The sequence below is a fragment of the Aquarana catesbeiana genome, linkage group LG12 (genome assembly GCF_042186555.1).
Source record: "Aquarana catesbeiana isolate 2022-GZ linkage group LG12, ASM4218655v1, whole genome shotgun sequence".
In the NCBI taxonomy this organism is placed as follows: domain Eukaryota; kingdom Metazoa; phylum Chordata; class Amphibia; order Anura; family Ranidae; genus Aquarana; species Aquarana catesbeiana.
In genome coordinates, this window is record NC_133335.1 from 155,610,606 (window position 1) to 156,187,321 (window position 576,716).

At 44.1% G+C, this 576,716-nt stretch overlaps 1 protein-coding gene and 1 long non-coding RNA gene across 3 annotated transcripts; one reads left to right on the plus strand and one right to left on the minus strand.

Annotated features, from left to right (window-relative positions):
• Positions 1–22,708: 22,708 nt before the first annotated feature.
• LOC141113180 (inactive phospholipase C-like protein 2) lies at positions 22,709–378,214 on the minus strand. 2 transcript variants are annotated; one of them, XM_073606112.1, is made up of 6 exons: positions 377,576–378,214; positions 210,781–213,261; positions 181,274–181,477; positions 161,688–161,763; positions 58,065–58,174; positions 22,709–23,195 (listed from the first exon to the last, which is right to left on the minus strand). In XM_073606112.1, exons 1-6 carry the CDS (start codon positions 377,804–377,806, stop codon positions 23,007–23,009), a joined length of 3,291 nt encoding a protein of 1,096 aa, XP_073462213.1. In that variant the 5' UTR covers positions 377,807–378,214; the 3' UTR covers positions 22,709–23,006. The 2 variants fall into 2 exon arrangements, with proteins under 2 accessions (XP_073462213.1, XP_073462214.1); XM_073606113.1 differs by lacking the exon at positions 377,576–378,214 and adding an exon at positions 233,553–233,630.
• Positions 378,215–517,153: 138,939 nt separating this feature from the next.
• LOC141114103 (uncharacterized) lies at positions 517,154–518,687 on the plus strand. Its single transcript, XR_012236869.1, has 4 exons — positions 517,154–517,302; positions 517,417–517,610; positions 518,054–518,165; positions 518,548–518,687. It is a non-coding gene; the product is annotated as an uncharacterized lncRNA (long non-coding RNA).
• The last annotated feature ends 58,029 nt before the right edge of the window (positions 518,688–576,716 follow it).

Sequence of the window (576,716 nt, forward strand, 5' to 3'; positions counted from 1 at the left end):
GAACTACCACACAACAACCCTGTACCTCTTCCCTTCCTAAGTCCCCTCTATGACAGTAATACAGTGGGGATCGAATGTTTGGGCACCCCAGGTAAAAATGTGTATTAATGTGCATAACAAAGCCAAGGAAAGATGGAAAAATCTCCAAATGGCATCAAATTACAGATTAGACATTCTTATAATATGTCAAAAAAGTTAGATTTTATTTCCATCATTTACACTTTCAAAATTACAGAAAACAAAAAAATGGCGTCTGCAAAAGTTTGGGCACCCTGCAGAATTTATAGCATGCACTGCCCCCTTTGCAAAGCTGAGACCTACCAGTGTCATGGATTGTTCTCAATCATCGTCTGGGAAGACCAGGTGATGTCAATCTCAAAGGTTTTAAATGGCCAGACTCATCTGACCTTGCCCCAACAATCAGCACCATGGGTTCTTCTAAGCAGTTGTCTAGAAAACTGAAACTGAAAATAGTTGACTCTCACAAAGCTGGAGAAGGCTATAAGAAGATAGCAAAGCGTTTTCAGATGTCAATATCCTCTGTTCGGAATGTAATTAAGAAATAGCAGTCATCAGGAACAGTGGAAGTTAAAGCAAGATCTGGAAGACCAAGAAAAATATCAGACAGAACAGCTCGCAGGATTGGGAGAAAAGCTATTCAAAACCCACGTTTGACTGCACGATCCCTCCAGAAAGATCTGGCAGACACTGGAGTTGTGGTACACTATTCCACTATAAAGAGATACTTGTACAAATATGGTCTTCATTGAAGAGTCATCAGAAGAAAACCTCTTCTACGTCCTCACCACAAAAATCTGCGTTTGAACTTTGCAAATGAACATATAGACAAGCCTGAGGCATTTTGGAAACAAGTTCTGTGGACCGATGAGGTTAAAATAGAACTTTTTGGCCGGAATGAGCAAAGGTACGTTTGGAGAAGAAAGGGCACAGAATTTAAGGAAAAGATCCTCTATCCAACTGTTAGGCATGGGGGTGGATCAATCATGCTTTGGGGTTGTATTGCAGCCAGTGGCACAGGGAACATTTCACGAGTAGCAGGAAAAATGGATTCAATAAAATTTCAGCAAATTTTGGATGGTAACTTGATGCCATCTGTGAAAAAGCTGAAGTTAAAGAGAGGATGGCTTCTACAAATGGATAATGATCCTAAACACACCTCAAAATCCACGGGGGATTACATCAAGAGGCGTAAACTGAAGGTTTTGCCACAGCCTTTACAATCTCCTGACCTCAACATTATTGAAAATCTATGGATAGACTTTAAAAGAGCAGTACATGACAGACAGCCCAGGAATCTCAAAGAACTGGAAGACTTTTGTAAGGAAGAATGGGCAAAGATACCTCAAACAAGAATTGAAAGACTCTTGGCTGGCTAGAAAAAGCGTTTACAAGCTGTGATACTTGCCTAAGGGGGCAGTACAAGATATTAACTCTGCAGGGTGCCCAAACTTTTGCAGATGCCATTTTTTTGTTTTCTGTAATTTTGAAAGTGTAAATGATGAAAATAAAATCTAACTTTTTTTGACATATTATAAGAATGTCTAATCTGTAATTTGATGCCATTTGGAGATTTTTCCATCTTTCCTTGGCTTTGTTATGCACATTAATACACATTTTTACCTGGGGTGCCCAAACTTTCGATCCCCACTGTACCTATGACAATGACCAAAGGGACTTGGGAAGCACAGTGTTCAGGAGAACAAAGGAAGACAACCAGGTAGCAATGTCCATGGAGGATAGGCTCCTCTTAGAAGTTATGGAAAAGAGTTTGGAGAAAGACGGGACTAATAGCTGAGTTGCACCTCTTCCCTTTAGACCACAAAGACGACGTTTGCCTAACAACAGAGAACTATCATATAAACACCTCACTTCCCTAAGACACAATCTTCAAAGGAAACCAGAGATGAAAGAACATTTCTTTTCCTTCATGGAGAAAATATTCCAGAATGGTCATGCTGAGATAGCCCCAAACCTCAAAGACTCAGAGGAATGCTGGTACTTACCTATATTTGGGGTCTATCACCCTAAGAAGCCGGGACAGATTAGAGTGGTGTTCGATTCCAGCACCAAACATGAAGGTGTCTCTCTAAATGATGTCCTTCTCTCTGGCCCTGACCTTAACAACAGACTATTAGGAGTACTTCGCTTTCGCAAAGATTCAGTCGCATTCATGGCAGACATACAACAAATGGTTCTATTGCTTTCTTGTTAAAGAAGAACACCAAAACTTTCTGAGGTTTCTCTGGTTCAGGGACAACAACCCCTTTGGAGACATCACAGAATACCGCATGAGGGTACACTTATTTGGCAACAGTCCTTCCCCTGCAGTTGCTATATAGGGCCTCAGACACTCTGCTAGAGAGGGAGAGTCAGAGTATGGGTCAGATGTCACACAGTTTGTGGACAAGGATTCCTATGTAGACAATTGCTTGAAATCACTACCCACAAATGAAGCTGCAATCAGTCTCCTCAAAAGAACTCAGGCAATGCTTGCTTGTTCCAACTTAAGATTCCACAAGATTGCTTCCAACAGTAGAGAAGTTTTAGAAGCCTTTCCTGTCCAAGATCGTTCTAATGAGTTAAAGGACTTAGATCCGGGGGCGTGGCCGGACGTGATACAGGGAGGATGTGTGAATGCTGTGCTCCGTCCAGGCATATTACATCCATTGCCATCCCTGCCTTATTTTCCCTGGGATAAAGCTCATCCACCGCTGAGACCGACCCCAACCTTCCCCGCTACAGATCCGGCTGGATCTTGCCTGAAACCCGGCTCATCTGAGCCTCTTTAGGCCTCCTGACTGCCCTGGCCTACCAACTACCGTCGCCATATTGAGGCCTACGGTCTGCCCGGAGCCTGACGCTCACCTGTGCTGCGGAGCGGGGGACGATCGGGTCCTTCTCTTGGGACTTTCCGACCGGGACATCCGAACCACCACAGCGAGGAGACTGATACCGGCAACGTAAGAGAGAACCGAGCGGGACCCTCCCTCTCCATCCCGGGTCCTCCCGCAGTCTGACGCCACTCCTGGGCCTATCCACCGGCCATCCTGGACTCTGTGAGTACCTGGGCTGCTGCCCGAGCCTTCTCCTGTCCCTGCTCTGCAGTATCTGGCCCCAAAGTTCCCGTTTTTTGAGCTTTTAGAGCCCCGGTCCGGGCCTGAGGGGGGACCCCCCCCCCGGCCGGTCTCAGCCTTCAGGACAGGCCGCGGCTTCGGCCTAGTCCTGGAGGTCGGCGGCCATCTTGGTGCTCCTAGTACCCCCACAGCAAATTTCCTGCAATTGAATCACCTATTGACTGCCTGTAGACACGATATCCTGCCTCACACCTGCAAACCTTACAGCTGCCACCTCAACTCCCCCTGATTCTTAATGTGACCACCTCCAGACCGGCGTGCAGGGAAGCAGACATGTAAGAGGAGTCCTTTGATCCCCGTCTCTTTAAGAGATGCTCCTACAAAGCTAACAGTCCCCCATTAATCGCAGGAGCAATATCATATCATAACAAGACATCAAACCCTCCCAAACACTGCATGGGGAAGATTGGTTTCCAGAAGGCAATATACAGAGGTTTTATCCCACCGCCATCGTCGCAGACCCCTAATATCATGGAGCACTTCTTATATAAACAAAGATCCCCAACCTCCAGTGAACAACCGAGATCCTCGGACACTGCTGACCCACATTTTCTGCCGGAAGGCATGACCCAAGATGATAACAGATCTCAATCCTCCATGCATTCTCTTCCACCCGATCAACCCGTGGATGTGGTGACAGTAGCTGTTCTAGACACAAAGTTGAACTCATTACTACACGAATTAACCCGCAGCATCGCTAAAGAAGTGAGCAAAATAGTACATGAGTTACGGGGTGAAATCGACCAATTAGGTGAACGCACCAACACACTGGAGAACAAATTTGATGAACTGACCCAATATGTACATGTTCTCGAAGAGGACAATTCCAACCTGAAACATACAGTCTCCCTACTTCAACTCCAACAGGAAGACCTGGAAAATCGTGAAAGATGCCAGAATCTGAGGATAAGGGGAGTCCCTGAGACGGTGAGTGACAAGGAAATACGTCCCTACCTTCTAGGCCTATTTAGCCCCACATATACCGGACATAGACTGGCGTATGGACAGGGCGCATAGATCTCTGGCTCCAAAACCTCCTCCTACTGCCAACCCCAGAGATATTATTGTCCGCTTCCACTTCTACGAGAGCAAAGAGGCCCTCACACTTGCAACACGTAACAAGTCACGGATTGACTATAAACAACACAAAATCCAGATATTTAACGATCTGTCTCCAATCACTCTGGCCAAAAGACGCAGTTTCCGTCCTGTCACTACCCACCTACAAAACCATCAAGTTCCCTACCGCTGGGGATTCCCCTTCCGTCTATCCGTTTCCAAAGATGGTGTTCAACATTCCTTGAGAGATCTTTACGAAAGTGAAGCCTTTATCCGTAACCTAGGTCTTCCCCCACTGCCTGAAGAAGACTCTATACCCCAAGCTCCAAGCCTTAGACCACTTACCACACCAGCCAAAATTTGGACCCCAGTCCAACGAAGATCCCAGAAGAACTCTTCTACCCCACAACGAGCCAATCGTCACAGATATCCAACCTGATGTGACTTATTATTTTTCTGTTTCCTACTTTCTTTTTTCTCAATATTTTTGCTCTTTTTTCCATGGCCAGGAAATATTTACCATGGATATCCCAGTGACCTCATAGTGCTTAGGTCACCTTGTTTGAGAGGTCACACCTCTTATTGATATCTACCTCTATGTCACACACCAGTTTGTCTTAAGATTTATCTACATGTTTATAGTACCATGCCAAACACCCTTGCTTCTCCTGTCTGTTTGTTCTTTTTTGGTTTTATAAAAAACAGAGACGGGGATCTACACACCTCCCCTTCTCCTCTAATAATCCCTGCAGGCTAACATGCCCCCCCTCATGACCCAAGGCTTCTGCCTGGGCAGCCTGAAATTTTTCCTCCAGGCTTTTCAAAAATTATTTTTTCTTTTTTCCTTTTTTAACATTTTTTGTCTTCCAATGCAATTTAGTTCCTAATTTTTTTGTCTCCTTTGGAGTTTCCATATGCAGGTCTTTTTTCTTTTTTTTTCCTTCTGACCTATATATGTTTCTTCAAGGTTGCACTTACATTATTATATCAAATGTAAGAAATGTTTGTTTTCAAATGTTCCTTTTTAAGGATGCTCAGATACATGTTCCCAGTCTTTATACTGCATTAGCTCTCTTTTGTTTAACCGAATATGGCCCTTAAAACCTATTCTTGTAATGTTAAAGGATTAAATTCCATAGGCAAAAGGTGGCAGGCCTTAAAAGAATTTAAATCATCCAAAGCAGAGGTGATTATGGTTCAGGAAACCCATTTCAAGCCCAGTGGCTCCTTCAAGTTCGCCTCTAGACACTTTCCCATAGCATATACTGCCTCTGACCCCTCTGGAAAAGCGGGAGTGGCAATCCTTTTTAAACGCACAAGCCCAATAAAAATACTTTCCTCCTACCTAGACCCTCACGGTAGGTTCATATTCCTGAAGTGTAGTCACCTATCTACCTCTTTTTCCTTAATTAACATTTATGCACCAAATGTAGGACAGATCGGTTTCCTTGAAAAAGTTGTTGAGAAATTACAACCCTTCTCCCAGCCGTTCATGATTATGGGAGGCGACTTCAATGTGTGCATGTCCCCGACCAGGGACAGGAAAACTCTATTTCAAACCACCTCACAATCTTCCTCTAAGAAATTATCAACATCCTTTCGCAAACTAGTTAGATCCCATAATCTATTTGATTCTTGGAGGATAAAACACCCGACCCAAAAACACTATACATTTTACTCTCATCCCCACAAGTCTTATTCTAGACTAGATTACTTCCTTATTACTGGTCCCCTATTGCCCTATGTAGTATCTTCTGAAATAAATCCTATTACCTGGTCGGATCATGCACCTATTGAACTCGAAGTATTACTGGCGAAGCCTTTTACTAAGACCTGCCACTGGCGCCTTAATGAATCCCTACTTAAAAATCCTTTATCTCAAACTCAATTACAGCAGAAATTAACTGAGTTTTTCCAGCTTAATGATGGCTCTGTCCCGGAGATTTCCACCCTGTGGGAGGCCCATAAAGCCTTTTTTAGAGGTGAATGCATAGCTATAAGCTCACGCCTAAAGAAAGATTCTGTACAACTTAAAGAGGATCTTATTACCCAACTGCAAACAGCGGAAAAAAATCTGCTGGCCTCCCCCACGGTGGAAAAATTGAGAAATGTCATCTCAATCCGAGATCGAATCAAGTCTTTCGATATGAATCAAATTTCCAAATCCATGTTATGGGCTAAGCAAAAATTTTACGACTATGCAAACAAACCACATAGGATGCTAGTGAACAAATTAAAACCTCGGCCCCTTCTATCTATACCCGACCACTTGATGCAATCCGATGGCACCCCCACATACTGTCCGAAAACTATGTCAAAGGTCTTTGGTGATTTTTATAAGCAACTTTATAACTGTTTAGGCCCCGATTCACATCCTCAATTCTCGCAATCAGAGTTTGATAAATTTATAAATTCCTTCCCACTACCGAAGATATCTGCTGATCATCTATCCTCTCTTAACGCTCCGATTACTGGAGAGGAAATAGGAGAGGTGATTAAAAATCTTCCAGCCCACAAATCTCCGGGCCCTGACGGTCTCCCTTACATCTACTATAAAACCTTTACACATATTTTAACCCCCTATCTACAATCCCTATTCTCCTCCTTTTTTCAGGGATCCATCCCACATTCACAATTCTTACATGCCAATATAACGGTAATCCCTAAACCAGGTAAGGATCCTGCACTACCCGACAACTACCGCCCAATTGCTTTATTAAACTCAGACTACAAAATCTTCACCAAGATACTAGCCAATAGATTATCCCCACTATTAACGTCCCTGATCCACAGAGACCAAGTGGGATTTGTTCCCTCGAGACATGCTGGAGATAATACAAGAAGAACCATAGATCTGATAGACCTAGTAACTAGAACTAAACGCCCCACTATAGTCCTGAGCTTAGATGCTCAAAAAGCTTTCGATCGGTTAAGCTGGCCCTTCATGTTCGCAGTCTTAACCCGATTTGGATTCTCAGGCCCCTTTATACGAGCCCTACATACCCTATACTCCATCCCCACGTCTCAAGTCCAGCTGTCCTCTTATACCTCGCAACGATTTACTCTCAGTAATGGTACGAGACAAGGCTGCCCTTTGTCGCCCCTATTATTTATATTAAGCCTAGAACCTTTAGCAGCGGCAATCAGATCCCATCCTAATATCAGAGGAATCCCACTACGACATCAGGACTACAAACTTTCTCTTTTCGCAGACGACATTCTGCTAACCATCACACACCTCGAGATTTCATTACCCTTCTTACACGAAACCCTCTCCACATTTGGGTCCTTATCAGGATTTTGTATTAACCAGACCAAAACAGAAACCCTCCCCATCAATATACCCTCAGATATACTCAGCTCCTTACAAAACAAGTTTAAATACAGATGGTGCCAGACTTCACTAAAATATTTAGGAATTCATCTTACTCCTTCATACCACTCTCTTTATCAAGCCAATTTTCCCCCTATGTTCGCAGAAATTGCTAAACTCCTACAACATTGGTCTTCCATCCCAATTTCCCTTCTTGGTAGGATTAACGTTCTCAAAATGTCAGTCTTGCCCAAATTACTGTACCTTTTTGAAACACTTCCAGTACCGGTCCCTATGTCGCAGCTGAGAAGTCTCCAGAGAAAGTGCCTTAACTTTGTTTGGAACAATGCATCCCATAGAATTGCTCAATCGGTAGTCCTTTCTCCTAGAACAAGAGGAGGACTAGCCTCCCCCGATTTTATTAAATATTACTATGCCTCTCATCTTAGAGTACTGGCAACATGGACCTCAAGGAAGGCTGCAAATAGATGGGCCGAAATTGAAATGGGGATTACTGCCCCTGTACATTTATGCTATCTATTATGGCCTTCCTCTCAGAAATTCATACCCCAACTACGGTCTCTGTGTCTCTCCCCGATGCTTTTTACGCTTTCAATCTGGAAAAGGTGCAGGGACAAATTTAATCTATCCTCACCCTGTTCCCCTCTCCAGAATTTCCTTTTTAACCCAGAAATCCCGGACGGATTATCATACCTGCGAACAATTTCGTGGACACACGCGGAGATGTTTCAGCTGCGACATTTAGTTCACCCAGTAACACACAAACTGTTACCTTTCTCAATCCTTAAAGAAAAACACACCCTACCGAAATCTACAGAATACTTTTACCTACAAGTTAAACACTTTTTCCAATCTTGCTTCCCCTCCTTATCCTTAGAAAATCCTACTGCTTTTGAATTGCTATGTACAAATGGTCCTTACGAACCAAACCTAATCTCATCCATATATAAAATACTCCAGACAACACCCCCCTTAAATGACTCCATACACAGATACATGACTAAATGGTCCAAGATGCTAAACAGATCAATTTCACTATTAGATTGGGGTAAAATCTGGGAGTCGGCTTTTAAAGTCTCCAGATGCGTGGCACAAAAGGAGACCGCTATTAAGATAATATTTCTTTGGTACAAAACTCCTGAGTTGCTACATGCCCAAAATGCGTCTCTTTCTGATTTGTGCTGGAGATGTGGGCAGTCCGTAGGTACACATCTTCACATTTTCTGGGATTGTCACGTCCTAAGTGCATATTGGATTGAGATACAAAATATATTGCAATCACTTTTCGCCACGCCTATTCAATTGAATCCCATACATTTCTTACTAGGTCTACCCTTCCCGGATATCCCTAAATCACTACAGAGACTAGGGTCCTTTGTACTTTTGGCAGCAAAAAGAGCCATCCCTAGACTTTGGCTCTCTACCAACGTTCCCACTTTACACCACTCTCTTGCCATTGTTGCAGATATACGTAAAATGGAACATTTAACAGCAAAAATTGAAGGTAAAATTCCCCAATTCGAAAAAATTTGGAAACCTTGGGATGATTCAAAATATTGCTCAGTACCTTCCATTTCTGCTCCTTTTTGATTCCAAATTACATGTCCTCTTGAGCATCCTTGTGTTTTGAACATGTTACTGCGATAGCAATGAAGATACTGTATGGATGTACTTTTTTCTTATTATACATGCCCCAATTCGGGAAGAAGCTGACTTCCACCTATACAGATATCCTCACCATGTTTCTCCTTTTTTTTTTTTTTTTTACAATGTTTGCACTACTTATATTGTGATTGTTTCTATGCAAACTGTCATGACTTTTTGTTATGTTGATATATATTTGTTACAAAAACTTTTTGAAACTTTTTGAAAAATAAAAAATTATAAAAAAAAAAAAAAAAAGGACTTAGATCTAGGCACAGACTCACTTCCCATGCAACGCAGCCTTGGTTTGCTTTGGGACTTAAGATCTGACACGTTTACTTTCCAAGTAAACACAGAAGAAAAACCTTTTACCCGTAGAGGTGTCCTGTCTACCATAAACAGCCTGTATGATCCCTTAGGCTTTGCAGCACCTGTCACCCTCCAGGGCAAAGCACTACTGGGAGACTTAACCTGTGAGTCGCTAGATTGGGACCACCCTCTCCCCACCGACAAGAAGAACCTATGGCTAGAGTGGAAGGACTCACTATCAGCTCTATCCAACCTTAAAATTCCACGACCATATGCTCCTCTGTCATCTGCTGACGTTCAGATGCAAAAACTTTGTGTGTTTTTGGATGCTTCTGTTAAAGCAATTGCTGCTGTAGCTTACCTGAAAACCATAGACACTAAAGGACAATGCCACATAGGGTTTGTAATGGGGAAAGCAAAACTTGCACCACTTCCCGAACACACCATACCCAGGTTAGAACTTTGTGCTGCAGTATTGGCTACAGAGCTAGCCGAACTAATTACAACAGAGACAAACCTAGAAATTCAAAAGGCTGAGTTCTACACAGACAGTAAAGTAGTTCTGGGTTACATCCATAATGAAACAAGGTGTTTCTACGTCTATGTCAATAACAGAGTGTTGAGGATAAGGAGATCCACCCGCCCAGAGCAATGGCATTTTGTGCCTACAGACTGTAATCCTGCAGAGCTACCAGATCTGTAGCGGCTAGCCGTCTTGAAAGTATTCTGTGGTTCACAGGTCCCACCTTTCTACACAATCTAGACTGTAACGCTAAGGACCTCTGCACATTTGATCTGATAGATGCAGATAAGGTTCAGGAAATTCGCCCTCAGGTTTCTACCGCAGTCACAACAACTTCTCTTAACCAGTTTAAAACCCACCGTTTCAGCAGGTTCTCCACCTGGAAGTTACTAGTTAGAGCTATCACTTGCTTAATCCACATAGCTCAGTCCTACAAAAAACAACCATCAACTCATGACAATTGCAGAGGTTGGCACCACTGTAGGAAAGTCTACTCAGCAACTGACCTAGAACTATCTAAAAATTGGTTAATATCTGATGTACAGAGAGAAGTCTTTGCCAAAGAGATTGATTAAACCTGTTCCTAAAGACAGTGTTTTAAAGAAACTTGATCCAATTCTTGATGAAAATGGCATGTTGAGAGTAGGAGGTCGTTTAAAAGAAGGCAAGTTAGAGTTCTCAGAGAAACATCCTTTAGTGATCCCTGGTCACCATCATATTGCCTACTTACTCATTCAACACTACCATGACCAAACTAAACATCAGGGTCGACTGTTTACTGAAGGAGCCTTATGAGCTGCTGGACTGTGGATAGTCGGAGCCAACAGATGTGTGAGTAGGCTCCCCTTCAAGTGCATTATCTGCTGAAAACTTCGTGGAATGTCACAGACACAAAAGATGGCCAATTTATCATCTGACAGACTTGGCATGGATCCACCTTTCACTAATGTTGGACTTGATGTTTTTGGTCCCTGGTCTGTTGCCACCCGGTACACAAAAAGGGGACAGACAAACAGTAAATGCTGGGCAGTCATATTCGTCTGCTTGTCCATCCAAGCTGTCCACATCGAAGTGATTGAGTCGATTGACACGTCAAGTTTCATTAATGCTCTTAGACGTTTCATTGCAATCAGAGGCCCAGTGAAACACATTCGCTCTGACAGAGGGTCTAACTTTGTAGGAGCAGTAAAAGAACTTCAAATTCATTCTAATTTGGACATTCTCAGAGTAGAAAGATACTTGAGTGAACAAGACTGCACATGGATCTTCAATCCACCTCACTCTTCTCACATGGGAGGTGTTTGGGAGAGGATGATAGGCATAGCTCGCAGAATTCTTGATTCTATCTTCCTACAAGTAGGAACTGCATGGCTACGAATGTTTAGTGACATTTATGGCAGAGGTTACAGCTATCATTAACGCCAGACCTTTGACCTCCATTTCAAATGACTCTGAAGATCCAGTAGTCCTCACACCTGCCATGTTACTCACGCAAAAGACTAGTCTTGCCGGTGCTCCAGCTGGAGAGTTTTGTGAGAAGGACCTTTACAAACATCAATGGAGACAAGTATAAACCCTTGCCAATACCTTCTGGAACCGGTGGAGGGAACAATATATATCTACTCTACAAGTAAGGAGAAAGTGGCACACTGAAAAGCCTAATCTTAAACCTGGTGATGTTGTGCTCATGAAAGATTGCCAGACACTAAGGAATATGTGGCCTTTAGGTTTGATCACCAAAGTACTGCATAGCAAGGATAATCTTGTCCGTAAGGTCGAGGTCAAGATCTTTCAACAGAATGAGGCTAAAGTATTCTTGAGACCAGTGACTGAACTTATTCTGTTGCTTTCTACGGAGGACTCTGTTAGTGACATTACTTGATGTCAGGCGGGGAGTGTTCTGTCCACCAGATGTCTTGCTGATGTTTTATACTGGTTATTTGTACCTGTGTTGTTAAATTTACATGCAAAATGTGTAATTTACTTAAGACAATCATATGTGCTGTGCAGGCTCCATCTAGCGTTCGTTTTTGGTATTGCTGCAGTTCTGTTTATTTCTTTTAATGTATGCGTAATTAAGGAAGTTGTCAGCAAGCAGGGAATTCTGGGTAGAATCTTCACAGGAAGTGAAACAGCCATCATTTTGTCAGAAGACATTCAGGAAACAACACATGTATTTCTCTATCTATCGCCATCACCCCTTAGAGAACTTAAAAATTAAGTTTTTACTATACCATCTTGTACTGTATATCATTGTTTATGCAATGTATGCTGTATTGTATGCAATATTATACTTATTGAGGTCTATTTCTGTTATTTTGTAGTTTCACCTGGCTTGTTCTAATAAAACTGAGATCAAAGAAATATGGTATCTACAGTTATTGGGATAAGGAGGTTTAGCTATCTGCTCCTTGAGACAGAACACCCATAACACTCCCACAGATATTCTTTAAACAGATACGAAGGGCTTTTATGATCTTCGTGTGGGGAGATAAACATCCCAGGTTGGAACACGAGATTTTGAGGAGACCAAAATGGGAGGGTGGGGTGGGACTTCCGGATATAGCTTTTATTACAGAGCCATGGCCCTGATTCGTATAATGAACTGGTGCCATGACTCTGCTGGTAAAATTTGGGTGCCCTTGGAGAAAACATTAGCAGGTAGGAACTTGGCTGGAGCCCCCTGGATTCCAGTTTCTTATAGAGGGTTGTCGGAATATGCATCACCATTGACGAAGACAACAATATCCACTTAGGATAGAATGAACAGTAAGGGAAAGTTATCCTATAACACCATTGGAAGGATTTCACTGGTTTTCCCCAGGGGAAGAGAAAGGGAGTTTAGATAGCTGGGGAATGGACAGGAAGGGTAATTGCGCTAGCGTGGCCCCACAGGTTATATTGCTTTTATAGGTGGATTTGGTGTGAATACTGGAAGTTCCAATGGCTGTATGGAAATACCGTCAACTGACAGACTTGTTCAATAAGTGGAAGTACCAGATCAGGCCAGCGAACCCGCTTACTACTTTTGAGAAATGGTGTGTTAACTTATCAGAGTCGGATCATATGTTGTCTCAAATGTATAGACTGGTTCTGAGCGCCCAAAATATGACAACTTCCAATTTCATTTGAGAATGGGTGAGAGAACTGGACTATAATTTTACATCAGAGCAAATTAAAAGGCTAATGGGAGTGGCACACCATACTTAAATAAGTTCCCATATACAGGAAATGTCTTACAAATTCCTGACAAAATGGTATCATACAACGGCCCGATTGGCTCAGATATACCCATCGGCGGATGTTAACTGCTGGAGGGGATGTAACCAAAGGTGTTCATTTCTGCATTTATGGTGGCATTGCCCAAAGATTAAAGTTTTCTGGGAAGAGATAGCCCCTTGGATTAAGAAAATGACACTTAGACCAATAGAATTCTCTCCATTATATTTTCTTTTTCATGGGATGCCATCATCTTCTAGGCTTTATAAGAGAAGCGTTACTCCCCATTTGCTAAATTCAGCCAAAATATTGATACCTAGATTTTGGAAACAGTCTGGATGACCCACTATAATGGATTGGAAAAGGGAGGTAGAAAAAATAATGGAAGTGGAGAGATGGACACATATGATTAAAGACCAAGAGAATAAATTTAAAGGTTCATGGGCAGGATTGCTGTATTACTGCTCAGAAATAGGCGTGGATTAAACCCTTTTGGAGTAATGCTGTGTTATGGATCGGATAGTCTGTGGGATGCATCTGGTGGGGGGGAAGTTGGGGGGTTCCTTTTTTTGTGTTGTTTCTTTTTTCCTCCTCTGGGAGGCACAGTGGAGAGATGACTGATGTCATTAAAGGAAGAGGATAAGTTATAATAATAAATTAGACACGGGATGGGCAACACGTAATGGAATCACATAAAGAAATGATAGGAGGAGAGGTATAAAAAATTAAATAGTAGAGATTATATTGAATTAAAACACTAAATGGGACACAAAAATAGTAATTCAAAATTATACACTTTTTTATTTTTTATTGTATTGTTGGTTGTTTGACACACGTAATAGGGAGCTGTAAAGCCCCCTTCTTAATTAAACTTTGAATAATGTTTTGCACAAATCGAGTCTTGGTTATGGGTAGGTATGAGGGTTTTTTTTTTTACTCTTTCTTTTTCTCTTTTGAAGAGGACATGATCAAGGACCAGGTGTGGTTTCTTGGGGTGGGGGTGTTAGTGTGGTGTATATTAATGAAAATATTTATATTAGGGTTGTCCCGATACCACTTTTTTAGGACCGAGTACAAGTACCGATACTTTTTTTTCAAGTACTCGCCGATACCGATACTTTTTTTTTAATGTCACGTGACAGTGTTTTTTTTTTTTTAACAGTGCTTTCTTTTTTTTCGGGGGGGGGGGGGGAGGAGGGGGTGAACGGTGTATGTGTGTGTTTTTTTTTTTATTTACAATTTTTATTTTTTACAATAATATTTTTTTATTCTTTATTGCAATATGTGTTTTTTTTGTTTGTTTTTTTTTTTAATCAGCCCTGTTGGGGGGCTTTGGTGAGATATCAGGGGTCTTAACAGACCTCTGATATCTCCCCCTTGAGACAGAGAAAGAGACAGAGGATAGAGATTCCCCAGTCCCTTTCTCTGCAGCCTCAGCTGCACTGAAAATGAATGGAGAGAAGACAGCGGCTCCTCTCCATTCATAAACTGACACATCGTAATCACAGGAGATTACAATGTTTCAGTTATGTGAATGGACAGAGTCAGCTGACTGTCCATTCACAAAGGAAGGAGGAGGAGGACAGCAGAACGGAGGGGACAGCAGAGAGGCACAGCAGAACGGAGGGGACAGCAGAGAGGCACAGCAGAACGGAGGGGACAGCGGAGAGGCACAGCAGAACGGAGGGGACAGCGGAGGGGGACAGAGAAGGAGAGGGGAACGGCGGGGGACAGCGGAGGGGGACAGAGGAAAGGAGGGGGCATGGAGGAGGATGCAGTGACAGTCAGCGGTGACCGATCACCGCTGTATGTCGCTAAAGCCGCTGAAAGCCGTGGGGGGAGAATCTTGTAACTCCCCCATGCGCCGATCACAGCTGACTGTCCAGGTATCGGGGGAAGCATTGGGAGCATTTGCCCGAGTACAATACTAGTATCGGTATCGGGACAACCCTAATTTATATAGATGTATTGTGCAATGTGTATTTTTATGTTGTATGTTGGAATTTGTCTTAATAAAGAAAAAGTGATTATAAAAAAAAAACTATAAGTGAGGCTTACTTAGCTGTAACGATAGATAGATAGATAGATAGATAGATAGATAGATAGATAGATAGATAGATAGATAGATAGATAGATAGATAGATAGAAGGAATGTGTGTGGGTCCTTTATTTTATTTTTATTTTTTTCACTTTAATGCCAAAACAAGGGGGCTGACAAGCTCCTTATCTTATAGCACATATGGAGTGACAGGTTCTCCAAGATTCCGTATGTTTTCCTTTCACTCAATTCAAGTAGATCAAGGACTGAAAGTCATTGGTCAGCTATTTACCTGACCACAGCTGACCAAAATGTGATACCTCAGCAGAGCAGAGCATTTCTGGGTTCAGGCACTGCAGATGATATCCCTACCATCCTGGCAGCCTTTTTGGATGACGGAAGCTTACGGGTGTACCTGATATTAAGTTGTAGAAAGCCTGCTATTGCAGTTGTGAATTTATTTACAGCCCATTACGGATGTTTTGTAATATGGTGATGGCAGTAAAACTAATTTTGTCACATGTTTATTTTTGGATCAGATGCTTTCAGAATGGTGAGACATCATGAAATCCTTGTTCACAAGATGAGCACATTCATGCTCAGGTTAGTTCTCCATAACAAACAGACTTAACCTTGGAGCAACTATCCTCTTTCTTCTGCCTAAAGAAACAATATACAATATCTCACAAAAGTGAGTACACCCCTCACATTTTTGTAAATATTTTATTATATCTTTTCATGTAACAACAATGAAATTGCTACAATTGAAAGTAGTGAGTGTACAGCTTGTATAACAGTGTAAATTTGCTGTCCCCTCAACACAGCCATTATTGTCTAAACCGCTGGCAACAAAAGTGAGTACACCCCTAAGTGAAAATGTCCAAATTGGGCCCAAAATATTTTGTGTGGCCACCATTATTTTCCAGCACTGCCTTAACCCTCTTGGGCATGGAGTTCACAAGAGCTTCACAGATTGCCACTGGAGTTCTCTTCCATTCCTCCATGACGACATCACGGAGCTGGTGGATGTTAGAGACCTTGCACTCCCACCACCTTCTGTTTGAGGATGCCCCACAGATGCTCAATAGGGTTTAGGTCTTGAGACATGCTTGGCCAGTCCATCACCTTTACCCTTAGCTTCTTCAGCAAGGCAGAGGAATTTAAGAAAAAGTTGGACAGCCGCACTTCGTTGTAACAACTTTATTGAAGACGATAAAATCCATATGGTTACAGAGACATCAGAGGTATAGGGACAAAAGTGCTAACGCATTTCACACCACTGTAGGGTGCTTAATCATAGCTGCCAGAAGATGGGCTGACTGTCCATATATATGGAGTTAGAGAAAACCAATCAATTAGAAGTACCCCATGGGCATGTCAGTCCAAATTCCGAACCGTATGGGAAACACCTGAGGTAATGCAGGTGATGGGATATTCAATCTAAATTAGACACACAATCCTAATGCAAAACTATCAGGATTCCCATACAGCCCCAAAAAAATACACATAAAACAAAACAAAAGACATTTAAAAATACATAAACATACAGAGGCCAAAACAAAGTCCATATATATATATATAAATGTATATGTATCAATAAAAACATTACAATACAACAATCTTTTTCTTGTATTCGTTCATTGTAACACAGAGTTATCAGAGAAAAATTGCACAATTAACGCTAAAATAGTGTAATGGTATTATAACCATATACCTACAACTATATAACTCTGATACCCCTGTGAACAAAGGACCATGGATAAGACATCTCAATCTCAAGTAAGAGAAAATATTGAACTAAAATCTGCACATGGATAGATGTGTGTGAAAACTCCCTAAATAAGGCAGATGGGGCACGCGAAAATAAAGGAAACCGGGGTCACTACAAAGAACTGGCTGAGAGAGTGGAGTAATTAAAATTGAATAACTATGAAATATCTATACTCAAACTCGGATTTTTAACTAGGGATAAGTATGTATGAAATGGAGAATCTCTGAAAAATCCCTAGAAAAACCTGAAAAGGACTGCACGGGGACACAACATAGCAGGAAGCACATAAAACGGGCAAAGACTGGCAAAAATCAATCAGAAATTTAGAAAAAAATTAAACAAAAAATGAATTGAATAAATTATTCTATTTCACTTTCATTAATCAAAATTAATTCAATTCATTATCATAGTATGTTAATTAGTTTATAAAAAGTTCATAAAAATACAATTATATATTGGATGGTAATTGATATGAATCTAAACTATAATCATACCAAAATTATAACTATAGTACAGGACAAAAATTAAATGTAATTAAACCCACTGAAAGGTTCCCCATATATAATAAATGTCATGTCCAAAAAGGACAAAAAACGAATTGTGAATGGATGTGATTACTCTAGGCTGTTATTATAATATTAGGTAAAGAGATAAAAAAGGGCCAGATGGCCAAAGCTCCGCTAGAAGTATACTTAAAATAAATTGAATCAAAAAATATAATCAAAAAGTAAAAAGCAGCCAGCACCAACAGTCTACAATACAAAACCCAAAATCATAATATAAATGAGTGCAGCGCTAAGATCATTAAATGAGCTAAAAAAAAATTATCAAAAGTAAATGTTGACATAATGAAATGGTGAAAACAAGCTAAAAACAGAAAACTAAGGTGAAGGTATTAACTCCAAAAATATTATTCTGTGTTCTATTAAATAATATAGTGAATATTAAATCACCTGATATTAAACCAATCAAATTAAAATATAAAGTAAATACATCAAATATAGAATAAGTGTATACACATATACAAAGTGAAAATATTAATCCTCAGCCGTGGGTTAATATCCTCCAAATATACATAACTTAGGATAAATAAGTGATGTGAATCTGATAATCATAAGTGAAAACATAAAAAACATATTTGATAAAAATTAAATGAGTCCCATAGATCTTGCAAGAAGGAAAATTAGCCAGTGAAGGTTGCAACCAACAGATGGTGAAAAGAATGATCCTTCCAGTGGAAGGATCCAGTGAAACGGAACACCCAAAGTAAGTATTCTCCTTATCAGCTAAAAAGACCAATAAGTTGGTCTCACCAAGCCCAGGGAATTTGGTCTCCCAAAAACCTATAGGCAGTGACGGCCCGTCCATAGGGGGCCTGGGCGCGCCCCCCCCCCTCCCGTAGTAAAAAAAAAATAAAATAATTTTGAGCGGCCCCTCAGGAAAATTTGTCTCCCATGGAGGCCCTGCACTTTTGGAGATACAACCCCTGGCAAAAATGATGGAATCACCAGTCCCTGAGGATGTTCCTTCAGTTGTTTATTGTAAAAAAAAAGCAGATCACAGACATGGCCAAAAACTAAAGGCATTTCAAATGGCAACTTTCTGGCTTTAAGAAACACTAAAAGAAATCAAGAAAAATAATTGTGGTGGCCAGTAACAGTTAGATTTATAGAACAAGCACAGGGAATAAATTATGGAATCACTCAATTCTGAGGAAAAAATTATGGAATCACCCTGTAAATTTTCATTACAAACACTAATGCCCCGTACACACGGTCGGACTTTGTTCGGACATTCCGACAACAAAATCCTAGGATTTTTTCCGACGGATGTTGGCTCAAACTTGTCTTGCATACACACGGTCACACAAAGTTGTCGGAAAATCCGACCGTTCTAAATGCGGTGACGTTAAACACGTACGTTGGGACTATAAACGGGGCAGTGGCCAATAGCTTTCATCTCTTTATTTATTCTGAGCATGCGTGGCACTTTGTCCGTCGGATTTGTGTACACACGATCGGAATTTCCGACAACGGATTTTGTTGTCGGAAAATTTTATAGCAAGCTCTCAAACTTTGTGTGTCGGAAAATCCGATGGAAAATGTGTGATGGAGCCTACACACGGTCGGAATTTCCGACAACAAGGTCCTATCACACATTTTCCGTCGGAAAATCCGACCTTGTGTACAGGGCATAACACCTGCATCAGATTAAATCCGCTTGTTAGTATGTAGGTAAAGAGGGTAAATCATCACGCAGTGTTGCATAAGATGTTGGTTGTTCACAGTCGGCTGTGTCTAAAACATACAAACAACATGAGAAGGTGGTTAAAGGCAAGCATACTGGTAGACCAAGGAAGACATCAAAGCGTCAAGACAGAAAACTTAAAGCAATATGCCTTGAAAACAGAAAATGTACAACAAAACAAATGAGGAACAAATGGGAGGAAACTGGAGTCAACATCTGTGACCGAACTGTAAGAAACCGCCTAAAGGAAATTGGATTTACATACAGAAAAGCTAAAAGAAAGCCATCTCTAACACCTAAACACAAAAAAACAAGGTTACAATGGGCTAAGGAAAGGCAATCGTGGACTGTGGATGATTGGATGAAAGTCATATTCAGTGATGAATCTCGGATCTGCATTGGGCAAGGTGATGATGCTGGAACTTTTGTTTGGTGACGTTCCAATGAGATTTATGCAGACGACTGTCTGAAGAAAACATGCAAATTTCCACAGTCAAATATGATATGGGGCTGCATGGCAGGTAAAGGCACTGGGGAGATGGCTGTCATTAAATCTTCAATAAATGCACAGGTTTACATTGAAATTTTGGACACTTTTCTTATCCCATATATTGAAAGGATGTTTGGGGATGATGAAATAATTTATCAAGATGATAATGCATCTTGCCATAGAGCAAAAACTGTGAAAAAATTCCTCGATGAAAGACACATAAGGTCAATGTCATAGCCTGCAAACAGTCCGGATCTCAATCCAATTGAAAATCTGTGGTGGAAGTTAAAGAAAATGGTCCATGACAAGGCTCCAACCTGCAAACATGAACAGCAATCAGAGAAGGCTGGAGCCAGATTGATGAAGAGTACTGTTTATCACTCATTAAGTCAATGCCTCAGAGATTGCAAGCAGTTATAAAAGCCAGAGGTGGTGCAACAAAGTACTAGTGATGTGTTGGGGTGTTATTTTGTTTGTTTGTTTTTCATGATTCCATAATTTTTTCCTCAGAGTTGAGTGATTCCATAATTTATTCCCTGTGCTTGTTCTATAAATCTAACTATTACTGGCCACCACAATTATTTTTCTTGATTTCTTTTAGTGTTTCTTAAAGCCAGAAAGTTGCCATTTAAAATGCCTTTAGTTTTTGGCCATGTCTGTGATCTGCTTTTTTTCTACAACAATAAACAACTAAAGGAATATCCTCAGGAACTGGTGATTCCATCATTTTTGCCAGGGGTTGTAGTAGTCCCCACCAAACATGAAAAAGTTGTGGGCGAGTAAATATTCCAGACACATAAAATAAATTCTTGACGAGCAAGAGAGAACCGACCTGATTTGGCCAAAAAGAAAGAAACAGCTTGTAGACCTAAAGTGTGTGGGATAGAAGAATAAAGGCTACTGACATCACATGTAATCCATCTATATCCCTGCTTCCATTCAAAATGTTGTAGTTTATTCAGAAGTTGTTTGGTATTCCTGAGAAACCCAGGCAATTCAACCACTAACGGCTGTAATTGCTGGTCTACCCATTGACCCAAACGTTCATTCAGGGAATCGATACCAGTCACTATCGGTCTACCTGTTAAGGGACTTAACCCTTTATGCATTTTTGGGAGGTGATGGAATACAGGCATAACTGGGAATTTGACAATGAACCTGTCTCTCTCTTTGTGAGAAAAAATGCCTATTACTACTGCCCTATTCAATAGGTCCCCAAGTTCTTGTTTAAAGGATGTAGTGGGGTCACCCCTGAGTTTAAGATGGGTTACTGTGTCAGACAATTGGCGTATAGCTTCTCCTTTTTACATAACAGGATCGAGGACCACTACAGATCCCTCTTTATCTACATTCTTTAGCAAGGCAGTGGTCATCTTGTTTTTGGGTCGTTTTCATGTTGGAATACTGCCCTGCGTCCCAGTCTCCAAAGGGAGGGGGGGGAGATCATGCTCTACTTTAGCATGTCACAGTACATGTTGGCATTATGGTTCCCTCAAAAAACTGTAGCTCCCCAGTGGCGGCAGAACTCATGCAGCCCCAGACCATGACACTCCCATCACCGCACTTGACTGTAGGCAAGACACCCTTGTCTTTGTACTCCTCACCTGGATGCCGCTACACACGCTTGACAGCATCTGAACCTCTGCAGCAATGCTGGTAGCACTCATACGTCTATTTCCCAAAGACAACCTCTGGATATGACGCTGATCACGTGCACTCAACCTCTTTGGTTGACCATGGCAAGGCCTGTTCTGAGTGAAACCTGTCCTGTTAAACCGCTGTATGGTTTTGGCCACCGTGCTGCAGCTCAGTTTCAGGGTCATGGCAATTTTCCTTTAGCCTAGGCCATCTTTATGTAGAGCAACAATTCTTTTTTTTAGATCCTCAGAGAGTTTACCATGATGTGCCATGTTTAACTTCCAGTGACCAGTGTGAGAGAGTGAGAGTGAGAACACCAAATTTAACAGACCTGCTCCCCATTCACACCTGAGACCTTGTAACACTAACAAGTCATCGGTTTAGACATTAATGGCCGTGTGTTGAGGTATTTTGAGGGGACAGCAAATTTACACTGTTATACAAGCTGTACACTCACTACTTTACATTGTAGCAAAGTGCCATTTCTTCAGTGTTGCCACATGAAAAGATAGAATAAAATATTTACAAAAATGTGAGGGGTGTACTTACTTTTGTGAGATACTGTATAATATCTAAAAACATACAAAGCTGGTTTTTGTTTCTTCCCCTGCTGGTGCTGCAACATCAGTTTTTATGCCTTTTGTGTCAAAGATGTTTAATATCTATAATTCTATTTATCATTCAGTAAAGCCTCATGCACACTGGACGTTTTTACAGCTGCTGTTTTTGGCTGCAGACTTTTTTTCTACCGTCAATAAACTCTCCGGCATCTTATCCTATGTGTCCATACACACATAGGCTGTTATCAACCATTTTTGGCTAGGAAAAAAACCCCAAAACTAGTGTACAACTGTAAAAATGCTCTAACGTCAGAAAACACCTATGGATCCAGATAAACGCTAAAAAACGCAGCTCACCAGCGTTTAACATTTTTGATCCATTGATAAAAAAAATTTAAAAAAAATGCTAAAAAAAAAGCCAACGCTGAAAAACGCTAAAAAACGTTATTGCAAAAACTTTGAAAAACTTTGAAACACTCATTGCAAAGCTACTGTCATTTTTATAACATTAATACAACGTCCAGTGTGCATGAGGCAGTGTCACCATATGTTAGTAAAACAAAGACCGAGTTCTCAATGCAAAAACACTTCCACCACCATCATGAGATCAGAACAAGTGTCTTTATTCCAGGAGTGTTCTCATACACTACAGAGATAGGGGCATGGGGAAGGTGACCAGAGGTAGCAATACACTCGCCCCCCCCCCCCCCCCCAACCCACTACTTTTGGGAAGGTGCAGACTGAGGGGAAGTGAGGCTGGTTCTGTAATGCACAAAAATAAAGCTGTATGCCTTCATATAGACATCTGCCTGTGAATTCAATCAGTCATCCTTCAAAAGTCCACGGGTTGGCTTTATAGGAAATGTTCCATAGAGGTGTGTCAAGAGATGGAGATAATGGAGGTCCTAACATTTACCCTGTAGTTGTGCGAAAAAACTGGAACACACTGCATGGCATAGTTCTGAAGAGGGCTTTGCCATGCAAGGGGTTAAGTTCTATGATGGCATCAGAATGCATCTTCAAGAGCCAGTGCTCCCCCCACTTTCAGTCTCAGGGATGGGTTCCAGGGCCCCTCGTGGCCTAAATACATCCAGGGAGGGGGAGTGGGAGCTGTCCCGGCTTATCCCACAGGATTGCCCTGCATGGTGGATCTGCCTGACGTGGTCGACAGCTTCATTCTTGGCATGCTTGAGGAGGTCAGCCTGACCCTGTGGGATAACAAAGAATAACAGTGAGACAACTCTGTGTGAAGATTGTAGCAAAGTGATTAAAGAAACCCACAACAAAAAGAGAAAATTACATTTAGGATCATAGACACATCAACTATCTGACAAGCAGCCAGCTTTCTTAATTTTATGTATTTGCAGGAAAATGAATGTAAGCAGCTTAATTAATATACTATCCAGATATCACAAGTTGTTTTTATATTCATTGGCATTTCAACAACTACAGGTGCATCTCATAAAATTAGAATATCATCAAAAAAGTTAATTTATTTCAGTAATTCAAATCAAAAAGTGAAACTCATATTTTATATAGATGCATTACACACAGAGTGATATATTTCAAGCATTTCTTTCTTTTAATTTTGATGATTATGGCTTACAGTTAGTGAAAACCTAAAATTCAGTATCTCAGAAAATTTGAATATTACACAAGACCAATAAAAAAAAAAAAAAAAAAAAAAAAAAGGATTTTTAATACAGAAATGTAGACTTACTAAAAAGTATGTCCATGTACAGTATAGTATGCACTCAATACTTGGTCGGCCGGGGCTCCTTTTGCATGAATTACTGCATCATTACGGTGTAGCATGGAGGCGATCAACCTGTGGCACTGCTGGGATGTTATGGAAGCCCAGGTTGCTTTGATAGCGGCTTTCAGCTCATCTGCATTGTTGACTCTGGTGTTTCATCTTTTCTTGACAATACCCCACTGATTCTCTATGGGGTTTAGGTCAGGCGAGTTTGCTGGCCAGTCAAGCACAGTGATACCATGATCATTAAACCAGGTATTGGTACTTTTGGTAGTGTAAGCAGGTGCCAATACCTGCTGGAAAATGAAATCGGCATCTCCATAAAGCTGGTCAGCAGAAGGAAGCATGAAGCGCTCTAAAATTTCCTGCTAGAGGGCTGCGCTGACTTTGGACTTCATAAAACACAGTGGACCAACACCAGCAGATGACACAGCTCCCCAAATCACCATATACTGTGGAAGATTTTGAATTTCATTTGGAAATCAAGGTTCCAGAGTCTGGAGGAAGAGTGGAGAGGAACATACTCCAAGTTGCATGAGGTCCAGTGCGAAGTTGCCGCATTCTGAGATGACTTGGAGAGCCAAGACATCTGCTGGTGTTGGTCCACTGTGTTTTATCAAGTCCAAAGTCAGCGCAGCCCTCTTTTAGGAAATTCTAGAGAACTCCATGCTTCCCTCTGCTGACCAAAGATGAGATGCTGATTTCATTTTCCAGCAGGACTTGCCACTTGCCCACCCTGCCAAAAGTACCAATACCTGGTTTAATGATCATGATATCACTGTGTTTGATTGGCCAGCCATCTCGTCTGAACAAAACCCTATAGAGAATATGCACTGTACTAATGACACTGGGCAGGAAGGGGTTAACATCTAGGGTAATCAATGGGTTAAATGTGTGCCTAACAAGTGTTTATATGTGTACTGTGTGCTGCTTGCACTGGGGATCTAGTTGTTTTCATTCCCTGCTTAGCAGGAAATGAACAAACCATGAGATCCCCATCACTGAAAACAGCTCTGTGTTGTTTAAATTCACAGAGCTGTGTTCAGGGAAGCTCAGAGCCAATCACCGGGTGCTGGAGGTCAATCAATAGCTGGGACCCGTTGATCGGCATGTGCTGTGACGAATCGCAGCACAGGCACGCCCCCTACCCAGAAATGCAGAATCACGTATATACAGTATCTCACAAAAGACCCCTATCATTTTTGTAAATATTTTATTATATCATTTCCTGTGACAACACTGAAGAAATTACACTTTTCTACAATGTAAAATAGTGAGTGTACAGCTTGTATAACCATGTAAATTTGCTGTCCCCTCAAAATAACTCAACACACAGCCATTCATGTCTAAACCGCTGGAAACAAAAGTATACCCCTAAGTGAAAATGTCCAAATTGGGCCCAAAGTGTGAATATTTTGTGTGGCCACCATTATTTTCCAGCACTGCCTTAACCCTCTTGGTTATGGAGTTCACCAGAGCTTCACAGGTTGCCCCTGGAGTCCTCTTCCCCTCCTCCATGGCAACATCACGGAGCTGGTGGATGTTAGAGACCTTGCTCTCCTCCACCTTCCATTTGAGGATGCCCCACAGATGCTCAATAGGTTTTAGGTCTGGAGACATGCTTGGCCAGTCCATCATCTTTACCCTCAGCTTCTTTAACAAGGCAGTGGTCATCTTGGAGGTGTGTTTGGGGTCGTTATGTTGGAATACTGCCTTGCGGCCCAGTCTCCGAAGGGAGGGGATCATGCTCCGCTTCAGTATGTCACAGTACATGTTGGCATTCATGGTTCCCTCAATGAACTGTAGCTCTCCAGTGCCAGCAGCGCTCATGCAGCCCCAGACCATGACACTCCCACCACCATGCTTGACTGTAGGCAAGAGACACTTGTCTTTGTACTCCTCACCTGGCTGCCGCCACAGACCTTTACACCATCTGAACCAAATAAGTTTATCTTGGTCTCATGAGACCACAGGACATGGTTCCAGTAATTCATGTCCTTAATCTGATTGTCTTCAGCAAACTGTTTGCGGGCTTTCTTGTGCATCATCTTTAGAAGAGGCATCCTTCTGGGACGACAGCCATGCAGACTAATTTGATGCAGTGTACGGCGTATGGTCTAAGCAGTGACAGGCTGTCCCCCCCCACCCCATTCAACCTCTGCAGAAATGCTGGCAGCACTCATACATCTATTTCCCCAAAACAACCTCTGGATATGACGCTAAGCTATGATAAGCTAAGATATGTTAGTGAACACTTTGGAACTGCTGCCGCCCAACATGCAGTCACCATAAATGGGGACAGCTGAGTTGATTAATATAGTAGAAGGGTATGGCGCTGTTCCTTTATCTGATTAATGATTTCCTACCTGCATGTTATGTATTTCTAAGATTAAACAAGACGTACAGGTATCAAATGGTGATATCCTCAAAAGATATTTCACAATGTTGAACAGAATATAAAAATATAAAATAATAATAGTGTCAAACTCCATACATAGTGTTGCTGTGTAAATCTTATATTTCAAATGGCACTTAGTGAATGTGCATGAAGTGAATCAGGTTTAAGGGAAACCAAAAACAAAAACAAAACGGGGGGAAAGGGGGGGGGGGGAGGAGGGGGGGGTGAACGGAGGGGGAAAAAAAAGGGGGGTGTGGGAGGTCAAACGGTGGTGGAAAGAACTAATAAATATCCAAAAAACAATCTTGGTAAGGTGCAAGCGTGCTATCAAGTTCACAAAGAGTCCTTATTGTGCAGTAAACGTTCTGTCAGATTCATAAAAAGTCCATATTTGTGCAATAACTTTGTGCATATGGTGTTTGTGATTATAATCCTTCTGCTGTTCAAGAATCTGTACTCTAAATGTGCAGCCACTCACCAGCTCACTTCACCCCTGCAGGGGTATCAGGCAGTTACAGTTTTGAGCCACTGTACGGCAATCTCTGGCAGACTCAGGATCGTGATGTGTCATGTAAAAAGAGAGAAGGGGTGCCCATAGTGTAAAATCGTTTTTAAAATTTATTTAAACAAGTGGAGAGGTACTCACAATTTCACAGTATGAATCAAGTATAATAGACAAAAGTCGCGGTTAACCTTCAGCTGTTGCAAGCAAGTAATGTTGGGAAGCACAGATTAGGCCACGCCCTACGCGTTTCGTCGTCAGGACGTCTACGGGAGCGTGACCTGTGCTGTGTCTCCCCACCTTTATATAGCGTGCGGTGTCCCCTTGTTAATTCTTTAATTGGCATCCATTTTGCCTTTGATTCCGCGGACCGGAAGTCGTCCGCGGCCATTTTACCTATGATATGCAGACCGGAGCCTAACTTCCTGTATGAGAGAATGTGGATACAGCGGTGTCCAATTTACTTGTATTTCTAAGGGAAGGTTTGTTTTTAGCTATTGTGTGGCCATTTTGCCTGGGATCTTTGCAGACAGAAGACAATGTCATATGTCTCTGTGTCCATATCCTTCGAAATGTTGGCGGCCATTATACCTATGGTTTTATGGACAGAGGAGACCATAGAGTTATGTCTCTTGTAACTGATTTACCTTAGTTTCGTTTTTGAGCTAATATTAATCCAAATTTGCTATTTGTAATCCCGGTGTCCCGTCCAGGTATACTATATTGGGTGTTCCGCATGTTATAATTAGGTGAAAGGTTTTTTTCACCTAATTATAACATGCAGATTTATTTCAGATGATGTACGTATATTTTATTGCGCTGTAGTTGTTTTTATTGAAAGAGGCATATATATATGCCGGTGATTTTAAACATTCTGATTTTTTATTGTGATATATGCAAGCTGGAAGTTATGTTTTAAAAAAACCTTTCACCTAATTATAACATGCGGAACACCCAATATAGTATACCTGGACGGGACACCGGGATTACAAATAGCAAATTTGGATTAATATTAGCTCAAAAACGAAACTAAGGTAAATCAGTTACAAGAGACATAACTCTATGGTCTCCTCTGTCCATAAAACCATGCACACAGAGACATATGACATTGTCTTCTGTCTGCAAAGATCCCAGGCAAAATGGCCACACAATAGCTAAAAACAAACCTTCCCTTAGAAATACAAGTAAATTGGACACCGCTGTATCCACATTCTCTCATACAGGAAGTTAGGCTCCGGTCTGCATACCATAGGTAAAATGGCCGCGGACGACTTCCGGTCCGCGGAATCACAGGCAAAATGGATGCCAATTAAAGAATCAACAAGGGGACACCGCACGCTATATAAAGGTGGGGAGACAGCACAGGTCACGCTCCCGTAGACGTCCTGAAGACGAAACGCGTAGGGCGTGGCCTAATCTGTGCTTCCCAACATTACTTGCTTGCAACAGCTGAAGGTTAACCGCGACTTTTGTCTATTATACTTGATTCATACTGTGAAATTGTGAGTACCTCTCCACTTGTTTAAATAAATTTTAAAAATGATTTTACACTATGGGCACCCCTTCTCTCTTTTTACATGACACATCACGATCCTGAGTCTGCCAGAGATTGCCGTACAGTGGCTCAAAACTGTAACTGCCTGATACCCCTGCAGGGGTGAAGTGAGCTGGTGAGTGGCTGCACATTTAGAGTACAGATTCTTGAACAGCAGAAGGATTATAATCACAAACACCATATGCACAAAGTTATTGCACAAATAAGGACTTTTTATGAATCTGACGGAACGTTTACTGCACAATAAGGACTCTTTGTGAACTTGATAGCACGCTTGCACTTTACCAAGATTGTTTTTTGGATATTTATTAGTTCTTTCCACCACCGTTTGACCTCCCACACCCCCCTTTTTTTCCCCCTCCGCCCCCCTCCCCCCCCCCCCTTTCCCCCCGTTTTGTTTTTGTTTTTGGTTTCCCTTAAACCTGATTCACTTCATGCACGTTCACTAAGTGCCATTTGAAATATAAGATTTACACAGCAACACTATGTATGGAGTTTGACACTATTATTATTTTATATTTTTATATTCTGTTCAACATTGTGAAATATCTTTTGAGGATATCACCATTTGATACCTGTACGTCTTGTTTAATCTTAGAAATACATAACATGCAGGTAGGAAATCATTAATCAGATAAAGGAACAGCGCCATACCCTTCTACCATCTTTATGTAGAGCAACAATTCTTTTTTTTAGAAAGTTCTTTGCCATGAGGTGTCATGTTGAACTTCAAGTGACCAGTATGAGAGAGTGAGAGCGATAACACCAAAATTTAACACACCGCTTCCACATTCACACATGAGATCTTGTAACACTAACGAGTTACATGACACCAGGGAGGGAAAATGGCTATTGGGCCCAATTTGGACATTTTCACTTAGGGGTGTAATCACTTTTGTTGCCAGCGGTTTAGACATTAATGGCTGTGTGTTGAGTTATTTTGAGGGGACAGCAAATTTACACTGTTATACAAGCTGTACACTCACTACTTTACATTGTAGCAAAGTGTCATTTCTTCAGTGTTGTCACATAAAAAGATATAAAAAAAAATTTTAAAAAAGGGAGGGGTGTACTCACTTTTGTGAGATACTATATATGTGATTCTGCGCAACTGGCCCATACTGTAGCAGAAAAGCTACAGTGCGCGGACTGCAAGTGGTTAAACCATTTGACGACCGCCTAACATACTATTACGGTAGCAAAGCGGCCTCTCTGCACTGGATCACGTACCTACTATATGATCTGCCAGCCCAGCTTGTCTTTATGTGTTGAAGAAGATCAACTCACAAAATTAGAGGAACTATTCCAATTTTTGGCAGATTACAAATTTGGTCCACAGAGAGTCACATAATCCGAGCAAATGAGAATTCTTTAATTGCATGACAATGTGAAGCCAACTAGAAAATGCTCTATTTGCTGAAAAAAATGTGATTGGTTCAATCTTCACTGACAGGTCACATATATTTAATTAATGCAAATCATTGCTTTTTTCACCAGGACTTTTGTAAGGCCACTTTCAAGGACAAACATACATTTTTGTGCCATAAGCTACAATTTGTGTGTCTTGTGAAAGTTGAGTAATAAAGAGCTGGAATTATCAGTAGAAAACTCCTGGGGTCCTGGTGTATGTGCATGAATGGAGGTGGAAAAGTGTTCATATCAGCCTGAGCATGGACAGGGAAGTGCACACCACAATTTCAGAGCAAGCACCAAAAGGCCTAGCCATTATTTTTCTGTTGGGATTACCTGCTACTCATTACCTGCTGCAGCAAAATACAACAGGTAGGTAGTCTAGCTTCCTTTACTTGATTGATCAAAGAACTAATCTGACTAGTGCCATTTGACAACTGTGGCTTTTAACCACTTCAGCCCCAGAAGGATTTACCCCCTTAATAACCAGGCCATTTTTTGCGATACGGCACTGCGTCACTTTAGCTGACAAACAAAATTGATGTCCTTTTTTTCCCCACAAATAGAGCTTTCTTTTGATGGTATTTGATCACCGCTGCGTTTTTTATTTTTTGCGCTATGAACAAAAAAAGACCGACAATTTTGAAAAAAAAACCCAGTATTTTTTACTTTGTTACAGAAAATATCTAAAAAAACAAATGTATTCATCAGTTTAGGCCAATATGTATTCCGTTACATATTTTTGGTAAACAAAAATTGCAATAAGCAATATATCAGTTCACGCAGCCGGGCCACTCTGCCGCAGTATATGTGCGGTGGGCGGTCTGGAAGTAGTTAAAAGTAGTTAGTAGTTAAAACATGAAAGAAAAAATTTGTTTCATTTCATTTAGATTCATTATTTAGATAAATTTGTTTAGTTAAATTTGTTTAACCCATTTAATTTGTTTTCGGAATTAGTTTTGTTTATTCGTATTCGAATCGTTTGAATTTGAATAGTTTTCGAATTTCCAAAGAGAATAGAATAGAATAGAAAATAATGCAATAGAATAGAAAAAAAAATATATAATAGAGGAAAAAAATATCAGAAAATAAAATAATAGAATATAATATAGTAAAACAGAACAAAATAGAATAGAAAATAAAAGCACAGAATAGAATGGAATAGAATTAAAAAAATAGAATAAAATAGAAAGTATATAACCATCTTCTTAAATTCAAATAGAAGAGAATAGAATAGAAATGAATATAATTCAAAAAAACAATAGATTAGAATGGAAATTTGTATTTGAATTAAACATAGAAAAGAATAGGTTAGAATAGAATAGAAAACAGAAAAGAATAGAATAGCAAGAATATAACTATCTTCCTATTCTAATCTATTCTTTTCTATTCTGTTCAAATTTCAAAAAAGAGCATATATGCCAAAGCATGGGGGCAGGGGTGGAGGAGCGATTTTCTCCTAACATTAGGGGCGGATTGCCCCCACGCTTCGGCATATATTTTTTAAGCACAGCTGGCATTAAAAAATGTTTTATTTTTACTATGTTTTATTGTATTTGCTTTGCAGGTATGGTATGTCTTACTGTTATACTGTAATGTTACTTTGTTTTATTGTTAACCATCATTTGCTTAGCAGGTACGCCATTCAGCTGCAGCACTGATTTATCTATCCTGACAGCAACAGCGTTTGCTCCCACGATACGTAAATCAGTGACCCCAGCGCTGTAGGAGGTGATTTCACCACAGTTTATTATTCTAAATAGAAAACCTTCATTTTGTTTGCAAATGTTAAAGATTCTAACTACCAGCAACAATAAGTCCTTACATTTTTTTTTTTGTAATTCCTTTATTTGCCAAAGAAAGTTACACGTAACAATCAAGTGAAATAGTATTTACAGTATCTCAAATAGAAAACAAATAGGTAAATAATCGGGGGCCGGGTCCGAGAACAATGGGCCCGGCGTTGTACAGATTATGTGGTCATACCAGCGTATACTAATGCCGCGTACACACGGTAGGAATTTCCGACAACAAATGTTCGATGTGAGCTTGTTGTCGGAAATTCCGACCGTGTGTAGGCTCCATCGGACATTTGTTGTCGGAATTTCCGACAAAAAAATTTGAGAGCTGGTTCTCAAATTTTCCGACAAAATCCGTTGTCGGAAGTTCCAATCGTGTATACACAATTCTGACGCACAAAATTCCACGCATGCTCAGAATCAAGCAGAAGAGCCGCACTGGCTATTGAACTTCATTTTTCTCGGCTCGTTTTACGTTTTGTACGTCACCGCGTTTTTGACGTTCGGAATTTCCGACAACATTTGTGCAATCTTGTGTATGCAAGACAAGTTTGAGCCAACATCCGTCAGAAATAAATCCAGGATTTTGTTGTCGGAATGTCCGATACGTGTGTACGCGGCATTGCTGATAGTGCTCAGTGCGTCACACTAGGGTGTCTTAGATATATTTATGTAGATGGTCAAGACAGTAGATGTGCTGCAATGAATGAAACAGTGAGATAGACTCTAATACAACATATAATATTCGGTGGAATAAGGTAACTTAGCTTGGAATTTTCCAGGTAGCGTAGCGGGGGTTAGTACTTCCCCTGGGTCTAACAAGCCCAGGGATGGGGCAATATGAAAGCAGGATATGAACCAGGATATACATCATATCTGAAAGGTGTATCCCGTCACTGGGTTTTCAAAGGGTGACTAAAAAGAGGGAGGGGTAAGTCCTTACATTTAAAGAGCACCTGTCATTTCAGATCCATCATGGCATCACCAGCCGTCCCATTAAAGTGAATGGGACTGTCTAAGTCAACAGCGGGTCAGAGGAGGAGCCGCTGCGGGACAGAGATGACAGTTGCTCTTTAAAAATTATGATTTAAATCGAGCTGAGGAAAAAATATTTCATCTCCAAATATAGAAAGGTTTCTTCACAGTAAGAGCTGTGAAAATGTGGAAAAGAATCCCTCAAGAGGTGGTTCTGGCCAGCTCAAAAGATTGCATTGAAAAAGACCTGGATTCTTTCCTAAATGTACATAATATAACTGGATATTAAAATATATCTGTATGATCCAGGGAATATGCGATTGCCACTAGGGGGATCAGGCAGGGATTTTTCCCCCTGCTGGAGTAAATTGGAGCATGCTTTGCCGCTTTTTTTTTTTTGCCTTCCTCTTGATCAACTGTGGGTATAAGATTGTGTATATAGGATTGTAGAATTTTTTTTTTATTTGTTTTTTCCCTTTTATTAGTTGAACTAGAATTGACTTGTGTCTTTTTTCAAACAGACTATGTAATAAAAAATTTCCATGCTGCGCCTTCGCTTTTTTTATTCAAACTGTAAATATGGTTTTTGTTTAATATTTTCTCTCTCTGCAGTCCATGCCTCTCTTAACCGCTTGCCGACCAGCCGCCATCATTATACTGCAGCAGGTTGCCATGATCCCGCGAACCGTCATAACTATACGTCGGTCCCTTTAAGCGGGATAGCAGGCGCGTGCACGCCCGTTGCACAGCGTGGGTGCCAATGCTCGTGACCGGCGGTCACGATGACCGCCGGCCATGAGCGATCGCTGGCACAAGAGGCAGAACAGGGACGTGTTTATGTGTAAACACACACATCCCAGTTTTGTGAGAAGAGGAGAGAGTGATCGTGAGTTCCTACGAGCTGGGAACCACAATCTCTCAGCTCCTAGTCGCTCCCATCGTTCACAGTTAGAACACACACCTAGGGAACACAGTTAACCCCTTGATCGCCCCCTAGTGTTAACCCCTTCCCTACCAGTAACATTTACACAGTAATCAGTGCATTTTTTATAGCACTGATCGCTGTATAATTGTCAATCAACCCAAAAATGTGTCAAAAGTGTCCAATGTGTCTGCCATAATGTCGCAGTCTCGATAAAAATCAGATCACCCCCATTACTAGTAAAAAAATAAATAAATAAATAAAAATGCCATAAATTCAACCCCTATTTTGTAGACGCTGTAACGTTTGCGCAAATCAATCAATATACGCTTTTTGCGATTTTTATTACCAAAAATATGTAGAAGAATACATATGGGCCTAAACTGAGGAAAAAAATTAGCTTTTTTTAAAAAAAATGGGTTTATTCATTACAGCAAAAAGTACAATATATTGTGTTTTTTTCAAAATTGTTGCTCTTTTTTTGTTTATAGCAAAAAAAATAAAAACCGCAGAGATGATCAAATACCACCAAAAGAAAGCTCTATTTGTGGGAAAAAAAGGACAAATTTTGTTTGGGTACAGCATTGCACAACGCAAAATTGTCAGTTAAAACAACGCAGTGCCGAATCGCAAAAAATGGCCTGGTCATTGAGCAAGCAATTCTTCCGGGGCTGAAGTGGTTAACACAAGAAAGGATTTTTGCTCGCTTAGGAAACTGCAGCTTGGCATTGCATGCTATTATTAAGCTTATGATCAACCAGAACAACCAGATCCTTCTCCACCATTGATTCCCCCTAGTATGTATCACTCAAAGTACTTAGGAATGAACTTTGTCATGTCGCTGATGGCATTTAAAATGTAGGGATGAGATTTTTGTAGAAACATTTATATGCAAATCTACCAGTGTATGGCCAGCTTTAAGGGTAACTAAAGCTGCCCATAAATGGATCAAAATTCAGCCTGTTCAGCAAAGACTGACCGAGCCATGCATGGGCAAAGTGGTTGTACAGAAGTCAATCTGCTGATCTGCTTGTTCAGCACTGCAAGCTACAGCACTTATCAGTGTATTCTGAAGCCTCCACAGTGTCAGAATACAATGACACTCCTTAAGGCTTCACCCATCCACCTCAAATGAGATAATGGGGGAATTAAGTCCATTTTTTTGGTTTAGCTGGTTAAACCAAAAAAAACCCGACTCAACTATGGCCAGGTTAACGAGTCTAGGATCACTTTAACAAACACTTATAACATGGTTTTTAGCTATAGATCAAGCTGATCTCTTTTAACAACTTTAGCTCTAGAAGGTTTTACCCCCTTCATGACCAGGCCATTATTTGCTATGCTGTTCTAATTTTTTTTCACACAAATAGTTTCCTTTTGGTTGAGGGTACCGGGGATTCTATGTCCACCAGCACCAGCCAATTGTTCAATACAAGGGCAGAGTGGAAATCTGCCTATGCCTATGATAAGAGAGGCTCTGGAGAAGTCCTGGAGAGGAGCATGGGAGCTTGAGAACAGGAGGAGGAGACAAGTAAGCTTGAGAGTAGGAGGTCTTGAGAGGAGTGGAGAGGACGGTTTGGGTGATATTTGGAGACAAGATTGGTGATGTAGCTCGGGGCAGAGTTGTGAATGGCTTTGTGTGTTGTAGTTAGTACTTTGAATTGAATTCGCTGGGCGATGGGAAGCCAGTGTAAGGATTGGCAGACACTTAGCGGTTGGTAAGGTAGATGAGTCTGGCAGCAGCATTCATGATAGACTGAAGAGGGGATAGCCTATTGAGAGGCAGGCCTATGAGAAGGGAGTTGCAATAGTCAAGGCGAGAGATAACAAGGGAGTGAATGAGTAGCTTGGCTTCATTAGTTAAAAAGGGGTGAATTTTAGAGATGTTTGTTGTGATGTTGGATATCAGTTTTAAATGAATAACTTAAAATACAAAAAATAAATATGATACAGGCCCTTGTAGAAATAATCAGGGGCATGTTTTACTTTGGTGTAGTGCTAAATGTATGAATCTGGCTGTGTATTTATAGTACATTTGCCATCTAATTTGTCTCCTGCTCCAGTGTTGCAAGGCCTTGCACTGAGACAATGTTCATAAAAGTTTCCCAATGTTTCTATAGTGAGAGGAAGGGATGGGGTTCCACATGGGCATGCATGGAGATAGTTACACCCTTAGAAGCTTAACATCTTATACATCAACTAATTGCTGTACATTTCCCTTCTGAAATCGCAAATGCCAGACTAATGAATATAGAATATCATAATTTATGTACTGCTAACTGTTCCACAGCGAGACGCCAGCAGGCAAATCTCTTGATATTTAATCACGCAAGATTTTAAACACACTGTTTGTTCAAGCAGCTTAATGTCTAATTTAGATGACCCAGACAGGATTTCCATAAGCAGGGTCTAAATAAAGCCATTTTCCTGGATATGTACATTAGAACAACAATGTTTTTGAGGGAACGGATCTATGTATTATTGAGTTAATTGAAGGACTCCATTCCAAACAAGAACACTCCAAGTTCCTTAAAGCGGTGTTCCGCCCAAAAAATAAAAAAAATTAAAAGCCAGAAGCTACACATACTGCAGCTGCTGGCTTTTAACAATAGGACACTTACCTGTCCTGGAGTCCAGCGATGTCGGCACCGCAGCTGATGTTTCCATCAGCTGTCAGGTGTTGCCGCCACCATTGTGGGTAAGGGTACCCGGCAGTGTAGCCTTGCGGCTTCACGCCGGGAACCCTACTGCGCATGCGCGAGGCCAAAACAGGATACCTGTCTTTGACAGGATACCTGTCAAAGACTGGTATCCTGTCCCCGCCCCCCCCCCCCCAAAAGGTGTCAGTTGTGGTACTGGAGGGGGAGAGGAGACAAATGAGCGGTAGTTCCACTTTTGGGTGGAACTCCGCTTTAAGGCCTCATGTACACTGTTGCTGGTAAACGGACGTTTAGGAGCAGTTGGGCATTTTTTTCAACTGCTTCTGAACTCTCTTCTATGGTATCTTATCAGCACATGCACACAGGGTCTTTTACAGTCGTTTCTAGGCAGTTGAGTTTAGAGGCTATTTTCGGAATGCAAAAAAATGGGTTCAAAAGCTGAGTTTAGAGACATTTCAAGCGCCAAATGTTTCTAAATGCGGTAACTTTACAGGCGTTTTTCATTTTTGGCTATTTTGAAAGAAAAATTAAAAACGCAAACACGGCATGTAAACACGGCAAAACTGACGTTTTAAACGTGGGATACTATCTGTCAAGTTAAATCATTTAGGAGTGGTTGTAAGAATGTCCCGTGTACATGAAGCCTAATGCCCTGTACACACGACCGGTTTTGCCGCCGGAATAAACTCCGAAGGTTTCTCCGATGTGGTCTTGCCTACACACGGTCAAACCAAAGTCCGACCGTCCAGAACGCAGCGACATACAACACGTATGACGGGACTAGAAAAAGGAAGTTCAATAGTTCAATAGTAGCCAATAGCTTCCGTCTTGTACTTGCTTCAGAGCATGCATCGTTTTTGGTCCTTCGGAATAGCATACAGACGACCGGTTTTCCCGATAGGAATTGGTTCCGTCTGAAATATTTAGAACATGTTCCATCAGCTTCCGTCTGACTTTTTCTGTCGGACATTCCGCTTGTGTGTACGCGGCATAAGACAGCTGAAATCTTCTGACTACCAGTAGAGGCACTTTAGGGGGAAAACCAGTGACCTATACAGAGCAAAGGCTAGAGTTTGCTTATCAGTGGTTTCACCAGATTTCACTTTATGCATGTGTAGCGCTGGTAGATTTTCAATCTACCGCTGATAGGTGAAGTTAGATTTGCCTCTGTTCCAGCTTGGCTGAGTTGCGTGTAAGTTCCACACTGTGTCGGTGGGTGTCGTGGTCACCATGGGCTGGTGTTGGAAAGGCAATGTGTTGAAGCGTATGAGTGCTCCTCTGTCCCGGAGACAACTCGGTGGAGGTGGTCCTCCGAGTTGCATTCTGGGAGAGGGTATTTATGGGATAGACGCCATGTTTAGGGGTTCGTTTTCAGCCACCTGCTGGCCCTCCTGGCCGACAGGTATGCGTTAGGAGTACCACCTTGTGGAGGCCCACGCGGCTGCAGCGTGTGGGTGGGCCCAGAAGCCTGTCTGGGGCCTACCACAGAAGCCGAGGAATGGTCCTGAGCTGTCTATCCTGAGTGAAGAAGCTGGACAACCGAGGAGATCCCAGGGGAGGACCCGTCATGGAAGGATCATGCAGAGTGCTGGTCTAGAGAGGGGCCTGGTGACTCGCTTGGAGGACGTATCCTGAAGTAGTCTTACTGCATAGTACTGCCAGGTTGGCTTAAAGGTTCAAGTACTGTGTCTGACATTCATCGCAAACCAATACATCCTGTGGCAGAGGATCGTACGGGTTTTATTCCAAACAAGTCTGTGGCAGAGACTTTTGTTCGTGCTACGTACTGGCTGCTAGGCAAGTGAGAGAGGCCTATCCAGGCGGGCAAAGATTGAATTCCACAAGGGGAGTGCATTCAACTACAAGTGTTCAATTGCAAAGAATGTTCTAAAGAATACTAAAGAAAGGTATTTGAGCTTCCCTGCAACTTTCCTTCTGCGTCTTTCCTGCTACTTCCGTTGTTACTTGTTTATTAAAAGCATTGGAAAATATACTCAAGCGTTTGGTGTATACATCGTCCAGAGGTAAACTCAACGGGACCCCTAGACCCGGTGCCGGTGAAACAGAGGTATCGAGAGTGAAGGTAACAGCCCGCTTTAAACCAAGCAGCTCCACCGAGAGTTAGTGCTACACATGATCTGAAGATTTGGAAAATTGTCCCAGACCATTCTTACAGATTTGCAACATCTATTTGGAATACTTTGATTATTTTTGTCTCAGAAAAGAGCAGTTCTTTTGCACTTGGAAATCCCCAGAATCACAGCATTTCAGTCCCACGAAATGTCACCATTGCAGCTTTGTTATGTCATGTCACCTGTCAGTGCAATGCATTGTAGACACCAGCATCAGCAGACTCTTCATTCACTTTATCTCAAGACACTGCTTATGGCTGCACCACAGTCTCAAGATACACAATGCAGAACTGAAACCGCAGGATATTTCTTTGCAAGTGGGCAGTCTTTTTTTTTTTTTATATTACGATGTTGGACCCCCTCACCTTGCCTCCTTAATAGCTCAGTATTTTTCTAAATGGGACCTACACTCAAAGTTTAGATCCGCTATAAAAAAAAACTATGATTACAAAATATGTAGGCTGCCATTGTTGACCTCTCTTTTTGAATATTACCTGGCTTTCAATAATTCTTAGCCACCTACATGGAAAGCAGCACACCAATCAGAAGTTGTGGCCTTCCTCTGAATTTTTTTGTTACATGTTTGTGTAGCAAGTTAGTGACAAAACGTATGACAGCCATTGGAACAGAAAGCTAGGAAACAAACAATTGCATAAGGAGATCAGCAATGGCAGACTACATAAGTCTCTCAGTACATTTCCTTTAAAAACCACAATACTCTTTGAAAACACAAGGATTTGTAAGGTTTTCATATACTGGAGAGCATTAGCTTCTGTTACAGTGTTTACCACAGAAGCTACTGCTCTCCAGTATATGAGACCATTACAAATTTTGCAAGCATACAAAGGAGGAGCGGTGGCTCCTAAATATTCACATATACAAAGTCATATATTACAAAATAATGGGATTTTTGTACCCACCGTAAAATCCATTTCTCTGAGTTCATCGACGGACACAGCACCTCCTTGATCTTGACCATTGGGTTATATCGCCTGCGCAGGAGTAGGACTAGGCAGAACAAAAAACACCTGGCTGTGCCCATTGGCTGTCCTCAGTCAGTATATAACCCCCTCCCTGCTCTAGGTATTCAGTTTAGTAGTAAGCAGTAATAGAAGTTTCAAAAACTCCATAGAGGGGTGGGTGCTGTGTCCCTCGATGAACTCAGAGAAATGGATTTTATGGTGAGCACAAAAATCCCATTTTCTCTTTCGTTCATCGACGGACACAGCGCCTCCTTAATCTTGACCATTGGGAAGTTCAAAAGCAGTACCAAAGAAAAATGAGGGGTGGGCAAAATAACCCAAGGCTAACCACAAGAGCCCTAACCAGGACACAGGAGCCTTAACCGGGTCACAGGAGCCCCATCTGAAATAAAACATTTTAAAAGAAAAAACACTCCTCAAGAGGGAACCCCCCTCTTAAACAGCAGCCTGCAAAAACCTTGCGGCCAAAAGAAGCATCCGCAGATGCCAAAATATCTACTTTATAGAATTTAGTGAAGGTATGCACTGACGACCAAGTGGCCGCCTTGCAAACCTGTGATATTGACGCTTGATGACGGAAGGCCCAAGAAGTACTAAGCGCCCGAGTAGAATGCGCCATGACAGGGAAAGGAGAAACCCAACCCTTAATAGAATAGGCCTGAGTCACAGTCTGTCTGATCCATCTGGAAATGGTAGCCGAAGAAGTGGCCAGCCCTTTCCTTGGTCCCTGTGTAACCAAAAAAAAGTGAATCTGACCTCCGAAGGACTCAGTGGCTGCGAGATACAACCAATTAACACGAAGCACATCCAAGGTATGCAAAACAAATTCCTTTGGATGAGCCGGCTTGGGACACAAGGACGGCAACACAATGTCCTCATTCAAATGGAAGTCAGAGACAACCTTGGGCAGAAATGACAGACAGGGACAAAGAACCACTTTATCCCTATGGAGTACTAAATAGGAACTACGACAGGATAATGCCGCCAACTCCGAAACCCTGCGGGAGGGGTAAGCCCAGTTTAACCAAGGGACTTTAGGATGGGAGGAGGGATCCTGCAGGCAGGTCCAACCATCCCTGGAGGGTACCCGCGTCCACCCCAAACCGCACAAAGGGGAAAAGGGGGACTGTACTTACTGATCCATGGTGCGGGGGACCCTCAAGATAAAACTCCTCATCACCGAAATTGAGGGCTGTTGACCATGGGACCGCTGCGACTTGGACCAGAGCCCGTTCGTATGCGACCCTAGGAGACGTTTACCTTGCGGGCCAACCTCCATTGAGGCTATGTCGCGGCCGACCTGGCGTGTAGCTGCAGTCTGCACGCGCTTGCTGGCTGGACTGGGGAGACCACTGGATCTAGATTATACTGCCCGTAACCCAGCCCAGCAGTTGATTGCAGATCTTTCAGGAGAAAATGCATGGAAGAAAGAGAGAAAAAAGTAAAATTTGCTACAACCAAAAGATCCCAGTAAGGAGCTAGGTCCTTACTCCTGACTAGACAGAAATGAACTGAATACCTAGAGCAGGGAGGGGGTTATATACTGACTGAGGACAGCCCATGTAGTCAGGTGTTTTTTGTTCTGCCTAGTCCTACTCCTGCAGAGGCGATATAACCCAGTGATCAAGATTAAGGAGGCGTTGTGTCCGTCGATGAACAAAAGAAAAATTAACATTTAAAGTGACACTTGTTACAGGTAAATATTCTAACATAACAACTCATCAAAGTTGCCATAATCCTTTGTATTAAAAAATGGTCTCCTGACATCGAAATACCAGGTTTAATTTAATGAACCGTGTTTAATATAGGGTTTCTATAGATGCCATACCACTCGCTAAGGAAGCAAGACATTTGGCTACAGGCTTGTTAATTTTGCAAGAAGACAGATAGCAAGTGATTAATGCAGTCAGTGGAACAAGAATGAGACTACCAACCCAAGTCAGTTGCTAAGATGCAGAGAGCTGAATTTAGAGCAACTAACGCACTAATTTGGTACAAACTGCTCCCTGCAAAAGAAGACACAGTATATACACACCTCTTCAATGTCCAATGTCTCCTACCTCCCATCCCTTCTAGCACCACGACTCCAGTAAGCCTTTTTGCCACTCAAAACTTCCAGGAGTGTAGGATGCATGATTTCCCTGCTTAGGCCATGCCATGGTTCCTTCCTCCTTCTCCTGACCCATATATAGTCAGGTTGAAAAAAGTCCATCTAGTTCACCCATTAAAAAAAAATAAAAAAGCTGAAAATTTCCATATACACAACCCTATACACAGCGTTGATCCAGAAGGCGGCAAAATCCCCCATCATGCAATGGGATATTCCCTGGATTAACTATCCCTGGTGTTATTACCTATAAATGTTATTATCCAGTCATATTTTGTGCATTTAGGTATGTACTCCAGAGAGAGCAATATCATTATTCCCCTGTACAAATCATTAGTAAGACCTCATCAGGAATATGCAGTTCAGTTTTGGGCACCAGTTCTCAAAAAGGATATTGGGGAACTAGAGAAAGTGCAGAGAAGGGCAACCAAACTGATAAGAGGCATGGAGGAGATCCACTATGAGGAAAGATTAGAGGAACTGAATTTATTCACTAATGAGAAGAGGTGATTAAGGGAGGATATGAGGTAAGGACTCCAGAGAGAGAGATATAATTTTGCCCCTGTACAAATCATTAGTAAGACCTCATCTGGAATATGCAGTTCAGTTTTGGGCACCAGTTCTCAATTGGAGGAACTGAATTTATTCTCTCTTGAGAAGAGGGGATTAAAGGGGTTGTAAACCCTTGTGTTTTTTCACTTTAATGCATCCTATGTCTGCAATCCTCTCAGAAGCCCTAAGAGAGGCTGCAAGCAGTTATATAAATATACTTTTTAACTTAAAATCTCCATTTGTGTATTGTATAAATCATAGTCTGTATCATTTTTATGTATTTCTTCCATTTAAGGTACTAGGTTGATCCTGCAAGTGACCTTTCTTATTTGTTCTAAACTGACCACATGAAGGACAGAAGCTGATCTGTGTTAACATAGCCAGTTTTCGTCCTTGACTCAGGCTGAACAGCCTAATCACCCCATGTGCATTAGTATTATCCAGGAGCAGCACCAGGTGGGTAGTTGGGGGTGCCAGTGGCCAGTGTAAATGCCCCCATTATATTAAAGTCTAGGTTCAATAGGGTGTACTGTAATGTGCTCTCAATCAACTGTAATGTGTGTTTGAACTTTGGGGTGCACACCCTAATGCAATAGGCTGTGCACACCTATGCTGAACAGACTATGAAATACAGGCACACTGGAGTTTATTTACTAAAGCTGGAGAGTGCAAAATCAGGCTCACTTCTACATAGAAACCAATAAGCTTCTGAGTTTTGTTGCCAAATCTCATGAGCACAACTGTACATAAGCATATAGTGACAGTAAGAGCTGTGAAAATGTGGAATAGACTCCCTCCAGAGGTGGTTCTGGCCAACTCAGTAAATTGCTTTAAAGAAGGCCTGGATTCTTTCCTAAATGTACATAACATATACATTCATTGGGTAAAATTGATCCAGGGAAAATCCGATTGCCTCTCGGGGGATCAGGAAATAATTTTTTTTCCCCTGCTGTCGCAAATTGGAGAATGCTTTGCTGTGGTTTTTTGCCTTCCTCTGGAACTGTGGGTGAAGGATTGTATATATGGGATTGTATGATTTTTTAAAAAAATTTTTTATTGGTTGAACTAGATGTAATTGGGGGGGGCAGGAGGCGGAGCCTAGCGGAGCAGACATGCATTGTTAGAGCTCCACACCGCTGAGGAGAGAAGAGAAGGACAAAGCGGAGCCTGCAGGCTCAAAAGGTATCCATTTGAACCTTTTTGCCCCAGGGAACAAACTGTGAAAGTTTGGGCAGGAAATATGGTACTGGGAGGAAACCGTGGCAGAAATAAAAATCACCTCACAAAGAGCTCACAGGCACTCACTGCAGCTGAAGCAGCTCCAGTCACCTCACAAGATACAGCATCAGGGCGCTCTCACAGACAGAAAATGTCACAGCAAGACTCTCCATTTGAGTCAGATACAGAACAAATCCTCTCACAAACTTCTCCACAAGCCTCCTCAGCATCCCCAGTAATATTATTACAATTTGAAAAGATGCTTCATAAGGCTTTAAAACAAACCTCAGACCAAATAACAAAAAGCCTAACCAAAGAAATAAGAGAGCTGGGAAACCGCACCGCAGCCCTAGAAATAAAAATGGATGAAATTGAAATTACAACCCAAGAAAATATAACAGAATTGGAACAATTAAAAAAAGAGAATTTAATACTTCAAACTAAGCTAGAAGATTACGAAAATAGAGCCAGACGTTCAAACTTGCGCATAAAGGGAATACCTGAAACTGTGACAGACCTGCAATCTACTATTACTGCTCTATTACAAGAACTAAAGCCAGATATCCCTATTGAACGTTTAGAACTGGACAGAGTACACAGAGCCCTCACAGCCAAAAAGAAAGATGGACCCCCATGTGATATAATCACAAAATTTCATTATTACGGAACGAAAGAACAAATACTAATTGCTGCAAGAGAAAAAAAGGAACTTAATTTTCAAGGACACAATTATCAAATTTTTGCTGACCTATCCCAACTTACTATTACTAAAAGACGATCCATGAAACCCCAACTAATGGAACTGCAACGCCACAACATTATGTATCAATGGGGTTTCCCCTTTTCAGTCAGATTTAACTACCAAGGTACAATTTACAGAAGCAGATCAGCAGATGAACTACAACAAACCCTTTTAAAATTAAATCTGACAGAACCCACACGCAGAAGAATGGCATCATCTTCACCTTCAGGCAGCACCCAGAAAATTTCAGAACAAAATGGGAATCATCATTCTCACAAAAGAGGCCGTTATGCCACATAATCCATGGACCAAGAAGATTCAATGGACTGACATCCTAATTCCTGATATCTCTTCATTTATTATACTAAGAGATGGTTCTCTATAAAAAACCTGTATTTATAACTGAATGTAACTGCATTCTGATAGTCACACACTGTGTGGGATCATGTTACATTCCAGTTATATTTCTTATTACTTCTGATTCATATAGCCTTAGAATATATAAGTGAAATAAGGAAATTCTTGTTCAGTTATATATTATCAGGTAATAACAATAGATTTATTACTTTTTAGGACAAATATGTTCAATAATCCAGAAGTAATGGAAGCTTTTTCTTTCTTTTCTTAAAACAAATATATTATTACCTAACTAGTTCCTAGAATTATGTTTTTGTTTATTCTAATCTGAAGCAATATAACCTCAATTTTATGAGTTAACATATCTAAACAGTTGCATATGAATAAAATATGTAATTGTTTACTCTAAAAGGGTTAAAATCCCAAAATAATTCAAACTATCTTCATCAATACCAAAGTTATTAACAGTACCTTTCTAACTGAATTATTTAGCCTAGGGCAAGACTAACCATATACAACCACCCTGGAATAAATAATTTCAACAAAAACTATATTCTGCACTCCAATTAATGAAACATCATTTTGATGTCTTTTGACATAGCACTTCTCTCCTGTAAGCGGAAGATCCGTGTACCCCCATTAGCCCTCCTCATTCTCCCAACCATATTATGTGGGAGTGTGACGAAGGCACTTATTCCCCAGAGAGAGATATTTATTCTCTTTCACGGGTAAATTGTGATTACTTGCAAAAAATAATTTATACAATGTATCATCTAATCTCATATGTTTTTTGTTTACTCTTTACTCCAGAATTCACTGGTTTCTTTTCTATCTATTCATCTCTTCAGTCCACACAGGTTGATCTGCGCAGTCAGCTCTGCATAACAAAAAGTAAGTCAAAACTATTTGATCTATTGCCATGGCACCACTGAATATACTTTCCCTGAATGTTCAGGGAATAAATGTCCCTCAAAAAAGGACCAAAGCCTTCCGTACTTTTCATAACAAGAAGGCTCACATAGTATGCCTCCAAGAAAACACACTTCACCAAAGATTCTACTCCAAAATATATTTCTCCTTTTTATCAACAAATTTACACGGCTTCTGCCTGTACCAAGCAAAGGGGAACTCTAATTGCATTTCACCGATCCACACCATTCACCTTATCATCAGAAATTAAAGACCCAGAAGGTAGATACCTGATACTCATGGGTTATATAATGGATACAGCAATCACGGTGATTTCCTACTACGCTCCTAACAAACAACCTACACCATTCCTCTCACATATATTACAAGTGATTAATACACACAAAATAGGAACAGTGATAATGTGTGGGGATTCGAACCAGGTCCTCCTCCCATTTCTAGATAAATCACCTTTTACACCATCCAAAATAACCTCTAGATTACCTTTTTCTCAACTTCTTTCCAAATACAATCTGGTAGATTCGTGGAGAGAAAGTAACCCAATGAAAAAGAAATTCACTTATTTCTCGCACCCTCATCAAACCTTCACCAGAATAGATCATATTTTTCTAACAATAGGAATGATACCAGAAATTATTGCATCAGATATAATTCCGATTTCGTGGTCTGACCATAATGCAGTATACACTACTATAGCCTCAGCCATACCAAAAGCGCATGACCCAACGTGGTACTTACCGGACATAATGCTCAAACACCCACTACATCAGATGGCCATTGAACAAGCTTTAAAGGAATACATATCAATTAATAATACAACAGACATCTCCCCAATAACACTGTGGGAAGCTCATAAGCCTGTCTTGCGTGGTACAATACAAAGACAAATGGCACTATTTAAACGGGAACGCAAAAATCTAGCAAAAAAACTAGAACTCAATTTTAATGCAGCCTACATATCATTTCAAGATAATCCATCTCAGAGTACAAAATCTCATCTGGAAAAATCTAGATTGGAATACGATCTATTTCTCACTGAGTCAGTTGATAAATCCCTCAAACGCTCCAAACACAATTTCTACATGAATACAAACAAACCAGGTACATATTTGGCTCGGGCATTAAATTCAACTAACAAATCTTTCAAACCAATACGTTTGAAATTATCAAAAAATGTTTACACTTGTAATCCAGTTAAAACAGTCCATAAATTTCACTCACATCTCGCAACTTTATATAAGACAAACAATGAATTTAATCCTACAGAGGCTGAATCCTTCTTCTCAAAAATAACCTTACCTGAGTTATCTCAGAATCAAAAAAGCAGTTTGGATGAGCCTATAACTATAGATGAAGTTGCAAACGCCATAAAAGACCTAAAACTTAACAAAAGACCAGGCCCAGACGGCTACTCGGCTTTATACTATAAAACATTCTCAGAAATACTCTCTCCCATTCTCACTGAAACGTTTAACAAACTTCTAGATGGACATTCTTTTCGGCAAGAAACACTAATGGCAATTGTTTGTATGATCCCAAAACCCCTTTCTGATGATACTTCCTGTGTGAATTATCGGCCTATCTCTCTGTTAAACCTCGATATTAAATTATTAGCAAAAATAATAGCAAAACGCCTTAATAGCATTATAGGAAAATTAATACATAGAGATCAAGTAGGCTTCATGCCAAATAGACAGGCAGGCGATAATATACGCAGGGCAGTGTTATTGGCACATATTGCTAAAAAACGGAAAATCCCTTTATGTTTTCTATCTCTCGATATTAAGAGGGCATTTGACACAGTATCCTGGCAATATATGCAATATTCATTACAAAAATGGGGTTTTGGACCCCACTTTTTAACATGGATCAAAGCATTATATAATAAACCCAAAGCCTATATAAAATATGCTGGATACAAATCTGAAGCCTTTAATATCGAAAGAGGTACCCGACAGGGTTGCCCATTATCTCCCTTATTATTTGCCCTTATACTCGAACCCATGGCCCAATACATCAGAACAAACCAAACTATAATTGGCATTGAAGTAGGAGGTATTACACACAAATTATGTATATTTGCAGACGATATATTACTTTTTCTATCATCACCACAGGTCTCTGGTCCTAACTTAATACCAGCTCTTGATGGATTTGCAGCCCTATCCGGCCTTATGATTAATCCTAAGAAATGCCTAATGCTTAATATTTCACTCACAAACATGGAATTGATCCCGGCTAGGGCTGCACTCCCATTCACATGGGCAGAAAAATCAATCCCATATCTTGGAATTCATTTAACAGCATCTCATTCTGACTTATTCTCAACCAATTATCCTCCTGTATTAAGACAGATCACAAATCTAATAAAACAATGGTCGCAACTTCCTTTATCCTGGATAGGGAAGATTAATGCAATCAAAATGACTATTCTACCCAAATTGCTTTATCTATTCAGAGTCCTCCCTATTCCAATTCCTTCCTATTTTTTGAGAATAGTACAAAAAAGAGCAACTTCGTTTATATGGGGCTCTTCTAAACCACGTATACCTATACACACACTACATCTTCCCAAAAATAAAGGAGGCCTGGGATACCCTAATTTTACTAACTACTACAGAGCAGCACATTTGGCCAGTCTGTCCAAATACCATGCAAAACAGGAAATCCCATTATGGGTATTTATAGAGGCTTCAGAAAATGACCCACTATTAATATCAAATTTATTATGGCTTGATCCTAAAGACCGCTTTAAAATTCATAATCCCATAACCAAACACTTCTTATCTCTCTGGGATAAACTAAAAACCAAATATCAGTTACAATCTCCACACAATCCTCTCCTTTCTTTTATCAGAAATCCGGCCTTTTATCCGGCATGGATCTACCCAAATTCTTTTAAAGCTTGGACAACATCAGGCATTCAGACACTAAATGACTTCATAGCATCTAAATCATTCCTTTCATTCCCATCGCTTAGAGAAAAATATGATCTACCAAACTCTGAGATATTTAGATATCTCCAAATCAAAAATTTCTATACACCATTCCTAAAGGGGGATACACCATTATCCCAATTATCCATTTTTGAATCAATCTGTAGAAAAGATCCATTTGCTAAAGGTACAATTTCATCACTTTATAATCAATTATATGGAGTAGCAAATCTTAATAGACCCTCTTACGTTCAGAGGTGGGAGGAGGACCTGGGACGAACTTTAGAAGACACGGACTGGTCTAACATATGGCTCACATCTAAGTCATCTTCACCCAACATCTTAGCACTGGAGACAAATTATAAAGTCCTAACTCGCTGGTACCTTGTACCCGCTAGAGTGGCAAAATATTCACCTAATACCTCAGCTCTTTGTTTTCGAGGATGCCCAGAAATAGGCACATATTTACACATATGGTGGACGTGCCCAGTAATCCAAACCTTCTGGAAGAAAGTCTTCGTGATTGCATCTAAAATATTTAAAAAAATAATACAACCAGATCCATATTTAACTTTACTTAATCTAAAACCGGAATGGTTAACACTCTCTCAATTCAAACTTATGATCCAACTAATAACGGCTGCAAAACAAACAGTGGCCAAGGCATGGAAATCTCCTACATTGGTACTAGCAGAAACAATTCACAGAATGAATAATACAATGTCCCATGCTAAGATGGTAGCCATCGATCAAAATCAAATTCCAAAATTTGAAAAACTTTGGCATCCTTGGATAAAACAACAGTTCCTGTCAAACTTCATTGACTCTGTCCTGTTGCCATGGTAACAGATTAAATGACTTACAGAGACACCCATTCTAAGGCTTCAAAGAGAACTAAAAAGAATAATAAACTGACGAGCGGGACAACCTTGTGGACCATACCTCTACCTTTCAACCCTTTTTCTTTCCTTTTCTCCACCTTACGATTAAAGCTCATTATCAGAATTTATTTGACCTATATACACTCTACTTGTAAACAATATGTAAAGTAGGTATAAATCATTTAAATATCTACAAAAGTAACTAAGGAAATGATATATATCTTTAATTTAGGTTAACGTAAACCCAATGTTTAATATTTGAAATTTCATTATATTTACCTATAGAAACCCTACTGTAAAACAATGAGCTTACTTTATAGATCCTTGTAAACCTACTTTATGTATCTTTATAACATTGTATACTCAATAAACTTCTTTTGACAAGGAACTAGATGTAACTATGTATTCAGCTCTTTTTTTAAATTAGCTAGGAAAATAAAACTGCCTCTAATACGTACACAGATGGATCAGCTATACACTGCTCATACTAGATAGTAAAAAAGTGAGTCTTTACAAAAAAAATTAAAAATGTGATCTTTGGGAGTCTTTAACCACTTCAGCCCCGAAAGAATTTGCCCCCTTAATGACCAGACCATTTTTTGCGACATGGCACTGCGTCACTTTAACTGACAATTGCGCGGTCGTGCGATGATGTACCCAAACAAAATTTATGTTCTTTTTTCCCGACAAATAGAGCTTTCTTTTGGTGGTATTTGATTACCTCTGCGTTTTTTATTTTTTGCGCTATAAACAAAAAAGAGTGCAAATTTTGAAAAAAAACACAATATTTTATACTTTTTGCTATAATAAATTTTCAAAAAAAAGTGTAAAAAAAAACAAATTTCTTCATCAGTTTAGGCCAATATGTATTATTCCACATATTTTGGTAAAAAAAAAAAAAAATCGCAATAAGCGTATATTAATTGGTTTGCGCAAAAGTTATAGCGTCTATAAAATAGGTGATATACAGTTGCAGTAAAAAGTATGTGAACCCTTTTGGAATAATATGGATTTCTGCACAAATTGATCATAAAATGTGATCTGATCTTCATCTAAGTCACAACAATAGACAATCACAGTCTGCTTAAACTAATAACACACAAAGAATTAAATGTTACCATGTTTTTGTTGAACACACCATGTAAACATTCACAGTGCAGGTGGAAAAAGTATGTGAACCCCAAACCATGATGCCCCCACCACCACACTTCACAGTTGGGATGAGGTTTTGATGTTGGTGTGCTGTGCCTCTTTTTCTCCACACATAGTGTTGTGTTTCTTCCAAACAACTCAACTTTGGTTTTATCTGTCCACAGAATATTTTGCCAGTACTGCTGTGGAACATCCAGGTGCTCTTGTGCAAACTGTAAACGTGCAGCAATGTTTTTTTTGGACAGCAGTGGCTTCCTCTGTGGTATCCTCCCATGAAATCCATTCTTGTTTAGTGTTTTACGTATCGTAGATTCGCTAACAAGGATTTTAGCATATGCTCACTCCTAGGGACAGTAGCAGCAGTGCCGAACTTTCTCCATTTATAGACAATTTGTCTTACCGTGGACTGATGAACAGCAAGGCTTTTGGAGATACTTTTATAACCCTTTCCAGCTTTATGCAAGTCAACAATTCTTAATCGTAGGTCTTCTGAGAGCTCTTTTGTGCGAGGCATCATTCACATCAGGCAATGCTTCTTGTGAAAAGCAAACCCAGAACTGGTGTGTGTTTTTTATAGGGTAGGGCAGCTGTAACACCTCCAATCTCATCTCATTGATTGGACTCCAGTTGGCTGACACCTCATTCCAATTAGCTCTTGGAGATCTCATTAGTCTAGGGGTTCACATACTTTTTCTACCTGCACTGTGAATGTTTACATCGTGTGTTCAATAAAAATATGGTAACATTTCATTCTTTGTGTGTTATTAGTTTAAGCAGACTGTGATTGTCTATTGTTGTGACTTAGATTAAGATCAGATCACATTTTATGACCAATTTGTGCAGAAATCCATATCATTCCAAAAGGGTTCACATACTTTTTTTTATTGCAACTGTATTTATGGCATTTTTATTATTATTATTTTTACTAGTAATGGTGGCGATCTGCAGTTTTTATCTGGACTGCGACATTGCCGTGCACAGGTCGAACACTGACACGGACACTTTTTTGAGATCAGTGACATTTATACAGCGATCAGAGCTAAAAAAAAGCCACTGATTACTGTATAAATGTCACTGGCAGGGAAGGGGTTAAAGTGGTTGTAAACCCTATTGAAACATTAAAAAAAAAAAAAAAAAAAAACCTGCAAGACAAAGGCATAATGAGCCAGTATGCATAGCATACTAGCTCATTATGAATTACTTACCTTAGATTGAAGCCCCCGCAGCTGTCCTCGTCTCCCCCTCCGGCCAGCGACATCTCTCGCGGGGGTTACTTCTGGGTATCGCGGCTCTGGCCAATCACAGCGCCGGGAAAGGCACAGTACAACTGAAGCAATGGCATGTACGTGCCATTGCTTCAGTTGGCTTAAATGCGCATGTGCCGATGACATCGGCACATGCAAATAAAGGGATATCTTCTAAACCGTGCAGTTTTAGGAAATATCCAGTGCAGCTATAGGTATGCCTTAATTATATATACACTTTAACACTAGGGGGCGATCAAGGGGTTAAATGCGTTCCCTCACTGTGTGTTCTAACTGTGGGGGGATAAGACTGACTGGGGGAGGAGGCATATCGCTGTTCCTACTGAGCAGTGTTAATTTCGTCGACTAAAACAACGAAACATTTTTAGTCGACTAAAATACGACTAAAACTAAAACAACTGAGATGACTAAAATACGACTAAAACTAAAATGGCATTTAAGTTAAAAGACTAATGCCCCGTACACACGGTCGGACTTTGTTCGGACATTCCGACAACAAAATCCTAGGATTTTTTCCGACGGATGTTGGCTCAAACTTGTTTTGCCTACACACGGTCGCACAAAGTTGTCGGAATTTCCGATTGCCAACAACGCGGTGACGTACACCACGTACGACGAGACTAGAAAAGGCCGGTTCAGAACCAAGCGCGGCACCCTTTGGGCTCCTTTTGCTAATCTCGTGTTAGTAAAAGTTTGGTGAGAGACGATTCGCGCTTTTCAGACTCGTGGCTTTCAGATCGTTTTCTGTGGTTCAGTTTGTGCTTGTGGGTTTGTATCTGCTCTTCAGTGCGTGCAGTCAGTTCGTATCGGAGTTTTCTGTGCGATCTTGCCCGCTCGTTGCTGTTTTTCAGGTCGCTCTTCACAGGCCTTGCTGTTCTTCAGTGCGTTCTGTTACTTCGTTCTGAGCAGCCGACCGTTTTCTAGCCATGTTTCGTATGCGTACTCCTCGTAGAGTTCGTGCTGTGCGGGGGCTTGGTGTTGGGGTCCTGACCTTGACACAAGTCCAGTCCATGAACAGGGTGGGGAGGAGTTCATGGACCAAGAATTGGTTGCTTCAGCGTGACCAGTTCTCTCATATGCCTTTGCTCCGTGAGATCCGTGAGAATAATCCTGATGATTTCAGGAACTTTCTCGGGATGACGGACCCCGTGTTTCACCGTTTGTTGGCTTCGCTGACCCCTTATATCAGCAGGCAGGATACCTGCATGAGGCAAGCCATCACTCCAGAGCAGAGGTTGGTCGCTACCCTGCGGTATTTGGCCACAGGGAGAAGTCTGCAGGACCTCAAGTTCTCGACAGGCATCTCCCCCCAGGCTCTTCTTTGTGGACATTTACTGCTTGTGTTTGTTTGAGCTGACCCTGACAGAAATGTGTGGAGTCCAGAAAATGTTGTGATTGTGTAACCTTATACAAAGCACTGTTGGCTGTTATTTACTAAATGCAAAGACACTTTTCACTACAAGTGCACTTGCAACTGCACTGAAACTGCACTTGTAGTGCAAAGTGGATTTGCCCTTAGGAAATAACCCCCATTTTCTCATAAAACAACAATTACATCACCCCAAAAGTGTTGTAGCGTTGAGACAATAATCCACACATTCTTGATGAGCAATCTTTTTAATACCTGCACAATCACATGTGCATTTACCAAAGGTTTTTCTGACAAACCAACATGTTTGTTGTATAACAATTTTTGTGGTGGCATTATCCAAAATCAAAATGTGCATTTTATAGAAAACAGGCATGTGTAAAACCCACAAGAAAGACACAAATCTTGATCTTACAAAGTTCACATTTGGTAGAACCTGAAGGCAATATCAGACATGAGTATTTAGGAACTGTGTTTGATATTGCGTTCAGATGGGGGAAAATCACCCCTGGAAAATTTGGAAGATGCACACAAATTTCACAATGTCAACATGTGCGACCTGCCATCACGGGGGATCAAGGGACGTGTTTTGGGGGAGAAAGCCCTTCCTCAACGCAACTTTATTATTGAGGAAGGGGTTGCACCCCCAAAACGCGTCCATTGATCTCCCGTGATGGCAGATAGCACATGTTGACACACTGTGTGCATCCTCCAAATTTGGCTTGGGGAAAAATCACAAAAACATTTCGCACATTGTAGCAGACAAAAGAAGAAAGTGATTTGGAGGGGCTTTAAACTCGCCCCAAAACATCAATGATGTTTTTATATTTTGGAATAACATCATTGATGTTTTGCTTGATGTTTTCCAATTGTAAATTACACCCCATGATCTCCCCGATCAGGATCTGGGCACTTTCGGATGTGAAAGGATCTTCATCCACAACCTCACGATCACCTAAAAAGAGAGGAACCCCAAAATAAATTTGGTTTAAAAAAATGCCGCAATCCATCTCTTATATGAGCCTGTGGTTGCAGACACTCACCTGTTGTGGTGACTAGTTCCACCACGTCTTCATCCTCCTGCTCAGCTTGTGTTGGGGGGATTTCCCCTTCTTCCAGGGGGGGGGGGGGCTCTGGTCTCCTGGGATGAGGGGTGTCCTCCGAGTCTTTTCTCCCCTATGTAAAACAAAAATGGTATAATTAGCACACAGATATTTGATGGCAGAACTATAAAGATGAAACATTGCTTGGAAGTGGGGTACAATTGTCTATATTAGCAGAGTTCCAAGATGTATATTTTTTATTGGCCTTTGTCAAGCTGCAATACTTTACCTGTTTAGTACAAGCTTCACAGATGTAGCCCCCCTTATAGTATACACTGGAGCACCTGTGTGGCCCCCCTACTAAAAATGGTGTTCTGGGGTCCCACACTAGTGCTCCAGTGTCCAGATGTGAAAACAGCTGCTGAGTGTCCTCTCCTTACACACAATCTAGTTTGCATTTCATTCTAGTAACAAAGCCATCTACACAACCCAATTCTTTAAAGACAAGTATAGGGCCTCAAAATGGTGGCCAAATGCATATGGCCTAAACAATGGTATTTTATAGTCCGAAATAAAAATGTGTGATCCGAACGAATAATGTGCCCATGAACATGAAAGTTGCCATTTTAAACTGTACAACAGTTCCTAAAAGCACATGGAGCAGTACGAACGTAATAAACACAAGAACAATAGGAACACAGCACAACTACTTACTTTTTTGCAGCACTCTCCGGATCTTTATGTATTGCTCATGTTCTCGTAATTTCAGGTCCGACCACCGCTTCCTGAGCTGATCTTTCGATCGTCGTACCCCGAATTTCCGGTGCAGACTCCTGACCACTTTCGCCATGATCTTGGCCTTTCGGACATTGGGGTTGGGGTAAGGCCCATACTTTCCATCATAGTCGGCCTTCTTCGGGATGTCCACCATTTCCAACATCTCCCCAAAGGACATATTTGAGTCCTTTAATCTCCTTCTGGATTGGGACGTTTCAGGCTCCGGCCTTTCCTCCTCCTCCTCCTCCTCGTTGCTGTAATTAGCACGATCCTGCTGTCTATCCGCCATGTGCTCTTCCTCCACTGCGCCGAACGAAAAGGGGCGGGGAATAGAATAGAAAGAACGTCAGGGGCGGGCGGAGTTATACGCATGCGTAGTGTGTATAAATCATAACGCGCGCGTCTTACGTACGATCTGTGAGCGGAGGAAGGAGCATCGGAGACGCCGATCGTGCTAACGAAGGTAGGATCTAAACTTGGGCCTATACTGCTTCAAAATTGAAGCCTATATTGTAACAAGATTAGGGGAGTTTGGCCTGACATTAGGGTTTGTCTTGTGTTGTGTCTTGCAGAGAAAATGGATGGGTTCAACGACCACAATTTCCTGCCCCTGTTCATTGACAAGTACAGGGAGCTGCCCTGTCTGTGGCAGGTGAGACACCCCCACTATAATCACAAACAGAAGAGGCAGGCAGCGCTGGAGAAACTGCTGGAGTTGGTGAAGCCGGTGGTCCCCACAGCAACCATCCCTTATTTAAAAGCTAAAATTGGTGGCCTGAGGAGCACTTATCTTAGGGAGCGCAAGAAGGTCACGGATTCCCAGAGGTCCGGAGCTGCAGCAGATGACGTTTATGTCCCCAGACTGTGGTACTATGAGAGACTGCGATTTCTGTCAGACCACACTGAAGTCAGGGAATCCCTCTCCACTCTTCCTTCCACCCTTCCTTCCACCCCAGCTGAGGCTTCCGATGTCCAACCTGGGCCTTCCAGCCAGGAAGAAGTGGAGGAGCCCAGCTGGAGTCAGGTATAGCATTCTTCTACAGATTTCTGGGCAATAAAGAAATTATGTTTACTAGATGTTATTATTGATCACTAATTGCTGATTAAAAAAAGTGTTTTACATATCAATAGACAGTAGTAGGCACCCAAAATTGGGACAAGAATGCAAAATGCTGGGCTCAGAATGATAGTCTGTTATATTTGTTAACATTGAATTTGCAGCAGTCAGGAGGTGAAAATTGTGTGTGATTGATGAATAAAAAACTCAAACTATGTCCCTTTTTCATACACAGGAAGACCTCAGCCAGGAGGAGGCTGTGGAATGTGGCAGCCAGGAGGAGGCGGGGATTAGTGTCAGCCAGGAGGAGGCGGGGATTAGTGTCAGCCAGGAGGAGGCGGGGCTAAGTGTCAGCCAAGAGAAGCCTGGGACAAGTCGCAGCCTGACTGAGTCTCAGGTTCCTCCCCTCCACCTGCCATACAAAAGGGCCAGGAAGGCCACTCCCAGTCCTGTGCAGGATTCAGCATACAGGCTGATCCAGGAGGCTTCGACGTCCCTCAGAGCCTTCCCCAGTCCTGAAGAGGCCTTTGCCTGCATGGCTGCCACCAAATTGCAGGGCATGCAGGAGGGCCAACGCAAGATCTCTGAGGACCTGATTTATAAAGTCCTACGTAAGGGGGTTGAGTGGGGAACTGACACACAAGACGGATGTCATTGAGATCGACGATCCTCCACCTCCTCCTGGTGCCACAACTCCACCACCACAGCCAAAGGCTGGAAGGAAGCGTGGAAGGAAGACCAAAGAGTGATGGCCTGGGTTCAGTCTGGTCTGACAAAAGCTGCAGTCTCTCGTATGACCACAGCCTGGGGACACAGATGTCATCTGCTGCTTTCCGGATCTCTGGGACTTCTGGACCAGACTGCCCTCCCTTAGATATGGACTCCTCAGGCCACCAATTTTGCTTTTAAATAATTGATGTCTGCCCTGGGGGTCCAAGGCTTCACCCACTTCTGCAGTTTCTCCAGCATTGCCTCCCTCTTTGTTTATAGTTGTGACCCCTTAATAAAATATTTTTAGATAAATTCTACTCTCCTGTGTGTGTTTTCATCCAAAAAGGACAGTTTGTTGGTGACGATTCAGGTACATTTCTAACATAAAATGTGAAATTAACAAGGGACAACAACACCAAACAATCTCCTACAGATTAAATAGAACAACATATCAATGGTGTTGTGGGAACTTGTCACAAAAAACACACAAACATTTTCGGGAGTACAAATCAAAATCACCAAAAAAAAAAATTAAAAAAGAGAAACACAAAAAAAGATTCTACATTAAAGTAACAACAAAAAAAAAAAAATATGTTGTCAGATGTGAGAAAGCAAAATATATTGAGGGAATCCCGATAAATAGTAACGAAAGAAGTTTGTGAGAAGTGTGTGTGAATATGAGCATCAAAACGACTTAATTCTTGTCACATTATAAAGAAGAAGAGAGTGCGCTGTATTAAACCATTTTTAACATTGCAGCGTGACGAAAGTGCTGTATCCATTGCGAACGCTAAGTTTACCAGAACGAGCTGTCCCGTGTCGGAATTTCTTCTGAGCATGCGTGGCACTTTGTGTGTCGGAACAGGCCACACACGGTCGGAATTGACGCGATCGGATTTTGTTGTCGGAAAATTTTATCTCCTGCTGTCCAACTTTGTATGTCGGAAAATCCGATGGAAAATGTCCGATGGAGCCCACACACGGTCGGAATTTCCGACAACACGCTCCGATCGGACAATGTCCATCGGAAAATCCGACCGTGTGTACGGGGCATAAGACTAAAACTAAATTGAAATTTGACTTCAAAATGAACACTGGTCTGTAGTGCATGTTCATACCTCAATGTAATAATAAATAACATATATGATTTTTCACTCCAGCAGTATATAATGAGTTTGCAAATTGTAGAGAATTGTTAACTAAAGCATTACAATTGAATTACACCCATTAGATTTTAGATGACTAAAATATACTGGAGATTTTAGTCGACTAAAACGTAGGACATTTTAGTCGACTAAAATGTACTGGAGATTTAGTCGACTAAATACGACTAAAACTAAAACAATTGCAGAAGACTAAAATGGGACTAAAACTAAAATGCCATTTTAGACCTAAGACTAAAACTAAATCGAAATTTGCTACCAAAATTAACACTGCTACTGAGTAGGAAAACATGATCTGTCTCTACTCCCCTGACAGAAGCGTGATTTGTGTGTTTACACACACAGATCCCTGTTCTGGCTCGGTCAGGAGCGATCGCGGATGCCCGCCAGACATTGCCTGCCATATCAGTTTTAAAAGCCGACGCACAATGACGGCGATTCGCGCAGCCGTGCCAACCTGCTGCAGTAAGACTGCAGCAGCTGGTCGGCAAGTAGATAAAAAAGCTTGAAATGTTCTCTGGAAGAGTAAACCATTGTAAAATGTTGAAAGTTCCATTAAACATGACAAGGTAAATATTACAATCTTCACTTAAAATATGTACACACTGAAAATGCACTTTAGTGGATTGAAACAGACAAGTCAAAAGCTTGATTGCACTTTCATATTTAATCAGTAGATGGCAGAAGACATCCACACAGTGGAAGACAGGCGCGTCTGTACATACCTTTAGCACAGTAATGTTCCAGGCAAAGCTTTCCATGGCTTTCTGAAGCTTTCTACCCTTAAGACCTTCTTTGGCACCAATCCGATGGAGGTCTTCATGAAAACCCATCCCTAAAGAACAAGAATAGAAGTTTACAATATGTTCTCTATATGTATTTTATAAAAAGAAAATTAAAGAAACTCTCAGTTAATTTTTTATTTAAGACTTGAGACAGGATAAGCATCCTTCAAGAAATAAAACCTCCAAACTTGCCCCTTGATTCTTGGTGAAGACCTGGCAAATGACACTGCACTGTAGGAAAGCTCATGCCTGGCAACAACGATACAGAAGATCTACACCATTGTGTGACTGTTATTCAGGTCCTAGAAGTAAACCCTTGACCATCAGTTCTCTGATCCCCGTTTATTGAACCCTGCTGCCTGCTGGAAAGCCGGTGAGAACCCCTGTTCCATGAATGATGCAGCAGCAAAACTTCCAAAATTTTGCTGTGTGGTTTAATAGATTGCTTGGTTTGATCTATGACATGCCCCGTGCACCTTATAAAAGGAGCCACATTATTAGGTGTCAATCTAAACTTTGCAGCAGGTTAATCCTTTGGGTGCATTTTTGGCTGCTTACAGGCAGGACAAACAGTGGCTGGCTTGCAGGATCTTCAACAGATGATTTACTTTTGAAAAGTCACATCTTCTGAACAAGGAAAGCAACCCTTAAAGCGGTAGTAAACCCGCTGTCTTTTTTTTTTTCCCTACACCTGTAAAGGAAAAGGCATAATGAGCTAGTATGCACCGCATACTAGCTCATTATGAGATACTTACCTTAGAACGAGGCGCCGACATCTCACCCGGTCCACACCGCGGGAGCTGACATTACCCCTTGGCGTGCCTTCCGGGTATCGCGGCTCCGGCGCTGTGAGTGGCCGGAGCCGCAATGTCGTCACTCCCGTGCATGCACGCGGGAGACTTTTTTTCCGGCAAAGTCCGGCGGCTGCCGGGCTTTCAGCCGAGAATCCCCTGTGCGCATGCGCCGCTGCAGTCAGCGGCTCATTACGAGGGTAATATCTCCTAAACCGTACAGGTTTAGGAGATATTTTTTTTACCTACAGGTAAGCCTTATTATAGGCTTACCTGTAGGTAAAAGTTAAAAAAAAAGGTATACAATCGCTTTAAAGCAGGGGTGCCTGCTGTACGTACTATGTGATCTCAGTAAAGCGATCTCCCCTGCTGTGCTCTTGTGTTCTGACAAGGGGATGGCGCCCCCGCCAGAACACTTTAGTCATCGGAAGCCAATCGGCAGACCTTTTTCAGTCATGCCCCTTTGAAAGAAGCCGGCCTAACGGCGACTTCTGTAGGACCGGCTGCAGTATACATGGGCCGAATTATGGCCAGTTTCTATTTAACTGGCCGATGTTGCCCAACATTCGACCCATGTGTATTAGGCTTTAAAGTTGTTCGACAGCCTAAATATTTCATACCTTAACGCATTCTCTGCATTAAAGTGGTTCTAAAGGCTCAAGGTTTTTTACCTGCATAAAGGTACAAAACCTTCTGTGTGCAGCTCTCTGATACTTACCTGAGCCTCATCTCAATCCAACAATGTGCACAAGATCCTCGGCTCTGCAGGGACTCTCCCTCCTCATTGGCTGAAGGGGCAGTGGGAGCCAGTGAGCCAATCAGGAGAGGAAAGGGTGGGGCCGAGCCGTGGCTCTCTGTGTGAATGGACACGTAGAGCCGTGGCTCCAGAAAGAGCCTGCTTGGGTGCCCCCACAGCAAGCTGCTTGCTGTGGGGGCACTTGGCAGGAGGGAGGGGCCAGGAGAGCCAGCGGGGGACCCAAGAAGATGAGGATCCAGCTGCTCTGTGCAAAACCACTGCACAGAGCAGGTAAGTATAACATGTTTGTTATTTAAAAAAAAAAAAAAAAAAAAAAAAAAAAAACACTTTAAAAGAGACATATGGGATTTAATTTTTTTTCCCTAAATCATACTTACCTATTGGTCCAATGCTGCATCTGTCCCCACCGGCTCTAACACTGAGAACCGAGCGATCAAACACCGCAGATAACTCATTTCTCAGAGCTCCCTGAGTAGAGAGCTTGTGTCTGTCAGTCACCGGCTCCTTGCTCTGCCAACACCCCCCCCCCCCAAACACTCACCGGAGTGCTGAGCCGTGGTGGGTACGGGTGTGGCCAACTCAGGCCGAGTGACGGTCCAGCTTTGTGGGCAAATCCCGACCATATGGTCACAATCTTTCCCAAGCCTGGCTCAGTGACGTCAGCCCGCTGTCTGATAAAAATGGGTCACAAGAGTGCAAAACTATCTGCACCCCTGTAATCCATAGGGCTAGCTTTGGCTGTACTTTTCCTTTAATATAACTTTAAGGTAAAAAAAATATTGCGGTAAATGTATTGCCCCACCTCATAAATATTTTGGCAAAAATGTAGCGCTACATCCCTATATAAAGTCTATTGCATTCAAAAAATAAAAAGTGGCACAAATGGGACATTTGAGGCACATTTGTTCTATTCTAAAAGACATATATTTTGTTAATTCCTCCAAAATATTATAGTATTACATACATTTTTTTTCACGATACCATAACCATAAAAGTCAATAATGACAACATGATGCATCTTCTTCACACGTAATGGTCTTTAAGGCTTGACGTGTTTCCTGGACTTAGTCTACTTCCTCAGGATCCATTAATACAAAGTAGTATTTTTCCTAAACTTACCTCAGTCCTCACTCAATCCAGTGCTGAGCCCTTCTGCAGCAGCTCTCTCCTCTCACTTCCTGGTCCCACAGGCTTTTATGAGGCAGCAGGAGCCAGTGGCTCCCACTGCTGTCAGTTAAATCCTGAGACGAGGGATTGGGGGTGGGGACAAGCCTGTCTGTGCCTATGGATGCAGGCAGTGTGGCTCAGGATTGAGCCTGCAGGTGTGCCGCCATAGAAAGCAGCTTCCTATGGTGGCACATCAAGAACAGGAGGAACCAGGAGTTCTGGCAGGGAACCTGAGAAGAGGAGGATCAGGGCTGCCCCTCGCAATTCCACAGAGCAGGTAAAAAAACAAAGAAACTCTTGAGCTTTGAATCACTTTAAACTTATTTTTAATACAAGCTGTGCAAGTACCTGAATTTGACTTGGTATTGACCTCTTGCAATCTCATCTATAGAAAAGCTCAGACAGGAAGAGTGAGAAACAGCAGAATCAGTTATAAGCTGCAGTGCAACAAGCATGATTACAGAAGGAGAGAGCAGAGTAAGATGAACATATGAATGTGCTGCTTCAACCCCTGGCAGACAAAAATGACCCCTTGCAATGGAGCTACACCCACACTTCAAGGGTTAATCGTTCATATTGTCCAGGAGAGATAAAAAACAGTTTTACTTACCTGTTCCCGCTCCCCCGACTTGCAGTGCTCTACCACAATCTGGCAATGGACTGTTCCTCACATCCAGAGCAGGGCTATGGACCCCTCTCTGCTTTGATGAGGTCAGGATCCTAGACTGCTACAACATGGGGGTGCAGAAGCTGCAGGAAGGGGAGGAGGATTGGAGAAGTAGATTTCCTCTTCTTGTTCCCTAGACATAAATGAGCAATTAACTTTTGCAGTGCAAGCACAGCCCTACGGCAAGGGATCTTTTTTTTGCCCAGTGTTGGGTTTTAAATGCCCAATCACATTGATGCAATAAAGCCAGCTACCTGGTATCATCCATTGTAATGATTCTTTATTGAATACATGGCAGGGTACAGCAGTCACATGCTAACGCGATGAGCAAGGCTTAGGCCTAAATGCTTCGGTATGTTGTTGCTTTACCCTGCAATGTAGCCAATAAAGAATCATTACAATGGATGATACCAAGTATCTAGGTTTATTGCATCAATGGATTATTGCTACAACTTAAAGGCACTTGGGCCAGATCACCGGCTTCCAGTCCCCCAGGCACATACTGTCACTGAGCATATACTGTCTGAGTATTACTAAACTGCAGCAGAGAAAAAGCAAGTCCCCTCTTCTTCCAGACAGGGTTGTATGGTGAGGTAGAGCTGTGTACAAATAGATAATAGAGCTCTGTTATTTCCTCTGAGTAATTATCAGTTTATCTTGAGTTCAGATTTAATTACTAGCCAGGCTAATGGTATATAATAGCAACCACACCTTGCCCTGTCACACACTTTGGAAAGGAGATGGTAACTGTAATAATGCCTCATCAATGACATCCAGCAGTTGGCCAGGGATGGAGAGTTGTAGAAAGCTATGAGGTATGCATGCCAGTCCCGGCTCTGCAGGATTTTTGGTGTTTGTGTCGTTCACAGGTATTTTGTGATCTATAGACAATCTCATTGAGTGCAATTTTAAAACAAATCTAGTTTAATAAAATGCAGTTGCTCCATGCAAGCTGTCATATTCAATGTGTATAGCTAGTCAATTAATGCAGCCTTGCATAACTAGAGTGCCTAATATATTCCTTGAGTGTTCTAATACCTTTGGACACAACCTGGAGATTCATTGGCAGCATCTGTCAGAATGTTACTCCCCCAAGCCTTTTTGTACGAATTGTACTCCAGCATCTGGTCATGTGACCAAAAGCATCTCAGAAGAGCAGTTCTTACAGGTAAGGTAACTCCCAATTTTTATTACAACCTATCAGTATATGCAGCAAGACTGGTGATACAGGTTATGGTTTATTTTAGTAGATGGGTCAGCTATAAGCACATCTACTAGACCAGTGGTCCCCAACCACTTTAAATAGTTAAACTCACCATAATGCAGAATCAGTGGGAGCCCTGAGTGTGTCACGTGCCACTGTCACCTGCCACCAGATGCGGAATGTCACTTGCCACCTCACCTGCCACGTTGCCTGTCACCAGATGCAGATTGTGACACTTGACATGCTGCCTGCCACAAGATGTGGATTGTCACTTGCCACACCACTTGTCACGTGGCCTGTCACCAGATGCGGAATGTCACTTGCCACAAGATGTGGATTGTCACTTGCCACGTCACCTGCCACGCTGCCTGTCACCAGATGCGGAATGTTACTTGCCATGCTGCCTGCCACAAGATGTGGATTGTCACTTGCCACGTCACCTGCCACGCTGCCTGTCACCAGATGTGGAATATCACTTGCCACGTTGCCCGTCACCAGATGCGGAATGTTACTTGCCACGCTGCCTGCCACCACTGCATTGGTGGCAGCACTGGTCCATTTAGCACAGAGGCAGTGCAGTGGTGGGTTACGAATGAAAGCAGGAGAGCGGTGATGCAGGGCAGGCGGTGAGAGATGATGTCATCTCTCTGTGCCCCACCGCACCTCTGATATTGAGGCTTGGGGGTTGACGACCCCTGTACTAGAGAATGCTTGGGATTTGATGGAAACAGTAATTCCCTGACTCGCATGCTTCATACTAGTTCCACAATATGTACTCACTGGATAGACAGAGTTCCAGAACTAGTATAAGATAAATATGTTAAAGGTGACTTTACCTAGAAATAAAACATTTGCAAACAGGCAGACATTTTTATTTCAGAAGAGACATGCTAGGTTTCTTCTGTAATAATATAATCCTATCTGTCTGCTTGCAATGATCTTTACAATAGACAGTGAGCTCTACATGTAGTGTGTACCTCTCTCTGGCACAGCCAATCAAGATGGCTGAAGATTCACAGCCCAGAGGAGGACTGGGTGAAGACAAAGGTGCTGACGACTCTACATTGTTGGAGCGAAGGTGACTATAGTACCATTTTAAGGAAGTTTACATCCATCACAGCTTAAAGCAAACATGCTCTGTCATGCAAAATTGGATTATCCACTGTACTTTTTATTAAAGGCATGGGGGCCTAAAATGTTTAAAGGGGTTGTAAAGTTGTTTTTTTTTTTTTTTTAAAATAACAAACATGTTATACTTACCTTCACTGTGCAGCTCGTTCTGCACAGAGTGGCCCCGAACCTGGTCTTCTGGGGTCCCTCGGCGGCTGTTTCAGCTCCTCCCCGCAAGCATTTACCACCTTCATGCGAGCTCCCTCGCACGGTGGTGAGTGCTTGCGGGCGCGCTCCCGTGATACAGCCGGCGGCTATAGCCGCTCGCTGTATCACTCGGCCCCGCCCCCCGGCGCGCCGCGTCATCGGATGTGATTGACAGCAGTGCGAGCCAATGGCTGCGCTGCTTTCAATCCATCCACTGCAGCCAATCAGCGACCAGGCTGAGCTGCAATGAAGCTGACGAGGACGAGGAGCGAAGATTCGAGGCGTCAGGTAAGTAAAACGGGGGGGCTGGGGGCGGCGGTACTGTCAAAAGTTTTTTCACCTTAATGCATAGAATGCATTAAGGTGAAAAAATTTTTACCTTTACAACCCCTTTAAGGTTTAGTTTAATGTGAATTTTGTATCATTTCAGTATAGGATTGAATGGCAAACTGCCATCAGGCAGACCCTTGTCAAAAGGTGGAAGTTGTATAACCAGGAAAGATTAATTTCAGCAAGAAAACTATATGTTCTTTTAACATACCTTCCATGAGAAATGGCAATAAGCACCAGGAAGGAAACATTCAGAGGAGGGTAACCTCACAACGTGGCTAATAATGTCTGTCTCGGGAATAAGGAGGAAGTGTAGAAACGCCAAAAGACAGAATGGGCAAGCCTAGAAGACAATAGTGTCCAGACAAGAGCCACAGTGAATACTGGACAGCCTTGCTAGACTTATTATATGTAAACCTATAAGGTGAAAAGTGAGGAAATTAAAATGTATTTCAAAGAGCAAGGGATATTGCTTTCTAGCTTCATGGCTTGTACACATAGGTATTGTTTTTCTGTGTTTGACATGCGTTTGAAATACACATCAAATTCAGGTCAATATAATACCCTACACTTCAGTGGTGCAATGTGGGTGCAGTTTGTGTTGAAGACAAAGCAGACTAAACCTATCCTTTTGCTGCAATTTACATTCACTCAAGCATGGCTTCCTCAGGGGAATGTGGCAATTTATAAGAATCTCCAGCAGGAACAATATACAATCCATAGTGTTCGTTTTACCATGCTATCCTCGTCTGAGGAAGACACGTGACCCTGTGGCAAAACACATAGGGGAGGGGCTTGCTGATCTCATAACGCACTGAGAAACGAGGATAGCATGTAAAATGAACACTGTGCATTGTATATTGTTCCTGCTGGAGATTTTTATAAATGACATGCTGATATTGAGTGGGTGTTTTTAAACCAAAGTGTTATAAAAAAATATATATATATAAAGCACTATGTATAGTGTTATTTTTCTATAATGCTTTGGCTTAGTGGGGGAGTATTTAAGGAGGAAGTTGGTATAACCTTCATATTCAAGCTGTTTGGAAATTAAAGAGGATCCCCTTGTGTGAATCAGAGGTGCAGTTAGACCATACCAGTGGTCATATATTCCAGGTGAGGGCACATCTGGTGAAGGGAACCTCATGCTGTATGATATAAATAAGTACACATGGTGATGCAATACGAAGAGGATTATTATTACTGCTGTTATTTATTTTGGGACTACACAAGTGGATGTTTAAATTTTTTATATATTTATATCTGTATTTTTTTTTTTAATTTTAATGCTAAAAATCTTTTTTGCTCGTATATGTGATTGAATATCATTTATTGTATTTTGATATATATACGCCCATATTTTTTATTTTTTTTAAAGGTACTATAAGATTAGAGGATATATTTAGTGATAATATTGTTCATTTTTTTACATATTATTTAGCTTGTTCAATTAAGCTTAGCCAATAAAACCTAGAAGCTGATTGGTTACTATGCATAGCTGCACTCGATTTTGTTGCACCAGTTTTAGTAAATCTCCGACTATGTTTTAACTATATAACTGTTATGCCCCGTACACACGGTCGGATTTTCCGATGGAAAATGTCCGATCGGAGCGTGTTGTCGGAAATTCCGACCGTGTGTGGCCTCTATCGGACATTTTTCCATCGGATTTTCCGACACACAAAGTTGGAGAGCAGGAGATAAAATTTTCCGACAACAAAATCCGATCACGTCAATTCCGACCGTTTGTGGCCTGTTCCGACACACAAAGTGCCACGCATGCTCAGAAGAAATTCCGACACGGAACAGCTCGTTCTGGTAAACTTAGCGTTCGCAATGGATACTGCAATTTCGTCACGCTGCAATGTTAAAAATGGTTTAATACAGCGCAATCTCTTCTTCTTTATAATGTGACAAGAATATAGTAGTTTTGCTGCTCATATTCACACAGACTTCTCACAAACTTATTTCGTTACTATTTATCGGTATTCCCTCAATATATTTTGATTTCTCACATCTGACAACATATTTTTTTTGTATTTTATTTATTTTTTTTTTGGCTTTAATGTAGATTCTTGTTTTGTGTTTGTATTTTTTTGAATGGTGTTATTTTTTGGGGGGGATTTTGATTTGTACTCCCGAAAATGTTTGTGTGTGTTTTTTGTGACAAGTTCCCACAACACCATTGATATATTGTTCTATTTAATCTGTAGGAGATTGTTTGGTGTTGTTGTCCCTTGTTAATTTCACATTTTATGTTAGAAATGTACCTGAATCGTCACCAAACTGTCCTTTTTGGCTGAAAACACACATAGGAGAGTATAATTTCCCACAAAAAATTTTATTAAGGGCTTACAAGTAAATAAAGAGGGAGGAAACGCTGGAGAAACAGCAGAAGTGGGTGAAGCCTTGGACCCCCAGGGCACACATCAACTATTTCAAAGCAAAATTGGTGGCCTGAGGAGTCCTTATCTAAGGGAGGGCAGTCTGGTCCAGAAGTCCCAGAGATCCGGAAAGCAGCAGATGACATCTGTGTCCCCAGGCTGTGGTCATATGAGAGACTGCATCTTTTGTCAGACCAGACTGAACCCAGGGTCATCACTCTCAGGTCTTCCTTCCACGCTTCCTTCCACGCGGTGGCTCTGGTGGTGGAGTTGTGGCAGCAGGAGGAGGAGGAGGAGGAGCATGGTCCAACTCAAACACGTCGGTCTTGGGTGTTAGTTCCCCATTCACCCCCTTACGTAGGACTTTATACAGAAGGTCCTCACAGAGCCTGCGTTGACCCTCCTGCATGCCCTGCAGTTTGGTGGCAGCCATGCAGGCAAAGGCCTCTTCAGGAGTGGGTAAGGCTCATAGGGACGCCGAAGCCTCCTGAATCAGCCTGAACGCAGAATCCTGCACGGGACTCGGAGTCGTCTTCCTGGCTCTTTTGTATGGAAGGCGGAGGGGAGGAACCTGAGATTCAGTCAGGCTGCGACTGGTCCCAGGCTTGTCTTGGCTGACACTTAGCCCCGCCTCCTCCTTGCTGCCACTAATCCCCGCCTCCTCCTGACTGCCACATTCCACAGCCTCCTCCTGGCTGAGGTCTTCCTGTGTATGAAAAAGGGACATAGTTTTAGTTTTTTAGTCATCAATCACACACACTTTTCACCTCCTGACTGTTGCAAATTGAATGTTAACAAATATAACAGACTATCCTTCTGAGCCCAGCAGTTTTCATTCTTGTCCCAAATTTGGGTGCCCACTACTGTCTATTGATATGTAAAACACTTTTTTCAATCAGCAATTAGTGATTAATAATAACATCTATAGTAAACATAATTTCTTTATTGCCCAGAAATCTGTAGAAGAATGCTATACCTGACTCCAGCTGGGCTCCTCCACTTCTTCCTGGCTGGAAGGCCCAGGTTGGACATAGGAAGCCTCAGCTGGGGTGGAAGGAAGAGTGGAAGGAAGAGTAGAGAGGGATTCCCTGACTTCAGTGTGGTCTGACAGAAATCGCAGTCTCTCATAGTACCACAGCCTGGGGACATAAACGTCATCTGCTGCAGCTCCGGATCTCTGAGAATCTGTGACCTTCTTGCGCTCCCTCAGATAAGTGCTCCTCAGGCCACCAATTTTGGCTTTTAAATAGGGGATGGTTGCTGTGGGGACCACTGGCTTCACCAACTCCAGCAGTTTCTCCAGCGCTGCCTGCCTCTTTTGTTTATGGTTATAGTGGGGGTGTCTCACTTGCCACAGACAGGGCAGCTCCCTGTATTTGTCAATGAACAGGGGGAGGAAATTGTGGTCGTTGAAGCCATCCATATTCTCTGCAAGACACAACACAAGACAAACCCTAATGTCAGGCCAAACTCCCCTAATCTTGTTACAATATAGGCTTCCATTTCGAAGCAGTATAGGCCCAAGTTTAGATCCTACCTTCGTTATCACGATCGGCGCCACCGATGCTCCTTCCTCTGTTCACAGATCGTACGTAAGACGCACGCGTGTTACGCTTTATACACACTGCGCATGCGTGTAACTCCGCCCGCCCCTGACGTTCTTTCTAGTCTATTCCCCGCCCCTTTTCGTTCGGCGCAGTGGGGGAAGAGCACATGGCGGATACACAGCAGGATCGTGCTAATTGTAGCAACGACGAGGAGGAGGAGGAAAGGCCGGATCCGGACACGTCCTGATCCAGAAGGAGATTTAAGGACTCAAATATGTCCTTTGGGAGATGTTGGAGATGGTGGACATCCTGAAGAAGGCAGACTATGACGGGAAGTATGGACCTTACCCCAACCCCAATGTCAGAAAGGCCAAGATCATGGCGAAAGTGGTCAGGAGTCTGCACCGGAATTTCGGGGTACGACGATCGAAAGATCAGCTCAGGAACCGGTGGTCGGACCTCAAATTACGAGAACATGAGCAGTACAGAAAGATCCGGAGAGTGCTGCAAAAAAGTAAGTAGTTGTGCTGTGTTCCTATTCTTTATGTTTATTACGTTCGTGCTTCTCCATGTGCTTTTAGGAACTGTTGTACAGTTTAAAATGGCAACTTTCATGTTCATGGGCACATTATTCGTTCGTATCAAACATTTTTCTTTCCGACTCAAAAATACCATTGTTTAGGCCATATGCATTTGGCCACCATTTTTACGCCCTATACTTGTCTTAAAAAAATTGGGTTGTGTAGATGGCTTTGTTACTAGAATGAAATGCAAACTAGATTCTGTGTAAGGAGAGGACACTCAGCAGCTGTTTACACATCTGGACGCTGGAGCACTAGTGTGGGACCCCAGAACACCATTTTTATTAGGGGACCCACACAGGTGCTCCAGTGTATACTAAGGGGGGGGGGGGGGGGCTACATCTGTGAAGCTTGTACCAAACACGTAAAGTATTGAAGCTTGACAAAGGACACTGAAAATGCTACATTTTGGAACGCTGCTAAAATTGACAATTGTACCTCACTTCCAAGCAATGTTTCCTATTTCTAGTTCTGCCATCAAATATCTGTGTGCTAATTATACCATTTTGTTTGACATAGGGGATAAAAGACTCGGAGGACACCCCTCATCCGAGGAGACCAGAGCCCCCCCCCCCTCTGGAAGAAGGGGAAATCCCCCCAACCCAAGAAGAGCAGGAGGAGGAAGACATGGTGGAACTAGTCACCACAACAGGTGAGTGTCTGCGACCACAGGCTCAGGTAAGAGATGGATGCCGGCATATTTTTGATACCTGTTTTTGTTTGGTTTCTCTCTTTTTAGGTGATCGTGATGTTGTGGATCGAGATCCTTTCACATCCGAAAGTGCCCAGATCCTGATCGGGGAGATCATGGGGTGTAATTTACAATTGGAAAACATCAAGAAAAACATCAATGATGTTATTCCAAAAAATAAAAACATCATTGATGTTTTGGGGCGAGTTTAAAACCCCTCCAAATCACTTTCTTCTTTTGTGTGCTACAATGTGCAAACTGTTTTTGTGATTTTTCACAAAGCCAAATTTGGAGGATGCACACAGTGTGTCAACATGTGCTATCTGCCATCACGGGAGATCAATGGACGCGTTTTGGGGGTGCAACCCCTTCCTCAATAATAAAGTAGAGGTGAGGAAGGGCTTGCTCCCCCAAAACACGTCCCTTGATCCCCCGCGATGGCAGGTCGCACATGTTGAAATTGGTAAATTGCTGTGCATCTTCCAAATTTGGCTTTTCCTGGGGTGACTTCACCCCATCTGAACGCAATATCAAACACAGTTCCTAAATACTCATGTCTGATATTGCCTTCAAGTTCTACAAAATGTGACATTTGTAAGTTCAAGATTTGTGTCTTTCTTGTTGGTTTTACACATGCCTGTTTTATCTAAAATGGACATTTCTATTTTTGATAATGCTACCCCAAAAATTGTTATACAACAAACATGTTGGTTTGTTTGAAAAACCTTTGGTAAATGCACATGTGATTGTGCAGGTATAAAAAAAGTTTGTTAAGCAAGAATGTGTGGATTATTGTCTCAACGCTACAACACTTTTGGGGTGATGTCATTGGTGTTTTCAGAGAAAATGGGGGTTATTTACTAAGGGCAAATCCTCTTGGCACTACAAGTGCAGTTGCAGTGCAGTTGCAACTGCACTTGTAGTGAAATGTGTTTTTGCATTTAGTAAATAACAGCCAACAGTGCTTTGTATAATAAGGTTACACAATCACGACATTTTCTGGACTCAACACATTTCTGTCAGGGTCAGCTAAAACAAACACAAGCAGTAAATGTCCACAAAGATTTTCTTTTTTTTTTATTATAAAAAGGCTTCACAGATTTGCTGGCATATTGATAGCCCCCCTACCCGCAAAGAACTCCAGGTAGCGTAACCGGACATCACGGGCACTCAGGGAGGGCAAGCCAGGATGACCGCTTTCAAGCGCCGTCAGTGTGGTTTCATGTATCATTCCGGCCTCAGGCCCAACTGAACCAGCATAGTTGGCCGAATGTTTCCTTAAAAAGTTATGGAGAATACAGCATGCCAGTATAATATGGTTCAGTTTATACTCCGCCATATGGATGGGTGTCATAAATAGGCGGAACCGGCTGGCCAGGATTCCAAATGTGTTCTCCACCACTCTTCGGGCTCTGGCCAGCCGGTAATTAAAAACCCTCTGTTCCGGGGTGAGGGTCCTCATCGGGAATGGCCGCATCAGGTGGTCCCCCAGCGCAAACGCTTCATCAGCAACGAACACGAATGGGAGTCCTTCCACATTGTCCTCTGGAGCTGGCAAGTCCAAGCTGCCATTCTGGAGACGCCTGTAGAACTCCATCTGGGTGATGACTCCACCATCGGACATCCGGCCATTCTTCCCCACATCCACATACAAGAAGTCGTAATTAGCCGACACCACCGCCAACATCACTATACTATTGAACCCCTTATAGTTGAAATAGTACGACCCCGAGTTGGGTGGTGGGACGATGTGGACGTGTTTCCCATCAATTGCCCCTCCGCAGTTAGGAAAGTCCCACCGCTGGGCAAAGTGGGAGGCCACAGTCTGCCATTCCTGTGACGTGGAAGGAAACTGTTGAGGGAGAAAAATAAAACATTACTATTTTTGCTCAGAAACATGGCAAGCAGATTAGGCACAAACATTATGGGTCAACCTCCAGATAGCATTTATCAAGGGGAATTTAACAACGCCAAAGTATAAGGTACACCTATCATATTCCCCCTCCCCCCCTCTCATGGGCCATTTCTAACATTATGGGGTGTGTGGAAATCTTGGACAGGTAACCCTCTTCACTTCATTGAGAGATGAATGCCTAAATAATGGGTATTACTAGGAACAGCCCCTCCTTAGTTACACTATTGGCAGCCCACAAGACAGGTAAGAAGTGTCATAATACCAAGATATAAATACACATTGTACACATTTGAGGACATTTGGACATTCTGCTATTACCTATCAAGATAATAATAGAATACAAAAACTTTAAACAGTACCATTTGAAAGTATACAGGCAGGCCCTTGCACTAAATGCTTTGGGGAATTCATCCATAAATCTGACCACAAAAGAGATGGGTATAGTTTGTATGGGTTTTGCAAAGTCAGCAGATAGAGGATTGAGGATAGATAGAGAATTGGGATCAGCTGAGTTAGCAGTTGGGGGAGGGAGGGTTACTAAAAATTATTTGGGGACACCACAAAAAAAAAGCCTCTGGCACTCTGCCTGAATTTCAAGAAAAAATAACATTTCAAAACATTTTAGGGGGTGTTTGGGGTAAAGCACTACTATGGAGCTGATAAAATACATTGTTAAGTGACTACATGAGGTGAATATAGGGCCAAGAGACACCATGCTGGGGAGGTTATTGAAGGGCAAATATGTATGAAGGACCTAAAATGATAATTACATAAAAATCCTGCATGCATGAGGACAAAGGGGACATTCACAGCATATTACAATCATGGTAATTAGGGAATGAGGAAAGAAATACAATATATTAGCAAACATTCAATACAATAAAATGTGATATTAAAGGATAAATCTTACCTTCATATACTCCTTCTGTAGGACCTGGATGATGGCAGAACAGGTCTCTGGGATAATGATCCCCAGAGCCTGGGGGGAGATGCCTGTCGAGAACTTCAAGTCCTGCAGGCTTCTCTCTGTCGCCAAATACCGCAGGGTAGCGACCAACCTCTGCTCCAGAGTGATGGCTTACCTCATGCACGTATCCTGCCTGCTAATATAAGGGGTCAGCGAAGCCAACAGACGGTGAAACTCGGGGTCCGTCATCCTGAGAAAGTTCCTGAAATCCTCAGGATTATTCTCACGGATCTCACGGAGCAAAGGCATATGAGAGAACTGGTCACGCTGAAGCAACCAATTCTTGGTCCATGAACTCCTCCCCACCTTGTTCATGGACTGGACTTGTGTCAAGGTCAGGACCCCAACACCAAGCCCCCGCACAGCACGAACTCTACAAGGAGTACGCATACGCAACATGGCTAGAAAACGGTTGGCTGCTCAGAACGAAGTAACAGAACGCACTGAAGAACAGCAAGGCCTGTGAAGAGCGACCTGAAAAACAGTAACGAACGAACAAGAATACAATGACTAATTAAAGTCACACGGAACTTGCTGCACGCACTGAAGAGCAGATACAAACCCACAAGCACAAACTGAACGGCAGAAAACGAGCTGAAAGCCACGAGTCTGAAAAAGCGCGAATCGTCTCTCACCAAACTTTTACTAACACGAGATTATCAAAAGGAGCCCAAAGGGTGCCGCGCTTGGTTCTGAACCGACCTTTTCTAGTCTCGTCGTACGTGGTGTACGTGACCGCGTGGTTGGCGATCGGAAATTCCGACAACTTTGTGCGACCGTGTGTACGCAAAACAAGTTTGAGCCAACATCCGTCGGAAAAAATCCTAGGATTTTGTTGTCGGCATGTCCGAACAAAGTCCGACCGTGTGTACGGGGCATTAGACACAGCAGACTATTTAGGGTCATGCATAATGTAATATCACTTGGGTTGCCCATTATTGCTGCTATTATCCCTCCATCTACGACCATTATCAAACATAGTAAAGATCATTAATAAATAACAAAGCCCACACTGACCTGCCATTACCTTCTTCATTAAATAAGCTAAAACTTTCACAAAAGTTAAAAAAAATAAAACACTGTCCTTTTGTTTGCTATAACAAAGCTCCATAAAAGATAACATTTAAGTACGCTGTTCAAAAGAAAGTGTATTTCAAGATGGAAGCATCCCTTACAGGTATAAGCAATGACAGATTTCTTTATATTTTATGTATAACAGCAGGATTACAAAGGAAAGATGGATGTGGTCTGCTGAGTTATTGTAAACAGCCACGTAACAAAGGTCCATTTTACTTAGAAGGGTTTGAAGTCAAGACTTCAAACTAGGGTTCCGCTTAACCAATTAGTTCTGCTGCTGATTAGCTGAACTTTCTGAAGGTCCAGTTTCTTGACAATGAAACAGATATATTGTACTTTGGCACAGTATTGCAGCAGCAGTGGTATCGGAAAGGTAGAACTCGCCCCTGGGCCTAGTATAGTCAGTTGCCACACTAATTTAGAAAAGTTGGTTTCTTTCTGTATCACAGCAGTAGTGGAATGATCATAGTTAAGCCTGGTACACACTAACCATTCCGGTCGGAGCCGTTATGCTAACCATCTGACATACAGCAATCTCCCTCGCAGAGCTGTAGTGTTCTGACAGGGGGTCCAGAATACATTCGATCACCGCTCTTTGCCATTGGCCGAGAGTTCTGATCGGTAGTCGGTCAGCTGCTGGTTTTCCCAGCATGCCCGTCCGTCAGAAGCCAGCCAGACAGACATACACACGGGCCGAATGTCGGCTGTTTTTCTTTTTTTATTTGAACCTGAAAATGTCTCCAGACATTCGGGCTTTATTACTCACTAGAGGCTTCCACCCCCATAACGGTGTGCAATGGGTTTGTGTTTATAGTAAGTGATTTTATTGTAGATACTCATATTAAATATTGAAAACGTTTACTCACATCTCGAATGAAGGTTTATTTAATAATCGACTTATAAAGCTACATGTTTCCGAGACAAATCTGCGCTTAGCAAACATGATCCCAGAACAGTGGAATAGGGTAAAGAAAATAGATTTTTGCCTTGTATTTTGGCTGTATCAGTACAATGAGACTTGGCATGGAGGAAAAAAAAATGTTACAAGTCTGTGAGAACTGCAAGGATCTGCATTAAAAATAGATGGAGGTATGTGATTAACGGGTAGAGACAAGGGGGTGTTTGCAGATTCTTAACCCCTGACCAGTAGGGATGTTGCAGCAGAAGGTTCATAACACCCTACTTCTCTCTGGGTTAGTGAAGTGTCCATCACAGGGGAAGACTGACACACATCTTCCCATAGCTCCGTGTCTCCTCATGTACAGGCAGAGGAAACTTTTTCCCAGAGTAGCGAGATGTAGTAATATATGTTCTTGTCACATCAAAGGCTGAACATTGCAACAGCTGACAGAATTATCTGCATAGTCTTTTTCTGGAAATCTCATTATAGCTAGTGCACTGGGTCTACCACAGAAATAGTATTTACACAACTGCTTCAAAAAAAGTTCTCACACCAGTGTAGACCCCTCAGTATAGAGCCCCATCCCCAGCACAGACCCCTGTGGACTTTCAGCAACCCTCCCCAGTACAGACACCTCCCTCCCAGGACCGACCCTTCAGAACAGTCACCATACCCCCAGTACAAACCTCTGAGGACTGTCCCCTCCCCAGTATAGACCTCTGAGGACTGTCCCTCCCCAGGAAGGACAGACCCTCTTCTCCAGTGTAGACCCCTAAGCACAGTCACCCCCCAGTACAGACCCCCCCTCCCCAATACAGACCCCTCAAGTGCAGAGACACCACTACCCCCCCTTTGCAATACAAACCTCCAGGAAAGGACTCCCCTCTCCCTAAACTTACTAGGCCAGATGCATTGGCAGCTTAGAGCGAAGAAAATCCTCCTCCTGGCCCTGTATTATGACTGGAACAGGGAAAGAGGCATCCCCTCACTCTGAAGTGCCGCCATTGTCAGGGAAGCACCGGGTATCAATTAGCTGGGGGTGAAGTGTCCATCCAACATTTTTTTGCTTTTGTGTTGCATGGCAACACAAGAACAGAATGTCAGGCAGACATAGCACCCCCAGCAATTCGGGACCCAATGCAGACTGCACACTCCCACCCCCCCCCAGTATGCCACTGGTAGGAGAATTTCTTTGTAAAGGGACTGGGTTGATCTCTAGTAACATGCTCCCACAATCAGTCTGTCCTGCAGCATGTCTCCAATTTCCAAGCACACCTTTAGCATGCCCACAGTCCCATCAGACAGAGCTCCTTGATGATGTTATGTCCCTGTTATACCCCACAATTTAGGCTTCCTATACCTTGTAAATTATCCATCACTGCTGTCCACCTTTATCTGAGTATCACAGACCTCCTCTGAAGATAACTTCAGACACCAAATCCAACAAAATTATTGAACAGCTGCATGAATCCAAAATACTTGCATGGTGTGTCACATAGCCAAAAAGTGTCAGGGTTAACAAATGTATTTACTATAGAGGAATGTCTTCTCTGTAGTGGACTGCATGCTTAGTATAAGCTAACTGATGAGAATTCACGAGTATAATCTTTAAAAATTATAATGGTTTCTTCAGACTGGAGGCTAGATATAATATTATATCACCATCTACAAAAACCTATGACATTATATAGTTTAACTATAGGGTTTGCAAAGGAATGCAATAAAATGATCTTCTGACGAGGAGGACAGTCAAGTTTCATGCTGCTTCTCCCTTCTGTATTCGTCACACAGACATATTCATTTGCTGGCTATTATAAGTAATGTATCAAATATTCATCATAGGAAAGGAAAGTAATCTACCCCATAACGCATGCTTCCTGCCATTGCTGCGTGAGCCATTCTAAGACACGGAATCTACATTCAAGGCAAGCAGAGGAGGCCAAAAAATGGGTTTAAATTCATGCTGCCAATGCCAAGTAAAAAGCAAAGAAATAATGTCAGTTTTTCTACCTTTTATTAAAGTAAACCTCCACTTTAATTAAAAAAGCATATCAGGTATGAAATTTTTACACATGCCAATTTCTTATTAAAAATTACCGTTCTAGTTCAATAGGCAGCGTGCTGTGATTTTCTAAAGCTGCAAAAAAAATTTTTGTTTCCTAGTAAATGTGGCAGCCATGACAACACTGGAACATTGTGAGCTCAGTTTGTTTACCTGCTCGCTGTGTTTTTCACCATCTTATTCTCAACTGGGACTCATTATGTAAGTTAAGTAGACCTTTCCACTTAGCACTCAGAAAGTAGCATGGGATACATGAAATCCATGTGTCAATTTCAGCAAAACAGAAAAAACTCTACAATGAAGTCTGCTAAAATCCTTGCAATGTATTTCACTGTCCGGTAAAGGATTTTTGTGTCTTTTTAAATTTACAACACATTGGCTGGCAGTAAAGAGTCACTGAGCCTCTGTGCCTGAACAATGCGGAGAATGAGCACCTCTACTTCCTTATTAAATATGAATTATTTCGATACGGACTTCGGAAACAAACACAGTGCCTATAAAAAGAATTCCAGCATAAAGCGTATTGTCATAGGACATTTGTTTTTTCCTAATAAATGGGAACATTCTTTCTTTTGTCATAGAGGAAACAGAAATCTGGAAAAATACATAAATAATTACAATGAAAAAAAAACTAAAGAAATAACTGACAGCATCACTCCACATACCCCAAAAGTCAGTATTGAGTAGATGCACTTTCTACAGCAATTACAGACTTGGGTCTGCATGGGTAAGTCTCTATCAGCATTAGTATGCAGACATTAACATTTTCCTTATTACTCTCTGCAAAACTGCTCAAGCTCTTCCAGAATGTATGGGGATTGAGTGAAGAGCCTTTTTAAAGTCCAGAATTGGCTTCATCCTTGCCGGTCACGGTCTTGCTGGAAGACAATTACCCTAAGCTCAGCTGTTTTTTGAGACTGCATCTGGTTTTGCCCCAGGTTTTTCCCTATTTGGTTGCATTTATTCTACCATCATAAATCTCCTGTAGAGAAATATTCCCACAGCATGATGCAACCACCATGCTTCACAGTGGGGATGGTGCACTTATAATTACATTGCAAAGCTGGGGGCTACACTGCTACAAACCTTTATTAAGATAACATGTTATAAAGATAACATTGTATGGAATATATTGCAAAGGTAACATGTAAGAAATTTGAGGGCTGTACTGAACTACTGAAAGTTTCTTTTTGTTTAACCGCTTCAGTATAGGTCACTTTTATCCCCTTCCTGCCCAGGCCAATTTTCAACATCCAGCGCTGTTGCACTTTGAATGACAATTGTGCATGCAACACTACCCATAAGAAATTGTTATCATTTTTTTCAGACAAATAGAGCATTCTTTTGGTGGTATTTATTCAGCGCTGGGTTTTTTATTTTTTGCTAAATTTATGAAAAAAGACCAAAAATGTTGAAAAAAAAAATGTTCTTCTTGATTTCAGTTATAAAATTTTGCAAATAATCTTTCCTTCATGCATTTAGGTCAAAATGTATTCTGCTATATTTATTTGGTGAAAATAACCCAAATCAGTGATTATTTAGTCTGTAGGAAAGTTATAGAGTCCACAAACTATGGTATATACAGTGCCTTGAAAAAGTATTCATACCCCTTGAAATTGTTCACATTTTGTCATGTTACAACAAAAAATGTATTTTATTGGGATTTTATGTGATAGACCAACATAAAATGGCACATAATTGTGAAGTGGAAAGAAAATGATGAATGGTTTTCAAAATGTTTTACAAATAAATATGTGAAAAGTGTGGCGTGCGTTTGTATTCAGCCCCCCAGGGTTCTGTGCTGGGACCAATCCTATTTAATTTGTTCATAAACGATCTGGAGGATGGGATAAACAGTTCAATCTCTGTATTTGCAGATGATACTAAGCTAAGCAGGGCAATAACTTCTCCGCAGGACGTGGAAACCTTGCAAAAAGACCTGAACAAATTAATGGGGTGGGCGACTACATGGCAAATGAGGTTCAATGTAGAAAAATGTAAAATAATGCATTTGGGTGGCAAAAATATGAATGCATTCTATACGCTGGGGGGAGAACCTCTGGGGGAATCTAGGATGGAAAAGGACCTGGGGGTCCTAGTGGATGATAGGCTCAGCAATGGCAGGCAATGCCAAGCTGCTGCTAACAAAGCAAACAGAATATTGGCATGCATTAAAAGGGGGATCAACTCCAGAGATAAAACGATAATTCTCCCGCTCTACAAGACTCTGGTCCGGCCGCACCTAGAGTATGCGGTCCAGTTCTGGGCACCAGTCCTCAGGAAGGATGTACTGGAAATGGAGCGAGTTCAAAGAAGGGCAACAAAGCTAATAAAGGGTCTGGAGGATCTTAGTTATGAGGAAAGGTTGCGAGCACTGAACTTATTCTCTCTGGAGAGGAGACGCTTGAGAGGGGATATGATTTCAATTTACAAATACCGGACTGGTGACCCCTCAATAGGGATAAAACTTTTTCGCAGAAGAGAGTTTACCAAGACTCGTGGCCACTCATTAAAATTAGAAGAAAAGAGGTTTAATCTTAAACTACGTAGAGGGTTCTTTACTGTAAGAGCGGCAAGGATGTGGAATTCCCTTCCACAGGCGGTGGTCTCAGCGGGGAGCATTGATAGCTTCAAGAAACTATTAGATAAGCACCTGAATGACCACAACATACAGGGATATACAATGCAATACTGACACATAATCACACACATAGGTTGGACTTGATGGACTTGTGTCTTTTTTCAACCTCACCTACTATGTAACTATGTAACTATGTAATACTTTGTAGAACCATCTTTTACTGCAATTACAGCTGCAAGTCTTTTTGGGGATGTCTCTACCAGCTTTGCGCATCCAGAGAGTTACATTTTTGCCCATTCTTCTTTGCAACATAGCTCAAGCTCTGTCAGATTGGATGGAGAGCGTCTGTTAACAGCAATTTTCAAGTCTTGCAACATATTCTCAATTGGATTTAGGTCTGGATTTTGACTGGGTCATTCTAACACATGAATATGCTTTGATCTAAACCATTCCATTGTAGCTCTAGCTGTATGTTTATGGTCGTTGTCCTGCTGGAAGGTGAACCTCTGTCCCAGTCTCAAGTCTTTTGCAGACTCTAACAGGTTTTCTTCTAAGATTGCCCTGTATTTTGCTCCATCCATCTTTCCATCAACTCTGACCAGCTTTTCCCTGTCCCTGCTGAAGAAAAGCATCCCCACAACATGATGCTGCCACCACTATGTTTCACGGTGGGGATGGTGTGTTCAAGGTGATGTGCAGTGTTCGTTTTCCACCATACATAACATTTTGCTTTTAGGCCAAAAAGTTCAATTTTGGTCTCATATGACAAGGGCATCTTCTTCCACATGTTTGCTGTGTCCCCCACATGGCTTCTCTCAAACTGCAAACAGTACTTCTTATGGCTTTCTTTCAACAATGGCTTTCTTCTTACCACTCTTCTGTAAAGGCCAGATTTGTGCAGTGCGCAACTAATAGTTGTCCTATCGACAGTTTCTCCCACCTGAGCTATGTATCACTGCAGCGCCTCCAGAGTAACCATGGGCCTTTTGGCATCTTCTCTGATTAATGCTCTTCTTGCCTGGCCTGTCAATTTAGGTGGACGGCCATGTCTTGGTAGGTTTGCAGTAGTGCCATCTCTTTCCATTTTCGGATGATGGATTGAACAGTGCTCCGTGAGATGTTCAAAGCTTGGGATATATTTTTAGAACCTAACCCTGCTTTAAAGTTCTCCACAACTTTATCTCTGACCTGTCTGGTGAGTTCCTTGGCCTTCATGATGCTGTTTGTTCACTAAGGTTCTCTAACAAACCTCTGAGGGCTTCACAGGGCATGTTGTGATTAGCTGTGATTGGCCAAAGCTAATCACACGGCACAGATGGGCTGTGATTGGCCCTGTCTTTACCTTGTGATCACTATGGCAATCACAGCTAGCAACACAATTGTATACAGTGGATGGCATGAAAGGAAGCCATCCATTGTTTAAAACTGTCATGTGATCTGCTGTGGTTGGTCACAGCGATCACATGGTACTGGCAGCGGCTGGTACAGTGATCAGTCATCGGTTGTGTCCTGTGGACACAGCTGGTGACAGATTGCGCTGCTGCGTGGCCCTGCAGCTGAGTGAGAGGTGCATTCTGGGGTGACATCATATGACGTCTTCCCAGAACAACAGTGCTGCCATCATTTTACTATTTGCCAGGCAGGAAGCCGTTAACTTTTTTAACAGAAAAGTTTTTTATTAGTAAGGCGTTAACTTACATAGGACATTCAAATTACACATATTGATCGAGTAACTCTTCCTCTATAGTAAAATATTGTCTTCTTCATTGAGGGTAAATAATGGTTTCCAAGCAGTAGCAAACTGTCATCATTCAGTTTTTGAAGAAGAAGGGGTGCAGGCATTCCAACAGCCACAGAAGGCTACAGAATGCTTACAGAGAGAACACCTTTGGCAAGAGCAATGTCTTGTTACTGGTGACTCTTGAAATGGTGTCATCTCCCTAAACATTCTGTAGCCTTCTGTAGATGTATGACAGCTTGCACCCCCCCTCCTTTGTCAAGAACTCAATAACGGCATGTTGCTTCTGCTTAGAATCCATAATTTACCTGCAATGAAAAAGAAGAAGAATTATGCCATGTACACACGAGCGGACTTTCGACGGACTGAACTCCGAAGGACTTTTTGACGGACTTTCGACGGAGTTCTGACACAACGGACTTGCCTACACACGATCACACCAAAGTCCGACTGATTCGAACGTGATGACGTACAACCGGACTAGAATAAGGAAGTTCATAGCCAATAGCCAATAGCTGACCTTGCGTAGTTCGTCCATCGGACTAGCATACAGGCGAACGGATTTTTCGACCGGACTCGAGTCCGTCAGAAAGATTTGAAACATGTTCTATTTCTAAAGTCCCTCTGATTTTTCGACAGCAAAGGTCCGATGAAGCCCACACAAGATCGAATTGTCCAGTGGATTCATTCAGTCGGACCTTTGCTGTCGAAAAGTTCGGTCATGTGTACACGGCATTACTCTACTTACATTACACTTAATTTTAACAACATATGTAGGCCAATAAAAATGCCCACTTTTCTATTACAGCACTTGCATGTAGTAGCACAGCCTGTTAGGTGCCCCTGACAATTTTTCACAAGGATAACAGACCACATTATGTATATAAAATTAGGAAATTAATTGACAAGCGAACAAGGTTAAGCCCCAAACATGGAAAAGTGGAGAACCCAGTAGCAGGGAGTAACATGACTGCTCAGGCTTGAGTCAATCATTATAGCAGGGACTTAGGAGAAGTTGGTGGGTATGCAACCAACCAGGATTTATCAAAAAGAGATATATGCAAATTAATTAAAAACAGACAATGGCCAAAAGAATGTGAGGAACCAATATTTGTTGATGTGTAACCTCCAAAAGGTCAATGGACTGGTGTTCTCAGAACCCTGACCAAGATGTATCTAAATGCTGCTTGGAAATTCAGATAGTATGGATTTGAAGTCCTGACCCGAGGCTGTAAACCTCTGGCAATGACAAATGTCTACGGTACTCACTGGGGTAATCGCTAGGTCTTACATTCAAGGATGTATCATATACTTAGTAATAGACTTATAGATCATTGCTAACTCACTGGCAGTAGCTGGAGTTTATTTCTTGCCTCTCAAGTCTGCAAGAACATACGGAGTTCTTATGTTCACTTAATACATCCATTCTCTGCACACGCTCAGTAATTAGGATAATCAGCATAATCATTGGCTGGCGTGAGAAGAGCGCTTGCTGCAGTGTCAGCGGCAAAAAGAAGAAGAAAAGAAAGGAAGACAGGGAGAGAGTAATTGCCTAATGACAGGCGACCTATTAATGGGTAAATGTATATCGATAGGTTTCTATAAACATCTACATATTTCACACAGCTATGTATAAGTGTATATAATCATAATAAAGGGCGACACAGATGAAGGAACAGAGGGATAGAAGACACATTTTAAAGAAAAAAAATGGACAAAGGAGTTAAAATTAAAGGAGTATTATTTAGAGCAGCCTTTTTCAACCAGGGTGCCATGGCACCTTGAGGTGGGCTCTTTAGGGGTACCTTGGCAAAATGCCTAAAAATTGCCCCAGATTAATCAAAAATTGTCAATAAGCCAGTGGGTGAATCAAGCCTAGCGCTTCAACATGCTTTTTAATATGTTTTTGATGCTTCACTGGTGCTTGGGTGATGCTTTTTTGAAGCTTTAATGAAGCTTGGCAGATGCCCTGTGTGTGTGTGTGTTGATATATCATACCTGCACTACCTCCAAAACAAACTGAAGCTAAAGCTGAATAAAAGCCTCTCTAAAGCTGCAGGTGCTTTAAGGGAGCTTTGTCATACACTTCTATTGAGTCTTTGAAGATGCTTTGAAGCACCACTAAAGTGACATGGGGTAGAATTTTTGAAGCAAAGAAAAGCAAAAGCAATGTGTAAATATTTTTGTTACCCAAAGCCACAAGTTATTTTTGTGCAGCATTACAACCTTAAGAACCGTGTGGGCGAGCCTATACACCAGATATTCTCAACTAAAGTTCCCCCAGAGGTTGTTCAGGTTTCCTTGAGCTGTGGCTGTTCGTCCTACAATTTGATGGTGCTGAATAATTACAGGGCCAACGCTACTTGGCTAAACCAGTTGCATGCTACCAATGATCTTGCCTAGCCATCTGAAAGAGTGGCATAATGACAACCACTGTAATTGGGTAATCTTCCCACAGGCCACATTTTTTCCCACTGACATCCAACAAATTGGATTTAGCAGGAGTTCTCTGAGACCTGAAAAATCAATTTCCTCTGGGGTAAAAAGATTAAAGGCTAAGATCACCTTTTGTAGAAAAAAAAAATAATAAATGCACATCATTTTGCAGGTAAAAAAATGTGCATTTTTACACTGTAGCCTGTAAAGCATTGCACCACTGACCAGCTGCTCATGGGTGCAATGTCAGGCTTCTACAGACACTCAGTACAGTTACTGAAGTACAGGAAGTGTCAATGAACTTTGAGAGCACTCACCAGCATCCTTGCAGCATCTTGAGAATTACAAGCCTTCTGCGAGGGTAGAGAGAGGATCAGGGGGCATAGACAGGTGCTTTAACCACTTAAGCCCCGGACCATTTGGCTGGCCAAACACCAGAGCAGTTTTTGCGATTCGGCACTGCGTCGCTTTAACGGACAATTGCGCGGTCGTGCGACGTGGCTCCCAAACAAAACTGATGTCCTTTTTTCCCACAAATAGAGCTTTCTTTTGGTGGTATTTGATCACCTCTGCGGTTTTTATTTTTTGCGCTATAAACAAAAAAATTGCGTAAACTTTGAAAAAACGCATTATTTTTTACTTTTTGCTATAATAAATATCCCCCCAAAAAATATATAAAAAAACCTTTTTTTTTCCTCAGTTTAGGCCGATACGTATTCTTCTACATATTTTTGGTAAAAAAAAATCACAATAAGCATTTATGGATTGGTTTGTGCAAAAGTTAGAGCGTCTACAAAATAGGGGATAGTTTTATGGCATTTTTATTAATAATTTTTTTTTTACTAGTAATGGCAGCGATCAGCGATTTTTATCGTGACTGCGACATTATGGCGGACAGATCGGACACTTTTGGCGCTATTTTGGGACCATTCACATTTATACAGCGATCAGTGCAATTAAAAATGCATTGATTACTGTGTGAATGTGACTGGCAGTGAAGTGGTTAACCAGGAGGGGGCGATGTAGGGGTTAAGTGTGTCCTAGGGAGTGATTCTAACTGTGGGGGGAAGGGGCTGTGTGTGACATGACACTGATCACCGCTCCTGATTACAGGGAGCGGTGATCAGTCTCAGTGTCATTAGACAGAACGGGGAAATGCTTGTTTACATCAGCATTTCCCTGTTCTTCCTTAGTGTGAGACGATCGCGGGTATGTCCGCGGGACCCTCGATCATGCTTACGGAGCTCCCGGCGGCGCGCACGCGCCCACAAGCCGCCTCTTAAAGGGCAATGTACAGGTACATTAATCTGCCTGTACGTGCCCTTCTGCCACAGTATATCTGTGTGAGGCGGCCGGGAAGCGATAAATATGGGTGTAACATGTAACAGAAGCCGTCCCCACTGGGAGAACACAGTGATTATTGCTGGCGGCTATAACACCCGCTAGCAATAATTGCATGTAAAATACAACAGGCTGGTTGTATCCAAGTTGATCGTTCGATCAACTTGGATGTATTCAGAATGCCTATTCATGGTTCGGATCTTGGGCCGCTTCCTGCTAAACTGTCCGAGATCCGAACCGTCTATGGCTGGCTTAAAACATTAATAAATAAAAGAACTGAATGACAGTATGAGAGTGCAGAAATAGATGATGAAATGCCACGTACAATATGAATGTAACAAGGATAAAGGAGCTAAATAACATACTAATGAAAAAAAATAAATAAGGAAGATGCTTTTCAAGTATCTGTTTTATCAAACGTGAAATGGTATTTGGTATTCTTGCCCCAGGCAAATTATAGTCACAGACATCTACCGTTCTCTATGGATTTCTTGCAAAAATACAATAGACCGAGTTGTCTACTGTTCCCTCTTGGCATAAAAAATAAATACAAAATCTTATATTTCCCATGCTTCAAATGCCTCTACAAGAAAAAGCGAAGAAATACCATGTGCTGCCTACAGTATCCAATCTTTTGGAATGGTATAGACCAGGGGTCCTCAAACTACGGCCCGCGAGCTGAATACGGCCCGCCAAGGTCTTTTACCCGGCCCTCCCGGCCTTTCGGGCACTGGAGCCCCCACAACGTTCCACCCGGAGAGATGCTTTCCCTGCGGACCCCGCTTCATAGGGGGAAACGGTACCAATTTCGGGCACTGTCCAGAGTGGGGGCGGAGACACAGAGCCCGCTCCAGCGCAGGAAAGCTTCACAAGGATTCTCCTCACGGCTGCCTGTTCATAGCGGTAAGTCCCGCGGTGCTCCTCTCACTAATCCCCGTGCACTGGACAGGCTGGCTGCATTACTGGGCACAGATCAGGCTGCATTGCTGGGCACAGATCACGCTGCATTGCTGGGCACAGATCACGCTGCATAGCTGGGCGCAGGTCAGGCTGCATAACTGGGCGCAGGTCAGGCTGCATAACTGGGCGCAGGTCAGGCTGCATAACTGGGCGCAGGTCAGGCTGCATAACTGGGAGCAGGTCAGGCTGCATAACTGGGAGCAGGTCAGGCTGCATAACTGGGCGCAGGTCAGGCTGCATAACTGGGCGCAGGTCAGGCTGGCTGCATTACTGGGCGCAGGTCAGGCTGCATAACTGGGAGCAGGTCAGGCTGCATAACTGGGAGCAGGCCAGGCTGCATAACTGGGAGCAGGTCAGGCTGCATAACTGGGAGCAGGTCAGGCTGGCTGCATTACTGGGCGCAGGTCAGGCTGGCTGCATTACTGGGCGCAGGTCAGGCTGGCTGCATTACTGGGCGCAGGTCAGGCTGGCTTCATTACTGGGTGCAGGTCAGGCTGGCTGCATTACTGGGCGCAGGTCAGGCTGCATTACTGGGCGCAGGTCAGGCTGCATTACTGGACAATGGAGAGGCTGGCTGCATTACTGGGTACAGGACAGGATGCATTACCGGACATAGGTTAGGCTACATTGCTGGGCACAGATCAGGCTGCCTTGCTGGGCACAGATCAGGCTGCCTTGCTGGGCACAGGTAATGCTGCCTTGCTGGGCACTGGTAATGCTGCCTTGCTGGGCACTGGTAATGCTGCCTTGCTGGGCACTGGTCAGGCTGCATTACTGGGCACTGGTCAGGCTGCATTACTGGGCACAAGGCTGGCTGCCTTGCTGGGCACTGGAGAGGCTGGCTGCCTTCCTGGGCACTGGAGAGGCTGGCTGCCTTGCTGGGCACTGGAGAGGCTGGCTGCGCTGCTGGGCACTGGAGAGGCTGGCTGCGCTGCTGGGCACTGGTTAGGCTGGCTGCGCTGCTGGGCACTGGTTAGGCTGGCTGCGCTGCTGGGCACTGGTCAGGCTGGTTGCGCTGCTGGGCACTGGTCAGGCTGGCTGCGCTGCTGGGCACTGGGCAGGCTGCATTGTCGGGCACTGGTCAGGCTGCATTGTTGGGCACTGGTGAGGCTGCATTGTTGGGCACTGGAGAGGCTGCATTGATTCGGCCCCCCAACAATCTGAGGGACCGTGGACTGGCCCCCTATTTAAAAAGTTTGAGGACCCCTGGTATAGACCATCTATAATTTTTTACAACTTTAGTTTAAGAAGTAATAAACATGGCTTTTCATTTAGGTAAACAGATGGTGGGAATCTACAGAATGTGAAATGTAGAATAATACATTTTCTTCCTATAAATGAATTGCAGAAAATGTTTAAATTGTCAGGACATGGTGTAAATGGGGTTTATCCCTCTGTATAAATAAGCCCTTTGGGCAGGAGTGTGATTTTAATTCCACAGCCTGGTGGTAGCTTCAGACTTTGAGTCACTACTACATTTAAATAGGATGTTTCAAAGCCTTTGCTCTCAATCTGCGTTACAGTTTAATTGTTGAGTGCTGCTAAACACACGAAGGGCTTAAACCAAATCCACAGAAACTAAATGTGTAACTGTAGAAATACGGAATTGTTAAATCACGTTGACGCTCAAATCAATCTTCAAAAGTCTCTTTGCGGAGATGACAGCGGATTAGAATAGTGCACCAGTGAATATAATGCTTTTCCCTTTTCATGACAGGTTAGAGCTGACATAAATTCATGTGCCTATGCGATACTCCAGAGACAACTGCTTTAAAAAGGGAAAACATAATCTGAGGGAGGCCTTTTTATGCATACAGAATAAATGCCTGCCAAAAGTTTAGAGGACTGCCCTATAAATTGACGGTAGATATTACAGATTATGGTCTGTCATATGCAAAATCAGGCAGGTATATGTTTCTATGAGATTTACATCTCCAGTATATCCCATAGAAATACAGGATATAGTATTTAGGAAGGGGCGAGGAACGGGGCATCTGGCACAATATATACTATAGAAATAGATAAAATACAGGTTAGGGAAAAGACTGAAACATGACAAAGAAATATCTCAGCATTTTCTGTCTACTTTCCCCAAGCCCCCATTCATTTACTCAATCTAACACCAGTAACAGGGCCAGTTATACCACATTCTTCCACAACCTAAATGCCTAACAATATCACAATAGCAAGTTAACAGAGAGGAAGAATTTAGCATTGCTGAGGATCAAACAGAATATTATTTAAGCAAAACTACAGGAAAACAGGACTGATTGCAAGCGGGGAAGCTGATTTGCCCATGTTTAGGAAGTGTTTAGGGCGCAAGCGATGTCAGTGGCTCCTGTTTTTTTTTGGGCCAGGAACGGAGGACAACTGGGCGGTGCTTTTTCGGCACCGCTGCATCACTTCCAGTTTTCCGGCTGGCTCACTGTGTTGTGGAAAATGACTGACTGCGACCAGAACCTGGGACCAGGATGTGAGGCGGGGAGCGAATCACTTATGCGGCAGATGGGCACGGAGCTGGCAGTGCTGAGCCCGAGCGCAGTGTACCGGTCAATACATGGAATGGAGGTGATCTCTCTGCAACAGCTGAAGAGTGTACCTGCACTGTTCTTACTCTCTCATCAGGTTCAAGGAAAAAAATAAAACATTTCTTGCACATACACACAGTTACATGCAGAAGTCAAGAGTAATAAATGCACAGGGTGCCTCCCAAGCAAAGCCACCTCCAGCATAATACATTTCCTCAATTCTTGAATTGTACTCAACAGCCTCTGTCCAGACACTGTGCTGTGGTGCTGGAGCTGTATACTCTGTGCTGTGGTGCTGGGGCTGTATACTCTGTCCTGTGATGCTGAGCTGTATACTCTGTCCTGTGATTCTGGGGCTGTATACTCTGTGATGTGATTCTGGGGCTGTATACTCTGTCCTGTGATGCTGGGGCTGTATACTCTGTCCTGGGCTGTATACTCCTGTCCTGTGATCCTGGGGCTGTATACTTCTGTCCTGTGATCCTGGGGCTGTATACTCCTGTCCTGTGATCCTTGGGCTGTATACTCCTGTCCTGTGATTCCTGGGCTGTATACTCCTGTCCTGTGATTCCGGGGCTGTATACTCCTGTCCTGTGATTCCGGGGCTGTATACTCCTGTCCTGTGATTCCGGGGCTGTATACTCCTGTCCTGTGATTCTGGGGCTGTATACTCCTGTCCTGTGATTCCGGGGCTGTATACTCCTGTCCTGTGATTCTGGGGCTGTATACTCCTGTCCTGTGATTCTGGGGCTGTTTACTCCTGTCCTGCGATTCTGGGGCTGTTTACTCCTGTACTGCGATTCTGGGGCTGTAAAATCTCTGTCCTGTGATGCTGGGGCTGTATACTGTGTCCTGTAATGCTGGGCCTGCATACTCTGTCCTGTGATGCTGGGCCTGCATACTCTGTCCTGTGATGCTGGGCCTGCATATTCCAGTCCTGTGATGCTGGGGGATTCTGGGGCTACATACTCTGTCCTGTGATGCTAAGCTAAATACTCCTGACACTGACACTATGGGTGGAAGCTAGTGGAATACAGGGGTAGGAGTGGGTGTATTCTATAAGGGAGGGGACTTATGAGAAGTGGGAGGGTTCAAAAAGGAGGGGTGGGGTCTGGCACCCCGCCCCCAATCCTAAAAGAATAAAAGGATTAGAATAAGATTAAAAAAAACTAGAATAGAATAGAATAAAATAAAATTGAATTTCGACTCGATTTGAAAATAATGAATATTCTAACAAATCCGAACATACTAAATGAATTCCGAAAATAAATCATTCTAACATAACGAATATGACTAAACTACAGAAAATTATTAACTTAACAAATGAACCTGAAACTAAGTTAATTTTTCCGTTGTGCACATCTTTAGATTAGCAGTACTTTAGAGTTTGACAGAATAAGACCTCATGCACACGAGACGCTGTTAAACGAGCGTTCAGAGGCAGTTGGACATTTTTTTCAACTGCCCCTGAACTCAACAATTCAATGTTATCCTATGTGGATGTATACAAAATAATTCTGCGCTGCACAAAAAAGAGAAGGAGAGCAGCTAACACAACCAACAAGATGTTAAATGAAAGGATAATACAATAAATGTAGCACTATAAAATTAGAGAACTTCCCATATAAAGGCCGTTAGGCCAACAGTTCCAAAAATGTATAATAAGGGAGGATCATCCGTATATATAACAATAGGTAGTCTTCAGGAAAACATTTCAAAACGGGGACATATGACATTGAAAATGAAGACAGACACACTCCCACCGAGAGATGAGAAGGCTTACCAGATAGGATGGACCCAAAGGGGCATACGCCGAGTTGGGTCAGATAAGGCTTGGGTGGTGAGTGGCTGTAAGTGGCCAGGAGAGGCGATGTTTGTGAATGGTCCCACAAATTACTGTATCCCTCAAAGCGGTGCCCGAATCTCTGCCTAGTCTGATGGTCCTGTGCTGGATGTTCAGCTTGTCTTTAAGGGTCCAGGGGGGAGGGTAATGTCAGGATCACTTAGTGCTCCTGCTTCCTTACAAGGACCAGGTCTCCAGGTTTCAGAAAATGAGTACCAATGGCGCCAGTTGTCTGTGTGCCAGGAGACCGATGGATGTTGTTGCACAGCTGGATGTAAATCGATGCTCACTCCTGGCTCACAGGCTCGGACATATATTGTGCAAGAAGTTCATATCTGATGCCGAGTAGGTGTCTTAGGTTAACCTGGATCCGACCACTTAGGATGCTCACTGCCCACACTCTGTGTCCATCTGTTTAGTAAACAGATGGACACAGAGTGTGGGCAGTGAGCATATCCAAAGTTGGGGTTCCTAGCACCAAGTGGCCCCGAGATACGGGGGCCCAAAGTTGAGTCGCAAAATGTCATTCTCTGCTCTGCAGATGCTTCTAGACGCAAACGCGGTAAAACGCGGCATGCAAATGCGGCAAAACAGGCGTTTCCAAACGCCAGTTTCAGCTTTTAAAAACATGTGTTCAGCAGAGTTTGCACCGGCGTCTCATATGTATGAAGCCTTATGCCCTGTACACACGATCGGACATTGATCGGACATTCCGACAACAAAATCCATGAATTTTTTCCGACGAATCTTGGCTTAAACTTGTTTTGCGTACACACGGTCTCACAAAGTTGTCGGAATTTCCGATCGCCAAGAACGCGGTGACGTACACCACGTACAACGAGACTAGAAAAGGCCAGTTCAGAACCAAGCGCGGCACCCTTTGGGCTCCTTTTGCTAATCTCGTGTTAGTAAAAGTTTGGTTAGAGACGATTCGCGCTTTTTCAGACTCGTGGTTTTCAGATCGTTTTCTGCTGTTCAGTTTGTGCTTGTGGGTTTGTATCTGTTCTTCAGTGCCTGCAGCAAGTGACGCGTGACTCTTGTCATTCTGTTCTTGTTCGTTCGTTACTGTTTTTCAGGTCGCTCTTCACAGGCCTTGCTGTTCTTCAGTGCGTTCTGTTACTTCGTTCTGAGCAGCCGACCGTTTTCTAGCCATGTTGCGTATACGTACTCCTCGTAGAGTTCGTGCTGCGCGGGGGCTTGGTGTTGGGGTCCTGACCTTGACACAAGTCCAGTCCATGAACAGGGTTGCTTCAGCGTGACCAGTTCTGTCATATGCCTTTGCTCCGTGAGATCCGTGAGAATAATCCTGATGATTTCAGGAACTTTCTCCGGATGACGAACCCCGTATTTCACCGTTTGTTTGACCCCTTATATCAGCAGGCAGGATACCTGCATGAGGCAAGCCATCACTCCGGAGCAGAGGCTCGTCGCCACCCTGCGGTACTTGGCGATGGGGAGAAGCCTGCAGGACTTGAAGTTCTCGACAGGCATCTCCCCCCAGGCTCTGGGGATCATTATCCCAGAGACCTGTTCTGCCATCATCAAGGTCCTGCAGAAGGATTATATTAAGGTAAGATTTTTATCCTTTAATATCACATTTTATTGTGTTTAATGTTTGATAATATATTGTATTTCTTTCCTCATTCCCTAATTACCATGATTGTAATATGCTGTGAATGTCCCCTTTGTCCTCATTCATGCTGGATTTTTATCTAATTATTTTTGTTGTCCTTCATACATATTTGCCTTCACTTACCTCCCTAGCATGGTCTCCTGCCCTATATTCACTTCATGTAGTCACTTAACAATGTATTTTATCAGCTCCATAGTAGTGCTTTACCCCAAACACCCCTAAAATGTTTTGAAATGTGATTGGTGCTTCAAATTCAGGCAGACTGCCAGAGGCTTTTTTTGGGTCACCCCAAATCATTTTGAACCCTCCCTCCCCCCAACTGCTAAGTCAGCTGATAACAATTCTCCATCTATCCTCAATCATCTATCTGCTGAGTTTGCCAAACCCAAACACACTATACCCATCTCTTTAGTGGTCAGATTTATGGATGAATTCCCCAAAGCATGTAGTGCAAGGGCCTGCCTGTATACTTTCAAATGGTACTGTTTAAAGTTTTTGTATCCTATTATTATCTTGATAGGTAAAAGCAGAATGTCCAAATGTGCTCAAATGTGTACAATGTGTATTTATATCCTTGTATTATGACACTTCTTACCTGTCCAGTGGGCTGCCAATAGTGTAACTAAGGAGGGTCTGTTCAAAGTAATACCCATTACTTAGGCATTCATCTCTCAATGAAGTGGAGAGGGTTACCTGTCCAAGAGTCCCCCCCCCCCCTTTATAATGTTAGAAATGGCCCATGAGAGGGGGGGGGATCTGATAGGTGTACCTTATACTTTGGTCTTTAAAAATTCCCAAAAATAAATGGCATCTTGATGTTGGCCAAGAATGTTTGTGTCTAATCTGCTTTCCATGTTTATGTACAAAAAGACTAATTTCTTTTTTTTTTTTTTTACTCCACAGTTTCCTTCCAGGAATGGCAGACTGTGGCCTCCCACTTTGCCCAGCGGTGGGACTTTCCTAACTGCGGAGGGGCAATTGATGGGAAACACGTCCACATCATCCCACCACCCAACTCGGGGTCCTACTATTATAATTATAAGGGGTTCAATAGTATTGTGATGTTGGCGGTGATGTCGGCTACTTATGAATTTCTGTATGTGGACGTGGGGAAGAATGGCCGGATGTCCAATGGTGGAGTCATCGCCCAGACGGAGTTCTACAGGCGTCTCCAGAATGGCAGCTTGGACTTGCCACCTCCAGAAGACAATGTGGAAGGTCTCCCATTCGTCTTCGTTGCGGGTGAAGCTTTTGCGCTGGGGGACCATCTTATGCGGCCATTCCCGATGAGGACCCTCACCCCGGACCAGAGGGTTTTTAATTACTGGCTGGCCAGAGCCAGAAGAGTGGTGGAGAACATGTTTGGAATCATGGCCAGCCGGTTCCGCCTATTTCTTACACCCATACACATGGCGGAGTACAAACTGAATCACATTATCCTGGCGTGCTGTGTTCTACACAACTTTTTACAGCAACATTCTGCCAACTATGCTAGCTCAGTTGGGCCTGAGGCCGGAATTCAAAATGAACCAACCCTGACGGCGCTTGAAAATGGCCGTCCTGGCTTGCCCCCCCCTGAGTGCCCGTGATGTCCGGCTAAGATACCTTGAATACTTTGCGGGTAGGGGGGCTATCAATATGCCAGACAATGTGTAAAACCTTTTTCAAATAAAAAAAATTAAGCAAATCTTTGGTGACATTTACTGCTTGTGTTTGTTTTAGCTGACCCTGACAGAAATGTGTTGAGTCCTGAAAATGGCGTGATTGTGTAACCTTACAAAGCACTGTTGGGTGTTATTTACTAAAGGCAAAGACACTTTGCACTACAAGTGCAGTTGAAAACACCAATTAGAGCACCACAAAAGTGTTGGAGCGTTGAGCCAATAATCCACACATTCTTGATTATCAATCTTTTTAATACCTGCACAATCACATGTGCATTTAGAAAAGGTTTTTAAAACAAACCAACATGTTTGTTGTATAACAATTTTTGGGGTCACATTAGAAAAAGTAGAAATGTCCATTTAAGATAAAACAGGCATGTTTAAAACCAACAAGAAAAACACAAATCTTGAACTTACAAAGTTCACATTTGGTAGAACTTGAAGGCAATATCAGACATGAGTATTTAGAAACTGTGTTTGATATTGCATTCAGATGGGGTGAAGTCACCCCCGGAAAAGCCAAATTTTGAAGATGCACACAAATTTACGAATGTCAACATGTGCTACCTGCCATCACGGGGGATCAAGGGACATGTTTTGGGGGTGCAATCCCTTCCTCTCAGCTACTTTATTGAGGAAGGGGTTGCACCCCAAAACACGTCCATTGCTCTCCCGTGATGGCAGATAGCACATGTTGACACACTGTGTGCCTCTTCAAAATTTGGCTTTTCTACAATTTGACACAAAAAGTTTAAAAATTGTAGCACACCAAAAAACAAAGGGATTTGGAGGGGTTTTAAACTCTCCCCAAAACATCAATGATGTTCTTATTTTTTTGAATAACATCATTGATGTTTTTCTTGATGTTTTCCAAGTCCCTATTACACCCCATGATCTCCCCGATCAGGATCTGTGCACTTTCCGAGGCGAAAGGATCTGGATCTACAACATCACGATCACCTAAAAAGATAGAAACAAAAAAAAAACATGTATTATAAATATGCCGCGTCCATCTCTTACCTGAGCCTGTGGTCGCAGATACTCACCTGCTGTGGTGCCAATTTCCACCACGTCTTCCTCCTCCTGCTCTACATTGCTTGGGTGGATTTCCCCTTCTTCTAGAGGTGGGGGGTCTCTGGTCTCCTCGGATGAGGGGTGTCCTCCGAGTCTTTTCTCCCCTATGTTAAAAAATGGTATACTTAGCACACAGATATTTGATGGCAGAACTAGAAATATGAAACATTGCTTGGAAGTGGGGTACAATTGTCTGTTTTGGCAGAGTTCCAAGATGTTGCATTTTTATTGTCCTTTGTCAAGCTTCAATACTTTACCTGTTTTGTACAAGCTTCACAGATGGAGACACCCCTATAGTATCCACTGGAGCACCTGTGTGGGACCCCTAATAAAAAGGGTGTTCTTGTGTCCCACACTAGTGCTCCAGCATCCAGATGTGTAACCAGCTGCTGAGTGTCCTCTCCTTACACAGAATCTAGTTTGCATTTCATTCTAGTAACAAACACATCTACACAACCAAATTAGTTTCAGACAAGTAGGCCCTAAAAAATGTGGGCAAATGCATATGGCCAAAACAATGGTGTTTTCTAGGCCGCACGAAAAATGTTTGATACGAACGAATAATGTGCCCATGAACATGAAAGTTCACATTTAGAAATGGATAACAGTTAAGAAAAGCACATGGAGCAGCACAAACGTAATAAACATAAAAAGAATCGGAACACAGGACAACTACTTACTTTTTTGCAGCACTCTCCGGATCTTTCTGTACTGCTCGTGCTCTCTTAATTTGAGGTCCGACCACCGCTTCCTGAGCTGATCTTTCGATCGTCGTACCCCGAAATTCAGACTCTCAGTGCAGACTCTTGACCACTTTCGCCATGATCTTGGCCTTTCTGACATTGGGGTTGGGGTCCATACTTCCCGTCATAGTCGGCCTTCTTCAGGATGTCAACCATCTCCAACATCTCCCCAAAGGACATATTTGATGCCTTAAATAGTCTCCTTCTGGATCCAGACGTTTCAGGCTCCGGGCTTTCCTCCCCCTCCTCGTTGCTATAATTAGCACGCACCTGCTGTGTCTCCGCCATGTGCTCTTCCCCCACTGCGCCAAAGGAAAAGGGGCGGGGAATAGACTAGAAAGAACGTCAGGGGCGGGCGGAGTTACATGCATGCGCAGTGTGTATAAAGCGTAAAACGCCTGCGTAGTACATACGATCTGTGAGCGGAGGAAGGAGTTTCGGAGGTGCCGATCGTGAGAACGAAGGTAAAATCTAAACTTGGACCTATACTGCTTCTAGATTGAGGCCTATATTGTAACAAGATTAGGAGAGTTTTGCCTGACATTAGGGTTTGTCTCGTGTTGTGTTTTGCAGATAAAATGGATGGCTTCAATGACCACAACTTCCTCCCCCTGTTAATAGACAAATACAGGGAGCTGCCCTGTCTGTGGCAGGTGAAACACCCGCATTATAATCATAAACAAAAGAGGCAGGCAGCGCTGGAGAAACTGCTGGAGTTGGTGAAGCCGGTGGTCCCCACGGCAACCATCCCCTAATTAAAAACCAAAATTGGTGGCCTGAGGAGCACTTATCTTAGGGAGCGCAAGAAGGTCACGGATTCCCTAGAGATCCGGAGCTGCAGTAGATGACATTTATGTCCCCAGGCTGTGGTACTATGAGAGACTGCAATTTCTGTCAGACCAGACTGGAGTCAGGGAATCCATCTCAACCCTTCCTTCCACCCCAGCTGAGGCTTTCGATGTCCAACCTGGGACTTCCAGCCAGGAAGAAGTGGAGGAGCCCAGATGGAGTCAGGTATAGAATTCTTTTACAGATTTCTGGTCAATAAATAAATGATGTTTACTGGATGTTATTATTGATCACTAATTGCTGATTTAAGAAAGTGTTTTACATATCAATAGACAGTAGTGGCCAAAAATAATTGGGACAAGAATGAAAAATGCTGGGCTCAGAAGGATAGTCTGTTATATTTGTTAACATTCAATTTGCAACAGTCATGAGCTGAAAATTGTGTGTGATTGATGAAGTAAAAACTAAAACTATGTCCCTTTTTCATACACAGGAAGACCTCAGCCAGGACGAGGCTCTGGAATGTGGCACACAGGAGGAGGCTGTGGAATGTGGCAGCCAGGAGGAGGCGGCGGTTAGTGGCAGCCAGGAGGAGGCGGGGCTAAGTGGCAGCCAGGAGAAGCCTGGGACCAATCGCAGCCTGACCGAATCGCAGGTTCCTCCCCTCCACCTTCCATACAAAAGACCCAGGATGGGGAGTCACGTGCAGGATTCAGCGCTCAGGCTCACTCAGGAGGCTTCTGTGTCCCTCAGAGCCTTACCCACTCCTGAAGAGGCCTTTGCCTGCATGGCTGCCACCAAACTGAAGGGCATGCAGGAGGGTCAACGCCTCATGTGTGAGAAACTTATTTATACAGTCCTAACTAAGGGGGTGAGTGGCAAAATCACAGCCAATACCGACGTGATTGAGTTGGACCATCCTCCTCCTCCTCCTGCTGCCACAACTCCACCACCACAGCCACAGCGTGGAAGGAAGCGTGGAAGGAAGCCCAGAGAGTGATGACCTGGGTTCAGTCTGGTCTGACAAAAGATGCAGTCTCTTGTATGACCACAGCCTGGGGACATACATGTCATCTGCTGCTTTACGGATCTATGGGACTTCTGGACCAGACTGTACTCCCTTAGATATGGACTCCTCAGGCCACCAATTTTGCTTGAAAAGAATTGATGTGTGCCCAGGGGGTCAAAGGCTTCACCAATTTCTGCTGTTTCTCCAGCATTGCCTCCCTCTTTGTTTGGTTGTGAGCCCTTAATAAAGGAATTTTTGTTTCAATTATACTCGCCTATGTGTGTTTTCCTTAAAAAAAACAAACAGTTTGTTGGTGAGGAGGCAGGTACATTTCAAAATACAATGTGAAATTAACAAGGGACACCGACACCAAACAATCTCATTGAGATTAAATAATACAAGATATCAATGGTGTTGTGGTAACTTGACACACAAAACACACACAAAAATATTCTGGAGTAAAAAGCAAAAAAAAGAAAAAACAAAAAACAGCCTTGAAAAAAAATACAACCCCCCCCAAAAAATAAACAGCCTTGAAAAAATGTTTTAAAAAATTAAAAACAACCAAAAAAAAATTGGTCAGATGTGACAAATCAAAATATATTGAGGGAATCACAATAAATAATAAAGAAATAAGTTTGTGAGAAGTCTGTGTGAATATGAGCAGCAAAACTACTTCATTCTTCTCACATTATAAAGATGAACAGAGTGCGCTGTATTAAACTATTTCAAACATTGCAGCGTGACGAAAGTGCTGTATCCATTCTGAACGCTCATTTTACCAGACTGAGCTGTTCCGTCTCGGAATTTCTTCTGAGCATGCGTGGCACTTTGTGCGTCGGAACTGGCCACATACGGTCGGAATTGACGCGATCGGATTTTGTTGTCGGAAAATTTTATAGCCTGCTCTCAAACTTTGTGTGTCGGAAAATCCGATGAAAAATGTCCGATGGAGCCCACACACGGTCGGAATGTCCGACAACACGCTCCAATCGCACAATTTCCGTCGGAAAATCCGACCGTGTGTACGGGGCATTAGAGTTCCAACAAAAAATTGTGACTGGTATTGACTCACCCTAATTAGGTGGGTATTCCATCTACCAAAATAGTTACCAGAAAAAAAAACAAAGCAAAAAGGATTTAATGAGGACAAAGCATTGTGTCCTGGTAATGGGTGGGTTCAGCCGAGCTTGGTAGATCACTAGACAATAATATACTCATTGTGATAACATTATAAGATTATATATGGTAATCTGTTATTTTGAAACTTTTTTGGTACAATGAAGGGAGATTTCTTCACATTTAGTAAAGTCACTGGAATAATAAGGAAAAGCGTCCTGCCTACTGTCATAGATTTAATAGATGTATGTTTTTGCACATCTGGTGTTTTTGTAGGTGTTGGGACTGAGGCACTTTAACATTTATACAGTTGCATTCAGGGGATTTTAATTTTAAGACAAGACATTTATATGTTTGTAGATTCTGGTATGAGTAATGTGCTAATTTCCTACTATTATTATTATTACGCTATACAGCAGTGATATGCAATTAGTGGACCTCCAGCTGTTGCAGAACTACAAGTCCCATCATGCCTCTGCCTCTGGGTGTCATGCTTGTGGCTGTCAGTGTCTCGCTATGCCTCATGGGACTTGTAGTTCTGCAACACCTGGAGGTCCGCTAATTGCATATCCCTGCTATACAGGATTTATATAGCGCCAACAGTTTGTGCAGAGCTTCTTTTTGCTTTTTTTTTTATAGATTCTACTTGTTGCCTGACATTACTATTAGGGCTTGTATAGAAGTGCAAATGTAGCATACCTTCAGGTGTATTCATCTGCCATTGGAGAATAGTTTGACATGCTTCTCACTTTCTCTTAAGCAGCTTTAAACGGCTTTTGCTTTTTATTGACTTGTATGGGGAGAAAAGAAGTTTCAATCCCTTAATATTCCTATATACCAAATGTATAACACTGAAACAACTGGTTAAAGTGACGCTGTCCTGTACCTACGCCATGCAAAGGAAAAGGTAATTTAACTAAATAATAATACTGCATTAAATGCCACATGTGTATCCGATTTTGCAGAGGCTGGATCATATGACCAGCTTTTCCGCTGAGTGTCTGCAAAGAGGTTAAAAATACATTACACCCAAACTAAAACAGATTTTTTCTGTCTACTTCTGTCTAATTATGTCTACTACCAAACAAACCTTGCAATAATTCTGCAATCTGTTGACATAGTGTCCCAATGGAGACTCTTGTGATTTCCCTCTCTGGGAAGTGATTAGTGTCATTGCCTGAACACAACGGCCTATTTATGGTACTCCAATCTGTCCAGTAGCAAGTTTGCTTCTTTACATCTATTTCCAGTATAAGAATAATTATAACAACCCTTGAAGTTATAATTTATTACCAGAATTAATTTTCGGTTATAACATAAAAAATATAAGATTTCTAAGAGCTAAGTTACATAAGTGGCCCCCTCCTTTTCCTAACCAACCTCCTAAAATCTACAATTACAGCTGGCCTAGGCTGTACACATGCCAGGGCTACGATGCTATGCATTGCAGTTGTGGTGATTTTAAAGTGTTACTAAACCCACAACAGTAAAATCTGTCTGTATATGCAGCATAGCATGCTTGTTATACTCACTGTGGAACTTAAGGGGTTAATCCTCTGCATTTTGTAAAAAGGCTGTTTTATCCTGTATGCATAGATCCTCCCCTCCGTGCACTGTCTATCTGGGGAAAGCCAGCTAACACAGGCAGGGTCACCAACCTGCACATGCTCAGTTGTGTCTTTTATGCTTGAGAGAATAATTACTTGTTGATCAGAGATAGCCAGGTCACATGATATTGACATCACACATGTAGGAGTGTATACAGGCTGCAGTGGAAATCTCCACCTTCCTGAACTCTCAGCAATAGAGAAACTGTGCAGTTTATCACTGACTGTGGTATACAGATCAGCCAAAAAGGTATATAGTGGCAATATTTTAATGTAAAAATAAGATTTACAAGCTGTGGGCCTCATTGGGGGTGGGGGGGATCTATGGGGTGGTGCAGATGAACTATTTTCATATTACTGAGTTTAGTAACACATTAAGGGTTCATGTAAACACAGACTGGGTTGACTGCCAGTCATGGGAAAACGCAAAATGCGTTTTGTGGCCAGCGGTCAAAACGGTCCTATCCTGAAAGTGATTTTTCCGCATTCAGGAGAGGGAAGCAGCAGCTTCTAAACTCTTGTAAAGGCCTATGTGTACAAGGACACATAGGCTTTTATGGAGTTGAGTTTAGGTGCTGTAGTGTACGTGAGCCTTAACAACCTGGTACAGTTTGACAGCTGGATGTCAAACATGCTCATTAAACCTGCTGCGCTATCCAAATGTAATCATGTGGTCATCATACTAAATACTGACACTGTTGACTCCAAACTAAAAAATAAAAAAATTTGCTACAATCCTTTGCGATTAATAAATGTACATATAATGCAATCCTATGCTGTTAAAAGTTGCAATCTTATGCGATACTACCAGTGTCAACTAGGGATGCACCGATGCCACTTTTTTTACACCAAGTACGAGTACCGATACTTGACATCATATACTCACCGATACCAATTACCGGTACCTGATTTTGGTCATGTGACCATGTTTTAAAAAAAATTATGAAAAACTACACATTTTCACCATAATATGAGGAATTGAAGCGCAGTCAAAAGATTATGAAAGAAAACATGTTTATTTGCTGGTCACAAAGTTGTTAAAGCGCAAATTGCACAGAACATGTTATATAAAAAATAATGTCAATGTCATCAATGACATGTACATTCCAAGTTCACAATGTTTAGGCATGAGGAGAAACAAGAACAGTACAGTACCTCAGTCAACTCACAACACAAGACATTATTTATAAAATTTCAAAAACCAAAAAAAACACGTGTTTGTTTCCAGTTCAACTTACACATGTGTAAGAGAAACACATTTCACAGACAGAACATTCCAGGATGGCAAGGATTTGTGTTACGTTGGCATGTAGGCTGCAGTAAGGCCTCATGCACCGCTCAAAGCAGCTGCTTCTCCAAGTGTTTTAGCTCTTTTGAGCTTTTTTTTCTCTATCTGTTACCTCTTCCCCTCCATGTTAGCCTATGTGTTCATTCATGGCCATTGGCCAAGGAACACTATGCAGATTCAGAAGTTTAGTGGCAAGGCAGCTTACAGGCAGCAGGCAGAAAAAAAAATCCAAAGAAATTGGAAATGGAAATCTTGGGATTTTTTTTCTGTCTGTAAACTTTCCTTCCACTAAACTCCTGAAACTAGTGTGCAATGGGCTGACATGGAGGGGAGGTGTTAACAGGCAGGAAAAAAGCTCAAACTCCTTGAGGAGCAGATGCTTTTAGTTGCATTGTACAGGTATTATGCCTTGAAAATGAAAAGCTCAAATGTCACACAGAACATGAAATATCATCATTGTTGATGACACCACGTATAAAACAAACCTCACAAGTTCACATCAACCAACCCAAGTGCAATACAGTTAAATAATGTTAGGCCTGAGGAGGAGCAACTGAAGAGTACCTCAAAACTAACATTAATTTGTAAACATTTTTTAATTAATAAAAAAAAAAGTGCTAGCTTCTAGTTCAACTTCTTATGAAACTCGTGAAAAAACATTTTTCACAGACCAAAATTAGGTTCCTTCCAGGATGGCAAGGCCAAGGAGCCAAGGATTTAGCAGCAGTAAGGCCAAATGCACAATAAAGCTCAAAGTAGCTGCTCCTACAGGCATTTGAGCTCCCTGTTTTTGAGCCTTTCATTTGCCTGTAATGTTAACTCTATGCCACTCCATATTAGGCTATGTGTCCTCCATGCATTGCACGTTGAATCACCTATAGTGTGCAATGTGCACTCCCAAACCCTGCACCCTGTACATAGCACACTCCCGAACCCTGCACCCTGTACATAGCACACTACCGAACCCTGCACCCTGTACATAGCACACTACCGAACCCTGCACATAGCACACTCCTGAACCCTGCAGGTAACTGTATATAGTGCACTCCTGAACTCTGCCTTCTGTATGTAGTGTACTCCTGAACTCGGCACTCTGTAAGTAATGCACTCCTGAACACTGCATATGGATCCTCCCACTCAATCTGGCCACACCCACCGTTTGCTGCAGCATGCTCTCATGCCCCACACACATGTGTGTGTCGGATACACACCTATGGGACACAGGTTAGCATGGGCACCCTGACCAGTCTGCACACAACAAACTGTGATCCCCATTTATTTTTTACTTTTAACACATCAACTTGAGGAACAACATGTTTACTTGCTGCCCAATATATCCCACCGACTTTCAGATGCCACTGTAACAAGATAATCAATGTTATTCACTTACCCTGTCAATGTTTATAATGTTATGGCTGATCACTGTGTGTGTATATGTGTGTATATATATATATATATATATATATATATATATATATATACACACATATACACACACACACGCACACAGTATCTCACAAAAGTGAGTACACCCCTCACATTTTTGTAAATATTTTATTATATCTTTTCATGTGACAACACTGAAGAAATGACACTTTGCTACAAATGTAAAAACAAAGTAGTGAGTGTACAGCTTGTATAATAGTGTAAATTTTCTGTCCCCTCAAAATAACTCAACACACAGCCATTAATGTCTAAACCGCTGGCAACAAAAGTGAGTACACCCCTAAGCAAATTTACACTGTTATTCAAGCTGTACACTCACTACTTACTAAAATATTTACAAAAATGTAAGGGTGTACTCACTTCTGTGAGATACTGTATATTTTATATACACACATACATACATATACATACATATTTGTGGTCGGAGTCCTCCAACCGAGACAGACGTGAAACCACATAAAGATGCCACAAGACTCACAACATAACACAGACCTGAGGTGTGCCCTGGTTGGTATGCCAGAAAAGGGGGCATACCCAAGATAAGTAATGGATGATTGTAGAAGTGGGATGTGCAAGGAAGTGTCCTGAAAAGGGGACTGGGTGGGAGGGTATCGCGCACCCAGACTGGCAATGCATAAAGGTGAGTGAGCTGTTTAAATACCCCTCCCGGCTCCTCCCATAAATTCAGGCCACCATACTGGCCTTCTTATTTATGGTCGGAGCCCTCCAACCGAGACAGATATGAAACCACATAAAGACGCCATAAGACTCACAACATAACACAGACCTGAGGTGTGCCCTGGTCAGTTGGTCGGTATGCCAGAAAAGGGGGCAGAAATACCAGGATAGGGAATTTATGTTTTATTGGGCATGACTATTATAGAGCAAGTTTGGTGAAGACTTGTGACATTTCAACCTGCCTGACATTCTGATGACGTGGCCCGGTACCCTGTGCCGGGCCACGTCATCAGAAGACCACACCGATATGAGAGGAGTGCCGGAAAACTAGCAGGGTTGAGGCCTAGGTTAGCCAGGATGATACAAGCATGTCTAATGAACTGGCTAGCACTTTGGAGGTTAGTAGGGAAAGGCAACAACTGGCTGGAGCTAGACTGACTAGGTAGGCGTGATGACAACTGGTCGAGGTCCACACTGGGTACCAATCATTTTGGGTCTGGAAGAACTATGTGTCGACCCCGGTGCCAAACTGTTGGGTCTTGGATACTGTTAGGTGTAGAACGAAATGGTCTTGGAGGTGGGTAAGGTGGCAACTGTATAGAACCTGGCAACCGGGGTCACTGTAGGTAAACTCGCCTGGTCGCAGAAGACCGTAGAAGGCCAGGTAGATGGCCGCTTGGATGACCAGGCTCGGCAGTAACCCAATGGGGGATCGTGACAGGATGGCCTACATGTCCAGGAACGTGGCACTTGATATGGGCAAGCGCTAGCTACCAGCTATTGCCTGATGTTTCTGGATGCGACGTAGGATAGCCTTGCCCGCGTGGGCCGCGAATAAGGAAGGCTTTTCAGGGCCTTGTAAGTAGGGAAATGCTGGATGCCAGCTTACAGCCTGATAGCATCATGGGATAAAGTCAGCTGCGTGTGGCAGTATGACACAAAGGCCAGAATGTGCTTGATGTCAACCTGGGGCATGTGGCTAGAAACCTGCAGTAGGTGTTCCAGGCAGCCTGGTAGACAACTGTGTTGCGAGACAGTAACTGGTTTATGAGTAGGGTTGCATTGTGAAGATGGTCCTTCAGCCCATCGTCAGCAGCGACCAAGGTGGGATAGGAGAAGAGGTCGGTTCGGCTCCAGGTTTCTGTAGGAAACAATGGGAAATTAGGGTGGGACAGTACATCTGCTGCTAGATTGCACTTGCCCTGAATGTAGATACAGTGCACATTGAATTTGTAGTGAAGAGATATTTGCACCATCCTGCATAGAAAGGACATGATGGTCAGGGACGTGGAATCGCCTAGTTGGTCATTTCAGCTATGGCCAGGTTGTCTGTGGAGAAGACTACGGTCTGCCCTACTCACCGATGGGGTAGAGCTTGAATAAGGAGGATGTCTGGCTAAACCCAGGGACCAAGAGGATCCCTTGTGGCCATGGGCCTGCGAACGAATGAGGGCCAAAATTTGCGGCATAGCCTGTGAAGGCTGCTGCATCTGTTACTACGTGAGGTGATAGGGCTGATGCCACTGGGATGAACCCCGACACGCCGTTCCAGCTTTCGAGGAACTCGTTCCACTTTGCCAGATCCACGGTAGCTGCTTGGTCTAGCCTGAAGACTTGCTCAGGGTCCTGTGCCTGAGAAAGGAAAACCAGGAGGCGTGATATGAAGGAATGCCCTGAGGGACAATCCTCGTCGCAAAATTAAGCATCCTTGACAGGGACTGAAGCTGTCTCTTGGTGCAAACTTGTGAGATGGTAAAGGCGTGAAAGACCGTCCTGATCCGTGATAATTTGTCGGGAGGTAGGCTGGCCTGCATTGAGCGGGTGTCAAGAGTGATGCCTAGGAAGGTGATGGACTGGGCCGTGCCTTCCACTTAAATGCTCCGCTATGGGCACATTGAGGTTGCCAAACACTACCCTTAATTTGTCTAAATCTGAGGGGGGCTCGCCGAGCTGTTCGATCAGCAGGAAGTCACTGAGGTAGTGGATGACTACTGGCACTGTGCTTGGCGAGTTAGGATCCAGGTAAGTGACTGAGAGAATGTATTGAAGAGCCATGGACTGCCCTTAGAGCTGAAGGTCAGTTTAGTGGCAAAGTAGTATGAGCCTTCCATTTGATGCCGTACCATTGCCACAAGGAGGTACGATGGGTAAAAGTTTGAAGGTGTGTAAAATGTCTGCCTTGGACAGCCGTGTGCCCGTGCCTATGTTGATGACGTGCTCTCTGGCTAGGTCGAGGATGTGGAGTGGACGGTATTGGCTGTACGAGGGGGAGCGTAGTTTAAACTGTTGCAAATCTGTGCTTCCCCAAGCGACTGGGCAGGCTGCCCCGATTTGTCTAGCTGCGAATGCCGAGCGGTGGTAGGCATGCCGTGGGCAGTACGGGATGTGGTGGGGATGGTCAGGGGATGTCTGGAATCTGTATTGAAACACCCATTCACCGTATGTGTGGAGGATTGGCAGATGGGGCAGAGCAGGGAACATAAGCCCGCAAGAGGCGGCAGAAAAGTTTGGTGTCCAAGATGTCCCGATTGGGGCCGACTTGAAACTGAGAGCTTGCTGCTGCATCTGCGAATGACTGATGGTAGTTGTAGAAAGCGAAGCCTCCAACCCCTCAGAGACTGAGCGCTGCCATGCTTTGAATCCACGAGGGGTGTCAGAGGGGCGGAGGCAAGATCTACGCTGTCGGCCGTGACACGGATGGGTCAAGCTGAACCCAACTGACCTGAGAGGGAAAAGACAAACATGTGAATGAGTGGCTGTGAACGTGGGCTACTGGTAGATGATGAGTGGGCGTAACCATGCCACTGGTAGACGAGTTGCATTGGTATGCTGCCTCGAACCTTGTGAGGGGGGCAGAAAACAAAAGAAAGTAGAGCCAGGAGGTGATCGGCCAGGTAACAGATACTTGGGTGCCCGTCTGCGCTAAGTACAAACCTGTGGACCAGAGCCCCAGGGGCAAGAAGCTAAAGTCTGATACGGCCTAATGCCGCGTACACACGGTCAGAAATTCGGCCAGCAAAAGAGCGATGAGAGCTTTTGGTGGGAAAATGCGACAGTGTGTATGCTCCATCGGACTTTTGCTGGCCGAATTCCCGCCAGCAAAAGTTTGAGAGCAGGTTCTCAATTTTTTGGTCAGAAAAAGTTTCGATCGGAAATTCCGATCGTCTGCACCAATTCCGACGCGCAAAATTCCTACGCATGCTCGGAAACAATTCGACGCATGCTCGGAAGCATCGAACTTAATTTTCTGGCCTCGTCGTAGTGTTGTAAGTCACCGCGTTCTTGACGGTCCAAAGTTCAGTGAATTTTTGTGTGACCGTGTGTCGGCAAGCCAAGCTTGAGTGGAATTCCGTCGGAAAAACCATCCAAGATTTTTCCGATGGAAAATCCGCTCGTGTGTATGGGGCATAAGTAGGAAAGTTGTGTTCTGCAGTTCAAGAAATATGTTCGGCCTGCCAATGCTTGCACTGTCTACAAGCCCGATGTTTAGCAGCCTTGTCTGCGTAGGTGAAGGGTCGCCCTTTGAAAACAGAATGTAGTGCAAAGAAACATATGACAGTAGCAAATGCCTGATGAGTAGCCCAAATCATGTATGTGAAGTGAGGGTGGTGAAAAGGGTGCTGCAGAGTTATGTGAAGGTGGAACCCACATATTACACACCTGACTTAACGCTTTATTTGCAAAGTCTTGGTTAATGCCGAGAAACCTAGTCAACCGAGAACCTGTAGAAAAGGTGATAAAGAGTCCAGGTTTTAACCTGGTATGGAATTAATCCCGACCCTCCCCCTCACATGTGACTGACCCCCCTTGGTGAAGATGTAGAACCTATGCTTGTTGTATGTTTTTTTTTTTCTAAAAAAAAAATTTTATGAAAGTTTATTTATTTATTTCCTTTTTTTCCCCAGAAAACGATGTCCAAACTGGTGCAAGATGAACAACCTGAACTTGACTTACCTAATAGAGAAATGACAGACAAGACAATGTGAGTGGCCGGGTTGAGTGCCACTGGAGACAAGCTTGCAACGCGTGTTGCAAGAAAGTAGCCTCAAAGGGAGGCGAAAAACAAGCAGTAGCAAAAAATGGAAGATGTATGGGGATAACGAAGACCGTGCTGACCTAGTGACGTAAATAAATGTGCTGACACTGAAATGAGGTGTGCTGAAGCATGTCGGCGTCTGTGACCTAAAAAGTTGCATGAGTTGTAAGTGTGGACGGTGTGGAGAGGCGACCCCGTGTCATGCTGCGGATTAGCAATATACGCCTTGTGGCAGAAACAGACATGCCAATTACACACCAGTGTGCTGGGTTCATATGCATCCCTGGGATAGAGCCCAGGGCTCAGACTTAGAGACAGCTCCGCCCGGCAGACAGGAAGTCTGGCCAAGGAGGTCGGGAGGGTCCCAGTAGGAGACGGCTCCAGAAGAAAGATACAGGAGGTCTCAGAGTCTTAGTCTGCAGGTGGCAGCCTGTGTATGCACGTCTGTAGCAGGCAGATATTGCTCGCAACCGAACAGCACAAAGCTGACAGTGAGTAAGCCAGGAGGCTGAAGTGTGTGTTTATACAGTGATGGTGGAACCCCCTGTGGGGGAAGATTACTGTTTGTTTGAACTTTTTAGTTTCCTTTAAATAAAAGTGGGCTTCCATGCCCTTAAAAAATACAGTCTGGACCGACACGTGTTCCTAACATCGCATGCACCACTTGAGTTGAATCACCCCGATATCTTACAATGGGCAAATGAGTGGTATAAGTGGTGACTGAGAGCTTGTGGCAGGAACCTCGAGGGGGAGGCTGTGCTGCGGAAGCTCGTGGTGCCTGTAAACGGGTAATGAGTGGTATGAGTGACAACTGAGAGCTTGTGGCAGAGAACCTTGAGAAGGAGGACGTGTAGCAGAAGCTTGTGGTGTCTGTAAATGGGTAATGAGTGGTATAAGAGGCAACTGAGAGCTTGTGGCAGGAACCTCATTGGGGAGGCCATGTAGCAGAAGCTTGTGGTGCCTGTAAATGGGTAATGAGTGGCGACTGAGAGCTTGTGGAAGAAACCACGGTGACTGTTGGAAGATCGTATTGGAACAACCTGAACGCGACTAAGGGAGAAACGACAGACAAGTAAATGTGAGTGGCTGAATTGTGTGCCGCTGGAGACATTGAGTGGTCGGATGGGATGAGAAACAAGGCAGAGGGAAGCTACCAATCTACTACGCCTATGCCAAATGATGTCAGGACACGACCGATGATGACTCCCAGGTAGCTAACTACGAAAGGGATGCGGGATAGGAAACATAACGAATCGCAACATTGCGTATGATACGAAAAAGGTTTGAATCCTACCTGCAACAGCAAGAGAGAACCGCCGATGAAGACCACAAACGGAGAAGCCGTAACACTCTTGTAATCAAACGCACAGACTCACGAACACGAAGTGAGCTTTGAAGAGTCGGCCTAGTGACGTGTAGTATCGCGCACTGGAACCGTTAAGGCATACAGGTGAGTGGGCTGCTCAAATACCCCTCCCGGCTCCTCCCATAAATTCAAGAGAGAGAGAGAGAGAGAGAGAATATGTGTATACATAATCTGTTACTATACATTGTTTGCTTTGAAAAAGTTGTGTATTTTTCATCATGTGCGTGTTTTTTCTGAAGTCAGAAGTCAATTTTTATGTCAGCGCTGTCTGTATATTTCATGTTTCCTAAGCCAACATAGTTCCCTGTAACTCTCACCCCCACAACACAGCAGAACATAATGACTAAAAGTTAATTAAACTGACACTTGTGTTTGTACCAATTAATCCCAAAGCGCCCTCTCTCTCACATTGAGCAGCTATGGTAACTACGGTACTCTTCAGCCACCACTTAGGAGCTCTAACACATTAAAGGATTAGTATTATCAGGGAATAGCGAGGCTGCCTATTTTGTCACTATCTTCAATTACTCAGCTGTCTGGAAATGCTTCTGTGGATATAAACATCTAAGACTACTATATATACTGTACATACTGGGATTTGAAGGTAGTTACTTGTGTTCTGCCAATACCAGGTCTCTGCACATTGTGTATATTTCAGGTCTGGGTGGTCTATTCTCATCACTAGTGTAGCACGCATGTTGTAATGCAATTTCTCATTTTGGCCACAAGATGGAGACAGAGAGATGCTGACTGGTCCTTCCAGAAAAACTCAGAGACACAGAGCATACTGGGAAAAAGGGGCGTTTCAGGAAGTGTTGAGGGGATAGAAGAGAGGGAAGTACTGAGGTAAAAGAGAGAGAGAGAGCTGACAGGAGACAGAGGAGAGGAGATTGCTTCAAAGAGAGGGAGATACCAAGGCTCAAAAAGTCCTTTGCTGGGACACAGTGTCACTTAACAGTGAGGAGAGGAGGAGTGTGTGAGGGGAAGGAACTGAGGCGCCAGAGTGAGGAGAGAGACACACGCTGACACCAGGGACTGTGTGCCCCAACAGAAGAGGAGGGATATCTTGAAGCCCGAGGAGAGATGTTAGGAGAGTGACAGAAAAACACTGTGAGAGGGATTTTTGGAGCTGAGGGGAGAGAGAGACACACACACTGACACCAGAGAGTGTGTGACCTATTATAAAGGAGGGAGAGCTGTCTAAGGACAGCGGGCTGAGGTACCAGCATCAGGCTAAAGGAGAGAAAGACACACACACTGACACCAGAGAGAGTGTGACCTATTATAGAGAGGGAAAGCCAAGCCTTTCCAGAGACTGCCGAGAGAGTGTGGTGAGGTGACCAGACTGTGTCGTGGAACTCCACCAGAGAGAGAGAGAGATATGTTTTTCCTAGGATGGCTGGGAGAGCGCTACAAGAAGATAGGGAAGCCAGGATCGGTATCACCCACATGTTCCGTTACCATTAAGCTCAGAAACCCTGATCGGTGACCCAAGCAACACCCAGCTCAGCGAAGACGACCCACGCTGTTTCAGGGATCGCGATATCCATCCAGGTATAGAGTCAGCTGCTGCATCTTCATCTTGCGAGTTTTGCTACCAGTCATCTCGATCAGCCCTCAGAAGGGGATCCAGTGCCTTACAACATCAGTAGGAGCATCAGGAGTCTGAACCAGCACCTGGGGTTATCGTCGTGTCATCGCACAGAGGATTGGTGAGAGGGTGCAAACCCAACATCCTTCTTGACACCATACTGACACTGCTTGTTTGGAGCTGCCATCTCTACATTACAGAACTGTGTTTACTGTACTTGTGTAACCCTTTTCTTTTCATTGTGTGTCCTCTCAAAGTTGTTTGCAGCCCAGAAGGAGCTGAGAAGTTGACAAGTTTTCTCTCCTCCCTCTCAGCGCCTGTGCATATAGATTACTGCCCTTTCTATACCTGCAGTTGCTAAATATTGAATGTTGTCTTTTCTAATGTATTAGTTATTTTTAGCAAGGTTTAACAGTGTTGTAAGTTTTCATATACTTTAAACCATGCTGATATATTCAACTTGTTTATCACTACCAGGTGTGTGTCTATTTTTGGTGATACTCCACAGCTAGCATAACGGTATTTACTGCATGTGTCCTTAAATGTGTTTGCAGTAATTTTTTTTAACCAGGTGTGTCAGAGGGTCTGAGGCCATTCTTGGAGTTGAGGCAGAGATCAGAGAATCCAAATTCACCAAGGGGCTCCTTCGGGGGTGGCGCTACACATGGGGGCTCGTCCAGGATCCTCTTTTCTACTAGCAAATCTCCAAGAAAACACCCCAGAGAGTGTCAAGATGGACTCTGCCGCTACAACCCAGTGGTGTGAGGAGGAAAATGGTGAACAGGAGTCAAGTGTTCAAGTGTTGTAATTGACATCCCTGGGGTGGCCTGGATGGGGAAATGGATCAGTCAAGATGTAAAGACACTAGTCACAGATCAGAAGGCGTGGGTGATAGATCTCAAGCCAGATCAAGATAACTCCTGCACGTATGCCCTGATAGAGTGGAGGAAAGAGATCCCTACTTGTTTCCAAAGGGCCAATGTATGGTTGACTGACGATGTCGAAGCTCGATCCAGCCGAATGCATTGAATGTGAGTCTAGAAAGTTCGAGCCAAGCAGCATCGTCGGAAGACGCTACCCCACCTGCACCTGTAGCAATGATAGGACAAGAGTTTATTGCTGCCTTGGGAGCCTTCGTGGAAAAGTGCCAAAAGAGTAACCCTACATACACTTGGTCCAGATATAGAAAACTGAGGGCTTTTTCAGGAAAGCAACCAGTGCCAGCCAGAGAGGACAGCTTTGAGGAGTGGCTGGAGAAAGCCACTCAAGATTTAGATGAATGGGACATTCCCGAGGCCCAGAAAAAACAGAGTTACTGAGAACTTAAGGGGGCCTGCCTCAGAATCCATTCGCAATTTAAAACTCAGCAAACAGGATTGATGAAAGGGAAAAGCTATCTGACTATATGAGGCGTCTGGACAAGATAATGCACCAGGTATTACTAAAAAAGGGCTTGGATCCCAGGTCAGTAGATGAGGTTTGGGCATAACAGGTTTTGAGGAGAGCTCAACCCCTAGACCCTATCACAATGCAGCTGAAAACTTGAGGAGATGGAGAGATGGAGGAATCCTAAAGTATCCTGACCTAATCCAGGTTGTACGAGAAGAGGAGGCCATGCTGGAAAACTAAAAGAGGACCCAGAAACCGGAGCCTGTTGCTGGGGTTAGAGTAGCTAGTGTGACTAATGGCAACACAGAGATACAGCTTTTGAAAACCCAGGTGTCACAATTGATGGAGATGATGACTCTACTGACAGCCGGAACCACTGTCTCGCCTGTTGGGCATGTCTCGGAGTCCAAGCAGTCTGCATACCCTATGGCTGTCCAGGTCGAGAAGTCAATGAATCGAGGGGTTTGCTTAAACTGTGGAGGAGTGGGGCACTACCGACGTGTTTGTCCAAGCCCACCAAAGTCTGAAACCCAGTGTCCAAAGCCAGCGGGAAACTTCAGAGGGCCCCGGTGAAGGAGTCAACCGGGTGCTCACCTACAACCATTAGCTGCATATTCAAAGACGCAAAGAAACTGCAGTGGAAGCCAAAATCTTTACAAAGGGACCCGCTGCTGTTTCCGAGTGACCATACAACCCCCTCTCTTCGACCTCAGGTGCCTGGTCACCGAGAATAGATGCACATCAACCCTCTGGGGCCCAAAGGAGACGCAAGTAAAACCAGAAGCCCATCAAGAATTGGGCGCGAATACAGACGACAGGATAAAATAACTACCCTGCTCCTGGTAGATTCCCTGACAAACTTGTGGGACCTTCTCCCATTGTGTCAATTCAAGTAGAAGGCATCTATACAAAGGCCCTTCTGGACACGAGAGTGCAAGTTACCCTGCTATATAGAGACTTTTACGACCGGCACCTCAAACACTTACCCCTGCAAAAATTGGAGGAACTGAAGATATGGGGTGTGGGAACCCAAAATTTCACATATGATAGATACTTACCGGTCAAGTTGATTTTTGACCCCTCTGTGACCGAACAAACAGAAACGTTTGATACCTTAGCTGTTGTATGCCAACAAGAGCCAACAAGAGTTCTCTGATATTAGGAACGAACACTGACCTTGTCAGAGGGCTGCTCACTCCTCTTGTATTGAAGTCTGACACCCGAACCAAGGGCATACACCCTATGCTGAGACAAGTGTATCAGCAGCTAGTCGAAGAACAGAGAGCCCCAGCTGAAGGAGTGGGGAAGATTTGGTGATTGGATAGAAGTGAGAAGAAACTACAACCTGGAGAGGTGGTGTGTCTACAAGCTTCAGTCAAGCTCAATTGGGAACAACCGGGCCCCTTTGTTGTCCTCAAAGCTGACAGCCAGGAAGAGGACACAGGAGTGGAGGTAATCCCAGAAGTCATCAATTAGGGCCCTGCAATGGAGTTGTAGGAAGATCCCTGTCAGCATCCGGAATGTTATGGCCTCGCTGTTGAAACTGCGGGCCTGAATGCTGTTGGGGCAAGTAAATCCAGCCACCCCGGTCTCACCATCTGATTTGAGGAAGGGAGAGAAGGAAGAAATATCCATAGAACAGTTTTACCCACAAAACACCACACTATCACCTGAGTGGAACAAAAAAGGTCAAAGCCGAGCTCCTGAGATGGCAGAATATGTTTTCAAAAGATGAGTTTGATGTGGGGCGTGCGAAAAGTGCCCAGCACAGGATTCGCCTTCAGGAAGACAGGCCATTCAGGGAAAGAGTCAGATGGATCCCTTTGGGGGACCTAGAAGATTTACGTGAGCAGCTGGCAGAATTGAAGAGATCAGGCATCATCAGGGAGTCTAGGAGCACTTATGCCTCCCCCATAGTGGTGGTACAGAAGAAAAATGGGTCCCTGAGGCTGTGCATCGATTATCGGATGCTCAACAGGAGGACCATCCCTGATTAGTACACCACTTCAAGGATAGAAGATGCCCTACAGAGCCTGTCAGGGGTGAAGTGGTTCAGCATGAAGAGTGGATACTATCAAATCCCCATGCACCCTGAAGACAGGGAAAAAAACTGCTTTCATCACCCCAGTAGGGTTCTCCAAGTTTGATAGGATGCCTCAAGGTCTGTCCGGTGCCCCAGCAACGTTCCAGAGACTGATGGAGAAGATAGTAGGGGACATGAACCTAATGGAAGTGTTGGTATATCTGGACGATATCATCATCTTCGGTAAGACTCTGTAAAAAACATGAAGAGCGTCTGGAGAAGGTTCTGAGGAGACTCCATGATGAGGGATTGAAGCTGTCCCTGGAAAAATGTCAGTTTTACCAGCCTTCAGTTAATTACCTCGGCCATGTTGTCTCCACTGAAGGAATAACTACTGACCCCCAGACGCTGGAAGCTGTCACCTCTTGGCCAACGCCTACCAATGTAACCGAGCTTAGGTCATTCCTGGGATTTTGCTCATACTACAGGAGATTCGTTGAGGGATTTGCTAATATAGCCTGCCCCTTTAATGAGTTACTGAAGAACGAGGATGAGAATGATGACCCAGACCTAACGAAGCCGGTCAAACAACATGGAGGGCCCAGAAAGCCTCGGGAGTCAATCCAAGAACAGTGGACTGACCCGTGTGAGCAAGCCTTTCGGCAGCTGACGTGGAGTCTAACAACTGCTCCTGTTCTGGCTTATGCCAAACCAGCCAAGCCACATGAGCTGTAGGGGTGCTGAAATTAATCGATGCATCGTATTTCGGGTGTCCCCGATGCGGAATCGATGCATAAGGACCGGAAAATCAATGTCTGGTGACGTCATGACTAGCCCCGCCCCTCGTTCGGAGCGTATTTTTAAAATTACTTTCTTTTAATAAATTTGTGCTACTATGGATGATGTGCCCCCGCTGTATGTGCTTTTTAAAAAACTATGTCACTTAATACCGAATTTCCCCGTAGTACAATACACTCATGTGACTCCCGGCCCGTCCCACCCCTCTCCGCTCTCCTCTTCCGTCTCCTGAGTCCTGACGTCAGCGGGGGAATTCTCAGCCCCGCCGCCTCTCTTCTGATACGATAACTATAGTCAGCGGGCGGGACTGAGTATTCCCCGCTGACGTCAGGACTCAGGAGACACGTGAGAGGAGAGGGGCGGGACTGAGAATTCCCCGCTGATGTCAGGACTCAGGAGACACGTGAGAGGAGAGCGGAGAGGAGAGCGGATAGGGGCGGGACGGGCCGGGAGTCATATGAGCGTATCGTACTACGGGGAAATTTGGTATGAAGTGACATAGTTTTTTAAAAAGCACATACAGCGGGGGCACATCATCCATAGTAGCATAACATTTATTAAACGAAAGTAACTTTAAAAATAGTAACATTACACCTCACGCTCCGTGCTGACAGGTCCCTGGCTATCCTGTGCACATTCCACTGTTAACTCCTAGTGTGCTGGAAGGTGCAAACAGGAATGACAAGGAACTGTCAGCACCAGTGGTGGCCCGTGCATTGTGGTGGTGGTGGGGGGGTGGTTAGTGATAGCTGCGTTTAATGGGCACAAGTGGCTACGTTTGACGGGCACAGGTGGCTGCGTTTGACGGGCACAGGTGGCTGCGTTTGACGGGCACAGGTGGCTGCGGTGACGGGCACAGGTAGCTGCGGTGACGGGCACAGGTGGCTGCGTTTGACGGGCACAGATGGCTGCGTTTGACGGGCACAGATGGCTGCGTTTGACGGGCACAGGTGGCTGCGTTTGACGGGCACAGGTGGCTGCGTTTGATGGGCACAGTGGCTGCATTTGATGGGCACAGTGGCTGCGTTTGATGGGCACAGTGGCTGCGTTTGATGGGGGAGGTTCGGTTTTTTTCAGTTTGTTTGCACCCCCCAAAAATATTTTGAGCACCAGCTGCCACTGGTCAGCACAGAGACAGTACAGGGAACTTCACAGGGTTGTTTGTCATCTGTGTATTCTATCCCTTCTGACCTCCCAGCAGCTGTGTGTGTGAATCTCTGTACCCTGTAGTGCACCAGATTAGTGCACTTTTTAAGGGAGTGAGGTTATTTTTAATTCAAAGTGGAGTTCCAGTCAATTTTTTGTTTATTAAAAGTCAGCAGCTACAAAAAAAGTGCATCTTCTGACTTTTAATAAAAAGACACTCACCTGTCCCACAATCCAGCGACGTGGCCATCCAAACCCTCCCTTCTCTCCCCCGCCTGTCCACAGCGCTGGCAATACTACTGCGGGCATCCGGCTGTGACAGCTTACAGCTTCACAGCCGGGTGCGCATGTCTTACTGCGCTGTCCTGTATAGCCGGGCAATCTTTTGGGAACTGTGACGTGTCCCAGAAGATTGCAGGGTGGAAGGGCCGCCTAGGCGGCCCAAGCGGAAGTGGGAGCTCGTCGGTAATCGTGATGCATCGCGGAATCGAATCCAATTGTTGACCAAATAATCGTAATCGAATCGAAAGACCAGCGAAGATGCGCACCCCTAATGAGCTGCATGTTGATGTCAGTCAAGATGGGCTGGGTGGGGTACTGTATCAGGAGCACGATGGACACCTGCGGCCTCTGTTGCTTATGTGATCCGAAGTCTGGCACCTGCTGAGAAAAACTACCCTACTCACAAGTTGGAATTCTTGGCTCTGAAGTGGGCAGTGGTAGACAAGTTGAAAGACTAATTGTATGGAGCAGACTTCGTGGTCAAAACTGACAACAACCCACTGACGTACATACTCCCCACAGCAGGTGGTTGGCCGCCCTATCAGGGTTCCATTTCAGCCTAAAATACTGCCCAGGAATTGGGAACAGAGATGCCGATGCCCTGTCGAGGAAACCCTATGACTTGGGGATTTCCTCTGAAGAGTGGACTCAACTGACTCCAGAAGGGATACAACAAGCCTTGTGTCAGGGAGTGGAACATCAGGCCAGAGGAACAACTGGGGCAGAAGCCATCGGAGTCTCAGTGGCAGGTATCCCCAAATACTACTGTGATTTGTCCCAGGTCAGGAATAACGGCCTACATAAGCTTTGAGATAGGGACTTAAGAAAGGACCAGATAGCAAATCTCCTCTGTAGTTTAATACTGAAGGCCCTGGAGGGCGAACGCCCAAATCTACTGCTAACGGACTTTCCAACAGGAGCACGATTAGTACACAAGGAATGGGATCAACAGTAGTTACGCAATGGGGTGGTCTACTGAAGGGGCCCCTCAGATGATCCTGAAGATAGGTGCCAGCTATTCTTGCCGAGAATGCATAGAAAGACCTGCTGACTGCCTTACATGACAATCATGGCCAAATAGGGCCTGAGAAGACATTCAAACTGGTGCGACACCGGTTCTATTGGCCCTGTATGCAGGCTGAAGTTAAGGGATACTGTCACTCCTGCATACGGTGTATTCAGATGAAGACTCTGCCCCACAGAGCTGCCCCAATGAACCATCTTCAAAGTCAATGACCACTGGAATTAGTGTGTATTGACTTTCTGTGTCTGGAGCCTGACTCGAGTGGACAGGGAAATGTTCTGGTGGAGACCGACCACTTCACCGGTACGCCCAGGCATTCCCAACTAAAACCCAACATGCATCAACAGTGGCCAAAATTCTGGTAGAAAAGTTTGTCCACTATGGCCTACCTCAGCGTATTCACTCTGACCAGGAGAGAGACTTTGAGAGTAGACTCATTAAAAGACTGTTAGATGTTCAGAAGTCAAGAACCATCCCCTACCACCCTCAAGGAGATCCCCAGCCAGAACGCTTTAATCGCACCCTCTTGGATATGCTTGGGACTCTTACAGCTGAAAAGAAATAGCATTGGAGCAGGCACATTGCAGTTATTGTACATGCCTATAATAGCACTGAAAACAATACCACGGGCTATTCACCATATAGGCTGATGTTCGGTAGGGAAGCTCGACTGCCGGTGGACTTAGCATTTGGCACCTCTTTAGATCATACCTTGATGGTGTCACACAGAGGATATGTGGACCGCCTGAGGAAGAGTCTGAAGACAGCATATGAGAAAGCCCAGGCTGCATCAGACACCCAGGGCCAGTGAAACAAGCGAAACTTTGATCTAAAGATTAGAGTACATGATTTGCAGCCTGGTGACATGGTGACCTGGAGTGTTACTGAGGAACATGGGCATCCCTGGGAAACACAAAATGGCTGATTGGTGGAAGTCCAGGCCTACATCATCGGCAAGCAGTTGCCAGGATTGCTAGTATACCAGATTCGCCCAGAAGGAAGCATAGGCCCACTAAAGACCTGGCACCGGAATCATCTGCTAGCTTTATCAGAAGCTGTTCATATACCTTATCAACCAAATCAACAGCCAATTGCTTGTTTTCTTGCATGTACTAACCTGTTTTTGCCTCCCATTGTATTTTGTAAGCATGTTGATAGACTCTGTCCTTCCTTTGGGGACCAAAGGTTCTTTGGTGGGGGGAGTATGTAGCAGGCATGTTGTAATGCAATTTCTCCTTTTGGCCACAAGATGGAGACAGAGATGCTGATGGTCCTTCCAGAAAAACTCAGAGACACAGAGCATACTGGGAAAAAGGGGAGTTTCAAGAAGTGCTGAGGGGATGGAATAGAGGGAGGTACTGAGGTAAAAGAAAGAGAAAGTGCTGACAGGAGATAGTGGAGAGGAGATTGTGTAAAAGAGAGGGAGATACCAAGGCTCAAAAAGTCCTTTGCTGGGACACAGTGACACTTAACAGTGAGGAGAGGAGGAGTGTGTGAGGGGAAGGAACTGAGGTGCCAGAGTAAGGAGAGAGACACTCGCTGACACCAGGGACTGTGTGCCCCAACAGAGGAGGAGGAATATCCTAAAGCCTGGGAAAAGGAGAGATCTGAGGAGAGCGAGAGAAAAACGCTGGGATTTTTGGAGCTGAGGGGAGAGAGAGACACACACTGACACCAGAGTGTATGTGACCTATTATAAAGGAGGGAGAGCTGAGGAGAGCGGGTTGAGGTACCAGCATCAGGCTAAAAGAGAGAGACATCTAAAGGAGAGAGGGCGATCTAAAGGAGGGAGAGCTGTCTGAGGACAGCAGGCTGATGTACCAGCATCAGGCTAAGGGAAAGACACACACTGACACCAGAGAGTGTGTGACCTATTATAGAGAGAGAAAGCCAAGCCTTTCCAGAGACTGCCAAGAGAGAGAGAGTATGGTCAGGTGACCAGACTGTGTGGTGGAACTCCAGAGAGAGAGAGAGCGAGAGAGAGAGAGAGAGAGACACATTTTTCCTGAGACGACCGGGAGAGCACTGCAAGAAGATAGAGGGGAGCCAGGATTGGTGTCACCCACACGTTCTGCCACTGTTAAGTTCAGGAACCCAAGCAGCACCCAGCTCAGCGGAGATGACCCACGCTGTTTCAGGGATCGCAATATCCATCCAGGTATCAGGTCGGCGCTGCCTCTTCACCTTGCGAGTTTTGCTACCAGTCATCTTGATCAGCCCTCAGAAGGGGATCCAGTGCCTTGCAACATCGCTAGGAGCATCAGGAGCCTGAACCAGTACCTGGGATTATCGTTGTGTCATCGCACAGAGGATTGGTGAGAGGGTGCAAACCCAACATCCTTCTTGACACCATACTGACACTGCATGCAGACACCAATTTCATTTTTTGTCACGGGATGCTTGTTTGGAGCTGCCATCTCTAGTAGTTTGCCCTTTTAAATCTCTACCTGACGGAACATTCTAGAGGATTACTTCTCCATCCAAGCTTGTTTAAACCTACTCTTTTAAAACAAGGGCCCCACCATTTGCTACCAGAAGACATTAGTATTCTTCACCTCAGGACCTGCAACACTACAGAACTGTGCTTACTGTACTTTTGTAACCCTTTTCTTTTCATTGTGTGTTTGCCTCTCAAAGGTGTTTGCGGCCCAGAAGGAGCTGAGAAGTTAACAAGTCTTCTCTCCTCCCTCTCAGTACCTGTGTTAAGGGCATATAGATTACTGCCCTTTCTATACTTGCTGTTGCTAAATATTGAATGTTGTCTTTACTAATGTATTAGTTATTTTTAGCAAGGTTTAACAGTGTTGTAATTTTCCATATACTTTAAACTGTGCTAATATATTCAACTTGTTTATCACTACCAGGTGTGTCTATTTTTGGTGATACTCCACAGCCAGGATAACGGTACTTAACGCATGTGTCCTTAAATGTGTTTGCAGTATTTTTATTTAACCAGGTGTGTCAGATGGGCTGAGGTCATTCTTGAAGTTGAGGCAGAGATCAGAGAATCCAAATTCACCAAGCGGCTCCTTCAGGGGTGGCGCTACACTAGTTATCTCACATGATCCAGTATTGTACCAGCTCCTCAAAGAACTTAAAGTGGTTGTAAACTCAAACATGAAATATGAACAAAGCATATCCGTCTATAGTGTGTACTTGTCTCCATCCAGAGCACTAAGTGTAATTTCTGATTGATTGATTGCTCCTCTGTTATCAGCATGAGTCACTTCTGACAAGTTTTCCTGACACCAAGAGAAAAATGGTTACAGGGAAGGGAACTTCAGTTGATTGACAGCCTCAGCTCTGTTCCTGTGTGCTGTGTGAAGGGGGTGTGTCCCTTTCCTCCAATCAGCTCTCACAACTCTCTTCACTGAGCTCTGCAGAGTGTAAGTTCAGCTCTCCACCCCCTTTTTTCTGAACTCTAAGATAAGCTTATACATTCTTCAATTTGTAGATGTAGAGAAGAGAATACTGCCAATAAACAGGTGCAACTTATGTAGGAGCATTTGTTTCATCTCTGTATCACCCGAGGCCAGTCACTTCACAGGGTATATGGAAGGGTTTACATTTTAAAGAATCAAAACAAAAATCTTCCCTGGAAGTGAGGTTGCCCCCACTCATGCTCCCTCCAGGTTGTAAGATCAGCATATGCAACCCCTTCCCCCTATGCTCAACAGATGCATACCATCTGACATCATACAATGCAGGGCTCTTGTCTAGGGTACTGGAAAAAGTTGTTTTACTTACCTTATTCTCTGCTGCACTAGAAGCCAGATTTCACCTAGTCCTCCCTCCACACCAGCTTGTGGACTGCCCCTCAGTGTCCTTAAAGCGTTTGTTACCCCAATACTTCATATTCCTGATGTGTGCCTGCTGTACCACTTACTTGTATAAAAAAGTGTCCTGTTATTTCTGTATGGTTTTCTGTATGTGAAATCCCTGGTGTTCCTCCTAGTACCCTTGCTATCCTATTAAAAGCTGACTACACTAAGCAGGAGAGCACACTGTGGTCAGTTCTCTAGCTATGCTGGGAACTCAGTATACTCTCCTCCAATGATCAGACCTGTCTTGACATGCCCCCGCTGCACAGCCATTCAGTGGGAAGCTCAGTGTACTGCTGCTTCTCCTCCTCCTCCCTCCAGCTCTTATGCAGCTGAGAACAGAGGGAATATGATCACTTATAAAAAAGGGAAAAAATGTATTTGCAATTGTTTTTATATTTATACACAAATGTTTTGCCATTTCATTCCTATTTTAAATTGAATGGGTTGTTTTACAAGGTGATCGTTTACAATCACTTTAAGACCCCTTTCACACTGGGGCACTCTTCAGGTGTTTTAGCGCTAAAAATAGCATCTGTCAAGCAACTCTCAAACCATCCCAGTGGAAAAGCCTGAATGCTTTCACACTGTGGCGGTGTGCTTGCAGGACGGGAAAAAAAGTTCTAAAAGTCCTGCAAGCAGCATCTTTGGGGCGGTTCGGGAGCGGTGTATACACCGCTTCCAAAACGCCCTGCCCATTGAATGCCCTGCCCACAACATGAGCACTATTAACCCTTTCTTCGGTCACTAGCGGGGGGGTTAAAAGCTCCCCGCTAGTGGCCGAAAAGCGCCACTATAACTACAGTAAAGTATCGCTAAAACTAGCTTTACCGCCGATGCCCCCAACACCAGAGTGTGAAAGCACTTTTAATGTGAACTATACAACTCAGTTGAAAAACAAACTGAAATCTTTTGCGGGGGAGAAGTAGTAAAAATAAAAAACTAAAATAACATGGTATCATAAGTGTGCACACCCTTTTATAACTGGGGATGTAGCTGTGTTCAGAATTAAGCAATCATATTCAAACTCATCTTACAGTCAGTAAACACCTGCCATCATTTAAAGTGCCTCTGATTAACCCCAAATAAAGTTCAGCTGTTCTAATAGGTCTTTCATAACATCTTATGCCAGCCATACACTGTCCGAATTTCAAAAGATTTTCTTTTGAAAATCGTATCTAAGAATTTTCGTACGAATTTTGCACCATTAGTGGGCTGCAGCAACGGCCTATTTTCGTGCAGCAATCAAGTTTGAGGAATTGGACATGTTGGAAATTTTTAGAAAAACTAACAATTTTCTAATCAATGATGGTAGAATCGTGCGAGAAATGTAATAAGAAAAGAAAATTTACGGAGAGAAAAGAAGATTCCCGGCCACGAAAATTCTTTTCTGTAGCAACATGAGGTGAAATTGAAGGCTTGGTCGGCCGAATTTCGAAAATCAATGGTGGCATCATCGAATCACAAAAAAAAACGAACTTTCTGATTTTGAAAAGAAAATTCATTCAAAATTCGACCATGTATGGCCTGCTTTAGTCGCATCCTACAGCAAAAGCCATAGTCCGCACAGAGGTTCCAAAGCATTAGAGGGATCTCATTGTTAAAAGGTATCAGTCAGGAGAAGGGTACAAAAGAATTTCCAAGGCATTAGATATACCATGGAACACAGTGAAGACAGTCATTATCAAGTGGAGAAAATATGGCACATTACCAAATAGTGACACTACCAAGAACTGGACATCCCTCCAAAATTGATGAAAAGACAAGAAGAAAACTGGTCAGGGAGGCTGCCAAGAGGCCTACAGCAACATTAAAGGAGCTGCAGGAATATCTGGCATGTACTGGCTGTGTGACAACAATCTCCCGTATTCTTCATATGTCTGGGCTATGGGGTAGAGTGGCAAGATGGAAGACTTTTCTTATGAAGAAAAACATCCAACCTGGCTAAATATTGCAAAAACACATCTGCAGTCTCCCAAAAGCATGTGGGAAAACGTGTTATGGTCTGATGAAACCAAGGTTGAACTTTTTGGCCATAATTCCAAAAGAGAAGTTTGGTGCAAAAACAACACTGCACATCTCCAAAAGAACACCATACCCACAGTGAAGCATGGTGATGGCAGCATCAGGCTTTGGGGCTGTCTTTCTTCAGGGGCTTTAGTCAAATACCCGTCAATATTGGCACAAAACCTTCAGGCTTCTCCGAGAAAGCTGAACATGAAGAGGAACTTCATCTTTCAGCATGACAACAACCCAAAGCATACATTCAAATCAACAAAGGGATGGCTTCACCAGAAGAAGATTCAAGTTTTGGAATGGCCCAGCCAGAGCCCAGACCTGAATCCTTGAAAATCTGTGGGATGTTCTGAAGAGCACAGGAGATGCCCTCGCAATATGACAGATTTGGAGTGTTTTTGCCAAGAACATTGGGCAATTATTACCAAGTCAAGATGTGCCATGCTGATAGAATCATACCCAAAAAGACTGAGTGCTGTAATAAAAAAAAAGTATTAGTTTAAGGGTGTGCACACTTATGTAACCATATTATTTTATTTTTATTTTCTCCACCTAAAAGATTTGTTTGCTGTTCAACTGAGTTGTACAGTTTATAGGTCACATTAGGTGGAAAAAGTTCTGAAATTATTTATCTTTGTCTCATTTTTTTACATCACAGAAACCTGACATTTTAACAGGGGTGTGTAGACTTTTTATATCCACTGTAGATGTCAGAGAGCATGTGGCTGCTGGAGCATAGTGGAGATGAGGCTACAGGCACTGATCTTACAGCCTGAAGTAAGCTGAGGAACAGGTAGGAAAGGGTGCTTTTTCCAGTACCCTAGACATAATTGAGCGTCACTGCAAGAGAAGATTTTTCCCTTTCCCTGGAGTTCAGCTTTAACGTGAACCTTGCACCACCAGCAGCTAATCCTTACCTTTCCTTTCCTTCAGCCACTGGGAGCAAAGACAAATACCCAGGGCGTTTTTTCTCAAACAATAGGTGCTGAAACTCAACCACGACCCCCCCCAAAACCCCTCCCCCAACACACACCCTCCAAATCACATCAAATAGTGGGTGTGGTCAGTCAAATTTAACGAACAGTAGGAGGGTCTTAAAGGGGCATGAAATACCAGGATTGCATTACATACAGCGTGCAGAGTTCAGGGAGGTTACACACAGAGTGCAGAGCTGTCACTTGTAAACACAGAAACCGGATTTCTGTGTTTACAAGTGATTGTGCTGAGCAGCCCCCCCCCCCCAAGGGCCTGAGCCAGAGGTGGTGGAACTGAGTTCCACCAAGTTCCCCCTGAAAAAAAGCCCTGCAAATACCAGATACTTTTAAAGGATAGGTTCACCTTAGACCAGCCCCCACACCTCCTAGATCTGACAGTTAGCGGGATCCTCGACTTCATTGAACATCAACTTGGCTTTAAGACTAGACATGATCAGGCACCACTGTTGCCGTTTCTGTAAAGCCGGGTACACACTATTCGTTTTTCCTCTGAGGCGCTGTACTAACCATGCAAGGTTAGTTCAGTGATCACCCCCGCTGAGCTGTTGTGTTCTGGCAGGGGATGCAAGGGATGCCCCCCGCCAGAACACTCCAATATGCCATTGGCTGAGAGCGCTGATTGGGAGTCGGTTGGCTGCTGTTTTTCCAGTTTGGACAGACTGACATACACCCGGGCCGAATGTCGGATGTTTTTTTCTTAACCAGCCATTGTCTCTCAACAATCAGCCCTTGTGTACCCGGATTAAGGGTTGTCATCTTCTGCAAGACTGCAGTGATCGCTACCTCTATCACAGCATAGGCTTGCTACAGTAGGAAAAGAAACACTTGTTCATCATTTAACCTACCAGTATATTTTTGGGTTGTGGAAAGAAGCCAGATTACCTACAGGTAGCCTCCACAGGTAACCTACACTAACACAAGAACATCATGCAAAATACACCTACACAAGCACAAGTACATAATACAATACTGCAATAATAGCTGAGAAAAAGATTAAAAAAAAATAAAACAAACAAAAAAAAAAAAAACACAAGAATGACGCAAACTCAAAAAATAGTAAAAATAATATAGGCATTGCTTCCCCTTTACTAGCTAGGACCACTACTGTCCCAACTAAACTTCGACTAAGTGGGGCTAAGAAAAAACAAAAGTGGTTTGCGTTCACAACTGAGGCTAGCAGTTTAATTTATTTTATATTCACAATACAGTGGAACCCCATAGAAGTCAATGGAAACAAAGATAATTAGTTCCGCATTGACTTCTGACCACATGCGGTATTGCATGTAATAGAGGTGGGGGGGCGCCGGAGAGCCTCGGAAATACTCGGGAACAGCTTGGCTGAACCCGAAAGCCTCGGAAACACTCTGGAACGGAGTATTTCTGAGTGTTTCCGAGTATTTCCAAGTCATTCCGAGTATTTCCGAATGGCTTCGAACCGTTTCAAGTGTCCCCAGCACCCCCACACCTCTGGCCAAATGCAGTACTGCGCCGCCCATTAGCTTGAATTCTGCTCGTTTTGCGAGACAGCACTCGCAAACCGAGCCAGAACTTTAAAAAAAATTGCTCGTCTTTCAAAAAGCTTGTTAAAAGCGTTACTCGTAAACCAAGGTTACACTGTATTCCCAAAACAAAACTTACTTTGCTAGCATGTTTTCCTGTTTTTTGTAATCCCTTTTCCCATCATATTGATAATAATATGATCAAACCAGTCAGCTGTACCTCTTGTGCAATGCATGCATTCTTGTGATAGATGTGGGATGGTCAGCTGCTGAACAATTTGCATCACTGAACAGTCTACATTTGAGCTGGTTTCTTATGAAAGAGGCACAGGCTGGGACAGTGAAGAGGTTGGTGAAAATGGTCAAGTCCAGGATCGGGGGTTGGTAACTGGTGTACAGTCAGAAGAAGAAGCCGGGAAAAGGCATCAGGTAAGCTAGCCTTGAAGAAACACACCCAAATGGCTTTGCCCATTTGGCTGTTATTAAGGCCACTTTCACACTGAACACCGCCCTGCGCCAGCAGTAAAGAGCCGTTTGTTTTAGCAGCGCTTTACCGGTGCTGTGCCGGCGGTAGCGAGGTGCTTTTAACCCCAAATAATGGGGTTAAAAGCGCCTGCAAATTGCCACTGCCGAAGTGATTTGCAGGTGATTCGGCAGTGTGGCCAATTGATTTCAATGGCAGTGGCTGTTTAGGAAAGGTGTGTACATAGCACCGCCCCAAAGATGCTGCTTGCAAGACTTTATTTCCCCCATCCGGCTTTCACACTGGGATGACTTGAGAGTCGCTTTACAGGCGCTATTTTTAGCGCTAAAACGCCTGAAAAGCGTCTCAGTGTAAAAGTGGCCATAACCTCCCTGGCGGTATTCCCGAGTCTGGTTTGGGGTGGAATTTCAGAACCAAAAGAGGTAACCCCGAGCCAGACTAGGGATCGCATCGCAGGATCCAGGAAGAGCTTATTTACCTTGTCTCCTGGATCCTGCGATGTCTCCCCGCAGTGTGAGCGGCACGTCCTCCGTTCGATTCATCACAGAGCCGAGCTCCGTTCCCTGCGAGCATTCCGACGCACAGGGACGGATAACGGCGCCAAATTCAAAAAGTGAAACACACACAATTCATACAGTACACTGTAATCTTACAGATTACATTACTGTATGACATTATTTCACATCCCTTTTGTCCCTAGTGGTTTCTCCAGTGGCCTGCATGCAGTTTTATATTATAAAAAATGTTCTTGCTGCCTGGAAACTGGAGAATGTCCATAGCAACCAAAACCATCCCTTTACATCAACCACTTTCAGCATCAAAAATATGAAATAATCATACCGCCAGGGAGGTTAAAGTATAATTAAGAGCAAAACTTTTTTTTTTTTTTTTTGGATAGAGGGGAAAGGGATTAGAACATCTGTCAGTTTTTATTGCTTTCTGTGCCACCATTAGGGAGATTTACCCTCTATATTTGCCCTGTTTAGCATTATCATTGAAAGTGAAAGTAAAAGAAAATCCCAAATTTTGGGTTGTCCACAGAATAGTAATAGAGTGGAAATCTTCCTATGGGGACACTAGTAGTTCTGGTGATCTGGGGGTCCCCAAGGAATCTCCTTAATTTGCAGAGATTTCCTCTCACTTCCTGTTTGGCTATGGAACAGGAAGTGAAGGGAAATCTCTGCGATGGGACACAGAGCGCGAAAAAAAATTGGACAGGTAATAACCTTCCCTTACTATATCTAAATTTTTTTTTTTTAGGTTTTGCCCATAGTTCTACTTCAGGAGTGGTAGTGCTATAGCAGCAATCCCCTAGCATCCACTGAAATGACTGCGAACCTGAGAATGGGAATAGTATAATTTGATGAACAAATAAAACAACCACAATATGTTTGATACCCAGTCGGGTTACTAAACCCAGAACATGAACTCTGATAAGAGGACTCCTCTTTACTTAAGAGATATCCTCTTGATTGGGTGAGACGCCCACTGACTGTTGGAAGTTTGCTGCTGTTTTGCTGTGTGGGAAAAGTTAACAGATGCAAGCTTTGTAGTATGATTGAGCATTCTACATGCCAGTGATTGAAGAGTGGAGTTGTGAGCCCCTGGAAAGTTGTTAACCTTTGCCTGCTTTATACTAAGTTCTGGTAAGCAGATTGGATTCTCACATGGTGTAGTGTGCTTCTTTCTACACACTGAATACCGGTGAAGGGATTATATCTCTCCTTCTTTTCAACAACTTAAAGACTATTGGTTATATATTAGCACCACATGTGAACTTTTCAACAGTTCATAAAAAATTACTTTGCATTGATACAAAAGTAATCAAAGATGTAAGGACTAGGCTAGGACTGTTTTAGGGATGTTCACACCAGAATCCTGTGTGATTCGTTGCGGTATGATTTCCGATTTTAATTTGAATACTCTGAAATCGCACTAGTTGGCACCAAAATTATTGCATGTACTTCTTTTAAAAATGCACAGCAAACGGATTGTATGGTACTTCGGTTCTATGTGATCCAGTGCAGGCAGTCGCACTGCGTTTGTAATATGCATTTGAGATGTCGTTAGGAATACACTGACACGCGCAGAATATTGCACACCCAATGCGCTCTGAATGCGGTGTGGGAAATGCGAACTGAACATGGGTTTCTTGCACCGCGTTTTGGTGTAAACACACATAGGGGGGATTTACTAAAGCTGGTGCGCTCAGAATCTGGTGCAGCTGTGCATTGTAGCCAATCAGCTTCTACTTTCAGCTTGTTCAATGAAGCTTTGGCAATAGAACCTGGAAGCTGATTGGTTTCTATACAGAGTTCCACCAGGTTTTGCACTCTCCAGCTATAGTAAATAACCCCCATAATCCTTATGTTTAGCCATACATATTCATCACACACATAAGCAAAAAAAAAAAAAAAACATGATCAAGCAAAAGAAGGAAAGAGCGGTCACAGAGTCAGAAGTAGAAAATAAAAGAAATACACATAAAAGAAAAGAAAATGAAAGTGGGTGATAGGCAGCAGAAATCAATGAGAAGACAGGAAAGAGTAGTTATTAAAGACTATGAGAAAAAAAAAAATAAGTGAATGCAGCACACAGCGAAACCCAGTCATAGGGCAGAGAGAAAAGGAAAAAAGGAAGGGAAAATTAGAGGTGACAGGCAGCAAAAAAGAAAAAAAAAATTTCATGTTTTAAGCCTACAGCAAAGGAAGTGAGGGTTAATCTCCCTAATTAGACACAGATGGCAAAAAGAAAAAAATTGATTCCCTCACATACTGTATATGCATCCCTTATTCAGAAGGAATGAACACATCAGACATGACCTACGTTTCTCCTTGAACTTGCGCTCACTTTTTTCCCCATTATTTCCATTTTGACAAAACTATAAATTCAAGGACCCTTCACTGCACCATTTGATGAATGTCTTTATGTCACTCAAAATATAAAGTATAACATGCTTTTTACTTTCAGGAGTTCGATTTTTGGATGATATCCTTGTTACATGGACACTCCTTGTTACATGTAGATGTCACAAACTGTTGTATTCTGACCAACTTATAACACTAACCTACCAAGTTTAATAAACCTGCCGCTGCCCATCAGTTAATATGCCCTCAAAGTATTTAGAAGTCATTTCATAAGAGCTAAGCATATCAAATCTAAGAATGAGTTATACCAAAAGGATTGTGAGAGCATCTACTAAATTACTGTAATGTGTTATAAGGAGTAAAAGTTAAAATGTATGTCGAGGCAAAAAATGTGTAAAAAAACAAAACAAAAACCCATGCCGTACAGCTCTGCAATACAGTATATTTCCCCCCTGTTTTGGCATTGAACAATTTCACTGCCAAAACATTTTTTGGACACATAAAATAATCATTTTAGACCTGAAGACTGGTAAAAAAAAATATTTTTTATTTTCTGAAAGGAGAGACCCTGGTGAATAAAAACTGTGTTTTTTCCTACTTTTTGTGTCACATGAGTGCAACCATTTATCGAATGCAAATTTTCAGTAAAAAAAAAAAAAAAATAATAATACACTACAGTTAACTGTAGCACAAGCAAAGAAAATAATTTTACCCAATTTTTTTGTAAAATATAACAGATAAGGTTACATCGAGTAAATAGATACCCAACTTGTCAAGCCTTAAAATTGTGTGTGCCCGTAAAACAGCAATAAACTTTTGTACCAAAAATTGTCCATAGGAACTGCTTTAAAGGAGAACTCCGGGCAAAATTTTTATTTCCCCCTTGGAGTGGGGCTGTGCCTGAACTGCATGGGTTAACTGCTCGATTTTGTCCAGGGGCACAAGGAAAATCTATACTTACCCAATCCTGGAGTTCTTCTTTAAAAGCTCCTGCATCAGTTCAGAGATAACCATGAATCCTAGAACAATTGCTCTCATTTCTCATTCCACAAAATGAAGTGTAATCAATGTTTTTGTACATAGACGCCCTAGATGTATACATTTACATATGTTTTTGCATGTACATGGGGGTGGGTCAACTAAGATTTGGGGGGTTGGGGCATGTGGTTAAGTGCCTCAGTGTACCTCACGTGGTTTACACTTTCTTTAATTTAACTTTACTGCAATCACATAAATATACTATTAGACAGCATATTTACAGTGACAGGTTCTGTTTAATGAGACATCAGGGGTATAGACCCCTGATGTCTTCACTGCCCTACAATGATCCATTAGCTTTTTCCCCGGCCACAGCAGACAGAAAGTGGAAACCAACAGATTACTTCTATCTGAAAGCCGACAGTCAGCTGTGATATGTACATGCATGCATGACATAAGTTATTGGCAGCAAAAAAGAGTTAAAGACCTCGCACATACAGAAAAGTACCTGCATATTTGTCATAAATGCACAGTGTTCTTACTTTCTAAGGACAGAAAACATTTTTCTAGGCTAAATGGTGTCAGTCCTCATCCCTACAGCATTAAAGTGGTTATAAAGGCTCAAGGTTTTTTACCTTCATGCATTCTATGCATGAAGGTAAAAAAGCGTGTACAGGACAGTTCTGAATGTTTACACAATTAATGGTATTTTTTGCACCTATTGAACACACATAAATTTCTTTCATCGGTATTTTAGACCCAAGGGGATTAAATGGGAGGAGTTTCGAAGAGTTTATATACAATTTAATGAGGTCTAAAAAAAAAGTTTTTTCTCCCCTTCCTAGAGAACTACTGTTGTAAAGAAAAATCAAGTCTAAATCTGATAAGATTTATTTTCATGGGAACTACAGGCTACTTTCAGGCAATATAAAATAGGTGGAAGGGGAACAGACTCAACTAGTATTGGCAGTGGTAAGCCATGCACAAGATAAGTACACCCAGGAACAGTCCAAGCAGATTTGTTCTACACTTTTATGCAGCAAGGCAACACTCAAACACAGTTCTGGTCAAGCTTTGTTCAAGTCCATTACATAAAACAAACGAAACATCCGCTTGCCCAAGCCATTAAATAAAATCTGGTCATTCCTGTCTAACATGGTGCCCCCAATTGGTTCCACAAAACAAACTGGCAGCACTTGTCCTTTTTTAGTATTCTGTCAGCACTCTGCCTTTTCACAGAGCTGCAACTGACTCCTACAGCAAAGAGAACAAGAGAGAGCACTGAGCATCAGTGAGCTTGCATATTTAAAAGCCCGTGGACAGCTGAGACTAATAATGAGGTTTGGCTACCAGATAAAAGCTCTACGAAGCCTCCAGAACCAAACATATTAGGATTCTGAGAAAACAGTTTGTTTTCCCCATATCAGACATAGCCCCACATCATGTTAATATGAGAAACCTAGTTGACACCTTCACACCATCCACAAACCTGCCCAGCAGTCCATGTGTAAATCATCTGCATAAACGAAAACATTCTAAAAACGACATGGATATTGGCCATCTTTTCTCTGTTTCCTTGAAATTTGTACATTAAAAGGACGCAATTTGTCCAATCAGGGCAGATTTTAAAATACCCTAGCACTAGACAACAATTTTTGCAGAACCCCTTTTAGGGCACCACCATCTGATTACATTGTGATAATTGCAATAGCATCCAAAGGCAGATACAATGCACCACACAAAAAGACAAAAAGGGCAATCTATTTGCCTTTAGTAAATCAACCCCGATGTGTCTCCAGAATGAAGGCTACAGTGTGGACAGAAGAAGCATCAAAGAAGCATCAAAGGGAAGGGATTTGCCTGTTTGTAAAACCAGACCAGCTCTGAATAAAGCTATCGGGAAAGACTGACAGCGTGTAAACTCTATGCCTACATATAAAAAGTAAAGATAAACATTTCAATATGCTTGCTGAAGTTTATTATGCGGCACTTCACATAAGTGACATTGTTGAAGTCCAAACATTTCCACAAACTGATAAAAGCACAAGCAGAAATTAAGGAATTATCATGGATAATTTTGCACTACAGGAACCCACTGGGACATTACAATGATAGATAATAGCCCAGATACTATTTAGTAGCAAATCAGCATCCGTAATAAAAAGTAACACCCGAGTTTCAAAAGGGGCTACAAAAAGTCTCAGGTTTTGTATATTGAAAATGTGTATTGTTAAAGCACACCTGTAGCTTCACCATTTGAATGTGTATTATTGTATCCAGTTGCCGACCGCTGTGGACACTGCGGACGGGAGGCACCTACAGGCTAAGTGATGTGCCTGTATGTCACTTACCACATGCACACAGTGACAGGACACAGTTGATTGCGATTGCCAGTACTGGCCACTTCGCTATGCGATCACATGATCACAATGTCAAAGTTTTTATGAATTAATGCATTCGAAACAGCTGTGTTTCCTAGGCTGTGATTGGCCCAGAGCTATCACATGATACCTGGGCCAATCACAGCACTCTGTACCATGTGATTAGCTGAAGTCAATCACAGATCACTAGTGATCACAGAAGTCATGAATGCAACCCATGACAATTGAAAACTTTCCTGTTACAATGATGATCATTATAATAGCAAAGTGTAAAAAAAAAAAAAAAAAAAAGTAGTAGTGTTACTACGCTGACACTGAACTACTCTAATGAAAGTATGTAAAAAAAAAATAAAAATTAAAAGAAAGTGCTAAAAAAAAAGAAAAAAAATAATTTCACCCTATATAAATCTGCCCTTCTAAAATACAATTCATGCCTCCATGCTGCCAAACAAGCCTACTTTGTCTCTCTTATTAATTCCTTGTCATCCAGTCCCCGTCGGCTCTTCTCAACCTTTAACTCTCTGCTTCGTCCACCACCCCCTCTACCCACTAACTCACTCACTGCCCAAGAGATTGCCAATCACTTCAAAGACAAGATCAATGCAATTCGTGAGGACATCTCCACTGTGCGTACATCTTCCCCACCCATCATACCTTGCCCAGCAGCACATTCAACCCTCTCCTCTTTTGAATTGGCTACTACGGAAGAGGTTACAAAAATTTTCTCGAATGCCCACCTAACCAATTGTCCCTTGGATCCTGTTCCCTCACAACTACTACGGTCACCCTCTTCTTCTATCCTATGCTCCCTCACCCACATCTTCAATCTCTCCCTTTCTAGTGGCATTTTCCCCTCCCCTCTAAAACATGCACAGATCACTCCCATTCTTAAAAAGCCCTCACTGGACCCTACCGACCTGAACAACTTAAGACCCATCTCATTACTCCCATTCACCTCTAAACTTCTAGAACGCTTAGTCTACAACCGTCTTAGCTCCTACCTCAATGAAAATAACCTTCTTGACCCCTTACAGTCTGGCTTTCACTCGCAGCACTCCACGGAAACTACCTTACTAAAACTCACTAACGATTTACTAACTGCTAAAACCAACAGCCAGTACTCCATACTCCTACTACTTGACCTCTCTGCGGCCTTTGATACTGTTGACCACCCGCTCCTTCTCAATAAACTACATTCCCTTGGCCTCCGAGATTCTGCTCTATCCTGGTTCTCTGGCTATTTATCACAGCGCTCCTTCAGTGTCACCTACAACTCTGTCTCCTCCTCTCCATTGCCCCTTTCTGTGGGGGTCCCCCAAGGCTCGGTTCTTGGACCCCTTCTCTTCTCTATCTACACCACCTCCCTTGGTCACCTAATAACTGCCCATGGCTTCCAATACCACTTATACGCTGATGACACCCAAATCTATCTGTCTACTCCTCACCTCACTCCTTCAGTCTCCTCTCGCATTACTAACTTACTAACTGACATATCAGCATGGATGTTGCACCACTTCCTTAAACTAAATCTCTCTAAAACTGAGCTATTAATATTCCCCCCCGCCCGTGCCCCCCTCCATGACTTTTCCATCAAAATCAACAATGCAACCATCAGTCCCTCCCCTCACGCCAGGGTACTAGGTGTAATCCTAGACTCCGACTTGTCATTTCAGCCTCAAATCCAATCATTGTCAAAAGTTTGTAGAATTCACCTCCGTAACATCTCTAAAATTCGCCCTTTTTTAACAAATGAAACCACCAAGCTCCTCATTCACTCCCTTGTTATCTCTCGCCTTGACTATTGCAACTCCCTTCTCATTGGCCTACCGCTCCATAGGCTATCCCCTCTTCAGTCTATCATGAATGCTGCTGCCAGACTTATCCACCTTACCAACCGCTCAGTGTCTGCCAACCCTCTACTTCAATCCCTACACTGGCTCCCAATCACCCAGCGAATTAAATTCAAAATTCTAACCACAACATACAAAGCCATTCACAACTCTGCCCCAAGCTACATCACTAATCTTGTCTCCAAATATCACCCAAATCGTCCTCTCCGCTCTTCTCAAGACCTCCTGCTTTCAAGCTCTCTCATCTCCTCCTCCCATGCTCGTCTCCAGGATTTCTCCAGAGCCTCTCCCATCCTCTGGAACTCGCTACCTCCATCTATCCGGCTAGCCCCTACTCTTGCTACCTTCAGGCAATCCCTGAAAACTCATCTCTTCAGGAAAGCCTATCACGTCTCCAACTAATCTCCTACCACTTCCACCAGCTCATTCCACACAGTTACAACCTTTTGTACCACCTGCCCCACCCTATTAGATTGTAAGCTCTTCTGAGCAGGGCCCTCTTAATCCTATTGTATTGTATTGTATTATAACTGTATTGTCTCCCTTTTATATTGTAAAGCGCTGCGTAAACTGTTGGCGCTATATAAATCCTGAATAATAATAATAATAATAATAATTGAATAAAAGATTATTTAACCACTTGCCGACCGGCTCAGACTGTCGACTTTCCAAAAAAAGTCATTTAGGGGGTATTTGTACTTTCCTGGGAGTTTGGGGTCTCAAGAAACGAGATAGGCTGAATTGATCAGTTTTCAAATAGATATATACCATAGTTTGTAGGTGCTATAACTTTCCCACAAACCAATTAATATACACTTATTGCAATTTTTTTTTTAAAGACATGTAGCAGAATACATTTTGGCCTACATTTATAAAGAAATTTGATTTTATTGGATATGCTTTATAACAAAGTAGAATATCATTTTTTTTTTCAAAATGTTCCTTTTTTTTCCGTTTATATAGCAAAAAATAAAAACCCCAGAGATGATCAAATACCACCAAAAGAAAGCTCTATTTGTGTGAAAAAAAAATAATAAAAACTTAATTTGCGTACAGTGTTGCATTACCGCGCAATTACCAGTTAAAGTAGTGCAGTGCTGAATAGCAAAAAATGGCCTGGTCATGAAGGGGATAAAACCTTCCGGAGGTCGAGTGGGTAATACTTGAAAAAGTGCCCTCCCAGTGTCTGCATGCATATGTGTCATAGCGGTGTGCAAGTGCAGCAGCAGAACCTTCTGTTCTAGCTGCTAGCTCAGGAGTCATGGCCTCCCCCCCCCCCCTTCTTATGTGTACATCAGGACTAGAAATGAGCTTGGGCATCCTCCAAACTCATCTCTAGCTGAACTCGGAACTTGCGCTATTTTTTTATTTCAATGAGCTGCTGAGACTAATAATGAGGTCTAGCTACTAGGTGAGATGTGGAAGTAGGAATGGAGGCTTATGCCCTGTACACACGGTCGGATTTTATGACGGAAAAAGTGCGATCGGATTGTGCTGTCGGAAATTCTGATCATGTGTGGGCTCCATCGGAATTTTTCCGTCGGAATTTCCGACACACAAAGTTTGAGAGCAGGCTATAAAATTTTCCCACAACAAAATCCGTTCGCGTAAATTCCGATCATGTGTGGACAATTCCGACGCACAAAGTGCCACGCATGCTCAGAATAAATTAAGAGATGAAAGCTATTGGCTACTGCCCCGTTTATAGTCCCGACGTACGTGTTTTACGTCACCGCGTTCAGAACAATTGGATTTTCCGACAACTCTGTGCGACCGTGTGTATGCAAGACAAGTTTGAGCCAACATCCGTCGGAAAAAATCCATGGATTTTGTTGTCGGAATGTCCGATCAATGTCCGATCGTGTGTACAGGGCATTAGTTTATTCCATCCAAAGCTCTAGAAAGCCTCTCACGGTGACCAAAATACTCCCCTTTTGTGGTGGCCCCGTGCATTGTGGGCGCACGGGCGCCAACCCCCCTATCCATGCGCCCGGTCCCTTTCAGGACGCTGGACACATGGACTGCTATGGCGGGGGTGGGAGGGGGTGTTTTTTTTTAAGCACCTGATTAGAGCCAGAGGCTCTAATAGGCTTCAAAATAGGGTGTGCTTGGGGCACAGAGTGCGCCCCGATCCCACCCAATTGTGTCACGATAATGAATGAATTTTTGCTATTTTCACACTAATGTTCCTCTCGCTAATCAGGAGGCAGGGCGTCAGACCTGTCTCCCGATTTGGCCAAAGCGCCAGGCGTTCTGATTGAATGCCTGGTGCTTAGGAAGAGGAGCAGAGGAGACTGGACTGGAAGGATACCTCTACCGCCGCTCTGGTGGAGACACAGGAGCACTTGGAGAGGATACCCACAATCTGGCGGTAAGTGCCTGACCACCCACGGGGGGGGGGTCTGTCGGAGCCACAAGGGGGGGATGGTGCTGTCGTCAAAACCCAGTGCTGCGAGCGTGGGGGGGGAGTGCTGTCATCAGAGCCGAGAGCGGGGGGGTGTTTTGCTGTCATCAGAGCCGCGAGTCTCGCGAATTGGGGGGGTCAGGGGTGCTGTCTGAGCTGGGGGTCCTGTGCTCAGCTGTATACCCTGATCTGTATACCCTAGGGCTGAGCTGTATACCCTGATCCTGTGAGGCTAAGCTGTATACCCTGAGCTGTATACCGAGATCTGTGAGGCTGAGCTTTATACCCTGAGCTATATACCCTAATCTGTATACCCTGACCTGTGAAGCTAAGATGTATACCCTGATCTGTATACCCAGAGCTGTATACCCTGATCTGTGATGATGAGCTGTATACCCAGATCTGTGATCCTGAGCTATATACTAAGATCTGCGAGGCTAAGTTGTATACCCTGATCTGTATATCCTGATCTGTGATGCTGAGCTGTATACCCTGATCTGTATACCCTGAGCAGTATACCCTAATCTGTGAGGCTAAGCTGTATACCCTGATCTGTGCTCAGAGCCTGGCATCCTATCCGTCGGTGCTGCCCGGTTTATCACAGAGCTGGTCGATGACCGCAAGGTCCCCAGCCATCTCTACGGTCTAGGAGGCCGAAATATACGGCATTACGTCACTTCCGGTTGGGAACAGTGTATTAAAAAAATAATAATAATAAAATAGATAATAAAAACATTTTTTTAAAAGCGCCCCATCCCTCCATGCTCATGCTCAGAAGTGAACGCATAAGTAGGTCGCAAATGCATATGTGAATGGCGTTTGCACAACACATGTGAGGTATCTCCACGAATGTTATAGCCAGAGTAATAATTCTTTTTTTTCACAAGAAAAATGTTTATTCAACTCTTTACAGTACAAGCGATGCATATACACAGTTAGTCACATATTCAGTATTGTATAGATTGTCATAAAATAGTTGGTTTGTTGATGTTAACAGGAGAGAGGTGGTCAAAAGCTGTTGTGTAACATTACAATGAGATACTGGAAGCAATAGATCCCAGCAAAGTTACTTAAGGAGGTCCAGGGGGAGGGGGAGGGAGGGTAGTAGGAGAAGTGGAAGGAGGGGGAGGGGGAGAGGGGGAGGCAGGAAGGGACCTTATCTAAGTAGTTGGATTTACATAATATAGATGGTAAGTAGCATTCAGGAGATCATATCAGTGGTCCATTATCATGGAGCAGGTGCAGCATCAATGTCTCGATTGTCATCTAATAGCTCTGTACCCCAAGCATCTATCTATCCCGACCATATTTTGTCAAATTTATTAGGGTAGCTTCAATTAGTATAGATGATCTTGTATAGTGGCAGCACAGAGTTCAATACTGAGCGCCATGAGGACACCGTAGGAGGTGTAACGTCTTTCCAGTGGAGGAATATCTTCCTACTGGCATAGAATGTAGCATAACATAGGAACAATTTGGTGTATTTGCCCCGTACAGTAGGGTTAAAGACATTTAGCAACATCGATTTAAGGTTAGATCCCAGATCCAGTGAGGTAATCTGGTCAAGTCTATCAACTATCCCCGACCAATAGTTCTTGAGGCGGGGGCAGGACCAGACCATGTGGATTGAGGCGGCCCTTAGGTCACATCTGGGACAGGCCACCGGGGTATTAGGATTTATAATTGTCAAACGTTTCGGGGTGTAATAGGCTCTGTGGAGGAACTTGACCTGCATAAATCAGTCTCTAGCTGAGACCATATTGGTGACAAAGGAGGATACGCATGTTTCCCACTCGTCCTTTGACAGGTTAGGAATGTCCATCCTCCACTTGTCCAAGGTTTTTTCAAGTTTCTTTGTGGGTGCTATAGACAGACGGAAATATGGGGAGGATAAGGTTTTGTACAATAAGTAGTCCCTCCACAGAGTCTGATTCCAGTGTGAGAGATGTTGGGAACTGTTTCCTGTAAGCATGGCAGAGCTGGTAGTATCGGAACAGCATCCATCCCGGCAGTGAGTAGGCATCCTTAAGATCGGAAAAAGATCTCAGCTTACCACCCATGACAATGTGTTTTAGTTTCAGGAGTAACCAAAAGTCGGATTTTGAAGTCAAGGAAACAATGGAGGGATGACCAAGATTAATATTCATCACATTTATTGAAAAAAGTACAAAATATAAGCATAATGTTCAAAAAGGATAAAAAGCACATAATACATGCATATGATACAGTTTGAACAGTGAGCCCTTGTGCGTCTACGCGTTTCGCCGTTAGGCTTCTTCAGGACATGACCAAGGTTCAACGACATAACAAAAAAGAGACAAGAGAACGAATCTCACTATCTTGAATTGAAATACGTCTTATGTACAGAGCCCAAATAGGTGGAGAGTTTTCAAAACTAAGGATGATAAATAAATTTCAGATAACAAAGACAGGGGCGGATGTAGACCTTCACTCAAAGCATACACGGGACCAGCAGAGCAATAATATTATCAGGTGGTCCAATATTCACAGAAGGAACAGACCCTTAGTGGGGTTGAGCAATGCTAGCAGCAAACATAGAGCCTTGACTAGCATGCTGTGCATGGAGGATTAAATGTGTAACTGTGCCCCTGGGAGGCAGCCGGGTGCTGCACACTGCTTTGAGTAAAGTTCTACATCCGCCCCTGTCTTTGTTATCTGAAATTTATTTATCATCCATAGTTTTGAAAACTCTCCGCCTATTTGGGCTCTGTACATAAGACGTATTTCAATTCAAGATAGTGAGATTCGTTCTCTTGTCTCTGTTTTGTTATGTCTTTGAACCTTGGTTGTGTCCTGAAGAAGCCTAACGGCGAAACGCATAGACGCACAAGGGCTCACTGTACAAACTATATCATATGCATGTATTATGTGCTTTTTATCCTTTTTGAACATTATGCTTATATTTTGTACTTTTTTCAATAAATGTGATGAATATAAATCTTGGTCATCCCTCCATTGTTTTCTTGCCTTCAAAGTCCGACTTTTGGTTACTCCAGTAGTACCCTCCCCATTTCTCCCTGAATTTACGGATGTGGCAATTCAAGTGCTTCCCCCTTTTTCTATTTCCGTGTTTTAGTTTCACTATTCCCTTTATCGCCCAGATCTGTGGATCCGGAACGGTATTCATATGAGGTAGATTAGGGTTACCCCAGATGGAAATGTGAGGGGAGAATGTCCCGAGGGAGCTGAAGCAGCTCCTAGCTCTGTGCCATATCGTTATTGTTGTACGCATTAATTCCGTGATGCCAGGGTGGGATCTCGGCCCTCTGAACACCACGTTGCTGAGGGAGGAATACGACCCTATTATGGCTGTTTCCAGAATGACCGCTGGGTTATCGTGGGGCTGGGAGAACCAACATCTAACCATCACCAGGACAGCCGCCCAGAAGTAAACCTGGAAGTCTGGTAGGGACAAGCCTCCCTGGGTGATGGGAAGCTGAAGGGTGGAGATGGCCAGTTGTGGGGGTTTCCTGTTTCAAACAAAGGAGGATATTATACTTTTTAATTTGGCAAAGAATGAGGCAGGGGGAATCAATGGGGAGTTTCGGAAAAAAAAAAAAAAAAAATGTAGGCAGGTATAGCATTTTAACCAAGTTCACCCTACCCACCGGTGAAAGAGGAAGAGTCCTCCAGGCCATGCACTTCTGTGAGAAGTTTTTGAGTAGTGGTTGGAGGTTCAGCGCATAGTATGAGGACAGCAGGGTTCCAACCCTTACTCCTAGGTATTTAAATTCAGGCGTCCAGTTCAGGGGGGTGCCTGTTGGTGGGTGATGACCCGATGCGTGTAGCGAGTAGAGGAGTAATTTCCCCCAATTGACCCTGATGCCTGAAAACGAGCCGAACACATCTAATACTTGAAGTGCTGGTGGGAGGGAGGAAACATCCTTGAGGAAAAGTAGGGTGTCATCGGCATACAGGGATATTTTATCTGTAATTACTCCCAACCGAATTCCCTCCACTGAGGGGGCAGATCTAATGCGGGCAGCCATGGGTTGCATGGCTAACGCAAATAGGCCGGGGGAGAGTGGGTAGCCCTGTCTGGTACCCCTGGACAGGGGAAAAGGCGATGACAGCAAATTGTTTGTGCGTATACGGGCTGTGGGACTGTGATATAGCATCTGAACCCATCTGACAAATCGGGGGCCAAACCCAAATTTACGCGAGACGGCCCAGAGGTAGCACCACTCAAGCGAGTCAAAAGCCTTCTCGGCGTCTAAGGAGGCTACTACCTCCGGACCATCCCCGCTTGCCCGGGTGAGTTGGGTGAGGAGGCGTCGGATGTTGATATCCATTCCCCTGCCTGGCATAAATCCAGACTGGTCTGCATGCACCAATGCTGTGATCACAGTGTTCAGTCATCCGGCCAGTACCTTGGCCAACAGTTTGGCATCCACGTTAAGGAGGGAAATTGGTCGATACGAGGAACACTGCTCTGGGGCCTTACCAGGTTTAAGAATGACGACAATAACCGCCTCAGCCATTGTCGGGGGGATAGAGTTCTCCTCCATGTTTGAAAGAATTCAGCAGGGATACCATCTGGACCCAGCATTTTACCATTTTGCAGGGAGGCTACCGCCCACTGAAGTTCCTCTAGCGTGATAGGGCCATCTAATGCTTCCCTGTATGTGGATGTCAGGCAAGGGAGTTCAACCTCCTCAAGGTATGCTGTTAGCTCCTCATCCGTGCATACCATCCGGGACCTATAAAGCTCTTGATAGAATGATGCAAATCTGTCATTGATAGCGGTGGGATCGGTCAAGGCCGTCCCACCAGAGTCACATATTGTGGAGATAGTCACCGGAGAGGAGCTTTCCCTTGCCAGCCATGCCAGCATACTACCCCTCTTTTCCCCGTGCTCAAATATTCTTTGGGACTGGTTTAGGAATTTAGTTTTAGTGGCCGATGTTCGGAGCAGGAGGACATCCCGAAGTGCTGCCTGAAAGACTGAGTATACCCTGGGGGTCCTGGTTATGGAGTACTCCACTTCAAGTGCAGCCACTTTTTTCTCAGCTCTCAGGGTGTCTTCCCTCAGATCCCTCCAGATCCTACGGATGTGCGATTGCAGATTGCCCCTAGTGAAGGCCTTGAATGTGTCTCAGGATGTGGTCAGGGTTATAGAGTGGTCTAGGTCCCACCAATAATGTATCGCCTCGGATCTATATGGCTCAGAGATCCTCGAGTCTGACAGCCAAAACCTGGAGAGTCTCCACAAACTCTCCCCCGGTGCATTGGAAATGCACAGCTTCAAGGCAAGCGGAGCTTGGTCAGATATGTCTTGATGGAGAATAGAGATGTCCCGAACTCTGGAAAGCACAGACCCCCCAGCATAGGCAAGGTCTATACGTGAGAAGGTTTTGTGTGAGGCTGAGTGACATGTGTAGGCCCATCGAGAGGGGTAATGCCACCTCCACACGTCAGTCAGGTTGGAGGCCTCCGCCCATGAGAGCAGCTCTGAAAACGAGTCCGCTCCTGGTGAAAGTCTGTCCACCCCAGAGTCCCGAACCAGGTTGAAGTCACCCAGTATCACCACATTATTGCCCCGTACACACGGTCGGATTTTCCGACGGAAAATGTGTGATAGGACCTTGTTGTCAGAAATTCCGACCGTGTGTAGGCTCCACCACACATTTTGCATCGGATTTTCCGACACACAAAGTTTGAGAGCAGGATATAAAATTTTCCGACAACAAAATCCGTTGTCGGAAATTCAGATCGTGTGTACACAAATCCGACGGACAAAGTGCCACGCATGCTCAGAATAAATAAAGAGATGAAAGCTATTGGCCACTGCCCCGTTTATAGTCCTGACGTACGTGTTTTACGTCACCGCGTTCAGAACGATCGGATTTTCCGACAACTTTGTGTGACCGTGTGTATGCAAGACAAGTTTGAGCCAACATCCGTCGGAAAAAATCCTAGGATTTTGTTGTCGGGATGTCCGAACAAAGTCCGACCGCGTGTACGGGGCATAACTATGGCAAAGGCGGTAATTTTAGAGATCAGCTGATTAAGTATTCTCATGGAGGCCGGGGGGGGCAGATAGAGTCCCACCACCACCAGCCCCAGTCTGTCCACTATAGCATGAAACATAACGTAGCAGCCGTCGGGATCTAACTCCAGTGCCAACAGTCTAAACGGTAGGGATTTGTGTATAAGGATGCTGACCCTTATACACAAATAATTAGTATATGTGGAGTGGTATTGATGTCCCACCCAGGGCCTCCTAAGACTCAAAAGTTTACTGCTTGTCAGGTGAGACTCCTGCAGTATGCAAATTTGGGGACGGTATGATTTAAGAAGTTGGAACACCAGCGACCTCTTCACACAGGGGTTCAAACCCCTGGTGTTCCATGATATTATATTATATTTAGCCATATGCATCTAGTATCACATCTTTAAACCAGAATCTATCCTCCAGAGCTAGATGCAGAGTCCGGACCCCTGCATAGGTCAGGACAAGGCATTTCGAATATCTAATGACATATATGAGTACATGCTTGTGAAAAAACAGTAAAAAAACAAGTTATAACAGAACAGTCCCACCCAACCCCCCCACCCCGCCAACCCCCTAATGGCATCCACAGTTCAGCAGTTAGATGATGCACATTTAGTCTCTTGCTGGAGACCGGATCAGATATGTAGGTGTAGTCTCCCAGCAGCTGCCGGGGGTATAAGCTTGAACAGTAACGTTGCATGAGCTGCCAGACTTGAAGGCTTTGGCCAAAGGAGAGGGGAAAGGGGAGGGGAGGAGGATGTATCAATGGATCGGCAGTCACGTAATCCTCCAATCGGGGTACCCCACCAACCCATGGAAAGAACTAGGGATCAATGGCCCCTGGACCCCAGTAGTCCATGAGGTAAGGTATTTGATTATACATGGGGGCCTCCAGGGTTAAGGAGGTAAGCATGGGCCAGTGTATAAAGGAGGCATGTCTATAAGGCAGCAAATGGCCGTGGCTCATGTAAACATTTTGAGCCAGTAGTAGTGATACTTATCTGCGAGGTAATGGGCCGATCCACATGGAGGCTCTTCGGGAGATGTAAAGAATCGTCCATTATGTGTCATCCACTTTTCCACTTGGCCTGCATACCGGTCTTGGATGTTACCTCAGCTCCCGGGGGGATGCATCTTCACCTCTCAACGCCTCCGATATATACCCCCAATACCATTATTTATCTTTATGCTTATCATAGGTAAGAGTTGTTAGGACCATTGTTATATGTTCCTTCTCTTCCTACTATAATCAACTACCATTATTTATTAACTCATTATCTATCATAGGTACCCCCAATGTATAGCTGCTCCTGATGAGTGGAAACGATCCACGAAACGCATCAAGATTTTTACTATTGGCTGCTATGCCACAATAATCATGATTCTACTATGGGTTTGATTTGTTTAAACTATCAATTAAATTTTATTGGTTAATAATATATAGATACGTTGGAGTGTACTGCTGGTTCATTATCAATCATATGTAACAATGCTATTGTATTATGAGTTTTATTGTGTTATGATTTTATCATGCCTTTTAATTCTGCTAATTACACATTGATCTACTATTAATGTTATCCACTATACTACCCCCTTCTGTGTTGCCAATAAATTATTTTTATTATTATATTGATTGGTTTAATGTACCCAAGTGTCTTGTTTCATATAAAGTCCCGCTGTTCCCATTTCCCCCTTCCTTATAAAAAAATCAGGGATGGAGACCTGTGTACTAGAAGGTCACGGCTCATACAAAGTCCCACCTATATTTTATTCTCTCCCAATCATACTGATTCACCATCTTCTACCCGCAATCTGGCCGGGAACAGCATGCTGTACTTGATATGCTTGGTGCGGAGTCTGGCCCTCACTGTGTGATAGGATTTCCGTTGCCTCTGAGTTTCCAGCGAATAATCTGGGAAGATCAGGAGTTTGGCATTTTCAAATCGCAGCTCAACTTGGGATCTCGCTTCCTTCATTACCGTGTTACGATCACGGAAGTGGAGCAGCTTGAAGATGAAGGTGCGGAGTGGCGCTCCCTGTGGCCCCCTGGTGGAGAGTATGCGATGGGCTCTTTCCACAGTAAAAAAATGGGGAAAAACGTGCTGAGGGGAGTATTTGTTGTAATAAACTTTCAGCAAATGCGGCGGGATATGTACCCTCTGCCCCTTCTGGAAGGCCCAAAACTCGCAAATTGTTTCTTCTATTGCAATTTTCGGTGTCCTCGGCACGGGCCTCCAGTACTTTAACTTTAGTTTTCAGTATATGCATATCAGCTCCCTGGTCACGTACCGTGTCTTCAGTCTGAGAGACCCTTTTCTCCACCTCATTCATGCAGCCACGGAGGGTATCAAAGTCCTTCCTAATGAACTCCACATGGGTCTGTATGTGGTCCACTTTGTCTGTTAGGGTAGTGATGGCCTGCATTACGGCTTTAAAATAAGCCGCCGTAGCTGGCAGCCACTCCTGATCGTCGGCCTGGTTCTCCATCTGGGCAGGAGGTTTAGGCAAAGCCGCGGCTGTGGCCCTGCCCGCGATGTTCGGCAGCGCAGCCTTCTTGCGTGCTTTTGGCTGGGATTTTCTCATGTGCATGCCACGGAGATGCTGGGGGTGCACAGGAGGGTCTTTTTAGGCATTTCTGCACCCTAGAAATGCTGGATTCGGTGCAGGTCTGTGGGAGCTCTGACACTTCTGCTCCCAGCGCCATTCCGGACACGCCCCCCGAGTGTAATAATTCTAGTGCTAGACCTCCTCTGTAACTCTAAACTGGTAACCTGTAAAAATGTTTAAAGCGTAACTCCACTTTTGTTGAGAAAAAAACATTCCCCTCTGGGTGATCTATGTACATTGCAAGGATTATAACAACCTTTGTTGCAGAGTTCTACTTTTTGTTATTCTAAAGAAATCCCTGTCTGTGCCTCTGTACTGAGTGGGTGTAATGGGAGTGGTCATAATTAACTCTCAGGTGTGCAGCTGCAGGGCACTAATGAGGAAATCTGCTGGGCCTGCATCCCTTTAGACGGGTTCCTATTGAAAGTAGCTCTCCAAAAATGATATTTTTGTTGCAGGGGATGCACAAAATCTGACTTGTATCTTAGGCAGACTTCAGGGAAAATTGGTGAGCCAATCACACAAGCAATTACAATATGATTAGTGTCACAATTATGTGTGCTATATTATTTTTTCTTTATTTGCTATTTTTTTTTCCCCACGAAAGTGGAGTTACCCTTTAAACCATCGCATATGGAGATTTTTTAAGTACCGCAGTTTGTCTCCATTCCACAAGTGTGCACAATTTTAAAGCGTGACACATTAGATATCTGTTTACTCGGCATAACATCATCTTTTATATTTTACCAAACAATTGGGTTATATATTGTGCATTAAAATTCATTAACCTCCAAAAAAATAGTGTTTGAAAAACCACTGAGCAATTACCGTGTGACACCAAAAATTGCAACAATCACCATTTTATCCTCTAGGCTAGGGCCTTTGCCAAAAAAATATGTTATGTTTAGGGGTTCTAAGTATTTCTAAATCTAGCAAAAAAAAGCAGATTTTTGAAAAGCAGATTGTCTCCTTACTACAGTGGAAAAAGATAAAAAAAGAAGGCGCCTCTAAGTGAAGAAACACCATGAGGGTTATTTACTAGACGCAAATCCACTTTGCACTACAAGTGCAAAGTGAACTTGAAATTGCACTGAAAGTACACTTGGAAGTGCAGTCGCTGTAAATTTGAGGGGTAGATCTGAAATGAGGGGAAGCTCTGCTGATTTTATCATCCAATCATGTGCAAGCTAAAATGCTGTTTTTTATTTTCCTTGCATGTCCCCCACAGATCTACAGGAACTGCACTTCCAAGTGCAATTTCAAGTGCACTTTGCACTTGTAGTGCAAAGTGGATTTGCATTTAGTAAATAACCCCCCCCCATGACTTTATTGCCAAAGGAATAAAAAAACACTTACTAGAGATCAGAGGTTAAAAAAGCTCATCAGAAAAGAGTTCAGCAGTGATAGTAGTCCTGGAGGGGACCAATCCACAGCGGAGTGTAGGGTATCCCAGCCTTCCAGCAGAGGGAGGCCGCGGGGAGAGGGACCAATGTGGAGACTGCTGCGCTGTATGAAAACCAGCGTGGAACGCTGGACTCGTGGGTGACGTCAGCGGAAGTGCGCCCAGAACCAGCGTGGAACGCACGGGCCGGGAAATGACGTCTATTAGGCAGAACGCGTTTCAGAGCATCTGAAGATTTCTGCGCTGTATGGAATCCAGCGTGGAACGCTGGACTCGTGGGTGACGTCAGTGGAAGTGCACCCGGAACCAGCATGGAAAGCACCAGCCGGGAAGTGACACCTATTAGGCGAGACACGTTTCAGAGCATCTGATAGGCTCCTTCTTAATGCCGATGAAGATGAGTCTGAGCATGATCACAGATATAGAGACATTGGGCATGGCAAGGGGCAGAACAATGGGCGGGAAATGCCAGCGTCAGCAACTGAAGTCCGGGAGTGCTGTAATAGATTACAAACAATGCCGGGAACTGGCTGTAAACCAAAAAGGGGAATAATCATGCCAGAATGCTGAAAGGGGGAGGGAAGGGGGGGAAGGCAATAAAGTAACACAGTGGCTGCGTTTGGTGGGCACAGTGGCTGCGTTTGATGGGCACAGTGGCTGCGTTTGATGGGCACAGTGGCTGCGTTTGAAGGGCAGAGTGGCTGCGTTTGAAGGGCAGAGTGGCTGCGTTTGGGCACAGTGAGGCTGCAATTGATGGGGTTTTTTTTTCAGACTTTTTCAGTTTGTTTTAACCCCCCCAAAATTTTGAACACCAGCCACGTACACATGGTCAGATTTTCCAACGGGAAATGTTCAATGGGAGCTTGTTGTCGGAAATTCCGACCGTGTGTAGGCTGCATCGGACATTTTCCGTCGGAATTTCCGACAAACAAAATTTGAGATCTGGATCTCAAATTTTCTGACAACAAAATCCGTTGTCGTAAAGTCCGATCGTGTGTACACAATTCCGACGCACAAAGTTCCACGCATGCTCGGAATCAAGCAGAAGAGCCGCACTGGCTATTGAACTTCATTTTTCTCGGCTCGTCGTACGCGTCGTACGTCACCGCGTTCTTGACGTTCGGAATATCCGACAAGATTTGTGTGACCGTGTGTATGCAAGACAAGTTTGAGCCAACATCCGTCGGAAAAAAAACATGGATTTTGTTGTCGTAATGTGCGATCGTGTGTACGCGGCATTAGAGTGCGACTCTGCCAGGTGATTTGAGTGTGATTTGAAGCAACTTTAGGGAATGCATCGCATACTAGCTCAGTGTGAAATACTTACCTTAGGACTAAGCCCTCTCAGCGGCGCCCGCACACCGCTGAGATGGCTGACATCTTCCCTGGTGTTTCTTCGGAGTTCATGGGCTCTGGCACTGTGATTGGCCGAAGCTGCAATGACGTCACACCCGCGCATGCGTGCAGCTGCTCGGGCGGCCGTTTCTTCGCAGGGCATGCGCCAATGATGTTGGTGTGTATAGTAAATATCTCCTAAACAGTGCAAGTTTAGGAGATATTTACTGTACCTACAGGTAAGCCTTATTATAGGCTTCCTGTTGGTATAATTAAAAAGGAAGACTTTACTTCCTCTTTAAGACAGCTCTCATTGACTAAAATGGGATTTCCCCTTAAAACGGACTTGGGGTCTCACAAATTGGATTTCAAGTCATGACATTTTCTACTTTAAATTTCCTCTCACTTCCTTTGGAGTCTATACTGTCCTGATAACCTCTGCAATGAAGAAAACCAGAAATTGGGCAAAAAAAAATCTCTGTTAGGCCACTATAATACCTACTGTATTTTTATCAGCCTCTTCCAATTTCAGCCTCCAGATATTTTCCTTTGCATTTTAGCGGGCAAATAGCAAAAGTATGGCTTTCATTGCTCTACTTACCCTCCTTTTCGTGCAGTGCAGTAGATGACCTTACATCCCCATCAAATCCTCCTCATATAAGCTTTAACATGGTAATGCAATTCTAAAAGTCAATTTCACTGTTTCTGAAGCCAGCCATACACTGTTAGCTTTCATTTTGTTCAGCCACAAGGCTGAACAAAAACAGATTCATCCATACACACAAACAAGGTGATTGGAGACCCCCCCCATCTGAGACATTGTATTCTAACAGCGGGACCAGCCGCTATCAGAATACATTGATCATCGGCTGCAGCAGCTGATCGACAAAAGTTTCCTAGCATGTCCCTTTGACTTCTGTCAAGTGGGGACACATTAATATTCAGGCCCCTTTTCGGACACCAGGCACCTGAATTCCAGTGGTAGGGATGTTTTTTGAAGCACCTGATTAGAGCCATAGGCTCTAATAGGCTTGATAAAAGGTGGACTTGGAGCACAGGGCATTGCACTCACAGTCCACCCAGATGTGTTAAAAAAGCAAATGAATATTTGCTTTTCTAACACTGAACCACCTCTCCGCCTATCAGGAAGCGTGGGTCTAATACCCGTCACCTGATTGGCTGAAGGCACAGGCGCCCCTATTGGATGCCTAGCAGAATGGAAGAACAGAGGAGGGGGAAGCATGGAGGACACAGGAGCTGTCCCACAGCTCGCCGTCACCCGCTGCTTGACTCGCCACTAAGATGGAGTAAATACGAGACAGACAGCAGGCAGGGGTCACAGTGGCAGCATATGATGGGCACAAGTGACGGCATTTGATGGGCACAAGTAGCAGAATTTGATGGGCACAAGTGGCGGCATTTGATGGGCACAAGTGGCGGCATTTGATGGGCACAAGTGGCGGCATTTGATGGTGCACAAGTGGCGGCATTTGATGGGGCACAAGTGGCGGCATATGATGGGGCACAAGTGGCTGCATATGATGGGGCACAAGTGGCTGCATATGATGGGGCACAAGTGGTGGCATTTGATGGGCACAAGTGGCTGCATTTGATAGGGTTTTTTTTTCAGTATTTTTCACTTTGTTTGCGCCCCCTCCAAACATTTTGAGCATCACCTGCCACTGCTTGAGACCTGCCACAAAGGTCCATGTTCAGACACTTCCTGCTACAGGTGACAACTCTTTCAGCTGTGGTCCCGTGTTGTCAGCCTTTCACATGTGCTTGTTGTGAAGACTACAAGCAGCCATTCTGACACACTTTTGTCAGGCATGGTACACTGGTTTAACCATCAGGAAGCATATGACATGCATATGACTCTGAAGCAAGTTTATGTAGACAGGAAGTACAGGAAAGAGAAAAGAAAATAGGATTTTTTAAAACAGCTTACCTGTAAAATCCTTTTCTTTCGAAGGACATCACGGGACACAGAGCCACAGTAATTACTGATGGGTTATATAGGGTATCACTGGTGATTGGACACTGGCACACCCTAACTAGGATGAGGGCACAGTACCACTCTATCCTTGTGTATAATTAAGTAAGGCTCCTTACAGGAAAGGGCTGCTAATTCTGAAACTCTTCTAGCAGAAGAGATGGCCACCAGAAAAATTAACTTCCTTGTCAACAAGACCAAAAGGAATCTGACTTATTGGTTCAAAAGGCTGTTTCTGTAACACAGCCAGGACCAAGTTCAAGTCCCAGGGGTTTAGGGGCGCTTTAACCGGAGGATTAAGACGCATCACCCCCTGTATAAAGTTTCGAACCAAAGAATGCGAAGCAAGTGGCCGTTGAAATAATACTGATAAAGCCGAGACCTGGCCCTTGATGGTACTCAAGGCCAGCTTAATCTCTAATCCTAATTGTAGAAAATCAAGAATTCTACCTATGACATATTTCCTGGGATGCCAACCTCTGGATTCACACCAGGATACATAAGCTTTCCAGACTCTATGATAAATCATTCTGGAAGCTGGCTTCCTTGAATTAATCAAGGTAGATATGACAGGACCTGAAAGCCCGCGACTCTTCAGAACGTGGGTCTCAATAGCCAAACCGTCAAATTTAGCGTTTGTAAGGCAGGATGAAACACTGGACCTTGAGATAACGGGTCTGGGCGTACCGGTAGGGTCCACGGGGAACCCACCGTCATCCTTACTATTTCTGCATACCAAGTCCTTCTGGGCCAAGCGGGGGCCACTAGAAGTACCTGACTTCCTTTCCTGCCTGATCCTGCGAAGGAGTCGTGGCAGTAGCAGAATAGGCGGGAATGCGTAAATCAGTGAGAACTGATGCCACGGAATCACCAACGCATCCGTCCCGCATGCAAGAGGATCCCTCGTCCTTGCCACAAATCTGTCTATCTTTTTGTTGAATCGGGATGCAAAGAGATCTACATCTGGGACCCCCCATCTTTGGCATATGGCCCAAAAGACGTCGGGGTGTAGAGACCATTCCCCTGGGAGTAACTGCTGGCGACTTAGATAGTCCGCCTGCCAGTTCTCTATCCCTGGAATAAAAACTGCCGATATGCATGGCACATGCCTCTCTGCCCAGACTAAGATCTGGTTCACCTCCTTTTGAGCAGCTCGGCTCCGGGTGCCTCCCTGATGATTGACATAAGCCACTGATGTGGCATTGTTGGACTGGATCCTGACCGGGCAGCCCTGTAACCTGATAGTCCAGGCTTTTAGGGCTAGATATACCGCCTGGATCTCCAGAATGTTGATGGGTAAGGTCCTCTCTGTCTTGGACCATATCCCCTGAACCGCAGACTGTTCCAGAACTGCTCCCCAACCTGACAGACTGGCATCTGTTGTTACCACCGTCCAGGTAACCGATAGAAAGGATTTCCCCTTCTGCAGGTTTTCGGGTATGAGCCACCAATTGAGGCTCTGACGCACCGCATGCGACAGGTACATCGGAAAGTCTAATACCTTCTTGTTCCAGGTTGACAGAATACTGTGTTGCAGCATTCTTGAATGAAACTGAGCATAGGGAACTGCTTCGAATGAAGACACCATTTTCCCTAGCAGCCTCATACAAAGGCGGACAGAAGGACCCTTCTTGGTCCTGACTGCCAGAATCAGCTCCCTTAAAGCAGTGATCTTTGCCTGAGGTAGAAATACTTTCTCCTGGCTTGTATCTATGATCAGACCTAAATACTCCAGTCTTTTTACTGGTTTTAGGAAAGATTTTTCTAGGTTGAGGATCCAACCTAGGTGTTCCAGATACTTGACTGTGGATCTCAAGTTCCCGTTCAAGGAGGCTACCGACTGGGCTATCAATAGCAGGTCGTCTAGGTATGCTATGGCAGCTATACCCTGAGCCCTTAGTCTGGCCAGAGGAGGGGCCAAGACCTTTGTGAACACCCGAGGTGCAGTGGCTATCCCAAAAGGCAGAGCCACAAACTGGAAATGGCGCCCTCCTACCTCGAAGCGCAGAAACTTCTGATGAGCAGGAAAAATGGGCACATGCAGATATGCATCTCTGATGTCTATCGATGCCAGAAATTCTCCTCCCTGCAGGGTAGAGACTACTGTCCGGACTGATTCCATGCGGAATGACTGAATCCTTAGGAATCGGTTCAGATCTCTTAAATCCAGAATGGGTCTGACATCCCCATTTGGTTTTTGGACCGTAAAAAGGTTGGAATAGAAGCCTCCTGCGACAAAAGTCGCTCTAACGCTAGAAGGAGCGACTGCTTCTTCTCTGGGTCTCTGGGGACACTTGATCTGAGGAACTGAGGAGAGGGAAATTCCTGAAACTCCAGCTTGTACCCTAAGGTTACCGTGGAGATTACCCATCTGTCCTGGAAATCCTTCTGCCAGAGCCCTGAGAACTGTCGCAGTCTTCCCCCCCACTCGAGTGAGCGGGGGCGCCCCCCTCATTGCGAGGTCTTAGTGTTTTGCCTAGTAGGCTTCTTCCCCCAGGACTTCTTCTGTCCCTGGGGTTGACTCTTGTCTCTGGACCCAGATGGAGGCGGCCGTCGAGACTGCCTGGAGGCTGAAGCCCCTGGCACTGGGGAAAGAGTCCGTTTGAAAGAGGGATGCTTACTCTTCTTCTTAACAGGTAAGAGAGTGCTTTTCCCACAAGAGATTCTCTTGATATAGTTATACAAGTCCTCTCCAAACAACCTTTCACCACGAAATGGAAACCCCGCCAGGAGCTTCTTACATGGTGCTTCGGCTGACCAATATTTCAACCATAGGATTCTACGTATATGCACCAACCCCAGTGAAAGACGGGAGGTTTGCACGATAGAATCTCTAATGGCGTCAACCACAAAGCATAAGGCTGCTGGAAGGTTAGCCAACCCCTGGGCCTGCTGTTCAGGTAATACCTTGATGACCTGCTTAACATGGTCTCTTAAGTATTGACAGACTCCAATCGCTGCTACTGCAGGTTGAGCCACTGAACCTGCTAAGGAAAAAACATCCTTCAATAGGGATTCCATCTTTTTATCTACAGGATCCCTGAGCATCTGAGCATTGTCTACAGGACAAGTCAGACTATTATTTACGGAGGAAATGGCGGCATCAATGGCCGGTATTCCCCACATGTTAATAAACTTTTCTTCCATCGGATAAAGTGTTGAAAACTTTCTCGGCGGAAAAAAACGTTTGTCTGGGTGATCCCACTCAGAATAAATGAGCTTTTCAAGTAAATTATGAACAGGAAAAGCCTGTGCTGCTTGGAAATGTTTCAGTGACCCCAAAGCAGAAGAGGATTCTTTAGCAGTTTCAGGTAGGGGCAACTTAAATGTGGAGCGGACCAATCCAGTAAGGATCTGCACTAAGACTTTCTCCTCTTGGGAAGTCGCAGAGGGTCCCTCTCCACCCGATTCCTCTGAAGAGGAATCATCCGTCCCATCCTGATCCTCTGAAAGGGATTCGTCTCCTTTATCCCAGAGCTCCTCTTCCTGAGGGTCTTGGGGAACAGAGGAAGGCCTAGTACGTTTTCTTCCACTGAGTGAAGCTGTAATCACGGCCATTAATCTTTCCTCTAAACCATTAATGGTTGAGGAAAAAACCTCTTGAGTAATGTATACAGGGGCTGAAGTGCCAGAAGCAGGTGTAGCCCCTGACCCCAACGGCTCTCCCTGGCTAGCCGTCCCTGGCCCTGCAGGGGGGTGGATGCTGCTGACAGGGGGCCCTCAGAACCTGAACGAGATCCCCTAGTGTCTCTGGTTCTTGGGGTGCTTGAACCTCTTCTACCCATAGTGCAAAGCAACAAGGTGTGAGGTATCACAAATGAACACTGACTGCTGAGCAATGTAGTCTGGCTAAAAGCCTTGCTACCCAATGCTCAGTCTGGTGTTACTTCAGTAAATGCTGCCTAGGAGAATGCCTGTGTCCCACCTTACATGCGACCGTCAGCTCTGTGTCTCTCCAAAGGCTGTGTGCACCTGTACAGAGTGCCTTAATAGCCTGCAGCTGGCCTGAGTGGGAGTCTAAGCACCTGTGCTGACGTCCCGCTCCCCCCTCTACCGCCCCCCCCTTGAATTTTGAAAAAAAAACGAGCGCTTCTCGCGCTGGCCGACTCTCCTGAAATACTATGGAGGAAGGCTGGGGGAGAGGGAGGAGGGAGAGAGGCTGGTAGTGAAGGGCCTGCCTGACAACAGCAATGGCGAAGATGGCGGCGGGGGCCGCGGTGCCTGAGCGGTATAACCACTGTCTAGACCCCTGTAGCCTCCCCCTAGCCTGGGGGGGAACATTCATACATGAGAAATCCCCCCATCCATCCTACCGTGAGCCGGCCGGAGACGCTGTGAAACTTGTGCAGCATGAACACTGAGACAGACAATCCAGCATGACAAGGTTTGTGCTCTTGGCAGCCCCCGGTGGTCACAATAGGCATAGCATGCATTTACCTTAAAGGAGAAACCTACTAGAATTAGAAAATTCTGTGGAATCTCCCCTACCTTATCCAGCCGCAGGGTTCAGTTAATACAGACCCAATCTTCACCTCTCACGGTGGGCTCCGTTTGAAAAAACCGCCAGAGACTGGGGCCCCCTACGAATAGGGGGATCCTGCAGTTCTGGGCCCGTAAAGCACCCAGCTAGAAATTAGGCTAGAAAACCATTTTCTAATATGCGGGGTCCAGCTCTCTAAAAAAAGAAGCATTACAGGTAAAACCTTGTTTCTTCGGACACTAAGCCTGGGTACCATCCAATTTGACCTAGAAAGGACACTTTGAATGGATCCGGTCTGCCTGGCTTGCCCCAGTATAGGATATCCCCTGTGGAGCTCAGCACAGCACATCTTTACACGTCTATCACCTAAGACACTGGCGTAAAAACTGAGGTATCCCTGCAAGGGGAGGGATTATATAGGGGGTTGAACTTCCTGATAGGGTGTGCCAGTGTCCAATCACCAGTGATACCCTATATAACCCATCAGTAGGGATGAGCCGAACACCCCCCTGTTCGGTTCGCACCAGAACATGCGAACAGGAAAAAAGTTTGTTCGAACACGCGAACACCGTTAAAGTCTATGGGACACGAACATGAATAATCAAAAGTGCTAATTTTAAAGGCTAATATGCAAGTTATTGTCATAAACAGTGTTTGGGGACCCGGGTCCTGCCCCAGGGGACATGGATCAATGCAAAAAAAAGTTTTAAAAACGGCCGTTTTTTCAGGAGCAGTGATTTTAATAATGCTTAAAGTCAAACAATAAAAGTGTAATATCCCTTTAAATTTTGTACCTGGGGGGTGTCTATAGTATGCCTGTAAAGGGGCGCATGTTTCCTGTGTTTAGAACAGTCTGACAGCAAAATGACATTTTGAAGGAAAAAACTCATTTAAAACTACCCGCGGCTATTGCATTGCCGACAATACACATAGAAGTTCATTGATAAAAACGGCATGGGAATTCCCCAAAGGGGAACCCCGAACCAAAATTAAAAAAAAAAAATGACGTGGGAGTTCCCCTAAATTCCATACCAGGCCATTCAGGTCTGGTATGGATATTAAGGGGAACCCCGGCCAAAATAAAAAAAAAAAAATGAGTGGGGTTCCCCCTAAATTCCATACCAGACCCTTCAGGTCTGGTATGGATTTAAGGGGAACCCCGCCCCCCCCAAAAAAAAAAAAAAAAACGGCGTGGGGTTCCCCCAAAAATCCATACCAGACCCTTATCCGAGCACGCAACCTGGCAGGCCGCAGGAAAAGAGGGGGGGACGAGAGTGCGACCCCCCCCCTCCTGAACCGTACCAGGCCACATGCCCTCAACATTGGGAGGGTGCTTTGGGGTAGCCCCCCAAAACACCTTGTCCCCATGTTGATGAGGACAAGGGCCTCATCCCCACAACCCTGGCCGGTGGTTGTGGGGGTCTGCGGGCGGGGGGCTTATCGGAATCTGGAAGCCCCCTTTAACAAGGGGACTCCCAGATTCCGACCCCCCCCTGTGTGAAATGGTAAGGGGGTACTTTTGTACCCCTACCATTTCACTAAAAAACTGTCAAAAATGTTAAAAATGACAAGAGACAGTTTTTGACAATTCCTTTATTTAAATACTTCTTCTTTCTTCTATCTTCCTTCATCTTCTGGCTCTTCTGGTTCTTCCTCCGGCGTTCTCGTCCAGCATCTCCTCCGCGGCGTCTTCTATCTTCTTCTCCTCAGGCCGCTCCGCACCCATGGCATGGGGGGAGGCTCCCACTCTTCTCTTCATCTTCTTCATCTTCTTCTCTTCTTCTTTTCTTCTCTTCTTCTCTTCTTCATTTTCTTCTCCGGGCCGCTCCGCAATCCATGCTGGCATGGAGGGAGGCTCCCGCTGTGTGACGGCGCTCCTCGTGTGACAGTTCTTAAATAACGGGGGGCGGGGCCACCCGGTGACCCCGCCCCCCTCTGACGCACGGGACATGACGGGACTTCCCTGTGGCATTCCCCGTGACGTCACAGGGAAGTCCCGTCAAGTCACCGTGCGTCAGAGGGGGGCGGGGTCACGGGGTGGTCCCGCCCCCCGTTAATTAAGAACTGTCAGACGAGGAGCGCCGTCACACAGCGGGAGCCTCCCTCCATGCCAGCATGGATTGCGGAGCGGCCCGGAGAAGAAAATGAAGAAGAGAAGAAGAGAAGAAGAGAAGAAAAGAAGAAGAGAAGAGCGGGAGCCTCCCCCCATGCCATGGGTGCGGAGCGGCCCGAGGAGAAGAAGATAGAAGACGCTGCGGGGGAGATGCTGGACGAGAACGCCGGAGGAAGAACCAGAAGAGCCAGAAGAACCAGAAGAACCAGAAGATGAAGGAAGATAGAAGAAAGAAGAAGTATTTAAATAAAGGAATTGTCAAAAACTGTCTCTTGTCATTTTTAACATTTTTGACAGTTTTTTAGTGAAATGGTAGGGGTACTTTTGTACCCCCTTACCATTTCACAGGGGGGGGGGCGGGATCTGGGGGTCCCCTTGTTAAAGGGGGCTTCCAGATTCCGATAAGCCCCCCGCCCGCAGACCCCCACAACCACCGGCCAGGGTTGTGGGGATGAGGCCCTTGTCCTCATCAACATTGGGACAAGGTGTTTTGGGGGGCTACCCCAAAGCACCCTCCCAATGTTGAGGGCATGTGGCCTGGTACGGTTCAGGAGGGGGGGCCACACTCTCGTCCCCCCCCTCTTTTCCTGCGGCCTGCCAGGTTGCGTGCTCGGATAAGGGTCTGGTATGGATTTTTGGGGGGACCCCACGCCGTTTTTTTTTTTTTTTTTGGCGCGGGGTTCCCCTTAAAATCCATACCAGACCTGAAGGGTCTGGTATGGAATTTAGGGGGAACCCCACGTCATTTTTTTTTTAAATTTTGGCCGGGGTTCCCCTTAATATCCATACCAGACCTGAAGGGCCTGGTATGGAATTTAGGGGGACTCCCACGTCATTTTTTTTTTTTTAATTTTGGTTCGGGGTTCCCCTTTGGGGAATTCCCATGCCGTTTTTATCAATGAACTTCTATGTGTATTGTCGGCAATGCATTAATAGCCGCGGGTAGTTTTAAATGAGTTTTTTCCTTCAAAATGTCATTTTGCTGTCAGACTGTTCTAAACACAGGAAACATGCGCCCCTTTACAGGCATACTATAGACACCCCCCAGGTACGAAATTTAAAGGGATATTACACTTTTATTGTTTGACTTTAAGCATTATTAAAATCACTGCTCCTGAAAAAACGGCCGTTTTTAAAACTTTTTTTTGCATTGATCCATGTCCCCTGGGGCAGGACCTGGGTCCCCAAACACTTTTTATGACAATAACTTGCATATTAGCCTTTAAAATTAGCACTTTTGATTTCTCCCATAGACTTTTAAAGGGTGTTCCGCGGCATTCGAATTTGCCGCGAACACCCCAAATTGTTCGCTGTTCGGCGAACTTGCGAACAGCCAATGTTCGAGTCGAACATGAGTTCGACTCGAACTCGAAGCTCATCCCTACCCATCAGTAATTACTGTGGCTCTGTGTCCTGTGATGTTCCAGAAAGAAAATGGCTACATTTTTTTTTTGAACATCCCAATTGTTTCGGGCACACAATGCTTTAGCAACCTAAATGTCACCGAGTTAGGTTTTAAATCTACATTAGAATATGTAACAGATTCAGGTGTTTTTATTTTAACTATTTGTCTGAAACCCGGCTTAAAAAAATATTTTTAAAAGGTGTTAATTGACGTCACTTGTTTAAAATCAGATACATCTTTTAATTGCAAAGCTTACCCAACATCCATAAGGCAGTGTTACATATCCAATTTAATGTTCTCCAAAGCTATGTACATAATTATATATTTAGAAAGAGACAAATAGGATTGCATCATTCTTCCTGACATTTCCTTGAACCCACCAAAATATGTGTATTTGCAGTTCTCGATGAATTACTTCAGCCGTAACATTAAAAATAATACACAGTGCATGTACTGAAGAGCTGAATGTGCCGGTTTATTCAGCTCATCATCATCTTCATATTAACAAGTACAATAGAATTCATAACAATATCTAATTCATATTAACCACTCAGCAAAAGAGGCCCGTTCTGTCCATTAATGTAAATGTGGCTTTCTATATATATGTATTTTTATTTCATTTTTTTACCCTCACTACTAAAGTAAAAAGACCTGAATGACTCAGAGGAGAGACTTCTTGCAGAGATGACAATGTCTTAAGACAACGTTTAGTAGATCGGTTGTCTTACCAATGTTGCTGCAATTAAGTGCTTTTAAAAAAGTAATTATTCACTAACACAGGGAAAAATGTCTTTGTATGATGTAAGCTACACAAATAGCAGCAATTAATTGTGGAAGATTCTAGAATGCTGCAACTGTAGAAGATCAGTCTCCATTACATACTAACTTGTGCACTTTACACCAAATGCAGCCATTTGTTTTATCAGTTGGAAACTGACTGTTGTTCTTAGGAACTATTCCCAGGAAACTTTAGTAACATGATATAATGCAACTGTTAAAATTCTGCAATTTAGCTTAGACCTTAGCTAGTGAGTACACTCTGCCAAAAAGCATTGGTTACTTTTGGAATACAGATTATATAAAAATAATTTTAAAATTCTATAAAAAAAAGTTTAGGAAATTTAAATCTTTCAAATTAATGTAAACTATAATTGTCCAAAAACATATTAAAAACACATAAAAAAAAAAGCCAACCCAGGTAGCAGTCCTTGCTGGTGTCCAAAGAGCCCTCTAACTGTAGAAAAACGTATTAGCGTAGTGGCTTGGAGATAGGACATATCATTTATTTCTTGGAAATCCTAACTCTGTGGATTTCACTTCAAGCAAATCACTGGCTGGATGACAGGCCAGATAATATGGATCCTTGTAGTCTCCCCAGTTTTAACCACTGAGTGCATGTGGTTCTTTACAAAAGGAAGCAGCATTCCTTTTGTACTGCCTCAGCAGGTAATGAGTCAGATATGGGGTCAAGGCCTGTTTTCCTTGTGAGCAGCGTGTGGCATTCTTACCCAGCTTGTCAGAGGCACATATGTGCCAAACAGTCAGACACAGTATTCCCTTACAGGCTAGCAGCACCTCAGCTTTGGCTGGTTACATCCTGCCAATGTCTTAGATGAAGGACGGGAAATGTGGACAGGGCTTTGTTGTAAGTTGGAGGTTTCCCTTACCAGTATGCCCCCACACCACTTCCCTGCCCCTTCCCTCCTGTTTGTCTTATGGGGGAAACATGTATATTTATAGGGGTATAAGAATGTTTCAGTGGTCCCTCAAGGGGGGTTACTGCTGCAGCTTGAGGGGCGGCTGGTTTGGCTGTGTGGGTGTTGGCCCTTCAAAGCTATATTGGAGGTGCACTGGCTCTTTAAGGAACTTCTGCAGATCTTGCCATAAATCTCCTGTGTGAAGGGAGTCAAAGTTTACAGTATTCAGAGCACCTTTCTCTAGGCAGTTTGGCTACAAGCTCCCAAGCCAACATTTGTTGAAGGATTCCACCCTCAGTAGAGCAGCAAATGAAGAAGAGCAGCAGAGGAAGGAGTGGCCCTGCAGTGTACAAGCTAGCTGAAGGCTCCACAGCAAGCTGCCTCTCCTGCCTATGTGCTTGTCAACTAAGACCAGGGCCGTGTTTACCCTCAGGGCTGTAAGTGCCGAGGGAGGGGGGTCAGGATTCCATTGGGGCTCGCAGAACAGGATTTTTTTTTTGGCCCATAATGTTGTTTGGCGACGCAGTTTGCAGTAGGGTAGATATTTTATAATGCAGACCATCACCAGCAGTATCCCCCCCTCCCATTTCCAGCCTCAGGTATTCTGAGGTCATCCATATATTAGGACTTTCTGGCGTCTATTTTCTAAGGTTTTGTGTCTCAGGTAGAACGCTCTTTTTTTATCCACAGTGAGGTAAGAAACGGCCACCTCTGCCCTCTGTGCCCTGGGAGGACTCCAACGAAGAGTCTTTAAAGGCAGTGGTCACTGTCTTAGCAGGTAATGAGGAGTCAGATATGGGGTCAACCTCCTTGACGAAGCATCCACATCGATTTTGCAACAGGAGAAGTAGTTAGTTTTAGTGCTAATTAAGGTGGTCAATGATATACTTTAGGTATATTCCCCCACTGTGTAGTCCAATGCGCCAGTATCTTTTGGAAGACATAAGAGAGCTGAAGAGTTCCATTAAAGTTTTTCCACGATCACTTTTTTTTTTTTTTTACATGTTTTTCCTGTGAAGAGTAATCCATTTGGAAGTTTGTTTTTTCACAGTGGGGTTGATTTACTAAAACTGGAGAGTGCAAAATCTGGTGCAGCTGTGCATGGTAACCAATCAGCTTCTGACTTCAGCTTGTTCAATTAAGATTTGACAAAAAAAACCTGGAAGCCGATTGGCTTCTATGCAGAGCTGCACCAGATTTTGCACTCTCTAGTTTTAGTAAATCAACCACAGTGCTTTTCGGTGTATTACCCCTTTAAGGAAGAATTTGCTGAAAAAGTAGGCTTCTCTGCCTGTGTTAGATCCTGATTAAACAAGGATACAGTAAATCCAGTGTAGGTTACTCCTAAAGATCCTACAGATAGGAAGGAGGAAACAGTCCCTAGATTTCTTCATGGTTACAGGTCCATTACTGCTCCGGGTTTTAGCACAGATGTTTGTTTCACAAACCTTAAACTCGAACTAAATTCCCACTTTAAAAAACTGAATTGGCACCTGTGCCACATGGCACAGTCCAGCTGTCTATGCCTTTTTTGGCAATCCCTTGTCTATTAAACTCAATGTGGAACTCAATTGTATCCAAGCACCAAACGCAAATTTAAAGAGGAACTGCAGTCTGCTCACATAATTTGTAATAAAACATCTTTGCCATTCTGAAGCATCCCTCCAACCACTTTGCATATTATTTTATATATACTTGGATTCTGTACTTGCCAAATATGCTGCAGAAATCTCTCTCCACTAAGTCTGGCTGCAATCATTTTAACTGTGGGCAGCTGAAGCTGCTGCCTGTTCACTTCCTGGATTTACATAGACATAGAGGCACACCTCCAGCTCTGCAGCTCTTTTTTCCCCTCTTATGACTCACCCCCCCTCCCTTCCTGGCAAACTCTCACGAGTGTGAGAGAGAGAGCTGTGCATGATGTCATAAGCCTAGGCCAAGAAACAGGAAGTGGGCTATATAAGGTATTTACTGCCGGAAAAAAAAATGTTTTACTATCCAAAGTTAAAACAACAAGGGCAGAGGATTTAATAGATGGAAAGATTAAAAAATGACTGAAGTTCTGCTTTAACTCATTTTAATTAGCAAAGCAAACTCACCCGTCCATCCATGTCTTCATGCTTTATTTTGTTAAGAAATCACTTAGAAAAACACCTACCTAGCCATGACCATCTCGAGTAAGGGCAGATGATTCATGTAGTGCTTATTTCTTGGAATCCACCTGCCCTTACCTCAGGCATACAGACAGGAGGGTGTGCTTAGCTGAAAAAGCCCCTCCTTTCAATAATAGAAAAAAACAGCCCATAAAGACTCCTGGGATGTATAATATCTTTTTGGTCTAGGCTGGAAACCAGGAAGCAACTTAAATGCAAAAAAAAAAAAGGTTTTAAACAAGAAAATATAATATACCTTCTTATCTATTTACTAAGGCTAGCAGAGTAGGATTAAAAATAGTTAACATTGAAAGAGAGTTTAGTTCAGTTGTAAAGCCTCCCCCATTGACGTCAATGAGATTCGATTTTGAGTTCTTCATTTTTTGGACTTTATTCAGGATCCTGTGGACCCCCCACAAACCAAATTCAGGCACATTCGTTTATCCCAAATTTTGAGGGAAAGTGAGGGCAGTGGTAAAGTGACTTACCTTTTAATTAATAGTCTATAGTATGCTGGACAATACCAGGATTCTCACACCAGACTGAAGAGTGAAAACAGTGGGAAAACACATCTTACCTGTTTTTTGCACTTGAATGATTTTGTTGTAAATGGCATCTGAAGTCTCTATTAATGTCCGACTTGCTTGTATGAACTAAAAGATAAAGAAGCCAGAGTTAGGTCTGGCAATGCTGTGTTTGGCATACAAGCTTTAGGCAGCTGTCTAAAGCAGTAGGCTTAGAGTTGTTATCAATCAAATGTGTATATGCTCTATTACATAGTTAGGTTGAAAAAAAAACACAATCCTTCACCCACAGTTGATCCAGAGTAAGGCGAAAAACCCCAGCAAAGCATTCTCCAATTTGCTACAGCAGGGGAAAAAAATCCTTCCTGATCCCCCAAAAGGCAATCAGATTTTCCCTGCATCAACTTTACCTATAAATCTTAGTACCCAGTTATATTATGTACATTTAGAAAAGAATCCAGGCCTTGTTTTAAAGCAATCTACTGAGCTAGCCAGAACCACCTCTGGAGGGAGTCTATTGCACATTTTCCCAGCTCTTACTGTGAAGAAATCTTTCCGTATTTGGAGATGATTTTTTTTTTCTCTAGACGTAAAGAGTGACCCCTTGTCCTCAGTGGTGACCCTAAAGTGAATAACTCAACACCAAGTTCACTATATGAACCCCTTATGTATTTGTACATGTTGATCATATCCTCCCTTAATCTCCTCTTCTCAAGAGAGAATAAATTCAGTTCCTGTAATCTTTCCTCATAGCTGAATTCCTCTATGCCTCTTATCAGTTTGGTTGCCCTTCTCTGCACTTTCTCCAGTTCCCTGATATCCTTTTTGAGAACTGGTGCCCAAAACTGAACGGCATATTCCAGATGAGGTTTTACCAATGATATGTACAGGGGCAAAATGATATCTCTCTCTCTGGAGTCCATACCTCTCTTAATACAAGAAAGGACTTTGCTCACTTTGGAAACCGCAGCTTGGCATTACATGTTATTATTGATCTTATGATCTACCAAAACCCCCAGATCCTTCTCCACTACGGATTCCCCCAGATGTACTCCCCCCTAGTATGTATGATGCATTTATATTCTTAGCCCCCAAGTGCATAACTTTATATTTATCAACATTAGATGCCCTAAAAGATACAGTAAGTTCACCTTTCATAACATGTTACATGATACACCCCTATTCAGGGGGTGTAACATGTAATGAATGCACTGTCTCCCGCGCTCCCCCCCCCCCCCCCCCCCCCGGCAACTGGCTGCTAGGTTTAAGCACTGCATACTAAGAAGAGGTCACATGCTCCCCCATACCTGGAAGCACCAGGCATATCCTGAGAGTTTCAACAGAGCAACAGAGGGCAGAGAAGACTGACAGAGGCAATTAAAGGTGAGTTGGGAGTGAGGTTTTTAAAGACTGTTTCTTTACCTTGAATGGTCACCATAAGAAGTTTTAGACTCGATCTGCTAATTATTTGCCCATGTATGGGCTATCCCTCTACTGTATTTGAAGCTGACAGATTTTTACTCAGGTATCAGACAGGTTGAAATCCACCGTCATACTCTATTGTCATGTATACAATATGTGGTTCATGCGTGACTGCTGCTACTGCAATCACTACACACATCATCCAGACAATTTACCTGAGCGCTAAATATATCTGACACTTTGAGGTTGATTTACTAAAACTGGAGAGTGCAAAAATCTGGTGCAGCTGTTCATGGTAGCCAATCAGCTTCTAACTTCTAAATACAAAACAAAATGTAATATATTGACGAATACCAATGATGACTTTTCAAGCTAAAAACATTTTCAGCAAGTAAAAGGAAACACCTGTTGATTTTTGCCAGAAATGCAGTATCCCCATCACTTCCGGTGAACTTAAATTGGATCTTGCATTCAAAAAGCAAAGTCTGCTGTTTAGGCTTGCCCCACCTCCCCCTAGCAGAGCTTGCAATAAGTATTCTTGTCCCATACTCCCCTACAAGTTCAGGGAACAGATCACTGGTATTTTTAAGATCAGTGGTCTACAACCCTGGCCCTTGGCTTGCCTTTATCTGGCCCTTGGGGGCACTGTTCCTCCAGCTGACACCAATGATGGGGCACCGTTCCTCCCACTGATACCAACAATGGAATACTATTCCTCTCACTAAACACAATGATGGGGCATTGCTTACTGTCACTTGCCACAGCCTTCCCCACCTAAAACATGAAGGACAGTAAACTGGCCCTTTTTGTTTAGAAAGTTTGAAGGCTCCTGCTTTAGTTGGATCCAATGCCTGTGTTTTAACTCCTGGATCCCCTATTTTCAGAGGATCACCCTCAAAACAGTTCTATAGCTCTGCTTTCTGTGCCTTAGAACTGCTCAATTGTCTAATTGGCCTCTTATAACAACGTCTGACTTGTGCCATTCTGTGTAAAATTAAGCACAAGTTCTGCTGACAAATTTTCAGTTTTTACCATTTTCTCTGACTCTGAGCATTTACAGTCTGCTTTTACAAAGCCTGTTTATTTTAGATCTGGAATGCCTTTGATATGCACACAGTTGTTTTCAATTTAACGGAAGCAGTGCATACCTTCTTTTCCTCTTCCTTTCAAAAACAGTTCCTCTGAAGATCAGGGTTGCTCCATTTTGTTTGTGTGCTAAGGCCTTTTTCCCTAAAAGGGAAATTTCTTGAGTTTAATAAAAAAAAAAAAAGAAAAAAAAAAAAAACACGTGCCTCAGTTGCTCACATCCCTTAAGAGGGGCTTCCACATCATTTATGATGGCCATTATCTGTTCATGCACATTGAACACCTTAGCTTTGTGCCTGGGATGCCATACTCAAACTTCCTGGTTCCCTATTTGGCCTCCCGCTTCAACGCGGAATAACTGTAATTGGAACAGAAGAAACTTAAAGTGTTAGTAAACCCATGACCCTGCATTCACTATATCCAATCTTCCACACAGAACATGGAAATGCAATTATTTTACTAAATATAAACTGCTAAATACCTTTTCTCATCAGCAGTATATAGCACAGCAGTATATAGCAGTCTTGTGACTTCTATCAGTGTTTTGCCGAGAACTAGTTAATTTAAACAGTCCTATGTGGCTGCCTAACTCCTGACCCTCTGTCTGAACAGCACTGATTGGCCCTGTGCTGATCACATGCAACCTCCAGAAAAATGGATTGGGGACTATGGAAAACAGGGAGGATCACAGAAGACAGGATCAAACAGTCTTTTCCCACAATACAGAGGATTAACCTCTTGGGTTCCACAGGGAGTATAACAAGCATGCTTTACTACATATACAGACTGATTTTAGTGTGGGTTTAGTAACACTTTAATCTTCATCCACTACATCTATGTTACCTTGGCATTGAGAGTCTGAGAGTTTGGAAATCAGTAGCCTTCTGTTCGAGGATACGCCACCATTTTTATTGGCGACTATTGATTCTTTATCTTTATGGTCCCTTGGAAAGTGACTTTGTTTTGGTTTAGATACTTAGGCTTCTTACTGTAGCTCTCAATTTACACCCTAAAACTGGGCATCTTGTTCTTTTTTCCCTTCTGGTATCATCCTCGTCGCGAGAAGACAGTGATTATTGATAGCGACTATAGCAGCCGCTTGTGATAATCAGAAGCAAATCCGTCAGGCTGGTTGTATCCAATTGATCGATCAATCAGCTTGGTACATTCAGCCCGGCCATTAACTGTTCAAATCTCGGCCAGTTCCTGCTGAACCAGCTGAGATTTGAACAGTGTATGGCTGGCCTAAGAAGTCCACTCTATCCAGACATTTGCTCCTCCTACAGTAATTTTCCTTACCTATTCGATCTTTCTACTTGAGTTGGAGAATCTGAGAGTCTTCTGATTAGTCTTTTTTGGTCCAAATAGTCACGGTTGCCATCGACTCCCAAAAGCATCCTTGAGTTTAATTGCCTATACAGCTTTGTGTGTCGCTGGAAAATACATTTTTTTGTCAATCTTTAGTTGTGACCTCTCCTACACTGTGCATCTGAGAACTGGTAACTCTTCTCATCTGAGGTTTCAGAACTCCACTTGCGACACTGGGTGAACTTCTTCCTCAGATGGTCTCCCTGCTGTATGAGTTTCATGTCCACACTTTTTCCATAGTGTCTAGGCATTATTTCTATTCCCTCAACTGACTATATATCCCCATTCAGTGAGAGATTATCAAGTGTATGTCCCACTTTTTCCCACAGGAGAAGCATATTTCTGTTACCGTAATATGGGTCTCCATCAGGGTTAGGGTAGTATTGGATGCCTTTTGTGGTACCTACAGTGTAAATATTGTTTCTTCTAATAGTCTATCTGTAATCATTGATGAAGATTGCTTAGTTTCTTCCACCCCTTTGCTCCTCAGTGGAGGACCTATTCTCTTTTGGGAATACCCTAGAAAATTCTGGAATTATACTCTGTTACGTCAAGGATAGGTTGCCGGTAGACTACCATGTGTCCCAACACACTGAGATATTGTTTTTTTCTTTTGTTTTTTTTTTTTACACAGGGGTTGTTGATATACCTATTCTCTCACTATAAAGGGTTCCTGGATAGTACTCTGGAAGTTTTTCTTGGCTGCTCAGCTACTTTTTGCTTTACTCTCCCTAAAATCAGAGGTCAGGATTAGTCTACTGAGCCTTAGGAGCATTAATGATAATATGAATATTAGCTAAGAGTACAAAATAGAAAAAAAAGCATGTCAGAGGATTGGGGGGATCATTTTACAAAGGGAACTAACTAAATAAAAATAAAAAAGGTAACTTACTTCCTTTACTAACAATGCACAACACCAAGTATAATAATATATAAATTGTCTTCTATTGTCAGAAAAATAGTCTATGTGCAACCTCTCCAACACTTTCTGCAATTTCATATAACATAAGTAGCAGTTGTTCACCCAGTAATGACTGTCTTTCTGAACATGTGTGGGGTTTAGCTTGCCGCAGAGGTGGGCGGGCCCATGTAATATAGTAGGTCTGTATTTGTCAACCTATGTCGTTCAGTGTGTCAATATGTCCAGCCATCAGAATCAGAATCCCCTTGTGTGAATATTCACTTCAATTATGAATTATCCATTCATATAAAAAAAAATCATCTGCATATGACTGGGTATTCAAACTGAACAGAAGTTGGCTTTTTTTTTTTTTTAACACAACGGATAAGTTAAGTGAATATTCACACACTTTTGTGATTAAAAAAACTTGGCTCCTTTAGTAAATCAGCTCCAGATGTGCCTATTTGTCACATCTGTCAATTTCTGTCAGTCCTTCTAAGTGTGTAATTGTTTTCTATGTTGACTAAAGCTAGCCATACTCTGTTAGTTTTTCATTCAGCCAACAGGCTCAAATAAGATGGATGGAAGAATCCTCCCCACCCCACCCTCGCCAAGGCATTGTATTCTGACAGCAACACCCAAGAACCAAGAATAATTTTCAAACATGTCTGTTTTGATTGACTTTCGTCAAGGGGGGACGGTCACAGACTGATCAAAATGTGTCTGGTACGTGCTAAACTGGCCAAATTTTGAATGGCCAGCTTAAAGAATAATGTACTCCCTAAGTCAGCCATTCTCAACCAGGGTTTCTCAAACTGTGGCTAAATCACCTTCCATTAGATGATGCTTGCATAGTTCAGGACCAGTGGCACTGTTTGAGCCAGCATCATAACACCAATGATCTTTTTAGGTATATGCAGGGACGACATTCTACTTGCCATTGTAAGGGGGGCTTTTTTCCCACTAGCCACCAAAGTAAGGTGTTTTTTACTCGCTGACGCTCAATGAATTGATTTTAGCAGGGATTCCCCAAGACCTGAAAACTATTTTAAGGGTTCCTTTGGGGTAAAAAAGGTTGAGAAAGGCTACGAATTTGGATTCATTTCTTTGTCATGTAACATGGGTCTTTATTCCACATTTACATGTAATATTTACGTAAACCCATTTTGATATGACTTTCTGGTTTCAATCACTGCAGTTTCAGGTTTCCCTAATCGGAAATGTTACTCTAATCCTAAATACAAGTTATAATCATGGATAAGCAGAGTACTTACGTCCAGCTGATCACACACAAACACATACAGAGACCATTATATACGAAAGTTTCTATTTAATACACTACTGCCTGATAATTAGATTGTCCTAAAACTGTGGCACGCTCATGTCCCCCAAGGACCCAGATGAACAGCATTGACCTATGGCATAATACGTGTTTATTTATTAAGGCAATCTATACAATGTCTGACAGCCATAATTAGCATTGAAAAGCAAAGACTGCATAAAACAGCCAGATGTGGCATTTAAAGAGATACTCCAGTCAAAAGAAATGTAATTACAAAAAAATGTGTCTATCACCTTTCCATACTGTAAGTGTATTGTTCAACATTTATATAGGCTATATATTATTTGGTCTCTTTGTTAATACATACTGTTGTAATGTGAATTTCTTACGTGTATGAAGCCTGACACCACAGGCCATCAACTCATGCATTTCTGGAGTGCCACATCCTTCCCGTTTTCCTCCAGGGCTACACAAAGCCAGTACGTCCAACACACCATTACAGTGCTAGGCACCCACCCATGTTCTAGCAAACCTAAGACAAATCCCAGCAGCCAATCCTTTATTGAATCCTTTACAACAATCATTGATTAGGATGGATTACCCCCAAATGGAAAGCCATCTAAGTACCTGTTTATGTACACCTCTAAAGGGCATTTGCTACCTATTTAAAGTAAAAAAAAAAGTAGATTGCATTATATGCTAAATATGACCAAAATGCGAAATATTTCAAGTTCTATGGAAATACCAAGAGGTATCTTCTTTTACCTGCAGAAGCATCAAGTCACCACTGCTGAAGCCAATCCCAGGCCATACCTATCTTCAAAACTCTATCACTTTCTGGTAGTATTAAAGCCTGCCTATCCACCCTTAACCCAGTCTTATCGGTCTACCAATAGAAGGGCCGAATTATTGGCTTATAGGAAAGTTTAGGAGACTGAAAGAGGAACACAAGCTTCCACACTACCAAAAAAGTGCTAGAGCTTTGCCTGTCAGACCTTCCAGGAATTGGGTCATAATTACAGGATACTAGAGGATGCTGCAGGTTTTCCTATTAACCAAAGAGTTGCTTTACCACACACAAAAATAGCATATTGTAAAAGCGGTACAATATGTGGTAGTACTTCAATTGAAATGATTAGTGAGAGAATATAGGGTAGCCATTCTCAATCAGGGTTCCTCTAGAGGTTGCTAGAAGTTCCTTGAGCTGTAGCTAATTGATCTGCCATTTGATGGTCTCTTCAAAGATGCAGGGCCAATGTCACTTGTAAAAGTCAAAGGCATGACACCAATGATCTTGTTAGCTACTGGCAAGTATGGCTTTCTGACCACCATGGTAAGGGGGAATTCTTCATGCTGACCACCGATGAATTTGTTTTAGCAGGGGTTTCCTAAAGCCTCATACACACGATAGGACTTTGTACAAACTTTCCTCTGGATTTTTGGACAAAGGGCGTTGGCCGTAAACTAATTAAGCATACACATGGCAGGACTTTTTCAGCCAACTTTCACCAAATCAAGTGGTTTTTCAGCTCTTAACCACCACCCTTTGGTCAACTTCTTTATTGTTGTCTGATCTTTTGCATTGGTTCTGAGCATGCGTGTTTGTACTTTGGACTAAAGTCCTATGAACTTGTGTACACACAATAGGATTTTGCACTATAGGACTTTTATTGCCGGAAAGTTTGTCTGTTTGCACAGCCAACATTTGTCTGATGAAAACAGAAAAAGTTTGTCCGATGCAGCGTACACACGGTAGGATGTTTCCTTAAAACAGCTAATTTGCATGTTTGTTGTCAAAAAGTCCTATCGTGTATATGGGCCTTTAGACCTTTAAGGTAAAAAGGTTGAGAAAGGATGATATAATAGAGGCTGCCATTACTCATCCTTTCTGGTGAGCTAGTAGCACGGTTGTCATACTGTTCAAATAGCTTCAATACTGGCAATGCTCTGGAATAATCAGTATAGGTAACCAAGTATATTATAAAATATTGAAGACAGAGCCAGGCAACTCATATTCTTAGAAAGAGGTCAGCAATGTCTGCCCCCTTATTTCTCTCACCAAGCTTCCACTAAATCTCTGCAGTCTACCAGTTATGTAATTCCGAAAAAAAATACAGCTGAACATGCCTGCACTCTTATGTATATTAGGAATGAGTCATTAAACTGATTTTCTTCTTTGCATTTTTCTCTAATCTGCAATTGGGAAGCTTCAGAAAAAGAGCAGCAATGTGTGATGATCCATATGGAGGTGGAGGAAATACCTTCACAGGACGACCAACAGCCAAACTAGCCTACAAATCAACCTAACCATTGAGAAGCATCATGGGGACAGCAACAGTTACTATTCAAACTGAATTGAAAGAAAAAAGGGGTTTAAGCAGTAAAAGGTCTGCTGCCTGACAAGAAAAGTCTATTTTTATTGGATTGCATATTGGTTTACTTTCAGTATTTCTAATATTTGTTTGCTTAGTTTAGTCTGAAGACTCAGTCCACATAGTCCAAGCCTACAATTACTTCTTTATGGGCCACTATCCCCCTGGTGCCCAACTTGCAGTCCAAGGGTCAGATGTAGCTCTTGGTACTTATTGTGCAGTTCTGGGACTCTAGAAGCCAGCAGTGGAAGCTGCAGAGGGACTGCAATAACCATTGGTCTCTAGCACTTCTACGTAACATGTCCCCAGTCTTTAGCTGTCTCCTGCTGCATATCTTTAGTCTACAGCCACATCAATAGCATGTCCAGAGTTTGGACCATCTCTTGTTAGTAATTCTGAAAAAGTCCAATAGTATTACATTAACTGAACGCTATGTGCGGCTCTCTTGGAATGTCAGGTGTCCTTTTTCTAGCAAATTGGTCCCTACTGCTCTATCTTATGCATGTGCCTCAACTACCAGCTAAACAGTCTCACACAGCTTCATGCAATGCTTAAAGTGGTTGTAACCCTGTTCCCTTAAAGCAGGATATACAGCATAGTGCTTGTGCTATTTATTTTGTCCCTCTCTATGCTGTAAAATACCTAGTTGATCCTGCCTGTTCCTGTGTCACCCCTAAAGCCGGGTACACACTGGCCAAATGTCGGGAGACATTTGCCAGTTCAAAAAAAAACGGCCCGTGTGTATGTCGGTCTGTCCGACAGAAGCTAGCGGGTTGACCGGCTTCTGTCGGACGAGCATGCTGGAAAACCAGCAGCCGACCGACCAGGGCTCTCAGCCAATGGCGGAGAGCGCTGATCAGATTGTTCTGGCGGAGGGGCCATCCCCCTCTCAGAAAACAGCAGCTCAGTGGGGGAGATCGCTGCACTTACTTGTTCAGATGTGTAGGATAAGGGAGGTGAAGGGGTAATGTACAGGTAACTACAGAGACATGGGTCTGAGGTAGATGAAAGTTGAAGTTTAGGTATGCATTTTACTCCATTGGTACATTGATTACATTTCATTATTGAGAAGTGTGCAATTACACACCATTCAAGTCTCCTGCAGTACAAAATATCTGCATTTTCCACACCGGTCATCACACCTGTGCTGTGGTGTAAATGAAGCATATAGAAATTAATTATCTGATCAGATTTGATCAGGTGCAGGTAAATGACAGTTATCGCACACAGTGCGAAGGAAGGGGTTGGGAGTGCCACTCCAAACACATGTTCCAGTTCGGTGTCTGGCAACCTGAAGGTTTCAGCTTCACATCTAATTTAACAGCTATGCTGTCACACCATGCTCTAATATGCCCGGTCTCTGCCCAAGCCTCCCACATCGACAAGAAAACTGTGAATGAGCAACCACCTTCCAGCTGTTAGCTGCATGCGCAGTGCACACTCCATGCCAAAAATGGGCAGCTGAAAAGTTGGGGAGAAGACGAACAGGTGCACAGCGGTACCTACCTCACGTGTTAGCAGCAGGAAAGGGAGTGCAGTTCCACATCCCTGCCATGGGTGCTGGACCACCTCGTCCCGGTACTGCTGCACAGTAATAATGACACTGCTACTTTTATATGGTAATGTCTTGATTTGCAAAGGAATTTCGTGCACACACAGTTAATTAATATCCTCTGTCATTATTGAGGAATATTTTTAAATGTAAACAATACTAAAGGCTTACTTTTTTTATATAAAAAAAGAGGTAATGCTTACCTTCTCTGTGCAGCTTTATATTGCACACAAAGGTTGGTCACTTCTTCTTCTGGCAGTCCCAGCTTCTCCCTCCTCCAGGAGCCGCCTGCAGCAAGCCGGCTGTATGCGTCCATAGACACATGAAGCGCCAGTAAGTCACACCCCTACTCCCCCATCACAGACGTTTGACTGACAGCAGCAGGAGCCTATGGTTTGCTGCCCTCAATGTCTCCTGTGACAGCAGAGAATGCATTAAGGTTAAAAACATTTAGACTTTAGAACCGCTTCTTGTTTCCAGAGTTCAGCTTTAACAGTAAGGAGGATACCAGGAAATAGTTTTTAAAAAAATATGCTTGTGACATTTTACCGTTCTGTTTATTTCAGCACTTTACTAAAGCCAGCCATAGACGGTTCAAATCTCGACCGGTTCAGCAGGGACCAGACAAAATTCGAACTATGTATGGGCAGGCTGAATGTACCCAAGTTGATTGATCGATAAACTTGGGTACAACCAGCCTGTCTGATTTTACATGCTACTTTTGCTAGCGGCTATTATGGCTAGCAGTAATTAATGTGTTCTGGCAGAGATGGCATCCCCCATTCCCATGCTGGGAGAACACAATGGCCCAGCGGGAGGGACACTACCCATGGTTGCAGAAAATAAAATTACTCCATAATGTCTCAGTGATCTGACTTCAGCAAAGTGAAAATTGATTGGTCGATTTGTGCACATCAGCCGTTTTCAGTACACAGTCTGTCCTCAGTGCAGTGTGCCACCGTTGGAGGCCATGCTCTATTCCTGCTAGATAGGAATTGGCAAAAAGCTCAGTTCTTCCAAGTAGCTTCAGGTCAGGCATTGTAATGTTATGACCACCCCAATTACCTCTGTTAGTAGAAGCAAAGGAAGTGTTTGGAACAGGAATAGACAGAACTCCCCCACACACACAGTCTGCTAATTTTATACTGGTTTGTTGTGTTCAAGGCAGTCTGTGCATTCCCATGAATGTATGACTCTCTTAGCGTCATACAATGTATGTACCGTGTGTTAGGAGGGCAGTGAAGTGTTTTATTTATCTCCTACTGAATCACAACTCATTGGCTATAGCAGTCACTCCAGCCCTATTCATATACAGAGCGACCTTCAATGCACAACTGGGAAGAGATGTTTGCCGTGCTTTCAAATGAATAAATACGATGCATTCTTTTGTGAAGAATGTAAAGAGCAAAGTACATACTGTGTACCAGAAGACAAAAGGCTGTTTTCACAAAATCAATATGTAGCACGTCAAAGGATGATCTGTATCCCAGGTATCCACAAAGTACATACAGAGCGTGAGAGGCATCCCGAATGTTGTGTGTATACACCGTCCGCGCTGAGGCTGCCACTTTACACCCCCCGTCCTTATTTATTCAGAAACATACAATGTGGGGTAACCCAGTACAACTGGGGGAATCAATGGTGGAGAAGGATCTGGGTGTTCTGGTATACCATACACTTAATAATAGCATGCAATGCAAGCTGCGGTTTCTAAAGCAAGCAAAATTCTTTGTATCAAAGAGGTTGTATACTCCGAAAAAAAAAACACCCTGTAAGACAAAGGCATAATGAGCTAGTATGCATTGCATTGCAGTAATGTAATACTTACCGTAGAACGAAGCTGTTGCAGTGGCGCCCGCACACCACTGACATCTTTCCTGGAGTTACTTCCGGATTTGCGGGCTCCGGCACTGTGATTGGCAGGAGCCGCAATGACATCACTCCTGCACATTCACGGGGCTCGGAAGGAACAGCACCCATGTCACTGGCTGCATGTAATGTAAATATCTCCTAATCGGTGCATGTTTAGGAGATATTTTCACTGCCTATAGGTAAGCCTTATTATAGGTTTATCTATAGGTAAGTGTCAGCAGAGGACACTTACTTCCAATTTAATAGAGGTATGGAAATATAATTTTGCCCCTGTAAAAATCATTAGTAAGACCTCATCTGGAATATGCAGTTAGTTTTGGGCACCAGTTCTCAAAAAGGATATCGGGGAACTGGAGAAGAGCAACCAAACTGATAAGAGGCATGGAGGAGCTCAGCTATAAGGAAAGATTGGAGGAACTGAATTTATTTTCTCTTGAGAAGAGATTAAGGGGGGATATGATCAACATGTACAAATACATAATTGGTCCATATAGTGAACTTGGTGTAGAGTTATTCACTTTAAGGTCATCACAGAGGACGGGGGGGGGGGTACTCTTTACATCCAGAGGAAAAGAGGCTAAGCCTCCACACATGGAAAGGCTTCTTTACAGTAAGAGCTGTAAAAAAATGCAATAGAAAGAACTAGTTCTCACCAGCTCGGCAGATTGCTTTAAAAAAGCTGAATCTATTCCTAAATACACAAAATATAACTGGTGTAACATCGGGGGTTGGTTTAGCTTAAAGGTACAGCTTACCAGTGAGCTGAGTCCACGCCAGATATGCAGTTTTAAGGGCTTGTAGGCCCACTTTTATTAAAGAAAGAAAATGTCCGATAACAGAAGAGTTGCCCACACAGGGGTTTCAGCTTTCCACAGCAACAATGTAAGTTCAATCAAAAATACCAAGCCACCTGGCTCTCTTTAGCAGCACTGCTGCTCAGACTTATGCTTCAGCCCTCTTGGCTCTATAACAGAGTTCCTGTAAACCCAGTACCTCAGCACTCTTTTCCAGCTTCCATTTCCTGCCCTCAGGCTTGGACCCTCTGTCTACTCTGACAGACCTGTGCAGACATGCACACTTCTCCCTTGCTTGCCTGGACTCCTCGGGAGGGTGGAGCCCAGAACTATGGTCAGGTGTCTACAAATAGCCCAACACACACCTGACCAGTCAATATGCTGGTGGATCTCTAAATCTGGACACAGGGTTGGAGATCCCGTCCCAACCAAGACACTATGGAATCTCCAAACTACAGAGCCCCATGACCGAATACCAAAACCTGGAGAAAGCTGCGAAAGCAGTTTTCTCCAGTCCACATTTATGCTCTGTAGCCTTGCACCAAGCAAATGTGCATACCCTGTGTCCACTTTAACCCCATTTTCATCGTGACAGGGACTCTCACTATTACACTGGATATTGACATGCTGTATATGGGTAATAACAGACTGTTGATCCAGTAATTATCAGCTTGCTTTTTGGGGTATCAGGAAGAAATGAATCTTTTCTCCCACTGAAACAAATTGGACCATGTTTTATACGGTTCTTTGTCTTCCTCGTGATTACCTGTGTGAGTATAGCGTTCTATATGGGGCTTCTATTTATGCTGTTCTATTGGTTGAACCAGATGGAACTTATTTCAACCTATGTAACTATATCACCCAATCAGAAATTGTCTCTCTTTATTATGACACTTCTGTGCAAAAAGTGCAAACTCCATAGCGTAGAATGTATTGAAAAGCGATTTATTAAAAAGGTAAAGTATACACTCACAATTGGTGAACTTGTGCTAAGTGAGACAGACTAGGAGGCCTCATGACTAGGAACTCCCAGAATGGCAGCCAGGAACCCCTGCCTTGGCCACCGGTATGGGGATGAGGAGCACTGTGAGGACTGGATGCCACTGTTACTGGTGTGGAACAAGTTGATGGAGACCAGAACCCGGGACAGAAAGCCACTTGACATCACTGGTAAGCACAAGAGCTTGAACAGGAACATGCTTCAAAGTAACCTTGCTTCTTCTTCAGAGGCAAAATAAGAAGCAAGGTTGCCCTCGCTCTTTAAAAGTTTGAGCACCCCTGATTTAATAAGGCTCTAACTTCTGAATATCAACCTACTTTGTGATGCCATAATGGTTCATTTTCTTCCCTACAGTTAATTTTAAGAGTCTCTGTCAGGCTTTGGAGCAGCAAGACTTTTTATGGGTAACCTCCTTATAATGTAGGGCTAAAATGAAGCATGTCAGTAAGCCAGCATATTCCAGCAAGCATTTAAAAAGAGAGACTGCACAGCCATTCCATCCACTTGTCCAACAACTGACAATGTTTGCCTCCTGCACAGCACACTGGCTTCAAGTAGTGGGGAGAGGGAGAGGAGTATTTTCTGCAGCAACTACCCTGTCACAGTTCACATAACAGTTTCCAACCTTCCCCAGTACCAGAGCAGCCCAAAAAGTATGCTGGTATCATATGTAAGCCCACAGAGGAAACCTAGGTTGTGGCACCATCTTTCTCTCCCATGCCATGGCATTTTTCATCTAAGCAAGTATTACAGCATGGGAAGCTGCATTGTGCATGTCTTTTTATATTTTAATTCTCAAATACATTATTAAGCAGCGATTTTATGGTGCTTGAAGTTTAGCTTTAAATAGACCCTGGCACCAGACCTCCAATTTAATTTCAAACACTTTCAGCAGTAGGTAATAATAATCCCTTTGCAGATTTCCTCTGTCAATCTTTAAAACATTTTTCTTTCATTTCTATTCTGAACAATACCATTTTCTGGAGGATCCAACACTTCCAGGAGTGTAAAATAAATCACACACATGAAATGTGCAAAAGTCCATTTTATACTGCCCCAGGATTCCAAGGCCCTCAAGGATGCTGTAAAATTGTGTCCAAAAGCTTGATAAAGCATACCAAGAGCGGGCACACTGGCCCTGGACAAACGTGAACTGGAGGGAACTTTGAACGTGATTTGAGCTGGCCGTACACGGCTTGAACTGTGGCAGATTCAGATAGCATTTCAGCTACCAAATCGAGAACAGGAGTGAAAATTAGGGATGGGCCGAACACCCCCGGTTCGGTTTGCACCAGAACATACCGAACAGGCAAAACATTTGACAGAACACACGAACACCGTTAAAGTCTATGGGAAACGAACATGAATAATCAAAAGTGCTCATTTTAAAGGCTTATATGCAAGTTATTGTCATTAAAAGTGTTTGGGGACCTTGGTCCTGCCCCAGGGGACATGTATCAATGCAAAAAAAAGTTTTAAAAAATGGGTGGCCCTGCCCCCTCTGACGCCCCGGGAAAGCCATGGGGAAATCCCTGTGCGCCAGAGGGGGGTGGGGTCACCCGGGAACATCACCCTATGGCCCCGCCCTCAGTTATGTAAGAACTGTCAAAGCGAATATGCTCCATATTACGAGTGCCTCCCATGGAGGCGGGTCGGTTGCGGCTTTGTTTTGTTCTTTTTCGGTCCATCGGCGGAGCGAGAGAAGATGAATGGCCTTTGTGGGATATTTTAATTTTTTTATTTTTTAATAAAGGACTTGTCCTAAGCTGTGTCTTGTCTTTTGTACCATTTTGACACTTTTTTTGTGAAATGGGTAGGGGTACATTTGTACTCCTTTATCATTTCACACAAGGGAGGAGCCGGGATCTGGGGATCCCCTTGTTAAAGGGGGCTTCCAGATTCCGATAAGCCCCCCGACCGCAGACCCCCAAAACCACCGAGCAAGGGTTGTGGGGATGAGGACCTTGTCCTCATCAACATGGGGAGAAGGTGCTCTGGAAAGCTACCCCAAAGCACCCTCCCCATGTTGAGGGCATGTGACCTGGTGCGGTTTAGGGGGGGGCGCGCTCTCGTCCCCCCCTCTCTTCCAGCGGCCTGCCAGGTTGTGTGCTTGGATAAGGGTCTGGTAAGGATTTTTGGGGGGACCCCCATGGCATTTTTTTAAAATTTTGGCACGGGGTTCCCCTTAACATCTTCAGTTCTGGTATGGATTTTGAGGGGGACTCCCACGCCATTTTAAAAAAAAATTTTGGTGTGGGGATCCCCTTAATATCCATACCAGACCTGAAGGGCCTGGTATGTTATTTGGGGGGACCCCCACGCAATTTTTCTTTTTTAATTTTGGTTCGGGGTTCCCCTTAATATTCATACCAGACCCAAAGGGCCTGGTAATGGACTGGGGGGATCTGGGTTTTTTTTTTTCAATGACTTCTTTTATCTGAATTGCCGGGACCGACAATTCATTATAGCTGCGAGTACTTTTGAATGACTTTTTTTCCTTTAGAAATGTCATTTTGTGCAGGGACTGTTCTAAACACGGGAAAAGTGTGCCACTTTACAGGCATGCTATAGACACCCCCAAGGTATGAAATTTAAAGGAATATTTCACTTTTATTGTTTCACTTTAAGCATTAATAAAATCACTGCTCCCGAAAAAACGATCGTTTTTAAAAAAAATTTTTGCATTGATACATGTCCCCTGGGGTAGGACCCGGGTCTCCAAACACTTTTTATGACAATAACTTGCATATAAGCCTTTAAAATAAACACTTTTGATTTTTCATGTTAATGTCCCATAGACTTTAACGGTGTTCCGGCGGCTTTCAAATTTGCCTCCAGCACCGCATATTGTTCAGTGTTCTGCAGAACATCCGAACAACCAAAGTTCGGCCCGAACTTATGCTCGGGCCAAACCGTTCGCCCATCCCTAGTGAAAATATCATAATCCTGGTATGTCCAGGGATGTCAAACCGTAGAACATAGACAAGCCAAACAAAACGACTATTGCCAGATGACATACCTGAACTACCATGGCACAAACCTGCCATGAAATATTTGAATAAATACATATTGGGGTTGATTTACTAAAACTGGAGAGTGCAAAATCGGGTGCAGTTGTGCATGGTAGCCAATCAGCTTTCAGGTTTTTTTGTAAAAGCTTAATGGAACAAGCTGAAGCTATGAGATGTCTGGCTACCCATTCTCCAGTTTTAGTAAATCAACCATGTTGCTATATATTCCAGGTAATCATTTAGATAAATCAGAACCATTAGTGTTGCCTTTAAGCTTGTTATCTAAGATTATAATAATTATATAATGCATTACGTGTTACAATGTGCATAGACTAATTCCAGTTCCCATGGGTCTACACAGGGATGGTACCCCATTAGTGCACAGCATGTTCAAAGCACTACAACTTGGGAAGTTTAGGCTTGACCCTCCCTGAAGTCCCAAGCATCCTAAACTTGAATACTGTAACAAAATGTCATAAGTAATCACATTAAATACATACTTTGTTACAGTAAATTCATGAAAGTGATGCTGGATTAGATCTGTCTGGGCCTGCAATCCACAAGCTTTCCTTGGATGATTCATAGACTTTAACCTTATATGAAGGTCTTTTCTGGAAAATTTGAATTTTTATGGATGCCAAAATGATATTGTGAAATGAATGAGGGTTTAGGCGTTATATATTCTGTTCCAATAGTAATATAACGTAGAAGAGGTGAGGTGATCACTAGGAAGAGATCATCATATCTTCAAAATATACCATTATTTGCCACTGGTAAAAAAGCACACTACATTTTCATAGTGGCTGCTATTCTGGAAGGATGGTAAGGCCTCAGTTGCAGATCAATAAAAGGTTAGTATAGGTACCATCATCCCAGGGTTGTGTAGTAGAGAGAGATGTGAGGGCAGAAATGTGGCGGCAGTTGCTGCTAATGCCTATTCACATATGTACCCCCATTGATTGGAAATTGGGACTATTGCGGTACTCGATAATGATATTGCAGTTACAAACATCTAAAAGAGTATATCAATTTTAATAATTGAAAGTATCAAATTACAACACAAAATAATTGCATACAATCATAAAAACAAATACCACACTGCATACAGCGAGGGTAACCCGCAGAGTTTTTACAGGGGATATGTGTGGAGTCTTTTATCTCGACCGGTTTCGCGGTTGGAGCCACTTCTTCACTATAAAGTGATTAAAATAACTTAGCTGAATACAAACATATGTGGTTACATACATAAACAATGCAGCAAACATAATTAGTCACAGAAGTAATCAACATACAGTACATACAAGGTAAAACTGAGGACAGGCTCACCTACTCAAGCGGAAACAGTGGGACAGTGGAACCCAACACAATTCCCCCTGCGGCGGACACGGGGGATCTGTAAACGGACTCTAATTAGGTAATAAATAATAAGATAAAATAAAAAAATTGATAATGATAATATAGTAATTGGAAAGTTAACAACGTGGTGAAGAATGCGGAATGTTGGCGTGAGACAGGAAGGGGAAGGGGAAAGGGAAGGGGGAGGGGAAAAAGGGGGGGGGGGGAGGAAAGGGAAGGGGGGTTGAGAGGGGGGGGGGGAGAGGGGGGGGAGGGTGACAGGGAAAAGAAGGGAAGAGGAGAGGGGGGGAATGGGGAAGGAAAGAAGGACAAGGGAGGGCATGGGCAGGGAAAGGGGGGCAGGAAAAAAGGGGGGGAGGGAGGGATGGGGGATACGGGGAGTGAGGAGGTGTAACAAAGGGAAGGGGAGGGGGGAAAGAAGAAAGGGGGAAGGGGAAGGAATCCCCTTCCCCTGCCCATGCCCTCCCTTGTCCTTCTTCCCTTCCCTTCCTTCCCCATTTCCCCCCTTTCTTCTCCCCCTTCCCCCCCTCCTCTTCCCTTCTTTTCCCTGCCCCCCCTCTCCCCTTCCTTTCCCTTTCCACCCCCCCTTTTTCCCCTCCCCCCCTTTTTCCCCTCCCCCCCCTTTTTTTCCCCCTTTCCCTTTTCTCCCCCCCTTTTCCCCTCCCCCTTCCCTTTTCTCCCCCCCCTTTTCCCCTCCCCCTTCCCTTTCCCCTTCCTGTCTCACGCCAACATTCCGCATTCTTCACCACGTTGTTAACTTTCCAATTACTATATTATCATTATCAATTTTTTTATTTTATCTTATTATTTCTTACCTAATTAGAGTCCGTTTACAGAACCCCCGTGTCCGCCGCGGGGGGAATTGTGTTGGGTTCCGCTGTCCCACTGTTTCCGCTTGAGTGGGTGAGCCTGTCCTCAGTTTTACCTTGTATGTACTGTATGGTGATTACTTCTGTGACTAATTATGTTTGCTGCATTGTTTATGTATGTAACCACATATGTATGTAATCAGCTAAGTTATTTTAATCACTCTATAGATGTGTTTCTCCTGAAGAAGCGGCTCCAGCCCGCGAAACTGGTCGAGATAAAAGACTCCACACATATCCCCTGTAAAAACTCTGCGGGTTACCCTCGCTGTATCCAGTGTGGTATTTGTTTTTATGATTGTATGCAATTATTTTGTGTTGTAATTTGATACTTTCAATTATTAAAATTTATATACTCTTTTAGATGTTTGTAACTGCAATATCATTATCGAGTACCGCAATAGTCCCAATTTGTAAACCAATGGGGGTACATATGTGAATAGGCATTAGCAGCAACTGCCGCCACATTTCTGCCCTCATATCTCTCTCTCTCGTGGCTGCTATTCTACTGATTTTCTGGAATATAAATGAACCAGTAGTAAAAAAATAAATAAAAAATTATATATATATATATATATATATATATATATATATATATATATATCTCTATAGACACATTATATATATATATATATATATATATATATATATATATATATATATATATATATATATATATATATATATATATATATATATATATATATATATATAAATACACACAAAAGGTGGGTTTATTAAAAATATGCACACCTACCACTTCATAAGATGTAAGGACTTTCTTTAAGAGATCAGGAACTGGTCCATGAGCCTCTAGAAGTGGGTACTGCGAACGGAGGTTGAGCGTCACATTGAGAGGGCTTTCACTGTTTAGTAACCATGCAGACACAGTAAGGATACACTGTTTCATGTTGGCAGTTGAAGTCAAGCCACATAGTTCCTTGAAAGATACTAAAGCGTTCTGGAACAAGAGAAAATGAAAATAAATGTAGAATTCAGGTAATGACTAACCTTAAAAAGAACATTAAGGGGGATTCAACAGGCTGCACATATCATTTTAAGGGAAAAGCAACCCAAAATTATAATATATTGCAGTTTACCACCCCTTAGATGTGGTGGCTACATAAGTTTTCTTTTTTCAAGCTAGTACAGGATTGTATTTCCAGCAAGTACAGTAAGCAGCAAAATATAAATTTTTTGTTTTGGGGTTTAGATATGCTTAATGCCAGTTTCGAACAAGGAGTATAGTATAAATAGGCTTTAGCAAAACCAGAACATCATGATTCGGAAAGCTATTATCCCCAGCATGTAATGTAGTCTGATAAAGAGTTCTGATATAGATCTAAACACAAAATGAACAAGCTTCACTGGATCTGATCAGAAAACTGCTTACTGCTGTATCCTATAATCTCCTTTTCCCAGTGTGAATCTAGTAAAACGGTTGCTGGCGACTACACAGATCAAATGATTTGTCAGTTATTGAGAGCACTATAAGCAGAGTAAAACCAGGCACTATTTACAATTCTAACCAAAATGTCAAAGACGCCCACAGTCATGGGCTCCTGAACTAGCAATATTCAGCTAGAATAAAAGGTGATTATATAAAAAGCCGTCCTAATCACTAGGGTTTCCCAGCTGGCAAGCCAATGCCTCCCTTGTAACTTTTAATCCAATCTTTATTGTAAAAGAAGAATGCAATAAGTAAAATGGTTGTTTTTTTAGCCATTAATTCAGCCTGATATGGAGAGTGCATGTTCAAAAAAACAACATAGAAGAAGCAATAGTTGTGGAGAGTGGACTGATAAATAGTGGATTGCATCAGATAAAACATTCACCTTGAAAGTAAAATAAAGAACAATTCTGGATATTGGTTACAAAATGGCTGCTACATTGGATGGGTTCCTTAGTAATGGAGGCACCTCTTCTATCTTCGCCCAGAAACACACAAAATGTACACAGTACTCCCAGGGGAGGAAGGTCTGACTGGTCTCTACAGTTTGCACTGGGGAGAATGTCATTTCATCAGAGGGAGAAAGAAGAATGCAGAGAACAACGAACTCTATGCTAAGCCCCTACTCCTCTTTGTATATCCCTGAAAAGATGACAAAGAGGAGGCAGAGGAAACATGGGGGGTAGTGGTGGACTGGCAGATTTGCTAGCTGGCATAAACGCGCAGTGTCAGGGGTGCCGAGAGGCAGGGAAGCGCATTGTCAGATGCAGACTGCCAAGGCTTCTGGGTTCTCCATAGGTCTAAATGCAAAAGGTACCTAATAACATTGTGCTGCTACTACACATGCACAGTAGCATCAAAAATGTAGACCAGCGAGGGGGCCAGGTCCCCCTCACCCTCCTCTCTCCCACTCCAGTGGGTTGATCAGTTTACCTATTTAGGTATTATCATTTTAAGAGAGAGTAGGGACTTTGTGCGGCTCAATCTTGACCCTGTCTTGGTAGCAATTAAAACCAAACTGAAGGCATGGAGCAATCTTCCCTTTCCCTCATTGGGCGCATCAATCTTCTCAAAATGAAAGTCCTCCCTAAATTTACGTACATTTTTTATGGAACTCCCCACAATGGCTGACCAAAACTTTCTTTAATTCTCTTAAACAACTCTTCCTCTCCTTTATTTGGGGGCCTAAACCGCCTAGATTCAAATACACCACACTGACCAGGCCTGTGGACAGTGGGGGCTTGGCTCTCCCTGATTGCCACAAGTATTTCTTGGCCACTCAGCTTGAAACCGCCCATTGGTGGTTGCAGCCAGACCTGACCAACTCTGCGGTTGTGCTGGAGGCAGCTATAGTGGGGTCTCTGGAGGCCTTGAAGGGGTTGCTATTCAGGGAGCCTAAAACGCCTCACCATCTCACCCCTTCTATGCGTACCACTATTCGGGCATGGAAGGTGGGTGAGGCGCTGAGGGCACCCCAGCCAAACTCCTGGTCTCCTCACACGCCCCTGTGGCTGAACCCTAACCTATCACAGTTCAATACCATCCCGGATCCACAGGTCTGGGCCAAATATAAAATACTGGCCCTTGAGCATGTTATCACCAAGAGAGAACTCACCCCCTTTCACGTTTTACGCACCACATTTAATGTGCCTGCAAGGGCCCATTTTAGGTATCTTCAAATCGCTCGTGCCTACAGGTGTCAGTTCTTAGGCCAACCAGTTGAATTGGCATACTCGGAGCTCAAATCCACCCTTCAGGTGAAGGACTTGGAGAAACCCACGTCTCAGCTCTACGGGTCCCTGCTGGTTGCTGCTGGCCCCGAGTTGTCCGCCCTCCGCAGGAAATGGGTGGGGGACATACCAGAGCTGGACGAGGACGACTGGAGGGAGATTTGGGAATTTCCCTTCTGGTCTCAGATAGGGATAAACTGGTCCAATACAAAATTGTGCATAGAGCTCACTACACGCCTCACAGGCTGCACCAGATGTCGCCGGTGCATTCTCTGGCGTGCTGGCATTGCTCCTACCAACCGGGTGACTTTTTCCACATTTTTTGGGTTTGCCCAGCAATCGAACATTATTGGAAAGAAGTACTCCAGGTGATTGCTAAGGTCACTAAGACTCGTGTTCCTTATGATCCTAAATATTGTCTGCTGGGGCTGGTGGAACAACTGTCAATATTCAGAGCCAGGAAAATACTCATATCCCTGCTATTGTACTATGCTCATAAGGCCATTACGATGAACTGGAAACAATCGTCTTCCCCCTCTGTCAGATTCTGGAAAAGCCTAGTGAATGCCAGTTTACCCCTGTATAAAGCCACCTACTCGGGCAGGGGTTGTCCACAAAAATTTGAAAAGGTATGGACCTGTTGGCTAGATGATAATACCACGGCAACTGATGCAGTAACCAATTCCTGTATTAACACTATATCTGTTAGTATATTGACCCAACTACTCTCATTTAGCATTATCCTATTGGAACCAATTTGAGCACAGATTCTCCTGAACTAAATCTATCTCCACATTGGGGTTATAGTATAAGTTAGTTTGTTTATGCTGTATGTTGTGCCCTGTTGCGGTATGTTGCCGCATCAGAAGAACTGCCCCTGCGTGGGCAAGGTTTGGCCCCTGCGTGGGCTAATTTTGTAAGCTAATGAAAAATGTATTAAAAAAGATTTTGCAAAAAAAACAACAAATGTAGACAAGTGCCATCGACAACAGCCACACCCAACATGAAGCACATCTAGACTGGTCTCTGTAGCAGGTGACTGTGTTGCAATAGGATGTAGACTTTCTGGTCCAATCAGCTCACACCACCTCTCTAACCCCTGGCTTCTGCTGCAGCTTACACAGGCATTTTCATCTCCAGCCTGGCAGCTCACATCACTACCACTGCTAGCCAGGAGGACTGCATCTGGAACTACAGCTGACAGATCATCCTGGAGGCACAATTCACCACCACCAAGCCAGCACCCCCCCCCCCACATCACCAGGTCAGCCATTTTAACCACCATGCCTGGAAACCCCTCACCCACCAATACTCCTTTACGCCAACCCTCCTGCACCCTCACCACTGCAGATGCCCTCTCACCTATACACTAACCCCCTACTCACCCGCTTGTCACCACCTAGTCCTACATGCCCCCACAAACCCACCACTACACCAACTCCTGCCCTCACTGCCTTTACAAGCCTAATTCGTTGCTGCCACTAACAATGCACACGTCTGTGTTCTCTGCTACTTCAGTTACACACCCTTCCATATTCAACTGATTCAACCCATGCTACTCAAAGTTACAAGTTTAGAGAGCAATCAGAAGCCCCTGCAACCTGATACCCTAAGGTCATGAATGTCCACTTGGCCTGCTCTCTGATGTCCATCGCCAGCCTTACCCAAAGCAATATCCTAGGAGTGTTTTATAATTAGCCTATACCGCCCCTTTAGGATTCGTGCATGGAGGACAGAATGAGGTTGAATCAAGCAACATACAGTATGTACCACAACTCCAGCAATGTATTGCAGTCCAATGCTGCCCTAGTACACATGCCATGAATAAATGTGATTGCACATACATGTATAATTACTTGCTACAAGAGATAAAATGTACATTTCAAATGTTTTTTTTTTCTCACCAAATATCTCAAAAAGAGATAGGGAAAAATAAGTAACAAGGGGCATATGACTGGGTGTTGAAAGTTAATAGAGCCCAATTAAGCTATGTGAGCTTTCTCCTCATTTAGTAAATCAGCCCCTTTAAATAAGCAGCGTGTTGCTAAGTAGTATAAGTAGAATTTTAGCTGTCCTCTGCAATAAAAGTATCACAATTAATAGGATTTACCCCCTCTATTAGTTTACCATCATCACTGAGAGTAAAGGTAAAAGAAAATCCAAAATTTTGGGTTGTCACCAGAGCAGGAATAGAAGGGACATCTTTCAATGGGGACACTAGTTCTGATGACCCTGGTGATAACTAGGGATTCCCTCATTTTGGAAGGATATCCTCCCACTTCCTGTATGGGACAGGAAGTGAAGGGAAATCTCCCAGTAGGGAACAGATGGCAAAAAACTGACAGGGGCTATAACCCTCCCTAAAGGCCTGTACACACGATACGAAAATTGGAAATAAAATTTCGTCCGACAAACGATCTGCCAATTTTCGGATCATTAGTATGGTGCTTTCGACGCCAATTCCAATTTTTCATACGACAAAAGCTGGATGTGCAGACTATAAAATTTTTGTCAGATGTAAACACAACGTCTGATTTTCCATTAATTAGTACGGTTTTGTCTGAAAAAAATTGTAAGAGCAACACTACGCATGCTCAGAAAAGAAAGAATACATACAAAACTATTCAACACATTACATTACTTCTCAGGTTAAATTCTGACGTACGAGAATTTTCGTATGGTGAGTAACCTCTTCACCTTTAATATGAGACTAGCATGCAACAAAAAACGGACGAAGGTTTGTCCGTAAATCTTATTGTGTGTATGAGGCTTTACTCTATAAAAAAAAAGTGCAAAAAGTTTTACCTTTAAAGCAAGCTCTCATTCATCTCTGTATCAATAAGCATTATGAAGAAATTATTTTCAACGTTCACAACATGGCACTGTGTTTTTCTAAGAGAACAGATCTTGGCAGCCTGCCAACCTTCTAATGTAAACTAACAGCAGTTACTCTGCATTAAAATCAGCTAGGAAGGTCAGGGATGGTTTGTTTTATGGGTTTAATGCCCAAAGTCTTGGTACATGTGTAACTGATAAACCACAAAAACATTTATTCTTCTAAATGGATCAATTCCACAAACCTAAAAAATACAAATGATGTTTTACTATTATTAGAGAGGGTTAAAAGGCTAAAAACGGAAAACTAAAATTTAGCATAAATCTAAATGTTGTCCAGAGTCTATTTAAGGGTATACTAGGAGATAATATACCCAATGTATAACAGAAGGTGATCTAATAGCAGAGAATGGGCTGATAAAACATTGATTTGGTTGTGACTAACATAATCCATTTGTATAGGGAGGGAAGTTGAAGTCTAAATGTTAGCCACGCTATGCCATGTGAGATCTGTTATATGTTCTTTATACTATCGGATACAGATGAGAAGGTGGAAGGACCAGCAGTGTACTTCACTAGTACAAAGATTTTTGTTGCATCTAACATGTCAAGATATCTGGATATGGATTCGGGTTTAAAAAAAAAAAAAAACTGCTTTACTGAAGACTTCAAAGCAGAACAGAGACTAAACTGCATTTAAAAGAATACAGGGGGAAATAAGCAAATAACGGCCTACAAATAGTTTTCTGTTTTTGGCCTTCTGCAATTAAAAAAAAAAAAAAAAAAATGCGAGTCTCCATCTTGTTTGCTTACACAGCTTGGATCTTTATAATCCAAATATAACAAAAGCTGCTAAAAAAAGAAAGATGTCTTTAATTTTTTTTTTTTAATATTGCTTTTCCAAGTCAGTTAAACCTTTTTTAATTAGTGAGAGAGGTTCAGTTATCTTTAAGAGGGCTAAATGGATCATTAATGTAAGACCACCCTTAGGCACCAGTTAAGCACTAAGACATGGATATTTCGCTCAACTATATGTTCACGTTTAGCAGGGCCAGATCTAGCATGTCTGATGTGGGGTTGCAGTGACAAATGTAGAGAGGTCAACAGGACAGTGTACAGGAGTCAGTAGGGCAGTGTACAGAGGTCAGCAGCAGAGCGGAGAACAAGGGTCATCAGTTTGTAGGGCAGTGTACAGAGGCTAATAGTTTGTAGGGCAGTATACAGTGGATTAGTAGGGCAATGCACAGGGATCAGCAGGGCAGTGTACAGGCGTCAGCAAGGTGGAGGAACAAGGGTCTGAAGGGTGCAGAACAGGAGCAGGCAGGGCAGAGAACAGGGGTCAGTAGGGCACAGTTCTTGTACACTGCAGGTAAACCCAATTCCAAAAAAGTTGTGTACAATCTACATAATAGAATGCAATGATTTGCAAATCTCATAGACCCATATTTTATTCACAATAAAAAAATAGAACACATATCAAATTTTAAAGCTGAGAAAATTTCCCATTTTCAGAAAAAATAAGGTAATTTTGAAATTGATGGCAGCAACACGTCTCAAAGAAGTTGGGGCATGGCAACAAAAAGCCAACAAGTGGTACTCAAAAGGAAGAGCTAGAAGAACATTTTGAAACAAATTTGATTACATGGATGTTTTTGGAATTGGGGTTGTACTATTCAGTAGGAAACCCGGGGTCCTGTGTTTGGGGAATGTAGAAAGGGCATGCACCATTCCCTCAATGGGGTGCCCAAAAGTCCCCCTCAAATGACTGTAAAGCAATGTATACAAAAGTTGCAAAATCATTTTTTTAAGCCCCACGAATTCCTTACAAACCTGTATGTACTGCAGAGGCCACTGATGTTCACATGATTGCATTTGCATCACTTTGCGTCAAAATTGACCTGACAAGTGATGTTTGGCAGGCTTTACCACTTTATACCGGATTACGTTAATGTCAACATAAACGCATTGCAAACATGTCACAAATGCCTCTATGGTGTTTACAGCACATTTGATATGTGTTTAGAAAGCATTACTAGCAGAGATGATGGCACATAAATCAATACAGTAGAAAACCAACACAGAAGAGGTTTCTGGAAAGCGGTATTTAACGCAACCCAAACACGTTACAAACGTGTCATACACATCAAAAATGCGTCATTAACTCAATAGGTGCATTATTGGGCATTCAAACTTCAAAGCACTAACAAATGAGACCTTAACCACTTAAGGACCGAACCTCTTTCTGAGATTTGTTGTCTACAAGTTAAAAACAGTTTTTTTTTTGCTAGAAAATTACTTTAAAAAAAATGAATTAAAAAAAGAACCCCCAAACATTATACATTTTTTTTTCTAACACCCTAGAGAATAAAATGGAGGTTGTTGCAATACTTTCTCACCGCATTTGCACAGTGGTCTTACAATCGCACTTTTTTGGAAAAAATACATTTTTGAATTAAAAAATAAGACAACAGTAAAGTTAGCCCAAGTTTTTTTATATTGTGAAAGATAATGTTACGCCGAGTAAATTGATACCCAACATGTCACGCTTCAAAATTGCACTCGCTCGTGGAATGGCGACAAACTTTTACCAGGCGACATTTAAAAAATTCTACAGGTTGCATGTTTTAAGTTACAGAGGAGGTCTAGGGCTAGAATTATTGCTCTCGCTCTACCGATTGCGGCAATACCTCACATGTGTGGTTTGAACACCGTTTTCATATGCTGGCGCTGCTCACGTTTGCGTTCGCTTCTGCACGAAACTTGTCATGACGGGGCGCGTTTAAAAATTTTTTTTTTTATATATTCTTATTTATTTTATCTTTTTTTTTTTTATTTTTACAGTTTAAAAAAAAAAAAAATGTGTCACTTTTATTCCTATTACAAGGAATGTAAACATCCCTTGTAATAGATAAAAAGCATGGCAGGACCTCTTAAATATAAGATCTGGGGTCAAAAAGACCTCAAATCTCATATTTACACTAAAATGCAATAACATTTTTTTTTTTTAAATGCCCTTTTAAGAGCTATGGGCGGAAGTGACCTTTTGACGTCGCTTTCTCCCTGCAATGATATGGAGACAGGTGGGGGCCATCTTCCCCTGTTTCTGTTTCTTCTATTGTATAGCATCAGTGGCTATACAATAGAAGAAACAGACTGGTCTCCATGTCAGGCCACAGGGAGGATCAGATTGCCTCCACAGCTGCCGACGGCTCCGATAAGCGGTGGGGGGGGGGCACCGGATCGCGCCGGAAGGGGGGCCTCTCCCGCCGCCGATAAAAGTGATCTTGCGGCGAATCCGCCGCAGAGACCACTTATCTTAAACCGGACCGCTCACTGAAGAAGAGGATACCGGGGTTATGGCAGCTAGCTGCTGCCATAACAACGATATCCTCCTTCAAAGTACTGACCTATAACGACGGTGGGCAGGTCCGGAAGTGGTTAAAGAGTTACTCCACTTTTGTTTAGAAAAACATTCCCCTCTGGGTGATCTATGTACATTACAAGGATTTTACCAAACTTTGTTGCAGATTCCTACCTTTTGTTTTTCAGAAGAAATCCCTGTGTGTTTGTCTGTGCCCATGTGGGAAAGTGAAGTGCACCTGCAGGGCTCTGATAAGGAAAGCTGCTGGGTCTGCATCCCTTTAGACGTGATTTCCTATTGGGAGCAACTCACCAAAAATGTAATTTTTGTTGCAGGGGATGCCTGAAATCTGACTTGTATCTTAGTGTAGACTTCTGGGAAAATTAATGAGCCAATCACATAAGCAGGAAATAATGTTTCTGGGGGGCATTCTGTGTACAGAACACCTCCAGATAACCATATTGCATTTTACAGAAAATTACAGAGCTGCAGATTAAGAAGGAACGGTAATTTTTAAATACATTCAATTACAATATGCAATTTTATACGCTATAAATTATTATATATTAGTATTATTTTGCTATTTCTTATCCCACAAAAGTAGAGTTACTCTTTAATAGTAGGTCAATTAAATGAATCATAAAGGTATTTGTATTTCATATGCCGCGTACACACGAGCGGATTTTCCGGCATACTTGGTCCGGTGTACCGGAGTCTGTCGGACAATTCGATCGTGTGTGGGCTCCAGCTGACTTTTTTTCTCAAAAGTTTGACGGACTTAGATTTGAAACATGTTTCAAAACTATCCGACGGACTCAGCTTTCTAGCGTACAGACCGGTCGTCTGTTTGCTAGTCCGACGGACCAAAACTGACGCATGCTCTAAAGCAAGTACAAGACGGAAGCGCTCGGTCTGGTAAAACTAGCCTTTGTATTGAAGCTAGCACATTCCTCTTCTGTGATCTTTTAATACAGCACATTCTTTTTTCTTTATAATGCGAGAGGAATGAAGTTGTTTTGCTGCTTATATTCACACAGAGTTCTCACAAACTACTTTATTCATGATTTATCCTCATGCCATGACTAATATTATATTTTTTAAAAGCCAGATCTCCAGAAATAAAGTAGAAAATTATTTTTTGGACTCATCTTTATTTTTTTAGATTTAAACAATATTTTACAATGTGTGTTAAATTATACAAAATGTTAGTTTTTTTATTTATTTATTTTTTGGAGTTTCAAGTTACCACAATAACCTTAATATTTTTTATTGTTTTAATGAACCTTAATGAGGTTGGTGTCCCTTGTTAATTAGACATAGGGGGGTTATTTTCAAAAGGCAAAATAATTTTTCACTACAAGTGCAAATTGTACTTGGAATTGCACTGAAAGAGCATTTGGAAGTGCATTCGCTTTGTATCCGAGGGGCACATGCAAGGAACCCCCCCAAAAAAAACATTTATTTCTCTTGCACATGATTGTATGATAAAATCAGCAGAGCTTCCCCTCATTTCAGATCTTCCCCTCAGATTTACAGCGACTGCACTTCCAACAAGTGCACTTGTAGTGCAATTTATAAAGTGCACTTTGCACTTGAATTGCCAAATGATTTAGCCTTTTGTAAATAACCCACATAGTCTTTTTGACCTGTACCTGCCTACTCACAAACCAAATGTCCTTTTTGAATCAAAACACATGTAAATAATGTAAGGTAAAGAAAAAATCCATTTATTTTGGTAAAAAAAAAGAAATGAGGAAGGCAACACTGGAGACGCTTTTGGAATGTGTGAAGCCTTTTGTCCCCCAGGACACACATCAAGTTTTTGGAAAATAAAATTGGTATCTTGCGACTAGGGAGCACAGTCAGAAGTCAGATCAGACAGAAGCCAGGCAATCACCTTCGACTCTTCCATGGAGCCTTCCCTGCACGCTGCCCTGCAGCTTTCCCTCCACGCTTCTCTGCAGCTTTCCTTGGAGGCTGGGCCTCTGGTGGTGTACTTGGGGCAAGAGGAGGAGGAGTAGCAGGAGGAGTGGCTTCATCTGCTATATAGGTTGTTTGAGTAAGCTCCCCTCTCAAGCCCTTCTGATATGCTTGAAAAATAAGACCCTCACAGAGGAGGCGTTGTCCCTTTTCTAGTTCCAGCAACCTGGTAGCCATATATGTTCCATAGGCCTCTTCAGCATTGGGTGGTGTGCTCAGGATTTGGCTGGCTTCCCGAATGAGGGCTAGTGATTCCTCCTCTGTTCGGGTCATCTTCCTGGGCTTTTTGTGGTAATGCGGAGGGGAGGCACCTGACATTCCGTGAGGCTTCTACTGGGCCCAGCCACGGCCCCCTCCTCTCTCCCACTGGGCAAGGCCTCCTCCTCTCTCCCACTGGGCATGGCCTCCTTCTGGCTGAGCTCATCCTGGGTAAAAAAAAGGGACATACCGTAGTTGTAATTTTGGGTTACGCAATCACACACAATTTTCAGCTCATGACTTGCAAATATAATTCTAAACAAATAGTAAAGGCTATCTTTTTGACCCCACCATTATTGTAGCTGCTCACCAATATTTGAAGTATATTTTTGGCCACTACTGTCTAGTAATATGTCTACATATTAATAATTGTGATGAAGTCATTTTTGGTGAAGCACTTCAAAATTTTTTACGTTTACATCATTAACATTTACACAATCACTTCACAAAAAAGTATACCTGGCTGAAGCTGGGCGCCTCCACTTCATCAAGGATGAAAGGGCCCAGTTCTTCCTGGGACTCCTCAGCTGGGGTGGAGGGAAGGGTGGAGGGAAGGGTCGAAAGTGATTGCCTTGCTTCTGTCTGGTCATCCAGAAATCACAGTTTTTGGTAGTACCACAGGTTGGGGACATAAACCTGGTCTGCTGCTGCTCCTGATCTGTGGGACTCCTGGATCTTATTGTGTTCCCGCCTGTACATATTGTGCAAGATACCAATTTTACTGTCCAGAAACTTAAGGTCTGCCTGGGGGACTCGAGTCTTGACAAATTCCAAAAGTGTGCCCAGTGTTGCCTTCCTTACATCTCTATTAGAATATAATGGGTGCTTGACATCCCACAGGTTTCTTTTTTCTTCATACAGATCAATGAAACGTGTCAAAAATTCAGCATCCTTAAAGGGATTCATTTTTGCTGAAAGACAAAACACAAGATAAAAACTGTAATGTCAGTCCAAACTCTCAGTATTATTTTTTGCAGAATCTAGGGTACACATATACACACACACACCAAACACATTCACCAAACACACCCACGTTTAATCTTACCTTCGTTTCTGATGCTCGCTACTTCCGCTCGGACATATGTAGGCCAGCGTAATAGCTTTATATACACTGCGCATGTGTCATGCTACACCTGCGTTCGCCCCTGACATTCTTTAGTGCGATTTGTCCCCGCCCCTTCACTCTTCGTTGCGCAGTGGGAGTATACAGAGAAAGATGTCGGAGATGTCGGAGAGATTATCTGCAAGTAGCGCGGAGGAAAGCCCAGAGCCACAACCATCCAGATCCAGGAGGAGATATAAGGCCACCAACATGGCCTTTGAAGAGATGGTGGAGATGGTGTCCATATTGAGAAGGGAGGACTATGATGGCAAAAAAGGACCGTACACTCGACCCAATATGCGGAAGGACAAAATCATGGCCTCGGTTGTCACCGCTCTTGACCAAAAATTTGGTATTAAACGGGCTAAAGAACAATTGAGGAAGCGGTGGTCTGACCTCAAAACTAGGGAGCCTGAACAATATTGGCGAATAAAGAAGCTGCTTAAAAAAAGTAAGTACTTGTTGTGTGTTCCTATTGAGATACTTAACTTGCATGCTGATCCATATGCTTTTCGTTTATACAGCAACGTTTGTAAAGTTCTTTTGAAAATACATATGATACTAAGAAAATGACGTTTGTTTTTCGCCAAATACGATGGTACAGGGTTGGACATACGTTTAGGTCTTGATAATTTGTCGTATTCCAAAAATGTGGTGATGTTGTGTAGATGTGTTTGAAACTAGAATGCTTCTTCAAAAATGATTCAGTTTAATGTAAGGACAGGACACAGCAGCTGTTTCCACATCTGGACTCACGAGCACTAGTGTACTATGTGACACCAGATAAAATTTTTGAGGCTAATACACATAGGGGATAATTGAGGTGTCTGCATCTGTGAAACTTGCATGAAAATGTGTATTGTTTTGCATTTTTTGTAGTGAATTTTAATCCTGTCTTCAAAATTTTTTTGGAAACAAAATGACAATTGTCCCCAACTTCTAACCAACGTTTCATATTCCTTTTTCATGACTGAAATATCACTGTTTTAACTATACCTTTTGTTTAATTCTCATAGAGGAGAAAAGACTCAGACAACAGTCCGAGGATCCCAGGACCTCCCCAAGTCACCAGCCTCAGGCAGCAATTAGCCCAAGACCACGCTCACCCGACGAGCTGGAGGAAGGAGAGGTGGAGGAAGTGTGCGATATTTCCACCCCACCAAGTGAGTGACTGACACCCCAGCTTAAGTTAATCTATTTAGGCGTGCATATTTTTATAAACTTTTTTATCCACACATTTTATGTGATGTTCTGGTTGTGAAAGGCCAAGCGGCGGAGCCATTTAGCACAGACAGTGCACAAAGACTGATTGGGCAGATAATGGTGTGGAATAGCCAAACTGACAGCATGAGAAATCGGCTGGACACCATGCAACAGGAAATGAAGAACATGATTGATGTTTTGGGTAGAATCTAATAACTTTTTGCCTAAAAACATCAATCATGTTCTTCATTTCATTGTCAAGTTTTATTTTTTTTAAATGTTTGAAGTTGTTAAATACTAATCTAAAAATTTAGCAGATGCACACAGTGTGTCAACATGTGCTATCTTCAATCAGGGGATATCAATGTACTTGTTTTGTGTTTGCAACCCCTTCATCAGAATAATGTTAGTTTGTGAGAGGAACAAAGGGATTGCACACACAAAACACGTCCATTGCTCCCCCATGATGGGAGATAGCACATGTTGACTTGAACCTTTTTTACTCCCAAATTGTGAGCATCTGAAATTTTTTTGTTTTACATGGGTGACATCACCAGCACCGTTATTAACATGTTGAACTTTGTAAGTTCCTGTTATTTTTGGTTCTTATGTTTTTTCAAAACCCTGTTGTCAAGCCTAATTTTGTAAACAATATATATTTTTAACAAATATGCCTAAACTAAAAAAATATATATATATTTTTCCTAAAAAAAAACCCATAAAACACGTTCAAACAAAATGTACCTTTCAATGTGCACACAGTAAAATGTTTTTACTACTACAATGTGTGTGGCTTATTATTTATCAATAACAGATTGTTATTTTTTTGTGTGGTTACAGTGACAAAGGACCTTATTAACTGAAGGGAAATGCACTTGCCACTACAAGTGCACTAGGAGACAGACAAAACTAAATGCAAACAAGAATCAAAACAAGAGATTTTTGACAAAATTTTTTAAATTTTTTTTAATAAAAGATTAAAGCTCTTGTTGCATTGCAATGGCCCCCCGACCATTAAAATAATTGACATATCTGTCACGCACTTGACGGGCGGTTTGGGGGGCCAAGCCAATACGGCCACTATCCAGGCCTGTGAGTGGATCTTCACCACTAAGTCTGGCCTCAGGCCCAACTGAGGTAAGATATGTCGATGAATGACGTCTCAAAAAATGATGCAGAATGCAGCAAGCCATGATGACATAATTGATCTAGTATTCTGCAAGATTTATTGCGGAGAGGAACAAACGGAACCGGCTGGCCAGAATCCCAAAGGCATTCTCCACAAATCTTCTTGCTCTGGCCAGCCGGTAATTAAATACCCTCCTCTCAGGGGTGAGGACCCTTTGGGGGAACGGCCTCATCAAGTGCTCGTCGAGAGCAAACGCTTCAGCAGCGATGAAAACTAAGGGGAGTCCATCCACGTTCTGGTCATCAGGTGGCAATCCCAGGCCACCAATCTGGAGACGCTGGCACAGCTCGGTCTGTGCAAAGACTCCTCCGTCCAACATCCGGCCGTTCTTCCCCACATCCACAAACATAAATTACAATTGTGCCGAGACCACCACCATCAAAACTACACCATGAAACCCCTTATAGTTATAGTAATAAGACCCCGGATGGGGTGATGGCACAATGTGGACATGCTTCCCATCGATCGCCCCGACACAGTTGGTAAAGTCCCAACGGTCAGCGAACTGGGAGGCCACAGTCTGCCATTCCTGTGTGTTCGAAGGAAACTGTGGAGTCAAACAAGAAAAAAAAAATATAAGTACTTTTAAACATAACTGATATCAGATTACACAAAAACATTCTTAAACAGCAGCAGTCGAACTTTATTAATATGTGTTATTTTTAGAAAAAATTACAAAAACATAAGGCCCACTTATAAGATTACTCACCCCCTCTGATGGACCATTGATCAATTTGTATGTAGGGGGAGGGGTTCTAATTTCGGCCAAGAACACCCCTGACAGTTGCAAACATTTGAGGGGGTGGGGGAGGGGTTCTAATTTGGGCAAAAAACACACCTGACAGTTGCAAACATTTGAGGGGGTGGGGGAGGGGTTCTAATTTGGGCAAAAAACACACCTGACAGTTGCAAACATTTGAGGGGGTGGGGGAGGGGTTCTAATTTTGGCAAAAAAACACATCTGACAGTTGCAAACATTTGAGGGGGTGGGGGAGGGCAAAACAGTACAATGGAGCTGACAATATACATTGTTCAAGGAACTATAGGCTAGAGGTATAAATGGACCCAGGATTGCATGGTGGGGAGGTTATTGAAGGTAAATATGCATGTAGGCCAAAAAATGATTAATGTAAAAAACCAGGCATGCATGAAGATAAAGGGGACATTCACAGCATATTCCAAGCATGGTAATTAGGTAACGAGGACATTTAGACAATACGTTAGCAAACATTAAATACATATCATGTAATGTTAAAGGATAAAACTTACTTTCATATAGTCCTTCTGCAGGACCTGAATAATAGCAGAACAGGTCTCTGGGATTATGATCCCCAGAGCCTGGGGGGAGATGCCTGTCAAGAACTTCAAGTCCTGAAGACTTCTCCCAGTCGCCAAGTAACGTAAAGTGGCAACTAGCCTCTGCTCCGCAGTGATGGCTTGCCTCATGCAGGTATCCTGCCTGCAGATACTGTATAAGGGGTCAGTATAGCCAGCAGATGTTCAAAAACGGGGTCCATCATCCTGAGATAATTCCTGAAATCCTCAGGATTATTCTCACGGATCTCACGGAGCAAAGGCATGTGCGAGAATTGGTCACGCTGGCGCAACCAATTCTTCATCCATGAACTCCTCCTCGCCCTGTTCATGGACTGGACTCAGGTCAAAGTATTAACCCCAACACCAAGTCCCCACGCAGCACGAACATGAGAACGAGTACGTCCATGCACCATGGCTTCAAAACGATCGGCTGGTCAAACAAACAAACTTAGAACAAACGCACTGAAGAATAGCAAGGCCTATGAAGAGCGACCTGAAGATCAGGAATGAGCGGACCAGAACGGCCTGCTAGGCAGGTTACGAACTGACCAACACGCACTGAAAAACGGATACAAACCTCACGAGCACAAACTGAACCACAGAAAACGATCGAAATAAGCTGAAGTGTGAAAAGCGCGAATCGTCTCTAACCAAACTTCTACTAACACGAGATAAACACGAGATTAGCAAAATGAGCCCAAAGGGTGGCGTAGTGGGGCTTGAACTTCCTTTTTCTAGTCCCGTTGTACGTGCTGTACGTCACCGCGTTCAAAACCATCGGACTTTTGGAGTGATCGTGTGTGTCCAAGTTCGTCCGTTTGTAAGTCCGGCGCACCTACGCTACAAAGTGCGTCAGAAAGATCGCTGGACCAAGTATGCCGGAAAGTCAGCTCGTGTGTACGCGGCAATAGAGTCTAGTGTTAAAACGCCTTCATAATATGATCATGAGAAATTTGCAGGATGGTTGTCGTAATAGATTCTTGAAGTGTAGAGTCTGCACACTGGTATGGTCAAAAATGCAATTTCCTGATGCCAACATGGCAGCATACTAATGATAGATGATAGAGCTCTGTCTCTTTACTACTCCATCAGGACCAGTGAATAGCATAAATGAAAGCATGGTTAGCCGCCACCCCATTCTTCTTTTTTTCCTCATACCTCCACGCACCAGTGATGAAGTAAGGAATTTTATGTCCCCCCACCCTGCTGCTGAGCAGTAACCGGCTGGGTTCAAGCCTCTCCCAGTGCGTAGTCTCAGTGCTTGGGCTGCTAACATTGCGCTAATAAACCTGAGAGACCCTCGTCTGTGTGGTCTTGATGGGTCCCTGCAGTGTTTCCTCTTTAGGAACGAAATCTGCCATGCAGCATGACTTGGTTCCAGGAACTTTGGGGGGGCCAGCCTGTCATTTCCTTTTCTAGGGGCTTCCTTGTCCGTTAGGCTATGTCTTTACCTGTTTTATTCAGTTCCTGCTCTTCTCCTTTCTTATTTGGCTTTTAGTAAGTTCAGGGTGAGCGAGGAGTGGGTCGCACTGTGCAGGTAGGTGTCAGGGTCTCCCTATAGGCGTGGGGCGGCTACCCAGCGCGGTATTTATTGGTCTAGGGTGCTCCCGATGATGTCATAGGGCTGCGCCCGGTCCGCACATGAGCACTGACCGACGGAAGCTCTGAGCGCCATTTTGGTTCTGGGCAGAGTGATTAGTTTTGCCCACAAACAACAGGAGGAGTCTGGGGGCGGGTTCTGCCTGTCCAAGGATCATCTAAGAGTGTCAGTGGGCTGCTGTGGGATGGACAATATACAGCCTCCTGACTGTCTTCAGACTGTGAAGTTTGTTCCTGGATCCAGTCTCAGCAACCTTCTGTGTTGCCATCTACTGGTAGGAAAGTTTTCTGTACTTTAAAAAAAAAAAAAAAGGTACATTCTTTTCCTTTGCTTTGTTTCAGCTGTTTGCTCTGTTGTAGTTTTCAGACTTTCATGTTAGAAGATTACTAGCAATCTCCATCCCCCTATCCAATAAATTGGTGTGCAAAGACTGTCTAGAGGAGTCTGCAGTAGACAGTGAACAGGACACTGCGCAAGTCTCATCATTACTAAAGAAGGTAGTACGAGATTCCTTGTCTCAGTTTACCTCAGCCCAGCCACCCGCCCAAAGGGTCCCATTGGAAAATCAGCCGGGGACTTCAGCAAGCAGTATGACCCCAGTGTAAAAAAAATAAATAAATAAATAAATGGCGCTCCCACTCAGGAGAAAAGCTCCAAGGAAGACGTCTCTGATCCTCTTCCCCAGAGTCAGCGCCCCAGCAAGAGTCCTGCAGGGCCCGTGGAGCAGTATCTATACCCAGGAGGCTGGTGAGTAGACACTGCCTGGAGGAGTATACAGCTAACAGGTAATGCCAAATGTCTTTATTATTCATAAGTGTGGCACAAGATTCTGTTTTGAACTCGCCTTAATTACCTGAAGCAACTGTTACACTTGTATTGGAAACTGTTGGAGACTGTTGCCATAGGAGACGGCGCTCTTATCCGTGCAGATGTGGCATCTTGCTGGATGCTTTTCCCTGCGTGGCTGAACTGTAGAAGTCCAGGAGTTTACCGGGTTAGCATTACACAGACATATTTGGGTGCAGTGAGGCCAAACAGCCACCTATGAGGGCAACAGATTTGTGTATGACTATCTCGGTTACCTGGGGAACCACAGCCTGGTCCAGGTAATATGTCCGGGTCTCAGTCCACGGACCACGGCTATGGAAACAGGACAGATCTAGCGCCTTGAAGCGATTCAGTTCGCATTTGCAGTGCTTTACAAATCATTCATTCATTCATTTAGGGGGACTGAAACCCTGACACATGATTCAAAACCCGAACTGTCAGGCTGAATCCTGGACAAGTGGTACACCCTAGGTGTCTGGCACCCATGAATCTACTTTGCACTGCACCTAATATGCCTTACGACCCACTCTTTGTGGAAGGAGGTTGACAACTCATGGCTCTTGAGGTTCTCATTGGACTGAAGGAGTCCTGGGTCCTTGCTACATATATTATAGATGCAGCAGTCTGCTATTTAAAAATAGGGAGGCTGACCAGGAAGTCCCCTCTAGTTGCTTGTATAACCACTGGAGGAGCACCTTAGCACTTTGGCGGCTAGGGAGGCCACATGGTTGAGACCCTGGACTGCGTATTGCTTCCTAGAAACAAAAGTGGGGAAGATTGGAAGGGGTTCGAGAAAAATGCCAATATAAAACAGGCTGTCGAAACTGTGTACCCTGAACAAGCTAATGGTCAACCTGCTCCTACATATTTGTAGCATCTGCAAGTGCCGGCAGACCAGCAATATCCAGTCCATGTACTGGGTGAGTCTAATGGGAATGGTTTAATAATTATTAACCAGCTGCTGCACCCACAGGACTCTGATGACAGTGGCAGGGTCTGCATCCCTTTAGACATTATCTCCTATTGGGAGTATCTTGCAAAAAATATATATATATTTTTGTAGCAGTGGATGTCAAAAATCTGACTTGTATTTTAGTGCAGACTTCTGGGGATATCAGTGAGCCAGTCACACAAGTGCATACCCAGACTCTTAAGGTAAGACCTAGAAGGCACGCTTCATGGGTTTCTGGACAGCATGCTGTACAGAGCCTTGGATGAAGGTATCAGACACTCATGGTCACTTCGGGAGATTCCTCACTGCTCCTCCTCCACACCATTTCTCTCCCACAGAGCTGCCACAACAACAGCGGGTGGGCTGCTACAATGCTTACAGACACCTCAGACTCAAGAGGGATTGCAGGTTTTCTATCCAATCCTGTTTCGCAGAGGATGTTGGTTAGTGTCCAGTTGCAGATCGGAAGAGGTCAAACCCTTTTAGGCCCTCTTTGAGATCTTTAAGAGTCCATTAAACAGTATAACCACATGGCTGGAGGCTGTTGCTGGATTGTCAGGATGCCTATTCTATCCTCACACTTTACAGGGAAAGCAAAGCCAACCTTTTTCCATCCCAATGGTTGGTTGGTTTTATTTCCATCAGAGGAAGTGGTGACAGGAACAGAATTCTGAGGACGAATATTTCCGCTTGTTTGATGGCTTCTTAGTCATCTGGGCACAACGTCATTATGCATAAAGATGATTCCTGGGGTGCATGGGCACCTGCACAAATTTCAACTAGAATTCTTAGTGCAAGGGAGGAAACAGGATAGAACACAGTCAATAGGTATTAGTATGAGTAGCGGTCTACGGTGATGGAAAGACCTTAAGGCCTCTTTCACACGGATGATCCGTATGTCCGTTTTTCATCCATCCGTTTTCGGATGAAAAACGGACATACAGTCATCCCTATGGAGCGTCGGATGTCAGCGGTGACATGTCCGCTGACATCCGACCCCGCTCCGATCCGAAAAGTGTAACGGAGGAAAAACCTACTTTTCCCTCCGTTTTCGGATCGGATCGGATGACGACGGACACTACGGACCGTCATCATCCGATCCCCCCATAGGGGAGAGCGGCGCTCTGACAGGTCCGTCGCTGCACAGCGTGCAGCGATGCACCTGTCATCTTCCTGCTCAGCGGGGATCGGCGGAGCGATCCCCGCTGAGCCAGCGTGTGTTCACGGGGCGGATCATGACTGATCTGCCCCGTGTGAAAGAGGCCTAAGGAAGTCTTGGTCAGTTAGGAACGTTAGACTGGAGAATGGCTACGAATCATGTCTGCATGACAGCTGGGAACATGCACTGCAAAGGACTTTCGGTCAAGGCAAGCAGAGATTCCCAGCCAAGGAGGATAACCTCGAACGTGCTGGGGGTTCAAGCAGCCCTTTTAGCACTTTGGCCTTACTACACATAGTCAAGGAGGACCAATCTCCTTGCACTTTAGCAACAGGGCAGCAGTCACTTATATTCAGCTCCAGGATGAAACTCGCAGCAATATGCTATTGAGAGAGGTGAAACCCTTAACACCTGGGGCGAAAGATCAGCAGCAAAATTTTGGAAGCAGTTTCCTCCCAGCGGTTTCTTTTGAACAAGTACAAGCTTCCCAGAGCACAACGAGTGGGTCTACGACCCAGGTCTTCTCTGAGCTGGTCCACAGGTGGGGCCTACCATAGACAGACCTCCTTGTTTCCCACAGTAATCACAAACTTTGGTCTGATTTTGTCTGTACCCCAAGGCGCAAGGGGCAAATGCTATGGTCTCTCCCTGGGACTACAATCTAACATATATTTTTCCCCAACATTTCCTGTAAATGAGATTCCCCTTGAGGCTGTCAAGGGAGAACATAGTTGTCATAGCCAGTCCTCCATATTGACCAGGAGGCCCTCTGCTTTCCCTGGCCATTCAATTCAGGATACAGAAGACATTTCCTCTCTATAACATGCACAGACTGTGGCTGCAAGCAGAGACATTAAAGGGGGAGGATGGGCAACTCCGGTTGCTCCAGTTTCACTCCAGAGTGATCTCACCTTTGTTGTGTGCGAGAAGACATTCTACCTACAGCATCTAGGTCTAATTCTTGGTAGGGCAAGACATTGATCCTACTGCCCTGCCAGTGTCAGCTGTTCTATACTTCCTCCAGGCCTTAGCCTATCCTCACATAGCTCACTAGTGTGGGCTATATTGGCAATAACACATTTGAATGGGCCAAGAATCCTCAAGTTTGCACAACTTTTGAGGACAGTCATAAAGAGTCGGTCACCAAGGAAGAAAGATCTATTGCAGTTGCTGGATCTCATATCAGTTTAATCATTTGTTCCAACAGAGCAGTGTTCGGTTTAGGCCATCACTTACAAGGCAGTATCAATTGCAAGAACTTTAAGCAGAAGGTTATCGGAGATTCAAGGTCTTGGAGCTTCAAAGTAAAAAAATATATTCCTTTCTTTCCAGAAAGAGTAGAGTTGGATCTCGTAGATCATCCTGCATCCAACCTAGCAACAGACTGCTATTTAACAGACAGCTGGACATTGCCTAACTTTCCAGAACATCACACAGGAAAGTCACACGTACTGTTCATTTTCAGAACGTTAAAAGGAGTATCTCTCCACAATTGTCCCTTTCAGGTCATCTAAATAAACCTTTTGTCATTCCAGCTGGCAATCATCAAGGGAAAGAGGTTACTGCCTGGATCCTAGCAGGCTTGGGTTGTGTATATAAGACTATAGGTCGCGAGCCTCCGTCAGTGGCGGCGGAGCACTCTACCAGAGTGGTTAAAGCCTTATAGGCAACACATTCAAGAGAATCTATGGTGCCCATCTGTACAGGGGTATCATGGTTGCTCCAACATTCCTACTCAAACTTGACGGAATAGATGCGGGGGCCTTGTCATCAGGGGACTTTGTAGGAAGGACTTTTCAGTCCTCTGTCTCATCCTAATTAGAAGATTGGTTTGACAAATAGATCCCACCCTATCAGCTAGTTATTTATCACTAGTATGCTGCCATGTTGGCGTCAGGAAAACTGAAAATTGTATCAAATACTTACCGTAATTTTCCTTTCCTGACGCCAAACCATGGCAGCATATGAGCCCACCCATGTGCGTTCCGGTATGTGGCTTGTTACAAAGAATGGGGTGGCGGCTAACCATGCCTTCATTTATGCTATTCACTGGTCCTGAGGGAGTGGTCAAGAGGCGGAGCTCTATCACTAGTATACTGCCATTGTTTGGCGTCAGGAAAGGAAAATTACAGTAAGTATTTGATACAATTATCAGTTTTCTCACTTCTCTCTCATTTTCTAGTATAGGATCCAATCTGATTAAAACAAAAATTCTCAGCAACTGAAGATCAGGTTTATTATACCTGAAAACAAATCGATCTGCTCTAAAGCTCAGAAGGTAAAATACAAATTGAAAATGAATAAATTGATAAAAATTGCATGAATCTTGTGTAAAAACATGTATTAACAGACCTAAATCTTCACACCTAATTGTTTAACCTTGGAAAAATAATATTTCCAGAAACTGAAAGAAGAAATACTATAAAAACTGGTTAATTAACGTAGATAATGAGGATGATTTACTAAATGATGGGAGATTGTTTATGTGTGTGAAGCTTCAATTATCCAATCATGTAAAAAGAAAATCCCTGATTACTTATTTAATCTGCACGATTGGATAATTGCAATGACTATTCACACAATTTATTGTGTGAATGTTGTTAAATGAATCAGCATCAGTGGCTATACAATAGAAGAAACAGCCTGGTTTATTAGGTAAAAACTGATTCTGCAGAAAAGATTGCCAATTAGAAAAAAAAAATCAACAGCAGCAAAGTTGTTTAACATCAAATTTCATCTTAAATCATATTGTTATCCATAAATATGAAAATTGTCATATCATCTCTTATTGCCTTTATTATTCTATTTAATATGTTTATACTAATTTATATGCATGTAAAGCAGGGGTGCCGAACTCAATTTCATCGTGGGCTGCATCAACATTTCGATTGTCCTCAAAAGGGCCGGTTGTATCTGTAAGATTAGATGTCCAGCCCCCTCCCTTATATTAGATGTCAAGAGCCACCTCACCATCAGAAGTTGAGTCCCCTACTCTCCCTAACATGACAGTGCACCCCCTTTCCTTATGCTGCTGCTGGGAAGAAGCTGGATGCATTGCTTGAAAGCAGAAAGTAGGGGTCTGGAGGAGGACCAGAGGAGGGCTGGAGCTCTCTTGCAGCTGCAGGAGAGGTGTGAGGGCCGCATGAAATGGCCTGGAGGGCCGGATTCGGCCCGCGGACCTTGTGTTTGACACCTGTGATGTAAAGTATATATAAAACACAAGAACTAAAGTGCAACTTAACAGTCTTTTGTTTCTGTTTTTTCCTTAAAGCAGAACTTCATTCTCTCTCATTCTCTCAATAAACATTGACTATTTTTAATCCTTATGGGGCTACCATTAATAAATAGCTATGAAAGTATATCATTTACTTTTTTTTTTTTTACATTTCTTCAGTTACTTCCCGGTTTTAATGCCTAAGCAAATTATGTCATACATCCCAGAAGTCTTCAGGAGGAGAGGGGTTCTTAGCTAAGCACACCTTCCTGCCTGCATGCCTGAGCAAAGGATAGATGGATTCCAGGAAGTAAATTTTACATGAATCATCTGCCCTTACTCAAGATGACCATGGCCAGAAATGCTAGTGTTTTTGGTTTGTGGTACTCAGATACAGTGTTGTTCCACTTTAACCACTTCAGCTCTGGAAGGTTTCACCCCCTTCATGACCAGAGCATTTTTTGCAATTTGGAACTATGCTATTTTAACTGGTAATTGCACGGTCCTGCAACAAAATTGATGTCCTTTTTTTCCTACAAATAGAGCTTTCTTTTGGTGGTATTAGATCACAACTGGGATTTTTATTTTTTGTGATATAAATGAAAAAAGACCAACATTGTTAAAAGAAATGACATTTTCTACTTTTTGTTATAAAAAATATCCAATAAACTAAATTTCTGTCATACGTTTAGGCCAAAATGTATTCAGCTACATGTATTTGGTAAAAAAAAAAAAAAAAATCCCAATAAGCGTATATTTATTGGTTTGTGCAAAAGGTATAGCATCTACAAACTAGGGTACATTTACTAGAATTTACGCAGCTTTTACTTTCTGACTGCCTACCTCATTTCTTGAGGTGCTAAAATGGCAGGGCAGTACAACCCCCCCCCCTTTCAAATTACCCCTTTTTGGAAAGTAGACACCCCAAAGAATTTGTTAAGAGGCATGTTGAGCCCATTGAATAATTCATATTTTTCTCACACGTGATTAAAAAATGACAAGAAAAAATAAATATGTGGAATTACACCCCAAAATACATTCTGCAGCTTCTCCTGAGTACGGGGATACCACATGTGAGACTTTTGGGTGCCTAGCTGTGTACAGGACCCCGAAAACCAATCACTGCCTTCACGCTTTCTAAGGGCGTAAATTGCTCATTTCACTTCCTCACTACCTATCACAGTTTCGGAGGCCCTGAAATGTCAAGAAAGCACAACCCCCCGCCCCATAATGACAACTTTTCGGAAAGGAAAGTAGATACCCCAAACTATTTGCTGAGAGGCATGTTGAGTATTTTGCAGATCTTGCTTTTTGTCACAAAGTAAATAACATTTTTCCAAAAAAACGTTGCAACAAATGAGATCTGAAAAATACTCTCCATGCCCCTTAGCAAATACCTTTTTGCTAGAAAATTACTTTGAACCCCCAAACATCATATATATCTATATATTTTTAATCAGAGGCCCTACAGAACAAAATGGTGGGCGTTGCAATTTTTGTTGTCATGCAGTATTTGCGCAGCGATTTTCCAAACAATTTTTTTGGAAAAAGAAAAACTTTTTTGAATTTTAATGCACAAAAGCACAATATATTGTGCAATTGTTTGGTACATTATAAAAGATGATCTATTGCCGAGTAGATAGATACAAAATACGACATGCTTTAAAATTGCACACGCCCGTGCAGCAGTGACAAACTACGCACATTTTTAAAAGCCTTTACAGGTTACCACTTTAGATTTACAGATGAGGTTTACTGCTAGACGGTCGGACTTTGGTTTGGCCGTGTGTAGGCAAGACCGCTTGAATGGAGTTCCGTCGGAGAAACCTTCGGAGTTTATTCCGACGGAAAAAACGGTCGTGTGTACAGGGCAAAAGAATAAGAGAAAGAACAAGAAAAACGGCTAGAGAGAGGGATAGGAGGAAAAAAACAAGAAATTTAGGATAGAGACGGATAAAAGGGAAAGAAAGAACAAAGAGAGAGAGTGGTAAATCCTAAAATGTACCATAAGGGGTTTTAATACTGTACGAGTGGAAGGCAGTCAGGGAGCGCTAAATGTCCATGGGTTAGGGCGCAAATTACATGTCTTGCCTTGGGTGCTGACAACCCAGGCTACGAAAATAATTTTACTGTTAGGGGTCCCTACAACTTGGGAAATTTTATCAAGGGGTCACGGCACTAGGAAGGTTGAGAACCACTGCCCTAGACTGTGCCGTGCTGTACCCTAATACTAATAATCCACTAGTGTGAGGAAGCGATGGAAACAGTCCTGGATGCAGAGACCAGGTTGGCCAGGACAGGATGGACAAAAATAGCGGGTGTCACGCCTATATCCGCGTTTGCTACAGACACGGCATCTTTTTTGGGATGCTCTTTGGGTAGAGGTACCAGGGAGGACATCCGGAAAATGCCTCTCATGCAGCCGGCTCACTGTATCTGGATTGGGAAATAGGGCCACAGCGCCTTCTGGATACGAAAGGCTGTGATGATCTCTTCCATGAAATTTTTGGAAGGATCCACTTTCCGAAACACAAAGTTTGAGAGCAGGATATAAAATTTTCCGACAACAAAATCCGATCGGTTAAATTCCAACCGTGTGTACACAAATCCGACGCACAAAGTGCCACGCATGCTCAGAATAAATGAAGAGACTAAAGCTATCGGATTTTCCGACAACTTTGTGCGACCGTGTGTATGCAAGACAAGTTTGAGCCAACATCCGTCTGAAAAAATCCATGAATTTTGTTGTCGGAACGTCCGATCAATGTCCGATCGTGTGTGCAGGCATTACGGGCAACTAAGTACGGCCCCATTATTTGGTCATTAAAGTCCACCCTTCCCATTTTAAGGTTGTAGTCGTGGAGACAGAGGGGATTCCCAACAACATTAGTCACCTTTGCAGTATGAACTGTCGTATCTGCGTGAATGGAAGACAGAACAAAAACGCTTCCTTTGTTCTTCCACCTCACTGCAAGCAATTCATTACTTCTTAAGCAGACTCTCTCCCTCCGTCTAAGGCAGGTATTTACAAGCCGTTGGGGGAAGCCCCGGCGATTAAATTGCATGGTGCCACATGCGCCAATTCCAAATTCAAAAAGGTTTCTAAAAAGTGTCACGTTTGTGAATTAATTGTCCATGTACAAGTGGTACCTCTTTCCAAATAAGGGTGACACAAAGTCCCAAACAATCTTGCCGCTGCTCCCTATGTAGTCTGAGCAGTAACGGGGCCCCACGCTGCTGTCTCTTTCCTCATTAACCAGGAAACTACATGTATAGTCTGCTGCCCTGTCACAGAGCTTATAGATTTTGACCCCATATCTGGCACGCTTGCTGGGGAGAAACTGTTTGAAACAAGGTGGCCAGAAAACTTAATTAAGAACTCATCTACACAGATTGTTGGGGCATATACAAGGTTGCAAATTTTTGGCTGGTTGCTTTCATCCATAATAGATCCATACAGATATTCAGTGAAAAACAGCTATAAAAAAAACAAGGAGAGTTAAATCTGCTGTTTCCACCTGAATTCCGGGTTGGTCAGAAGTCTGTGGGCTGCCAATCAAGATTTGAATTCCTGGTGGCTGTGGGACACTACTTGTGCTTGCCACCGCACCAGCTTGAACTGCACTTATGGGACTCACCACATCACCAAGTGTTACTGCAGTGCTGGTTTGTCTACGACCAGGATGTACTAGGTCGCTGGTGCTCGCCAGAAGGTAGAGCGGCACTAGTACTGGCACTCTGCTGCATACGAGAATCTTGCGATTGTAGGACCTCAGCAACCTGGGAATGGGTCAGGTTAGCAGGGACCTCTACTCCGTTGTCAGAGCTATCTGTCAGGGTGCCGCTGCACTCTATTTGGTATTCTGAGCCAGATTCTGACAGTGAGGACTCCCCATCGCTCTCATCTGTCATGCTCAGTATCCTGTAGGCCTCTTCACTAGTGTACATTTTAGACAATACATTTATAGGTACCTAGTGTGACTCACAGGTGAAAAAGCACCTGGTTGTCAAGGACTGTTTGGACCGCTACAAAAAAATGTAACTGCTAGCGCTAGCAGAGACAAGGCCTGACTCTGCTAATGCTGCGGTTTTGTGTGCTGTGTATCAGAAGTGACAGTGATCTACCGACGCTGCACTTGTTTGGGGGGGGCAGAGGGGCTAAACGCACGTGCTGGCAGGTGTCAGGCTGATCCTGCTAATGCTGTGTTTTTGGGAACACTATACTATTGGGGATGCTAGTCTAGTTCTGATCTGATCAAAGATATTGATCTGTTCGGGCTATACTAGTAATGGAGTGTTACTGGCAATCAAAGGGTTAAAACATATTCATGAATATGTGGCGGACAATCTGATGCTGTCTGGGATTGACGCTAATGCTAACTGGCATCCCATGACACGAATACAGTGATCTGAAAAAAAGATCTGTACACTGTACTAATGACACTGTGACAGGGCAGTGAAAGGGTTAATTGGGGGTGATCAGGGGGTTAAAACTTTATTAGGGAATATATGACGGGTACCCTGACCCTATCTGGGACTGACGTTAACGCTATCTAGTGACACCAATACAGTGATTAGTAAAAAATCTGTACACTGTACCTAGTGACACTGTGACGGAGTGAAAGGGTTAACTGGGGGGGGAGGATCAAGGGGTTAAATGTGCCTAACGATGTGTTCTGGTGTCAGTGTAGTGCTTGTACTCACTGTAGATGCTCTCTTCTCTCATGCTGGAACCGAAAAGGACTCTAGGAGAGAAGAGTGTATAATTTCCTGTGCCTATGCTTACATTACACAGGCACAGGACATTCTGCCATTCGCCAGAACTGAACAGCAGATCCAATTATTGACCTGACCTGATGATTGATCAGTTATAAATCAAATCTGATCAGCGCCGGGCCGGGGGGGCGCGAATCATGTACAGGTACGTGATTTCACGCAGATGAGCTGTCATGCTGCAGTAAATGTACGTGGGGCAGTCCAGAAGAGGTTAAGCTTTTTTAAAGTAGTTATAAAGCGAATACATTTTTCACCCTAATGCATTCTCTGCTTTAAGGTAAAAAATGTCCCACTACTTGTATTGTCCCCTAACCTCCCTAAACACTTACCTGAGTCCTATCTTTTTTTAATGCTGTGCCCGTCTGCAGCGGCACTGGTCTCTGTTCTTCTTCCCTCAGGACACAGAGGCAACAGCAGAAGCCATTGGCTCCTGCTGCAGTCAATCAAATCCTGTGAGGAGGTAGTGGGGGGTGTGGCTGAGTCATGCTGTGTGTACAAGCGGTTCGTTATGGGGGCAAAGATGAAGGTGCCAACAGTGCCAGTGGGGGGCCCCAGAAGAGGCGGTTCAGTGCCGCTCTGTGCAATACTTGCATAGAGCAGGTAAAAATTCAGTAAGCAGGTAAGCTCTAGAACTAGCCCCCCACCACCAGCCCCTCCGCTGCCTGTTCAAATTGTCTGAAAAAGTAAGCGGCTTTTGACATACATGCTCTTTATAAAACCCATAGAGGTTGACTCTCAGATAAAGTTCATACATTAGTTGACAAAAGTCCTTATTTATGAAAATGGGGAATCATCTACAAGGTGTACAGTTCTTTGGCCTCTACTAAACAAGGGAAGTGTTGAAAACGGCATGTTATGTCTTTAAAACTAAAAGGTGCATAAAGGGAAAATGAGGATCTGCAGATGTGACAGGTGCTCTTTAAATGTCACTCAATGATGTGCATCACTCAGCCCAATCTCACTGGATGCTGCAGCCAAGGTTACCTTAGGACAGGCTTGAGTTTCACTTGCAGAATAATCCAGTGTTAGCATGTTCTAATTACAGAACAGTATTTCAAAAACTCTGCATTAGACTCAGAGAGCACAGCAAGATTTTAATACCCATTCAGCTTGTGTTTAATTAAAAGGTAGGAGCAAGAAAGGAAAAATGTAGCACATACAGGTTATATGAATATAGTAGAAGAAAAACAAACCGGAAGGGATAATTTAATCTTGAAGTATACAGAGCCATAAAAGCTCTAATTTTACCAAGATGTTTTGAAAAGCTTTTGAAAAGGGAGGAAAAGCAAAGATATATATAAGTGAATTACCTGAACATTTTCACGAAGATCAGTGGCCTCTCGAACGGAAGGAGTAGCCGTTCTAAACACCTCATCAATTGCTTTGATGCCTGTAGTCTTCGTGGATGTATATTCACGAATCTTCTTGCCTTTTCGCACAGAGAGCCCCCTCTTGTGTGCTTTTCCTCCTCCTCTTCGGTTAGTGATAGCAATGTGGACAAACAATGTGGTATTTTGGAGGAACTCGCCTGTTAAAGACTGTAAAGGAACATGCCTAAAGCCAGTCTGCAGGCACTCAAATGGGATGGTATACTGGGCTATAAACTCATCTCCAATGAAGTCATCATCTAGTACTACAAACCGCAGTATAGCCAACTCTGGAAGGTTTATGTGAAACTCAAAGCTGTCATCAAATATTGGGTTGTCACCATTTTGTGTTACTGTTTTTGTCCGGTATTCTGCACAATCGGCGGGTATCCCATGTATCTCCACGTACACATATGGTTCCACCACATCTCCCTTTGCTCCTGATCCTTTAGGTTTAGGGAGGTTTTGACCACTAATAATTTTTAGGTGAAGCAGCTGAGCCGACACACCAGGCAAAGAGTCCTTTGCATTGGCGCTAAAATAGGATACTTCTTCCCTCATTATTGAGGGTCGTAGGACATAGCCACAGTTTCCATTCTGTCTAAACCATCCTGTATTAAGATCCATCATAAGACCTGGGGTTTGGTAGTTCATGGACACAATCTGGCAACCACATTTCCAGAAGTCTTGGGGGTTCATATTGCTAGAATCTATTCGCATTGAACTTGGGTAGACCCTTGAGAGGAATCTTTTGTTGTATTTTACAAACTCTTCAGGATATTCATTGGCAAAGTGACTAGCAGTAACCTCATTAAAGGAACATATGTGCCAGTATTTTTGGTTTCTTTTAGAGTTTTCAAAGTCCCTAAACCTTACGGACTGGCACAGAGTTACCTGGTCGGAGAGTTCTCTACAGAGTCGCAGCTTTCTGTTGGCAGCCCCATTAAGATGTTCACGATCATCATGACCCAATCTCCTAGCAATCTCCATGCCTTCATCCTCATCTGTTACATCTCCCTCTGAGTCAGAATTATCTGAAGGCAGCTTCTTACCTTTTATTAGAATCTTGCCTTTCAGTTGTTCTGGAGAAGGCAAGTAGTTTTCATCAGGGCATGCTGGATCTAGGTAAAGTTTGTCACCAAGGATCTTTTTTAAGCACTGGGCCATGAAACGCTGTTGTCGAACAGAACAATGAACTACCAAGCAAAGGATTAATGGGTACTCTGATGCTTCAAATGCATACTTGTCTATTACACTTATTACACTTCGGAAAGCTACCTGTGAAACCACAGACACGCCAAGGTAGATAAGAGGCTCATTATCTGGGCCATCCCAAACAACAAGCTCAATGCTACGACATCCCATCTTAAGGGCTTGTATATAGCCACTAATATCGGATGTGCCCCAGTAGTGGTCTTCTAGATGGCATGCATTGTGAGCAGAGTTGATGTAGTAGTGTGATAATGGCCTTGTCATATCCTGACAGACCACTTTTTTGTGAGGATCAAATATATAACAGTCCAATGAAAGAAGATAACGGGTGAACCCATCAATTGTGAGGTATCCTTTTTCACGTCCTTCTTTGGAAGGCTCATATTTCTTGATGATTTCCAGCGCTGTAATTTCATTTACCTCTTCCATACCTTGCTCCACTTCCATGAAGATCATCAGATCTTTTAGGTCCAAATACTCTTTATTGCTAGAAAACTGAACCAGTAAAAAGAATACCTCTGGTCTGGTACACAGTTCACAGTAGGCCTCTACAAAAACATCACAAGTAATATTACTGCCATATTTATCACAAACTTTCTGCAATTCCTTGAATTTTAGTTCTACTGTTGAAGTCTTCATACCAGGGTTAAGTCCCTTGATAAGCTGAATGGCTCTAGACAATGGAATCTGTCCTTTTTTTTCTATATCAGCAATCTCAAACAAAGATGAGATCCACAGTGTTCTTAAACTTGTTTGATTAGCTCCTACAACATCCGGAGTGTGCTTTCCATAAGATACCAAGTACCTGAGACCCATCACCCAAGTGTTGACAATATCAGCAGTACTGGCAACAAGATCCAATGATTCATAGTTTTCCCCATAAATGATAGAAAAGGCACATTCTTCTGGGAACTGATCAGACAGACCATTACTTCTCAAAACTGGAGTTTTCTTTCCAACACGCACCTCACGAATCGATTTAATTTCCAGTTTAGCTTTCTCTGAATCCTTCTTGGAAGGCTCCCATCGTAGAAAACGCATATCTGGATCTAAAAGGAAAAAACGATTGTACATCCTGGAGTTTGAGCGCACTTTCTTCATCTCGCACCCCTCCATCATGAAGGAAATGCAAGCAGCTGTGCTGTTGATCTTTCGATTGTGGGGCATTGTGCTGAAGGACACTGTTTTCTTTTGTTTTTGACGGGATCCATCCTAAGAGGAATAAAACATTTAAAACAAAAAGGTAAGTGAAGTGAAAAGAAAAACAAAAAACAAAACAATCCTACATGACAAGCCCTTTGTGGGTTACAACAATACTCTTGCTATTAATTTAGGAATAAATGCACCCAGAACAACAGCTTCCAAGATATCACATCAAAAGTCTAGCTGGTTGTGTACTTATGAGAAGTCTGATATCTCTAATGTTTACATAAGACCAGTCTACTGCCATTATTACGGTTGGCCAGAGATATAAAAAAAATATCTAATGTCCACATACAATTAACTGGACGAACATTCATTCATTTAAACTAGGACTCAATCATGCTAAAGTGTATCTCTATACCCAACACTCTGAATAGAATGAGTAAAAAGTTGAATCCCTATTATGGATCCAACAGAGCCCCTGACTGCAGTAAAACCTGAAGGGAGTTTTAATCCTTTAATCCTTGCAGCATGCCGAACAGCCAGCTTCTGTCAGACAGACCGACCTAAACACAGGCAGAACGTTGGCCGGTATTTTTTGTACCCGCATATGTCTCCTGACATTCTGTGCGTGTGTACAGGGCTTTAGGGGTAAAATTTCTATTTCATCTTGGTTGGCCTTTGATATGTCAGCTTTCCCTTTTGGTTGCTCTTGTTGTTTTACTGTTGCTACAACTTGTTGGAGGAATGTCAGATGGCATTGTATGTACTTTTTTCAGCTATACTGTTACATGCTTATTGACATAAGTCTGTAATATCCTGGGATGCCGTACTGTTTATTTCTAATAAACTTTTCTCTGATTTAAAAAAAAAAAAATCACATTAATGATTATGACACTAAATATGTGAAACATTAGTATTTTGAGTATAGCTCTTCGTATTTAAATACTCCCCAAAAACCAAACGCTGCTTCAGAACAGCTTTGCTTATACTAAGTTCTTGCAGTCGTTTGTTATCAGGGGCATTATGAGAGGTTCATTATCTTAACCACTTGCTTACAGGGCACTTAAACCCCCCTCCTATCCAGACCAATTTTTAGCTTTCAGCGCTAACGCATTTTGAATGACAATTGCGCGGTCATACAACGCTGTACCCAAATGAAATTTTTATCATTTTTTCCCCACAAATAGAGCTTTCTTTTGGTGGTATTTGATCACCTCTGCGGTTTTTACTTTTTGTTAAAAAAATGTAAAAACCTGAATTTTTTTTAAAAAAAAAACATTTTTTTTTATATTTTGTTATAAAAAATTTTTAACGGGTACTTTTTCTTCTTCATTGATGTACGTTGATGAGGCGGCAGTGATGGGCACTGATAGGTGGCAGTGATGGGCACTACAGGTGGGCATTGGTAGGTGGCACTTGTGGGCATTGGTAGGTGGCACTTGTGGGCACTGTTAGGTGGCACTGTGGGCACTGTTAGGTGGCACTGATGAGGAATGTGTTGTGCTTCCACTTCGGGACCGACGTCCCTGACATCTGAGCCGGTGATCGGCTTCTTTCTCTACTCGCGCTGTCAGCGCGAGTAAAAAAAAAACCGATTACTGATCTTCCTGTTTACATCATGTGATCAGCTGTCATTGGCTGACAGCTGATCACATGGTAAGGGGCCGGGACCGGCCCCTTACTCAGATCGGTGATCAGCCGAGTCTCAGTGACTCGGTGATCACAGCGCGCCCGGCGCGCGCCCTGCAGGGCGCGCGCAGGGAGCGTGCACAGGGGAGGACGTCATATGACGTCCTCCCGGGAAAGCAGGTCCGCGCTGTGGCCGTCATTCGGCCATAGCGCGGATGTCTAGTGGTTAAGCTAGCCACAGATGGATTCAAATTTGGCTGGTTCAGTATGGAACATCCAAATTTTGATCCATCTATGGTGTTCCCATTCGAGAGGAGTTGATCTAGTGATTGACTCCTCTCAAACGGGACTGTTGGAAAATTCAATCAGCGCATGCAGCCAATTGGCCGCAGCATTGATCAGTGTATTTTGACAGGGGAGCCCCACTGTCAGAATTCAATAACGCAGCAGGAAGGATTTCCCCACCCACCTCACATGTGCAGATGGGGAAATTCATTTGTTTTGTTTTTTTGATAAGCTGGTTGGCTGATTAAAAAGGAAACGCTCCTTCTATGGCCAGCTTTAGCTTAGGCTCACACTGCTGCAAAACACACAGCATTCCTGTGCAAATCACATGCAATGTCTGTGCAGTGCGATTTGAAACATTTTTTGTATGGCTCAAATCACTGTACCAAAATGGTGCAGGACCCTATTTTTAGCTGCATTGGGGTGTCATTATCATTTATCGACACCCAGAGCAGATCGCATGAACACAATGCAATGTGGGGAAACGCAGTTAATCGTGTGCGTTTCCCAATTTGCATCAGTGTGAACTGAGGCTTAGAGCCTTCCTGGAAGACTTGTCATGAGATAAGAGGTTTAGTATAGTACAAACCATTATAGCTGCTGCTATGTACCTATGGAATTACAAACAATGCACATATACAAGGCTTTTAAAACTTACAGTTAAAGTGTAACTAAAGACAAAACCTTTTTTCAGTTTTGATAGTGTAAGGGAGGATTATAACCCCTGCCAGTATTTTTTTTTTCTTTTGCATCCCATAGGAACGCAGGACCATAACCAAAACAGGAAGTGAGAGGAAATCCCTCCAAAGTGAGGGAATCCCAAGGTGTCACCAGGGTCATCAGAATTTGTCAAGATTTACCATCTATTCCTGTTCAGGTGTCAAAGCCAAAATGTGGGATTTTCTTTTACTTTCACTTTAAATGATAACAATAAATAGGACAAACAATGAGGGTGAATCAGCAATAAAAACTGAAAGGTGCTCCCTCTGAACTCTATCCAAAACTTAAGTCACACTTTAAATATTAATTTCACAAATACTGTACAACAAGCAATATTCCTTTTACTATTTTTTTTTTTTAAACAGAGTACGTGTTTAAAAATGAAGAGCAAAGGAAGAGGAACTTCATGTTAGAATAATGAATATTAAACAAAGCTGATAAAGCTGAACATACAGGCAAATCTTCATTTTTGCTGTGAAAGATGTGCCCATCCACAACTTCTCAACTGGTCAGTGAGATCACATGACAACATTAACCGCTTCAGCCCTGGAAGATTTGGCTTCTCAATGACCAGGCCATTTTTTGCGATACACCACTGCGTCGCTTTAACTGACAATTGCGCGCCCGTGCGACGTTGTACCCAAACAAAAATTGACGTCCTTTTACTACCACAAATAGAGCTTTCTTTTGGTGGTATTTGATCACCTCTGTGGTTTTTATTTTTTGCGCTATAAATAAAAGAAGAGTGACGATTTTGAAAAAAAACAATATCTTTTACTTTTTGCTATAATAAATATTCCACATTTTTTGTCAAAAAAAATATTCTTTTCCTCAGATATGTATTCTTCTACATATTTTTGGTAAAATAAATAAATAAATAAATTCGCAATATATTGATATATTGATTGGTTTGCACAAAAGCTATAGCGTCTACAAAATAGGGGATAGATTTATGGCATTTTTATTATTTTTTTTACTAGTAATGGGTCACACACTGCAGGCGCCCCTTGTGGCCAAAAGGCGAAGCGACGTAAGGTAACGTCGTTTCGCCCAGCCGTGCCATTCTGCTGCAGTAAAACTACGGGGGCTGGCCGGCAAGCGGTTAAAGGACCAGCAGAGCATTTTAGGAAGCAACAGGGCTGGGATGAGGTTAAATTTTACACTTGCATCTCTGGATCCTCTTTTGGCATGCCATTTTCCTTGAAGCCTTGTTTATGCATCTGTTCATCAGTTTAAAATGCCCAGTAATGTGACAAGTTTAAAGAGTGGTGTTGATTTACTAGAAATGGATAGCGCAAAATCTGGTGCAGCTGTGCATGGTAGCCAATCAGCTTCTAACTTCAGCTTGTTCAATTAAGCTTTGACAAAAAAAAAAAAAAAACCTGGAAGCGGATTGGTTTCTATGCAGAGCTGCACCAGACTTTGCACTATCCAGTTTTAGTAAATTAATCCCAGTATCTCCACTTTTGTTGAGGAAAAAAAGTAATTTCCTCTGGGTGATCAATGTTCATTTCGGGGATGTTAGGCTGACCATACATTATACAATTTTCTTGTACAATTTTCCTTTTAGATTTTCCAAAACCATATAATATGAGGTCACACCTAAACACTTACAAGTTGTATGCAATCAGGCAGGCCCTTGCACTACATAGTTGGAAATAAATCTAAAGAAATCGAATAAGAAAATTGTATAATGTATGGCCAGCCTTAAACTTTGTAGCAGTTTCTTACCTGTTTCTCTGAAGAAATAGCTGTTTGTTTGACCATGCCCTTTGCAGACTCAATGTCAATGGGAGAGACTGGTTCATTCTAATCACCTGGTGCACTCTAATGCCCCGTACACATAATAGGATTTTCCGAAGGAAAATGTGTGATAGGACCTTGTTGTCGGAAATTCCGACCATGTGTAGGCTCCATCACACATTTTCTATAGGAATTTCCGACAGACAAAGTTTGAGAGCTTGCTATAAAATTTTCCGACAACAAAATCCTTTGTCGGAATTTCCGATCGTCTGTGCACACAAATCCGACGCACAAAGTGCCACGCATGCTCATATTAAATTAAGAGACGAAAGCTATTGGCTACTGCCCCGTTTATAGTTCCGACGTACGTGTTTTACGTCACCGCGTTCAGAACGATCCGATTTTCCGTCAACTTTGTGTGACCGTGTGTATGCAAGATAAGTTTGAGCCAACATCCGTCGGAAAAAATCCATGAATTTTGTTGTCGGAATTTCCGATCAATGTCCAACCATGTGTACAGGGCATTAGACCCCATTCATACTTGTGCGACTTGTCATTGGACATCAAAGTGACATGACAAGTCATACCCCATGTTTTCCAATGATAACCATTCAAATATATGCGACTTAAAGTCACAGCACTACTTCAAAGTAGTTCATGCACTACTTTGCAGAGAGAATAAAGAAAAGAGGGCGCACCGGCCTTGTGCATTATCCCAAGCAAATTTATTGATAAAAACAAATTAAAAACTACTCATAAACACGTGAAGAAATCTCGCTTGTAAAAGCCACCTGATCATGGCGATCAGTCCTGAAACCAACAGTCTCCATATGGTGATAGAAAGGATATCAGGGCCACTGCTGTCTGATGCGTTTTGAAGGAGTACCTTTTTCCTCAGAGCCTACTCTGAGTACTCCTTAGAAACGCGTCAGCCAGCAGTGGCCCTGATATCCTTTCTATGACCATCTGGTGACTGTTGGTTTCAGGACTGATCACCACGATCAGGTGGCTTTTACAAGCGAGATTTCTTCACATGTTTGTAAGTAGTTTTTGTTTTGTTTTATCAATAAATTTGCTTGGGATAATGCACAAGCTGGTGTGCCCTCTTTTCTTTATTCTCTCTGTGACTGCTAGGATATCTCCTATCCTAGAGGGCAGCAAGCCCTGAGAAAATATCCCCTGAACAATACATTACCCGCAAGTCACACTTGTGCGCAGGAGTATTTGTTTGCTGTTGTCATGCACTACTGGTCTGACTTTCATGCAACGTGAGGGCCATAGACTTCCATGTTAACCCTCAAAGGTTGCATGAAAGTTGTACCTGAATGTTTTACATCCAACAATGGTAAAAAAGTGGGTCCAACCCATCCAAAGTCTGCATTTCATTAGACGTAATTAACTCTTAGGAAGTATCTCACCAAACTGCAGTGGATGCCAACAATTTGACGTAGATCTTAATGCAGACTTCTAATGCTGTGTACACACGAGCGGACTTTTCAGCATCAAACATCCGACGGTCTTTCCGACAGACTTACGACGGACTTCCGAACAAATGGACTTGCCCACGCATGAATGGACTTAAGTCCGTTCTAAAGTCCGTTCATTTTGAACGTGATGACGAACGACGGGACTAGAAAAGGAAGTCAATCTTGCCGCTTTTATCGGCGAGATTGACACCTTGCGAGCCCCGTTGTGGGAGCCAGTGCCGAGCTGGCTCGCTCATCGGGAAAGGAAAAATGTTTTTTCCTTTCCCAATGAGCGACAAGCATTGCTGACATTAAGGCTGGGTTCACACTGGTGAGGGGATCCGACTTGGATTCCTGCCAATACCAGGCACTGTGTTTGGTATAAATCATGAGCATACCAGGCCCTTAAGTCTGGTATGGATTTTAAGGGGAACCCCCTATCCCGAAAAAACAGCGTGGGGGTCCCCCCAAAATCCATACCAGACCCTTATCCGAGCACGCAGCCCGGCCGGTCAGGAAAGGGGGTGGGGACAAGCGAGCGCCCCCCCTCCTGAACCGTACCAGGCCGCATGCCCTCAACATGGGGGGGTGGGTGCTTTGGGGCAGGAGGGCACCCTGCAGCCCCCCCACCCCAATGCACCCTGTCCCCATGTTGATGAGGACAAGGGCCCCTTACCGACAACACTGGCCATTGGTTGTCGGGGTCGGCGGGCGGGGGGGCTTATCGGAATCCGGGAGCCCCCTTTAATAAGGGGGCCCTCCCGATCCCAGCCCCCTTCCCTATGTGAATGAGTATGGGGTACATCGTACCTCTACCCATTCACCTGGCGAAAAAAGTGTCAATAAAAAAAACACACTAGACAGGTTTTTAAAGTAATTTATTAGGCAGCTCTGGGGGTCTCTTCCAACTCCTCCGCTCTCTCCTGCTTCTTCTCCCGGTCTCCGGCCCCTTCTGCCACTCTCCGGTTCTTCTGCTGGGCTCCTCCGCTATCTTCTGCTCTTTTGCTAGCATTGGCCCGGTCTTCTCCATTGTCTTGTTTCCTCTTCTCTACTTCCGATGTTGACACGATGCTCTCTCCCGCTGTAATGCCGTGTGAGCGGTGCACAACGACTTATATAGGCATTGGGCGTAGGCATATAAGTCGTTGCGCACCGCTCACACAGTAGAAGATAGTGGAGGAGCCTGGCAGAAGAACCGGAGACCGGGAGAAGAGGCCAGAGACCGGGAGAAGAGGCCAGAGACCGGGAGAAGAAGCAGGAGAAAGCAGAGAAGTCGGAAGAGACCTCCGGAGCTGACTAATAAATTACTTTAAAAACCTGTCCAGTGTGTTTTTTTATTGACGCTTTTTTCCTCCAGGTGAATGGGTAGGGGTACGATGTACCCCATACTCATTCACATAGGGCGGGGCGCCGGAATCTGGGGGGGGCCTTATTAAAGGGGGCTCCCATATTCCGATAAGCCCCCCACCCGCAGACCCCCGACAACCAGGATTGTCGGGAAGGGGCCCTTTTCCTCATCAACATGGGGACAAGGTGCTTTGGGGTGGGGGGTGCCGCAGGGTGCCCCTGCCCAAAAGCACCCACCCCCATGTTGAGGGCATGCTGCCTGGTACGGTTCAGGGGGGGGGGGGGCGCTTGCTCGGATAAGGGTCTGGTATGGATTTTGGGGGGGACCCCATGCCGTTTTTTCGGTGTAGGGGTCCTCTTAAAATCCACAACAATTGTCGCTTCTTTTTTGCGCTCGCTGCAATAGGAAAATGTGTTTTTCCTATTGCAGCGAGCGCGAGATGTACAGTACCCTATCGTCCAGAACCAGCGCGATCTATCGTGGGCAGGTGCTGTAGCTGCCCTTGCATCGTATTTGGTCTGTCGGACCAGCATACAGACGAACGGCTTTCCCGATAGGAACTGGTTCCGGCGGGAGGATTTAAAACATGTTTCAAATCTAAAGTTCATCTGATTTTTGACCGAAAAGGTCCGTCGGAAGTCTGATGAAGCCCACACACGATCGGATTGTCTGACGGGTTCGTTAAAGCGGACAAGTTCGGTCGAAAAGTCCGCCCGTGTGTACACGGCATAAGAATATCATTGAGCCAGCAAGACAATCACACAATCAGGAAAAAATATTTCGGGGGTGTTCTATACAACTGTTACAGAAAGCCTACAAGGTTTTTTTTTTTTTTCCTTTTCACAAAAAGTTGAAAAGAAGTGGTGGGAAATCAAAAAGAAGAGAAGAAAAAGCAGCTGATGAGCCTGCCATTGAAGTTACTTGGCTGCTTTGCCAAGCATAGCCAAAGGCAGGGCCAAGAGATAGGTTCCCTTTTTATCTAACCATTTGATAGCACCATTTCTTGACATTAGATAGTGCTTATGGTGTTCAGAGTGATCACATTTTCGGAAGCTGTCTTTTAAACAGCGGATGTATAGAAATTAAATTTTTCCAACAAGGCACAATGTAATAGACTTAGTACCCTAATAAGCTCCCTTTAAATTCATCTTCCAGCTTTTAAGAGTTGCATTCACTGGAATCTTAGCAAACTGTTAAATACGATTAAGGCTAACTTTGCTTTATTCGCCATTTTCAAGCCACATATTTATTTCATCGGCCAATTAATGTACATTGCTCTAGGGTAAAACAGTAAGCCACTCTTTGGATATGGATGTTTTCAGCAGACCAAGATGAGCAGGGTTATTGTTGCATTTTAAAATTCAGGGTAGCAGTGTCAGGCCGCTTTATTCTGTTTTCATGTGTCTTTATACCTGAAGCCATATTTCTTCTTCAGAACAGCTATTCTACAGAAAACACTATGAGTCATCGCCACGCTCTTCTAACTGAATCAAGTATTGGTTTTCCCCACAAAAAATACAGTTAGAATAAATGGTCTAAAAGTTCAACAGTCATGAAATTCATTCATCTAAAATCAGATGCTGCATGAAAATGGTTGCAAGTTCTGCTTATCAGGGAGCCTCCTACCTCTAGATTAAAAAAAGGTTGCTAAATGTGAAAATGTAAAAAATGCTTCCTGACTTCCAGCTCACTCGCCTAGATGTCGGTGACATCACTCGGCCTTCTCCCAGGACCTTGGAAATGCTGAGAATGCTAAACCCCAGGAGAGCGCATTCTCACAGCATTTAGGATCCTCACCTCAAACTCAGGAAAAGAGCCAATATCACCAGCACCTATAGGAAATGGGTGGAAGCCAGAGTATATGGTATGTTCAGTGTAGGTATTATTACTTTTTACCTATTTATAAATGATACATGGTCTAGGATTAAAAGTACCATTTCTGTCTTTGCACATGACATCAAGCTATGCAGTGGAATAACATCCTTACATGATGTCTCCAACTTACAAGCTGACCTCAATGCACTGTTTATTTGGGCAACTATATGGCAAATGAGATTTAATGTTCATAAATGTAAAGTTATGCACTTGGGGGATAAGAATATGCAGGTATCATACAAACTAGGGGGAGTACAACTGGGGGACTCAATGGTGGAGAAGGATCCAGGGGTTTTGGTAGATCATAAGGTCAATAATAGCATGTAATGCCAAGCAGCAGTTTCCAAAGCGAGCAAAGTTGTTTCTTGTATTAAGAGAGGTGTAGTGGGCACTTACTTTCAAGTAGGTGAGCTTTCTGAGTTTAAATGACAAAGTATAGTTTCAGGTAAATTTAGGCAGGCTTGCATTGTGAATCCAAGCCTGGTTTTTTATTTTGAGAACTGGAAGGGTCAGTGTAGTGCAGGGTGTGGCCACCTGTGCTTGAACCCAGAGATGACTCCTCTTGCTTTCAGTGGAAATGGTTCTGGAAGAGAGGTTGGACTTGGGATCTGAGTGACAGGCAGCTCATTTGTGGAGTTCTGGCCAATCATTAGTTTGTTTTTACCAGGAGGACTCCCATATAAGCTGGGGTCACATGCTGCTTGGGAGTTCCAGAAAGGGAGAGATCAGAGAGAAGGCCCCCTTCGGGGAGCCAAGCAGAGACCCCCCCCCCCTATGGGGGAGGAGGGGGGGGACCAGGCCACACGGAGGAGAGGAGTTAGTGACACCGCACAGCATGTAGTTGCTGGTGTTGCTGGATGCCCCCTGCGGGGAGGGGAGCGTGCCAGACTGGAGAGAAGGGATGGAGAAACCATTCAGAAGAAGTAGCAACTAAGTGGAAGAAAACTGGGAGATCGATCGTTTGTGAGTGGCACATGGACTGTTGATCAAGTGAATGAAAGCCCAGGGGAACGGTACTACCAGAGGCTGAGGGATGTTGGTATGCAAGTCAGTAGACAGGTGGTGATGGCCTGTGACTTATGGTTCAACAATACCCTGGGATTCCAATCAGTCAGGCGGGAGGAATTATCCAGAGTAATCTCTTCCTTAGCTCAACTTGGAAGTACTGTACAGATGGGAAGTAGTGGTCAAAAGGCGGAGGTAGAGCTCCGAGGACAAATAGAGATACAGATTGTCCTAAAAAAGGTCTACGGGTGAAGAAGTTATTCAGAGTGACTCTTTACTACAACAGCCTATGTATTCTCTAGTAAATCTACCCAAGTCTATATGCAAAGAGTTATTCAGAGTGGCTCTTTGCTATTCATTTTCATTGTTCTCAAGGACCAGACTACTCCCATCTTCCCAATGAGAAGTTATTGCAGAGTGACTTTTCATTATCTGCAACGTTCTAAGTCTTTGCATGAGAGGCAAAAGAAAAGATTATGAAACAACAAAAGAGCATCTCAGAAAACCCTTTTCCTATCCCAGTTCATGTTATACAAATAAAAGCAAGAGAAAAGTACAATATGTACTGTTACTATTTCTATGGGTTGCGATGGGCTGGGTGATAAATGTGATTTACGGATAGAACACACAAATTGTAGCTCCTACGGGGGTCGTGCACTACAGAGGTATAGACTCCAGAGAGAGAGATATCATTTTTCCCCTGTGCAAATCATTAGTAAGACCTCATCTGAAATATGCAGTTCAGTTTTGGGCACCAGTTCTCAAAAAGGATATTGGGGAACTGGAGAAAGTGCAGAGAAGGGCAACCAAACTAATAAGAGGCATGGAGGAGTTCAGCTATGAGGAAAGATTAGAGGAACTGAATTTATTCTCTCTTGAGAAAAGGAGATTAAGGGGGGATATGATCAACATGTACAAATACATAAGGGGTCCATATAGTGAACTTGGTAGAATTATTCACTTTAAGGTCATCACAGAGGGCAAGGGGACACTCTAAGTCTGGAGAAAAAGAGTTCATCTACAAATACAGAAAGGTTTCTTCACAGTAAGAGCTGTGAAAATGTGGAATAGACTCCCTCCAGAGGTGGTTCTGGCCAGCTTATTTTAAAAATAGCTGGCTGCATCCCTAAATATAAGTAGATACAGTTAAAAGGTAACACCAACAGAGGTAGTTGATCTATGGAGTATCCCACTACCTTCTGGGGGATCAGGAAGGAATATATTTCTTCTTGCTGGAGCAAATTGTGTCATGCTTTATAAGGGTTTTTTTTTGCCTTCCTCTTGATAAACTGTAGGTATACAGTATGGTTTTGTATATGAAGGTTTTTCAGTCCATTTATTTATTGTGTTTATTTTTCTCCATTGGTTGAACTCGATAGATGTGTGTCTTTTTTCAACCTAACTATGTAATTCTAGCCAACACATTTTCTAGATATAGAGTCAGACCTCACAAATGCTCTTTTGGAAGACTGGTCAAACATTCCCATAGACACGCCTAAACCTTGTGGACAGCCTTCCCAGAAGAGTTGAAGCTGTTATAGCTGCAAAAGGTGGGCCAACTCAATATTGAACCCTACGGACTAAGACTGGGATGCCATTAAAGTTTATGTGTGTAAAGGCGGGTGTCCCACTACTTTTAGTAATATAGTGTACGTATTGTATTGAGTACAGCTCTATTTAGTCACAACAGTCAAAGGTAGTTTTATTTTTATTTTGGAGCTATCTCCACTCACTTCCTTCAGTCAGGTGTCTAGGACAGGAAGTCTTATAGAGTATGACATAGGGGGATACAGTGTTGACCATAGCTACAGAAGGAAAAAAGGTTTGGCTGTATTCCAACAAAGTTACATGTAATTATGTAAAAAAATGCAATATTTGGAATTCTTTGACTCATAAAGTAAGGTCTCAGCCTCCTCCAATTTTTTTTTTTTTTTGGCTGCTGTGACCCAACTTCCTGTTAGAGGGTGGCTACTTCCCCGTGATCCACTGTATGTAGGAATATATCCACCTTCTTTTGCTCAATCCTGAGATGGACTATGGAAAAAGTATGTACGGATCTTTTACCTTGTTTGTAATAAAGATCATTTCTTCAGTCCCCGTCTGAGTGCTAGCTTTTATCATACAGTTTGATTTTGATGGCTTGCAGGAGCTTAAAGTGGATGTAAACCCTCCATACACCCAGTGAAGTGAACAGATGATACACAGGGACGAAACAAATCTCCCTACATAAGTTTTACATCCATATCTGCTGTCTTCACATTTATATACTGTTTAGAAAGTTCAGATTGTGTAAGGAAATGTTTTCTTCCTGGTTAACACAAAGTGAGATGTCTGGCCATACAGCCAAGATAGCTAAAATTGCTTACTGGAGGAAAGGCACACACCCCCTCTCCACATAGGCAGAGACCCTCAGAGGTGTTTTGTAACAGGGCCAGCTGCCTATGGGACTTAGCTCTTTGAAGAGAGATAAGAAAACACTGCAGATACACAGTATCTCACAAAAGTGAGTACACCCCTCACATTTTTGTAAATATTTTATTATATCTTTTCATGTGACAACACTGAAGAAATGACACTTTGCTACAATGTAAAGTAGTGAGTGTACAGCTTGTATAACAGAGTAAATTTGCTGTCCCTTCAAAATAACTCAGCACACAGCCATTAATGTCTAAACCACTGGCAACAAAACTGAGTACACCCCTTAGTGAAAATGTCCAAATTGGGGAGGGGTGGCGTCCGAGCCCGAAGATGGCCGTTTACCCTGCGAGCTCCACCACACAGCCGGGGGAATCCACTAACATCGGAGCCCTGTAACACTCCATCCGCACACATCTGACCCCGCAGAGCCTAACACATTGCCCGGGATGACGAGAAGGAAGAAGCCTCCACTGCAGCTCCGTAAGCTGCCAAGCTTATTCACTAACTCGGTGCGGCCTCACCAAAATGGCGCCCGGTTGGAGCATAAGAACGGGAAGGCCACAGCCGCGGCCTCTCCATCAGAGCACAGCGGAACAGGTCCAGGAAATCTGCCCAGCGGATCTTCTTCGGCGGCATCCACCCCTACCGCCAGAAGTCCTGCCAAGACCAGGCAGCGAACAGCTTCCCCTCATGAGAGCCTGTTGCATCAAGGCATGGAGGTGAGCGCCCATAATCCCTCACAGCAGCATATCCCAGAGGCCCCGGATCCCATAGCTGGATTCCCCACTTTAGGACAGCCTGTGTCAGACACAGTACTAAAAGAAATGCTGATGTCCCTGCGATCCTCGTTACACCATGAGATGCTGCATACAGTGAAAAAGTGTCAGGCAGAGGTTCATATCCTGGGAGAGAGGGTGAATCAGATTGAAAATGCTCTGTAAACGCATGCAACCTCTTTCAATAAGATGGTAGATGCTCATAACGTCTATACTGATGAACTCTCCTGGATCAAAGATAAAATAGCAGACCTCGAAGATAGATCCAGGAGGAATAATCTTAAAATTAGAGGTATCCCAGAATCAGTTCCTGAGACACAACTACCACAATACGTCCAAGATTTATTCTCCGCATTACTACCCGCAATGTCCGCATTAGAGCTTACAGTGGATAGAGTGCAGAGAATACCAAAGCCGTCTTTTTTAGCTGACGATGTACCCAGGGATGATTTGCTGTGGCTACATTGTTACAGAGTAAAAGAAACCATACTAGCTGCTTTCCGTAACTCTGAACAACGCCCAGCTCAATACACCTATTTGCAACTGCTCCCTGACCTCTCCAGCGCCGTCGCAATCTAGCCACCATTACTAAGGCGCTACACAACCATCACATAATACACAAGTGGAAATACCCTGCCACACTCTCCATCACGTATAACGGTACGGTCACCACTATTTCCACCCTGGAAGAGGGTCTGACTGCCCTCTGACAATGGGGAATTAGTAGATGGTCCCTCATACATGCAGGCTGACTGGCAGGTGGTGACAAGGAAGAAGAGTGATAAAAAATCTGGACAACCGAAGGAACGCTCCTAAACATTTAAAGCAATCCTTATATTTATACCCCCGGTGACGGCACACATGGAAATACTTCCAATACCCCTCACCTTTATTGAACAGAGCATATGGATCAAGATTTCTCATGCGGATTCTCCTTTTACCCTGTAACCATTATTTTTTCCTTTTTCAATTTATGTTGTACTTTTCTTTTTGTTTTTGTGGATCAACAACCAATAACATCTCCAAGTTCACTTCTATGGAACAGAACCTCCAGATTCCGCATGGCACCTACCCGAACCAAGGAGCATTCTAGAGGAATCGTCGCCTTGGAACAAAGGACACCCATCTCCAAGTGGACTACCGCCTATCACCATAAGTGTGAGTACTGTCGACCCTCGGCATACAGCGCATTTTCCAATTTGAAACATGCCAGTTAAGCTACTCTCCATTAATGCGCACGGCCTAAATCATCCGGCCAAGAGAGCATCCCTTTGGAAAGAGGCAGACTCTTCCCAATGCGATATTCTATGCGTCCAAGAGACACACTTTCATCACGTAGCTCCACCTAGATGCTCTCATAGAAACTTCCAACACTACTTCTTCTCCAATATGAATGCGAAAAAAAGAGGGGTCATGGTGGCTATTAAAGATTCTGTATCATTCCAACCTCACTCTGAAACATCTGATCCGGCTGGCCACTACCTCGTTATATGTGACATTAACTCTACCCGTTGTACTCTAGTGAATGTTTATGTTCCCAACAACAAACAAGTTTGATTCCTGAATAAGTTGATGAAAAAGCTGAAAAGAATTCAACAAGGTTCCCTTATATTATGTGGGGACTTTAATATTACACCTGACCCACACATGGACTCCACAGGTAATACAAAAACCATGAACTAAGAATATATTAGAAGGTCACTTGTCTGATTATTTCCAGATCAATTCCTCTTCTACAACCGACCCATTTGTACTCTGGAACGCTCACAAGGCGTACATTAGAGGTATATTTATCCAGTTAGCCACAAAGCTCAAAATGCAGAGGCAACAGCGGCTTAATACCCTTCTTTCAGAAATCAGAATCCTTGCATATCAAGATAAAAAAACCCTACGCACCACATTAGTGCAAAACTTACAGCCCTGCGACATGACCTTAGATTAGAATTACTCCATTCTTTCGAACAAAGGGAAAGGAGGCTAAAAATGACCTTCTATTTGACCAGCAATAAAGTTGGAAAAGAACTAGCTCGCAAGTTGCAAGGCCAACGCTTTAAAACCAAAATACCCCACATCATCAACCCTACATCCAAACAAAAGGTATTTGATCCCCAAAACCTTGCCAATGCATTTAGCGAATATTATGGGTCCCTCTACAACCTAAACCAGGACAGCGGTACTGCACAACCATCCCAATCAGCTATAAATGATTTCTTAAAAGACATTAACCTACCCCGACTCTCCACCTCACAACTGCAGGAGTTAAATTCCCCCTTTTCATTATCTGAATTACTAAAAGTTATAGACACTCTTCCCAATAACAAATCCCCAGGAGCAGATGGTCTGACAGGGGAATACTACAAAAATTTTAAACAAATCCTGGGATCACACCTTCTTAAGGTATTCAAAGCCGCTGCCTCAGTCTCCTTTCCATCTGAGATGGTAGAAGCATTAATAGTTACGTTACCCAAACCGGGGAAGACACCGGATGTTCCCCAAAATTTTAGGCCAATATACTTATTGAACAATGATCTAAAGATTTATGCTAAAATGATAGCAATGAGACTGGTTGACATCCTTCCTACCCTAATTAACCCAGATCAATCTGGATTCACCAAAGGCAGACAGACAAACGGCTGATGCCACCAGAAGACTAATTGATGTAATTCATCTAGCTACGAAACATGGAACGCCTTCTTTGCTTCTAGCTCTGGATGCAGAGAAGGCGTTCGATAGAGTGTATTGGAAATATCTAACAACAACACTGGAGAAATTTGGTTTCACAGGCCACCTACTTTCTGCAATACTGGCCCTATATACCTCTCTTTCAGCACAAGTGTATGCTTCGGGTATGCTATCTAAACCCTTTAGGATCACAAATGGCACCCGCCAGGGGTGCCCACTATCTCCCCTCATTTTTAACCTGTTAATGGAGCCTTTGGCAACCAGCATAAGACAAAATCCCAACATACAAGGTTTCATGATCAATAATCGCAAGCATGTCATAAGTCTCTTTGCAGATGACTTGTTCCTTATGCTCACTAATCCGGTGCCTTCCCTGGAACACGTCAACTATTACATAAATACGGTACGGTATCATACTACAAGGTAAACAAAGCCAAATCTTATATATTGGACTTAGGTGTAACTACGAGTGATAGAGTAACCCTGCAAGCTAGATTTCCATATGTGTGGAATTCCCAAGAAATTACATACTTAGGGATTAAACTCACCTCCCAGCCTAAACAACTATTCCATGCCAACTACCTCCCACTAGAACATATATTACAAGCAGGACTCCAGTCCTTAAGCAAACATACATTGTCATGGTCGGGAAGACTGGCTGCCTTTAAAATGCAAGCCCTACCACAATTACTTTACATTTACCGAATAGTACCCATTCCAGTCCCCCGAAAATTCTTTCAAAACCTACAAACCATACTTTCCAGATACCTTTGGGTAGGCAAGAAAGCCAGAAGCGCCCTCTCCAAGCTTCGTAAAACAAAAACAGCAGGTGGGGTAGGTCTACCGGTATTAGCTGACTACCATCTAGCTGCAATATTAGCGCAACTTAGAGGATGGTTTCCTAACCAACATACCCCATTATGGGGAAGCATTGAACAAACCATGATACCAGGAGGTAGCCTTTACGAATAGGTTTTAGCTTATCTACATCCTAAATCCAAACCAACTGACCTCCCTCTACCAATTCTAGCAACACTAAATTTATGGAAGATCTTGGTGACTACCAAATCTCAGTCATCTCCCACTATCAATACCTATATCTACTCTAGCTTTGATAATTCCAGATCTTACCTTGAATAAATGGAAAACAAGGGGACTGAAATGGGTTTCGGATCTATACTCAGGTACTAATGTGAAACCGTTTGCTGACTTACAAACGGAATATGGCTTACCTATTTCAGAACAATTTAATCACTTCCGAGTTACATCGTATCTAAAGAGCACTAACACCATTAAATACAACTTATTCTGGCAGATTCATACCTACCTTACTGCCAAGATACTTCGTAAAGGAGGTATCTCACTGCTTTACAACTTTCTCCATGATAAAAACATACTCACCAAAACAAACTCCATGCTAGCACGGGAAAGGGATCTTAATGACTCCTTTTCTGAAGAGCAATGGCACAAAGCCCTGCAACATATCCATTCAGCAACCAATTGCACCAACCTATGGGAACTCTCACATAAGATCACACAGAGCTGGCACTTAACACCCTATCGGATAGCTAAATTTGACTCCTCCACACCTCCCACGTGTTGGAGGAATTGCGATCAGCCGGGTACCATCTTTCATATCTTATGGAGCTGCAAGAGCCTAGCCAAATATTGGTCACATATCTTCACAATTCTATGTCAAGTAACAGATTTACAAATCCAAACTTCCCCCTCCTTAGCTATGTTAAATATCGGCATAGAAGATATTCCACCACTACATAGACAATTTACCACTCACTTATTCCTGGCATCCAAATTAGTGATATTAAGAAAGTGGAGATCTGTGAATCCTCCAGAAGTAGAAGAGGCTTTGCGCACACTATCCTTACACTTCATCTATGAAAGGATTCTAGCATCCATTAGGGGAAATTATGACAACTTTCTTCCACATTGGCAACGATGGATAAATTGGTACAACACTCACCATAAGTAAGGACTCTTTCATAAAACAACAATCTGGTAAAATATCTAATGATTATCTGTACTTTTAAGGTTCATATCCTACTTTTTCCCTACGGTCTCTGAGTTGATCCTGTTCAGTTTGTATGTTTGTTTACTTACTTCTAGTAATGAGCTACACGCTCTTGGTACACGACTGCTAACAGATACAGCCCAGTTAATGTTATCACTGAAAAGTAGGCTTGTAGGGGTTGTACCTCCACACAGTCACAGTAAGCTCCCAAGGAGGTGACTGGTGGAGGAAGACAGCGTCTCCTGTCCTGCCCATATTCCTCATAATTCTTACAATTGTACTGTGAATGCAATGCTAATATATGATTCTGTTGGCTATTACTGTTTAAATTTTGGTTTACGATACCTATTGAGGTATGACAATGTGATTTATCATTCTGTAAACTGACAAAAATTGAATAAAAATCATTGAGAAAAAAAGAAAAATGTCCAAATTGAGCCCAAAGAGTCAATATTTTGTGTGACCACCATTATTTTCCAGCACTGCCTTAACCCTCTTGGGCACGGAGTTCACCAGACCTTCACAGGTTGCCACTGGAGTCCTCCTCCACTCCTCCATGACAACATCACAGAGCTGGTGCATGTTAGAGACCCTGCACTCCTCCACCTTCCGTTTAAAGATGCCCCATAGATGCTCAATAGGGTTTAGGTCTGGAGACATGCTTGGCCAGTCCACCACCTTTACCCTCAGCTTCTTTAGCAAGGCAGTGGTCATCTTGGAGGTGTGTTTGGGGTTGTTCTCATGTTGGAATACTGCCCTGCGGCCCAGTCTCTGAAGGGAGGGGATCATGCTTGGCTTCAGTATGTCACAGTACATGTTGGCATTCATGGTTCACTCAATGAACTGTAGCTCCCCAGTGTCGGCAGCACTCATGCAGCACGAGACCATGAACACTCCCACCACTATGCTTGACTGTAGGCAAGACACACTTGTCTTTGTACTCCTCACCTGGTTGCCGCCACACACACTTGACACCATCTGAACCAAATAAGTTTATCTTGGTCTCATCAGACCACAGGACATGGTTCCAGTAATCCATGTCCTTAGTCTGCTTGTCTTCAGCAAACTGTTTGCGGGCTTTCTAGTGCATCATCTTTACAAGAGGATTCCTTCTGGGACGACAGCCATGCAGACCAATTTGATGCAGTGTATGGTCTGAGCAATGACAGGCTGACCCCCCCTTCAACCTCTGCAGGGATGCTGGCAGCACTCATACATCTATTTCCCAAAGACAACCTCTAGATACAATGCTGAGCATGTGCACTCAACTTCTTTGGTCGACCATGGTGAGGCCTGTTCTGAGTGGAAAACTGTCCTGTTAAATCACTGTATGGTCTTGGCCACCGTGCTGCAGCTCAGTTTCAGGGTCTTGGCAATCTTCATATAGCCTAGGCCATCTTTATGTAGAGGAACAATTTTTTTTTTCAGATCCTCAGAGAGTTCTTTGCCATGAGGTGCCATGTTGAACTTCCAGTGACCAGTATGTCAGTGAGAGCGATAACACCAAATTTAATACACATGCTCCCCTTTAACACCTGAGACCTTGTAACACTAACACTGAGTCACATGACACCGGGGAGGGAAAATGGCTAATTGGGCCCAATTTGGACATTGTCACTTAGGGGTGTACTCACTTTTGTTGCCACCAGACATTAGTGGCTGTGTGTTATTTGAGGGAACAGCAAATTTACACTGTTATACAAGCTGTACACTCACTACTTTACATTGTAGCAAAGTGTCATTTCTTCAGTGTAGTCACATGAAAATATATAATAAAATATTTACAAAAATGCAAGGGGTGTACTCACATTTGTGAGATACTGTATGTGCCCAGCTCAAATTTCTTGAATTGGGTTTACATCCACTTTAAGCCGCAGCACCGACCTCCCCCACAGGCAACATGGAGCTTCTGGGTTGAGCATGGTCAATTTTTCTCTTGTAATAAAAGATAGATTACAGAGCCATTAAGTCGTGTATTTGTATGGGTTATATTTGTAGAATAACGATATTGTTTAGTGTCACTTTAAGCTAAATAAGCATTCTCTTTGCAAAGTCCACATTCATTTTGCTAAATAAAACATTTCTACTACTCAAACAGTCAACCCAATGTCTCTGGGGTAGGAGCTGTTCCGTGGAGAACTTTTTTTCCTGCTGACAGAACCCATCCAAATGTTATTTCCCTGCAGCTGCCACACATTGCCAGTACACATCCACCTTACATATTTTTAAGGACTAATGGATTAAATTAAAAAAATCAAATTTCATATGTTCAGTTCCTCAATTTAAATATTACAATGACTGCTGCTCAAGTTGAAACTGTCCCTTTTTTGTAACATAACCCTTTTAAACAATGTCCCCAATTCAAATATGTCTGTTTGTACCTGCAAATTCGATACGGAGACCCACAGAACTGTCCCTTGTCTCTGTGCCACTTAATCCCACTGCCTATGTGACGTGCATCCCTAGCACCCCCTGTGCCTCATTAAATCCCACAGATTAAGCAGAACTAATGAGCCCGTTTACAGCAAGATAAGCAGAGATTGCTAGTTAATGATCCGCTCTGGAATAAACAAGCAGGCTGCTTGGAGACTTCATTCCCATTAACCCGTTTCATGGTGCAAGGGGTAGTCTGGTTCAATACATAGGCAAACCATTTCATTACAAGAGCAGGTAATGGGAAGTCTAAGACATAAGTCTTTCACATGTACTGAAATCAAACATCATAATGGATTACAAATACATGATGAGTAGGGCGCAATCCAGTCATCAGATTGATGGTACCGTTTAACATACGCATGGCTACCAACTTTGGCAATGAGGGATGCAGCAATGTAGGTAGGACCCACCCACAGATACGTGCTTTTCTTTAACCACTTCAGCCCCAGAAGATTTTACCCCGTTCCTGACCAGGGCACTGCGTCGCTTTAGCTAACAATTGCGCGCTCATGCAACGTTGTATCCAAACAAAATTGACGTCCTTTTTTTCCCACAAATTGAGCTTTCTTTTGGTGGTATTTGATCACCTCTGCGGTTTTTAGTTTTTGCGTTATAAACAAAAAAGCGACAATGGGGGGCGTGGCTTGGCGCGCAGCTTAGATGGAAGCACACTAGAGGAGCTCCGTAAGACACACAGCCTTACAACCTGACACCCTGCCACAGAGCCTTCAATGCCGGGCAGAAAGCTTCACAGCACCCCGCAGACACGTTCCCGTCGTGGACATCAGCCATCCGCTGCTAGGAACATCGCAGATTTGCTGAGACAAAAGCCAGCAGCGGGTAGCAGCACAGCCGGTCCCAAGATGGCGCTGATGCAGCAGGCCGAGCTCCACGAGGAGGACTTCAGCGGTGACTCAGAATCCACTGAGGACACAGGTAGGGGTAAAGCCAGAGTAAACAAACCCCTGACCTATGCTGATATGTCCGGATTTACTGCGGACATTAAACCCACATTTTCGGCCGCAATCACGGACCTGAAAACGAACCTAGTGGTTCTTACTGAGAAGCTGGCAGCAACAGAGCACGCGGGGAGGCAGAGAGACAAGGCCCTGCACAGACTTGGTCAGGTCACGGTCTCTCATGCACAACACTTCATTGACATGAATAGGCATCTGGAGGACCTCGACAACAGGAGCAGGAGGAACAATATTAGGGTGCGAGGGATCCCTGAATCAGTTGAAGCGGACCAGATAGCCCCAGCCCTCCAGAGAGTCTTTAACAGCCTGCTAGACAGACAGGAAGAGACAGAGATCGAATTTGTTCGAGCACACAGGGCCCTCAGGCCTAGAGGCCCTGATACTGCTCCACCACGTGATATAATATGCTGCCTTCAGAGCTTTCAATTGAAAGAGGACATAATGCGCAGAGCAAGAAGAAATGACCGGATCATCTTTAATGGAGAAACCATAATGCTGTTTCATGACTTATCACAGATTACTCAAAAAACCGCAGAGCTTTACGTCCTTTACTTGATAAGCTCAGGGACAGAGATCTCAGGTACACCTGGCGTTTCCCTTTTGCACTTATTGTGTCGGCGAACGGTCAACAACACAAACTGCGCACCCCACAGGACCTTCCTGATTTCTGTGCTGGCCTAGGCCTAGACCTGGTGGAACTCCCTGACTGGTACGCAGACTTTGTCCTACCACCGCATGATAGGAGCCCACCTTGGTCGCCATTCTCCACGCCAGAAAAGAGACTTTCTAAGAAGATGAAACAGGGCATGCCAGGAGGTTCCAAAACAGGCACAGATCCATGTTGGACCAGGACCATGCAGAGGATTAAGGTTCGGCTGAACCTCTTATCAACCTTAGTGGCTCGGTTCCACTCGTCTAACCACTGAAAATCGCAATTTTTGCATTTTTGCTGTGGAGCTTTCCATATTTTTTTTTTTTCCTTTTTGTTAGGCTCTCCATCCAGCATCTGAACAGTTCAAACTTAGGATTCTAGTAGGGACTGATGATCTTATGGGGATTTAGAGATCGTTGGAGGTCACTTGCTTAAGTTCCAAATGCAAAATGTGATGTGTTATTTATGATAGTGGACATTAAGTTCTGGGACTAATGGTGAATCATTGGGAGAGAGGATTTGGGTGGTCACGACACTTTGGAGGTGATGACCACGAGGGGCGATAAGATCGCAGAATTGCAGTTAAATGCTTTAGGTGGCGGTGGGGGATTGGATGTCCCACAGTTAGGAGGGCATGGATCCCCTGACCGATAGGGTGAATTAATCATATACTTACCATATTTTATATTTAAGGCTGTGTGTTACTTGGAGGCACGGTTTTCCAGTTACATTTCTAGTTTTAAATTTTTCTTTTTTGCGTTTTTTTTTCAACGCAGTATACTATTCTTATTTTTGCCCACATACCAGGCGGCCACCTCCCTTTGCCCAACAAAGTTATCTGGTCCTATTCGTAGTTCACCAGACTCACTATAATTCTCTGGATAGGGCCCTATCTAGAGGTTGACCTAAGCTCTCTCACTTTTCCTATTCTCTATTTCTTCTTATAGACCTTTGACCAATCACGTGGTCCGCTCAAAGGAATACCCTAACAGTGTTTTAGTATCTATTTCAGGCACATGGATCACGGCACCACTTCTGAGTCTGCATCATGGCCTATGCATTCCTAGGACGCAACCCCACGGTGATTTCACACAATGTACAGGGGTTGAACATTCCTGAAAAGTGAACTATGCTGCTCAGAGAAATCAAAAAAGGTAAGCCACACTTTATACTGCTGCAGGAGACACATTTTAAGACCGGGCATGTACCCAGGCTCACCGACTCAACCTACACTAGGGCATTTCATGCTACCAATGATCAGGCAAAAACAAAAGGGGTCTCAATTCTAGTTAATAAAAACGCGCCATTTGAACTGACAGAACAGTTGACAGATACAGAAGGCAAGTACATTTTCCTGAAAGGGAACTATGGTGGAATACCCATCACCATAGCAAATGCCTATTTCACTTAACCTTCTGTAACCAGATGGTTCATCAGTTACAGGAATTCACCTCAGGGTGTCTGATACTAGGAGGGGATTTTAACGTTCCTCTGAATCCCTTGACAGACACCTCTACTGGAACTACCAGTATCAGATACAAGACACTGAAAGGCATTAAAAATCTTCTCCACTCACTCAAGCTGATAGACTCATGGAGATTTCTAAACCCGACAGGCGGGACTATACGTTTTATTCAGCCCCTCATGAGAAATACGCGCGGCTAGACTACCTCTTTATATCACAAAATGATCTCTCAGTACTCACAGAGGCTTGCATAGGCTCACAATCCATATCAGACCATGCACCAATAGCCTTAACCTTAGATTTGTCGAAATTGCCACAAAAAGCCCAGACGTGGAGACTTAACTCCTCCATACTTTCGGATCCTACCTATATATCTAAGCTGAGGGAATCACTGAGAGGTTTTTTTGATAGAAACAACACACCTGGGATGGACCCACTAACACTCTGGGAGGCCCACAAGTGCACATTGAGGGGGGAATTGATTTCGATAGGCTCACAGCAGAAAAAACAAAGAGAGAAAGAGATTACACACTTGATAGATCACATTCGCAATCTAGAATCTCTGCACAAACAATCCCTGTCGGTCAATACGACCACGGAATTGCTAAACACCAGGAAAACTTTGCAGAAACTCTTTGACACAAAGGCCAAACGCTTCTTGTTTTTCAAGAAAAAGATTTACTATGAGGAGGGTAACAAACCTGGAAAGACACTGCCCAGGGCTCTGAGAGTACACACACATAACACCAACATCTTGGGCATTAAACGAGCAAATGGCGCATTGGACGTCTCTACAGAAGCAATTGCTAAACACTTCTATGCTTACTACACCGATCTCTACAATTTACCGCAACAACACAGACTGCCAGGAATGACAGGAGATAGGTCCCAGATCATACGAGATTACCTAGACAAGAGTGGCCTCCCATCATTGGATGACATAGAAGCTAATACTCTTGAATGTCCAATAGATGCAACCAAGATCAGACATGCCATTAAAAAGTTGAAATTGGGTAAGAGCCCAGGACAGGACGGGTACACAGCAATTAATTATAAGACATTTACAGATTTGCTAACATTGGCGGCGGCTTTGAACTCCATGTCCGATTCTAGGGAGATGACACCTGACCTTCTTTCGGCATTCATAATGGTCATAACAAAAGCGGGTAAGGACCCTTGTGAATGTGCAAGCTATCGCCCTATATCCTTGTTGAATATAGACGTCAATTTTCGCAAAAATACTTGCCAACAGATTGAGACCCTTCCTACAAAAGCTAATTGGGCCAGAGCAGGTAGGCTTTATGCCTGGACGCGAGGCCAAGGATAACGTCATTAAATCACTGTTACTAATACAGAAGACTAAAGCCAGTGATATAGAGGGCCTTCATCTATCCACTGATGCGGAGAAGGCCTTCGATCGAGTAGCTTGGGACTACATGCTGGCCACTTGCAGATAGGTGGGTTTGGGCTCGAGAATGTTGGCTTGGATTTCAGCACTATATCAAAAACCTACAGCCAGATTAAAAATAAATGGCACACTGTCCGAGAGAGTTCATATTGCAAACGGCACGAGACAGGGGTGCCCTTTGTCCCCTCTCTTGTTCATACTGTCCCTGGAACCATTTATCAGACAGACCAACGCAAACCCCTCTGTAAGGGGATGGTGGGTGAGGGATCGGGAGTTCAAGGTTGCCATCTATGCCGACAACTTATTATTCTTTATATCTAGGCCCCATATCACGCTCTCCAACCTCATGAAGGATTTTGATCACTATGGATATGTCTCTAACTTAAAGATAAATTACTCTAAGTCAGAAGTCATGAACATATCACTTTCAAACCACTCACTCACCTCTGTTATGGACAATTCCCCTTTCAAATGGGACTCTAAAAGACTGAAGTACTTGGGAGTTAATTTAACCCCACAGATCTCTTCATTATATGAGCAGAATTTTCCTCCATTACTGAAAAACGTTGACAGAGACCTATGCAACTGGCACACAGGAACATTTTCGTGGTTTGGTCGAGCGGCCATTATCAAAATGACCGTCCTACCCAGGCTTCTAATACGTACATTACCAATTAAGTTGCCACCCAGTATGTTTAGGACCTTAAGAACATTGTTCCTGAAATTCATTTGGGCGCATAAAAAACCAAGAATCAAATCTGAAACATTACTCAAAGTAAAAGAAGTGGGGGGCTCGGAGTACCCAACTTAAGGGATTACTATCTGGCATCACACATAGCAAGGATTATAGACTGGCACTGCCAATGAGACAGTAAAGACTGGGTGAAGTTGGAGATGGATCTCTCCTCCACCCCACTATTTTTTGCCCCCTGGTTACAATGGGCGGCCTACCCTGAGGACCTAAAGCAACATCCTTTAACAGGAACCACTCTAAAACTGATTCATGAGTTACCTAGAGGTACAGGGATTACGTCCGCACTAGGACCATTAACACCGTTGAAAGAGTTTACCCCAGGGTTGAGCAATCCGCATCGCAAGTCACCCCTCAATGATAGACCTCTTTTGGCAGGCGATTGTTATCATCAGGCTAAAATAAAGGAATTCCAGGTTCTAAAAAGGGAAGATAATGTAACCGACTTAACCTTCTGGGTTTACTTACAAGCTAGAAGTTATCTTAAGGATAATCACAAGGTAGGAGACTTCTCCAGACCCCTGACGGAATTTGAGTCGGTGTGCCACATAGGTAAGCCGGTCAGTAGAACAACTTTAATTACTTACGCATGGCTACAGGATGCAAGGGGACCAGCGGATGACAGACTCAGAAGGAGGTGGTCTGATACTTTACGGATAAATATAACACCTAAACAATGGAAGAACGCTTGCATTTTATCGCACAAGTGCTCCATCAGCACCAAGGAGCAAGAAACAGCATATAAATTGTTGACACAATGGTACTTAACACCAGTGAAATTAAACAAATGGTATCCACAAACGTCGGACCGCTGTTGGTGATGTCTGGAAGATAGTGGTTCTTTGTTGCATATTTGGTGGCAATGCCCACTGACTGACAGCTATTGGAACAAAGCCTTAGAACTAACCAAATTGATAACGGAGACTAATTTAACTCTGGATGCAGCTTGTTGTTTATTACACATCTCAAAAGATACAAGCGTTCACTAACAAGGCACCTACTAAATGCTGCCAAATCGCTTATCCCAATTCATTGGAAATCCCATCGAGTACCAACAGTCACCGATTGGCTGCATAGGGTTGCAGAATTCTATGAAATGGAAGACACCCTCGCTCAATCCAATGAACAGGTTGAAAGCTTTCATGAGACCTGGAGACCTTGGAATGTTTTCAAATAGACTTTCAAGACTTTCACTGACATTAACAATGCTCAGACTTCCGGGCTTGATTAAGATTAAGACTGGAACGCTTGTATTTACAACAATAGATTCTTACTGGCTATATACTGCTGGACAACGTGGTTGGTCACCTATCGAAATAACTTTGAATATAAATTGGTCATAAACTCTTTCTATCTCTTGTTACTCTCTTCACTCTTTTTCTTAAATCCGGCAAACAAATCAGATTATTCCCTTTACCAACTTACATGTGAGATGAACAGGTCCAGACAAGGAGAGGTGTGATAGATAAGGTTCATTAACTCTGTGACATCTTTATGCTAATGATCACACTTAACATCACTGAAATTATCTTTATAATATGTTATACACTATTTACCTATAGATTTATTGTAAACTTATGTCTAAATATTACTATGTAAGGTTACTTGAAATCATAATGCTTTCTCTGATTTGTACTCACTTTTCAACATCTAAAATAAACTTTTTTTTGATGTAAAAAAAAAGCGACAATTTTGAAAAAAAGGCAATAATTTCTATTGCCAAAAAATATATCCCCCAAAAATATATATAAAAAAAAAAAAAAAAAAAAAAAAAAATCGCAATAAGCGTATATTGATTGGTTTGCGCAAAAGTTGTAGCGTCTACAAAATAGGGGATAGATTTATGACATTTTTATTATAAATTTTTTTTTTATTAGTAATGGCAAAATCTACGATTTTTATCGTGACTGCCACATTATGGCGGACACATTGGACACTTTTGACACTATTTTGGGACCATTGTCATTTATACATCGATCAGTGCTATAAAATGCACTGATTGCTGTGTAAATGACACTGGCAGTGAAGGTGTTAAACACTAGGGGGCAATCAAGGGGTTAAGTGTGTCCTAGGGAAGTTTTCTAACTGTGGGGGGATGGGCTACCACTGACATGACAGCGATCACTGCTCTCGATGACAGGGAGTGGTAGATCCCTGTCATGTCTCTAGGCAGAACAGGGAAATGCCTTGTTTACATAGGTATCTCCCCAATCTGCCTCTCCTCACTGCAATAGTGGGCCGATGGCGAACGTCGAATTCCCGGGACCCGTGGGACATACGGGTACGCCCATTTGCCTGCCTGTGCCATTCTGCCGACGTACATCTGTGTGCCGTGGTCGGCAAGCAGTTAAAGACTCCTTTTCCTTTGTACTGGCTTTTCAAGATAATAAATTCAATCATTTAGAAAGGGATGCAAAACTCAATTTCATTGCGGACCGCAACAGCATTATGGTTACCATTAAAAGGCCAGGTCTATCTGTAGGGCTATATAAATGTATCTACTCTTTATTATATTAAAAAAATTGACTCTGCATTCAATTATTACTGATTTTAGTAATTGGTTAAAGTGACACTAAAGTCTATTTGTTTTTTAGTTGAAAAATAACAAAGATCATACTTACCTGCTCTGTACAGTTGGTTTTGCAGAGCAACCCAGATCCTCCTCTTCTCGGGCCCCACGCCGGCGCGCCTGGCCCCTCCTTCCTGCCGAGTGCCCCCACAGCAAGCATCTTGTTATGGGGCACCCAAGCCAAGCCACTGCTCTGTGTGTCCATTCAGACCCGGAAATTGTGTTTTTTAAACCTACCATTTGTATGTGTAGAATAAAGGTTTGTTTATGGTTTCTTTTAAATCTCCTTGATTTGTGCATTTATTAGACCCTACAAGATACATGCAAATTCATTGCATTAGAAGTCAGCAAGTCAGATAGAACCCGCTTCATTTTCTGTCTGGAGGAACTCCAGCCTTATCTAGCCCTCTGTCCCCAGTTATATTGGCCCTGGCCTGCCCCTTTTATTCATTGGATTTCATTTTTCTTTTCTTTTTTTTTTTTTTTTTTTTTTTTTATTCATGGAAGCTCAACATCACATATATGGGCATTACTTGCAGTACAAGTACGCCCACTCTTCCAAACAGGCATCATCAAGGCATTTCTGTATTTGCATAATACTAATAATAATAATATGGCATTTCTTGCATTTGCTTGCATCAGAGTTGAGGGCACCTCAGAGGAATACTGATGCAAAGTGCTGTTATGTTTTCAAGAAGCTGTTTAAAGCACCGTGCTGGCCCCTCCCACCAGCCTTTATCTGCCTGCACTGCATAGAGATTCATAGAGCCCAAAGATAACATCACTGCGTGTAAAATAATGGATGTCATGAAAATAGAAAAGTTGCATTAATAAGTTAATTAACATGTTGATGGGGGTGGGGCAGGGTTGAGGAGATACCAAGGAAAGCAAAATATAAGATTAAACTACATCTTTATAGAATACATTTTTATAGAGGTCTCTACACCAAAAAGAATGACAAAGAGACAGAACTATTTGGTTTCAAATGAGGTATAGTCCATTGTAACAAGGCAATGTTGGGTGCTATGACATATGAGAAGGAAATGTGTACGAGAGAAATATGGAGGATGCTGAGGGAAGATCCATGTGAGCCCAGAACCCAGAACATACAGTAATCACTACTGTGCAGTAGAGCTGCATAATTAATCGTTAAGAATCGCTATCGTGATTTTTTTCCCATTGCAATCTTGAAAAAAGTGTTTCCCGATTCTTTCTATGCAGAGAATTCTCTCTGCTTTGCTGAAGCCGACAGTCATCAAAAGTAAGTAAAAAAAAAAAAAAAACGGGCAGTCTGTCAAGAATCACAACAAGCTTTAGCAGTGGAACTTAAGTATAAACATTGTAACAATTTGTCTTTTAGATCAGAGGAATACACTTTGGTGTGAAAATGAGGGAAGTTTAACCACTTAAAGAGGAGGACCAGTCAAAAAAAAAAAAAAAATTAAAAGTCAGCAGCTACAAATACTGCAGCTGCTGACTTTTAATTGGACACTTACCTGTCCCAGGGTCCAGCGATGCGGGGGATCAAAGCCCCACTCGTCTCCCCCTCCATTCAGCGGCGCCGGAATTGCAACTGTGGGTGCCGGGATGTGGCGTCACAGCCTGGCACCCACTGCGCATGCACAAGTGGCTTCGTGTGCCGTGATTGGCCGCTCAGTCACCTGGGACCTGTAATGTGTCCCAGATGATTGACAGGAGGGAGGGAGCAGAGCTGAGCCCTTCCTGTGCCGAGACGGAAGTGATGTCACCAGCCCAGGCACTGAAAGAGGCAGACTACGAGGGATCCCTTAGCAACAGGCATTTAGAGGTGAGTAAAAAAAAAATATATATATATATCCAAATTTTTTTTGTAATTTTTTTTAGGATTTTTCATGTAGTTTTTTTTTTTTGGGTGGAACCCCACTTTAAAGTGGATGTAAACCCGAAAAAAATTATTTTTTTTATGTCATAATATAGAGTATAAGATTTCCTATCATTTGAGCCCAGTCTTGCCACAAAGAGTTAATCCATCTCTGAGCAATCCTCTTTTATTGTTCAGTGAGATAAATCTTGACAGAGAAAAACTTTGTCAAATCCCCTCCCTTGCTGTGAGTGACAGGTGACTTACATCTCGTGCACTAGCCTAAGAGACATGCAGTATTTTTTAATTCCCTCCCCCACTCCTTTCTTCTGCTGCTCTGCCAGGATTGGCTTTTCCACACCTCACCAGGATTTGGCATGCTGAAGTCATGTGTTTACTTTTCGCTTGTCTTTCGGTTGTCTTTTCACTGGATGTTAGAGATCATAGCAAAAGTTCAGTGTAAGAAATACACAGGAGAAAATGCATATTGACAAGAGGAGTGTAGAGGTGGGCGGGGAGTCTACTGACATCATGACTCCACCCACCGAGCTCCAGACAACAGACCCACCCACAGAATCTGCAGTTTTTCGGCTCTCAAAACAGGTAAAGATACATGCAGGAGACATGTATATACTTATAGATAACCCCTATGGCAGTAGTTTAGAAAGGATGACATTGGGTTTACATCCACTTTAAACACTAAACCTTTTTATGACATTTGTTGGTTTCAAGTTAAAATCATTTTTTTTTGCTAGAAAATTACTTAGAACCCCCAAATATTATATATATATATATATTTTTTTTTTTTTTTTTTTTTGTAGAAACCCTAGAGAATAAAATGGTGGTTCTTGCAATATTTTATGTCACACTGTATTTGCACAGTAGTCGTTCAAATGCAATTTTTTTGGAAAAAAAATTACACTTTAATGAATTAAAAAAAAAAAACTAACCAGTAAAGTTAGCCCAATTTTTTTTGTATAATGTGAAAGGTTTTTTTTTTTTTTTGATCTTTTTATTTTAAGCAAAAAAATTGTGATTTTCATTTTGGCCAGAATCGTGCAGCTCTACTGTGCAGACATCAGCATTTACATGGTCCTGTTATCTATGGGCCAGCAGAAATTAAGACCTGACGATTCCTTAGGAGCCCTTTCACACTGGGGCGGTGTGGGCGGTAAAACGTCGCTACTTTTAGCGCCGCTTTACCGTTGTTTTAGCGGCGGCATTCGCCCGCTAGTGGCGGCATTCGCCCGCTAGCAGGGGCGGTTTTACCCCCCTGCTAGCACCTGAGAAAGGGTTAAAACCACCGCAAAGACTTCGGGCTTTCACACTGGAGTGTGAGGAGTGGCTCTTTCAGGGCGCTTAGCAGGCGCTATTTTTAGCGCTGTAGCAGCTGCAAAGCGCCCCAGTGTGAAAGGGGTCTAACAAAGATGGTCCAGATTTTCACAGAGAAAAGCAAATGAAGACATTAAACGTTGCGTGCTGTGATCTCTGCCACCTTTGGCTGCAGCGCAGTGTACCCACGATTTCTGTGTGGGTTAGTTTGCACTTTGCCATAGACTTCTATTAGGTCCCGCGGTTTTGGTGCATTTTCTGAAAGTGTTCCAAAAGTCAAAAACTGGCAGGCAGGCTAAAGCGTGGTGGGGCCGTGTGAAGCCACCATTACATGCTACTATGCATGCATACATGCATTCAAAGCGTAGCACCAGTCAAAAAGTGTTTTTGTAGTTTTAAAAACCGTGAGTAAAGGGTTGGAATCCCCATCAGGTTTTTATTGCCGATTTCTCCTCACCTGCTGACAAGAGATGAGCTCAGGCATGTTCGGATCCTAATCAGAACTAACCTGACCGATCCCGCTGGGAAGCGGTCACCTGTACTGGACCAATGATAAGCAGCCAGGGCATTCCCTGCCATATAGCCGCACAAATACAAGGGACATGTATACATGCGGCTGCAGGGCGGAGAATGCTTTGGCTGCTTATGACTGGCCAAGTACAGTGACAGAAATCTGGTGGGATTGCTGAGGTGGGCTTGGATTAGGAACATGCCTGAGCTCGTCCCTATTGCTGACTCATTGACAACATTGTGACCAGAACAATAAAGTGTAGGAAAATCTCTAATTGGGGCAGAGAAAGTAAGAAAAAAAATGGCGGGGTTCTACCTTGCCCCTGGATGTAAAAAGACCAAAATGTAATTACGGATAAAGGAATCCCCAATTACCCAAATAACCTCTTCAGGTATCCTGTGTGTGTCCCACACACCACAGTAATGTCTAAACTACCTGCTACCAGCTTCAGTCTTTGAATGACTACTCTACTCATCTTCCTGGAACATAAGGTCTGCTCAACACTAAAGCATATTCTGCCCAATGCAGAGATGGTTGGAAACAGAATCCTAAAGCTGGCTAAGGACGGGGTTTTTTTTTTTGCTGAACAAGAAAACAACTAACAGATTCCTCCATTCACACAAACTAAGCAAATGGAGGAATCCCCAACCCCCTGAGAGGACAATTAATTCTGACATTGTGGCAGCTGTCAGACTATAATGATCAGCAGCTGCAGCCAGCTGATCGACAATAGTTTTCCAGCAGGCCCTTTGGACAGAAGATGATCAAGCAACTTCTATCAAGCAGGGACGATCATACGCTGATCAAAATTCAGCCAGTCCCTGCTTAACGGGCTGACTCTCGACCTATAGCCAGCTTTAGAGTGGTACTACTCCACCAACGCTCTGGAGCTCTGTCAGCATGGCACACTAAAGCCCTCATTTTAATATATCCCTAATGACCGGAATAAAAGATTCAAATGAGGATTTAATGTGAATTTCATTTAGTTGATAAAGTTTCTCTTTCTCTTCTCTTTGATTACCATCAAACAGATGTTTTAATATGCAAAATGAGAATGCAGAAAAATAAATATATTTTGAGCAAACACCAAAATTGTTTCTAGATCATACAATTGAAATAAAAATGAAGCCGTTTAATGTAAAATTGCCCCACTTGTAACAGTCTTTTCTTGTCCCCTTGACCCAATTCCAGAGAAGAAAAAAAAAAAAATATATAAATTCACCCCCTTTTCACTTTCATGGTCATAAAACCTTTGAAGTAAGACCACCCACTCCGCTTCTAAAGAAAAAACCTTGAAGATCTCATTTGATCTTCAAGCCTGGATTTGGCCTGTATATATTACTGTACATTGCATATAATTTAATGTCAGATGCTTTCTGAATCGAATGGATGGCCATACAACCAGAATGAAGGGGCAAATGTAACTATGAACAAATTATAGCATTCAGGGCAACAAATCAGAGTTCAGATTTCTGCAGATCCAGCTACAGTACTCACTTCTAATTGGTAAAGGCAGCTTGATGCAATTAGCTCTCCTTTACGGAATAACCAAAACAGTCTAGTCAGAATTTAGAAGAATATGAACTACGCGTCACTGCAACGCACCCTATCACACAGATGTGTTTCAGCCCAAGGGAGCCATATACAGGGGCTTGTGAACATCATATCTGACATGTACATTGTAAATCCTACAGAGGAATATGAGCAGAATAAATGTAACACTGCCAAATTGGTAGAAAATTTTAGTTACTGTTCGATGATGTTCTAATCAATCCAATCAATATCTGTTTCAGTTGATATTGATATGTTACAATTGCTTTATACCAATACATGATCAGACTTTAGTACAATTATGTGCAAACTGTTTTTCACATTAGATGTTTCCACAGAAGAGAACATTTAAAACAGTCATTCTTAACCAGGGTTCTGTGACACCCTTGGGCTCCTCAAGAGTAAGGTGACCAGATTTTTAAAATGAAATGCGGGGACGTTAAACTTGGAGTAAGGCACTAAAATATACATTAAATGTGCATGCACAGAAATGTACTGGGTTAAACGGCACATAACGCACTGAAACATACGGCGTTAAACTTGCAGTAACGCTCTGAACGGTACGGCGTTAAACTTGCAGTAATGCACTGAAATATACTGCATTAAGCGTGCAGTAACGCACAGAAATCTACTGCATTAATGGCACGTAACACATTGAAATATACGGCATTAAAATTGCAGGGTCACAATGAAAAATACTGTGTTAAACGGTCACAACACTCACACTGACTGAACTATCCCTACATTGACACTAATGTAAAGATGAATCGTCACACTACACTCACACTGAACTATCCCTACATTCACACTAAACTGATATTCTAATAATAATATAATATATAATGGATAATATAATCAGAATAGCACCCTAACAATCTAATAGCACTGAACAGAGCCCTGTTCTACCTCTCTCCACGCCGATATCACACTAAAAATGGCCACTATTGAAAGAATACTTTTTTAGTGTGGGGCGGGACTAACAGCAATGAGCCATGATTAGATAGAGTCATCATGACAGCGTTCAATCATGGCTCTGACAGTGCTCTGTACTGTGATTGGACAAAGCTTTCATTGCTTTAGCCAATCAGGGCTTTCAATGCACTGTGCGGCAGCGCAGTGCATTGTGGTCGTTTGGCGGGCCAAACAAGCGGTCGAAAGCCCTGCTAATTCGGTTGTTAGGCGAACATGTGAACAGCCAGTGTTCGGCCCTAACTCATGCTTGGGCCGAAGCGTTCGCCCATCCCGAATGACCATCATAATACCATACAACCCATCATGAACGATGGGAGGTCGTCGTACCATCACACAAAACAAGAAAAGAAAGAAGCATGCTAGAGAAGTTACTGAAGTATTTATCATAAAGGACCAGTGCACTTTACAGTTGCCTTTCTATAAACTCGTTTCCCCCACACCATATTATTGTTAAAGCCACACTTTTATTTTAGTTTTGGATGGACTTGGAATGTCTATCAGGACAAGGAAAGAAGGGAGCAGTTGTAACCAGGGGAGGAAGACACAGACAGTAATAGTAACCTAACAAATGTTCTCATCCTTCCCCATTTTATTGAATGAGGCAAGTTTGAGGGAGGCAGGTTAAAGTGTATGTATCTTTTTCAGAAATTTTACATAATTTGTCTTCCTTGGGTTTGTGATTGTATTAAATAGAGAGATTTCTAGCTACACTGCTACTGAAATGGTGCAAAAGGTAAATTGTATTCTCCAAATATGATCCATACGCACCCAATATTTCTGTACTCTATTTTTCATAAAAAATGATTTTTGGTTTTGGGTGAACTGGATGGACTTTTTCAACCTGACTAACTATGTAAAAACATTTCTGCCTCCTTGTAACATCCTCCTTGAGTTCCCACACCTCTCCTTTTCCCACTCATGTCTGTTTTTTTGGAATTAGCAGCACACATCAATTGTGGTCATGTGCACTGCTCTATGTACACTACTAATCCCATAGTCCATACTCTGGAGTGAGCAAGAGAGAGTGGTTACAGCCCTACAACTGATGGACTACATGGAAGAGAGAAAGTGAAGCCCTCCAAATGTTCTTTAAGTCTACCCTACAGAAAAGGATTAAAAGTCACTGAATTCTCTTTGAACTAAACTAGGTATATTTTCATGTGCACATAACAGCTATCCACACACGTACATTTAGCCACAAGTTCCTTCAACTTGGCTTTCAGCAGGAACAGAAAATGAAACAGCGCTATATGAGGTCATGAAAAAAAAAACAACTGTCCCTTTATCACCTATGTGCAGAAACAATATTCAAGAATATAATTAAAACCCCGCTAGTGGATGAAAAAGGGTTAAAACTGCCCGCAAAGCGCCGCTGCAGCGGCGGTTTGCCGGCGCTGCCCCATTGTTTTCAATGGACAGGGGCCCTGTAGGAGTGGTGAATACACCGCTCCTACAGCGCTGCAAAGATGCGGCTTGCTGGACTTGTTTTTACCTCCCAGCAAGTGCATCGCTCCAGTGTGAAAGCCCTCGGGCTTTCACAATGGAGAGACAGGAGAGGCTCTTTACAGGCACCATGCCGGCGCTATTTTTATCGCTGTATCGCCTGTAAAGCGCCTCAGTGTGAAAAGGCTCTAAGTGAAAATGTCCAAATTGTGCCCAATTAGCCATTTTCCCTCCACGGTGTCATGTAACTTGTTAGTGTTACAAGGATTCAGGTGTGAATGGGGAGCAGGTGCTCTCTGAGGAGAAACTAAACAGCTTACAACGCAGTGCCATATCGCAAAAAAATGGCCTGGTCACGAAGGGGGTAAAACCTTCCGAAGCTGAAGTGGTTAAAAAAAAAAAAAGTGATTGATCCTTTCCAAAAACGCAGAGGCACAAAAATGCATTGATGTGAACGTGTTCCACAAGAACCCATGTTAAAAAGAATGTCCTGCGTTTATGAAAAAACGCATTGGCGTAATGCAGCTAAACTTCCAGACCCGTACCATTGGGCAATTATTATCTGCACTTGCACCTAAAACACATACAAGCGCAGGTTTGACAGTGCACATGTGAATGAGGCCTTAACGAGTGGGGGTGGGGTATTGATTTCTAGTGACAACTAAAATACAAGCCGGGATTTTGACAATGAGTGTGGGTTTGAGATCTGCTGACCTCCTGAGCACACATCCTTATGTCAGGGCCTCTTCCTGACAACTGCAGGATAAATACAATGGTATAAAAATGGAAACCGGAATACTAGACAGGTCACATCTGCTGTTCATAGAAAGCTTACAGGTCAGCAAGAAGGCATGTGTGTACATCTGTGTGTAGACACAGGAATGCAAGAATGTCAGCATCCTGCAATTCATACTGCAACAGGGAACAGGAAACCAGCTAAAGGAATAGAAAGAGTACAGAACAGGATTAAATCCTTAGAGTTTTTAAACGTAACACATTAGAAACATTCCCCAGCAAACTATTCATTCAAATTCTCACCCCAGCATTTGCAGTCTACAGATTTCAAAGCTGCTGGCTCCTGCTCTCTCAGTGCTGCTTCCCTGAACTTCTGGTTTTCACAATAAAGAGAAAGGGATGGTTTTAAACACTTTCAGCAGCTGATTTAGAGTGGTAGTAAACCGCTTCAAAAAAAGGAAAAAAAAAAATGGGCAGTTTAACCACTTGCTTACAGGGCACTTAAACCCCCTTCCTGCCCAGACCAATTTTCAGCATTCAGTGCTGTCACCCTTTGAATGACAATTGCACGGTCATGCTACAGTTTACCCAAATTAAATTTTATTATTTTTTTCACACAGATAGGGTTTTCTTTTGGTGGTAACTATTTGCTGCTGGGTTTTCTATTTTTTTGCTAAATAAAACAAAAAAGGACTGAAAATGTTGAAAAAAAACAAAACTGTTTCATAGTTTGTTATAAAAATTTTCTCCTTCAATGATGGGCACTGATAGGCTGCACTGATGGGCACCGATAGGTGGCACTGATGATCACTGATGGGTGGCATTGATGGGCACTGGTAGGTGACACTGATAGGCAGCACTGATCTGTGGCACCGATTATGAGACACCGATGAGCATTTATTGTCAGCACTGGTGGGCATTGATGGGTGGCACTGTTGCCACAGGTAGGTGGTACTGATAGGTGACACTGGTAGGTGGCACAGTGGGCACTGACAGCTGAAACTGGTGGGCACAGAACATGCAGCCGCGGCTTTCTGTGTGAGGGACCGATGTCCCTCTAAAAGAAGCCGATGATCGGCTTTTTTTGTCCCCTCGCGCTGACAGCGTGAGGAAAAAAAATAGCAATTACTGGCTGTTTACATCACGTGATCAGCCGTCATTGGCTGACAGCTGATCATGTGGTAAGGGGCCTTACTCGGATCTGTGATCAGCCGAGTCTCATATACACGGTGATCACAGAGCATTGTAACAATGTCACTGGTGATCTCAGCAGCAGTTATTCAGTCCCCCCCCCCCCCCAGCGTCAGTTGGTGTCAGATTGCCCACCGCACTATCGCAGTCCTGTTATAAATCGTTGGTCGCCGCCATTACTAGTATGAAATAAATAAATAAAAATTCCAGTATATATCTCATAGTTTGTAAAAAAAAAAAAAAAAAAAAAAAAATATATATATATATATATATATATATATATATATATATATATATATATATATATATATATATATATATATATATATATATATATATATATATATATATATATACACACACACATACACACACACACACACAAATGCAATTTGCTGTCCCCTCAAAATAACTCAACACACAGCCATTAATGTCTAAACCGCTGGCAAAAAAAAAAGTGAGTACACCCCTAGATGAAAATGTCCATATAAGGCCCAATTAGCCATTTTCCCTCCCCGATGTCATGTGACTCATTTGTGTTACAAGGTCTCAGGTGTGAATGGGGAGCAGGTGTGTTAAATTTGGTGTTATCGCTCTCATGCTCTCATACTGGTCACTGGAAGTTCAACATGGCACCTGAAAAAAAAAATAATTGCTCTACATAAAGATGGCCTAGGCTATAAGAAGATTGCCAAGACCCTGAAACTGAGCTGCAGCACGGTGGCCAAGACCATACAATGGTTTAACAGGACAGGTTCCACTCAGAACAGGCCTCGCCATGGTCGACCAAAGAAGTTTAGTGCACGTGCTCAACATCATATCCAGAGGTTGTCTTTGGTGAAATAGACATATGAGTGCTGCCAGCATTGCTGCAGAGGTTGAAGGGGTGGGGGGTCAGCCTATCAGTGCTCAGATGCATCAAATTGATCTGCACGGCTATCGACCCAGAAGGAAGCCTCTTCTAAAGATGATGTACAAGAAAGCCTGCAAACAGTTTGCTGAAGATTTCAGTCTGGTATGGATTTTGAGGGGAACCCCCACGCAAAAAAAAAAAAAGGTGTGGGGTCCCCCCCAAAATCCATACCAGATCCTTATTCAAGCATGCAGCCCGGCAGGTTAGGAAAAGGGGGGGGGGGGACGAGTGAGCATGCCCCCCCGGACCATACCAGGCCACTTGCCCTCAGTGACTTCACCGCCCAGGGCATGATGGGGTGGTGACATCACAAGGGGGCAGGGTCTCCGGATGGCTTAACCGGATGGCGATGCCCCATGGCTATACAAGTAATGGCATACACCAGACCTAACACAACAGTGGAGGCAGCAGAAGAACCAGAGGAAGAACACAGTGGAGGGAGAAGAACCGGAGAGGGGAGAACAACCAGAGAGGGGAGAACAACCAGAGAGGGGAGAACAACCAGAGAGGGGAGAACAACCAGAGAGGGGAGAACAACCAGAGCAGGGAGAAGACATTAGCGGAGAAGGGGAGAAAAACCGGAGAGGGGAGAACAACCAGAGGGGGAGAACAACCAGAGAGGGGAGAACAACCAGAGAGGGGAGAACAACCAGAGCGGGGAGAACAACCAGAGCGGGGAGAACAACCAGAGCGGGGAGAACAACCAGAGCGGGGAGAACAACCAGAGCGGGGAGAAGACATTAGCGTAGAAAGGGGAGAAAAACCGGAGAGGGGAGAACAACCAGAGAGGGGAGAACAACCAGAGCGGGGAGAACAACCAGAGCGTGGAGAACAACCAGAGCGGGGAGAACCAGAGCGGGGAGAAGACATTAGCGGAGAAGGGGAGAAAAACCGGAGAGGGGAGAACAACCAGAGAGGGGAATACAACCAGAGAGGGGAGAACAACCAGAGCGGGGAGAAGACATTAGCGGAGAAGGAGAGAAGAACCAGAGAGGGGAGAAGAACCAGAGAGGGGAGAAGAACCAGAGAGGGGAATACAACCAGAGAGGGGAGAACAACCAGAGAGGGGAGAAGACATTAGCGGAGAAGGGGAGAAAAACCGGAGAGGGGAGAACAACCAGAGCGGGGAGAAGACATTAGCGGAGAAGGAGAGAAGAACCAGAGAGGGGAAAAGAACCAGAGAGGGGAGAAGAACCAGAGAGGGGAGAAGAACCAGAGAGGGGAGAAGAACCAGAGAGGGGAATACAACCAGAGAGGGGAGAACAACCAGAGCGGGGAGAAGACATTAGCGGAGAAGGGGAGAAGAACCAGAGAGGGGAGAAGAACCACAGAGGGGAGAAGAACCACAGAGGGGAGAAGAACCAGAGAGGGGAGAAGAACCAGAGAGGGGAGAAGAACCAGAGAGGGGAGAAGAACCACAGAGGGGAGAAGAACCACAGAGGGGAGAAGAACCACAGAGGGGAGAAGAACCACAGAGGGGAGAAGACATTAGCGGAGAAGGGGAGAAAACGGAGAAAGGAGAAGAACCAGAGAGGGGAGAAGACCCAGAGAGGGGAGAAGACCCAGAGAGGGGAGAAAACATTAGCGGAAAAGGGGAGAAAAACGGAGAGGGGAGAAGAACCAGAGAGGGGAGAAGAGCCAGAGAGGGGAGAAGAACCAAAGAGGGGAGAACAACCCAAGAGGGGAGAACAACCCAAGAGGGGAGAACAACCCAAGAGGGGAGAAGACATTAGCGGAGAAGGGGAGAACAACCAAAGAGGGGAGAAGAACCGGAGAGGGGAGAAGACATTAGCGGAGAAGGGGAGAACAACCAAAGAGGGGAGAAGAACCGGAGAGGGGAGAAGACATTCGCGGAGAAGGGGAGAAAAATCGGAGAGGGGAGAAGAACGGAGGGAGAAGACACGTTGGAGCGGCTTTAATAAAGGACTACGTCAAAAACCTGTGTACTGTTTTTATTTATTTTTTATACCTTTTTGGGTGAATGAGTAGGGGTACAATGTACAATGTTGCGCTCGCTAGTCCCCCCCCCCCCCTTTGCTGATCTGCATTCTCGGATAAGGGTCTGGTATGGTCTTGGTGGGGGGGCCCCATGCCGTTTTTTTTTTTTTTCATTTTGGCGAGGGGTTCCGCTTCAAGATCCTCAGAGCACAAGTCGCACCACAAGTCGGATCATCATGATTCAACTTGGATGTGACTTCTATTCAAATCAATGGGCTGAAAAATGGATCAGTTAAGACAGATCTCATCGGGAACCATTGATTTTGAATAGAGGCAGAGAAATGCTGCTAAATCTAGCGCGGCTAAGCGAGCATTAACGCCAGTGCAAAAAGCTACTAAAAGCACGTTTTTACGGACGCTTTTTCCTGACGCTGGTATAAAATGCCGCTGTAAAATTGAAAAATGCCAAAAAACCCTGCTAAACGCTGTAACAAGTGTTTAGCCACGTTTGGTGCTTTTATGCCCCGTAGACACGAGCGGAATTTCCATCGTAAAAATCTTGGATGATTTTTCCGACGGAATTCCGCTCAAGCCTGGCTTGCATACACACAGTCACACAAAAGTTCTCTGAACTTTTAACCGCCAAGAATGCGGTGACGTACAACACTATGATGAGCTGAGAAAATGAAGTTCAATGCTTCCGAGCATGCATCGAATAGTTTCCGAGCATGCATGTTTTTTTGCGCGTCAGAATTGCATACAGATGAACGAAATTTCCGAACCAGCTCTCAATCTTTTGCTGGCGGAAATTCAGACAGAAAATGTTGGATGGAGCATACACATGGTCGGAATATCCGACCAAAAGTTCCCATCACACTTTTTTGACGGAAATTCCAACCGTGTGTATGCAGCATTAGGCGTTTTTATATTATAGGGAGTGTTTTTACTGAACAAATGCCAAAAAAAAGGCTGAAAACTGCCCATAAACGCTATTCATAAACGCTGCCAACAGTGCGTTTTCAATGCTGCTTTTTCCTGGCAGCAGCTCTGCCAGTTTTTTTAAACATCATCTGTGCATTAGGCCTAAGGGTGTTGGAGAAATGTACACTCGTCATAGAACTTCCATACATGGAACTGCCGCTAAATATGTAATCGGTCATTGTTCCTATACCAGAAGTGATTTTCGTGATTTTCTTCAGAATAACAACGCAGTGAACTGAATCATTATCGTGACTCATGACTGAAATGTCAGTAAATGAAATGAGAACGATAGAATTATTTCCCACACACACAGGGCTTCAGATCGTGCATAGGATTTCTGAAGCATTAACAAAGCCGTGCGTTATGCCCCTTTACACTATAATTGAATATATATTATAACCAAATTGCCAGCATTCAGATATTTTTAGCTAAGCATAACCTGAACCAGCTGTGTTAATTGAATAGTCATGCTTCGCATCCATAAGTACTATTGAATCAGCCTTCCACCCATCTAACGACACAATTTATACTGGATCTATTACTGGCCATACATATAAAGACGAAATCCTTTGGCATAGCGAGGAACATTATCATTCACAAAGTGATCATAACCTATATTTGAAGCCCAACTACAATCAGAAATACAAGACACAAATTAACCCTTCCTGGCCCGCGTGGGGGTCAGGAAGGACTGGTGATCATGTGACCACTGGGACTGGTGTGGCCCGCAGGTGTGCCCCCATAGGAAGCGGCTTCCTGTTATTTTTAAAGAAAAATGTAACTTTACAATCACTTGAAGTCAACTGCGAATACTTACACCGGCAGCATTAAAAAAAAAAAAAAAGATCAATGATGTCTTTATTATTCCAGAGCTATTTGCGTTTATTGTTATCTGTCTGGAGTTCAGCTCAAACGAGGAAAGATATATTCCATTTATACAGCGAATTACACTTGGGATGCTCTATATTCAATAACGGTTTCATGGAACAAATATTGTTGGGAATATTTATTCTAAAGCTTCTTATAACCTGAAGGGGAAGCTGGAAAAATTGTCTTGAGACATGTTCATGTCTCTTTTTGCATTGCTAGAAGGTCTAGTGAAGTCAGTGCGGTTTCCATGGATAACACCCCTAGCCCCATTCTACGGAGGTAAGGCTCATTATCAAAATCCATTAGTTCAAGCTAAATATGGAGGTGGCCTGTGCTTTATCTAATGGATATGACACAAGTGCCATGTCAACTTAAAGGAGACCTATCACTCTGCAGAAGTGTTGAAGCATTTAGAAAAAGAACTATGGTAACTGGAAGGAAGATTTTTCTTTAACCATTTCAGCCCCGGAAGCTTTTACCCCCTTCCTGAGCAGGCCATTTTTTTGCGATATGGCACTGCGTTACTTTAGCTGACGCGGTTGTGCAATGCTGTACCCAAATAAAATTGATGTCCTATTTTTCCCACAAATAGAGCTTTCTTTTGGTGGTATTAGATCATCTCTGCAGTTTTTATTTTTTGCGCTATAAACAAAAAAAGACAGTAAATTTTGAGAATAAACAATATTTTTTACTTTCTGCTATAAAACATACCCAATAAAAAAAAAAATAAAAAAATTTAATTTCTACATCAATTTAGGCTAATATGTATTCTGCTACATATTTTTGGTAAAAAAAAAAAAAACAATAAGCGTATATTAATTGGTTTGCGCAAAATTTATTGCGCCTACAAAATAGGGGATAGATTTACGGCATTTTTATTACTTATCTATTTATTATTATAATTATTTATTAATATTATTTCTATTTTTATTATCCTATCTATTTTTTTTACTAGTAATGGCGGTGATCAGCGATTTTAGTTCAATCTGATTTTATTGAGGAAGAACAGTTACAGGTATATAGAACAGTCAGATATCATGAAGTATAGAGAAGTTCACTGTCTACAATTCACAGGGGGGGTTATTTACAAAAGGCAAATCCACTTTGCACTACAAGTGCAAACTACAAGTGCAAAGTGCACTTGAAATTGCACTGAAAGTGCACTCAGAAGTGCAGTCGCCCTAAATCTGAGGAGTAGATCTGAAATGAGGGGAAGCTCTGCTGATTTTATCATTCAATCATGTGCAAGCTAAAATGCTGTTTTTTATTTTCCTTGCATGTCCCCCTCGGATCTACAGCGACTGCACTTACAAGTGCACTTTCAGTGCAATTTCAAATGCACTTTGTACTTGTAGTTTGCACCTGTAGTGCAAAGTGGATTCGCCTTTCATAAATAACCCCCAGTGTGTCACACAGAGTTAGAAAATAGTGAATATATATGGTGTATGCAGATAAAACGCGATCAGTGATTTTTAGCGGGACTGCGACATTGCGGTGGACAGATCGGACACCTAACTGACATTTTTGACACTTTTTTGGGAACAAGTGACATTATTCCAAGTGATCCGTGCTAAAAATATGCACTGACATTGTACTGACACTGGCAGGGAAGGGGTTAACATCAGGGACGATCAAGGGGTTAACTGTGTTCCCTGGGTGTGTTTACTAACTGTATGGGGATGGGCTGCCTGGGATAACACAGAGATCCATCTTCCAGCAGAGCAGAAAGACAGGATTTCAGTGTAATCCTGTGACAGATCCCCTTCGGCAGATCCCCGTTCTGTCTCTGCGGGGAACGATTGCGGGCTGCCGGCAGACGTTGAGTCCCCCGCACCCGCTTATGGTCTCCCCTGCTGGCCAGTTGGCGGGCGCGCATGCCCACAGAAGCTAGTGCACGAACCGCCGTACCGGTACGGTGATTTGCGCAGCTGAGCTACCTTGCCGCAGTTTAACTGAGGCGGGTGGTCAGCAAGTGGTTAAAGAGTAAACCTGGCCATAGACAAAGCATTTTTTTTTACTGCAACCAAGGGTTTCAGAAAAGAGAATTGCTCGATTCCCTCCCACTGAGCCATTGTGTTCTCCCAGCAGAGGGGGAGGGGCACGGTGATCCATCCCTGCTGAGACAACACAGTGATTACTGCTAGCAGCTTTACAAGCCGCTAGCAATAAAGCAGCTATAATAATCACATTTACAATACAACAAGCTGGTTGTACCCAATTTGATCAATCATTTTAGCTACATTCACCCTGCCCAATGGCCATACTAGTTTTGAATCTTGTCCATTCCCTGCAGAACTGGCCAGGATTCAAACTGTCTATGGCCAGCTTAACTCCACTCTTGTTGAGAATAAAACAAAACTTTACCCTCTGAGTGATCTATGTACATTGCATGGATTTTAACAAACTTTGTTGCAGATTCCTACCTTTTGTTATTCTGAAGAAATAACGGTTTGTCTGCATCCATGTGCAAATTGAATCTGTATAGGAGGGATTTTATAATTATCAATCAGGTGATGCACCTGCAGGAGTCTAATGAGGAAAGTGGCAAGGTCTGCATCCCTTTAGACGTGATTTCCCTTTGGAAGTAGGTCACCAAAAATGACATTTTTGTTGCAAGGGAAGCCAAAACTCTGACTTGTATCTTAATGTAGACTTCTGGGAAAATCAGTGAGCCAATCACACAAGCAGGAAATTACATTTTCAGGCTGCGTTTTGTACACATTCTGAGTACAGAACGCCTCCAGGTAGCCATATTGCCATATTGCATTGCATTTTACGGAAAATTACAGCGCTGCAGATTGTAAAGAAAAGGTAATTTTTAATAACACTAAATTATAATATGACTTGAGTTGCAATTGTATACACTATTTTTTTTTTTACTTGCTATTTTTCCTTCTGGCGAAAGTGGAGTTACCCTTTAAAGAAAACAGAGGAGAATATTTAAATTTTACATTAAGATGGATTATACATTAGGGAGGACATTAGGGAGTATTACTGATTTTTATGGACAGCTTAGTTGTTGAATGACTGTTACCGAAAATCTTTTGTACAAGCAAATGTGCATTTTTTCCATACCAATTAGGAACCTACTCACTCTAGGCAATCCATACCATGCTCAAGCATGACACATTATAAGCCTGGGAAGTTTAACGGGCAAGCGGATGCCCTCTCCTTCTTTCCCGTAGAATGCTCAGGTGAGGATGTGGACTTAAATTGGGAGGACTTGGAGGTGGCCCCAGTTCTACTGAAACCGCCTCTTCCTGCTCCCTCAGGGGTCAACAACCAAACCCCCAAGCTAGGACCTGCAGAGGTCTACACCTTTGAGAAGTGGGCCCTGATTTAGCAAAGGGATCCCAACCTCAACCAGGCACAGCGTTTCCTTTCACAATGGCATAGACTATCCTCACGGGAGTGCCAAAAGTTGCAGGACATGGTGAAGATGATCCTAAGACAGTGAGACCGACTCAAGCCCCAAGACAATATTCTGTATCAACAAGCCCGCATTCCCAGAGCAGTGGGACATTCTACAAATTGAAGTCCCCCAGTCGCACATTCTGCAGTTCTGTTAAGCAATGCGCGCTTCCAGTGGACATTTTGAGGCAGATCGTACTGAAGCCCTGGTCAGGAGATATTTCTTTTGCCCATGACTAGCGGAGTGGGTGCAACGGGCTTGCCAGGCGTGTGTAGCCTGCACCGTACACAAAGCTCCTTCAGAAAAGACTACCCCGATAACTAATCACCACCTCTGAACCCTTTGAGCTGGTGACATTGGACTTCCTTACAGTTTCCAGTTTTCCCTATGGGTTTCGTTATGCCCTAGACTTTGGCGATCGCCTCACCAAATTCGCTGTGGTAGTGTGCACCAAGAACCAAAAAGCCGCAACCACAGCCAAGCTATTTTGGGAACATTTGGTTAAGCCAAATGGGTACCCCAAACACATACTTTTGGACCAGGGCCCGAACTTCAAGTCACAAATACTGTCTGAGCTCTGCAGGATAAGTTGTATTCAGAAGTCTCATACTAAGCCTTACCACCCTCAGGGTAATGGGGCCTGTGAACATTTCAACCATACCTTGCTGGGAATGTTGTGGACTCTAAAGTAGAGCACTTGGGAATGCTGAAACGAGTAAGTAGGGGCTGTGGTCTGGACCTACAATAACAGGGCTACAGGTCATACCCTGTTCTTCTTGATGTTCGAATGCTATGGCCGACTTCCCATAGACTTCCTGTTGGACTCCACAGAATGCTCCACTTCCCACACGCTCAGTGAGTGGGTGCAGGAGCAGTGGGACCAGTTGTGAAAAGCTAAACAGAATATGCTGGATAGGCATGTCGATTTGACAGCAGATACCGTAGTAGATGTCCTGCCGCTGAAACCGGGGGGGTGCTTGCCTTCCAGGACTATTCTGGGTCTGCCTGGTCCATGCCACCCCACTAGGAGCTGCAGCAATAGTAGCAGCACACAACAACCTCACAGAAAAAAGTATATAGGATCCTGCTATCCTTCAGTTAGCCTTCAGTTAGTTCTCCTACCCCCCACTGAGTTACATCTCTTATTCAACACCTTCTACCTCCCAACCCCAATTCCCTTCTGTCCCGGTAGCCGTGGTCCCATTATTTTGATGGCCAGGAGTGGCTGGAATCAAATCTTGTGAGGAGCCAAGGCAGCAGGCAGCAGGCAGAGTATGTGTAGATGGTGGACAATGAAGAAAGCCAGTGGGACCGAGGCCATTTTTCAGTATCCTACAATAAGAGTGAGCAGTGTAATTTGTGACTACCTTGTTCATATACATTTGCTGATCCTAAGGCCATGACCAGTAGAATTGATGGAGCAATGCTCTTATTCCTGAAGCAGAACAAAGCTTGTCTCAAAATGTAATGTGTTGAGCCTGCCATGCCCATATGCAAGGCCGTGGCTAGTGTCGGAGTCTGCCACTAAGCCCCCAAGCCTGCACATTCCCACTGGTCAAGTACTATGATGGCCAGCCTTCCTGGCAAATAGAAAAGCACTAGACACATGACAGGGTAGGCTAGCTTCAGTACCATCAATAAGTATCACAACAGCCTGAAAATTCAGCCATGACAAGGAGGTTTGGGAGGTTGCTGCAGGAATGTATGGCTCCAGGTACCTGCATTTTATACCTGCAGCAGTTTCCCCCTTCCTTCAGAGGCAGAGTTTCTTTAACAACATGTAACTAAGCTTGGCATGCAGAAGAGAGCTCCATGGCATCATGCCCTGGTACATCTTGCATGATCCACTGCCCCCCCCCCTTTTCTTTTTTTCCATCTTAGCATATAATTTATAATATCTAAGCATCAAATGCAGCTAAAGTACCCCATAGCTCAATGAAGTCTTGAGTACATAATTAAATAATAATCTGCAGTCTTGAAGGCTGGTTACCTCAGAACACCGTCATGTCCTACTTCCAATCTAAAACAATTACCCACCCATATATTAAAACACAGGAATTTATATATTTGCGTTAAGCAAGAAATGAAATAAAATGGCCAATTATAGGCTAGATTCCTATTAAACCTTAATATTCAGTGACCATTTGAGTGTAAAACTAAGATATGGTGTTGAGCTTTTGTGACTATAATAGCGCTGCTTGCTGGAGTGTATAATCATGTTTCATGTGCCCTCCCCACTGCTACTCATGAGGCTCTCTGCATGTCTGGCCTGTGTAACTAATTCTCTAATGTCCATGCAAAGATGCACAAATCAAACTGCATTATACACACACAGATCTGAACCGACAGAAATAGCCTCACTGACGTGAGTTGTTGTTCCCATAAGCCATTCGGGGGAGATAGGTCCCCAGCCCTCCTTGGAATGCCGCATCATAAAGAAGAGTTTTACAAGACTGATGCTGCTAGGGATCCCATATTGCCAAGGCAAATAAAAAGCACAGTGGGAATCTGCAATGCCCAAACCACTACCTGGTCAAAGGAAAACTTTGTTTTAATACATGTATGCTTGCTAATCTGACCCAGAGGATCTGGTCTGCATATACCACCATACAAAGAATGTACCTTTTCCCACATATCCTTCATTATGGAACAAGAGTTAACGCCATTTATAAAGCAAGAATTGATCAGATCAGATCTGCTGATGGCAGATCAGCGATAAATACACAAAGGTGATTTTTGGGAAAACAAGCAATATATTACATATTTTTTGTAACATTGAGAAAGGTGAGGTTGTGCGCCTACATGTAATCAATATAGAGTTAAAGTTAAATAATGGCTCTAGAATTATTACTCTGGCATGCCCAGCTATACGCAACATGTGTATCTCAAGCAATGTTTTTGTATGTGGGCCCCCCCCATCAGGTGCCCATGCGAGGGGGTGGGGAAGGCTAGAAATTTTCTTTGGGGGTTACGTTTATGGGTGTAACCAGGGGCGGACTGACTATTCGGGCACTTGGGCACTTGCCCGAGAGCCCCATGCCACTAAGGGGCCCCATCAGGGTTGCCAGCCTCAATAAAGCCAAGGACAGTATGTAAGAATCTGTGTTTTTTTTTTAAATCCCAAGATTATAGCTGCCCCGCCTCTCCAGTACCTTTTCAGTGTGTGTATGTGTATTCTGTGTGTGTATATTGTGTGTCTGTATGTGTATACTGTATGTGTGTGTATACTGTGTGACCCCATAATCTATTGCCTGGGGGCCCCATAATCTCCTATTGCCTTGGGGCCCCATAATCTTCTCCTATTGCCCAGGGGCCCCATAATCTTCTCCTATTGCCCGGGGGCCCCATGAGTTGTCAGTCCGCCCCTGGGTGTAACTATTTTTGACTTTTTTTAACTATTAGTAGCACTTTATTTATAGCACATATGGGACAAATAGGGGGGTAGCGTGTCACACGGAAAGTGATATGGCAGCTATTCAGCTGCTGGATCACTTTCATTATTGAGCTGACAGTCGACTTGTGAAGCATACACACACTCCCGGCGGCTGCAGATACCAGGTGTGTGTGGCAGTGTAAGGGTTAAACTTGCTAGAAAATCTTACAATTCCAGCAGAGTCATATCGCTAGCATTGCCCCTTCCCCCTAGCACATCATAGCCCTCTCCTCTACTGGTTGTGTCTAATTACTGTCTGTGCTGGCCCATCTTCTTCCATTCATAAACTTTCATGTACCAACCAAAGGAGGAGTGAAAGGGAATGCTATGAATCAGCCTTTCTCAACATTTTAACCCTTGAAATAACATTCCAGGCTCAGGGAACCCTCACTAATAATTACTATATTTACAGCTCACAATACATTAGTGCAGCCTTTTTCAACCAGGGTGTCTTGAGGTTCTTTCAGGGGTGCCTTGGGAAAAATTCCTAAAAATTGCCCCAAAATTGTATACAAGCCAGTGGGTGGATGAAACCTTCCCTTTAGTTATGCAGAGCCACAAGTTTTCATTGTACACCATTACAACCATCTAGCTGCCAACCTCCTAACGACCAATGACATCATCAGTTAATAAGGAGGATCTCAGTTGCCTTCATATCATCCTTGTTTGACCCTCCCTTGCCTCTCTCCATCAGCTGTGGGGTCTCATTAGCTAAGAGATGGGGAAAAAAACTGAGGGAGAAGGGAAACATTGGAATACTAGTCAGCACCAGTTTGCAAAAGTGTATTTGCTTTGGAAGAATAACTCACCTCTAATGTTGGGTATCCTATGTGTATTAATGTTGCTGAATTATGTAAAACAATTAGAATAGTTTTTACATTTTAGAATGGGGTGCCGTAAGACTGTCCATAATTTTGAAGGGTGCCTCGAGATTTTTCATATTTTTAAAGGGTGCCTTGACTGGAGAAAGGCTGAGAAACACTGCATTAGTGTGATGATCAGTAGGAGGAATGCTCCTTACATTTTTTGGTCAGTAGCAAGCATCCCTGTTACAGATATTCAAAAAGATCACTGGTGTCAGGTGGTCACTCATCTCAGAGGCAGAAGTTGCTCATTGCTCAAGGAACCCCTAGGAAGCTCTTGAGGAACCCTAGGGATCCTCTGAAACCTTGTTCAGAAAAGCTGCTATAAAATGTCAATTAGGTGAAAGCTCTATGTCTACTGAGGCTGCTGAATTCACATCCAAGATAGCAGCACATTTTGGTCAACAGCAGTCTCTATGTGTTTGGATATTTATGCATGTGAGGCATGCAGTTAAATAAAATACATTCAATTCTCATATAATGCTATGGGAAGAGTTTTGCTGAAATTAATAGCATGGTGACGAGGTCTCTTTAATGGGTATGGCTAAAGCGATATGCATAATAGCATGGGACAATTTTTATTGTGTTGTTTGCATTCTTTCCCAAAGTCTTCTTTGTATCCTTATGCTGCCTTTAGTGTGGGCATCAGGGGAGACGCTACTGTTTCTCGGAGTCATGCAAGGAATGGCAGATGTCTCTCTGCCTTTACTAATGAAGGTGATAATGTGCCTAGATATGGCCATCCAACGTGCGGCAGACCTGACCTGCATACTCAATACAGATCACTGATTCAAAGCTTTAAATCCAGCAGAACTGAACAGCAAGGATACATTTTCAGAAGGAGGCTAGCAATGACAGGTTTACTTTAAGCTAGCCTTACATGGTACAATCTGATTGATTAAATTGTAACCAGACAGGCTGTTGTCCTATGTAGTTGTTGGTATATGTAACGGTACAATCAGATGGTATGTGTATGGCCTTTCTTAAGGGAAGGTGGTGCCTCTCGAGGAGGCTTTAGAAAATTTTTGCTGCTCCTCATGGTTCATTGAGTGCCATCTACACTTGTGAACTTTAAGAAAGGATGGGTAGATCTCTCAGTGCTAGTTATTGGTGATAGGTTGGCCATAGGAAGTCAAAGATAAGGCTCTTTAAAAAACAAAAACAGGAAGACAGTAGACAAAACAAAGAAAAGGGTCTGTTAATAACAAATAACACTTTAATGGGAAACATTTGAAAATTGAATGTCAGCATTCAAAGAGGGTTCTGAAAATATGACTATAGCCAAGAGGAGGGGGTCCTGGATAGGGTAAACAAGCTTATAAAAAGGTAGGGCTTGCAGTGTGTTGCAAAGCACAATTTTGTACATGGCATTAGGAAATGGCAGTCCATTTAAAAGAAAGACTGTTGATATGCCTCAAAGCATGAAAAAATATAGCCTGCATCAATTGTAGCACAATGCTCTGAGCACATGCGATGTGCTTTATATACAATCCTTCAATCCTTGACATGTGTTGCAGCACCTTGGTGATGAGTATTGTGGTGCAATTAATTTTCCATTACAAAACACCACATCTGCAGTGGGTTATTATTCCTTGCAGTAATGGGTGTTTAGGTGCTTTGTGTTTCAGTGGAAACACACCAGACTGCACTGGTTGGGTGGTATACACAATTCATGGTAGTGCAATGGCAAAATGAGTTGAGGGTGCAAAATTTTAAATAGGCCCTTTAGGTCAGTATCTCAGACTCAAAAGTACTGATGGTCCACCCAAGGCACTGAGAGAGTACAATGGTTCTAACATGTGTCACTGGGGCAGAATAGGGGTCAGCAGTATTTTTATGAATTACCAGGACTGTCCCCTGGGTGGTTGAGAGATCTGCAATGTGAAAAGTCATACCAGAAGATTGCCCTCCTGTGACCTGGGACCTATGACCATCACAGCAGTTTTGCAGCAGAGCTGGAATTTTGGATTGGAAAAAAAAATAAATACAAATTTTAAAATGGCCTCATTGTTTACAATGGTGCACATGCAATGCCTCTGCTCCTTCTGTCATTATGTGGAAAGCATAGGCAAAAGGCACAGAGCCTCTCCAATCAGCACTGTAGAACTGCTTACGTTGGAGAGCCAACCCCTTTCTCTCACAATGGAGAAAGGGGAACGAGGATGATTGAATGAATGAATTAAATTTACAGCATCTGAAGTCTACGATTCAAGGTGGAAAGGTTTAACCACTAACTAACTAACCAGCAATATAGTGGTATTGTTTTGGTGGAGGAGGTGGGGGAGGCGGTTAAAGTGCCAGTGACCACCAATGATAAGAAAGGGGGTGGGGTTTTGTAAAAATACCACTGACCACATATGTTGCTAATCACTTACTCTCTCCCTGCACAGCTCCACTGTATCAGTTAGCACCCCTGCTCTATCCCCAGACCCGACACAAACTTCCCCCTGAACAACACTCCAGCAGCCTATATTCTCACTTGCTCTTTCATTAGCTGTTCCAGTTTTCCCACATTGCATTTCCTGGAACTGTTGCTCCACCATAAGATTTTGCCACTGGTCTTGCCGCGACTTTGACATGACTTGAAGCAACGCTTGTGTAATCTTGAGGTCTATGGACCTCAACTTGCATCAAAGTTGGACCAAAGTAGTGCAGGGACTACTCTAGTGGCTGCAACTTGAAGTGGCACAGATATGAATGGTTCTCATTGGAAAATATTGGGGTACAGCCTGTCATGCGACTTTGCAGTCCCAAGTCACAGGACAAGTCACACAAGTGTGAAAGGGGCCTTAGCACATTAGTTTACACTCCCATCCATGGGTGCCACCTCACCCACCCTTTCAACACCTGCTCCCCACACACACCTATCAGTACCTCACATCCACACTTCCACTGCCCACCTTACCCTATTTCCTACACTGATACTACATATTCCTTTACCGGAACCCCACTAGCACCTTAATATCACCCTCCTATCTCCTAAGCTTACACCTACAGTGGGGAAATAATTATTTGATCCCCTGCAGGTTTTGTAAGTTTGCTCACTTACAAAGAAATTATGGAATTTTTATCAAAGGTGTATTTTAGATGATAGAGACAGAATATCAACCAAAAGTCCAGAAAAAACACATGATACAAATGTTATAAATTGAGTTGCTGTTCAATGAGTAAAATAAAGATTTGAACCCCTACCAATCAACAATAATTCTGGCTCCCACAGACTGGATATAGTATGTGCTCATGTGGTACGCAAATTAGTCCTCTCAATTTAAGAAGGTGCTCCTAACGACAACTCGTTATGTGTATAAAAGACACCTATCCACAGAATCTCTTTCTTCCATTCAAACCTCACCATCATGGGCAAGACAAAAGAGCTGTCAAAGGACATCAAGGACAAGACTGTAGACCTGCACAAGGCTGGAATGTGCTACAAGACCATCAGCAAGAAGCTTGGTGAGAAGAAGACAACTGTTGAAACCATTCACAAATGGAAGAAATACAAAATAACCATCAATCGCCCTCGGAAATTTAGCTTCATGCAAGATTTTGCCTCATGGGGTAAGGATGATCATGAGAAAAGTGAGGGATCAGCCCAGAACTATACGGGAGGAGCTTGTGAATGATCTCAAGGCAGTTGGGACCACAGTCACCAAGCAAACTATTGGCGACTGTGAATGACTATGAATGGAGGAGAGGGAACAGAGTCAGCACTCTTGATGAGTGCCTATGACAGATCCAACAGCTGTATTAACCCCCCACAGTAAGACTGAAGATTTCAACTGCAGCCACTAGCTGCTGAATTGTAACTAAACTTAAGCCGGCCATAGACAGGTTGATCGATCGAATAACTTGGGTACAACCAGCCTGTCTGATTTTACATGCAATTATTGCTAGAGGCTATTTTATAGTCCCTAGCAGTAATCACTGTTCTCCCGGAGGAGACATCTCCCCCCCCCCTCTTTCCTGCTGGAAAAACACAATGGCTCTGCGGAAGAGATTCCCCTGTCAACATTGACCTGTGATTGCAGGAAAGAAAATTGCTTCATCTATGGCCGGCTTTAGGCTTTAAATGTTGGAGGGTTCTGACTTTGAGAGATAAAGACAAGCTAGACCCGCTATTCTCAAGAGTTCTGTGGAACCCTAGGGTTCCTCCAGGGGTGGCTAGGGGTTCCTTAAGCTGTGGCTAACTAATCTCCCTTCTGATGGTGCCTGCAGCGTTCCAGGTCCAACATGTGTACAGTGTGACTGCAAGGGGGTCATTCTGGCCACCACTGTAACGGGGCATTCTTCCCACCCACAACCACCAATGTAAGGGGCATTTTCCCAATAACCCCCAATGGACCCATCTTACTTGGAGTTCCCTGAAACCAGAAAATTATTTCAAGGGTTCCTCTGGAAATAAAAGGTTGAGAAAGGCTAAGAATTTGGATGCACATCTTTTTCATGTGAAGTAGAAGGGCTTTATTCCGCATTTCAGTGTAATATTTACCTAGAAGCATTTTTATATGAGAGAGGCAAGAAAAGCACCATTACAGAGAGCCGTGTGATGAGTGAGAACAGATGTCTTGGATAATGCATAGCATAAAAGGTAGTTTTCTGTGTTGAGGTTTGATGCACAGAGAATATATTCCATGAAGATACTGATTACAATTGAAGTGCTTTACATCAAGCTTTGCTGTGGAAATGTGCATTCCATACAGAGGAGTTAACTGTATGAAAATTCCATATTATTAGAAATGCTCCCATACTGTTCTGAAATCAGTGCAAATCTATAATATATACATACTACTGGTATTTTTTGGTTAATTGTCATTTTTGCTAAGGGATACATCTGTAGGGTCCTATGCAACAGTTACCACTCTCTCTGTTTATCATTTTATTTGGCTCTTGCAGGGCCCTGGGACCATAGACGTGGAATGGTTACTTATTATTCTATAAGCCAAAGTGGATATTTGGGCAGTAAGGAAAAAGGATGTTTGCTTGTTGTTGGATGGAGGATATTTCAGCTCCTTGAGGGTGTAGGGACTGATGAATGTACAATGTATATGTAAAGCGCTGCGTAAATTGACAGCGCTCTATAAGTACCTTAAATAATAATAATTTACTATACTGGTTTGTTTTGCATACCTTAAAGGCTAAGTCCACCATTTACAAAAAAATTATAAATATACATATATTTGCAGCAAAAACCATGTGAATTTATATTTTTTTAGCAAATAGCCTACAAAGCATTGCAACTGCTATGTTTGCAATGCCAGGCTCATGGAAACGCTTCATCCAGCTCTATACAGTGCTTTGAAAAAGTATTCATACCCTTAAAATGTTACACATTTTGTCATGTTACAACCAGAAACGTAAATACCGTATTTATCGGCGTATAACACGCGCCGGCGTATAACACGCACCCCAAGTTTAGGAGAGAATTTTAAGGAAAAAAACTTTTAGGAGGGAAGTTTAAGGAAAAGAAACTTACATTAAAATGCCCATCAATGCAGCCTCATCAGTGTTCATCTGCAGCCTTTTCAGTGTCAGTGCAGCTTTGCCCCAGTGCAGCCTTGTCAATGCAGCCTTGTCCCCAGTGCAGCCTTATTAATGCAGCCTTGTCCCCAGTGCAGCCTTATCAATGCAGCCTTGTCCCCAGTGCAGCCTTATCAATGCAGCCTTGTCCCCAGTGCAGCCTTATCAATGCAGCCTTGTCCCCAGTGCAGCCTTGTCCCTGCAGCCTTGTCCCCAGTGCAGCCTAGTGTCCATGCCTCCTGCCGCTGCCGCCATACACATAGAAGTAGTTTTAAATATGGCGCCGCGGAGTTCGGAGAGACTCGGCGCCGGCGGAAGTGAACGAACGCCGCCGAGATACACATAGCCGAGGGTTCTCGGCTCTTTCCGGCGCCGCTCACAGTCCCGCCCAGTCCCGCCCTATGATGGACATAACACAGGTCCAATGGCGGGACTGGGCGTGACAGTGAGCGGCGCCGGAAAGAGCCGAATACACCCGACTATGTGTATCTCGGCTCTGTGATTTCGGCGGCGCTCGTTCAGCACCGCCGAGTCCTTCCGAAGTCCGCGGCGCCATATTTGAAACTACTCGCTATGTAAATGTCGGCGGCGATCGCCGACATTCACATAGCGATAGCGGGGATCGGCGTATAACACGCACCCACGACTTTCCCCTGATTTTAAGGGGAAAAAAGTGCGTGTTATACGCCGATAAATACGGTATATTTATTGGGATTTTATGTGATAGACCAACACAAAGTGGCACATAATTGTGAAGTGGAAGGAAAATGATAAATGGTTTTCAACATTTTTTACAAATAAATATGTGAAAAGTGTGGCGTGCAATTGTATTCAGCCCCCCTGAGTCAATACTTTGTAGAACCACCTTTCGCTGCAATTACAGCTGCAAGTCTTTTTGGGGGTGTCTCTACCAGCTTTGCACATCTGGAGAGTGACATTTTTTCACATTCTTATTTGCAAAATGGCTCAAGCTCTGTCAGATTGGATGGAGAGCATCTGTGACCAGCAATTTTCAAGACTTGCCACAGATTGTCAAAAGGTCTGGCCTTTGACTGGGCCATTCTAACACATGAATATGCTTTGATCTAAACCATTCCATTGTAGCTCTGGCTGTATGTTTAGCGTTGTTGTCCTGCTGGAAGGTGAACCTCCGCCCCAGTCTCCAGTCTTTTGCAGACTAATGCCCTGTACACACGGTCGGATTTTCTGACGGAAAATGTGTGATAGGACCTTGTTGTCAGAAATTCCAACCGTGTGTAGGCTCCATCACACATTTTCCATCGGAATTTCCGACACACAAAGTTTGAGAGCTTTCTATAAAATTTTCCAACAACAAAATCCATCGTCGGAAATTCCAAACGTGTGTACACAAATCCGACGCACAAAGTGGCATGCATGCTCAGAATAAATTAAGAGATGAAAGCTACTGGCTACTGCCCCGTTTATAGTCCCAACGTACGTGTTTTACGTCACCGCGTTCAGAACGATCGGATTTTCCAACAACTTTGTGTGACCGTGTGTATGCAAGACAAGTTTGAGCCAACATCCGTCTGAAAAAATCCATGGATTTTGTTGTCGGAATGTCCGATCAATGTCCAGGGCATTACAGGTTTTCTTCTTAGATTGCCCTGTATTTGGCTCCATCCATCTTCCCATCAACTCTGACCAGCTTCCCTGTCCCTGCTGAAAAAAAGTATCCCCACAACATGATGCTGCCACCTCTATGTTTCACAGTGGAGATGGTGTGTTTAGGGTGATGTGCAGTGCTAGTTTTCCGCCACACATAGCATTTTCCTTTCAGGCCAAAAAGTTCAATCTTGGTCCTTCTTCCACAAGTTTGCTGTGTCCCCCACATGGCTTCTCGCAAACTGCAAACGGGACTTCTTATGGCTTTCTTTCAACAATGGTTTTCTTCTTTCCACTTGTCCATAAAGGCCAGATTTGTGGAGTGCACAACTAAAGCCTCATGCACACTGGATGTTATAAAAAAAAGCCAGTAACATTAGCTGTAGCTGTAGGGTGAGTTTTTTAGCATTTTTCAGCGGTTTTTAACAAAACTATACTCCCATAAAAGCTTATGGCTCAAAAACGCTGGTAAACACAGAATAGCTGTGTTTTTCAGTGTTTTAGGCGGTTTTCAGCTTGGCCTTCATGCTGCTTGTTCACTAAGGTTCTCTAATAAACCTCTGAAGGCTTCACAGAGCAGCTGTATTTATACTGACATCAAATTACACACAGGTGGACTCTATTTACTAATTAGGTTACTTCTGTAGGCAATTGGTTCCACTAGATTTGAGTTAGGGGTATCAGATTAAAAGGGGGCTGAATACAAATGCACACTACACTTTTCACATATTTATTTGTAAAAAAAAGTGTTGAAAACCATTTACCATTTTCTTTCCACTTCACAATTATGTGCCACTTTGTGTTGGTCCATCACATAAAATTCTAATAAAATACATTTATGTTTTTGGTTGTAATATGACAAAATGTGGAACATTTCAAGGGGTGTGAATACTTTTTCAATGCACTGTATCTGCAACGAGGTACAGACTTTCAGTTCGGAGTAAGTATCAATAGACCACGAGTGCAGTGATTTCCGTTTCATTGAGCACTACAAGTCTGTCTGCTGCTGGTGGCTGATGGGACTTGTAGTTTATTGATTCAAAGATCTCTGTGAAAGAATTACACAGCTGTGCAGGCAGAGCCCCACATAGTCACATAGTTACATAGTTACATAGTTACATAGTTAGTCAGGTTGAAAAAAGACACAAGTCCATCCAGTCCAACCATAAAAAAAAAAAAAAAAAAAAAAAAAAAAAAAAAAACGTACAATCCAATATACCCAATACTATACCCACAGTTGATCCAGAGGAAGGCAAAAAACCCCAGCAGAGCATGCTCCAATTTGCTACAGCAGGGGAAAAAATTCCTTCCTGATCCCAGAGAGGCAATCGGATTTTCCCTGGATCAACTTTACCTATAAATGTCAGTACCCAGTTATATTATGTACATTTAGGAAAGTATCCAGGCCTTTCTTAAAGCAATCTACTGAGCTGGCCAGAACCACCTCTGGAGGGAGTCTATTCCACATTTTCACAGCTCTTACTGTGAAGAAACCTTTCCGTATTTGGAGATGAAATCTCTTTTCCTCCAGTCGTAAAGAGTGCCCCCTTGTCCTCTGTGTTGACCGTAAAGTGAATAACTCAACACCAAGTTCACTATATGGACCCCTTATATATTTAAACATGTTGATCATATCCCCCCTTATTCTCCTCTTCTCAAGAGTGAACAAATTCAGTTCCTCTAATCTTTCCTCATAGCTGAGCTCCCCCATGCCTCTTATCAGTTTGGTTGCCCTTCTCTGCACTTTCTCCAGTTCCCCGATATCCTTTTTGAGAACTGGTGTCCAAAACTGAACTGCATATTCCAGATGAGGTCTTACTAATGATTTGAACAGGGGCAAAATGATATCTCTCTCTCTGGAGTCCATACCTCTCTTAATACAAGAAAGAACTTTGCTCGCTTTGGAAACCGCAGCTTGGCATTGCATGCTATTATTGAGCTTATGATCTACCAAAACCCCCAGATCCTTCTCCACTACAGATTCCCCCAGTTGTACTCCCCCTAGCATGTATGATGCATGCATATTCTTAGCCCCCAAGTGCATAACTTTACATTTCTCAACATTAAACCTCATCTGCCACATAGTCGCCCAATTAGACAGAGCATTGAGGTCAGCTTGTAAATTGGAGACATCCTGTAAGGACGTTATTCCACTGCATAGCTTGGTGTCATCTGCAAAGACAGAAATGTTACTTTTGATCCCAGATCCAATATCATTTATAAAGATATTAAAGAGTAAGGGTCCCAGCACTGAACCTTGGGGTACACCACTGATAACCTTAGACCATTCAGAGTAAGAATCATTAACCACTACTCTCTGAATTCTGTCTTTTAGCCAGTTTTCTATCCATTTACAAACTGATATTTCCAAGCCTGTAGACTTTAACTTACACATGAGCCGTGTGTGCGGAACTGTATCGAACGCTTTTGCAAAATCCAAATAAACCACGTCCACAGCCACCCCTCTGTCCAAGGTTTTACTTACCTCTTCATAAAAAGAAATCAGGTTTGTCTGACAACTTCTGTCTTTCATGAACCCATGCTGTCTGTTGCTTAAAATGTTTTTTTCCAGCAAGAACTCGTCTATGTGGTCTTTTATTAAACGCTCCAGTATCTTCCCGACTATAGAAGTTAAACTAACAGGTCTATAGTTACTTGGTAAAGACTTTGATCCCTTTTTAAATATAGGCACCACGTTCGCCCTGCGCCAATCCAGCGGTACTATTCCCGTCATTAATGAGTCCCTAAAAATTAGATACAATGGCTTTGAAATTACAGAGCTCAATTCTTTTAGGATCCGTGGGTGGATGCCATCAGGTCCAGGTGCTTTATCCACCTTTATTCTGTCTAAATATTTCTGGACCATATCCCTTTTGAGCCACTTTCAAAAGCGTCAGTGGCTTTGGGTGAGAAGAACCCCTGCATGCTTCATGTTACACCCTAAATACATGTAGACAGGTGCAGGTAGCTAGTCTGCCACTAGGTGGCTCTGTGCTAGAACACTGTCTGGTTACAGACAATGTCATCAGGTGCTAGCAAGCACCCAAACCAGCACAGATGTAACCAGCAAGTGGATGCCCTATACAGGGCAGGAGGCCAGGAAAGAGTAGACCTGCACCCAGGTTCGGGTGTAGACTTTCTGACACTTATGGAGGTGGGGGCTATGGCTGATTGCAAAAGGGCTTTTAGGTAATGCCTAGCATTCCCAGAGGAAGGCAATTCCCCTGGAGGGTCCCACGAGAGGTGTACCTACAGATGCACAGTGACGTCTTGGCGGCTTTTATAAAATGAGAGATGAGTCAAGGACTCAGGGGCCAGAGAACAGGGTACGTGAGCCAGCAAAGAAGGAGGTCAGTGACAGGCAGCTAGCTCCTGACTCCAGTGGCCACACAGAGTCTGCGTGGGGGATTGCTGATCTAAGGGGGAATGAATACACTAAGGTAAGGGGGACACTGATATAAAGGTTTCCTGTTATATAAGTAACTCTTCCCTTACCTTAGTGTATTCACTCCGTGGAAGGTGATCTGTTCCCAGCATTCCCCTTACATCAGAATCTGCAGGAATCCCCCTTACAGTGCATGGGGAAACTCTGGGGACCCTAAAGTAAAGGGGAATTCTGTGGAGTCTGATATTAACCATTTACTTACTGGGCACCTAAACCCCCTTCCTGCTCAGGCCAACTTTAAGCTTTCAGTGCTCTCACACTTTGAATGTTAATTGAGCAACACTCTACCCATATTACATTTTTATAATTTTTTTCACACAAAAAAAGACCTACAATTTTGGAAAAAAACAGTTTCATAGTTTGTTATAAAGTTTTGAAAAAAGGTAATTTTTCTTCTTCATTGATGTGCGCTGATGGGGCAGCACTGATGGGCATTGTAAGGCTGCACCGATGAGGCGGCACTGGTGGGCACTGAGAGATGGCACTGATGGGTGATACCTATGGGCACTGATAGGCAGCAGTGGTAGGTGGCACGGATGATGAGGCACTGATATGCACCTGTAGGTGGCACTGGAGGGCACTGTATAGCAGTAGTGCCTCTCCTTGTTCGGGACTGATGTCCCTCTGTCAGAATTCAGTGATAGGCTTTTTTTTCCCCCTCATGCTGTTAGCCTAGAGGTGAGATCTGGGGACTTATTGACCCCCATATCTCACTGTAAAGAGGACCTGTCAAGCACTATTCCTATTACAACGGATGTTTACATTCCTTGTAATAGGAATAAAAGTGATCAAAAAAAATTGTAAAAAGAAAGTCTCAAAATAGAAAAATAAAAGTAAAATTAACAATAAAAAAAAAAAAAAAAAATCTAAAGCTCCTCTATCCCCCTGTGCTCCCTCGCAGAAGCGAACGCATCCGTAATTCGCTGCCACCTATGTAAACGCCATTCACACCACACATGTGAGATATTGCTACGAAAGTTAGAGCGAGAGCAATAATTCTAGCACTAGACCTCCTCTGTAACTCAAAACATGTAACATGTAAAAAATGTAAGGCGTTGGCCTATGGGGATTTTTAAAGAGGAGGGCCAGTCAAAAAATAAATAAATAAATAAAAGTCAGCAGCTACAAATACTGCAGCTGCTGACTTTTAATTGGACACTTACCTGTCCCAGGGTCCAGCGATGCGGGGGATCGAAGCCCCGCTCGTCTCCCCCTCCATTCAGTGGTGCCGGCATTGCAACTGTGGGCGCCGGGCTGTGGCTTCACAGCCTGGCACCCACTGCGCATGCGCGAGCGGCGCCGCGCGCCGTGATTGGCCGCTCAGTCACCTGGGACCTGTAATGGGTCCCAGATGATTGACAGGAGGGAGGGAGCAGAGCTGAGCCCTTCCTGTGCCGAGGGGGAAGTGATGTCACCAGCCCAGGCACTGGAAGAGGCAGACTACGAGGGACCCCCTAGCAACAGGCATTTAGAGGTAAATAAAAAAAAAAAAAATATCCAAATTTTTGTTTAATTTTTTTTTTAGGCACAATCATTACTTTTTTTTTTTTTAGGGTGGAACACCACTTTAAGTACCGAAGTTTAGCGCCATTCCACAAGCGTGTGCAGTTTTGAAGCGTGACATGTTGGGTATCTATTTACTCGGCGTAACATCATCTTTCACATTATACAAAAAAGTGGGCTAACTTTACTGTTTTCTTTTTTTTTAAATGCATGAAGCTGCGCAAATACCATGCGGGATAAAACGTTGCAATGACCGTCATCTTATTCTCTAAGGTCTCTGCTAAAAAAACATATATAATGTATAGGGGTTCTGTGTAATTCTCTTGCAAAAAAAAAATATGATTTGTACACAGAGGAGAGAAATGTCAGAATTGGCCTGGGTGGCAAAGGGTTAAAGTGGTTGTAAAGGCAGAAGGTTTTTTTTTATTTATTTTTTTTTTGAGAAAGGGGTGTTTTAATAGCAGTACTTTATGCCATAAACTCATGTGGAATTGGCTTAAGGAGCTCAGGTTCCTTTCCAAATGTTCGAACAAAGTGAGCTTCACTTGGTTGGGCTGGCATTCTATGCATTGAGACAAAAAAACTTTCTGTGTGCAGCAGACCCCTCCACCCCTTAATACTTACCTGAGCCCCATCTAGATTTAGCGATGTTGCACAAGAGACTTGGCTGTCCTGGACTCCCCTCCTCATTGGCAGAGACAGCAGCGCAGTGCCATTGGCTCCCGCTGCTGTCAAAGTCAGTGAGTCAATGAGGAGAGAAAGGGGGTAGGACACAGGGTGCTTCGACTCGGGTGCCCCCATAGTAAGCTGCTTGCTGTGGGGGACACACAACGGGAGGGGGGGCCGGGAGCATCAAAGAGAGAACCGAGAAGAGGAGGGCTGGGCTGGGCTACTCTGTGCAAAACCACTGCACAGAGCAGGTAAGGCCCCTTTCACACGTGCGGACCTTTCAGATCTGCCTGTTAGTTTTTTCAGCGGATCTGAACAGTCGCTCCATAAATCTCTATGGAGCGACGGATGTCAACGGTGACATGCCTACTGACATCCGATCCGCCCCAATCTGATCCACTCTGCAAAATCCAGAGGGATGGAAACCCTATTTTCAGTGCAGTGATCCCTGCTGAGCAAGCGGGTGGCTGGATACGGATCCGCACATGTGAAAGGGGTCTTAGTATTTATTGTTGTATTTATTATTTTTAACGAAAAAAAAACAGGACTTTGGTATCACTTTAAATATTGATATGTGCACTGTTTTGCACTGAAAACAGTCATTTTATGGACGTTCTTGAAGTGTCAGCCAAAAATTTGGCTCTGTCAGTAAATTTCATGAGTTTTTTCAGTAAAAAAATTGTGTTGTTGGCAAATTTTTGGCATCCTGTAAATTTCACTACGAGGGGTTGGCAACACTGCCGTACACGATCTGTGTACAGAATGCCTCCAGGTTACCATATTGCATTTTACAGAAAATTAAAGAGCTGGAGATTGACAGGAAAAGGTAATTTGTAATAACATCTAATTACAATATGACTTGTGTAGAAATTATACTGTATATGCCACATTATTATTTTTTTAATCTGCCATTTTTTTCCCCATGAAAGTGGAGTTGCCTTTTAAGGCACTACACATGAGCAATGTTGGGTGCCATGGACTGGGGAAAAAAAACGAAAAAAAAAAAAAAAAACTTTCAGATGTATTTAAAGTACAGATATAGAAGAAACAAAATGAATGCAGCTCTGTACTCATTAATAAATAGTTAAAGCGGGATTCCGTCCCTGAAAAAAAAAAAATTAAAAGTCAGCAGCTACTAACACTGTAGCTGCTGACTTAAAATAAGTACTTACCTGTCCTGGGTGCCCGCGATGTTGGCCGCCCGGGTCCCGGCACCGCCATCCTAGGTAAGGGAAACAGGCAGTGGAGCCTTGCGGCTTCACTGCCAGTTTCCTACTGCGCACGCGCGAGCGGCGCGGCGATCTGTGAATGGCCCCGTGGTGTTCTGGGAACACACACAGTTCCCAGAAGACAACGGGGCCGCTCACCGAGGAGCAAAACACGCCGCGGAATAGGAAGAGGCAGATTAGGAAGACTGCCTAGCAACAAGGGTTTAGGTAAGTTTACTTTTTTTTTTTTCAAAATTTTTTTTTTTTATTTTTTTTAGGATTTTTGGTGATTTTTTTTTTTCAGGGTGGCCCTCCACTTTAAATATATTTTTCCAATGCAATGAATGTTAAGTACCTGAATTTGACCTGGTAGCAGCCTCTTGCAAACTACTGCACAGCAGATCTCAGTAGGAGCAGCACAAGGAACCAATCAGTTGTTTCCCAGTGGTCATTTGCAAACAATAGTGACAGGAGGAGAGCGCAGAGTGACAGATGAGCTCATCAGTCTGAGGTTTCTCCTTCCAGGTATTCCTGCCTTGTCAATCATAGCTGTGGTGTATGACAGAGCTGTGTAAATCTCAGAACTTGACTGACACAAACACAAACCCTTTGACAGGTTCCACAACTCCCGTATATGCATTTCATCTTGTGTATTTCGATTTTAAAAAGAATGTAAAGACAAACTTTTTTTTTTTGAACTGCTAGTTGGAAATGGTTACAGCTTAAACTGTAATACCCTGTACACACGATTGGACTTTCCGACAACAAAACCGTGGATTTTTGTTCGAAGGATGTTGGCTCCAACTTGTCTTGCATACACACGGTCACACAAATGTTGGCCAACAATTGCAAACGTAGTGACGTACAAGACGTACGTGATATCTCCATTACGAACGCTAGTTATATATATGGCTCGTACTTGATTCCGCGCATGCATGGACTTTTATCCGACGGACTTGTGTACACACAATCGGAAAGTCCGTCAACAAACATTTGTTGGTGGAAAATTTGAGAACCTGCTAGCCAACATCTGTTGGCGGAAAGTCCGACAACAAATGTTCGATGGAGCATACACACGGTTGGACTTTCCACCAACAAGCTCACATCCAACATTTCCCGTTGGAAAATCCGACCGTGTGTATAGGGCATAAGATTTAAAACACCTTTTATTTTGATGCACCTGGAGTGTATCTAGCCAGTTTAAACTAAAAGTTCAATGGGACTTTAAGGAAAACTAAAATGTGAACTGCAAAACCAAAAAGGGCCATTTGCTGGGAATGCTTTATTCATTACATTCAAATAAAGCACAAAATTAAAGCTAAAATGCAGAAAAAGCATGGAAGCAGAAAAATAAAGCATGGCATACTAATTTATTGATGGCTCTGCTCTCAGTAGGCGCCTTCATATTGTTCACTGGAACTAAGTAAATTTCACACAGTAGGATGTATCAAACTGACAACCTGAATAGTGAGGATGTGAGACTGGAGGGGGGGGGGGCAGAGAATGCTGTGCACTTCCTGTTTTATACCACACTTCCTGTTCCACAGGAACCACATCCACTGCAGGAAGAACACCCCCACTTCTATATTTAGGACAGGACAGGATGTCTGGGTCTGCGGCTGGGAGCAGTTCTGCTTTATAACAAATTAGGTCCAGTCAGAATTATTTTGCTATACCTAACAGACCACAGAGAAACAATTGCAGCTCTACATATTGCAACTGCCGTGTCTCAAGGCCTCATGCATATATATGTTTTTAGCATTCAATGTACATATTCACACATGTGAATGGCTGCACACTAGATGTACATATTTATACACTGTGCTTGCGTTAACTTGCGCACAGATGTAAATCTCTGGACGCACAAAAGCCACGCTCAAGGTTTTATACTTGTGTACATTCACTACTATGGGCAGCTGTCTCTCTCAGGTCTCAGGCCTGAAAGTGCCTGTGTGCATGAGGCCTAATGGTCTTCAACCTTCCCCATACTGGATAGCCTGATCGTTCAAATGCACTATCAAGGTTTAAAGTGACACTTTTTTTGCCTGTATGAACAGATACTGAAAATGACACCAATAATAAGAGAAGTGCTACTAGGCAGAGGCCATATATACAGAATAAGAACATTTACGTGATTGGGGTTATGATGCAACCAACCTGAACTGCATGTATGAATGCTGTTGTGGCGCTGTGGGTCGGGATTTAGTTGGTTAAAACAGGAGGTGACAAAGAAACATATCACCTCCTCCCTGCCTGTCAAATGCCAATAAGGAAATAGGGCAATACAAGCTGCAAGTATGAATGAGTCCTTAGATATGGTGGCTCTTATCTCCTCATACAGCCTAATATTAAATCACTAACAAGTTCAGGTATCACTTACCCCGGCTGCTGTGGTCTGGGAAGAAGCTAATGTCCATTAGCTTCAGTGGAGGACAGGGAGACATCAGAAGTCTAACAGACTCCTGTCTCAGCAAAATGCTATCACATGGGGGGGCTATCGGCCCCTTATATGATAGCAATAAAGTGGCCAACTGGCCATCTAGTAATACAAACTCACCCCTCCCTTTTTTTTTCTAGGTGTTTGCTAGCCCCATGTATGAGTACCAACCTGCACGCCAGCGGCTTCTCAAAATCTATGACAGGGTAATTTTGAATCAGGGCATACGTCCCTGTGCATATACGGCCCTAAAAGCAAGTACTACTCGGTACAGCATTCATCTGCCACATATTTCAAATTGTCATGGATTTTACAGGTTGCTAGCAGGGGGGCAGGGTGCTGCACCTGTGCCTCCTGGGGGCTCAAAAATGCTGGGATTTGATGCTGACCACCCAAACTGCCCAACTGCCTACATGCAAATGTTCGTTGTCTAGCTGTCATATTGAGCCAAAGACTTAAATACTTCAAAATTGTCAATAATTGGGAAGATGGCGGCGTGAAGACACGTTTTACAAGAGCTCCAGGACTTCCATGTCTGCCCCGACTCGTAAACCGCTGACTTATAGCCGACACCTGGGCATGAGTGCAGGCAGAAGGTACAAGACCCGATCCTCAACAAGGAGAGCCCATCCTCGTACCTCTCAGGGGGATATCCAGCAATATTTTACACCACACCCGCGAACATCTCCAGGTGCCATAATGGCACCACATGGCTCGGGCCATGCTGCAAGCACCAGGCCGGACCCTCCAGCATCTCCTACCTCATCCCCCAGGTCAGAATCCCTGTCAGAACCCTCTGCATTCTTTCACCCTGATCCGTCGGAGTGAGCCGATCTATCGCAAGCCGAGGTTGCAGGCAGACTGGAGGGGGACATCCGGGTACTACTGCGGGCACTGCCCACGCACCAGGATATCGAGGCCCTGATTCTCCGGGTGGAGGAAACGCACCGCCAAGACATCCAGGCTGTAAGGACAGACATTAATGCACTTGCAGAAAGGGTGAACGCGGGAGAGGAATCTGTGTCCTCTCTGGTGCATTGGGTTGGGGCCCTTGAAAGAGCACAGACCTCCCATGCAGCCACAGCGGTGGACCTCCAGCTTCACATGGAGGACCACGAGGAAAGAAGCCGTCAGAACAACTTATGCCTCCTGGGCCTCCCTGAAGCAACTGGCGTGGGGGACCTCCAGGCAACGGTGAGTGCTATTTTCCAGGCGGTTCTGAAGTCCCCTCAGATGATGGTAGAACTGGACAGGGTGCATAATGCTCTAGTCCCTAGATCAAGTGACCCAGAGAGACTCAGTGATGTTGTCTGCCGCCTTCACCGTTACCCGCTGAAGGATCGGATACTTAGGGCGGCATTGGAAGCAGGTGACATTGACTTTGATGGGGCTCTTATCAAGATCTTACCAGATTTATCCCGGGCCACTCCAGCGTAGAGCTCGTCTGCGCCCCGTCCTAGACCTAGCCAGAGATCAGGGCTGTACTTTTAGATCATCCTCATTCACCCTCCATACACCGGCTGACCTTCCAGGACTATTTGCATTTCTAGACGTGGCACCCATCCAGATCCCTAACTGGCTTTCGTTTATTCCACACATGTGGGGGGTCGACCGGGCCCCTCGAGCGCGCAAGGGCATCAGAGTCGCTCCCAAGCACGCCAACAACAGCCCCGATGTGGATCCCAAGGTCCCCCTGTGGATCAGAACCGGGACACATGAACAATTTTTACCCGTGTTTTCAATGAGTGAGGTGGGTGACAATGGGGACATTGGCAGATGTTCCTAGTAGTAGTAGTCCCCACCACCCCTGGGTAATCTGGGGGATCTTAATTCCGGTCCCTGCCTCACACATTGAGACATTCACTCTGCAGTTCCTGACGTCAAGCTATAGGCATTTGCCCTCAGTCTCTTGGGGGAACCAATTGAACAGAACTACTTGCGGGATTAGAAAGCTAAAAAATAAAGCAAAGTTGCGCTACCAAAAAAGCAAACAATAGCAGCCAGCATCAACAATAATAAAAATTGTGGAAAAGTGAACAAAATATAAATGCAGCGCTAAGAGAATAATTCTACCCCAAAAATTCTTCCATGGAAGGATATTCACTAAATAAATAAGTGAATGAAATATATGTGAATATATCAAAAGTGTGTATATAAACAAAAAAAGAGAAGGTATCTCATAGAGACATAATATAGTCACATATACAAACAAATAATGTTAATGTCCATCTAGTGACCACACCTAAAATATTGGTCTAATCCAGATCAGTCTCCTCAATAGGTGGACCTATCATGAAACTCCTACATAATTCATATAAAAAATGATAATAAAGTCAATGCAGTCTCTGTAAGGAAATCAGCATGTGGTAATCTTCCTTCAAGGCTCAAATGGTGGACAAAACTTCACACATAATAATGGTAGGTGTGCATCCAATGATAAAGAAAGGTAATGGGTACTCTTACCCTAAGGTGTGGACCCACACACCAGCGGTGGGGAGTCAATCAGGCATGGAACGATACTCCACGATGGATCTTCCAACCAGGATTCCTATAGACCAGACAAGGCGTGACAGCATCCGCATCCAGGGAGATCCATATGGAACAGTGATCATCCGAATCCACCCAACAGAGTATATCATAGGAAGAAAAAATAAAAAGGCCTCCACATAGAGCAGATAACTCCAGTATAAAAGGTTTATTGGAGTAAAATGCTTAAAAAATGCACAACAACATAGCTCATGAGGTGTACAAACCGTGATCACAGACAAAGATAAAGGAATTAAAAAAGCGTGGTATATCGAGCCTGGCAGGCTATGTACCCGACATGTTTCGTACTAAACGTACTTCAACTGGGTCATGAACCTACCACTAGATACCACGCCATAAATACTAACCCCCATAGTTAACAAAATACACATCAGCTGCCGTTTGTATCTAGCGCCAAACCGTTCATCCAATAGGAAACTAAAAGAACTCTCCCTCGTCTTCCACACATCATATGTTGCTGACACCAGGGCGCCTGTGACCAATCAGGGCAGTAAAGCGTCCTCGCGTCACTCTGTTGCCGCCTAATAACGTCATTACGCATCGCCAATGTGTATGTGTTCCAAGCCTCGTTTTCAGCCCTACAACAGAAATCATACCGAGGACGGCGCAACAGCGGGCTGCACAGCAACCATGACGCCCTCAACAGTGACACCTCCCAGATGTCACATGACTCGAATGGATCATCATTGGATACAATCTCCATAGACACCAAGTGTACACATAGAGTTTGTTACAGTATGGCATACGGTCCCCTGGCGATCAGGGTGTGAAAGACATGAGGTAGTGACAATGAACACATCATATTGGTAATGCTAATATACTTAAAACGATAACATCTTTCAAATACAATAGATTAAAAAAAGATAATCAAAAAACCAGAGATGACCACAGTAATTCAAAACACCTATAAAAAACATATAGATGTGATTCGTAGGGCGTGTCCCCGAGTCCACCAGTGCTAAAAAGTCAGTCTAAAAAGTTGAACAAATTTGAGACCTTTGTAGACGTTCATAAATATGTTTGCAGATTAAATGTACAAAGGCATTTTATTGCCAATCCTTGTGGACCGAGGGCAATTACTACGGGTGAAGATGGGATCTTTCATTCTGGCCTATCAAACCCCTCTCTTTTCATCCCCTCCAGCGCCATGGCACCTAAGAATTGGCCTCAAGTCCCTTTGTGAGAATAAAGACCTTATTATCTGACCTGCGGACAAGGGGGGGTGAGTTGGTAATTTTAGATAAGGATGACTATCATGCGGAGATGTGCCAGATGTTCGAGGATACCAACACTTATTAATTGGTAGAATTAGTCAACAAAGATTTCCAACAAGGGTTCTTATACAAAAAGGTGAGAGACTACCTAGTACCTGTAGCACCTCGCATACCTATTAAGTACCATCCCCCTAAAGTTCATAAGAATGTGACACAGCCGCCTGGGAGACCTATCGTCAGCGGAATTGACTCCGTGACATCACGTATAGGCCGGTACATAGATTTTCACTTACAACCATTGGTACAATCAGTCCCCTCTTATTTAACGGATACAGGAGACACCATACGCCGGCTGGAAAGTATAAACTATCAATATGACTATCTATTGGTCACCGCTGATGTCACGGCCCAATATACTTGCATACCACACAGGTTGGGCTTAGCTGCAGTGGAACACTTTTTGTCCAATAGTAGTCAGATCCCGGCTGTTCAACAACATTATATCATGGAGTTGCTTCGTTTTGCTACATGGAGCAACTACTTTTGGTATAATGACCAGTTCTTTTTGCAGAGGAAGGGTGTGGCAATGGGGGCAAAGTTTGCTCCCAGTCTAGCCAACCTTTTTATGGCCGTATGGGAGGAGGATGTTATCTATGCTTTACGGCGACCTGAACTGACCCCATGGGCCAGGGACATAGACGACATCCTCCTCTTATGGAAAGGTGATGAAGAATCATTACACGATTTCATGGATACCCTTAATGACAACAAATTGAGCATAGTGTTGACCTATGAAGTAAGTTCCACTGTTATCCATTTTTTGGACCTTGAGATATCCGTTGTTGATCATTGGCTTACTACTAAAACATTTTTCAAGCCGACAGATCGCAACGGGTATATCAGTATATACAGTTGTCATTATAGTCCCTGGCTTAAATCTGTGCCACATAGCCAACTACTACGCATTGGGGGGGCGTGGCCAGATGTGAACGAGGCAAGACGTGATTCTTCCTAGCTCCGTCTATCCTCCTGTAAACTACCCCGTTGGAGCCCTTCAAACTGCCTTTTTTCCGGCAAGTTAAGTGAAACCAGGTAGGGGAGACCATCGGGCATGCAAAGATGCCTTCCTCATCCACGAAAAAGGCCAGGGAGAAGAGTCACCCGCCGCCGAAAGATCCGAGGCAGCTCCGGTCTCTGCGTGGAGGGGACGCTGGCTCTGCCCCCACCATCTTGGCTCCTGTGTCATCCATACAGCATGCCAAAAAGGAGAGCGCGAGGATGGAGCAGGAGTCAAGTCCCGGGCCTGCTGGTGACACACTGAAGCTCTTCACAGCACCCTTGCCTCCCGAATTAGAGGTGGATACGGCGGCAATTACGGGCCCGATCTTGGAGGCGATTGCGGCCTCCAAAACACAGCTCATGGGGCGCATTGATTGCCTGGCCTCTGAATGCAACCTGATCAGGCACGATCTAGACAAAATTAGAGGCAGACTCACAACAGCTGAAGATCGCATCTCTGAGGTGGAGGATGACGCACACTTTCAGGGCTCCCAGCTGTCTGACCTACAAGATATGGTAAGATCCCTCCAGCACCGCGCGGACAACGCTAATAACAGACAACGGAGGAACAATGTGAGGGTGGTGGGTCGCCCGGAGGGTGCTGAGGGAACCAAACCGGTCCTCTTTGCCAAACAGTTCTTTAAAAATCTGCTCTCCCTTGAAGATCTTCCACCTACCTATGTCGTGGAAAGAGCACACGGGTCCCTACAGGTGCTAGATCCCCTGGTTCCCCACCCAGGCCTTTCCTGGTCAGGTTTTTAAACTACAGGGATCGTGACATGCTCCTGGCCGTAGCAAGGAAACAGCAGAATCTAAAGTTTGAAAACACACGCATCATGCTGTTCCCAGATTTTTCTGCAGAAACACAGAGGAAACGTCGCTCTTTCACTGAAATACACAGAAGGTTCAGGGAAAAAGAAATAAAATACAGCATGCTATATCCCAGCCGCCTACGGGTTCAATACAAGGGTTCGTTCAAATTCTTTGATACTCCGCAAGAAGCTTCTGATTGGTTGGATGGCAACCCTTAAAGCCGCACGCGAGTCTATTTCTCCCTGTTTACTGCTTGCGAAGAGTTTTTTGGATCACTTTGTTTCCCTTGAGGGTTTTTTTATACATCCTGACTTACCTGAAGAGTTTTCACAATCTTTGAATGAATCTCCTTAATGCGGTACTGATAAGCACCGGATGGTGCTATTGTGAAGCCTACTATGGTTCCTCCTTTTTCCTTTTTCTTTCACCTTATTTGTATGTTTCTAAGGATGGTACACTAACCTGCGGTTGAAGGAAGCTCCACCTATATGCTTGGTGGGTATGGAGCTCTATAGGAAGAGACTGAGTTTCTCATCTAATAATGCCGAACTATCGACATCATCGGTTGGAAGGACTCTGGTTCTTCTATACTATTCATTAATTCGTTCTTCTACCAATAGCAGGTAACCTCAAAATAGTGTCCTGAAATGTGCGGGGTTTGAATAGTAAATTTAAAAGAGCGGCCATATTTCAGTACCTTAAACAAATGAAGCCACATGTTGTCCTCCTGCAGGAGACTCACCTGGAGGGCAATAAAATTCTTTCCTTGCATAAGGCCTGGATTCAGCAGGCATTGCACTCTACGTATTCTGCATACGCTAGAGGGACCTCCATCCTGATTAGCAAGGCTGTTCCTTGCACCATACACCGGGTGTTCTCTGACCTGGGGGGGTCGATATGTGGCTGTGGTACTGGACATACTTTATAGGAAAATGGTGATTGTGAATATATACTTGCCCCCTCCTATACAGTTACAAGTGCTCTATGATCTTCTGGTAAAGCTAGCGCCTTTTCTTAACCTGCCTACCATATTTTTGGGTGATTTTAATGCCATTTTGGACCCGATCCTAGATTCATCTAATACCAATAGACCGGTCTCAATGGAGTTGTGTACTTGGATGTCTGGGATGGGTCTCACTGAGCTGTGGCGCTGGAAGCATCCCCAAGTAAAATCCTATTCCCACCTGTCTGCCACTCACAGATCTTCTGCCAGAATAGATCTGGCGTTTGGCAAACCTTCACTGCTGAAATATGTACATGAGACAGAATACTTGGCTGGGGGGAATTTCAGACCACTGTCCACTTTCAGTCACCAAGTCGGTCCCCACTGGGGGGAGGGGGGGGGTGGCTGGAGGTTGTCACCAGACACAGTAACAGTCCCAGTGTGGATAGACCGTCAGGTCATATACAAATAACATCCTGATTAATACATTGTAAAACATGATAAATAAACCCCCAAAATTATGCAGGGCAGATAGTCCTTAAAAGGTGAAACACCCATTTAAAATGCACAAGGTCACAAAGTAGGTAAGTAGAAGCCTGTGGGTATGTAGACCTACTAAAAAGGGTAATGGTTTGATGCATGTCGTAAGCCCGACGCGTTTTCTGTATCAAACACTCGTCAGGGGCGGTTTTGCACCAAAGTCTAAAAAAGGGGAAAGAGGGGGGTTCAATAAGTAAACACATATATATATATATATTGTGAAAAGAAAAACGTATGCATGTAGGGGAGGCAGAGAGCCACTAACCCCAAATGGATACTCACATGCCAAAGGAGTGTGAACTCTAAAGGGGTCCGCGGTCACAGGCCACCAAATGAGTCCGGTCGAGGAGCTGAGGGAGAAGCTCAAAGAGGGGGGGGCCAAATGCACACAGAAGGCACTGGGGCGAACGGCGGCCCCCTCCAGCGCAGCGGCAACCGCCGACCACAGCTGCTGGGGAAGCCGCCGTCCACGTGTCTACACAGATGATACACAACGCCGGGACAGCCGGATGGACGTCCTGTGCGTGACGTGGAGGCGTGATGCCGACGCACGGAGGGAAGCCCGCCCCGATCCTCCGCACCCACCAAAGCGGGCGAGGGGGGGAGGAGGAGGGACCCCGCCGTGCCTCGCAGTTCCCAGACACCGAACACAGGAGGCAGCCAGCCAGACACAGACCCCCCAGAGACACACTACACAGCTGCACCAACTGGGGAGAAAAAAAAAAAAAGTAAAAACCAACTGACAAAAAGGATGAATAGAAACAACACAAAGGACATATTGTATCATACTAGACAACCCCCAGAAGAGGGCAAATGATTCAGAGTGAGTGCCCTATGGAATAATATCCATGATGGGTAAACAGACTTCTACCAGCACTTTAGGTCACTACTAGCCCCCAGACTCCGTGCCCTTTTTGATCATTGCCTTAAAAATGGTGCCCTCCCGTGCCTATATGGTTCTTCTCTTGAAACCGGGCAAAGACCCACAGGAATGTTCATCTTACCGCCCTATAGCATTATTAAATGTAGATTTAAAGATACTGACTAAGGTGCTGGCATCACGTCTGGCCAAGGTCATTCCTTCATTGGTGGGTATTGACCAGACAGGATTCATGCCTGGGAAATCCACAGACACTACCGTCCGGAGATTGTTTACTCATTTACAACTAGACATTACAGACGTCCCAGAAAAAGTGAGTGTCTATCGACATCGAAAAAGCATTCAATTCAGTCGATTTGTTCTATATGCACAGAGTACTGGAGAAAATGGGTTTTGGACCTAATTTCTGGCGCTGGATTACCCTTCTATATAGTGACCCTCGAACGGTAATACGGCTGGGGCTCCTTACATCAGAGCCGTTTGTGGTTGGAAGAGGTACGAGACAAGGCTGTCCTCTCTCGCCCTTCCTCTTCGCACTGATGATGGAGCCTATTGCAAGAGCTTTGCGTCAATCTCGGGAGGTGGGGGCCATACAGGTGGGGTCCATACAGGAAAATCTCACACTTTATGCGGATGACTTGCTTCTGTTTCTCAGAGACCCGAGAACATCTCTGCAGGCAGCCTTGCGCATACTAGATAGGTTTGCTTCCTTCTCGGGTCTTCGGGTGAATTGGACCAAGTCGCTAATACTACCAGTGGAACCGGAGGCACAAAAAAAAAAAAAGATCACGACGGTCTCCCATTACAGTGGGTTTCCGCCATAACCTACCTAGGGGTAAAAGTCACCGCAAAGATACGGGATTACATACCACAAAATCTCCTTCCATTAATTCCCCGGCTGACACAGAAAATACAGGCTTGGAAAAAAACTCCCATTATCTCTAATAGGACACGTAAATCTCTTGAAAATGAAAATCTTGCCAGTAATTTTGTACTTTTAAAGACATTCTCCAATATGGGTACCCAAATCTTTTTTCCACAAACTAAATAGTATTATTGGATCTTTTCTCTGGTCCCCTAAGCCGCCCCACATAAGTATTAAAGTGCTTCAGGAACCTTGGGGAGAAGGGGGGTTAGCACTTCCAGACTGGCAAAAATATTACCTGGCTGGTCAGATGGTCTTTGCAAGATGCTGGCTGTTGGTGGATGATGGGGACTCTGCCACAGTTCTAGAGGCTGCCCAATTGGGCTCCTATGAGAGTTTAAAACTAGCGCTCTATAGAGGCCCCAAATCTAATCTACCTTTAACAGAGTCCACAACACTAATGACTCCTAGCTATGATGGAATCACACTGTCTGCCCCCCTATGGATGAACCCTAGCTTACCCCATTTCTACTCACTACCAGACCCTGTGATTTGGGCTGGTAGAGGAGTTAAAGTACTAGGTGATATCACAAGGGAAAGGGAACTCATATCATTTGACCAATTGAAAGCAAGATTTGATCTACCCAATATGCATTTTTTCCCGATATCTGCAGCTGCGACATGCGTTTCATTCACAATTCTCCACCCAAAGAGTGGAGGTATTACCCTCCACCCTGGAGGATCTCTTGGTGAGTGAAGAGTTGCCTAAACCTTTGTCAGCTACATACAAATCTTTCTTCAAAAAAACGCCACCAGTGGTGGACAGATGTAGGAAAAAATGGGTAGCAGACATCCCTGAAATCCAAGGAGAGGATTGGGAGCATATGTGGGATCACACTTTCAAACATTTGGTATCCGCTAGAGACCGCCTCATCCACTTTAAATATTTGCATAGGATCTATTACACGCCAGCCAGACTGGTGCAGATATATCCCTCCACTACTGACGAATGCTAGAGGTACTCCTCCTCTCATGCAAATACAGAACATATTTTCTGGGGTTGCCCACAGATCCAATGTTTCTGGTCTGCGGTCACCTCCTATTTGTCTGAAGTTTTAAGTGTCCCAGTCCCTCTGACTCCGAGAGTATATCTCATAGGTTTGTTGGAGGAGGTGGTCCCTTCTCTAGCCCACCGCACTTTACTTAATATAGGCTTGTTCTATGGTAGGAAGGCTATCCTATTACATTGGAAAAAGGCAAATGCCCCTAAAATAGAATATTGGAAGGGCCTGATGAACTCTGTTATCCACCTCTATAAGGCCACATACATCGCAAGGAGCTGTAGGAAAAAGTTCTACAAGGTCTGGCGGCAATGGTTGGATTCCTCTGCAACAGTGGGCTGATGTAACTATGTGATAAACTTTCCCCCATGTCCTGGTTTTCTCTTTTCAATTGCAGAAATATTAGAATGCATGATTCCATAGATAAGAGTTGGTAGTGTAATTCCCTGAGGTTGATGTCAGAAGACATACTATGCAGATATAGAGGGCCACGCTGCTGTTTCATCCCCCTACATCCAGAAGAGCTGGTGATGAATATATACTATGGTTGTAATTTAACTGGTGCTACTTTCCTCCTAGATTGATGCTGACGGTTGAGATTTTAGGGGGGTGGGGGGGAGGGGTTTTTTGGGGTAAATATGTTAGTTCCAATTAGCCCTGTGAGGCCAAGAGTGGGGAGGGTATGTTGCCCTCTCTGACTCTATGTGTATGGTTGTATACTTGTATAAATACAAGGAATAAAAAGCATTTATAAAAAAAAAACAAAAAAAAAAAAAACACTACTACGCATCAGAAGAAATTGCACAGATTTGCCAGATTTCTTTGTACAAGCTGACACCTTGAAGTCTAAATTTGTAGAGAAAGGGATACCTTCCGAAAGTTATTGATGACGAGATTCTGCGAGTCTCGTAATTAGATAGATCTGATCTTACCAGCATACAACCAAACTGAACGCCCGATACTAAATTTAAATGGCCCTTCGTAACACAATTTTCTCTTCAACATAAGCAGGTTAAAGATATTTTGAATCGCCACTGGAAAATTTTGAAGAATGACCCCTGTTTGGGTCCAATTCTTCCTGATAAGGCTGGAGTTATTTACAGGGGAGCTCCACCCCTAAGAAATCGTATTGCTCCGAATGTGATAAACCCTCCCACAAAGCCTACTTTTTTCCAAGATTTGAAGGGGTATTACCCCTGTGGGAAATGTAATGTCTGCATATACAACACATGCAGACGTAGGAAAACTGACACCTCTACATCTGTCATTTACCAAATGAAACATTTCACCACATGCTCTACACGATTTATTGTTTATTTGATTACATGTCCCTGCAAAAAGCAATAAGTAGGACGTACAATTAGAACATTTTCGGTTAGGGTCAATGAGCTCATTGCTGGCATTAAACTAGGTCTCACCAATCATAGTGTCCCTAGACATTATTTGCATTGTCACAACAAAAATCCTCTTGGTACAAAATTTCAGGTGATTAACAAGTTCATCCCCCATTGGAGGGGAGAATCACGTATAAGGGGGGTTTCAAAGTTAGAAACTTTCTGGATATACCAACTCAAATGTTATGCCGTGTACACACGGGCGGACTTTACAGCATCAAATGCCCGACCGTCTTTCCGACGGACTTCCGAACGGACTTGCCCATGCACGAACGGACTAAAGTCCGTTCTAAAGTCAGTTGAAAGTCCGTTCATTTTGAACGTGATGACGTGGGACTAGAAAAGGAAACCCCGGGATTGTGACGGCATAAGGGGCGGGGTCACCGAGTGACATCACCCGGTGACCACACCCCATGCCTATATAAGTCGTTGCGCACCACTCACACGGCATTACAGTGGGAGAGAGCATTGTGTCAACATCGGAAGAAGAGAAGAGGGAAAAAGACGACAGAGAAGACCGGGCCAACGCTAGCAAAAGAGCAGCAGTTAGCGGAGAAGCCCAGCAGAAGAACCGGAGAGCGGGAGACGAACCGGAGATCGGGAGACAAACCGGAGAGTGGGAGAAGAGGCCGGAGAGCGGGAGAAGAAGCAGGAGAGAGCGGAGGAGTCGGAAGAGACCCCCGGAGCTGCCTAATAAAATTACTTTAAAAACCTGTCTAGTGTGTTTTTTTATTGACACTTTTTTCCTCCAGGTGAATGGGTAGGGGTACGATGTACCCCATACTCTTTCACATAGGGCAGGGGGCCGGGATCTGGGGGGCCCCCTTATTAAAGGGGGCTCCCAGATTTCGATAAGCCTCCCGCCCTCAGACCCCGACAACCAACGGCCAGGGTTGTCGGGAAGAGGCCCTTGTCCTCATCAACATGGGGACAAGGTGCTTTGGGGTGGGGGGCCAAAGGTCACCCCCCTTCCCCAAAGCACCCACCCCCCATGTTGAGGGTATGTGGCCTGGTATGGTTCAGGAGGGGGCGCTCGCTCGTCCCCACCCCCTTTCCTGACCAGCCAGCCTGCGTGCCCGCATAAGGGCCTGGTATGGATTTTGGGGGGACCCCTACACCGTTTTTCTGGCGTAGGGGGTTCCCCTTAAAATCCATACCAGACCTAAGGGACATTCTCGCGCTCGCTGCAATAGGAAAATGTGTTTTTCCTATTGCACCCAGCACGAGATGTACAGTACCCTGTTGCTGAGAACCAGCACGATAGGATAGCGCTGGAAACATTCTCGCAGGCAGGTGCTGTAGCTGCCCTTGCATCGTATTTGGTCCGTCGGACCAGCATACAGACGAACGGTTTTCCCGATAGGAACTGTGTCAGGGAAATGGCCGTAGGAGAACTGGCACCAACAGCAGGAGAAGGGCTCTAGGACCCAGCATCTCTTACAGCACTTATGGCAGGAGAAGGACTTTAGGACCCAGCATCTCTGGCAGGAGAAGGGCTCTAGGACCCAGTATCTCTACCTGCAGGTCACATGGGCCTATATAAGGAAGTCTGCTAGTGTCTGCAGTTGCTGGTTTGTCAGTCTTCCTGTGTTCCTGAGCCTCTGTGCAAATTACTGTTTGGATTCCTGTTGTGACCCGGCTTGTTCCTGACCTGTCCGATCTGCTCTCTTGGTTTTACCCCCTGGCTTGCTTTACCGACTTGTCTTCTCCTGTACCTGATCCCGGCTTGTATAACGGACTTTGCTACAGTTACCTGTTCCTGCCTGCTTCCTGATACCAGACCTTTGGCTTGCCCCCGTTTCTGCAACCTGCCTCCTCCTCTTGCCAGATCTACTGTGTTTGACCCCTGGCCTGGCTTTCACTACTGTTCCATGTGCACACCTTGCCAAGTATTACCGAGGATTCTTATAGACTTTAGCCCGCTGTTTCCTGTACTACCCGGTGTCCTTCAGGTGCCCATCAGCTCTTCTCTCCGGAATCCATCTGGCAACCTGTGCTCCTCTAGGCTCTACACCCTCTGTACCCAACTTCAGGGGTGTACTGCACTCAGCCGCAAGGGGAGCCCTCTCTGCATTTTGGCCTCCAACCAGAAGTAGCCATCCTGGACAGTACAAACCAGCCATGACCGAGGCCGATGGAGGTGCTTCTCCACTCAAGATGATGTGTCAACAAGTCACCAACCTTATGCAAGCCGTTCAGAAGCTCCAGGATGGCTACTTCTGGTTGGAGGATCGGCTGCAGCATTTGCCTGTTGCTCCAGCCTTGGTGGACTCCAGTTCTTCCTCCTCTAACACGGCTCCAGTGTCCTTGCCTCCTCCTGAACCATGGGTACCTACACCTGAACGATTCTCCGGTGACCGGAAAAAGTTCAGGGCCTTCAAGAATGCCTGCCTACTGTACCTGGCCCTCCAACCTAGAACTTTTGCTTCTGAGTTTGTGAAAGTAGGATTTACCATTTCTTTATTATCTGAGGAACCCCAAGCCTGGGCTCATAACCTGCTGGAACAAAAAGACTCTGCTTTGAATACTATGGACACTTTCTTTGAGGCCATGACTCTGTTGTACGATGACCCCCAGTGTACGGCCTACTCTGAATCTGCCTTAGTTGCCCTACGGCAAGGAAAACGCCCAGTGGAAGATTATACCGTGGATTTCCGCAGATGGTCCTCCGACACAAGCTGGAATGAGGCAGCACTCAGGTTCCAGTACTGCCAAGGACTGTCTGAGATCCTTAAGGATGAACTGGCTCGAGTTGCTATTCCCGACACTCTTGATGGACTTATTCACCTAGCCATTCAGCTTGACAGACGCCTGCGGGAGCGGCGGTCGGAACATGCTCAATCCTTCCAGCCTACACGGACGCTACTCAAGTTTTCTCCTGCAGTTGCACCCACGTCTGTTTGCCCTGCAATCCCGGAAAGGGAACCAAAGCAAGTTGGCCTGGCCCGTTCCTCCCTTACTCTTGAGGAGAGACGCCGCCAGCAGGCCAATCTCTGCCTGTACTGCGGAGGGGCCGGACATTTTTTACGCAGCTGCCCAAATAAGACCCAGTAAGGTCTACCCACCAAGTTCCACATATCTCCAAGTCTCTGGATCCTGCCATTCTTACCTTGTTCTTCCCATCTCCTTACAAGTGGCAGAAAGGGAGATCCGGCTACAAGCAATCATTGATTCCGGGGCATGTAGTTGTTTTATCGACTTATCTCTGGCTAAAAAACTTAGTGTGCCCCTCTGTGAAAAAAAGCAAAGACTTGAGGTTCTTTTGGCCGATGGTTCCCAGCCCAGTTCTGGACTTGTCGCCCAGGAAACCATGCCCATCTTCACTACTACACATACTGGCCATCAAGAATTTGTCCGCTTTGACGTCCTATGTTCCCCCATGTTTCCCATCATCCTGGGAATTCCATGGCTGCAGGCACATAACCTGCAAATCAACTGGGCCAAGAAGGTAATCTCTCTTTCTTCAGCATATTGCCTGCAGCATTGCTTTACTCCCAGCTCCAGTAAGCCTGTTAGCTGTCTGGCGGCGCAACCTGCTCTCACTAATCTCCAGCTTGTTCCTCCAGCTTATCATGAGTTTATAGACATTTTCGACAAGAAAAAGGCCGATGTCCTCCCACCTCACCGGCCTTATGACTGTCCTATTGAACTGCTCCCAGGGGCCGAGATCCCGTTTGGACGAATCTTCCCCCTATCTGAAAATGAGCTTGAGATCCTATGAGTATATATTCACGAGAACCTTGAAAAGGGGTTTATCCGACCCTCTTCTTCTCCTGCTGGGGCAGGTATATTCTTTGTGGAGAAGAAGGATGGCACGTTGCGGCCGTGTGTAGACTACAGAGAAATCAATAAGATCACTGTAAAGAACAGATACCCACTCCCTCTCGTTCCTGAACTCTTTCAAAGGTTCCGAACCGCCCGGATTTTCACTAAATTGGATCTGAGGGGGCTTATAACCTTGTCCGCATACGCCAGGGTGATGGGTGGAAAACAGCATTTCGGACGCGGTTCGGCCACTTCGAATACCTTGTGATGCCATTCGGGTTATGCAATGCCCCAGCCACGTTCCAGCATCTAGTGAACGACATTTTTCGAGAACTCCTTGATTACTTTGTAATCGTATACCTCGATGATATCCTCATCTTTTCTGCCACTTTGTAGCTTCATCGAATTCACGTAAAAAAGGTCCTCTCAACCTTGAGAAAACATGGACTATATGTCAAGGTAGACTAATCTGATTTTGAAAAAACATCTATTCAATTCCTGGGTCTCATCATCTCCACAGAAGGAATTGCAATGGACCCAAAGAAGGTGGAAGCAATACTAGACTGGCCAGCTCCTTCGGACAAGAAAGGTGTTCAGCGCTTTGTGGGGTTCTCCAACTTCTACAGGAGGTTTGTGAAGGATTTCTCCACCACCATAGCACCCATCACTCAGTTGACCCAGCAGAAGGTCCGGTTCCAGTGGTCTCCAGAAGCCCAGACAGCCTTTGACAAATTAAAGAAGCTGTTCACTTCCGCACCAATCCTACAGCACCCAGATCCGACCCTGCCTTATGTGTTGGAAGTGGATGCCTCTGAAGTAGCTACAGGGGCAATCCTGTCCCAACGACAGGGACCTAAGGCTCTTCTTCACCCCGTAGCCTTTTTCTCTCGAAAAATTAGCCCACCAGAGAGATATTATGATGTGGGAGATAGAGAACTTCTGGCCATTAAATCTGCCTTAGAAGAATGGAGGTACTTATTGGAGGGTGCCGCTCATCCCATTATGATTTTTACAGACCATAAGACCCTGGAGTACCTCAGGACAGCCAAACGTTTAAGACCCCGACAAGCCCGCTGGGCTCTGTTCTTCTCCAGGTTCAATTTCCATCTTACATATCGGCCAGTTTCCAAAATTGGGAAGGCAGATGCACTCTCCCGAATGTTTCCAGACACCCCTTAAACAACAGAGCCAAGTACGATCCTATCCACCCAGAGTTTTTTGCTTATCCAACCTGACTTAACCACTTAAGGACCGCCTCACGCCGATGTACGTCGGCAAGGTGGCACGGGCAGGCAGAATCACGTACATGTATGTGATCTGCCTCCCGCGGACAGGGGGTCCGATTGGACCCCCCCCCCGGGTGCCCGAGGCGGTCCACTTTTGTCCAGCGGCGATCGGAGGTGAGGGGGAGACCACCCCCTCGCGATTGCCGCTGGCCAATCAGATCATTCCTCTGCTGCTGTATGCTAAACAGCAGCAAAGCAAATGATATCATCTCTCCTCGGCTCGGTATTTTCCGTTCCGGCGCCGAGGAGAGAAGACTGCACTGTGAGTGAAAACACTACACACACACACACACACACACACACACACACACACACACACAGTAGAACATGCCAGGCACACAATACACCCCCTTTTACCCCCCGATCACCCCCCATTCACCCCTCCCCCCCATCACACTGACACCAAGCAGTTTTTTTTTTTCTGATTACTGCATGGTGTCAGTTTGTGACAGTTAGTGTGGTAGGGCAGTTAAAGTTAGCCCCCTTTAGGTCTAGGGTACCCCCTAACAAAGTTTTAACCCCTTGATCACCCCCCGTCGCCAGTGTCGCTAAGCGATCATTTTTCTGATCGCTGTATTAGTGTCACTGGTGACGCTAGTTAGGGAGGTAAATATATAGGTTCGCCGTCAGCGTTTTATAGCGACAGGGACCCCCATATACTACCTAATAAATGTTTTAACCCCTTGATTGCCCCCTAGTTAACCCTTTCACCACTGATCACCGTATAACTGTTACGGGTGACGCTGGTTAGTTCGTTTATTTTTTATAGTGTCAGGGCACCCGCCGTTTATTACCGAATAAAGGTTTAGCCCCCTGATCGTCCGGCGGTGATATGCGTCGCCCCAGGCAGCGTCAGATTAGCGCCAGTACCGCTAACACCCACGCACGCAGCATACGCCTCCCTTAGTGGCATAGTATCTGTACGGATCAATATCTGATCCGATCAGATCTATACTAGCGTCCCCAGCAGTTTAGGGTTCCCAAAAACGCAGTGTTAGCGGGATCAGCCCAGATACCTGCTAGCACCTGCGTTTTGCCCCTCCACCCGGCCCAGCCCACCCAAGTGCAGTATCGATCCGATCACTGACACTTACAAAACACTAAACGCATAACTGCAGCGTTCGCAGAGTCAGGCCTCAACCCTGCGATCGCTAACAGTTTTTTTGGTAGAATTTTGGTGAACTGGCAAGCACCAGCCCCAGGCAGTGTCAGGTTAGCGCCAGTACCGCTAACACCCATGCACGCACCGTACACCTCCCTTAGTGGTATAGTATCTGAACGGATCAATATCTGATCCGATCAGATCTACACTAGCGTCCCCAGCAGTTTAGGGTTCCCAAAAACGCAGTGTTAGTGGGATCAGCCCAGATACCTGCTAGCACCTGCGTTTTGCCCCTCTGCCCGGCCCAGGCCAGCCCACCCAAGTGCAGTATCGATCGATCTCTGTCACTTACAAAACACTAAACGCATAACTGCAGCATTCGCAGAGTCAGGCCTGATCCCTGCGATCGCCAACAGTTTTCTTGGTAGCGTTTTGGTGAACTGGCAAGCACCAGCGGCCTAGTACACCCCGGTCATAGTCAAACCAGCACTGCAGTAACACTTGGTGATGTGGCGAGTCCCATAAGTGCAGTTCAAGCTGGTGAGGTGGCAAGCACAAGTAGTGTCCCGCTGCCACCAAGAAGAAGACAAACAGGCCTGTCGTGCCCATAATGCCCTTCCTGCTGCATTCGCCAATCCTAATAGGGAACCCACCACTTCTGCAGCGCCCGTACTTCCCCCATTCACATCCCCAACCAAATGCAGTCGGCTGCATGAGAGGCATTTTTATGACCTCCCGAGTACCCCTACCCAGTGAACCCCCCCAAAAAAGATGTCGTGTCTGCAGCAAGCGCGGATATAGGCGTGACACCCGCTATTATTGTCCCTCCTGTTCTGACAATCCTGGTCTTTGCATTGGTGAATGTTTTGAACGCTACCATTCACTAGTTGAGTATTAGCGTAGGGTACAGAATTGCACAGACTAGGCACACTTTCACAGGGTCTCCCAAGATGCCATCGCATTTTGAGAGAACCTGGAACCAGTTACAGTTATAAAAGTTAGTTACAAAAAAAGTGTAAAAAAAAAAAATAATATAAAAAAAAATATATAAAATTAAAAAAAAATAGTTTTATTGTTCTCTCTCTCTCTATTGTTCTGCTCTTTTTTACTGTATTCTATTCTGCAATGTTTTATTGTTATGTTTTATCATGCTTGCTTTTCAGGTATGCAATTTTTTATACTTTACCGTTTACTGTGTTTTATTGTTAACCATTTTTTTGTCTTCAGGTATGCCATTCACGACTTTGAGTGGTTATACCAGAATGATGCCTGCAGGTTTAGGTATCATCTTGGTATCATTCTTTTCAGCCAGCGGTCGGCTTTCATGTAAAAGCAATCCTAGCGGCTAATTAGCCTCTAGACTGCTTTTACAAGCAATGGGAGGGAATGCCCCCCCACCGTTTTCCGTGTTTTTCTCTGGCTCTCCTGTCTCAACAGGGAACCTGAGAATGCAGCCGGTGATTCAGCCAGCTGACCATAGAGCTGATCAGAGACCAGAGTGGCTCCAAACATCTCTATGGCCTAAGAAACCGGAAGCTACGAGCATTGCATGATTTAGATTTCGCCGGATGTAAACAGCGCCATTGGGAAATTGGGAAAGCATTTTATCACACCGATCTTGGTGTGGTCAGATGCTTTGAGGGCAGAGGAGAGATCTAGGGTCTAATAGACCCCAATTTTTTCAAAAAAGAGTACCTGTCACTACCTATTGCTATCATAGCGGATATTTACATTCCCTGAAATAACAATAAAAATGATTAAAAAAAAATATGAAAGGAACAGTTTAAAAATAAGATAAAAAAGCAAAAAAATAAGAAAAAAAAAAAAAAAAAGCACCCCTGTCCCCCCCTGCTCTCGCGCAAAGGCGAACGCAAGCGTCGGTCTGGCGTCAAATGTAAACAGCAATTGCACCATGCATGTGAGGTGTCATCGCAAACGTCAGATCGAGGGCAGTAATTTTAGCAGTAGACCTCCTCTGTAAATCTAAAGTGGTAACCTGTAAAGGCTTTTAAAGGCTTTTAAAAATGTATTTAGTTTGTCGCCACTGCACGTTTGTGCGCAATTTTAAAGCATGTCATGTCTGGTATCCATGTACTCGGCCTAAGATCATCTTTTTTATTTCATCAAACATTTGGGCAATATAGTGTGTTTTAGTGCATTAAAATTTAAAAAAGTGTGTTTTTTCCCCAAAAAATGCGTTTGAAAAATCGCTGCGCAAATACTGTGTGAAAAAAAAAAATGAAACACCCACTATTTTAATCTGTAGGGCATTTGCTTTAAAGAAATATATAATGTTTGGGTGTTCAAAGTAATTTTCTTGCAAAAAAAAATAATTTTTTCATGTAAACAAAAAGTGTCAGAAAGGGCTTTGTCTTCACGTGGTTAGAAGAGTGGGTGATGTGTGACATAAGCTTCTAAATGTTGTGCATAAAATGCTAGGACAGTTCAAAACCCCCCAAATGACCCCATTTTGGAAAGTAGACACCCCAAGCTATTTGCTGAGAGTCATGTCAAGTTCATGGAATATTTTATATTGTGACACAAGTTGCGGGAAAGAGACAAATTTTTTTTTTTTGCACAAAGTTGTCACTAAATGATATATTGCTCAAACATGCCATGGGAATATGTGAAATTACACCCCAAAATACATTCTGTTGCTTCTACTGAGTACGGGGATACCACGTGTGAGACTTTTTGGGAGCCTAGCCGCGTACGGGACCCCGAAAACCAAGCACCGCCTTCAGGATTTCTAAGGGCGTAAATTTTTGATTTCACTCTTCACTGCCTATCACAGTTTCGGAGGCCATGGAATGCCCAGGTGGCACAACACCCCCCCCCCAAATGACCCCATTTTGGAAAGTAGACACCCCAAGCTATTTGCTGAGAGGTATAGTGAGTATAGGAGTGAAATCAAAAATTTACGCCCTTAGAAATCCTAGAGGCGGTGATTGGTTTTCGGGGCCCCGTACGCGGCTAGGCTCCCAAAAAGTCCCACACATGTGGTATCCCTGTACTCAGGAGAAGCAGCTGAATGTATTTTGGGGTGCAATTCCACATATGCCCATGGCCTGTGTGAGCAATATATCATTTAGTGACAACTTTTTGTAATTTTTTTTTTTTTGTCATTATTCAATCACTTGGGACAAAAAAAAATAATATTCAATGGGTTCAACATGCCTCTCAGAAATTTCCTTGGGGTGTCTACTTTCCAAAATGGGGTCATTTAGGGGGTTTTGTACTGCCCTGCCATTTTAGCACCTCAAGAAATGACATAGGCAGTCATAAACTAAAAGCTGCGTAAATTCCAGAAAATGTACCCTAGTTTGTAGAAGCTATAACTTTTGCGCAAACCAATAAATATACGCTTATTGACATTTTTTTTACCAAAGACATGTGGCCGAATACATTTTGGTCTAAATGTATGACTAAAATTGAGTTTATTGGATTTTTTTTTTTATAACAAAAAGTAAAAAATATCATTTTTTTTCAAAATTTTCAGTTTCTGTTCATAGCGCAAAAAATAAAAAACGGCAGAGGTGATCAAATACCATCAAAAGAAAGCTCTATTTGTGGGAAGAAAAGGACGCAAATTTTGTTTGGGTACAGCATTGCATGACCGCGCAATTAGCAGTTAAAGTGACGCAGTGCCAAATTGGAAAAAGTCCTCTGGTCTTTAGGCAGCCAAATGGTCCAGGGCTGAAGTGGTTAAAGACCTTAATCAAGCAAACCTCAACCCAGTGCTCTGGATCAGAAGTGTCCTCACTGAGAAACCAAGATGGATTTCTGTGGCACCAGGATAACATTTTTGTTCCCCAGCCAGTCAGACTCCAAGTTCTAAAAATGTCACATGACCATAAACTTGCCGGGCATTTTGGGATACGAAGAACCACTGAACTTGTTCAGCGCTCATTTTGGTAGGCCAGCCTAAGACAGGACTTCAGAAAGTATGTGAACTCTTGCACCATTTGCCAGCGCAACAAGGGCTCCAATGCCAAGCCATGGGGACTTTTGAGGCCATTACCCATTCCTGAACAACCCTGGAAAGAAATATCCATGGACTTTATAGTAGACCTGCCCCCCTCTGGGGGATGTACCACCATCATGGTGGTGGTAAACCACCTTTCCAAAATGGCACACTTCCTTCCGATGATTGGCACACCCTGCGCTTCGGACACAGCAAACATGTTTATTAAAGAGATTGTCAGATTACATGGATTACAGGATAATATTGTCTCCGATAGAGGGGTACAGTTCACCTCCAAGTTCTGGAGGGATCTCTGCAAATCTCTATCAATAGAAGTGTGTCTTTCCTCAGCTTACCACCCTCAGAGCAATGGTCAAACAGAGAGGACTAACCAGACCTTAGAACAGTACCTTCGATGTTTCTGTCCTTGCTCGCAGGATGACTGGATCTCCCTTCTTCCCTGTGCTGAGTTTGCATATAATAATTCTTTGCATGCAGCAATCAGTCTCCATTCTGGGCGAACTATGGATTCCATCCCTCCTTCCTTCCAAATACTATACCTGAAACATCTGCTCCCGCTGTCCAGGATTGATTAAGGTTCATTCAATCCAACTACAAGTTGCTTCAGGAGGCCATGCGAAAAGCCCAAGAGGATTATAAAAAGAAAACAAAAAAGAGAGAGGCACCTCTAGGTGTAGACTTAAAACAATTTATTCATAAAAAACTGGTAGCAATCACACTCACATTTGAGAAGTCATCAGAGGGCATGTGAATGTGAGCAATCCGTCATAGGGAATATCATCCATCATGGGGAATACATCAGATCAGTCATGGACTCCTACTAGCTGGCTAGAGGCTCTGCCTGTGTGTGGAGAGACACCGCTGTGATGTGATGCCGGCCGCAGCGGTGACAGGAACTAGAACGAGGCTCGGAGCGCAGGTGGGTAGTCGGCGAGGAGAGATGACGTCACTGGTCGAGTGACGCGTTTACAGGGCGTACGGGCTGCGGTGACGTGACAGCAGTGCCCCTTCATCAGGCTATAGATGGATGGGACTAAATGCTATAAGAGTGTAATGCAAGAGGAGGGGCTGAGAAACGAGGTACAATGATTGGTCCAAGCGGAAAGGAAAGGGGGGGGCGGAGATAACGAACGGAACTAGGGGAATGGCTGCAGCAAATAGTTATCAGAAGTGTCAGCAATGGGGTATAAAACAACAAACGAAGATCGGCATCACAAGCGAAATAAAAGTGGGCATGAGAATGTTAGAGACAATGGTATACAATAAAAAGGATACCTAAAAATATATATAATATTGGGCAGTAAGTAATTCTAATAGGAACAATGGGAAGGAGGAGTAGCGTGTGTCTCTACCACACGCAAAAAACAGACCTCATACAAGCACGATTGTACAGAAAAGATCGTACAAAAGGATCCATATGAACATGTGTGCATGCGTGCGCAAACGCGCACATACAAACGCACGCACACATGCACATACGTAAACAAACATACAGGCAATGCAATCATAAGTAACAATGACGTGACTTATTAAGGAACCTATAAGTAGACATATAAATAATATGTAAATTATATATATATATATATATATATATATATATATATATATATATATATATATATAATTAAAAAAAGGTATAAAATAAAATTGAAATAAAATGAACAAAAAAAATGGGAAAAAAAGGGAGGGGGGGGAGGCTATACTTGTATACTGGGACTATAAAAAGTTCCACGATAAAAGAAGAAGAGGGAATCCTTTCTTTAAGACTGGGGACAAGGTATGGCTTTCTTCAGTAAACCTCAAGCTCTCATGTCCCTCCCAGAAGCTTGGACTCAAATTCATCGGTCCCTTTGAAATCAAAAGAGAGATAAATCCGGTGGCTTTCGAGCTGGCACTACCCAATACTTACAAGAGCCATCCAGTGTTCCACATCTCCCTGCTTAAACCAGCTGTACCCAGTCCCTTCCCTGGAAGAGAAGAGCCACCTCCACCTCCAGTCTTGGTAGAAGGGGAAACAGAATTTGAGGTTGAAGCCATTATAGATTGCCGAAGGAGGGGTAGGAAAGTCCAGTATCTAATCAAATGGAGGGGGTACCCTCCCGAAGAAAATTCTTGGGAGCCTGCAAACAATGTGCATGCTCCTAGACTTGTGCGGGACTTTCACAGCAGACATCCCAAAGCATTGGCCCATGGGGCATCCGGAGGCTGCCCCTTGGGGGGGGGGGCACTGTCAGGGAAATGGCCGTAGGAGAACTGGCACCAACAACAGGAGAAGGGCTCTAGGACCCAGCATCTCTAACAGCACTTATGGCAGGAGAAGGACTTTAGGACCCAGCATCTCTGGCAGGAGAAGGGCTCTAGGACCCAGTATCTCTACCAGCAGGTCACATGGGCCTATATAAGGAAGTCTGCTAGTGTCTGCAGTTGCTGGTTTGTCAGTCTTCCTGTGTTCCTGAGCCTCTGTTTAAATTACTGTTTGGATTCCTGTTGTGACCCGGCTTGTTCCTGACCTGTCCGATCTGCTCTCCTGGCTTGTTTTACTGACTTGTCTTCTCCTGTACCTGATCCCGGCTTGTATAACGGACTTTGCTACAGTTACCTGTTCCTGCCTGCTTCCTGATACCAGACCTTTGGCTTGTCCCCGTTTCTGCAACCTGCCTCCTCCTCTTGCTGGATCTACTGTGTTTGACCCCTGGCCTGGCTTTCACTACTGTTCCATGTGCACATCTTGCAAAGTATTACCGAGGATTCTTATAGACTTTAGCTCAGCTGTTTCCTGTACTACCCAATGTCCTTCAGGTGCCCATCAGCTCTTCTCTCTGGAATCCATCTGGCAACCTGTGCTTCTCTGGGCACTACACCCCCTGTACCCAACTTCAGGGGTGTACTGCACTCAGCCGCAAGGGGAGCCCTCTCTGCATTTCGGCCTCCAACCAGGTACGTGACAAACTGGTTCCGGCGGGAAGATTTGAAACATGTTTCAAATCTAAAGTCTGTCTGATTTCGACCGAAAAGGTCTGTCGGAAGTCAGATGAAGCCCACACACGGTCAGATTGTCCGACTGATTCGTTCTGGTGGACAAGTTCGGTCGAAAAGTCTGCCCGTGTGTACACGACATTACTCACCTTTTGGGTTGAACACCGATTGGGATATCAATTCATTCATTAACCAATCATGAATTGTATATGTTTTGGGAACACATTTGACCATAGACTTTCATCTGTGGCCATCTTTAAGGATGCATAATTAGTGATGATATATATTACATACATATTTGTTGTTATTTTAACAGGATGATATTCACATACAAGGTTTATGTTATCTTGTGTATTTACCAGTGGCCCTTGCAAATATTTTGTTGGGGTCCCATTGCCACTAGTGCATTTTGAGAGAAAAACTTTTTTTCTAGCACTGGTGGACTCGGGGACATGCCCACTTGCTCTACGAGTCACAGCTATATGTTTTTTTATAGGTGTTTTGAATTACTATGGTCTTCTCTGTTTTTTGATTATCTTTTTTTAATTTATTTTATTTGAAGGTTGTTATCGTTTTAAGTATATTAGCATTACCAATATGATCTGTTCATTGATGTGACCGTATGGCATACTTTTACAACCTCTATGTGTACACTTGGTGTCTATGGAGATTGTATCCAATGATGATCCATTCGAGTCATGTGACATCTGAGAGGTGTCACTGTTGAGGGCGTCATGGTTGCTGTGCAGCCCGCTGTTGCGCCGTCCTCAGTATGATTCCTGTTGTAGGGCTGAAAATGAGGCTTGAAACGCATTTGCCGGCATCGGCGATGCGTAATGATGTCATTTGGCGGCAACAGAGTGAAGCGAGGACGCTTTACTTCCCTGATTGGTCACAGGCGCCCTGGTGTCCGCAACATATGATGTGTGGAAGACGAGGGAGAGTTCTTTCAGTTTCCTATTGGATGAACGGTTTGGCGCTAGATACAAATGCCAGCTGATGTGTATTTTGTTAACTACGGGGGTTAGTATTTATGGCGTGGTATCTAGTGGAAGGTTCTTGCCCCAGTTGAAGTACATTTAGTACGAAACATGTCGGGTACATAGCCTGCCAGGCTCGATATACCACGTTTTTTTAATTCCTTTATCTTTGTCTGTGATCACGGTTTGTACACCTCATGAGCTATGTTGTGCATTTTTTAAGCATTTTACTCCAATAAACCTTTTTTTACTGGAGTTATCTGCTCCATGTGGAGGCCTTTTTATTTTTTCTTCCTATGATATATGTTGGGTGGATTCGGATGATCACTGTTCCATATGGATCTCCCTGGATGCGGATGCTGTCACGCCTTGTCTGGTCTATAGGAATCCTGGTTGGAAGATCCATCGTGGAGTATCGTTCCATGCCTGATTGACTCACCACCGCTGGTGTGTGGGTCCACACCTTAGGGTAAGAGTACCCATTACCTTTCTTTATCATTGGATGCACACCTACCATTATTATATGTGAAGTTTTGTCCACCATCTGAGCCTTGAAGGAAGATTACCACATGCTGTTTTCCTTAGAGACTGCACTGACTTTATTATCATTTTTTATATAAATTATGTAGGAGTTTCATGATAGGTCCACCTATTGAGGAGACTGGTCTGGATTAGACCAATATTTTAGGTGTGGTCACTAGATGGACATTAACATTATTTGTTTGTATATGTGACTATATTATGTCTCTATGAGATAACTTCTCTTTTTTTGTTTATATACACACACTTTTGATATATTCACATATATTTCATTCACTTATTTATTTAGTGAATATCCTTCCCTGGACGAATTTTTGGGATTAGAAAGCTGCAAGCTCTTTATTCAGGGGGTTTGCTTTCTACATTTTTCATTTGCTTTTTTCTTAGCATTTCCCCTTGTTGCATAAGCTAGTCTGGAGCCAGAAGACGTATGTTTATTTTCTGGCTATAGCATTTATTTTTCACCTGTTCTTATTCCCTTTTTTTTTTTTTTTTCCTTATAGCATTTATTTTACTTGTTGTTGCACTTCTAGGGTATTTGTTCTTTTTCCTCCTGCATTTTTAAGCACATGTTATTTATTGTTGCACTTTCATAGTATTCTTTTTTTTTCTCTCTCTCTCCCCAAAATATAACTGATTTTCTCTGTTGCACATTTGTAGCACTTATTTCTCTCTGTTGCGTCTTTTGTAGCTCGTATATTAATTTTTAAAAGCACCCGTTTTTTCTCTATTGCACTTCTGTAATATTTATTTTTCTCAGCTTACACCTTTAGCAATACACTTTCCTGGGTTGTATTTCTATGGCAACCCCTTTTTTATCTTCTCACCCACTTTTTTTTTTTTTGTCTTTAGTGTGGATGTTTGGGGTTTTTTTTTTTTCTTTTTTTCCTCACTTCAATCACCCGTTCTCACCTTTGACACTATGCCTGTTATTTTAGGAGTCTCACCCTTTGTTAACATTTTATAAAGTAATTTTTTTTTTTTTCCTATTGCACCTGATTTTTTCTGTTCCACTCCCAGCATTTGCATTCTTAGACCTGTCCTCCTGTGTGATAGATGCCCCCTAATCCCTTACGATCCTCGGGTGATATGGCTGCTGGGGGGGCGGGGGGAAAGGGGGGGGTACTGCAGCTTAGAGACAGTCCCACTGAGACCCGATCCTTTCCCTGCTTTGTGGACATGGGAAATGGTTACCTGTTTTGTTGCATTTATGTTTTCTATTTTTTATGTTTATTGCATTTCTGTGATTGGATGTTGGGGACGGCTACTTTACTCTCCCTAGTTAGTATTTTTAATGGATAGATTGCCTGAGTGTAATCACCCTGCGTGCCTTCTTCCTCAATCATGGTTCCCCATGGGACCCGGGAGATGGGTGACCAGATGGCGTTCTATAGCATAGGCGGTGTCCCGTCCACCCCCCTTGGAACGGAGGGGGGCTCACTGAGCCGCGTTTGCTGGCCCTCGGCCGGTTATACAGGGACTTGCAGAGAATGTGACGCCTCTAGAAAAGGGAAGTTGTCACATATTTTGGGGGTTTTATTGCATGTATGCAGACCACAATTTGTCAAAAGCCATATTTACTGCACCATTTTCATGTTTTCAGGTTATTATGCTGTAGTATTATAAGCTGATTTCTATATTTCAGAATGTCGGCTCGATTATACTACTTTATGTAGTCAGGGCGTGCGTGTCCGGAGTTCTACCTCTGGCTGATTCCGTCCATACTCCCACATAGGTTGACGCTTGAATACCAGTCTTAAACCAGTGAGCGTTTCAGCAATATTTTGCTGCTTTATTTTGGGTGGATATTTTTCTACCTGTTTTCTACTTTTTTTTTTCTGTTGCTAGCTTTCTCTTTTAACTTTAGTTGTTCTTCATTTCACCCTTGTCTTTCCTTCTCTCCCTTCCCCTTCCTTTTCTCCCACACCTTCCCTTACCCCAACCCCTGTTATGGAGGTCCTCAATGTGATCTCGCTCAATGCTAAGGGCCTAAACACGCCGGAGAAAAGGCGGATGCTCCTATACGACCTGCAACGTCTCAAGTCAGATGTGGCCTTTATACAGGAGACACATTTTAGGGACGACAAAGTGCCCATCATAAAGAGTCAGTTATTTCCGACAGTTTACCACTCTACCAATCAATCGGCTAAGTCAAGAGGGGTGACATATAGTAGGTGAAGTTGAAAAAAGACACAAGTCCATCAAGTCCAACCTATGTGTGATTATGTGTCAGTATTACATTGTATATCCCTGTATGTTGCGGTCATTCAGGTGCTTATCTAATAGTTTCTTGAAGCTATTGATGCTCCCCGCTGAGACCACCGCCTGTGGAAGGGAATTCCACATCCTTGCCGCTCTTACAGTAAAGAACCCTCTACGTAGTTTAAGATTAAACCTCTTTTCTTCTAATTTTAATGAGTGGCCACAAGTCTTGTTAAACTCTCTTCTGCGAAAAAGTTTTATTTCTATTGTGGGGTCACCAGTACGGTATTTGTATATTGAAATCATATCCCCTCTCAAGCGTCTCTTCTCCAGAGAGAATAAGTTCAATGCTTGCAACCTTTCCTCATAACTAACATCCTCCAGACCCTTTATTAGCTTTGTTGCCCTTCTTTTTACTCGCTCCATTTCCAGTACATCCTTCCTGAGGACTGGTGCCCAGAACTGGACAGCATACTCTAGGTGCGGCCGGACCAGAGTCTTGTAGAGCAGGAGAATTATCGTTTTATATCTGGAGTTGATCCCCTTTTTAATGCATGCCAATATTCTGTTTGCTTTGTTAGCAGCAGCTTGGTATTGCATGCCATTGCTGAGTCTATCATCTACTAGGACCCCAAGGTCCTTTTCCATCCTAGATTCCCCCAGAGGTTCTCCCCCCAGTGTATAGATTGCATTTATATTTTTGCCACCCAAATGCATTATTTTACATTTTTCTACATTGAACCTCATTTGCCATGTAGTTGCCCATCCTATTAATTTGTTCAGATCTTTTTGCAAGGTTTCCACATCCTGCGGAGAAGTTATTGCAATGCTTAGCTTAGTATCATCTGCAAATACAGAGATTGAACTGTTTATCCCATCCTCCAGGTCGTTTGTGAACAAATTAAACAGGATTGGTCCCAGCACAGAACCCTGGGTTTCTATCCTTCTATCCTTCCTTCGGGCAGGGTACCATAGTCCCATATAGACTCTGTTATGGACCCTGGAGGGAGTTTCCTGTTCATGAAGGGCACAGTGGGCAACGTTAGGGTTACGCTGGCAATATTGTACGCCCTTAATGACCACCAAGAGATCTTCATAGGTAAGGCGCTTGGGCAGCTGATCGAGTTTACAGAGGGACATCTGATTGTAGGAGGAGATTTAAATTTCCCACTAGTCCCAGTAGAGGACACGTCCTCTGGACTGTCATCTATCTCTTTCAGTGCACGTAATCGTATTGCTCAATCTTTGCACAATAGTCAATTGATTGAGTACTTCATCCTACAGAAAAAGATTATACCTTCTATTCCCCCCCTCATAAATCTTACTCTCGCATTGATTATTTCCTTGGCCCACATGTCCAACTCCATGCAGTACGAGCCGCTACTATAGGCTCTATTACCTGGTCAGATCACGCACCTATATTCCTGACATATGCCTTATATGACTTTCTGACGACCGGGTCTGCCAATTGGAGATTGAACAAAAGCCTCTTACAGGATAAAGACGTCCTAGGGCGTGTAATTAAGGAGCTAGATTTTTACTTTAGCACTGACACCCCAGATTGTGACCCCGGAATTGTCTGGGAGGCACATAAGGCGGTTATCCGAGGCGTGCTGATTAAGCACGGAGCCAGGATCAAGCGGAAATGCTCTGAACAGTTTAAGTCACCCTGGAGCTCCGTCAAAAATTGGCTCAGTCCCCCTCCGTGGAGAGAGACCTCCTTGTCAAACAGACACAAATCTCAGATCTCTTTCAATTTAAGGCCAAAGCGGCATTACAGGTTTGCAGGAAGTTTTCCTATGAATCTGGGGATAAATGCAGGAAAATATTAGCCAGAACCCTGCGAGAGGAGAAATTAATGACTTACATCCCACACCTGGCCCCATCCAATAGGCCCAAGGTCATGAAGCCACACAACATAGCACAGGAAATTCTGGAATTCTATAAATCCCTGTACAATTTGCAGATGAAGTCCCCCACCCAAGCTCAGACAGACTCGTATCTCTCATCGTCACTAATGCCCCGATTATCAGACACAGATAGGGATACCCTTGAAGAACCCATAACTATGGAAGAACTCAAAAGGGAGTGGTAGGTGCCACTAAATTGGGCAAAGCACCCGGCCCAATTGGTCAAACGGCCCAATATTATAAGACCCTGCTTCCCTCTCTGGCTCAATATATGGTCAAACTATTTAATGCACTTGGCTCTTCCGCAACTTTTACAACTGACACTTTGCTAGCTTACATCTCGGTGATACCTAAAGAGGGGAAAGACCTGGCTTCCTGTGGAAGCTACCGGCCGATCTCTTTGCTTAATTTAGATCTCAAGCTCTTCACCAAAATATTAGCAAATAGGATCCAACATCTTATCCCGAACCTGATCCATTTGGATCAGGTGGGATTTGTTCCCACACGAGAAGCAAGAGATAATACTACAAAGGTTCTGAACTTATTACAGGCAGTTAATACATCCCGAATGCGTGTTTCTTAGTACAGATGCAGAGAAAGCCTTTGACAGGGTGAATTGGAGCTTTATGTTGGAAGTCTTACGTTATGGAGGTTTCGGCAGTAAAATGCTGCAGTGGATTACCTCCATTTATTCTCGCCCGGCGACCTGGGTTCGGGCCAACAGAGTGTCAGACACTCTTCAAATCACTAATGGGACACGTCAGGGGTGTCCCCTGTCGCCCCCTCCTCTTCGCCCTGTCACTGGAACTGTTTCTCTGCACAGTCCGCCTAAATCAGGACATTACGGGAGTACAGATAGGAGATACCCAGCATAAAATCTCGGCTTATGCCAATGATATGTTATTTTCTCTCACAAGCCCTCTGATCATGCTCCCTAATTTGATGAGGGCGTTTGAGAGGTATGGCTCGCTTTCTAACTTTCGCATCAACTTTACCAAGTCGGAGGCAATCGGGGTAATTTTCCTCTAATATCAATTGCGCAACTCAAGCAAAATTTTAAGTTTAAATAGACTGACAAAGCGCTTATGTACTTGGGTACCTTCATTCCACCCAACATAGCAAAGATCTTCAAGCTAAATTTCCTTCCACTATTGCAAAAAGTTAAGATACTACTGGACAGATGGAACCCCGGCTTCCATTCTTGGTTAGGGCGTTGTAATATTATTAAGATGAGCATCCTCCCCAAATTTCTCTATCTTCTACAAGCACTGCCGGTTCGTATCCCGTCTACCTACTTCAAACAGAGCCAGAAGTTATTTTTTTACTTCATTTGGGCTCATAAGCATCCTCGGCTGCAACGCAGCCAACTAATGCTCCCCAAGAGATACGGGGGACTGGCAATGCCGGATATATGCAAGTACTACCAAGCTATAGTAGAGTACTTGGAATAGACATATAGACTTTGAATTATGGGTGCAGATTGAACAGGCTCAATCGCCCGTGCCTTTGGGCAGAGCCCCTTAGTGTTTTGCCTTCCTCCCTAGAGAGGCTACCAACCACCCTAATAGGCAACACTGCCAAACTCTGTTCGGATCTGCTCTCCTCCATTGGCATATCATCTGAGACCTCCCCCTGTACCGATACTGGGGAATCCTCTTTTTCCACCGGGGCTTGATGATGCAGCCTTTCGGAAGTTACAGAAACGCGGGTTGTCCCGCTACATAAAGGCAGGGGCGTGGCCAGCAATCTCAGAGCTGATGGCACAGTCAGGTACATTTAGTCTAAGATTTTGGAGTACTCTTCACTCATTTCTCATCAGATCACTAATTTCTTTAGCACCCTCCCGGCTTCGGGATTTCTTACCAGGCCCCTTACCATCTTTGAGGAATTTTGCTCGGAGACGGGAGCAATGCCCCACACGCTATCGGCCAACTATGAACTACTAATCACGACTGCGTTCGGGTAATGGGAACGGGATCTAGGTAAATCCTTTAGTACAATACAGCAACAATGTATCATCAGGTTTACGTACAAATCATCGATTTGTACAAAAACACAAGAGACTAACTGCAAGATTTTCACTCGGTGGTACAGAACACCAGTGAGACTGAAGAGAATCTTCCCCAATTCCTTGATCTGTGTTGGAGATGCCAGGGAGACATTTTTTGGAACTGTCCTAAACTAAAACAATTCTGGACAGAGGTTAGATGCATTCTTCAAATTTTTACAGACCGCACGATACCTGAGGACCCGGCCTTCTACCTCCTCCATGCGTCATAACAGAAAAGGTATACAAGGAATCTACGATCTGTTACCTTCTAGATGCCGCTAAGGCATGTATCCCTATGGCGTGGAAATCACCACTACCCCCGACAGTAGAGATGTGGCTACGTAAAGTAAAAGAGATCAGCAAAATGGAAGATTTGGTTCTCTCTGCATGACACCAACAGGAACGCTACTCCAAGACCTGGTAGCTCTGGAATGTCTTTTTGGTTTCATATGAGAGAAGAACCCTCCTTGATGGCTACCTGAATAGCTAAAACATATTCTTTTTTTTTTCCAGGGCGGCCCTTCCTATTCTGGGGCACCTAAGGGTTTCATCTCATCCCCCCCCCCCCCCCGCGCTCTGTGAGCTCACATGGGGTTCACCTCCGCATACCTGTCCCCCATTCCCCCCCCCCCCCCCGTTACCATTCTTCTTTTCTTTGTTCTTTTCTTCCCCCTCTATTTTTGCCCTTTTCCTTTTGGTCCCTTGGATCTGGGCTCCTGGGGTCCATAACCCTTTTTTTTTTTTTTTTAAATATATAAAGTTATAAAATTGATTAGGACTGGTCTGGGACTATAGATGGGGCAGCATACACGGTTCGCTTTTTTTTTTTTTTTTTATACGTTGAGTACGCCAGGAGTTAACACACTGTTTTTAGCATCATTATTGCGGAATAGGAGAGACACTTTACATGGCGATCCAATATATTGCCATTCTGAAGCAATGTTGTGTTCTAATCTGCGCTGTTTAATTTCAATGTTGTGTTATGTTTTTTTTCTGGAATGCCCTGCTGTATGCCTTTGACTGTGTCCTATGACTAAAAAAAATATTTGTAAAAAAAATGTCAATAATTTGCATTATGCAAAGAGTTAACAATGGGAAAAATCTTATCCACTTCCGGACTGCCGCACGCCGATATACGTCCTAAATTTGAAGAGGGATATCTTTGTTATGGCAGCAGATAGCTGCCATAACCCTGGTATCCTCTTCTTCGGCACGCAGTCGGGTTTCCGATAACAGTGGTCTCTGCGGCGGATTCACCACGAGATCACTTTTATTGGCGGCAGGAGAGGGCAGCGGTGGAGGCGAATGGATCCTTCTCTTTCCTGGGTATGGAGTTGAGTGAAGGGAAGATGGCCCCCACCCATCTCCATACCATTGCAGTCAAAACGTCACTTCAGCGTATAGCTCTTAAAGGGCCTTTTTTTTATTTATTTATTTTAAATGACAAGTTTTTGGGGTTTTTTTTTATTGTATTTTAGTGTAAATATGAGATCTGAAGTCTTTTTGACCCCAGATCTCATATTTAAGAGGTCCTGTCATGCTTTATTTCTATTACAAGGGATGTTTACATTCCTTGTAATCGGAATAAAAGTGACACCATTTTTTTTTTTTTTTTTTTAAAAGAACAGTGTAAAAATAAAAAGGTAAAATAAACAAGAAAAAAAAAACGAACAATAAATATTGTATTGCACTATATTTATTTATTAGCATTGCACGTTTTTTCTGTGCATAATATTTTGCAAATTCACCTCTTATTCATATATTTATTTTTATGCACACAGGAGGCCCTTGTAGTACTTCACTGCTACATATAGTTTCTATTCACGTCGATATTTTATGTGATTAATTTTTAATTACATGCATCTTTAGGAGGTTTTTTTCACTCACACAGTGGTATAAGTGTGTCAACATATTGATATTAGCGCACCATTTCTATTTATTTGTATTAAGGGTAAAAGTTTGTCGCCATTCCACGAGCGGGCGCAATTTTGAAGCGTGACATGTTGGGTATCAATTTACTCGGCGTAACATTATCTTTCACATTATAAAAAAAAAAATTGGGCTAAAACCCCCCACCTATCCCCGCCATAGTATTTCATGTGTCCGGCGTCCTGAAAGGGGGCCGGGCACATAATTAGGGAGGGCTGCGGAGGTATCAGGGGGGCTGCGCCTGTGCGCCCACAATGCATGGGCCGCCACTGCTATATAGGTAGAAAACTATTAAAGGTAGTGGAGCATAGTAAATTAGTTCAATTGTGGCACATTTAATAAAGACATACAAACCATCACCACACTGCAAGCAGGAGGACAACAAATGATGCATGGCACAGCAGAGAACATAGTGGCCCAGCTCTTCAAATGGAAATCAGGCCGTTTCCTAACAAAAAGTTGTTATAGATAATTCTGCTAATAAATTGTTGTCCCCAAGCAATGCATGTATATACTGTAACGCGACAAAAGGAGTCAAGATTGCTCATAAATATCCTCTGCAGATAGGAGAATTTGTGTCTATTGCAATTTAAATAAATGACTGCCAGGCTGAGCCACAGTACATAAGAGAATACATAAAAAGGCTGCAGGCAGCTCGATATTGACAATAATATGGAGGCATGAACATATCACAAGGTAACTTTGCCCTAAAAATGTTCCAACGAAAAACTAGACCGTGGTGCAGTTTAGTGTGGTCTGTAGCAGGAAATTTAGACATGTTTTGCACGCTATGGATGATTTTGCCGGAAATTGCACCAGTTGTACGGCAAGCTGGATTTTTTGTACAGAACTGCACAAAAACACATACACATTAAAAGGGACCCTGTTGCCAGACTATAATTTCAACAACCTTCCCTTAAGATTATATGTGCATGTAATGTAAAAATTCAGGTGTAGCTATTCAGAAGCCCTAAGATTTGCAGCTGGGGGTTACCATCTTGAATGTGATGTCATCTGTCACTTGATTGACACTCTAAGTCCGCTTTCACACGAGCCAGATCAGCTGAGTGGAGTGGGTGGATGACCGGTCCGTGTCCAGTTCGTTTATGCAGAGCAAACACTGACAGTCAGATGTAAACGGACTAGCTGTCCATTTACTCTGACTGCCCTCCGATCCAGCCAGACGGATGGGAATGGATCCCCTTCCACCTGTTTACATCCGCTGCTCCATAGAGGAAAATGGAGGGTCCATCTGAAAAACAGACAGGTGGACTCAATCAGACCGCTTGTGTGAAAGGGGCCTAAAGAAGCCTCCCTCAACCTTTTTACCCCAAATGAGCCACTAAAATAATATGCAGGTTTCAGGGAACTCCTACAAAAATAAACTCACTTGATGTCAGTGGGAAGACTGCCCCCTTTACAGTGGTGGTCAGAATGCCACCCTTAGAAAACAGCTGCAATATCATTGGTGTTATACTGTAGGCTTTGGTGTTGGCATTGGCCCTGAAACTATGCATGCTCCTTCAGATAGGTGGTCAGTCAGCCACAGCTCAAGGAACCCTTAGCAATCACTGGGGTAACCTCAAAACCCCAAGAATGGCTGCTCTATAGGATTCTCCCTTGCTCCTCCCCAGCAGTTCCAGAAAAGGTTATAAAGGGAGGTAAAAAGAAGCTGGGCCAGCACAGACAGTAATTAGACACTCTCAGAAGAGGAGACGTGCAAAGAGGGAGGATGTTGTGCTGGGGAAGGCACTCTTCCAAGAGTCAAACTTGCTAGCAATTTTTTTTTGTAAGGTACACTGCATTCAAATGAAAACACAACTCTGGAAAGGTGAAATGCTGCAGGTAAGATGTGATTCTTCTGTGCTTTTACCTACACTTTTTTTTTTTTTTTTTTTTTTAAGTTTGTAACAAGGTCTCTTTAACCTAAAGCAAGTTTGGAAGAGGAACAATAAAAGGTAAAGCCAAAAGGTTGTGGCTACTGTAGAACTATAAAATAACACTGGAACATTCCATTAGTTCCTAAACAAGAGTTCCAGGCACTCCTATTCAAGATTGTCCTGACAGATGCCGGCATTAGAGCAGAAAGAAGGCCGCTTCTATAAAGAAAAGCAAACGTCTTGATGAGGTCTCATGTGCATACTTGCCAACAGTCCTAGATTTGCCAGGACAGTCCCAAACTGAAATCAATAGTCCCAGGATCAGGGCTGCAGGGACAGAGGGCCAGGTTTAGCTTAGAAGCAAAAGTCATAGTGAGAGAGCACCTAGGACTAAACGAGTGGTGCCAATCTGGGGGGGGGGGGGGGGGGGGGATTTGCAGGGCTGCTGTATTACGTATGAGGAGCTTACCCTCCATCCTGTTATGGCTCAAGTTGATAGTGCCAGGGAACCAACTGTGTACAGAGTTGTGTACATCTGCCTGGCCAAACTGCTGAAAACTGGCATCTGGTAGATTTGCAGAAGGTTACCCCTCACACAAAAGTCGAAAGTACAAACACGCACAATCGGAATCAATGTTCAAACACGAAATTAGCAGAAGGGGCCCAAAGGGTGGCGCTCAAGAGCTGAAATTCCTTGTAGTACGTCACTACGTTCGTGTTTGTGGCACGACAATTTGTGTAACGTTGGTATGCAAGACAAGGTCCTGGTACACGCCCTTTTGACAAAAATCAGATGCTCGGTTGTCCAACAATCGTACTGTGTGTACAAGGCTTTAGATTTGAAATGCAATTCTTCTACTACACAGAAATGAATGAGTCATTTCTGACTCAACAGATGCTGCATAGCACTACCACCAAGCTCTGGCTTTTCTGTTAATGGAGAACAGCAACCACAAAACAAAGGAGAGAAAATAAGGACTTGCACAATCACGAAATGGATATAAAAAAAACAGAAAACCTGTAGCTGCTGAAATCTGTTCAGTGATGATGAGTAGCAGTGTCTGCATGCTCCTTCACGTTCTTCCCATTCCTTCTGTAATGCTCCAGCAGCCCCTTACCCAATGACAGGTGATAGGAGCACATGTGCGCTTCTTTGATGCTTCCTGTTCACCATGGAAGAGGAGACCATTCCACAAGATTTGCATTGTGATAAAGTGCCTCACTGACTGCCAGGTTTGTTATCACCCTGTAAAGAGGCGCAATTGCTTGAAAATCCAAAGTCATGCCCATTCACACTTCCTTGATCCTTACTGCTTCGTGTTGGGAACACCAGTGTTAATTTCATCGACTAAAATATTTCCGTTAACTAAATGAATAGTCAACTAAAATATGACAAAAACTAAAACAATTCAGGTGACTAAAACACAACTAAAACAATTCAGATTACTAAAATACAACTAAAACTGCATTTTAGTCAAACAACTATGACTAAAACTAAATCAAAATTTGATGTCAAAATAAACACTGGGGGACACAGACAGCAATAAAAACTTTATAGGGGTTCGGTCTCCTCCCCAGTGTTCTAAAACATAAATAAAAGTTTTGGTTGGAGTTTAACTTTAAAGGGTAAGTATACCTTTTCATGAAATATGAAGAGGTGAACTAACTCCAAACATCCAGGCCACCCCTTTGGACCCCACTGCACACAGTGGCCATGATGCCCTATGCTGTCAGTGTGGTGGCCTATAAACCTTACAATGTGCGACACTCCAAAGACATGCTGAGGTTAATTGGCTCATGCATAAACTGGCCCTAGTACAGTATGTGTATGTATGAATGAGAGTTGGGGACCTTAAAAATTGTAAGCTCCTTGAGGGTAGGGACTGATGTGAATGTACCATATATATGTAAAGAGCTGTGTAAAATTGACAGTGCTATATAAGTACCTGTATGAAATAAAATGATACATCCCCGAAGCTCGCAATGGCAAGTATTCATTGGTCAATGCAGCCACGTGACTGCGCTAACCAATAAGAAGTACTTCTGAGGCAGCTTCTTTAACTAATGTGTTCCAGAGGGAAGAAGCGCTTCTCATTGGTCAGCAAGAGCATGTGGCGGTGTACATTCCACTAAAAAGGAATTACAGGGCATCGTCGTTTGCCTCTTCATTTTTCATGAAAAGGTGAACTCACCCTCTAAAGGCGATGATCAATTAAGAACTGAGCAAGATGTGCAATAAAGAGCAATACTGAATACAATGGCTTGGCATCAACCCCCAGGAGGGTAGAAATGGGTTAGCAATCCCAAAGAACCCAAGCCATGCCCAAAACTAGGAGCATCATTTCTCATTATAAAGGCCTCTACTAGCCACCTTAAAAGTGAAACTCCTGCCAAAACAATTTTCTGCTTCTGGTTACAGCAGGGCAAGGTCAGAACCTCTGTTTTTGTTTTTTGTTTTTTGCAGTCTATGGAGTTTCCCTGCCACTTACTCTGCTAGTGACCATTGTCACCAGGACAGAAACAAATAAGGGGAAATCTCCCAATAGGAGCTGTTCCAGTAATTCATTTGAGGAGATTTCCCCTCTTCTTGAGTCTCCCAGTACTGGAAGGGGACAGAAATCTCCCAGTTGGGGACATACACCACCATAAAAAAAAAAAAACTTCATAGAGGTTTTCTCTCTCTTTCTCTCTCCCCCACTCATTATGAAACTTAAAAAAAAGTTGTGGCTGGAGCTCCACTGTATGACTGAACAATAGCTTTATTACTAACCCCCTAAAAAAACAAAAAAGAATCTGAATTTCCTGTTACTTTTTTTGTGGAGTTCAGCTCCAACTATCTTTCCATTGGCACTATGAGGAGGTGGCCGCCTTTGAGAGATACTTAAAGCAGAACTTTACCCCAAAGGGTCAATTCTGCTTTATGTCCCCCTCCCCCTTCTTTTATCACATTTTTTATATACATATACATTTTTTTAAATTTTTTGGGGGGGGAACTTGAGCACCTAGTTTTGATAGGTACCCACTCGGATCACCTAGGTGGTCCAAATGGAAAATCGCCCCCACCTCCTTTGCCTGCACCCTTCTGTGACACGTCACAAGTTCCAGAAGGCTGCGGGACCATTCTCAAAGCAGTGCTCTGCTCATGCATGCACAGTAGGAAGCTGGCTGTGAAGCTGTAAGTAGTCAGTCGGCTTCCCACAGTAAACATGCCGGTGCTGGGGAGCGGAATAACTGGTGAAGAACTGGCAAGGATGAGGATGACGCTGGATCCCTGGACAGGTAGGTGTCCTTTAATAAAAGTCAGCAGCTATACTATTTGTAATGTTTTTCTTTCTAGGGCGAAGATCCTCTTAACTCTACTTACATTAGCTGAATTAAAAAAACAGAAGCGAGAATACTTTGACTTTCACATGGGTAATATATTTAGAGAACATACAAGGCCAGACCCTCAGATGTTGTGCAAAGACAAACTGGTGATAAGTGCTTTCAGTCATCCTTACTGACAGCTTGACTTTGCCTTGGCCTTGTGCAGCACCCACCATATTATTGCAAGGTCTTCACGATTATATCATTATAGTGGATTTAAATAACCTAAGATGGTGAAGCTCATCTTTTTTTAATGTTTTGTGAAAATATTTTAGGAAAGGAACATGTTTATGTTGCTTGTGTTAACAATGAAACACATGCTGGGCCTTTGAAGATTTCCCTGAGTATCTGCCTTATCGGAGCCAACATACACGGAGATGTTTATGCCAAACAAATATGGTGAGTTTGGGGCCTTGTAAGTCGCATAAGCATTTAAGTATAGTGCTAGTAAGTCAGAAAAGTACATGACAGAATATGTAGCTGTGAGCTAAAAAGGTAAAAGCATTAAAGAGACCCTGTCGTCAGGCCGTTCCTTTTAACAGAAATCTTTCCATAAGATTAAGGTGGTTGTAAACCTCAGACATGAAATATGAGCAAAGCATGTCTATTTTGTGTGCTTGTCTCAAATGAGAGCACTAAGTGTCATTTCTGCCTGCTGCTTTCTTCCTCTGCTATCTTCATGAGTCACTTCTGATAAGTTTTCCTGACACCAAGAGAAAAATGGTGTCGGGGAGGGATTTTCAGCTAATTGAAAACCTTGGCTCTGTTCATGTGTGCTGTGTGAAGGGGGGGGGGGGGCGGCATCCTTTCCCTCCAACCAGCTCTCAGAGCTCTCCTCACTGAGCCCTACAGAGTGTACTTCAGCTCTCCGCCCCCTTTTCTGAACTCTCAGACAAGCCTAAAAAAAAACAGCACTTTCTATGAATGTAGAGAAGAAAGGGCTGCAGACAGCCAGATACAACTTATGTAGGAGGATTTGTTTCATCTCTGTGTATCGCCTGAGGCCAGTCACTTCACTGGGTATATGTAAGGATTTACGACCACTTTAGATTTGAGCATGTCAGATGAAGAAAAACCTCAAACGAGCTCAATAGCTTTGGTGAGGCACCAACTATACAGCAAAGAGCCAAACCAAAACCAGTTGAAGGGGTCCAAGATCATTTTAATTGTTGGTAAAAAAAAAAAGTTATAAAAACATCTAACACGTTTTGGGGGGCAACACCACTCCACCTTCATCAGAGCTTAATACAGAATAGAATTTAGATGCTCCATTGTTGCTCAGCAACTGCTGTCAACTTGTTACTCCATGTGGACAGTTCAATAATGGTTCTAATATACTGTACATCTGTGAAGTCACTGTTTTCAATCCATCCAAGTGTTATCCTGTGTTAAGACCTGATGAAAGAGGAGTGGTGTTGCTCCCAAAACATATTGGATGTTTTTTATTTGCCTTATTCATCAAAAATGAAAACTATTTTGGATGACTTCTTGGTTTTGGTCTGGATTTCCTCTGCATATCTATGGTTTCTCCTATCCAGGTGACAGGGCACCACAGGGTAGAAAGTGATGGGCAACAAAAATAAATCACTTCCTCTCATTTTCCTCTCCTGGTGTCACAGGGGCAAAATGTAACAGAAAATCTCACCAGTGAGGACACAGATAACAACAAAAACCTGACGGGTTCTAATTGGTCATCGCTCTATTGAAACAAAAACCATGGTGGGAGTTGGTTGGGCTTTAATATGGCATAAATGTCAATTACCAACTGCGTTATGCTGCTTTTAAAAGTGTCTTCAAACCCTAGTGAGAATATAATATATTGAAGATTATCAGTTGCTGACTGTGATAGCTTCAGTGGTTTCTTTTATTCAGCCTAAGAATATTTTCACCAAGCACAAAAATATCCTGATTTTCCAGAATTACAGTGTCCTTCACACATTTCGGTGAGCAGAAAAGACACCTTAAACATTGTAATCTTTCTTTTGTAGACTACTAGTCCCCTCAGTCCACCATGTAATGGAGATAAACAAAGACAAGCACGTGTGAAGTCCAGCCAGTGTCCATAGACAACATGAAGGAGTGTGTGTAGACACTTCGGGGTCTACGTATAAAACATTCACTGTAAGAAACTGACAAATATCTGCAGACAAAGGGAAAAATCCCCAAATTTTCTGTAATATATCCTATATCAACAGCACAATTGAATTGCCCCAATGTGCTTTTTACCTGATTGGGGTATTTCAGGGGGGAAAAAAAAAAAAACATGTAGGAACTAGACTTATTACAGAAAATACAGGAATTCTTCCTTCTGACTGTGAAGATATTTGTCACATTTGTACAGTGAATGTTTCATACACTGACCCCTAGGTGACAGGAAGTGTATTATTTCAGCATTCTCAGGTGAAAAGAAGGGGAAAATGCCTGAAAAAAAAGAAACCTATGCAGTCCCCTTATTTAAGGTCTGGTAAGCTACATTATATATGTCATAACTTTATAACCACCCACCTAATATTGAGTAGGTCCCGCTTTTGCCAGCAAAACAGCCCTGACCTATCAAGCAATGGACACCACTAGACCTCTGAAGGTGTGCTGTGGTATCTGCACAAAGCTGTCAGTAGCAGATCCTTTAAGTTGTGAGGTGGGGCCTCCATGAATTGTCCTTTTTTTTTTTTTTTTTTTTTTTACAGTATATCCCACAGATGCTTAATTGCATTAGGAGCTGGAGAATTTGGAGGCAAAGTCAACACCTTAATACATTGGGGGTTATTTACTAAAGGCAAATCCACTCTGTACTGCAGGTGCACTGAAAATGCACTTGGACGTGCAGTCACCGTAGATCTGAGGGGAAGATCGGAAATGAGGGGGAAGATCGGAAATGAGGGGAAGCTCTGCTATTTTTATCATATAATCATGTACAAGCTAAAATGCTGTTTTTTATTTTCCTTGTATGTCCCCCTCAGATCTACAGCAACTGCACTTCCAAAAGCACTGTAGGCGCTTTTGGCTGTGGACAGCCTTACTGGTCTGCGACTACGCAGCCCTATACACAACAAACCGCTATGCCCATTTCTCTGCTTTTAACACATGGACTTCAGGGACAACCGGTCAATGGTCATAATGTTTTGGCTGACTGGTGTACATCTGGTTAGTAATAAAATTGATTTTGTGTACCCACACAAATCTTCATTTGCTAGATCTCTCATCACATAATACAGTAGGCAAGCCTTCATATATGTCACTGATGTTGCACAGGTTAAAAAAAAGACACAAATCCATCTATTTCAACCAATAAAAAATAAATGAGTATATAAATAAAACTCAATTTACAGAATAATACGCATGGCTCATCCAGAGGAAGGCAAAAACCCCAGAAAGCATGATTCAATTTGCTCCAGCAAGGGAAAAATGAATTCCTTCCTGATCCCCCAGAAGACAATCTATATACCTAGGGCCGCTGATAAGGAGGTAGCCCCTGCCCTCCTGTACAAGGCAGACGGCCCCATAAGTTCAACAGGGGGAGCCCTCCCTGTTTTTACAATGCTTCAGTTTTCTGTTCATTCAATCTCCAGCTGAGGCTGCAGAGAAAGAATTGAGGAATCTGTGTCCTCAATCTCTTTTCTCTCTCTCAAAGGCGAGATAGCCTTCACAGGGCTGTTAAAATGTAAAATAAAAACCTAAAATTGGAAAAAATATCATAAAAAAAAAAACAAAATTAAAGTGGTTGTACACCCTGTACAACCACTTTTACCTACAGGTAAGCCTATATTAAGACTTACCTGTAGGTGCTGGAAATATCTCCTAAACCCCCACGGTTTAGGAGATATTTATGAAAAAGCCGTGCCCTTTCTAATAGGAGTCATGGCGTGACTGGTGGCGACTCCGGCCAGTCACAGTGCTGGAGTTCGCGGCCCCAGAAGGAAGAGGGGTGAAGATGGACGCTCCCCGCTCGTGGAGACAACGGTGACATTGTGGGCTTCGGTTTCAGGTAAGTGACACATAATGGGTTACTATGCGATGCATAGTAGCCCCTTATGCTTTACCTTGCATGGAAATAAAGAGGAAGTAAAACCCACCCGAGTTTACTTCCTCTTTAAGGGCTCACTCTGAGAAGTATTCAGGTTGCATGAATGAGTGGTTTGTTAGGCTTGGTTCACTGTTCTGTCAGATTTCTAACAGCAGCTCTGGATGTACCCAAATTGAATAGCGGGATGCCCTCATCTAGAGCCTTACTTAGGATTTCCATACCCTTAGCTCCAAAGTTCAGGGGCTGACAGAATTCCCAAGGTCATAGTTGTGTGCAACCCTGTAGTTTGTCTTTGCCATTATGTTGTATTCATTGCTTAACTATAGGGACCTCTACCCTACTCTACATCTAAACCACTGAACTGAACTCTCATAGAGCTAGTGTATATAGAAGGAATTGTAGGAAGTGGAAATGTTGCTCTCATGTTAGAAAGTAAAAAGAAAACGTCTCGTTAGCTAGGACAAGCAATAATTCCACCTTTCCTTCTTTTTGCTTTTATAAATGGAATCCAAATTAAATTATTTAAAACCTAATTACTCTGCTTGTCCCAGCTGGGTCTCCAGACATAGCACCATCAGTAAGTCTAATAATAGATTTTCCGGCCTAGTTACACTTCATTGGCCTTCCGACTTATTACCACTCCATATACCTAGCAGTGATACACTGGAGATCACCGGGTGTGCATAGAGGTGAAAGAATAAAATAGAAAACACAATAACCCGAGTACAGCAGGCAAATGTGAAAGATTCTGTAATCCAATCTGGGTAATCAAATCGAGAGAGATCCAAATAATCCACAATCCGTGGTAATTGGCTGCTTGCAACAGTGAGTCCTTTTGGGCAGCCATATACACCAACATTCATGAGATGTCATATGGTCATTGGTCATGTAAGCCATACACACAATGATTTGTAACAGATCCACTATAGAATCAATTGCCACTCAACTGCCATTATATTTAAAGTGGAGGTCCACCACAAAAAAAAAAATGCACCAAACAATACCTAAAAAATTGGAGGTAAAAAAAAAAAAAAAAAATTTAACTCACCTGAAATGGCTGTTGCTAGGCAGTCTTCCTAATCTGCCTCTTCCTATGCCGCGGTGATGTTCTGTCTTCTCATCCCCGTGTTGTCTTCTGGGGAATGGGGCGCGGGGTGTTACGGGAACTGTGTGTGTCCCACAACACATCGCGTCTCATTCACAAAGCGCTGTGCGACTCGCGCATGTGCAGTAGGAAACGGGCAGTGAAGCCGTAAGGCTCCACTGCCTGTTTCCCTCAGTTAGGATGGCGGTGCCGGGACCCCAGAGCCGAGCGACGGGTCGGCCTCGGGCGGCCGACATAGCAGGCACCCAGGACAGGTAAGTGTGCTTATTTAAAGTCAGCAGCTACAGTGTTTGTAGTTGCTGACTTTTAAATGTTTTTTTCCCGGCCGGAACCCCGCTATAAATCAGTCCATTAAAGCTGAACAGAGATGAAATACGCTATTTTCAAGCAGTGTACTTGAATTTGACTTGGTATTAGCATTTTGCGGGCCTCTGAGCCAAGCTCAGAATGGGAGAGGAAGAAGCAACACAAGGAGCCAGCCCGATGTTCTGCAGCGTTTGTGTGCTAACATGCTGATAGGAGAAGAGAGCAGAGTGATGGATTATTTTCCTTTCATTGTCCAGTAGTAGGCTGGGGAAGGCACAGGGCTTTGGCAGATAAAATTTAAAAAAAATCCATTGGTGATCCAATGCCACCAAAACACCTTCATAGCCCTAGATGGTATTCCCTTCCAAGCCATTGTTATCAGCACAGTAACTGTACATTATTATCACTGGTCACTGTATTAGTGTCCCTGGTGAGGTCAGTGGCATATTTCTGAGATTATATATATAATATTTTTTTTTTTTTTTTTTTTAATTATATACACATACACACACACACACACCATAGTTTTTTTAGCAGAATACATTTTGCCCAAGATTTATGAAAAAATTTGATTTTTTTATTGGATATATTTCACAGGAAGTAAACAATATTGTTTTCTTTTTCAAATTTTTTTTTTTTATTAAAAAAAAAAAAAAAAAAAAAAAAACACATAACACCAGTGGTGATTCCATACCACCAAAAAAAAACTTTATTTTGGCAGGGTGGATAAAAATAAATGATTTTTTTTTTTCTTTTTTTTAAATGTAAAAAAATCTGATTTCTTTGATTTAAATTGGATTTATTTGTTTTTTATCATTTTTTTTCTTTTTTTTTTATAAAATGCTTATGAAGCAAAAATCCATCTACGTATAGTTTCCGATTTAAGATTCAATAATAATTTAGTTTATTCAGCATGCAATGGAGCTTAGTTATGTAGCATGAGGCTGAATATTCTGCAATATTTAGATTTTTGGTAAACTCATCCAATGAACCCAAGTTCTGCAAGCTGAGATAACATGCACTGATGCATTCACACAATTTCACAGTAACAATGAGATAAAACAAATTTCAGAAATATTTCTTTATCCCATTGTTTTGCAAATCTATGTACACTACAAACTGTATGATTGAATCGGTTCTGAAATCTTCATTTTGTTTGCAAATATTAAATATTCTAACTACCAAATTACATTTAAAGAGCACTTGTCATTTCAGATCCATCATGGCAGCGCCTGTTACCGGGAACCCACTCCTCTGCTGCCGCCACGTCCCTCACCTTGTTGTTGTGTCACTGCCGTCACCAGCCGTCCCATTAAAGTGAATGAGACTGTCGTTGAGCCAACAGCGGGTCAGAGGAGGAGCTGCGGGACAGAGATGCATTTGCTCTTTAAAAATGATGATTGAAATCAAGTTGAAATCCTTTTTACTAGTGATTTAAATCGCCTTGATTTAAATCAAATCCACCCTGGCTGAAGTGGTTAAAAATTTGGAGACCTCTTTTTTCTAGAACAATGTATCTAATGTGCTCTTATATTCATCATCACAGTAGGCTGTCATGATATATTAGGGTGACATCTCCTGGGCTTCCCTTTCCCGTATCCAGTGGATGCATCTGTATCACACTGTAGCACGTCTGATCCATCTCTAGTGACACAGATAATAAAGTATAAAACGGAGATCACCTATTTCCAGAACGTACAAACTACTTCTTAAACTAGTAGTATAAAAGAATGACGGTATGTTTTCAGTCCCTCTCCAGTATAACCCATTGTTAACAGACACAATTACACAATTATCTAAGGGTATCTGCACACTTTATTGCTCAATTTATTGCTAACACAATTGACTCTCAGATTTTTTGGCAGACATTCTGACTTTTCTTCTGCTGCTTAATTGCTCAAAATCAGCAAAATTTCCAGCGACATTTTCTGTGTGCAAATTTCAATAGACTGAAGATGCCCTTTGAAATGAAAGGCAGTTGGCAACAACAGGTAGCCATGTACCTGCATCCCCTCCTGTTTCAGGTTACACTAGTACAAGGTTTGGAAATATAATGGACCTACCACTTAATTAGCCCCATTTAAATGTTATTGAACAAAGTCCAGCGCTAAGGGTATCCACCATCGCCAGCAGACCTGGACTTCTTCACTGTCAAGAGGGATAATATTGATCTTCCTCCTTCAAACTGATGTTTCATATTTTTTAAACTGTTTATGCTGGGATTTGTACTTCAAAAGGACCGGTGGGTGTAATGTTAGAGATGAGATCCACCAGACACCTCTTACTCTTCTGCTTCCTATTAAGTGGAGGCAGCATGACAGAAGGCCTATACTGAGAACCAGAAGTAAAATAACTATACACAGCTTGATTTTCTTTCACATAACCCAAGGGCTGAACGAAGGAAAGTCAATTCATTGCCCCATTCACAGAGTGGATAGAGGAATCTCTATTGTTTTAGGAAGCCACGGCTGTCTGAATACTAGTATTGCTAAACAGGGATTGCATCCAGCGCTGTGGATAAGGGGGTACCACCAGTCCTCCTGTAAAGGGGCCCAGGCCAGCAGGGCATAACAGGCAGCTGGCTGAATCATATGTGGGCAGGGAGTGGGGGGGGGGGGAATACTGGAACCAATTTCCTGTATGGCTCTCAGCTGCTGCAGAGAGAGCCATACAGGGGATTGGTTCCAGTAATTGCCCCCCTGCCCCTGTGCACCATACATTCCCCCCTGCTGCCCAGGCCCCCCATCCCCACAGTACTCCTGAGGAAGTGACCGTGACAACGCACATTGGGCGGAGCCAGGTGACTAACTGCCAAAACCGGAAGTAACACGGAAGCCGCAGCCCCACTGTTTCTTAGGTGCAATTTATGTTTTTAACTAAAGTAAGTTCATTATGATTTTAATACAATTGATTTTAAGAAGCTTTCTGTACTATGGGGATCCCTTACTGCTGTATGAGTCCACTGCAGGAAGGAACCATGATCTTTTAAAAGGGCCATATACCTTTTTAAAAGTGGATGGGGTGTATAGTATCTAAAGTGGAGACTGGAGGGGAAAATTGAAGTGTGAATACAATCTAGCGGGATTTACAACAAGCTCGAGAAGGAACTGTGTTTTTCTGACCTGACACTGTGCAGGTCCACTACAAAAGGTAAACGCATAGGTGAACGGCGGTGGGATTCACAGCACATATCTTTGTTAAATCACCAGAGGTGAAAGGTAAGAAGAAGAATTAAATTGATTTGGACACTGAGGTTTTATATTTCAAATTAAATTATTTAGACACTGAGAACTTTCAAATGTTTGATGATTATTGTAGTAGCAATATAGTTGTTTATATATATTTATACACACACACACACACACACACACACACACACACACACACACATAGTATGTATATATACACATATATACAAAATGTTTAACACAGGTTACAATGCACTTAGTGCAAATTAGCACATATCTAATTATAGAGGAATCAAGTAGGTGCAGCAGTGTCATATTTTTTATATCCCCACACTGCTGCTGGCTTCCCTCTTTTCCTTCCCACTGGCAGCTGCAAGCACACAATAGGATCCTTCAGGATGGAGAGTAGGGGGAAGGGTCCGGTAAATGTCACATTTACCAGCCCCTTCTTTTCCTGAATAAACACAATGAATGATCGGTACTGATCACTCTCTGTGTTCATTCATAACTGAAGCATAGTAAACTGTGTTTTGTTTTGTTTTTGGGGGGGGGGGACCCTGTCAGGTTGGCTACAAGGGGCCCCGTGGTTTCTAACAGCAGCCCTGGCTGCATCTCATAGGTTACAGTCACTGTCCAGTCAATAATTTTCCATACGACTCAGTTGATTTTTTAAAACAACTTTTACCTAGTGTTCGCCGGGCCACCCAAGGTTCTAATCTCCCTCCTGGGTGCCAGGCACATGTCAGCATACTGAGTGGTGAAAGACCAGTGAACGTTTGCTGATCTTCCCCTGTGTTGTATGAACATGGAAGTGCTAAGCACTTAGCATTTCTGGGCTTAGAGCTTTCAAACAGCTCTGGTCAAGGAAACAGAACCTCGAGCACAGTTAGTGCTTGATTTGGTTAAAGAACAACTCTACTGCCCTGTACACACAGTCGGACATTGATCGGACATTCCGACAACAAAATCCTAGGATTTTTTCCAACGGATGTTGGCTCAAACTTGTCTTGCATACACACGGCCACACAAAGTTGTCGGAAAATCCGATCGTTCTGAACGCGGTGACGTAAAACACGTACGTCGGGACTATAAACGGGGCAGTAGCCAATAGCTTTTGTCTATTAATATATTCTGAGCATGTGTGGCACTTTGTGCGTCGGATTTGTGTACACACGATCGGAATTTCCGACAACGGATTTTGTTGTCGGAAAATTTTATAGCAAGCTCTCTAACTTTGTGTGTCGGAAATTCCAATGGAAAATGTGTGATGGAGCCTACACACGGTCGGAATTTCCGACAACAAGGTCCTATCATACATTTTCCATCGGAAAATCCTATCATGTGTACAGGGCATAACTCTGCAATATTTGCCTCCTGCTGACCCCCCCGACACAATTCAATATTCTTTAAACATCTGCCACACGCACAAATATTCTTCCAGCTCTCTGCCAAGTACTCAGACACTTGCACCTGAGTAAAACACTGCCTCCTGCAATCTCAGGAGGCATCAGGACCTAGCCAAGGATTCAGAAATGGCTGTGCCAATATTGTTAAAAGACAAAACATTTGTCCAATTTTGTAATAGGAAAGGGGAAGGAACCAGAAGAGAAATAGATGTTGTAATGAGTGAAGGTCTTCTTTAAAGCGGAGTTCCAGGCTTTTTTTTTTTTTAAAGTCAACAGCTACAAAAAGTGTAGCTGCTGACTTTTAATAAACAGACACTTACCTGTTCCACGGTCCAGCGATGCGGACACACGGAGCCCCTCTTCTCTCCCCCTCCTCAGCGCCTCCACTGAAACTGTGGGCACCCAGCCGTGACAGCTTGCGGCTTCACAGCCGGGCGCACACTGCATCGCTCTGCGATTTCCCAGTGGACAGGCAATCTTCTGGGACCTGTCACGTGTCCCAGAAGATTGCTGAGAGGGAGGGACCGCCTAGGGGGTGAGGAGGAGTCGCCTAGACGGTCTGTAGCCGGAACCAGGAAGTGGGACTGGAAGTCCCCCTCAAAACTAAGCACCCACTCCCCCCCCCCCCCAAAAAAAAAAAAATTACATGCTAAATGTGGCATGTAAGGGGGCGGGGAGTGCTTAAAGCGGAAATTCCACTTTTGGGTGGAACTCTGCTTTAAGCAAAACTGCAGGAGTGACAATAGGGGTCTAACAGAGCCCAGATGTGTCCTTAAAGTGGTTGTAAACCCTAAAAAAAAAAAACTGCAAGACAAAGGCATAATCAGCTAGTATACATAGCATACTAGCTGATTATGAATTACTTACCTGAGATCGAAGCCCCCGCAACCATCCTCGTTCACCGTTCTGGCGGTCTACATCGCTCCCGGAGTTACTTCCGGGTATCGCGGGCTCTGGCGCTGTGATTGGCCGGAGCAGCGATGACATCACTCCCGCACATGCGCGCGGGAGCCGCCAGTAACGGCACAGTGTAACTGAAGCAACGGTACATACGTGCCATTGCTTCCGTTTGCTTAAGTGCACATGTGCCGATGACGTTGGCACATGCAAATACAGGGGATATCTCCTAAACCGTGCAGGTTTAGGAGATATCCAGTGTAGCTACAGGTAAGCCTAATTATAGGCTTACCTGTAGCAAAAAGTGGTTGTAAAGGGTTTACAACCACTTTAAAGTGGTAGTAAACTTGGGCATTAAAAAAAAAAAATGTAAAATCCCCTGCAAAGCAATGGCATAATGTGCTAGTTGAAATAGTTAACTTAGAACGAAACCCTCCAGTGCAACGCTGACAGGGCTTTCATTTTCACCCAGTCTTCATTCCAGGTTTGCGGGCTCTGGTTGTAGAATAGCCGAGATGAAGGCACAGGTATGCCACCCCTTCAGAGCGCATGCGCTGTTGACGTCATCAGTTGCATCCTGTGAGAAATTTAATTGTACCTACAAGGCAAGCCATATTATGGGCTTACCTGTAGGTACAAGTTCAAAAGTAGACTTTACTACCAGTTTAATTACCTCTGGATTTTAAACCTGATACATGCTAGAAAAAAAAATTCAATAAAGTTTCTAGAACACATATATAAATTAAAATTGTGATCTGGAGCAAGATTAATGATATGCCTTCATCCCTAATGCCACACGTTAGAAATGTCAATACCGGTACACTTATCTTATTGTATTTAGTAATTTTTAAACCTTTCCCACAGAATTTGTCGGTCTTTGCTGTTGGTGTCATCATGAACCATTACTCATGGACCTGTATACTTCACTAGCGCTCAATCTGCCTTCAATTTGTCCCTTTGGGTTATACAATTTGTCCCTGTGGGTTATACTGCCTATGCTGTTAGGTTTCTGGAGCTGATTGTAAGTCATTAGGCTATCCATTATATATATTGATGCAATTCGTGAGGAGATCCCCACTTTACAGATTCCTTCTCCACCTAACACCCAATGTCCACAGGTACAATCATTACTTCCATCATTCAACCCCGCCACTATAGACAAGGTTGCTAAACTTTTCTCTAATCATTTCTCTGTCCACCTTACCACCTGCCCCCTGGACCCTGTTCCCTCACAATTGCTACGTTCACCCTCTGGCTCTATACTACACTCCCTAACTCGCATCTTTAATCTCTCCCTCTCTTCAGGCAGCTTCCCAAACTCTCTAAAACATGCATTGGTCACCCCCATTCTTAAAAATACCTCACTAGACCCCACCAATCTTAAAAACCTACGCCCCATCTCCTTGCTCCCATTTTTATCCAAACTCCTTGAACGTCTTATCTACAACCAACTGAGTGATCACCTCGCCAAGAATAACCTTCTTGATCCCCTTCAGTCTGGATTCCGCCCTCAACACTCCACGGATACTGCTCTCCTAAAACTCACAAACGATCTGCTAACAGCCAAATCCAATGGACTCTATTCTGTACTCTAACTCTTATGCCACATACACACGAGCGGACTTTCCGGCAGAAAAGGTCTGACGGAACGAATCCGTCAGACATTCCGATCGTGTGTGGACTTCATCGGACCTTTTCTGTCGAAAAATCAGACGGACCTTAGAGATAGAGCATGTTTCAAATCTTTCCGACGGACTCGATTTCTATCGAAAAAAACGTTCGTCTGTATGCTAGTCCGACGGACCGAAAACGATGCAAGGGCAGCTATTGAACTTCCTTTTCTAGTCCGGTTGTACGTCATCACGTTCGAAACGATCGGACTTTGGTGGGATCGTGTGTAGTGATGTCCGTTTCGTCGGGACTCCGTCGGCACTCTGTTGAAAAGTCCTTCAGGGTTCAGTCCGACGAGAAGTCCACTCGTGTGTACGCAGCATAAGACCTCTCTGCTGCCTTTGACACAGTGGACCACCCCCCTCCTCCTCAAAAAACTCCACGCCTTTGGTCTCCATGACTGTACTCTTCGCTGGTTCTCATCCTACTTATCCAACCGCACCTTTAAGACCCATACACACTATTAGATATTCTGCAGATATTTGTCTTCAGATTTACCAAAACCATATATTATGAGGTCAAACCTTAAGAGTTTCAATTTGTATGCAATCAGGCAGGCCCTTGCGCTACATTGTTTTGGCAAATCTGAAGACAAAAATCTGCAGAAAATCTAATAGTGTGTATGGCTTTAGTGTCACTAACAACTCTACTGCCTCCTCTTCTCTCCCTTTCTCTGTTGGGGTCCCCCAATGTTCTGTTCTTGGACCTCTCCTATTCTCCATATACACCTCCTCCCTGGGTCAGGTAATAGCCTCCTATGGCTTCTACCCCTCAGCTCACTCCTTCAGTCTCCTCATGTATCACTAACTTACTAACAGAAATATCACCCTGGATGTCACACCACTTCCTCAAACTCAATCTATCAAAAACTAAGCTCATGATTTTTTCTCCCCCACAGGCCTCTGCCCCTGATCTCTCTGTCAAAATCAATAGCACCGCTATCAGCCTGTCCCCGCATGCCAAGGTTCTAGGTGTAACCCTGGACTCTGAACTATCCTTTTGGCCCCACATCCAAACACTTTACAAATCTTGCCGTCTCAACCTCCGCAAACATCTCCAAAATATGCCCCTTCCTAACCAATGACACCACAAAACTCCTAGTTCACTCCCTGTTCAACTCCCGCCTCGACTACTGCAACTCCCTCCACAAGGGACTACCTTTACATAGGCTATCCCCCCTTCAGTCCATCATGAATGCTGCTACCAGGCTCATCCACCTTACCAACCGCTCAGCGTCTGCTACCCCTCTCTTGTCAATCCCTCCACTGGCTTCCACTCACCCAACTAATTAAATTCAAAATTCTAATAATAACGTACAAAGCCATCCACAACTTGGCCCCCAGCTACATCACTAACCTAGTTTCAAAACACCAACCTACTCATTCCCTTCGTTCCTCCCAAGACCTCCTGCTCTCTAGTTCCCTTGTCACCTCCTCCCATGCTCGCCTCCAGGACTTTTCCCGAGCCTCTCCCATCCTCTGGAACTACCTACCCCAATCTGTCCAACTATCTCCTACTCTGTTTGCTTTTAGACAATCCCTGAAAACCCTTTTCTTCAGAGAAGCCTATCTGGCCCCCACCCAACAACTGTACTTTTACTTTCTCCATCAGATCATCCCCCACAGCTATTACTTTTTGTTTCACTTGACCCCTAAGCTCTGATTCCTCCTGTATTGAATTGTATTGCAACTGTACTGTCTGCCCTCATGTTTTAAAGCGCTGTGCAAACTGTTGATGCTATATAAATCCTGTATAATAATAATATTAGTATGTACCTTGCATCTTTTCTTTTAGGAAGTAGACAGTGATCCACGAAACGCTTCAAGTTCTGGGATGCAATGAATTCCTGGTTGCAATATGTTGTACAATTATGCATTAATATTTGTAAAATAACACTATGATTATCATGAACCAGCAATGAATTTATATTGGCACAATCTTTATTACATACTATGCATTAGCTCATCATCATCATCCTTTTTACGTATGGTGGATGTGCCCAAAAGCTTGTAGATTCTGGATCAGAATCTAGAATTTTATCTATTCGCGCATGGGGACCAATCTGAGTCCCCGCAACAGGCACTCCTCATATGCCCTGTTGATGGGGACAAGGGCCCCCATATCCTGGAGCCCCCCCCAATGTGAATGAGTATTGCGCCCCCCCCCCCCCCCGTTAAGCATGTGGCCTGGTATTTTTTTTATTTTTTTCACATTTTTCTATTGCCGGCAATGGTTTTTTTTTTTTAATTCAGGTGACAGAGGAGAAGTCCATTGACAGCTAATGACTCATCTGGCTTTCAAACCCGCTCCTTAACAACCAGCTATTCACTATGCCCTGATTGGGCAAAGCTTTGCCCAGTCAAAGCTTAGAATGCGCTGTGCAGCGCACATCCTGCTGAGCGCCCCGCAAATTCCGGTGTTTGCTGAACGGGTGAACAGGTGATGTTCGGGCCGAGCTTTTGCTCCGCTCAAACTGTTCACCCAACACTAATCATGTGTACTAACTATGCCATATTTTGTATGTGATGTCAATTGGTCAATACAATTGGTCTTGGGATTTTAAGTCCCAAGACCAATTGTATTTAACCACTTGCCGCCCGCCATACAGCAAAATTACGGCTGGCAAAGTGGTTTCAATATCCTGACTGGGCGTCATATGAAGTCCTCAGGATATTAAGCCGCTGCATGCCCCCGGGGGTGATCATTCTTGCGGTGTGTCAGTCTGACACACCGCAACTACGATTTCGGTAAAGAGTCTCTGACAGAGACTCTTTACCACATGATCAGCCGTGTCCAATCACGGCTGATCACGATGTAAACAGGAAGAGCCGGTGATCGGCTTTTCCTCACTCGCGTCTGTCAGACGCCAGTAGAGGAGAGCCGATCGGCTGCTCCTCTGACAGGGGGGGCCTGTGCTGATCGATTATCAGCACAGCCCCCCCCCGAGGATGCCCACACTGGACCACCAGGGACGCCACTAGGACCACCAGGGATGTCACCACAAGGTATGCCACCCTAGACTACCAGGGATGCCAATCAGTGCCCACAATGGATGCCAATCAGTGCCCACAATGGGCATCACTGATTGGCAGGCATTATTGTTTGGCACTGATTGGTATCCATCAGTACCCTACATAACAGTACATCAGCGCCACCTATCAGTGCCCATCCATGCCGCCTATCAGTGCCCATCCGTGCCACCTATCAGTGCCACCTATCAGTGCCGCATATTAGTGCCCATCATCAGTGCCCAACAATGCCACCCCATCAGTGTCACCTTATTGGTGCCACCTCATCGGTGCCCATGAGTGCCGCCTTATCAGTGCCCGTTAGTGCAGCCCCATCAGTGAAGGAGAAAACTTACTTATTTACAAAGTTTTGTAACTGAAATAAAAAAAAATTTTTTTTTTTTTTTTTTCAAAATTTTTGGTCTTTTTTTATTTGTTTAGCAGAAAATAAAAATCCCAGAGGTGATCAAATACCAGCTAAAGAAAGCTCTATTTGTGGGAAGGAAATGATAAAAATTTAGTTTGGGTATAGTGTAGCATGACCGCGTAATTGTCATTCAAAGTGCAACAGCGCTGAAAGCTGAAAATTGGTCTGGCCAGGAAGGTGTATAAGTGCCCAGTATTGAAGTGGTTAAAAGTTTCTAGAACATACAGCATCTCCTATGATTTGCTCATCTCACTTCGTGGTTGGTTGGTTGCAGCCGCTGATCGAGGAAAGTGTTCCAGCACGTCCCTTTGACAGAATTCGATCAAGTGATTGACTGTCATACGAGAATTTTCGTGACTTTAGTAACCTATTCAATTTCTACTTGCCACTATTTTAGTGAAAAAAGTCGTACAATATTTGGATTGTGTGTACGGGCCAGTAGAGGGACATTCTGCTTCTCTTTTCTAGTCAGATTTTATCACTAACTGTGGTGGTTTGGATGCTTAGCAGCCTTGAAGCAATTTGCAAGTACCTTACATGGAGGACTATCGTGTTTCTCCCCCTTATGGGGGGGGCCCGGCTATCTTCTTACTTGACACAACCTAATTTTTTATAGTTTACAAAAAACTAGAAATTATATTGTGTTTGTGTACACTAAAACTACTGTAATTTGAAAAAACTACAACTACCATCCATTTATTCTGTAGACCTTTTACTTTCAGAAAATATGTAATGTTTTCGGATTTAAAGTGAAAGCCCAGTCAAAATCTATTTAAGCTTAAACTTGCTTCCACCCAATGCTAAGCTTTATACTATTTATTCTGTCAAGGTAAAATGCCTATATTTACCTAATCAAAGGGCGCTCCAGTCCGGTCACATGATCCCCACAGTGACCAACTTCAGGAGACTAGACTGGACTAGAGAGAGAGCATCAACAACGGCTGCAGAGAATGGCGTGGTGACATCACCATAAACTTACTATGGGGCATCTATTGTTGGCTGTCCCTCCTCTACCCTGAAGCTGGCGCTGGGAGCTGATCACATGACCAGACTGGAGTGCCCTTTGATTAGGGCGGCACAGTGGTGTAGTGGGTAGCACTTTCGCCTAGCAGTAAGAAGGGTCGCTGGTTCGAATCCCAACCACGACACTACCTGCCTGGAGTTTGCATGTTCTTCCTGTGCCTGTGTGGGTTTCCTCCGGGTACTCTGGTTTCCTCCCACACTCCAAAGACATGCTGGTAAGTTAATTGGATCCTGTCTAAATTGTCCCTAGTATGTATGAATGTGAGTTAGGGACCTTAGATTGTAAGCTCCTTGAGGGTAGGGACTGATGTGAATGTACAATGTATATGTAAAGCGCTGCGCAAATTGACGGCGCTATATAAGTACCTGAAATAAATAAAATAAAAATAAATAAATTAGGGAAGTATAAGCATCTCTCCAATACAGAGTAATTAGCGTAGGGCTTAGAATGGGGGTGGGAGCTGGTTTAAGCTTAAGCCTATTACACACTAGTAGTTTTTTTTTTTTTGTTAAACCCAGCAGACTGAACAAAAAAAAAAAAAAACTGAAGAACTTGGGAGGAGCCACTGTACTAACTATCTAATGTTAGTGCAGCGATCTTCCCTGCTGAGCTTTTGTGTTCTGACAGGGTGGCGGCCTGGTTGCCATACACACGAACAGAATGCCACCCGACATTCGGCCCGTGTGTTCCATGCTTTAGTTAGGTTCGTATGTGTGTTTTCCTGTTAAGAATGGGCATTTCACAATGTGTACACATGTAAAGGAAAAAAAAAAAAGACCCTGGCAGCAAAAGAGTTAAAGAAGCATCAGTCAGATTAAAAATGTGTCACACTACTGGTTGGACTGAGCCCTATGGGCCAATCCACACCACGGTGCAAGCATTATGGGATCTGGGCTGAGACGCGTTAAAGTGCAAAAAGTAATTTTTGTAACACATTCATACGCAATTCCGATGCGCTTGCAATACATTTACTTATGGTTTGAGTGTTGACCTGCGTTAGCTCACGGTGTGTTGTGTGCTTATTTCCTGTGACATCACTTCCTTCATGGTTGCTGATTGAGTGTAGTGTAGAAAAACAAAATGGTGGCAGAAAGGGGAAACACGCTGTAAAATGTTGCTACAGCAATGTGGTGCGCAACATTGATGCATGGATCACTTTAGCGCAATGCAAAGCATAGGTGTGAACAGCACCAATGGCAATATTGCAATGCTATGTCCGTTGATGTTGTGTTATGGTTGTGCAACGCTGCCCAATGTACCACAACAGCTCAGGTGTGAACAGTCATTTTATGTGTAGCAAATCCTTGGCTCTGGAAAGCAATATGGCTGCTTCAGCCTGAATAATGCAAGACCATTGCCTGACCTTGTAGTATAAATTACAAACCATCTGCTGAAGTATGCCTGAACTCTTTGCATGCCTAGGTATCTCCTCAAGAGACTGTCACAGCTGGTCCTTGCATGAGTCCTTGAGCTGTATTAGCAGTTACCATAGTTCTTCTATCCACCTCCTCTTTCTTGCAGTGACCTGGTGGTACAATTCAATCTCAGACTGTAATGAAGCCCCAATTCTAGAAGCAGTTCGCTCCCATTGTGGAGGTCATTTATTTTATATATCTTACCTTTAGCTGACAGTGTGGAAATGACTCTTTACTAAGCCTAAGAAATGTTCCCTCTGTAGAGAAGCATGTGAAGATAGATAAATTAACAATATAAACAAAGTGAAGGCCATGTCTGCTAGGACACTTTTCTCAGGCGATTTTGCTGCAGAAAGGAATGTGAAAGTATGTAAAAAAAAATCTGTGTGATTTTTCATGTTCAGACTTCTCCAAACCACCCAAAAAAACATCTGCATTGGCGTTAACCTATTCACACATCTGGCCCTAGGTTCACACCACAGAAACGCAGTCCGGGTGTGTTTCTACATGTGTGTTTTTGATGCACACTGATGCCTTTTGACATGGTTTTGATGTGTTCCAAATGCATTTTTCCCCCTTTTTTTTTTTTTTTTTTTTTACAATTTTTCTTCTTCTTTCTTTCTTTTTTTGTGTAATGCGTTCCAGTGCATTTTTGAATAATTTTGCCATGTTTCAGTACAGTTCCTTGCAGAAAAATGCAGCATGTTCTACTTTTGTTGACTGTACTGGAACACACTGCAATGGTGTGAAGTTTGCCATTGAAATCCATGTAATCGGCCGTCCATAGGTTTTTGATGCAGAAAAAAAAACGCACTGGACTGCATTGTTAATAAGTTCACACCAGAAGATGGTACCAGAAAGGCACGCTCTGTGCACGTTTCCTGGACAATGTTCAAAATGCACTGCCTCTGCGATCTGCTGCAGATGCAAATATATTGTTAATGGCACCCCATGTGCAGATCGCAAACGCGTTTCATTTTCAGGCACCAGATGCATGCAATTTGGTGCAGCATGTTTTTCAGGAGTAGTAGATGCAATACATTGTATGCGATCTGGTGTGAATTCAGCTCTGAAAATAGCACAAGAACCCACACTGCATTCCTGTGCGATTCTGATGTGAACTGGCCCTAAAGGCGCATTGATTTTAATTTATTTTACGGGTATTCATAAAGCTCTGACAATCTATGCAGCGCTTTACATATTGTACATTCACATCAGCACCTGCACTAATGGATTGGCTTGTTAATAAGCATGCTCCGGTTGTTTTTCATGTGTTTACCGAGGTTTTCCATATGTTTTCTACAAAAAAAAGGATATTTTGTCTGTAACTCCATTAATTAACCTCTTACCGCCCACGTAATGCATTGCATATGTGTGGTGACAAAGAGAGTGGGCTTTGCTGCACACGTGCGTACATGGGTGGCAGAGCTTTCTGTGCGCTCCCAGCACAGTGATCGAGCTTGTCAAAGGAAGCTTTCAGTCTCTACTATCATGTGACCACTGTGACAGTCAATCACATTTTTTAGCAACATGTTTTGCCACATTTGCCAGGGGCACGCAAAACCCCACATCTCTCATGCCATGTTTGAGATGCCAACAATAATAAATGCAGTTTTTTTTTTTTTTGCGCATTTCATAAAAACGGGCTACAGGAAGTGGAATGCAGCACAGTCCATCTGCTCTAGACACAATATAGACAGAGCACAGACTTCACAGACAAATGATTGCTTGCTATCAGCCCCTGCCTGCAAAGAATGCTAAGCTTGGCTTACACATGGCAACATACACTGTGTCCTCCATGTGAATCCTATTTGCATTTCGATGAAACAGACCCCACCCGAGATCCCTAGTGAGTCCAGCCCATTAGTGTTCATGTAGTCTGCTGATGTCAGAGGCTCTGTCCTGGCCATATGCAGAGATGGGAAGTCTCCGGTGTCACAAAAGGATTAGGACAACTGCCATTAAAAGATTCTCAGTTCTTCTTACACTGCACTTCAGCTTCTATATAGCTGGAGGAGAAAAAAAAAAAAAAAATCACAAGGCCCAATGTGTGAAAATGCCTGAATAAGGATCTTGGTGTTGATTATTCCAAACAGATCCTTCCAAATAAAGCCAGATTATTGTCCTCCCAGCCCTACGCTGATGACAGCAAAAATTTGACTGAACTCCACCTCTGTATACATAACTGGGGATTTCCAGACCTACTTCTGAGTAGAAGGCCACTTAAAAGGACATATGCATGTAGGCCATCACTGCAATGCACGAGGAAGAAAGTGCATTTTGAACGCCACCCCAATACACCTAACCTAACGTAGGTCCATTTTAATGCAACCAAATGCACAGGTGTCAAACAACTGTGTGGTCTGGTGCACCCTGCAACCCTCTCAATCTGGCCTAAAGCAAAAATTTCTGCCAAAACCTGATCCAAGTTTTCAACAGACTGGAGAAGGGTTAGAACCCTAGTCATATTTAAAACACAAGTGGTTGTAACCCTAGTTACACAACTTGTACCTTCAGGTAAGCCTATAATAAAGCTTACCTGTAGGTACTGTAAATATCTCCTAAACCTGCAAGGTTTAGGAGATATTTACTATATACGCTTGCGCCGACATCATCAGCGCATGCGCACTGAAGACTCTCATGCTGTGCCGTTTCTTCAGCAGCAGTGCCATGACCGGCGTCTCCTATGCGCATGCGTGGGAATGACGACATTGCGGCTCCGGCCAATCACAGCGCCGGAGCTCATGAACCCGGAAATAATTCCGGAAGACATGTCGTCGGACACACCGGTGTGCGGGGCCGCTGCAACAGATTTGATAAAGTATTTGATAATGAGCTAGTATGAGATTCATACTAGCTCATTATGCCTTTGTCTTATAGGGTTTTTTTGTTTTGTTTTTGGGGGTTTACAACCACTATAACACCTAAAAGGAAGTTAATTCCATCTAAAAATCTGTTTTGTCTTGGCCACCACCACCATTTTGGCTTGGGCCAGAATTATCTTATGAAAACAAATAAAGGTAGATGGTGAACCAGCCTGAAAATTGGACTGGCTGGAAGATTGTTTCACCAGTACATTTTTCGTACATTCATCCAGAATTATGTGAATCATGGAACAAAAGTGTTGCGCTAATATAAACAATAAAATAGAAATGCATGTGCTTAAAACACAATCTGTATGTGTTAAAAAGGTGTGTAAAAAATAAATGTGCATTAACACAGTGAACACGATAAGTGCATGAGTCCAATAGTAGATATAAACTCCAAAACAAGTGCAGGATAAAGGCCACAGAGATCTAAAAGGAGACTTCTTCCTGTGAAGGTGACACCAGACCAGCGGGGGAAGTAAACCGGTTGTCTGTAGTTACTCTGAGCAACTGTTCAAAGGTAAGTAAATAATACTCTTACCAGCTGGGATGGACACACGTCTTACGACAGTGGGTCAAAAAGGCTCAAGAGCCTGAAGGGTCTGGATCGAGCGCTGTACACAGGACACGGTCGAATGAATCAGGTGCAAGGTCCCCGACTCTCCGTCCTGAGGCTTCACAAGTGTGGTGAGATCAAGGTAGGTGTGGTCCTGAGCGGCTCCTCATGAACTTTATATCTACCATTGGACTCATGCACTTATTGTGTTCACTGTGTTAATGCACATTTATTTTTGTTTTTTACACACCTTTTTAAACACATACAGATTGTGTTTAAGCACATGCATTCCTATTTTATTGTTTATATTAGCGCTACACTATTGTTCCATTATTCACGTTAGACTTTGTTTGAGTGTCAGCAGCTTTTTTCATTTTTCTGGTTTTAGCACAGTTTTTTCCCACATTTTCTATCCAGAATTATGTACCCCTAGTCCTGTGGCCTCCTGGGAGATCTACATCATTCTCCCAGGAGGCTGCAGGATCGAGCACACATATGGGCCTGATGGTGATGGCTGTACCTCATCAGTAGCTGCCTGCCTGCTGTAGAGGACCAAGATGGCGGCACAGAACCTAGTTGTGTGTCACCGAATAGCGAACTTCAACAGGACAATACCAGATTCGCTGCACATGTGAGTTTGTGTTTTGAAGAAAACATAGCACTACAGGTTAGAGGGAAAAAACAACTGGGGTGGGGTTGAATAATACTTCAAATTACCATTTGTGTCCTCATGGAGAGATTTAATTTTTCTAGTAGTCAAAAAAAAAGGACAGTGTTTTTATGAAGACCCTTGTTCTGGTAACAACCATGAGGGCGGCACCACAGCAAAGTGAAATTTCCACTCACTTCCTTTCATGTGCCTTCAGATAAGAAATGAACAGAAATCTCCACGATAGGGACATAAAAAATCTGACAGAGGTTATAACCTTCCCACACTCTATCCAAAACAGAAAAAATATCATGAAAAATATGGATACTAGTTGCCTGGATATGATACAGACACTGTCGATTTAACATTTTGAGTCACAAACCCGGAACAATATAAAATATATATATATATATATATATATATATATATATATATATATAAAATTGAATATATTCATAATGCAAAACAGACAGGAAATTAGCATTATTAGAAGGCTAGCGTCCATGGCAGCCACCATATATCTCTTGTGATCGGCTTACTGACTGGCCTCCTACAGCTTTCAGGTATTTTTGATGTTTAACCTCTGTGTCAGCATTACGGTTCTCCTTTCTTGTAAAAAAAAAAAAAAAAAAAAACTTTCCAACATGTCAGCTATCTATTACCATAATATCAGTATTAGGGAGGATGGGCAGTTGCAGAAAATATGGTTGATTTATGAAAGGCTACTAGACTGTTCACTCTGCAGGGATAATTTATCCCCTGAGCTTAGTGAATCTGGTGAGATTTCACTTTGCAAAGAAATTCCAACAGTGTGCAAGCAAAAAAAAAAATAATTTTGCCTGCACATAATTAGATGATGGACGTCAGTAAAGCTTCACCTCATTCACTAAGCTCTGGGGCAAATTTCCATTCAAGGATGTTTGAAGCCATCATTTTCTTCACATACCTCAAACAACATTTCATTTTCCAGCAAACTAGAAGACAGGTTGATTTACTAAAGGCAAAAAGTTATATTTCAACGTTACATTTTCCAGCAAATTGAAAGACTGGAGTTGACTGACTAAAGGCAAAAAGTTGTCTTTTAATAAAATGATAGTAAATTAGTCCAAATGTTCCAATTTGCTGGAATATGTAACCTTGTTTGAGGTATTTTAAGAAAACGATGCCTTCAGATTTTAAGAGAACATCGCATGGGTGCTTTGGTGGAGGACCATGTGGACCTTTTCAGAGGTTTTGAGTATAAAATGTCGCAACTTTGTGGTGCCAAGAGTGCTCACTACTTGTGATTCAAAGAGCCAGTAATTAGTGCTCGTCATTAATCGTTGACAGCTTTGTTCATGATTGACCTGCAATTGCTGTTTAGCGTTAGTAATCTATAGAGGTCTTTAAAAAAAATGGAGCTGACGAACAGAGTTGAAATATGCTTTGGGGGAACAAAGATCTAGCCTTCCAGGGAAAAATTAGGAAATTCTGTTGGATGGAACTGAAAAGAGGTCACTGGAAGCTCTCCAACAAGAGAGGAGACACTTCCTTGTCAATTTTAGGATGTCTGTACACTGACTGATTAGTGACAAGCCTGGAGCTAAAATGGACAAACCTTTATGTGCCTGGGTTGATGCCAACTCCGTCAGTGCCAGGATGTTAAGGGCTCATTCACACTAATGATATGCAGCAATGCTATTCCTTGTGAGTGACACCCTAAAGCAGGCATGTCCAAAGTCCGGCCCGCGGGCCAATCGCGGCCCGCGGACCGGTTTCGGACGGCCCGCCTGGTAATTTTGACATATATATCTTTTGTGGCCCCCAACGAATCCCCGAGCGCCGGGGGCCATAAAAGATAGATATGCTGGCTGCCTTGGAGGGGGCGGGACAAGCGCCGTACAGGATACAGGAGAATTTCCTGTTTACACGGCGTCCTGTGTAAAAGGAAGTCCCGTCTCCTGCGCTGCCATTGGACAATTGTTTTGTCCATCATAGGAGGCGGGACTTTCAATTAAAGAGGCCGCCGTGTAAACAGGAATTTCTCCTGTATATCTGTTGGCGCTCGTCCCGCCCCCTCCCTGTCTCCTTCAAGGCTGCAGATGGACATGAATCAGGCTGCACTGACAGCAATGGTGAGTCTGCATTCATGTCAATGTGGTGGGGGCTGCCGTATTTATGTCAATGTGGTGGGGGCTGCATTCATGTCAATACGGTGGGGGCTGCATTCATGTCAATACGGTGGGGGCTGCATTCATGTCAATACGGTGGGGGCTGCATTCATGTCAATACGGTGGGGGCTGCATTCATGTTAATGTGGTGGGGGCTGCATTCATGTCAATACGGTGGGGGCTGCATTCATGTCAATACGGTGGGGGCTGCATTCATGTCAATACGGTGGGGGCTGCATTCATGTCAATACGGTGGGGGCTGCATTCATGTCAATACAGTGGGGGCCACATTCATGGCAATGGAGTGGGGGCCGCAGATGGGCACTGATTAGGCTGCATTGATGGGCACTGACCCTTATTTTGCTTCACAGTTCTTTATTTAAAATTTAAGATTTTTTTTCCTGAAACTTCATTTTTAAAGTGAAGGTGCATGTTATAAGCAGATTAAATCCGGTATATCCAAATAACACGCCCAAGCTCATCTATTCACCACACACAGCACAAAGGCAAGAGAATTCTTGTTGGGCCGTGTATTAGTGCTCGGATGGACACACTTAGACCAAATTTTAATGGTTTAAGAATGTCAGGCAAAATGGTCGGCCCTCAAGCATGTTCTATTCATCAAATCTGGCCCTCTTGGAAAAAAGATTGGACACCCCTGCCCTAAAGCAACTCCTAAATGCATGAGCACTGCAATGCAAGAAAAAACTGTGTTGCAATAAAACGTGGCCATCCCAATTTTCATGTGCATTGCTGTTTGTTATGGTCATGCCATTTTGAATGGACTTTTTAGCACCACAACGCAAGACAAAGCACAGCGATGTGGTATGAAAGGGCCCTAAACAGGAGCTACATCTAATCCAGTTCTGGCATGGCAGCATCTTCCAGAAGATTTGGGCACAAAATGCATGCTCCCTCTCTATCGCCTACACACAAGACTCCTTTTGGAGCTGCTCTCTGGTTAGATATACACTGCACCTACAATATAGTATTCCCCTGATACATCTTGCATTATACACCAGTGACAGTGTATGCATATCAACCTGTATACTGCAACAACTGTACACAGTAAAGCTGGGCATACACAGCCTGCAAACTGTAAATACAATCTATACAGCACTAAAGGAAGAATTTCCCTCTGCAGCCATCATACTTTGACAGCCAGCCCCGCCAGTCGTCAAAATACCCAAACAGTGCCTGCATCCGATTGAATGCAGCCGCTGTTTGTCCAACAGTTTTCTACCTGGCTCCTTCAATTTTTCAGCTGGAGGATGTTGGGCGGGAGTGGCCCAACAGGTCCACCCTACTGAGCAAAATTCTAATGCCGCGTACACACGGTCGGACTTTTCGTCTACAAAAGTCCAACGGACGCCGACGGACTAAAGCTGGCTGGTAATCCGATCGTGTGTGGGCTTCTCCGGACTTTCAGCAGACTTTTTCAGCCTCAAATCCGACGGACTTTAGATTTGAAACATGCTTCAAATCTTTACGTCGTAACTACGACGGACCCCGAAATCCGCTCGTCTGTGTGCTAGTCCGACGGACAAAAACCCATGCTAGGGCAGCTATTGGCTACTGGCTATGAACTTCCTTATTTTAGTCCGGTGTACGTCATCACGTACGAATCCGTCGGACTTTTGTGTGGTTGTGTGTAGGCAAGTCCGTTCGTTAGAAAGTCTGCTGCAAGTCCGCCGAAAGTCCGCCGGAAGTCCGCCGGAAGTCTGTCGGACAGGCTGTCGGACTTTTGTAGACGAAAAGTCCGACCGTGTGTACGCGGCATAAAGGTTTGTCATGAACTGGTGTAAATTCATGCAGTGTATGGCCAGCTTTCTATATGCAGATGTACCAATAACTCTCGGTGGAGCTGCTGGTTTAAAGCGGTCTGTTACCGTCACCTTCGCCATCTCTATTTCACCAGCACCGGGTCTAGGGTCGAGTTGAGTTTAATACCAGACAATGTAGGCACCGGACACGAGTATCTTTTCCAATGCTTTATTAAACGTAAATTGAAGAAAGTAGCAGGAAAGAGGTAGAAGGAGAGTTGCAGGGAAGTTCAAATACCTTTTCTTAGTGTAGTATTAGGAATTGAGAGCTTGTAGATGAATTTACTCTCTCTTTATAGTTGAATCTTTGCCCGCCTGGATAGGTATCTCTCACCAACCTAGCAGCCAGTACGTAGCACGAACAAAAGTCTCTGCCACAGACTTGATTGGAACAAAACCCGTACGATCCTCTGCCACAGGATGTAATGTTTAAGATGAACAGCAAACACAGCACTAGAACCTTTAAGCCGACCCGGCAGTACTATGCGGTAGGGTTACTTTAGGATGCGTCCTCCAATTGAGTCACCAGGCCCCTCTCCAGACCAGCACTACGCATGATCCTTCCATGACGGGTCCTCCCCTGGGATCTTCTCAGTTGTCCAGCTTCTTCCCATAGGACAGACAGCCCAGGACCATTCCTCTGCCGCTGTGGTAGGCCCCAGACAGGCTTCTGGGCCCACCCACACGCCGCAGCGACGTGGGCCTCGCGGATGGAGGACCACAAGGTAGTACTCCTAGCACATACCTGTCGGCCAGGAGGGCCAGCAGGTGGAACGAAAACAAAACCCTAAAACATGGCATCTGTCCCATAAATACCCTCTCCCAGAATGCAACTCGGAGGACCACCTCCACCGAGTTATCTCCGGGACAGAGGAGCACTCATACGCTTCAGCGTGTTGCCTTTCCAACACCGACCCATGGCAACAACGACACCCACAGGCACAGTGTGAAACTACATGCTACTCAGCCAAGCTGGAACAGAGGCAAATCCGACTATGTATGAACAGATAACCCACTAAATTTACCTATAAGCAGTAGATTGAAAATCTACCAGCGCTACACACATTTATTGGTATACATCTAGAATTGCACACCACTCCAGAGCAGACACATGACATGTTCTTTGTTACAGCTGAGCATGCAAAACATAAGAGTGCCAAGGCCATATCAAGTCATTTCTACAAGGTCACATTGTGATAGGTAGAGAGGGACAGGGAGACAGGCTAAAGCTACAGCACAGGCACCTTGCAAAGCTTAGCTAACTGAAAAGCAGCACAGCCACAAAAAGGATGACGATAGAAAGATAGATAGATAGATACTAGGGTTGTCCCGATACCGATACTAGTATCGGTATCGGCACCGATACCAAGCATTTGCCCGAGTACTTGTACTCGGGCAAATGCTCCCGATGCTTCCCCGATACCTAGACTGTCAGCTGTGATCAGCGCGTGGGGGAGTTACAAGCTTCTCCCCCCGCGGCTTTCAGCTGCTTTAGTGACACAGCGGTGATCGGTGCTTGTAATTCCCCCACACGCGATCACCGCTGACTGTCACTGCATCCCCCTTAGTCCCCCTCCGCTGTCCTGCTCCGCTGCATTGTCCCCCTCTGTTCCAATGTCCCCCTCCCGCTGTATTGTCCCCCTCCGCTGTCCTCCTCCGCTGTATTGTCCCCCTCCGTTCCAATGTCCCCCTCCGCTGTATTGTCCCCCTCCGCTCCAATGTCCTCCTCCGCTGTATTGTCCCCCTCCGCTCCAATGTCCTCCTCCGCTGTATTGTCCCCCTCCGCTCCAATGTCCTCCTCCGCTGTATTGTCCCCCTCCGCTCCAATGTCCTCCTCCGCTGTATTGTCCCCCTCCGCTCCAATGTCCTCCTCCGCTGTATTGTCCCCCTCCGCTCCAATGTCCTCCTCCGCTGTATTGTCCCCCTCCGCTGTCCTCTTTCTTTGCTCTGTCCCCCTCCGCTGTCCCCTTCCGTTCCGGCGTTCTGCTGTCTCTCTCCGCTGTGTGTGTATGGATAGAGTCAGCTGACTCTGTCCATTCACATAACTGAAACATTGTAATCTCCTGTGATTACGATGTGTCAGTTTATGAATGGATAGGAGCCGCTGTCTTCTCTCCATTCATTGTCAGTGCAGCTGAGGCTGCAGAGAAAGAGACTGGTGAATCTCTATCCTCGGTCTCTTTCTCTGTCTCAAGGGGGAGATATCAGAGGTCTGTTAAGACCCCTGATATCTCACCAAAGCCCCCCAACAGGGCTAATTAAAAAAAAAACACACACACCTAGTGCAATAAAGAATAAAAAAAAATTGTAATAAATGTAAATGAAAAAAAAAAAAATAAAAAAAAAAAACACACACACACAGGCACCGTTCACTCCCACCCCACGCCCCCCCCCCCCCCAAAAAAAAAAAAAAAACCACTGTCACGTGACATTAAAAAAAAGTATCGGTAATCGGTATCGGCGAGTACTTGAAAAAAAGTATCGGTACTTGTACTCGGTCCTAAAAAAGTGGTATCGGGACAACCCTAATAGATACCCTCTTGGATTACACTGGTGCTTACCCACTCTACAGGAAGCTCTCTATGAAGGATTTCCAATTAGCATTAATTGCCTTTAATACCACTGATGTCTCTATTACTGTACGGATTAAATCCATCTCATTAAGACACTACTTTATTTTGGGCCAGAAAAGCCCTGTTGTGCAAGAGATGGTCATCTCTGGAGGTCGATCGTTCTTCTTTGTATCCTGCTCTCAGATCCTGCTCTGCAATAAATAATTAACCAACCCTGCCTCCAAATGCAGGTCTTGCATTGGTGATGAGTATGAAGTACAGCTTGTCCTTTCTTCCATCTTGTCCGATGGCACTGCATCTATAACAGCACTGGAAAATCTAACCTCCTTCAAACATGCTGGTCTGAGTTATCATAACCACCGGTGTAGCATCCAGAGGAGAAGAATATATTCCGTTCATTCAAAGCCATCTTGTGCTTTGTATTTCATCTTACCAGCAGCTCCACGCTCTGTTAAATGGCATCAGATCCCAGCTATGGCGGAGGGATACATGGCCAGTGTAAAGGGCAGAACATGAGTTTAGGCAGAGTCCCTGATTGCTTGGCTCTGCATGAACACCACTTTGTAATTTGTGATTAAACATGAACCCTGTTTCTCGCACAGTGGAAGCCATATTTCTCAGCACTGCTGGACACACATGTACGACCAGCAGCGAATAACACAGGTAATCGATGGCTGTGCAGACAGACACAAATAGCTGCGGCCGCCGGTGACCTGTCATTATAGTGAAAATATAAGGTGGATCAACTTCTGGCCACCACAGTGCCCATACATGGAATGAAATTGGCAGATCCATGATGAACCGGCTGAAATTCAATCCATGTACAGTATGGCCAGCTTTACAGACAGTGACAGAGTAATTGCATTGAGCAACCGAGATCTCCTTCTGATAGCTATCCTGCAAACCTCTATATTTAAAAGGCATAGTTCACCTTTACCAAAAAACTACTCATGCAGATAAGGGGCGTATGTAGACAAAAACAAACTGTGCAGCCAGGAGTTGATTTAAATCAAGCCTTTTTACTAGTGACTTAAATCACTTGAGTTCACACTTAAAAACGCATGCGGCTCACAGCAGGAGTCCGGTGCATCTCCATTCAACGTTTCAGATGTGATTTCAGCCTGAATTTTGGGCTGAATTCAGACCTGAAACGGACTAAAAGACACACAGGACGCAATTCGCACCAGTGCCACTGCGGAGATGTGTGAACCGGCTTCATAGAGAGCTGGTCATAATCTGCTATGCGAATTGAATGCGGATAAACCGCATCCAATTCGCAATAGTGTGAACCCAGCGTTAAAGTGCAACTGTCATCTCTGTCCCACAGCAGCTCCTCCTCTGACCCGCTGTTGACTCACCGACAGTTCCATTCACTTCACATAATGGGACGGCTGGTGATGTGGCAGTGACACAATAAGGTGAGGGACGTGGCAGCAGCAGGTGAGTGGATGCCCGCTAACAGGCGCTGCCATGATGGATCTGAATGACAGGTGCTCTTTAAATGTAAGGACTTATTCTTGCTGGTAGTTAGAATCTTTATTATTTGCAAACAAAATGAAAGTTTCCTATTTAGAGTAATAAGCTGTCAGGTTAGTGAATGTTCCAAAACTGGGTCTATTTTACAGCCTGCTGCCATTTTGCTCCTCAAGGGAGAAATAAAGCACTTCAAGCTATGTGCAGAAAGATCACAAAGTTTATAAGCTGCTTAAAAAGTTTCACTTTCATTTTTACTGCTTGCCCTTCCTCCTTTGAGCCTGGTACAGATGCATTTCTCTCCCAGAGTTTCTCACACAGTTTGTAGTTTTCATACATTTGCAAAACAATGGGATAAAGGAATATTCCTGGAGTTTGTTTTATCTCATGGTTACTGTGAAATTGTGTGAATGCATCAATGCAGTGCATGTTATCTCAGCTTGCAGAGCTTGGATTCATTGAATGAGTTTACCAAAAATGTAAAGATTGCAGAATATACAGCTTAATGCTACATAACTAAGCTCTTATTAAAATAAATTTGATAAAAATAAAAAAAAAATCGAAATAAAAAAAAAGTATTTTTTTTTTATTTTTCTTTAAAAAATCATTGATTTGTATCCACCCTAAAGGTGTAGGTCATTTACATACAGTACCTCATGAAGCCTGACTGGAAAACCCATCCTGCCTTGTTGCTAGGACATTGCTAAAACATTCCCAGCTGTTCACCTCCACCATTACAGAACTGAGCTCTTTCTCTGATTAAAGCCCCCTCACATGTGCTTTCTCTCTCCTGATGCAGTAGCTCTCACCTCAGCATTTGAGAGTTCCCTCCTGTGATGGTGGATGTGAAGAGTAACAGCTGGGCATGTCTTAGCAACGTCCTAGCAACAAGTAAATGGTGTGATGCACAAACTGCATTCAGGGCAGCTTGCTGGTGAGAACAAGCCCTAAGGAACTACCATATTAAGTCCTATCAATAATTGTTTAAAGATAAATATGGTAGCTGCTAATTTTGAAGAAATGTATACTTACCAGCCCATCCATCTCTGTCTTCTATGCGGCTGATGCTTCTTAGGGAGCCTGTCCATACGCACTGCCATCTTGGTTTCTGGAGCCAGCTGTCACTTCCTGATGACTCACAGCTGGCTCCCTACTGCGCATGCTGGGATGGAGGCTGTGGGTGGGAGAGTTTAGCAGCAGGCCAAGGCAAATTATAAAGAACTGCACCGCACTGGCTAAGCGGTTAGAGCTTCTACCTAGCAGCACTGGGGTCAACAGTTGGAATCCCAACCACAGCACTACCTGAACAGAGTTTGCATGTTCTCCCTGTACCTGTGTGGATTTCCTCTGAGTACTCCGGTTTCCTCCCACACTCCAAAGACGGTAGAGTAATTGGTTTCTGTCTAAATTGGCCCTATTATATGTATGAATGTCAGTTAGGGACCTTAGATTGTAAGCTCCTTTAGGACAGGGACTGATGTGAATGTACAATATACTGTATTTATTGGCGTATAACACGCACTTTTTCACCCTGAAAATTGGGTGCAAAAAGAATGTGCGAGTTATACGCCAATAATTTTAGCTGCCTCAGAGGGGACAGGGAGGAGGGCGGAATGAGCACCATCATATTACATATAGTGAGAATCTCCTGTTTACTTGGCGGCCTCTGAAATAGGAAGTCCCATCTCCTGGGCTGCCATTGGACCATTGTTCTGTCTATCATAGGAGATTCTCACCGTATGTAATCAGTCGGCGCTCGTCCCGCCCCCCTGCTGTCCCCTCTAGGCTGCAGATGGGCATTGATGGCAATGATGAGGCTGCTGCATTGATGGCAATGGTGAGGCTGCATTGATGGCACTTGTGAGGCTGCAGATGGGCATTGATCAGGCTGCATTGATGGCAATGGTGAGGCTGCAGATGGGCACTGACCCACCCTTATTTTGCTTCAAAGTTCCTTATTTAAAGTTTATGTTTTTTTCCTGAAACTTCCCTCTTAAAATGAATGTGCGTGTTATACACCGATAAATATGGTATATGTAAAGCGCTGTATAAATTGACGGTGCTATACAAGTACCTGTAATAAAATAAACAAACTGGGAGCAGGTGCCACCAAAAAAAAGGTACTCTGTACTTTCTCCCTGAAAAAAAAAAAAACATTTGCCATCTCCTTATAGGCTGGGGGAGAAGAGATGAGATAAAGTAACCTCAATTTTTGGGTGAAACTCTGCTTAAATGTATTCATTATTGATTTGACAAAAAAATGATCAGGTTACTACCGCTAGGCTCAACTACATCGTAGGTCAATAGTGCTGACCATTCTTTTACTTCCTTGGTATTCTCTATAAAGCAAACACAATTAGGCAGAAAAAGGCACAAATAAAGGTGTACATGGCAGGGACTATAATAAATGACCAGGAAGGGGCCTGGTACCTCTCAGAAAAATATGTTCCATGATATACTGTGAAAGGATGCCTCCTTCCATTCCGAGAAGGCAAACTGTGAGCTTAGGAGCTCCCATAACACAAATAGGAATAAGTGTGAGAGATTATAAAGGAGAGAAAGAAAGGGGTGAGAAATATGACACACACAGTGCAGACAAGAAATTGATGGATTGGTGTAAAAGTGTGGGCTGACTCTGACAGCAAAATAGACTAATTTAGTGTTGGCGTAGAATAAAAGAACTGTTTTTTTTTAACTCATTGACGGGTAGGATGTGGATAACAAGGCGACGTTGCCTGTACTAAAGCTACAGATTCTGGTCAGGACTTGACTTATGCATAAGTGGTGCCCCTCACCTAAATTTAGTGCTGCTGGGCCGTAGTCCGTCTGAGCACTAATTGATTCTGCTTTCTTCAGGTTTTCCCTAAGGCCCCTTTCACACGGGCCGGATCTGCTGGACAGACTTCGCCGGCTCAGCATGGAATTGCTCCATTGATCTGCGCTGAGCAGGCGGATGACAGGTCCATCTCTGCTCACTGTGCAGGGACGGACCTGTCAGAGCCCCGCTGTTCTTCATGGCAAGATCTGATGAAAACGGACAGTATGTCCGTTTTCATGCGATCTGCTGGACGGATGTGAACGTATCCGTCTATTTTTATCGCATCGAAAGGGCCGGCGGGTGTCAGCGAACACATCTCCACTGATATCCACCTGCCCATAGAAGTCAATGGGTGGCCCACTCAGGTCCGCCTGAAAAACGGACAGGCGGATCCAAGCGGGCCAATCGTGTGAAAGGGGTCTTAAAGGGTTTATTAACCCATTTATATAAGACTATGCCAGCCCCTCTATTAGAGGCTGGCATAGCACACTGTCAGTAGTTTTCAAAAACGAGCGCTGTAAATACCTGATTTGAGCTGTCCTCAGGCCAGTCCCATCACTCACGGCCGCTTTCCAGCTCCGATACATTGCTTCTGAGGGAGGGGCCATGATCTCCCTCTGATGTCAGCCGAGGAGATCACGTGAACGCTCGTCTCCTTCGCAGAAGCCCTGTCTCATAGCGGTAAAGCAGCTGCGAGTCACGTGACCGACCTGAAGACAGCTCAAATTAGGTATTTACAGTGCTCGTTTTTGAAAACTAATGACACAGTGTGCTATGCAGGCTGGCCGTAACATTTTTTGAATTATATTTAACAAGAATAGCGGTGGGGGCGGGGCCGGAGACACAGAGTGGGATGACAGGGAGGAAGGAGGGAGGAGAGAAGAGAGCGGAGCAAGGCAGCCTATAACGGAGGGAGGCACTTTGACCACGGTGATCAGGGCGGAGCTGCCCTGGTTATCGTGGTCTGTTTAGAGGGGGCATACAGGAAGTGTAATGTTCAGGGTTTTTTTTTAACAGTTTAGAGGGGGGCAGATTACACAGCACAAGCACTGTGCTGTGTAATCTGTTTTAAGGGACCAAAATCTGCATATTTATTTTTGAGTTAACAAACATTTTAAGCCTCATACACATGATGAGAATATTGGATGAATGATTGTCTTTGCACGCTAGTCTCATATCAAAAATGAAGAGGTTACTAAAGCTACAAAAATTCCCATAAGGCAGAATATAACTTTGGAAGTGATGTAATGTATTGTATTTTATTCTTTGGTTTCTGAGCATGCGCGGTCTTGGTCACTCAGTTTTTTTTCAGATGACTACTATGCTGATTAAACGAAAATCGTTCTTTCTGGTATCGTACGAGAAAACTTTTCGTGCTTGTGCCTTCGGATAATTTCGCATGAACTTTCATGATCAGCTCTGGAAAGCTGTGTACTAACAATCAGATTATCGTATGATGACTTCAAAAATTGTACTTTTCGTCCGATTTTCACATCATGTGTACTAGGCATAAGCTCAGTGTCATGAACATTTACTTTTAAAGATTTTTATTAGGCATTCATAAAAAAGAAAAACAGAATACAGATATTTTTGCTGGTATACTGATAATAATATATTACTTGTATGGTAATAAACAAAGTAAGAACATATAGAGCAAAAAAAAGCCACCTAATTCAAACGTATTAATTGTTAGGAGTATATAAAATATAGATTACCCTGTTCACCCCATTGGGAGCAAACTGTAAACAGAGTTTGTAAAATTGCATACAAATTATCACATTAAGAGGGAAGACTGTGGGGCAGTAATGTCCTAACCCGGAGCTATTTGAGTGAGGCTGCATTCACACCTTAGCGTTTTCAGCTCATAAAACGCCTGAAAAACACCCAACAAGCAAAATCCCATTGATTTCAATGGCACCTGTTCACATCTGAGCGTTTTGTCACCTGAAGCAAAATGCCTGAAAAACGCCCTAAGCTCAAAAAAGAACATGAGCTTCTTTGGGGCAGATTACAGGCGTTTTTCTACCTTTTACATTGGTGACCTGAACAAAATTGCGGCAAAATCATGGTAAAAATGCTCGACTTTAAAACGCTCAGGTGTGAATGCAACCTAAAAGAAAAAAATGCCCAGAGCATCCTGGAGAGCTGAGTAGAAGCTACTGGCGGTGGATATCGCAGGACGTTCTGGTGGCTCATCCAAGGAGTACATCTGCTGAATAGGAGCTGCTCTACAGTCTTAATAGTCAGAGTACAGGTCTGGCTTAATGGCCCTTTCTCTGTATTAATTGTGATTAGAGATACAGATTGGGTTGCCACCTCATCCCTTTTAAACCGAACACATAATAATTACACAGGTTCTGGGGCTAATTTAATGCAGGTAAGGCACAAAGTGAATTTAATTACCACCTTAATCAGCCACAGAACCTGTGTAATTAATATGTGTTCCATTTTAAAGGGATGAGGTGGCAACCCTAGATACAGAGTCTGCATTTTGGACTTTTTGGGTATCCTCTCCCCCCCCCCCCCCCCTTAACTGGTCCTATAACAAACTCTTATTTTAGCGAAACTTTACCCTAAAAGTGAAGTTCTGCTTTGTGTCCTCCTCCCACCCCTCCTCTACTACATTTGGCACATTAAAAATGTTTTGGTGGAGCGGGGTCCTAGTTTTTATAGATGCCCGCTCCCACTTCCTAGGCAATCTAAGTGGAAGTTTGGCCCCCTCTTTGCTCGCAGCCTTCTGGGACACTTCAAAGGTCCCAGAAGGCTGCAGATCATAAAGTGCAGCGCGGCTCATACAAGCGCAGTGGGAAGCTGGTTGTAAAGCCACAGGAGTCACAACCAGCTTCCAACAGCAAAAAAGCCAGCTCCGGGGACCCACAGACTGGTGAACAACAAGTCTGGGTAAGAACAGTCCTGGACAGGTAAGTTTCCTTTTATTAAAAGTCAGCACCTTTAGTATTTGTAGCTACTGACGTTAATTTTTTTCCTCTCAAGGGTGAAGGTCCTCTTTATTGTGTCTTAAAGTGGCTGGGACCCAATTTTTTTTCACCCCCAAAGAGTAAAGAATTCTGTTCTGAGATTAAATGCTAATCCAGCAGGCCACCTCAGGTCCCTAACCGCCTTCAAGGGGTAAGGGGAAGGGGTGATACATATGTAAAAGAACAATTTGAACAGCAAGCTTTTACAAAGGATTTGCAAAGCTTTCTAAGTAACTTTGGGCAGCACACTGGCTTTTAGCCCTCATGCACACAGGCTGTTAAAAAAACGTTATGAAAACGCCAGTATCTTTGCAGTGATTTTTTTTAACTTTTTTCAGCTTTTTTCAGCGTTTTTGCAATAGCGTTTTTTAGCGTTTTTGAGCGTTTTTCCACGTTAGCGTTTTTGAGCGTTTTTTTTTTTTTTCAATTTTTTTTTTTTTTCAATGGATCAAAAACGCTAAAAAAACGTTGGTGAATGACGTTTTTAAGCGTTTTTGAGCGTTTTTCAGCGTTAGAGCGTTTTTACAGCTGAAAAACGTCTCTCAGAACCCACTGGTCCTGGGTTTTTTTTACAGCTTAAAAACGCCTATGCCACTTGCAGCTCAAAAACGCCTAGGTGGGCATGAAGCCATAGACTAACATAGACAGGCCTTTTTAAGCTGCAAAAAAAAAGCTCAAAAAAGCAGCTGTAAAAACGTCCGTGTGCATGAGGACTTAAGGTTAGTACTCCTGCCTTGCAGCACGAGGGTCCTTGGTTTAAATCTCATCAGGTCACTCCACTGGGTACTCCAGTTTCCTCTCAACTCTAAAGACAGTAGAAGGTTAATTGTCTCTCACTAAATGGGCCCTAGTATGTGTATGTATGTTTGACAGGGACCTTAAATGATAAGCTCCATGAGGGCAGGGGCTGATATGAATGTACAATATACCAAAGGTCTTCAAAAAGTTTCCGCACTTTTATATTTTCATTGGAAAGGCGGGAGGAGTAGTAATTGGTCGTGTCTAAGAGTGTCATGTGACTAGTCTGTCTGGCAACCTGGCAGAACCTGCAATTTAGTAAGAGTTGTCACGTTGTGGTAAAGATAGCTGTGAAACTTTAAAAAAAAAGTGTGGAAACTTTTTAAAGAACCCTTGTACATGTAAGGCACTGCGTAAATGGTCAGCAATATAAAGTGCCTATAATAAATAACTCTGCTGAAGCCTTTAAAGCAAACTTCAGTTCCAAAATATTGATGTTAAACATAGATAATAATAGGAGTGATGATTGTCCCTTTCAACAAGCTGCTAGAAGTCTTTCAAGAAGCTGCAAGTAGTTCTAAGCTTACTGAAGCCTGCTAGGAGCTTGTTTAAAGTGACAGCTAGCACTACCTTTAGAATCTATATTTAAATTTCCCAAACTGGAGCTGAAATACCCTTTAAAGACTTTAATAAAGCATCTTCAAGCTTGCTGAAAGCTTTGCAAATACTCTGTAAAATCCTGCTATATGTGCTACTCCTCTACAAGATGAAGCCTAAATCTAAAAGGCCAAAAGATTTATATAGTGCCGACACTTTAGAAAAAATCCTGAACAATTCCCATCAATCCTTGCCACAAAAGCAGCTTACAATCTATTGTCCTTACCAAAGTCAAACACATGCTCACAGCAGGGACAATTTGGGTAGAAGGCAGTTCTAACCTACCATTAGGTTTTTTCATTGTGGGGGAGAGTGTAACCACAGAGATGATTGAGAGATAGTGGTTCTGGATATATGATTAGCCCAGGAGGATAAAAGAATGATTTGTACGGCTTTATCCACTATCCTAAAATAAGGAATTTTCTTATTTTTTTATTTTGTAAAATAAGTGAGACACACAGGGGCCTTCTCCTTTGCTTTCATTGTGGGAAGAAACTAAAGCACCCCAAGGAAACACAGAACATAGAATGGTACCCCCAACGCACCTTCCCAACACACTAGGCTTAGGCTTTAGCATCACTTTAATGTAAAAGCTGTCTATTCTCCAACAACATGTATGGCTAGCTCTAAAGCCTGGTACACACTACAAGGTTTTAAAGGTTTACAAGGTTGCAAGGTTAGCCCAGCGATCTCCCCCCGCTGAGCTACTATGTTCTGACAGAGCCGCCCCCCCCCCCCCCCCGCGCGCACGAACACTCCGATCAGTGCCATTGGCTGCGAGTGCTGCTCGGTAGTCGGTTGGTTGCTGGTTTTCCAGCATGCTCAGCCGGCTTCTGTCGGACAGACAGACATACACATGGGCTGAATTTCATATGTGTACAGGTACACTTTAAAGTGAATTGGGTACTCAGAGGGAACAAAGCTTCACCCTATTTGGTAAAGTCCAGTACAAACGGACCAGGAACTGGACAAATTTCAGTACGTGTGTATCTCTCTCTGTTCAACAGCAGCAGGTGCAACAACCGGCTTCTGTCTATCAGTCAACCTGGAATACCTATTTATAAATAATATAGGGTCTGGCATTAAAAGTACAATTTCAGTGTTTGCAGATGACACTAAGCTATGCAGTGGAATAAAATCCTTGCAGGATGTCTCCAACTTACAAGCTGACCTCAATGCACTGTTTAATTGGACAACTATGTGGCAAATGAGGTTTATTTTATTGTTGATAAATGTAAAGTTATGCACTTGTGGACTAAGAATATACATGCATCATACATACTAGGGGGGTACAACTGGGGGAATCCATAGTGGAGAAGGATCTGGGTGTTCTGGTAAATGATAAGCTTAAAGTATAACTAAACCCTTTTTTTTTTTTTTTTGGATAGAGTGGAGAGGGATTAGAACGCTTGTTATTTTTTTTTTATTGCTGGATGTGCCCCCTTCTAGGAGAATTATTCTGTTTACCATCATCCTTGCAAGTAAAAGTAAAAAAAACTAAATCCCAAATTTTGGGTTGTCCCCAGAAAAGTAATAGAGGGGAAATCTTCTGTTCCTGTGACCTGGGGATTCCCAAGGAATTCCCTTAGTTTGCAGGGATTTCCTCTCACTTCCTGTTTGGCTAAGGGACCGGAAGTGAAGGGAAATCTCCACAATGGGACACAGATGGCAAAAAAAAATTGACAGGGGTTATAACCTTCCCTTACTCTATCCGAAATGAAAAAAAAAGTTTTGCCCATGGTTCTACCTTAATAACATGCAATGCCAAGCTGCGGTTTACAAAGCGAGCAAAGTCCTTTCCTGTATTAAGAGAGGTATGGACTCCAGAGATAGAGATATAATTATGCCCCTGTACAAATCATTAGTAAGACCTCATCTAGAATATGCAGTTCCGTTTTGGACACCAGTTCTCAAAAATTATATTGGGGAACTGAAGAAAATGCAGAGAAGGGCAACCAAACTGATAAGTAGAATGGGGGAGCCAAACTGAATTTATTCTCTCTGGAGAAGAGGAGATTAAGGGGGAATATTATCAACATGTATAAATATGTTATAAGGGGTCCATATAGTGAACTTGGTTGGGTTATTCACTTTAAGTATATCACAGAGGACAAGGGGGCACTCTTTACATCTACAGCATGGGTGCTCAACCTCTGGTCCTCCAGATGTTGCAGAACTACAAGTCCAATCATGCTTCTGCCTTTGGGAGTCATGCTTGCAACTGTCAACGGCTTGCAATGCCTCAGACTTGTAGTTCCACAAGAGCTGTAGGGCCACAGGTTGTGCACCTATGGTCTACAGAAATAGATGTAATCTTTAAATACGGAAAGGTTTCTTCACAATAAGAGCTTTGAAAATGTGGAATAGACTCCCTCCAGAGTTGGTTCTCGCCAGCTCAGTAAATTGCTTTAAAAAAGGCCTGGATTCTTTCCTAAATGTTCATAATATAACTGGATACTAACATTTATAGGTAAAATCGATCCCAGGAATATCTCATTGCCTCTCGGGGGATCAGGAAGGAATTTTTTCCCCTGCTGGAGCAAATTGGATCATGCTTTTTTGGGGTGTTTTGCCTTCTTCTGGATTAACTGTGGGTATAGCATTGTGTACATAGGATTGTTTTTTTTGTCCCCCCTTTAATTGGTTGAAGTAGACGGACTTGTGTCTTTTTCCAACCAGACTAACTTTGTAACCAGCTTTTGATCAGCGCTCGGAGCCTATGGCTGCAAACACTGATTTGTATATTGTGAAGGGAGGAGTACCCCTGTCAGAATACAATAGAACAGCGGGAGAGTTGCTGCATCAGTATCACTTGTGTTGATGCAAGGATCTTTCAAGGTTTTTTTCTTTCCTTTGTTCAACCAGCAAAATCGGTGGATGTATACCAAGCATAACATATGTAGTCTACTCCAACTTCTGTGAAGCAGACCTCCTACAATGGAATCAGGAGCTCCTGGCAAAGTTATATTTTATAATACATTGTAACACTAATGTGAACACTGAGGCTTTGCAGAAGTTACAATGTGTCCAAGAGCATGTTTTCTCAAACCTGCGGTTGAATGGCACTGTATTGCAGTGTGCACACTAACTTCTATCTGAATATAACCTTATGCTCTGGTGCTTCAAACTCCAGACTAAAATTTGTCCGAAACAACCCAGGGTTTTGGTACTGACCCCTCAATTTGCAGAAGTGGCCTATCTACTAAATGGATGCTCCACGGAGCTCATTATGACATAATGGTGGCAGCGATTTGAATACAAGAAATCATCTACTGCTAGCTCTAGGCTCCTCTGCTATCTAGTCAATTTCCAGAGCATGTCCAAGAGCATACTTTCCATCTCTTGGGTATCTTTGTAGAAACTTCTCATCAGAACAAAGCTACATAGAACTACCTCATAGGTTAGGATATGTAGCACTATTACACTGGTCTACAAATTTTGGGAAAGTATTGACCTCCAAGATAGAATGTGCTAATTCTTACATATTTTGATTAGATGAAATAGAAAACAGATGATAAAGGTGCTGGTTGGCTAACATTTTCAAGATATTTCACAAGATTTATACACAGGCGAGTATATTTGACTACAAGGGAGGGAGGTGTCTGATGATCATGATGGCTTGTAACTTCTAGTCAAAGTACGGTAGAACAATGAAAATTGTACCACATGGAAGTGTATAAATTTATCTTTACCTTGAGACTAAAGATTATTACCTAACTGTAATTTATTGTTCTTTTATTGCAAGGTACATTTGTCTTGGTTAGATCTACGCATCATACAGTTACATCTGGTGGCTTGTGAAAGTGTCATTGCCTAACATTTCCAAGAACAGTTGCGTGATATTTTCCCTCAGAAGCCAAGATGCCCTTAAAACTGTGTAAACGCAGATAACTTCTGCTACATTTATGGCGAGGTTACATTTGTATATGAAAAGTAGAGTTTCACAGCAGTGGTAAAAAAGGCATACCACCTATATTTTGGATACAAAATAGGGTATCAGGACAAGAGTTGGGCCCCTCATTGTTGAATTATATGTGCAACTTATCTGCGTCATTGTCTAAACAAGAAGAAAAAGTCCATGACTTTTCGCAGTCCCAATGGTGTGGAGGGAGGATGAAAATGTTACATGAAAATACAATAAGACCCCTTTCACATTGGGGTGGTTTTCAGGTGCTTTATCGCTGGAAAAAGCCTCCGCTAAGCGCCTGAAAACCGCCTCCCATTCATTCAAGTGTGACTTTTCACACTCCGGCAGTGTGCTTGCAGGACGTTCTGAAAAGTCCTGCAAGCAGTATCTTTGGGACGGGTTGGGGGCGCTCCCAAAATGCCCTGCCCATTGGAATGAATGGGCAGCGCTTCCAAAAGCGTTTGAAAAGCACTTTGGAAGCGCTGCAACACGGGATTTTTTAACCCCTTCTTTGGGGTTAAAAGTGCCCTGCTAGCGGCCAAAAAGCGCCTCTTAAACAGTGGTAAAGTGCCGCTAAAACAAGCAGCGTTTTACTGCGAGCGCGGCCACGTCCCCAATGTGAAAGGGGTCTAAATGAATAGAAAGTTAGGTTATTAGTATCAGTAAAAAGAAACATTTATAATGATTGATGTGGCACCATTCTTATAGCTACATTTTGCAGAAAAGTTATGGAGCATATTCGCACATCTCCCTCGTAATTTTGAATTGTTTTAATGCAATTTTGACCTGAATTTGTATCTTGGAAACTGGAGCCAATTAATACTCAGGACTTAAATTTTCCTTTATTGGTGACCCAATTCTGATAATATTTAGCTACTTTAATTTCCAAGGCTTTTTCCTTGTTAGAACAGTGTTATCATTCATCTGTAACAAACCTGACAAAAAATTTCAAATGTATCTAACTTTTAAACTGTGCCTGCATGGGTTTCTTCCGGTTACTCTGGTTTCCTCCCACCCCCCAAAGACATGCTGGTAGGTTAATTGGCTCCTGTCTAAATTGGCCCTAGTACAGTATGTGTGTGTGTATGAGTGTGTGTTAGGGACCTTCGACTTTAAGCTCCTTGAGGGCAGGGACTGATGTGAATGAACAATATATACGGTGGGGACGGAAAGTATTCAGACCCCCTTATATTTTTCACTCTTTGTTATATTGCAGCCATTTGCTAAAATCATTTAAGTTCATTTTTTCCTCATTAATGTACACACAGCACCCATATTGACAGAAAAACACAGAATTGTTAACATTTTTGCAGATTTATTAAAAAAGAAAAACTAAAATATCACATGGTCCTCAGTATTCAGACCCTTTGCTCAGTATTTAGTAGAAGCACCCTTTTGATCTAATACAGCCATGTGTCTTTTTTGGGAAAGATGCAACAAATTTTTCACACCTGGATTTGGGGATCCTCTGCCATTCCTCCTTGCAGATCCTCTCCAGTTCTGTTAGGTTGGATGGTAAACGTTGGTGGACAGCCATTTTTAAGTCTCTCCAGAGATGCTCAATTGGGTTTAAGTCAGGGCTCTGGCTGGGCCATTCAAGAACAGTCACTCCTTCGTTATTTTAGCTGTGTGCTTAGGGTCATTGTTTTGTTGGAAGATAAACCTTCGGCCCAGCCTGAGGTCCTTTGCACTCTGGAGAAGGTTTTCGTCCAGGATATCCCTGCACTTGGCCGCATTCATCTTTCCCTCAATTGCAACCAGTTGTCCTGTCCCTACAGCTGAAAAACAACCCCACAGCATGATGCTGCCACCACCATGCTTCACTGTTGGGACTGTATTGGATAGGTGATGAGCAGTGCCTGGTTTTCTTTACACATACCGCTTAGAATTAAGGCCAAAAAGTTCTATCTTCGTCTCATCAGACCAAAGAATCTTATTTCTCACCATCTTGGAGTCCTTTAGGTGTTTTTTAGCAAACTCCATGAGGGCTTTCATGTGTCTTGCTCTGAGGAGAGGCTTATGTCGGGCCATTCTGCCATAAAGCCCCGACTGGTGGAGGGCTGCAGTGATGGTTGACTCTCTACAACTTTCTCCCATCTTCCGACTGCATCTCTGGAGCTCAGCCACAGTGATCTTTGGGTTCTCCTTTACCTCTCTCACCAAGACTCTTCTCCCCCGATAGCTCAGTTTAGCCAGACGGCCAGCTTTAGGAAGGGTTCTGGTCGTCCCAAACGTCTTCTATTTAAGCATTATGGAGGCCACTGTGCTCTTAGGAACCTTAAGTGCAGCAGAAATTTTTTTGTAACCTTGGCCAGATCTGTGCCTTGCCACAATTCTGTCTCTGAGCTCTTCAGGCAGTTCCTTTGACCTCATGATTCTCATTTGCTCTCACATGCACTGTGAGCTGTAAGATCTTATATAGGCAGGTGTGTGGCTTTCCTAATCAAGTCCAATCAGTATAATCAAACACAGCTGGACTCAAATGAAGGTGTAGAACCATCTCAAGAATGATCATAAGAAATGCACAGCACCTGAGTTAAATATATGAGTATCACAGCAAAGGGTCTGAATACTTAGGACCATGTGATGTTTCAGTTTTTCTTTTTTTATAAATCTGCAAAAATGTCAACAATTCTGTGTTTTTCTGTCAATATGGGGTGCTGTGTGTACATTAATGAGGAAAAAAAATGAACTTAAATGATTTTAGCAAATGGCTACAATATAACAGAGTGAAAATGTAAGGGGGTCTGAATACTTTCCGTCCCCACTGTATGTAAAGCACTGCGTAAACTGACAGCGCTATATAACTACCTGTAATAAATAAACTTTTATCTGGCTTATGCTCCAAGTTGGATAACCACGTTCTTACCATAGGCACACTCCATAGGCACCCATAGCTTTAAAATAGTACCAAAGCCTCACACCTAAGAGTTATTAGTCACCATATGATATTTACCAGGACTATATATCCCATCAGGCCCTGTGCAAGTGCATGTTTGCCTCTCATTTATAACATTTTGCAGTTGTGAGGATGTTGCCCCTGCCAATGCGCACAGACAGCCCCGTGGGCGAGGTGTAGAAGACACACCTGTGCTCCTCCTCCAACGGAAATGTTTCACAGCAGCTTGAGTGTTAGTGATGTCGTTTCATCAACATAAGGAATAGAAGAGCTATGTCTTTGGTGTTTTTTTATCCTCTTAGGCTTCCCGTGTGTTAGGGCAGGCAGAGCCTACACAAGTCAACTTTTAGTCTGCACACAAGGGTGGCTCCTGCAAACTCCATTGGGCTCCACAAGGGAAAGGAGCCAGCAGATTCGGGAGGCAAAAATAAAGCTGTTGACTCAGAAGTTTGAAGCCAGGCAAATACCATTTAAAAAAAAAAACAAGGCCAGCAATGGCAGTCTCTATATTTCCTTTGAAACAGCTGTAGATTATATAAGCCTCTATTTAAAAAAAAATAAAGGAACACCTTGAAGACACAGATCTCAATGGGGAAAAATATCATGTTGGATATCTATACTGATATGGACTGGGTAAAGTGTTAGGAATGAAAGGATGCTACATCGTTTGATGGAAATGAAAACGATCAACCTACAGAGAGGGCTGAATTCAAAGACACCCTGAAAATCAAAGTGAAAAAATTATGCAGCAGGCTAGTCCATTTTGCTAAAATTTCATTGCAGCAACTCAAAATGGTACTCAGTAGTTTGTATGGCCCCCACATGCTTGTATGCATGCCTGACGTCGGGGCATGCACCTAATAAGATGATGGCTGGTGTCCTGGGGCATTTCCTCCCAGATCTGGACCAGGGCATCACTGAGCTCCTGAACAGACTGAGGTGCAACCTGGCGGCGTCTGATGGACCGAAACATAATGTCCCAGAGGTGTTCTATTGGATTTAAGTCAGGTGAGCGTGGGGGCCATTCAATGGTATCATTTCCATCATCCTCCAAGAACTGACTGCATACTCTCGCCACATAAGGCTAGGAATTGTCGTGCACCAGGAGAAACCCAGGACCCACTGCACCAGCGTAGGGCCTGACAATGGGTCCAAGGATTTCATCCAGATACCTAATGGCAGTCAGGGTGCCATTGTCTAGCCTGTAGAGGCCTGTGCGTTCCTCCATAAATATGCCTCCCCAGACCATCACTGACCTACCATCAAACCGGTCATGCTGAATGATGTTACAGGCAGCATAACGTTCTCCACGGCTTCTCCAGACCCTTTCACAAAACCTCTTGCTTTGCAGAGGGCACCATTCTGTTCCATTACTTACTACCATTCTCTCCACTGTAGCCAAACATACTAGGGAAATACTGACCACATCCTGTAGTCAATATTGGCACTTAGCTACCCTCTGCCCACTTAGGCCCTGCATTCCGAGAGGGTATAGAATACCCAATGCTGGGAAGCAATGGAACTGTAGTACTTGAGGTGGTAGTGGGAGATGATGGTAAAGGTACCAACGTTGGGGGGGTACAGATGATATGGTGCCTCATTCATTCCCTTGAACATTATTAAAGTAAAAAATATCAACTATAAAAACAAGATTCTCTCCATCATACTATAAGCACGTGACAGAAAATTGAGGTTGATAGAGCCATGTTCCTTGGCAACTGATCTGTTATAACCTCTAGAAAAAAAAAAAAAGAGGATCCTGACTGGTTACTCCAGTAGCTGCCAAAGTTTGGTGTACGCGGACAGTATGATGGTATTTTAGCGTTGCTCTATGTCAGCCGGTAAAGTTAAACTGACCTCAGCCTATTTGTTTCCCTCAATTTTTTTTCAAGACGTTCAACATAGGGAAAAAGTGAACTATCTCACAACAAAAACAGTCATTGTTCCTATTAATCCAGGCACCATTTTAGTTGTATTTTGTCAAATATTTCAGGAAAACCAATCTTGGCCCTGTTTGATTATCGACTGGGAAGGGAAAGTCATTAAAGCGGTAGCAAACTCTGAAAATTTTTTTGAATTATACCCCCTGCAGGTTAATGCCATAATATGCTAGTATGCACCTGTCGTAATGTGCCCTCCAGCGTTGCATTGTCATTGATCCCGTGGGTCCTGGGAGCTTCCATCTTTACCTGATCTTTCCCCTGGGTTCCGTCTCTTTGGCCATTTGAAAGGCTTGGACCGCTATGATGTCACACCCACGCATACACACGGAAGTCACATCACTGTGTGGTTAATGTATACTGAGCTGCACATGCGTGGCTCAATGTACATTATAGCTGAGAAGCAGAGTGAAGCATTTATGGCAGAAGAGATCAAAAGTTTCTCTTCTGTCATATAAACCCTGCCTGTCAGCAATTTAAAAAAATATTTCTTTTTAGGGACTCCACGCAGGGAGCAATAATAATCTCTCTCAACCAATGGGAGCACTTGACAAGTTTTGCTAATAGAAGATTTGAGAAAGACCCAAGTCCTGCCAATGATGGACTGGCACTAAACATGAGACCAAAAACAAATTAAAATATAAAACATCAATATTTATTAGTACATAATTAAAACCTGCTATATATCATGAAAACAGGACCGGTGAATATAGTCATTAAAAACAATATATGTGACATAGCATTGTGGCCTCCATGTGCACCCTTCAAACCATAAATACATCAAATAGTCTGGAACAAGGAAATGTCTGTGCAGCAGGTCACCTCAGCTGGTCAACGCGCTTCGCTTTAGTTGCGTAGCTTCTTCAGGACCAATAATAGAGGTTGTCACATTAGCATGGTGGACGGAGTCAGTCATAAGCCATGAACGCCTAGGAGGTGGACACAGGGAAACTGGATTGCAAGCGGGACTTATATTAGCATATTGCATGCAGATCACCTCATAAAGCTGTAAGCTACATCGGTATACCCAGGTAGGGTTAAACCAAAGCTGATTAAAGCATGACAGGTGTAAAATGATACCACAAATTATGAGCAAGATGGTCCTAATCTGTATAGAGCTGTACCAGTAATGTGTGGCAATATCAGTGCCTAAGGGGAGGAAGGGCCTAGATGTAGCCAATGTGTAAACATACAATGGATATAAAAAGTATAAACACCCCTGTTAAAATGTCAGGTTTCTGTGATGTAAAAAAATGAGACAAAGATAAATAATTTCAGAACTTTTTCCAACTTTTATTTTTACCTATAAACTGTACAACTCAATTGAAAAACAAACTGAAATATTTTAAGGAGGGGACCGCTGCATTGATATGTAAATAGAGGCGGCATTCATATGGACATCATGTCCCCCTGAGGTCATATCTATGATCACTTCTGCTGAATGCTGCCCACTGGGGAGGTAAAGGAGCATGCTTGAAAGTTCCGCCTACAACTATAGTCATTAAGCCTAATCAGCCTGTTCTGCAAAAGGTAAGGAAATTGAAGGTGGAACCCTTCTTCAAAATAACATGGTGCCACAGCACCCTGAATTTTGGTGCATGTGAATACGCACATCTCAGCCGATGCATGAGGGTGTCATTAATAATTAATGGCACTGCTGTGTATCTGCTAAGGGGAAGCATGTTTCTGTCATGTCAGGAAAGCGATTTTACATGTATTCCCAACACACACCAATGTGACAGCAGGCTAAATGTCTCAGTGACATTGGTGGTCAGTGTAAGTCTTCTCATTAAATTGGGGCTTGGCGTACAATCCTTTCATTCACACTAGTGGCCAGTGTGAAGGTCCCCCTTACATTGGTGGTCAGTGTAAATCCCTCTTTACATTGGTAGTTACTCTGAATGCTCATATTACATTAGTGGTCAATGTAAATCCCCATTACATTGGTGGCCAGTGAAGAAACTCCTCTTTATATTGGTAATCATTAAAAAAAAATCCAAACTTGCATTTGTGGTCAGTTTTGGATCCTCCCTAACATTGGTGGTCCATGTAGAAGTCCCCTTTAAATTGGTGGTGATTGTAAGTCCCCCTTACATTGATGACCAGTGTAGAAATCCCCCTTTATTGGCTGTTGATGTAAAATTCCCCATTACAATGGTTGTCAGTGTAAATTCTTCATAGCATTGGTGATCAGTGTACATTTCCCTTTACATTGGTGGTAAGTGCAGAATTGCCCTTACACTGGTGGTCAATGTAAATCCCCCCTAACATTGGTGTTCGGTATAGAAGTGTTACCTTACATTGGTGATCAGTACAAATCTCCTTGACAATGGTTGTCAGTGTAAATTCCCCCTTACATGGAGGTCATTGTATATTCCCCCTTACATTGGTGGTTGGTGTAAATGCTCTTATTACATTGGTGTCAGTGTAGAAATCCCTTTTTTCTATTGGTGGGTGGTGTAAAATCCCACGATACATGATGGTCAGTGCAAATTCCTCCTCACATTGATGGTCAGTGTAAATCCCCCCTCACATTGGTGGTCATTGTAAATTTCCCCTTACACTGGTAGAATCCCCCACTAAATACTTGCCAAAGATTTCCATCTTTGCTCTACATTCCAGATTCCAGATTCAGAATTTTTCACAGTGTACTACCTCCTAACTAATCCCATCCCCCCATCCCTGCCACTGATCCCATCAACCCCCCAGCATTGCCACTGATCCCAGGAGTTTTCTGTCTATTGATGGGTCCCCTCACCTCCCCAGTCCATGGCGTGCAGGCAGTGAGGAGATGATGTGCTGTAACCTTTAGTAACCAATCAGTGAGCAGTAGTGCTGTGCACTAACCTCCTGCAACCAATCATGGAGCGGTAAGGATATGCAGTAACCTCTAGGAACCAATCAGTAAACAGTAATAATGTGCAGTAACCTCTAGCAACCAATTAGTGAGTGGTACAGACGTCCCGTAATCTCTAGCAATCAATCATTGAGCAGTATTGATGTATAGTAATCTCTAGCAGCCAATCAACAAGCAGAAGTCATGTGCTGTAACCTCTAGAAAATAAACAAACAGTGAGCCATAATGTGTGCTGTAACCTCTAGAAGCCAGTCAATGAGCCGTAATGATACACTGTAACCTCTGGCAACCAATCGCTGCCTGATCTGATTTAGTAAACTGAATTTGAGTCTAGCTGCTATTTATTGTATGTCCACAGAAGCACACTAGAAGTGGTCAACTCCTAGGGGTGAGTGCACATCCATGTAGGGCAACCAGTTTGAGCACATCTGCACACGGATTCGTTATTGGGCACAAGCACTTTACATCACCAATATTTGAGACTGTATAAGATATATATGTGTAATCAATAATATTTTGATAACACTAAGTGCAGTGGACTGTGTTATATTGTGTGTTATATGTGACAACAATCTCCCGTATTCTTCATATGTCTGGACTATGTTGTGGAGTGGCAAGATAGAAGCCTTATCTTATGAAGAAAAACACCCAAGCCCGGCTAAATTATGCAAAAACACATCTGAAGTCTCCCAAAAGCATGTGGGAAAGTGTGTTATGGTCTGATGAAACCAAGGTTGAACTTTTTGGCCATGATTCCAAAAGATGTTTGGCGCAAAAACAACACTGCACAAAAGAACACCATACCTACATTGAAGCATGGTGGTGGCAGCATCATGCTTTTGGCCTGTTTTTCTTCAGCTGGAACAGGGGCCTTAGTCAAGGTAGAGGGAATTATGAACAGTTCCAAATACCAGTCAATATTGGCACAAAACCTTCAGGCTTCTGCTACAAAGCTGAACATGAAGAGGAACTTCATCTTTCAGCATGAAAGTGATCTAAAGAGAGCTGTGCACAGGAGATGCCCTCACAATCTGACAGATTTGGAGTGTTTTTGCAAAGAAGAGTGGGCAGATATTGCCAAGTCAAGATGTGCCATGCTGATAGACTGAGTGCTGTAATAAAATCAAAAGATGCTTCAACAAATTATTAGCTTAGTTTAAAGTGATGGCGAGGCTGGTAGCTCCTCCCCACATCATATAACCCCCTAGGAGAAGCGCTCTCCCAGGGGGTTACCTTGTGGGCGCGCTCCCGAGTCCAGCATTTGCATCCATAGACGCAGAATGCCGGACTGAGCCCCGCCCTCCGGTGCCCACGTCATTGGATTTGATTGACAGCAGCGGGAGCCAATGGCTACGCTGCTATCAATTTATCCAATCAAGAGCCGAGACAACGGGCAGAGGGGAAGAGCGCATCTCTGGCGTAGGAATTACGGGGGCTCAGGCGAGTAAAACGGGGGGGGCTGGGGGGCCGGTCAGTGAAAGAAGTTTTTTCAACTTAATGCATAGGATGCATTAAGGTGAAAAAACATGAGGGTTTACAACCCCTTTAAGGGTGTGCACCCTCATGCAACCATATTATTTTAGTTTTCTATTTTTACTTCCCTCCACCTAAAAAGATTTCAGTTTTTTGTTCAACTGAGTTGTACAGTTTATAGGTCACATTAACCACTTAAGGACCGCCTCACGCCGATGTACGTCATCAAGGCGGCACGGGCAGGCAAAATCACGTACATGTACGTGATTTGCCTCCCGCGGGTGGGGGGTCCGATCGGACCCCCCCCGCCGCCCGAGGCGGTCCCGTTTGGTCCCCCGGCGATCGGAGATGAGGGGGAGGCCATCCGTTCGTGGCCCCCCCCTCGCGATCGCCGCCGGCCAATCAGATCACTTCCTTTGCTGCTGTATGCTAAACAGCAGCAAAGGAAATGATGTCATCTCTCCTCGGCTCGGTATTCCGTTGCAGCGCCGAGGAGAGAAGACATTAATGTGAGTGCACAACACTACACAACACAGTAGAACATGCCAGGCATACAAAACACCCCCCCCCCCCCCGATCGCCCCCCGATCCCCCCCCAATCACCCCCCCCCCTCCCTGTCACAAACTGACACCAGCAGTTTTTTGTTTTTTTTGTTTTTTTTTTTCTGATTACTGCATTGGTGTCAGTTTGTGACAGTTACAGTGTTGGAACAGTGAGTATTACCCCCCTTTAGGTCTAGGATACCCCCCTAACCCCCCCTAATAAAGTTTTAACCCCTTGATCACCCCCTGTCACCAGTGTTGCTAAGCGATCATTTTTCTGATCGCTGTATTAGTGTCGCTGGTGACGCTAGTTAGTGAGGTAAATATTTAGGTTCGCCGTCAGCGTTTTATAGCGACAGGGACCCCCATATACTATCTAATAAATGTTTTAACCCCTTGATTGCCCCCTAGTTAACCCTTTCACCACTGATCACCGTATAACCGTTACGGGTGACGCTGGTTAGTTCGTTTATTTTTTATAGTGTCAGGGAACCCGCCGTTTATTACCTAATAAAGGTTTAGCCCCCTGATCGCCCGGCGGTGATATGCGTCGCCCCAGGCAGCGTCAGATTAGCGCCAGTACCGCTAACACCCACGCACGCAGCATGCGCCTCCCTTAGTGGTATAGTATCTGAACGGATCAATATCTGATCCGATCAGATCTATACTAGCGTCCCCAGCAGTTTAGGGTTCCCAAAAATGCAGTGTTAGCGGGATCAGCCCAGATACCTGCTAGCACCTGCGTTTTGCCCCTCCGCCCAGCCCAGCCCAGCCCACCCAAGTGCAGTATTGATCGATCACTGTCACTTACAAAACACTAAATGCATAACTGCAGCGTTCGCAGAGTCAGGCCTGATCCCTGCGATCGCTAACAGTTTTTTTTGTAGTGTTTTGGTGAACTGGCAAGCACCAGCGGCCTAGTACACCCCGGTCGTAGTCAAACCAGCACTGCAGTAACACTTGGTGACGTGGCGAGTCCCATAAGTGCAGTTCAAGCTGGTGAGGTGGCAAGCACAAGTAGTGTCCCGCTGCCACCAAGAAGACAAACACAGGCCCGTCGTGCCCATAGTGCCCTTCCTGCTGCATTCGCCAATCCTAATTGGGAACCCACCGCTTCTGCAGCGCCCGTACTTCCCCCATTCACATCCCCAACCAAATGCAGTCGGCTGCATGAGAGGCATTTTCTTTATGTCCTCCCGAGTACCCCTACCCAACGAACCCCCCCAAAAAAGATGTCGTGTCTGCAGCAAGCGCGGATATAGGCGTGACACCCGCTATCATTGTCCCTCCTGTCCTGACAATCCTGGTCTTTGCATTGGTGAATGTTTTGAACGCTACCATTCACTAGTTGAGTATTAGCGTAGGGTACAGCATTCCACAGACTAGGCACACTTTCACAGGGTCTCCCAAGATGCCATCGCATTTTGAGAGACCCGAACCTGGAACCGGTTACCGTTATAAAAGTTAGTTACAAAAAAAGTGTAAAAAAAAAAAATATATATAAAATAAAAAAAAAATTGTTGTCGTTTTATTGTTCTCTCTCTCTATTCTCTCTCTCTATTGTTCTGCTCTTTTTTACTGTATTCTATTCTGCAATGTTTTATTGTTATTATGTTTTATCATGTTTGTTTTTCAGGTAGGTAATTATTTATACTTTACCGTTTACTGTGCTTTATTGTTAACCATTTTTTTGTCTTCAGGTACGCCATTCACGACTTTGAGTGGTTATACCAGAATGATGCCTGCAGGTTTAGGTATCATCTTGGTATCATTCTTTTCAGCCAGCGGTCGGCTTTCATGTAAAAGCAATCCTAGCGGCTAATTAGCCTCTAGACTGCCTTTACAAGCCGTGGGAGGGAATGCCCCCCCCCCCACCGTCTTCCGTGTTTTTCTCTGGCTCTCCTGTCTCAACAGGGAACCTGAGAATGCAGCCGGTGATTCAGCCAGCTGACCATAGAGCTGATCAGAGACCAGAGTGGCTCCAAACATCTCTATGGCCTAAGAAACCGGAAGCTACGAGCATTTTATGACTTAGATTTCGCCGGATGTAAATAGCGCCATTGGGAAATTGGGGAAGCATTTTATCACACCGATCTTGGTGTGGTCAGATGCTTTGAGGGCAGAGGAGAGATCTACGGTCTAATAGACCCCAATTTTTTCAAAAAAGAGTACCTGTCACTACCTATTGCTATCATAGGGGATATTTACATTCCCCGAGATAACAATAAAAATGATAAAAAAAAAAAATGAAAGGAACAGTTTAAAAATAAGATAAAAAAGCAAAAAAATAATAAAGAAAAAAAAAAAAAAAAAAAAAAAAAGCACCCCTGTCGCCCCCTGCTCTTGCGCTAAGGCGAACGCAAGCGGCGGTCTGTCGTCAAACGTAAACAGCAATTGCACCATGCATGTGAGGTATCACCGCGAAGGTCAGATCGAGGGCAGTAATTTTAGCAGTAGACCTCCTCTGTAAATCTAAAGTGGTAACCTGTAAAGGCTTTTAAAGGCTTTTAAAAATGTATTTATTTTGTTGCCACTGCACGTTTGTGCGCAATTGTAAAGCATGTCATGTTTGGTATCCATGTACTCGGCCTAAGATCATCTTTTTTATTTCATGAAACATTTGGGCAATATAGTGTGTTTTAGTGCATTAAAATTTAAAAAAGTGTGTTTTTTCCCCAAAAAATGCGTTTGAAAAATCGCTGCGCAAATACTGTGCGAAAAAAAAAAAATGAAACACCCACCATTTTAATCTGTAGGGCATTTGCTTTAAAAAAATATATAATGTTTGGGGGTTCAAAGTTATTTTCTTGCAAAAAAAAATAACTTTTTCATGTAAACAATAAGTGTCAGAAAGGGCTTTGTCTTTAAGTGGTTAGAAGAGTGGGTGATGTGTGACATACGCTTCTAAATGTTGTGCATAAAATGCCAGGACAGTTCAAAACCCCCCCCCAAATGACCCCATTTTGGAAAGTAGACACCCCAAGCTATTTGCTGAGAGGCATGTCGAGTCCATGGAATATTTTATATTGCGACACAAGTTGCGGGAAAGAGACAAATTTTTTTTTTTTTTTTTGCACAAAGTTGTCACTAAATGATATATTGCTCAAACATGCCATGGGAATATGTGAAATTACACCCCAAAATACATTCTGCTGCTTCTCCTGAGTACGGGGATACCACATGTGTGAGACTTTTTGGGAGCCTAGCCGCGTACGGGACCCCGAAAACCAAGCACCGCCTTCAGGCTTTCTAAGGGCGTGAATTTTAGTAGACACCCCAAGCTATTTGCTGAGAGGTATAGTGAGTATTTTGCAGACCTCACTTTTTGTCACAAAGTTTTGAAATTTGAAAAAAGAAAAAAAAAAAATGTTTTTTCTTGTCTTTCTTCATTTTCAAAAACAAATGAGAGCTGCAAAATACTCACCATGCCTCTCAGCAAATAGCTTGGGGTGTCTACTTTCCAAAATGGGGTCATTTGGGGGGGTTTGTGCCATCTTGGCATTTTATGGCCTCCGAAACTGTGATAGGCAGTGAAGAGTGAAATCAAAAATTTACACCCTTAGAAATCCTGAAGGCGGTGATTGGTTTTCGGGGGCCCGTACGCGGCTAGGCTCCCAAAAAGTCCCACACATGTGGTATCCCCGTACTCAGAAGCAGCTGAATGTATTTTGGGGTGCAATTCCACATATGGCCATAGCCTGTGTGAGCAATATATCATTTAGTGACAACTTTTTGTAAATATTTTTTTTTTTTTTGTCATTATTCAATCACTTGGGACAAAAAAAAATAAATATTCAATGGGTTCAACATGCCTATCAGCAATTTCCTTGGGGTGTCTACTTTCCAAAATGGGGTCATTTGGGGGAGTTTTGTACTGCCCTGCCATTTTAGCACCTCAAGAAATGACATAGGCCGTCATAAACTAAAAGCTGTGTAAATTCCAGAAAATGTACCCTAGTTTGTAGACGCTATAACTTTTGCGCAAACCAATAAATATACGCTTATTGACATTTTTTTTACCAAAGACATGTGGCCGAATACATTTTGGCCTAAATGTATGACTAAAATTGAGTTTATTGGATTTTTTTTATAACAAAAAGTAGAAAATATCATTTTTTTTCAAAATTTTCGGTCTTTTTCCGTTTGTAGCGCAAAAAATAAAAACTGCAGAGGTGATCAAATACCATCAAAAGAAAGCTCTATTTGTGGGAAGAAAAGGACGCAAATTTCGTTTGGGTACAGCATTGCATGATCGCGCAATTAAAAGTTAAAGCGACGCAGTGCCAAATTGGAAAAAGACCTCTGGTCCTTAGGCAGCATAATGGTCCGGGGCTCAAGTGGTTAAACGTGGAAAAATTTCTGAAATGATTTATCTTTGTCTCATTTTTGTACATCACAGAAACCTGATATTTTAACAGGGGTGTGTAGACTTTTTTTATATCCACTGTATCCCCTTTATCCGAATACAGGGCCCAGATTGGCAAAGTGGATCTCAAATACCATGATGATAATAGTCTTGCTGTTAACACACCAGAAAAAGACTTGAATGTGTATGGAGGAGCACCTGGTACAAAAGTTCATTACACATGAAGGACTTTTAAAAACATTTATTGTTTAAGAGCATCAAATACAGCCAACGCATTTCGGGTAAAAATGTTTTCCCTTCTTCAGGGCTTGAGCAGTCAATGTTAATAAAATCATGGTAGAATTCACTGTGTTAAGACTTGATGAAGACTGAGGTCTCCCAGTGGCACTAAGGGTGGCTGCCTGAGTGCCCTCAGAAGATGCTACTCCAAGCCAATAACGCAGGTCCCTTAGTACATTCTGTTTGATATTACTAACCTTGATTGCTCAAGCCCCGAAGATGGATGATTTTTCCCCTGAAATGCGTTGACTGTATTTGATGATCTTAACCTGAAAGCACTAAAAGTGGCCAGCTGAGTGCAGTCAGCAGATGCTAGTCTCCATCAAGCCAATAACACAGGTCCGTTTGTGCATACTGTCATGATTTTATTAAAATGCTCAAGGCCTGAAGAAGGTGGGGGCTTTTTCCCCCCAAAATGTGTTGGTTGCGTATGATGCTCTTAGCCATTAAATATTTCAAAAAGTTCTTTAGGTGAGATGAATTTTTGTACCATATGCTCCTTCGTACACAGCCAACAAATGACTGCCTGGGGAGTGCTCTCTTAATTGCTAACAGAGAGGCAGCAGCCTTGGACCAGAACAGGGAAATCTCACTTTACAGTATAACTATCAGAAACAATTTCCACTTCTATCAGTTCAGTACTATCATACTATTTGTTAATCTGCAATGGATTCCAATAGGTTTAAGGTCTGATTCACAACTATGCATTTTTTAGTGCGTTTTCAGTTTTGCAGACACACACTACAGTCCATTTAACATGGTTTCCTATCCTATGGGTCATGTTCACATATGTCTGGTTTGTGGTTCTATGGACTTCAATAGATCAAAAATGTGCATTGAAAAACGCAAAATGCACCTGGAAATTGCAAACTACAACCTGCATAGGTGTGAACCAGGCCAAAAGGTGTGCAACTCCGTGCATCAATGAGACATCTGCTCTTCTGGGGCAGTATATACTGATGGCATTAAAGATTGTGTTTGGCATAAGGAACTGTGTTGTATGTATGAAGAATGCACAAAAGTGGTTGGTGGCTGTAGTGGCAAGTGAATCAAATATCAACGAGAGGAAAAATATTGGCCAAACAGTGGTGGCAGCCAATCAACTGCAGTTGCTATTCAGGTATTCTGGCAGCCGTGAGGTGTTGACTGTCAACATACAATAGCCATCTGGGGAGATTCCTCCATCCATGCTGCTAAATCTATAATTTTCTTCATAAAAATCTTCATCTGCATATCCAGCTTAAGTATGGATGCCTTTCGGAGCTTAATATCAAGAGAACCTGTTACTTTGCCTAGTCCAGTCCATAAAAGCAATGTGTATGCCCCAGTGCTGGTCAGGGAGAAGGTGAAGAAGGAGCTCACTGTGTCGCACCAACCGGTTTTACCTTTCCTAGAAGTGAGCAGTGCCCAGGTCTACCCGACAGTGAGCGAGGTCAGAGTCCCTGCCCAAACCACAGGTAAAATAAATGGGCCCTTGGGTCCCACAAGGCCCCCATCCAGCTGTATGTATAATATGTACACCCCTGTCTTCTTCTCTGAGTTACAGAGCTGGAACCTGTATGCAAATGAGGACTTCGGACTGTCCTGATTTACATACATGTTCCAGGCCAACAAAGCAAAGTATTGATTCAGCCTAACATCAAGCAATTATCTTTTTCAAAAGCAGGTCAGCAATGGTAGTATTCTATTTCTCCTATGACCAGTCTGCATGAAGTGGAACTCCAGGAATGATCTTTCATCCAGGCTTGCATTGGACCAGCTTGGCCATCCATATCAAGTATCCAAAGGAGCACTGGGGAAATTATTGTAGTAGTCCGCACTGCATATAGTGATAGCCATGATCATCTGGTGGCTTCCCCTCTAAACACTGAACACAGGGAGCCACTCGATTGGAACTGCCGTCTATCAGAGAATGACTTGTATTTTTTTTTTTGGTCCGATGAATACAATCCTCTGATTAGATTAGGTGGAGATCGTGCTATCAGCACCCCTACTCCCCACCTCTTCCAATCACAGAATGCCTTGTATTCACTAGAAAGAAATATAAGGAATGAGTGGTGGTGATACTGAGCAAGCAACCCCCTATGTTCAGTATGGAAAGGAAAAGTCACTGGAGCAGCTCCAGGAGATCCTGGCTATCACTATATGGAGCATAGACTACTACATTGATTTTCAGCATCCTCAGTGATCCTTGGGATATCAGATCTGGATACTTACATAGAGTCAAGCTGGATCAAAGCAAGAATGGAGAAAAAATCATTTCTGGAGTTCCCTTGAAAAACTTGGTGCAGACCTATCCAGCACTGACTGCTCAGTCATTCCCTTTCTTGGATTAGAAGTTGCTCTCAGCTGCTGTGAAGTGACTTGCAGCATTCATTGCAGGCACAGCTGCAGCTGACAACCGATAAGCCTAATACGATGCAGTGAGAGGGGGAAAACATGGTGGTCTTACCTTCATAATACCGGTAGTCTTTGGAGTCCCTTGTCCCCTTTCCCCAGAGTGCTCTCTGCTGCTCCTCCCAGACTGCGGACTGTCCTCTGAGCATCCTCCATTCAGCACCAAGTCCTCTGCTCCCCGGCTGGGCCCCCCAGGAGTCAGGCTACCCCCATCCTGCACCCCCAGAAGTCCCACCACTGCTGCAGCAGCAGCAGCACAAGCAGCCGAGTCCCGAACATCTGCCATCCTCAGCCTGGCATCATCCACACCATGTGAGATTTGAGCACACTCTTCCCTGGCTATGGCACTGCCCACAGGAGGAAGCCGAGGGGACTTCACATTGTCCTTCAGCCTGTGTGCAAACAATAGGACCACCGATCAGCATGAATAATTACCCAGATCCATTGTGAGTGAGGAAACTCTGAGTGCTGCCTGACCAGGTCCAATGTAGGAAATCCTGTCTATGCTGGGTCACATCATCAAAGGGACCTGTGTCCTGGGGTCCAGGGTCACAGAATCTGGGGTGTTCTGGGGTCCAGGGTCACAGAATCTGGGGTGTTCTGGGCTCCCAGGGTCACAGAATCTGGGGTGTTCTGGGGTCCAGGGTCACAGAATCTGGGGTGTTCTGGGGTCCAGGGTCACAGAATCTGGGGTGTTCTGGGGTCCAGGGTCACAGAATCTGGGGTGTTCTGGGGTCCAGGGTCACAGAATCTGGGGTGTTCTAGGGTCCAGGGTCACAGAATCTGGGGTGTTCTGGGGTCCAGGGTCACAGAATCTGGGGTGTTCTGGGGTCCAGGGTCACAGAATCTGGGGTGTTCTAGGGTCCAGGGTCACAGAATCTGGGGTGTTCTGGGCTCCCAGGGTCACAGAATCTGGGGTGTTCTAGGGTCCAGGGTCACAGAATCTGGGGTGTTCTGGGGTCCAGGGTCACAGAATCTGGGGTGTTCTGGGCTCCCAGGGTCACAGAATCTGGGGTGTTCTGGGGTCCAGGGTCACAGAATCTGGGGTGTTCTGGGGTCCAGGGTCACAGAATCTGGGGTGTTCTGGGGTCCAGGGTCACAGAATCTGGGGTGTTCTGGGGTCCAGGGTCACAGAATCTGGGGTGTTCTAGGGTCCAGGGTCACAGAATCTGGGGTGTTCTGGGGTCCAGGGTCACAGAATCTGGGGTGTTCTGGGGTCCAGGGTCACAGAATCTGGGGTGTTCTAGGGTCCAGGGTCACAGAATCTGGGGTGTTCTGGGCTCCCAGGGTCACAGAATCTGGGGTGTTCTAGGGTCCAGGGTCACAGAATCTGGGGTGTTCTGGGCTCCCAGGGTCACAGAATCTGGGGTGTTCTAGGGTCCAGGGTCACAGAATCTGGGGTGTTCTGGGGTCCAGTGTTGCAGAATCTGGGGACCTCAGGGTCAAGTCATCAAAGGGAACTTTATTCTGGGGGTCCAGAGTCAGTGAATCTGTGGGTGTTAAAAGTCAATGAATGTGGGGGTGTTCTGGGGTAATGTGTCACATCATCAAGGGAACGGTGTTCTGGGGTCCAGGATCACTGAACCAGGGGGATCTGTGCTTTTTGGGTCCCTGAAATAGTTCTGTAGAATCAGTCCAATGTTGGCTGGATCCTGAGATGGGCCAGTGGTAATCCACTCAGAGATAGCACTGATCACTGTGTTCTGGGGTTCAGAGTCACTGGTTTAGGGAGGATCTTGAAGGTGTAAGACTGACAGAGGGTGACTCTGTTGTTAAGGTTTTGGGGATGCTGGCTTACTTGTATTGGTGAGTATGGGGGGGCAGAGTCCCGGATCAGTGGGTATGGGGGGGCAGAGTCCCGGATCGGTGGGTATGGGGGGGCAGAGTCCCGGATCGGGGGGTATAGGGGTCCTGGATCGGTGGGTATAGGAGTCAGAGTCCCGGATCCGTGGGTATGGGGGGGCAGAGTCCCGGATCTGTGAGTGCAGAGTCCCGGATCTGTGGGTATGGGGGTGCAGAGTCCCGGATCTGTGGGTATAGGGGGTGCAGAGTCCCGGATCTGTGGGTATAGGGGGTGCAGAGTCCCGGATCTGTGGGTATGGGGGTGCAGAGTCCCGGATCTGTGGGTATGGGGGTGCAGAGTCCCGGATCTGTGGGTATGGGGGTGCAGAGTCCCGGATCTGTGGGTATAGGGGGTGCAGAGTCCCGGATCTGTGGGTATGGGGGTGCAGAGTCCCGGATCTGTGGGTATGGGGGTGCAGAGTCCCGGATCTGTGGGTATAGGGGGTGCAGAGTCCCGGATCTGTGGGTATGGGGGTGCAGAGTCCCGGATCTGTGGGTATGGGGGGTGCAGAGTCCCGGATCTGTGGGTATGGGGGTGCAGAGTCCCGGATCTGTGGGTATGGGGGTGCAGAGTCCCGGATCTGTGGGTATGGGGGGTGCAGAGTCCCGGATCTGTGGGTATGGGGGGTGCAGAGTCCCGGATCTGTGGGTATGGGGGGTGCAGAGTCCCGGATCTGTGGGTATGGGGGGTGCAGAGTCCCGGATCTGTGGGTATGGGGGGTGCAGAGTTCCGGATCTGTGGGTATGGGGGTGCAGAGTCCCGGATCTGTGGGTATAGGGGGTGCAGAGTCCCGGATCTGTGGGTATGGGGGGTGCAGAGTCCCGGATCTGTGGGTGCAGAGTCCCGGATCTGTGGGTATAGGGGGTGCAGAGTCCCGGATCTGTGGGTGCAGAGTCCCGGATCTGTGGGTGCAGAGTCCCGGATCTGTGTACAGGGGATCCCGGTGTGCAGTAGAGGATGTCAGCGGTAGGACATTGGGTCGGTCCGATGAATCAGGTCCATGTTAGGACTCCCATTGTGCGGCTCCCCGGCTCCTCTGACACCGGAGAAGAGCTCGCATTGTCCGCAGTGCCTCCTGTATGGGATGGATGCCGGGCTCAGTGCTTTGTTGTGGGATGTCCGCTGTGCTCGGGGCCGGGAGCCGGGACCAGTCCGCTCCTCTCTTCCCATCCGCTGTGTGTTTCCATCCTCCAATCTCCGAGGATCGCTCTCCCCTCCCCCCCCCCCCCCCACCACCGACACAGCCGGGACTTCCTCACTCACACGTGCCGGAGGAGCCGCACCACCCGCCCGGGGACCATTAACCTCTCTGTCCCCGCACACTGCACCGACTACCCACCTACAGAGCCTGGGGGGACCTACCTACAGACTACCCACCTACAGAGCCTGGGGGGACCTACCTACAGACTACCCACCTACAGAGCCTGGGGGGACCTACCTACAGACTACCCACCTACAGAGCCTGGGGGGACCTACCTACAGACTACCCACCTACAGAGCCAGGGGGGACCTACCTACAGACTACCCACCTACAGAGCCAGGGGGGACCTACCTACAGACTACCCACCTACAGAGCCAGGGGGGACCTACCTACAGACTACCCACCTACAGAGCCAGGGGGGACCTACCTACAGACTACCCACCCACAGAGCCAGGGGGGACCTACCTACAGACTACCCACCTACAGAGCCTGGGGGGACCTACCTACAGACTACCCACCTACAGAGCCTGGGGGACCTACCTACAGACTACCCACCTACAGAGCCTGGGGGGACCTACCTACAGACTACCCACCTACAGAGCCAGGGGGGACCTACCTACAGACTACCCACCTACAGAGCCAGGGGGGACCTACCTACAGACTACCCACCTACAGAGCCTGGGGGGACCTACCTACAGACTACCCACCTACAGAGCCTGGGGGGACCTACCTACAGACTACCCACCTACAGAGCCTGGGGGGACCTACCTACAGACTACCCACCTACAGAGCCTGGGGGGACCTACCTACAGACTACCCACCTACAGAGCCAGGGGGGACCTACCTACAGACTACCCACCTACAGAGCCAGGGGGGACCTACCTACAGACTACCCACCTACAGAGCCAGGGGGGACCTACCTACAGACTACCCACCTACAGAGCCAGGGGGGACCTACCTACAGACTACCCACCCACAGAGCCAGGGGGGACCTACCTACAGACTACCCACCTACAGAGCCTGGGGGGACCTACCTACAGACTACCCACCTACAGAGCCTGGGGGACCTACCTACAGACTACCCACCTACAGAGCCTGGGGGGACCTACCTACAGACTACCCACCTACAGAGCCAGGGGGGACCTACCTACAGACTACCCACCTACAGAGCCAGGGGGGACCTACCTACAGACTACCCACCTACAGAGCCTGGGGGGACCTACCTACAGACTACCCACCTACAGAGCCTGGGGGGACCTACCTACAGACTACCCACCTACAGAGCCTGGGGGGACCTACCTACAGACTACCCACCTACAGAGCCTGGGGGGACCTACCTACAGACTACCCACCTACAGAGCCTGGGGGACCTACCTACAGACTACCCACCTACAGAGCCTGGGGGGACCTACCTACAGACTACCCACCTACAGAGCCAGGGGGGACCTACCTACAGACTACCCACCTACAGAGCCAGGGGGGACCTACCTACAGACTACCCACCTACAGAGCCTGGGGGGACCTACCTACAGACTACCCACCTACAGAGCCTGGGGGGACCTACCTACAGACTACCCACCTACAGAGCCTGGGGGGACCTACCTACAGACTACCCACCTACAGAGCCAGGGGGGACCTACCTACAGACTACCCACCTACAGAGCCTGGGGGGACCTACCTACAGACTACTCACCTACAGAGCCAGGGGGGACCTACCTACAGACTACCCACCTACAGAGCCTGGGGGGACCTACCTACAGACTACCCACCTACAGAGCCAGGGGGGACCTACGGGGACCTACCTACAGACTACCCACCTACAGAGCCTGGGGGGACCTACCTACAGACTACCCACCTACAGAGCCTGGGGGGACCTACCTATAGACTACCCACCTACAGAGCCAGGGGGGACCTACCTACAGACTACCCACCTACAGAGCCTGGGGGGACCTACCTACAGACTACCCACCTACAGAGCCAGGGGGGACCTACGGGGACCTACCTACAGACTACCCACCTACAGAGCCTGGGGGGACCTACCTACAGACTACCCACCTACAGAGCCTGGGGGGACCTACCTACAGACTACCCACCTACAGAGCCTGGGGGGACCTACCTACAGACTACCCACCTACAGAGCCTGGGGGGACCTACCTACAGACTACCCACCTACAGAGCCAGGGGGGACCTACCTACAGACTACCCACCTACAGAGCCTGGGGGGACCTACCTACAGACTACCCACCTACAGAGCCAGGGGGACCTACCTACAGACTATCCTACCTACACTGACAGGGATACCTACCTACAGACTAACCAACCTATACAGCCCAGGAGCTCCTACCTACAGATTACGCAACCTACACAGGCTGAGGGGACCTACCTACAGACTACCCTATCCACACAGCCTGGGGAGATCTACCTACAGACTACTCCTAAATACATAGCCAGGAGGGATCTACATTCAGACTATCCTACCTACACAGCCTGGGGAAACCTAACTACAAACTACCCTATCTACACAGCCTACAACTCTAACTATACAGCCTGGGGGTGCCGACCTACTTACAAACTATCCTAAGTGCACAGCCTGAAGGACCTAACAATAGTATACAATATGTCCACAGTCTGGGGGACCTACCTACAGTATACCCTAACTCAGGGCTGCTGTTAGAAATCACGGGGCCCCATGCAACCTACCTGACCTGCTCTCCATCCTCAAGCAATTCCTCATACTCTGCAGCAGCCGGCAAGAGGGAGAGGAGAAGATGCTGCCAGCGCTGCCAGAGGAGCACACAGGGGGAAGATGATTATTTACAGGAGAGATGATCAGTGTGGTGAGGGGCATTTACCAAAACAGATTCACTGTAGTTCTCCCCTTCCCAGCAGCTGCTTAAAACTGGTGGAAGGAGGAGGAGATCAAGCCAGCCTTCAGCTGCTGCAGAGAGAGCCATACAGGGGACTGGTTCCTGGAATTTCCCCCCCAGCCGGTCACCCCCTCCTCTCAGTGATCCGATTCCTGCTGTTGCCCTGGCCCCCCTTGCTGAACTGATGGGGCCTGTGTCCCGTACAGGAGGACTGGTTATACCCCCCTGCCCTATCTACACAGCCTGGGGGAGCTGACTATAGTTTACCATGTGTACACAGTCTGGGGTACTTACCCACAGACTGCTCTATCTACACAGCCAGGGGGAACCTACCAATTGGCTACCTTATCACTGCCTCTGGGAACCTACCTACAGATTACTTTATAACTGCCTGGGAGAACCTACTTACAGGCTACTCTGTTGCTGCATGGGAGAATCTAACTACATGCTACACTATTACTGCCTGGGGGATCCCACCTACAGGCTACCTTATTACCACCTGGGAGAACCTACTTCCAATACACCTTATTACAATCTGGGGTAACCTATCTACACAAACAGCTTTATCAGAGTCTGGGCTAACCTTCAGCTGCAATTGACCACATTATAACCTGGGCTAACCTATCTACACCAGCTGCCATATCACAGCTTATGATAAGGCTAACCTGCCTACATCTACAGGCTACTTATCACATACTGGGGTAACCCCTTTACACATACTTCCTTACCTGAGCCTGGGCTAACCTACATACAGCTGCAGGCTACTACAATACAGCCTGGCCTAAGCCATCTACACTATCTGCCTTAAAGCCTGGAGTAACCTACATACAGATACAGACTGGGGTAATGCTTTGCAAGGTACCTTATTGCATTACTACAGGCTTCTGCATTAAACTACCTACACAAGCTGCTTTGTTACAACCTGGATTAGCCTACCTATAGCTACAGATAAATAAATGAATGTAAAAAGTGTGGTGTTCTATAAATGAATTAATCTATATACAATATTACCTAATACATTAAAACACCCTTATGCAAATACACAACCTCTCATAAAAAAAAAAAAACTGCCATTGTGTGGAATTCATCCAATCATATACTGTACATAAATAAAATCTCCACATTATGGTGTTTACTGTGAATTATTTCTTCATAAATAAAACATGACCAAGTGTGTGTATGTGTGTTCCTTTACACCATACCATTCAATCCGTGCCCAGCGATGATCCCATCAGAAACTCGCTGACCCTTTATCCTGGACCTCTAATAATGTACAGTATATCAGTAAAGTGAGGTATGCATTTGACTCCAATAAACAGTAAGTTTAAGAGTAATGTTGCACATCCAGGCATATGTCACTCCAATCTACAGGATTTTGGTACAAAAAAAAAGCAGATGACATGGCTCTCCAAATCATCACTGACTGTGGAAACTTCACAGTGGACCTCATGCAACTTGGATTCTGTGCCTTTCCACTCTTCCTCCAGACTCTGAGACCTTGATTTCCAAATGAAATGCAACATTTTCCACAGTCTGTGATGATTTGGCGAGCTATGTCATCTGCTAGTGTTGGTCCACTGTGTTTTATCAAGTCCAAAGTCAGCACAGCCCTCTACCAGGAAGTTCTAGAGAACTTCATGCTTCCCTCTGCTGACCAGCTTTATGGAGATGCTGATTTTATTTTCCAGCAGGACTTGGCACCTGCCCACACTACCAATTCCTGGTTTAATGATCATGGTATCATTGTGCTTGATTGGCCAGAAAACTCGCCTGACCTAAACCCCATGTCAAGAGGGAGATGAGAGACACCAGAGCCAACAATGTAGATGAGCTGAAAGCCACTATCAAAGAAACCTGGGCTTTCATAACTCCTCAGTAGGGATGAACTTCGAGTTCGAGTCGAACATTGGCTGTTCGCAAGTTCGCCGAACAGCGAACAATTTGGGGTGTGTCGCGGAACATCCTTTAAAAGTCTATGGGAGAAATCAAAAGTGCTAATTTTAAAGGCTTATATGCAAGTTATTGTCATAAAAAGTGGTTGGGGACCTGGGTCCTGCCCCAGGGGACATGGATCAATGCAAAAAAAAGTTTTAAAAAGGGCCGTTTTTTCAGGAGCATTGATTTTAATGCTTAAAGTCAAACAATAAAAGTGTAATATCCCTTTAAATTTCGTAGCTGGGGGGTGTCTATAGTATGCCTGTAAAGGGGCGCATGTTTCCCGTGTTTAGAACAGTCTGACAGCAAAATGACATTTCAAAGGAAAAAAGTAATTTAAAACTACTCACGGCTATTGCATTGCCGGTCCGACAATACACATAGAAGTTCATTGATAAAAACGGCATGGGAATTCTCCACAGGGGAACCCCGAACAAAAATTAAAAAAAAAAAAAAAAAAATGACGTGGGGGTCCCTCTAAATTCCATACCAGGACCTTCAGGTCTGGTATGGATATTAAGGGGAAGCCCGGCCAAATTTTTTTTTTTAAAATGACGTGGGGGTCCCCCTAAATTCCATATTTTAAGGGGAACCCCGCACCAAAATTAAAAAAAAAAAACGGCGTGGGGTCCCCCCAAAAATCCATACCAGGCCACAGGAAAAGAGGGGGGGACGAGAGAGCGCTCCCCCCCTCTCCTGAACCGTACCAGGCCACATGCCCTCAACATTGGGAGGGTGCTTTGGGGTAGCCCCCCAAAACACCTTGTCCCCATGTTGATGAGGACAAGGGCCTCATCCCCACAACCCTGGCCGGTGGTTGTGGGGGTCTGCGGGCGGGGGGCTTATCGGAATCTGGAAGCCCCCTTTAACAAGGGGACCCCCAGATCCCGGCCCCCCCGTGTGAAATGGTAAGGGGGTACAAAAGTACCCCTACCATTTCACTAAAAAACTGTCAAAAATGTTAAAAATGACAAGAGACAGTTTTTGACAATTCCTTTATTTAAATGCTTCTTCTTTCTTCTTTCTTCTATCTTCCTTCATCTTCTTCTTCTGGTTCTTCCTTCGGCGTTCTCGTCCAGCATCTCCTCCACGGCGTCTTCTATCCTCTTCCCTCGGGCCGCTCCGCACCCATGGCATGGGGGGAGGCTCCCGCTCTTCTCTTCATCTTCTTCTCTTCTTCTCTTCTTCATCTTCTTCTTTTCTTCTCTTCTTCTGTTCATCTTCTTCTCCGGGCCGCTCCGCATCCATGCTGGCATGGAGGGAGGCTCCCGCTGTGTGACGCATCTCCTCTTCTGACGGTTCTTAAATAATGGGGGCGGGGCCACCCGGTGGCCCCGCCCCCCCTGACGCACGGGATATGACGGGACTTCCCTGTGGCATTCCCCGTGACGTCACAGGGAAGTCCCGTCGAGTCACCGTGCGTCAGAGGGGGCGGGGTCACCGGGTGGCCCCACCCCTCGTTATTTAAGAACCGTCAGAAGAGGAGACACGTCACACAGCGGGAGCCTCCCTCCATGTCAACATGGATGCGGAGCGGCCCGGAGAAGAAATGAAGAAGATGAAGAGAAGAGCGGGAGCCTCCCCCCATGCCATGGGTGCGGAGCGGCCCGAGGAGAAGAAGATAGAAGACGCCACGGAGGAGATGCTGGACAAGAACGCCGGAGGAAGAACCAGAAGAGCCAGAAGAACCAGAAGAAGATGAAGGAAGATAGAAGAAAGAAGAAGCATTTAAATAAAGGAATTGTCAAAAACTGTCTCTTGTCATTTTTAACATTTTTGACAGTTTTTTAGTGAAATGGTAAGTACTCCCTTACCATTTCACACGGGGGGGCGGGATCTGGGGGTCCCCTTGTTAAAGGGGGCTTCCAGATTCCGATAAGCCCCCTGCCCGCAGACCCCCACAACCACCGGCCAGGGTTGTGGGGATGAGGCCCTTGTCCTAATCAACATGGGGACAAGGTGTTTTGGGGGGCTACCCCAAAGCACCCTCCCAATGTTGAGGGCATGTGGCCTGGTACGGTTTAGGAGGGGGGGGCGCTCTCTCGTCCCCCCCTTTTTTCCTGCGGCCTGCCAGGTTGCGTGCTCGGATAAGGGTCTGGTATGGATTTTTGAGGGGACCCCCACATCATTTTGTTTTGCTAAATTTTGGTTCGGGGTTCCCCTGTGGGGAATTCTCATGACGTTTTTATCAATGAACTTTTATGTGTATTGTCGGACCTGCAATGCAATAGCTGCGAGTAGTTTTAAATGACTTTTTTCCTTTGAAATGTCATTTTGCTGTCAGACTGTTCTAAACACGGGAAACATGCGCCCCTTTACAGGCATACTATAGACACCCCCCAGCTACGAAATTTAAAGGAATATTACACTTTTATTGTTTGACTTTAAGCATTATTAAAATCACTGCTCCTGAAAAAACGGCAGTTTTTAAAACTTTTTTTGCATTGATCCATGTCCCCTGGGGCAGGACCCAGGTCCCCAAACACTTTTTATGACAATAACTTGCATATAAGCCTTTAAAATTAGCACTTTTGATTATTCATGTTCGTGTCCCATAGACTTTAACGGTGTTTGCGTGTTCGAACAAACTTTTTTCCTGTTCGCATGTTCTGGTGCGAACCAAACAGGGGGGTGTTTGGCTCATCCCTACTCCTCAGCAGTACCACAGGCTGATCGCCTCCATGCCACGCCGCATTGATGCAGCAATTCATACAAAAGGAGCCCTGACCAAGTATGGGGTGCATACTATACGTGACTATCTTTTCCCTCGTAAACCATAAAATGATATGTATAGCCTGTTGCCCTGTCACAGAGCTTATACATCTTGACCCCATATCTGGCACGCTTGCTGGGAAGATACTGTTTAAATGACAAGTGGCCAGAAAACGTAATCAGGGACTCATCAACGCAGAAAACTTGATCGGAAGTAAATAAGGTTGCAAACTGTTGGTTAAGGTGGTTTACGAGGGGCTGAATTTTGTGAAGCCGATCGTATTCAGGGTCACCCCGAGGACAACAGAGTTCATTGTCATTAAAATGCATGAACAGTAAGATATGCTCGTATTGTGTCCTGGTCATGGAGGCAGAGAACACGGCATATGGTGAATTGGTATAGTGGACCAATATGACAGCAACTCACTTTTTTTAGTTATGCCCATGAGAAGGGATAGGCTCAGGAAGGTCTTAAATTAGGTAACCGTAATAGGTCTCCAATCTCTGGCAAGGGGATTAGCGGCGGTGAATTGACCAGCATACAAGTTGCTTTGTTCCACAATAGATCTATAGAGATCTTCCATGAAAAAAACAGCAAATAAAAATCAAGTGACATAAAATCAACTGTCTCCACCTGAATTCCGTGTTGGCCAGTGAATAGGGGAAGTACAGGTGCTGCAGAAGTGGTGGGTTCCCAATTAGGATTGGGAAATGCAGCAGAAAGAGCACTATAAGCTCGACGGCTTGTTTTGTCTTCTTGGTGGCTGCGGGACACTACTTGTGCTAGCCACCGCACCAGCTTGAACTGCACTTATGGGACTCGTCACATCACCATGTGATACTGCAGTGCTGGATGTATGACCAGGATGTACTAGGCCGCTGGTGCTTACCAGTTCACCAGAAGGATGAGCGGCACTAGTACTAGCTCTCTGCTCCATACGAGAGCCCTGCGGTTCTTGCACTTCAACAAGAGAAGAGGAATGTGGTTGGGTACTTCTGACTTTAGCAGGGACCTCAACTCCGTCAACAGAGCTATCTGTCAGGGTGCCGCTGCTGTCTACTGGTTTGTGTTCTGAGTCTTAATCTGACAGATAGGTGACTTCCTCTTCACTCTCATCTGTCATGCTCAGAAACGTGTAGGCCTCTTCACTAGTGTACCTTCGATTGGACATTTTGGCCTCTAAATTTACTGGTACAACTAGTGCAACTCACAGGCAAAAAGAGCACCTGATTGTCAGAGCCTGCTTCAATCGCTACCAAAAAAAACTGTTAACGTTCACAGGAATCAGGCGTAACTCTGCGAACGCTGCAGTTATGTGTGTTGTGTAAGTGACAGTAATCAATTGATACTACACTTGGGTGGGCTGGGCTTGGCGGAGGGGCTAAACACAGGTGCTAGCAGGTATCTGGGCTGATCCTGCTAACACCGCCTTTTTGGGAACCCTAAACTACTGGGGATACTAATATAGTTCTAATCAGATCAAAGATATTGATCTGTTCAGACACTATACTACTAAGGGAGGTGTATGGTGCATGCATGGGTGTTAGCGCTACTGGCACTAATCTGACACTGCCTGGGGCTGACACAGACCCTGACTGACTCTAAAACCTAACTGATATCACCCACTGGGCGATCAGAGGGTTAAACCTTTATTGGGTAATATACAGCGGTTACCTTGACGCTATAACAAACAATCTCACTAACCAGCATGACCCATAACACTAATATGGCGATCAGAAAATAGATCTACTAGTGACACTGGTGACAGGGGGTGAAAGGGTTAACTGGGGGGGTGAAAAGTGTGCCTTTGTGTACTGGTGTTAGTGTAATGTTGGTGCAACTTACAGTTAGATGTCCTCTCTCCTCTCTCTGGAACCAAAAAGAATTCTAGGAGAGAAGATGACATCACTTCCCCTGCCTGTGTTTACACTTACAGGCAGGGGAAGCATTTCATTCTCCAGAATCGATCAGCGGGTCCAGGACAGAAACCATTTGCCTGGACCTGAAGATTGATCGCTTCTGGAACAAATCAGATGGTCGCGTGGGCGCTTCCCCTGCCAGCGAGAGCGCGCCCCGTACGAGTAGGAGGTTTCACGCAGCGGTGCCATTCTGCTGCAGTAAAGGTACGTGAGCCGGTTGGGAACCGGTTAAAGGGAAAATATTTTTTGTGGTGGGTTCATACTAAAGGTGCATGTGTTTTTAAATATGTAGAATTTTATCGTTGAGTGGTCTTTTGCTAGTTCAGTGATTTGACCAATTCATTTATTTTATTTTTAAATTAAATGTATTCTATTCTATTAGTATCTTGTATCTATAAATTCATTGAGTTGTAAAAGCATTAGTATCGCTCCTCCTACCTTGAATTCATTAGTTTAATATTAATAGCATTTGTCCATTAATTGACCGGTGTTGGATTGAATAAATTGCCATGCCTGGGTCTTCACCCACTAAGTTAAACTTAAATCTAGCAATTACGGAGTTAATTGCACATATGGATGAAGCTGCGGTAGATCTGTGGGGTGTTTTTACTCCTGTAGTTGTCAGCGCTGATGGATCTTAATGAGTGTCTATGTGATACTCGTTGATTAGTTGTGCAATAGTTCAGCTTGACTATTAAGAGAGTACTAAGAGGTTAATGGAGCAGGCAGACAAAATCGTACGCGATTACATGCACTTGATGTTGTGTTGAGCTGAAAGCAGTTCCCATTGGTCGATTAGGAAGGAGAAGGATATTTTAGCTTGGTTGCCATGCCATGTCGCCATCCCCGTGACAAAGTTGGAAGTGACGAAACGCGTGGGGACGTGGCTACACGACAACTGTATGCTGAGGCTGGGAAGGTGATCTGATGCCTAGTGAGCATGAAGGCTCCCGGCATGGCTTCTATGATGTAACATGAAGGCTTATCTTACTTGTATCTGATGTAAGCGCAATATATCTTTTAACCACTTCCCTACCGCGCATAGTGATATGACGGCTGCAGGAACCCTTTGTCCCTGCGGGCTGCCGTCATATGACGTCTTACTTTTACGCACATCGGGTGCCACGTCACTAGGCACCCGCGATTGCCCATGAACACAGCAGGACCGTGGATTTGTGTGTGTAAACACACAGATCCACTTCCTGTCAGAAGAGAGGAGACCGATGGTGTGTTCCCAGTACAGGGAAACACCGACCGGTCTCCTCCCCTTGTGAGTCCCCGCCCCCTACAGTTAGAATCACTCCCTAGGAAATATAATTATTTTTTTTAATGGGATATTTATTATAGCAAAAAGTAAAAAGCATTGTGTTTTTTTCAAAATTGTCACTCTTTTTTTGTTTATAGCGCAAAAAATCCGCAGAGGTGATCAAATACCTCCAAAAGAAAGCTCTATTTGTGGGGGGAAAAAAACTTCAAAAAATTTCATATGGGTACAGTGTTGCATGACCGCTCAATTGTCATTCAAAGTGTACGCGCTGAAAGCTGAAAATTGGTCTGGGCAGGAAGGGGGTGAAAATGCCCTGTATTGAAGTGGTTAATAAATATACTACCTTAAGTGATTTTAACTATTGGAGGCTTTGTCTCTACTTTTATTCCCACATGTGGAGTTTAAAGTCAGGCATTTGAAATGGAGTGTGGCGTCTAACAGAGGCTCTTCAATTTAATTCCTGAGTGTATTTTGCCAAACACAAGAGTGAATGGCAACAGCATCTGGTGAGTTTGTTTCCTAAGGGAGCTGAACTCCCACTTATCACTGTGGTGGTGGTATATCAGTTTTTTGCACTTTTCAAGAGGACTGTCATTTATGTTTTGTGTGGAATTGCAAGATATTTTCACATTTTTTTTTCATTTTTTTTATAGACATTTATTTATGTTTACACTTATTTGGACAAGTTTATAGATTTTAATACATTTTTTTGAGCACTACTGTAAAAAGTTATATACCCTGTTTCCCCGAAAATAAGACCTAGCGTGATTGTCGGTGATGGCTGCAATATAAACCCTACCCTCCAAATAAGCACTAGTTAAAGTCCTCTTAGGGCTTATTTTCGGGGAAACAGGGTAGGGCTTATTTGGGGGGTAGGGCTTATCTTGGACACAGGGTATGTGTATTTTCATTTATTTATTTTTCACCTGTTGATTTTCACCTGTTTCACCTGTGATTTAAGTAGCAGCACTATTACTCATTATTTCTTATCTTATTTTCTTTCTTTCAGTGCACACTGATTTAAAACTATGGGATATATATTTACAGTGCTTTGAAAAAGTATTCATACCCCTTGACATTTTCCATATTTTGTCATGTTACAACCAAAAACATAAATGTATTTTATTGGGATTTTATGTGATAGACCAACACAAAGTGGCACATAATTGGGAAATTCAAGGAAAATGATAAATAGTTGTCAACTTTGTTTCCAAATAAATATCTGAAAAGTGTGGTGTGCATTTGTATTCAGCCCCCTTTACTCTGATACCCCTAACTAAAATCTACTGGAACCAATTGCCTTCAGAAGTCACCAGTTAGTAAACAGAGCCCATCTGTGTGTAATTTAATCTCAGTATAAAAATACAGCTGTTCTGTGAAGCTCTCAGAGGTTTGTTAGAGAAGCTTAATGAACAGACAGCATCATGGAGGCCAAATAACACATCAGACAGGTCTGGGATAAAGTTGTGGAGAAGTTTAAAGCAGGGTTAGGTTATAAAAAAAATATCCCAAGCCTTCAACATCTCATGGAGCACTGTTCAATCCATTATCCATAAAATGGAAATAGTATGTGTAGCGGTTATTGCAGCCAAATGCCCTGTACACACGGTTGGATTTTCCAATGGAAAATGTATGATAGGACCTTGTTGTCGGAAATTCCGACCGTGTGTAGGCTCCATCACACATTTTCCATAGGAATTTCCGACACACAAAGTTTGAGAGCTTGCTATAAAATTTTCCGACAACAAAATCCGTTGTCGGAAATTCGGATCGTGTGTACACAAATCTGGCGCACAAAGTGCCACGCATGCTCAGAATAAATTAAGAAACGAAAGCTATTTGCTACTGCCCCGTTTATAGTCCCGACGTATGTGTTTTACGTCACCGCGTTCGGAAGGATCGGATTTTCTGACAACTTTGTGTGACCGTGTGTATGGAAGACAAGTTTGAGCCAACATCCGTCGGAAAAAGTCCATGGATTTTGTTGTCGAAATGTCTGATCAATGTCCGACCGTGTGTACAGGGCAAAAGACTTGCATTAACACAGATGATAGGCTCAGCAATAGCATGCAATGCTAAACTGCTGCTAACAAAGCAAACATAATATTGGCACGCATTAAAATAGGGATTAACTCCAGGGATAAAGTGATAATTCTTCCACTCTACAACACTCTGGTCCGGCCACACCTAGAGTATGCTGTCCAGTTCCGGGCACCAGTCCTCAGGAAGGATGTACTGGAAATGGAGCGAGTACAAAGAAGGGCAACAAAGCTAATAAAGGGTCTGGAGGATATTAGTTATGAAGAAAGGTTGCGAGCACTGAACTTATTCTCTCTGGAGAAGAGACACCAAGTGCACCAATGCCAGGCTAGCCTGAAGATCCTGGATATCTCCATTGTGAGGACCTTTTCTGTTACTCCTTCAGTATCAGTAATTTAGTGATTCCAGTGACTAGCTTTAAAGGGGAACTCTCACATTAATTATTAAAGTGATAAATTGCATTTGTGGCCTATTGCCTCACATTTAACTGCCTGGGTCTGTGATTTCAGGATTTGAGGGAAACAAACTGACCGTTGTTAAGTCAGATCACTTCCCCTTTATGCCTGAGTGCATAGGCCACTCTAGACCTATTTAAGTTGTTTGACTGTGTTATTTTGAAGTCTGCATTTTGGGTTTGATTAACACGATTAAAGACCACAGTTTGCCATTTTTGGCTGTTGAGTTACCAGATCACTGTTTCATTGTGGAAAGTCTCCCAGTAAACAAACTTCCTGTTCACTACATTTGTGTCTGTTTTACTGTATTTGCAAGTACACTGTTTGCTAGGTGTACCAAAGGGGCTGAGACAGTTCTTTGGGGTTAAGAGGCAGAGTAACGGACTGAACAAACTTAAGCAGCTCGTTCGGGGGTATCGCTACATATGGCCACCTAAACTTACAGACCGGGCAAGAAGAGCATAAATCAGAGAAGCAGCCAAGAGGTCCATGGTAACTCTGGAGAAGCTGCAGAGATCCACAGCTCAGGTGGGAGAATCTGTCTACAGGACCACAATTATTATTCGTGCACTCCACAAATCTAGCCTTTATGGAAGAGTGGCAAGAAGAAAGCCCTTGAAAGAAAGCCATAAGAAGTCCCGTTTGCAGTTTGCGAAAAGCCATGTGGGGGACACAGAAAACATGTGGAAGAATGTGCTCTGATCAGATGAGACCAAAATGGAACTTTTTGGCCTAAAAGCAAAATGCTATGTGTGGCGGAAAACTAACACTGCACATCACCCTGAACACACCATCCCCACCATGAAACAAGGTGGTGGCCGCATCATGTTGTGGTACTTTTCTTCAGCGGGGACAGGGAAGCTGGTCACAGTTGATGGGAAAATGGATGGAGCCAAATACAGGCAATCTTAGAAGAAAACCTGTTAGTCTGCAAAAGACTTGATACTGGGGCAGAGGTTCACCTTCTAGCAGGACATCGACCCAAAACATACAGCCGAAGCTACAATGGAATGGTTTAGATCAAAGCATATTCATGTGTTAGAATGGCCCAGTCAAAGTCCAGATCAATAGGTCCTGGCGAACATCAGGTCCAATCACAGCAGGAGCGGGTCACAGATCCTTGGGAACGATCAATGGATCCTGGCAAACAAGAAGCGGTTAAGGGGGTATGGCAGGGGGCATGTTCAATGCCAACATACTTTTGCTGATAGGTGTCCCTTGTTCCCATCTCAAAATGTTGGGAGGTATGTGATATAAGTATATTGTATGCACAGTAGCACTTTTGAATTTTAAAAGGACAGCGCACCCACTTTAGTTGAAATAATCATAAAGTTCAATAGCCAGTGCAAAGTAGTGGATTACCTCGCACTTCGCTGCACTGAAAAAAGTACTACACGCACTACTTTTTTTCAGTGCATACTGCCAGAACACCACCACAACACAGTGGTGTGAACCAGACAGATAGGGAGACAAGGCATTTTGCCTTGCCATTTCGTGGGACTGCAGTGAGAAGGTGCCGACAGGGTCACAAACTGTTTGAATTTAGATGGTTGATGAGAAACTAGCCAAAATTCCAACCGTATATGGCGAGCTTCACTAGCAATATCAAAATATGCATGGTTTGTCTAGTATTATGTGTAAGAGAATGTATAAACAACTCTGACTCCATTTTAGATTTCCCTCCATTTTACATAAAGTAGAAATAAACTTTTGTATGAGTTTTGCCATAAACAGCTTAACTAACAGTTTATATAGAACCACACCCTACGAGTTATGCCCTGTACACACGGTCGGATTTTCCAACTGAAAATGTGTGATAGGACCTTGTTGTCGGAAATTCCGACTCTGTGTGGGCTCCATCACACATTTTCCATCGGAATTTCCGACACACAAAGTTTGAGAGCTTGCTCTAAAATTTTCCGACAACAAAATCCGTTGTCAGAAATTCCGATCGTGTGTACACAAATCCGATGCACAAAGTGCCATGCATGCTCAGAATAAATTAAGAGACGAAAGCTATTGGCTACTGCCCCGTTTATAGTCCCGACGTATGTGTTTTACGTCACCATGTTTAGAACGATCAGATTTTTTCCGACAACTTTGTGTGACCGTGTGTATGCAAGACAAGTTTGAGCCAACATCCGTCGGAAAAAATCCATGGATTTTGATGTCGGAATGTCCGATCAATGTCCGACCGTGTGTACAGGGCATTACTGTGGTTAAGCCAATTCCCGGAGCAACATCCTGTGTCAGCAAGTCATCAGCTATTTCTTGTTATCTAGTCAGTAGTCTAACTCTTGATAAGAAAGTACTGAGTGTAAGTTTGTATAACCCTTAGACATGTATATATTAAAACGCAGCCCCTCCCTTCTTTGTTTTACTTGTATATAAGCTACTGTTGTACTCAATAAAATCAGACACCTTATGAAAACACTCAAACTCGTTTCCCATGTCTCATGTGGCATCTCAGGGATCCGAGGGTCCCGGTGCTCTGCCTGCATAACCAGGGTGGTCGACAAGGTGTATAATTCCTTTCAATAGGGGGTTCGTCCAGGATAAAGCAATCATCCGTGGTAAGTAAACTTTTGTCTTATTTTGACAAATTATTTTCTTGCCTTGGCTCTGATAAAGCTTTAGTCCCTTAAAATTGATATAGAAAGGAGAAGGACCACACCTTAAAGTGTGAACAACCTTTGGGAGATCTGAGAGTCCTAGAGAGAGGATTCATTAACATTAGACAAAACAGTACTGTAACTCCTTTTGGGAAGGAGAGAAAGAGTTTATGGAGTAACCACCACCGTGACCCAAACCTCTGTTGTGTGGAAGAAGCTGTAAGGTAAGACAGCCTCTCATTCACTGTAATATGGGTCAAGAACTTGGTAAAGAGGCTCCGCCTCCCCCTAACCCTGGGGAAACTTGTAAGGATTATGTTGCTAGGGTTTGTAGTACTGATTATGAATTTATAAATCCTTGGGTGTCAAATTTAGCAGGGTGGACTGAAACTATGCATAGTAGTGATCCCTTCCCCCGAGATGGAGATAATGATGAATTTCATATGGATATGGTGAAAGGTTTATGTCTTGGTGACATGAAGGCTTTCACATGGTTTTTAGGAGACCCTCAGTGGGATATCAAATACATGAAAGAGGGAGGAGAACATTGGCTTAAATTTGCCCCATACTGGTTTCAGGGCGGTAATAACAAACAGAAGAAACCAAAGAATTGTTTAACTAAGGAAGAGTATGACCTTAAACATAAGAAGGAATCTGAGGTCAAGAGACCTGATCCCACGGCTCCACCTTTGCCTTTCTCTCATGTATCCCCACCACCTTACACCAGTCAGATGTATCCTAGCCTCAGCAAGGACGAGATAGATCTTCTTGCTGGATATCATACCACCCACCAAAGACCCCCTCCACCAGGTGCCCCACAGGCTCCGCCACAACAACGAGCACCTCCACAGACACAACAACCAGTGGTACAAACTACACAAACACCTGCCATCCCCACAAAGACAAGCACCACTAGATTCTGAGGTTAGTGATAGCGCCTCAGAAGGAGCAACAGGGGACCACACATCAACTACCCAATCCCCTCTGCTGTTATAGTAGAAAAGGAAGATGATCTTGACATGATAGGAATGACAAAAGCTATTGGAGGTGCTATTGTAAATTTTTTAAGCCAAAACAGAACAAAGAGTGGAAAGATATATGGGATGGATGCAGATGTACAGGGTGTCAGCATGCAGGCTCCTTTTATGACTATAGGAAATTACATGCACTGAGTTACTTAAAAAAGGCGTGTAATGGTAGAAATTATATACAGGAAGATATGCGATTGCTTGTTGATGGGGTGATTGGGCATACATCTGCCTTTGATTGGACAAACGTTCCCAGTATTTCAAGGACAGAAGCAAATAATGTTTGTGCAGATCAGTATAGTCTAAATACAGATAGGGGCAGAACCACAATGTGGGACCAATTGGATTCAGAATTAAAAAATGCTTTTAAAAATAGGACCTCTCTCCCCACTGCCATAGCATGTAAACAGAAATCTGGAAAAAGTGTATTAGAATTCTGGAAAAGGTTTGTAGATGTATGGACACAGGAAGCTGGATTATCCACATTGGCAAATATGCACAGCTTAATGATCCAAACTTTCATTAGGAACTTTAAACCACAACATGGCTTGATGGTAAAGCAGATGATTTCTGATTGGCCCACAAAATCAATTGGGGACTTTCTGAAAGCACTGACTGAAAAGGACGCAGTAGGTTGCTTTGATATACCGAAGGATAAAGCTACAGGTGCCCTTCTTCAAGGAGGTCCACCTCAACAGGATATGAGACCTCAGGATAATTCTGGGAATGGGAGACATTGGGGTAGAGGGAGCGGACGAGGGAGAAGTTTTTCCCGAGGCCCCCCTCCCTCTAGAACCGGATGCTTCAATTGTGGAGCTGAAGATCACTGGAGGAATCAATGTCCTTATGAGATCTATGACCCAAATAATCAACAACCCTTGAATAATACCAATCCTGGTCCTCAAAGATCCCAGAGTCAACCAGCTCCTGGCTCAAGGTTTCCAATCCAGTGGACCCAAAAACAACAATACAGCTGCACAGAAGGTGGTATCCCAGCATTTCCTCTTGTGTCTCACTCCTTTGATGACCAACCTCTAGTGACCCTACATGGGTAAATGGGTTACTGATCCGTTTCTCCGTGACACCAGGGTGACTCGGAGTACTTTAAGCCAAGATTATTATAGAGGTGAGACCATAAATGCTGAGCCTTCAATGGGAATTGATGGGATACTCCAAAAGACCTACAAAACCCCTCCCCTCCCGATTGTAGATGATGAACATGGGTCCCTAATAATCCATCACAGTTTTAGGATCATACCAAATTGTCCTGTAAATCTCCTGGGAAGAGATTCATTGAGGAAGCTGGGCATGAAAAAAGTAATGTCTCCAAGTGGCGGTCTAACTGCATATTCTAAAAAGGTCCCCATAGTACCTATTCTAGCTTTAAATGTCGAAGTACCGGATGAGGAGTTTTCAAAGGACTTACAAGGGTCCTGGTCGGATGGACCTCTGGATGTAGGTCTTATCTCTTGTACCCCATACAAAGCCACCCTCAAACCATGGGCAGAACCTATATACCTCAAACAATACCCTTTATCAAAAGAAAAGGAGGACAGAATTGCTTCCATGGTGGAAACAATTTCACCTTACAACACTCCTATAAATCCAGTCAAAAAGCCGGATGGCAGTTATAGGTTTATTCAAGATCCTAGGGACATAAATAATCTTGTAGTGCCCATAGCACCTATAGTACCTGATGTGCCATCACACCTGAATTCCATACCATCCGATGCAGAGTATTTCACAGTAATTGATTTAACAAATGCATTTTTTAGTGTCCTGGTGGACGAAGAGACACAGCCTAATCTTGCAATTTGTTTTAGAAATCGCCAGATGACTTGGTGCAGAATGCCCCAAGGGTATGTAGACTCCCCTGTAGTCTATTCAGTTGTACTCCAGGCAACCCTGCGGTCCTGGACTCCCCGCCATGGTTCAGTCCTGTTACAGTATGTTGATGATTTGTTGTTATGCAGTCCAGGCCAGGTTACCAGCAGAGAGGATGGTAAAGATTTATTGTACTGGTTAGCAGAAAATGGTCACAAAGTCTCTAAAAAGAAATTGCAATGGTGTCAAGAGACTGTTGAATACCTTGGTTTTACCCTCACAAAAGGAGAAAGAAGAGTCAGTCACAAGAGAGCTGCGGCTCTCGTGGGTCTGCCCTGCCCACTGACAAAGAAAGATATATTATCTTTTCTTGGCATGATTGGTTACTGCCGCCAATGGATAACTGACTGCTCTTTTTATGATAACCTCCTGAGGCAAGCCACAGGCTCAGACATGCCAGATTGTGTAAAATGGACAGATGAAATGTGTGATGCATTTGTGTACCTTAGGAATGGTAGCAATGGTAATGACCCCTGGCCTTGGATTGCCCGATTATGGCATGATGTTTCACTTGTTTGCCAGGGACAATTGTAAAAAAATGCGCCCTATTGCATTTTTTTCAAGAGTAGTGACAATGCCAGTACAGGGCATGCCGGCATGTCTCAGAGCTTTGGCATCCTGTGCTATGGTAGTAGAAATGGCTACTTCTTTTACTCTAGGATATCCAACCACCTTATATACTTCTCATAATGTATCCATTTTGTTGAAAAATATTCATACCCAACATATGTCAGCCCAATTGGATCTCCTCTCAAATCCAAATCTCAAAATAAAATATGCTTCACCCACTTCAGGCCCAGCCTCAATCCTAAATGCGTTACTAGGTCTAAAAGGAGAAGAAGATGAGGTAGTTCCTCAACATGAAATCACTGAAATAAACCACCAGGACACATCTCCACGTACAGATATGTCTTCCACTGAAATCCCTGGGGCACAAAATGTTTTTGTTGATGGTTCTTGTTCTAGACCAAATGACAACACATATCATGCAGGATATGCTGTAGGCCAGTTGCCTGATGCAGTGCTCGACGCAAACCCAGTCCCATTTCAATCAGCAGAGCTTCCCCTCATTTCAGATCTACCCCTTAGATTTAGAGCGACTGCACTTCCAAGTGCACTTGTAGTGCAAAGTGGATTTGCCTTTCGTAAATAACCCCCGATGTTTCAAAAGGAAATGCCTTAGCTGATAAAGCAGCAAAGAAAGCAGCTTCTTAACAAGAAGCTACCATACAAATGCCATCACTTGCACCTGAAATGCCCCTGTTAGACCAAACCTTGTCAGATCTTCAGGCATATGCTACAGACACAGATATTAAACAATGGAATATTGCAGGGGTGCAGAAAAGCCCAGATAAGGGACTTGCCTGTCAAGAGGGGAGACCATGTATACCTGTAGCCAGTGCACCCTTATTTATTTCTCAGTATCATGGGGTAGGGCGTGGAGCCTGGCAGGTCACATGTGAATTATTGGACAAAGATTTCTTTATCCCCGGTCTTCCCTCTTTGGTCAAATCATATGTTGCCAGATGCATCACATGCATCCGAAACAACCCAAGAAAACCACACAAGGCAAAACATGAACACCTTACATATCCATCCACACCTTTTACACATTTACAGATTGACTTAGGTAAAAGACAGGAATATTTACTTGTGATAGTAGACATGTTCTCAAGATGGACAGAAGCATTTGTAACCACAAAAGAAGATGCACGAACAGTTGTAAAAATCCTCCTGCAGGAAATTATCCCTAGATGGGGATGCCCGCTCCAAATAAATTCTGACAATGGTCCTGCGTTTATTTCAAAAGTAAAGATTTAGTGAAAGCACTTAAAATTGATTGGAAATTTCATATACCTTACCACCCACAGAGTTCAGGTATTGTTGAAAGAATGAACAGAACCATTAAGGATAAAATAAGAAAAGCAACAGGAGGCACATATAATAAGTGGCAGAAAGTCCTACCAGCAGTTTTGGCCGAAAAAAGAATGACCGCCTCTAAGAAAACAGGATACTCTCCATTTGAAGTCCTTATGGGTAGGCCATTTCCCACCCCATGGGCCAGACAACCACTTATATTAGAAAGAGGGGACCTATTCACTCCAACCAAGTGGGATTTGTTCCCACGAGGGAGGCACATGATAACACAACCAAAGCGATCAACTTAATCTACGCAGCACGGAAACAAAAAACCCCAATGGTGCTCCTGTCGACGGACGCTGAGAAAGCGTTCGACAGGGTGAGCTGGCCCTTTCTCTTTGAAACCCTTCGGAGCATAGGTCTGAGAGAGCGAATGATGAACTGGGTGCAAGCAATTTATTCTTGCCCATCGGCACATGTTAAAGTTAATGATCACCTATCATCACCATTTCTGATAACAAATAGGACAAGACAGGGGTGTCCTCTATCGCCTCTAATATTTATTCTGACCCTCAAACCTTTTCTAAGACTTATCAGGGACAACCTGAATATTTCGGGGCTTAGATTGAATGCCACCCTTTCCCCAAAAATAGCGGCATTTGCAGATGATCTGTTATTCTTCTTGACCAGTCCATTGATGGCCATCCCAAATCTGCTTGCAGAACTGAAGACGTATGAAAAGCTGTCACTCTTCCGCATTAATTACCAGAAATCTGAGGCATTAGGGGTCGCCCTGCCATCATCCTTTTTTTAAAGGTAAATTTTATTTGGTTTTGTGGTACAAAACAAACGTACAAACACAAATGCACACATTTCGAGCAAACATTGCTCATTACAATACAGAGTGTCAGACAATGGTATATATTTGGCATACATGTTTTCATATTGTACAGCTGCATATGTCTATTCAGTTTTCATCAAACTTGGTATCATTGACTGGAGTTTCTTTATTAGCTTTATATGGTAGGTGTAATAGTGTTTTCAGAGCTAGTCCACAAACCCCATATTTTGTAAATTTTTTTAGGGCATCCTCTGGCTTCGTATGTTAATTTGTATAATGGTATAGCCTGATTAACCATGTTCAGCCAGAATGCTATCGTAGGTGGGGATTGTGATTTCCAATGAATAGTAATAGATTTTTTGGCATAAAATAATACAATTCTCAGGAAAGTTTGCTTGTTTTTAGATATACTCTCATCGTCCACATATCCTAGTAGGCATCTCAGGGGGTTGCAGATATTAGGCAATTGGGTCAGGGAACTGACAAAAGCAGTAACCCCTGACCAGAACCGCCTGATCTCGGTGCATTCCCACATCAAGTGGAAGAAGGTGGCCTCCACAATGCTGCATCTGGAGCTCATTGCCGATGGTAGTTTTCTAAGTTTAAATAATAAGGATGGCGTAAAGTATGCTCTGTATAATAGTTTGGTTTGTATGACCCTATCCCTGGAGGAGATGACAGAGGGGACCTGGAGGGGCCTGCCATCATCCTTAGCTGCGCTGATTAGAGTAGATTTCCCCTTTAAATGGGCCTCATCCCACATTAAATACCTAGGCATACTTCTGCCCAGCAGAATAGAAGAAATCTTCCCTCTCAACTTCCCTCCCCTCTTGACGGCTATAAAAAAAGACCTCCAGACCTGGCAGAATGGAATGTTCTCTTGGTTTGGACTTGTGGCATAGTAAAAATGAACATTATGCCTCGGATATTATACCACTTCCAGGCACTTCCTATACGAATTCCAGCTATCTTCCTTAAAGCGGTCAACAGAACCTTTGTCAAGTTTGTCTGGGCCCAAAAAAACCCCCGCTTGGGCCAGACCATCCTTCAACTTCCCAAGCTGAGGGGTGGTATTGCTCTGCTGGATGCTAACCTCTACCTAATGGCATGCCATCTGACCCGGGTTCTAGACTGGTGTCGGCATGGTGCCCTGAAGCAGTGGGTACAAATAGAACATACCCTAACGGAGACCAGGCTGGAGTCGCTGCCTTGGTGCCAAAAGCCCATGCCAAACCGAATAATGAACCACCCTACAGTGGGAGAAATGTGGCAAACTGCCCGCAAAGCTTTCTGCGATTTCTTGGTCTCACCTCTTCCATCTCCACTCACTCCCATTGTCGGAAATCCAGCCTTTGCTCCGGGACTCGAGGACCCCAGATTCCTGAAGCTGCTGGAGGTCGAACGATCTCAAGCAAGACACTTCCTTATCAATGGTCAGTGGAAGAACAGGCAACAAATCACACAAGATCCAGCCCTGGCGGGACTGTCGTTCTGGTAAAAGATACAGTTAACCCATTTCATTGGCTCCCTGCCTTCACCTGAGGCTTTTGGGAGGCAATTAACCTCCTTTGAATTGCTGAGCCTGGAACAAACTCCACTGAGACATGCTATCTCCCAGACCTACCAACTACTAATAGCCCAACCCCCGGACTCTAGACCTTACTACATAACCAAGTGGGAACGTGACCTAGGGGTGCAATTTACAGAAAAACAAATAGATCGGCTCTTTCTTTTCGCCCATAAAACTTCCATCTGCACCAGACACCAGGAGGCGGGATACAAGCTACTATCTCGGTGGTACTATACCCCGGAAAAAATACACAAGATGTTCCCCCAGAGTACAGACCTTTATTGGAGATGTGGAGAGGCGACTGGTTCACTCCTTCATGTCTTCTGGTCCTTTCAAACCCTCCGGCCTTTCTGGACGGAAGTGCACCGCATAGTGAAAAAATTCACAGACCGAGAGGTGCCAGAGACCCCTGAATTCTTCCTTCTTCACCATCATGAGATCCCCACTAAAGCTTACAGGAAATCTATTATCCCTCTCCTGCTTACAGCGGCGAAGAGCTGCATCCCCCTGCTTTGGAAGCAGACACAGCCCCCATCGGTGGCCGCGTGGCTGAGAAGGTATCGGAGATAAGGGCAATGGAAGACTTGGTGGCCATGGAGAAAGGCCTCAGTAAGCAATTTTCAAAAAAATGGTTTTATTGGCACGAATTTGTTTATTCCGAGGAATATAACGAGCTGTTGATCTAACCTCCCAGTGATACAATGTTCTTACATGCTGTCCGGATGGGGATGGCAAGGCTGGACGGAGGTACAGGCATCTTCTCCGACCCTCCTCCCCTGTGAAGGGGAGACCCCTTGCCCCCACCCCCCCTTTTTTTCTCTTCTTCTCCCTCTTCCCATATTTCCCCATCTCTCCCTTTTCTACTCTCTGCTTCTCTCCCTAAGCTACTACTCTTGTTTTTACTTTTTTCATTTTTTTTTTGGGTCGTTCGACCCCCGGATCAAAGTGGTCCCCGCTACCTTTTGGTTTTTTTACATAAAATATTTTGTTTGCCGTTTAAAGAGAGGTCTTACTACAACTTGGTGATACTCCACAAATGGCAAAAGTTTTCTGCATGACCAAAATGATTCTACTATCAAATGCCTTTGGGGAGTCTATTGTTACTTCTATACACTTCATTGGGATTGTATCTGTGTAGGATAAAGGAGGTGAAACAGGGGAAATAAATACTCAAAAAGAGAGTGAAGCAGGTGAAATAGTCTTTAATCAAGATGACCTCGCTTATTGCACCACAGACTTCTGGGAAGGCATTTTGCCTCCTGTTCCTAAGCTCTCTGATAGTGTTTCTACCTACATGGATCATAACTAATTGTATTTATCATCCTGAGGACTTGGGAGCCCTTAACCACTTGCCGCCCACCATATAGCAATATGACATCGGCAAAGTGGTTACGATATCCTGACCGGACATCGCCAGGATATCAAGCCGCTGCGCGCCCCCAGGGCGCACATTGTGGCGATTGTTGTTGCCGTGTGTCAGTCTGACACACCGCAACTGCGATCTAGGTAAAGAGTCTCTGACAGAGAATCTTTACCATGTGATCAGCCATGTCCAATCATGGCTGATCACGATGTAAACAGGAAGAGCCGTTGATTGGCTTTTCCTCACTTGCGTCTGTCAGACGTGAGTAGAGGAGAGCTGGGCATCACTGATTGGCAGGCATTATTGTTTGGCACTGATTGGCATCCATCAGTACCATCCATTAGTGTACATCAGTCCCACCTATCAATGCCCATCCATGCCCATCCTTGCCACCTATCAGTGCCCATCGGTGCCACCTATGTGTACCCATCAGTGCTGCAAATCAGTGCCACCTATCAGTGCCCATCAGTGCTGTCTAATCAGTGCCCCATCAGTGCCGCATATTAGTGCCACCTCATCAGTGCCACCTCATTGGTGCCATCTCATCGTTGCCCCTCAGTCCCGCCTTATCAGTGCCCTTCAGTGCAGCCTCATCAGTGAAGGAGAAAACTTACTTATTTACAAAGTTTTGTAACAGAAACAAAAAAAACATTTTTTTTTTTCAAAATTTTCAGTCTTTTTTTTTATTTGTTTAGCAAAAAAAATAAAAATCCCAGAGGTGATCAAATACCACCAACAGAAAGCTCGATTTGTGGGAACAAAATGATAAAAATTTAGTTTGGGTACAGCGTAGCATGACCACACAATTGTCATTGAAAGTGCGACAGCGCTGAAAACTGAAATTTGGTCTTGGCAGGAAGGTGTATAAGTGCCCGTTATTGAAGTGGTTAAAGGCATATGTGGGACACCCACCACTGATAATACACATACCAGACACAAGAGAGATACACAATCAGATAATGAAGGAGTTAAAAGTTTTACAGTCAAAATGTTGCTACTGCAATTCAAATATAGTTATGCCCAGAAATCAGGGTATGAGAAATGTTGGCTATGTAGTAAACTGCATCCTAGTAAAGCCCGTATTCAAAGCCCGTATTCCCCTTATGAATGTACCTTTAAATATCACCCTTATTTAAAATGGAACTCCTTCTGTTGTTTTAACCAACATATCAAGTTTATATATAAACAACATCGTTACTTTTCCAATAATGGGAAGAAGTCGTTCCTCTGACTGGTGTTTTAATTTAGGGAATGAGACACAGACTAACCCCTCTACATGCAGTGGGTCAATATTTAACATTTCCACATGTAAACCTAAAGGAAACTCCTCCTGTTAACTGTTCCACATATTTAAACAACAACTTGTCTAATTTTTTTCCTTCCCTGATAATGTAAGTGATATACTACACCAATTCATACTTGCAGCATAGAACAAGGACACTCATGGGTTTATTGCTAAGAAACTATTTGCACTAAGACAAAGTGTATATGTGTGTTGTGGGAAGGTATGCTATCCTTGGGTCCCCCTCCATGTCCAGGGATGGTGTTTTTTGGCCTCTTTAGCCCCGATTATGGGAGTAATGGTTAACAATAAAGAAGACCACCTACTTGAGGCCAGTAGGCATCCAAGATACCCTCTTAAGCATAGAATAAAGCGAGAATTGTTTCTTGAAAAGGACATGGCATGGGCTTGGTTTCCCTCATGAACAGGATGGGGGATTGATATGATGATGAAATTAAATAATTATTCTAAGATACTAGATTAAATACTGGATACAAATTCAGATGACATCACTAAGTTAAATTTGGAAACAAGAGCAATCAGAAAACAACTAGAACTTCATGACATGGCCATAGAATTATGAGTGCAGCCCTTACAGGGTCATGTGAGATGACTGAAGACTATGAATGTTGTACTTATATACATAATACCAGTAAAGAAATACCTGATTTTTATGACATAATCTCACAACACAGAAAAGAAGTAGATAAATTACAAACAGAAGCACGAGACACAGCAAAGAACTGGGATTCTTTCAAAGGATTAGGCAGATTTAGTTTTGGAGGAATATTTTCATGGCTGAAAGACATTGTTATGACTATTATAATGATTTTACTTTTTCTATTATTTTTCTATTATTTTTATATGCATGTTTCAAACTTGTAATGTGTATCGTTGCTAGAGCTAACCAAACCCCTGACCCCGCTGCTGCTAATAAAGCCTACCTTAGCATGTACTATGATAAGAAATCTAATTATGTTACCGTGGAGAGAAAGTAAGTCATGTTTATGACTTAAGAGGAGATTGTAAGAGAATGTATAAACAACTGTGACTCCATTTTAGATTCCCCTCCATTTTACATTAAGTAGAAATGAACTTTTGTATGTATGAGTTTTGCCATAAACAGCTTAACAGTTTGCATAGAACCACACCCTATGAGTTACTGTGGTTAAGCCAATTCCCGGAACAACATCCTGTGTCAGCAAGTCATCAGCTATTTCTTGTTATCTAGTCAGCAGTCTAACTCATGATAAAAAAGTACTGAGTGTAAGTTTGTATAACCCTTAGACACGTATATATTAAAACGCAGCCCCTCCCTTCTTTGTTTTACTTTTATATAAGCTATTGATCACTGAAAACATTATGAAAACACTCAAGTCTGTTTCCCGTGTCTCATGTGGTGTTTCAGGGATCCGAGGGTCCTGGTGGTCTGCTTGCATAACCAGGGTGGTCGTCAAGATGTATAATTCCTTTCATTATGTAAAATGAGTCAGTTTCCATGACCCGATCTAGGTCAAAAGTGGAATGGACCACTCCTCGGGGCTGATAAGTGTTTTGAATACTGGAAATGCTCAATAAAATTAGTCTACCAGGCCTTTTCTGGCACTTTTTGTTTACAAGTTTAAATCAGTATTTTTTGCTAGAAAATTATTTTGAATCCCCAAACATTATATATTTTTTTTAGCAGAGTCAAGCTTTACAACTGCTTTAACGTTCAAAGAGATTTTCCATCTTGTTGTATTTTAACAAGACCAGTGCTTCCCTGATTTACTGAGCAGAGGGAAAGCAATACCTCACCCCATCCGCTGTGTTTCCTTCTAAGCAACACTCTGGGGCTGATTTATTATTCACTGTGCACTTGAAAGTGCAGTCGCTGTAGATCTGAGGGGAAGATTGAAATGAAGGGAAACTCTGAGGTGACACTTGCAGTGCACTTGTAGTGCACAGTGGATTTGCCTTTAGTAAATAAATAAACCCCACTGCCTTCTTGCCTGGGCACATGTACCATAGGTTGCTGGCCCCTTCTCTATAGTATTACCCTTCTATACCCTCCAGCAGCTACATAATGGCTGGATTCACACCTGTCTGTTCTGGTATACTGTGTTAGCGTGTGTTATGTCATGCGTTAATGCATACCTCCCAGCTGTCTTGGATTTGCCAGGACTGTCCTGAGATTTCGGCCACTTTCACACTGAGGTGCTTTACTGTCATTTTTGGGCTAAAAATAGCATCTGTAAATCGCCTGTAAACAGCCTCTCCTGCAGCCCCAATGTGAAAGCCCGAGTGCTTTCACACTCGTCGGTGCGCTTGCACGACAGGAAAAAAGTCCTGCAAGCAGCATCTTTGGGGTGGTGGAGGAGCTCAGTCTGCTCCACCTCCTCCTCATGCCCCCCTGTGTCCCCCTGTAAATTTTAAAGCAGTGCTCCTGATGTCACTGCCTGAGCCTCTTGAGACCAACCAGCCAGCCTTGGGTGAGTGAACACAGTCTTTGTGTTCTCTCTCTCTCTCTCTCTTCCTTCGATCTAATCCTTCATTCCACATAATATAGCGATCCTTCCTGCCTTCCATGTAAATGAATGATCACCTGAATCAAGAAGGGCTCTTGTGTAAATTCCTTCCACCAAGACAGGCACTACAGACAAAGGGCCTACTAACTTAACAGGAGGTTTGTTGGAAGCACATGGATTAGCAGGCTTGCCTGACGGGGACTCGTACTTCTCTTCTTTCAGGCTGCTTGAAATGCCGCTTCCGGTGACATTTTGGATGCTGATAGTCATTTCTCATTGAGACAGCATAAACTGCAGGTGTTCTCTATTGTTCCCTTGCAGATTCAGAGAAAGTTCTTCTTGGAGGCCCTGGTCTTCTCTCCATCCTTGGGACACCTCTCTGAGATCCACGCCCGTCTTCTGTCCTTCTAGGTGGACTAGGAAATTCTTGCTGGTAATGACCTACTCCTCCACAGTTTAGGCAGACGTTTGGATTCACTTGCCTCTTGCTGGACGCAGTAGCCGAGTCTGGGGGTACATTCTGCCCCATAACACCCTTCTCAGACAACTCAGTATGTTTTGCTGCATCTTCAGTGCGGTTATCTCAGACTTGAGATCCAATGGTTCAGTCATCATCTCTAGCAGCTGTGACACCTGAGTCTTGAGAAGTTCGACCTCAGAGTTGGCACCAGCTGCACTGGCCACTCTGACCTCGACAACTGATTCAGACTTTTGACTCTTCTTCTTCTCCAGTATGGCCTCTTCTTCCCACACATTCCTGATCAAATCTGGATACTTCCGGATGCCACCATCTTGCCTGGTTCTCAGCAGGATGGTGATGGGGTCCAACAGCTGGGCACCCCGCAAGACTTGCTGAGCACGGACCTCATCTACTTCCCTTCCAAACCCTTCTTCAGTAGGATTTGGTGCACTATCTTATCCAAACGTCTCACATAGTTGGATAACTTTTCCCCTGCGTTCTGGTAAGTATGCTCAAACTGGTACATGAGGTCAGAAGCTTTTTCAGTGCACCCAAACACATCCTGCAGAATGTTCAGGTAGTCTTGAACGACGCAATCTTTCTTACTGAGCTTCGGGTTGCAGATAGCTTCTGAGCCAGGGCCCCTTGAGACTATTTGTGATTCTCTGTTACTTGTGGGTCTCAGGAATATCCTTTTCATCCAAGGCTTGTTTGGCCTGGTCCAGCCACTCTTCAAAATTGCCCTCCCCTGTAGGCACTGGTTGTCTTCCAAAAAAGGTCCTGAGTTTCTGATACCCACGTTCAAAGTACGTTGGAGTATCCTTATGGCACTTTGCCACAAAGTCTCCCAAGGCAGTGAAGAACTCTGGTCCAATCGTAACCAGGGATGTTCTTTCATGGCCTCAGCTTGACTAGAACCTGCTGGAGACATGTCTGGCATACTTGGCTGAATTAAACGAGACTCATTCTTCTTAGCTGGCTGCACATTGGTTCCTTGGAAATGGTCTGGAATTCCTAGCTTCCACTCTAGTAGTGCATAGATGCGAGAGGCCTTTTATTCTGACTCCGATTGTTGTGAAGCGACTTATCCCTTGTGAGACATCTATGCCTGGCCCATATAACATATAATCACTGAGGACAATCCTCATCAGATGGCTTGAACTCACCAAATACCGATTCCATCCACAAAGATGCTTTTATTCTGAACATCAGGTTACAGCAGATGACAGGATACAAACAGATGAATAGGTTTTAGTATTTATGCGGTCAAAAGATGATATTGTCTGTAGCTTACAATGCAGAATACATGTGCCCTGCTACATGTGGCTTGAAGCTGCATCCATGACACAGGAAGTACAATCACAGGAAAAAGGGTGGAGTATTACACATAAAGGAAGTGTGTCATAACATCAGGGAAAAGAAACATGAGAAAAACAAGTGCATTACCAAAAAAGGTCACTAGATGGCAGCATGTGAACTAAATATAAACGTCCATAGAAAATGGTTAAGGAACAATCTATATAAATTCTATGCCCCGTTGGTCTGACAGCAATCAACCACGTCTTCTGGTCTGGAATCAATGTCTCCACCTCCTGGCTGGTCTGTTCTTCAGTCCAGGTGTCCCCAGGGAGCTCAATCACTACACTTGACTCCGGCCTGGGTGAATTCATCATGACACCACTGTGTCACAGCAGCAGAGCCCATCCTTAGGAAACATGAGAAAACAAGTGCATTACCACAAAAGTTCACTAGATGGCAGCATGTGAACTAAATATAAACATCCATAGAAAATGGTTAAGGAACAATCTATATAAATTCTATGCCCCGTTGGGGCAGCACACTCCCTGTCTGGCATGGTAACTGGCACTATATAGATCAGAACGGTAGTTATGCAACTGCAAATAACAAACAGTGCTAGATGTCTTAAAGACCTGAAAGACATAAAAAGAACATGCATATAATGCAATAACAATAACTCTTAATTCAAGGCTTCAAGTTATGTCAACTAACGTTCAAGACACTTTCTTCTTGAAGTCACAGGTAGGATCCAGCAAACAAATTCATTCTCCAAAGGGTAAGAGCAGAATAAGTTCCGTGATAGGCCTGATGAAAGTCTTTACAGTCCCTTGTCTTGAAACCTTCACCTCCACCTCCACCTTACGTACCTTACCGCCATCACTAGGAATGCTCTTTACAATAAGTCCCATGGGCCATTCGATTCTTTCAACTTGCTGGTCCTTAAGCAGAACAAGAACTCCAACTTGTATATTAGGGTTCAGCCATTGCCATTTCCTGCGTCCTTGCAGAGTAGAAAGATAATCCATCTTCCAACGATTCCAGAAGCAGTTGGCAAGATGTTGTACTCGCTTCCACTGCTCATAGCATGGATTTCCTGCTTTACAGTTTCCAGGTGGAACAGCAACAGACCCAAGCTTCTGGGTAAGAAGAGTAGCTGGGGTAAGGATAGTTGGGGTCTCTGGATCGTTGGACACTGGAACAAGTGGTCTTGAATTAATTATGACAGAGGCCTCTGCCAGGAAGTTGGTTAGAATCTCCTGGGTAAATCTTGTGGAATTAAAGTCCATAAGCATAGAGTCCAATATTTTACGTGTGATGCCTATCATTCTCTCCCATGAGCCACCCATGGTGGAAGAATGAGGAGGATTGAAAATCCATGTACAGCCTTTTTCAGCTAAAAGGTCTTGGATTGGCCTAAAGTTGAGCTGTAACTCTCGACAGGCTCCAACAAAATTAGTTCCACAGTCAGATCTTAGTGTCTTGACTGGTCCTCTGATGGCTAGAAATCATCTTAAAGCATTGATGAGACTTGAGGCATCTATAGATACTATTACTTCAATGTGTACTGCACGCACACTCATGCAAGTGAACAGCACTGCCCATCGTTTGTTATTTGCTTGGCCACCTCGAGTTCTGCGGGCTGTTTCCATCCATGGCCCAAAGACATCCAGACCAACATGAGTGAAAGGTGGGTCAGTACTTAACCTGTCAGCTGGCATTTGCTGTTGCTGCTGTTTTCCTCTGTTTGCCGCACTGAATACAGCTGTGTAGTGTAGCTGTGATCTGTCTTTTTGCTCCTATATTCCAAAGGTCTGCAGCTCTTATGGCACCCTCTGTGAAGTGTCTAACTTGGTGCTTAACCCCTTCATGGTAGTGCCTTATGAGCAAAGTGGTGATGTGATAGCGAGCAGGTATAATGAGAGGATTCTGTTCTTGCTCACTCAACTCAGCCTTGTTTAAATGTCCACCAATCCTTAACATACCATCATTGTCAATGAATGGATTCAGGTTGGCAATTGGACTGTTTTTTGCTATGTCCCTCTTGTCACGGATACATTTAATTTCTGAGTCAAAGACACTCTATTGTACACTGCGTATTATGATCAGTTCACCTTCAGCAATGTCTTTTGCAGAAAGAAGCTTTTGGCACACGTGCCAACCTTGACCATGAGCCTCTGTGGGCTTTGTGTGGAAGCAATCTGCAATATGAACTAAACTTGCGATGGTGTTTACAAGCCTTCTCCACTTGGGGAATTGTTCAAAGTGTTGACAGCCCAAGATAAATCTTTGTTCAGTTCTGGTGACAAGGGTTTTAACTTCAGTATGAATCTCTGGATCCTCGTCAGGTTCTAGAAGACTGAAGACATCAGCTTTGGTTTCTTCTGGATGATCCAGCAGGAATTCAGGCCCTGTTAACCAAGAAGAATTTGCAAAGACACTTGCAGACACTGGCATGATCTGCAGGGTTAATTTCAGATGGAACATAATGCCATTGTTCAGGTTTAGATAATTTCCTGATTCTCTCTACGCGGTTGCTGACATAGACATAGAAACGTTTAGTCTGGTTGTATATGTGGCCCAGAACAACTTTGCTGTCTGTGTAGAATCTGACGTCATCTATCTGAATGTTTAACTCACGCAGTATGAAATCTGCTATTTCTACAGCTAGCACAGTCCCACAAAGTTCAAGCCTGGGAATCCTGTGTTCAGGCTTAGGTGCTAACTTAGCTTTCCCAAACAGAAACCCTATGTGGGCTTTATTAGAAGAATCTCTTACCTTGAGGTAAGCGACAGCTGCTATGGCCTCAGTAGATGCATCTGAGAAGATGTGAAGTTCTTTCCTCTGACTTGTGGCAAGGAAGGCAGAAGTATAGCAGCGCGGTATACGGATTCCATCTAAGGCATGTAGAGATTGTTTCCAGGACTCCCACTTTGAAAGCTGGTCTATTGGTAGTGGAGCTTCACAATCTTTAAGATAATTGTCTAAGGATTTACCTTGTATGGTGATGGGAGCTACGAATCCCAATGGATCGTATAAGCTGTTCACTACTGACAGAACACCACGTTTGGTAAATGGCTTATCTGCAGAGCTGACTTGAAAACCGAAGGTGTCTTTTAATAAGTCTCACCGTAGGCCCAGACTTCTCTGTACAGGTGGTATGTCCATTCCCAGATTCAAGTCTTTAAACCCTGTGGCATGATCGCCAGGTTGAAAGGCTATTTGAGGCAATCTTGTGTAGTCTGAGGTTAGCCTCGGAAAGCAAACCTTGTGTCCTTTGGACCAGGTCTATGGCTCCTTCGTCTGTAGGTAAAGATTTAAGTCCATCGTCCACATAGAAGTCTCTCTCAACGTAGTGTGGAGCATCTATGCCATACTCCTTTTCCCCATCAAGGGTAGTCTTTTGTAAACCATATGTTACAACAGTGGGTGAGGGACTATTTCCGAAAACATATACCTTTATGCGGTATTCAATCATCTCATTGTCCATGTTGTTGTCACGGTGCCACAGAAACCTTAGGAGGTTTCTATGGTCTTCACGCACAATAAAGCAATGAAACATTTGTTCAATGTCAGCAGTTATGGCAACTGGCTCTCTTCTAAACCTCATAAGTACACCTACAAGGTTGTTGGCTAGGTTTGGAAGCAGTGAGAAGAACATCGTTCAGGGATATGCCTTGATGCTTGGCACTGGAGTCAAATACTACCCTGATTTGCTTTGGCTTACGTGGACGATACACTCCGAAGAAAGGCAGGTACCAGCACTCATTGTGTCTTTGAAGCGGTGGGGCTGGTTCGGCGTGATCATAGTCAAAGATCCTTTTCATAAAGGCGATGAAATGGTCCTTCATTTCAGGCCTGTTCTTTAGTGTTCGTTGAAGTGAGTTGAATCTGGATAGAGCCTGTTCACGATTGGTTGGGAGTTTAACCCTTGCAGCACAAAGAGGTAATGGTGCAACCCAGCTGTTAGACTCATCCTGGAAGAACTCTTTGTCCATTATTTTGATGAACTCTCTGTTTTCGACTGACAAGGCTATTTTGTTGTCATCGCTTTTAGTACAAAACACTGTGGTACCTAGGTTGTCATTGCAAAGGTTAGGAGTGACATAATAGTGGATAATGTCAAGAGGCTTCTCTTTAACTTCGTAATGGCGGGCACTGTTTGAAGTGGGATGCACGTCCGTTTCCTAACATGTAAGTTCTGAAGGAGTGGATCTCGGATGACGTACGCGTTCTATCCAAGCATACGTCGCCCACGATTACCCAGCCTAGATCAAGTTTTTGTGCGTAAGGGGCATCATCAGGTCCATTGCAATGCTTGCATACCTTGTGTACTCTGAGAATGTCTCTTCCTAGCAAGATCAAGATTTCAGCATTCATGTCCATTGCAGGAATTTCATTAACAAGGTGCCGCAAGTGAGGATGGTGATATGCAGCCTCTGGAGTAGTAATTTCTTCCCTTTCATCTGGTATCTGGTCACACTCGACTAATGTTGGTAGGGGTATGCCCTCTCCCTTATTGATATGAGAGACCATGAACCCATAGGCCCTTCTACCGAAGGTCTCTTCATGGCCAGAACAGGTTCTGAGAGTATACGATGATGCTTGTCCCTCTATCCCAAAGATCTCAAAGAATTTAGGCTTAACCAGGGATCTGTTGCTATGCTCATCTATTATGGCATACATCCTAGTAGCTTCCTCAGGTTGACCCTTTGGGTATATCTTGACTAGGCATATCTTAGTGCAGCATTTGTGATCTAAGCCTTCTCCACAGACTTCTGTGCATGAAGAAGAAATGTTAGCTGTGGCTGGAGCATGACCTTGTTGCTCCCTGCCATGACTTGAGACAGGGCTGGAGGTAGGAGGCTGCTGTGAATTGTCTGAAGGTGGGCCTGGATGCATAGCTGTAACATGTCTGTCGCTACTGCATTCTGTGCACTTGATGACAAGTTTACAGTCTTTAGCAAAATGTCCATAACAAGCACCTGTAGCATATTCCAAGTTTCTGAAGAATCTCCCTGCACTCTTGTAACATCTTTGCCCTAAGCCCACAACATTTCTTTAGGGGGTGAGGCTTCTTGCGAATAGAGCACTGACGATTAGGGTCTTTATCTCTGTCACCCGAATCGCTCTGGTGAGCAGGAAAGGATACGGGGGGTGAGATGTCTGTCCTTTTAACAGATATTGCTCTATTGAAGTTTTTACGTTTAGCTGCTATGTTATCATACCTTGATGGAGATGATGATGATGAAGCAGGCAAGTTGGGTTCACTGAAGCTGAAGCTGGGATTGTTTCTCATCCAGGCTTGATCACCGATGAACCTGCAAAAATATGCGAATAGAGGAAAAGATATGTTATAGTCTCTTTTTTACCTTGAACCTTGTTGTGCCCATTTCTCTTGCAGGCCTTATGGCAGTTTAGACACCACTGGATTGACACCATGAGCAGTGTCCAGGAAGATTAGTCCAGGTAGACCTGCGTCTGTCTTTGCCAACTCCAGTTCCATGAGAAGATCACTCAGATCTTGGAGCTTGCGATAGTCTTTGTTCCCTATTTTTGGGAAGTTTTGCAGTCTCTTGAATAGAGCGCATTCTATGGCTTCAGAGCTACCATAGGCTGGCCCAAGTCTTGCCCATGCAGCAACAAGACCTGCATCTGGGTGGTCAACATGCACTGTTCTCAGTCTTTTAACACGATCTGCAGATTCTGGCCCCAGCCACTTTATGAGTAAATCAAGTTCCTCCTTGGTGGTAAGGTTGAGATCAGCAATAGCAGCTTTGAAAGTTGATCTCCAGGCCCTGTAGTTTTCCAGTCATCAAACCTTGAGAGGGTAATGTTAATGAGCTCACGGTGTACCATATATCTGGCAAAATCATTCAAGTCTAATCTCTCACTCATCGGTGCCAAAGTAACTTTTGGAACCCCTCGGGTGTGAAAGTTTTCTGGTGAAATAGGGTGAGGTTTACCAGGATGAAATGATGTTGCAGGAGCTTTAACTGTGGTGTAGTCCCTAAGGCTTGTGCTGGCTGTGGCTTGACACTAGAAGTCACCTTGTTGTCAGCAAGAGGTGATGCGGTTTGCTGCATAGGTACACTTGTATTGTAGACTTGAAGAGGCTCAGGCATTCGGAGCTGAGAGGTCTCTGTGTTGAGAGTCAGAACAGTGTTGTTAGTAAGACGTACAGGAGATAACTCTGTATCATTGCAAACATTATGCTTTAGTACATATTCACTGGTGCGTTCAACTGGGTCTTGCAGTTCTGCTGGGATGGACCAGTCTGAGTTAGCACTTTCTCCCATCACTTGTTCAGCCTTGCTAGGGCAACTGCTTCCTCCTTTTCCATCTGCAGAATCTTTAATTGGGTATCTGCCTCTGCTTGTTGAGCTTTCATCTTTGCCTTTTGTGTTTCTATTTCTGCTTGTTGAGTTTCCATCTTTTCCTTTTTGTGTTTCTATTTCTGCTTGTTGAGCTTTCATCTTTGCCTTTTGTGTTTCTATTTCTGCTTGTTGAGTTTCCATCTTTTCCTTTTGTGTTTCTATTTCTGCTTGTTGAGCTTCCATCTTTGCCTTTTGTGTTTTTATTTCTGCTTTCTTTCTGGTAAAGGAGCTTCACACTTTATTTGCATCCAGACTTGCACGGGCCTCTATTAGCTTGTCGCTTAATGTTGAACTTCTGGAACGAGAGGATCTAGAAGAACGTGCAGTGTGCTTGGTTGATGTGGATCTGTGAGATCTGGTCTCCTGCAGTTAAGCAATGCGGAGTTCTGCCTTACACTGGGCATTTTGCACTAAGAGATCCCTTTGTTGGTTTAGTGCATCAGCCATGGTCAGTTCTGCTGAAGAGTCCTCTATATTACAGTCCTGCAAGAAAGCTGTGTATTTTGCAAACCGCCACTGGTAGCGTTCGTACGCGGCAGATAGGTGATCTATAGAGTTTCTTAGTTCAGCTGGATGATCATTAAAGTGTGACAAAACTGATATGCAGTGTGAAGTTATGTACCATAAGTCTGACAGATTGCTGGAGAACTCATCTCTAGTGGTTTCATAGTTTACTCTGAGTTTCTGTGTAGGTTTTATTTTTACGTTTGGGTCTTACACTCTGTTCGGCAATATCTGCAAAATCTGTTCCCTGTACATCTGCGGGTTCAGAGGCATGATGAATCTGCATTGGTTCAGCCACAAAAGGGTGCTCATGGCACTGTCTCTTTAAGAAGACGAACAGCAGCTTAGACAGGTGGGGTAATGCAGTTCAATGTAGAGAAACAGTTTTTAACATTCACATGAGGTGCAGTAAACTCGTGCAACCATGTGCTTCACAAGATGGCGGATGGCACTGAGCTTGATTGCAGATCAGGCACATACATATACACAGCAGGCTGTGGGAATTCTATACATCTTTTAACTATTCTGACGCTGATTGTTGTGAAGCAACTTATCCCTTGTGAGACCTCTATGCCTGGCCCGTAAAAGATATAATCACTGAGGACAATCCTCATCAGATAGTTTGAACTCAACAAATACATCCACAAAGGTGCTTTTATTCTGAACATCAGGTTACAGCAGATAACAGGATACAAACAGATGAATAGGTTTTAGTATTTATGCGGTCAAAAGATAATATTGCCTGTAGCTTACAGTGCAGAATATATGTGCCCTGCTACATGTGGCTTGTAGCTGCATCCATGACACAGGAAGTACAATCACAGGAAAAAGGGTGGAGAATTACAAATAAAGGAAGTGTGTCATAACATCTGTGAAAAGAAACATGAGAAAACAAGTGCATTACCACAAAAGGTCACTAGATGGAAGCATGTGAACTAAATATAAACGTCCATAGAAAATGGTTAAGGAAAATCTATATAAATTCTATGCCCCGTTGGTCTGACAGCAATCAACCACACCTTCTGGTCTGGAATCAATGTCTCCACCTCCTGGCTGGTCTGTTCTTCAGTCCAGGTGTCCCCAGGGAGCTCAATCACTGCGATTGACCCCGGCCGGGTGCCTTCTTCACGACACCACTGTGTCGCAGCAGCAGAGCCCATCCTGGCGCTTGTAGGGGTACGGTCTGCAGGAGTAGATTGCAGAGTACCAGAAAATCCCAGACGAGCCCCCCCCACATGTAGCGATACCCCCAAAGGAGCTGCTTTTGTTTGTTTAGTCCGTTACTCTGCCTCTCAACCCCAAAAACAGCCTCAGCTCCCTCTGGCACACCTGGCAATAGTGTAAATGCAATCACTAATGAGAAGCACACACCTTATGATAAAACACAGAAATTGTCTTTACTGTAATATTTCTATGGAAGAATAACAGGCAGTAACAGTATATATTCAAGTAATCAACTAGAGAGCAATAACTGAGATTCAAGAGCAAAATAGCTCTCAATCCTATATTCAAGCTGCTTTCAGGGGATTCCAAACCTGAGAATGTCCCCAAAAGCAGAGGCACACTTAAATGGAAAATAAAACACAATATCACACTTTAAATCAGATTGGTTACCTTTACTCAGGTTGGCTCTGAGTCCAGACAGAAGAAGAGCAGAATCACCCTCTTTATGGCAGGCCTCTCTCTCCTGTCCCCTGACACCACAGGCCCAACTTTAAACACTTTATTCAAATCAACATGCAATGGCTTAGCCTCCTAGATAAGCTGTCCCACACACCCACTGCATATACAGAGCCCTGAATACATGTGTGCAGATCCGTATGGCACTAGTAGCTTCAGTCCTTTTGAAGAAACAATAAAACTTTGTGTCTTTAGCTAGCCACTTTTGTTGGTGAATTTAAACTCCTGGATAGCAGGGCCAAACAACACAACTGGCCCAGATTATCAAGTGAGGCAGGCAGGATCTTTCTCAGCAAGGTGAAAGGACAATGATGTCCCCAGGGATGGATGGCCTTATCCTTTATCCCTGTTGCACTACAAGTGTCAGCAAGATGACTACCAGCAATAATGTCTGTATACAGTGTTTAATTAACTCCTTCTGTGGTGCTATGTCCCTGGTACCTGCAAATGGGCAAAAGCCCCCTCACCCGGATCTTGCGATCAAGGCCCAAGCGAACATCCTGGAACAGGCAGGCTCTCCTGGCAACCCGACCTGACACCCCACACTGCAATGCTTCACCGTCTGTGCAGGTGCACCTGGATGAGCACCTGGGATTCCCATCTCTCAGGCTGGATGTGGTGGAGGCCTGAATTGAGCGATTAAATCACCTGAGAGACAGCATCTCTCCCTCAGGTCTGATCTCTTTCTCCAACTCGTGCTGACTGCAAACTCCTCAGAGAATCAAAATGGAGTATCACCTTTCCTGCCAGCAGAGCATGCTGGGATTTGTAGTCCTGCTCTTTAAAAGTCAGTGAGGCCGCTCTGTGGCAAGACTTCATATTCAAGAGTCCTTTGCAGTTGCTTCCTGCAGCTTAGTACAGTCCCTGTCATTGGCTGCTGTAACTGTGTCTTTAATTGGCTCCTCTCCTGCCAATAGGAGCATATGGGAGGCTGCAGAGTGAACAGCTCTGTGTAAGTCAGTGAGGAGAGGGAGGGGGTGAAAAGCCCATGCAAGGACTGACCGGCAGCTCTGTCCTTCTTTCGGGCTGGAAAGCCTGTATACATCGGGGCGGCCAGCTTGGTGGGGCCGCGGGTTACAGAGTGAGGCACCAGCTACATAATTATTTATTTTTACTCTGCATTCCAAATTCAGCTTTTTTTTTTTTAACATGTGATCAGCAGCAGAAGACTAGAAGCTCCTCCTGCTTATGTTTCCCTGCAGACAGGCTGGTAAAGATGTGGGTCATGTGACAGCTGTTTATCGATTAGGAAAAAGGTACTTAGATTTATTTTTTATTAAAATAATTATAGTGCTATCATCCACATACAGAATAGAAGGGATATTGTAAATTAAATAGTGTGTGTTTAGCACTTCTGTAATATGCTTCCCATATACAGAACAATTTTTGATCTTTGCGCATTTTTCAGTTTTAAATTTGAGTCTCAGTATTAAATACAGTGAATATTACTTTTCTTCTTTTGATCTCCTGTAACATTTTTGTTTGCAGGTGGCAAATCATGTTTCTTTATCAATGATTTATTATTAAAGTGGTTCTAAAGTCATAAGTCACCATACACCTTCTGCAGCAGCAGCAACTGCAAAATAACTGAAAATTTAAGTCAAATGCTAGCAAATGGGAATGCATACAAGCCTGGGTTTGATCTTGTGATAAATTTGCCTCTATGACTTCAGATTTTGAATGCTGCCTGCTATTTTTTATTTCTGAAAATGCCTGCACATTGAAAGGATCATATCTGATTCAGCAAATTTCATTTTAAAAAATAAATTAATTTTGCTGCTCAGATAAGCTTGTTTGCTGTCCATTATGGTGAAAATCAATACAAGAGCCTTATATCTTTGTCATTGTGGACTCCAAAATGGTATGTTCAGTAATCCCCGTAGTTATTAGTAGTCTGTTCTGCTCTGCAGAGAGAGCATGTAGCCTGTGGCTGTAGACAGTTTAGACAAAGTACTGACAAGACATTCTGTAGCGTCTAGCTGCATGTGGGTTTGCATGTGGCTTTAGACAAGCACAGGATGTGTGATAAGGCAGCTTGTAGCCAGTGGTTATAGGTTAGAAGAAAATTGTATGTAAATTGGGGCAGCCCTAAATAATTACAGAAAATCTGTCACAAGATTAAATATTTTGGGCAGTCATCATACCTATGCATTGCAGTAACTACAAGTAAATTGCATGTTACCACAATGCTGCTCCATTCACTGTGCATTGCCAATAATTTTGAATGGCAACTTAAAGCGGAACTCCACTGTATCTGAGCACTGAAAACCAAAAGCACTATTTAATTAATTTTAATTAATATTCAAAGCAAACTCACCCATCCATCCATCTCTGTGCACTATTTTGCTGAGAAATCACTTGCAAAAACGCCCCCTAGCATTTCTGGCTGTGGCCAACTTGAGTAAGGGCAGATGATTCATGTAGCATTTAATTCCTGGAATCCATCCGCACTTAGTTCAGGCATGCAGGCAGGAGGGTATGCTTAGCTGAGAAAACCCCCTCCTCTCCTCCCCTCCTGCAGACTGCTGGGATGTATGACATCATTTGCCTAGGCATGGAAACTAGGAAGGAAAAGTAAATATGATAGACAGAAAAGTACTTATTTTTATTTTACTAATTTACTAATTTTATTTACTAATGCTAGCAGCATAAGGATTTAAAAGAGTCAATATTGATTGATGGAGTGAAGTTCGACTTTAATGTGCCTTGAAAACGCACCTCAATGCATCTGTGTTTTAGCATACCACAGTGCACATATGAGAACCATCTGTGCATTGTGGTCACTCAAGTTGAAAAAAAAAGGTTCCTTTCTGATATTCTTGTGCGATATGGTGATTTAGAAGCTTATTTAAAATGTATAGACCCTAGGTCGGCAACTCGTTGATCGGGTCTACCTGTCGACTGCGCGCAGGTGACAAGTAGACCATGAACAGTTCTGCACTGCTGCCCCCGCCTTCTACTTCCAGGTGCCAATCCTTCCACCTTCTGTCTCCAGCCTCCTCCGCTGCACCTCCGGTCCTTTCCTCTGCCTCCCCTCCAGCCTCCTTTGCCGCTGTCATCAGCGGAAAGCGAGAGGCAGCACAGCTCAGGGCGGAGGGCAGGGGGGGGGAGCTGGCCAAATGAACTTTTAAAATTAACCCGCAGGTGAGTGGTTGCTAGGTCCTAAGCAACCAATCACCAGCTTGTTAATATGAAAAAACACTCTGCCAGCTCCCGCCCCCTGTCTAGAACTATGCTGCTTTCCGCTGTGTGCACAGGTGGGATGCTATGGAACACTGGGAGGGAGGGGGTTCAGAGATCACTGCTAGGGGGGGAGAGCACACTACTGTGTGTGTGTGCGGGGGGTGATGTGAAAGAAGCAGTGAACACTGCTATGGGTGGGGCCACCAACATAGTAGTGTCTTCTACCACCCTTCACATCACCCCCCCCAAACCCTACATTCAGAGCATATTGCACTCTTGAACCCTGCATTCTGAGAGTAACGCACTCCTGATCCCTACATTCTGAGCGTTTTACAAATGGTTTCCCCACTAAGGGCGGGACTTTAGAGGCATGGACTGAGGGACACCAAGTATCATAAAACAATACAAAAAGTTTATTAATTACATATTTTATCAAAAAAGACACATAATATATATAGACATAAATAAGAAAAATCTGTGCAGATAAGTTCAAAGGTGCATAACATTACAGAAGAGTCACAGATAAGTATGCACATAGAATATAGTCATATATAAAATTAGAAAATGCATACAGTATTTTCCTACGCATTACGGAGAAAAAAAACTCCTTCCTCAGGGATATTCTGATATGCATTTGATTCTAAATGTAGCAATCTAGAATATAAAAGAAGAACATATTTTCAGCCACAAAAATTACATACTTTAGCAGTGTCTCTCCATCTAAACAATGGCAGTAGATGGATCCAGACAAAGATAAAAATAGATAAAAGATGTGTATATATATATATATGCACTGCTTGATACTTACACGCCAAACACATAGTCGCAGACAACGGATCACATAGAGGTGGCCGCATGGCCACAAAGATGCAAGTAGGTAAAAAAAAGGAAAGGCTTCCAGGTGGCTGGGGGAGTGGATATAGCGGACACCCAATATGCAGCCCGGGACCGCAACAGCTGGAGGCTAGGGGATGTAATGAAAAACGGTTCAAAGAATGGTTGCAAAGGTCTACAATTATGTTTAGAGTCATTATAGTAATTTCAGTGGGGCCAGAAACCTCACATACAGAGGTAGGCCTGGGGGTTGAACAAAACATTAGTCCATATTTATACTAGTGGGGATCTTCCCAAATAGGTTTTTTAACATAACCATATATCATACTAACAGAGAAGTAATGATGCTAAAAAAATATATAAAATTCAAAAAAACTATATACCTTCAAGGAGTGCTGTGTGTATACGGATGGGGACAAACTAAAATAACACCACGGACTTCAGGGGACAGGCAAGTTAGAGACCCCAATGGCAAAAAGATGAAAGGTAACAGGGATAAGTGCAACAAGGGTCCATGTTGCAGTCAAAGTTAGCAGGTTACACAGATCTATGGCGACTCATATATATAGATTTTCCAGGGAGCCGGTCTGTAAGCAGCAAACAAAACATACACATTATCAAACAGTTTGAGCTGAGAGAGGTATCATCATAATAGGCCAAGTTTTAAACTCTCATCTGAGAGCAAGGAGCCAAAAAAACAAAAAGATACCAAAAATGTGCTTTACCTGAAGTCCTGTATGGCTGGTGTGTGTTGCCCCATCCCATCCACAGTCACAGTACTAGTGCTGCGTTCACTAAATTGCTATTAAATAGCAATCAGGCACTACAAGCCCTGCCTACAAGATAGGTGTGTGTGATAAGAATCACCCACACCCATCATAATGCTGACACCACGGTCCCCCGAGTGCGCGGCGCACGGCACCACCCCCTGCCCACAACCAAGATGGTGGTGCGGGAGGAGTGACGCCATGCGTCGCGCTGCCACCGGAACGCAGGCGCGGCCGCCCAGAGATCCAAAGGGGACAGACTGGAGAGGTCAGTGTTGCATCTCCTAGCAACACTGCGGCGCCTGCGCAAACGCTGGCAACCACAATGCCAGTCATGCGATCGAGGAGATGGAACAGGAATGCCAGAGGGGAGACTAGGCATTCAAAGCCCTGATGGTGGACTCAGGAGGGATATGTGCCCACCAAAGGATCTGGGAAGCCACATGAAGTTGCCAAATGGGCAGAGACTGGGCGGAAACTGTCCAAAACGGCCCCTACGTGCCGGACTGCACACAGGGGAGTCGCATAACTCACTAAGCCCCCAAGGCCATAATAGAATAGAGAAAGAAGGAAAGGACGAGGGAAACTGACAAAAAAAAAAAAGGGAGAGGGGGGAGAAACAAACGAGGAAAGTACAAGTAAGGAGGCAAAATTGGTCCGCAGTCTGCAACATAAGTCTGAGTGGGAGTGGCATGCAAACCAAGCAGCTAATATAGGGATAAATATGAAGCATGGTATGAGGGTACCAATAGGGAAATAGGCAGTTGAACTGTATAGGTACAGTTGATATATCGTGTATATATAGAATGAAGAATAGTCACTTCTTAATTCCTCCAGACACAAATCCCTCCAGGAAGGGCCTGTAATTCATGGCCTCGTTGAGACCTGGAAAGGTTGTAGCCTGAAGCAGGAAAATCCATTTTAGTTCTTTTTGTAGTAGGATTTTGTTCCAGTCCCCCCCCCCTAAGATTGGGATGTACTCTATCCAAGACAACAAACCTGATCTTGGGATATACACTATTGTGCAGGGATAGAACATGCAGCCCCAAGGGGAGGTCTGGAGTGCATTTCCTCATGCTCCAGATATGTTTAGACATCCTGGGGCGTAACTCTACCTTGGTTTTACCCACGTAAAAAGAGCTGCAGTCGCAGAGTAGTAAATATACCCCCTGGGTTTTGCAGTTGGCAAAGTGCGCTGCTTTGAATGGCCTACCATTTGGCAAGATGCATGTGGGCCCCACCTGTAGGAACTGGCAAAAGCTATTATATTGTAAAAGTTATGTATATGTGCCTTTATTTTTACAGGGGTCACCTCGGTTCTCGCCTCTTAACTCACTTTGAACAATACAGTCCCTAATTGATGTTGCACGTTTAAAGGTGATGAGTGGTTTAGTTGACACGAATCTGCCCAGGTGGGGGTCCATGGACAGAAGGTGCCAATATTTTTGCACAATATTACGAATTTCATTATGTTAATTAGAATAGGGTATTATTATACGAGTTACATTGTCCTTTTGACCACCACTTATTGTTTTTTGGGGATATAGAAGTTCATATCTGTTTTTTTCCAGATCCCTGCATTCTGAGCATAACGCACTCCTGAACCCTGCATTCTAAGCGCAACGCACTCCTGATCCCTTCATTCTGAGCGTAACGCACTCCTGATCCCTGCATTCTGAGCATAGCGCACTCCAGACCTCTGCATTCTGAGCGTAACACACTCCTGATCCCTGCATTCTGAGCGTAAGGCACTCCTGAACTCTGCATTCTAAGCATAACGCACTCCTGATCCCTGCATTCTGAGCATAAGGCACTCCTGATCCCTGCATTCTGAGCGTAAAGCACTCCTGATCCCTGAATTATGAGCGTAACGCACTCCTGATCCCTGAATTATGAGCGTAACGCACTCCTGAAACCTTGCATTCTGATTGTAATGCACTCCTAAACCCTGCACTGTCTTGTAATACTTATTTTATTGTCCACAAACACTGCGTTTGTGATCTACGTTTGGGGTTAACAATGTATCATCAGTAGATCGCAGTAGATCACGAAGGCAGTACAATTTGAACATGGTACAGGAAACACACATGAAACATGCCTTTGTGGCACCGCGTTCTGGTGTGAACTGGCCCTAACAACAGGACTTGGGGCCCCATGATCTTTGACTTCATTAGTATTGTTCAAGTAGATCTCCATCTCTCTAAGGTTGCCTACCCCTGGGATAGGCTTTCCTAATGCAGTGTATGAGGTAATGCAGTATTGTACCAGATGGGTGTGAAGGGGGCCACAAAAAAAGTATTAACTGTAAAGATATCGAAGGCCCCTTGCCCCGCCCCGCCCTAAGAAAAGGGAGCCTTGACTGCTAGATGTTTGGCAACCAAGCGGGGCGTCAACCTAATCAGGGAGTTGGAGTGGCTCCATTGGAATTGGCTAATGGCACAAGGTGACTGGGTGGAGCCGGAAGTCTAGAAAAGGCTACGCAGAGGCACGTCCCACTACTTTCCAGAGAATTTGACGTCACAAGAGTTGGCCTCCCCTGCGTTCCTGCCTGACTCGCCATGGACACTGACGCCTTGATTGAGAGAGACAGGGATCTGCTAGAGGGAGGTCAAGCTGACTGGCTCCTGCCTTTACTCACTGGTGAGACTGTTTCCCCGGCCCTCACCTTGCCTCCCATTGATGCTTCCGGGGCTGGCAGGCTGCCAGCTTCCAGGGCCTTCAGGGCCACCTGCCTACCCTCCAGACTGAGCCCCAGCCCCCCTAGGACCACATCTCGTGCCTCTAGGATGGATAGCGGCGCCACTGGCATGGATGGTGCTGGCTCCTCTTCTCACCTCCAGCCCCGTGCTGCACGTGGATCTCTGAATGCTTCCAGTTGCGGCCACGGCTCTCTTAGACCCCCCATACAGCTCAGCAGCGTCTCCCCCGCTCTAGAGCCCCGCTGCACTTTGCGGGTCATCATCGGGTGGCCGCCTGGGCTCGCACTGCATCCCCTCCAGATACAGTCCCCTGCGATCAGCTCTCGGCACCCTGCAAGGCTGGAGCTGCTGCTAATGTTTCTCTCCCCTCTCCCAGTGCCGTGCGGTTGGCGAGCAACGTTATCGATTGTGGGGCTCTCCCCTCCACACAGCAGGAGGTTTCCAGCTCCCTGGCAGGCCTCCGCCCGCTCCCTGGCTCTTCCTCCAGTGTCTCTGCCTCTCCCCCCCTCGCATGGTGCCGCGGGGCACGCAGGCTCCTAGCTCCCGGGCCCACCTTGGCCCGCTTCCTGGCTCCTCATCTGCTCCTGCTGCTTCCCACGCCTCCTCAAGTGACCATGCCACTGTCCCTCTGCCTGGGCTCACCGATCACTTGAGGCAGAAGGCTCCAGCGCTGCTAGGTGAGTTTTCCTGTGCTGCACTGCCACCTGCTGGCCACTACACTCACCGACAGTCTGTGTTTCTTCCCTTTGATCTGAGCTACTCCCAGCATTCTCTTCCCTCTGCACTTCCTCCCAGGATCAACTGTCTGTCACCTGGGCTTCAGCATCCGCATCCAGCTCCTCCTGCCGGCGACCACCTGTGGCAAAGGACCACACCTGATGGATCTCCGCTGAGTTCCCCTGCTCAGCCTCCATTGCATGAGTATGACTGTGGGGTGGTTTGGGGTAGCAATTCTTGCGCTTTTTCTACTGACGACTGCATCCTTAGTGTGGTAAAATCGGTATTGCTGCATTTGGGTATTACGTCAGGCGTGGCGCCCTCATCATCCTGAGGGTCTGGTTTTCATCTGGGTGGCCCCCTATGGTCTGTTTCACCAGTGGGTTTGCACCTGCCACAGGACGTCAAGAAAAAATTTGGCACTGTGAGTTCATTGACGTACTGATGCTGGTGCCTTTTGACAGGGAGACAGTGGATAAGTCTAGGCGAATCGATCTGAATGTTCAGGCTGAAAAGACGAAGCAGCTTCCTCGCACATTTGGGAACTGGCTGCAGGGTTTCTGCGCCTATGCAGGGGTGCTCTGTGAGAAGTTTCAGGAGCTGGGCCCTTCTCTCTTCGAATACATGGATCTCATTTGGGGGGGCGTACAAAACGTATGGAGGGCAGTGCTGGTTCAATTATGACACCCAGTTTCGCCAGAGGATGGCTGCCCAGAAAGACCTGCATTTTGACTGCCAGGATGGGAGTCTTTGGCTGCTACTCATGCCACATAGACCGACCGCCTTTCAGTCCTCTGCCGGTGCTCTTGCTGGAGCATCAGCATCATCCAAAAAAGCATCTGCTGGATGTTTAAGTGGTACACCTCGTGTCGCTTTAAGCACAAATGTTCTACTTGTGGAGGGGCTCACCCAGCGGTCTGCTGTTTTCGGAAAACAAAAGGGCCCCAAACGACTAAACAGGGTTACAGAGCCGACCTTCCTAAGCCGGAGGACGCCGGTGAGCATCACAAGGATGCTTCACTGGCTCGCCCAGTACCCCCTCAGTAGGGAGGCATCGATCCTGCTGGTAGGTTTTTCCCAGGGATTTTGGATTCCTTTTGTGCTGTCGGACTAGCCGACAATGTCCAATAATTTGGACTCTGCAGCATGGTTCGAGTCCGTGGTAGCTGACAAAATCGAGAAAGAGTTACTAATGGGCTGCATGGCGGCCCCGTTTGACCTCCCTCCATATCACAATTTGCAGTTTTCCCCGCTTGGCGTGGTGACCAAAAAAGATCCTGGCAAATTCCAACTTATCCATCACCTTTCCTTTCCATCAGGTTCTTCTGTTAATGACGGTATTGACAAAGAGGAGTCTCAGGTGCTATATGCCTCTTTCGACACAGCGCTTGGTCTGCTAAGGTCTGCAGGTGCTTCTGCCCTCCTGGCGAAGGTGGACATAGAATCTGCCTTTCGCCTCCTGCTCATCCACCCGGACTGTTTCCATCTCCTGAGTTGTTTTTTCCAGGACAGTTACTACGTTGATATGTGCCTCCCCATGGGATGTGCCATATTGTGCTACTATTTTGAACTTTTTAGCTACTTCCTAGAGTGGGTTTTAATTCAGTTCTCTGGCTTACACTCGGTTTTACACTACCCGGACAACTTTTTGTTTATAGGTCCATCGGGTAGCGAAGAGCCCAACTCGCAGTTGGAGTTCTACATGGATGCAACGGGCTCCTGGGGTTTCGGTGCCTTCTTCCAAGGTGCTTGGTCTGCTGAACCCTGGCCGGCCTCATGGCCGGCCTCAACTAGATTTGTTACGGAACATGACATTATTGGAACTCTTTCCCATCGTGGTTGCAGTGGAATTGTGGGGTATTGCGGATCAGGCGTGTGATTTTTTTGGACAGATAATATGAGTGTGGTGCAGGTTGTAAACCACCAATCCGCACGTTCTCCCCCAGTAGTCTCACTGTTGCGTTTCTTAGTTCTTAGATGCTTACAATTGAATGTGTGGCTTAGGGCGAAACATATCCCTGATGTTTCTAATGCTATCGCTGATTCCCTTTCTCGTTCACAGTTCGACCGTTTCCGCTCATTGGCCCCGAATGCTTCTCCAGTGGGCCTCCCTTTCCTGAAGTTCTTGTGGACCCTCATTTCCGAAGCCTGTTAGATCACGTCGGTACCTCACTCTTTCGAAATACGTGGGTGGTCTATAGGTGGATTTGGACTGATTGGGTGTCTGTGCTTAGCGGTGAGTTCCTCCTTACCTCCCCACAGGACAGGCGCTTGGCTCTCTTCTCCTATCTTGTCCACCTGCAAGAAGAGAAGGTCTCTGGTTTGACAGTGGGTACTGCTCTCTCTGCTCTCTCCTTTTGGTTTAGGCTCCTTGGCTGGGAAGACATCACCAAGGATTTTGTTGTTCAGAGGGTTTTGAAAGGATGGAGACGTTTGACTTGCTTCCCCGACTCCTGATGCCCTGTGTCGGTCCAAATTCTAACAAGTGTAGCGGTACCCCTGCTAGCTGTAGCTGATTTGGTTACATAGCAATCCGCCAATTACCCTGCTGACATACTTCCCACGATTAATTAAAGCAAAGAACCGTCAGTTTCATGGTTTTGTTATATTTTTTGCAGGATACAACTTGGATGGGAGAAGGATAATATAGCCCATAGCATTTAGCACATTGCAAGTTGTAATTAGTTATTCAGTGGCAGTGGCCTTAAAAGAAACTTGATACACTGCTTGCACCCCAGTCTCTTTCATTTGAATAACTCTGCTGCAGACTATTACTCCTGCTTTCCTTGTACAAATCCTTACTGCAAAACATTCTGATATTCGATTTCTTCACATTTATTCGAACAAAGAACAATCACTCTGAATAACTCCTCCTTGTAGACCATGATGGGCTTGTCCATGCGAATCAAAGAGCCAGAAGTGCACACTGCTTCTCCCCGATGGCCCAGAAATTCAGACAGCCAAACAGTCTTTGGAAGACGCTACCATTATGCTAACCAGGCCAGAGATAACACGGTACCTCCCCCCGAGGACCTGACACATGGCAGTAAACGGACCACTGCTTTCAGCCAGTCCAAGGCTATTATCACTGTGTTCCCCAGCCACAGCATTCTACACGGACCTTTCTCTAGGAGGATAATAGTTCTGTGTCCCCGGTCACAGAACGCTGCTCTACTCTCCTCTGCTTGACTGCTACTTCTTCCTTCCAGATCTCCTCCAGCATGCAAGTCCTGTGTTCCCCGGTCACAGCAGCTTGATACTTCTTTAAGAATGAAGATCTTTATCTTAAGCTCCCTCCTGGCGGTTCCCCCATCCCTCCTCCGCGCATGGCACATCCCCACGTGGGGACGCCCGGAACAGCAACTCAGTACTCCATTGTCTGTTCCTTCTTTCTAGAACTCCTCCTGGAAGCATGTGACCCCAGCTTATATGAGAGGCCTGCCCCCTGCCAATACCGCAAGATAATTGGTCAGGGCTCCTCACATGAGCTGCCTGACACTCAGATCTCAAGTCCAACCCCTCTTCCAGAACCATTAATCTGAAAGCAGGGGAGGCATCACTGAGTCAGAGCACAGGTCACCACACCCCCACTACAGTGAACACTCCCAGTCCCAAATCAACCAGGCCCAGCCTAAAGCACAGGCCTGGCTAAATTTACCTGCACTTGGGCTGTAAGCTAAAGAAATACTACTCTAGCACCTACCTTAAGGTAGAGGGTGCTACACAAGTATTTTGTCGATTTTACCTAGGGTTTGTTTTTCCTCCTATGGGGCTCTCCTGTTCCAGCTTGCCTTTTCCTGGGCATTCTTTGGCGCTTTTCAGATCAGCGAGCTGGTTTCCAAGGACAGACATTGCATGGGTGGAGTTTTGGCCGAGAATGTACTTACCTCTGATTCTTCTGTCTCTATTCTTTTGCTCACTTCTAAAATGGACCATTCTTCAAAAGGTAGGAGCGTAGTTCTCAAGGTCTGTGGGGGCCCCTTTTGCCCGGTTCGCTAATATTCTTCATTTTCTGCTGTTCATCCTCCTGCTTCCGTTTATCTGGTTCATGCTGATTCCTCCAATCTCAGCAGGTTTCAGTTCCTTCGGGTTTTCCGCCTTTGTCTTTCTCAGTTGGGCCTTCCTCCAGCACGCACTCTTTTCGCACTGGCGCAGCCACCGCTGTTCACAGGATGGGTTTTTCAGACGAGGAGCTGCAGCACTTGGGTAGGTGGGATTCTTCATGTTTTTCCCTGTATGTTCGTCCTTATCTTTTGTATTGATTTCAGGTTCCCCTCCAGTTTGGGTTTGGATCATCGGCGATTCTTTTGTGTACTGGGCTGCCCGACATGCCTCCAACAGACGCTATGGGAGGAAACTTGGACTTTCTTTCGCAGTTGCCAGAATACGCTGGTGTGGCTTACGTGGGCTTCATTGGGCTCAAATGTTGCCTGAGCTGTTGAACCTCAGGAAATTTGTACATGGTCCAATTGTCCTTATCATACACTCTGGGGGGAATGACGTAGGCCTGTCTCCTTCTGTGGACCTAATTTCGTCAATTAAACGTGACATTGCTCATTGTTGTGCCACGTTCACCAACCTGACTGTTGTCTGGTCTGAAATTATTCCCCACTGGGTGATGTTGACCATGCCCCCTAAAACGTCACAGTCCCAGCATGCCCAGGGACTGTGACATCATAAGGGGGCGGGATCTCCGCCTATATAAGTCACAACGGAGCGCTCAGAGAGCAGTCCAGTCGGAGAGAGCGTCGTGTCAACATCTGGAGAAGAGAAGAGGGAAGAAGACAAGAAGACCAGAAGTCCGGACCTCCGCTGGCAAAAGAGCGGCCTGAAGACAGCGGAGGAGCCGGCCGAAGAACTGGAACACCGGGAGAAGAGGCCGGAGAGAGCGGAGAAGAACCAACCGGATGCCGGGAGAAGAGGAACTGGAGGGACCCCCCGAAGCCGGAAGAAGACCCCTGAAGCCAGAGGAAGACCCCCCCCCGGAGCTGTTTAATAAATTTAATCCAAAAAACTATGTCTGCGCTAAACCAAGGATCAATAACCATGTGCAAAAAGCAAATATGAACATAAAAATTACAAATAAAAATATTTAAAAAAAAAAAATGTATAAGAAAAAAATATATATAAAAATTTTAACAATCATATGTGCTATCAATCTGTGATAAATAATTAAAGTGCAACATGCATAAAATATAAAGTCCAAGTGCTCATAAAAGTATCAAAGGTGTGTTCACTCCTCCAGTGAGGTGATATATAAATTTCATAAAGTTCATAAATGCAATTATACGCAATTGTTCCTTATATTGCATAACCTTTATTAGGATGGTGCACTCACGCACCTACACAATGTGAGTACCCCTATGAAGGGAAGTGTTTTTTTACAATAAATTGTTGAACCTATTACACTATGGAGTTTCTTTTTTTCCCTATTTTATGAATCGTGATGATATTTGAGCAAATTGGAGGTCAGCGTCTATATACCCTTTTGAGCCGAGGAGTGGCTCCCATGTGTTTTCAGACATAGTTTAGTTACTGTGTCACACGCTTAGAGGTGAGCGCATATGCTGTTGGGGGTCACTGGAGAGCACTGAAGCATGCTATATATCCCTGTATACACGATTTTGGATGAGCACGATGGATAACACTGATGATGGACATTATATCTATGCACTTTGATTTTTGTCATTTATGAATATTGCGTTTATGAACTTTATGAAATTTATATATCACCTCACTGGAGGAATGAACACACCTTTGATACTTTTATGAGCACTTGGACTTTATATTTTATGCATGTTGCACTTTAATTATTTATCACAGATTGATAGCACATATGATTGTTAAAATTTTTATATATATTTTTTTCTTATATATTTTTTTTTATATATATTTTTATTTGTCATTTTTATGTTCATGTTTGCTTTTTGCACATGGTTATTGATCCTTGGTTTAGCGCAGACATAGTTTTTTGGATTAACTTTATCACTTACACGGATATGAAACGTGGTTAGTGTTTGCTGCTTGCCTTCATTAGGACATTCACCCTTGAGGCATTAACCCATTTGTGGCTCGCAAGACCTTTCTATATATTTTTCTGTTTAATAAATTATTTAAAAAACCTGTGCAGTGTGTTTTATTATTGACACTTTTTCCCTAGGTGAATGGGTAGGGGTACCATGTACCCCATACTCATTCACATAGGGTGGGGGGCCAGGATCTGGGGGCCCTCTTATTATAGGGGGCTCCCGGATTCCGATAAGCCCCCCGCCCTCAGACCTCGACAACTAACGGCCCGGGTTGTCGGGAAGAGGCCCTTGTCCTCATCAACATGGGGACAAGGTGCTTTGGGGTGGGGGGGCCCCCCTCCCCCAAAGCACCCACCCCTCATGTTGAGGGCATGCGGCCTGGTACAGTTCAGGAGGGGGGGGCTTGCTCGTCCCCACCCCCTTTCCTGACTGGCTGGGCTGCATGCACAGATCGGGGTCTGGTATGGATTTTAGGGGGGACCCCACGCCGTTTTTTTGGCGTAGGGGGGTTCCCTTTATAGCCCATACCAGACCTAAGGGCCTGGTATGACCTGCGACGGGGCTCGCAAGGTGTCAATCTCGCCGATAAAAAAGCGGCAAGATTGACTTTTCTAGTCCCGTCGTACCCTAGTCACGTTCCAAATGAACGGACTTGTCCATGTGTGTGCAAGTCCGTTCATTCTGAAAGTCTGCCGTAACTCCGGCGAAAGTCCGTCGGAAAGACGGGCAGATTTAACCCACCGGCAAGTCCGTCCGTTTTAAAGTCCGGCGCACCTGGCGGACAAAGTCCGTCGGAAAGTGTGCCGGACCAAGTATGCCAGAAAGTCCGATTATGTGTACGTGGCATAAGCTTCTCAGCAGTCAAGACTAATACCTGCCCTACTGTCAATTTGTTGCTCTCTTCAAGAGCTGTGTCTGTTAATGTCTGTTAAAACATTTTCTGCATTTAACACAATGCTGAGAGTGTTTGATGCCTGGTGCCCCAATGTTTGCTGTTGTTCAATCCACCAGCCTTGACCCCATTGACAGGGCACAGTAGTAATAAAGGGGCAAGCATGTGTTGAAGGAAGGGGGTGAAACCAGACATCTGACACACCCGGATATGTATCAGATGCAGAAACTTTTTAGCCAGATAAGCGCTAAAGGCAAAGGATATCAGCAACCTGGAAGGCAGGACAGGTAAGTAAGGATTAGTCCTTCTCATTACAGGCAGCTTTAAAAAAAAAACACATTTTAGTAGAGTAATAAATTTAAGTAAATCCAGTAAATGAAATGCTAATTCCAACTCTCTGACATGGTTTCATGACTACACACATATTTAGGGTGTAACATGAAACATGGTGCTATTTCACAGCCGCCCTCCTTCAAATAACCCCCCCCCCCCACCCACCTGAATCTCAGGGTGCTGCTCCATGCAGGCTTCTGTTGACTTTTGAATCTGGTGCGGCTGTGTTTGGATTTTTAGGGGTTGATTTACTAAAGGTAAATACACTGTGCACTTTGCAAGGTGCAGTTGCACACTGCAAGAGCAGTTGCTCCAGAGCTTAGTACTGTAAATGAGCAGAAGCTCCACTGACTTATATCAACCAATCATGTGCAAGCAAGCAATTTTTTTTTTCTTGCACGTAATTGGGTATTCTTTGCAAAGCGTAGGTTTACCTCATTTACTAAGCTCTGGAGATTTTCAGAAGTGCACAGTGTACTTGCCCTTAGTAAATCAACCCCAATGTCTTTTTTAGTGGTACCTGTAGGTGCTGTTGTCATATGCTGTAAACGCCAGGAATCAGCAGCAGGGATAGCCAGATCTGCGTGGATACACTCAGGAGACTGAGACCAGACTATGTGTATAGTATTTAAAGTAAGATTTATTTACAGGGAAACCAAAATCCAACTAAACAATAGCAAACAAAAAACAGCAAACGTGAAGATACATGTGAACCATAACCCAAAGACAAAATACCAAACTATAATACAATATATACATCAGTGGAGAAAATAATTACGGTATTTGATCCCCTGCAGATTTTGTAAGTTTGCCCACTTACAAAGAAATGAAAGGTCTATAATTTTAACATAGGTGTATTTTAAATGATAGAGACAAAAATCCAGAAAAAAACACAGAAAACAAATGCTATAAATTAAGTTGCAGTTCAGTGAGTAAAATAAGTATTTGATCCCCAAGCAAAACATGACTTAGTACTTGGTGGAGAAACCCTTGTTGGCAAGCACAGAAGTAAGACGTTTCTTGTAGTTGGTGACCAGGTTTGCACACATCTCCGGAGAGATTTTGGTCCACTCTTCTTTACAGATCTTATCTAAGTCCTTAAGGTTTCTTGGCTGTCACTTGGCAACTCAAAGTTTCAGCTCCCTCCATAAATTTTCTATAGGATTAAGGTCTAGAGACTGGCTAGGCCACTCCATTAACTTAAAGTGCTTCTTCTTGCGCCACTGCTTTGTTGCCTTGACAGTATGTTTTTGGCCATTGTCATGCTGGAAGACCTATCCACGACCCAACTTCAATGTTCTGGCTGAGGGAAGAAGGTTCTCATCCAAGAATTTATGGATTCATGACAAAAATTTTAGACCTTTCATTTCTTTGTAAGTTGGCAAACTTACAAAACTTGCAGGGGGTCAAATAATTATTTTCCCCTCTGTAAATGAGGAACACAGATCACAGGGTAAAACTGGAGATGCAAGGATGGGGGAAACCAGGACCGGGATCAGGAAAAAGGAGAACAGGTACAAGGCAGCAGGGTACAGGATGCAGGGCACAAGCAAAATGAGGACATAGGTGCAGGAATCAGACTCAGGATTTAACAGCAAGCGTGCATCTGGCTGACAGGCAAAATGCTGTCACAAGAGGTACTAGTAGAGGAGGAACTAAATATCCTGCAGCAGCCAGCATTAGGTGAAGACTCATTACTGGAATCTACTGGGAGAAACCTACTGGTGGACACCAGAACTACAACCTCCCACTCAGGGAAGTACAGTGTCACCAGCAGGTGATTCAGGTCCTGACAGTAAGTGACAGCTCACTGGGCTGTCAATTACAAAGCCTAGTCTGCCTTTCTGCGCCTTACCACTCACCTCCCTGATATCATTGATGAACAGGTGTCACTCTTGTCCCAGTACAATTGTAGGCCTGCCAGCGACTGCAGCAATCAGGGTAGGATATGAAGAAGTCCACCCACTTATCGTCTTCTTCCTCAAAGGAGCCACCAGCTGCAGCAGTGTTGCCAACCCCCCGAAGTGAAATTTACTGGCAGAACACCAAAATTTACAAACGGCACCAATTTTTACTGGCAGAAATTCATGAAATTTACTGATGGATCCACATTCTTTACTGGCACTGCAAAAAAGTACCTAAAATTACTGTTTTAGTGCTAAACACTGCAAATATCAGTATTTGAACTATAAACACATAGCTAGTGCTATTAGCAATGTGTTTAAGTAAAAAAAAAGTAAAAAAACATATTTCTCAATTTACATGAAGGTCAGGATACTATAACCCAGCCAGCACAGAGTCCTCCCTTACATCAGAGTCTGCAAGATGGTGACCAGAGACCACCTTCCGCAGAGTGAATACACTAAGGTAAGGGGGGATTACTAATAAAGGGGGGAACCTTTATATCAGTGCCCCCTTACATTATTGTATTCACTCCCCCTTACATCAGTGACCCCCCCAGACTGGCCTGGCGGCGCTGTCACTGACCTCCTCTCAGGTGCACCATGCAAGGCTCAGTCAGACGGCTCCAGATTGGCGGCTCTGGTTTTATCTGTGGAGTCTCCTCTCCACAGTCCACTCATGTCTGTCTTTTCCCGTAACCCCCATCCCAGTGGCACTCCCACCCTTGACTCCTTTCTAGGATCCCCTCAGAGACTGCAGACATGATAAAAGACAAGAGATGGTCAGAGGCTGCGGACATGATACAGGAGGTGGACAGAGGCTGCGGACATGATATTGGAGGTGGACAGAGGCTGCGGACATGATACAGGAGGTGGACAGAGGCTGCGGACATACTATAGGAGGTGGACAGAGGCTGCGGACATGATAGTTTCCTCCTCACCCCCTCACAGTAGCCTCCTCCTCTGCCCACCAATATATTACTTACAATGTACAATAGAGCTTAGCAGCCCAAGGTACAGGTCTATTAGAATCACAGGAGGCAGCAGAACTAAATCAGCTGAGATCTGTTGCTTTAGCAGGCAGCCTGTACAATAGCAGACTGCAGCTGAATGTCAGACACTGTCTATGGCAAGGTCTCCTGGGACTAAAGATGCTTACACTGTTGTCTCTATGCAATATACTGGGGGTGATATATTAAAAAAAAAAACAACAAAAAAACACACAGTAACCCAGTGCCCAGACAGGCTACAGCAAATCTGCGAAGGTGACATGTTAAGCTGATCATTAGCAAGCACAGCTAGGAATGATTTGGTGTGTAGATCTACAGTAACTAGCTGACAGATTCCCAACACCTGCAGAATGCAGGACAGGAGTCGCCGGCCTCCGTGGTCTCTCTTGATCTATTCAAAGATGGCGCCAGGCAGCGCAATTACGTTACTGCGCATGCGCCGCCCACCAGAACTTGTTTAATTATCTCCCTATGTCCTCCCCTCCTGTTTGGTGTGGATTCACTTATTCTCGGCTAGATCCTCCATGTTTCTTCCACGCTCCATCAGTGTTATTTCTTTGCAGAGACAGGGCTTTGGAAAGTCATTGTCTTCTTACACTTCAACGAACTAAAAGCACATTCTCTGTACTACAATTATCTGAAGTAAAATGTGTTGGATACTGTATCTCACTGAAGAATTAGGCTGTCTGTAAAAGGTGCCATGTAAGCAGGTGACCATACTGTCTAGACAGACTGGGCCTAAGGCGGTAAGTAATGCATAAATAAGCATTTGAAACAAAAAAGACCTTGTGTCCCTTAATACACACAAAGAAAAGGATTTTACTGTATTAAAAAAAATTCTGTTTTCTGTGTATAGTTTTTAGTTATATGTGTATGTGGGAGCAGCAATATACTGTATGCTCATTACATATTCAGGCTTTGCTTCCTACTTGGCAGTGCTACCCCGCGCACACAATGCTGAATCAGAATGCTCATGTATCTAAAATATCACCAAGCACCCACAAATACCCACACTTGCAATCTGTTCACCCCTTCCAATATTTTTGTTTACTGTCTATTAGGAGGAGACTTCTGCCCTTAGAAATTCTATATTTTCTTGTAAGGTTCCCAGTTCTGTATTCTTGCAAGGTTCCCAGTTCTGCTTTGTACCTTTCTAAGCCATGATCTTCTGTTGAGCTGTACAACCTTTTATTTTTCATTAACTAATTCTACTTTTATGGGATAAAGGAGAGCTGTGATTACATGCACTCATACTGAACGCAAGAGATTTTTGGTTATGTAGTAATAAGCCTATAAAGAGCTTCTGTGGAAAACAGAGGTAGACAGCAATATGTAGTATATCTGGACTAGGGTTGACGAGTCAGCCATGGAAAAGAAAACACATATGCAGCTCACATGCGGCACGGCCCCATGGGAATAGACTTTGGCTCATGTGGTATGCATTCTTTACTTGCTCTACTCTGTGCTTTGGCAGCTTATGTGTGTCGGTTTATTGTAAGTACATGTAATTATTATATAATATAATTTTATTATATAATAAAATGTCAGTTGCACAGAAGAAATATGCACTTTCATTTACATGGTGATATTTGAGGTATTACAATAAAATTGCAGAAAATTATAACACAAAGGATATTGCAGTAAGGGTATTACAGCCTGCAGGGTCAATTCAATAAAGTATATAAGCCAAGTCTGTTATTTGATTTAACGGTTATTGTTTCACCAAATATATGATTCACTTAACAAAATATTGCATAGTAATTATATCATCATTTAGTCACACAAAACAGTGATTTAACTATTATAAGCCTTTATATTTAAAGCTGAACTTCAGGAAGATTAAAAGATGTGAATTAATACAACTTATGAAATGAATTTTTTTAAAGCAGTAGTAAACTGCAATAAAAAAAACAAAAAAATCTTCTCCCTGCAAATGAATGTCATATGTACTAGTAGGCATCGCATACTAGCACATTATGAAAGACTTACCTGAAAACGAAGCCCTCCAGAGGTGTGCTGTCACCTCTGACAGGGCTTCCATCTTCACCTGGTCTTCCCTCCAGGTTCGCGGGCAGCGTCCGTTTGACTGGTGAAGCTGTGATGACCTCACTCCCGCACATGTGTGTGGGAGTCACGGCCGCAGCACAGCTCTCTATGGATGGCACGCCATCCATTGAGAGCACAGTGCACATGCGCCGGTGACACCGGTGCTGCTAAATTAAATATCTCTTAAACGGTGCATATTTAGGAGATAATTACTGTACCTACAGGTAAGCCTTATTATAGGCTTACCTGTAGGTATAAATCATTACATGGGCTTTACTACCACAATGTGAGTACATACATTTGACCGATATCAGAGATGGAGTGTGAGATGAAGCAGCACAAGGAACCAATCAGTTTATGTGATGACAAGCATGCCAATAGAAGGAGAAAGCAGAGTGACAGGGAGAAAGCTCATCACTGTGCTGCTTCTCCTTTACTATCCAGTCAAAGGCTGAGGTGGATTCAAAACCACCTGAAGTGGGTTGAATGATGCTGACTATCAAGCTATAGATATCTATTAGAACAAAAAAGTCTTATGGGGGAAATCTCTGGATTGAAGGTAATATTGCAACAGATAATGGTTTTGTTATTTTATTTCTTAATTGGGCTATTTATTTCTATGTATCTTTTTTTATTGGCTGCATTTTTCTTCAACAAAGCCTTTATTTTAGGTCTCCTTTTTCTGAACATACCTTACAATCATCCCAGAACTGAGTAATATTTAAAAGAGCAAAAACCCTTTTCCTGAGCGGGGATTCCTGGCTATGTATGATGTAAGCGAATCATTCAGGTGATGTTAAAGGTTGCTAAGAATGTGACAAATGCAGGAGTCTTTAGCAACCATCAGCAGCAGGAAACATTTATGTTCGTTCACACAGAATGTCCTAAACATTTGGTGATCAGTGAACGCTTGAACAGTGAATGTTGAGGTTCAAACAAACACACAGCTTATCCCTAGTGTTTACCATACAGTGGATGCACACTGACTAAAGCTGCCTACACACTATACAATTTTTATACAATTTTCTTGTACAGTTTTCCTTTAGATTTACCAAAACCATATAATATGAGGTCAAACCTAAACACTTTCAAATTGTATGCAATCAGGCAGGCCCTTGCATTACATACTGTAGTTGAAGTAAATCTAAAGGAAATTGAACAACAAAAATTGTATAATGTGTATCCAGCTTAAGGCTATGTGCATTGTAGCACTGTCAATGTATTGTAAACCACCACAATAAAATAGATTGAGCCAGGTTTGTGGTGTTGTCAGAAATGGGGACAACCTACACTTCATATCACACAGTCAGAGAGTGATCAGAGCTTTATGGCAAATTTGCCCATACATCATTTTGAGTTTACAGTGATGACTCGCAGGTTATGGGTTAAACAATGTGCAGGATTTGGTAAAAAAAAAAAAAAAAGGTTTACATTTAATCAAATGATTGCAGCTTACTAGAAACAGTGCATGAGTAGAGTCTATTTTAGGATATTATGGCCAAACTGTAAGGGGGATCAAAATATCTGACTACCATGTACCTACTATTGTACATAACTTTTAAGGTCTGTTATCATTTATTTATTTATTTTATTTTTTATAGCAGGTAGGCCTTTTAATGTGTAAATTTGCTAATCCTTTAAATCAAATATCCAGATTAATTATTGAACCTTCCGCCTCCCCATCCTTAACCTTGCCTCACTGCTTGAACTATACAGTATGTAAGCCCAGTTGGTGAAATCTCACATAAGCTTTAACACTGTAATGCAATTTTAAAGTGATTAATATACAGTATTTAAACACTGAAACTGTTGCGGCCAATAATAGAAAAAGTGTATCTTGTGACAACTCTTCAATAAAACATAAAATATAGCATAAAAAGTAAAAACAATTTACAAAATTCCAAAATAAATCCAATAATCGCATAAAGTGCATATGAAAATTCTAAATAAATCCAATAATCTCATAAAGTGCATATAATATAGTGCACAGTCCAATAAGTGCAATTAAGCTCCAGTGCAGAGGGAGCAAGTCTCCATATAGAAAGGCCCGTAACCACAGCATGTAATGCATAGGTGGAGGGCATACATGACTGTGGCAGCAGTGGAGTTAACACAGTTGGGGGAGTGGATAATAGTTTAACCGAGAGGGAGGTACTAGGAGGGTCTTTATAAGTGGATCCCGCCCTGGGGGGAGGAACAGTTTCCTGAAGAAAGTTCCCTGAAGAGCAGCATGGCTGACCTGGAGCGCCTGATGGAGCAACTTAGAGAAGAAGCAGCGGTGAGAGGGGCGGCCTGGCTCCAGGACACCATCGACGCAGCGGTACGGGGGACAGAGCCTGTAGCTAGCAGGGGGGGAACGAGCGGCACTAGGACACGGTGGTCGCGGCCAACTGAGAGGTTTTCCCCTGAACAGCGGCAGCCCGGGACTCACACCGGTCCCTCGGCGGGCCCGCAGCCTAAAAGAGTGGCAAGTGAGCTGGAAGGACGGCGGAGAAGGGATGTCGGAAGGCTGAGCGGTCGGCGTGATGGATCGGGAGCGGCGCGGCGGCCTACAGGATCCAGAGGGGAGAGGAGTGTTAGCCCCGCCCCCAGAGTGAGTGAGTCGGAGGTGCGCAACAGAACACGTGGAGAGATCCCCGGGCCTGCTTGTTCCACGGCAAGGGATTGCAGACGGAGTGAGAGAGGTCGGCCTGGGAGAGCAGCACTACTACCTGATGGCAGGACTGTGGTTTCACACACCGGTCCGGGCAAGGTACAGAAAAAATCAGCTAGCAGATGGGATGCGCAGAGGCAGGGGCGTCCGGCCGCAGCTTCAGCGGCAACCTTGGCGTCCAGGCCGGGTGGGCCTTCATCGGCGGAAGAGGAAGAAGGGGAGCGCAATGTGGAGGATGAGCGGTCCGGGTCAGAGGAAGAAGCGACCCCCCTTCCAGGAGGACAGCAGCGGTGGAGAACAGAGGTCTGGCTGATGAGGCGACGCCTGTGCAGCCTGGTGAGTCTAATGTCACTGTTTCTGTTGCAGGTCTGCCTAGTAGTGGGGGGCTGGGGGTTGCAGGAGCGAGTGCGGTTGGCAGAGTGAATGAAGTAAGCGGGGGGGCCTCTGGCTTAGGGGTTTTTTTGGCAGGCATAAAAGAGCTGGTGCAGCGGTTTGAAGCGGCGGAAAAGGTTCGCACGGGCCCGGCGTCAGCATGGGTTCCGCCGGGGGATGCCGGGGCTGTAGGGGCAACAGGTGGAGCAGAAAAAAGCGGGGGGCCGGTTGTTCAGGCCGCAGTTGCCTTGCCCAACCCGGTGGTGACGGTGAGTGGGGCCGCGCAAGGGACGTAAAAAACTGCGGAGGCAGCAGGCAGGACATAACAAGGTTGGCTTGCACGGCAAAATGCGAAGTCTATGTTTGTTATGAGGGACCACTGCTACTATTGGAAAAATTAAATCTTGAGTAAAGCCGGATGATTCTAAGAAGGAGGACGAGGAGAAGAGGAGATATCGTTTAATCCCTAGAGCATTTGCCAACTGGTTGCAGGCGTTTGCGATTATGGCAAGTGTGATAGGGGAAAAGCAACCCGAGCATTGTTCTGTGCTGTTTTGTTATCAAGATGCTATTGGTGAGGTGTACAGAGTTTATGGGGGAACAGCGTGGTTGAGGTATGATGAACAGTTCCGACAATGGAGGGCGGTTAGGCCGGCACTGCGTTGGGATCACAAGGACATCAGCCTATGGATGAGATTGATGACGACGGCGAGGGCCCCCAATCAGTTTTTTCAGGGGGGGCCGGTGGACCTTCGACCCAGGGACATCCGGTCGGAAACAAGAAAGGGGTTTGTTGGCAATACAACACCGGGACATGCAGGTTTGGAGTCGCATGTAAGTATAAACACGAGTGTTCAGAATGCGGGGGCTCTCACCCTGGGTCAAGATGTTTTAAACAGGGAAAAGCTCATCCAGGAGAGACTGCAAACAAAAGGGAGGACCCCGGTGAAGGTGGAAAGGCTGCGACCATTTTTAGGTAGGTATCTGGAAAAGGCAGCAGCACAATTGTTGGAGACAGGTTTTTCGGTTGGTTTCCGGATCCCATGCGAATTGACGGTGATTCCACCAGTTCCGCGCAATTTACGGTCAGCAATGCAACATCTGGCTGTAGTTTCAGAGAAGCTGAGGAAGGAGGTTGCATTGGGGCGCTTGGGTGGCCCATTTCCAGTGGCGCCGTTTGACGATCTGGTGGTATCGCCGCTGGGGGTGGTCTCAAAAAAGGAACTGGGGAAATTCAGGCTAATTCATCATCTATCTTTCCCAAAAGGGGGGTCAGTGAATGATGCTATAGACCGGGGGGCGTGCTCCGTGACTTATACCTCATTCGATGCGGCAGTGGGATGGGCCGTCGTTACGGGAAGGGAGCCCTGAGGGCAAAAGCGGATGTGGAATCCGCTTTTCAGACTACTGCCGGTGCACCCGGACAGTTTTAGGTTACTGGGGTGTCATTGGAAAAACAAATTTTACGTTGACAATTGCCTACCCATGGGCTGCTCAATATCGTGCGCGATATTTGAGCAATTTAGCTCTTTTGTGGAATGGGTTGTGCGGGATGTGTCGGGGGTGAATTCTGTTACCTAGACGATTTCCTTTGTATAGGTCCGGCATCCTCGAGGATCTGCGCTGTGCTGCTAGCCACGCTGGAACACATCGCAGATAGATTTGGCATTCTATTGGCTGCTGACAGGACAGAGGGACCTTGCACGGTCATCCAGTTCTTGGGCATTGTCCTGGATTCGGATGCAATGGAATGCAGACTGCCGGACGATAAGCTGGAAGACCTGAAGAGGGAAATTGCAGGGCTTCTGGGATTGAGGAAAGTGCAGCTACGGACACTACGGTCGGTATTGGGCAAGCTTAACTTTGCATGCCACATATTACCAATTGGAGCGCAGGGCCTTGGCCCCAGTCGTGGGTAGAGGCGGGATTCACAAAAAATCTGGTGCTACTGGAGTTGTTTCCGGTGGTGCTGGCGGTGGAACTATGGGGAGCATCATTCAGGGATCTGAAGGTGCGTTTTCCATGGGGACAATTTGGGGGTAGTGCAAGTAATTAACAGGATTACGGCATCGTCTCCTCCGGTGATTAGGTTATTGCAACACTTAGTATTGCGCTGTTTGCAATTGAATGTTTTCATTCATGCTGTCCATTTACCGGGGGTGGAAAATGTTATAGCTGATGCGTTGTCTCGCTTCCAGTGAGACAGGTTCCGGGAGTTGGCGCCAGAGGCGGAGCAACAAGGGGTACCTTGTCCTGAATGGCTGTGGGGGATAGCATTGGCCTCATCGCTGGATGGATAAGGAAGTCGGTGAGTGGGTCAACATGGGCGGCATACACTAAGGTATGGAACGAATGGATGGAGTTTGTACAAGAAATAGGGGGGGAGTCGGTCGGTCGAGATTTGAGGTTGTTGTTGATTTACTACATTGCCAGAAAAATGGAGGAAGGTGTGTCCGCGTCGGTAGTGAATAAGAAAGTAGCGGGTTTGGCCTTTCTGTTTAAATTGCAAGACCAGCTGGACTTTACTAAGGATTTTTGGGTACGGCAGGTGATGAAGGGTTATAGGAAGTCGATGGTTAGCAAGGATGCTAGAAGACCGGTAACATTTGAGATCCTGCAAGGTATTATAGCACAGTTAGATGGGGTGTGCTTATCTACCTATGAAAGTATGTTGTTTAAAGTGGCATTTTTGTTAGCGTTTTTTGGGGCTTTCAGGATAGGGGAATTAGTTAGCCCTTCTAAGAAAGTAGAAGGGGGGCTGGGTTATCATGATGTGCAGTATGGGGCAGAGAGGTTAAAGTTGTGGTTAAGGAAATCTAAGACTGATCAGCTGGGTAAAGGCAGAATGGTACAGGTGTATCCAGTGGGAATTCCAGTGGGAATTTTTGAAATTTCATTCAGAAGGACCGGGCACCCTTTTGGTACATTTAAGGGGTGAATTTTTATCTAGATTCCAATTTTGGGGAGTTTTTACAAAATGCATACGGGGGTTGGGTCTGGATGAGAAGGATTTCTCGTCCCATTCGTTTCGGATAGGAGCAGCTATGGAAGCAGCCAGAAATGGGATGAATGTGGACGCGGTGAAACGAATTGGGAGGTGGGAATCTAATAGGTTTCAGTCTTATGTTCGGCCCCACCTGGTGGTAGGTTTGTAGAAAAAGAATTGGACAGTTTCTGTTAGAGTGAGTGATATGTTAGTGACTGTTGAATATAGGGTTTTTTTATAGTACGGTTTGTTTTCTCTTTTCTTCTGTTTCAGATTCGTTGCCGGGGATGGTCTGGATCATGGGCCATTCTTACGTGTCCTGGGGGGCACGGAGAGGGGACGCCCGTTTTGAGGGTAGGCAATTGGGTTTTAGTAGACAGGAGGCATGTATCAAGTGGTTGGGGATCCCCGGAATGTTGTGGGGTAGGTTGGTTGCTGAGGTGCATCGTTATGCACAACGAGACAGGCCGCTGGACGTATTAGTTATTCATGTAGGCGGTAATGACTTGGGCATTAGAGCCATGGTAGACATCAAACGAGACATAAAGTTGGATGTTTGGCAGTTGAAGGAAGCTTTTCCTAAGATGGTGATTGTCTGGTCTGACATGGTGGCTCGGACATCATGGAGGATGGCTAGGTCAGTAGAAGGTGTTAACAGGGCACGTAAGAAAATAAACAGGGAAGTGAGCAAGTTCGTGATTAATAATGGTGGTTTGGCGGTTAGACACCTTGAACTTGAATTTGAAACCTGGAGGTATTTATGGGCTGATGGGGTTCACTTGAATGAAGTGGGTATAGATTTGTGGGCCTTAGGTTTACAAGACGGAATACAGAGAGCACTTCGGGTGTGGAGGGGCACCCAAGATTGAGGTTTTATTCTTGGGTGAGGTGGCGGGCGTTGGTCTGGGCAAGAGAAGGAAGATGGCAAAAAGTAAGAGTTTTTTTGGGAGCTAGCGTTGATATGGCTCATGATGGTGGTTCCTGGTTAACGGAGGTTAACCGGGAAGTGATAATGGGGCTCTGCGGTCATTGGTAGTCTCTGAGCCAGCTTGTCGGCTTGAGGCCTATGTGATAAATTTTATGGGACCGCAGGGCAAGTTTTGTTATTGGACACTGATGATTATGAAGCTATTGCTCAGACCAACGCTTGAGAAATTAGACAGGTTGTTTAACAGATGTTGTTGTTTTCGCTGTTTTATAATGGATATGTTTATATATTTATAGCTTTGATATTTTAAGATATATTTGTTAAATAAAGTAGGCTGCTACGGCCTTTTAATACTCCAATATCTGAGTTATTGGGGTAAGGGTATATTTTGGTGGTAGAAGGGTAGGTTAATTACATCTGTTATCCGACAGTCAAGCAGTTCATGCAAAAAGAAACACAGGAAGTGCATGTGTAAAAAAGCAAAATTTGATCGGTGGCAGATTCCTCAAATCAGTCACACAATCCGTGGTACATCACATGATTATCCCAGCCTCACCACCTCTAGAAGAGAGCCCTACGGGTTAAGTCAAGCCTTCAGTATGGGGAAAAGATGATTTCCAACAATCAATCGACTTCCAACGATTATCACACCACTGGCAAATTTTTGAAGGTGACTTCATGCTTGGTAAATGCGGTGAGGACCTTCTTCTTTAGCTCCTGATCCACTTTCAGCAAGGAGGACATGATGTACAGCTCACTAAGCTTCTTCTCTCTCACCAGTTCGTGCGGCTCAGCTCCAGAAGTGACGTATCTTCTAGCGCACTGTCTACTGAGTTGATTGAAAAGTTTTCAATCAACTACAGTGTATATCCATTTATTTTTTCTGTGTGTGAACACTTTTATATGTTGGCAGCTTCTCATATCCTTTAAATTTATTTATTTAGTTTATTTTGGTTTTGTGCATTAGTTCCCCCTTTTTTCTCTAGTATTTTTAACAGTGAACAAAAAATTTTTAACAGTGAATGTTGTACAGGAAATAAAAAGAGGGTTATGGTTAGTCAGGTGAAAAAAATGCATAGTATTATAATCAGGCCAATCAAGAGTATTGTAGTGGAGGGAAGAAATAATGACAATTGAGTATATGTTAAGAAAAGAAGATGAGAAAAATGAAACAAAAAAATACCCTCTTTCTCTCTTTTTTTCTTTTTTCTCCCTTCCCTTATTTTAAATCAGAGAGGTGGTATCCCAAAGAATCCATTTTTTTGATGAAGAGGCATTGAATCATATAACGTGTGATGAATTCTTTCAGAAAGTTTGATGTTCGTCATGCGGTTAAGAATTTGTGGCCAAGGTACCGAGGTGGAGCGCCAATTAAAAGCTATGGCCCAATGAATGGAGCTGAGGAATGTATGAATTAGTCTTGTGGTTGTCATTGGAATATCCTGTATAGGGGAGAATAGAAGACAGATTTGGGGTGTAAGAGAAATCTTTCTACCGGATATTTTCTCTATGATTATGCTAGCCTTATTCCAGGTGTTTTTTATGTGGGGACAGTCCCAAAAGATATGTAGAAGTGTTCCCTGAGAGGGGCAACCCGTGAAGCAGAGTGGGGATAGTGAGGGGTAAAATGAGTTAAGTTTAGCAGGGGTAAGATACCATCTATATAGCAATTTAATGGCTGATTCTCTGATTGAGGTTGTTTTGGTACATTTATGGAGATTTGTAAAAATAATATCCCATTGATCAAGAGTAAATGAGGTATTTAAATCTGATTCCCATTGTAGCATGGGATGTGATTTCTCAGGCATGTTTGTCTCATTTAAATTTTTATATATTCTAGAGATTAAACCCCTATCACAAGGGGAGAAGATACAAATTTCTTCAAATTGTGTATAGGGGGGTGGAGTGTAAGTGGGTAATATTTCTGATAGAATTGTCTTATATTTATATACATCTCTAATTCTGAAGGTGAGAAATCATATATTGTTTGTAGATTGGAGAAAGTGATAAATGAATTGTTGTGGGAAAGCGATTTTAAATGTGTTAGGTTATGTGATTTCCAATTCATCAGAATGTTTTGATCTTGAACCTAGACCTAGAAAGGAAGCCGGGGGGGAGTGTCAGAGGATAAATTAAATTTAGAGACTTGTCTGTTCCATAGTTGAAGGGTGTGAGTGACGATAAGGTTTAAGGGTCTTATTTTTTGTGGTGGGATGGTCTTGGACCAGAGAAGTCCTTGTAGGTTGTATGGTAGGATAGATTCTTCCTCGAACTGGAGCCAGGGGATTTGGGGTGAAGGGGCATACCATTGGGCTAATTGGGTGAATCTGGCTGATAGATAATAAAGCCAAAGGTTAGGAATGCTGGGGCCTCCTTTTATTTGGGGACTAAACATAAGGGAGTAGCTAAATCTGGGTTTCTTGTTTAACCAGATGAATTTGTTTATCTCTCTCTGTAAAGAATCTAATTTTTTTTAGGTAAAATAAGAGAAAGGGCTCTAAAAAAAACCCAAAAGTTTGGGTAATATCATTTTTACGGCCACTATTCTGTCCGAGAATGAAATCTGGTATGATGACCAAACTTTAAGTAGATTTTTAATACTGTTAAATAAGGGAGGGTAGTTTGCTTGGTATAATGTTTCATAGGAAGGTGTAATCTGAATACCTAGATATCTAAACGAATTTGCATTCCAGTTGAATGGGAATTTGTCTTTAAGTAAAGATATTAAGGCTGGGGGGATATTGATTGGTAAAGCAGAGCAGATAGATTTACACCCAGTCCTGTCAAGTCATGGAAGATGTCAAGGGTTTTAGTTAGATTGGGTAAGGAGATAAGAGGGTCAGTTATAAACAGAAGCACATCATCTGCATAGAATCTTAGCTTGTATTCTTTGGATCCCTTAAAATATCCTTTAATGTCTGTGTTGTTTCTGATAGCACAGGCAAGGGGCTCTATCGCGAGGGCGAAAAGAAGAGGGGAGAGGGGGCAACACTGTCTGGTACCTTTGGTCAGAGGGAAAAAGTCAGAATTGATGCCTGGGAGTTTGATACCTGTGTGTGGGTTGTGATAGAGGGCCTTAAAGTCATGTAGGAATTTATTGTTGATGCCATATTTGGGGAGTAGATTGTCAAGATATGACCAGGAAACACTATCAAAAGCTTTGTGTATATCAAGACTAAGTAGTAATGTGGATTTGGCATGTATGTTGGAATCTTGAATGATATTTGTGGTCAATCGTATGTTGTCTGTTATTTGTCTGTTAGGAATGAAGCCTGTTTGATCAGGATCAACCAATGGGGAGATGACAACAGATAACCTGTCTGCCAACATACAGCCAAATATTTTTAAGTCGGTGTCAATAACTGAAATTGGGCGGTAGTTTTGAGGGGTGGAGTGGTCTTTATTTGGTTTGGGAAGAAGGGACATGTTCGCTAAAAGCATTTCAGATGGGAAATGGCCGCCTTGTAAGATATTATTATACAGTTTAGTAAGGTGTGGGGTAATGGTAGAGGCAAATTTTTTATAGTAAGATGTGGAATAGCCGTCCGGGCCTGGGGCTGTGAATATCTTTAATGTTCCAATGATTTTGTTAATTTCTATGTCTGTACAAGGGGCATTGAGAGATTCAATTTGTTCCCTAGATAGAGTGGGTAATGTAATGTCGTTAAGCCAGTCCAGGGAGGACTGTTTGGGAGATGATTGTGACTAGGGATGAGCTTCGTGTTCGAGTCGAACCCATGTTCGACTCGAACATCGGCTGTTCGATCGTTCGCCGAATTGCGAACGTTATGGGCCGTTCGCGCTAAATTCGTGTGGCGCGTCACGGCCCATAATTCACTGCGGCATCGCAGTGCATTGCTGGCTGATGATTGGCCAAGCATGCACTATGACCCGCATGCTTGGCCAATCACAGCGCTGTCAGTAGAGAGAGCTGTAATTGGCCAAAGCCAGGGTGGCTTTGGCCAATTATGGCTCAGGGGATTTAGTACACACCCCACACTATATAAGGCCGCCTGCACGGCGGCCCTGTGTAGTGTGTGTTCCGGTGTGCTGAGAGATAGAGAGAGAGAGAGACAGTGTCATTTGATTTGAGTTAGATAGATTAGGCAGAACAGTCAGTCAGTTAGCTGCACTTACAGTGTATTGTGTATATATATGCATCCCAGGTGTTGCATATATATATATACACTGTATTCAGTTTAGCTAGATCCGTTCCTGTTATCTTCTATCTAGACTATTTACATTTAATGCAGTGCGTCCTGCTCACAGTGTTCAGCTAGATCCATTCCTGCTATTTACATTTAGTGCAGTGCGTCCTGCTCACAGTGTTCAGCTAGATCCGTTCCTGTTATCTTCTAGACTATTTACATTTAGTGCAGTGCGTCCTGCTCACAGTGTTCAGCTAGATCCGTTCCTGCAATTTACATTTAGTGCAGTGCGTCCTGCTCACAGTGTTCAGCTAGATCCGTTCCTGCTATTTACATTTAGTGCAGTGCGTCCTGCTCACAGTGTTCAGCTAGATCCGTTCCTGCTATTTACATTTAGTGCAGTGCGTCCTGCTCACAGTGTTCAGCTAGATCCGTTCCTGCTATTTACATTTAGTGCAGTGCGTCCTGCTCACAGTGTTCAGCTAGATCCGTTCCTGCTATTTACATTTAGTGCAGTGCGTCCTGCTCACAGTGTTCAGCTAGATCCGTTCCTGCTATTTACATTTAGTGCAGTGCGTCCTGCTCACAGTGTTCAGCTAGATCCGTTCCTGCTATTTACATTTAGTGCAGTGCGTCCTGCTCACAGTGTTCAGCTAGATCCGTTCCTGCTATTTACATTTAGTGCAGTGCGTCCTGCTCACAGTGTTCAGCTAGATCCGTTCCTGTTATCTTCTAGACTATTTACATTTAGTGCAGTGCGTCCTGCTCACAGTGTTCAGCTAGATCCGTTCCTGCAATTTACATTTAGTGCAGTGCGTCCTGCTCACAGTGTTCAGCTAGATCCGTTCCTGCTATTTACATTTAGTGCAGTGCGTCCTGCTCACAGTGTTCAGCTAGATCCGTTCCTGCTATTTACATTTAGTGCAGTGCGTCCTGCTCACAGTGTTCAGCTAGATCCGTTCCTGCTATTTACATTTAGTGCAGTGCGTCCTGCTCACAGTGTTCAGCTAGATCCGTTCCTGCTATTTACATTTAGTGCAGTGCGTCCTGCTCACAGTGTTCAGCTAGATCCGTTCCTGTTATCTTCTAGACTATTTACATTTAGTGCAGTGCGTCCTGCTCACAGTGTTCAGCTAGATCCGTTCCTGCAATTTACATTTAGTGCAGTGCGTCCTGCTCACAGTGTTCAGCTAGATCCGTTCCTGCTATTTACATTTAGTGCAGTGCGTCCTGCTCACAGTGTTCAGCTAGATCCGTTCCTGCTATTTACATTTAGTGCAGTGCGTCCTGCTCACAGTGTTCAGCTAGATCCGTTCCTGCTATTTACATTTAGTGCAGTGCGTCCTGCTCACAGTGTTCAGCTAGATCCGTTCCTGCTATTTACATTTAGTGCAGTGCGTCCTGCGCACAGTGTTCAGCTAGAGCCGTTCCTGCTATTTACATTTAGTGCAGTGCGTCCTGCTCACAGTGTTCAGCTAGATCCGTTCCTGTTATCTTCTAGACTATTTACATTTAGTGCAGTGCGTCCTGCTCACAGTGTTCAGCTAGATCCGTTCCTGCTATTTACATTTAGTGCAGTGCGTCCTGCTCACAGTGTTCAGCTAGATCCGTTCCTGTTATCTTCTAGACTATTTACATTTAGTGCAGTGCGTCCTGCTCACAGTGTTCAGCTAGATCCGTTCCTGTTATCTTCTAGACTATTTACATTTAGTGCAGTGCGTCCTGCTCACAGTGTTCAGCTAGATCCGTTCCTGCTATTTACATTTAGTGCAGTGCGTCCTGCTCACAGTGTTCAGCTAGATCCGTTCCTGTTAAATTCCTACTGACCGGCAGGCTTGTCTGGTTACAGTATATAAAGCTACCTGAAGAAAATTACAGGTGTTCTATTTGATCCTATTAGTACCACGGTCAGGCAGCTAGACTATTTACATTTAGTACAGTGCGTCCTGCTCACAGTGTTCAGCTAGATCCGTTCCTGTTATCTTCCTACTGACAGGCAGGCTTGTCTGGTTACAGTATATAAAGCTACCTGAAGAAAATTACAGGTGTTCTATTTGATCCTATTAGTACCACGGTCAGGCAGCTAGACTATTTACATTTAGTACAGTGCGTCCTGCTCACAGTGTACAGCTAGATCCGTTCCTGTTATCTTCCTACTGACAGGCAGGCTTGTCTGGTTACAGTATATAAAGCTACCTGAAGAAAATTACAGGTGTTCTATTTGATCCTATTAGTACCACGGTCAGGCAGCTAGACTATTTACATTTAGTACAGTGCGTCCTGCTCACAGTGTTCAGCTAGATCCGTTCCTGTTATCTTCCTACTGACAGGCAGGCTTGTCTGGTTACAGTATATAAAGCTACTTGAAGAAAATTACAGGTGTTCTATCCCAGCTTAGTGCAGCTACAGGCCATTAGTATGTCTGGAAGGCCAAGAAGGAGAGGCAGACAGTCACAAGCCAATAAGAGAGGGCAAGCAGGCTCTGTGTCTAGTGCTGGTCGTGGAGACGGTGCATCCTCATCAGCACGTGGCCATGGGACACGCTTGGCCTTTTTTTCGGCAGCTGGCCATGTTGAGCCGCAACATGCGGAAGACTTGGTCGAGTGGATGACCAAGCCGTCCTCATCCTCCTCATCCTCTCTCACCCATGCCCAGGGTGCTTTGTCTGGCAAAGCAGCGGCCTCTTCCCTCAGCTCAATGTCATCAGTGACTCCTTCCCTAGCTCCACCATGTCCTCATGAGGATTCCCTCGAACTGTTTGACCACAGTGTTGGGTACATGCTCCAGGAGGATGCCCAGCGTTTGGAAGGCTCTGATGACGATACTGAGCTCGATGAAGGCAGTAACATGAGCGCGGACAGAGGGGGTGCCCAAGAAGGACAGCAATCTGGCAGTCATGCTCCCCCTGCTGCAGCATACTGCCAGGTTTGCTCCAGTGATGAGGAGGGAGGGGATGATGAGGTCACTGACTCAACGTGGGTGCCTGATAGGAGAGAGGAGGAGGAGGAGGAGGAGGCGGCAGCACATCACCAACGAGGCAGGATGCCCTCCAGGGGCCAGCCTAAGGGCAGCACATTGACTGCATCACACCCCAAAGCTCCACATGTGCAGGGCGCTGCAGTCTCTGCGCGTTATTCAAAAAGTTCTTTGGTGTGGGCCTTTTTTGAGACGAGTGCATCAGATCGCACTGCTGCTATTTGCAACATATGTCTCAAGCGTATCTCGCGTGGCCAAAATATCTCCCGCTTGGGTACCACATGCTTGACCAGACATATGTTGACCTGCCATGCAGTTCGTTGGCAAGCGTATCTAAAAGACCCACACCAAAGAACAAAGAGGATCTCTCCTTGCTCCTCATCAGCTGAGATTTCCAACCCCACTAGACCTTCAGTCCTCTCTGAGACCTGCAGTGAGAGGAATGAAGGTGTAGAATTAGGTGTGTCACAGCCAAGTACTTGTGGGCAATCTGCTTTTGGTACACCGACGTCAGATTGTACCAGGCAAATTTCCCTGCCCCAGCTGCTGCACCGCCGAAAGAAGTTTGCTCCCAGCCATCCACATGCCCAGCGGTTGAATGCTAGCTTGGCAAAATTGCTAGCACTTCAACTGCTGCCTTTTCAGTTGGTAGACTCTGCCCCCTTCCGTGAGTTTGTGGAATGTGCGGTTCCTCAGTGGCAGGTACCCAAACGCCACTTTTTCTCACGGAAGGCGATTCCGGCTCTCTACCGGCATGTGGAAGGCAATGTCCATGCCTCGCTGGACAGGGCGGTCAGCGGTAAGGTGCATATTACCGCTGACTCATGGTCCAGCAGGCATGGACAGGGACGTTACCTAAGTTTCACGGCGCATTGGGTGACTCTGCTGGCAACTGGGAAGGATGCAGGACAAGGTGCAGTAGTGTTGGAGGTTGTTCCGCCACCACGCCTCCAAAATGCTGATTGTGACACACCTCTCTCCTCCACCCCCTCCTCTTCTTCTTCCTCCATGGCCTCTTCCTCGGAACCAGCGGTGCTCCGTAGGCGTTCAAGGGGCTACGCAAGTACGCAGGCCAAAAGATGCCATGCGGTGCTTGAGCTGGTGTGCTTGGGGGACAGGAGCCACACTGGGGCAGAGGTTCTGTCAGCTCTGCAGGGGCAGGTTCAGAGGTGGTTGACGCCACGCCAACTTAAGGCAGGAATGGTGGTTTGCGACAATGGCACCAACCTCCTCTCTGCCCTCCGACAGGGACAAATGACCCATGTGCCCTGTTTGGCTCACGTCCTTAACTTGGTGGTGCAGCGGTTCTTGGGCAGGTACCCGGGCTTACAGGATGTCCTGAGGCAGGCCAGGAAAGTCTGTGTGCATTTCCGCCGGTCATATAATGCCAGTGCTCGGCTGACGGACCTCCAAAAGGAGTTTAACCTGCCCAAGAACCGCCTAATCTGTGACATGCCCACCAGGTGGAACTCAACGTTGGCCATGCTGCAGCGGCTGCACACGCAGCAGAGGGCCATCAATGAGTACCTGTGCGACTATGGCACCAGGACAGGGTCAGGGGAGCTTGGTTTTTTTTCCCCACGCCAGTGGGCCATGATCAGGGATGCATGCACTGTCCTGTCACCATTCGAGGAGGCCACGAGGATGGTGAGCAGTGACAGTGCATGCATCAGTGACACTGTCCCCCTTGTCCACCTGTTGGAGCACACGCTGCGTGGAATAATGGACAGGGCACTTGAGGCAGAACAGAGGCAGGAAGAGGAGGACTTCCTTAGCTCTCAAGGCCCCCTTTATCCAGACAGTGTTCCTGCGTGCCCGCCGATCACACAGGAAGAGGACGAGGAGGAAGAGGAGGAGGAGGAAGATTGTGTCAGTATGGAGGTGGAGCCTGGCACTCAGCATCAGCAGCAGTCTTTAAGGGATCAGTCCCAAGAAACACATGGACTTGTACGTGGCTGGGAGGAGGTGGCTGCGGACCATGTCGTTCTTAGTGACCCAGAGGACTCCGGACCGAATGCCTCAGCAAACCTACGCTGCATGGCCTCCCTGATCCTGCAAAGCCTGCGTAAGGATCCTCGTATTCGTGGTATCAAGGAGAAGGACCAATACTGGCTGGCAACCCTCCTTGATCCACGTTACAAGGGTAAGGTTGCGGACCTTATCTTGCCATCGCAGAGGGAGCAGAGGATGAAACATCTTCGGGAGGCCTTGCAGAAAGGTCTGTGCAACGCGTTCCCAGAGACTGGGAGGTTACAAACTCCTGTTTCTGGACAACGTGTTGCTGAGGCTTCGGTCAGTCAAAGAAGGAGCGGTGGAGAAGGTGGCCGTCTGACCGATGCGTTCAGACAATTTTTTGGTCCGCAGCCCCAAGGTATGATCGGTTCCAGCAACCATCGCCAGCGTCTGTTTTACATGGTGCAGGAATACCTAGGGGCAAGATCAGACTTGGACACCTTTCCCACCGAAAATCCTCTGGGTTACTGGGTCTTGAGGATGGATCACGAGCCCTGCTGCAATTTTTAAGGCCCAATTTTTCTGCCCCTGTCTAACAGGGGCGTGTAATTACAATTTTTGATGCAATACTTTGCAGCAGGGCTCGTTCCTGCGTTCCAACTAGAGTGTCTGTGAGGGGTTGCAGTGTTGTGGCACCAGCACCAGTGCCTAAGGCCCAATTTTTCTGCCCCTGTCTAACAGGGGCATGTAATTACAATTTTTGAAGCAATAATTTGCAGCAGGGCTCGTTCCTGCGTTCCAACTAGAGTGTCTGTGAGGGGTTGCAGTGTTGTGGCACCAGCACCAGTGCCTAAGGCCTAATTTTTCAGCTCCTGTTCAACAGGGGCATGTAATTACAATTCTTGATCTAATATTTCACAGCAGGGCCCTGTGAGGGCTTACAGTGTTGTGGCCACAGCAACACCTAAGGCCCAAATTTCTGCTGAGTATATAGGGCAGGACCCTACTTTCAAACATCTAACTTACAAACGACTCCTACTTGCAAACGGAAGGAGACAACAGGAAGTGAGATGAAATCTACCCCTAGGAAGGGAAATTCTCTCCTGTAAGAGTTAATATGGGAAAACAAGTTCTCCTTTCCACTGATGCTTTCCAATCCTTGTTCCACAAAAAAACCCAAATTTTCAAAAAACATTTTTCATTGGGACAAAAAAGTGAGGTGAAATCTTCTGAAGAGGAGGAAAGACAGCAAAACAAATGTCACAGGGGTGATAACCCTTCCCTATGTTTTCCAAAAAGCTTAGAAAAGATTTTTTGGCTGGAGCTAAACATGTTAAAAATGTTCAAAATTACAAACAGATTCTACTTAACAACAAACCTACAGTCCCTGTCTTGTTTGCACCGCCTGTATACTGCTGTTCAGAGTATATAGGGCCTGGTGGCCCCACACCTTTCCTTATTTTAATTTGGGTGCGGGGTTCCCCTTAATATCCATACAAGACCCAAAGGGACTGGTAATGGACTGGGGGGTACCCATGCCGTTTGTCTCACTGATTTTCATCCATATTGCCATGACCCGACATGACATTAAACCCGCAAGCAGTTTTAAATGAGATTTTTTCCTTTAAAAATGACATTTGGTGCAGGGACTGTTCTAAACATGGGAAACACGCGTCACTTTACAGGCATACTATAGACACCCCCCAGGTACGATATTTAAAGGAATATTTCACTTTTTTTTTTTTACTTTAAGCATCATTAAAATCACTGCTCCCGAAAAAACGGCCGTTTTTAAAAGTTTTTTTTGCATTGATACATGTCCCCTGGGGTAGGACCCGGGTCCCCAAACCCTTTTTAGGACAATACCATGCAAATTAGCCTTTAAAATGAGCACTTTTGATTTCGAACGTTCGAGTCCCATAGACGTCAATGGGGTTCTAACGTTCGTGCGAACTTTCGGTCCGTTCGCGGGTTCTGGTGCGAACCGAACCGGGGGGTGTTCGGCTCATCCCTAATTTTGAGATGTATGGGTAAGTAATATGTTGTATGAATAGGAAAGAGATTTCCGTATTGGCCCATCGCCTAGGCACAAGTCTTCGAAAGACGAAGGCTGTCTACGAAAACCGCTGACTTCTGGGAGGGATCTGAGGAAGTAGGAGAGTTGCGAGATCTTCCATCTACCCAAGATGGAAGTATTAAAACTGGGATAAATGTCTGAGGGGTCTCTCCAATCAGAGGGACCTAGGAAAGAGGAGGCCCTGACTAGGTTCTGGTCCGGGTGTAGTTGGAAGGATCTATCAGAGATTCCCGGTGAAAAGTCCGGGTGACCTATTATAGGCGTTAAAGGGGAGGGAAAACTAGGCGTTTCCACCAGCCCAAAGTATCTGTGCAATTCCTGTAGAGTGGGTTCAACCAGTGGGTGGGATAAAGACAGTCCAGAAAGACTGGTCCCACTCCATGGTAGGCCCGAAAGGGGAAACTGCACTGCCTCCTGTTCCAGGCAAACCCAAATACACTGTTCATGTGTACTGCCGTGTTATATAGGGCTGGGTCAGGAAGACCGACCCCTCCTCTGAGCTTTGACCGATGTAGCAGAGTTCTCTCGAGTCGTGAAGATTTGCCTTGCCATACATAATTGATGAAGATCGTACGTAGTTTACGGAAAAAGTTTTGAGGAATCCTAACCGGCAGAGCTTGTAGAAGATAAAGCAGCCGCCGCATAATATTTATCTTCAGGACGTTACACCTACCAAACCAGGAAACTGCCAGGGTCCTCCATCTGTCCAGATCTGAGGAGAAAGTATTCAGGAGGGGCTGAAAGTTAAGCTGGTAAATGAGATGTAAATCAGAAGAAATTCTTGTACCTAAATATTGGATAGCCTGAGGGGACCACCGGAAAGGAAAATTGCCGCTAAGTCGAGTCAGGGTGGTAGGGGAGAGAGATACATTAAGCGCCTCTGATTTTTGCAGATTAATTTTAAAATTTGAAAGTTCACTGTACTGGCGTATTGCCGATAAGAGTACCGGGAGAGAGGTGTATGGTTCTGAAATATAAAACAGCAGATCGTCTGCGTAAGCCGCAATTTTATGGTGATATGTGTTTGTTTCGAGTCCTCTGATGTCTGGGTTGAGTCTGATGTGTTGTAAGAGGGGTTCTAATGAGATTATAAAGGGGAGCGGGGTGAGTGGGCACTCTTGCCTTGTGCCGTTACTTATTTTAAAAGGGTTGGAAGGCACTCCGTTTACTCTGACTGTTGCTGTGGGGGAGGAGTAGATGGCGGAAATCCAAGACAGGATGGAGGGTGGCATTCCAAGGCGTCGCAGGGTGGCCAGAAGAAAAGTCCAGTCCACCCTGTTAAACGCCTTTTCAGCGTCCGTAGATAACAGGATGAACGGGGTATTAAGGCGTTTGACTCTTGCCACTACATCCATCATTCTTGTGGTGTTATCCCGCGCTTCTCTGTTCTGGATAAAACCGACCTGGTCCAAGGGGATTATGCGTTGGAGGACATGCCCCAGTCACTCAGCCAAAATTTTTGTGAACGGCTTCAGGTCACAATTAAGTAAGGAGATCGGCCTGTAACTTGCTCAAAGGAGCGGGTCCTTCTCTGGCTTAGGAATGACTGAGATGCTGGCTTGTTGAAGGTCTGAAGACATGGCATGATTATCTAGTATTGCGTTGAAGGCAGTAACAAAATGAGATGCTAACTGAGCTTGGAAAGTTTTATAGTAGTAGTTTGTAAAGCCATCAGGGCCAGGCGCCTTCCCTCTTGGAGATCCAGCCAAAGCGCTCGTGAGTTTGTCCACGGTTAACGGCTGCGAAAGCATGACCACTTCCTCTTCATTAAGAGTAGGCAGGTTTGCCGCTGCAAGGTAAGTCTCTATGGCCTCCGAACTGTCCTGTGGCCGCTCTCCCAGGGGCCTGGACTGTAAATTATAAAGGGCTTCATAGAAAGCACGGAAAGATTCTGCCATGTCCTTGGAATCATGAATTCTGGATCCCGTGGGGGTAGATAAAGCGGGTATGTAGGCTATGTTACGTTGGGTTCGTATGGCGTTCACCAAAGTTCTACTACATTTATCACCATATTCATAGAAGGTTCTGCGTACCTTCAATAGGTTTGTTTTTAGATTGAAAAAGGGAGTACTCCCTGATTTGCTCTCTAATATTAGTTACTTCTGCTTCTAGGGCCTTATCTGGGTGTATTTTATGGCATTTTTCACAGTCATGAAGTTTAGCAATTAGTTCTGATAACGCTTTCGCCCTTGCCACCTTAATCTGTGGCCATGTTTGATGAGTATACCTCTTATGTAGCACTTATGTGTGGACCAAATAGTGAGAGGGTTAGGGACAGAGTTCCTGTTTGTCTCGAAGAAGAGTTCCAATTCTCTTATAATATCGGCTTTAACCTCTGGGTCTTGAATAAGGGATTAATTTAGTCTCCACATTGCGGGTCTAGGTGACGATTGCTGTAGGGTTAAAGTTATGGAGATCGGGGCATGATCTGAAAGTGCAATGTGTCCGATCTGAGCCCTAGATACCAGTGGAATCGTGGCGTGAGGTACCAGGAAGAGATCTATCCTAGTGTATAAGCCATGTACCGCCGAGAAAAAGGTGTAGTCCCTTTCCTGTGGATGGAGGATATGCCAAATGTCAACCAGTCGGTCGGAGTGCAAAAAATCCCTGATCTGGTTTCGTGATCTCAGGGTCAAGGCCGAGGAACCCGTCGATGAATCTTTACGAGGATCCAAGGTGGGATTGAGATCTCCCCCAAGCACCAACGTTCCCTCTGCGAATGAGGCCAGGGCGGATAAACACGTCCCAAGTACTGAAAGCTGATCTACATTAGGCAGGTAGAGGTTAGCAAAGGTGAACATTTGCGAGTGAAGTGTACCTTTAACAAAGAGGTATCTACCCTCACGATCAGTATGGAGATCTATCAGCTGCCAGCGTAGGGTTTTGGCCAGGAGGATACTTGTGCCTGATACACAATTGGGAAGTGCTTGCTGTGGAGTTTTGGAATCTTATCGGCCCGGAAGTGGGTCTCTTGCAGAAATGCTACTTGAGGTCTTTGCCTCCAGAGCTCAGCGAGACAACTGGAGCGTTTTTCTGGAACATTTAGACCCTTCACGTTCCAGGACACAAGTTTTAGAGACATGTCGAGTGGGGTGAGGCCGGACCCCGCCAAGAACCAGGTCTATAGGTGTTCCTCACCACTTATGTATTATCCTATACAACCATTTCTTTACACATTGTACATCTTATGTGCATACTACATGTTTATGTTGATATTGCTATTGCTACAATCTGCAATTGTATCATTAGAATATACAATCTGGGGCGTGGCTTAGCCAGCGAGCGAGATGGCAGCACACTAGAGGAGCTCCGTAGACGGACACAGCCGACAGCACTTTACCCTGTGCAATAGGGTCAGGAGATGGGCAGACTGACTCACCAGACCTCTCACCGCAAAACACGCCGTACTCCAGCTTCCTCCACGTCCAGGAGCATCTCGGAGCTACTGAAAGCTAAACCCGCGGACCGCGGCGGCATGGCGGGACACAAGATGGCGGGCTCTCAGCAGGAGGAAGATGAGTATAGCGAGGACTCGCAATCCGCTCTGGAGGACACAGGTAGGAGTGGGACACGCTCACACAAATCCCTCACTTACGCTGACATGTCTGGCTTTGCTGCAGACATCAAAGCAACGTTCTCAGCGGCCATTACAGATCTAAAGTCGAATCTGCTGGTGTTGTCTGATAAGATAGAGGCAGTGAAAGTGCAGGAAAAGCACAGAGACAGAGCTCTTAGATTAGACAAGATTGCTGACACACATGTTTCTCATTTCATCGAAATGAACCGGCACATAGAGGACCTCGATAAGGAAGAAGGAACAATATAAGGGTGAGAGGGATCCCTGAGTCAGTGGACAGTGACCAGATAATACCTGCCCTGAAACGTGTTTTCAACAGCCTCTTAGAAAGACAGGAGGACTCAGACATAGAATTTGTCAGAGCACACAGAGCGCTCAGAGCTAGAGGCCCAGATACTGCTCCCCCAAGAGACATAATATGCTGCCTGCAGAGTTTTCCTCTCAAGGAAGATATCATGAGGAATGCGAGGAGGAACGACCATATAATCTTTAATGGGGCAAACATCATGTTATATCAAGATCTCTCACAGATCACTTTGAAAAATCGCAGGGCCCTGCGACCCCTCCTAGATAAATTAAGGGAAAGAGACATACGATACACATGGCGCTTTCCTTTTGCCCTGGTAACCACAGTAGCAGGAAAACAGCTCGTCGTGCGCACACCAGATGACCTCCCTGAGTTTTGTGCCGCTTTGGACTTAGACTTAATTGATTTACCTGAATGGTATCAGGAGTTTTCGTTACCTCCTCATACCAGAAGCCCGCCCAGCTCCCCTTTATCTACTCCTGAGAAACAACTATCTAAGAAAATGAAGCATGGAAAGGGAGGGGGAACAGCGAGGGGGACCCCCGCTTCGCGTTCCACGCCTTCTAGGTTTCGCAAACTTGACTAATCCAGTGACCCCCCCTCCAGAATCTCCCTAAAAGTCTCCTGCACTAAGGAATGAACAACAGGATAACTTACTGTTACCGACCACCCTCATAAACACACGGATAAGAAAGGATAACTAGCTTTATTTATATCACCACAGTTAACGGCTAAAGCAAACATAACCAAACTGAGGTTGACTTTGGTACTTTGCAGTCAAGGCCTAGAAGTGGTACACCACCTCATTTATCTCGCGAAGAGGTGCTTTGAGACAATAGCTCTAAGCGGATCTACAGCTATATGGGTTGTGTATTGACTGTTCACAGTATTTAACATATAAATCAACAGATATGAACTACCACAGTACACAGGTCGGTCAAGCGAAGTTGTTTATCCCATAAAATCCGAAAGGTAGACACTGACTTCCAGAGGTGGACAGTGACCCAATGCAAGAATCATCAACAAGGAGCTATTAACAGAAGAGAACCTAAGGGAGGGACTCAGGAGCAGGAAGCTTTCTCTGGATCCAAATATAATGGTTGCCTGAAAGAGGCTGTGTCGTTCTTTTTCTCCGTTATACCTGATTCAAAAGTTACCTAGTGTACAACAAGTTTTTTCTTTTTATTTTCCAAACTTTCGGTCGCTGGTTTCCCACGTACCCACAAAAGTGGACCTGAATTGAGTTTTCTTGACTCCGGTGCACTACTTAACTACTTTAGCGTAGTGTGTTAACTGACTAAAGTAAATATAATTACTCTGTTTGGAGGTGTGCTCACCTTGTTGTTACTTCTTCTTCTAATAACTCCTTTTCCTTCTTCCTTTATCTCTCTACTTACCTCCCCTTCCTATCACCCCACCAACCAATTGTATTACAGTGGAGATTGGTCGTTAACTGGCACATTAAAATCTTTTACAGGTCACACGCACTGACTTTAGCTATCCAACTAAACTGATGGCCTACTCGACATTGGGGAAATCCCCCAAGGTGATTTCGGATAACATAAGAGGACTTAATATCCCAGAAAAAAGGACATCGCTCCTACAGGAACTGAAAAAGGGTAAGCCACACTTTGTTTTCCTCCAGGAGACTCACTTTAAAACAGGCCATATTCCAAGACTCACCAATACCTATTTTACTGAGGCGTATCATGCGACGAACGATAACGCTAAAACTAAAGGAGTCTCAATCCTGGTGAGTAGGGATGCTCCATTTACCCTCAGTCTACTGGACCCAGAGGGAAGATACATCTTTCTTAAAGGTATATATTTTGACAGACCCATCACGCTAGCAAATGTATACTTCCCTAATTCAGGACAGGTTACCTTTTGCCAAAAAATAGTTCGAGAACTGACGGGGTTCACATCAGGACTACTCATAATGAGAGGTGACTTTAATGTGCCATTAAACCCAGCAGTTGATTCCTCTTCGGAGAAATCCTGCATTAAATATAGTGCTCTTAAAAAAATTAAAACCCTTCTTAACTCCTTACAGTTAATAGACTCTTGAAGGTTTCTTCACCCAGACGATAGAGACTTCTCTTATCATTCAGTTCCACATAATAGATACTCCCGCATAGATTTACTGTTCATTACTCAGAGAGATTTACCTAATGTTACAGACACACAAATAGGTGTTCAGGTGCTATCTGATCACGCACCAATATCCTTGACGATAGACTTAAGCACACCAACCTCTAGATCAAACATATGGAGACTCAGTCCTTCACTTATAACAGATCTAGAACTAGCGCCCAAAATAACCACAGCACTGTCCGATTACTTTAGAAATAACACTACCCCTACAATGGACCCCATGACAATATGGCAGGCACACAAATGTTGCATCAGAGGGGAACTAATCAAACTAGGATCCCAAAGAAAGAAAAAACAGGAACAAGAAGTGACTACACTGATAAATAAAATTAATAAGTTAGAAAATAGTCATAAACAGTCCCTATCACTGCAGTCAGCTCAGGAACTACTTGACACCCGCAAGACATTACAACAAATCTTTGATTACAAAACTAAAAGAATGTTATTCTTTAAAAAAGCAATATACTATGAGACAGGAGACAAAACAGGCAGACTACTAGCCAGAGCATTGAAAGAAGCTAATTCAAAGAATCACATCGCTGGGATCAGATCACAAACGGGAACACTAGACGTCACAACAGAGGCAATAGCAATACACTTTCAAAAATTTTACTCACAATTATATAACTTACCTTCGCAACACAAACCTCATGACATAAAAGTGAACAGATAGCAAGCCATACAAGACTACCTCACTGAGAGTGGGCTCCCCAAATTCAGTGACACGGAGACATCCCCCTTAGAAGAGGAAATAACAGAATTAGAAATTAAGTCGGCAATAAAAGATCTCAAACCGGGGGAAAGTCCGGGCCCAGACGGCTTTACGTCCATTTATTACAAAACGTTTGACCATATTCTAACACCTCCCTTACATAGAGCTTTAAACGCTTTGTCCTCAACTTCTCCCATACCAACCGAATTCCTATCAGCACACATTACAGTAGTACCAAAACCAGAGAAAGACCCTACGGAATGCACAAGCTATCGACCTATTTCACTACTGAGCTTAGACTTAAAAATCTTAGCAAAAGTGATGGCAAATAGACTAAGGTCCATTCTGCACTCAATAATAGGTCCAGAACAGGTAGGCTTTATGCCCAACAGAGAAGCAAGGGACAATGTGATCAAGGCCCTTTTACTGACACATGCAGCAAGTAATGGAGATTGTGAGGGCCTTCTCCTGTCCACGGACGCGGAGAGGGCCTTCGACAGAGTCTCATGGGACTATATGCTAGACACATGTAAATATGTCAGGTTGGGCCCGCGTATGATGAAGTGGATCTCAGCCCTTTATGACAAGCCGTCAGCCCAGCTGAAGATCAACGGTACGCTGTCGAATGGGGTCTTGATCACAAATGGCACTAGACAGGGGTGCCCACTGTCCCCTCTGATATTCATTCTTTCTTTAGAACCGTTCATTAGAACGATAAACCAAGATAAATCAATCACGGGATTTAAAGTAGCGAATAAGGAATACAAGATTGCGGCGTACGCGGACGACCTTCTATTTTTCCTGACTAATCCACACATAACAATTCCTAACTTGATGAAACAATTTACACATTATGGCTACCTGGCAAACCTTAAAATAAATTACACAAAATCAGAAGCGATGAATATATCTCCCACGGACGAGAGTCTGAACAAAACCAAAAACAACTGTTCCTTTAGGTGGGTAAATAATTATCTCAAATATCTAGGGATTAAATTAACACCAAGACTAACAACCCTGTATGAACATAATTACCCAGCTCTGCTACAAGAAATAAAGAAAGACCTAAAAAAATGGCACAATAAAATATTTCTCATGGTTTGGTAGGGCAGCAATACTAAAAATGGTCATTCTTCCTAGACTGCTATATTTACTCAGATCCCTCCCAATTAAGCTACCACAAGTATTCTTTAAGGGCTTACAATCTACCCTGATACAATTCCTCTGGGGACATAAAAAAGCCAGAATCAAGTTTCAACTACTCACTAGACCAAAAGAACAGGGGGGTATGGGTATACCAAATTTCTACAACTACTACCTGGCTTCACACCTCACAAGGGTGATTGACTGGCACTGCCACGCTGAGTCTAAAGATTGGGTTACGTTGGAGACCTCACTACACCAAACTCCTCTGAAATTTTCCCCTTGGATACCATGGAAAACTCAAAATGAACAACTTAGAAAACACCCCCTGACAGGCACCACGCTAAACCTATTTCAGAAAATAGCAAACACCACGACATTGACCTCAGCTCCTAGCCCACTTTCCCCGCTGATGGACAACCCTGACTTCCCTCCAGGACTCAAAAACAAGACTTTACAGACAGCTGAAGGTACCACTATTAGCTGTGAACTGTATACATAAAGGCAACATTAAAGATCTCAACACACTCAAAACAGAAAATGAACTTATGAGACTTCCCATATGGTCATATTTTCAAATACGTAGCTACCTAACTAGCAAGACAAGAAAATCCCTCTTTTCAAGGCAGTTAACAGAACTAGAGGAAATATGCCTAAAGGGTACGCAATTTTGCAGAGCGACTTCAATCTCATATACCTGGCTACAAAAGTCAAAAGAGACAACAGATGATAGATTTAAAGTTGCTTGGTCCAGGGCCTTCCAAGTAGAGATTACTGACAAACAGTGGACTGCAGCATGCATTATGTCACACAAATGCTCAATAAGTAGTAAAACACAAGAAACGTCATACAAACTCCTAACACACTGGTACGCAACACCTGATAAGCTTAAGAAATGGTTCCCTCAATCTTCAGACAGATGCTGGAGATGTGAGGAAGAAAAAGGTACTCTGATACATATCTGGTGGGAATGCCCTATAATAAGTGCACTCTGGAATAAAGTCAAGGAGCTTGTGAAGCTAATCACGGAGACAAGTTTGGAACTAGACGCACCCTGTTGTTTACTTTATATCTCAAATTTTACTAAAAATTTACTTAATGCGGCTAAATCCTTAATACCACTTAATTGGAAGAATAGGAACCCTTCGTCTATACAAAACTGGTTAAAAAAAGTCGCTGAAATCAGCTATATGGAAGACACAATAGCGCAATCCACAGACAAAGTAGAAAAATTCCAAAAGACATGGTCTCCATGGTTCGCGTTTAAATTTTCTAAACCTTATAAAGAGTTGATAAAGCAGTGAAGAATTACAAATTGAAATAAAACGAAGAAATATAAGCTGTTTGTAAGCAATAACGACCACTCTCCACCAGACGAGACAGATAACATAATTGAAGTAATAAAAGTATTAATAGCATGTTATCTCTGACTACTCTATCCCACTCAAATACCCTTATCTACTTTCCTATCTATGCTATACTTTTCTAACTTTTAGAATCAAGGCTGTTTATAATAGCAGAAATAGAAGTGAAACATTGAGTATCATATTATACCCCATAAGACATAGTTATGATGTATTATAAGCTAAGTTTTAGACAAACTAAATACTATATTGGCCAAAATATACCTAGAAGCAGTGAGACATTACATTTTTGTTATAGGCCAGAAGTATGTTTCCGGAATGACCTGTGATCTATTCATTGCTTTGATTAATTGTTTTGATTGTAAGCTGTATTTAACTTTCAAATAAAACTTCTTTTGATGGTAAAAAAAGAATATACAATCTGTTGTGATCAACCCCTGAAGAAGGAATTTACCATTCATTATATTCCGAAACATGTTGGGATTTTCTTCACCATTGTCTGCGGCCTAGCCTCTCGTCTAGAGTCCTACTGTGGGCTCAAGACCACAGCACTGCATTGTATACAACATGAATGCCACTCTTTGATTTTATCTAAGCAAGTTATTTTGTTATTGATGTTTACATTGAAACATTTTATACTTATATTTTATTGTGGCTGAGTGTAGCACACCCCTGGAGGTGACACAGGGGGTGTGGTGCCAACAGAATCACGGGTTGCCTGATTGCTGAAGCTGGTTGCCAGGAGCTTGCTGAAACAGGCCAGGTATACTGCAGGGCAGGCGTGCTTGTATGGTCCAGGAGGTGCGGACCAGTGGAGCAGTCCGGACAGCTGAGTCGGGAGCTAGGCCAGGGTTCATTCACAGTAAGACAGTCCAGGGAAAGTGTAAACAGGAGCCAGCTGGGTCTATGCACAGGAGATAGGTAAGGCAAAGTCCGTAAGCCAGGACGGGATCAAATGCAGGGAGCAAGCAGGAACAAGTCAGGATACAAGCCAAAAGGTGAGGCCAGGAGATCAAGAAGAGCAGGTCAAGGCAAGCCGGGTCGGTAAACAGGAAGTCTGATAAGCAGGATAAACAAGGCACAGGAACACAGAGGAAAGCTGATGATAAACCAGCACTGCACCATTGTCAGCAGCAGGTTTAAATAAGCAGTGGTGCCACTATCACGCAACGCGCGTGCCGCTGCGCATGAGTGGTCACCTGTTTACGATGCTGCACGTCCTTGTGTGTTGATTCATGCCAGTGTGCCTCTGCCTACACCGGTTTGTGATTCCTGCACTTATGTGCCTGGGAATGCGCCTATTTCCCTGATAGTGCCCCCTCCCAAGAGGCAGCCTCCGGATGCCTAGTTGTGCCCATTTTTTGGGATGACTGTTGCGGAACCTCCCATGAGTTCTCTTCTGCAGATTATCCCTTCCACTTAAGAACTGAATTGTCCTACCTCTCCGTTGACAGTCAAGAATGGAGTCCACTTCGAGTTCTGTTTCATCCCCTACTAGGACCAGAGGTGGTGATATCTCTTCTCTCCCTGAAAAAGGACTAAAAACAGCAGGTTTAAGCAAAGAGACATGAAATACAGGGTGAATTCTTTAAGACTCTGGCAAAGCGAGTTCAAAAACAACTGGACTAATTTCACGTCTAATTTCAAATGGACCAACAAGTTTTGGCCCCAGTTTCCGGGATGGACGCGGCAGTTTAAGGTTTACTAAAAGTAGGGTGTCCTCTTTCCTCTTGTCGTATTGTTTTTTGTATTCTTCTTTTGCTTTTGCATTGTCTCCTGAAGTGTTTGGTAATTTGTTTGAATGAAATTTATTCTGTCCTGGACTGGCGAAACTGAGGACTCTGGAATGATATTGGGTAGAAATGAGGGATGGAACCCATAATTCACCCAGAAGGGTGACTGGTTGGTAGCAGTGTGCACAGAGTTGTTATATGCGAATTCGGCACATGGCAATAGGGAAATCCAGTTGTCCTGAGAAAAAGAACAAAAACACTGTAGGTATTGCTCTAGTGTTTCGTTGGTCCTTTCAGTTTGACCGTTACTCTGTGGATGGTAGGCTGTAGACAAACATATCTCAACTGGCAGTAATTTGCAGAGATTTCTCCAGAATCTAGAGGTAAATTGCACACCCCTATCTGACACAATGTTGTCTGGTATGCCATGCAATCTGACTATCTCTTTTATAAAGATCTTTGCTGTGTCCATGGTGGAAGGTGTGCCCATCATTGGCAAGAAGTGTGCCATCTTGGACAGTCGGTCCACTACTACCAAGATGGTTGTAAATTCTTCTGAGGGGGGTAAGTCCACTATAAAGGCCATGGATATATTTTTCCATGGTTGTTCTAACAGGCCCCATGATTTACTGTTGGACCCCTTGTTATGCTGGCATGTTGTACAGGAGTTGACATATTTCCTGCAGTCAGATCTCAGGGTGGGCCACCATAAGGACCGTTGGACAAGTTCGGTCATTTTTCGGACCCCGAAGTGGCCAGCAAGCTGATGGTCATGAAAAGTTTTTAGAACTTGAAGCCTGGCTTAGTATATAGAAGCAAAATACTCTTGCGCACAGGTGTATTGGCTAAATGATCCCAAGGGTTCAGGAAGGACTATGGGTTTCGGCCTTGCTGCTCTCCAGGATGGGATTATCCTAGTAATAATGATAAGAAAGAGAGAGAGCACACCAGCCTAGTGCATTATCCTAGATAAATTTATTAGTTAAAACCAAGATTAAAATCTACTCACAAAGGTAGGAGAAAAAAATCGCATTTGTATACAATCACAGAATCGATTGGCTACCAGTGGACCAATCGCTTCTGTGATTGTATACAAATGCGATTTTTTTCTCCTACCTTTGTGAGATTTTAATCTTGGTTTTAACTAATAAATTTATCTAGGATAATGCACTAGGCTGGTGCGCTCTCTCTCTTTCTTATCATTGAAGCCTGGCTTGTTGTGGGACAAAAATCCTGTCTTGATGCCAAAGGAACCCCTCCTGACTTCATAGGGAGGAGATTTCTGCATCTGTGCACTGGGTGGATGCCTGCTCAATTGAAGCCCTTAAATCGGGTTGGATCAGAAGAAAAATCATACTGGGTGTGATCTCTTCAGAGGTATCAGGGAACATTCGGAACAGGGCGTCAGCTTTTCCATTTTTGGACCCTGGGCGGTAGGTGATATGGGAATTAAACCTAGAAAAGAATAGAGCCCATCGAGCCATTTGGCAGTGCAAAGATACTCCAGGTTCTTGTTCTCTTCGAAAATTAAGATAGGGTGTAGGGCACCTTCCAGGAGATATCTACATTCCTCCAGGGCAGTTTTAATTGCTAGGAGTTCCCAATCCCCTACATCATAGTTTTTCTCCGTCTGGCTCATTTTCCATGGTGAGAAGGCCACTGGATGAAGTAATGCTTTAGGACCCTGGCGTTGGGATAATACTGCCCCTGTGGCTACTTCAGAAGCGTTGACTTCCAGGACATAGGGCAAAGCAGTTTCAGGATGCTGAAAGATCAGTGCAGAGGTAAAGAAGGATTTTAGCTTGTCAAAGGCAGCTACAGTGCTGATACAGACCACTGGAATTTGGTATGTTGGTGGGTTATTTGGGTAATAGGTGATACGAAAAGAGAAATTCTTTACGAACCTCCTCTAGAAGTTTGTGAAGCCTATAAACCTCTGAACGCCCTTCTTATCGGATGGAGTCGGCCACTCAGCGATAGCTTTCACCTTTTGAGGATCCATAGTGATTGCATCGGTAGTGATGATGAGCCCTAGAAACTGGATTGACATTTTTTTGAAATCGCATTACTCTGCCTTAAACTACAATCCGTGCGTACTGAGGATGCACAGCACCCTTTTTACGTGCGTTCAGTGAAGCTCCAAGGTGGCAGAAAATATGAGAATATCATCGAGATAGACGATGACAAAGTGATCTAGATACTCCAGAGAAATGTAATTTATAAAGTGTCAGAACGTGCCTGGAGCGTTGCACAATCTGAATGGCATTACTAGGTATTCAAAATGTCCGAACCTTGTTCTGAACGCTGTTTTTCACTCGTCCCCCTTCCTGGATGCGGGCAAGATTGTAGGCTTCGCGTAGGCCTAGTTTAGTGATGATATGAGCCAAACAAAACCTCTTGAAGAGTTTGGGGACCAGAGGGAGTGGGTAGCGATTCTTAATGGTGATTTTATTTAATTTCCTAGTCCTAATGTCTTATTTTTCTTTTCAACCAAGAAAATGCCAGCGCCGGCAGGAGAGGAGGAAGGGCGGATAAATCCTTTTTCTAGGTTCTCATCAATGTACTACCGCAATGTCTCAAGTTCAGTTTCAGAAAGGGGAAATATGCGGGCGAAAGGTATCTCAGCCTCTGGGAGCAGCTCAAGTGGCCAGTTGTAGACAGTTTGGAGGAAGGACATCTGCCTTCTTCTTGTCGAAGACGTCCAGGTAGGCTGCTGGTATATTGTGATCAACACTGGGTGTTGATAGAATTGTCAGGCAGCTAGTAAAGTCTCTGGATTCAGGAACAAGGCAATGCTGCCGGCATTAGGAAGAAGTAAAGAGTACTACCTTTTTGGACCAATCAATCTGAGGGTTGTGCGCCTGTAGCCATGGGATCCCCAGAATGACAGGGAACATAGGAGAGCTCGGAACATCAAAACGTATAAACTCCCGGTGGCCTGAGTCAGTGGAGGTAAAAATAGGTGCCGTTTCTTGTGTAGCAGGCCCGAAACTAGGCATTGAGCCATCAGCCAGATGGACTGTCAGTCTTTGCCTTTTGTGCTGGAGAGGAATAGCGAGTATTTTTGCCAGGGTCAGATCCAAGAAATAGCTATATGCCCCAGAGTCAAGTATTGCCTGAAGCTGGACTTCTTCTCCCAGCCCCAGTAATGAGACAGGGAGAACGATATGAGTTGGGGAAGACCTGGAAACCTGGAAGTAGACTGGAGTGTGTGGGATTGACTTATTAGCTCTTATGGGGCAATTGCGTATGAAAGGTCCAGCTCCCCCGCAATGCAGGCAAAGGTTCGCCTGCCAACTACAAAGTTTCTCATTTGAAGTCAATGCTGGACGGACCAAGCCAATCTGCATGGGTTCGGCTTCAGGTATGGGTACAATAGGAGGCATGGGTCCTGATGTAGGCAGAGCTTTAGGCAGTACCCAGGTTGGACGAAAGGTTTGAGCACATTTTCCGCAGGCGTCTGTCTAGCTGGATAGCCAATTGGATGAGATCTTCTAGAGTTGAGGGGGTTTCCACTCTGGCCAACTCATCTTTGAGGGGTTCAGACAGTCCCAGCCGATACTGGTATCTCAAGTCTGCCTCATTCTATCTTGTGTCTGCAGACCACTTGCGGAATTCCACTGTGTAATCTTCCACAGGGCGCTGACCCTGCTGTAGAGTATGCAGAGCAGCTTCAGCAGTGGCCACATGCTGGGGGTCATCATATAATTGTGTCATGGTTTCAAAAAACAGGTCTACAGAGTTAATGACTGGACTCTTCTGCTCCAATAAGCCATGGGCCCGTGCTTGAGGTTCATCTGTCAATAGGGATGAGCTTCGATTCCGAGTCGAACCCATGTTCGACTCAAACATTGCTTGTTCGATCGTTTGTCGAATTGCGAGCATTACGGGCCGTTCGCGCCAAATTCGAGTGGCTCATCACGGCCCATAATTCACTGCGGCATCGCAGTGCATTGCTGGCTGATGATCGGCCAAGCATGCACTATGACCCTCATGCTTGGCCAATCACAGTGCCGTCTGTACAGAGAGCCGTAATTGGCCAAAGCCAGGGTGGCTTTGGCCAATTATGGCTCAGGGGGTTTAGTACACACCCCACAATATATAAGGCGGCCTTGTGTAGCGTGTTGTGGCGGCGGAGAGAGACAGACAGAGAGACAGTGTAATTTGATTTAAGTTAGAGTAGGCAGGCGAGTCAGTTAGCTGCACTTACAGTGTATTGTGTATATATATATATATATATATATATATATATATATATGCATCCTAGGTGTTGTGTGTGTGTGTATATATATATATATATATATATCTACACACTGTATTCAGTTTAGCTAGATCCGTTCCTGTTATTCTCTTCCTAATATACTGACAGGCAGGCAGGTGTTTTTACAGTAGTTACAGTATTTAGAGTTAGTGTACTGTGTCCTCTGCACAGTGTGCACCTAAAGCGACCTGAAGACAATTGCTGGTGTTCTGATCCTATTAATATCACAGGCAGGCAGCTGCAGTATTTACAGTTAGTGTACTGTGTCCTCTGCACAGTGTGCACCTAAAGCTACCTGAAGACAATTGCTGGTGTTCTGATCCTATTAATACCACAGGCAGGCAGCTGCAGTATTTACAGTTAGTGTACTGTGTCCTCTGCACAGTGTGCACCTAAAATACCTGAAGACAATTGCTGGTGTTCTCATACTAATAATACTACAGGCAGGCAGTTGATTCTGCTAGCTGTGGTATAATCAGTATATATATATATATATATATATATATATACATCCCAGCTTTGTGCAGCTACATCTCACTGCAGGCAATGAGTATGTCTGGAAGGCCAACAAGGAGAGGCAGACAGTCACAAGCCAATAAAAGAGGGCAAGCAGGCTCTGTGTCTAGAGGCAACAGTGCTGGTCATGGACACGGTGCATCCTCATAAGCACGTGGTCGTGGGACACGCTTATCCTTTTTTTCGACAGCTGGCCATGTTGAGTCAGATTGTACCAGGCAAATTTCCCTGCCCCAGCTGCTGCACCGCCGAAAGAAGTTCGCTCCCAGCCATCCACATGCCCAGCGGTTGAATGCTAGCTTGACTAAATTGCTAGCACTTCAACTGCTGCCATTTCAGTTGGTAGGCTCTTCCCCCTTCCGTGAGTTTGGGGAATGTGCGGTTCCTCAGTGGCAGGTTCCCAAATGCCACTTTTTCTCACAGAAGGCGATTCCGGATCTCTACCAGCATGTGGAAGGCAATGTCTTGGCCTTGCTGGACAGGGCGGTCAGCAGTAAGGTGCATATTACCGCTGACTCATGGTCCAGCAGGCATGAACAGGGACATTACCTATCTTTCACCGCGTACTGGGTGACTCTTCTGGCAGCTGGGAAGGATGCAGGACAGGGTGCAGTAGTGTTGGAGGTTGTTCGGCCACCACGCCTCCAAAATTCTACTAGTGTTGATTCTGCCACACCCCTCTCCTCCACCCGCTCCTCTTCTTCTTCCTCCATGGCCTCTTCCTGTGCTGATTTGTCCTCGGAACAAGCGGTACTCTGTAGGCGTTTAAGGGGCTACGTTAGCATGCAGGCAAAAAGATGCCATGCGGTGCTTGAGCTGGTGTGCTAGGGGGACAGGAGCCACACTGGGGCAGAGATTCTGTCAGCTCTGCAGGGGCAGGTTCAGAGGTGGTTGACGCCACGCCAGCTTAAGCCAGGAATGGTGGTCTGGGACAATGGCACCAACCTCCTCTCCACCCTCCGACAGGGACAACTGACCCATGTGCCCTGTTTGGCTCACGTCCTTAACTTGGTGGTGCAGCGGTTCTTGGGCAGGTACCCGGGCTTACAGGATGTCCTGAGGCAGGCCAGGAAAGTCTGTGTGCATTTCCGCAGGTCATATAATGCCAGTGCTCGGCTGGCTGACCCCCAAAAGGAATTTACCTGCCCAAGAACCGCCTAATCCGTGACATGCCCACCAGGTGGAACTCAACGTTGGCCATGCTGCTGTGGCTGCACACGCAGCAGAGGGCCATCAATGAATACCTATGCGACTATGGCACCAGGACAGGGTCAGGGGAGCTTGTTTTTTTCCCCACACCAGTGGGCTATGATCAGGGATGCATGCACTGTCCTGTCACCATTTGAGGGGGCCACAAGGATGGTGAGCAGTGACAGTGCATGCATCAGTGACACTGTCCCTCTTGTCCACCTGTTGGAGCACATGCTGCGTGGAATAATGGACAGGGCACTTGAGGCAGAACAGAGGGAGGAAGAGTAGGGCTTCCTTACCTCTCAAGGCCCCCTTTATCCAGACAGTGTTCCTGCGTGCCCACCGATCACATAGGAAGAGGACGAGGAGGAGGAGGAGGATTGTGTCAGCATGGAGGTGGAGCCTGGCACTCAGCATGAGCAGCAGTCTTCAAGGGATCATTTGCAGTTCGAAGAAACCCATGGACTTGTACGTGGCTGGGAGGAGGTGGCTGCGGATCATGTCGTCCTTAATGACCCAGAGGACTCTGAACCAAATGCCTCAGCAAACCTACGCTGCATGGCCTCCCTGATCCTGTAAAGCCTGCGGAAGGATCCTCGTATTCGTGGTATCAAGGGGAGGGATCATTACTGGTTGGCAACCCTCCTTGAACCACGTTACAAGGGTAAGGTTACGGACCTTATCTTGCCGTCGCAGAGGGAGCAGAGGATGAAACATCTTCAAGAGGCCATGCAGAAAGGTTTGTGCAACGCGTTTCCAAAGCCTGGGAGGATACAATTTCCTGGTCCTCCTGGCCAACGTGTTGCTGAGGCTTTGGTCAGTCACAGAAGGAGCGGTGGAGAAGGTGGCCGTCTGACCAATGCATTTTTAGTCCACAGACTCAAGGTATGATCGGTTCCAGCAACCATCGAAAGCGTCTGATTCACATGGTGTAGGAATACCTAGAGGCAAGATCAGACTTTGACACCTTTCCCCCCCGAAATTCCTCTGGGTTACTGGGTCTTGAGGATGGATCACTGGCCAGAGCTTGCACAGTATGCAATTGAGCTACTGGCCTGTCCTGCATCCAGCGTTCTTTCAGGACGCACATTCAATGCTGCTGCAGGCTTTGTAACTGATCACAGGGTGTGCCTGTCCACCGAATTGGTCGATCGGCTGACCTTCATAAAAATGAATCAGTCTTGGATCACCAGCTACCAAGCACCTGATGCTGATGTAACCGAATAATTTTTTTTTTAAAGTGAGATCCCTTCAAGACTATGCTGATGTTGAGTGACTATCCTGTTATGCTGAGAGACAATCCTCTTCCTTCTCAATTTTCATGCTGATAGCTTGTAAGAACATTTTTGGTTCTGGGCACTGCCATCAGTGGCTATGGCTTAATTTTTCTGCCCCTGTTAAACAGGGGCAGGTAATTACAATTTTTGATGCAATACTTTGCAGCAGGACTTATTCCTGCGCTCCAACTAGAGTATCTGTGAGGGGTTGCAGCGTTGTGGCACCAGCACCAGTGCCCAAGGCCCAATTTTTCAGCCCCTGTTCAACAGGGGCGTATAATTACAATTTTTGATGCAATACTTTGCAGCAGGGCTCATTCCTGAGCTCCAACTATAGTATCTGTGAGGGGTTGCAGTGTTGTGACACCAGTGCCTAAGGCCCAATTTTTCTGCCCCTGTTCAACAGGGACATGTAATTACAATTCTTGATCTAATATTTCACAGCAGGGCCCATTCCTGCGCCCACCAAGAGTGACTGTGAGGGCTTACAGTGTTGTGGCAACACCACCACCACCACCAAAGGCCCAATTTTTCTACCACTGTTCAACAATGGCACGTATTTACAATTATTGATCTAATATTTCACAGCAGGGCCCGTTCCTGCGCCCACCAAGAGTAACTCTGAGGGTTTACAGTGTTGTTGCAAAACCAACACCTAAGGCCCCAATTTCTGCAGAGTATATAGGGCAGGCCCCTACTTTCAAACATCTAACTTACAAACGACTCCTACTTGCAAACGGAAGGAGACAACAGGAAGTGAGATGAAATCTACCCCTAGGAAGGGAAATTCTCTCCTGTAAGAGTTAATATGGGAAAAACGTGTCTCCTCTCCACTGATGCTTTATCACCAATCCTTGTTTCACTAAAACCACCAATTTTCAAAAAACATTTGTCATTGGGACAGAAAGCGAGGTGAAATCTTCTGAAGAGGTGCACAGACAGCAAAACAAATGTTACAGGGGTGATAACCCTTTCCTATGTTTTCCAAAAAGCTTAAAAATAGATTTTTTGGCTGGAGCTACACTTTAAAAATGTACCAGTTCAAAATTACAAACAGATTCTACTTAACAACAAACCTACAGTCCCTGTCTTGTTTGCCCCGCCTGTATACTGCTGTTCAGAGTATATAGGGCCTGGGGGCCCTACGCCTTTCCTTTTTTTAATTTGGTTGCGGGGTTCCCCTTAATATCCATACAAGACCCAAAGGGCCTGGTAATGGACTGGGGGGGTACCCATGCCGTTTGTCATACTGATTTTCATCCATATTGCCGGGACCTGACATTGCAGTAAAGCCGCAAGCAGTTTTAAATGACTTCTATTCCTCTACAAATGTCATTTTGTGCAGGGACTGTTTTAAGCACGGGAAACACACGCCACTTTACAGGCATACTATAGACACCCCCCAGGTACGATATTTAAAGGAATATTTCACTTTTTTTTTTTACTTGAAACATCATTAAAATCACTGCTGCTGAAAAAACAGCCGTTTTTAAAACTTTTTTTTTTGCATTGATACATGTCCCCTGGGGCAGGACCCGGGTCCCCAAACCCTTATTAGGACAATAACTTGCATATTAGCCTTTAAAATTAACACTTTTGAATTTGGGTGTTCGAGTCCCATAAACTTTAGCGGGGTTCTAAAGTTCGCACGAACTTTCGGTCCGTTCGCAGGTTCTGGTGCGAACTGAACTGGGGGGTGTTCGGCTCATCCCTACCTGTCAGTAAGGAAATGATGAACCCTACTTTCACTAGAAAAAGTCAGAAGTTGCAGAGCCAAGTACAGTAGACAAGAGTTTTTAAAGGATCTGAATCTTTTTCTATCCCCAGAAAATCGGTCTTGGCACTCGTGGTTCTGTAGGGGGTACCACCACAGTAGGAGTAGCCACGTTGCATTTTTGGGCAGGAGCGGCAGTGGAAGAGCTGGCAGAGGATGGGCCTTGGTCTGTGGAAGCAGGTGTCACTGACAGGTGTTGCAGATGGCCCTCTAATTGGAAGTAACCTTCCTGAAGTCTTTGAACAGCCTGGGTGAGGGCCGTGACTTGTTGACATAAGGCTTCCAGTGAGGAGACACCTCCGTTGGCCTCTGACATGGCTGGTTTATACTGTCAGGAACTTGGTATTAGGCTGAGATGCTGGAAGGGATCCCCTTTCGGCCGAGTGCAGCACACCCCTGTAGTTGACACAGGGGGTGTGGTGCCCACAGAAGCACGGGTTGCCTGATTGCTGATGCTTGTTGCTAGGAGCTTGCTGGAACAGGCCAGGTATACTGCAGGGCAGGCGTGCTTGGATGGTCCAGGAGGTGCGGATCAGTGGAGCAGATCGGACAGCCAGGGAACATTCACAGTAAGACAGTCCAGGGTAAGTGTAAACACGACCCAGCCAGGTCTATGCATAGGAGATAGGTAAGGCCAGATTCCGTAAGCCAGGCCGGGATCAGATGCAGGTAGCAAGCAGGAACAAGCCAGGATACAAGCCAAAAGGACAAGCCAGGAGATCAAGAAGAGCAGGCCAAGGCAAGCCGGGTCGGTACACAGGAAGTCTGATAAGCAGGATAAACAAGAAACAGGGACACAGAGGGAAGCTGACGATAAACCAGCACTGCACCATTATCAGCAGCAGGTTTAAATAGGCCGTGGCGCCACTATCACGCTTTGCACATGCACATTCGCCTGTTCACGGCACTACGCGTCCTTGTGCGTTGATTCACGCTGGCGTGCCTCTGCATATGCCTGTTCGCGATTCCTGCACTGTTATGCCTGGGAATGTGCCTATTTCCCTTATAATATAATTGGCTTTCCACAATATATCTGTCCTGTCCCACTGCCCCCCTCCTATCACACTTCCCCCCGTCACACTGTCCCCTGTCACACTGCCCCCTTCCATCACACTTCCCCCCGCTCCTGTCACACTTCCCTCTCCTGTCTTACTGCCCCCAACAAATTTCCCCCCTCTGTCACACGCCCCCTCCTGTCACCCTTCCCCCCTCATCATACTGCCTCCCTCCCGTCACACTATCCCTCTGTCATACTACCCCCCTCTGTCACACCGCCCCACCATCATACTGTCCCCTCCTGTCACACTCCCCTAGTCACACTGCTGACCCCCCTTCATGTTGCCCCCTCCTTTCACCCTGCCCCCAGTCATTTTGCCACCCTCCTGTCACATTGCCCCTCCTGTCATAATACACCCCCCCACCCCCTCCTGTCATAATGCTTGTTTGCTGTAACTGCTTATAAAGTATGAGCTTGTGAGTTTGGCTTCAATTTGTTAGTGTATTTAAATCTGCTTTAACACTCCTCTCCCCCCAGACTGAGGATGCCCCCTGTGCTCCTTCATTCAGAGTGGGGGCACTCTAATACAGGAGGTGTGTTACTGTGTGTGGCGGGTTTGGCAGGGGGTGGTGGTGGGGGAGCGTAAAAATGCACCTTTGCCTGTGTAGATAAAAGTCCTTACACCAGCCTTGTATCCAGGTTACTTGCTTCCTGCTGCAAAAGAATGGAGGGGACACTAGGGAGAAGAAAGTTGCTGCTCACCCCTTAAAAGCTAGAACAGAAAAAAGAAGGTTTCCCCACCTTGGGGTTTTTAGGCAGCGCAATAATGGATATAGACTCAGTTGTATGAAAAAAGTATAACAATTTTTATTGAGTAATAATAGACCATCAAAGTTAAAAACTGTGAGCTTCAGTGGGAATTATTTAAAAAGTAAGCTGAACATACATAAGCAGACATTTGTTCATAATCATACTTTGAATCATGAACATTAAACCTGACGCGTTTCAACCCCTACAATTGGGGTCTTCTTCAGAGGATCAGTCTGCTGGGGAGAACATGAAAATAAAGTTGATATATATATATATACATGTTCCATTCGTATGAATCTAGTATGAACTACATTGGCTACGCGATACTTTAGTGCAGTATAATTACCAAGTGTATGTATGTTCAACAAAGAACATAGATTCCCACATGAAGATCCCTTTAAAAGGTAAGTTGCTTTGTCCTCTTCTCCAGTGGGGGGCTCCAACCACCTCTATCGCCGCCACAGCCCGGACCAGGATTGTGAGGTATAACGTGGCTTACGAGAGATCACACTTTTGAAACACCGCCCGTCAAGACGGATGACCGGCCGGAAAACACCAAAACACCTGTGATGGAGGTTTGCAGGGAATAGTCAGTAAAGACCCATATAGGAATAGTCAAATTTGATCAGTGGGCTGAGAAAGCCGCTATAAGATCAAAGGTATTATAAATAGGATATATATGGCCCAAAACCAAGAAATGTTCTGAACCATAGCCCTCTAGTGTATGTTCAAATAGAGAAGAAAAGAACATGCACAAGGCAAGACTGCAAGGAGATTGGGAAATATTGTGTCTGTGCTGGAGAGGAGATAGTGATACCAGAGTGAAAGGGAGTGATGTAAAAGGACTGAGGAGGTGGAGAGAGACATACAGTCTATAGGTGATGAAATAAACAACGAAATACAAATAAGTGCAAGTGTGGGGGGAGAGAGGGGGGGGGAGGGAAAGGGGGGAAAAAGGGAAGAGAAGAAAGGGGGGGGGGGAGGAAAGGGAGAGAAAGAAAAAAGAAAAAAGAAAAAGAAAGAAAAAAGAAAAAAGAAAAAGGAAAAAGAAAAGAGAAAAAGAAAAAAGAAAAAAGAAAAGGGAAAAAAAGGACACGAGAAAAGAAAGAAAAAGAAAAAAACAGAAAAAAAGAGGAAAGTAAAAGAAATAAGAAAGAGACAAAGAAGGGAAGAAAAGAAAAGAAGGAAGGAAGGAACCTTTGGGGGATGAAGGTGTAGTTGTTACCTCTAGGGGTGCTATATAGCTCATGTGGATGCCTCAGGTTGTCCCATATATCTAGACTGTTGCTTTGTTGGCCAACCCGGGATTGGTCATAAGCTGTGTGAGACTCAGGTAATGGCAACCAAACCTGAGTCAACCAACACTTGCTTCCTGCTGCCCCTGTGTGCTTCCCGGTCCCCCCTCCCCTGCAGTGCTGCCAGCTTTTCCCCTCCCCCTGGCTGCTGTTGGCGATGCTTTCAGGATGGAGAGTGGGGGAAGAGGCCGGTAAATATCTAATTTACCAGCCCCTTCTTTTTCTAAATGGACACAATGAGTGATTGATGAAGCTCTGTTCAGAGCTATTCCTTCTTATTCATTTATTCATTCCTTATGCAGCTGAGGCTGCAGAGATGGAGAATAGAGGGCTGTGTCCTCAATCTTCTTTCTCCCTCTCAAAGGTGAAACATCAGAGGTCTGTTTAAACCCCTGATATTTCCCCAAAGCTCCCCAACAGGGCTCCTAAAAAATGTAAAAAATAATAAATAATAAAATTGTAAAATAAATAAGTAATTTAAGTGGTAAAAAAATGTAAAAAAAAATTAAAAAAAAACAAAAATGGAAAACTACTGTTCTCATTCGGTGCCCTACTGAGCACGTCCGCTGCCCTAGTGAGCATGTCTAACCCCACCCCCCTCCTGAATCATATCAGGCCATATGCCCTCAACATGGGGGAGGTGCTTTGTGGCGGGGGGGTCTCCAGCTGGGAGGACTGCAGAGGGGTGATGGGGCGACCTTGCTCACCCCCCTCTAGTAGAAAAAGACCACTGGCCAGTGACTGCAGACAGCTGCCCCCCCCTCCCCCCTCCAGAGAAGGTGAATTAGTGTGGTTAGTGAGTGTGAACAGATCCAGAGCCATATACACACACAGCAGCCCCAGAGGGGAAGGGAGTAACTCATAGTAGCAGAGGAGGAGGAGGAAATCCTGCACAGCTCCGATGTCTGTGATGGAGTTCTGGGCAGACTGTCACTGCTGCTTATGTGTTCTCCATGCTGCTGAAAACTTTCTCCCTTCACTCACTGTACTGGGACAGACAATCCCAAGCTCTGCACAAGGGGGAGGGTGGAGGATCCATAGTGGAGGCAGCCCGGGGAGAAGCATGTGCAGGGAGTTAAAGCACCCCTTTCCCATATTGTTAAAAACACAGGAAGCCGACAATAAGGGAGAGGAGGATTAGTGATGCGGGGCTGCCACTGATTTGTCCGGGTCTCGAGCGGACAGAAACCTGGGCAGAGGATTCCAAACCCATACTGCCCGGGTGAGTCCCAGACAGGTGGCAACCCTACGCCATACACTCTGCACACCTCTCCTGCACATGCCCTGCACATTACACAGCCCCGTACCTCTGGACCCCTTTACATTACACCGCCCCCCCTACACATCACACAGCCCTCCTACCCAGCCCCCCTGCATATTACACAGCCACCCCTACATATTACACAGCCCCCCTGCATATTAAACAGCCACAGCCAGCTGTGTAAGCACGGAGAGATGGGGCACTTTCATTTTTTTAATTTTTTTTTTCTTATTTATTTTTTTACTTTTTTTATTTATTTTTTTTTTACACTGTAGCTTTGAAAAAAAAAACGATCACTTTTATTGCTCTCAGAAGGAATCTAAACATCACTTGTAACAGTAATAGCCAGTGACAGGTACTCTTTATGGAGGGATCTAGGGCCTATAAGACCCCAAATCCCTCCTTTGTACTTATAAGCATTCAAAAGGCCAAGTTTGGCTGTTTTGAATACTGTAATTTTTTTAAAAATTGGTGCCTTTACGTCTGGGATGAACAAAAGTCCTGGATGGCTTAACTCCAATGTAAAAATGCATATAAAAGCAAAGGAGAAGGCCTTCAAAACATACAGGGTTGAGGGATCATCAACAGCATTCAGACTAAAAAAGAATGCAACAAGAAATGTAAGGGTGCAATAAGGACGGCTAAGATAGAACATGAAAGACACATAGCGGAGGAGAGCAAAAAAAATCCCAAGAAATTCTTTAAGTACGTAAACAGTAAAAAAGGAGGACAGACCATATTGGCCCCATAAAGAATGAGGAAGGACATCTGGTTACAAAGGATGGGGAGATGGCGAAGGTATTGAATTTATTCTTCTCCTCAGTCTTCACGAGGGAATCGGGGGGGCTTCAGTAACCAAAACTGCAGTGTTTATCCTCATGACACATCACAGGAAGCACCACCATGGTTAACAGAGGACAGAATTAAAATTAGACTTGGGAAACTTAACATTAATAAATCACCGGGACCAGATGGCTTGTACCCGAGAATACTTAGGGAACTCAGTCAAGTAATTGCCAGACCATTGTTCCTAATTTTTACTGACAGTCTACTGACTGGAATGGTACCAGCTGATTGGAGAAAAGCCAATGTAGCACCAATATTTAAACAGGGCCCAAAATACATCTCTGGGAATTACAGACCTGTTAGCCTAACATCAATAGTATGTAAACTCTTGGAGGGGATGATGAGGGACTATATACAAGATTTTAGTAATGAGAACGGTATCATTATCAGTAATCAGCATGTATTCATGAAGCATCGTTCTTGCCAAACCAATCTATTAACCTTCTATGAGGAGGTGAGTTGCCATCTAGTTAAAGGAAGGCCTGTAGACGTGGTGTATCTGAATTTTGCAAAAGCATTTGACACAGTTCCCCATAAACGTTTACTGTACAAAATAAGGTCCGTTGGCATGGACTATAGGGTGTGTACATTGATTGAAAACTGGCTACAAGGGCGAGTTCAGAGGGTGGTGATAAATGGGGAGTACTCGGAATGGTCAGGGGTGGGTAGTGGGGTCCCCCAAGGTTCTGTTCTGGGACCAATCCTATTTAATTTGTTCATAAACGACTTGGAGGATGGGGTAAACAGTTCAATCTCTGTATTTGGGGACGATACTAAGCTAAGCAGGGCAATAACTTCTCCGCAGGATGTGGAAACCATGCAAAAAGATCTGAACAAATTAATGGGGTGGGCAACAACATGGCAAATGAGGTTCAATGTAGAAAAATGGAAAATAATGCATTTTTGGGTGGCAAAAATATGAATGCAATCTATACTCTGGGTGGAGAACCTCTGGGAGAGATGACAGGCTCAGCAATGGCATGAAATGCCAAGCTGCTGCTAACAAAGCAAACAGAATATTGGCAAGCATTAAAAAGGGGATTAACTCCAGAGATAAAACGATAATTCTCCCACTCTACAAGACTATGGTCCGGCCGCACCTAGAGTATGCTGTCCAGTTCTGGGCACCAGTCCTCAGGAAGGATGTACTGGAAATGGAGTGAGTACAAAGAAGGGCAACAAAGCTAATAAAGTGTCTGGAGGATGTTAGTTATGAGGAAAGGTTGCGAGCACTGAACTTATTGGAGAAGAGACACTTGAGAGGGGATATGATTTCAATATACAAATACCATACTGGTGACCCCACAATAGGGATAAAACTTTTTCGCAGAAGAGAGTTTAACAAGACTCGTGGCCACTCATTACAATTAGAAGAAAAGAGGTTTAACCTTAAACTACGTAGAGGGTTCTTTACTGTAAGAGCGGCAAGGATGTGGAATTCCCTTCCACAGGTGGTGGTCTCAGCGGGGGGCATTGATAGTTTCAAGGAACTATTAGATAAGCACCTGAATGACCGCAACATACAGGGATATACAATGTTATACTGACATATAATCACACACATAGGTTGGACTTGATGGACTTGTGTCTTTTTTCAACCTCACCTACTATATACTATATATACTATATACTATATAGTATATACATAGTATAAACAGTACAGCAGTAAGGAGTCAAGACTATTTAATGCACCACATAGAGCAGAGCACAGTGATCAGGAGTAAATTCACAAATACACAGAAACTGGTGCATAAATTCTGCTCATTGAGGACGTCTGCTTTGCATTTACATTTGCCACTAAGTTGATTGATAAATGTCCCTCTCTATGCGTTTTGGCATACTGCATTGTCAAACAGTTATTTCATGTGTTGAAGAGCAATAAGGCCCCAATTCAAAGTGAATGAGCTGCCTTGAAGTGGTATTAAACCCTCAGTCTATTTTCTTGGTAATTTAAAGGGGTTGTAAACCCTCGTGTTTTTTCACCTTAATGCATCCTATGCATTAAGGTGAAAAAACTTCTGACGCTGCCCGGCCCCCCAGTCCACCCCGTTTTACTCACCTGAGCCCTTCGTTCCCTCGGCGGAGATGCGCTGTACCTCTCTGCCCGGGGTTCTCGGCCCTTGATTGGATAGATTGATAGCAGCGCAGCCATTGGCTCCCGCTGCTGTCAATCAAATCCAATGAGGTGTGCACCGGTGGGTGAGGCTGAGTCCGGCATTCGTTGTCTATAGACACAAATGAGTCCGGTATTCGGTGTCTATAGACACAAATGCTGGACTCAGGAGGAGCCGCGAGAGCCGCCGGGGGACCCCAGAAGACGATGATCAGGGCCACACTGTGCAAAGGAAACTGCACAGTGGAGGTAAGTACAGTATGACATGTTTGTTATTTAAAAAAAAAAAACAAAAAACTAGGGTTTACAAACTCTTTAATTACAATACAAAATGTAAAAAAAGAAAAGTAAAAATATCAGAATACCATTATAGTAGGGCCATACAGACACAAACACTTTTCCACAATCATGGTATAATCCAGTAGACAGTTAAGAAGGTGTGTAGGAGCCTCAAACATTTTCGGAAAATAGCAGAGAAACACATATTTAGTGTCATCGCAATTACACAAAGTCCAATCCTCAAATAAACACTATTACAGTGTACCAATCGTAAGTTGCATCAACAGGGGCATGTTCGACCCATATTTGTAAGATCGCCAAAGGAAACAATAATTAGTTTTACCTCCAATATACACCAATGTAATCCTAAAGACAGCTTGGCCAATGTGATCAAAAAGGCCCTAATTTAGAAAATCCAGGGCTGGACCCTTACAAGGGTTGTCAAAATCATATAAAACACCACAATTTGCCAGACCGGAGATCCTCAGTGTTTTTTTACTTTAACACATTGAGAATAAAATAAACATTCCCTAGCAAGCTATATGTTTATTTAAAATTCTTACCCCGGTACTTGCAGTTTACAACTTTCAACGCTGCTGCCACTTGCTCTCTCAGTGCTGCTTTCCTGAACTTCTGGTGTTCACGGGAAAAAGAGTTAAAGAGGTTGTAACCCTAAAAAAAATCCTGTTCCTTCAAAGCATGTTAAACTGCATAGTTCTTGCGCTGTGTCATTTGTCCCTTTCTATGTTGTGAAATACCTAGATGATCCTGCCTATTCCTGTGTCCCCTAGGTGTGCCGACCACGGTAATCATAGCTGCTGAGCCATGGTACAGTGGCCAGTTTATATGCCTCAGTCATCCCACTGTGTTTAGAGTCTCTCCCTCTTTCCTTTCCTCCCTGCCTGTCACTTCCTAGTGTGTGAGGAGATTGACAAACCGGCTCCTCCCCTCCCCTTCTGCCGCTATTCCGTGTGGCAGTAAAGTTAGTGATCTCAATTACTGCCAGCCCCTCTGTAATAATAAGATATACTACACCGTGTGTGTGTTTTAAAAAAATTCTGCAGCTAAACACCTTATTTCACATTGTCGATGTACAGTCACGTGACCACCACTGATGTCAGAGGAAACCTCAGCCCATCCCACTGTAGTGCTTAGATTGGGAAGGAGAGCGGCGGGCGGTCACGTGACCACATATCAGCAATGTGAAAAAAGGTATTTAGCTGCCGAATAAAAAAAAAAACACAGACACTGTGTAGTATAGCTTGTTATAGCAGAGCGGCTGGCAATAATTGTGAGCTCTGACTTTACAACCACTTTAACAGTGGACAGTGCCATCTGGAATCAATCTGTTAGTTTGAAGAAGGGAGGAGGAGGGGGCAGGAGGCGGAGCCTAGCAGAGCAGACATGCATTGTTAGAGCTCCACACCGCTGAGGAGAGAAGAGAAGGACAAAGCGGAGCCTGCAGGCTCAAAAGGTATCCATTTGAACCTTTTTGCCCCAGGGAACAAACTGTGAAAGTTTGGGCAGGAAATATGGTACTGGGAGGAAACCGTGGCAGAAATAAAAATCACCTCACAAAGAGCTCACAGGCACTCACTGCAGCTGAAGCAGCTCCAGTCACCTCACAAGATACAGCATCAGGGCGCTCTCACAGACAGTAAATGTCACAGCAAGACTCTCCATTTGAGTCAGATACAGAACAAATCCTCTCACAAACTTCTCCACAAGCCTCCTCAGTATCCCCAGTAATATTATTACAATTTGAAAAGATGCTTCATAAGGCTTTAAAACAAACCTCAGACCAAATAACAAAAAGCCTAACCAAAGAAATAAGAGAGCTGGGAAACCGCACCGCAGCCTTAGAAATAAAAATGGATGAAATTGAAATTACAACCCAAGAAAATATAACAGAATTGGAACAATTAAAAAAAGAGAATTTAATACTTCAAACTAAGCTCGAAGATTACGAAAATAGAGCCAGACGTTCAAACTTGCGCATAAGGGGAATACCTGAAACTGTGACAGACCTGCAATCTACTATTACTGCTCTATTACAAGAACTAAAGCCAGATATCCCTATTGAACGTTTAGAACTGGACAGAGTACACAGAGCCCTCACAGCCAAAAAGAAAGATGGACCCCCACGTGATATAATCACAAAATTGCATTATTACAGAACGAAAGAACAAATACTAATTGCTGCAAGAGAAAAAAAGGAACTTAATTTTCAAGGACACAATTATCAAATTTTTGCTGACCTATCCCAACTTACTATTACTAAAAGACGATCCATGAAACCCCAACTAATGGAACTGCAACGCCACAACATTATGTATCAATGGGGCTTCCCCTTTTCAGTCAGATTTAACTACCAAGGTACAATTTACAGAAGCAGATCAGCAGATGAACTACAACAAACCCTTTTAAAATTAAATCTGACAGAACCCACAAGCAGCAACACTCCCACACGCAGAAGAATAGCGTCATCTTCACCTTCAGGCAGCACCCAGAAAATTTCAGAACAAAATGGGAATCATCATTCTCACAAAAGAGGCCGTTATGCCACATCATCCATGGACCAAGAAGATTCAATGGACTGACATCCTAATTCCTGATATCTCTTCATTTATTATACTAAGAGATGGCTCTCTATAAAAACCTATATTTATAACTGAATGTAACTGCATTCTGATAGTCACACACTGTGTGGGATCATGTTACATTCCAGTTATATTTCTTATTACTTCTGATTCATATAGCCTTAGAATATATAAGTGAAATAAGGAAATTCTTGTTCAGTTATATATTATCAGCTAATAACAATAGATTTATTACTTTTTAGGACAAATATGTTCAATAATCCAGAAGTAATGGAAGCTTTTTCTTTCTTTTCTTAAAACAAATATATTATTACCTAACTAGTTCCTAGAATTATGTTTTTGTTTATTCTAATCTGAAGCAATACAACCTCAATTTTATGAGTTAACATATCTAAACAGTTACATATGAATAAAATATGTAATTGTTTACTCTAAAAGGGTTAAAATCCCAAAATAATTCAAACTATCTTCATCAATACCAAAGTTATTAACAGTACCTTTCTAACTGAATTATTTAGCCTAGGGCAAGACTAACCATATACAACCACCCTGGAATAAATAATTTCAACAAAAACTATATTCTGCACTCCAATTAATGAAACATCATTTTGATGTCTTTTGACATAGCACTTCTCTCCTGTAAGCGGAAGATCCGTGTACCCCCATTAGCCCTCCTCATTCTCCCAACCATATTATGTGGGAGTGTGACGAAGGCACTTATTCCCCTGAGAGAGATATTTATTCTCTTTCACGGGTAAATTGTGATTACTTGCAAAAAATAATTTATACAATGTATCATCTAATCTCATATGTTTTTTGTTTACTCTTTACTCCAGAATTCACTGGTTTCTTTTCTATCTATTCATCTCTTCAGTCCACACAGGTTGATCTGCGCAGTCAGCTCTGCATAACAAAAAGTAAGTCAAAACTATTTGATCTATTGCCATGGCACCACTGAATATACTTTCCCTGAATGTTCAGGGAATAAATGTCCCTCAAAAAAGGACCAAAGCCTTCCGTACTTTCCATAACAAGAAGGCTCACATAGTATGCCTCCAAGAAACACATTTCACCAAAGATTCTACTCCAAAATATATTTCTCCTTTTTATCAACAAATTTACACGGCTTCTGCCTGTACCAAGCAAAGGGGAACTCTAATTGCATTTCACCGATCCACACCATTCACCTTATCATCAGAAATTAAAGACCCAGAAGGTAGATACCTGATACTCATGGGTTATATAATAGATACAGCAATCACGGTGATTTCCTACTACGCTCCTAACAAACAACCTACACCATTCCTCTCACATATATTACAAGTGATTAATACACACAAAATAGGAACAGTGATAATGTGTGGGGATTCGAACCAGGTCCTCCTCCCATTTCTAGATAAATCACCTTTTACACCATCCAAAATAACCTCTAGATTACCTTTTTCTCAACTTCTTTCCAAATACAATCTGGTAGATTCATGGAGAGAAAGTAACCCAATGAAAAAGAAATTCACTTATTTCTCGCACCCTCATCAAACCTTCACCAGAATAGATCATATTTTTCTAACAATAGGAATGATACCAGAAATTATTGCATCAGATATAATTCCGATTCCGTGGTCTGACCATAATGCAGTATACACTACTATAGCCTCAGCCATACCAAAAGCGCATGACCCAACGTGGTACTTACCGGACATAATGCTCAAACACCCACTACATCAGATGGCCATTGAACAAGCTTTAAAGGAATACATATCAATTAATAATACAACAGACATCTCCCCAATAACACTGTGGGAAGCTCATAAGCCTGTCTTGCGTGGTACAATACAAAGACAAATGGCACTATTTAAACGGGAACGCAAAAATCTAGCAAAAAAACTAGAACTCAATTTTAATGCAGCCTACATATCATTTCAAGATAATCCATCTCAGAGTACAAAATCTCATCTGGAAAAATCTAGATTGGAATACGATCTATTTCTCACTGAGTCAGTTGATAAATCCCTCAAACGCTCCAAACACAATTTCTACATGAATACAAACAAACCAGGTACATATTTGGCTCGGGCATTAAATTCAACTAACAAATCTTTCAAACCAATACGTTTGAAATTATCAAAAAATGTTTACACTTGTAATCCAGTTAAAATAGTCCATAAATTTCACTCACATCTCGCAACTTTATACAAGACAAACAATGAATTTAATCCTACAGAAGCTGAATCCTTCTTCTCAAAAATAACCTTACCTGAGTTATCTCAGAATCAAAAAAGCAGTTTGGATGAGCCTATAACTATAGATGAAGTTGCTAACGCCATAAAAGACCTAAAACTTAACAAAAGACCAGGCCCAGACGGCTACTCGGCTTTATACTATAAAACATTCTCAGAAATACTCTCTCCCATTCTCACTGAAACTTTTAACAAACTTCTAGATGGACATTCTTTTCGGCAAGAAACACTAATGGCAATTGTTTGTATGATCCCAAAACCCCTTTCTGATGATACTTCCTGTGTGAATTATCGGCCTATCTCTCTGTTAAACCTCGATATTAAATTATTAGCAAAAATAATAGCAAAACGCCTCAATAGCATTATAGGAAAATTAATACATAGAGATCAAGTAGGCTTCATGCCAAATAGACAGGCAGGCGATAATATACGCAGGGCAGTGTTATTGGCACATATTGCTAAAAAACAGAAAATCCCTTTATGTTTTCTATCTCTCGATATTAAGAGGGCATTTGACACAGTATCCTGGCAATATATGCAATATTCATTACAAAAATGGGGTTTTGGACCCCACTTTTTAACATGGATCAAAGCATTATATAATAAACCCAAAGCCTATATAAAATATGCTGGATACAAATCTGAAGCCTTTAATATCGAAAGAGGTACCCGACAGGGTTGCCCATTATCTCCCTTATTATTTGCCCTTATACTCGAACCCATGGCCCAATACATCAGAACAAACCAAACTATAACTGGCATTGAAGTAGGAGGTATTACACACAAATTATGTATATTTGCAGATGATATATTACTTTTTCTATCATCACCACAGGTCTCTGGTCCTAACTTAATACCAGCTCTTGATGGATTTGCAGCCCTATCCGGCCTTATGATTAATCCTAAGAAATGCCTAGTGCTTAATATTTCACTCACAAACATGGAATTGATCCCGGCTAGGGCTGCACTCCCATTCACATGGGCAGAAAAATCAATCCCATATCTTGGAATTCATTTAACAGCATCTCATTCTGACTTATTCTCAACCAATTATCCTCCTGTATTAAGACAGATCACAAATCTAATAAAACAATGGTCGCAACTTCCTTTATCCTGGATAGGGAAGATTAATGCAATCAAAATGACTATTCTACCCAAATTGCTTTATCTATTCAGAGTCCTCCCTATTCCAATTTCTTCCTATTTTTTGAGAATAGTACAAAAAAGAGCAACTTCGTTTATATGGGGATCTTCTAAACCACGTATACCTATACACACACTACATCTTCCCAAAAATAAAGGAGGCCTGGGATACCCTAATTTTACTAACTACTACAGAGCAGCACATTTGGCCAGTCTGTCCAAATACCATGCAAAACAGGAAATCCCATTATGGGTATTTATAGAGGCTTCAGAAAATGACCCTCTATTAATATCAAATTTATTATGGCTTGATCCTAAAGACCGCTTTAAAATTCATAATCCCATAACTAAACACTTCTTATCTCTCTGGGATAAACTAAAAACCAAATATCAGTTACAATCTCCACACAATCCTCTCCTTTCTTTTATCAGAAATCCGGCCTTTTATCCGGCATGGATCTACCCAAATTCTTTTAAAGCTTGGACAACATCAGGCATTCAAACACTAAATGACTTCATAGCATCTAAATCATTCCTTTCATTCCCATCGCTTAGAGAAAAATATGATCTACCAAACTCTGAGATATTTAGATATCTCCAAATCAAAAATTTCTATACACCATTCCTAAAGGGGGATACACCATTATCCCAATTATCCATTTTTGAATCAATCTGTACAAAAGATCCATTTGCTAAAGGTACAATTTCATCACTTTATAATCAATTATATGGAGTAGCAAATCTTAATAGACCCTCTTACGTTCAGAGGTGGGAGGAGGACCTGGGACGAACTTTAGAAGACACGGACTGGTCTAATATATGGCTCACATCTAAGTCATCTTCACCCAACATCTTGGCACTGGAGACAAATTATAAAGTCCTAACTCGCTGGTACCTTGTACCCGCTAGAGTGGCAAAATATTCACCTAATACCTCAACTCTTTGTTTTCGAGGATGCCCAGAAATAGGCACATATTTACACATATGGTGGACGTGCCCAGTAATCCAAACCTTCTGGAAGGAAGTCTTCGTGATTGCATCTAAAATATTTAAAAAAATAATACAACCAGATCCATATTTAACTTTACTTAATCTAAAACCGGAATGGTTAACACTCTCTCAATTCAAACTTATGATCCAACTAATAACGGCTGCAAAACAAACAGTGGCCAAGGCATGGAAATCTCCTACATTGGTACTAGCAGAAACAATTCACAGAATGAATAATACAATGTCCCATGCTAAGATGGTAGCCATCGATCAAAATCAAATTCCAAAATTTGAAAAACTTTGGCATCCTTGGATAAAACAACAGTTCCTGTCAAATTTCAATGACTCTGTCCTGTTGCCATGGTAACAGATTAAAGGACTTACAGAGACACCCATTCTAAGGCTTCAAAGAGAACTAAAATGAATAATAAACTGACGAGCGGGACAACCTTGTGGACCATACCTCTACCTTTCAACCCTTTTTCTTCTTTCTCTTTCCTTTTCTCCACCTTACGATTAAAGCTCATTATCAGAATTTATTTGACCTATATACACTCTACTTGTAAACAATATGTATAGTAGGTATAAATCATTTAAATACCTACAAAAGTAACTAAGGAAATGATATATATCTTTAATTTAGGTTTACGTGAACCCAATGTTTAATATTTGAAATTTCATGATATTTACCTATATAAACCCTACTGTAAAACAATGAGCTTACTTTATAGATCCTTGTAAACTTACTTTATGTATCTTTATAACATTGTATACTCAATAAACTTCTTTTGACAAGAAGAAGGGAGGAGGAGGGAGGAGCAGGGGCTGCCTTGACATCCTAGATTACAGGGCTGTGTGTTTCTTTTAAGACACACAATGTAGGGAGTCACAACTCTAGTCCTGCATGCATGAGTGACTCCATAGGATGCTGCAAGAGAAAGGAGTCACCCTGAAACAGGAAACCTGGGGCAGCGATCATGGTACCAGCCTAAAGAGAAACATAGGCAAGGAATAAGAGATAAAGAAGCTGCATTCTTAGTAAATGATTACATTGCCTGCTGAAAGTTTAATAACCCTTTAAAGCGGTTGTATACCCGCTGTCTTTTTTTTTTTTTTCTACACCTGCAAGGGAAAAGGCATAATGAGCTAGTATGCACCGCATACTAGCTCATTATGAGATACTTACCTTAGAATGAGGCGCCGTCATCTCACCTGGTCCACGCCGAGGGAGCTGACATCTCCTCTCGGCGTGTCTTCCGGGTATCGCGGCTCCAGTGCTGTGAGTGGCCGGAGCCGCGATGTTGAGCTTGCCGGGCTGTCAGCCGAGAATCCCCTGTGCACATGCGCCGCTGCAGTCAGCGGCTCATTGCGAGGGGAATATCTCCTAAACCTTACAGGTTTAGGAGATATTTTTTTTACCTACAGGTAAGCCTTATTATAGGCTTACCTGTAGGTAAAATTTAAAAATAAAGGTATACAACCGCTTTAACACGTTAACTCTTGAAAACAGGTGTGAACGGGCCCTAGGACTTATGTTAGCCTTAGTCAACCCTAAATGGTTCATATCTTTTACTCAGCAAAAGTTAAAAATGATAAAAAAAAAACAATTTAAAATGTGCCAAGATCTTATAATGTGCATACTAACTATAGCAATAATTTGACAATATATTACATGGGTGCTCAGCATTTTGCAAGTCTGCAAAAATTTAAATTCATTTGAGCCTGTCTTTTCAGCCATTTAATACCTGTTACGTATGAAATAAACATGACAAACAGTTCGGAAGTATACATGCATCTGTTACAGTATAATCTGGCACCATACACCAAAAGCGATTGCTGGATCTCGATGCTCTTCCTTACAATGCTTTCATTATTGAAATGTTACATTTCATCTTGACCCAAAATGCTTTTAGCTTTGATGGCTCCCACTACCTCCAGGTGCAAGGCGTTGCAATGGGGACCAAATGTTCCCCCTCCTACGCAAACTTGTACCTGGCGGGGTGGGAGCGAAAGGTTTTCGCCTCAGATGTCTTTTCGATATACCTGCGCTACACCCTGCTGTGGCGCAGGTGTATCAATGACATCCTCTTTCTATGGACAGGCACTCCCGAACTCCTGACTGAGTTTGTGGAGGAACTCAATCGTAATAATTACAACTTATCCTTCACTTTTAACTGGCATAAAGATATCCTCTCTTTCCTTGATTTAAATATACACAAAGACCTAGAAGGAGCCATCACCACCAATTTGCATCGAAAAGACACAGCGGGCAACTCACTATTACACTCCACAAGTGCCCACCCTTCTCACCTAATTAATTCCATTGCTCTAGGGACCCCTGTGGCACCCTACCGAAAGGCACTTTTCATTGTGGTAACTGTGACTTTTGTAAATACATTGTTACAGGCAACAATGTTATTCTACCTACTGGGGAGAATCTAACTATGCAACATTTTATTAATTGCGACACCATGGGCATCGTATACTTACTCACATGTGGGTGTGGAAACTTATGTTGGTAAAACTTTTACCAGAAAATCCTTCAGGTAGAGGCCAGATGGATCTTTAAACTGAGGGCAACCTCTCCACCTGGAATGAATGATGCCATTAGCTATGCCCCTTTTTTGTAACTGTAAAATTCAAACTACAACCTCCATTTACTCCCACTCCTTTACCCCCACTCTTCGATTAATAGTAGCCATAAGATGCAATGTTAATTTTGTGAGATATACTAAACAATGCATATGTCCATCCTTGATGCGAACATTTACCTGAAATTTGCTCTGTATTGCTGTTTTAATATGCGGTTATATTGTGGATGTTTGCGGTGGCAGTGATCTACCTATACAGTATATTTTACTATACATCCTCCTCAGAGAGGTGTCAACAATGTTTATGATTATTATCCAATTGTTCTGTTCTTTGATCACATGGATTTTTAATTTTTGTGCGTTTTGATGTTTCCCCATATCTCAAGAGAAAATTTTGGGAGTACGGACCCCACCCCCGACTCACCAAAGCAGAGATAGCAAGTGGACTATTGCGGTACCAAAAGTATAGCTAATAATACAAATTACTGATAAAAAATTCCACAAAATTTATTTATACAAAAATAGCAAAAAAAAAACAACAAGACATATAGTTAAAAGGTTCAGATGACATGATATTTCGACATGTTTTGCGGTTTTACCACTTCATCAGGGCAATGCATCTGTAAAAATATATCAAAATACAAAGAATAAATACCATATACAAAATTTCATACAGTTATGTAATGGGGGAGGTGAAATAAAGTGATGGAACTGCTTACCCAAACCTCAGTGGGTGTGCAGCAACGAGGTAACCCGACTGGGTCTCCCCCCGGTGATATAAAACACCGGCCAAAATCTGTGTAAAGTAAATATGGGGGTAAAGATTCATATGATAAAAGCAGGTGTCAGTCATAAATGGTGAAGTAATAAATTGACAGTGAAAAAGAAAAAGATGAAACATACCACCGTGTGTCAAAAAGAAGGAAAAGAAAAGGGGGAGGGACCAGTAAAAGAAGGGATGACAGAGAAATGGGAAAGAAGAAGGAGAGGAAATGGGGAAGGAATGGGAAAAGGGGAAGGTGGAGGGGGAAAAAGGGGGGAAAGAAAAGGGAGGGGGACAAGAAAAAAGGATTGGAAAGAGCATGAAGTGTAAGGGCAGTGATTGACAGTGAACACAAGGACATGAAGAAAAGGACAAGGTGCTGTCAGTGAGGGGAGTAAAAAGCCAGATGCCACAGGGAACAAATACCAATGAAGTAAAATACAAACGTGAGGTGTCCAGAAGGGTATCATGCAAAATAGTGTGAAAAAAACTGGTGATAAGTAAAGCAAGTGAACAAATCAGTGGCTGAAGGCCAAGGTGATGAAACCGAAAGTAAAAGGACTGACATCTACCTATGTCAAGTATATGTTAATGTATGGAGCCCAGGACTCTGAAGCCATGGAAGTATATCAGCCAGGGGCGGACTGATAACTCATGGGGCCCCCGGGCAATAGGAGATTATGGGGCCCCCAGGCAATCAGAGATTATGGGGCCACACAGTATACACACACACAGTATACGATCACACAGTATACACATACATGTACACACAGTATACACAGACAGATGTAAAAAAAAAAACACAGATTTATACATACTGTCCCTGGTTTTACTGAGGCTGGCAACCCTGAAGGGGCCCCCTAGTGGCCCAGGGCCCTCGGGCAGTGCCCAAGTGGCTCAATGGTCAGTCCGCCCCTGATATCAGCGTCACAGGTTGAAGTGAATCTGAGTTGGCAGCATCAAAGCTAAATAGCAATAGGCATAAGAACATGAAGAGAAATGTCCAAGATCTAAAAAAGTAAGGTCAAACAGGGACATAATTGGTAACCTATTCATTATATTTATAGTGATAAAGTATGGTGTAGCCATTTAACACCTACAATGGTGTGACCAGGCATAGGTATATGCAAGAGAGGGCTTACCAGTGGTGCTGTCTTCCGGGACTCCTCTGGGTCTCCTTCTGGCCTGGGTATACGGCAGTGTATAACCGCCATATAAATATCCCCTTCCCGCACCGTCACGGGGTCAAGGGTCCCGCAGCGCGCGCGCGGGAATCACGCAAGCACGCCTGCGCACTGGCCCTTGAAGCCTCTAGGCTGGAAATGACGCACGCCTGGTGCGCGCACACTCTGAGCCATTGGGCTGTACCCAGGCAAGACGTGCGTGAGATGTATCGCACACAGGCTTGCACAGGGAGGGCGGGACAGAAGTCCTCAATGAGGTCAGTGCAAGCAGCCAGGGCGGCATATACCAGGGGAAAACCTGCACCTGACCACCAGGGAACCTACCAATCGCCAGGGAGAAAAAACAAAGTCAGGGGGAGTCAATTGTCACCAACCGCCCTTAAGCAAAGGCAAAGAGCCCAAATGAAGTCATTAACAATAATCATAGAAACAAATACAACAATAAATATACTAACCATACATATGATTGAATTAAACATGAAAAAAGTGTTAAATATACAAGAAAAATGAATAAAGTGGGGAGGGATCGTCTTAGAAGAGCTTTCAATAAGGCAGCTGGCCGTACCAGGGCCTCTCTGCTGTATCCCTCCCCAAGCACCACTAACACAGTTAAAATCGTTACCCAATATTCAGCACATCATGAACTCAGGAGTATTATCTCCAAACATTGGCACCTTCTTGCTGATCATCATATTCTTAAACACCATGTACGTGCCACACCAGAATTGGTGTTTCGTAGGACTAAATCCCTTAGAGACCATCTGGTGAGTAGTCACTACAAACCCAAATCTGGCGATACCCATCAATCGTTCAGCACTTTCCCATGTGGTCAGTGTTCCTCTTGCCCATGGATACTTTCATGTACCTCCTTTAAATTACCTAACGGAGAACATTGAGGACTTCTGTCCCGCCCACCCTGTGCAAGCCTGTGTGCGATACATCGCGTGCACGTCTTGCCTGGGTACAGCCCAATGGCTCGGAGTGCGCGCGCACCAGGCGTGCGTCATTCCCAGCCTAGTGGCGCACTGCGGGACCGTTGACCCCATGACGGTGTGGGACGCCGACGCCGTCCCCACGTCACGAGGTTGAAGGGGATATTTATATGGCAGTTATACACCGCTGTATACCCAGGCCAGAAGGAGACCCAGAGGAGTCCCGGAAGACAGCACCACTGGTAAGCTCTCTCTTGCATATACCTATGCCTGGTCACACCATTGTAGGTGTTAGATGGCTACACCATACTTTATCACTATAAATATAATGAATAGGTTACCAATTATGTCCCTGTTTGATCTTACTTTTTTAAATCTTGGACATTGCTCTTCATGTTCTTATGCCTATTGCTATTTAGCTTTGATGCTGCCAACTCAGATTCACTTCAACCTGTGACGCTGATACACTTCTGTAGCGCTGACAACTTTTGTTTTTAGCCATATGTGTGTTATACAGGACATAAGTTGTTATAGTGCCATCTTGTGGACAATTGAAAAGGTACAATACTTTTATGTTTCATGATTAAGAGAAGTGACATGGAAGTGATTGTACAAATACAAATTTATCAATCATATAATCTGATGTCTACTCTTAATATCATGTTACATACCTCCCCATAGTATATGAATAATGCCCGGACCTTGTGGGAATAGCACTTTCTGATGGACACTGTTGGCAATATTTTGGAATTTATGATATCACTAATGACATTACTTAGCTATAACTGTGTGTAATATACTTATTTATTGAATGTTCTGTTTATTACAGTATTCAGTTCTGTGCTCTTGAAGAAGCGCCCGTGGCGTGCAACATGTCGAGCAAATCTCAGATACTGGCTGTTACCACCGCATAGCTTTTTGTCAAATATAGTACACTCGTATGTAAACAGGATTGGCACTTCCAATCAGTACTTAATTAATCTCTACACCACTAAGCTATGTATGGAGCGTATAACTTGTAAATGTGTGATTATGAGCTGAACTCTGTATCTGTCTTTTTTACTTCTACATTTTAAACAATCATTAATAAATTAGATTCTAAATTACACCAACTATAGTGATTATTGTGCCCAAAAAGTCCAAAGCCCAATCTATTTCTCTCTTTGCATATAACCATTACAGGATGTGGCACACGTAATATAATATGTATCTGCATGACCACTATGTGCTGATACTTTAAGCATCTAAAGAGCCAAGGTGGTCGCAGTAAGACCCAATCATGAGACATTCCGTACTTATGCATTATTGGAGTGGAGGAAGGGAGTTCTGGAAAATTTATGGGGTGCAAATGTTGAACTCGCTGACAAGACCAAATTTTATCTGACCCTCCCAAGGGAAGAAGGGGAGAATCTTGCCACCTTCCCCCAGATGAGTTCAGCAGAAACCAAGGTTCCATCACAGTCAGCACCGGCTGCAATTGAGCCAGAACTCTTTAAAGCCCTGGGAGATTTGGTGTCCCAATTTAAAAAAGGGAATCCAACATATTCAGGGACTGGGTACCGAAAACTGGGCATTTTCTCGGGCCAACGGCCTGTACCCAAAGGAGAAGACACCTTTGAAGAGTGGTTGGAACAGGCCACGCAAGTGTTGGATAAGTGTTGGACATCCCTAAAACGCAAAAAAACAGCGGATTACTGAAAGTCTGAGAGGGCCTGCTTCCGAGGCTATTCGAAATCTGAAGCTTAGTAAACAAAACTGTGTAGCCCAAGACTACTTAGATATCCTGAAAGATGTGTTCGGACATACCGAGAAGGTTTCTGGTCTAATTTATCAATTAGAACACACCTATAAGGAAACAGGAGAGAAGCTGTCAGAATATATGAAATGGTTAGACAAGGTCATTCACCAAATATTGTTAAAGAAGGGATTAGATCCTAGTAAGGTGGATGAAGTTCGAGCCAAACAAGTTTTAAGAGGTGCCTGCCTTTGGATCCCATCACCCTCCAGTTAAGAACTCGTCAAGATGGAGGCATATTGAAGTACCCAAATCTAATTCGGATTGTACGGGAGGAGAAGCTATCCTAGAAAGGAAGAAAGAAAAAATTCAAGAACCAAAACACACTGTTGGAGTCAGGACAGTTAGTGTGATGGAAGAGGATCCTCAGATTGCGCTACTTAAGACTCAGGTGGCCCAGTTAATGGAGATGATGGCTCTGCTGACCACAAGATCCTCTGATCCGCCCAATGGAGGAACTAAAGAAAATAAAAAAATATCAGACTTCACATTCAGAAGGAAAACTGGATTTTGTTTCAACTGTGGAGGAGCTGGTCATGTTGGGAAAGTGTGCCCAAGCCCAAGGGCAGCAGCACAACGTCAAAAGCTGGCGGAAAACTTCAAAGGGCCCTAGTGAAGGAGTCAACTGGGTGCCCTGTAACAGTCGTCAACTCCAACGAAACCCAGGTTCACAAAGTTTTGAGAGTAAGAGGAGGAATGAAGCTGAATGAGCGTCCATGGAAACGAGGAGTCAAGATGCGCACTAACAGGCAGAAGAAGCCGAACACTCATGGTGAATTTCCCCGCAACTTAGTGGGACCCTCTCCAATCATCCCCATCCAGGTAGAAGGAATATACACCAAAGCCCTGCTGGATACCGGAGCCCAAGTGACCTTATTATATAAAGATTTCTATATGAAGCATCTCCCTCTACAAAAGTTGGAAGAGTTGGAGATATGGGGCCTAGGTACACAGAACATCCCTTATGAGGGGTATATCCCTATCAAACTTACCTTTGACCCGAGTGTGGTTGGAAAGGCGGAGACTTTCGACACCTTGGCGGTTGTGTGTCCTCAGCCCCCTGGGGCTCATAAAAGTTCCCTTATCATTGGAACAAATACTGATCTGGTCAGAAGACTCCTGATGCCGCTTGTACAGAAGGAAAGTGCCCCGGCCATACACCCTATGCTAACCCAAGTGTACAAGAATATAGTACACGAACAGGAGGCTCCACCAGAAGGGGTGGGAAAGGTTTGGCGTTTAGACCGAGGTGAAGAACTGCTACAACTGGGTGAAGTGGTATGCATGAGTGCCTCTGTCAAGTTGAGTTGGAGACAACCTGGTCCTTTCGTTGTCTTGGAGACGAACACTCAGGAAGAGGATGTGGGTCTGGAAATACTCCCAAAAGTGTTATCTACTAAGGCGCTTAAGAGAAGCGGGGGGAGAGTTTCCGTCAGTGTTCGGAACACAACAGCCCTACCGGTGAAGATACCAGCAAGAATGCTGCTGGGGCAGGCGAATCAAGCAACCCCGTTCTCGCCAAGTGATGTCAAAAGAGGACCCGAAGAGAGGATTCCTATAGAGAACTTTTACCCGAAGAACATCTCCCTTACGCCTGTTTGGATGGAGAGGGCCAAAGCTCAGCTCATAAAATGGAAAGAGGTTTTCTCGAAGAGTGAGTTTGATGTGGGGTATGCCAAGAGTGCAGAGCACAAGATCCGGCTGGAGGAAGACAAACCTTTCCGAGAAAGGGTCAGGAGGATCCCTGTCAGGAAAGAGGCAAGTACCAGTCTCGCCAATATCGCTGCCTTCCTTCACACATGCGCGGTAGAGCGGCACTTCGGCGCATCCCTGGGCACAATACAGCTAAACGGCTAATGCGCGTGTGCAATTCGGCTAAACGGCTAATGTTTGTGTGCAAATCAGCGAACCGACTAATGCGCGTGCGCGATTCAGTGCAACGGCGAACGCGCGTACGCAATAGCGCGCACAACATGAGCATCCCACTGGCCTATAAAAGCCACTCAGTGCCATGACCAGATTGCTGGTTTGTCTTTCAGCTCCCCGTGTGTTTCCTGCTTTGTATCCTGATTCTTGATTACCTGTTGTGACCCGGATTGACCTTGACCTGCTCTGATCTCTACCTGCATCTGACCCTCAGCTTGCCTAACGGACTTCTCCACTTGCTTACTGTGTTTGACCCTCGGCCTGTCTATGGATATTGCTTCCTGTCTCCAGTGATTGACCCTCAGCCTGCTCTTGGACTTTGCTATTGTCTTCAGTGCTCGGCCCCTGGCTTGCTCACAGACTTTGCTTCCAGTCACCTGTGTTTGACTCTCGGCCTGCCTACGGACTTTTAATATCAATCTTCAGTACTAGTCATCAGCCTGCTGACAGACCTGCTAACAGTCTTTGCACTAGACTGTTTTTGCCTATCCAGAGACTTTTACTAGTCAATGGTGTTTAACCCCCGGCCTGTTGTTGGATCAGCTGTTCATCCTCCTTCCTGAGCTTCAGCATCTTCCAGTCCTGCACAGCTCTCTCCCTGCCGGTGACCTTCACGCAAGACCTGCCCAGCCTGCTAGTGACTCGTGCCTCTTTGTGCCCTTCACCCCCTGTACCATCTCCAGGAGTGGAGTGCGCTTAGTCGCAAGAGGTTACTGCTCTCAGCATCTCGGCCTCGGTGAGTACCCTTATCTGACAATCCCACTGGGAGATCTTGAGGATCTTCGAGAACAGCTGGCTGAGCTGAAAAGGACTGGGATTATCAGAGAGTCCAGGAGTCCATACGCCTCCCGATAGTGGTAGTGAGGAAGAAAAATGGGTCACTACGACTGTGTATTGACTATAGGACCCTGAACTGATGGACTATTCCTGATCAATACACTACCCCTCGTTTAGAAGATGCCCTACAGAGTCTGTCAGGGGCGAAGTGGTTCAGTGTATTAGATTTGAAGAGTGGTTATTATCAGATCCCCATGAGTCCTGAGGATAAGGAGAAGACTGCTTTCATTACCCCCATGGAATGCTATGAATTTAACCGGATGCCACAAGGTCTGTCTGGGGCCCCAGCAACTTTCCAGTGGCTTATGGAGAAGACAGTAGGCGACATGAACTTGATTGAGGTCTTAGTATACTTAGACGATATCATAGTCTTTAGCTGAACTCTTGAAGAGGATGAAGAGCGACTGGAAAAGGTTCTGAAGAGATTACATGATGAGGGCCCGAAACTTTCAATGGAGAAATGTCAGTTCTATCAATCTTCGGTGAACTATCTGGGGCACATTGTGTCTGAAGAAGGGATAGCAACTGATCCTGAGAAGTTGGAAGATTTTACTTCTTGGCCCAAGCCCACGAATGTTTGTGGCGTCTATGAACAGTGTCTCCAGCGGTTTTTCTCAGTATGTTGATTCTTTCTTATAGCTCTTAGCTCAGGACCTTCCCTCCTATGTACGAGATTCTATACATTTGATGGAATTCCTGACTCATAGATGGCAAGATAGTTATTCTTGGCTGTCTCTAGACGTTAATTCTTTGTATACTTCCATACCCCATCATATAGGTCTAATGGCAGTCCAACATTTTTTGTCCCTCGATCCCTCCATAAATGCAAAACAGGCCGTATTCATTTCAGAAGCCACTTCTTTTTTTTAAATCATAACTACTTCCACTTTGATGATTAATTTTACCTACAGACCCATGGTACAGCTATGGGAACCAATTTTGCTCCATCTTATGCTAATCTGACCATGGGTCTGTGGGAAGACTGGTTTATATGGAACAACAACCCTTTTGCCAAACATTTAGTTTTTTTCGGTAGATATATAGACGACATTATCGTTATCTGGGACGGTCCATCTTCTTCGGTTGACGGTTTTGTCTCTCATTGCAATGCTAATGATCTAGGTCTTTCTTTTACATTTGTATACAATGTGGAAAGTCTTTCCTTTTTAGATCTTGAACTTTTTCATGACCAAAATCGCATTCATTCACAAAATTATACTAAACCCACTGCCGGGAATTCTTACTTACATTTCAATAGCTGCCATCACCCACAGTGGGTCAATAATATTCCTAAAGGCCAGTATTGCAGATTAAGACAGAACTGTACCAGAGATTCTGATTACATTTCCCAAAGTGCGCACCTTAAGAGTAAATTTTTAGAAAAGGGGTTTCCTGAGAAACTAGTAGATCAAGCCCATGCCACTTTTCTTCCAGGCAAAAAATCTAAGACTACAAAACCACCTGATAACGACACTATACGTTTTATTACTAGATATCATAGTGAATACAAAAAAATGGAACATATACTCCATAAACACTGGAATTTTTTAAAACAGGATCCCCTTCTTAATAGTAGTCTTGGTGATAGACCCAAGGTAACTTATAGAAGGGCCCCAACGCTGAAAAACAAGATAGCGCCCAGTAAATTAAAAACTATCCTTGAAAATTCCTTGTGTCTTATCCCTCTTACAGGTATGTACAGGTGCAACAAACCTTTATGCAAGACCTGTGCCTTTGTGAGACATGGTCAACGTAGTTTCCAACATAAAGATAAGAGTTATCAGTTAGAGGGATTTTATAACTGTTCTACTGATTACGTAGTTTACTGCCTAACATGTCCATGTAAATCATTATATGTTGGTCGCACAATTTGCCCATTACGACAACGCTTTGGTAAACATCGTTGATTTATAGAAAAAGGCTGTGATGAACATAGCGTTCCCTGTCACTTCCTTGAGCACCACAACCAATCCACCGTAGGCCTACAGGTGTGGGTGATGGAATCAATACCACGCAAATTGTCTGAAGCTGAACGTTTTTCCAAACTGTGTGAACGCGAAACGTTTTGGATATACACCCTAGACACTCTGGCGCCCAATGGGTTCAACGAAGAAATAGGAGTTAACGCCATCATATAGTATCTGATGACTGATCACTGCCTTGTACCCTTTCTGTTTCTTTCCTTCCCCCTTTCCCCCTTCCCTCCTCCTTTTTTCCCCCTCCCCCTATCCCCACTCCTTCCTTTTTCTCTCCCCCCTATCAACCCTTCCCCCTCTAGTTTCCTTCTCCTCTTTTCCTCCCTTACCCCCCACCCCCACCCCCTTCCCCCCCCTCTCCCCCCCACATACATCTATTATCCTCCCCCCCTTCTCTTCCCTTATACACCCATGTATAACTATACAGATTCCCCGTATGTCATTACTAGTTTTACCTAGCTATACCGCCTTTTTGGTTCAGTTGTTTTGCATTTTTTAGCAATTTTATAATGTAAACCATTACATATTTCCCCTTTTTTATATTATCTCATATATTATTGATTCCTTAGATAGAGACCACTGACACATGAGATATCACTGAAATAATATCTTTATCTCATTTTTTTAAACACCAAGACATAATAACCCAATCTTGCAGGCACATTACATATAGTCGTGCCTTTTAATTATTCCTATTATTACCATTTCTGATATCTAATTATCACTATAACTACATGATTTCTCTATACCCACTCCTCTTCTATATCTTTCCTGTCTTACATAATATATATTATATCTCATATAGACGATTCTTTTATCTAATTATTCACTGATATATAACCCCTTTTTGGGTTTATTCATTCTATCCTTATTATTATTATCATTTTTTATCTTTTATCTTTTATTTTTGAGACTTTTAGAAACCCTTGATATGTTTTAATTGATTGTGGGAGCAGACTCTCTTATTGTTAGCCATATTTATGTCTTTTTTTTGTCCAGATGGAGTGTTTTTAGTCCTTAATGCAGAGCTATTTAAGCTTTCTCCCCTTTCCGTCCACTCCACACTTGATAAAGGAGCGTGCATGCCCATTGTGAGCTTTGCGCATGCTCTGAAACGCGTCGTGTGTTCCTCTCCATCCTATCCATCCTGGTGACGTCACGCCCACGAGCGCCTTGCCGGCTATACGGAGCTTCCTTCCAGCCCAGCTGCCTGTCTCTCCGTGCGGAGGTCCGCGGCCATCCCTTAGGAGGCACACCGCAGCTTCCTGCTATGGACGTGGGACTGATCTAGGACGATTCCTTCATCGGAGCTGGAATTATTTTACTTCACTGTAAGTGTGAATACGTGCTTATTGTTTCCATTAAATACCTGCACTCAGAGGCGCTTTCTTTCTCTTGTTTGTCTGACGGTTGTTTAGAGAGCTGACTTCGCTCATTATGAAAGCTTGCCCTCAATGCTGGTGTCAACAAAAAGACTTTGCTTATCATCACATCCACTAATTGCTATGGACTTTTTATAGACTTCTTTATATTACTCTCAGCCACTGCAGCCTTACTTAATATTGTATGCCATCTACAGAAATACTTACTGTGATTTGTGCTGTTGTTGCCATTGGTCCTGAGCGCTATATACACGAATGTGACTGAGCTCAAGTCATTCGTAGGATTCTGCTCCTACTATCGGAGGTTTGTGGAGGGGTTTGCAAAGATAGCCCACCCACTTACCGAGCTACTGAAGAATCAGGAAGGGGCTGATGTGGATTCAGAGGAACCTTGGAGGCGAAAGGAAGGGCCTCGGAAGAAAAAGGAGTCCATACTGGATCAGTGGACTCCGCAATGTGAGGAGACATTCAGACAATTGAAGTGGAGCCTTACCACTGCTCCAGTGCTAGCTTATGCGGATCCTACCAAGCCCTATGAACTGCACGTGGATGCTAGCTGAGACGGCCTAGGTGGAGTACCATACCAAGATCATGATAGACATTTAAGGCCCATTGCTTATGTGAGCCGGAGCCTGTCTCCTGCTGAGAAGAACTACCACACTCATAAACTTGAGTTTCTGGCCTTGAAGTGGGTCGTGGTAGACAAGTTGAGGGATTACCTGTATGGTGCAGAGTTTGTAGTCAGAACGGATAACAACCCCCTCACATACTTGCTTACCACCGCGAAGTTGGATGCCACAGGCCATAGGTGGTTGGCTGCTCTTTCAACCTTCTCCTTCAGCTTGAAATACAGACCAGGAGTGGGTAACAGAGATGCTGATGCGCTGTCAAGAAGACCCCACAGTCCTCTGAGCTCCCAAGAAGATTGGACTCAGCTTTGCCCCCGAAGGGGTAAGAGCCCTTTGTGAAGGAGCAGAAAAACAGGAGAAAGGTGGGGCCAGAGCTGAAGAGATTGGAGTGACTACAGCAGGGGTACCTAGGTATTACTGTAATGTCTCTCAGATTGCAGCAGAAGGTCTACCTAAGTTATCGAGAAAAGACCTTAGGAAGGACCAACAGGAGGATCCACTCTGCAGTTTAGTATTGGAAGCTCTGGAGAGTCAGCGCCCTGATTTACTTTTGAAAAGCGCTCAGAAAGAAGCTCTGTTACATAAAGAGTGGAGTCGGTTGCAGTTGCAACAAGGGGTGGTCTACCGAAGGGGCCCCTCTGAGGATATGGAGGAGAAGTGGCAACTGTTTCTGCCAGAGAAACACAGAGAGACAGTGTTAATCGCTCTACATGATTGTCATGGACATATGGGGGCAGAAAGAACTCTGCAATTGATAAGGGATAAATTCTATTGGCCTTACATGAGGAAAGAGGTGGAGAGTTACTGTCATTCCTGCCATAGGTGTATCCAGAGAAAGACTTTGCCGCAACGGGCAGCCCCGATGGGACATTTATCAAGCCAAGGCCCTATGGATCTAGTTTGCATAGATTTCCTGTGTCTAGAATCTGACTTGAGTGGGCAAGGAAATATTCTGGTAGTCACAGACCATTTTACCAGATATGCTCAAGCTTTCTCCACGAAAGATCAGAAGGCAGTCACAGTGGCAAAGACACTAGTGGAGCAGTTCTTTGTCCATTATGGCTTACCACAGAGGATTCACTCAGATCAGGAAAGAGACTTCGAGAGTACGCTCATCAGGAGATTATTGGATCTGTTGGGAATTCAGAAGTCTAGAATTACACCTTATCGTCCGCAAGGAGACCCTCAGCCGGAGAGGTTTAATAGAACTCTTCTTAATATGTTGGGGACACTAACATCCGAACAAAAGCCCAACTGGAGTAAGCATATTGCCGCTTTAGTACATGCATATAACAGCACCAAGAGTGATGTCACAGGATATTCACCTTATCGGCTGATGTTTGGGCGAGAGGCTAGATTACCAGTAGACTTGGCTTTTGGAACTTCTCTGGATCAGAGACATCACACATCAGGCTTCTCATCGAGGATATACAAATAGGCTGAGGAAGAGTCTGAAGATTGCTTACAAAAAGGCTCGTAACTATGTCAGACAGCAGAGGGAGCAGAAATAAGAGGAATTTTGATCTCAAAGAAAGGATTCAAGATCTGAAACCTGGTGACCGAGTCCTATTGAGGAATTTGGGCATTCCTGGCAAACACAAGCTGGCAAATCGCTGGAGGTCACAGCCATACATTGTATGTAAACAGCTCCAAGGACTTCCAGTCTTCAAAATCAGAGCAGAAGGAAGTGCTGGACCAATTAAGACTTGGCATCAGAATCACCTTTTGCCCCTTACTGATGCAGTCAGGATAATCCCTGAGGAGGAGTTATCATCTACATCAGAAGTTGCACAACGGCCTGTAACTAGGTCCCAGTCTGGGTCTTTGACAACTGCAGACAGTGTGGAGAGAGAGATGGACATTAGCTGGTTGTGGTCATCTAATATACCCGAAGCTGAAGCGAGTGTTTCATCACCAACAACCAAGGAGGGTAGTGAGTCCCTTAGGCCAGAAGCTTCAGAGTTTGTACCATTGTCCGAAAGAGCTGAAAAGTGTTTATCTCCCACTGAAGTAGAAGAGAATAGTGTCCATTCAGAAATAGAGGACACACCAAAAGAACAAAGGGGAAAGAGGAACATTCCCCCACCTAAGAGACTAACCTATGATGCTTTGGGCGAGTGTTCTGAGACAACAAAGGTTACCAGCAAAAGGAATGTTGATGAGCCTAGTTCCTCCTCAGTCAATCTGGACAATGAGAGCCCTGTTTCACCCCTTGGCACATCTGTATCTGATACTAAGGTGACAGTTGTGGGTACACAGAATAGCTTTCCAACACCTAAAAATTGGTGGGAGGCTCCTCTGTCGGTCCTGTGCACTCTTTAGAGGCTAAGATGTGTAACAGGAACAAGGTCTTACATATCTTTGGGTACCAAAGATTCAAAGCAGGGGGAGTATGTAGCACTGACAACTTTTGTTTCTAGCCATATGTGTGTTATACAGGACATAAGTTGTTATAGTGCCATCTTGTGGACAATTGAAAAGGTACAATACTTTTATGTTTCATGATTAAGAGAAGTGACATGGAAGTGATTGATTGCTTACTTCTGAACTTTAACTGTGACCTACCCACAATGCTTCTGGACAAGAGAAGAACTGAACTGCATTGTGGGAGGATATAAAAGGGCTGGGGCGGCCATCTTAGGTCTCTTGTTCCTGGGATGCGTGGCCTGCCAGCAGGACTCTGTGGGTGTGTGTGTCCCACAGGGTTGCGGCCTACCTTGTGAGGGAGCGGAGCGGCAGCAGGGATCCTGCCATCATGTCACAGTGTGCTGAAGCAGCAGAAGTGATTGTTCCGGAGACCCGTGGAGGAGGTAACCGAGGACTCCTGGTCGTTACTGAACGGAGCAGTGTGACGGCGTGGCGGTGGTTCCATACGGACTGAGAACTGTTGAAACAGAGGCATCCATCCGGCCGGATCCCGTGTGGTGAGAGGGTTAAAACCCAGAAGTTTGTTTAAATACTACACACACTTAGAACTGTTACAGAGTGTTGCTGGGACTGATAGTCCCACGGAACAAGTTAAGTTGGAGAACATTACATCTGCATAGACTTCAGTATTCAAGAACTGATACTAGATGTTTGTCTCCTTCGTATAAGAATACTTGATCAGTCTGCTGGATTATAACTGCTTTAGTGTATTACCTTACACTGCGCAACACCCAAGAGGAACCCTTTTGTGGATTACAATTACAAATTCATAAGCTAGCGAAGACTGAAGACGTCAAGACTATCTCTTTTTACTGCAGGGCCCTGCACTTCGTTACAGAGGATAGTGACTTTACAGTTTAGAGCAGGGGGAGCTCCCTGGTATAAATATAGATATATACATATACTTAAGTATATTTGTGTATGTTACTCAGACTGTTATAACTGTTTACTATACTGTGGCACTAAGTTGGTGTGATAGTGCAGTTATTGTAATAACCTTTTAAATAAACATACTATTTACTCAAAGAAAGAAGTTATTTTTGGTTATTACTGAAGTTTGTGTGCAGTGTTGTTATTTCTCCTGCAGTTGGAGCTACAGACACCCAGGTAGAGGTAAATATAAACATAAGTGTATATTGTGGGTTAAAGTCAATACTCATATCATTACAACACTGCACTACAGCTGTGTCAAGGCCCGATTTAAACCAGCAGCTCTACCGAGAGTTATTGCTACATGTGGGGGCTCGTCCGGGATAACTGTCACTCTAAAGTCAAGCACCCCTGTCAGGGACTAACCCGCAGGAGAACTAACATCTATGGCCAGCAGAATCCTGTATCAATTAACACAAATTCTCCAGCACTAATGCGAACACCTGCACGCCAAATCACACACACCACGTGAGAGACTCCAGGCACCAAGCATACTATTTAAAGCATGTTGCAGCAGTCACCAACTGCTGCATGATCTTCAGCTTCCTGTGTATTCCTCAGTTCCTGTTCCTGTTGTCTTGGATTATCTGCTAAACGACCCGGCTTGTCTTGACCTATCTGATCTGTACTTACCCCGGCTTGACCCTTGGCTCGTTCCTGTTACTCCGCTCTGATCTGCTGCACCGTGTATGACCCCTGGCTTGTTTTATGGACTTTGCTACTGTTTGATCTGCTGCACTGTGTATGACCCCTGGCTTGTTTTATGGACTTTGCTACTGTTTGATCCGCTGCACCGTGTATGACCCCTGGCTTGTTCTATAGACTTTGCTACTGTTTGCTGTCCTGTGTATGAACCCCGGCCTGGCTCCTGACACTGCTCCTGGTACTTCCTGCTGTACGATCTCATCTGGTACTTCCGAGGTACCCCTACCTAGCAGTCTACCCTGCTCGTCAGCTGCCCACCAGTGGACTTCTCTGCTTCATCTCAGCTTGCCACAGCCAGCAACCCCTGCCGCTTTGAGTATAGCTCCCCCTGTACCACCTCCAGGGGGCGCTCTGCACTTAGTCGCAAGGGAAGCTCTCCCAGCACTTCAGCCTCCGATCAAGTACGTGATAGTATCATGCAGCCAGTAACGTCAGAGGCTGACGGGGGTGCTTCCCTGCTCAAGACTCTGTGCCAGCAAGTCGCTACGCTGACCCAAGCAGTGACAAATCTACAAGGACATTATTCCCAGTTGGAGATTCACCTTCAGAACCAAGCAATGTCTCCTATGATGATTCCACCCCCTGAACCAAGGGTACCTACTCCGGAGCGCTTCTCTGGTGACCGAGGGAAGTTCCGAGCATTCAAGGACACCTGCTTACTTTACCTGGCCCTCCAACCAAGAACCTTTTCCATAGAAACTGTTAAAGTGGGATTTGTTATTTCCCTGCTGTCCAATGAACCCCAGTCCTGGGCTCATCAGTTACTAGAGCAAAAGGATCCCGCTATTAATTCAGTGAACTTGTTCTTTGAAGCTATGTCCAGATTATATGATGATCCACAACGTATGGCTACTGCTGAGGCCGCCCTTCATGCCTTGCGGCAAGGGCAGCGCCCTGTAGAGGATTATATCGTGGACTTTCGCACCTGGGCTGCCGACACGGGGTGGAATGAGGCCGCTCTCAGATTCAAATTCCGGCTCGGCTTATCTGAACTTGTCAAAGATGAGCTTGCACGAGTAGAGTCCCCAACCACTTTAGAAGGACTCACCCAGCTAGTCGTCCAAATTGATAGGCGCCTGCGGGAGCGACGGTCTGAACGATGTGCACGATCCTTCCGGCCTTCTTGGATGACGCCCACAGTTCCAGCTGTTCCTGCACCCGTCACTCCGTTCACGTCCAACAAAGGGCCTATGCAAATTGGCGCAGTTCGCTCTGCTCTGACCCCTAACGAGAAACTTCATCGCCGGCAAGCTAACCTATGTTTCTATTGCGGAGATCCCGGACATATCCGTCTCAACTGCCCAATAAGGCCCAGTAGATCTCCTTTCCGCAACTCTACTAGCCTCCAAGTCCCGAAACCTTCTCCAATTCATCTTGTTCTCCATATCGCATTACAGTTGGCAAGAGGAGAGGTCAGACTTCCAGCAATAATCGACTCCGGGGCTTGCAGTTGCTTTTTGGACATTTCCCTGGCTAAAGACTTTCAGATTCCACTTCGGAGGAAGGAACATAAACTTAAAATTCACTTGGCTGATGGTTCAACACCGCAGTTTGGGCCTGTTACTCAAGAGACTTTGCCTATTCTCACCATGATTGACCCAGGCCATCAAGAATTTCTTTGTTTTGATGTTCTTTGTTCTCCTATGTTCCCTGTAATTTTGGGACTCCCTTGGCTACGGGCACACAACCCTCAGATAGACTGGAACACAGGGAATATCGCTTTCAAGTCAACTTATTGCCACCAGCATTGTATCATACCTGAACCTGTAGCACCTTCCAGTTGCCTTACCGTCCAGCCAGTTTCCAATTCTAGCCAAGACGTCCCTCCAGTTTACCATGACTTTTTAGATGTCTTCGATAAGAAAAAAGCGGACACTTTGCCACCTCATCGTTCTTACGATTGTCCAATCGAGTTGCTGCCTGGTGCAGAGATCCCCTTTGGTCGAATATTTCCACTTTCAGAGACTGAGCTTGAGACTTTACGTCAATATATTGACGAGAACTTAGAAAAAGGATTCATCCGCCCATCATCATCCCCAGCTGGTGCTGGAATATTCTTTGTGGAGAAGAAAGACCATTCCCTCAGGCCTTGTGTGGACTACAGGGAACTTAACAAAATCACGGTCAAAAATCGTTATCCTCTCCCCCTGGTTCCCGAGCTTTTTCAGAGATTCCGTTCTGCCCAAGTCTTTACTAAGTTGGACTTACGAGGCGCCTACAACCTTGTGCGCATCAGAAAGGGGGATGAGTGGAAGACCACCTTCAGAACTCGTTTTGGGCATTTTGAATACCGTGTTATGCCTTTTGGACTATGTAATGCCCCAGCAACCTTTCAACATTTTGTAAACAACATCTTTAGAGAATTCCTGGATCATTTCCTGATCGTATATTTGGATGACATCCTCATCTTCTCTGACAGTCTGGAGTTACATAGAACCCACGTCCGGAAGGTACTATCTGCATTGAGAGAACACAAGCTCTATGCAAAAGCAGAAAAGTGTCAATTTGAACAGGCATCCATACAGTTCCTGGGCTTAATTATTTCTACATCAGGTATAGCTATGGACCCTCAGAAAGTATCTGCTATTCTGGAGTGGTCAGCCCCTACCAACAAGAAAGGTATCCAAAGATTTGTGGGGTTCGCTAATTTTTATCGGAGATTTGTTAAAAACTTTTCTGGTATTATTGCCCCCATTACCCAGCTCACTCGCCAGCATACCCGTTTCCAGTGGTCCCAGGAAGCCCAAGAAGCTTTTGATAAACTAAAGGCTCTATTCACCTCGGCCCCCATTCTACAACATCCAGATCCAGCCCTGCCCTATGTTTTGGAGGTCGATGCATCAGAAGTCGCCATAGGGGCTATCCTGTCACAACGCCAAGGCCCTAAAGCTTTACTATACCCTGTAGCCTTTTTCTCCAGAAAACTAAGCCAACCGGAAAGGAATTATGATGTGGGGGATCGGGAATTACTGGCAATAAAAGCTGCTCTGGAAGAATGGCGATACCTACTGGAAGGCGCAGCTCATCCCATCATGATATTCACCGACCATAAAAACCTTGAATATCTCAGATCTGCCAAATGACTAAGACCACGGCAGGCCAGATGGGCCTTGTTCTTTTCGAGGTTTAACTTTCACCTTACTTACCGTCCGGGGTCCAAGAATGGGAAAGCGGATGCCCTCTCACGCATGTTTCCAGAAACTCCAGAGACTGTGGCCCCTAGTACCATCTTGTCCCCTCAGAATTTCCTTTTAGTTCAACCTGATCTAAGATCAACCCTTGAACAAACCTCTGCTCAATGCCTCGAATCCGAAGGATCTGCATTCAGAAGGCAGGAAGGACTCCTGTGGCACGGGGACAAGATCTTCGTTCCCATGGGAGCCAGGCTTCAGGTCCTCAAGACCTTTCACGAACACCAACTTGCCGGCCATTTCGGGATTCATAAGACTACTGAGCTGATTCAGCGATCCTACTGGTGGCCTAACCTGAGGCAAGATTGTAAGGATTTCATAGGCTCCTGCACAACCTGTGCCAGAAGTAAAGGAAGCTGCACCCAAGCCTGGGGTTTGCTAAGACCACTACCTATCCCGGACCGCCCCTGGAAAATGTTGTCCATGGATTTTATTGTGGAGCTGCCCCCATCTGAAGGCTTTACCACTATCCTGGTGGTGGTCGACCGTTTATCAAAGATGGCCCACTTCCTGCCTCTACTAGGCACACCTTCTGCCATTGATACAGCACATATCTTTATTAAAGAGATCGTAAGATTGCACGGCTTGCCAGACAGTATTGTATCCGACAGAGGAGTACAATTTACTTCAAGGTTCTGGAGGGCTCTCTGTAAAGCTTTGAACATTGAAATCTGTTTGTCTTCTGCCTATCACCCACAGAGTAATGGCCAGACGGAGAGGACGAATCAGACACTAGAGCAGTACCTCCGCTGTTTTTCTACCTTCTCTCAAGATAACTGGGTAACCTTGCTGCCATGTGCCGAATTCGCCTATAATAATTCGGTACACGCCTCCACCAATCAGTCTCCATTCTGGGCAAACTATGGATTCCACCCATCCTTCTTGCCTTATGTCACTCCAGAAGCAGCGGTACCTGCTGTACAGGACAGATTAACTTTCATTCAAGAAAATTTACAGGTTCTTCAAGAAAACATGAAAAAAGCACAGGAGGACTATAAAAAGCATTATGACAGGAAGAGGAAAGGTAATCCAGTTCTGAAAGTAGGGGACAAAGTTTGGCTCTCCACATTGAATCTTAAATTGTCTTGCCCCTCCCGGAAGCTGGGCCCAAGATTCATCGGTCCCTTTGCGATTAAGAGAGAGATTAATCCTGTGGCTTTTGAATTGTCTCTGCCAAGCTCTTACAAGATTCACCCAGTCTTCCACGTCTCGCTGCTCAAGCCAATCAGTACTGGCCCCTTCTCTGGAAGAGAAGATCCTCCTCCACCTCCAATCACAGTGGGTGAAGAAACAGAGTTCGAGGTGGAAATCATCCTGGATTGTCGAAAGAGAGGTAGACAAATTCAATATTTAGTGAAGTGGAAGGGTTACCCATCAGAGGAGAGCTCTTGGGAACCCGCAAGTAATGTTCATGCCCCTAGACTGCTACGTGAATTCTTCAGAAGATATCCGGAGAAGCAAGCCCGCCTGGGCATCCGGAGGCTGCCCCTTGGGGGGGGGCACTGTCAGGGACTAACCCGCAGGAGAACTAACATCTATGGCCAGCAGAATCCTGTATCAATTAACACAAATTCTCCAGCACTAATGCGAACACCTGCACGCCAAATCACACACACCACGTGAGAGACTCCAGGCACCAAGCATACTATTTAAAGCATGTTGCAGCAGTCACCAACTGCTGCATGATCTTCAGCTTCCTGTGTATTCCTCAGTTCCTGTTCCTGTTGTCTTGGATTATCTGCTAAACGACCCGGCTTGTCTTGACCTATCTGATCTGTACTTACCCCGGCTTGACCCTTGGCTCGTTCCTGTTACTCCGCTCTGATCTGCTGCACCGTGTATGACCCCTGGCTTGTTTTATGGACTTTGCTACTGTTTGATCTGCTGCACTGTGTATGACCCCTGGCTTGTTTTATGGACTTTGCTACTGTTTGATCCGCTGCACCGTGTATGACCCCTGGCTTGTTCTATAGACTTTGCTACTGTTTGCTGTCCTGTGTATGAACCCCGGCCTGGCTCCTGACACCGCTTTGAGTATAGCTCCCCCTGTACCACCTCCAGGGGGCGCTCTGCACTTAGTCGCAAGGGAAGCTCTCCCAGCACTTCAGCCTCCGATCAGGTACGTGATAACCCCCTTAAGAACCATAGAATGGATCCCCCCACTGTGGCACAGTGGTGTGAGGCAGAAGGCACCCGCTCAGAAGCGAGCGTGGCCATGGAACTCTGGGGAGATATCTGGGAGAAAGAACATATTAACCGAGTGGTAAAAACACTATCCCCAGAACAAAGAAGCGAGCGTGGCCACTTCCATTGCTTCAGAGTCCTGGGCTCCATACATTAACATATACTTGACATAGGTAGATGTCAGTCCTTTTACTTTCGGTTTCACCACCTTGGCCTTCAGCCACTGATTTGTTCACTTGCTTTATTTATCACCAGTTTTTTACACACTGTTTTGCATGATACCCTTCTGGACACCTCAGGTTTGTATTTTACTTCATTGGTATTTGTTCCCTGTGGCATCTGGCTTTTTACTCCCCTCACTGACAGCACCTTGTCCTTTTCTTCATGTCTCTTCCTTGTTTTCACTGTCAATCACTGCCCTTACACTTCATGCTCTTTCCAATCCTTTTTTCTTGTCCCCTTCCCTTTTCTTTCCCCCCTTTTCCCCCCTCCACCTTCCCCTTTTCCCATTCCTTCCCCGTTTCCTCTCTTTCTTCTTTCCCATTTCTCTGTCATCCCTTCTTTTACTGGTCCCTCCCCCTTTTCTTTTCCTTCTTCTTGACCCGACCCTCCCACACGGTGGTATGTTTCATCTTTTTCTTTTTCATTGTCAATTTATTACTTCACTATTTATGACTGACACCTGCTTTTATCATATGACTCTTTACCCCCATATTTACTTTACACAGATTTTGGCCGGTGTTTTATATCCCCTTCCCAATCGCCGGGGGGAGACCCAATCGGGTTACCTAAGCAGTTCCATCAATTTATTTCACCTCCCCCATTATATAACTGTATGAAATTTTGTATATGGTATTTATTCTTTGTATTTTGTATTTTGATATATTTTTACAGATGTATTGCCCTGATGAAGTGTTAAAACCGCGAAACATGTCGAAATATCATGTCATCTGAACCTTTTAACTATATGTCTTGTTGTTTTTCTTTTGCTATTTTTGTATAAATACATTTTGTGGAATTTTTATCAGTAATTTGTATTATTAGCTATACTTTTTGTACCGCAATAGTCCACTTGCTATTTCTGCTTTGGTGAGTCGGGGGTGGGCACGGGGGCCTTTTGGCCTCGCTCGTGTCTCTTCACTACCTGAGGACATGGTGTTTCACTATGTCCCCCAGAGGCGCTCCCATAAATTTTTCCACCTGGGCACACCAACCACTTGCCGCCACAGGGTGGGCGGTTATGTGGCTTGTCCCTCCCTTTTTTATGAGAAGCGCAGCATCGCCAGCCCAGGCTCTTCCAAGCCAGTCCTGGCTTAATGCTATGCCGTCCAAGTCCCGACTCCTCCCTACATTGCGGGATCTTTTCTTCCTTTGACTGATTCATCCCAATCGGTGTTAGAGAGGGACCCGCATCCCTACCCTTTCTTACATCCTAGAGTGAATAGGAGAGGACACGGACCGGGGTGTTTCCTGCATGCATTGCTTGGCATGCGAACCCCATGGCATCAGTGCTGAGATGGGCTTGTCCCTGTCCCTCCGGATCCCCGGAGCCTACTCCAGCTCCGTGCTTTCCAGGCGACTCGAACAACCCCAGGAATCTCCTCCCACTCATCCACCCCTCCCGGGACAACTAGAGCAGTTGTGTCTCTCTATAAGACACTTTGTTTCAGTGTCGCTTCAGCGGCTCACCTGCTTGTTTGTATGCAGAACGCTGAGGAGACATGGCTTTGCATGATTTAAGGTATGTAAATCTCTCCTTCACTCTGGGCATTGCTTCGTAACAGTTCATCTTTTTATATGCTCAGGGAGCCTTTGTCCATGAACTCATGGTTGCTTGTTTATATTTAATCCCCAGCAATCTGTGAAATCAGTCTTTTTCTTCCCACTCTGGGATGCCTCTTCTCTGATCGTCCTCTCAAGACTCAGTGATACACTCCCCCTTCTCCTTAAAGGGAAAACAACTATCCAAGCAACAAAAAATCGTTTTGTTTTCCAGGATTACACTTATTTTTCATTTAAATTTAGTGTATATCTCTACACAACTACTTGGTAAGCAAGTACCATAATATTCGGTTTGTTGATCTACATCACCTTTCTCTATTTCTTTCTCTCTCCCCCCTCTTTTCTCTTCCTCCTCCTTCCCCCCCCCTTTTCCCTCCCCCCTTTTTTTTACCTTTCCTTTTTTCCCTCTCTTCATCCTTTCCCTGCCCCCTTTCCCCCCTCCTTTCTCTTCCCCCCTTCCCTCTCTGCTCCCTCTTTCCCTTTCCCCTCCTTTTCTTTCCCCTCCTTCCCTTTTCCCATACCCTCCTCTTTTTCCTTTTCCCATTTCCCCTTTCCCTTTCTTTCTTCTTTCCCCCTGTTCCCCCCACCCCACCATTCTTGACTTGCCTCTGTTCTCACTTTCTTGTGGCTGACTGTCTTTGGAGGTGTCTATTATTACTATTATCATCTTTCAATCATTTAGTTTACCATTCTCTTTCATCTGCATATAGGGGCCTACCCTTTTTCTTCTCGGTTGAGGAGGGTTGGGGTTGGAATATTCCCACGAGCACAAAGGCCTCACATTGTCCCGCCGAGCCGGTACCCTCCAATTACAGTTCCCGGGTGAGTGGGGAAAAAAACTCTTTGATAGAATAATATGATTCATATTTATATATATATATACACATTCTCTTTTCCTTCTTATATAAAACCACAGTATCACCTGTTTAAACATTTAACAGTATAGAGTTGATCACTGCTTAACCTCACACGTTGACTAGCATCGCCATACACACCCCTAGTGGACTGATAATGCAGCTATATTTGTCTGTTGAATACTTTATAAAACATCTAGATCTGTTTAGTAAACATTGTTAACAATTTCTCATTAAACACATACCTTTGTATAAATTTATGCATCAATGTCTATATATATTTTATATTCTAGCCCTCACTGATGTAACTTTATAAATCTATGCAATATTAATTGATGCTTCATTTGTAGAATCTACACGTGATCATGCCATTCTCAAAGGCCCTGACGAAGCGGCCTCGTCCGCGAAACGCGTAGGCCATAACTCTGTTAAAATCGGGGATTTGCACAACCTGAATCCATTTCAACCGTATTAACTGTAATGTATTATTAACTGTTTTTATACTGAATAAAATAAAATAATGTATTTTCTCATTAATTGTTTTTCATCTATTTATACTTCTTAGAGGCACAATTAAAGTCCCATTCAGTTCTATATACCGTTTTAGGAACACATTTGCATGCTGGACTAGCAGACTCTGCATGCTCATTTAATAAAATGTAGAATGCCAGGCCTAAAATGTGGTTTGGGTGAAGTATTATATTCAATATGGAATTGTACTTAGTGACATAAGCAAGGAATCCCAGGGAGTTCTCTGGCCCCCTGAACCCATTTCCTTGCCAAGATTGCTCTGAATTATCAGCTAGAGACTGATAGCGTCTGTGCTTTCAGTTTTTTTAAGTTGTATGGACTCTTTTTTTATAGAAATATCATGTTTTAGGCCGGGTTCACACTGGTATGAAAAACGCTCTGACATTGGAAGCTTATGTTGCAAGACATGTGAAAATCAATGTTTCCCTATGGGAGCTGTCTTAACTGGTCCGACAAAAGTCGGTCCGACTTTGAAAATGCTTCCTGCACTACTTTGGTCTGACTTTGATCCTACTTCAGCCCACTGAATATCACTGAAGTCGGATCAAAGTCGGATCGTCGTCTTGACTGATCTGACTTTGGTATGCGACTTGTGCTCTGATGATCTTGAAGGGGAACTCCACGCCAAAAAAAAAAAAAAAAAAAAACAGCATGGGTTCCCCCTCCAAGAGCATACCAGGCCCTTCAGTCTGGTATGGATTTTAAGGGGAATGCCCACGCTGAAAATACGGTGTGGGGCTCCCCCCTGAATCCATACCAGACCCTTATCCGAGCACACAGCCTGGCAGGTCAGGAAAGGGGGTGGGGACGAGTGAGCGCCCCCCCTCCTGAACCGTACCAGGGCACATGCCCTCAAAATGGGGGGTGAGTGCTTTGTTGATGAGGACAAGGGCCTTTTCCGGACAGCCCTGGCTGTTGGGGTCTGTGGGCAGGGGGCTTACGGAAACTGGAAGCCCCTTTAACAAGGGGGCCCCCAGATCCCGGCCCCCCACCCTATGTGAATGAGTATGGTGTACATTGTACCCCTACCCATTCACCTAAAAAATGTGTCAAAAATAAAACACAGTACACAGGTTTTTAAATTAATTTATTAAGCAGCTCCGGCGTCTCTTCCGATCCCTTCTCCCCTCTACAGCTCTTCTGCCTCTTCCGCTGACGTCTTCTCCCCCTCTCCAGGTCTACTCCGTTGATGTCTTCTAGCCCTCTCCGGTTCTTCTTCCTCTGTCCGCTGTCTTCTGCCTCTGCTGGGCCTTCTCCGCTATCTTCTCGCTCTTTTGCCAGGTCTTCTCCGATGTGTTCTCCCTCTGTTCTTCTTCTTCTGATGTTAACTCGAAGCTCTCTCCTGCTCTAATGCTGGGTACGCAGTGTGCCCCTACTTATATTGGTATGATGTCACCCGGAGGCCCCGCTCCTTATGATGTCACGCCCCATCATGCCCCAGGTGGTGACGTCATAAGGGGCAGGCCTCCAGTGACCCTGCCCCATGCCAATATAAGTAGTGGCGCACCGCGCACCCAGCATTAGAGCGGGAGAGAGCGTTGAGTCAACATCGGAAGAAGAACAGAGGGAGAACACAGCGGAGAAGTCCCAGGAAAAGAGCGAGAAGATAGCAGAGAAGAACCGGACAGCGGAGATGACAGCGGACAGAGGGAGATGAACCGGAGAAGGCTGGAAGACATCAGCGGAGAGCGGTGAAGACCCGGAGAGGGGAGAAGAACCAGCAGAAGACGTCAGCGGAGGAGGCAGAAGAGTCGGAGAGGGGAGAAGGAATCGGAAGAGACAACGGAGCTGCCTTAATAAATTACTTTAAAAACCTGTGTAATGTGTTTTATTTTTGTAATTTTTTTTAGGTGAATGGATAGAGGTACAATGTACCCCATACTCATTCACATAGGGTGGGGGGCCAGGATCTGGGGGCCCCCTTGGTAAAGGGGGCTTCCAGATTCCGATAACCCCCTGCCCGCAGACCCCAACAACCAACGGCCAGGGTTGTCGGGAGGAGGCCCTTTTCCTCATTAACATAGGGACAAGGTGCTTTGGGGTGGGGGGGAGCAGGCCCCCCCCGTCCCAAAGTACCCACCCCCTATGTTGAGGGCATACGGCCTGGTACGGTTCAGGAGGCGGGGAGCAGCTTGCTTGTCGCCACCCCCTTTCCTGACCTGCCAGGCTGTGTGCTCGGATAAGGGACCTGTTTTTTCGTCGTGGAGGTTCCCCTTAAAATCCATACCAGATCGAAGTGCCTGGTGTGCTCTTGGAGGGGGAACCCATACCGTTTTTTTTTTTACATTGTGCACGGAGTTCCCCCTAAAGATTCATACCAGACACAGTGCCTGGTATTGTCAGGGATCAAAGTCGGATCCCTGTTCATTGAAGTCGGACTTCAAGTCGCAGGGCAAAGTCAGATACAAAGTGGTACGACTGTAGTGTCGTACCAGTGTGAACCCGGCCTTAGCAGCACACTAGTAACGTGATTACAGCCATGTGAACAAGCTCATTAGTACAAAAAAAAATTGGTGACCATATTTTGCATGCATAACCATACAACAAATGTATGTCTCTATGTACATTAATGCAAAACTACATCTTGGCCATTCAGGGCAAAGAAACACATTCACTGCATAGCAGATCCTCTCTGCTACTAATACTTATCTTCTATGAACCTACTCAACACCTCCTTCATTTGCCAGATGCCTGAGAAAATCTAAATACTTCTGGGTATGAGAGGGACCATGCGACCAATTGCCAGGTTTGTGTGCTGTGACATGGAAGTGGGGGCCCTAATTAAATCACCCAGGGAAAGTTAACCCCTATTTCCCTCCCTTCTTCGTTGGTGGTCATGGCAGTAAAAGTTAGCCCCCTTGCATTTGTGGTCATGTCAAGAAACAACAAACAAAAATTCCCAGCTCACTTACCAGCCAGCCTGCAACAAACTGAATTGTCCTGTCTAACAGTTCACATTAAAACAAGGGGTTTAGTTTGCACACATTTGCAAATATATACATAAAATGCAAAGGCCACATCGCGGCTAGATCCTCAGTGTTTTTTAGTGTAACATATTGAGAATTAAAATATACATTCCCTAGTACACTATTTTGTAAATACTTACCCCAGTACTTGCAGTTCACAACTTTCAGTGCTGCTTACCTGAACATCTGGTGTTCACAGGAAAAAGAGTTAAAGAGGTTGTAGCCCTAAAAAAAAATCTTGTTCCTTCAAAGCATGTTAAAGCATGTTAAACAGCATAGCCTACCCCTCCTTAAAAGTACAGGAATGTACTAGGCACCCAGCAATAGCACAATGACAACAAAGGTATCCAGTGCGCCCCGTGTGGGCTCCCTCCAGGCATACCTGCCTTTAATCTATCCATTATTATATATGTGCTCCAAGTCGTTTTTTGTTGCAGGCTGGCTGGTAAGTGAGCTTGGAATTTTTGTTTGTTGTTTTTTGACATGCATCGCCCTTCCATGTGCTCCTTGCTGCAAAGACCAGTTATAGGTTGGGGTGGTTGACACTGGTAGTCATGGCAGTGAAAGTCAAGCCCTCAAACCCCACACCCTCTGCATTGGTGGTCATGGCAGTGAAGGCTAACCCCCCTCTTCTTTGGTGGTGATGGAAGTAAAAGTAACTCCCCCCCATCCCCACTGCATTGGTAATCACTTACCTATCACAATTTACTTGTATTTTATGCAGAGATAACTCCGACTCACAGTACAGTCGTCCTTTCAGTACTGGGTGCTGGCACACACACAATGTTCCAGTGCTCTGCACCCTGCTGTCAGTCTACTGCCTTAATGGTGCCTAATAGCCCACAGAATGCACAGAGAGGGTCGGTGGGCTGTGTGTTGGGCACCAGGGCTCTGCTGCCTCTGACCACTAGTCTCAGGAGATTTGCAGTGAGATTTGGTGATGTCATTACTGTTCTACTTACTGTTCTCTTTGCTGAAGACTGTGACATGAGAAAAGTTCTGCCCCTATCATTATGGCCCGCTTTATATAGAGGCACAGCACAGAACAAGACATGGTAAGTCAGTAATGGGGAAAAGATGAACTTGTTGTTTGCATAGACAAAAGCATATATTCACTTTAACCACTTGAGGTCCGGGCCATAGCCGAATGACGGCTACAGCGCGGACCTCAATCTCCAGGAGGACGTCATATGACGTCCTCCCCCATGCATGCGCACCGCGCGCACCCTGAAGGGCGCGCGGTGTGCGCGCTGTGATCACCGAGTCACGGAGACTCGGGTGATCACAGATCCGAGTAAGGGGCCGGTCCCGGCCCCTTACCATGTGATCAGCTGTCAGCCAATGACAGCTGGTCACATGATGTAAACAAAAGCTTGGTGATCGGTTTCGTTTTCTCCTCACGCTGACAGTGTGAGGAGGAAAAAAAAGCCGATCACCGGCTCATGTCAAAGGGACATCGGTCCCGAAGAGGAAGGAGGCACAGATGCCTCATCTGTGCCTCCAAGTGCCATCTGCCAGTGCCCACAAGTGCCACCTATTAAAGCCCACAAGTGCCACCTATCAATGCCCACAAGTGCCACCTACCAATGCCCACAAGTGCCACTTATTAGTGCCACCTAGCAGTGCTGCCATCAGTCAGTGCCCAATCAGTGCCCAACACTGCCACCCATCAGTGCCCATAACCGCCACCCATCAGTGCCCATCACTGCCACCTATCGGTGCCCATCAGTGCCGCCTCATCGGCGTACATAAACGAAGGAGAAAAATTAACTGTTTGCAAAAATTGATAACAAAATATAAAAAAAATATAATTTTAAAAAAAAAATTCTGTCTTTTTAAATTTTTTTTAACAAAAAATAAAAACCGTAGAGGTGATCAAATACCATCAAAAGAAAGCTCTATTTGTGGGAAAAAAATTATAAAAATTTCATTTGGGTACCGTGTTGTATGACCGCGCAATTGTCGTTCAAAGTGCGACAGCACTAAAAGCTGAAAATTGGTCTGGACAGGAGGGGGGTTTAAGTGCCCAGTAAGCAAGTGGTTAAAATATGACTATAAAAAGCTGCATTGTTCAGGCTGATCCCTTACATTTAATGGTCAGGCCACCTTCATAATCTGGTGTAAGCTGTAGCCATAGATTTATTAGAAAACCCTCATCAATTAAAATGTCTTTATTAGTAAGCAGATGGTAGAAGCCATTTTCCCTAAACCCACATTATATGAATAAATATACGGTGCACCCCCCCCCCCCCCCAACAAGAGTCAGCATATCTTGCCATGTAATCAAGCAGAAAGCAACTGCAGTTGTTCTACAATCTCTGTTAATGGGGATTTACAGTATTTAAACTGTTCTTTTCAATATACAAAATGTTTTCTTCACTCTCTGTTGTAATACATTTATTCTGCCCACTTAATCCATCCTGCATTTCGTTTATGAATTTGTCAGCCAGGACAATAGCAGAGCAATGTCAAGGTGATGTTAGCGCACAGTTTGTTTTGTAATTAGATTGGAGCTGGGGTGACGTCAGGAGGAGACGTGGGAGGTTACAATGTCTATACCTTTCTATTATTAGGAGTAGGTAAAATCATTTTCCCACTATTTCTGATTGTCTTTTTTCATGGATGAATGAAGAGATTGAGAAAGAAAAACAAAGCACATGATTATGCTTTTAGAACATAAAAAAAACGAATAATTGAAATTTCATAAGAAAGGAAGAACAACAGATGAACGCCTGCATCATGTATGTCATCAGACTTTCTTAAAGTGCCCAGACTATGGGTATTAAGGGTCCATTTACATTTCCATGTCATGTTAACGTGCACAAAATTCATAGTAATGCACATAACATGCATCAGTGGCACCCCAGTGCAGTAGGGCGATGCAGCTGTTGTAGTACAGTGCACCGTATGTTAGTGCATTGTGGTGTGTTGCATTAGAAAGTGTCACATCCAATTTTTGGTACTTTAGAGTGCGTTGGTATCTCATTCGTTTCAATAGGGCTGCCTTAACACACATTAACAAGTGACATAACACGTACTTTATGAGTTTTTGCATATTCCTTACAAGCAGTAAAACATTGCTGACCTCTCTAGTTGCATGTACTATAAAGTGATTGATCCTAAAACATTTTCAGAGATTGTAATAGGGAATCTAAAGTAAGATGCCAGGGCTCATACGCACAACACAGTGCAGTGTGTTTTTTATGTATAAAAGCACTTCCATTTTTAGGTTGGTTTGCCACTCACTATTGCTCTGCAGCATATTAACCCAAGAAACCTTACAGCAACACACTAAGGCCTCATGCACACAGGGCGTCTGTTTCAGCTCCTCTCAACACTACAACTCTTGGCAAAAAAAGCTACCTAAAATATGCAGTAAAAACTGCATATTGCATACACGTTTAGGTGCGTTTAGGCAAGCCTTTGAGAGTTAATGCTTTCTATTGGGCAGAATATTCATTTATTCTGGCCACTTGACTGCATTAACGCTCAAATGCTTGATGCGCCTAAACGCATCTAGAGTTTAGATGCAAGAGTTTCCATGAACACACCTTTGGTGGGTTTTTTTTCTGCCAGTAAACACGCCCCCTTCTAATATCCCTGTAAATGCTTATATGTGAATGGACACATGGGCTTACATAAAGATCCTTTTACAGGTTGGTAAAAAAAAAAAACGCTCAACGCCTGTAACAATGGCATTTTTAAGCTCAGTGTTCATGAAACTTTACTGCCAGTAAATATTTACATTACAGGGCTGACAGGCTGCCAACATTCTACTCGCATACAGAGTAAAAGGGGGAAAGCAGCTGAGATTTTAGTGCCTCTGTTGTGAGTTTTAGGGATGCATTTCTCCACAATGCCAATAACTAGATAGCTGTAAAGCTGAATGGGGGCTTGTTGAAAATTATTTTTGATGTTGGTTCAGAATATGTAAATACTTTAATGTGCATAGTTTGGGCATAGTTTTTGTTTAAATTGAACCTTCTCATTGACCATGCAGGTAAAAAGATAAAAGTGTCACTTATCTCCCTTCCCTATCAACACATACTTACTTAGATGCCTTCTGACTGACCTAGCACTATCAGAAAACATTATAAAGGCTTGTGTACATTTGCTTTGCTCTCTGAAGAGAAATCCACATTTGGATTTCTTCAGAGAGCATTTGACAGGGGATGAGGTGGTGTTGTATCACCTCCTCACTGCCTGTTTTAACTACGTAAATGCTGGACTACCGTGACGCAACCGCGTGCTGCACGCAGTTGCGGGGCAGGTGCAGTGTGGCCCTATCCAATTGAATGGGCCATGCACGGCAGGCAGTAGTACCCGTGGAAGCACTTTTGCCTTCCTTATGGAACGTACAAGATGCCCTGTTTTGTAAGCAAGTTCTTCCAAGAATGGTGGCACTCTCTAGGCATTAGGAAATCACATACTACCCCTACCTCCCACAAGGCAATGGGGCATCTGAGGGGTTTAGTTGCACCCTGATACACCTGCAAAGAGGTTTAGGTGGTAAATGAAGGAAGTGGACTCATTACTTGGCCTGGAGATAACACCATACAGTACATTTCTCAACAGGCCACTCACCCTACCATGTTATGTTTGGCCATGCTCTCAGATGGCCTACAGACCTCTGAGCCACAATGCCCACAGAAGAACTTGAACATGTGCCATGTTCCTGGATTTGGGAGTGGAAACAATATCTGAAGTTCAAAAGCTGGTTAAAGACCGGTCATGGGTAGACCAAAGAGAGTAGGAAACGTCAGACTTTGATCTTCCACCTGAGGATAAAGTGCTAGTCTGACATAAAGCTGCACACCAGCAAAGAAAATAGCAAAGAAGTGTTTTGGATTTGTCCTACAACAGCCCATTAAAGGTGTGCCAGCCTACAATATCCAGGGAGAATGAACCCAAAAAATCCAAGATGCCTACACTGCAAATTAAAACATACTGAGAGCCACAGAGAGGTCCACAAATGGATTTTCGAAAGAATATGTCCAACATAGTGAGCCACAAACATCTCTGCCAATGGAGTTTAAATGGTGGCTGCCTCCTGTAATTATACTATTATATCTAAGACCCCCAAGAGGAAGCCATAGATCCTGACTAAATGTTCACAATCCAATGGTCACCCAACCCAGGCCCATGCCCCTGCTGTAGATCTTTCTAAGCCTCCATCCCCTGACACACCTGAAGATAGATGTATTGCTTCTTTTTCGAGAGAATGGAACCAAGACTCATACCATGACCCCAGACTGATATGACAAGTGAGAGGATGTCTTTCCATGACCCTTACTGTAACCACTCATAATAGCTGAGATGATGGTTGCTGTCTTTGATGCCTTATTGCTGGAGAGTTTGATGGATATGTTACAGGGCTGCTACATCACCTATAACTATTTGATTCTCAATGCATATTGAAATGTATATCTTATCTGGTGTATTACGTACAGAGTGTTTCTCTATGATTGTTTTGCTCTATCTGTAATGTGGTTGTATTTTGAATTCCTGTCCTTTTTTTCTATTTTTGCATGTGTTTTTATATACAGTATCTCTCAAAAGTGAGTACACCCCTCACATTTTTGTAAATATTTTATTATATCTTTCCATGTGACAACACTGAAGAAATGACACTTTGCTACAATGTACAAGTAGTGAGTGTACAGCTTGTATAACGGTGTAAACTTGCTTTTTCCGTCAAAATAACTGAACACACAGCCATTCATGTCTAAACCGCTGGCAACAAAAGTGAGTACACCCCTAAGTTAAAATGTCCAAATTGGGCCCAATTAGCCCTCCCCGGTGTCGTGAGTGTTACAAGGTCTTAGGTGTGAATGGGGAGCAGGTGTGTTAAAGTTGGTGTTATCGCTCCTACTCTCTCATACTGGTCACTGGAAGTTCAACATGGCACCTCATGGCAAAGAACTCTCTGAGGATCTGAAAAAAAGAATTGTTAGTCTACATAAAGATGGCCTAGGCTATAAGAATAAGAAAATTGTGAAGACCACAAAGAAATTCCCCAAAGAGGACAGACCAGTGGAAAAACTATTGATAATTTATTGATTATCCATATAGAAAGAACTATTACAAAAATAAGTGAAAAAATATACAACTATCTCCAACACATGTTAAAAAAGACCTAATGTCTTGATAGGACACCGGTGGCCACCATTCCTCAATCACACCATTAGGCTATAAGAAGATTGACAAGACCCTGAAACTGAGCTGCAGAACGGTGGCCAAAACCATACAGGGGTTTAACAGGACAGATTCCACTCAGAACAGGCCTCGCCATGATCGACCAAAGAAGTTGAGTGCAGGTGCTCAGTGTCATATCCAGAGGTTGTTTTTGGGAAATAGATGTATGAGTGCTGCCAGCATTGCTGCAGAGGTTGAAGGGTGGGGGGTCAGCCTGTCAGTGCTCAGACTATACGCCGCACACTGCATCAAACTGGTCTGCATGGCTGTAGTCCCAGAAGGAAGCCTCTTCTAAAGATGATGCACAAGAAAGCCTGCAAACAGTTTGCTGAAGACAAGCAGACTAAGGACATGGATTACTGGAACCATGTCCTGTAGTCTGATGAAACCAAGATAAACTTATTTGGTTCAGATGGTGTCAAGTGTGTGTGGCGGCAACCAGGTGAGGAGTACAAAGACAAGTGTGTCTTGCCTACAGTCAAGCATGGTGGTTTGAGTGTCATGGTCTGGGGCTGCATGAGTGCTGCCATCACTGGAGAGCTACAGTTCATTGAGGGAACCATGAATGCCAACATGTACTGTGACATACTGAAGCAGAGCATGATCCCCTCCCTTCGGAGACTGGGCCGCTGGGCAGTATTCCAACATGAATATGACCCCAAACACACCTCCAAGACAACCACTGCCTTGCTAAAGAAGCTGAGGGTAAAGGTGATGGACTGGCCAAGCATGTCTCCAGACCTAAACCTTATTGAGCATCTGTGAGGCATCCTCAAACTGAAGGTGGAAAGGTCTCTAACATCCACCAGCTCCGTGATGTCATCATGGAGAAGTGGAAGAGGACTCCAATGGCAACCTGTGAAGCTCTGGTGAACTCCATGCCCAAGAGGGTTAAGGCAGTGCTGGGAAATAATGGTGGCCACACAAAATCTTGACACTTTGGGCCCAATTTGGACATTTTTACTTAGGGGTGTACTCACTTTTGTATCCAGCGTTTTAGAAATAAATGGCTGTGTGTTGAGTTATTTTGAGGGAACAGCAAATTTACACTGTTATACAAGCTGTACAGTCACTACTTTACATTGTAGCAAAGTGTCATTTCTTCAGTTTTGTCACATGAAAAGATATAATAAAATATTTACAAAAATGTCAGGGGTGTACTCGTTTTAGTCAGATAATGTACAGATTAAAAAAAGTTGATAGATATTACTACATTGATAATTAATTAACCACTCTAAATTCATAAGGATCTTTTAAATCGCATAATGAGTTGATAGCACCATCTAGTAGACATGTGAACTACCAAAACATTTGTTCGTTATCATTCCTTATGATTTTTTTTGAGTTTTTCGGGTCATTCATTATGAACAAAATTCCTCTTCTTATGGGAGGGTGATTTTCATTCGGTGAATTATTTTATTGGATATTTGAACAATAATGATGGGGGGATCATCCTCAGCCATGAGGTGAGACCCACGGAGATTCACTTCTTGGATTTGAAAATCTCAACCCAAGAGGGCAGGATTGTAACATCCACTTTTTTTAAACAGACCGACAGAACTTGATACATTCTGTTGGACTCGTGTTTCTATGGAATTGTACCCATTTAGACGATTATTTGAAAGAGGCTTTTATCCTGAAAAATAAGTTTCTAGCTAAGGGGTATAATGAGAAAGCCCTAAATTTAACCATACAGGAAGTGGGCAATTGTGACCACCAACAATTGATTGGTGACAATCCTCAGAAGGTTGGCCACTCTGATAAACTTGGCTCAGCTTTTTTCACTACATTTTCGAGTCAGCATTGGGCGGTCAAAAGATTACTCAAGAGACATTGGCCAGTCATAAAGAATGACCGTATTTTGGGCCCTCAGTTACCAGACCAACCTCCGGTTATTTTTAGGGGAGCCCAAAACTTGAGAAACACAGTAGCACCCAATATATTAGACCCTCCCGTTTTCTTTGGGGATTTGAAGGGTTATTATCATTGTGGCAAGTGTCAGGCTTTTAGAATTAATAAGAGGAAGAAATATCACAGAATTCACTTCTGTGGGCACAGGAACAACTTATCAGATAAAATCCTTTGTCTCTTGTATGACTTATGCCCTGTACACACGGTCGGAGTTTCCGATGGAAAATGTGCTATCGGAGCTTGTTGTCGGAAATTCCGACCGTGTGTGGGCTCCATCAGACTTTTTCCATCGGATTTTCCAACACACAAAGTTTGAGAGCAGGCTATAAAATTTTCCGACAACAAAATCCGATCGCGTCAGTTCCGACCGTGTGTGGACAATTCCGACGCACAAAGTGCCACGCATGCTCAGAATAAATTCCGAGACGGAACTGCTCGGTCTGGTAAATTTAGCATTCTGAATGAATATAGCACTTTCGTCAGGCTGCAATGTTTTAAATTGTTTAATGCTTCTTCTTTATAATGCTAGAAGAATGAAGTAGTTTTGCTGCTCATATTCACACAAACTTCTTTCTTTATTATTTCTCGTGATTTCATCAATATTATATTTTTATTTGTCACATCTCCCGAAAAAATAATATTTTTGGGATGTTTTTAGATTAATTAATATTTTTTAGGATTTTTTTAAAGCCTGATCAAGTATAATTGAAAAAAAATTCCTTTATTAAGGGCCCATAACCAAACAAAGAGGGAGGCAACTCTGGATAAACTACAGAAATTGGCGAAGCCTTTGGCCCCCAGGGCACACATCAATTATTTTACTGCAAAATTGGTGGCCTGAGGAGTCCATATATAAGGAAGTACAATCTGGTTCAGAAGTCCAAGAGATCATGAACAGCAGCAGATGACATGTATGTCCCCAGGCTGTTGTCATAGCCTGCAACTTTTGTCAGACCAGACTGAACCCAGGCCATCACTCTCTGGTCTTCCTTACATGCTTCCTTCCCGGCTGTGGCTCTGGTGTTGGAGGTGTGGCAGGAGGAGGAGTATGACCTGGAGGAGGAGGAGGAGGACCATGGGTGAGCTCACAAATGTGGCTTTGGCATGTGAGTTGGCCCCTCAACCCCTTATTTAGTGCTTCTAAAATGAGAAACTCACATAAGAGGCGTTTCCTCCATTTGCAGCATTTTGCATGCTGTTAGGTCAGCAAAATCCTCTTCAACACTTTGGGGTGTTCTGAGGGCCTCAGTAGCCTTCCAAAATAGGCCAATTGCTGCCTTCTCCAGGTTACTCCTCTTCCTGCCACTTTTTCTTTGAAGGCGGTGGGGAGGGACCTGGGTATAGGGCAGCCTACTTGGCCCGGCCACCACCTGGCTGAGACTTTCCTGTATGAAAAAGGGACATCGTTTTAGTTTTTGGTTAATCAATCACAATCAGAAATTAGTACTCATAGTTACATATATAGTTACATAGTAGGCGAGGTTGAAAAAAGACACAAGTCCATCAAGTCCAACCTATGTAGTCCAAACTAACATATATTTAACATCATTAATTTGACAACCAGAAATATTTAGAAGAATGCTATACCTGGCTCAAGCTGGGCTCCTCCACATGTTGCTGCCTGGAAGGCCCAGGTTGGACGTCAGAAGCCTCAGCTGAGGGGGAAGGAAGCGTGGAAGGAAGATTGGAGAGTGCTGGCCTGGGTTCAGTCTGACCTGCCAGAAAATGCAGCCTGTCATAGTACCACAGCCTGGGGAGATAAATGTCATCTACTGCTCCTGATCTCAGGGAATCCTGGACCTTCTTGCGCTCCCTTAGATAAGTGCTCCTCATGCCACCAATTAGGGCTTTCAAATAGGTGATGTCTGCCGTGGGGATCACCGGCTTCACAAATTCCAGCAATTGATTCAACGCTGCCTTCCTCTTTGTTTGATTCTTATAATGTGGGTGGTTTACCTACCACAGACAGGGCAGCTCCCTGAACATATCAATGAATATGGTGATAAAGTCCTGATCCTTCAATATATCCATTTTCTCTGCAAGACACAACACAAGACAAACCCTAATGTCAGGCTAAACTCTCCTAATCTTGTCCCAATATAGGCCTCAACCTCTAAGCAGTATAGGCCCAAGTTTAAATGTTACCTTCGTTATCAAGATCGGCGCTTCCTGTACTCCTTCCTCAGCTCACAGATCATACATACAACGCACGCACGTTACGCTTTATATACACTGCACATGCGTGAAACTCCGCCCGCCCCTGACGTTCTTTCTAGTCTATTCCCCGCCCCTTCTCGTTTAGCGCAGTGGGGAAGAGCACATGGCGGAGCAGGTGTGTGCTAATTACAACAACGAGGAGGAGGAAAGCCCAGAGCCAGAAACGTCAGGATCCCGGAGGAGACGATTTAAGGCCTCAAATATAGCCTTTGTAGATATGGTGGAGATAGTCGACATACTGAAGAGGGCCAACTATAACGGGAAGTATGGACCTTACCCCAACCCCAATGTTAGAAAGGCCAAGATCATGACTAAAGTTGTGAAGAGTCTGCACAGAAATTTTGGGGTACGACGATCCAAGGATCAACTCAGGAAGCGGTGGTCGGACCTCAAATTAAGGGAGCACAATCAGTATAGAAGGATCAGGAGAGTGCTGCAAAAAAGTAAGTAGTTGTCCTGTGTTCGTATTCTTTATTTTTTTATTACGTTCGTGCTGCTCCATGTGCTTTTCTTTACTGTTGTACAGTTTAAAATGGCAACTTTCATGTTCATGGACACATTATTCGTTTGTAGGAAACATTGTTCGTTCGGCCTATAAAACACCATGTTTTGTCCAGATGCAGTTCAATACATTTTTTCTGGCCTACTTCTCTTAAAATAATTTTGGTGTCTAGATGGGTTTGTATCTAGAATGAAATGCAAACTAGATTCTGTGTAAGGAGAGGACACTCAGCAGCTGTTTACACATCTGGACGCTTTAGCACTAGTGTGGGACAAAAGAACACCCTTTTTATTAGGGGGCCCACACAGGTGCTCCAGTGAATACTATAGGGGTGTCTCCATCTGTGAAGCTTGTATAAAACAGGTAAGTATTCAAGCTTGAGAAAGGAAAACAATATTTCTTCATCTTGGAACTCTGCCAAAACAGACAATTGTACCCCACTTCCAAGCAATGTTTCATATTCCTATTTCTGCCATCAGATATCTGTGTGCTAAGTATACCTATTTTTTTTACATAGGGGAGAAAAGACTCGAAGGACACCACTCATCAGATGAGACCACAGACCCCCCACCTCAGGGAGAAGGGGAAATCCCACAAAGCCAAGCAGAGGAGGAGGAGGGAGACGTGGTGGAAATTGTCACCACAACAGGTGAGTGTCTGCGACCACAGGCTCAGGTAAGAAATGGATGCCTGCATATTTATAATACATGGTGTGTTTTTGTTTCTATATTTTTAGGGGATCGTGATGTTGTGGAAGAAGGTCATTTCACCAGTGAAAGTGCCCAGATCCTGATCGGGGAGATCATGGGGAGTAATAGGGACTTGGAAAACATAAAGCAAAACATCAATGATGTTCAAAACAAAATGAAGAACATCATTGATGTTTTAGGGAGAATTTAAAACCCCTCGAAATCCAGAATTATTTCAGTTATTGTGTCCGGAAAATTTTTTGAACTTTTTTTGACATATTCTCGAAAAGCCAAATTTTGAAGATGCACACAGTGTGTCAACACTATCTGCCATCACGGGAGATCAATGTATGCATTTTGGGGGTGCAACTCCTTCCTCAATAATAAAGTAGCTGAGAGGAAGGGGTTGCACCCACAAAACACATCCCTTGATCCCTCATGATGGCAGCTAGCACATGTTGACATTCGGCAATTTGTGTGCATCTTCAAAATTTGGCTTTTCCAGGGGTGACATCACCCCATCTGAACGCAATATCATACACAGTTTGTAAATACTCATGTCTGATATTGCCTTCAATTTCTATAAAAGTTGAACTTTGTAAGTTCCAGATTTGTGTATTTCTTATTGGTTTTAAACATGCCTGTTTTACCTTAAAAGGACATTTCTACTTTTATTAATGTGACCTAAAAATTTGTTATACAACAAACATGTTGGTTTGTTTTAAAAACCTTTTATAAATGCACATGTGAATGTGCTTGTATTAAAAAGATTGATAATCAATAATGTGTGGCTTCTTCTTTCAATGCTCATAAACATTTTTTGTGGTAAAATTGGTGTTTTCAGTGACAATGGGGGTTATTTCCTAAGGGCAAATCCACTTTGCACTACAAGTGCAGTTTCAGTGCAGTCTCAAGTGCACTTGTAGGGCAAAGTGTCTTTGCCTTTAGTAAATAACACCCAACAGTGCTTTATAATTTTACAGAATCACGCCATTTTCACAACTCCCCAAATTTCAGTCATGGTCAGCTAAAAGAAACACAAGCAGTAAATGTAAGCAAATATTTGTTCAGTTTAAAACATTTTTTTATTTAAAAAATGTCTCAGACATTGTCTGGCATATTGATGGCCCCCCTACCCGCAAAGTATTCCATGTATCTTATACGGACCTCGCAGGCACTCAGGGGGGGCAAACCAGGACGGCCAGCTTCAAGCGCCGTCAGGGTTGGTTCATTGAGATTAATTCCGGCTTCAGGCCCAACTGAGCCAGCATAGTTCACAGAATTTCTCCTTAAAAAGTTGTGGAGAACACAGCAAGCCAGGATGATGTGATTGAGTTTATACTCCACCACGTGTATCAGTGTAAGAAATAGGTGGAACAGGCTGGCCATTATTCCAAACGTGTTCTCCACCACTCTTCTGGCTCTGGCCATCCGGTAATAAAAAACCCTCTGGTCCGGAGTGAGGGTCCTCATAGGGAATTGCCGCATAAGATGGTCCCCCAGCGCAAACGCTTCATCCGCAATAAAGATGAATGGGAGTCCTTCCGCATTATCTTCTGGAGGTGGCAAGTCCAAGCTGCCATTCTGGAGACGCCTGTTGAACTCCGTGTGGGCGATGACTCCACCATCTGACATCCGGCCATTCTTCCCCACGTCCACATACAGGAACTCGTAAGTAGCCGACAACACCGCCAACATCACAATACTATTGAACCGCTTGTAGTTGTAATAGTATGACCCCGAGTTGGGTGGTGGGTTGATGTGGACATGTTTCCCATCAATTGCTCCTCCGCAGTTAGGAAAGTCTCACCACTGGGCAAAGTGGGAGGCCACAGTCTGCCATTCCTGTGGGTTGGAAGGAAAGTGTGGAGTCAAACAAGAAAAAAAATTATTAATTTTGCACATAAACATGGAAAGCAGATTAGACACAAACAATCTTGGCCAACATCAGTATTACATTTTTTTTTAGGGAGTATTTAAAGACAAAGGTATAAGGTCCACCTATTAGATCCCCCCCCCCCCATGGGCCATTTAAATACATTTATGGGGGGGAGATGTTTTGGACAGGTAACCCTCTCCACTTCATTGAGAGATGAATGCCTAAATTATTGTATTACTTTGGCCAGCCCCACCTTACTTACACTATTGGCAGCCTACTGGACAGGTAAGAAGTGTCATAATACAAAGAGATAAATACACACTGTACACATTTTTGTTTTTGAAAATCTTTTTATTGAGTATAAGACATACAAACAAATAACAAAAATAAACCTGCCACAGCATTGGGACTAGACCCACGCAGGAGTCAGTTCCAGCCGGCCATTGGGCTGCATCCAGCATTAATATCATACAGCTGTAGCATGTCCAAAAGAAAAGAACAACAACAAACGAACCTAGTGCGGTATTGGCTCCTGCTCAATTAAAGTATTTCAGGATCAGATTTATCAGTTGAAACCCAAGGGACAATATTAGATATCAAATAAACCCATTTCAGAGATTACATTACCAAAAAAATCAACCAATGTATCCGTATCACTTTCTCCCGTAGAGTGGTATTATGTACCTGTTCAATCAGTCTGCGGTTGCCCTGGAGGCCTCAGCTAGCCATTTGGCCCACACTCTATCATATTTTTTGGGGCATCCCCTATTTTGATAGGTTTCCTTATAGAGTGGTAGTACTTTATTGACATGTGTTTTCCATAACAATATGGATGGCGGGGCACGTTTTTTCCAGCAGAGAGTGATCATTTTCCTTGCATAAAAGAGCAGGAGCCCTATGAGGGTTCTCTCTGCTATCCTGGGGGATAATTCTTCCACTAAACCTAGAAGGCAGATCTGCGGGGTTGGGGCTATATCTGTTCTCACCACTTCTTGTATTACAGATAGTACTTCTGACCAGTAGCTTTTAACTGCTGGACAGGACCAGAAAATGTGTATAAAATCACCTGGATCCCCAGTACATCTCCAACACTCCGAGGACAGGGAGGTTCTCATCTTATGCAATCTATATGGGGTGAGATATGCCCGATGTAGTATTTTGTAATGTATGAGACGGTCTCGAAGTGAGACCAGGATTTTGAAGGGGAAATCCCACATGTCCTCCCAATCCTCGGAGTCTAGTGTCGGGATATCCTGTGTCCATCGCTGCCGAAGCTTTGACAGATCTGAGGAGATGTGCATAAAGGACCGAGGTCGGTTTCCTGGTGCATTCATATCTTGTGACCCTCTCCAGATCGGATTGTACTATTTGTGTGTCGTTAGGTATTATTTGGGCTTTAAACGCATGAGACAGTTGCATATAGCGAAATAGATGCGAGGGAGGCACATTGTATTGGGATACTAGGTGATTGAAGGGGTGTATGGCGGTGCCTGTGGCGAGGTCAGATATCAGTTTAATACCGCATTTGGCCCATATTTAGGGTCTGGTAATGAGTAGAGATGGGGTAGGGTAGGGTTGTTCCAAAGGAGGGTGTGCGGGGAGACTGCATTTCGTGAGAATTTCTCAAGTTCCAGTCCTGCCCTCCAGGCCCTTATGCCCCGTACACACGGTCGGACTTTGTCGGACATTCCGAAAACAAAATCCTAGGATTTTTTCGACGGATGTTGGCTCAAACTTGTCTTGCATACACACGGTCACACAAAGTTGTCGGAAAATCCGATCGTTCTAAACGCGATGACGTAAAACACGTACGTCGGGACTATAAACGGGGCAGTGGCCAATAGCTTTCATCTCTTTATTTATTCTGAGCATGCGTGGCACTTTGTCCGTTGGATTTGTGTACACACGATTGGAATTTCCGACAACGGATTTTGTTGTCGGAAAATTTTATATCCTGCTCTCAAACTTTGTGTGTCGGAAAATCCGATGGAAAATGTGTGATGGAGCCAACACACGGTCGGAATTTCCGACAACTATCACATATTTTCCATCGGAAAATCCGACCGTGTGTACGGGGCATAAGAGTCATGTGCATGGAGGTGGTCAAATCATATGGAGCCTTGGGACCTCGAAGGGGTAAATGTGTAAGGGCTTCCACAGAGTGAACCACCGCAGCCTCCAGAACCGCAGCGGGGTTGGACGCATCCGGTACTAGCCACCAAACTGCCGTGACCAGCTGGGCTGCCAGAAAATATTTCTGGCAGTCTGGAAACACCAGCCCCCCCTGCGACACCGGACGCATTAGTGTGGAGAGTTTAAATCTAGGGGGGTTTGGACCCCAGAGGAAGGAGGAGAAAATTTGGTTCAATTTCGTGAAAAATGAGCAAGGTATCCATTGTGGGGAATTACGAAATAGGTATGTAAATTTAGGTATGATTTTCATTTTAATTAAGTTAATGCGGCCTAATAGGGATAGAGGAAGGTTCTCCCAGGCTTTGAGTTTGGCCTTGACTACTTGGACCACTGGGTCTAGGTTAAGGGGGATAAAGCTGGATACGTCTCTCAAGACGCGTACCCCCAAGTATTCCCGTCTTGACTACGCAAACTCACTCTACATGGGCTTACCCCAATATCAGCTTGCGCGCCTACAGGCCATTCAAAACACGGCGGCAAGACTGATAACAGGAAAAAAACCCTGGGAGTCCATCTCCCCATCCCTGAGGAGCCTACATTGGCTAACGGTAAAGAATCGGATCACATTCAAGACGCTCTGCCTCACCCACAAATGCATACAAGGTAACGCCCCTCAAAATAAAACACTACACACCCAATCGCAATTTGCGAACATCCAACCAAAACCTCCTCATTCCCAAATACCGCTACAAAGCAAGGGGAGAACGCAGATTCGCAGTCCAGGGACCTCGGCTATGGAATACTCTTCCGACTCACATCCGCATGGAAGAAAACCATCTGGCCTTCAGGAAAAAACTCAAACCTTCCTCTTCTAAGAAGCTGTTCAACGCTAAACGCATTTAGCGCCTTGAGGCGATTCAGTTCGCATTTGCAGCGCTTTACAAATCATTCATTTATTCATTCAAGTACACCATTTCGTCTACCCATTGCATCTGCAGATCCTGCGGGGCCAGTCTTTTTGCCTCAGTGTCAATAGCCAGCAACTGGGATTTTGTCCAGTTCACTCTTAATCCTGTTACCTTGGAGAATTCAGTCAATATTTGCAGCGCTCCTTTAAGAGAGGAGTCCGCGTCATTCAGAAAGAGCAGGAGGTCGTCCGCATACAGAGCTACCCTCTCCTCCAGCCACGCTATATTTAATCCTTTTATATGGGGCGAGACCCGCAGTGCCTCCGCCACCGGTATCATAGCTATTGCGAAGAGTGCCGGAGAGAGGGGGCAGCCCTGCCTGGTACCCCTGGACAGCGGGAAGGGGGGAGAAACATTACCTCCCAATCTGATTGATGCCTTCAGGGATTTGTATAAAGTTTGCAGCCAGGCAATGAAAACCAACAGAAATCCCATCCTCCGCAGAGTTTCCCAGAGAAATGGCCATTCGATTGAATCGAATGCCTTTTCGATATCGAAGGAGGCAACCGTTCTAGTGCCCACATTGTCATGTATGGCATGTAAGTTGGTGAATAATCTGCGGAGGTTAATATCCGCTGACCTATGTGCCATGAACCCAGTTTGATCTGTGTCTACAATAGAGAGCAGAAGTGGGTTGAGTCTAACAGTAATTAGTTTAGATAAGATTTTGAAATCAATATTAAGAAGTGCAATGGGCCTGTATGAGGCGCACTGTTTGGGATCTTTATTGGGCTATCTGCCATAGAGGGTGGGAGCGCTCCCTCCTCCAGACATCGGGTATACAGGTCCGCCAACAGGGGGGCCAGTAGATCTGCATGAGGCCGATAAAATTCGACGGGTAGACCATCAGGACCCGGTGCCTTCCCAACTGCCAGTGTGTTAATGATAGCATGTACCTCCTCTGCAGTGATACTGCCAAGGCCCAAGAAGGTTATAAGAAGGTGTTTGACAAAAAGAGGCGTGGAGAACTCGTGTTGGAACCTGGTAACCCAGTATGGTTATCTACCGCCAATCTGAAACTGGCATGTCCATCCAAAAAACAAGGCTCTAAGTTCCTGGGTACCTTCCTGATAAGGAGGAAAATTAATGATGTTGCCTACGAGCTTGAGCTGCCAAATTCCCTGAAGGTGCACCCGGTCTTCCATGTATCTCTCTTAAAGCCGGTTATCCCCAATTCTTTTGTTGGCCGTACTGTCGGTCCACCCAAACCCATCCTTGTAGACAACGAGGAGGAATTTGAAGTAGAGGCAATATTAGACTGCAGAAAAAGACGAAATCAAACCCAATACATCATAAAGTGCAAGGGATATGGTCCTGAAGACAATTCATGGGAATCAGAAGATAATTTGCATGCCGGGGAACTCCTGCAAGCTTTCAAGGACTCACATGCCTCCAAGTTGGCCCAAATGGGCATCCGGTGTCTGCCCTTGAGGAGGGGGCACTGTCAGAGAGCTTACCTGATTGGGCGTCGTCGCGCGCCGAGGCGCGTTGGTGCACGCTTTCCTGCGGGTGCTTGGGCGCCTGCTTCTATGGGCACTGGTGTTGGCATGCCGGCTGGCCGTGGTGGGCGCGGGGTGCACGGGCGCGTATGCCTATGGGCGCTGCTATGCGTTCGCCTGGTGGCGCTGGTGTGCATGCCGCTGTCCGGGGGCGCGCTCGGACGCGTGCGGGTGCGCGGGTGCCTGTGCGTAATGGTGCATGCACGAACGCGGCGTTTGCCGCCAATCAACCTATTTTGGCTTGCTTCTCCCTCTGATCAGTGCTGCCTGATCAACAGCTCCGTGCCTAGTTCCTCTGTTTCCTGTTTCCTGTTCCTAGTTCCTGTGATTCCTGTGTTCCTGATCTGTTGACGACCCGGCTTGCCTTTTGGACTCTCCCGACCTCCGCCTGCATTTGACCCCGGCCTGTTTTGACTTCGCTTCTGCCTGCTCCTTCTGTACCTCTGCTGCCCGCCTGTTGCCAAACCCAGCTTGTGCACTAACCTGTCTCCAGCTCCTGCTCAGCATCTGTTGTCTGTGTCGCTGACTATCATCTGCTGTTTGAAGACTGCTAACCTCCGGAACACGGACTCCTGCACAGGCTCTCATACCACTCCGCACTCGTGGGCCTCCTGTCTGCTCTACCAGGGGCCACGAGTCGGATACGTAAGGGAGCCTACCCTCTGCCCAAGTGGACTCTCCGGTCTGGTAAGTGAGAGACTTGACAGTATCAGGCAGCCATGACCGAGTCCGGGCAGGGGGCCTCCCCCATGGATGAACTTTGTAGGCACCTTGCGGGCCTTACCCAAGCAGTCAAGAGCCTACAAGAAGGCTACACCAGATTAGAGGGTCAGGTCCAAGCCCTCTCAGCTGCTCCTCCCCCCCAAGGGGCACCATCTGCCGGACTCTCCTCAGCACCCTCCGTAGTAATGCTCCCTCCGGAACCCAGGGTACCCACACCTGAGAAATTTACTGGAGATCGTCGCAAATACCGGGCCTTCCATAACGCCTGCGAGCTTTACTTTGCGCTACAGCCTCGCACGTTCTCTCTGGACGCCACTAAGGTGGGATTTGTCATTGCACTGCTGTCCGGCAAGCCCCAGACTTGGGCTCATTATTTACTGGAGCAGAAGTCCAGACCCTTAGATACCCTGGACGCTTTCTTCCTGGCAATGTCCCAATTGTACGAGGACCCTCAACTTACTACTACTGCTGAGGCAGCCCTGCATTCCCTGCAGCAAGGCCGCAGAGCAGCCGAAGACTACGCAGTTGAGTTTCGTCATTGGAGCTCTGATACAGAGTGGAACAACGCTGCCTTGCGTCATCAATTTCGGATGGCGTTATCTGATCCCCTTAAGGATGAACTGGCACGTGTTGGGATACCCCAGACTCTGGATAAACTTATTAACCTATCTATTCAAATTGACCGACGTCTGAGAGAAAGACGCTCTGAGAGGTCCTCTGGTCACCCTCGTCCTATTTGGATGCTCCCTAGAGTTCCCAGTTCCCCCAACCAATTGCCTCTCTCCTCTACTTCAGCCACGGAAGCACCCGAACCCATGCAGCTTAGTCTGCTCTGGCCATCCCTTACCCCAGAAGAGAAGATGCGCAGACGTACGCACAACCTATGCCTGTATTGCGGGGAACAAGGACATTTTGTGAGGACCTGCCCTAACAAGATACGTAAGTGTCTGACGTCTTCTTCCGCTTGTGCATCTGTTTTGCCCAAACCTGGTAACCATTTGACTATCTCTGTTGTATTACAGCTTCCTGGAAAGAACATCCCGGTGTCGGTCATTATTGACTCTGGAGCATGCAGTGGCTTCATCGATCAAACCTTTGTCAATAATCATGGCATTCCTCTTCAACCTAAGACCCAGGGTCTTGCAGTATTCCTAGCTGATGGCTCTACCCTTAGTTCAGGTCCAGTCACCTGTGAGACTGTTCCGCTACTGGCCACCATAGGCCCGGAACATCAGGAACTCTTACGTTTGGATGTCATCTCCTCCCCTCTCTTCCCAATCATTCTCGGAATGCCCTGGCTACAGGCACATAACCCCAGCATTGACTGGTCCACAGGAAGAATCCAATTCTCATCTGACTACTGCAGGCAACATCGCTTACGTGGGACCCCCGTCTCACCGACTCAATGTCTTTGTTTGGATTCGGATACCAAACTTTGCCCATCTCTTCCCGAGGCCTATCGGGACTTCCAGGATGTCTTCAGTAAGAAGGGGGCAGAGACTCTTCCAGTTCACAGGCCTTATGACTGCCCAATAGAACCTTTACCTGGAACCGAAGTTCCCTTTGGAAGGATTTTTCCACTAACTGAGCAGGAGCTGGGCACCTTAAAAAACTACATTGACGAGAACTTAAAGAAAGGGTTTATCCGCCCTTCCACGTCTCCAGCCGGTGCAGGCATTTTCTTCGTGGAGAAGAAGGACCACACCCTACGTCCCTGTATCGACTACCGGGAATTAAACAAAATTACTGTAAAGAACAGATACCCATTACCCTTAGTACCCGAGTTATTCCAGAGACTGGGAACGGCAAGAGTTTTCACCAAGCTGGATCTCCGCGGGGCATACAACTTAATTCGCATAAGAGAAGGGGCTGAGTGGAAAACAGCTTTTCGTACTCGATTCGGGCACTATGAGTACCTTGTCATGCCCTTTGGCCTGTGCAACGCACCAGCCACCTTCCAGCACTTTGTCAACGACGTATTCCGTGACTTCCTAGACCTCTATGTCATAGTCTATCTGGACGATATTTTGATTTTCTCCTCCTCTCTGACCGACCACCGCAGGCATGTGCGAAATGTTCTCACCCGACTTAGGCAACATGGGCTCTATGCAAAACTTGAGAAATGTGAGTTTGAGCTTCAATGCATTCAGTTTCTGGGCCTGATCATCTCCCCTGAGGGCATCAAGATGGATCCCCAAAAGGTATCTGCTATCCTGGACTGGCCTGCACCTATTGATAAGAAAGGGGTACAACGTTTTATTGGCTTTGCCAACTTTATAGAAAATTCATAAAAGGGTTCTCTTTGATAATCGCTCCTATTACTGAACTTACCAAACAAGGAAGTCGGTTTTGCTGGACTCCTAAGGCGCAGTCGGCCTTCGAGGAACTCAAGGCTCTATTTACCTCAGCCACTATTTTAAAACACCCCAACCCAGCTCTACCATTTGTGTTGGAAGTTGACGCTTCCGAAATTGCAGTAGGGGCCGTACTCTCACAACGACAAGGCACCAAAGCTCTTCTGTACCCTGTGGGGTTTTTCTCACGAAAACTCTCACCTTCCGAGAGAAACTACGATGTGGGTGACCGTGAACTCCTAGCTATTAAGGCGGCCTTGGAGGAATGGCGTTACCTTCTGGAGGGTGCTGCTTATCCCATACTGGTCTACACGGACCATAAAAACCTGGAATACCTGAGAACGGCTAAGAGGTTAAGACCCCGGCAGGCCAGATGGGCACTTTTTTTTTCTCGATTCCAGTTCCATGTCACCTTCAAACCCGGATCCAAAAATATTAAATCTGACGCACTCTCGCGAATGTTCCATGATTCGGAAGAAACCGCACCTCCAGATACCATCCTTCCCCCTGGGAATTTCTTGCTTCTTCAGGAAGATCTAATCTCTCGAATCAGACGGGCTTCTATGGGGGCGACGCCTCCCGCTGGGGCCTGTACCAAGGATGGCCTATTTTGGCATGAAAACAAGATTGTGGTCCCCGAAGAACTAAGGGTACAGGTATTGGAACTGTGTCACGATCACAAATTAGGTGGACATTTTGGCTCACGAAAAACGAGTGATCTGGTACTACGTACCTTCTGGTGGCCTCATCTCATCAGGGATTGTAGAAGGTTCATTGATTCCTGCAATACTTGCGCTAGAAGCAAAACCAGCCGGGCCAGAGCTTGGGGACTGTTAAAATCTCTTCCAGTCCCAGAGAGACCATGGAGCATGATCTCAATGGATTTTGTCGTTGAACTCCCCCCATCAGAAGGCTTCTCCTCCATCTTTGTCGTCGTAGACAGATTGTCTAAAATGGCTCATTTTCTCCCAATGAAGGGTACCCCATCGGCCACGGAGACGGCTGATATGTTTATTAAAGAAATTGTCAGGCTGCATGGAGTTCCGAAGAATATAGTTTCTGACCGTGGTGTCCAATTCACCTCCAGATTCTGGAAGGCCCTCTGTGGCTCCTTGGAAATTGAGTTGGCATTCTCCTCGGCCTACCATCCCCAGTCCAATGGGCAAACTGATAGGACGAATCAGACGCTGGAGCTGTATCTCCGCTGCTTCTCCGCATTCTCCCAGGACGATTGGGCCCCCCTACTCCCTATTGCGGAGTTCTCTTATAATAATTCCTTGCATTCAGCCACCAACTAGACTCCATTCTATGCCAACTATGGCTTTCATCCGACCTTTTTACCTGGATCAATACCTGAATGTTCTGTTCCTGCAGTATCTGAGACCATGAATTTCTTCTCGAAGAAATGAACAATAAGCTGTTACAAGATACCATGGCCAAGGCCCAAGAAGGTTATAAGAAGGTGTTTGACAAAAAGAGGCGCGAAGAACTCGTGTTGGAACCTGGTAACCCAGTATGGTTATCTACCGCCAATCTGAAACTGGCATGTCCATCCAAAAAACTAGGCCCTAAGTTCCTGGGTCCCTTCCTGATAAGGAGGAAAATTAAAATTAATGATGTTGCCTACGAGCTTGATCTGCTGAATTCCCTGAAGGTGCACCCGGTCTTCCATGTATCTCTCTTAAAGCCGGTTATCCCCAATTCTTTTGTTGGCCGTACTGTCGGTCCACCCAAACCCATCCTTGTAGACAACGAGGAGGAATTTGAAGTAGAGGCAATATTAGACTGCAGAAAAAGACAAAATCAAACCCAATACCTCATAAAGTGCAAGGCATATGGCCCTGAAGACAATTCATGGGAATCAGAAGATAATTTGCATGCCGGGGAACTCCTGCAAGCTTTCAAGGACTCACATGCCTCCAAGTTGGCCCAATTGGGCATCCAGTGTCTGCCCTTGAGGAGGGGGCACTGTCAGAGAGCTTACCTGATTGGGCGTCGTCGCGCGCTGGGGCGCATTGGTGCACGCTTTCCTGCGGGTGCTCGGGCGCCTGCTTCTATGGGCACTGGTGTTGGCATGCCGGCTGGCCGTGGTGGACGCGGTGGTGCACGGGCTCGTATGCCTATGGGCGCTGCTATGCGTTCGCCTGGTGGCGCTGGTGTGCATGCCACTGTCCAGGGGCGCGCTCGGGCGCGTGTGGGTGCGCGGGCGCCTGTGCGTAACGGTGCATGCACGAACCAATCAGCCTATTTAGGCTTGCTTCTCCCTCTGATCAGTGCTGCCTGATCAACAGCTCCATGCCTAGTTCCTGTTTCCTGTTTCCTGTTCCTGTTCCTAGTTCCTGTGATTCCTGTGTTCCTGATCTGTTGACGACCCGGCTTGCCTTTTGGACTCTCCTGACCTCCGCCTGCATTTGACCCCGGCCTGTTTTGACTTCGCTTCTGCCTGCTCCTTCTGTACCTCTGCTGCCCGCCTGTTGCCAAACCCAGCTTGTGCACTAACCTGTCTCCAGCTCCTGCTCAGCATCTGCTGTTTGAAGACTGCTAACCTCCGGAACACGGACTCCTGCACAGGCTCTCATACCACTCCGCACTCGTGGGCCTCCTGTCTGCTCTACCAGGGGCTGCGAGTCGGATACGTAAGGGAGCCTACCCTCTGCCCAAGTGGACTCTCCGGTCTGGTAAGTGAGAGACTTGACACATGGGATCTTTCCAGGAATTCAATTTTTGATCCTGGATAGAATCCATCCCAACCCCAGGGGCGGGGACTGGAACAAGGTCCTCTTACAACGGGAAGTCCGTTGGATTGTTGACCTTGCTGCCACCTCGCCCCCGGGCCTAAATGAACAACTTAGCTATAGGCCATTTTTAGAGGGGTTTGCATCAGGAGAATGTGAGAAAGATCTATAGTCTCCTATATCGTGGTTCCTCCCCCTCCCCCCCCTCCTTTGATCTAACACACTGTCCGATCGACTTTAAGCTCCTTGAGGGCAGGGACTGATGTGAATGTACAATATATACAGTGGGGACGGAAAGTATTTAGACCCCCTTATATTTTTCACTCTTTGTTATATTGCAGCCATTTGCTAAAATCATTTAAGTTCATTTTTTCCTCATTAATGTACACACAGCACCCATATTGACAGAAAAACACAGAATTGTTAACATTTTTGCAGATTTATTAAAAAAGAAAAACTAAAATATCACATGGTCCTCAGTATTCAGACCCTTTGCTCAGTATTTAGTAGAAGCACCCTTTTGATCTAATACAGCCATGTGTCTTTTTTGGAAAGATGCAACAAATTTTTCACACCTGGATTTGGGGATCCTCTGCCATTCCTCCTTGCAGATCCTCTCCAGTTCTGTTAGGTTGGATGGTAAACGTTGGTGGACAGCCATTTTTAAGTCTCTCCAGAGATGCTCAATTGGGTTTAAGTCAAGGCTCTGGCTGGGCCATTCAAGAACAGTCACTCCTTCGTTATTTTAGCTGTGTGCTTAGGGTCATTGTTTTGTTGGAAGATAAATGCTGCCACCACCATGCTTCACTGTTGGGACTGTATTGGATAGGTGATGAGCAGTGCCTGGTTTTCTTTACACATACCGCTTAGAATTAAGGCCAAAAAGTTCTATCTTCGTCTCATCAGACCAAAGAATCTTATTTCTCACCATCTTGGAGTCCTTTAGGTGTTTTTTTAGCAAACTCCATGAGGGCTTTCATGTGTCTAGCCCTGCAGGAAATGTCATTCTTGTATGTGTGCGCTGTAAAATATTTTGTACTGTTTATAGGTCTTACAGCAGCACCATCTTGAATTTAAATGCATTGTATGGTGTGCCCCCCAAATATGTACTTGTATGTTGTAATAGGCCCTGACCAGGTTTTTGGGCTGGAGCACCCCTCCCCCTCCTCATTACCTCCTATTTAGTGGCCACCAGTGATTAGGATGTATCCCTTTCAGTTCTCCCACATAGAGGAGTTCAGCTCCCATGGTTGAGACAGAGGATCTTCCATTCTATTACTAGTGTAGGACCCACTAATTCGGGGTACTTTGTCGCAGTAAGTGGGCTTAGCACTATATGACCATATAGTGTGACCAAACCCCCGTATTTTTTGAATATGTTCAGGTGTTCAGGTGTTTTTAACTAGCCCTGCAGGAAATGTCATTCTTGTATGTGTGCGCTGTAAAATATTTTGTACTGTTTATAGGTCTTACAGCAGCACCATCTTGAATTTAAATGCATTGTATGGTGTGCCCCCCAAATATGTACTTGTATGTTGTAATAGGCCCTGACCAGGTTTTTGGGCTGGAGCACCCCTCCCCCTCCTCATTACCTCCTATTTAGTGACCACCAGTGATTAGGATGTATCCCTTTCAGTTCTCCCACATAGAGGAGTTCAGCTCCCATGGTTGAGACAGAGGATCTTCCATTCTATTACTAGTGTAGGACCCACTAATTCGGGGTACTTTGTCGCAGTAAGTGGGCCTAGCACTATATGACCATATAGTGTGACCAAACCCCCATATTTTTTGAATATGTTCAGGTGTTTTTAACCACTTCAATACCAGGCACTTAGACACCTTCCCGCCCAGGCCAATTTTCAGCTTTCAGCGCTGTCGCAATTTGAATGACAATTGCGCAGTCATCCATCATTGTACCCAAACAAATTTTTTATCATTTTGTTCCCACAAATAGAGCTTTCTTTTGGTGGTATTTGATCACCTCTGCGGTTTTTATTTTTTGCGCAAGAAATAAAAGAAGACCGAAATTTTTCGAAAAAAAACGTTTTTATTTGTTTCTGTTAAATTTTTTTGTAAATAAGTAAGTTTTCTCCTTCAATGATGGGCACTGATATGGCTGCACTGACGGGCACTGATACAGCGGCACTGATGGGCACCGATGAGGTGGCACCAATGAGGTGGCACTGATGAGGTGGCACTGATGATGGGCACTGATAAGTGGTACTGATGGGCACTGATAGGTGGCACTGATGGGCACTGATAGGTGGCACTGGTATGCGGCACTGATGGGCACTCATAGGTGGCACCGACGGGCACTCATAGGCGGCACTGATGGGCACTCGTAGGCGGCACTGATGGGCACTCGTAGGTGGCATTGATTGGTACATATGGGTGGCACTGATGGGTACTTATGGGTGGCACTGATTTGTGGCATTGATGGGCACTGATAGGTGGGCACTGATGGGCACAGATGGGCACTGACAGGTGGCACAGATAGGCACTGACAGGTGGCACTTATGGGCAATGACAGGTGGCACTGATAAAACATTGGGGGCATTGCTGGGCAGATCTTGGACATAATGGTGCCAATCAGTGCCCATTTGTGGGCACTGATTGGCACAGATTGGGCACATGTGGATGGCCATGGGGTACATACCTGGCCATCCACATGTTGCCCATTCCCTGGTGGTCCTAGTGGCGATCCCTGGTGGTCCAGTGTGGTGATCTGAGGGGGGGCTGCGCTGATAAACAATCAGCGCAGACCCCCCCTGCCAGGAGAGCTGCCGATCGGCTCTCCTCTACTCGCGTCTGTCAACGGCTCTTCCCATTGACAGCGTGATCAGCCGTGATTGGACACGGCTGATCACGTGGTAAAGAGCCTCCGCCAGAGGCTCTTTACCAAGATCGTTGTAGCGGTGTGTCAGGCTGACACACCGCTCCACCGATCGCCGCGATGCGCGCCCCCGGGGGCGCGCGGCGGCATGTTATCCTGCTGGACGTCATATGACGTCCAGTCAGGATAACAGAACCACTTCCCGGACGTCAATCCGCTATAGGGCGGGCGGGAAGTGGTTAACTAGCCTTGCAGGAAATGTCATTCTTGTATGTGTGCGCTGTAAAATATTTTGTACTGTTTGTAGGTCTTATAGCAGCACCATCTTGAATTTAAACGCATTGTAGGGTGTGCCCCCCAAATATGTTTTTGTATGTGACAGAACTGGTCACGCTGGAGCAACCAATTCTTGGTCCAAGAACTCCTCCCCACCCTGTTCATGGACTGGGCTTGTGTCAAAGTAAGGACCCCAACACCAAGCCCCCGCACAGCACGAACTCTACGATGAGTATGTATACGCAACATGGCTAGAAAACAGCTGGTCAGAACAAAGTAACAGAACGCACTGAAGAACAGCAAGGCCTGTAAAGAGCGACCTGGAAATCAGTAACGAACGAACAAGAACACAATGAAAAATCAATAGTAACTCGCTGCACGCACTGAAGACCAGCTACAAACTCACAAGCACAAACTAAACAGCAGAAATACGATCTGAAAGCCACGAGTCTGAAAGAGCGCGAATCGTCTCTCACCAAACTTTTACTAACATGAGATTAGCAAAAGGAGCCCAACGGGTGCCGCGCTTGGTACTGAACTGCCCTTTTATAGTCTCGTCGTACGTGGTGTAGGTCACCGCGTTCTTGGCGTTCGGAAATTCCAACAACTTTGTGCGACCGTGTGTATGCAAAACAAGTTTGAGCCGTCGGAAAAAATCCATGGATTTTGTTGTCGGAATGTCTGATCAATGTCTGACCATGTGTACAGGGCATTAATGTGTTGTTTATCTTCTTGGGTGATCTTGCGGTTTGGAATATGTGGGGCGTACCACCCACTTGTTGCATATTAGATTGGGGGAGCAAATAACTAATATATACAGTGGGGACGGAAAGTATTCAGACCCCCTTAAATTTTGCACTCTTTGTTATATTGCAGCCATTTGCTAAAATCATTTAAGTTCATTTTCTTCCTCATTAATGTACACACAGCACCCCATATTGACAGAAAAACACAGAATTGTTGACATTTTGCAGTGCTGTGTGTACATTAATGAGGGAAAAAAATGAACTTAAATTATTTTAGCAAATGGCTGCAATATAACAAAGAGTGAAAAATGTAAGGGGGTCTGAATACTTTCCGTCCCCACTGTACATATATACGTTCTATAAGCATAATGTTTCTAAACATTATGCTTTAAAGCACAATAGGGGTCCCAAGGGCACCACATTCATTGCCCTGGAAAAATATGTCCCCCACTTTGTTTAAATAAGTTATACCTGTAGGTAATGTAAATATCTCTTAACCACTTGACGACCAGCCGCCGCAGTTATACTCTCTATTGCGCAAATAGCTGTGCCGGTACGGCGCTTTCTGTAATAGATACAGTGGGCACGCACCTGTGGCGCCAGGCCGGAGTTGATACACGTGGTCGGTGGCCGCGATGTCTGCCGGCCACCCACAATCGCTCCACAGTGCTAGAACGGGGATCTGCCAGCGTAAACCCAGCAGATCCCCATTCTGACAGGGAAGCAGAGAGAGATCGTCTGTTCCTAGTGATCAGGAACAGCGATCTCTCTATACTTCCAGTCAGTACACTCCCCCCACAGTTAGAAACACCTCCCTAGGATACACTTAACCCCTTGATTTCCCCCTAGTGTTAACCTTTTCCCTGTCAGTGTCATTTATACAGTAATCAGTGCATTTTTATAGCACTGATCACTGTATACTGGTCCCAAAAAAGTGTCAAAAGTGTCCGATCTGTCCACCGCAATGTCGAATGTCGATTTAAACAGGGAATGCGCGTGATCGTGCGCGCGCATCCCTGTTCCTTCGGTGGCTGCGTGTCACGGAGACACCGCTCTCCACCTAGGAGGGTGAACAGCCATTGGACATGGCTGTTTACCACGTGATCGGCTGTGATCTTTTCACAGCCGATCACTAAATGTAAACACAGAGTGGTAACTAGCTGTTACCAGTTCTTCTCTCCTCACTCACCGTTTCCAGTGTGAGGAGAGAAGAGCCAGAAGCAGTGAGTTACCGATCTGTGTTCTGTAGTGTCTGCACCAACACCACACCTGTCCCATCGCCCCCCCATTCATTGTCATCTGTCACCCAACAGTCACCACAGTCACCCAATAAAGTGCACCTGTCACATAAGACTGCTATCAGTGACCATCGGCGGTGCACCTGTCACCCATCACCCGCCACCCATCAGTGACCATCAGCCGTCAGCCATCACCTGTCACCCATCAGTGACCACCAGCCATCACCCATCAGTAACCGTCAGCCACCACCCGTCACCTGTCACCCATCAGTGACCACCAGCCATCACCCGTCACCCATCAGTGACCATCAGCCATCACCCGTCACCCATCACCCATCAGTGACCGTCAGTCATCACCCGTCACCTATCACCCATCAGTGACCGCCAGCCATCACCCGTCACCCATGAGTTACCTTCAGCCATCACCCGTCACCCATCACCTGTCACCCATCAGTGACCGCCAGCCGTCACCCACCAGGGACCGTGGCCTGTCACCCGTCTGTGACCATCACCCGTCAGTGACCATCACCCGTCACTGTCCGTGGCTTGTCACCCATCAGTGACCATCGCCTGTCACACCATCATCACCTATCAGTAAATGGCACCTGCCACCCATCGCACAGCCCATCAGTGACCGTCACCTGCCACCTGTCACACAGCCATCAGCGTCATGTCTGAAAGAGTATACAACAGTGAGGAGGCGTTCCAGATCCTCTCCATGACTGATGAGAGCAATGGGGAGTTCTCATCAGATTCCAATTCTGATTCCGAATCAAATTCGGTATTTGAAACGAATAATGAATCGGCAAATGATTCGGAAGAAGAATGGGCCTCTCCTATAAGGGCATGGCACTCTGGAAACCAGGATTATATTCCCAGGCCCAGTACCAGTGCTGCCACAAGCAATAGGCCCCAAGAACAAATTCCCAGGCCCAGTACCAGCGCTGTCACCAGCGTTAGGCCCTGGGAACAAATGTCCAGTACCAGCGTTGCCGTCGGCGGTAGGCCCCAAGAACAAATGCCCAGACCCAGTACCAGTGCTGCCACATCACGCCTGAGTACCAGCACAGGAAATTCCAATCCAACTACTGGAGTGTCATGTCCCCCAAGAGCCAGGGCCTCTACATACATGCCAGATGGTCTTGCCAACCCAACATGGTTGCCTTCCAACTTGGCATCACCAATTATTCCCCCTTTCACAGCACAGCCAGGTGTGCAGACCAACACCCAAAATTTCTCAGAGATTGATTGCTTTCATCTGTTTTTTCCCTACACTATGCTGCAATTTATTGTGGACCAGACAAATTTATATGCCCAGCAGTATATTGCCAACAACCCCCAATCTTCATATGCCCGTTCGTTTGAGTGGAGAGATCTGAATTTGGAGGAGTTCAAATTGTTTATGGGCCTCACCCTAAACATGGGGATTACAAAAAATTGAAGGACTTGCCTATTGGTCCACCAAGCCTATCCACAACATGCCCATTTATTCTGCCGTAATGTCCAGGTCCCGATACAAGATGATAATGCGCTTTCTTCACTTCAGCGACAACACCCAGTGCCCTCCCCACAATCATCCAAATTACGACAAGTTATATAAGATTTGCCCACTGATAAATTTCTTTTACCAACAATTTGCAGAACTCTATGTCCCCGATCAGAATATATTTGTCGATGAGTCCCTGGTACCCTTTTCAGGCCGGCTAGGAATTAAGCAATATATTCCTAGCAAAAGGGCCAGATACGAAGTAAAATTATACAAGCTCTATGAGAGAACCACTGGATATCTGTATGCGTTCCGCATATATGAAGGAAGAGATTCCCATCTCCAGCCCCCTGAATGCCCGGCCTACATGGGCACAACTGGAAAGATTGTATGGGACCTGGCATACCCACTTCTGAACAAAGGATATCACATATCCCTTGACAACTTCTACACCAGCCTGCCTGCAAAAACCCTGGCCTGTGAAACCTCCAGAAAAAATAGGAAGGGCTTCCCCCAATCTCTAGCAAACAAAAATCTGCGAAGGGGGGGAACAGCATCATTGAGATGCAACGAAGTGCTGGCCTTGAGGTGGAAGGATAAAAGGGACGTGTACATGATGTCCACCATCTATGATGACACTACCATTGAGGTACAAAGAAGATGAGGTCCCATTGAAAATCCAACATGTGTCCAAGATTATAATCTCTACATGGGGAGGGGGGGTGGATTTCAATGATCAAATGATTCAGCCCTATTTGTCAATAAGGAGGTCCCGATTCTGGTACAAGAAGGTAGCAATTTATCTCATCCATTTGGCCATTTATAATTCCTATGTAGTCTACACCAAATCCATGGAAAGCCCTGCCTCCTTCCTAAAATTCATAGAAGTTGTCACGTCCCTCATCTATCACCAAAGACCCCCCCCAGAAGACCTTCGCTCTGAGGCTGTTTGCCGACTTCATGAGCGCCACTTCCCCTTCAGCATTCCACCATCTGAAGCAGGCCGAAGACAGCAAAAAAAATGTTGCGTGTGCACCAAAAGAGGGTTTCGAAAAGATACCAGCTACCATTGTCCCCAGTGTCCGTCCCAACCTGGCCTTTGCATTGGTGAATGCTTCCAACTTTATCATACATCCCTAAAATATTAGCCCATATTTTTAACCATTTCCCCATTTTCATCATCTGTGTTGACCATTTTCCATTCTTCCCCAAATAACCATGCCACTGCTTTCCACGTGAACTGACCCTGGCCTGTTTTGTGACTATGCCTCTGCCTACCGTTTGGACTGCTTCCACGTGAACTGACCCTGGCCTGTTTTATTAACTATGCTACTGCCTACCGCTTGGATTGCTTGCACGTGAACTGCAATAGTCCTGTTTTATGGACTATGCTTTTGCCTACCGCTTGGACTGATCTGTTGCCCTGCTACTGTAGTAAACAGGGGTCTCACACATGTGAGGGGCTCCAGAATTGTTTTTCCAGATGGAGAAAACAATTTTTTTTTGTTTTCCCCGGGTTTCGGAATTTCCGGATTAGGGTCTGGAGTCCGGAGGCTTCATGGAGATTTGGGTGGGTCGAAGCCTCTTCCCCTGTGCCCCTGTGCATAGGTCTTACCTGATTGCGGCCCTCAGCCTGCTGCTGACTAACTGCTACGATGCCTCTGCCTGCCGCATGAAGGGACCACACTGCTACCTGGACTATGCAAATAATTGGCTGTAGCAAGAGGCAGTATGTTTATGAAGGGCTGGAGAGCGGTACAATAATGAGTGTCTGCAGGTAACAGTGTACCAGGACCAATATTATGGCTGTGCTGGCTGTCTCTGCCTGGACAATTTCTATGGACTGTGCTGTGCTGACAATATCCTTGTACTGACTATAGAAATTATTCCTGCCTGTTGCCTGGATAATTACTATTGCTGTCGCTAAGCACATCCCTGCCTGCTGCCTGGACCAGTGCTCTCCTCTGTGGATACTACTAAAAGCACAGGTAATGCTTTTTTTTTTTACCCTTTCCGCAATAGAATTTATTTTGGATTGTAATTCTTGGTATGTACATGCTATGTGTTAGAAATATGAAGGGCTTTCAAAAATGATAGGTTGCCAGGAAATTATATATGTCATTTATGCTCCTAGAACGTCTGATGGTACTACTTGGATGTTGGGCCTCTGTATGTGGCCAGGCTGTGTAAAAGTCTCACACATGTGGTATCACCATACTCAGGAGGAGTAGCAGAATGTATTTTGGGGTGTCATCTTTGCTATGTACATGCTATGTGTTGGAAATATCTGATAAATGGACAACTTTGTGTAAAAAAAATGCATTTTCATTTTTTTACACATTTTCCAAAAACTTCTGGAAAAAAATGAACCGTTCAAAAGACTCATTATGCCTCATAGATTATACGTTGGGGTGTTTGCTTTCCAAAATGGGGTCATTTTGGGGGCAATTCCATTGTCCTTGTGCTCCAGGGCCTTCAAAAATGTAAAAGGTGGTTGAAAAATGAGATGTGTCATTTATGCTTGTAGAACGCCTGAAGATGCTACTTCAATGTTGGGCCTTTGTATGTGGCCAGGCTGTGTAAAAGTCCCACACATGTGGTATCGCCATACTCGGGAAGAGTAGCAGAATGTATTGTGGGGTGTAATTTGTTGTATGCATATGCTCTGAGAGAGAAATAACCTGCTAATATGACAATTTTGTAAAAAAAAAAAAAATGTTCATTTTGCAAAGAATTGTGGGAAAAAATTACAACTTAAAAAAATTCACCATGCTACTTACTTAATACCTTGGAATGTCTACAATCTAAAAAGGGGTCATTTAGGGGGTATTTGTACTTGTACTTCTGTCCCAAGAAATGAGATAGGCCATCAGTACATCAGGTGTGATCAGATGTGATCAATTTTCAGTGATTAGCACCATAGTTTGCAGACTCTATAACTTTCACAAAGACCAAACATCACATTGGCCAAAATTTATGAAGAAAAATTACTAGTTTGCAAATTTTATGACAGAAACAAAGAAAAAGGCATTTTTTTCACAAAATGTACGGTCTTTTTTATTTATAGCACAAAAAATAAAAAACCCACTAGTGATTAAATATCACCAAAACAAAGCTCTATTGGTGTAAAAAAAAAAGGACGCAAATTTCATATGGGTACAGTGTTGCATGACTGAGTAATTGTCATTCAAAGTGTGAGAGCGCTGAAAGCTGAAAATTGGTCTGGGCAGGAAGGGGGTGTAAGTGCAGTGTATTGAAGTGGTTAAAGGGGTAAATTCTTCCGGGGGCTGAAGTGGTTAAACTGGCACTGTTTAGGAGATATTCACACTGCATGCAGCCGGTGGCATTCATGCACTCTGAAGGTCCTTCAGACAAACAATGGATTGGGGGGCACACCCAAAACATACATTTCTAAGGCTGATGCTGCTATAAAGATCAATATACAAATTGAACCATAAAGAATAGTGCACACATACACAAAAAAAGGTTGCTTTCAAAACTTGCAAGGCTACTTAAAAACACCTGATCTTAATAAGTAAATATTGGGATTTAGTTACACCATATGGCCATAACGTGCTGAAGCCCACTACTGCGTCAAAGTATCGCATTTTCAGTGGGTCCTACACTATTCACAGAATGAAAGATAAATCCCACTTCTCAAAACCATGGGGCATACTCACTCCTTACATGGCAGAAATGTACTAGCTGCAGATTCCTCTGTCTAAACTGCACTATAAAAGGGACTCTTCCTATAAACACTTACTGGTGATGGAAGGTCCTTCAGAGCCCATGCGTAAACGGTGGCTCACACGCACATGTGCGGGAGTGACATCACCGTGCACCTGGCCACTCATGTAGCCGGAAGACATGAACCCAAACGGAAGACCGGGTGAAGATGGAAACCCTCTCAGCGGTGACAGCGCGGCACTGGAGGACTTCATTTTAAGGTAAGTCTCTTATAATGTGCTAGTATGCGATGCATACTAGCACATTATGACATTGCCTTGCAGGGGAAGTTTCTTTTTAACTGCTTTAAGCCACTGACCGTTGGGCTGAAGTGACCTGCCTGAGGTCTGTGAAAATAATAAAAATGCTAATTATAATAGTTTATTTTGTAAGGTATAGTATTAACATTTATTGTGTACAGATATCTATCTCAGACTTCTCCTGAATAAAATATGAAGAATTACTATCAAAGACTCAATCCTATCTGTCACCGAGATCCCCACTGTGAAATAATCCCAAACTGAAAGAACTGCCCAGTCACCTAGAGTCTATGGTAGTCTAGCAGTGGTATTAAAGAGCTTTCTTATGTAATATTCTCCTCTTCACATTCTGGGAATTGAAAACGTCAACCTCCCCAATAAGATTTATTTTTAAAATATCTCACTTTAAGGCATGCAATTACAGCTCATTTTGGTTCTGTAATAATAAAGCTCAGTGCATCCCTTTTGTGAAATCTTATTCATGTTAATACGCTTTAGAAGATAACCACCTCAGTATTTAACTGTCTGGAATTCTATACACCAAAATCCTTCTCTTCCGCTTACAAAAAATGGACTACTTACTGACCTTGTCAAACAAACAGCTAGGTATTCCCTTCATCTACAACAGACTTGTATGCTAGATAGGGTATAAAGTAGATGTGCCACACATGAAAAAAAACAAAGTGTGGGGCCCCCCAAATTCTATACCTTTCTTTTTTTTTCTTTCTTTTTTTGCTTGATCTTTCTCTTGATTAACATCTACACCAGGGGTAGGCAACCTCTGCCCTCCAGCTGTGGTGAAACTGCAAATCTCATCATGCCTCTGCCTCTAGGAGTCATTCCTGTGATTGTCAGGGTCTTGCAATGTCTCATGGGACTTGTAGCTTCAAAACAGCTGGAGGGTCAAAGTTGCCTACCCCTGATCTACACCCTTAAAATTCATACCAGACCTGAAGGGTCCCATTCAATTAGCATCCACTTTTTATTTGAATTTAAGATTCTGTCTGGCATGGACAGTTAACCATGAATTCCCAGCAACTCAGATGCAATATTTCTTACCTGGTCTGCTAACTACTTTGCTATATACATCACAAGTAGGCTGCTATAGGACTCACAAGCTTGCACCATTTGTGGGTGACAGTTAGTAATGAGCGCAATCCACAAATGTTTAACATATTGATGAATTCTCTCAAAGTCTATGGGAGCCAAACCTTTTTATTTTTTTGGCCTTTTTTCAAGGTCAGTTTGTAAGCTTTTGCTGAAAAGGGAGAGGGTAGCTGGACATTGCTATGGTGCCATGGGGGACATGTACATGCAAAAAAAAAAGAAAAGAAAATACATATTGTTCAGGAGGGAGAGTTTTTATTTTTTAAAGCAACTTAAAAGGCATTTTTTTTTGCCAAAAGGTTGTTGTGTTACACTCTCTCAATTCATTCTACATTGTCAAAGAAGTAGCATATTCTGATAAGTACAACCAAAATAAAAACTAAAAAGAAACCTTTGAACCGCTGCTCAGAGATTTATATAAACAAGCAGCAAGGATTTTTGGTGAGTTTTCCTAAGTGTTGGTGGAGGCACGTTGGTGGAGTGGAACACTAAAGAGAAATCCAGAGGACTTTTGAAGCACAGTGTTTGCAGCCTGCACAGCACTTGGCCCTTTATTATTGGAGGCACAGCAGACGTTTTAGCACAAAAATTACTTTATTTGATATTTGTCCGTTTTATTATAAGAAGCACTTTATTTTATATTTGGTTGGTTTCATTTATTGTGATATTTGTGTAGCACCCTCCTAGTTACTAGGTGAGGTACATTTAGTTTGGCTCCTCTGTAGGCAGAGGAGCAGGAGTTAATTTGTGTTTTCACTATGCAGTACTCCAAGGGCTGTGGTCCTGTTACCTCCTCCTATTTTCTGGAACTTTGTAGATAGTTCTAGAATCTAGTGGGTGGGGGGACCAGAGACTGCAGCTTGAATATTTATCAAGTTTCCACTAGGATTGTCCCGATACCGATTCTATTATCGGTATTGGGACTAATACCAAGCATTTGTGCGAGTAGTTCTACTCGCACAAATGCTCCCGATGCCAGATCCTATACCTGGAACAGGAAGACAATGGGCGGAGAGGGCAGAGTGGAGATCGGTCTGGCAGCAGAGGAACATGGGGGTAAGCTGGCCGGGGCAGGGATGCAGGGCGCTGCCGCATATTCCATCCAAAACGGTGACCAGAGCAGTCACATTCGGTACAGGAAGTGACGTTCCATGTCTCAGTCGGAGGGTAAACATCACAACTCCCATCTTGTTACACCCTGCACTCCGCTGCAGTAAGCCAGCAGCGGACATTTTGTTACACCTAGCCGGACTATATGGGCTGGATGTAACAAGATGTCCACTGCTGGCTTACTGCAGTCAAGTGCAAGGTGTACAAAAATGGGCATCGCAGCATCTCCTCTCATCATTCATGTCATTTATTATGCAATTGCCAATCAGTGCTTCGTTTCAGTGCCCATCAGTGCCTTCCCATATGTGCCGCCTATCAGTGCCATCTATCAGTGCCCATAAGTGCTACCTATCAGTGCCCAAAAGTGTTGCCTATCAGTGCCCATAAGTGCCACCTATCAGTGCCATCTATCAGTGCCCAAAAGTGCCGCCTATTAGTGCCATCTATCAGTGCCATCTATCAGTGCATATAATATATCGACATTAATAGACATCAATACTTTCACTGAGAATTATAATAAATTCTAACCCTTAAAGAAAGCCAATGTTAGGTTGTTTACACAACTAAATTAATCTATACTTGCCATGCAAGGGGCATTATTGGGCCAATCAATAAAATACCCCCAAATCATCACATAAACATAAATGAAAAACTCCACCTAAAAAAATCTGCTTATATGAGGCTATAACAATCCTATTTGACACTTATAAAAAGTATTTAACAAATTATATCCAAACTAGTTTCAAGCTTTAGGTTACAATTAAAAACATTTAAAAACAAGTAGCCCACACTCAATCGCATGGTCAAGTGAAATCCCCAACATATTGCAATAATCCTTGTGTAAGTATGGGCAATGAGAAGCAAGGCAAAGGTCTCACAGACTCACACATAACACATGAATCAAGTTAAAGATCTGGTTTACTCAAAAGCTAATGTGCACAAGGCTTATTATGAAGAAACCTGTAATGGGTCATATCGTCTACTGGATCATTCAAATATATGGACGAACCTAACAAGCAGTACATTACAAGCAGTAACATGCAGTACATTGCAAACAAAAATTGGGTAGTCATGGATTTTGTGTACATATGCAGTACATAGAAAAATCAATAATACTGACATAAAACCATGAAATTTTATTTTGATATCAATTAAAGACACAAAGGCGAAGGATTCTGCAAGGCATAAAATATGTCTAATTCAGGTTCACATAGATGTAATCATCCAAGAGAATTCACAAGTAAACTCAAGGCATTTCATATACTTTTCTTCAGGAGTACTTGTGAATGGAATCAATATGGTGGAACCCAAGTTGCTTATTCTTAAAAACAGGTAAAATCACCATCAAATGGAATATCTTTATCACATAAAGGGAGAGGCCCACATGGACCTCCAAAAGTGGTCAAAAATAGTACACAGGCACTTGTTAGCGTATTCAAGATCCTGTAGTATAATGGATCAGCAATCGGTAAACAAATCTTAATGCAAGCAGCCTTATATGTATAAGGATACATCCCGGGACTCCATATTGGAGAACAGAAGCCTCTCATTCCTCATAACATTTTAGAACCAGTAGAGCGATCATAGAAATCATGCCGAACATGGCATCCGGGTCAAGTTTTTTTTTTTAAAGTAAAATGGCATCCACCATTCTTTAAAGTAGAAACTTTGTTTTTGCTTTATAACTTAACATATTCTTAAAGGAAAACAAATGAAAAAAGGCCATATGAATCATTCTTGGTACACTTGATAACTCTGAATTAAACTTCTACATTCGTCAACTGACAATTTCTCCAGCTCTTCTTGAGCAGACCACTTCAGTGGACTGTCAGTTTCTCTCATAAATGTTTTATTCAATTAGTAACACGATTCATAGCAGACCACTCTAGAAAAGTCCAACATTTGCTTTTAAACTGTTCTTGGGTTCTCTTAGATGTATGTTTTGGATTATTATTCTGCTGGAGGGCCCATGATTTTTCCATTTGCTCTGGTCCGGTGACATAATAGGTTATATTCTGGGACCTTGGATGTCACCCACCAGCTTCCATTGCCCATCCATTGTTGGTGGTCCCTTCCCCCCCTGCAGGAGCTGCTCCATGACATAGGAGAGCCGGAGCTTCTGCATCACCGTGCCCGGACTGGAGCGGATTGAAATACGGTATGTACATATCTTTTTCATGAGCAGTATACAGCGGAAGGGTTTGGGGAAATGATTTTGGGCAGAATTATGTGCAGAATTATGTGTGGCCTTTAATCTTTAAAATTCATCCAAGACCTCTTATGAAGTTTTAGTTGGTTCTTCAGAATGCAGATTATTCTGTTTATTATAGGGTCTAGTTTCCTCTTGTGGCCATGTCCAAAGAGGTTGGCTATGGTCCTCTGGACCTTAAACTTCTTTACAGTTGCCATACTTGTCTATTACCTTCTTCCTTTCCTTCTTAAAGTGGTGTCCCACCCCCCCCCCCCAAAAAAAAAATGCATGAATGTGCCTTAAAAAAAAAAAAAAAATTGGAAATTTTTTTTAACTCACCTCTAAATACCTGTTGTTAGTGGGTCCCCCTCTGCCCCTTTCAGTGCCTGGGCTGGTGACATCACTTCCCCTCGGCGCAGGAAGGGCTCAGCTCTGCTCCCTCCCTTGTCAATCATCTGGGACACATTACAGGTCCCAGATGACTGAGCGGCCAATTACGGTGCGCGGCGCCGCTCGCGCATGCGCAGTGGGTGCCCGGCTGTGAAGCCACAGCCCAGCGCCCACAGTTGTAATGTCAGCGCCGCCAAACGGAGGGGGAGACGAGCAGGGCTTCTATCCCCCACATCGCTGGACCGTGGGACAGGTAAATGTCCGATTATTAAAAGTCAGCAGCTGCAGTTTGTAGCTGCTGACTCCCCTTTAAGACAACTCTCTGCTTTTCTTACTCTTGTCATGATTACTGTGCTGCACACAAGGACCCATTCTATTTCTTCTGTTCGTGATGCCTACAAACAGTGTTTCTATGCATCATCCATAAACATGCTGTGACAGTATTATTGTTACAACATATTTACATTTTTTTATGTGCAGTTCAAATGAGAGCCTTTTGTTTCATACACAATGTAATTTAAAGTCGCTTCACAAGTAGCAAAAACATTTTCATTTTCTTTTTAAAAAAGTACTTATATTCCACCCCTTATTAACCCCTGATTAACCATAATCACCCCTTAATCCTTCCTTTATTCGTATGTTTGTTAGCATGTTAATTTTTTAGTGTCACATTAAAAAAATGTATACCTTTTTAAAAATGTTTTAGGTCATGCTTTGTACCACAAATACAGTTGCCAAAAAAAAATACAGGCATACCCCACTTTTAAGTACACAATGGGGTTTATTTACTAAAGCTGGAAAGTGCGAAATCAGGCTCAAATCTGCATAGAAACTAATGAGCTTCTAACCCCAGCTTGTTCAATTAAGCTTTGGTAAAAAACCTGGAAGCTCATTGGTGGGGTATGCCTGTAATATAAGTATGAATTGAAAATTGAGAGCTTTGTAACTAAATTCAAGTATAGTGGTGTTGAAGGAACATTTTGCTATGCTAGGCCAGACCTAGCTCCAGTCAATAAGAGGGATGGAGCGATTAAAGTGGTATTAACCCCCCCCCATTTTTTTTTTACAGTCCCAAGCATTGGCAATCATTAAATGTGGTAGCTGCATTTGTTTTCTTTTTATAGGCTTTTTATCCTTTATTTTCACCTGCTGATCCTGCCAGTAAAACACTTACGGGGGCGTGGCCTGGACATGGCGAGGTGAGGACGCTGTGCTTCTGAGCTCCCGGCTTCATCCAGGCTAGCCGAGCCTACTATGCTCTAAAACCCCCCCCGGAGTGCGAGGCATGTACTCGAGGAGAAGGAGGACAAAGGGGAGAGTTAAACCTGCCAAGTCGAGAGACTCTGGGGGAACTATAGAACACTTCCTCACTCAACCCCGGACTCCCACCCCGGACCCCAATATGGCGGAACCACGTGGAGAGGCGAGCGGTATGCAAGTGAATTGATCGGCATCCCCGGCTGCCTCAATGGACTCGGACTCTTACTCGGATGTTCCGGTGGCCCTGCAATCCGGATCGGGGACCCCCCTATTACATTCTAGAGGCATTGGAGGAGAAGCGGAGCTATGGGCACTGCTTAAAGCCCTCCCCACTAAGATGGATATAGAATCCCTCATCGAACGCCTGGAAACACAACACCGCCAAGACATGCAGGAAGTGAGAGGAGAGCCGAACACACTATCCACTAGATTGATGGCGGGGGAGACCTCAGTGACATCCCTGGAAAAACGGGTCTCAGAATTAGAACATCTCCAAGAGGCTCATGTGGACGCTGCTACAATGCTCCAACTACATCAAGAAGAAATGGAGGACCGCAGCAGACGCAACAATCTTCGTCTGCGCGGACTCCCAGAGGCGACGGGACCTGAAGATTTGGCCGCCACTGCGATTGCTATATTCCGCAGGCTTCCCAGTGACTCGCTCCCACAGAATATGGAGTTCGACCGTATCCATCCGTTTTATTACCACCTGGGTTGACGCGGGAGATGATGAAACCCCCCCCCCCGTTCTCTTAATCCCCGGAGATATCCGGAGAACGGTTTAATGTTTTTTCTGTTACAGGGGTTTCGTTTTTGATTTCTGTTTTTTCTTTGTTCTTGTTTTATTACAGCTAAAGGCACAGATAAGTGATGCAATGCCTTAGATATTACTATACAACAGGCTGCATAGATGTATAAGATAATGAGAATACATGCTATTTTTCTAAATGCTAGAGCCAATGCTTTGTTATGCCAGGCCAGATGGCCAGTTTAGATAACTTAATTAGATTTCCTGACAACTAGTGAAAGATGCAGAGCTGGAATTCAGTCAGAAAGATACTTAAATTTGATGCATAGAGGTGCTAGGTCAGTTCCTGATAACTACACTGCTCAGCACTCTTGACTGGGCCTGTCTGAAACCTCTGAGGTTCCTCTGTGTGGATGCATGCCCACGAAATGCATATGTAACCCGAGATCCTCTTTCAATTGTCCCTAGCTGGTTTAGACCTACCCGGGGTAGAAAGGCTCCAACATGCTAATCTAACCCATATAAAGTCCTTGGGGACCACTTATGTATCTCCCAGGGCCCGGGCTGGTCTGGATGGGTCGGGAGCACCCCTCTTTTGCCCTCTCCAGTCACTCCCCCACGTAGGCCAGCACGTTTCTCGACTGAGATTAGTAGAGACGTGCAAAAGCAAGCTAATAGCTTGCAGTAGTGTTACCCTTCCCACCCCTCCCCCCCCTTCCCACTTTACTGAACTATAGCTGAATTCTCCCTGATAAAAGATAGTGGTTTTAAGGTCACGTTATAGAGACCTAATACAACTCACCAACAGCTAAGTTTCTATCCCCAGTTTCCCCCCTCCCCCTTTTTTTTTTTTTTCCCTCCCCCACCCCGTCTAGTGCTCTGGTTGAGGATGGACAGCCTGAAAGTATTTTCGGTAAATGCAAAAGGCCTCAACACACCGGGGGAAACGACGTATTCTTATGAATGAGTTAAGGCGAGCCAAAGCTGACGTGGCCTTCATCCAGGAAACCCATTTTAAAGAGGACAAATTGCCAGTCCTTAAAAATAGATTCTTCCCTTTGACCTATCACTCTACTAACAAGACTAAATCTAGAGGGACCTCCATCCTCCTGTCAAGTAAAATACATTGGACTCCTAAGGCCTCTATGGTGGATAGGGAGGGCAGGTACACATTTATTAAAGGTCTTATTGGAGATAAGCCCCTGACACTGGCGACCATATATGCCCCAAATGAAAACCAGGACACTTTTATACAACACACCCTTTCTAAACTAGCCAACTTCCGCGAGGGCCAACTGATACTAGGGGGAGACTTCAACACACCTCTAGCTCCAAACGTAGATACTTCCTCTGGATCGTCCTCTATATCGATTAAAGCCCGTAAACACATCACCAAAACCCTACATGAGAACCAGCTCATTGACGTGTGGCGCCTACACCACCCAGGTGAAAGGGACTACACATTCTACTCACCCCCCCACAAAATACACTCAAGAATAGACTACTTCCTAATTCCCCATAGCCAACTACATGCTGTTAAGGAATCGACTATAGGCCTAAGGACATGGTCAGACCATGCTCCGATAATGTTGACTTACGCATTATCGGATATCTCTACACATAGGACTCCCTTCTGGCACCTCAATGAGAGCCTTCTGCAGAGACCGGAGGTCCTAGAAGAAGTGAACAGAGAACTGATAGGTTACTTTCGCACAAACACGACAGCTGACTGCACCCCAGGCTCGGTATGGGAGGCCCATAAGGCGGTTATCAGGGGGATATTCATAAAACACGGCGCACGGATAAAAAGAGAGAATGGGAAACAGCTAGAGCTACTTCTTAACAAACTCCACATCACTGCGTTGCAACACAAAAATTCACCAGACCCAAGAGTAGAAGCCGAACTAAACTCCACCCGCAGTCAAATAAATGACCTACTTGGGTATAGGGCAAAAGCAGCGTTACAAAGATGTCGCCTCACCACTTATGAGTCGGGAGACAAATGTGGGTGGATACTAGCCAGAGCAGTTAAAGATCTTAAAATGAAAACATACATCCCCCATATCAAAACGACAACTGATACGAAAGTCAGCTTACCACGTCAGATAGCTAACTCCTTTAAGGAATATTACGAAACTCTTTACAGCTTGCCACCCATACCAAGAGCATAGTCGAGGATGGAGGCATATTTGTCATCCAGCCAGATTCCCATGCTGACACCAGAAAATATAGCGGATTTGGATTCTCCAATCACGCAAGAAGAATTGACTTTAGCACTTAAATCTGCCAAACCTGATAAAGCCCCTGGACCAGATGGCCTTACCCTCCCATATTATAGAACGCTATTCTCATCCCTCAACACTCACATGATATCCTTTTTTAATGCAATAGGACCTCAAACAGCATTTTCAAATGATACCACACGAGCGCACATTACAGTCATTCCAAAAGAGGGCAAAGATCCTCTAATATGTAGTAGTTACAGACCAATCTCCCTGTTAAACACAGACCTCAAACTGTTTACTAAGATCCTCGCATCCCGTCTCACCCAACATATGCAGTCTTTAATTCATTTAGACCAGGTGGGCTTTATCCCCACCAGGGAAGCTAGAGACAGTACAATCAAAGTACTGAACTTGATACATATAGCCAACCAGACTCATGAGCCCTCAGTTTTCCTAAACACGGACGCCCAAAAAGCATTCGATAGGGTTAACTGGGAGTATATGTTTACAGTCCTCAGACACATAGGTCTGGGAGAAAAGATGATGGGATGGATCACCCAAATATACAATACCCCCACAGCTCAAGTCAAAGTGAACGGAATTTTATCGGACCCCTTCCAAATTAAAAACGGAACGAGACAAGGCTGCCCACTGTCCCCCCTACTGTTTGCCCTCACGTTAGAACCGTTCTTAAGCAAAATTAGAAATAACCCAGACATCCAAGGCCTAAAGGTCGGAGGGGCCCAATATGAGGTCTCTGCATATGCGGACGACCTGATGTTCTCCCTATCAAATCCAGTAATTTCTCTTCCAAATCTTCTTAGGGAATTTGAAGAATTTGGAAATATCTCCAATCTTAAAATTAACTATAACAAGTCAGAGGCCATGGGTATAGAATTATCACGACCTACACTGCAAACACTGTGCTCCAGTTTTAACTTTAAATGGACATCCACAGCTCTGACATATTTGGGTACTCTGGTCCCAGCAAATCTCACCCATACCTTTAAGCTAAATTTCCCACCCTTACTAACTAAAACAAGAAATATACTGACGTCTTGGGGTAAAGGCATACACTCCTGGTTCGGTAGGTGCAATCTTATCAAGATGTGCATCTTGCCCAAATACCTTTATGTTACAGGCACTCCCAATCGCGATCCCCACATCCAATTTTAGAAAGGTACACAGTCAACTCCATAAATTCATATGGGCAAACAAGAAATCGAGATTACCACGTACACTCCTATCTATGCCCAAAGCCTCCGGAGGCCTTGCTGTCCCGGATGTGAGAAAATACTACCAAGCAGTACACCTGGGCAGAATTATAGACTGGTGTCGCCACCAAGACCTTAAACTATGGACACACCTAGAACAGGCCCATGTGCAAATAACTCTGCAGGGAGCTCTGTGGTGCTATGAACACCTTCGAATACAAGACAAAAGACACCCACTGATAGGGACGACGCTCCGGGTGAGCTCACAAACATGTCAACTACAGTCACTATCGTCGGCTAACTCCCCACTCTATCCAATTATAGGCAACCCGCAATTCTCCCCAGGTCTAGACCCTCAGGTTAAAAATGCCCTATTGAGCTTAAAAAGCACACAAGCACGACATTTCCTGACAGGAGATTCATGGCCATCCGTGGAGACTTTAAGCAACCAAACAGACCCCTTTAAGTTATCATTTTGGACGGCTGTCCAGTTGAGACACTTCCTTGCGTCTATACCTAACCCACAGGGGTTCGCACAACCTCTAACGACATTTGAAGATTACTGCTCAGAGGAGGGTGCACTCGCAAGGACGCTGTCGATAATGTATAGCCTTCTCATTACCCCGACGGACGACACACACCTAACATTCATACGTAAATGGGAGAGGGATTTGAACTGTACATTTACATCGGACCAGATTCAACGTGTAGTGACTTTCTCGCTAAAATCCTCTATTTGCACAAAAATACAGGAAACTAACTATAAACTCTTGACGAGGTGGTATCTAACTCCCCAAGCCCTACATACCTTTTACCCGAACACCTCGGCACTTTGTTGGAGATGTCGGGTGGAGAGGGGCACGTTGCTGCACGTATTCTGGTCCTGCTCGAAACTCTCACATTTCTGGTCCACCATTAGAGCAACCATCCAAAAATTCATGGAATACATTATCCCCAATGACCCAGCCTTTTTTCTGTTACACGTAAATACTATATCAACTAAAAGATACAAAAAGTCCATCGTGCGACACTTAGTTAACGCAGCTAAATCTTGTATCCCACTCCAATGGAAAAAGCAAACTCCACCAACCGTGGCGGAGTGGGTTCGGAGGGTGGAGGAGATTAGTAGAATGGAAGACCTGGTATTAACGGCGAGACACCAACAGGAAAAATATAAAAAGACGTGGGCAATATGGCAACAGTTTATTTTGTCCTCAGAAGGCATCACCCTTAGAACCGCCTGATAAGCTCACTTCTCCGGATAATACAAAATCAGAGGCTGCCCTGAATCAACCAGAGAGCAACCCCCACCTACCCTTCCTATACCCTCCCCTCCCCCTCCCCCCCTTCCCCCTCCCCCCCCGCAGATCCCTCCTGTTCTTTCCTTTATCCCTCTCTTTTTCTACTCCTCTTTTTCCCGATATATACCTATGATTTTCTCCGCAGCCCCAACCCTCTTGGGTACTGAGGTTCTGCCTGAGTGGGATAGGAGGCGAATGGAGATTAATGGAGAGAAATGTTAAAGGTGAAATTTTCTACTGCTACCCTTCTTTTGTAAGGAATCTATCAATATATATGATTATTCAGGAAGGTAAATGAATATGCCTCTCCTCATTTTCAATGTATGTATGTATCGTTCCGTATTGTAATGTTTTAAGCCCATGTTGGGCTTGTATAAAAAATAAATAAAACCTATATTTGAAAAAAAAAAAAAAAAAAACATTTACAGCCTAGACCGGAAGTTTGGATCTATCAGCCTTCTCTGCTTGTGTGACCCCGCATTCCCTCACACTCGCTGTTGAGTGTGCTTTTTAATGTATGGTACACAATTTTAATAAAACGTTTATAGAACTACTATACTAGGATTTTTCCCTTCCATGTGGTGGCCGTTTGAGTGTATTATCGCTAGAATACACCCACAATGGAGATATCATTGATTCAATAGAAGCATGTTACATTGAATCTTAAAGTAAGCGGTCAACTTGCACATATGATGTCCTTGGCTTCCCGGCAGTATGGGGGGGGGGGGGCGCGCCTGCCTCATCATTCAGGAGCCTATGCGTTTGCGCATGCCCGGCGGCCACGATGTCCGCTGGGCACCCGCGATTGCTGGTGACAGACCAGGAATGTGGATTTGTGTGTACAAACACACAGATCCACTTCCTGTCAGGGGAGCAGCGACAGATTGTGTGTTCCTAGTATATAGTAACACCGATCGGTCTCCTCCTCTAGTCAGTCCCCTCCCCCACAGTTAGAATCACTCCCTAGGTAACACAGTTAAAGCCTTGATCGCCCCCTGCCAGTGATATTTATACAGTAATCAGTGCATATTTATAGCACTGATCGCTGTATAAGTGTCACTGGTCACAAAATAGTGTCAAAAGTGTCTGATCTGTCCATTGCAATATCGTAGTCATGATAAAAATCTCAGATCGCCGCCATTACAAGTAAAAAAAAAAAATTATAAAAAAATAAATAAAAATGCCATAAATCTATCCCCTATTTTGTAGGCGCTATAACTTTTGCACAAACCAATCAATATACGCTTATTGCGACTTCTTTTTACCAAAAACATGTAGAAGAATACATATCGGCCTAAACTGAGGAACATTTTTTGTCATTCAAAATGTTACAGCGCTGAAAGCTGAAAATTGGCCTGGGCAGGAAGGGGGTGAAAATGCCCTGTAATGAAGTGGTTAAAGTGCAACTCCACTTTTGCTGAGAAAAAAACATTCCCCTGGTGATCTATGTACATTACAAGGATTTTTAACAAACTTTGTTGCAGATTCCTACCTTTTGGTTCCATAATTATCAATCAGCTGTGCATCTGTAGGGCTCTAATGAGGAAAGCGCCTGGGCCTGCATCCCTTTAGACGTGATTTCCTATTGGGAGTGTCTCACCAAAAATGTAATTTTGTTTGCAATTTGAAATCTGACTTGTATCTTGGTGCAGACTTCAGGGAAAATCAGTGAGCCAATCACACAAGCAGGATATTATGTTTCTGGGGGGCGTTCTGTACACCTCCAGGTAGGCATATTGCGTTGCATTTTCAGAAAATTACAGCACTGCAGACTAAAAAGGAAAGGTAATTTTTAATATATTCAATTACAATATGACTTGTGCTGCAATTATATAAACTATGGGGGTCATTTACTATAGCGCTGCGGTGCTAATAAGCGCTAATTAGCACTAAAACTGTATTCACTATAGCGCTGGTAAAAAAAACCTCCCAAAATCAAATTCACTATAGTTCCTGGAAAGCAAATAGAACCCAAATCCCAATGCCACGTACACACGAGTGAACTTTTCAACATCAAAGGTCCGAAGGTCTTTCCGACGGACTTTCGACGGAGTTACGATGGACTTTCAAACGACCGGACTTGCCCACACACGAATGGACTAAAGTTCGTTCGAAAGTCTGTTGGTTTGAACGTGATGACGTATGAAGGGACTAGAATAAGGAAGTTCATAGACAGTAGCCAATAGCTGCCCTTGCGTCCTTTTTTGTCCGTCGGACTAGCATACAGACAAATGGATTTTTCGACCGGACTCGAGTCCGTCGGAAAGATTTGAAACAAGTTCAAAATCTAAAGTCCGTCTGATTTTGGACAGAAAAAGTCCGCTTAAGGTCCGATGAAGCCCACACACGGTCGGATTGTCCAACGGATTCGTTCCGTCAGACCAGTCCGGTCGAAAAGTCCGCCCGCGTGTACACGGCTTTACTCTGCTAAAATCTGGAGTAGTGCACATGGAAATAATGTTTAGAGCATGATATAATTGTCTAAATGGTACTGAAATATGCGGTATATTGTTTAAAGATAATCTGCTTTTAAACTGTGTGAAAAAGTGATTTCTACACTGAAATATCTTTAAAAGACTGAGAAGAGATAAATTCCATATCTCTGTACAACTAGGTGCCAACACAACTGAGCATGCTCAGACCTGCAAATAGCTCTCATTTTAGCTCCAATATCTTTTTTACAGGGCATTATAGTAAATACCAGAATGAGCGCTGAGTTAAAGAGCATTTTTTGGGAGTGAAAATCTGTGCTATTATAGTCTAATGCAAGTTTTAGCCATTGATTCTAATGGTACAATTTGTAACTTTCCCAAATAAATCCTTTTAATGTTGAGATGAAATGTATCTTTCTCTGAAATAAATTTTTCTTTGCAACATTGTTGCTTCTACTTAATCCATTAGAATACTAGAATGTGGAATGTTTTGATATTTTGGTAAAATATATTTTTCTCTGTCACTTTCACTTACTCTCCATCTCACAACAATCTTTACCCAAACTCACACAGGTGTCTTTATAATCCACAAACAATACCATTGCTGATGCAAATTTAAAACGAGCCACAATTTTTTGTGCTTTTTATTATTTCCAAATAATCATAATTTGAGTCCAAAAAGTGAGATATGTGTACCAATCTCCGAAATCAAAATGTAATTCCCAAAAATTTGAGGGTAATATCACTATTCTACACTCACCCACCAAGAACCACCAAATATCACAGAATAAATCAAGAAGAGTAATGTAATTCCACCAACTGTATGTCCAAAGAAATGCAGTATTTATGTATAGGAGGTTTTCATATGTGGCAGCACTGTGGCTTAGAGGTTAAAACTTCTACTTAGCATCCCTGAGGGTCTGGGTTCAAATCCCAAACATGCCCCTTCATGTAGTTGAAGTTGTCTCATCTCCCAGGTCCAAAAACTATATCTAAATGTATTATTTATGTGTAGGAGGGTTCCACCACCATTGTAAATCTTGCCAGATACACTATCTAGCCAAAAGTATTGGGACACTTGCCTTTACACACACATGAACTTTAATGGCAGCCCAGTCTTAGTCCGTAGGGTTCAAATTTGATTTGGCCCATCCTTTGCAGCTAGAACAGCGGCTGGGAAGGCTGTCCACAAGGCTTAGTATGTCTATGGGAATGTTTGACCATTCTTGCAGAAGTGCATTTGAGAGGCCAGGCTCACAGTCTCTGCTCTAATTCAGCCAAAAGGTGTTCTATCGGGTTGAGGTCAGGACTCTGTGCAGGCCAGTCAAGATCCTCCACCCCAGACTCACTCATTCGAGTCTTTTTGGACTTTGCTTTGTGCACTTGTGTGCAGTCATGCTGGAACAGGAAGGGGCCATCCCCAAACTGTTACCACAAAGTTGGGAGCATGAAATTGTCCAAAATGTCTTGGTATGCTGATGCCTTAAGAGTTCCCTTTACTGGAATTAAGAGGCCAAGCCCAACCCCACATCATAATCCTCCCTCCACCAAATGATGTGGACCAGTACACAAACAAGGTCCATAAAAACTTTGACGAGTGAGTTTGGGGTGGAGGAACTTGACTGGCCTGCACAGAGTCCTGACCTCAACACAACAGAACACCTTGGGGGTGAAATAGAGTGGAGACTGTAAGCCAGGCCTTCTCATCCAATATCAGTTGTAACAAAGTGTAGCGCTGTGGTGCCAAATTAAATAACCATAATGTGTATTGAAATAAAATATAACACATACAGTAGAAAAAATTAAATAGCAAAGTAATAAGAATAAAGTCTCTAATAGTCTCCAAGTGTCAATCATGTGTGGTGATTAATCGCAGTCCAATTTGGAATGAAACAGTTCTGATCACCGTGTGAATGGCCGATATGGTAGATGAAAGATGAAAATGCCAATGTGATAGTACCACCACCAGAGTGAAATGGAGGCTTACCAGAAAGTTTGAACCCAAAAGAACATACGTTCTATGGGTCAAACCAGCTTATATTGCCAACCAGCAATGGAGGAGGAGCCTTGAAAGCCAACGGTGATTGGAGTCCTCAAAGCCTTCATAGAAGGGTCTTCTCCATATGGGTGGTTACACATCCAGGGAAATGGCCCGTGAAAGATAAAAAAGGGGCCGTAAGCAGGAAAAATATTTAATAAAGGTAAAACACTTACATTTAAGCAGTAAAAAAAGTGCTTTGTGTAAAATCGTGGTGTCAATGGAGTCCAGCTGACGCGTTTCGTCTCACTAGACTTCATCTGGGGTGCTCATCCACTGCAGCCATACTCCTTAATAAAGACACTGTGACCCCTATGATGAGAATCCAGCTCGTACAGTATCTGAACAGGCACTTCCGGGTCATCCAAAATGGCGGACCCGCGTGCGTTCCAAGCCTCTCTATTAAAATCTGTATTGCGTTCCAGCACCGTGAACTATATTTCCTATATGTCCCCATATATAAGATTATTAGGCTTAATATTGCATGTATTGATAGAGTGTGGAGTACCAAAGTAACCAAAAATAAAGAAAGAAAAGACATACCCATCTGAAAGTTCAGCAGGCTATACGCCTACCGTCCTCCATTTCTCAAGGTGGCGTGCGTTCCACGTCAGGACCTCGTGATCATACGTCACAACGTCATGACCGGGCGTGCATTCCAAGGACCATAAGACGCCTTCCTGGGTCTCCAAAGATGGTGTGCGTTCCACGTCTCTATGTAATGGCCCAGCGTACGTCATGACGTCATGGCCAGACATGCATTCCAAAGCCTCGTTAGAGCCGCCAGATGTGAACGCCCCCGTGTGATACAGAAGATGGACGAATGGACAGACATGTCCATCCCCCACATGAAAAATTGACCAAAAATGTACGCAATGTATAAATAACCACCCGCACTACATCTCACCTCCACCCAACCCATGTTTTGGATGGAAGACCGGCATGTGGTACGGTCATGAAACGGGGCCATACTATACCTCTAGTCAATCTACAGTTGAATTAAAACATAATTAAAAATAAAAAAGAAAGAAATAAAAAGGAATTTTGGGCATTAACCCTGCCTATCCTGTCCCATGTGTGACATATCGGTAACTTATGCCAATTAGACATGGGCAAATGTTCTTTATTATAATAATAAAAATAAAAATCAAAAATCGTCCAACATCAGTGCCTGACCTTACAAATGCACTTATGGAAGAATGGTCAAACATTCCCATAGATATACTCCTAAACCTTGTGGACAGGCTTCCCAGAAGAGTTGAAGCTGTTATAGCTGCAAAGGGCAGGTCAAATCAATTTGGAATCCTACAGACTAAGACTGGGATGCCATTACAGTTCATGTGCGTGTAAAGGCAGGCGTCCCAATACTTAGGCCAATATATTGTATATTGCTTGTGACACTGAGCATTTCTATGGACTTAGGGCTGGTTCACACCACAGAGATGCAGACATGTGTGAGGCTGCCTGCTGGCTAAATGGGTAGCAATTCTGTCTAGCAGCACTGGTGTTGCTGGTTCAATTCCCCAACATCCTAATGCTTGTGTTGAAGTTTATATGTTCTCCCTGTGGGGGTTTCTCACCACAATCCAAAGACATGCTGGCATGTTGTCTCCTGTCGAAATAGTCTCTAATGTAAGAAAGTTTGTTTTGGACTTTAGATTGGAAGCTCATTGCAGCCAGGGGCTAATGTTAATGTTTATTAGCACTAATCATGCCCAGGGACTTGGACATTTAAAATTGTAGGGTTTACACTGCACAGGTACATATGCTTAGAAAACTGTTGCTTTGTTTATGTGCATGCAAATAGTATTATGTGTTCCTGCTCATCAGGTGCAATCACTTTAGACATACATGAAGAGACAGATTGAAAGATACTGGTGGGCATGTACATGTATTGGGCGTGTGTCAGTGTGCTAACAATACAACCTATCTTATATAAAGGACTGCAGGGGGGGTGTTATTTGGCCTGAGAATAGGCCAGGTTTTTTCCTGTAATTTGTGGGGGAGAAGGAGGGCCTAAGAACAGGCCAAAATCTTCCTTACGGAGTGCTACTCGGCCTCCTGATTTTTGATCAGATGTCATATACGCCTAGGTTTTGAGTTGGGGGTGTTCTGGGAGCCCCTCTTCTGGGGCCCCCAGAACAAATGAGAGGCCAAAAAAGGATGTCGCGGGGTTTGATGCATTTGAGAAATTCTATGAGAATCCAGGTAAAGCCTGAATATCGTGGTGAAATGGGTCTGAAGACGATCGCTGTGGATGTTTTACAGAAGTTGCTGAACTTACAGGTCAGTGATATATTTGCTCTCCAAGATTTTGTGGCCAGTGGTCAATACGATGTTTCTTTTCATACTGAGGAATGCCAAGCTGCATATGAGAATTGGGTGAAGGCGGATCTGGGAGTAAATTTGCTAACTAAGAAGATGGACGTCAGTTTATTGTTTGATCCTGGATTGAAGACCATGATTGTAAATTGTTATAATCCTTTTTTTGGAGCCAGAATTGGTGAGACAATTTTTGTTGCGGTATTGTGTGGGGGCTGACAGAGGAGAGAAGCTTTATAACCAGTATGGCATATATAGAGGTAAACTGCGTTTTAAAGTATGCATGAAGAGAGACGCATCAGATTTTTGTGGCATGTGTCACCCTCCCCCGGCATTTACCATTGGGAGCGGTGTACTGTTTTCTATTCTGGGCAATCCCGTTACTGCAGGGGGTGCTTTCAGTATGGACATATTCGTGAGGATTGCCCTTCTAAGCATTGCTGTAGAGTTTGCTTGAACCCGGGACATAATGCAGCAGAGTGCAAGGAAAAAAAAATGTGACCTGTGTGGTTCAGGGGAGCGTATGGTCAGAAAATAGTGGGGAGGAACATGTTCACGTATGCGGAGGCTGTGCAGAGATGGCGGTTTACAGGGCAGAATGTGAGCCAAGAACCGGAGGAGCAGGAGACTGAGCGGGCGGATGAGGGGGGTTAGCAGGTGGCCGGCACGGAAGGTGGAAAGGCGCTACCCCCCCAGATGCTAAAAACCCAGCTAGTAGCTCCAAGGAAGGTGTCGGACAGGAACTGCAAGGGAGTATGGGTAAAAGTGGAGTGAATATTAATCTGACAGGAGGGGGATAATGAAATGCAGGTTGGTGAGGCGGAAGAAGCTGTGGCGGATAAAGGCAGGGAGAGAGGTGGGCAGAGTGTGTGAAGAGTTGATTGCTTTGATAAAACATGTGGAGGCAGAATATGTAGATGAGGAGGCTGGTGAGTGGGCTGAGGATATGGAGGTGCTGGAGGTGAGGAGGAAGGAGGGGTCAGGATCAAAAGACCTTTTAACCGCCACTCAAAGACCAGGGCCTGAGGTGGAGCAGGGGAGTGAGGCACGGAAAAAGAAACCTAAATGGGACTTGTCTCTGGTTTGCTCTGCAGTACAAAGTGTGGTTGGCAAGGAAGGGGGATTTTGAATCCTTTTTCGAGTGGTGGGACTAGCTGAATCAAGTTCTTCTTTCTTCAAGCAGGTGTAAAGAAGGCAAGGAAAGAGAAACAAGAAGGTAGGGGTTTCCAGCATAGGTTGAGACTCCTGCTTAAAATAAGGCAGGGGGGCTGGGAGTTAGAAGAGGAGATTGGAGAGCTTTGGGAGGAGATAAAGAAAGCTTGGGTGATGAGAGGAAAGAAGCTAATCTTCCAAGCTAAAGTAAAGGACATGGAGGAAGGGGACGCAATGTGATGAAATCGGTGATGGTGCAGGGACAGGAGGTGAATGGTGAGAAGGTGGTGGAGGCGGTGAATGAGTTTTATACGGATTTGTTTGCAGGCAGACGTGGAGTAAGTGCTAAGGAGGTGCAAGAGTATTGCGAGAAAATGGATGCAAGATTGTCTGAGGAGGATAGGTTTGGTATGTGTGTGGTTGTGTCTGAGGAGGAAGTGAGGCGAGTGATAGGTGTGATGAACCGGAATAATACGCCTGGGAAGGATGGGTTGACTGTTGAGTTCTTTTGTAAAGCGTGGGAGGTGATGAAGAATGAGGCGTGTGAGTTGGTGAGGCTCTTGTTTGAAGTGGGGGAGATGCCAAAGTCCTTAAGGGAGGGGGTGATTACCTTCATCTATAAAAAGGGCGACAAGAGAGATATTCTGAATTGGCAGCCAATTACACTGTTGAACGTTGACTACAGGATTGTGCCAAGGTTGATTGCCGATCGAGTCAAGCTTGTGGTTGGCGAAGTGATTGGGGAACAGCAGGTGTGTGCGGTTCCTGGTCGCTGGATTTCCGACAATCTAATGTTGTTGAGGGATGTCGTATACTACGCGCAATCTAACAACTTGCCGTGCCTTCTAGAGTCGATTGAACTTGAAAAGGCCTATGACAAAGTCTCCCATCAGTTTCTGTTTCAGATTCTGGAGGTCCTAGGTTTTCCGGACCAGCTGATGAAGGTTATCAGAGGACTATACAAAGGTGTCTCAAGTCAGTTTTTGGTCAACGGTACCCTAGGGGGAGTATCCCTGTGATGTCTGGTGTTAGGCAGGGGTGCCCCCTGTTGCCTTTGATGTTCATCTGTGTGATGGAGCCATTACTGAGTGCAGTGAAGGACAAGGCATTCAAGGGTGTGTTTGTGCCTGGCAGTAGTGGAAGCAGTGTGAAAGTGTTGGGC

What these genes read in the sequence shown, in the direction of transcription:
- LOC141113180 (XM_073606112.1), bottom strand. Translation starts at nt 377,806, where the DNA reads ATGGCAGATGTTCGGGACTCGGCTGCTTGTGCTGCTGCTGCTGCAGCA. An exon ending in ATCTTCGTGAAAATGTTCAG is followed by an intron (nt 181,478 to 210,780) that starts GTAATTCACTTA and finishes CTCTTGTTCCAG; the next exon opens with AACGCTTTAGTATCTTTCAA. An exon ending in CATTCAAGTGCAAAAAACAG is followed by an intron (nt 58,175 to 161,687) that starts GTAAGATGTGTT and finishes CTTGTTCTTTAG; the next exon opens with GGATGGGTTTTCATGAAGAC.